Source organism: Argiope bruennichi, chromosome X1 (genome assembly GCF_947563725.1).
Source record: "Argiope bruennichi chromosome X1, qqArgBrue1.1, whole genome shotgun sequence".
In the NCBI taxonomy this organism is placed as follows: Eukaryota; Metazoa; Arthropoda; class Arachnida; order Araneae; family Araneidae; genus Argiope; species Argiope bruennichi.
In genome coordinates this window covers 32,328,275-32,819,347 of record NC_079162.1, presented here as the reverse complement: position 1 = coordinate 32,819,347, position 491,073 = coordinate 32,328,275, and the positions used below count along the sequence as shown (strand labels likewise).

The following is a 491,073-nucleotide window of genomic DNA, read 5'->3' as shown; positions in this document are numbered from 1 at the left end:
AACTTTTCTATTGTTAAAAATGAAATGTCAATAGTTTATTGTATTTAAACTGAAATTGACTGTTATCATAATATCCTGTTATAACACTGTGCACCTCAGTGATTTCTGTTTCAATAAATAAAGGTTTTTTTCATTGAAAATCAATTTCCATATCAGCATTTATTATATAACTTTTATTCCCAACTTCATTGCTACATGAATGTTTCACTTTTTTTTTTTCTATTTCTTTAACCTATCAATTTTGAATTATAAAATTCTGTGAAAGCATAAAAGTGTTTCTTTCAACTCCTCTTTATATCCTATTTAACTTCTCTCTCTCTCTCTGTATATATATATATATATTTATCATGACCTTATTCTTGTTTATTAAATTTACTGTATTGTATGTTTTTGTTTTATTTTATGATATTCATTCAATGTAATTTTTATCAATGAAACTTTAGCATTTAAAAAAATTTCATAAAAGTTCTGCTTTAAAAGTATATTGTTCAACATTATGTTTTTATTAGTGATAACAAAAACTGTTCTTTAGTATCTAGGATGTTTCTGTTGAATAAAATTGATTTCATCATTTGCACTGACATTCTTGTCATACTGTGTTTATATTATTTCTAAGTGTCTTGAAAAATAAATGTTGATAAATAGTAAATAGTTTTTTTAGTTTTTTTTTTTTTTTTTTTTTTTAGTTTTTTGAATTAGTGAGTACTTTGAAACATACATTTGATCATATTTTTTCAAATAGCTGCCTTTGGCGACCAGCCGGTTCGCCAGTATAAATAATCTCTAAAATTTTCAATTATATATTTTATATAACTTGATCTCTTAATAAATGTAGAAAAACTTTATTCAGAGATAAAGCTCGGAATAAAAGTTACTTGCAAAGTGCGGAAAAACCTGATTTGTTAGAACAGGAGTTTCGCCAAAAACAAGAGCAAATTATAAAATCTCTTCAGTTATCTGATGCTGAAGCCGCAGCCTTAGAAAGGGCAACGATTGAACAGAAAGGCAGTTCGTTGTGGAGAGAGGAGCGTCGGAAGCGACGAACGGCTTCTGATTTTAGAGTCGTTTGCTGCAGAAAAGAATCAACTAGTTACGAAAATATAATTAAAAATAAATTATACTCGAATTTTCTTTCTGCGGCTATGAAATACGGCCAAGAAAACGATAATCTATAATCTATACTCATAAAAGGAAATGTATGTGTATGTATGTATATTACATTTGTTCACTAAGCAATATCTTTATCAAAAAAATTAAAAAAATACCCGTGTAAAATCATTGGTTTTTTTATTTTTTGCTTTTTTTTCCTTTTTGCTTGTTAACGATTAATACAATTTAATAGCTTTATTTTAAGTAACGAGCAACTCCGTGCAAGTACTGCTAATTATATTAGTGGTTTGGGAGATATTTTAGAAATCTTAAATAAAGCTTTCAGAGAAATTTTCGCGCATCGTTATTATTTGATTAAAATTTCAACAGCAACATAACAACAAGTAATGTTTTTTTTTTTTTTTTAAATCTATATTATCATTTCTGTACCAATATATTTACTACGGATCTTTCCTCCTATTCATGTATCTACATTGCTTATCTTTGGATAATGAGAAAATAATTGTTTAATGGAATAAGGAAATGCCATTAATGTAATAAATTATTGGATGTATAAGAATCAATGCTAGTGAAATTAATTATATTAGATGAGAATATAATCTATAATGCGCATAAACAATGCTGAATGAGAAAGTTTTTGTATTAGTTGAACTTTAAATACTTTCGTTTTTCAAGTTCCTATTTTAGTTGAGATTACTGAAAATTAGAAAGATGCCTTGTACAAAATGTGGAACAGTATAAGTTTTTTAAACCAGTAGTAAATGTTGCATGTATATCGAATTTGAAGTTAAATATACATTTATGAGTAAGCGATCAAAAGCAAGCTAAGTTAATTTTAGTAATCATAAATCTGGATTATAAAAATTATCTAAAACTAAATTGATCACTGCTTTCATATATGACAAAGAAATAATGTTTTTTAATGTGTATTGGCATTTGTGTTACAATATATTTTACAACTATTTTTTCTTCCAATTCATGGTTATATATAAGTAATCATAATTTCTATTTTGAACGAAGCAACATTTCTACCAAGTTATTTAATTGAATCTCACTAAACATTTTTTAAAATTTTAGTTACTTACAAATAAAATTGTAACCCTTTTTTTATTTTCATATTATTTTTTATATGCAAGTAAAAATTATTACAAAGCCAAGATGAATTCTCAGGTGAAACATTCCAAAGTTCGGATGCGAAATCCTGGCTAAGCGGATGAATGGGGATATTGGCAAAATCCAATAAATAAATAAAACAAAAGAAAAGAAAAAATCATTCAATTATTGGTTTAAAAATTTCGAAAACCAAGAGACAATATAATATATGCATTTTACAATTTAATATATTATTTATTTCTTCCAATTTATGCACATTATCATATTAAATTGGTTATATTCCACGTTTAGAAAAGCTAATTAATAGAATTTATCCTAACATTATTTTCAAAATAACTATATTTATCTTTTCTTTTTAATATGGTACAACTGAGTCATTTAATTAAAATTTATGATATTCTCTGTTTTGCGAAAATCAGGCATAAATTAGGAACATCCCAGCTACACAGAAACACCAGGTCATATCAAATACGTCTCATGAGTTGAAAAATTCACCATAATTTTGTTCGTTTCCTTCCTCATTTAAGCTTATTTAATATTTTTTTAAATAAATAATTTACTTATAAAATTTTAAAGAAAATTTAAGGACATTTTATTAAAATTCGCTGTAAGTACTAAAACTATTGAGAGAAAGGATTGAACCCATTTTTTGGGGAGGAGTTCGAGGTCTTACATTTTCATAGGCTCATAGATCTTGCCCGATCCTCTTGGATTGAAAAATTAATTAACGCAATTATTGGTAGAAATGAAGTCGTGTCAAACGAAATACTATAAATATTAAATTACTCAATTATGCCTTCTAAATTTCAGGATTCTCTAATATTAATTAACAGAATTAAGAAGAGCAATTAAATGTCCCAAAATCGAAGTACAGTAGACTCCCGATTATCCGCGCCTGCCGCACTAAGTGTTTTTTTTTTTTTTTTTTTTGTTTCCAAGCAAAGAGAAAATGCTTCCAAAGCAAGAAGCAAATACAAATGACTGATTTCTTCAAAAAGGTGTAGTTTTACAGTTATGCTTTTGTAATTACATAATACATTATAGTATTAAATTAGTACATATGTATTAATTTTTCTGTGTATCCTTGACGCCTCTCGTAAGTACAAAGCACTTTTCTATTTTCATTAACAAAATGCATTTTAGGTTAGTTTTGAGTGATATACTAAAATATTAAGCGTTAGTTAAACATTTCCTGCTGTTTATTTTACGTTTTAATGTACATAAAACGATTTTTCAAAGTTGGAATGACTGTTTTCTCTTTTGCTATACCTGTTTTTAGCTTTTTTCGGATTATCCGCGATTTTTGTTATCCGCGGCGGCCGCGCCACCCAATTCCGCGGATAATCGAGAGTGTACTGTACTTTAATAATTAATCAGTGCTGACTTCTGTGTTCCAAGAGTCCTTCTAACATTCACGCTGCCCTCGGTACGGTTTTTGTGAAAGCAGAGAATATCTAAAATATCCAACTCAAAGAGTATCTTTTCCAAACAAGTTTGGGTGGCTCATTAATCCCACCAAACCCCTCTTGTGATGTACAAAGACAGTGTCGGTTTTTGAAAAAGAGTAAGGGAAAGTTTTATTGGGGCCAGTTCGGTGGGTCGGTTGACCTTCTGAATGTCACACTCTTCACACAGCAATATCTTCTGGGGACTAGGAATTTTTTTCTTGTTGGGTGTTATTCGGCTTGTCAATCAAACCAAGCCAGTTTGGTCACCGCCTTATCCCCCCCATCGATAGGTGGCGCTTTCGTCGACATCGGGTTTCTTTCTCTGTATATGGCACTCTTAAGGAGATGGGACCCTCAGGACACAAGACAAGAATGTTTTGTGTTTCTGGGGTTTCCTTTCCACCCCCTGAAGGGGCGGGGATCAATCGATACTCCTTTTCTTTCAGAGATGTCGTCTGCTTAAATTTTGATAGCATAATGTTAATACGGGGAGTTGTTCATTTGCGGTTTTAGATTGAAGGGAATCCGTGACTCTTTTTATTCCTTTTCCACTTACAACATATTTGCCTGTTGCCGACTTTAAGATTTTACATTAATATCGTACATAAAATTGAAATGGACTGACTCCTTCGATGTCTTTTTAATTCATTCATCTAAGAATGATCGATCGTGTATAAATTTTGAAGCATTACGAATAAAATATTTTTTCAATAAATTTTTCAGTATTTCAAGGCAAAAATATTAATACTGAGGAAACTTGAAATTCATTTTGCATGAATTTGTAATGCAACTTTTGATAATTCTATTTCATTTCTGCTGTTTTTGATAACGAAGCATTATCAGTGTTTATCATGAGGTTTCATGGTATATTAACCTAAGAAAGATTAATTTTATATTAACCCTTTCTAAGGCCGTGGGAAGTATGCTTCCCATCAAATTTATCAATCTTTTCATGAAATTATGTAGGTTGGCATAAGTTCTGACAAATTTTTTTAGAAAGACAGAAACTTAGATGCTTCAGTTCTTTATCTCATACAAAATGATGTATCTTGGTTTGTCACTTAATTATTAGTTAACCAAATTAATTAATTAATCAAATTAAATTTATCTAATAAGCTAAATGAATCCCTTTTCTTATTCTAATTTCAAGCCTAAAAATATTTTAACATAATATGATTAGAAAAAAATGGTCCTTTAAAGGGTTAATAAAGTAGAAAGAAATTTTTTTAAGTTGATTATTTTTCAAGCATTATACAACAAAGAGGTCTTATATTCTTTTTTGTTAAATATATTTTGAAAAATATGTTGCCGTGTAAATATTTTTCATACAAAATAATGCTTTTATGGATGTGATTTCATAGATCTTTGTAAATGAAACCTTTCATTTCCTCTATACAATTAGAAAGAATCATTAGATGAATGGATTATTCTAAGCATAACTAATTTTATATTCCTTTTTTTATTCTTTAAAAAGTATTTTGAAAAAAGAAAAAAAAAAAAAAAACCTTTTTTTTTTTTTTTCTTTTTTTCTAAAATGTCTGTTTTAAATCCAATTTTTAAGGATGGATGCCGTAATTTATTTAGGCATTGCTCTGAAATGAATTTTTTTTTTAATTGAATTTTTCCATTTCCTACATTGTTTAACATTTGTTGCATTGCTTACTACTTTGAAGTGTCACATATTGGGCAAGACATTGCTTTCCCCTTCTGCAGATTTTCTGCCCAGTAGGAATGCTAATTAATTCCCAGCCACCCGAAAGCAGTGTCAGTGTTGCTTATCTCAATTTTCTTGCTTGCTCGAATTTTCGCTTTCTGAGAAGAATAGATCCTTCTTTTTTTTCTATTTCTGGGCAAAATTAAAATTGCCTTGTAATTTCAAAACGCAGAAAATCTATGTGGGAAGTGGTATTCGTGTTTCATATAACACTGCATAAAACTTACGTAAAAAAATATTTATAATTTTTGCTTTGATAAGATTCTAGTTGTTAATAATTAAATGCATCCGATCTCATTAATTTTGTTAAAAAAATGCTTAAGCTTATTAAAACATTTTTATTACATTGAATTGTAAAATTATTTCTCGAAATTAGGGAGAAAAATTTAATTTCTGAAACAAAAAAAAAAAAAAAAAAAATGTATATATTTGTATAATTTTTATATGGGGTGAATTCATTTCTTGTTCAGCTATTAAAATATTTGTATCTGTTTTGTGTGTGCCTTTTTAAGAATAAGTTGAACTGATTTGATTTCATAGTACGGAAAAAAATAGTATTGTTAGAATATTTTATAACCATTAACGAATTAAAATCGTAATTATTTACTCTGCTTTTTTATTAATTTTTATTTTACCACATTTCTTCATAATATTTACTAAAATGTTGCGAATACTATGTTTGCTTCTAGTAAAATCCAGAAAAATATTTTTACTGTATTAAAATTTTTCAATTTTTTTCATTAACAGTCGTATTTTACTACTTCATTCTGAAAGTTTACCGTAGACACTTTTTTCACAATTTTTCTATAGGTGAAATTTTTTGCTGCATTGCCAATAATATGAACGTATATATCCTTTTGTGTTCATAAAAATAAAGGAGAGACTAGTTTGATTTTGCAATAAAATAATAACTAAATAAGAATCTTATATGATGTACAACTGCATTAAAATTCAAAATATGACAAATGGTATTACATAATAAGCGACAAATTTAATAATTATTATCACTACTTGGAGTGAAGTTTTCAAGCAAATAAAAAATCCCTAGTGTCCATCTAAATGTCATTTAAACACATTTTTCAGAATCACATTTTTTATTAACTTTCTTTTTTGAATAAAATTGCATAGTCTCCAGCGATCTTGCATTTTAGTTTTTTTTTACATTAAGTCAGTTAAATTATATTTTGAGGACATTTTGAATTCAAATCTTCAATAATCACAATCAAGATTAGTGAATCAAATATATTCGCCAGCGGATTTCAAAATAGATTCTTAAAAAATCATCAGTTTAAAATTTGGTGAACAATAAAATAAAATTATTCTGATTATAGTTTATTTTATTTAAAACTAAAGCTTTTAAAGATGCAAGAAGCCGAAAATAAAATAAAACTGCAAATATCGGAAAGGGTGGTATAGAAAAAACATATTCAAGTCTCCACATGTGTTTAGTAATTGCCTATTTAAATGAAAGATATTGATCCTCTTACTCAGATAGAGTTTTTTTTCCAGAATAAATATTTTTCTGTGGAGACTTGAGTGCAAAAAAAAAAAAAAAAAAAAAAAGGTTGTTTTCGTACAATGAAACAAGCCGCGTATAGCTTCCAGCGATAGTCGTTATCATGCGATGGCATAGGGACCGAAATAGGAAGCGCTCTGCTTGTGATGAATAGGTCCCGCTGCCCACCACAACTTTATATTCTGTTATTCTATCAGTTACTTTCTATCGTGATCCAAGATCTGTAATCGAAATATCAGTAAGATCGTATCAAGGATTTGAATCACTCCCCTCTTCGAAAAGTATTCATCACTGGTATTTGTGACTTTTTGATATTGGTTACCTAATAACCGTTCGTAAAATATTCGTCATCCCCAAGTTATTGTCTTTTTTTCCCCATAATCTTGTAGAAAGTCTTCGATGACTTTTCAGAAATGGCTTGATAAATTTTTGTGTGAAGAGGCCCGATAGAATATCAGAAAAAAAGGAAGGTTTCCTTATCTGGGGTAGTTATTTCGTTGATCGTTCGACAGAAGATCGTGCATCACAGTAAATACAGAGTTACAATGATGTATTCTTATGCCATAAGAAAATTTCTTTAGAATGGATATACCTGCGATAAGTGTAAAAGAATATGGTTTTGAAGCCTCTGTTGCGATAATAAAGTAAAATTTTAGCAAACTTCTAAAATAAAATTCGCATTTGTGAATACATCAGTAGCAACACAATATTTCATAATATTTGGGAAATATTAAACAATGTTGTGAATACCAAGGAATGCCGACTACCTTATAAAGAATATTGAACAATATGTAACAATATTCAAAAGAGTAACAATATTCAAAAGATAATAAAATTTTCAAAAGCACTGAAAACATACAGTAAAATTCTGGCGAATAATATTAGTTACTGTTTAGTAAGATTATGATAACATTACAGTAGCTTGTGTATTATCAATACGATGTAATAAGTGATATTTTAATTTTGAGCTTTTGCTTTAGATGATCCGACAACATGGATATAATTTTTTATATCGCGTTTTTTTATTATTTATTTATTTAAAGTAAAATACATTAATGTTAGGAAACGAAAGAAAGGGAATTAAAATAATTAAAGTCAAAATAATTAATTACGCATAAAAAAAATTGTTTTTAAAATTTTTTTCTTCCAACTTTTACTATAAATAGGCTACGCTAATATTATTATTTCAAAGAAATTATCAAAAATTTTGCAGTATAGCCCATGTTCTACGGAAAATTTTATTTTATATTTTTTTAATGCTAAAATTTTAATTTTCATAAAACAAAAAACGGTAAATAGTTTGGAAAAAATAATAATATTTTTCCCACATACAATCAAACCTTGTTTAATGAGCACTTCGCATTACAAGTATGAGTGATTTGCATCATGAGAAAAATAAAATGTGAAAAAGTGGACTCACTTAATCAGCTATGTACCGCAGAACGAGTGGCGAAGAGATATCGTGAGGTCACATGCTAGAATGACTTCATATGACAATAAATGCCTTCATATGACAGTCGCAATCAACGTTGAAAATTCATTTAACGATAATGCTGCGTCTCATTTTCGCCGAATTTTGAAGTGTGGTCAAAGACAAAGGTTGTTACCAATTTTCTTGTTTAAAAAATCGTGCATTATAAAGTCATTTGAGCATTTCTTTCTTTTTTTTATTTTATTTTTTTTTTGGAATGGAACGCATTGTTATATTTTACACACATTCCTATGGAAAAAGTTATTTCGCTTAAAGAGCATTTCACATTAGGAGTAAGATTCGGGAACGAATTATGCTTGTATTTAACAGCTGTTACATTTGAACCTAAATTCTAGAATTTATTCTAATAGTAAAGTTACAATATAGTTAGTTACAAGCGACTACAACTATACTAGTTAGTTACAAGCGATATTGCTTCATATTTTACTTCAAATCGCATTCTGAACAGGAAATTTTAAAATAGTTTCTAAATTAAAAGGACGATCCAAAATTAGTTGTAAAATTACCAGATTCCTTATCGGGACAAACATACATTTATCATATTCGACATTTCCGTGTGAAGGTGTCGTTTGCTCAGGAGATAAGACATCGCTCACTCACCAAACGGTTCTGAATTGAAACCTGGAGCGCAATATTGATGAATACAACAAAGTATTACATTTTACAGTTTCAATATTATATTTAGTAATAGTATCGCATTATCCAAGATATAAAAATGGTTTTAGTTTACCTCAAATAGAGTATATAATTTTTTTTCGAAAAATATTATGTCTTTGTGTAAGATTGTTAAAATTCCACTGTCAAAAGGTGAGGATAAATATTTTGATTCGAGCAACAGATTTTTAAATATTACTGAATTTCAAATTTTAATAAGTGAATCTTTTTATCTAACTAACCAAACTCGTCCTGACATATCTATTGCTGCTACTTATTTATCAAAATTTTGTCAAAGGTCAGAGCACAGACTTTAAATGTAGCTAAGAAAATGGTCATGTGCTTTAATGACACCATGGAGAAAATCAACTCATAGCAATAAATTTGCAAGCTTTAAACATCAGTTCAGATGCTAACTAGGGAGATGGTGAAAATGGGAAATCTTTTTTCTAGTTGTGTTTTAATGATAAGAAATTTATTAGTTACTTGGAAGTGCAATAAACAAAGATCTTTTTATCAACTTGTGCAACAGAGATTGCTCAGAACATGTTATAAGCAAGAAATATTTGGAATTATTGTTTTTTAGATGTGCTATTTATTCCGATAGCAGGTCAACTATCAGTTGAATTGCGCAAAAGCTTCATAAAAAATAGACACATGAATTTAAAATTTTATTCTGATAAAGATTTAATTTCAAGTGGTGAGATGCATACAGTTTTTATCAAATAATTTCCGATTTTTCTTTTCTTTTTAACAAAGTCTGGTACTCTCGAAAAATTCAAGATTTGTTCTTAAAAACTGAGACATTGTAATTTCTAAACTTGTATCGTCTGCGCGAGGGTTGATGGATGCAAGCACAGACACAATTTATGGAAATACAGTATAGCTGATTGGCTCTATTGTTTCGCTCGCTTGTATTTAACTCTTTTTCTCGGCGAAACAATAGGTCATCTGCAAGTTGAGTTTGTAATAGTATATGTGAACTGAAACTATGTTTGTGCGTTTGGCTAAGTGGCACACTATGTTTTTAATAAACGTTCCACAAAGAAAAATTGCCTTTTATTAGATGACAGATGGCACATTTACAGGATATTCAGTAATAATAAATTCAGACATGTAATAGGCTTGAAATGGAAAAAACTGAACTTCAGAAAATTTGGAATTTGTCAAGCATACATGTTGAAAGGTGAAATATGTATGTTATTTCCACAATGAAATGAATAAAAAAAAATACAAAAAAGTACTTTACATATATAAAAAAATTGAAGAATTGTCACATCAATCAAAATGAGATGGCAAGAACGGTTCATCTAGTGCAATTGCATTCTTCAGGCGTTTACCAAGAAGATCGTCAAAACAAAGAGGCTCATAGCCCTTTCTCGTAGAAATTTTAATAGCCATATGCTCCTCAGAAATACATGTTCCTCTAGCAATTGATCCTGTTGCAACAATAGTTTTCGTTTCCTGGAAAAGAAAATCAAAATACAAAATCAGCCTAAAAATAATAAAAGCATTTAATAAATTATTATGCACTAATGAAATTACATATCCACCATACTTTTGAATAGTTTCCTGTAATAATTACAACATTTTGATAAAAGTAATGGGGCATTGACAGATAATCAAATATCATTGTTAGAAAATATAGTAAATTCTCCTGCAAGAAATTGCACTTTGAATGAAATCGCACAACATGGCAAATTTATTAATAAAACAGATTCCTATGTAGATAAATTTCCTATTATGCGAATTTTCAATAAAACTAATTCATTGAACTGTGACTTTTAAACCATATTGTACAAAAGTCTATTAAAACTATATTAATCAGTAAAAATACTGCAACATTTTCATTTCAATGAAATATAAAAGTAGTAAATTTTAAGAGCATAGAAGGAAGATTAAATGAGAAGCTACAAGTAAAATGCTGCTTCTTAGTAGCCAATGTAATAAACTGCACACAATTTGACATTTGTTTTCTTCTGGGCATTCAATATACTTTTGGCCAATATTGATACCGTATTTTAGAGCATTGCCACTTCATAAGGCGAACTGGATATCTGGCATGTGCGATAATCTGTTGCGCATTCAGTTTAGCGAAACATGTTCATGCAAATAATTAATATTTAAAAAAATATATCATGTTTTTAAAACAGACAAAAAAGAATAAAATATTTTTTTCCTGGCTCTATACAGATAGTCCTGAAAATTTATGAATTTAAAAAAAAGTTAAATCACAAATTATCAGGACAATCTGGCCGGGACTAGAAGAAAATCTTTCAAACTTTTTAGCCCATTTTTAAAACGAATTATATTAATTTTTTTGTTTAAATAATTATTTTTTGCTTTTTAGTCTTTTGTGTGTAAAATCACAGTCGATTTTTAATTAATTTCCCTATGAATTATCAATCGATAAATACACAATCATATTAAAATACAAATGCACTCTCCTCAAACTGTTTGCCATCACGGAATTGTCCAAATAATATGTTTTCAACTTCACCAATTCCTTCTGGAGAAAAAGGGACCCAGACAGTGTGAAACAAGTCTTAGCTACTATCCTCCCACCACCGCAATTTACAGTATTTATTATCATTAACACACTTCTATTTATGTTTCAGTTTGATGGTGCTCCTGTTCATAAAAACACGAATTATGCAAAGCTGTTTGCTGACATGAATGCAGAGAACTGAATTAACCTGTTCAGAGCTCTTATTTCAATCCCATGGAAAGAAACAGAATGTCTAATTAACCCCCCCCTCCCCCACATCAGTGACACAGCTCACCTATTGTCTTCACAAGAATGGAATGCAATCTTAGCAGAGACATTCCATAAACTAGAAAATAACCTTCCTCATAGAGTAGCAATCTTCCATGCAGCAACAGATGATCCCATTTCATATTAACAGTGGATGCACTTGCAGGATAAACAAAACTTTTAATTATATAGTGTAAGTTGTGTTGCATAATGATATAATTCTAATGTTTATGTAAATAATGTGATTAACGTAAACATATTTTTTTAATTCTATAGTATAACTGACTGTAAGTCATACAGGGTACATAGTGAGACAATGCTGAAGAAATTAAGCATCTCTGCAAATGCATGCGCACACAAATCCACACATTTTCTAAACATAGGATATTTTGTTTTATAATAATGCTTAGTTTTTACTGAAAAAAATTAAATACATACAGGGTGCCTCAAAAATGGGACAAGCTAGTAAAGCCCCCCAACTACCGATTCCGAGTTGAGTTGTCTCCTCCTGCTGCTATCCCCCTTTCCTTACCGATTCCGAGTTGTTTCCTCCTGCTGCTTTCCCCCTTTTCCTTCCCCTCTGAGTTGAGTTGTTTATATCCTGCTGCTTTCCCCCTTTTCCTTTCCTCTCCCAAATATTTATTTGAAGTTCTTCATTACAGCATAATTATTTTAATTAAATTGATTAATCTAATGAACTTGTTTTAATTGAACTTAATTTGCACGATTCCGACGCGCAGACTTGACAAAATTTCAACTACCCGAAGTCAGATTCGCACCCCGGTCCCTTAACTCTGAGTCCAGCGCGCTAACCACTAGATCGGTTGGAGATTTGAGAAGAAAAGAAAATATAATCTATTTGAATATTACGTCACGTATTTCAAGTGCTCCAATCTATCGATTGAAACTGCAACAAATAATGTATATATACAATTGCATGTCGTTTATTTGTTTCAATATTGTACGATGATTTGACATCTTTTGATATATGGGGAAAAAATTAACACATATATTTTAACACTAAGAATTAATTAAGCTATTAAAAAAAATTCTGCGCTTCTCTAAAGGAGCAAAAAAATGTGGGCAAAAGCATTTTATCTTTTTTCCAACATTAGTTTCTTTTTTCATTTAAATGTTAAACATTTTTCATTATTTAAACATATTTATCAATTATTCGCTTTTTGCCAACTTTGAAGTTTAGTTGCTGCCTTTGAACATTCTCACTTTTGATATTATTGCACTGAATAGACAGACATTTATGTGTGTACAATAATTTACCTTTAAATACTCTTTTTTTAAATATTATTTAAATTTGTTTCATTGTTTTTATTAAATTTTTGCGTTGTATTTCAGAGCTTTTAAATTTATAACACACACAGTTCTATATTTGTGTTTTTAAAAAACTGATTTTTGGCTCAGGCTTGCTGCGGTATGTACAATATGGCGTCCATTTTACGTATTATTTTATGTTTCAATTTATTTTTGCTATTGATATGTTTAATTTCGGTGGCGATACGTTTATAAAAAAGCTTTGAAGGAAAATTTTGACTTTTTTTTATCTATATAATGACTATTTGTTTCACTTGGAAGTTGAAAACAAGATTTAATAAATAACATGTGAGTTCAAAATTTTAAATTATTTTACTTTAAAGCTAGGAGTTATAAGATATACAAATTTAAAATATATCTGTAGAACAGGTATAACATCTATAATATATATTTATAGAAAAAACTTCAATTATTTTTTCTCAAGAAAATTAAAAGCAAGACTTCAGTAAAAGTGTCAATAAGATAATTAAATAATATTTCATTGGAATTTATAATATTACTAGTGTTTATTCCCCAGTTATATATTTAATTGCATCTGCTGCAAAGCAATATTTTTAAACCATGTCAATGATCATTGCTTTTCTTAACTGCAAATATTTTACCCATTTTTAACTTTGTAATAGCTAATATTTAGATGTTTTCTTCTATTAAACCATAATTGTTATTTTTATCAAATTTAATTTTGTATGCTGAATACTTGCTTTGAAAAAATAAATGTATAAGGTCTTCTCATACATTTAAAAAAAGATAAAATGCTACACGTAATTCATGTAGAAACACTGCTAAATGATATGCAGTAAAACTTTCAATGTCTTCAGTTTCCGTTAAGCCCCTTTTTATACTGCGAGTTTTAAAGAAACCACAAAAAATCGTCATATGTATGTTGCAAGTGATGAGGTTAAAAATATCGTAAAACCAAGAACATTAGAGTAGTAATTAATTAGTATTAATTGTGAATTTCAATTCTAAAACAGTTTATGAAGTTGAGAGAAAGAACTCGAGAAATGTCCGAAGTATACATGTTTTTTTCTTTTATTCATACAGAGACGGAGAAAGCAGGCATCGGTCCTGATATAATGATAACTATATTATAAATGGAACTAAATAAACGAGAATAACAAAATTTTGTGTGAACAAAATTGGAATTCTGAATTAAATATATTATCATTTTTTTTTTTTTTTGGAAATGAAAAAAAATCAAAGAAATAAACCTATTCTTTCTACTTTGGATTCCAGGACATTCTGCAATTTCACGAAAATGAGAAGCCTAACTTGTATTGCAAAATCAGCCCATACGTCTATTGAATTATATAAGGCATAAGAAGAAACGTGTAGTTTGAATGCTATATATTTTAAAGGAGGCTTAGAAGAAACGTGTAGTTTGAATATTGTGTATTTTAAACGAGGCTAAGAAGAAACGTATAGTTTGAATATTGTGTATTTTAAACGAGGCTAAGAAGAAACGTATAGTTTGAATATTGTGTATTTTAAAACGAGGTTTGAAATAAAGGTGTTTTCTAAATAGTCAGGGAAAATACTTTGTAATTTTTAAATCTATTTACTCCGGTTTTTAATAAAACTTTTAATATCAGATGTTATTTGAAGATGAGGAAATGCCGATGAATTAATAAATGTGATGACCATGTATGTGAGGTACCTCAAGGACTTTTAGTGTCTATTATCTTGAGGTGCCATTTCAAGTTTCATAAAAATACACTTTCTGCAAAATTTTTAAGTATATTTGAGAGCCTCAATTATGAAATAAAACGCTCTCATTACGAATTGTCATAAGAATAAAAACAGTTTTTACTATAGCACTGACACGGCCCTGAGTCGTCGCCGGAGAAAGTGTTATTGAGGTAAGGCTGAGATTTGTCTGAGTCTGGCTACCAGGACAGATCTACTTTCAAATAAGTAACTTTGCCGAGTTCAGTTGAGTTGGCGTCTTCCCTCCGTCTATTGTGTATCTGATTAAAGTAACTAATTTGTTAGTTTTGCTTACGTGCTTTGCTGTGAGTAAAAAATGGCTCAGTCTAAATTAGTGAAGACAAGACAAATATCGGTTCTATGTTTGGGAAATTTTGTGATTTGCTTTGAAGTTGAACATACTACTGACAAATCTGGTGCTACTGTTATATTAGACATAACCTCAAAATTGCTTCAGAGAAGGATACTTCTGTAAGTGAAATATGTGACAACTGAGATTCCATAATTAACAACAAAAAATGGTCAAGAGCTTCTATTCCCACTGCTTCTAAAAAAAAAAAAAAAAAAAAAAAAAGGTTTTTATTTCTGATTTTTTTTCGCATTAATAAATGTATCATCTCATATAATTAATCTATTTATTTTTAATGAGAAGATATATTTAGTTACTAATATTTTAAAATGAATAATAATCCCAATATAGAAATACAAATTAAGGAAGAGTTTTCAAAACTATTGTGTTTTCCCGATGTTACAATTTCTAATTCAGTCTTATGATTAAGGATAAAGAAGTAAGAAACGCAAAATTGGACATAGAATTTTAAAATTTTTTTAATTACTATTATACTTTGTAATTAATAATTTTTTTCCAATTGTAATGCTTATATATGTACTTAAAATAATCTTTTGTAACATTATATGAATGAAAAATTCGTAAAAATATTTTATCAAAGTTAATAATTGTTTTTTTTGTGTGCAAACTTTAAGCTTTTAATTACACTATATAAAATTTATTGTATTCATATTTTTTAAAGATGCTTGAAAATGTTACTTTTGAAGTAAATTTTACCTCTCTTTTAATTCATCGTGAAATATCCAACGAATGAATTTTGGCCGTACAACAGATTCATTTTCCCCTTATTCTTCTTTTTTGTATACTAATTCATTTATTTTCGATATTACCAATAAAAAACAATTTTCTGTTAACTCATATTTGCAATTTTAATTTGAATGAATTATTTATTTATTTTATATAAAAATAATGTTATTTATTCTTGCGTAGCATTTATTTTTTCCTCACATATTATCGATTCATCATATTTAGTATTCAAATGTTTCCATTTAATTTTTTGTGTTTATTTTTCCTTAATGTGTGTGATACTTCATACAAAGTAATTTCTTCCATTACTGTACTTTATTTATTTAGGGCTTTCCTGTAAGGAGAAGAAAAGCAGTACCTTCACATTTTTAGAATTGCAGTCAACTTGTTTTTCAAAAAATAATAATAATAAAAAAAAAATCCTCATTATGAAGAATACTGTATTTTCCCGCGGCTTTGTTGTACAAGAACAACTTATGCGTCTAGATTTGTTCGAATCGAAAAACCTTGCACCAATTGCCTTTATAGTTGATTTAAAGAATTTTGTGAAAACAAAGAATAAGAGCAGATACCAAGTTGATTCTGTACCAGTTGTGTATTGGGAATATTATGACGAAGACCAGCAGATATTTGAGAAAGAAATATTTAAAAAATACGAAAGAAAGATATTTCTAGAGAGAATCGAATTAGTTAGAATTCAAAAATATTTAAAACTATGTCAGGTCATGTGCCGTTGTGCAGACATTGAAGAAGCAAAAAGAATTTTTAACAAGGTTTATACAGCACTTGAAAATTCCGCTGCTTTTCTCATCTTCGATTTGATAGACACAGTATTCTTGTCTGTTCAGATGATCCTCCTTAATGGACCGGTGTTCGAATCTAACTTCGGGTAGTTGTAATTTCGTCAAGTTTACGCGTAGGAATCGTGCAAATTAAGTTCAATTAAAACAAATTCATTAGATTAATCAAATTAATTAAAATAATTATGCTGTAATGAAGGACTTCAAATGAATATTTGGGAGAGGAAAGGAAAAGAGAGAAAGCAGCAGGATATAAACGACTCAACTCAGAGGGGGAAGGAAAAGGGGGAAAGCAGCAACAGGAGAAGACAACTCGGAATAGGTAGTAGTGTGGTCTTTAATACTCAAGCTTTTATTTCTGTAAATAATACGTCAGGACAATCCCTAATTCAAATTACAAAGCTTCATTAAATAAAGTGGGCAATTGTATGAAAACATTGATTTTTGTGGAGGTTGATAATAAAAGTTAAATTTTTATACGTCCTCCACAAGTAAAAGTGTTAATTGGTAAAACGGTTCTTAATCAGGTGTGTCACTCATATCCAGAAAAAAAAAATCCGTTTGTTTTCCCTGTATGTGCTAGTTAGAATAACAATATCGTCCTCCATAATTCTTATCAGAAAAAATAAAAAAAATTAGAGGAAAGTAGGCAACAATTTAGCATTAACTGAAATAACAGAATAATAAATGAATATTTATATTATATATAGAATTTTTTTTTTTTGTTTCTTAATGAATATTTTTTGAAAGACAAATTCACGTGTGAAGGAGAGGAAAAAAAAAAAATATTGAACATGCTGTCTAAATTAGGGTCTCGGGGGAAAAAAAAAATATTCTTGATATTCATGACACAAACCATTTAATGATTACTTAACAACAGCAAAAAATATTACATAGGATTTTTTTTTCTTTTCCTTCCAAATTGATATATTTGAACATCAGTCCGGTCGCCAACAATTTTTTCTTTTGCAACAATCTAAATTGCAAAGCTGTTATGCGTGTTGAGCGTTCTTGTTTTCTTTTGAATTTTTTCTGCTTTTCTAAAGCTTCATAATACCTAACATGAACTAATTTTGCATTCTGTAGCAAATTTCTTACGATCGGAACATTTAAGACACCTGTATAAAAGTTCATGGCATCATCGACAGACCTTAGTCCAATTAAAGAATCTTCTCTTAGAGTTTCAATAAGCATATCCTTGTTGAAACTAAATCCATTTTCTACAGCCGCAATGTCCTGTGACTACACAAGAATTATTTTTACGACTTCCCAAAAATCAGAAATTCTTCGGACTTTGAGACATCACATTAAAAATCATTTAAACGAGTTTCTTCATTAAATGAAGCAAGCTGTTCTTCACACTCCCTTTTCAGTTTTTTCAAGAAAATTTCCAATTGGATCTTTGCACTTTTCGAACGCGCAGTGGAAATTTGTGCTTTGGAATAAAGAAGTTGAAGCAAATCAACCATTCGCTCTTCACATAATACTGCAATGCTTTTCAATAAATGTGGATATAAACAAGATGCAGCTTTTAAAACAGCGCAATTTTTGGACATGCAGTCAAATATATTTTTTTCAGTGTTCTTCGCAATATAAAACACTCTCTAGAGTTTTTTTTTTTTTTTTTTTAAATTTCAGTTTTAGTACTCCAGCAGTATTTAAATAGTTGTAGTCACTATTCCAATATCGGTCCTTTTTTTCTTCCCCCTTAGTTTTAAAAAATGGGCTGATTTATGCAGATGAAAAGGAAAGGCGTGTAGAAAAGAGATCGGCTTCAGCGGTTTAATAGTCGCGAATGGTGGTACTCAGTTTTTAAGATCTGTGGAAACGATCTTTTATTCTTATATTTAAAGAGAGCAAGAATGTAGCATTTTTTAGATGAATAAAAACTAATAAACTTAAAAATTGTACATTCCCAATTTTTAAGGAAAATTTTTAAATTTCCTGAATTTTATGTTTTACAGATGGTTTATAAATTCCATGTGTTTTCACGATTTTCCCGAAGCCGAGATAACACTGTTTATTCTGACACAAATATTTACATTTCTATCTATAAAAATTACAGATATGCTTATTTTTAAATTTAGAGGGACTAATCACAAAGTTAGATGAATGCATTTATCTCAGAAATGCATATATATATATAAAGAAAAATTATCGTACGTAAATATTTGTCTAATAGTATATCTTTCAATCATCATAATTTCAAAGAAATTTGCCAATTTACTTGAATATGAAAAATCATCATCTCCTATGAGTCATATTCAAAGAAACTGAAGATTGCAGCATTACTGTTTGGCGTAGTGTGGCAGCCGTTCTGGTCAAATTAGAGCAAAATTTACTACTAATTAACCTGTTTGTCCAAAAATATTTATAAATGACTTTTTCGTCATTGTTTATAGTCGATAATGCATCTAAAAATAGTAAAAAAAATTATCAAAAATCTAATTTTTTAAATTTTTTATTTCCAACGTAGACGGTCACCTTAAGCTATCCCACAGAAGTACCAGAATGTCAAGCAAGAAAATAAAATTCTTTACCCACACTTGCAGGCTTTTTGAAAGAATGATATATTTCAGTAACAGGAACATTTGAATATGCTGATGATTTATTCTATATGTAATTTTAAAGGAAATGGGGAGGATGAAGCGTTATACATGTAATGCAGAAATTGATATTTTGGTTTATTTTTTAAGTTACCTTCATGCCAGCATATGAGAAGTCAGTCCAGAACTCAACATGCCAAAACTGACAGTATAAAGATTAGTTCAATGTAATAACTGGCATCCATACAGCATTTGTGGAGTTTGGAATAACCCTGCGATCTGGAAATTTACAATTGGGCCCTACCTTAGTAAAAGTCAAACTCGTCTTTTCTCAGAAATGCCATTTGCAAACTAGAATGTTGCGGTAATCAAGATGGAAATATTAATCTTCAAAATCATCACATTTGAAGTGTAAAAATCTGTTCGTACAAGAAGTTTATTACCAGATATAATTTTCTATAAATGTCTGGTATGGAATTTTTTGAAATTCTTTAGTTGGTTGCGTTTTGTGTTGTTCTCAAACAATATATTGCTTTAAAATGTAGACTTGAGTTTCCTTTATTTATTTTATTAGTTCCCGGGAACAATTTTCTTGAAATTTATGTTTCGAGTTTAAAATAGAAAAGCTATAAGTAACTAAATGGCTGTGTCCCAGTTATTTTCATTAACACTTTGTAAATGAAATGGATATTATAAGCAAACCTTTGTCGTCAAATTACAAAGAGTTGTTAGGAAGCATGAAAATGTTTTAGCAGTATTTAGAGTTTTTGAAAGATCAATGGCAGAGCGAAAACTGCAACGAAGAATATATCATAGGTATTCTGATTCTAAAACCATTGCGATAGTGAAAGATATTAGGAAGAAAACCGCAATCCTAAACTGAGAATGTATAAAAGAGCATAGACAAAATTAAAAAAAAAATACACATATTTCTTACAAAATTAAATGAATACCTAAAGGAAAAGTTAAACTGCACAGTAAAATTATAGGCAAGAAATTACTATTCGATTTTGATCCGCAAAATTATGCTGAAAGACTTGAAAGGATGCAATATATTGTAAATGTAGTCCCCCCCCCTTTGTTGTTGCTGCGATTAAACTCCATATACCAGAGCAAGACAACTGGTGTAAAAGCAGTATAACATAATAACATTTTTCAAAACAATTTGTAGGGCCTTTCTATTCAGCTATCAAACAAAAACCAATTTATTCACCATTTTGAAAAAAAAAAAAAAAATTGTTACGAATGTTTATACGGTTGTACAAAACAATAATGAAAATTTCAACAACTTTTAATAGATTTTTACCCAAAGAAGCTTTAGCTTAACAGAAAAAATTAATGAGTAAATATCCCAGCATTATTATTTATTTAATAAAGTAAGGATGTGTAATCTATTCTCAAGCACTCAAAAATACAGATTGATCCATTGATGTTTTAAAATTACATGGGAATTCTCAAAGAGCGGATTTAGATACACAGCCATCAATTATTGCCTATTACAATGTAATACAAAAATAATGTATAGATTAAAAGAAAAGAAAATCAGTTTAATTTTTTAAAAAACATAAATAATGTTTAAATAATGTTTCGTGATGTGTATACAATCACTGAAAATTACAAGTCTTACTCTTAACACCGGTCAGGGGTATGAAAAAATGGTTTAAGTAAATATATATTATCTTTTTGACATCCCAGCAAATTTTAGACAGATGCATGTAACTTTGTGTCCATATAGGTGAGCGTAAGAAAAATAACTTACTTAATAACACTTTTAGTTAAGAGGGGCCGTAAAAAAATTTAATTTTTCTAACTTTTCTTAGCCCTCTTCCCAAAAGACAAAGTAATTTTCATATATATGAGTACCTTATATTTCGTGAAATTTGCACCTGGAAGTATGTCTAATGCGCTTTGTTAAGAAAATAAATGCTCGCTCCCCTTCTGGGAATCAACATGTATATATATAAATTTTAAAATTGTGTTTTTATATCTTCTGTACTTCCACAACGTTCTTTTAGAGTGAAATAAAGGATATCTTCTTTATTTGTGAAAAAAACAAAAATGACACTGTAAATTTTCATTACCAAAAAAATTAAGAGAACTTTTAAAGACTAACGACAAAAATCTGTGAGACCATTTTTTGCCGCATTAGGTATATTTTCACTGTTTCCAAACTATGTAAAGCAACAGAAAAATAAAAGCTTTAATGGGAGTTTCATTATTAATTTCAGCACTAGAACTGCTATTCATCAGTTTCGATAAATCAACAATTACATTAACTTTAATTGCACAGATACAGTCCGTCGTGACATGCGACATCATCATTAAAGCCTATCCCAGAAGCGATTTCGTTTCATATGACTTCTTCTGCCGGGCCAAAGGAAAAGATGACTTCTACACCATTTTAAATTTGTATATTTAGAAATCCCACTTTCTGAAAGTATTTTTCAACAGTATTTATAGAAATTTTATCCCAAGATTTTCTTACAAAATTTAGAGAATTCAACACAGCTTTGTATTTTTTCTCTGTGTTTTCGTCCAACGATGCTATAATGTTTCTCATAAGCAACTTTGAACTTTCACAGAACGAATGATACCAAGGTCTAGTAACTGAAACACACTTGCGGTAATAGCAAGGAAAAATAAGATTTAATTTGCAAATTGAAGAATATGCGGGACGTTGCTCAGTAAAGAAAAGATTTTTTTCTCTGGTATCTTTCACATACTTATTTAAAGATATCAAAAAGTCTATAAATAGAGAAGAAATCATTCAGGTTCTATTTTTCTTTTTTAATTTTCTATTTAATTCGTCGGTAATGCCCTTACGTTTTTAAAATATAGCTCTTTATTACCTTTCCTATTACAAATAGCTTCAATTTGTCAGTTCCACCACCAACCATTAACCGCAAGCAAAACAGTAATCCTAATTACGCTCCCCCCTCCTAAGTATTTTTTATTTCTACAGAGAAGCATTTGGTCGGATATCATAAAACAATCGTGTTTCATCTGCGTTGTAAACGTTGGACGATGAATATCGTTCAATCAGGCTGAGCAGCTTTTCTTCCCACCCTTTTATTACATTCACTTAACCAAGTACTCCTTTTACTACATTTTCTTTCCAACCTTTTACAACATCTTTGGTGATTTCATTTTCTCTCCAAATTTTTCTTTTGGATTACGTAATATCTTTTCCTGAAACGGTTGATCCAATAATTGGAAGCAGAAAAGTCTTGCATTATATTTCTCGGCAAGTCTTTTCGTTGATCAGAGGCCGTCTAATGGCTGTTTTCTTGACAAGAATGATGTTGAACTTAATTATACAACAAAATCAGACTCAAGAACAGAAAAAGGAGTGTTTTTCAATTACTTTATTTTGAAGATTTTTTTGCTACATTTTGCAGAAGCATTTTCAATTTCTGCTTAATATTTTACAATTGTGGAGATTTCAAGACATTCTGCTAAAGCGTTTTGTGGTCCAATAATCTTGTCAAAATTCACGCACAATGTTAAACTTTTCTTTCAAAGAAAAACGTTTTCGTTTCCGACAATATGCCATGCTTTACAATGTTTCTAAAAATAAAATATTGAACAAAACCGAGTCTCCAGTGCTCCTCATTTCTTTGCATTGTGCAATGGAGAGAGAACAGGGGGAAAAAAAAAAAATCTTGCCCTACCTATATGAAACCCAAACGAAAAGTTACATTTATTACTCATCTGTAAAGATTCATCCGTTATTCATCTGTCCCGAACAACATTTAGTAATCAGTTGGAAAGTAATCCAGTACTTTTCTAACCGAAATTTAAATAATAATAATAATAAAAAAAATCTGCCGTTGAAATAACTAGTTAATTCGGGATTTATTAATTGTTAAATAGGAGTTTTTGTTTTCATTTTAATCAGAAAAAAGAAAAAAAATCGAGAAATTCGATAAACAGAGTTTAGTTAAATTGGGATGCTACTATATGTATATTATATTGAAAAATTACGTATTTCAATTTTATAGAACATACCAAACTAGTCTGAAAAATGCTTACAGATTATACAATAATCGAATTCTGTTTTGACATGGGAAAAATACACAAAAGCAATTTTATTACTTTAAGTTGCTGTGTCGGACATACAAAACAGGAAATTTAAAATTGCGCCTTTACGTATTTGAATAAAAGGCTATTAATCTTAAAAAAAAAGGTATGAAAAAGGTTTTAGGCATTTAAAAAAATGTATAAAATAAGTTTTCGAAAGTTAAGATAGCTGAATTAGGCAATGCCTTTAAATTTCTTTAAATATGAGTGAAATTTTCGAAATGCTGCTTAGCTAAACTAAAACACGTACTATACAATAATAATTTTTTTAAAAAATGAAGATTTTAGCTCGGCAAGGTTCAATGTTTTTTCAAAAAATTTAATCTTCTTAAATTGGGAAAATATGTGAAAAAACAGCAGTAAGTACTTTTCCATGTATCCGATTTTGCAGTTAATAGAGAGAGGCAGGAAGTTTCTGACAAGGCGGGAAAACATATCCGACGGGGGGCGAGTAAGCATTATCTTTTAAATTAGCTTCAGCATAAAAAACATTTATTTTTATATTTAAATAAAGTTATTTTATATTTTATTTTAGAATTACACTAATCATAACTAAATTAATTAAAAATAATTATTGGGTTAATTATTTTTATGATATCGGTCTAGTAAGTATTGGACGATCGAACGGCGAGCGATAATAGAAAATGGATATATATCAAATAAAATAATTTGATATAAAATGTATCACATGGATGCTGGAAATAAATTTCCATCGCATTATTAAATCTTATAAGAAAATAAAACAATAGCTAAAACAAATAATAATTTTTTAAAATTAAATTTGACTATTGAATGATATTTTATTTACAAACTTTGCAAAATTAAATTTGGATTGTTCATCAAAGGATAATACAATTAGAATTATAATTTTTAGTGACTTATATTTACTTTGGTGAATAGTTATTTAAAATAAAATCACTTCTTAATAAAAGTTTGAATATTAGTACTAAATAAGTTTTAAGAAAAAAAGTAATTTAAAAAAAATATATTCTAATTAATTCCTATTATTTTTTTTTTTGTTAACAGTTTGTATTTTTCAAACTAAAAAAAACACTGTAAAAATTATAGTAAACAATACGAAGAAGTATGGATATGCTGCAAAGTGCATGCAAGTTCCAGTTATTTAAAAATAATTTTTCTTTAAATTTGATGCGTGTTAAAAGATAACCCAAAACTGTTTATTTGCAAGCAAAAAATCATAGAGTTAAAATAGAAAAATAATTTCAGTTAGAGTTTTAAAACATAAAAGTTCAAGAAAATTAAAATAGCATTAAAACTAAAGCATCCTCGCCCCCAAGTATTCTGCAAGTTATAAAAAAAGTGCATGACATATAAAAAACGGCATCTTTTTCGAATTTAGATATAGTAATAAAATGGATTTCCTAAAAATTCAATTCATTCTTTTTTACATTTTCATAAAAGATATACAAGCAAAAATTGCAGTAATATTAAAAAAATTCGAACTACAGATTTTGATGAATCTTCACGCTTCAAACTTCCCCAAGTTAGACAATCATATGCGAAATAATGTCTGTATGTCTGTCAAGTCCATTTTCAACAAATTCCATCCAATCTGTTTCGATGTTTAAGAAACCTTCTTGACACACAACATTCTCATTAAAATGCGTCGCTATAACTGTGTTCGGAAAGATGCAGACACAGGACCTCAGAATTCTGGGGGTGTCTACATCTTCATTTCCTACTTGTATCCGACAACATCCTTCAGTTTGCATACATGTCTGCAGATTGTGGCTGTTCAAATTCACGTACGAATGTTGGCCACGGTCTTCTGCATTTATTTATCGACCAATGATGTCATTAGTTTACAAGATCACAAAGGTTTCGTGGATCAGACTTCTTCGCCTTTTATCTTACTAGGCGATTTCATAACCCATAGCACTTTTTGGGGTTAAGATAGTACAAACTCTGGTAGGCAGCAGATCGAGCAGTTTATTTCCAATAACTGTCTCTGCTCAAGAATGACAAACAAACGTGCTTCCACGAACCCACACGCGTTTTCTCCCTTTTCGACCTGGCCACACGTTTCCCTGAACTCCTGCCAATGTTGAATTTCGCTGTTAGTAAAGAACTTTTAGAAATCAGTTTTTATAATTGGATTTAGCACACTTTACATTTGTTTTCACCTTTCCGTTGTTTATGTAGTTTTTTCATACATGCATTGTTGCATCATCATACTTACCGCCTCTTGTATTGTACAATTAGTTCGGGCAGCACAACCAAGAATGGCTCTTGCGACAATAAACAACACAAAACAACCTAGTTTAAAAGGCTTGTGTTTGCAAAGCAAAACTAAAAGTTTTTTTTTTATAAATAAACGCGTGCAGTTATGGCAACATTCAAGATTATCTTATTACTAAATTGGCAGTTTTGTACAGGTTATGTATTCATTCTTCAGCAGCCCCAGATGAAAACCAGAAATCTTTCTGGTAAGTGCATTTAAGTACTGTTGATATTTGAAGTGCTGGATTGAAGTTGCCAAGAGAGACCTTTGCTTTTTACTTGCAGATAAAAGATGTTCAACTTTAGTTATACAATCATATTAGAAATATTGCCATCTATAATAATGTATATTAACATCTGAATGCTAGTAAAGACTTTAAAAGTAACATTCCCAAATAAAGATCATTATCTGAACATAAATAAATAATTTTTGACACCTTTGTTTCATATTCTTTTTAGAAACCATTTAAATTCGAATAACAGTTTTTTAACTTTTGAAATATAAATTTAATGAAACAATTGTAATTCCAATAACAAAAATAAATTAATTTCTTATTAAATGCATATATTGATATAAAGTATTTGAAAAAATGATATCTATTGAATTTCATGGATATTATAAGTATTAACTTCCAAACTATCAGCTGCATCGACTTAGAAATTATACTATCACAAGAAACAGATAAATTATTGACTAAAATCTCCCCCTTTAAATAAAGGACACATGCTTCCCTATTTAGATTTTTAGATGGCATAGTAATAAAAATACTTATTTCTTGTACGCATTTCGTATTGCTATATTTTAAATTAAAAAAAACTCTTTTAATAACCTTAAAGATGTTGACTGCTTTTTTTAAAATTCTTGATTAGTGTTAAAAATGTGTCTAAGCCAACTCCCCCAGATAGAAATACAGTGTTTGCTAATTGTAAGTTTAGTTTTTGTTTAAACTTATGAATTTTACTTTAAGATCTTCACTGTGTTGGTTTCAAAGCTATGCAGTGTTTTTAAATTCTTTATTAATTAACTATAAATTCTACAAACATATGCTTTCTCTAGCACTTCTACTTCAAAAAGCTGTTCATATTAGATTTTTTAAGATTGAAATAAGATATATTCTAGATATCTGAAATCACCAGAATGGACTATAATAGATTTATTTTAGTTTACTTCATATTGCAATTTCTTCTCCCTATAAAATATTGAAACCTTGAAGTTTTTAAAAATGCACCAAATGCTAAATTTTCTCTTGTTTCATTACAGGCTCGTTACCTTCATGCAACTTCAATGGGGAAAGCATTGACAGCTTTTTAACCATAAGCAATAAAGTGATGAATAAAAGTATAGAAATTCAATATAGTAACTTGGGAAGGATTGGGGGAGAGAAATGAAATCGCGGAAGAAATAAATAGTGCAATTATTGGTAGTTAAATTTCAATTAAAGTTAAAATTCAATTAAGATTCAACTAAATTTTAAATGTATATTTTTGAAATTTTAAGTTATTTCTGCAATAACATAATAATTTTAATACTTATTTCTGCAACACTGCAGGAGCATCTATTGTAATACATATTTGGTTTTGACCTTTGAAAATTAAATCACCTTTTGTAGGCTTCTTCATCATAAAAATCAGGCTTCTTTTTCAACATTTTTTCTTTTAAATTTAACAAATTACCAGTTAATTTGGAATGATACATCATTTCTGATTATACATTGGCATTGAGAAAAATGCCTTGCATGATGAAAAATCTTGTATTTGATTTTTATATATGCTGCAACAAATGAAATTAGACATGGCTGGGATTTAAATAAAAATTTCCTCTTGCTCTAACTCGCCATAGTTACAAGTTTAGAACATTTTACCTGCCGCCGTAAAAGCTAAAAACATACCAGGATGGCTACCATCATAAGATTAGCAAAACAAGCAGAAACTGCCAATAGAACATGGCAATGTACTAACTGAATTTTTCTTATCGAATATTTTGATAGAAAAGAATAACAGCGTTAAGAAATGGTCAGACTAAAAAAACGTGTTTCATCCCTTCTTATTTCTGATGAAGAGTTGAGGGCTTTTTTTAAACGTTTCACAATTCAAAAATTTAAGATAAACCTCCTTTTTAGCCTATATGCAAAAATAAATAAAATTTTATTATTTTAGCTTTAAAAAAGTGAGAAAAATGCAATTACATATTTTAGGAAGAAATGAAAATGATTTCAGAATTCCTATTTTTCATAAATAATAGAAACCAATTCACAAAGATTAAAAAAAAAAAAAAAGTAAAATGAAACAAGTAAAATGAAAATAAAAAACGACATTTAATGCATTTTTTAGGAGTAATTTTTGAAGCTACTGTGAGACTAAATACTCTACTGCCTTAAAATGTAACAATATTTATCAAGTGAAGAATCTTATTCAATAAATTGCTTTAAAGTTTTGAATTTAGCTTCAAAATTTTGAACTCGTTTGGAAAAGCAAAGGAAGCATTTTCTAAAATTCAAAACATTAACACATTTAATGTGACTCAACAATTCAATAAAGAAATGACATTATTTTGAATTTTATTTTAAAAAAATCCTTGTTACCAATTGAGCCCAGCATTCATTTTCAAAAATTATTAAAACTAAAAAAAAAAAAAAAAAAAAAGGAATGAACCAAAGAAAAAGAAGTGTGGGGGGGGGGGAGCATTCATTCAAGCGAAATTGGAATTCAAACAACCTTTTTGAACCATTAAAACGGCGTAAAAATACTTTTTATACAATAATATGCTTTGATGTTGGAAACATGTTTAAATCATGTTTTTATTTTTTAATTAAACTTTTAATTAAAATTCCCTAAAAATACGTTCTTAGTGAATTTCTAATATCCCAGAAGTAACTTCCTGCCACATTTCACACTCCTAACTCTAATCATTTCTACTGCGCTTTGCTTTGCCAATCAGGACAAACCTCTAACAGTAGTGAGATTTCAATGCGAAACAATATATATACATACCTGTATGAGTTACAAAAAGTGAAACAGCAAAAATCTTATAATAGAATCTGAACCCTAAAGAATACTAGTTTTGAAAATATTTCTTTAAAAATTCTTTCTTGAAATTTTAAGTACCAGATCTAGTAGATTTTTTTTAAATACAAAAAAACCTAAAATTTGTCCAATTTTCAAATAGACGAGGACATTAAAAAAAAAACACTATGAAAAAAGTCACGATAGTTGAAAATCTATCGCTTCTAGTTAAAAAATTTCATCATATTCGGATTTTACGCAATGAGTAAGAATTCAATATACATAGTATAGTAAATCCCTTTCATACGCTGTACAAGAGATTGCTCTAAAACGAAATATTAACGAAAGAATGATCAAATTTGTAACGAACTCAAGAGGCTTTACTGTAAGTGTTTATATCTCTTTTTGGGGCACCAAATTCATCTTTCTATATTCTTATTTTCCGTTCGTTGCACCAATCTGCGTATTTTTCTTTAATCTATACTTATATAAAGCTCAATGCGTGTGTGTTGGCGCTCTACAGGCCAGACTGTTCGACCTACAGCTACCAAATTTGGCACATACATACCTTGGAGTCGGGAATATGCACCTGGGATCCCTTTTTTAAATTTTTAATTAGAATTTTAATTATTAATTAAAAACTAACTTTCCCGCCAAAAAAAATCTTTTAATTTCCCCATCGCCAAATGAGTAAAGCTTCAGTGTTTTTTTTAAACGCTAAAGAGGATAGTCTTAAGAAATTTTCGGCAGATTATTTCATAGGATTCTGTTTATTTTCTTAATGTTTGATGCATTTAAAATTAAACATTGTTAATTAATCGATCTTTGAGATTCATTCTGAAGTACTTTTGAATTAAAATAAAACAGAACGAATGAAATTAAAAATTTCTAATCTGCAAAGCGTTACCCCAACTGGAGTAGAAAATTCACGCCTTTGCGTTACCACAATTGGCGTTGAAAAATCACGCATGCGCATTGTGTCCTGATTGTGGACAACGGATACGGACTTGGTTTTGAAGGTTTAATATGTTTTCGACAGATTATTTCAAACGATTCTGTTTATTTTTTTAGTGTTTGATGCATTTAAAACTAAACATTGTTAATTAATCGATCTGTTCATGATGAATCTGAGAAAATTTTGATGAAAACTTCTTGAGATATTAAATAAATTAAGAAAAACATTCTTTAGTGCCCATAAGGTTTAAATACTCAGCGACTCGGTTTTCAGTACTCATATTTTAAAAAAAATGCTTCGTTTCACTAAAAAAAAAAAAAAAAAAAAAATTACATTTATTGCAGTTTAATCATTTCCACTTTAATTTAAAGCATAAATTCTACGGGAGCTAAAAGAAAATTAGAGAGATACATATTACATTATGGCTGAAGGCCTTTATAATAGTATCAGTGAATTATATGACTATTAAAATTTGAAGTTTTAAAATATTTTAATGAAGAAGCAATTAAAATGGGTTCCATAAAATATTTAATTATTAAAATTTTAACGTGCATTAAGATTGGCGAACCGGCTGGTCGCCAAAGGCGGCTAGTAATGCATAAAAAGGTTAAACATACATTTATCAGACAAACTAAAACAAATTCTTCACTATCTTTGAATTCTACTAAAGATCGAACGTCTTTCGAAGTCCCAACAAGTATGATATTGTACGCATTTCCTAATGCCTCTTCGGATTAATCTTCCCACTATTTCAATAAACAATAAAGCACATTGTTGAAGAAAGAGGAGATGGGGATAAAAAGATCTTTAATTTTGTTTTAATTGTTAAAACTCCTCTTCTGTTTATTTATTTGTTTTCTTTGCACTTTTCGAGAAAATTAAGCACTTTTTAACTACCTTCATTAAGAATTAAGCACTTTTAAGGTGATTAAAAATGATTTTCAAATTTAAGCAGTTTTCATGGCGCTACGCACCCTGTAGGACTCCCCCTCAGGGGCTCACCTTCTTTAGGTGAGTACGGGTGTCCCAATCCCGAGGTACCCAGGGATCATTACTCCCTTTAGGTCTACTCTTCTCTGCGCCTTCTGCTTTCTGCTTTGTTTTTTCTTTCCCTCGACGGCAAGCGAGGGAGCTCTCCATGAGAAGCTGTCGCCGCTCTGTTTGCTTCTTGCTTCTCATGGACAGCCAAAAACCCCACGTGTATGCCGTGCGTGGCGACCCATTAGACGGGTGGTACATTTCGGTCCCCGGTGTATCAATCGGCTGGTATCCCAGCCATTTGGCTGGTCTGCTCAAGGGGATCAAGCGAAGGGGTCACCTTCTGGGGCTCTGCGTTAAGGGTGGTAGACGTTCCTGGAAGTGGCCCTTAGCGTATAAGTTCTGGCTAGCATCAGGGTAAGCGCCGAGGCTGGAGGCAACCAGAGCCGGTGGCTGCCTTCCCTTGTTGGGCTCCATGGTGGGTGGTGCCGTCGGGGCTTGAATTTTTTTCCCTTTTTGCATGGGTTTTTCAGACACTTCGCCACGTTTACCAATCACCGAAGATACTAGATTCTTAATCTTACACACACCAAAGACATTTAATAAAGTTTCACCTTTCATAGTTCAAAGATTGATTTCTTCATTTATTGGTGATGTCAAATCTACTAAAAAACTTCCGTCCGGGGATCTCCTTATTGAGACCTCATCAAAAACACAGATTGCTACGATGCAGAAATTAACACAACTTGGAGACTTCCCTGTAGAGGTAACTCCTCACAGGACACTGAATTTTTCTCGGGGAGTCATCTCCGATTTAGATCTTTTTGACTGTTCGGAGAATGAACTCATTCAGGAATTACATTCCCAAAAAGTTTGTGCAGCTCATCGCATAAAAATTAAACGCAATGGTTCATTCATTCCAACAAAACATGTCATTCTAACTTTCAGTAGCCCGGAACTTCCAAAATTTATACGTGCTGGCTATATACAATCCAAAGTTAAACCATATATACCAAATCCTCTGCGTTGTTTTAAATGTCAGAGATTCGGACATTCGCAGGGAACTTGTCGTGGCAACCGTCGATGTGCCAAATGTTCAGCTGATGATCATGAAACTTCAGTTTGTAGCTCACAGACCTTCAAATGTTTAAACTGCTCTGGGTCCCATCCTGCGTATTCCCGTGACTGTCCTAAATGGAAAATGGAAAAAGAAATTCAAAGTCTGAAAGTTAGAAGAAATATTTCATACGCAGAAGCGAAAAAATTCGTTTTAGACAGAACACCCAAACCTGGCCTTACTTATAGTGCCGCCATAAGTTCAACATTGAAATGCACTAGTTCTCAGACCGACTTTACAGATATTAATACATTGAAAACCTGCTCCTGTAAACATTCAGCTCTTGAATCAGTAAAGAGCAATAACGTACAAAAAACTGAAAATAATCGAAATTCAGCATCTACTTCCAAAAAATCTTCTCAACCCGTTTCTCAATCTAAAGATTCAGAATTTTCTTTAACTCGTTTCGCTAAGAAGAAACGAAAGAAAACAAAATCTCCTCCAAGTGCCAAAACATCTGACAATGAAGTCCCTCCTAAACCTCCAGATCCTTCTGATATACCGATTACTTCAGACTCTATCTTAGCAATTTGTCCATCTACATCTGATATATCTGATGTAGAAATGGATAATTTTCCTAATAAATCGCCTCCAGGCGGCCCTGCGTAACTTTTTCAAACATTTCTTTTTTTTTTTCATGTCTGGTTTCATTTCGTGGAATTGTCGTGGGTATCGTTCTAAAACCGTCGAAATCAAATCACTTTTAAATGAACACAGGCCTGTCTGTTTTGCTTTACAAGAGACCTATTTAAAACCCTCAATAATCTCTAAAATTAGAGGGTACAACTGCGTCCGCAAAGATTCAAATACAAATTTAAATGCTAGTGTTTCAGGAGGTGTTTGCATTTTCACTTCCAACTTCTACCCCAGCACACCAATTATCCTTCATACCAATTTGCAGGCTGTTGCTATTCAAGTCCACATAAAGACACTTATAACAGTTTGCTGTGTATACCTCCCTCCACGTGAGGTGATTTTACAAGAAGATTTAAACTCTTTAGTGGATCAACTTCCTATTCCCTTCATATTACTCGGTGATTTTAACGGACATAGCATCCTATGGGGAAATGAGGACACCAACTCTCGTGGCCAGCAAATTGAGCAGTTGATATCTGATCATAATCTCTGCCTGTTAAATAGTGATGAAAAGACATATTTTCACGAACCTACTCGTTCATTTCATTCATTAGACCTTGTTGTATGTTCGCCAATACTATTTCCACTTTTAAATTTTTCAGTTGGAAGAGATCTTCTGAATAGTGACCACTTTCCAATTTTGATTGCCCTTGCTGATAGTGTTAGGATGGCACAACGACCATCTGTCTACTTATTCCAACGGGCAGATTGGGAAAGCTTTCAGCAGTTGGCCACAATCACTGAAGCAATGGTTAATTGTTTGGATATCTCTGAGGCCGTTACACAAATAACTCAAATTATATTATATGCCGCTGATAATGCAATTCCAAAAAGTTCTACCAGACCTCGTAAGCTCTCCAAACCTTGGTGGAATAATGCCTGCCGTGAAGCGGAGAAGGCACAAAGTAAACGGTGGAATATTTTTAGAAGATATCCAACAACAGAAAATCTCGTTGCATTCAAGTGTGCAAAGGCATTTGCCCGAAAAGTTCGAAGACGCAGTCAGAGGGAATATTGGATTGGATACGTGTCTCGTATTACATCTAATATATCTAGTAAGCATTTATGGAAAAAAGTAAAGGCTGCTAACGGTATTTACCAAGAATTTACATTTCCGGTTTTAAAGAATAATTCCTGTACTTACTCATCACCCAGAGATATAGCCAATATTATTGCTGAAACATTTTCCAAAGTGGCTAGTTCAGACAGCTATAATCCTACATTTCTAAGTATAAAGAACTGTGCTGAGAGACAACCAATTAACTTTAAAGTACGACATGCCCTCCCATATAACTCTGAATTCGATATGTGTGAGCTGCAAAAGGCACTTTCCAAATCTCATAACACCAGTCCGGGACCCGATAGAATATCATACCATATGCTTAGCCATTTGAGTGTTCCATCACTTAATAATATTCTCCGCCTCTATAATAGAATTTGGAATGAAGGAATTTTTCCGTCGCAATGGCAGGAAGCTATTATAATTCCAATTTTGAAACCTGGGAAAGATCCAACAGACCCTTCAAACTATCGTCCTATAGCACTTACGAGCTGTTTAAGCAAAACATTTGAAAGAATGGTTAATTTCCGGCTTATCCATCAACTTGAATTGGAAAACCGTATACCTTTACATCAAAGTGGATTTCGCAAAGGTAGATCTACCCTTGATAACATCTTACAGTTGGAAACAGAAATCCGTAATGCATTTGTGCGGAGAAATCATTTGGTTTCCATATTCATAGATATTGAAAAGGCGTATGACCAGACTTGGCGTTATGGGATACTTCGAACCCTCTATGAGTTTGGGTTTCGTGGTCAATTACCACTTTTTATTAAAAATTTTTTATCTTGTCGTGTTTTTAAAGTCCGTGTTGGATCAGTATTATCTGACTCTTTTATTCAAATGGAAGGTGTTCCTCAGGGTAGCGTATTGAGCGTTACTCTTTTTATTATCCACATTTCCAAAATTCTTTTAATACTTCCTTCATCAGTTTTAGGCACATTATACGTTGATGATTTGCATATTTCTTGCCAGGGATCAAACATAAGACTGATTGAAAGGCAGTTGCAGACTGCTGTGAATAGTCTTGTGAAATGGTGTGATCAGAATGGATACACAGTTTCATCAAGTAAAAGTTGTTGCGTCCACTTTTGCAGAAAACGCAGTCTTCACCCTGAACCTGAAATTTGTATACGCAATAGAGTTCTTCCTGTTGTACCAGAAGTACGTTTTCTTGGGGTAATTTTCGACCGAAAACTTTCTTTCCATTCTCGCATCTCCTTTCTACGAAAGAAATGTGAAAAAATGCTAAATATTCTAAAGGTTCTCTCCAACACATCTTGGGGGGCTGATAGGACATCATTACTCCGAGTATATGAAGCTCTGATTCTATCTCGTATAGACTACGGTTGTTTAGCATATGGCTCTACCAGCAATACTGCTTTGAAGAAACTTGATACAATCCATCATTCTGCTCTGAGGATTTGCTCTGGAGCTTTCCGCACATCCCCAGTGCAAAGCTTATATGTAATGTGCCATCAACTTCCATTATCTCTGCGTCGCCAGAAATTGTCATTGCAATATTATTTTAAAATTTCTTCCACACCTAAACATCCTTTAATTTACACCACTCTCAGTCAATTTTTAGAGCGAATTTATAATGCTCGTCCAACGGCTATCCGTCCATTTTATGAACGCATGAAATCCTTCATTTCAGACACACAACTTTCTGAAGTGAGCATATTGTCTATTGACCGTTTCTGCTTTCCTCCCTGGAATACACCATGCATTTCTCATATAAACCCATTCATTGGTTTCAAAAAATCTCATATTGATGCACATTCGCTTCAGCGAATATTCCTTGAGCATCGTGCCCAGTATAATAACTATAAAGCAATCTTTACTGATGGTTCAAAAACGATGAATCATGTCGGTTTCGGTGTTATTTTAGATAACTCTACATATAACCATACTCTCCCCAAATATTGCTCAGTGTATACGGCAGAGGCAACTGCTATTTTATTTGCACTGCAAAATATTTCTTCATCTGACTGTCGTAAATTTTGCTTATACACCGACAACATGAGCGTTTTGCAACAATTACAAAATTTTGATTATTCTTGTCATCCAATTGTTGCACAAATCATGCAGCAACTATCAATACTGGCTAATAGAGACTTCGAAATAATTTTCTGCTGGGTACCGAGTCACGTTGGAATCCATGGCAATGAGCTTGCAGATCTAGCTGCAAAATCAGCTTCAGAACCGTTCAATTTCCGTGTTCCCTTTTGTGATGTATCAAGTTATATCAAACGATACATCGATAAAAAGTGGCAAGAAGTTTGGGGCACACATGTTGATAACAAACTACATGTTATTCAACCAAAAATAAATATGTGGTCAGTTTTACCAAACCGATGCGCAGATGTAAAATTAATTCGTCTGCGCATTGGGCACACAAGGTATACGCATAGACATTTGCTGTTTGGTGAACGAGCCCCTCATTGTACGAACTGTGGAGTGATCAATTCCATTGCACATATTCTTACTCAATGTCCTAATTTTACTTCAGATCGTTTAACTCACTTTCATTCGCCTATTTTAAATTTACAGGACCTGGTTGGTGAGAAACCTCACTCAAAACTTTTTGACTTTTTAAAAGCCATTGGTTTCTTTCATAGCATTTAAAATTTGAGTTTTATTTTTATTCTTGCGCCAAATCATTATAAATCATAGACCTTCTAAACTTTTGACGTTTTACAATGTACCCTTGTTTTATTGACACATTTTACACTTTTATGATGGAACTATTTAAATATCCTTGTGGGTGGCGCAGCTTGTCCTAAATTGGACCTTGTGCCAGAAAACCTTAACTATACCATACCATACCATACCCTGTAGGACTCAACCATAGTTCTTGCCAGTGTTGCTGTCGCCGCGGTCGTGTCATTCAGTTTTTTCCGCCAGCCTTCGGGCGGGTCGCGGTAGTCACTTTATGATAATTAAAGTGGAGATGCAATGACGCTTCATTAATTTTTATTAATAACATATTAAAAATGGATTGCATTGTGCTTGTTCAAAACAATGTAATTTAATGCCTTATTTCAAATAGTATATTCATAGTAAAAAAATAATGTAAAGGTAATATATATATTTGGGGTAGTTTTGTAATACACAAAACTCACTTTTCTTCTAATTTTTGTTCAAGCAAAAATAGAGACGAAAAATCAAGCAAGATAGGTGCATGAATAAGAAATAGAGCTTATATAATATATTCCAGTATTTTGGGAATAATGTTATATATATATATATATATATATATATATATATATATATATATATATATATATCTTAAAGGCATTATCTTGTGACTGGGATGGATGTACAGAAAATTGAAAGAACAAAGGAATTGTATGTCTATATATGTTTCTTTTAAACAGAACTTAAAATGTGAAGAAGTGTAAAAAAAATCATATTACTCAACAATTAAAAGGCAAAATTTAATTTTTCTTTAAAAGAGAATGAATTTGAGGTAATTTCTCTTTCTTTTCGGGGTAAATATATTTTTGAGAATGTTTATGGCTGCACTTTTTTCTCCTACATATTCTTTCCAGCGCTTTGGCAAGATTTTCAACAAAATTATTGATGTTTAAAGAAAATTAAAGGAATTTTGAATTCACATTAATGTTTGCTTGGTGGATTCCTTGCATTTAAAAGAAATTCGTCGCGTTTTTCGGCTAAAATTTATAATTTAAAATTAAAAATAATTATATTCTTGAAATAAAACTTTACAAACTAATTTAATGCAATTGAGCATCGCCAATTATCTTTCTCTAAACTAATTTTTAAGTTTCAGAATATAATTCTAATGCATAAAAGTATTAATCTACTTAAATGGATTAGAATGGAATTTTACATTCGCAAACTATAAGTTTAAAAAGTCATAAATATGTGTTATATTTACTCTTTGAATCCAATACATTGAGTTATATTACACAAATAGGCGAACAATTTTTGGTAAGCTTTAATTTCCAATAAACTTACGGTATTATATAATGAAATCTTAATTAAGATTTGCAGCCTTTGGTAACTGTTAAGAAAACTGTTTAAAAGTCTTATATTTAACTAAGGGAGCTCAAAACAAAATTTTTGTGCAATGATGCAATGAAATTTGGAAAAAACACCTTGTAAATCGGAATATATGGGAAGGCGCCTTGATTTTTTTGTATCTTTGCCATTGTATTCATCAATGGACTCGCAGAACAATTTGAGTTACACTGTTTATTTTGGACAAATTTCAATAATCTTATAGAAGAATAATTGGAAAGGTAAAGGAATTAGAGAAATGTAACTTCTTAAATAAAGGGGAAAAAAAACCGAATTTATTGCCTTGTTTCATACATTGAAGCAAGGATAATAAAAGCTAGAAAACATTAAAAATATATATACGAGTTATAAATATGAGAAACAATAATGTAGGGAAGCTATATTGTACTATCAAGAAAGTCATACACTTTTCACTATTTTAATATTGTCCAATGAAAAAGCGATATATAGTTTTTCCCATTTTACAATTTTATATGCACTACTTGGGTTACCATTATCAGGCACTGTAACCGCTTGAATTGGAAATCTGATGATATCAGTGGAATTCTCCGTATGATGGTCTGGAAGAATCCCAACTAGGGATTGCAATACCGGACCAAAATTTCAATACCGGTATTCGGTATTTTTTAAATCTTAATACCGGTATTAGAAATTTTAGAAAAAAGAAAGAAAACACAGATGTTTCTTTGTTTTATTTGCCAGTTTTGTTAGAGTGTAAATATCACAAAAATAATTTGTAACTTATAAATTATAACAGTATATAATCACAAAAAAACAAACATCTTATTTATTTAAATCACAAAAAATGTAAATATCACTATTCAGTTTGTGGTACTATTACAACTTTTTGAAATGTGATCTTAAAAAACATAATCATCAATTGTACTGTCATTAAGCCTGAAAAGAAATTTGGTGTAAAAATTACCAGTTGTCGAAAACGCTCTTTCGGCATCTACGCTAGTTGGTGGTACTGTTAGCAATGTGCGATATACTTTTTCCGAGTATTTACTTCTAAATCCCTCATCTTCAAACAAATCGATTTCTCGTCGGATGGTTTTGGATATAGCTGATTGTATTTTAGTTCATTGAAATTTTTTTATTTATCGCTAATTCTAATTTTTGTTCAAGGGACAATTCCTTTTCACAATCGACAGTAGTGACATCATAATCTTCGATAACTGAACCGAATTCTTCTGAATGTGGATAGGTTTGTGGGTAAAAAAACTGTAAGAAAATTTACTCTAAACTTAATCAGATTTGAGTTGGTTATTTTCTTTTCTTCTTTTTCATTTTTAAAATCATTATAATTATGTAAATACCATAAGACATTTTCTATTTCGGTATGCCTATCTTCTATGTGATTTTTCAATGTAATACGTATATAATTCTTCAGATAGTAATGTGTACTGTTCTTTCAGTGACTGCAACATGAAATTTATTGTTGCATTAGCTGTTAATAAATTAGAATCTCTCCGACATAACGTCTCAATAGTCAGTTTTATTGGAAATAGAGCTGATATAGTTCTGGATATTAAGTCGAATTCACTATCTGAAAAATTAATTTAGAGGTTTAAGTCGATTATTGCATTTTGGATTGGATTTCTCAGTTTCAAAAATCGTTCCATCATTAGGAGTAAACTGTTCCAACGTGTTTTAGAATCTAATATTAACATATATTCTGTTTTATTTTCAGTTAGTATATATTTTAGTAATGTATCCTTTTTATAGGGGAACGTTTAAATATCTTAACAATTTTTCGAACTTTATAAATTATAGGAAGCAATTCTTGATAGGTTAATATTTCATCCTCATTAGCAATATCTTCTTCAACAATTACATTGTCATTATCTTCATTGTCAATATCACTCTCACTCTTTTCAAAGTTGGAATCAAAAATTTCTATATACACAGTATTTGGATTCTTCTGTTCTTTAATTTTTTGGTATAATGCATTTATTACTCCTAATTGAATTCTGTGTGCATAGCACAACTGCTGATTTTCACCAATCAACTTTACAACTTTTTTCATAATTATTGCCCCATCAGTCGTTATGGATAAAATATTTTCTTTCAGGGATAATCCATGTTTCGCTAATTTAGATTTAAGCCATTAATTGACTAATTACTTTCGCCCGTTAGGAAGACATAAAAACAAAAACGTATACTATTTTGCTATGTTCGCGATATCGGAACATATAGTGGAGAACAATAATAAATACCGAAACACCGGTATTTAAACTTGTGAATACCGGTATTACAAAATTGTCCAAATGGCTCAAAATACCAGTATTCGGTATCCCGGTATAACGGTACTGCAATCCCTAATCCCAAAACACAAAATCCTCGTTTAAGGAGATATAAATGAGGATTCAACATGCAATATTATCCTTATATATAATCTGAAATGAATCTGAATAATAAATGTCAATCATTCCATCAACAAATACCTCCCACCCTCACCAAAACGATGTCTCGGATTTTAAGATATTGCCAGGACTGATCCTCGATGTTCATAGAATTTTTCTATTATGGAATAGTGTTCCAAAGTAAACCGAAGACAGACATTGAATTTATTTCACTCACTTCAAGGAGTTTCAATGTACCCGGTCTCGACCAGCTTTGAAAGAATGTGGAAATACTAAGATTTGCCAATAGCCAGAGCTGTAAGGAGGGTATTCTTAGAAGGGGCAAGTTTCTTTTACTCGAACTATTGCTGTGTCTTTAAAGTGGTAGAGACAGAGAGAGAGAGAAACTCCCATTCACAGAAAGTCCCTTTTGCACAAAGCTTATGTTTATGCATTACCGCCATATATGTAGGAATCGCAAGTTAGAACAACTCACAGATGTAAAGGAAATTTCATGACTGAGGATCAAAAGTTTGAGTTATAATGCTATTTTACCAATAAAAACATCGATAACAATTTCTTCTTTATCATTTTTCAGACATTATTTACCTGAAAAGGCCATTGAGCAAATTGCACAGCATATCCCAATATCAGCATATCTCATTTAAACAGTAAAATTCTGAAAAATATAAACGGAGTGCACTCATTGTTGAAGGAACAGATAACATCTTCTTCAGCAATCTCTAAGGTCAAGGGTCTTTAGGCAGATTACAAACTTCGATGCGGTTGCGGTTTCGTCTCGAAATATTAAGAGATCACATTCGGCTTCATACATAGTGCAATGAATGCACTTCCAATGTGCTACTGAAAATTTCAATTCTGCATTGCTGCCTTTACATACTGAATACAGAGTGTGGTAGGTATCAGTAATTTGATTTTGAGAAAATCTTTCTGGAGCGGCCATTCTTCAAACTAAGGTATATTTTGTTATTAACAGTCTATCATTTTTCAATGGCATCAAATATTTGTCTTTCTTATTAAAAGAACTTTCATTTTAATTTGAAATTTAACAAGAATACTTAATAAAAAAGTTTATCATAAATTTAGTTTCAGTGCTTAGCAAAATAAAATTAATATGCGTAAATTATTGAAACACATTACAAAATTAAGGCTAATGCAACAACCACAGAAATAATTACACAAAACAATACTTTATTTGGTAAAAAAAATAAGGCAACATTCAAATACTTACTGAAGCATATCTTCTATGAATCTAAAATTTAAATGAGTAGTTTTTTTAATGATAGTAACATCTTTCATTAATTTCCTAAATACTTATAACAGGTATTTAATATGAATTCCTGTCTAGGAAACTGTTGCCAAAGAGACAAATTATAAGTTCAATTACTTAAATAACTTTTAAGCTCAATTTATGATAGTATTCAAAATTATCCACGAGCTTTACTTTTATAGTTACTTTACAGAAATATTTTGTAAGTTTAAAGTCAGTAGAAAATAAAATATTTTGTTTGAATTTTAAATAGATCTGAAAGTAATAGAAACACAATTCTTTTATTATATTTAAATGGCAATCAGTTGCTTGAAAGCTTTACTTTAGGGATCAGAAAGCAATTTATTCTAAAATGACATGCTTAAAATATTTCAATAAATAAAAATATACGAGTTTGACAGAAAGATTACCAAAAAATGCGTAGCAACGTGAAAAATAATAAGATATCCACACTATTAGTAACAAGCTCTTATCATGCAAACATTCAGTGCCCCTGAATATTATCTGTGGCAAAAATGAACGACAACAATATAAGCATCCAAATTTTTACCTCATACACACTTATTCCCCTTTTCGACAAGTGGGATAAACGCAAATGCGCCAATGATATAAGTTAAATTTAATAAATTAATACTGAATACTGAGTTAATAAATATTTTTATACTGAAAATGGTGTGTACTGACTGATTTCATCACAATTCATTGTCATAGTAATGATATGAATGTTTAATATCGGGCCCCCTCGACATTTTCATTTTATTCCTTTTTGAAATTTTGTGAAAAAAGTTTCATCCGTTTTCTTTTACTTTAGAATTAAATTTCTTTTAATGAGTGAAGAATAGCATGAATTTTTATTTGATTCTTTTTTCTATTCATTCTTTGTAAAACCATTTAAAAAAAATCCTAACATATTTTGAAATATTAAAATATGATTTGCTTTAAACATGTCATTTCGGAATAAATCGTTTACTGGTGGAATACTTGCATTATATGAAACGTTTCTATTTTTGATTGAGAAATATATAACTTTAAAATGTAATCATAAACTAGCCACAAATGTAAATAAAATATACCTCATCATAGGAATCACATTCACAAACTTGAATTTCTTTTTTCTTATTTCCCATGGCTTCCTCGACTTTTTTAATTGATTGGACAAAATATCTAAGTTCAGATTCATCTAATGATGATGCATGATCACTGCCTTTAAGACAATGATCGAAGGTAATGCGTCCCTCGATAATCTGAAATGAGAATAATAATGACGATTAATTAACAATTAGATTTGCTTTCTTTCCAACATTAACTATACTGTTGAATTAATTAACATGCTGTTAAAGTAAGAATTCAGGTTAGTCATATTAATTTGAAGTTTCGAAGCAACAAATATTATTTTGGAACGCAAATATGAGTCGCATGTGGATGACAAAAACGACACCTGAATCGGTACAATCGTCTATTCCAAACTGTCATGCCATATCAGCATTTAACGAAAAGCAAAAATAATTCATAGAAATTCTGCTATTTGTTCAATATCTAGTTCATACGAGAGATATAAAAAAAAGATCCGACCTTGAATTTTCCCGTACCCAGTCGCGATGCTAGGGTGGCGACTATGTGCATAAAGGAAGGAGATGTGCATAAAGGAAGGAGAATTGAATGTACATGATTTTTTTTCCCTTACGCGCCCAACAGTGTCAGTCGTTACATGATGATCGGTGAATAAGATGATATTTTACGAATTCGTAATTTCTCTCTTAATAGTTGACAGAATTGAGCAAATATATTCGCATAAAATTCTCTCAAAGCGAAATAATTCGTAAAATTAAGCAGGTGGTTTGAGACGATGCTATGGGAGTAACACAAATTCAGATATGGCTCATCCGATTAAAATTGTCCGTGCATTAGTGGAGAATGACCAGCGTCCTGGGTGTACACAAACTGCCTGGAATGCAATTGTTGTTTTGACTGTAAAAAATCTGATAAAAACATGATGTGACAAAACAAATTCCAACCCTATGATGCAAATCGGTGCAAAAGGCCATTACATTAGACGGTGACAAACTGGAAGTAGCACATTCCTGAACATTCAAGGTATCCGATTCAAAATTTCTAGGCGACATGTATTTACTGCCGTTCGTCAACCTTCCCATATATGGCTCCTTAAGACTTCTGAATGTTTTCAAAGTTGAAGACAAATTGAAAGGATCCCATTTGCAAAGTACAAAACAGATAATACAGAATGCGACGGCCAAGATAAAAACCATTCCTAAAAAAATTTCTTTTTTTTTTTTTTTTTTTTTTTTTTTTTTGGCAGAGGAAGAAAGATGCCTTGAAATCCGTGAAGGATTTGGGTTACATGAAAAATATTTCTTTTGACCAAACTTCGAATACTTTTTACACAGCTCTTGTACAGTAACTTAACATGAAGACGCTCTTAAGGATAAATTTCAAGGAACAATGAATTTTTAAATGTCAGCTCAAAAATCAGAAAATAAAGTTTGACTAAAATACTAGCATTGTCTATTTCTATTTCAAAGTTAACTGTTTCTCTCAGAAGAAATTAATAAAATTCAATGAATATGCTATATAGTAGTACTTTATTATAAATCTCATTCGGAAACATATACTGAAAGTCACTCCCATATTTTATATAAAATTTCACGCTGTTTTGATGGAAATAAATGTTTTTAAATTATAATCAAAATCGCAACGAATTATGCAGGCAAAAATAATAAATCATTAAGTCATGTATTACAAATCAAGATAATAGTTCAAACAAAATTTCTCACTGGTAATAGCAGTTCGTTATCTGAAAAATTAGCAGTACCCCTGCTGCAAAAATTTGAAGTGATAATTTAGGAAATAAAAGCAGCAGATCTCCCTCCCCCTCTTTCCTCCACACACTTTCCTTTTTAACTAGTTACTTCATAATGCTCATCCAAAAATTAATATCAAATAATTCATACATAAGAGTACTTATTTTTAAGTTTAAATAGACTAAATATATTTTTCCATAAATATTCCCAAAATTTTAGAAGCCTTTCTGGATCTTTCTTTAGAATCTGGGCGATCAGCAGCTCTGATATTCTAAGTTCAAAGTGAGAAAAGTTGCTTTTGATCTTCAAATCTATCAATAAGTTGAGTATAAAAAGGTTTTTCATGGATTGCAGGTCGACTAGTCGACTAGTTTTTTTTGCTAACAACCTTACAGACATGAGTAAACAGGTTGACTAGTTTTTTTTTGCTAACAACTTTTCAGACATGAGTAAATAAAATAGCACACATAAAATTTATCATAATGAAAAGATAAAACAAATCCAATTTCGCATAATTAACAAAATAAAAATAACCAAGAGCTGTTTATAAATAAAATATTTACTTTTGCACCAATAGAAACAGCGGCCACGGATTCTACTACTTTGTTTCCACCATCAGAATATCCAATAACAGCTCTAGGGTAGAGATTCTTGTAAGCCTTTAAAAACAAAAGAGAAATTGGTTCATTTATTTTCTGCAATAGTAATTTCTAATATGCTAGCAAATTACTGTTCGATAATTTACAAATTTTTAAATACATCTGATTAAGTCGATTCAGGTTCATATGTAACTCAGAAATTTATAATCGTATCATCACAAAATTGGTGTTCATGGAAATTTCTCAAGTTCGGTTTATTTAGATCGAAAAAAATTTAACCGAATTAAATAATATAATTAATTGATAAGTATTTTGGAATTTTCCTATTACGGAAATCGAGATTTTCAATAAATAAATCCGGTATGTCTTTTTAAACAAGTATCGAATTTCATTCCAAAATTCGTAGTACTTCTTCCATTATAATTAATTTTGTTTGCTTAAAGGTTCGTATGAAAAGAGTCAACCCATTAAGGACCATATATTAAGGAAATCTCAATTTGATAAAAGCAAAATGTGCATTTCTTATATTTTATTTCATTGAGGTACTAAAAAATTAATCAACCGTGACAAAAATTGCTCTTCAGCACAACTATTCATTTTCAAATTCCAACTCATATATGATTTTTTATAGGAAATTTAAGAATTTCATTTCTTTTCAAAATATTTTCGAATCTGCCTTCAATGTTAATCCAGTCCTAAATATTTTAATACCACTCAGAAATTTTTACAGAGATTGAAATGCATTGGTTCCAATACTTTTAAGTGAACTTTTATTTCATTGGTAAAAAAATTAAATAGCATAATAGCATTTTAAGCAAATGAATTTATTAGCTTTTATATAAAAGAGAAAATTTTATTTTCATGTTCAAGCGATTGTTGAACATATAAGAAATTTATTAGATCAAAAAGTATTTGTTATAATAAAGATATTGCACTTTGGTTTCAAACAGATTTTCAAGTATATTTTAATCAGATCAATAGAATGAAAGTGAGTTTAGGATTTTAACTTACAGAGTCAAAGTGCGATTCACAGAAGAAAATTCATTTGATGTCATCTGAATAAAATAATCGTGTACGGATATTATTTAGATGATGAAATAATTCATCATTTGAGGATTAACATCGCCCTTTATTTCATAAGTGTTTTTTTTTTTTTTTTTTTTTTTTTCCCACATACTAAGTATACAAGACAAATCACTGCAATCGTCTAACCATTTGACATCGCGAATCTTTTAAAAATTCATGGTTCAGACTCTTTGAATCAAAACTAATTTGAAATTTTGTTTGCCTATTTGTGAAAGTGTAAACTCAAAAATGGAGCTAGTTAGACCAATGAAATACCAAATTTTATATTTTTCACCAAATTTTTACATTTGTAGTATTACATCAAATTTTGACTTAATCAAAATAAAGGAAACTATTATGTTACCACAAGCATGAGAATACGATAGTTAAAAAAGAAAAGATTGTTTTTTTCGTCTAACGTAAGATAAAACCTTATACTAGATGTAAAAAAAAAAAAAAAAAAAAAAAAAAAAAAAAAATCTAGCATAAGGTTTTAAAATCAGACTAAAATATCTGTATAAAAAATTAGATCATTTATCTGAAATAGTCGATTGCCTGTCAATCTGTAGATTCCGAGTTTGTACGAATGTTTAAACGAGATTGCAACAATCCATATATATAAATTCAGTATGTAGTTTTGCACTAAAAATGTAGTAATGTGTTGTATTTCCGATCCAATCAATTAATATCTGAAAGATGTATTTTTATTACTGTAAAGTACAAGGGTAAGTCAAAAAGTAAAGAGACTATTGCAATTTCTCTTTCCAGGTTTTGGTAACACCGCTAGTATCTAACGCTGAATTAGTGTAGGCATTGGCAATACTTCTATACAACATGTCACTCTTACTAACGCGTTAGTCCTTGGAGTGGAGCAAACTATTAAATATGGCAGCTCCACTGTCGATCTGCAACAAGGAGGAAATGAGGGAAGTGATACACCTTTTGTTTGCAGAAGGTATTAAATCTGCTGAAATTAGTCGTCAAATGTAAGCGCAATAGGCAACAGCTGTTTATCACTAAACATCAACCATCAGCTGGTAAGATTATGCTAACACTATTCTGGGAAGTGGAAAGTGTAATAGCTGTACATTTCAACCAAAGAGGCGAAACTGCGAACCGAGAGAACCATTGTGATGTGTTGCGAACTAAACTGAAGCCTGCAATCAGATCCAAACGTCGTGGAAAACTGCGAAAAGGTGTCATCATGCAACATTATAACGCTCGGCCACATTCTGCCTAACGGCCGGCGGAAACCATAAACAAGTTGGGATTCGAAGTGCTGGAACACCTGCCCTACGGTCCAAACATAGCTCCAGACGATTTTCATATGTTTGAATCATTGAAGAAAGCGCAAAGGAGGAAGAAGATTTGCAACCGATAAAGAAGTTATTGATATTGTACAAAATTGGTTACACATACAATCGAAAAACTTTTTTTCCGATGGAATAAAAAACTTGTGAGACTCTGGAAAAGTGCGTTAAAGTCCAGGGTAGTTATGTAGAAAAATTATGAATGTTTCAGTTTTCTATCATTAGAATAAGTGTACCTTTTCTGAAATGTCTCTTTGCCTTTTAAGTCTCCCTCATAATTAAAACGTAATTAACTATTTTCAATTTTTTAGAAACATTTTTCGTATGCAATACAGACATAATATGTATATAGTCATGACGGGAATCACGGAAATAACAATAAATAAAAGGATCAAGAGGCCATTAATTTGATCATGAATTTTGCGATATTGGTGCTTTACATTCAAATCCTGTTAAAAACATAAAAGAAACCTTTGTGAGAAGAGTGAAAATGTAATTAGTAGGATTATATCAAACACGAACTATGAATTAACATTTTTAAATATGCTTTTGTGTTAAGGTTAAATAACTTTCACCTTTTTAAATTTTATTTTAGTTATTTTCATGCTATAAGGTTATGTGATTAGAACAAGTGGTTTATTATTTAGTTTGAACGAGAATGACATTATTGTTCCGACTGCTAATCAAACATAATGAAATTTACAAGAGATAATATAGAACAGTTATTTAACAATATAAAATGAGAGACTGAATTGGAACAGATGGCTGAATCAGATTCAGTAAGAGTATAAAAGTGAATGCATTTGACTTTATCATAAAACCGATTATTTAATATCAGCTTTGATGGACACCATTTCTAGTATCTGTGTACCAAATTTCTAAAATAAGGCTATCTACAGATGTGATTCAGTCCAAAGCACAGGCTCTTATTACTGTGAAAAAAAAAAAAAAAAAAAAAAGATGAAATTTTATTTACTTCAATTTGTGCAGGAACTGGTTGACCACTAGATTCAATAATTTAATTTCTTTGTGCTACACCATTTTAAATGATACATTTGAGAAAAATATATAAAATCATGTTTAAAGCTGAGATAAGACTATAATTCCAACCAATAGAATATCTTATATATAAGATAGCATTCCTTTTAGTTTCATGATAAAAAATGCTTTTCAACATAAATAACTAATTTGTAACTGTAATTGATTGCTATTTATAAACAGGGCAGGTTTATATTGTTCCTATTTGAAGTTCTTATGCCCAACGAAAACGAAAGAATTTAAGGTATATTAGCTACACATTTAACCTTTGATCTCTAAAAATCACAATCCAGCATTTTTCTTTTCATAAATTTTCTTTCTTCTTAATATTCTTTTGTATTAACTGATTATATATATATATATATATATATTAAAAGATATGTAATTCCCCTTTATATAAAAATCATCTAATCTGCAAATTATAGAATGGCGATTTTATAACAGTAGTTAACTCACGCATCAAGACGATTAAATCGATAGAAGCAATTCAATATGATATACATTCCTTCAACAAGTAGGCGTGCCAAGGTGTTTCCAATCCGCAATGGGAATCTTGCAGTTCTTTCGAAACATTTCAACAACTATTATAGATATGCAAGTACTTTCTTAGAATTCCGATATTTAGTATCGCAGCTTTGCTGTCATATGAAAATTTTATTATATTACAAATCACATTTTTTTTTTATCACAGGCATGTAAAAAAAAATGTAAACAATTTATTTTATCTATTTGTATAGCAAAATTATGATCTTTAAATGAAGCAAAAAAATGTGAGAAATATATAATAGTTTACGAGATATCACCAAAAGTTTGATTCATTTAACAATGGGTGTGGCATTTTTAAAAACTTTACAACTCTTGAAATTTTTATCAGAAGCTTACAAAATTTTTTGGTGTCTATTATCACGATGAGTAATCGATTAAGTAAAAGAAATTGGTAGGTGTAATGGGAAAAATGTCGAGATACTAATTAACTATATTAATTAGCCGATCATTTAATATATCTATTTAAACAAATCTCTCCTCATGAGCCATTTCCATCGACACTAGGTTTGTGAAGATGCGCTAATAAATAGCAAAGTTACAGACGTATTCTATTATTTTTGTTGACAATTGTACAATTGCTATTTTACATCAAACAGAAGTAGAATAAATCGATATTTACATAATCATACAAAACAAGGACATTTTCAAATATGATTATGTTTAACATTTCAACATATTCTGCGATTACACATATATTCAAAAAAATCTTTTAATTAAGCTTATTATACACAATGAAAGTAAATATGGTGTGTTGAAAAAATATAATCGGAATTTTAAAACGAACAAAGAAAATTTGTTACGGTAACAGTGAATCATTAATTTTTTGAAAAAAATAAGAGGAATAAGTATGATTAAGAAATGTAAGAAACTGGTTAAAATATAATAATAAAGTTAAATGTAAATTACTTTCTCCATATCAAAAACTTCTTTTTCTCGATTTAGTTTAAATTTCTTTAAAGTACCACAAATGGAGCCAATATATTTTTTTAATCCAGACACACACACAGATAATTTAAATACTTTTTTTTAACATGCACGACAATTTTAATTAATTTCAAAAGAGAATATTTCAAAAAGACTTGTACCTGCATGACGTTTAAATTAACAGAACATGATGGAACAGGAACAGAACTGGTACACTGCAACATTGCTATGTTTGTTGCTGACTTTATTTCATGATAAGCTCTAGAGAGTTCTTCTTCATTAGTCATACCAGTGGAAATAACAAGTGGCTTGTTATATCTACTAACATACCACAAGAATGGTAAATTAGCAGCATCAGCAGAATCTATTTTGAAGAACGGTACTCCAATTTGTTGTAAGAAATCAATTGACATCTACAAATAAATATAATAGAATCATTCAATATCGAAGACAAAACAAATGCAAAAAAAAAAAAAAAAATGCTAAAGTAAGATATAAAGTACACTTCAGAAGATGAACGCACAGGATTACTCAGAAAGATTAACAAAACGGAAACTTCAAAAGGGTGATACTAAGAATTCACTACTGAATTTCTATTTTTTTAACTCTTTTTTTTTTTTTTTTTTTTCCGAATCATTTTATCTACAAATGGCATAGTTTTTTGAAATTATAATTCAGCCAATAATTCAGGAGCCCCAGAAACGGATATTCAAAGCAGTTATAATACGAATGTTTCAAAGAATAATCAAAAATAGGAACTTTATACTAAAATAATTTATAAAATGTGGTTGAAAATGCTCATGAATGAAAAAGGGTTACCCAAACTTTACTTTTTTATTTAATTATTTCCAAAACACTTTCTAATGAATTGCTGACTCATTGCCTCCCATGCCACAAATAAAGGATAAAAACATACGCATTCTTTTCAAAGATACCTAAGATTCCCTTTCCTAAGTTGACTAATGTCAGAGAAATCCCTGTCAGAATATCTTAGTAAAATCAATAAAGGAAAAATTTTCTGTCACTTTGCTCTTGTGTCACGATGTACACAGACATGTCTCTTTAGCATCGATTTTCCTTCTGTACAAATTACCTGCCTCACGTGATGAAATAAATTGAATTTTATTCCAATAGTATCATATCGGCCACGTATTTTCCAAAATTGTACTGTATAAACAGAATGTTGTAGATGAGTGACCAACATGAAGGTAAATTTAGAGTTAACTTCATCATTATCACTAATACGTGTCAATTTAGGAGAGAAGGATATCAGGGAATTTCATTTAGCAAGAATGCTGTGGGCGTTAGGGATTTTTATCCCTTCGCATGCAGCATGGGAATTACAGAATCATCAACTAGTTAGAGTCAGTGTGAGAAATATTTAAATAAAAAAAAATGGGATTTGGATCAGGAAATTAGAGAAAATTTTAAAATAAAGTAATTTGAGCTAATTTAAGATAAAAAATAGGAAATTAAGATTTAAATCAGATTGAGGGATGTCATTACACATATGCATATAAGGATGGCCAGCATTTCTGTTGTTTAGTTTTTCCAGATTTTTTTCTTTTCAGAATTTTTAAAAAGTTTCCCTGACTTTTTTTGGGAATATCTATAATCTACATTTTGATGGTATTGCTTCATTTTCTTCCTCTTATATACAACATAGAGCATTCTTAATTGTATGTGAAAAATAGTGTGTTTACTTTTTCTGATTAAAACCAATATAGAAAAAATATTTAAAGTTTAGAAAATGAAACAAAAATTATTTCACTAGTTAGGTTTCAGATAAATATTTTTGCAAACATTTCACCACTTTTCACAAACATACCAAATAACACATACAATAAACTAGAAGATGCATCTCGTTTAGATGGCATTTTCTTAGAACAGACTATCACAAATTACTCATAAAGAAATGTAATACAAAATCACATGCACATTGGTAGAGCGCATTCCATTAGAAGGAAATAAATCTATTTCCTTCTAATGGGATCTTTTCTATTTATACCGATTATCAATAGCCACATCAAGACTGAACAACAATGCCAGTAACAGAAAAAAAAGGCCATTTATGAGCACAAAATAAATAACAGCTTAAGGAAAATATCTTCACGAATTGAATGCACTTTTAATCTAAACGGTAGTGGTAATGTATTAAAGAAAGAAATTATTCAGTAACAGTAAAATTGCATGAACATTTAGCCCGATTAGCACAGTAAAAATTATTTACCAAATGGTAGAATGTTTAATCCAATTGTATCATAAAGGGAAATATCAAAAATTGAATTTCTTTTTTTAAAGCATACAAATTATAAAAAGATGGAATGAATGAATTTTGTAAATTTTTATCTTTTTATATACTCTCTATTTTCACTCAGCGCTATTAAGCATGTATCAGGGGACGTTGATTTTACCTAAATAGGAACGAAATGAAAGATGGAGGAGGATATATTTACATTTTATTTAAAAACACATTAAACTCCGGTTAAAGACCGAATTAGGTAGTGTAACAACTGAATAAAACCGTGAACTAGTCACACAAACAATGAATATACATACTTCGAATTCAAATAGTGTAGATCAAAATGACAAGAGGAAAAAACAACTGCAGAAAACACATCAGCTGGGACAAAAAACAAGGCCTATGTCCAGGCAGGCTTTGAAAAAGATGATTATTAAATTTGAAGAGACTGGAGAGTTGGGTGTGGTAAAAGGAACAGGACGGAAAGGAATTTCAAATGAAACTGCGGTAGAAGTCGCTCTTGCAGTGGTCGAAGGAGCGTCCGATTCGCAATATTCTTCGTTAAGTGCTCGAGTGGTGGCACGTGATTTGTCTCTCCCTTGGTCTACAGTAGGAAAGGTTCTTCGATCCATTGGAAAATGGTATCCATACAAGATTTATCATATGCAAGCGCTGATTCCTGCAGATCCGGAGAAACGAAATCAATTTGCTAGAATTATTTTAGCCAGAATAGCCGTTGACAATTCATGGCCTTGGAACATTTTGTGGTCGGACGAGGCTCATTTTACCCTAGACGGAGCAGTCATAACTATGACGGAGCAGTCATAACGGAATACTCATAACTATCGCATATGGGGTACTGCAAGTCCCAATGATGTGCATGAACAGTCTCTACATCCTGATTACGTTACTGTATGGTGTAGTTTTACTGCTGATTTCATTCTTGGTCCCTTTGTTTTGAGGAGAACACTCCTCATGGCCTTCAAAGGTGTTCCGTTACCGTGACCTTCTTCCTGCGTTACAAGAATGAGAATGTTTAGGGACTACTGTCTTCATGCAAGATGGTGCACCACCTCACATTGCTCGACCAGTGACGGTATTGCTTCGTGCCCACTTTCAAGATCAATGGGTAATTTCAAGAAGTTTTCCAAATGCATGGCCTCCGCGTTCTCTGGACTTGAATCCCTGTGATTTCTGGTTGTGGGGATTCCTGAAAGATCGTATCTATGGAGGAAGCATACGGACTCTGCATGAATTGAAAGCAAGCATCACACGTCATGTTGCTGCAATTGATCGAGAAACCCCTCGTGCCAATGTTGAACACGCCATAACACGCTTTGAACATGTACTTGACGTAAATGGAATGCACATTGAACATATATTGTAATTAAATAAAGTTTTTAAGTTCCAAATTGTGTTTTTTGTTTTTCATGCGCCGCGCCTTCTCACCTAGCGGTTGAAATTTGAACTTTTTTTTTTTTTTTTTTTTTTTTTTTTTTTTTTTTTTAACAGATTTCTGTTCCCCATGATCCATGCAACCTAAGTATCAAGTTTCTTCGACATCCTTCCACTAGAGCGGACACTATGTAGGTCAAAATATGGTAACTTTAATTATAACCACCCTGTATATATCGTTTATACTAATTTATTGCATATTATATATATATATATATATTAGCAATAAATAAATTATTTTGTCTTTTCTTCACTGCAATTCCGAATATTAATACAACCAGCTTTACTGTTCCAAATTTTTTTTACTAAGGACTTGACTTCTAAACTGACCTCATTCGCTATTCAGTCTAAAACTAGTGAATTAATAAACCATAATACCAATGGATTATCATAGTAATACCATAAATTATGCAAAAAAATCACTCTTAAAGAATAAAATTTTCAAACAATATATTTATAATCATGCATAATACAGGAGACAAGTAATGAATAAGTTAGTTGTTTCAAAAGAGTCAGTAGAAGCAGAACCCATCAAAATTTAGAGACGTTTTCTTCAGAAATGAAGGCACTTACGGCAGTGATGATCCTAGATAGCCGAAATTTCAGTTTATTTTAAATATAAATACTCGCTGCCTGCTGTGTGAGCAGAAACGCGAATGGTGTCCGTGTCAGTAAATGACAGATTTTCACTGGCAGCCAACATCGTTTCATTTTACTTGTGAAAAAAGACTCGTGAATTGTTAAATACAATAATAATCATCAATTTTTTTTTAATGTTAGTTTTAGAATAAACTTCACTGATTTTTTCTCCCGATTTCTCGGAACTCCCTGACAATTCCTGATTTTTCCTGTTTCCCGAACGGCTGGTCACCTATATGTATGTATGTATGTATGTATGTATATATATATATATATATATATATATATATATATATATATATATATATATATATATATATTATAGACACTCATTATATAAAATTAATAAATATTGAAAATGATACTTTACCTTATCCATACCAGTTGCAGTAAAAATCAAACCAAGTTCTTCAGCAAACCGTTTTAAATTAATGAGATTTTCATCTAATATTTCCAGAGCTCTCATATGATCTCCATAAGTAGCACCAAAGGATTGCTCATTTTCATAAATGCGATTTAAATCTTTCTGGGTAAATCTACTTTCTACGTCACTTCTATGAAACGCCACACAGTGTACTCCACATTCCTAATAAAGAAAATAAAATTTAAACACAATGTAACTTCAAAAATTACAAACCTTGCACTTTTAAAGCTAGTTGACTTTTGCAGCCATCTGGTTTGCTGCAGATATTAGTTATATTTAATTTGAATTAAATCTCTTAAACTTAACTTCACGTCCACGATTCCGGTAACAAATCACTTTTAAGTATCAATTGGTCATAGACATTAAAGTCGTTTCATTTTAAAGATCTCTTTTCACTGTGAACATGATACTTTCTAATGCAGACCAGTCCTAGCTATGATATAGCGTTATTAAAAACGTAAATGCGTGGTATGTATCTCAGGGGTGCGATTGAAAAAAAAAAAAATGGAAATCCAAAAATACGACAGGAAATAACACGCGAAAGAAAGACAAGCAAATGGCATGAATCATATAGTCAATGTAAAGTAAAAATTTTCAAAATTACAGCTCAATTAACCTTTATATTAATTTCAAAATGTTTATAAAAGTAAGAAATGAACAGCAATGATTTTCTCAAACACACTTTATACTGTCAGGATAAATTTAAATGTACAGGTAAACAAGAAATAAGCTTTCAAATTCAAAGGTTTCTAGATTGCATGGTATTTGTAGTGAATACTTATATCTACTTAACCACTTAGAATTTCCAGGATGCAGAAAGAAATAAGCCGTTCAAGTTGCTAAAAAAAAAAAAAAAAAAAAAAAAAAAAAAAAAACACTATTTATTAAAATTTCAACAAGGCATTAAAAACAAACATTCACCTGCTCACCCAATATTACTTACTAAAAAAAAAATAAAACAGACTTGTTTTTATCTTCTCCCTTTCGCTAAGCGCATGCGCGCCAACGAGAATGGCAGATCCATTTCCGATGGGAGGGAAGTCTAATTAGATGTAACATATCCTCCCACCTTTTGAGTGAACATGTCACACTCAAAACATCTTTAAATTTAAGAATATTCAAAGTACTAATAAACACAATGAATATATAACACTTAAAAATTGAAATATACATGAATACAAATTACAAAACAATAAGAAACTTGACACTTCACTTATAATAATTTCAATACAAAATTCAATTCGAACAAAACATTTTTAAAACGTTGCGGTGCCCTTACAATTCTACCACTATTGGTAGTCAGTGGAATAACCTAGTCCTCACATTTTCCCACAACTGGATTATCTATTTCTAGTCTTAACAACCGTTGCACAAGTACTTAAAAACTCTGAATGTTCTGTTTTGACAATAGCAAGTCTCACATGACAATCACTTTCAGGTATTAACTTCAACACACGAGCTAAATTCCCAAAGGCACGCTTTTTGTTATTGTCTTCCATAAGAACAATTTCACCCACCTCGAGAGGTTTGTCTTTATAGTTTCCAATAGACTGTTCACGTAATTGTCCGAGATAGTCAATGCGGAATCTTGATCTAAGTTGTTCTCTCATTTTCTGCAGATATTTGGCTCTTTTACCCAATTTTTCTTAATTGACAGTGTCAATATCGGGAACTCCAGATTTTGGTATCAAGAACATTTCGGGTCTTAAGGGAGAAATATATCAATTTCTTCGGATACATAAAGAGTGGTCGTGAGTTAATCACTCTCTCACAGTCACACAGCACAGTTACCAAATCTTCGTAATTAAGAGCGGCTCTACCAAGAACTTTCCTTAGAATTCCCTTCGTCATCTGGATGAGGCGCTCCCACCATCAAAAACTTTCACTGAATTTTTTCTACTGCAGCCCTTAAGAAGATATCATCCCAATTCAGCGTATGTAAAAGTCTCTCCGCTCCCTTGAAATTAGTGCCGTTATCAGAATACACTATGGTAGGTCTTTCACGTCAAGCAATGAAATGCCTTAATGACAGGAAAAAAACTTCAGTTCTTAAGGATGTGATCATTTCTATATGGACAGCCCTATACACTATTTCAGCCCTTTCCAGTTCCAAAAAAGACAAAATCTTTGAGGAATGATTAGATATTTTTCTTAACTTATTATAAAATCTAAATATCCAAGCCAAAACACGTATAATTTTCTTTACAGATGAAAAATATTTATAATGCCAATCAACATTTTCACCAATTTTAGTAAAAGTAGTTACAATAGTTTTTCTTCGCTCCGAGTTAACCAAATTCTCATTTGGTTCCTCCTCAGATTTGGGCCAATTAGTTTCGGTTTCCTGGAACCAAGAAGGTCCCTCCCACTATTTTTCATGTAATAATTGCTGTCCTGAACACCCTTGAGATACTAGATCTGCACCATTAAGTGCTTCTGGAATCTGGCGCCACACGACAGGAGATGTTAGTGAACATATTGCCCTTACTCGATTTTGTACAAATGTCCCCCAATTTTGCTCTCTCCTAACCCAGCACAATGCCGTCGTAGATTTTGACCAACAGTAGATATTGGCATTATAAAGTTTAAGATCCAGTGGACAGTAATCTAGCCCTTATTAAAGAAGCAAACAGTTCTAAACGAGGTAAAGTGACCGTTTAAACCGCTGCAACTCTACTTTGGGCGTTCACTAAACGAACTTCTATTTGGATGCCTTGGTAAATTCTCAAGAATACACATGTAGCTTAAGCTCTTCTGACTTGCATCACAAAACACATGTATACCCAATGATTTCACCTTCAGGCTAAAGCCCAACCATCTTGGAACCCTTATCTTGGCGATTAAATGAAACTGTTGACAACAGGATTTAAATGTCCTAGCTAGGCCATCTGGCAAAGTTTCATCACACTTAATTTTTAAGTTCCACGTCTCTTGCAAAATCAATTTGGGAATCAACATAACAGGGGTTGTAAAACCTATAGGATCGAAAATTTGATGAGCTATAACCAAAACTAGCCTTTTCGTAACGGGTCTTTCCAACGTAGCAGTTAGTTCCACTTTGCAAAACAATGAATCCAGGTCTGCATGCCACAAAAGACCTAAAACTGACACGGTTTCATCTGTAAATGCATCCCTGTCAGGTTCTACACTATGTAAATTGGGCCTCAAACTTCGCAAATTAAAATTACCAGAAGACATAATCACTTGAGATTCCAGTATGAACTTCCGCATTTCCAATTCAGAATCCAAGCTAGTTACACAATTATCGAAGTAAAATGAAGACCTAAGTATCTCAGATGTGCAACTCAAATGTTTTGGAACCTTATTTAAATGATTTTGTAGTGTGGCGGCCAATAGATAAGGTCTACATGTTAGACCAAATACTACTCTTCGATGCCTATACTCCTCCACTTGTTCCAAATCACTTGTCTTATACCATAAGAAATGTAGATAATGAAGATCTTTTTCCCTTATATATCTGTAGGAAAGCCTTTTCTATGTCTGACGAAACAGCAACGTAGTTCCTACGAAGCCGATTGAGAATAGATGGGATCATTTCTATTAAATTGAGTTCAGTGGACAAACAATCGCTAAACGGACAACCCAATGTGTGTAAACTAGCATTAAATACTGGTCTTATACTCGTAGTGCTACTTTCCTTTATAACTGGCCTGTGTGGTAAATAGTGCACTCGGTCAACTCCTTCCTGTTGAACTTTTTCAATAATACCCAGAGTCAACCAGTTATCAAAAACCTCTCCATAAACTTTTAATTTACCAGATGCTATTAACTTCTTTTTCGTACTCAAAAGACATTTTTCTGCTAAATGTCTGTTTTCGGGTAAAGCAAAATTATCCATTATCCATGGTAATGCGACTTCATATCTGCCTTCTGCATTTACGCGAAGAGTTTCATTAGAATATTTCATAATTTCCTCTTCTAGTTCTTTTGCAGTCTGGCGGTGCGCAGAACCCGTAATCCCTAGTGCATCCGAAGACCAAAGGTCATTGATGCATTGCTTTTGAGTTAATAGCGAAAAAATGATCAGAGCATGGTTACTTTCAACGCTGGTCTCTCTCTCTCCAAACGTTTCCCCAAAACCGTCCACCCTAAGTGAGTATACACTGCGGTTAGGTTAGACTTAAGGGGTATAACTTTACCAGTAAACAATTTACCAACAACATCAGCATCTATTAACAATTTAATTTCCTTATCAACTTTTATAGTGCTGTTTTCTGAATTTATAAATCTAATACCACGTATTTTAAACTCTTTTAACCAAGGACCAGTTGGGATTTGCTTAATCTCAGTACAAATGCGGTTTTGACCAAGTGCTTCAAGTTTACACTTATAAGTATTATCAAAATCACACAATTCAATAATATAATTCTTATGTGACACTTCGTCAGTTTCAATTCCCCCAAACAATGATTGAAATTTATTTCGCCCATATGTTTATACTTCATACTTTGAGCAATATCAGGACTTAAATAAGATTTCACACAGCCCGTATCATAAATTGCCCTTGCAAACATTTCTTTCTGATCATTACATAATTTTACAATCAAAGTTTGGAGATATACATCAGAGAGCCGCACATGATTATTTAACGTACTAATTTTGGCCTCGTCATTCTCGGCATTTGAGAGTTTATCTACTTTATTAGAAGGTAAATCCGGGCATAAAATAACGAAATAGCATTTCTTACAAATATGGTATTTATGCCCCGATTTACACTGGTTTGCTCTATGAAATCGTTTAAAGCACACAAAACTGACCTTTTTCTTCTTAAGAAAATCTTTTTTACTGTCTAAATTCATGTTAGACACTTCATTACAGCTCTCAGATGCATGAAACTTATCACAAAATATACAAGTATCTAATTTCGTAAACTTACGAGTATTTTCAAAAGACATTATCATTAGTAGTCAATAATTCACATGCAGTTGACACAACAGGTTTACAGTCAGAATACCGATTTACATAACTATTTTTATTAGATAGCTTTCCAGTATTGAAGGTTTCTCTAGCAATTTTAACTCTGAATTCACTATCAACTTCATTCTTAACAAACTCCATTAATAAATCTAAATTGCTCTTACCCTGCGTGTCCGTAACCAAATGCCGCTGTCTTTCCCACATCTAAACGACATCTACAGGTAACGCTGATTCAACTAGTGGAAATAAAATGTCCGCATATTTGTCTTTAGCGAGTCCCAGCGAATCCAACGACATAATTCTGGTTTGTAACTTATCATATAACGACGATATTTCACACTTATTTTTTTATATGACGAGCTGTAGCAGGTCTCTTATATAAAACTGAATCAACACGTTTTCTCTACCGAATCTCTCTTTGAGATACTCTACTGCTTTTCCATAATTTTCAGCTGTAGGAGGAAAACTTTCAACAATTTGTCTCGGAGCTGAACCAGGCACTGTACTTTGAATGAGGTACTGATACTTGTCACTGTCATCCATACTGGCCAATATGGGTGTATCCTCATGTATCTTCATAAATTGTGTCCAGAAATTCAACCAATCTCTCGGGTTGCCATCGAAATTAGGCAAACGAATCTCGGGCAATTTACACTTCGGTGTTGCATCTGTAAAAGAATGAAAATCGAATCCTTTTACTTTGTTTCTGTTTAACACATTTCTAACCTTTATTTTAAAGATAATGTACCGGTCTTCATATGTTTCGCACGTACTGAACTCTTTCTCGTATTTTTCTTGAGTACAGTTTTGTTTCTGAAGAAGCCCCAACAACTCAACATTGCACTCCTTCAACTGCTTAAATCTTTCGGTCAACTGTTCGTAGCTTACTTCAATGTTCGCCTTTTCTAATTGGGTAGCAGTAAGAAGCGATTCAAGCTTATTCACGCTTCTCGCAAAGGCACTTCTTAACGTGGAGCATTTCTGCCTTAGAGCATCCATTCCAATAAGTCTACTTATTTTGAACAGCCTTAGAAATCAACGATTCCTACCATTCTGGCGGGCTCGCCATTTAAATGTGATGAGTACTTATATCTACTTAACCACCTTAGAATTTCCAGGATGCAGAAAGAAATAAGCTGTTCAAGTGACACAAAAAAACTATTTATTAAAATTTCAACAAGGTATTAAAAACAAACACTCTTCACTTGCTCACCCAATATTACTAACTAAAAAAATACATCAGACTTGTTTTTATCTCCCCCCCCCCTTCGCTAAGCACATGCAGGCCAACGAGAATGGCAAATCCATTTCCGAAAGGAGGGAAAAACTCTAGTTAGATACAACAATATTTGTCCAAATCAGATGGCAAACAACTGGGCAACTTCACTTTTTTTTTTTCCAGTACAAGACGAAAGGAAATTCCGTCTTCTAGAGTCGAAAATGAAGCTATAGCAGTTGGTAGTGTCAATATACCAGTAATTTACCGTCTATTGGATATGCTGTACTATACAATACGAAAAATATTGCGACTGGTTTTGGACTTTTATTCCAACAAAATCAAGCTGTACACCTATTGAAGAGGGACTCAGAGGTTCATAAAACGTTTGTACATCAATTCCTTGCTGGAATGGTTGCTGATGTCCAGTGGATGTCAATTAAAGTGGAACGAAGCTTACTTTTACCTCAAAGGCCCCCCAATTATCGAATTTATCATTGGACTTTTTTTTTTTCTTCATTTTTTGAAGGGATAACTGCAAATGAAATCCAAACCTGTTCCGTAACAGGACAATGGTACCGTGATATGCTGAGAGATTTGTAATCCCGCAATTTTGGATCTCTTCAGTGCATCATTTTCATACAGCATTTGACAATGATCGTCGTATAAAGCAATTGTTAAAACAGCATTTCACAAATACACGGATCACCAGCCATCATTCTAAAATATCACAGCTACCTCATTCGTCGGATATCACCCCCTGCGACATTTGGGTTTAGAGTTTCCTGAAGGACAAACTTGACTCAGCTGCCTAAAGCCAGCATCTGTTCCATATCTGAAGAAAGATTCGGTGGCATGATTTTGATATTCCAGTAGACTTACTGCTGTCAGCCGTGGGAAATATGGTTCTGCCATTACAGCACACTGTTGAACATAATAGAGGAAATAAAGCAATTTTTGTGCTATTTTTGTATTATTTAACATCTATAAAGCATATTATATGTTTTATGTGTATTATCGGCGTATTTTTGCACTAAAATTGGTACTAATAAATATTAAGTGTTTCACCTAACTTATTTCAAATTTTCTCATTTGAACCAATATAGAATGCATTCTGAAATAGCTTTCCTCTGAAGTTTGAAACTTATTTTTTACTATACATATAAATAAGAAAAAAAAAAAAAAAAAAAAAAAAAATGTAAGGGAAAAAATAGCACTTTGTTGTAAATGTGTCTCATTAGCATATTCTGGTAAACATTCCTTCAATGTTCAATGGGCCCTTACAGCTATCTCGGGCACATTAATGTTTTTTTTAAATTATTTTTTTACAGGTGATTGTCATGACCAAATTTGTATTTCATAGTTTGTTACTGATCATCAGTCCTATTGGTAGAACGAGCAACTTCATTTTGTGAACAAAATTAAAATTCGGAAGGAAATTTTGAGTGTGGGACCTCATTTTATCTCCTAAATATTTCACTGTAATTTGGCAATTTTGCCAGATAGGACGTGAAGGGACGGGCAGCAAGCAAGGAAGAGCCTTTACTTCCTCCTACTGCAAGAAAACTGCATATATATATATATATTTGTTATTGTTCAAAACCGGACAAAAACGGGAACTCCAAAAGAAAGAGGAAGTGAAAAACCGCGGAAGAATCATAACCTTGCTATTTTCTAAATTTCCGGGTAATGTAACCAATTTTTCATTCGTCTTGTAAGCAACACTGATAGTAAACAGAGCCCCCCTCCCTCTTCTTTTTTTAGGCTTTTCAACAATAGCAGAAAATCCCGGGATTAAATATTCGATGAAACAATGAAAACGACCTGGTTCAGGGCAACAAGTTATCTGTCGTTGGAAATTAGACAAAATGTATTTTTTTTAAAAATTGTCAACATTTGAGAAAAAGTCGAGCGAAATTGGTGCAATTTTCAATTTTTTTAATGATATTAATACTAAAAATTGGTATCACTAAAAAGAATTTAAAAAAATTTATTTTTTGAAACAGTGTAAAATTTATTTTTGTGAACTTCTATTTTCGGAAGTTACTGCGGAGAAACGACGAAATTCAGCTTAATTTCTACTTTATTAAAATTCTTAATCAAATTTCAAAAAATTTCTCATCTGATTCACAGATGAGAAGGTTGCTTGATTGCTAAGGAAAGCTTTTTTTAAAAAAACTTTCCTTTGATTCACAAACTAAATATATAATTAAAAAAAAACTCTTTTCAGGGATAAATTTTATAGGTTAAGGACATTGTTTAAACCAATACAATGCCTTGTGCTGTTGTCAAATGTCCGACGCATTCGTGAAATTCGATAGTAAAAAACATTTCATTCATTTCTGAAAGATCCTGATACCAGGAAAATATGGATTTTCAAATGGCGAAGGAAAGTTATTTTTAACAATGCAAATGTTCGAATTGGTTTTTGCCATTTCAGCATTAGCGGTAATTCTCGTAATAGGAAAGCTAAATTGCTTGGTACTTTAACAGAGAAAAAAAAAATGATGTCGCAACATTAAATTTGGTGTCAAACACAAATGTATCATCATCTGAAAAAGATGATACTTCGTAAGATGCGAAAACGGGCCTTGGAAACTCTTAATAAATTAACATCACTAAAACAGAAATTTCAGGTGTGGCTTTTCAGGTCGAGTTACAATTTATTCTAAAAGAACAGGGGAAACAAATTATTTCAATAGAAAAAGAAACTGGGAGTTTAAAATGATCAAATACTTCAATGAAAAGATAGATAAAAACACATTAGAGCGATAAATTAAACAGAAACTTTCAAGAGGTGTCAATAGAATTTTAAGGGAATTATTTTCTCAGGGTCAAATAAAATTGCTTACTGACAGAAAAAAAATAAGGAAAATGGACAAAAACTGATATACAGAGAGCCATCACTCTAAGCACTGTTTCCAGAAGATGTTACAAATTCTTGAAAGATGTTCTCGGATTCCCTCTATTAAGTGTTTCAACTTTAAAAATATAGATTAAAAATTCATTTAAATGTCAACCTGGTATATTGTACGATGTGTTAGCATTAATGAAAACTCAGGCTTCTAAATTTTCTACATTGTAACGAATTTCTGACCTCTGTTTTGATGAAATGAATTGCGATAGCTGCTTTTCATATGATAAGGAGGAAGATCGCATTATGGGTCTTAATTCCAATGTTATAATGGCTAAAGGTTTGTTCTTCTCATGAAAACAAGTACTTAATTTTGATTTCGACAGTCAAATGACATCAGACCTGTTGAATGAATTAATAATTTCAGTAGAAAATTGTGGCAATAAAGTTATTGTTGATCTAGGAGGGAAGTTTTTCTCAGTTTGGAATGAACTGAAAGTATCTTATATTCATTCTTTCTTTTCCAATACTTCCGATTCTTTTTTAAAAAGTAAGGGTGTTTGCCAATATTTCACATCTTTACAAAGTCACTAGGAATCATTTTCGCGATAAAGATTTTATTTATACCGGAGCAAAATTTCTAAGAAGTAACAGAGATTACTTATGTTGGATTCAAATGAAATTAAACTCTCACCGAAAAACGTTTCATCATATCTCAATCAAAAACGGGAGTGCCAAAGAGTGAGTTTAGCGGTTCAATTTTTTCCCACCCTTCTAAATATACTGCAATGTAATAAAATATTTACTTCTAAATTCCCATGCCCATCGTCCATGTTTCACCGGAAGATTGTTTCTCAGCTTCTTTTGTTATTTCTTCCTTTTCTAATCAAATCTTCCACAACAGCTCTTTGATGTGACACGAAATGCAGCTCCATAAGCTCTTCGGTGGTTCTGGCTAAGTTCTTCCACCAGCTCATCGATGTCATTGCTATCCACCTCTAGCCACATAATCTTGGCCAGAGACAAAGTCTTGTCGATCAAAGCTCACAGTACCTGTTCAAACACCTTGGAATCGTGTTCGACAAAGTAATATGGCCGAGACTTTTTCCGTATAGATCATATAAAGGCTCTCTTCAAACAAACGCTTAACATACACACTAATACAAGCTAAACTAGCACGTGGCGTCATAATATATTTTCCTTACTTGTTCTGCGAAATATCACTCGTCAAGAGAGTCACCTTTTTACATTATGTTTTGCTCGTCATGGAGGGGTTAGTTCAGCGAGGTTTGACTGTTTAAAAAAATGGCATCAGTGCATTTAGTTTGGTGACACTGGGAATGGTCAGATGGTGACCTTTCACTTTCCATGATTTAATCACAATAAAATGGTGGCCTTAAAAAACAACTTGTTGCGCCTTTTTTAACAGTTTCTAAACATATATATTTCTGATGTATTCATCTACTTAACAGAATATTACTGAATTATGCCATTATTTATTTTTGTCGGCCTGCAGGTTACGTTTAAATTATCTCATTTTTGGGGAATAAAAAGTTGTATTTTTTTCCTTCCATTTTTAAACGATTTCAGAGAAGAAAAACACCTTTTATTTTGTGTTCGAAGTATATTGTAAACATTTTTACGTAAGTTTTATTTAATTTTTTAATATTGAATGGGGAGGGGTGAGAAAAAACAAGATGAAAACAGTCAGATTAAGTCAAGACAGAAGCAGAAAGCACCTGAACATGAAGAAAGAGATGACCAGGAACAGTTGGACTCAATGAAATGTTCATATGATCGTACATGTAAATAATAAAAGTTTTTGTACGTTTTTATTATCTATGTGCAATACTAATTAAAAATATGAAATGTTTTTAATGAGCACTGAACATAAATTACAATAATGGTAATAATCAAAGTCAATGTAAGAAATAGGATTTAAAAGAACTTTCACAAGATGAAAGTTTTCTGAATGCATAATCATAGGCAGAATTTAAGACGATAATTAAAAAGAATGCTGTTTATAGAACTGAAATAAATGTTAAAAAAATTATTATACCAAGTAGAATTCTCAAAAGCTAACTTATCAGTTAAAAATATAAAAACAGGTAAAATAACTTCAATATAATCGCAACTTGGAAAATACTTTTTTTATCAATAGAATGAATCACTTACTGCAGCTGTTTGTACAAGTCTTGTTGCTTCTAAATAACTGCCCTGGTGGTTTTGCCCTATTTCAGCAATAATGAAGACAGGATGATTACCACCAACAAATACTCCAGGAGCAATCTCAAATTCCGGTGGGTCCTAAAATATGATAAATAAAAAGGAAATATATTAAAATGCATTTAAAAAATAAAATTCCGATAAAAAAATTCTTTTATTTTAGAATATTAAAATTCATTTAAAAAATAAAATTCCGAGAAATTTTTTTTTTCTATTTTAGAAAAGTCCAGAAATCAGTTAGCAAGTTTTTGTTGAATAATTCTTTATCATATTATATTAATTACGAAAATTATTTTGCATTTCATATAGAACTTCAATGCTGAGCGACTCTGCATTAAATTTCCTTTTTCAAAAAGAGATGTGCTTGGTTTCAGTAAAAAATGTTTTTATATTAATTGCAGTTTAACATTTTCACTCTAATTTAACGTGCAAATTTTATGAGTTCCGACAAATATTAGTAAGAGATAAGTAATACAATGAACAGAACTGTTTAAGGCATAAATAATAGTATGACTGAATTATATAACTCTCAAAATCTGAAACTTTGATAGCTAAATATTTTGCAGAAAAAGCTATTAAGAAACCAAGTTACATAAAATATATAATTGAAAATTTTAGAGATCTTTTATATTGGCGAACTGCTGGTCACTAAAGGCGGCTAGTTTCTTATTAAAGATATTGCTTAGTGAACTATTGTAATATACATACACACACACACACATACATTTTTTCCCTTTTATGAGTAGAGATAATCGCGATTTTCAAGAAAATTCATTCAGAAATATGAGAATGTTCAAATATTAGCGGGGCCGCTGTGGCCTGGTGGTAAGGTCTCGGCTTCGGAACCGGAGGGTTTCAATTTCCAGATCTGATTACACCGAAGAACCGTCGTGTAAGGGGGTCAGTTGCACGTTAAATCCGTCATGACCAAACGTCTTCCTGCTGGTGTGGTGCGGTGTGGAGAGGGGGGTGCCAGCTCAGGTGTCGTCCTCGTCATCTGACCGCGGTTCAAAATTACGAGGTCCGTCCCAAAATAGCCCTAGTGTTGCTTCAAACGGGACGTTAATATAACTAAACTAAACAAACTAAAAACTCAAATATTAGTAAAAAAAAAAAAAAAAAACAGCTATAGATTCTCTTTATTTTTCTGATAAAAGCAATCTTACTTATCTATTAATAATAGAATTAATTATCATTTATTGCAAGATATATGAGTAAGATAAATGTATCTACAGGATCTCATAAATGCAAAATCAAATAAAAATTTACAAAAAAAAAAAAAAAAAAAAAAAAAACCGGACAAAATAGCATCGATTTCTGAATTATATATATATTAAAAAAATGCATTTATAAAAATATCCAGACGGGAAAAACCTACGAAAACATTCTTATTGTGTTTTCTAATTTTTTTTTTCTGGCCCTGCACTTGAAAATAATATTTGTGATTTTTATTTATTTTTGTATTTCCACCTTTCTTTAATTTCCAAAATGGAAATTTTTTAGCTTTGATTCCTTTGGAGCAATATTTTCACAGGATGCTGTGCATTTTACTTCTGCAATTCCATTATCACCAATTAGACCGACCGGAGATGCAGCTAAATACGCAAAATTGAGTTTACGAACTGAATAAACCGCAACATTGGACTTTCAAATGCTTTTACAAAAGTTTAATAATTTTGTTTCTAGGGATGCGATAGTATTCGCTGAAACAAATGTGGATTGTGAAGGCGCAGATAACCGACCACAGGTGTGTGGAACTTGCGTTTAGTCACCCCTCTAGATGCACGCCAAGTTTTTCTGCCAAAAGTCCAAATGCCAGTAAATCTACAATGCAAGCGCAAGACACCTTTTAATGCGGTAGGGGATAATTTATTGAGCGCAAGTTCCCCACTCCCATGAAAGAGACTGATGATGGAATGAGTAATGCACTGACGAGGCTTCACTGCAAGTGTTTTTACAGAGAGCTTCTACCATGTTCGATATATCTCTTTGGCGCACCAAATTCATCTTGCTGTATTTTTATTTTCTGTTTACCGGACCAATCTTTCTTTAAGAACACATAAAAGATACCTGGCATAACTTAAATAAATTTTTCAACATCTGAAACATTAAAAACTTACTCAGTGTTTGTGAAATTTAAAACAAAAATGTTTTAAATTTCACAAACACTTCATGTCGAATGTTTTTCGAGCTACAAAAAGTATGGCACTATACATATTTCGTACTGCCCCTTCTCGATAACTATTCCAGTATTTCAATAACGGCATTGCACATTGTTGAAAAAAAGTTTCGCGAGCATTATCTTAATATGTGTTGGAACCCCTGGACCTATTTCACCCTGGATTCCTTCTCCGAATTCTTCCCCTTTCTTGGTTTTGTTTTCTTGATGCATCTCTTAAAAAAGACTTTACGACTATGCTTTCAAATTATCGTATTCAACGTGTGAGGAAACAGAACGAATAAAATGCTGCTTTTGCACTTCTCCAGGAAACTAAGCACTTTTAAGGTGCTTAAACATGATTTTCACGTTTAAGCATCTTTTTAAGCACTTTTCATGACGCTACGTATCCTGTCTAAGAGCTTACAGATTATTTCAAAATAAATCACCCAATTCCTTCATAAGTTACTGAATGGTAAAGAAGAAAGAAAATTATATTTAGATTTAAGGAACTGCTAAAATTCCAACAAATTTTAAAATCTGGTAACATATGTTACTGCTTCATTGTCTTTTCAATCTATTATTTTGTGAGATATAAAGAGTAAAATTCTTTCTTTATTTAAGAACAATCAACTTGTTTTTAAAAAGCTCCTAAATCATTGGTCAACATTAAGATTTCTTTAGACTATAAACGTAGGAGAGTTCTGATTTGTATGAGTTTTTATTAGTCTTCTTAAAAATGAAAAGTATATTTCCAAAACAAAAGTTAATAGAACAGACTGATCTACCTTTAAAAAATTAAGGGGAAAAAAGAGAATCATAAAAACTTCATGTCAACTGAAATTTCTGATATTATGTTCAGAACTAAAATTTATACTATGCATGTGAAAAGGAAACATAAAGTGAACATGTAAAGAACTAGGATTCTATATAAATAAAAATATAGAAAGTTATTGCTATACAGTTCAATGATAAACATTTGGGGGCATACCCTTGGAAAAAATGAGGAATAAGTCAAGGACTATGTGCAAAAAAATGAGTTTTTTTTTTACTATCTAATGTAATAAAAAAAATTTATGTAAATTTTGTGGACATGAAAAACATTCTTTATTACTGAAAATAATTTTTGTAAATATATTATTAAAAAGAGTGAAATATTTTTAGTAAATTTTGATGGTTTTATCAAAGAAAAAAATATACAAGTAGAATTAGCAGTAAAATCAGGGGACAGAGACTAGGCAAATTGCCAGGAAGATTTAAAAAAATAAATACAAAATTTAAGAGAATGTTTTTACTGTAGTAAAATAAAATATTTCAAGAGTAGCAGTCAGTTTTCTAAAGAAATGAACGAAAATAGAAACAAGCCATTATTACAAAAAAAAAAAAAAAAAAGAATGATGGTTTAAGGAAATTTCATGGTAAATGGACTACTTCATTTCTTAACACATATGGAATGATAAATATATTTATAATTTTAAACTAAGCAATAAAATATAATTTGGAAAAATGTATTTACTACATTTAAAGTAATGTAGATTACATTTTAAGGTACTAGGAAGTTACATACATGGTGAAGTTAAATGGCATACTGCAGTGTTAAATAATATTTTATTTATGCCCTTACTTTGAAAAGGATTATTATTTTTAATCAAGAGTAGAACCATTGATATTAGATGATATTTATTAGCATTGATACTTATACTTTAATAAAGTAGATGATTTTTTTCCACTTTTAAATATATTGATGTTATATCATAAACAATAGGATCTTATTCTGCATGTAAAATGAAATTGTCATCAATTTTAAACACTGTCAGTTTAACATTCTGAATTATCACAAGAAATCATATCTTACAATCAAAAGGACAAAGCAACTTCTTTTTTCTCCACTGAAATCACCTGATTTTAATAGGATAACATGAAATTTAGTGCAGCCATAATTTAAAGCTTAAAATTCAAAATGAACTATTTAAGTGGTAGATAAAATCTCTTTTGTTTAAGTATACCAATTACTAATTCATATATAAATTTAAGCCAATTTCTTACATTGGAAGAGAAAGATAATTTTATTAAAGAAATTTCATATTTCAGTAAAAAAAGCAATTTCCAACTTAGCAATAGAAAAAGTATCATCACTTATTACTTATTTCCTATGATTTTTGATGATCTCAATGCAATATACATGCAGCCATTCAGAAATATTATTCAGATAATTTTTTCTTTCTTTCTGATTCTATATATCTTATAACTAAAGTTTTAGAAACCTTACTTTGGAGGAAATGGTTATATTTCAAGATGTAAATAATAAAATTATCACTGAAAAATTTATTATTTTTATACATTATATATTTCATAAAGCTAATGCAAAATGTTTTTTAATTTTTCACCACTAATCATAGTATTATTTATTACAAACAGAAAGTATATATCACTACTACACTAGCAATAGTTTGGCAATCAAATCAGAAAGTACTGATCAACATCATATAGTTTCTCAAGTAAGCAATAATTTTCAATGTGCTTTATTTTTTAATATTACATCACTATCCATAAGTGAAATTTTAAATGTATATATAATAATCAATTCATTCTAACAATTAATACAATTCAGAAAACTCAATGTTATGGAGAAAATTTATGTTTATATGGCATATATCAGAGGATTGTGGCAATTTAATTTTGTAACTCATTAAACATCTAACACAAATACAAAAGCATGTAATGTTACAATATAGCACAAGAAAATCAGCAGGTAGAAAATATGATTAGTTACCTTTTCATTTCACAGTGCAGTTCATATAAATTGATTCCAAAATAATAACAACAAGCAGCAATATGTAGTAAAATAGTGATAGGCAATAAATTCAGTGCAAGTAAACAAAATGCAGATAATAAAATGATGAAACTTAAATATTAAACTTGGATATATAAACAAGCAAAGAAAAGTTTCATGTAAAATTTTTAACAATATTTGCATTTGTAACTGAATGACAAATACAAGTCATTAACTTAAAATAATATATAGACATCACTAGTAGTTTTCAATCTGCTAAAAGAAAATTCAAAATGATATATATTTTTAATGTGTCTCCAGAGAAAAAAAAAATAATCTATGTAAATAATTAATTACTTAAAATTTTCATCAAGGACTCAAACGTTGTGGGTACCTTTTAATCCTCAGGAAGGCAAGGAGAATTGCTTACTAATGGAAGACTAAAATAGACTCACTCATCTTTTCCTATCAATGAGGATGGTAGAAAATTCACAGGTGTCATTATATGACTGATATAATTGCAGTTGAATATCAACAGGGGCTATTTTGCTTTAATCAGAGAAAGAAGATACAAAGGAAAAGAAAATAACAAGGATATTTTCAATTATCACATAATAGAAAGGGTTCATAATTTTCTTTTGCATGTAGCTTTGCCAAAATAAGTTCAAACCATCTATTTAATTATAAAATGTCCCAGACCACTGCAGTCAGGAAATTAACTTTTCCATAGATGCAATTTGTTTCATGTTTTCTACACACTGTAATTATATCTTTAGTTCAGTGCCTTAATTTTAAAACTGAAACAAATAAATTTTTATTACTTGCAAATTGAAAATATCCACACCCTTAATATTTATGAATATTAGACATTAATAAGGTATCTTTATTGAATTATAAACCCAAGAAAAATTATATATTTTTAAATGTTAAGGTAAAATAGTTTAAAACATTTTTTTTTTCAAGGTTTTCTGTTAGGCTAATAAAAATAAAAATGTTTATTGATTTTTTCCCTAATAACGATTTTCTTGACTATTTATTTAAACCATTCAAATTTTATTGAATGGTTCCAGAAATGTTACATTTTTGAAGTTTAGAAAACTTTCTAACATTAATTCTTAATTAATTAATTTCTAACGGCTATATTCAAAATTTCGAATCATAACCTTGTTTTTAGAAATGAAATTATATTTTATATGTGCTTTGTTAATATGACTTCTAATCACTTGAAATTAAAATTTATTATCTTCTATTTTACATATTTTTGTCTGAACTTTGTGGAGTAAAGTTAAGAGAAAAGAAATTTAATTAAAAAAATCTTACTGAATAGTCTTAACTTGAAATTTAGTAACACAGAACCTTGAAATAATTCTTGTTATAAAATTTGCAAGAATGAAATCTCTCTTATATAAAACTGAAATTTAATGCAATTAATTTATTAATTGATAATTAAGTTACAAAAATATTAAAACTGAACATTGTACTGTTGATAGAAAAGTGCATGAAATTTCACGACTCTACAATTCTACTAACACATTTAAAACAGATTATCAGTTCTTATTTTCAAAATTTGATTCCTTGCATAAAGTCCAATCCCCCATAAAAATTATAAATTCCTATGTAAATCATTTTTTTAAAATTTTCTGGAGTGAAAATTAAGCTAGTTTACAAGTTTGGCATGCATTACTGCTCCAATGACACATGTCTGGAATATAAAATTTTTGACAAAACTACAGTAGATGAAATTCTCAAAAATCCCATTTAATGTGCAATATTCTTACTCTTTAATATTTTTCCTACTCAAATCAATAGAGAACACGATTAATAGAAAATTGTTTTTTTAAATAATACTTTGTTTTATAGTACTATTTCTATTTCTTACTTTAAAAGTGAACTTTTATTCATATTTATAAACTTTCCATCATCATCACTATCAAAACTGAATATATGACAATTATATCCCAGAAGACCTCTATGATGATAACTTGCTTTCCAACATGAAATTCTTGTTTACAGTAGATACTGGCCTTCCAGTATAGAAGTTATCTGGTATTGGTAAGTCAGATTAGTGGTGAGAGGATTAAGACACTAAGCGTCATGTCAGTCATTGATAGTTGACGCTGAACTTTCCTTTGGACCATGTCAGTCACTAGAGACTGAAAATATAATTCTCCTTCAAGTTGATTAGACATTGATGACTGACAATATGCATTTCAAAAAATTATATTCTCTTAATGAATTTTAATCTAGCACCCAAAAATTAATAAACTTTATTGCAATGTTACATAGATCTTTGGTTGTCAGCATATTAAAGAAGTCAGATATGGCAATTTAGATAAAAAGTGAAGCCAAAATATGCAAATTTCAAAGGCTCTCTGTTTTCTCTCAGTAACTTCCACATTTGATATTTTTTATTAGTTGCAATTTAATATTTACATAGTTTATAAAGTAATAAATATTGGGAGAAATTAAAAACCAAAACATACAGTTCCCCCTAACCTTTTAATATACTGCGATCTTCAAATTTACCAAAAGATTTGGTTTCAGGGAAACACATATAAGAATTTAAATTTAAAAATAGTTTTAAATAAAAAAAAAACCCTTTTAAATATACATTTTATACACTCAAATGCAAATTTTCCCAAAGCTTAATGATTTGTGAATCAATATATACAAAAATATTAAATAAAAAATATTAATTAAAGTTTTTAATTTAGTTTTGTATTATAAGTAAATGTTTTTTTATTGCTTATAAGAGACTGTAATATTATTGAATACGAACAGAAAATATTTATTCTTTTGCAATACTTAACTGTCAGTTTGCTTATTTGAAATTTTGCATGGAGAATGATTTAATTGCTTCTTTCTGTTCTTTTGATTATGTATTGTTCCTAATATCCACACAGACCTTATGTTCAATGACCTAGTGAACTATTAGGATCCCACTCCCATTGTTACAAAGCCGTCGGATGTTTTTTTTTTTTAAGCTAAAACATTCTGCCTGTTGCCTTCTTCAGATACCGAAGGCATTGCATGCTCTAACTTTTACTCTCTACATAACAGACCAGAGCAGCCTGTTTGAAAAACTTCATTTGAGATTTGTTAAGACAAGCAACGATAGTAATCCCAAAGAATAAAAACCAATAGAAAATATCAGATAAAACAATACTTATCAGTAAAAATTATAATTTTAACACTGAAAGTGGTAACCAAACTGTTTTTCAGAAGTGTCTGTTTATTTTATCCACCAACTTTATTGCCGACTTGGAATCCTTGGCGCAGCAAGGGCACACTAAACTACTTTTACCAAATGACTGGCTGCGTTGAATTAACTCAAACTGATCAACTAAAAACTTACATTCATTCTCTTCAAATCAGCATGGATATTATTTCTAAAATTCTATGTAAAAATTAGCTTTTACCTCATGAATAATTTTGAATATATTCTTTCTTGAAATAAAAGGCACAACTAAATTACACTTAAACTACATCAGTTTCAAATTTAAAAAAAAACACTTTAAAATTAATGCAATTATTTATCTCATAATCTGAAATAATTCTTAACTGCCTTCCCTTTTAAACACAAAAATATGCATATCTACATTAATTTTGTTTCATAAAAATGGCAAATCGGTACTTACATATTAACGCCACCGCAGCTACAGATTTGGCGGTTTTTGCGCTAATGCGCCAATAAAGAGCTTAATCTGTAGCTGCGGTGGCGTTGAATTTTGAAAGTGATTGGCGGCATTTAAAAACCGCCAAATCTGTAGCTGCGTACGTACGTAATACGTAAGTACTGGCAAATCTATACACAATTTGGTTTCATACTACGAAAATAAATCTGTATTGACAAATGATACCAAGGTTCTAGTGTAGATTTGGGCGCCCCTTCGGTTGGCGGCAAATTTTAGCGATGAAGTACTACTCCTGGTTTCCAAAATATTTAGTTTTCATTGACATTACTGTTGGGTTACCGAAATAAACTCGCCTTAGCGCCGATCTTGGCGTCACAAAAATCGCCAAAATAAAATTTCCATTAATAATGCTAACAAAATATGCAAAGAATTATCCTGATACTACCTTAAATATTAAAATAATTTTCATGTTTTAAGTATCGATTTCTTAAGATTAATTCTTACAATTCAGTATATACAAGCATGAGAGCATGAGCCCATGCGCATATTTATTTTTAAGATAAAATATAAATCAATGTACTTACGTACCATTCTTAGAGTTTTGTCACACTTCTTTTCTTCGGATTATTCAAAAATTCTAATAAATTTTTGAAATTTTTACCCTACTCATTCAATTCCGAAAGCACAAAGTAGTTTGACAAGAGTTTTCGAGACGCTTGCATACAGCTGTTATTTTACCGGGGTTTCCAGATGATAGTTTGTGTGAGATACAAGTAGAAGAATGTAGAGCAACAATTACAAAATTCATTACCACCGGTCTGCATAATATTTCACAGTCAGTTATATCATGCATTAGTGCTTTAATCTTTAAATGAAGAAGTGAAAATGAAATGTATTTTAGTGAAATCCATTAAATATGATCTGAAGATTTCGAGATTTTATCCCCTGTTTCATTTCACATAATGTTAGAGTGTTCTGGAATTGAAGAACTAATTTTTGGTTCATTGTCTCCCCCCCCCCCATAATCTAGTAGAAAGTCTCGGATGACTTTTCAGAAATGGCTCGATAAGTTTTTAAGTGTCAAGACGCCCGATAAAATATCAGAAAAAAGGAGGGTTTTCTTATCTGGGGTAGTAATTTCGTTGATCGTTCGACAGAACATCGTGCACCACAGTAAATTTAGTTACAATGATGTATTCTTATGCCATAAGAAAATTTCTTTAGAATAGATATACTTGCAATAAGTGTGATAGAATGTGGTTTTGAAGCCTCTGTTGCAAAAATAAAATAAAATTTTAGCAAACTTATAAAATAAACATCAGCATTTTTTAATATCCCCGTAGCATCACAATACTGCATAATATTTGGGAAATATTAAACAATATTGTGAATACCAAGAAATGCTAAATACCTCATAAAGAATAATGAACAATGTGTAACTATATTTTTTGTGTGAATACGCGATCTTTGAAGAAGCAAATAATAACTCAAATCGGTATTGGAATTAAAAACTGAAAAACGTTGTGAACAGCAGCTGAAAAGATTCTGAACTATTTTCTTTCGGAAATACAGTAATTTAAATTTAATATGTATATAGAATTTAATATGTCTTGTCGTAGAAATAAATGTTATAGTTATTTCAAGGAGAGTAGCTTTCAATCGCAGTAAAAGAACCCGTGTACATAGGCGTGTACAAGACATGGCGTCCGTGACAGGACTATGATTTGAAATTTTGGTGCGTGACTAAAACACGCATTGCCAAATTTACTTTAAATTAAAGTATAAAAACATTATTAATTAATAAAAGACTGCCAGACATGTAAGATAACAATTAATAACATAAATTTTAATTACAAATTAAATAAACAAATATAGATCATGATACATTTCACGTATATCCATCGACCAGCACAAGGCAGAAGTTCGGAGCAAGCCGGCGAAGCTAGGTAGTGAGTCACTGGTTTTCGTTGGAGAGTAAAGTTCATCTCCATAGGTATGAGTGATGCTTATCGCTAGCTGGAGAAACAAACAGTCATTTATCGCCTGTTTGGCCGCTGCAAAATCAACGATTCAAAAGGCAAGTGAATTATTTTGACAATAAATTATTTGTTATTAGAAATTTTTCGATACTTTGAAGTAAGAATAACTGTTTCAGAAAGATTATGGAAGGTTTAAAGCTTAAACGGAAAGCAGTTAGATCTTGCATTTACTAGATTATTTAATCAATTAGATGAGTCAGCGAAAACGGAAGTAAACATTGCAGAAGATTTAGATTGTTTGGCGACCTACCAGCTGCTTGGCGAAAAAAAATAACGAACTTTTACAATTGAATGAAGGCATTTTGAATCTTTTGTTGGCGTTTGAAGACGTAAAGGAAGACGATATTGTAAAGGAATCTCGTTCAGCTAATGAGTATTCATTCAATTTTAAAAGGATGAGTTTGTTAATCGATCAAAAAACTAATTCTGCAATTAACGCTGATACATTAACTTCAGTTGGCGGTGAAAAGTGGAAATTCAAGCTGCCTCGTTTGGAACTGAAGAAATTTGGCGGTAAAATTAAAGATTTCCTGCCGTTTTGGGGACAATTCCAAAAAATTGACGAAGACAACGATATCGATGAAACCGACAAGTTTCAATACTTAGTCCAAGCAACTATCCCGAATTCCAGAGAGAGGGAATTAGTTGAAAGTTTTCCACCTACCTCCCGAAATTATTGCAAGGTTATTGACTGTCTGAAATCTAGATTCGGCAGAGATGATTTGTTGGTTGAATATTATGTTCGAGAACTGTTAAGATTGACACTCACATTTAATCTTAAACAGAAACATGTTAAATTATCAATTGTTTATGACCATCTTGAAACCCGGCTGAGATTATTAGAAACTCTTGGCGTTACTACAGCGAAGTACCGACCATGTTGTTTCCCCGATTGAATCTTGTCTAACTGAAGAAGCGTTAAGATCCTGTCAGAGAAATGATAGAGGGGTGGATGGAAAAGATGACGCGAAAGAATCTTGATTGGAAAGTTTGATGAAATTTTTGAAGAACGAAGTTGAAAATGAGGACAAGATAGCTCTTGCCATGCAAAGCTTCTCTTTGAAAGAAAATAACAAGAATATCAAGATTAAAAGAGACTTGGCGACAGCTGCGGGACTTTTTACAGGAAACCAAAAATCTGTTTTGAAGTGTGCTTTTTGTGACAAGAACAATCATGAATTCAAAGAATGTCAAGTTGCTCGAAATTTCGATTTCAATGAGAAAATGAAACGATTGAAGAAACGAGGTTGTTGTTTCAGATGTCTAAGTAACGGTCATGCGTCAAAGCTATGCAGGGTCCAAGTTGCGGGAGCTGTTTTCAAAGACATCATGCTGTGATGTGCCCTGATAGAAAGACCTTTGAGTCTTTTAACTCTCAAGAAGCAGTGGATAGTTCAATCAATTTTGGACGGTTCAATACATTGGCCAATCCTATCTGTTCTAGAAGTGTTTTTCTATAAACCCTGGTCGTGGTTTTTCGGAGAGAAAAGCAGTATTTTGCTGTGAGGGCCCTCATAGACACTGGAAGTAAGAAATCGTATATTACGAATGAAGCTGCTAAGAAAATGAAGTATCCTGCATTGAAAGAGACAACTCTTATTCGTACTTTGTTTGGAGGGGTGCAAAATTCCCAGAAACATTTAGAATATAAGATTTTTGTAAGTGATTTTGAAAAGAATTATCATTGCAATTTTAACGCATTTGATCAAGAGAAAATCTGTGCCGAAATTTTCCAGATACCAACTGGATTCTGGTCAAAGGAACTAGAGGATAATAGAATTCATCTAACGGATCAAGAATGTTTACCATCTTGAACTTCATCCACAATCCATTTGCTTATTGGTGCTGACATTGCAGGAAAATTGATGACTGGAAAAATCCTCAATTTAATTTGTGGATTAACCTTTAAGCTTCGGGAACCCAAACTCAGAAAAGTTATTTTGAATACGGGCATTCAGTGAGAAAAGCTAGAAGATGCTTTCCCCTTCTTTTACAGGCGATTGTTGGAAATAACCTTTCCGATTTCGACCGCCCGTAGGGGTAATTGGTCATCTGTCCTCTGCGTCGTAACCAGGTTGTTGTTTTTTTTGCGGTTTTACCACTAGGTAACTCTAGAAAAAGCTTTTTATCACAGTTTTTTTTTAAACATTAGTTTACTAATTCTGTAGGAAAAAGTATTGAATTAAATATTATGACAATAAATAAATTGTAAATAGGATAACTACTGTATTGTTATTTAGTACATTAAAAAATATTGTCAGTTTTTCAATCATATTTGTAATTAAATAAATTTCTCAAGCATTACCGAAGCTGTAAATTTAATTCTTATAAAGCTTGAACACATCATTGTGAATTTTATTTTGTTATTCTTCTAACTCATCAATTTTGATAAAATGCTACGATTTATATAATTGTCTCTATTTCCTTTTTAAAAATATTCCCATTTCGTCGAGCATAACACAGATATCATCTGCTGTTTTGTAGATTAAAATATTTTTGAATGCTTTAGTATTAATATACTGCGCTCACAGAAATCGAATGTGATTTTTATTCCTAACATAGTTCGATCGGTTTTTAATAAAATTACTAGTAACGTTTTCCTATTCTATTGTCAATTCTTACAATTTACAGTGATTTTTTTTTTTTTTTTTTTTTTTTTTTGCTGAGAATTTCAGTTACTTATTGCAGTGCAGTATTTTTGAAAACTATGCTCAATTTTGCAGACAATAAATACCTAAATTATGAAAAAAAATTATTTTTCTGCAGAAAAATTTACTAATACGTAGATAATCACCAGATTTAAGACAATTAATTTTTTAAAAGTAAGATTAGATATGGTTTACTTAGAATTCAATACATAAAAAAACATTGCGATAATATTATGCTCTGAGAAGTAGTCAGCAAAAAAGCTTAAAACAATATATCTGACATTCTAAATGATCAGTAATCGTTATTAAATACAAGTATTTTTACTAGTAGCTGATGTAGATTATCTTTCAGAAATGCTTAAAATTAAATCTAGAATTCCTGACTTTTTTAAGCAGCTACTTTATTTTATTCCAATACAAATATTTCTGGAATAATTTAAGTGCCTAGTAACTTCTCAGTGGATTGAAATGAATGTATAAAGATTTTAATATTTCTCTTCTGATATAGAACTACTTATTATTATTTTTGATAGATTTTAACAAGCTCCTTCAATATTTTAAAATTATAGTTATAACTTTTAATGAATGGTTAATTATAAATTATTAAATCAATCTATTTCATAAATTATAAAAAATAATGGTGAAATCGACAGTTTACTTAAAAATCAAAACCCAAAATGTATTTTTAGCAGGAATATATCCCGTTCAAGTATTAAAATTTAAAGCTGAAAAAATTGTAGGTAGTTTTAATACTGTGTTAGACTAATACATTAGCGATTGGGAAATATATATGCCCAAGGCTCCAATAAGAGGTGGGGTGGGGTCAACATGAAGACAAAACAAAGTGTTTTGTCACTTTTCAATGTAAGATATAATAGCAGAGTGAAAAAAACCCCGAGGTTCCATTTAATTTTTCTGCATCATTTGTGACGAATGGGAGCGAAGAAGCAACAATTTGTCTAGGGTGCCGATTACCTTCATAATACCATTCCGTCAGAAATTCTTCTTGTTCAAATGGTTAGTGAATTCTTTCAAGTAAATTCTTGATTGAAATATTTAAACAAATAGATGGGCCCAACTATAACCATATATTATTATAAAGTTACAAAAATATATTAAGTTAAAATATTAAGGAATTTATAAAGTTAAAAAATTAAGAAACAAGGGAAAAGACGAAAGTTTACAACGAGTATTTTCCACAAATGGAATTATGTAGAATCATTCTATACCTCTTAGGAATGTTACTTAAAAAAATGCTGCCAAAGCAGGGTTCACAAGACTCACTAGCGCCAACAATGATTATAACAACTGCTGGACGAAATCTCCTGTCCTTAAGGGGTGCGACACAAAAGGGAAGCGATTTTACGAGGCAATTAGGGATCAGCTGGAAAGTTCAAGTGGGGGGGGGACGAAATTCAAACTCGTTGCTGGTACAGTAGTTGTACCAAGCCGTAAAGAAAAGCAAAAAAAAAAATAATAATCTGACAACTGTTGTACCGTGCGTAAGCTGGAGGTTAATTGCCATTGAGACTTAGATTGGTTGGACACTTATGGGAAGAGCACAAAGCAGTTCAGACTCTATAAGCATGCCAGTGGCAATCTTACTTATAAAAGAATGTAATATAAGTGAATTATGGAAGTTAGAATCCATTGGAATTACTGATCCTGCTGAATCGAAAAAGAAGATTGAAATGCATCAAGATACTTAAGAATATTTTCGAAGCACTCTGACGATTAATGAGGAAGGGAGGTACGAGGTCACCTTACCTTGGGTGTTAGAATAATCCCGGCTCTCTGACAACAGACAAATGGCGGAGAAACGACTTTTTTTTGTTTATAAAAAACTTATAAAATCCGAGAAAATTGGAGTATGTGTGGTTTTCTCGGTATCAAATTAGACTGAAAGTATCAAAACACATCACTTTATTCTTCTCAAGACCGAACGAACCATTTACAGCTGTTGCCACCTGCGCAACAGAAATATTTGATATAATCACGTTTCCTACATCCTCCCCAACCTGCTCGACCTCGAGAGGGATGACCAGAGATACCGGACGGGTTACCTTTTGACCATTAACTCTCAATTCGCAGGATCTTATCTTTCCCTCACGTCCCTGGTGTAGGTCCATCACTCTGGCCTTCTTCCACATGTGCCGTGGTCGAACGTTTTCATGCAGGAACACAATATCGCAAATTCGGATGTTAACGAGATTGTCTGGTTACGAACTTGAAGAAAAGATCGCAGTTTAAGTAAATATTCCTTTGATCATTTTTTCCAAAAACAGTCATGTAAGTCCTGCTGCAGCTTGTAGATTTTCTTAAGCCTTGTGTCATTATCCGGGCTGGATGGAATAGCCGTTAGTTTTCGTCCTGTCAAGAAATGAGCTGGTGTTAAGGCCGCGGAGCCGTCGTCTTTTCCCTCTTCGTAAACTAATGGTCGGTTGTTGAGAGTGGCTTCTATTCCAACAAGGACAATTGTCAGACTTTCTTCGTCTAAAAGTGCTCGTCCGAGGACCTTTCGCAGGCATTGTTTGATAATTCCTATCAGGCGTTCCCATCAGCCTCCCCACCAACCCGCTTGTGGGGCGATAAATTTCCAAGTTATACCATTTTGGGCATAATATTGTTGAGTCTTAGCTGATGACAAAGCTTCCCATAACAGGATCAGTTCCTTATTTATTGTATGAAAAATAGTGGCATTGTCAGTATAGATTGCGTGGGGGCAATCCTCTGCGGCCAACAAATCGTTGAAGATCTAGGAGAAATTTGTCAGTGGTAAGATGTGACACGAGTTCAATGTGTAATGCATGTGTTGTTGCCCAAGTAAATAGTGCTATGTAAGCACTATTCACAAACAGCGGATATTCACAGGTCCAAAAAAATCAATTCCTGTGGTAGTAAATGGAGCAGACGCCACAACTCTTTCAGGAGGCAGAGGAGCTTCAATTTGTTCTCCACATTTCGCCTTGGACAGCTTGCAAGGTAGGCATTTGTGAAGAACCTGCTTTATAGCTTGACGTCTTTTTAGTATCCAAAAGGTAGCGCGTAACTCGGTGAGAACTATACGTACACATAAGTGATGGAGGCGCATGTGGGTGTGTTGGATCAAAAGATGGACAAAGGGGTGGTTTCTATAAAGTAATAAAGGGTGTTAAGTATCAGAAAATATGTCAGAATTTAAGTCTTCCTCCAAGGCGCAAGTAGCCATCTTTGAGAAAGGGATTGAAACAGGAAATTTTTGATTTTGTTGGCAAGGGGCGTCCATCTTTTAAGTCATCTATTTCAGCCGGGAAGCATTGACACTGTGCAGTTTGGATGCAATATTCCTTGGATTTTTCTATTTCGTTACAATTCAATTCATGAGTGATAAGTGGCCGAGACTTGCAGTTTCGTACAAAACGTAGAATCCAGGCAACCACACGAAGAAGTTTTGTGTAAGAACTATAATGAGATATATCTATAATGGGTTCTAAAGTTGCAACGAAGAAAGATTGAAACTCCGTTTTTCGAAATTCCACTTCGACTAACGGCTGTGTATGTGATGACAAATCGTTGGTAGGCCAAATTTCCCGCATTTTGTGTCAGCCATTTCGGGTCGTGCCACCAAGACTACAAAGCCGATAGTTGTGATGGGAAAGTACCAAGGGTTAGATGATCCGCAGGATTGTCTGTACCGGGGCAGTGGTGCTATTTTGCTGGAGTAGTGTATTGAAGAATTTCCGTTGTTCTGTTTCAAACGAATGTTTTCCAAAGATTGGGATCTCCCTTTATCCAGCTTAGAACTACTGTAGAATCACTCCATAATATGGCTGTGTAAGTATTCATGTTCGTTTCTCTGCAAAAGTATTGAAGTAAGCGAGCTCCTAGTAGTGCGGCTAACAATTCAAGTCGCGGAAGGGTGACCTTTTTGACTGGAGCCAATTTATTTCTACTACAAATGAGATTGATCTCCGTGGAGTTGTCAACTGTGTGACGAGCGTTCAAACAAGCACCATATGCACGGACAGAAGAGTCACAAAACACATGTATAATAATGGCATGTGAAGGACCAATCCATCTTGGGATGTGTATATCATTCAGACATTGTAACTCATTTAGCCACTTGTGCCACTGTTGTGCTACAACTGGCGGTAATAATTCATCCCACTGAATACCACTAAGTCACGTATCCTGGAACAATATCTTCACATTAACTGTAACTGGAGCGAATAGGCCTAAAAGGTCGTAAAACTTTGAAAATAACTTCAGTAGTAAACGCTTTGTTACTGGTTCTTTAGATGCTCCGACAATCTTTTCCTGCACTATCAATTCCAAAAGCATCTCTGTCAGTATCCAATTTAACCCCTAAGACCTGAGTAATAATTTTAAACAGAACGTTTTCTCGTTTCCACATATCTTGCAAAATCTTAGAATTTGTTGTCCATTTTGCTAATGGTATGCTAATTTGTGATGTAAATTACTACATTTCTTGATATAGAATTGTAGCTTCAGTATCTGTAGATGTTTCCATGACAAAATCATCCATATAGATGTTATTCTTAATGTGTTTAGTTGCAGTAGGTTACGTTTGCTTGTACATTGTAGCCAATTCACAAAGAGAAGCTGATAATAAAAATGGTCTTGAAGTGAGTCCGAAGGGAAGACGCGTGAATCGGTAAATTACAATTCCATCTTCTATGAAGAGTTTTCCATCAGGAGTATACGTTGTCTTGTACTAAAGAAATCGTGTTGCGTCTCTGTCTTCGTCTGATAGTATCAGCTGTAGAAATGCTTGGCTTCCGTCAGAAGTAATTGGTATTTTTGAAATGCGAAATCTCAATAACGTAGCCATAATATCGGGAAGTAGATTTGGCCCAATTTCAAGAGCGTCGTTTAAAGATGGATGACCTGGCGAATGGGAAGATGTCGAAAACTATACGACACTTGGTTTCTTCATTTGCAATTTTCTTTACTGCATGATGGGGTAAGTAAAATAAACGTTCTTTATTGTGTGCTTCGTATGATATGATTTCAACTTGTTTTTTTATCAATGTAATCTTGCATGTGTTCAGAATATTCTTGTTTAAAAACTGTGTCTGCGTGTAGTTTTCTTGTTAAAGAATTAAAACGTCGAATTGCGACTTCATAATTGTTTGATGGAAGTTGAACTTCTGGTTTCCAGGGTAATTTTACTACTCGTCTTCCATCGATGATTTTAAAAGATTGATGAAAGTTTGTCAAGACTTCAGAGTTACAGGTGCTTTTTTTCTCTTGAATTGGTTGTATGCCAATGCTTTCTAAGTTCCAGAATTCGCGTACTACATTCGCGTCCAATGCTTGAGTTGAACTATCTACATTAATAATATTAACTGTAGGAATGAAGGAAACTGTTGTGTGTGATCGAGGTCCACTAAGTATACACTTAAAAATTGAGGGGACCAAGGTCAGAGAATCCGACAGCTTGAATGGAGGTTCAGAATTCACGACATTCCAGTAGAAATTTGCACCGATTAAAATCGCAATTGGTAAATTCGACAGTGAATCATCTGGGTCCGCAAACTTCAGTTGTTTTTATCAAGAAGTGTGAAACGTCAGTTGGTGGAGGCGGATGTGATGCATACTTGTTGAGGTTTTCGAATGCAATAATGTTGACTTTAGATTTGTCTCATATGATTGATAACAGAAATTTAACTTGTCTTCGCGTTTGGCTAAAACTAGATGGAGATTCGAACGCTTGAAGTTCCAAAGGTCTGGTTGAAATAACTGGAAGTTTAAAATTGTTTACAAGATCAGAAGAGACGAAACTACATTGACTTCCACCATCCAAAAGGCAACGTGTAAGTTTTGTAATCCCAGTTGGACCCGTTATGAAAACTCGCGCAATTTGCAAATGAACAAAAGTGTGCTTAAGTATATCAAATTTTTTGTAGATGCAGTTGCAGACTGCTCCTCAGTTGGAATTTTACATATTGATACATGGTGTTTTTTCTTGCATTTGGGACAGCAATATTTGTCTTTACGATAGCAATTTTTTTGTGCGTGACCACAATTAGTGCACAAGAAACATCTATTGGTAACCTTCAATTTCTGTATGCGTGCGTCTATATCCATCAGAGTTGCAATGTTGAGGCCAATGTTCGGCAGTTTCGCAGAAAGGGCAAAAGGGTGAATTTTTTTAAACTTTAGTAACAGGTTTACAACGCACATTGAAATTTTCTAAAGAGAATTTTATAGAATATTCTGAAACTAGTAAGCCTTTAATATTATTTGCGGTAACTGCTCCCTCAACTTCATCGGCTAAAAATTTCATCAATTTTGTAATGTCGCCTTCAGCCAAGTTTTCAAGTTTGGTGTATACAACCCAATTGCGACATATATCATGTGGAAAAGCACGGAGTATTTTTGGAGCTAAAATTGTTTCGTATGATTGAGTGTTTCCGCCTAAGGCATCCAATGCTCGTAATCATCTATTACAATCGATATATAACTCATTTAATGCTAATGGTGATGGATTTTTAATAGATATTAGGTTTTCTAAATAATCGAGATGAGTTTGTATCATTTTATCCTTATTGCCATATTTCGATGTTAAAATATCCTTTGTTGTTGTATATGTATCGGCAGTTATACTTATTCCATGAACTAGTCGTTTTGCCTCTCCATCTAAATATCCTCGTAAAAAACATGTTTGTCAACGAGTGATAAACGCTCATTGTTGTCATTGCAATTTTCAAAACGCTCCCAAAAACTGTGAAATTCTTCAATGTCACCGCAAAACGTATTTATTTTTACTGTAGGTAGGTTTACTGTAATGTTTGAAGACGCTGATGCGTAATTTATACCGTCAGCTATTGGCGGTAGCGCGTTATTTATACTGCCAGATTTTATCGAGGAAAAATTTATGTTCATATTTGCTTTTTTTTTTATAATTAGACATCTCTAAATGAGCATTTTCTATGTATTTTTAGCATTCTGTTATGTCTTCATTATATTCTTCATCGTTTAGAAGTTCGTGGATTTTATCGTCTGCCAAGGTTAGTTAGTTTATTTTGTCTTGTAAACGTTCAACGCTATTTTTTAAATCAGTTTTTTAGCTTTTTGAATCATTCGTTGTCAGTTTCGTAATGGCGGCACGAATTGTCGATCGTTTACTTTTAAGTAAATCAAGTTTCTCTTTAACGATTGACGTTATAATTCGGTTTCGTATCGAAAGTTTAAACAAACAAGTTAAGTATGACTTACCCGAGTATGTTTCGGCCCAAAATGTGTGGTTTGTCGGTATCAAATTAGACTGAAAGTATCAAAACACATCACTTTATTCTTCTCAAAACCTAACGAGCTATTTATAGCTGTTGCCATCGGCGCAACAGAAATATTTGATATAATCTCGTTTCCTACAGCGCATATGCAGTTGTCTTAAAAAAAAATGGATTGCTGACGGCGTCGTTGAAGAAATAGAAGATAAAAAAAGAGTGAACTGTACATTATCTCCCGTACAGGCCTGTATTTAAAGAAAACAGCATTACTACAAAAGTGAGGCCAGTCTTCGATGCATCTGCACGTATAAAGGGTGCACCCTCACTAAATGCCTGCTTAGAAAGCGGTCCTAATTTAATTGAACTTGTTCCTTCCCTACTAAATCGTTTCCGGACATTTCCTGTTGGAATAACATCAGACATTGAGAAGGCATTACTTCAGATCGGAATCAGTGAGAGGGACAAGGATTATCTGCGATTTTTATCGAAAACCAAAGACAAGGGAATGAAAATCTAAAGACATCGTAGGGTTGTGTTTGGTGCCACCTGTAGTCCATTCCTTTTAGCGACAACTTTGAATTACCATTTGGAACAAGCCCCTGAAGAGCTCTTGAGTACTGCAGAAATTTTGAAGAATTCCTTTTATGTGGATAGTTGTGTCTGCAGTTTGAAGAATACAGATGAAGCGAATAAATTTATAGTTGAATCGCAAGCGTTTATGCCTTCAGGAAAATTCAATCTACGAGGCTGGCAATCAAATGCTTCACTTGAAATTATCGATCAATCAGACAACCACCAAACTGTACCCTTATTGGAACTAAACTGGGTCCTGAAACAAGATACTCTTGCATCATAAACTGTCCGAAAGATAAAAACCTGGCTCTTACTAAAAGAGGCCTGCTTTCTTTGGCTCAGAGTATATTTGACTCTTTGGGTACATCTACTCCCGTAACTATCATTCCAAAGTTTATGCTTCAAGAATCCTGGAATATTGGACTTGAAGGGAAGGATGCCCTTCCAGAAGGTCTATCAAAACAATTTTGGAGCTGGCTGAAGGGTACAAAGAATCTTTCAGAGATTAAATTACCTCGGTGGATGAAACTGAGTGAAGGTAAAGAAGAAACCGTCAGTCTTCATGTCTTTTGTGATGCAAGTGCTAAAGCCACTTGTATTTTCCTAAGAGTGGAGGTTCGTGAGTGTTTGTTAGCTTAGTTCAGTCTCGAGCTAGAGTCTCGTCTTTAAAGAATTTAACGATTCCACGTCTTGAACTGCTGACATGTTGTATTGGTTCTATGTTGAGTGCAAGAATTATCGAAGACCACAAAAATACCAAATCTGAAGATATTTTATAGGAGCGATTGATTGACAGCACTTACCTGGATAAAGAGAAATGCGCCCTGGGGAACATTTGTGTGGAACCGAGTCCGAGAGATACACACCATTACAAATGTTCAAAGTTAGAGACATATTCCCGGCACACAAAATCAGGCCAGTCTTCCCAGCTGAGGAAATTTAGCGGAACAATTTCTTCATTTGAAATGATGGAAGGGACCTATGTGGCTTTATGAAAATGAAGAAAATTGACCGAGTAGCACAGAAGAAGAATTGATAAATACCGAGAAAAGAAAAACTATATTATCAGTTCATAATCACATCGATTATTAATGATTGGTATTACAGATCATTCTCTTCTCATTTGAAAACTATTCTCCTGCTTGCATGGATTCGCAGATTCTGCAATAATGCCAGAAAAAGGATGCTTCGAATTCCCCAACTCTTACTTGTTTTGAGGTAAAAGAAGCCAAAAATCTATTCATGCTGTTGATCCAGGGAGAAGTGTCTTTGATGAATGTAATGAGGCATGGGGACTATTTTGATGAATGTAATGGGGCACTGCCAAAAATCAAATACAATTATTAGGAAATATAATAAATTCTTCTGCAAGAAGTTAAACAAATTACACTTTGAACGAAATCGCACACCATGGCAAATTTATATATAAAACAGATTCCTATGTAGATAAATTTCCCACTATGCGAGATTTTCTATGACTCATTCATTCAACTATGACTTTTAAACCATATTGTGCAAAAGTCTACTGAACTTATATTAATCAGTAAAAATATTGCAACATTATTTCATTGCAATGAAGTATAAAAGTAGTAGATTTCAAGAGAATAGAAGGAAGATTAAATGAGAAGCTACAAATAAAATGCTCCTTCTTAGTAACCAATATAATAAACTGCACATAATCTGACATTTGTTTTCTTCTGGGCATTCAATACACCTCTGGCCAATATTGGTATTGTATTTTAGAGGATTGCCATTTCATAAAGCGAACTAGATATCTGGCATGAGCGATAGTCTGTTGCGCATTTACCTTAGTGAAACATGTTCATGCAAATAACTAATATTTAAAAAAATATATCACGTTTTAAAACAGACTAAAAAGAATAAAATAATTTTTCCTGGCTCCATACAGATTGTCCTGAAAATTTATGAATTTAAAAAACTTTAAATCACAAATTATCAGGACAATCTGGTCGGCACTGGAAGAAATTCTTTTAAACTTTTTAGCCCATTTTTAAAACGAGGTATATTATTTTTGTTGTTTAAATAATTATTTTTTGCTTTTTAGTCTTCTGTGTATGAAATTACAGTCGATTTTTAATTAACTTCCCGATGACTTATCGATTTGGAATGGCGCCATTTGTCAATAATGAAAATTTCTAATCTATTACAAATTTTATACCTAACTGATAGGCAAGAAAGCGAATTAATATTGCATTATAAATCTAGTTCTGAAGTATGTTTAAAATTTCAAGTCTCTAGCTCATCAGGAAGTTAGTTTGAAATAGATTGCAAAATTTTCACAGAACAGAGAAACAGGCAGAGCAGAAAGCTAGGTAATAAAAACACGTTAATATTTTTATTTTTTTAAATATTTGTAGGCTCAGAGTTCCCAACATAAATGCTCGATACTTTTATAGCACACCAGCTTTCATCATTTATAAAAACAATTAAACAACATGTGTATGTTGAGTGCTTCAAAAGGGTTGGTACAAAATTTGACAGCTAATAAAATATAGTAAAATACTCTCAGTATATGATCAAAAATATCCAGAACTTCGGATGCGGTGGAATCAACAAGAACGACCAGAAATTGACCTTCATCAATTTCGTTCAAGTTTCAGTTAATTATTTGCATTTTTCAGAATGTTTTTTCTATTGTTGTGCATTTTACATGCATTTTCAAAGATATAAAGGAATTATTAACTAGATCGATCATTTTCTTAAAGGGACCTGAGTGTAAAAAATCTTTGAATGTAGTAAAATATTTTCGAAGATACAAATAAAAGGACTCAAACTTCACAAATTTAATGAAAACGCATTTATTTAAATATATTTATTTAATGTTGAATGACTTTCGTAAAACAGGATGTATAACTTTTGCGTGCTTGTGGTGCGGTCATATTGTGAATTTGTAGTACGTAGCATAATATTTGGAAAAGTCTAACAACTTATTCCATTTAAAACAGAACACAAGTCCCCAAAAGAGATACATCCTACCTTCAAACATGCCTCCATTTTTTTCCTCACAGTATGGTTTCAAAAAAGTTTTACACATCCACATAATGGAAATAATTCAGCATGATCATTCCCAAGTGTGTGAAGAAAGTTTCGTAGTAGGTTGCCAATTATCGCCGAAGAGAGTCATCAAGGACAGCAAGACTGGCCATTTCTGAATGTTGTCGAAGCGGGAGGGGCTTTAGATTATGCTTTTGTCACAACCTTCCACAATATTATATCTTGCATCGCTTTGCCGCATCACCAGAAAACTTAAGAGAGTCCTGACAAATCTACCCATGTTATATAATGTTCCGTTTGTTAAGATGTAAAAATAAAGTGAGCGTTTAGTTTTTGATGACCATGTGGAGGGGGGGGAGCTTATATCGGTGGGTCCATATGCATTGCATCTGACGTACACCTGAGGTTGACGCTAAGCATAAGTTTCGAACATTATAGTCTGTGTATTTTCTGTAGGCGCATAGGTCACATTTTCTACTTCGTTACTGGTTGTCTGCCTTGCAACGCTGAGGCAGATAACAGTGTCACTCTTCTTTTTTTTTACACAGTTATTAAGGTATTTTCCGAAGGTAAGGTATTCCCGAAAGTACTGGCGTGGAAAAAAAACAAGCTTTGTCGAAACCATGGCAACGGAGAAGGAGAAAGAGCGAAGAGTAAGGAAAACGAGTGTCCTTGAAACGCCTACAGAAATTACACAGACTATAGTCAGAACAAATTTTAACCTCTTTCATAAACAAAGAACGCATGCGCGGAAGAGACATTCAAAACTTGCAATTAGAAGGAAGGTCGAATCATAAGTGGCCAGTGACAATAAGGCCCCATGTCATATTTCTTTTCTTGTGTTAAATTTCCTGTAAAGGCTTTTTATTCCAGCACTTCAGTAACTTGCTTATTCCTTTGACTTCATACTATGCAACTTTTTTTTATCATTTCTCAAGTTCGGAAAAAGTGCAGTAAAAGAGACTTGTAATACGGGTGTTAATTTTTATATTTACAATGGCAAAAATTCAGCTGCTCAAGGTAATTGCTTCACAGGAAACATCATTTGAACAGGTTCTATTTGTATTCATTCTAATAAAAATAAGATATTTCTTAGTAAAATAAATTCCAGATCTATTTGCACGTAGCCTTATATAGTTCAACATCATGCAGTGGAAGTTGTAGAAATATCAGCTCTTTTAAGTTTTGTCAAATATTTTACGATTAAAAAGCACAATTAATATATCTTTATTAGAAAGGTTTTGACGAAAATTAATGAATCTCAGGTCGATGTAAGAGCTGTTGAGATGGTCTATTTTGAAACGAACCTTTATAATGAAATTTGCCATAACGTTTTTGTTTAGGTATTTGATGTTTCTATCCAGCATAAACCTTTGATGCACAATAATTTTAGTTCTTTATGTGAATAAATTCATCCATTATGCTTATAAGAAACTCAGGATCCACAGTGGAGATCTTTTATGGTAGCTTTTCTTGGGCATTGAATCTACGATAAAAGAACTTTCTGCACTAGAGGAACCAAGTGAAATGTTACAGCTCCCAAAAAGAACATCCTGAAATTTGACATGTTATACCTGTTGCAAATACAATCAGATATAATTATTACGTATGTTGAAATAAAAAAAAATGTGAATTAATGAGAAGATTCCAGTTTTTTTTTTTTTTTTCGAAATTTCGAAGAACCATAAAAAAAAAAAAGAGTAAAGAACAAAATAAATTTATTACCAAAAGTTACGCTCAAATATTCTTTCCGACATAATCTCCGTAATGATTCATGCATTTGTCGTATCCACGAACTAGGTTTCTACCCCCTTTTCAAAGAACGTTGTCGCCAATAATATGAGAGCTATATTAAAGCTCCTTTGAAGGTCATCAATAATCTGGAAGCTTTGACCTCCCTAACTAATTCTCCAATTCAGAGAAGAGATGAAAATCATTCGGCTCTAAGCCATTTTCTCAATGAAGGGGATAAGGATGCAGTCCGTCACAAAAGAATATTTTGTTCAATTATATGAACGGAAAGCAACGGAGGATGCTGGATAACTTGATAATGAGTGGGCAAATCTGCATGGCAAAATTAAGAGTTTGAAGGGTGAATGCTTAAACATTCCTGTTCCATATTCTTTCCTTGAAAGAAAACTAAAAAAATCCCTGATTAATAAGAAATTTCAAAGGGACCTTAACCCTTTTGGTGGGTATGCTATCCACCCAATTCGTCAATCTTCATATGAAGTTATGTATATTGTTATATTTATTAAGTTATAACTAACAAATTCTTTAATAAGGAAGAAACTTAAATGCTTCAGTTCCTTATCTCATACAAAACGACATGTCTTGATTTGCTACTTATTTATTAATTAGCCAAATTAATTTATTAATCAAATTAAATTTATCTAATATACTAATTAAATCACTTTTCTTAAGAAAATTTTAATCAAAAAATATTTTAATATACCATGATTAGAAAAAAAAAGAAGACATTTTAAAAGGTTAAAGCTCATCTCAGATCAGTGACGGCAACATAAGAATGTTGCCAAAGGAATCGGAAACCTGGATCACTGATATGGTATATATTTGAAACTTTATGGCTCTCATGTCGAAGTGTTACCATGTTTAAAATAAATTTTTATAATTTTGCTCTTTTTTTATATAAATATCGGGGCTTGAGAAAAAAAAACCTGTCTTCGTATATTGAGGTTTGAATATATAATAATAATAATATTATTATTTAGATTCTCACTTTTGACGATTTTACATTTTTTATTGATTTCCTTAGATTTAGTGTGTTCGCACCGTTTTAAAATCCTCTAGTTTAAGTCTATGAAATTCTATGCTTCCCGCCTTTCACATCACGTTAAATAGTTCGAGAGATCAAAAATCGAAGGAAAAAAAAAAAATAGCCTCACATCTAATTCGAAACGTTTCGAGAGAATCAGTAGTAGAGAAGAAGAATTTCGACAAGTCTTATGGATTTGAAAGATAAATAGCGAACATAAAAAAAGAAGTGCGAACAAAAATCCATTTAGTATTGCATATTTCAGTAGCAATAAAATTTGTTAATATTTTTAAAAAACGTTATTTATCAAAATGTAATTTTTTTTAATGTTGAAAAAATAACACTTATCGTACTTCGAGTAATTCTACACTCGTATTATGAAGGAAAAACGAGTTACTGGAATATGTTAAGAATATTTTAACTTCTTCTAGACAACGGATCAGAAATTATTTCGCTTCAAATATTTACTTGAGGTAAGTGATAGAAATAAAAAGGAAATATTAACAATGTTTAAAAAATTTGCTTATTCATTTTGTTGGATATTCTTATTTATACAAATAGTTTCTTGCCATTCAAACCATTATGCATTTGGTCCCCTCAAAAGAATAAAAGTTTGGTGATAATGTATCGTATTAGAAATGTATAGATAGTTTTTTTTTTAAAAAGAGAGAGACATTAAGGGAATCAATGGCATAATGAAATGGGGGAAAATAGATAGGATACGGTGGCTGAGATGAACGTATTTAAATATTTAAACCCATTTTTACAAAAAAAAAAAAAAAAAAAAAAAAATGGAGTGGTTTTTCCAAAACTTTCTTGTATAATCTCTATTAAAAGTTCTATGACCAGAGAACCCCTTCCATATCACTGGCGAACAATAGTTAGGAAATATTAACCATTAGCGTTAGTTTAACATGTTGGTGTATTGTGACTTATGGCACTTTACAACCACTGACAGTTATCTTTCAGAGGTTTAAGCCGAGCGAGCGCCTCTTGTTTTTTCAGTAGCGCCAACTAGGGCCGAGTACGACTTAGCTACTTCATGCGTCACATTCGCTTGCACAACCCCTTTTTAAAGGGGGCACACTCGCACACCTTATGGATAGAACACAGAGGAAGAACAACCATGCCTGAACTGGGACTCGAACCCCGAATGCCCAGATCACGGGGAAGACGAGCTACCTCTACGAAAGGACGCCGGTGCGTTCAATATTTTTATTGAATCTATCATGTTATCTATGGCGTGTTTTTTGGCGAGTTTAACTCTAGTATACGGTTAAAAAAGTCCTAAAATTGAATTTGTGTTTTAGACCTGATTTCTCAACCGATTGAAATATAAACTCGGCACAAAATTACACTTGTAGTCACAAAATCCTGTACTAAATTTGATATATTTAAGTCATTGCATTTTTGAGTTATTGCGTTTACATGTTTCTAAAAGTATAGAGCTACACACGGTCAACTCCTTATTGGCTTTGGCCCAAACTTTGACAGGTGTTTACATTATAGATGCCAAATCTACTTACTGAATCTTATCTATCCAGCTTTCTTCGTTTTGCAGCTACTGTCGTAACTTATATTCGAACAGCCGGACAGACGGACTACATCTGAACAGATTGTACACAAAATTTGACAGAAATCTAGAAATTTGGTATATAGACCATATACCAAATTTCATTTGTCTAGTTGAAAGCGTTTTTGAGTTATTTTTGTTACAAACAGAGGACATTTTACAAAGATGTGATTTCAGAACTCAGGGAGCTCTGAAACGAGGAGATTCGTCAAAATCTCGAATTCGAATTTTTTGACGATTACTATACTTTCTCTATATTACGTATACGAGAAAGTAGAAAAAAAATATGGAACTGAACAGAATTGAAATATCAAATGATTCCCTTACACTCAGAAAAACGAATTATCAAACCTATATGTTTGAAAGTATGTAAAAATAAACTTCATCTGAATTTAGCAATACTAAAAACAGGTCATAATTTCTAGCATTAAAGGTTTGTTTTGATATAATCACAATAATCCACACTCCCTTTAATTCTGCCTCCTTTTTTGCACTGCTTACTCCTAAATTCTGAACAAAAGAAACTGACTTATGAAACTTCGCCATTCCCTTATAAACGTCCACTTTTCCACTTTACTACTCCATCGTTCGAAATTAGAGGCAATCAACTAAACTTTAGAGCCCGAATTCCAGATTTAAGTCTTTTCTTTTTTCTCACGTTCCCAATGCTGGACCTAAGATATAGTAGAGTCTCTTTCTCTGCTCTTGTTAAACATCTTTTTTTTTTCCCAAGCCATCTTAATATCTCTACCTCCCATTTTTGACTGAAGGTGTGAATTTGATGTCGTTAAAGCATCTCAATGATGCAGAACGGATGTTTTTCCTTTCGTTACATTAGAAAATACATATTTTTTAGATAAAAGGGCGGAAAAACGTTGCCGCTTCATCAGCTGTTGCTAGAAACAGCAGAAAATCTCTGAATCTTTTGCCACTGGTAGATTCTTCTAACTGTTTCAGACGTAAGTAACTGTCTCATTGAACTGTGAACATCGAAATGCTTGGTTTATTTAAGATTTCTTTCTTTTTTTCTTTAAATATTAGAACTCACGATGAGGAAGAGTATTGTGGAGCATTCTTACCAGCGTCTAGGTAGGCAAATAATTGCGCTGTTAACAAATTCCCGCCTGAGGCGAAAGCATTCCTGCGACAGCAAGAACTAAAATAGTTCATTTTTTTTCAAATACGTTTCTGCTGTCATTTTGGGTTCCTCTTGGATTACTAATGATTTATCTGTTTTCTCTTGTATTCAATCACGAAATTGCCTGTAATAAGTTACTAAAGTCCAAATGGAGTCAAATGAGAACCTAGGTGCATTAGAAAACTATATTTACCAACGAATTATACATTAGTGGAATTAAAAAAGAAATGGAATGGTTTCGAAATCACCTATTTCCGTTCTGTATTAATTTTGATGGCTAAATAATTCATTACAGTATTTAATTGTTAAATAATTTTTATTCTCTTCTATACGAAGTATATAAAAAACGTGTACTGTCATCATGAAAATAATTGACTACGAGATTTTAATAAATCGCATCTTCTTGACATCGCTTTGATGTCTGGAAAAAAAGATATTTTTACAGTTGTGTTGAACCATAATCGAGTAATTCTTGTATGTACATATATAAATTTATTTATTTCGTGTATCTCGAAAACGATTGTAACGATTTGGATCAAATTTTATATTTAGATGATGTTTTGCCTTTTAATTTTATCTATATAGGTGTCTTTCTTAAAAAATGCGATTTTACTCTCACAATTTTTTTATATAACTAAATATTGATATATGGCTATACGTGAGGTGCTTGAGCATATCAGTGATTGAGCAGTGGTTAGGGCTTAGGACTCCCATTCATTTTTCTTATGTTCGATCCCGCTTTTTCAATTCAATTCGATCTCACTTAATTTATAACTTTAAATGAGCAATTCTTGTATATATATATAAATTTAAATCGTGCATCTCGAAAATGGCTCTAACGATTTGGATCAGCTTTTATATTTAGATGAGGTTTTGCTTTTTAAGTTTATCTATAAGGTGTTTTTCCAGAAAAAATGCGTTATTACACACAGACAAATAGTTTTGTAACTATTGGAACCTTTTTTTTATATGTTCTAATGCCGACAATGTTATGCAGTGCCATCCCGTAAATTTTTATGGTACTTGCATTATTATTGTCATAAGAAAATGATAATCTACTGGTACCTCACAATTTTGTGAGATGGCGCTGATGGATGTGAGATTAGGTAAGATAGAAAAATATATATATGCAATCAGTATGTGATTTGTATCTAAATAATTTCTCCGAAAAATTAAAAAAAAAACTGCCAAGTGAAGCTTAATTTCACAGATTTTCGTTATTTAACCATGGATTTGAATCGAATAATCTTCACCAAAAATCCAATAATGTTCTTTATTAAACAACACTAAACGACGCAGAATCTTAACATAAATGGCAATATCTTTATTGATTATTAGAGTGCATATTATATAAGGAAACGACAAAAATGTCCTCAATTCAAAACAAAGAATATGCAAAAAATACTCGAACATTTGTCTGTTTATAAATGAACAATTTTTGACAGATTTTAGGTTTATTTAAATCACAATATGATAATATTTGAATTTTGATTGCCATTAGTTTTTTTTTAATTACATAAAAGTTCTTGAATATTTAAAAAAAATTAAAATACGGAATATTTAATGGTATCAAATTATCTATATTAAAAATTAATTTATGGTAATAATCAATAAATACACATCTTCATGCAATGATTTGTAGAAAAAACGATGATAAATCGAATAAAATTTTGTTCTATGCACCATCGAGCAATTCATTGCAACAATTAACCAAAGAATTCTTTTTTTTCCACGAACAGTTTAATAAAAAAGTCTTAGCCTTGAATATACTGACGTTTCGATGAAACATCCGTTTTGAACCGAAGTTTTTCTGTAATAACATTAAAGAGTGATAAAGAGACTACATAATATGGATGAAGTCACATGGTTTTAATGATGCTTTGTTCGTATTTAAAGCTAAACTTAAAGAGTATTTCGAATTAGTTTTCTATAACATCAAACAGCCAAATCCAATACTATCAGATTAATTTCCTTTGAATAAATAATTTAGTTGATAATGAGATTTAATAGGAATTTCTAAAACAAAAAATAAAAAAATGAAAGCTAAACATGTCCAAAAATTGAAATCTACTATTTCAAATTTCAAGTTATCATGTGAGAACATTTTTTTCGATGAATTGCTTAGAGTTAGAAAGTGATATTTGAAACTCAGAATCGAAACGGAGACGTTTTGTGTTGAACGTTGACGGTTGTGATTGAGAATCCAAATGGACACGTTCTGTGTTTGAAGTTGAGTATTGCAATTGAGAATCTGAAACACACTGCATACGTTTACGCTTTCTTCGTTCCCGTTGTAAAGCTATTTTGCGTTCGTGTTTAATTCGATCAGCTTCTAATTTTAAATTTTCATCATTCGTTTTTGTTGATTGAAGGTTTTGTCTTTGACGGTTTGATTGAAGGTTTTGTTCCGACCTCTGTTTGCTCTTTCGTTCCCTTTCTTTTTTTTTTTCTTTGCAAGGCTTCATCGGGAGAAAGCTTAGGACTCCCCATTTATGATTTACTCATTGCCTACGCGATTTCGAGCTTCAAATCCCCCTAACCAAAACAACATGTTCTTTTTCTGTTATCGTTTCCGTTTCTCGGCTCCTAATAATCTAAGCGACGTAAATGTGGCATCATTCGATAGAGGACATCGAGTAGAGTGTATCGATGCCAGTCGTAAAGAGAGTTTTTGCAAAAACGAGGTTGAAAACCTCGTTCAAAAATTCAATTTTTTAAACTTTGAGAGCCCGTAACTCGTGAGTCACTCGCAGTAGAGACGTGAAATTCGTATCGTTACGTGCATTTCGGCGAGAACTAGCCAACGATACGAGCAAATGCAATGTAAAAATTTGAGATCCGATTTCGAACCCTAACGCGACCAGCGTTTCGGTAAAAATGTCATTCGACTCTATTCATCGAGACGAGTGTTCAGACGAGTCGCGCTCGTCTCTACGTTGCACAGAATCCGAGATATAACAACTTCCAGTCTGACCGGAAGTTGACGTCATCGACATCCCGAGACCCATAGGAACTCTATGGTATCGATCCGACATTGATTTGACCAATATTAAGCATAATCCGCACTGCACATGCGCAATGGATCCAAAATTTTTGGGGATTTAGAGGACACCCAGGGGTACTTCTGAGTGAAAACCCCATGTCTCTAACATATGTAATTTACGAGACATAACGAAAACCATCTGCGCACTCGCAGTAGAGGACTCCATGGGGGATCTTCTATAGCCCCGTAGGATTAATTTGGTAAAAACCCATTGTCTCCAACATATATAGTTTACGCGATATAACGAAAACCATCTGCGCATGCGCGGTAGATGAATCCATGGAGGGGGGATCTTCTATAGTCCAGTAGGATTACTATAGTGAAAACCCCATGTCTCTAGCAGCAGGTGAAACTTTTAAAAACGCATTTGCTTTCAAAGAAGTATACATAATAATAATGCAATACTGGTAAAAGCAGGTGAAGCAGATGAAGATGAATATTGTCATTTATGCTTTATTCATTGCCTACGCGATTTCGAGCTTCAATTATTCATTGCCTTTAATTATTCAAAACCCCGTAACGAAAACAACATCATGTTCTCACATGATAATAAATAAAATTATAAAAATATTGCAAAGAAAAAAAACCTTGTAGAACTATTTTCCAAGAACCGATGCCAATTTTCTTTATACAAAGAAGATATTTGATTTTGGAAGATATAAAAGACACAATTATTTTCAATTGAAATTCTTCAGCAAATTTTAAACCCACCCATATACATATTTAAAATCATTTTTTGAATTTATTCACCAAGATTTCCTCTTCGATAAGAGCTAAATAATAGTCTCAATGACGATGCGAGTTGCGTAAAGTTCGTGAACATTGCAAATAGTTCAAAAGATTTCACCTTCACTTTTATGCTCAAACACTGTTACTATTGATGCGTACAGCTGTTTTACACGACAAAAACTTTAATCTCAGTCTGACGTTCTTTGATAGTTTATCAATTGATTAAAAAGAATGAACCTGTTAAAAATAAATTTTGTGAACATACGTACATGTACAACAAAATTTTTATTATTCGTGATTGTTAATTATGTAGTAAATATTTTTAATAAAATTTATTTTGATATCTAATTAAGTAAAAGAATTAAAAAAATTCTGTAAGAATAAAAGCCAACCATTTTTCAATTTTCTTGATATGCAATTTCATTTTGGTGGAATATATTTTATACAACTTTTTATATATTTTTTTCTCTTTCTCTGTTTATATAATTAACAAAATCAACTTCATCCAAAATGATTATTGTTCTGAAAGGAAAATGTGAATCGTCTGCTTTAAAAATTTTCTTTTAGAGTTCTTCCAGAATTCTGTTAATGTATTTTGGAAAATTTTTATTGTCTGCATTCTTATTCGTGGTGTGTTGTAATATTATTGTTTACTTGTTGATTTTGAACAAAAGTAAATACTATATTTGTAAAAGGTAGAGAGCTTCATCACTGAACTGGGTGTTTACAAGATAAAAATTATAATTTTTAGCTGTCGAAAGTCATTTTTATTATTTAATCTTTGTCGAGTTGAGAAACTATAGCTTTTTAATCCTTAATTTGTGCTTTTCTTTGACAAATTTATTCTGAGATTTAAATCAATACCGTCATTTTTTAACCCTCTTTTGGTATTTTGTTTCAGAATCTTTCTAAAATAAAAGAAATAGTGACTTATAAATAGAATGGAAATCCACTGTGCACAATTGGAAACGGAAAAAAAAAAAAAAAAAAAAAAAACCCTCACTCTCTAATTTCTTAGGTGTCTAAAAATGCTTTTCACTTTAATATCTTAATGGTCAAGTTCTGATTGAGTCCTAAACTCCATTTTCTGGGAAATAATTCTGTTAGGTCACTCATTAATCTGGACCTCCGTTGTTTGAGTTTCGGATTTTTTTTCTAGCAGGATTGAGTTTAGAATTATTTCTCTTGTTATAAGTTAACACCTGAGACCATGCATTTAATCTTGTGAGAGTGAATTCGTAAATGGAAGAAAGTTTTGTCAGGTAACTTTTGATTCCATCAGCGTGTCTATATTTCGGGTTGACCAGTGAAATTCGTCATGATATTGACTTAATTGGCGAAATTCAAGTTTTTAAAACCCCTTGCGTTTCTAAGAAGTAGATTTTTTGAAGAAAAGATTTCCTGGCACATAATGCATTTCTGACATTGAAGATTTTCTTGACACACAAGATTTTGGAGTAAAATAGAATTAAATATGTTTTTTTTTTTTTTTTTTTTTTTTTTTTTTTAAATAAATGAGACTAAGAAAATGGTGAACTGAAATGCTACTTTCCATGTGTGGATCACAAAGTAGATTGTTATCGTAATAATGATAATTATCGCCACCGTGATGACTAGTACTCGATCTATGGTTGATGGCAAGGATTACTAGATTTGACTAAATTTTTTTCGATTCCATTCAAGTTTGCTAGACTTGCCCTCTGGCCTGACTGTATAGAAGTTACCTCAGAGTGTTGTAGCTTCTCGAGTAAGTTGTGGGTGGATGATGCCGTGGACCATCCTTTAAAATAAGAATTCCAGTACATTCCAGCTGTTGCTTGTGCATAATTGTTAGTTTCATCCAAAGGGAATATCCACTTGCTTCCTAGCCGCGATCACCGTTGGGATGCCGGATAAGTCTTGCCATTGCCCCATTCCCATACACGATGTCGATGGTGTTCATGTGACTGGTTTGCATCTCCATCCTCTGGTAGACCTCATCTGTAGGCCCACGAGTTCTAACTATCGTGGCATTCATTATATTTATGAGAATCGAAGAACAGCAATTTAAGCTAAACCAAGATAAGATTTATTTATTTATTCATTTTACTTACTTTTTGACATTTTTTTTGACAAAGTTCTGTTAAAACCGTAATATATCACAATATAATAAAATATAATTAGAACTCTGTTGGTATATTTTTTATATAATATATTTTATAAATATTTTTTTATATATTGTCTTAAAACTTTACCAACTATCCAAGGTAGTTATTAATACTTAAATTTAATCTAGAATTCTAGTTGTTCTCCAAGATTTGCATAGTTTTTAAGTTTATTTTTGTTTTCTTCATTATATTGTTTCGAGGTTTCTATATTCTGTTTTTCTTTCACTAATTTAAATCACTGAATGTTTGTTGAATCATGCAATAGTAGCAATATGCTGTATAATTTGAATGAAACATGCAAATCATCAGTTTTTTTAGATGCATTGTATGTTAATATTGTTTTATCGCATGTTTTCATTGCTTAAACAGTATCTGAGGAGTTGTTAATTAATTAGCCTCAATAATTCAAGCGTTCCATTATTTAGCAATAAATACTGTGTTGAATTTAAACTCTTACTATTACATTTACTGAATGAAATAAAGTTAATGCTTAATTCTATCAGGATTAAGTTTCATTGTTTGTTTGTGGTGGTGAGGGGAATAAATAGCTTTCATTTTTTTTTTTTTTTTTTGGATGCATCAATCATAAAGAACTTGTATATAACGTTATATATTTTTCCATCAAGAAAGAAAAAAGCATTAGAAAAGATTTGCAAAACTTTTGCTATTCTAATGAGTGAAAAGTGGAAACAACATTTGTAACGATAAATGTCTTTGACTGTTACTTCTGACTCAAACCAGCAGAAGTAGTCTCCACGAATCTTTCTCGCATATTCTGTAATAAATGTACTAGTGTATTATCGACCGTACGCCATTATCGAACAATAATTACGAAAGAGCTTATTTTAGTGTAATCTTTGATATATAATATAATATAATATGTAATGATATTTTAAAATCTAATTTAAATCATAATTAATTTCCAAAGTCTTATCTTAATTTAGAGCATAATAACTTCATTCTAACATGTTCTCTTATTTCCTGATCCAATTCCATCTTTTTTAAAAATTTAATTAAGGCAACAGAAGCTCTCTAAAAATGCTTAAATCAGAAGTTCTCACGCTCCGAGTGAAGGGATAAAAATCTGTCAGTCTAAACAAATTCTTTTAAAAGATACTTATAATTCCCTTGTCTAAATCGACACGTGTAAAGAAATCCTATGAATCTCATAGTATATAATGACCGGGGAAAACTATTTCATTCCTTTTTATGCTCTTTCTCCTTTCACTCTTGCGTTGTCCTGTGGATTGACGTACCTCGCCGCTTCTTGTGCATAAATTATGCCTCCCGAAATGGAACAAAGCGAAGTTCAAAATTCAAAGTGTCTACTCTCTCTTCGGCCACGAAACTGCTCAAAAATGTGTTATATATATATATAATATGTGTGTGTGTGTGCATGATTTTGAATTCTATTTTAGTGAATGATACTTGTGAATATTTTAATTCTAATTTCAATTTAATTAATTTCCAAGATTTTATCTTAATTTAGCCCATAGTAACTTCATTCTAAAACTATTCTCTTATTTCGTGAGTCAATTCTACTGTCGGTTTAATTAATTCCTCTGTAAAACTAATGCGCCATCAGTCCTACGTATCAAATGAAAGTAATACTTCCGTTGTCCTTGTCAAAGGTCAAAACATGTATTCCATCGGTTCGTGGCCGGAAATCCTATGTTATATAAGACTAGTGATCATTTGTTCGTCCCTTTTGCTCATCTTTAATTCTGCTTTTGTGCCGCACTGCGCCTTATTGAAAATAATTATGATTTCACGAAATGAATATTAAAATTAATTTAAAAATATAACATGTCTCTTCGAACCTGCATTCTACTTCAACCAAAATAATGTTACATATATATGTATAATACTATCAATTTCTAAGATGTGTTTAATACATTCCATAAATCGTAAGTGTATTTTGGATGTCCTAATTTCGATGGATTAAAATTGTTTAATTTATGTTCCAAATTTTGTATATTTAAATCTCCCCGCTTTGTAGTTGTTGAGCTCGCTTGAACTCTAACAAACTAATCTAAATGTATTTCATTCATAATTTCTACAAATTTGGTAAAAATCTACAAATTTGGTATGAAGATCATATATCAAATTTAATCCTTCTAGTTCAAAGCTTTTTGAGTTATCATGTGCCCACATTCATAATTCCAAAACGCGTTTTTAAAACTCAGTAAAGTCTGGAACGTGGAAATTTTCCAAAATCTCGAGTTCGAATATTTTTGTGATTACAGTACTTACCCTTTATATATTTTGTTAAAAGACAAAAAAAAAAAAAAAAAAAAAAAGTTAAATTTTTAAATATGCGTGGTCAATGAAAATTGAGGCTGACTATACAGGATAACGTCTATCATTTTAGCTGATATGGGACTATCATTTATGCTAATTCAAAAATTTTGTAGATCAATTTAATTTGGTTGAAAAATAATTCAGAAACAGATTATCCATACGTGGCCCAACAGTTAATTTCTTCTGCAGCAGAAATTGCAGCTGGAGCTTAAGTATTAAATGGAACTTGAATCCATGCAAAATTATTAATATTTATCATTTTGATATTTTTCCTCGACTCGTGTGATAAGCTGTGATAAGTATTCTGCAAAATATCAAGATCTATAAAATGAAATTAGAAGTATAATAAAATTATGAAAATTATACAATATATCTTAATTCTCTAAGGAAGCCCACATTTATCAATGTGCTCCAGAATAAAATGAAGAAACTCATAGAATAAAACAGCTTAACGCAATAGCGCAGCGAAAGTAAGTGCCACCTGGGACATTTTATGATTATTACTTCCCTGCCTTCATCATTGGTTTAAAAATGGTGTCCTGGGCATGGTAATATTTTTGTATTTGATTCCCTCATTGTATTTCACTTAAAACATGTGAAACACTATGGTGTTAAAACACTTGAAACACCATAAAGCAACAATGCTTTGTTTCCTTAGCGTTTCTAATGTTTGGCGTTCGGGATAGACCCTCATCCCTGGTAGCTATGCGACTCCTCGGCATCATAAATCGTATACTATTTTTCATAAAATTGCATTATTAAAGGGTTCTTTTAGAGTCACTCAATCACGTTTATTTTTCGTTTCGATTTGTATTTCTTAAAAAAAAAAAAAAAAAGAAAAGAAAATTACTGATTTTGGAACCGAATCTTATTGACAACTCAGTTGTCGTCTTCGTCTCCTACACGCAGTTCAAAATCACGAAGTTAATCCCAAAATAGCCTTAGAGATGCTTTAAAATAGCATATTAATATAATGAAATTATTGTATTATAAATTCTAAAAACCGATTTTTGATTATACATTATCAACAACATATTTACCTGAATTGAATTTTTTAAAATTAATTTTTGATACTAGTAAGCTTGGCAATTCCATTTCTCAAGTAAAATAATTTTTTTATATAAAATAATTTGAAATCTATTAAAAAAACTAATCAAAATATTCTTCAAGGAGAAAAACACTTTATGCTCCTATTTCATATTCCTGTTCCAATGGAATGAATTCAATATTTAAGCATTTTTTAATGAAATAAAAGACAGGTTTTTGATTACTGGACAGTGGATGAAAATATTTTAAAAGTGAAGGATCTGGAAATTTATATTATCTGCTATGTGAGGAAAGTCAAGAAAAATCTTAAAAGCGCAAAATAAAAAAAAATATTTATTCAGGACAATAGAAATGTTACATTTATCATTCTGATTAAAAATGAGTTGAAAAAAATAGCAAGCTTTTGTACTTCAAAAAAAGAAAAAAAAAAGATTCTCATTTCATTGAATTAAAATCCATGAAATTTCTGTTGCCCTACTTTCAGTATTAAGAATAAGAACTTAAACTGGATACATCATAAATTTTTGAAATTTTTTTTTTTCTGGTCGTTTTCTAAAAAAACATTAATTCTAAATTGGAAAGAATTTTCTGGCCATTGTTTAGAATTAAATGAAAATATAACAACTAGTTTGTTAAGGCCCTTTTTCATATTTTTGAGGTGTATGCAAATATAATTTTGTTTTCATGAAATGAATTCAAAATCGCAAGAATTTCTCTTAAAAAGAGTTCGTTTCCTAAATCAGCAAATATTTAAACATATTGTTTCTAACTTTATAACAATGAAGCCAATATTAAATTTATTTTTGTGTCAACTCTTTCGAATTTAAAGTGTTGTTTTAAAATAAAGAAAACGTACATTTTCTTAAGTGCAAAAATAAAACAGAAATGAATATTTTTAACAATATTGTGCTAAAGAAGTACAAAATCGGAATCTTTAAAATAATACTAATAATAATAATGCGATATGTAGTAAGATAACGTCAAATTATTCAAAATAATACTACAACTGAATATTATTAGTGAAATGAATGTCTATTAGTCACCCATTGCCTTAAAAATTAATTCTGAAATAATAAAAGGAAAGCGTAGAATTTTTTTTTATATTAATAGTATTTTATATTTAAAATCTCTTCTATTTTTATGAAGAAAGAAAAAGAAAACATGTGTGATACGTGTCTAATAATCACAATAGTATGAAGGTCGATTAAAAAAAAGAATCATAAACAGTTGAAACTGTTTAATTTTTCAAACATTATATTTAAGATTTTTGTCGAAGTCTCTGCAAATAATATAAGAGATTGTATGCGATAGTGTTCTGCAGGAGAGACTGTTAGAATGTTTGGTTAAAGCTACTTTTAAAGTTCATTCGTCACAAATAAACTTTAAAAGATGGGAATCTTGAGGCTATTTTTTTCAAGCTATGATTTAAATTTTGATTTAATTAAAAATTGAGTGCAAGTTTGATGTTTTTTTATTATAACTTCTGAAAATATTACAACATAAATATGGATGTTATACTATCTGTAAATTTAAAAAAGTTGTCTTTAAATTATCTTGACTTAAATTTCCATACAATATTTTGATTAATTTTAACTAATCTTTAAAATTATTTTAAAGCTTATTTTACACCAATATGTTTCATTGTTTAACGGAAATCGCTTTCATTGTTACTACAAATTTTTCATGCTGAATTTTTTTAAAATTTTGAGAATGAAAATACTATATATTTTTTCATATTAAATAATTTTCTTTGTAAAGTATTTTTTAAATATCTTTTGCACTTTTGCTGTTTCTTATAATTAAAGTTTGACTTCACAAGTAACTAATAATAAAAACTTTTTTAAATGGGCCCATTTTTAAATGCTATTGCTATATAAATTTTTTTTAAATTACAATCAGTCATCCCTTACCACAGAATTAAGCCGTATAAACAGGGATTATTGTGACTGGTTATTATGTTCCTAAACTATACAACTTTTTCATAAGAAAACAAAGACCAGCAAAAATTTAAAGAATCTTCAAACTGTTGGTAAAAGGCTAGAAATCTTTCCCATCATTTTTTAACGTTTTTAAATTTTCAAGGTATTGCAATACTGTGTTATCACTATCCATAATGAATCTTCCTCTAATTTCATTCAGTTTGGCGCATTTTGTTATACTACTGCTATATCCTATAATATAATTGAATGTAAAAATGTTATTGTTTTTATAATTAAAAAATAGCTATCTTATTACAGTACACTGAATTCTTTGAAGAATCGGAGAATTTTCTATATATTGATAATCTTGTACGTAATTTATGAAACATATTTTACAATACACACAAAACTTCAATGACACGCGCTTCTACTTTTTATCCTTATATTTTTGTATTACATGTTTAATTTTACACTCAATGTTATGATTAATTTTACACTCATACATATTTAGTTTTAGCAAGATTGTTATTTTATTTCCTGAAGTTTAATAACTCCGATTTCAAATTCTAAGTGAAATGACTGAAAATTAAGAAGATGCACAGAATGGTTCAGTAGTTTCGATTGGAATAGTCAGAAGCGCAGAAATAAGATTCAAAAACCTGTATTACTAAATAATAAAAACTTAATTAAAAATCGTACTTCTTAACAGCTACTAATTATGCTAAATGTTATTTTGAGAAATAAAAATAGTATTTACCTTCATTTCAAGTAACACTATCTAAGCGATCAAATTGGTTGCAAAATTCCTTAATTTTTTTTTTCGTTCACTCTAGAGTAAAAATAAGTTTTCTTTTATTATTTATGAATAAAATAATCAGGGATATGAAACCAAAATACCGTTCTAGCACTGCGTATTATTTTTTTTAATTAGAAATAAATAATAACTGTAAGGTACATCCTTAGAACAGAGCGATCTTCTTATGATCGATCGGTATTTCAAATTAGTAATCAATGCTGTCTGGTGATGGGACAAGGAATCAAAATCATTCAAGTTACAAACATTATGTTTTGATTGTGAAAATCAGTGATAATTTATCTATATTGTAGCCTAGCTCTGATGCATTAAATCACTATTCCGGTTGTGATTTAAGGATTGCATGTAAGCAGATGAATCTATTTTGACAACTTAGAAGATGAGCCTGAATTAGTTTGTTAGATCTGGCTGTACTTCTCTCCTTCGTTACCGTAATGAACTATTCCCTCCCCGCAGTAGCGTTCGGAATAGTCTGAGCAATTGAATTGCCAGCAAATTTATAACGAGCATCTTGTTGAATGCGTTATTCCTCCCACCAAGAGCAGGCTTCGAACAAGGCAGATTAGGCAGCTACCTAGAGCCTCTAGGCTGAGAGGGAGGCGCAAGTAAGTGGATAAAATCTTTATTTTCTTAGTAACTAAATAAATAAGTTTGTAAAAAATACAAATTCTATGAAGGATAAAATATTAAGGTAATTTTGGCATTGGTCAAGCTCCTATATGCTTCGTTGATTTAAATTTTTTAAAATTATTAGAATATCAATAAAAGAGCATATCTGCTTCAATATTGTTGAGTACAAAAATGGATTTTGGATAGTTTGGAGCCATACCAGAAAAATAAAAGCAAATACATTTCCACAAAGTAAACAAAAAATATTAATATAAAATAAATCATTAGTTTATTAGAATTGTTCGGAAATGCGTGACTGAATTGGCTGTCTTATTAAAAGAGGATCCTCATACTGTTCACCACCAAGGGCCACAAAATTCTAAAATCCGCCACTGCGCCCACCTCTCATACACAAATATGATCGGTCATTGGTTGAAGTTTAATAGTGCAAAAGCCAAATTTGGTCATACTGAGCCTAATACTTGGTTATCGGTCATCATGATGCAGATAACTCGCCGTACACCATTTTTGTGCCCACCAGGGAAGCGAGAGTAAACCACCATACCGGAAGCTTCTCATCCTCATACTTGAGGCGACCCCAGTGAGAAATAACTTCTTCATGAATAATAACACCAAATTCGCCCATAACACACTGTAAAGAAATGGGAGAGGGATGCACCGAGCTCAACTTACTCTAATTTATTACAATCCTAATATTTTCCCCAATATTTATTACAATCAATATTTATTAAAATCTGTTATATGTTCTAATATTTATTACAATCCTAATATATACCTTTCTCCCTTTCAATAAAGTATTCTGTCTTAGGTAGAAGGTCAACCATTAACAAGTCAAAATCAGCCTATAGTTAATTATGTCGTGATTTTATACTGAAACTGTTTAATTTTAGCATGGTTTGAAGTGAACAAAAATTTTGAAACTTTGGTATTCCAATACGTATTATGTTAATGTTAAAAAAATTAAAATATTAAATTATAATTGCAACATGTGCATAGTTTCATCAATAACGTATTATCAATGACTTATTTCACTATTTCAATATCTAAATAAATCAAAATACGTTTTAGATGTAAAAAAAATTATTATGAAGTGATTTTCTACTCATCCTCTTTATCAACCGCTCTATACCTCCGCACTGCTTATTAGTTTTGGGAATATCGGAAAGTTTTAGTTTTGATTGTCGTTATTTATTAACCGTTCGTTATTTATGTCGTTATTTATTTATTTAGTTAGTTTTGAAATAGAATTTTTGAATACTTTGGATTTTGCGCTGTTAAATCGTCAAATGTATAAGTTGATTTCAAACTCTTAAATTAAAACTATCAAATTTTATAAGCCTAATTCACATAATTGAATAGATAAGAGAATATTCTAAATAATTTTTATCCGTTTATTGTATATGCTCATTTTGAAAATAAAATTTCTAGTACTACCATTCGAAAGGTATACAAATTTATATACGCCTATTATATTACCTGAAAAGTCAAGCTGAAATAGTTGTTTTGAACAAAAATAAAACAGTATGATTCAAAAGTATCCGCATGCTTTTGGATGGAAAGGGATTGCAATATGAATAAATGCGTTATTAAAACTTTATTTGCACCCTTGAAGTCCAAGATTTTCCGCCCGAGAGCGCTGTGTCCTCTCTTGGTTTGTTTATATATTAAGTCAGTTTATATCTTGGTCTGTATGAATATAGTTGTGTTGCTTTCGTCTTTGTGCGCTTTGTTCCTGTAAAAATGTTAGCTGAATAAAATGTGGAAAATCCACTAGTTGCCTCCAATTCCTTTCTAACATGTAAGAGCTTTTTGAATGATCTATTTGCTAATTGAATTATGAAAGCGAATTTGAATTGAAGTTTAATCATTTTTGGTGCCGAAACTCGGGAACCAAGGTCCCCTAGATACGAAACTAAAACTAGATGCGAATTAGCTGAAATGGATCTGCATTTTAAAAAAAAGTTAGAACACCTGTCAGAAAGGCGGCAACTGAAAATTTTTAACAACTGGAGCAGGAGATAAACAAAACGGATCAAAGATCTTTAAACATAATCTAAGAACTGTTAGCGAAATTATTAGACAAAGATGATCAACTAAAGAAACTTGACAAGGAGATTTTAAATTGGTGCAAAGCACAAGATCTGGCTGACGAAGTGGAACGGCAACAAGAATACAAGGAACAAATGATAACTTGGAAAATGCAAGCTGAGAAAATTTTGTGAAAAAATGAAGGCGAAACTATCAATGATAGAAATATTAACAGAAACCCCCAACAATGTTCAGTCAAACTTCCACAATTACAAATACCTCAATATGATGGAGACATTCCGAAATTTAATGACTTTTATTTTCGATTTGATACAGCCATACGTAAAAATGAAAGTCTTTGCGATGTTGAAAAATTTAACTATTTGAAATCTTATTTAGTTAACCATGCTAAAATGGCTGTTAGTAGCTTAGTTTTAAAAGCAGAAAATTATGATGTTGCGATAAATATTCTAAAAGAAAGATACAGTACAACCGAAATGATTATTGATGCTCATGTGTCCCAACTACCAAATTTAAATCCTGTACGAAAAGTAAACGATGTCAAGTCGTTACGCAGATTATATTCTATATGTGAAACGCACATACGCGTTTTAGAAAACAATGGTGTTAATCCAAACAGTTAAGTTCTTTGCTACACCCTAAATTGTTAAAATCTATCCCTAGGGAATTATCCTTGGAATTTTCATATAAAATGTACTCGAAAAGAGAGAATACTATCTCGGATTTATTAGAATTTTTAAAAATCGAAATTCAATGACGCGAGTGAAATGAACATTTATTCAAAGAATTTTCATGCACGCACAGAATCTTGAGTTAACACTTATATAAAACCTAATCATAAATACACAAAATTCAATAAGAATAAATTTGTATTTAACAGAAATAACCAAACAAGTGCAAAATACTCCGCATGCACCTGCCTTTGTAATAGATGTGAAAAAATGTTTATTTTGTATAAAACTTAAACCCAATCATGATTCTGCATCTTGTGCCTTTGCCGGTTCAGGAAAGAAAGGCACATTTAAGAAGAAACGAGATATGTTTCTTGTGCCTCACGAAGGGGAATGGAGCATTTGAGATCGATAAATTATTCCCTACCCCTGTTGCTTTGTAGGTTTACCGGGATTTCGATCTTTGGCAAGAAAACTTGGCGCACATCTAGAGGGGTGACGGTTTATTCTCAAACCCAGTTCCAGTCGGGCTAATTGGTGATAATGAAATTGCAGAAGCAACCTAGTTGACTTCCTGTGAAAATATTACTCCAAAGGAATCAAAATTAAAAAATTTCCATTTTGGAAATTAAATGAAGGTGGAAATACAAAAATAAATAAAAACAACAAATATTATTTTCAAGTGCAGGGCCAGAAAAAAAAAATTAGAAAACACAATAAGAATGTTCTCGTAGCTTTTTCCCCTCTGGATCATTTGCGATCGATAAATTATTCCCTACCCCTGTTGCATTTTAGGTTTATTGGGATTTGGACCTTTGGCAAGAAAACTTGGCGCGCATCTAGAGGGGTGACGGTTTATTCGCAAACCCAGTTCCAGTCGGGCTAATTGGTGATAATGAAATTGCAGAAGCAACATAGTTGACTTCCTGTGAAAATATTACTCCAAAGGAATCAAAATTAAAAAATTTCTATTTTGGAAATTAAATAAAGGTGGAAATACAAAAATAAACAAAAATCACAAATATTATTTTCAAGTGCAGGGCCAGAAAAAAAAATTAGGAAACACAATAATAATGTTCTCATAGCTTTTTCCCCTCTGGATATTTTCATAACTGTATTTTTTAAATATATATATAATTCAGAAATCCATGATATTTTGTCTCTCTATTTTTTTTTTGTAAAAATTTTATTTGATCTTGCATTTATGAGATCTTGTACATACATACATATATCTTGCAATAAATGATAATTAATTCTATTATTAATAGAAAAGTAAGGCTTTTATCAGAAAAATAAATAGCGGAATTAAATGCATTTAAAAAGAACTAAGATATAAGAGAATTTATAGCTGTTTTATTTACTAATATTTAAACAATCTCCTATTTCTGAATGAATTTTCTTCAAAATCGCTATTATCTATTCTCATAAAAGGGGAAAAAATGTATGTGTATGTATATATATTACAATAGTTCACTTAGCAATATCTTTATTAAGAAACTAGCCACCTTTGGTGATTGCAAAATATTTAGCTATAAAAGATTCAGATTTTGATAGTTATATAATTCAGTCATACTATTATGTAGGCCTTAAACAGTTTTGTTCATTGTATTACTAATTTCTGTCAGAGTTCATAGAATGTGCACATTAGAGTGGAAATGTTAAACTGCAATTAATATAAAAACGTTTTTTACTGAAAACAGGCACATCTTTTTTTGAATATGAAAATTGAATGTGGAGTCGCTCAGCATTGAAATTGTATATGCAATGCAGAATAATTTGTGTAATTTATACAATATCTTAAAGAATTACTCAACAAAAATTTCTCTAATTCATCGTAAAATTCAGTTTTTATTTTTACTTTCAAAACATTTAAATGATGCAAATGAAAATATTTTATTTGACTTCAGTCAATAAATGTTCTTATGAATAAATTATGAAGTTTAAATTTTACACAGTCCTTTTGTCCTAAGGAGTCGTCTTCTGCTAAATATTCTTGACACTTCAACTCTTAACTCAAGTTCAATAAATAAACTTTCTTTCTTCTGCGATCAAATCTGTCAGTTTTTACATACCAATATTAGAACAATCAATATTTTCATAATCATAAGCCAATCACTGTTAGAAATCCTGGTAAAAGATTGGCGTATCTACTTTGAAACGGACTATGAAGTGTTCTAAAATCGCCCATTTTTATAGAAGAGTGATATTCAAATTTCATAAATTATTTAGTTTTAATGAATGATTTAGTTGATTGAAGTTCAAAGATTTTTATTTAACCCTTAGCGCTCCGAAAACTAATTAGACGCATAAATATTTGCCAAATAAGAGAACTTGTTCATTGCTCCAAAAAATTAATGTATATGAATTTTCCCAGAAAATTAATCTACATATTTTTACCACTCTTAAGTATTTTTACCTGTCAAAATTTAATAAAATAATTAAATAAAACGCCAAAATGATGCACTGCCTTGAATGGTTCCTGAGAGGAGAGATCGAAGTGCTAAGTGTTAAAATATTGATGTCTCAAAAAAATTTGTTAAATAAGATTCAAAGGTTAATGTAAAAGGATTACAAAGAGTAATGTAAAGGACCTATGTAAAAATTTAAAATTCTTAATTGATCGGAGCATTTATTGACTCAAGTAACATAAAATGCAATTTTTTAGTTCATTTAGACCATTTTGTTAGTAGATGCGTGCCCCTGATTAAAATTAACTGATGGGCGCTGATTAGTGATTATCCAATAGATATATTAAACCATGTTTGCCTTAAATTTAATTGTTTCATTTAATTAATACTATAGATATTGTAAAAGGTCATAGAAATCTTTTCCTCCATTTAATTTTTAGAAAATATATTTCAAATTTTTTCGCTTCACATAGACACTTGCTGAAATTTACACTTTTATATATTTAATTTACAATAATAGTTGATTTATTTTTTTAATTTGAGCTTCTGTCAATGTGATGGCAACAGGTTCATAAAAGCTAATTTTTTCCCATTGACGTGCTCTTGCAGATTAAATTTTATTTTTATTTTGTGCGAAATACATTGTTGAAAAATATAGTTAAAATATTTCTTTAAAAGCTTGTTAAACATCGAAACTTAATTTGTAGATTAAAGCATTGATGTCATTAGAAAGAAATTTTTTTGAGTTTTATCTTAATGCAAAAATCAATTTTGTGCTGTAATTTTTCTGAAGTTATAGCGTTGTAATTTTTAGAAAGTGTATCCATTTTTAAATCCTGTTACTCCTTAATGTAATAAATCCTTGTATGTATAAGGATCAATGTTAGTGAAATTAATTAATATTAGTTAAGAATGTTATCTGTAATGCGAATAAACAATGCTGAATGAGAAAGTTTTTGTATTAGTTGAAATTTAAACACTTTCGTTTTACAAGTTCCCATTTTTGTTGAGATTACTGAAAATTAAAAGAGATGCATTGCATGAAAAGCGGAGTAGTATAAGGTTTTTGGAATAGTAGTAAATGTTACATGTCCAATAGAATTTGAAGTTAAATATGCTCTTGTGAGTAAGCGATCAAGAACAAGCTAAGTAAATTTAACAACCATAAATAAATCTGAATTATAAATTAAATTGGTTACTACTTTTATAAAAACTTTTAAAAAATGCTTTTTAATGTGTATTAGCATTTGTGTAACAATATATTTTACAACCATTTTTCTTCAATTCATAGTTATATAGGAGTAATCATAATTTCTATTTTGAAAAAAGTAACATTCCTACCAAGTTATTTAATTGAATCTCTCAAAACTTTTTTTAAAATTTTAGTTACATACAAATAAACAAAAATTGCGTATAAGCTTTCAGAAATGCGGAACAGTCTTGACTATGTTGAATGTCAGAGACAGAAATCTTTGCAGTTAATTTATCCTTTTTTTTTTGTTTTGTTAAATGCAAGTGACCATATAATGCATATTATGAAATATTGAAAAGAATTATTTAGAAATTATATTCATTGTTTAAAAAATTTCTAACGCCTTTTTATTATTTTTTTATGTAGCAGTTTAGATGTTGCATTTAAATGTCGTTTCCAGTACATTGAATTATTTATAGTTAAATCTGACAGTATATAAGCTAGAAAATGAAGTACTATATTTAAGGAATTTCAGTGGTTATCAACATTTTCTTATTGAAAATATGCTTTTTTTTTCTCCTGAGAATTTACCAGTAGCTGTTCTTAAAATTAATATGATTCCTATCATTTATTTTAGCCAGCCTAAAACCTTATTATTTTGAAAAAAAAATATTTGAACAGCTTTAACGTAAAAAATACATTAGCTCATTTCAAGTATCAGCTTGTGGAATATATATACATAAAAGCATACATACATATAGAAAGAACTAAACATTATTGATATCCATTTAAATTTGAATTTAAACCCCTTTCTATGTATTTTTTTTTTCATTTTATTAAATAAAGTTAAACCGTAAGAGATATAAAGATTAAATCCTCATAAAACTAAAAATTATAATTCATTTTATCCGATTAAATTTGTATTATGCACATCAGAATTATAATTTTTATAAATGTCTTCCGTGTGGGAAAATTATAAACGTATTCCTTTTAATAAATACATTTTTAAAGCAAATTTCTCACACTTTATATTTATTATTTTCAATACTCGTCTGAAACGTAGTAAGGGTCATCAGCATTTTTCTCAAGGAAGTTTCGTTTCGTTTCGTTATCAGAGATAAGGAGTATCATTCTCACTCATAGTGAGTTGATTACCATTTGGCATACATTGTAAAATTGCCAAATCTTAAATGCAAAGATAATGTTTATAATGTGGTAGCCTTTCTTTAAACTTCAGAGGAAAGGGGGAAATTTATTGAGCGCAAATTCCATACAACCTCACGGAAGGAGGTCATGCTTACAAGAATTGCCCCTCAAAACGGACATGTGGTAAATGTCGACGTAAGCATTCTGAGCTAATCTGTGAAGCGTCAACACCCTCTGAACCCGCAAGGGGTGAAAGGTCAGAAGTAAAGGGGGACAGTAACTTGTTCGAACATAAATATTAATGATGGTGAAGTTCTTTTGGAATCTGTATCTGTTCTTGGCGGCTGTATTGAAGTTTAAAGAAAAAAAAGAAAAATGGTAAATATTCTGCTGTACATCACTTCTAAGCGATGCTTTTTGAAAAAGAAAATAACTGACGAGTTAAAATTGCTTATGAGGAGAGAAAAACTGTTAATTTATACATTTGTTTCCAGGGACACGATAGAAAAAACAAATGAAGTTGTAAAGTTTACACTTTGCTATTCTCGTGACCCTGAAAAAAATATAGAAATTGAAGCCTTACTTTGCGTTGTTATTTCTAAATCTCCTTTCAAAGTATCGTCTAATAAACTAAGGAAGATGCTTAGTAAGAAAAATATACAGCTTTCAAATGCTTGCGAGTCTTTCGGAAACGAATTTTCTCTCTTAATTAGAGCGCAATATTTTGGGAAATTCATTCAGGCAAAAGGGAAAATTTAACTAGTAATTGATACAATTTTCGGTAAAGTTGTGCAAGATTGAATCTAACTAATAGATTTAAATTGCAACAACAAGAACGTTTCTGTTTTAAAAATAGAATGCTGCTCAGCGTTAAATAAAAATTTAAAGATGTTTTGGGAATTAGATTCTATGGGAATAATTGATAGGGAAAATATCTCTGACTGCGACAAGGATTTAATTGCGCGCTTTGAAAACAACTTAAAATTCAAAAATCGGAGATATGAAACTAAGCTCTTTTGGGATGAAAAGTAAAACGAATTACATAATGACTGTGATAAAGCTAAGCGAAGATGTGAAAATTTATGTATGAGAAGGAAAGAAAATAATTGGCCTTTTGAATGAATATACGAATATTATTACAAATCAATTAAATCTGAATAGTGTTGAGGAATGCTGTTCGAAAAATAAAGATAGCGCATAATGTATGCCTCATTTTGCTGTTCTAAGAATCGATAATGATATGACGAAAGTTAGAATGGTTTTTGACGCTTCCTCGAAAGATAAAGGTTGCAAATCTTTAAAATGACTGTACTGCACTTGATCCGCCTTTGAATCCTTAATGTGCTATTGAGATTTCGCGAGTTTGAGTATGCGTTTTATAGTGATATACGAAGAACATTTTTAACAACTGGAATAGCTAAGGAGGATAGGGATTATTTGAGATTTTTCTAGTTCTCACATGACCAGGATTTTAAGTCTCATAAAATTCCGAGAATGACACGTGTACCATTCGGTGTAACATCTAGTCCATTTATGCTTGCTACAACCATTAAATAACATATTCGAAAATATAAACAAGAGCAAGGCAAAGCTTATGAAATGTATAATTCATCACTTTACGTAAATGATTTGTTTTATGGAGCTAATACGGTAAATGAAGCTTCAGAGCTTTTTCTACTACTGCCGTAGAAATTCTTAAAGATGCGAATATGAATTTGAGAAAATTTAAAACCAATTCCGAAGAATTGAAAAATTTGTGATACGAAAGACGTATGAATGATACTAAAGAGTTCAGCATGTGTCCTTTGAAAGTTTTAGGGATAATATGGAACATTAACGATGATAAATTTAAATTAGACGTGCACCCTATTCTCAACATGATCGAGAATTTGAAGAGCACTAAACGTAACATGCTTCAAATGGCTGCAAAAATCTATGAGCTAGTTGGATTTATTTCTCCCTTTATTGTAATAATTAAATTCCTACTACAAGAAATATGGGAATATGGCTGAAGATGGGATAAAGAACTACCAACTGAATTAAAGAAAAAAAAAATGGGAAAACTGGTGCTCCCAAATTTATTCTTTAAAGGACTTGACAATCTAAAGGAAATGCTTCTCCTTTCTTTTGAATCAAGCGAAACATTTAGAATTGCACTTCTTTTCGGATGCTATTCCTAGAGCATTTGGGAGCAGTGAGCTACTTTTGTTATGTAACAACCGATGGATGTATATTCACGAGTTTTATAGCAGCCAAATCGTGAGTAGCACCACTTAAGAAATTAACCCTCCCTAGATTAGAATTAATGGGAACTGTGATTGATTGCTGCTAGAATTTTGCGATATTTACACAATTTTGATTTTCCCATTTCCAAGGTAATTTTGTGGAGCGATTCTTTAATCTCTCTCCATTGGATCATAGGAGCAGCTTCTAAATGGAAACCTTTTGTTTCCAATTGTGGGATGGAAATCCAGTCCAACACCGATCCTGAGGATTGGCCTCACTGTAATGGAAAAGATAATCCTGCTGATTTTCTATCCCGAGGAACAAGTACGGAGAAACCTATGAATATTCTGATATGGACTCATGGTCCAGAGTGGCTCCATCAGAAGTTAATATTATCATCAAAAGTTAAGATTTCGTTTTGATGGTCCAGAGTGGCTCCATCAGGTGAAAGAAAATTGGCCGAAAGGCTCTGATTTCAACAATTTCTCTGGTGAATTATGCGAAAAAAAATATTAATCAAAACGAAATCTTAACTTTTGTGTGTAAAGCTCATACGAACTCTGCACCTTTACTTGATATCAACAAATACAGTTACTTGAATAAATTGTTTCGAGTTACAAGTTGAGTGCTTCGCTTCATAAACAATGTTAGAAATAGTATGAAACGATATGATGAAATAAATGCTGAAGAACTTGATGGCGCCGAAATAAATTCGACAAAATAAGTACAAGGAGATGTTTTTGTTGAAGAAATTACTTATTTTTAAAGCAAGGAAAACCAGTATTGAAAACTTCCAAGATTTTGGAATTAAATCCCTTTCTTGATTTTGATGGGATAATACACGCTAGTGGGAGATTGCAGAAATCGAAATTTACGTACTTACAAAAACATCCAATTCTTATGTCTGCAAAGCATCATTTCTTGATATTTGACTTTTGGAAAAGGTACGTACAGAAATTTATTTCGGATCCGAATTTTTATGGTGTCCTTGTGTTTTTCCAATTCCGCACCATGATCTCAAGCAAATAAACCGATTCGAACCCGACCTTTTTCTGCAAGTTTCATGATTTGTGGTTGGCAGCAACTGCATTGAAAATTTGGCTATAATTTAAATTCGCCTCTTGAAAGTATTTTTTTAGACGGAATATGAGAAGTGGTTTAAGATCTTCGGTCGAGGCGAAAGCGAAGTTAGCTGTGTGCAACTGGTTTGTTGCTTCACCATTTTAAGATGGTTTCTTTCAGTTTGTTTCAATGTTAGACAGAAAGGATGAATGGTTCGAATCTGTTGACCAAGATCTGGAAATGTTAATTTGAACTTTGATTTTAACGTTTATTGTATTTTGATTGCTCCACTAATGAGCACATTGACTTTATACTTAATAAGTTATTAAGTATAAACTGCTTTCAATTTAGTTTCCTCGACATAAAATTTCACTGTCAACTTTGCTAAAACTTGGGTAAATTTACTAAGAGGAATAACACTTCAGTTTGTTAATTTAAAACTCGCATAGAAAAATGTTCCACGATGGGATTTCTGCAACTGCGCGAGAAATACTGGATAATTAGATGAAGACAAACTATAATCTCTTAAAAGGACGGGTTTTGTGTAAACGATTCAACTTTTCACCAGCCATTCAAGTTACTGCAGCTTTGCTAGCTGCGCGAATGGAGCAGTTACTTCCATTTTCTACAGTGGGAATAGATTTCGGAGGACTCCTCCACACTAAGAACTATGCCAACAAAAATTACATTTTGTTTACGTGCGGCGTAACCCGAGTTGTCCACTTAGAACTAATCAACAATCTGACAACTGAAGCTTTTCTCCTAGCACTTAGCCGGTTTATCTCTCGTCGAGGACTGCATTCTGAGATTTGGTCAGATAATGCTTAAACTTTCAAAAGAACTAAATTAAAGCTAAAACATCTCTGGAGTGTCCTCAGTCATCCAATGGTGGCATAAAGACTTATGCCTCCCACAAAATCCATTCGCGCATTATCGTTGAGAAAGCAGCCTGCTAGGATGGTTTTTATGAAAGACTAATTGGATCTGTGAAATTTGCCCTTCGAAAAACTTTAGGCAAAATCACTTTGTCTCGAGAAGAATTAGACTTTAATTATTGAAATTGAAGGTGTGCTTAGTTCTCGTCCTTTGACTTATGTTTCTGATTTTCAGGAGCCTGTACTTCTTACTTCATCTCATTCGTTATTGGGAAGAAGAGTTAATAGTTCACCTTCTGCCAGGCTTTCTATTGAGACTAATTTAAGTAACAGGAAAATGGTAATTAAAAGATTTAGTTATCGAGAAAGGCTAACTAATCATTTTTGGAAAAAATGGCTAAAAGAATATCTTTTAATGTTAAGATCTACACATTATCCGAAACCAACAGGTAAAAGAGAATCTAAAGTTGATATTGTATTAATTAATGATGATAAACTTCCTAGGCATTTTTTAAATTAGGAGCATTAGTAGCTGTATTTCCTGGCAGAGATGGTAAAGTTAGATCTTGTCAAGTTAAAACTAATACATCTGTTATTAAAAGGTCTGTTCAATTGTTATACAACCTCGAAATTGATGAATGATTAATTTGAATAGTATTGATTTCAATATTTTTCAGAAACATTTATTAAGATTTGGAGTTTAGGATAAATACCTTCACTTTTGCATTTAAATTTGTATGCAACTTCCTTATTATGAAAAGTTTTAGTATGTAAACTATTGTAATGAAATATTGAATTTGTCATTGTTATTCTGTCCTATATAAATGTTGCAATGTAGAAGGTTTTAAATACTTCATATGAATGAATCCCTTGGTCATTCGGGAGAGAGTGTGTTAAAACTTTATTTGTACTCTTGAAGTCCAAGGTTTTGTCAAGGCCAATTTGAAGTCGGATCATGCGTAATATCATCAGAGGGATATAGAGGGTAAAATGGACGCGGCAATTCATTTTTTTTCGTTCTCCTCATATTTGCAAACTTTAAGATTTTGCTACAAACTGCTATTGTAGTTCATGTAACAAGTTCATCTGAATCATTTAAACTGAGATCATTAATTGAATCCTTTTGATATGACATTCATTTATATGCCGTGCTTTGAATCCTTACGTCGAAAAGTAAATTTTCCTGTACTCTAAAGTGAAGTTATACATTTTAAAAATCACCTCTTCCACACTTTTATAAAACATTACCATTTCCAATAATCGAAATAGATCAAATTAGTCATATACTTGATCTTGACACATCATTTTAACTGCGGTATAAAATGTTTGTTGTAGAAACAAAACTTAAATATCAGCAAGGAAAAAATAACATTTTTTAAATAATTGTATTTTTTATTGGCTCTTATTGCGCAGCTTACTTTTTAAATTTTCAAGATTTCAGATTGATCTTCGTTTCAAAGTTTGTAAGAAATTTTAAAACCTAGTAAATGCAAAGACCGGGGTCAGAATTTCTGAATGAATGAAAAACTTCTTTGTATAAAAAAGATAAACTGAAAGTTGACAATAATCAAGTAAAAAGTTCGTCGCTTTTTCTCTAACAGAAGAAAATTCTGAACAAAAAATGACACAAGTTATTTGAGGCCTTTCTTGGATCAGTCATATGGGGAGTAAGATGGAAGATCTTGACCAAATCGATTATGGTTCTACGGAATATTGTTTAAAAGATTTTGTCAGAATATCTTTTAGTCCTGTCTTTATTTCTAATAACAATGATCTTTTATTCATATAGATTATAAATTCTCAGAGGAAATTTTTTTGATTTGCTCTCCAAAATTAAGATTTTTGAAATACAAGAATCATATGCTGCAGAAGAACTTTATCGATGTATTCTTCCATAGATAATTTTATTACATTTTAACTGTTGGACAGTAATGCCGACTACTAAAACTCAACTAAAATGCAATCTAATTAACAATTGCCAATGAATATGAAAATTAAGTAATAGATGAAAAATACCCGTTTTGAATGAATACATAAAACGATATGCAATTCAGTTGCAGAACAGTTCAATTTAGACCCGATTAGACATTACTGGTTAGGTTATAAAATTCTTTTAATTTCTCGATGAGTAACTGTAGCTACTAAAAAAAAAATGCACTCATAAAACTATTCAAAATTACCCAATTTTTAAGCTTAATTTTTTTACAAGATATCCCAGGTTTTATATTTATATATAAATTGTGCTGTTAACCTCAAAGATCATGATTTCCTCTGAAGTGATTACGATTTCTTTAAAAGAATTACTTCAAAATATAGTGTCCGAGAAATTTTGGGACACATTATTTCTAATTTTTTTACATAATTTTGTAAAGGGTTTTTTGCGATGTTGGATATTCTTAACATGGACAATAATTGTTCATATCACAACATTTTTATTTCTCAAAATCGGATAGATGGCGCTATGTATAGTTTGATGATGATTTAATGAGAAAATTTCACTTAGTAGTCGTATCGTATAACCATCAAAATCAAGATTTTATTTTCTTACGTGAGGTTATAGAAAGATATCATGTCCGAGAACTTAAATGATTCGCAAATTTTAAAGCAGCGTTATAGCAGTTATTCAATCCTTAACTTTTCAAGCGCTTGAAAATGCATAGCGTGAAATTGAGTATCGCTTAGGGGTACTTTGAGCAAGCAAAGAATTGAAACTGTGGATGGCATGAGGAAGTGAATTTCACAAAAAAAAAAAAAAAAAAAAAAATAGAAACAAAGGCAACCGATAAGAGAGGTTTTAGTAATTTTGGTATGAAAACAGGTCACAATCATTGGTAGACTTGGGCATTTTGCGGCCCTAGGCAGTGAATATTATGAGACCTTTCTTTTAATAAGATGGTTTATTTAGTTTCATATTTCAGTTAATAATGATTTATTTTAGGCGAATATATTTTTTTAACGTTGTGAACATGTATTTGTTTTTATCTTTCACTTTTGTTCTTAACAGTATAGAAATAGATGTTCGGTTTTATGAATATTCAAATCCATATGTGAATGTGATCAAGCAGATAGGAACTTCACCAATTTTATTTGATAAAGTGTTAATATTATCCTAAAATTTTATCATTTATAAAATTTTTACTCTTTATAAACTTATTTATTTGGCAACTAGAGAAATTTTGTTATCGACCTGCTTTTAGCCTTTCTCCTAAAGGCCCTAAGCAGTTACCTAGTTGGAAATCCGGCACTGGTCATAATTAATACGAAGAAAAATGAATTAAATGAAAATATGAGTAAAAATGCAGGTACAAATTTAAATGCTATACAGTAAGAAATTCAGAGTAAATTTATTAATCACCAGTTGGGTCTCCTAGCCCAGAACGAGTTTTTTTTTAGTGCACTAGCTTTACATGTGTCCAAGACATTGCATTGTCAGTTTCGAGTATATTATATATAGATTTACAGAATTCATCTTCTCACGCTTGCCGCAGTTCTGACGAAATTTCATTTCATTATGTTCATTAATCTTAGCTGCATCCATACAGGAAAAGTTATTAACAGCTTGTAAACTCAATGTACACTTGCAAAATAATAATAATAATAATAAATAAACATCTAATTCCGATAAACTTTGAAGCTAGCAATAGGGTAATTATACTACCACTAAGAAGGGCAAGTATAGTATTTATTAAACTGAAGAAAAATCTCTTTATGTGTTAATAGAAAAATATTCATAATTATTTTTTGTACATACGAATCATATTGTCAATGCATTTTCGCTTGCTCGAAATTCTGCAATACTGTGTATATAAATAATTCAAATTCTTGAATTGTATAATTGACTTCAAATACTTCAAAACATACAGAAATTGTATACAATTTATTGATGCATAAAATTACTATTTACTTGTATTGATATCGAATGAATAAAAACTCGATTTTTACTGAACAAAATGAGCATGCAGTTGAGGAAAAAAAAAATTCTTTAAAAACTGCATTAACTGCTAATAAACTAATCATTCGAAACGTCAATTTTTATAAAAATATTTGAAATATTAAGCGCTTTTTCAGATGTTATATTACAAATTCATTTGTGTTAGATAATATATGAAAACATTCCTTTAAAACAATCTGTTCTAAAATGCATTAAAAATCCTGTTAGTCTGTATCAGTATTAAATTTTCCTTTCAATCGGAAACAATTTTTTTCAAAAAATTGCTAACATATTTGATAATTTTAAAAATTTTGCAAATTAAATAAGATATTAAATGCCTCTAGTTGATTAAAAACATCGTGCCATCTTTCGTTATTTATTAAAAATTAATCAATAAACTTAAAGTTTATGTCAATTAGGTTAATACAGATCAATTTTGAAATAAAAAAATGATAAACTTGGTTAAACGTTCAAATTTTTTAGGCATAATTAATTTTCAAGATTTCAAATTCATTAAATTAAATGGAATGATTCATCATTGCATTTAAGATTAAAATTTACAGTGATCTGGATATACATGGATTCTGTTATGGAAGCCTGTTTGACTTGAATTCTGTTTTGAACATCGAAACCAAAGAGATATGGATTTTTTCCCTTTCAATCGAAAGAAAATTCTGGTAACTGAAACGGCAGAATAGCCAGTTTGCTCAAGTATTCTATTCATCCCTTATTGTCATCACTTTTTATATTTCGCAAAATATTTCTGCTTTCTTTTATAGCTGTTAACTACTAATTTACTCATATACCGAGTCATTTTTCTATCTAAGCTTTTGCCTAAGATCAAAAGTAAGAGTATTTCATTCACTTTCTCGAGAGAGGCTTTGACTGAATTCGGTATACCCTAAATATCTTTGGGAATTAAAGAATGCTACTTGCGGAACTGCAAGAGCTAGAAAGAACAGAGTTTATCAACTCTTGTAAGTATAATTTCAAAGTTGATTGTTAACTGCAGAAGAACAAACTATGAGGGCTCTGTTTTGCTTGTCATGAGGGCATATTGAAATTTTATTTTTCATTTACATATACATCTTACCGAATTTTTCCTTATTTCACCCTAAATCGAAATAAATTTTGGCAATGCAAGTGGAGGAACGAGAAAATTCTCAAATATGTTTTCTTTGTGAGGATAATCTTGCTAATTAGCTGCAGAATGAGAAAGTGACCGGAAAATATAACCAGATAATTAAGAGATGAAGTGTAAGGCATCCGATACTTAGTATTTTTTTGAAATCTCTTCTGCCTTTAACCCTTTATAGGGCATAATTCTGGGGCATTAACAAATAAAATGTTTTAGGGTTGTATCATGATAAACTGATGATGAAAATACTATAATATCAAAAGTTGATTTGCCATTTAATTTATGAAACAAGGGGTATAAATATACTTACCAGAGATCGTTCAGGGAAAATTGAAAGTGTTAAGGATACGTACCATTCAGCGTTAAGGTTAAAAATATCACCGAATATTCATAAGTAAGTATACTTATCGCTCAATTTTAAGAAATTTAAAACAACTTTATATAGGTTTTTTTAATTAGAAATCATGGGATTCAAATTCAGTAATATCTTAAATTAAAGCTTGGAACTCATTTTGCATTTATTAAGCTGCATGGACGGATTGCAGCATTACTTAAGAAAATTGATGCAATTTTATTAATAACAACTTAGCCACGTTTTGCTTTTAAAAAAATAAACTAAAATGTCATAAACCACAGCATTCAAATAATCAATGTCAAAAAATACATAAAATCCTTAACAGGAAGATTCAGAATTTTAAGAAATTCCAACAGCATTAACAGTTTCTGTTCAGTTTTAAAAATTAATGTTGTTATTGAATTTAATTTAAATTCAAATAATGATAATTAAATATAAGAATATCTTAGAAATAAGGAATGCAACACAGTGGTGTTTCATGTCTGGAAACTTTTTCAGGACTACAAATTTAATGACAAACCCAAAAACTTAATGTCGCTATGAAAACCCTTAAATCGTGAACGGGCAGTGTTAAGCATATTTACCACTTTTGATGATAATGGTATTTAACTATAGACTTAATGTATTCCAGAGCTAATAAGGTAGCTCAATCGAATTTTATGCATCTAATTACCCTATTTGTCATTGTAAAACAATTTTTTGGGCCTTCAAAAAAAGTATCTAGTTGTGTATATATTTTTGTATATAGTTGTATATATAATTTATAGTTGTCTGGTAAGAATCTATACCTGACAACTATAAAAGGTTTAAAACGAAAAATGCAAGACAATCAAAGCCTTCGCCGTCCCCTGTGAGATAATTCTATACTTCCCCTTATTCGCTATGCCACTGTAAAGGGGTTAAAGTTTTTACGGTTATTTTTGCTCTTTCTAAATCATTAGGGATGTAACATATAAAGAATAACTTTTGATCGTTGGATGATTGGTTTTCCATACTAGAGCCAGAAAAGACATGTTCTGTCTATAAATATTTCTGAATTGAATCGTTTATAGAAACTATGTATGTACATACATATTTTTAATTTGAAGTGCGAATTGAAAAAAACTGAAACTCAATATTCGTGGAAAATCCACAAACCTAAATTCCTAGTTTTTCTAATAGTATAGTGAAATACTGGCCACTCATTTTCAGATCAATTAACTCAAAGGAAACATACTGAATTTGATCCAAAGACCTATGGCAGTTTTTTAAATGATCATTACAGAAAAAGAGACAATGATTAGGAGGAGAAAGGCTAAATTGGAAACCGCTTTGGATATCCCGATAATATATTTAAAAATTTTAATAAATAATATAGAATGAATAAATAATAAGTTATATTAACAATGAAAATGTTTGAAAGTTTTAAAATAATAATTTTAAACTTTATTAAGCACTTAAAGTCTTCAAAAGTAGACATATTGCAAAAATATTCTAAAATTTAAAAAGTACGAAATTCTTTATTGGATACATTACACAGAAGTTACCGAATAAATTGTCTTAAAAATATTTATTCATGATCACTAACACTTACAAGATTTTAACATGATCACTTACACATACCACAGAATATGGATATACTTCACTAACTAAAACAATCCATATAATACCCAAGTTTTAATCGAACTCCGAAAATAAGTGCGAATTGAAGCCGCTCGAATTAGTCAAGTATCATTCAATAATAAAGATTTCACTCGCCTCTTTTGAAGCAGGTTTGTGTAGAAGTGATGTTTTAACCTCGCGCAATTATTTGATTCAAAAAAGAAAATGTTGGCATTTTCCTAATGTCGTTGTCTTCAACTTCGGTAGCAGTTTAAGACATTTGTCTAATCGGAAATTTGGAGCTTCAGCGACGTAATTGCAACGGCATTATCCTAGCTATAATTAGAGCCAGCCTGCTGAAATCCCTTTTCACAAATGTTGCAATCCGACAGAATCATCAAACCACACGACTCCATGAGGTGAATGTCTTCAAAGAGATAAAAAAAAAAATTATGTAGTTGGTTCAGTTTTAATGTTTTTAAAATTATAGTTACCAAGACTTTGCAAGAGAAATGCTGAAATTTTAAAACGAAGATACCTGGCATTCGAAAAATATCTTCAAACAATAAATGCAAACAAAAATTGCAAATTTATAGGTAGAAAAAATATACGTTAATTCTTCAAAAATGCTTAACTTTTCTAGTTTAAAGATGCCTTTGTAATGAATATTTTTTTTAAATATTAAAACTAAGAAATGTGTATTTTTAGTAAAGAAAAATAAATAAATATCCCTACTCTCCCTCTCTCAGGGAGTAGATTGTTGTTCATGTTGAATTAGGCTTTACGATTTGAATAACATAGTTATCAACGTCTAACAACCATATTTTAAGAGGATGATGCATCAGAAAATTTATTAAAAAAAATTGTCAGTTAAGCATAATTGTATTCTTAATTAAAAACAAAACTATATTTTTACGTATCGATACTTCATTTGAGCATCAGATGTTCGCTGTCTTCAAAAATTAAGTAAATCTTGCCAATATTTTGCGTAAGTCAACATATGTAATGGTTAGTAAATTTACTGCAAGTCTCAATTTATAGAGAGGAAACGAAAATACCAATACTTAAGTTCCTTTTCATGTAAGGTTAGTAGGTAAATGTCAATGGCACAGCCTCACTCCACATTTAATAGTAGCAAATGTTATTAGTAACATGTTATTTCTTACCTTGCTGTAATAGTTTATTTATTTAATAGTGAAAATCTGGCAAAGATTTTTTTCTTCCAAGACAGTTTCTTCCAGTTGTATATATAAAAAGACAATGTTGGTCTACAAACATATTAAAAACATGAAAATAGAAATCTTAAGAATAATGTTCTGAAATTAAACCACTAGTTGATTTTAATTTGAATAAGTTTGGGGCTATTCTGGCACGGAGCTTTAGCTGCTTAGATCAATTTGTTCTCAATAAAGGCCAGTCCTAAAACGAGGAAGTAAGACCCATTCTTACAACGTATAGAGAGAGGGGAAAAAAACCCTGATAATTTAATATCTTCAGTGGCAAGTCAGTATTATTTCTTACATTCGCAGCTTTCATTTTTGCGGAAATTTTTCTTGAACCAGAGTTCCGTAATAATTTGATATTGCTGATGCTCTGTATCTGATTTCTCTTTCCAAATAATTTGGCACTCTTTTAATATGGGTGAGAGTCATATGTAATTAAATCGGTTATGATTTAACACAATATCAACTCAGAGCTGTAAATTTTTTAATGAACCGCTTTTCTCTTTATTTGAAGTGTGTTATGGTTATTTATACAGTTATATGTGTATTTATATGAAGTGTAATTTTTTGTTACGGGTAACTAGAAATTAACTCGTTCCTAGAAAGGGTTCTGGATACAGGAGATCATTTGATGCATAGATTAATTGGGTATTTATTTTCTTCAAAGAAACCGACATTGTCAATTATGAAGAAATTGATATATTATAAGAATTCGTGGCATAGAAACTGTTTATTATTACTTTTGAATGCCAGTTCCACAAACACAACGGAATTAAACTTGTGTAAGAATCGTTATCAATTTTTAAGTTTTCCACATAATGTTAAGATTTTTTTTTAATTTTATTTCTCTGCCAAAATATCTCAATTGTATAAATTTGTGTAATACTTCTTAAATTTTAGATTCATATTATGTTGAAATGTTTCTGCAATGTAAGTTAAATTCTAAAAGTATAAATGTATTCGAATTTCAACCATATTTGAAAAATGTTAGTACCCTAAAAACCAAAATAATCAGCTGTATTAGACAATCAAATGTTTTTTTCACATACGTGTTTAAATAGAATAAAAAAACAAAACAATAGCAATAAATTAAAAACATCCTTTATTGTACAAAGATTTGATATTGTATCTGAAATTACCTTAATTATGAATAAAATACTAAATAAATTAATGAAAATTCAACTGGTAAGAAGTATTTGTTCCATTACAACAAATAACAATTTACTGAGGAATAATTGTTCAGCACAATGAAGATTAAGGAGGACATCTTTCCACATAGAGACGAACAATATCATTCCAGGTCAAATTACACACAGAACCTATCATCTATATATTCAGGGCTATTTAACCATTCAGGACTATAATGCTGATAACTGTAGCTAAACAGATGTTTCCAAAAATGTTTTTCACAAATCACAGAAAACATCAAAAATGTTTCTACATGAAGACAGCTTATCAGATCATTATTTCATCGAACCTTAAAGTTACATATAGTGGTTGATATGGAAAATGATACATTTAATGCTTTTTCCCTGTTTCCTTTGCATGCAGAAAATCTATACTAACAACAAATTCTTCCAAATCGTAGGATTCAGCTAATCTGCTCATCACTGAGAGTGTTTTCTAGAATATTAAGAAAAGGAATTTTTTTTTAACTACAGTGGATAGCAAAAAATTCATGAATAATAAAATACAACAGAAAGTCTTGAAATTTTAACTATATAATAACTAGCTTAAAAAACATTACTAAGTGCACTCACAAAGAAGGTAAATTTTTAAAGAAATATATAGTTTTGTACTAATGTTTAGGACCTGATTTAATTTCACATTAGAAATGGTGTGAGAATTCAATATTAAAAATCAGGCAACATTACAAAATTAATATAAAACCAATGTTAGCTTATTAACCACAAAATGTCAATAATGAAGTAAAAAAAATTACCATATTTAAATAAAAAAAACATTAGAAATATTAAAATTTTCTTAAAAAGAAACTTTAACAATGCAATACTTCTAAAACTGATTTGAGCAAACTATGAAATAATATATATATGTCACAATAGCCTTATAATTTAGCTCTTCTAGAAACAGCCATTAATCACAATTAATTCTTATTTAAGACAGATTTAACCATTCAATAAATACATTAATTTTATATATTTATTGCGAAATATATTTAATTGAAGATTAAATTTAGGAAATTATGCATTCTAATTAAACTAAACAGTTGTACTAAGTTCTATTTACATTCCTATACTCGAGAAAAATAACTTAATCATTGTTATTTATAATTGCCTTTTTTTCCCATTTTCCTATTAGTTAATAACACCGGATTAAATAAATGATAAAAACATATAACAAGAAGACATCAGCTTTTTTTAAAGTTGATCTTAATGAAGTTTGTGAATGGGCAATATGCTTAATTATTCTAACTTACCTGAATTTACTGATAATAAAGATACATTGAGTGGCACTGAGCCCCTTCTTTGTTGGTATACAAATTGTGGGCCAAGAGCAGATATAGATGAAGTTGCGCCTATAGTGGAATTAATTTTACTTTCCTCCATTCTCCAAGAGGCCCAAGCTTCTAACAGCTGCCTACGTAAATTTAATTTACTTGCCATACCTACACTCATAGCTATATCATTAGTTCGTGGTCTCCACAGACCACTCAACATTTCTAAACCACCAGATCTCCTTCTTGAGCTTTTATGAGCTACAGCACATGGTTGCTCAGAGATTGTCTGACCGCTGACGATATCGTGCATTGTATTGAGCATGCCAGACGGTCCAATAAGTACACTTAAGAGATCAGTAGGTGAGCCATGCCTGCGAGCATGTTCCAACAGAAAACTGGATTGTTTACTACTTTTAGAAATTTCCTTTTTTACAGATTTCTTTTCTCCACTGTTGTAGAGATCAGTTGGTAATGAACCTCTTCTTTGTACTGTTTGTGGTGGTGATGCAAAAGGTAAAAAAGAGTAAGAGGATGCAACAGTCTTGTCTCTAAATTTGAATTTATCTTTTTGTTCATGACTGGAAAATATATGACAACTATGATGAATGGGCTTACGCACAGATGAACGATTCTGTTTTAAAGTATTTTCCTTTTCTAAAGCAGATACAGCAAGAAGGGGTTCTAACAAACCGAAGCTGTTTCTTCTTGTGCTAAACACGGTAGAACGGTTGTTTTCAGGAAGGTTTGATGGAGAAACTGGTACCCTCAAATCTATAAGAGAATTGTAAATAGTCACCAACATATGAATGAAATAAAAATGAATACAAAACTCTGAATAAAAATGCACTTTCCATACGTTAACTTCATTTCATCACATGTTACAAATGCAGTATTTTCAGAATAAAGTTTGAAATCGAGCAAAAAGCATCGAATTGGGCATTTAAATGAAATTTTATGAATTTTTCTTCTAAATATAAAAGGGATAGACGATTTTGAAGCAAACAGACAGGTTAATTTCAAATATTGAATGAGAGTATATAAAACCAATCCAAATAAAAAATATTGTTATATGTGAATTTTCTCTGTTTTTAGTTTACATGCATGTAAAGATGCGTTATAATATTACTTTAATTCATATAGATTGAAAAAGATTAGTTTTTTAAATGACTCTTCCAACCCTCCAGAACTTATACAATAACAAAAATTATCTTGTTGCCCAGTAGAATAAACATGGCGATAATACGTGGCTAAAATACACCAGAAGCAATATTTATACTAAAACTCACTTATTTAATTAGTTTCCTTTTTGAGAAGGGATGCTTTAGTTCACTTTGCATATTATTCTGCATCATCCTTTGCAAGTATACTTTTTTAATTTAATTACTAAATGCCCGAAAAATGAAACTCCTCAGGAAAATTTATAATTTTGGAGTTTCAATGTAATTCCAAAATTTTTTCTTTGGATTGAACGAAATGGGTCTTTTATTGCTAAAAAGATTATATTCAGTATAATAATTTATTTGAGATTCTAGGTTATAAGACACTCCAGGTATTTTTTTCACATGAATTCATAATAACAAATACAATGATCTACAAAATTGTTAAGCATGGAAAAAACTAAATACATATAAATTTTATCTTAACTAACATATTGCATCTTTTCTTGAAAAAAAAAAAATCTATTCAAAAAATTAAATAGAAATTTAATTACAGCATCAAAACGGATGGGTACATAATACCCCTTGATAAAAATTAAATATAAAAACAGAAAACATAACTAGTGAAAACAGAAAAATCAAGAAAAGAAGATAAAAATGTTTAACAATTGTTTGTGTCAATACAAAAGATTATAGAAGCAATGCTAATAAAAAAAGTTAGTCAAGAAACGGAAACTAATATCAAATTTAAATTTCTAGACCATTTTGTGAATATTGTACAAAAACTATTACAAATAAAATCAAATTATTACTAAATGAAAATTCTGCTAACTTTCTTGCTCTCATTTTTATTATCGTTACAAATTAAAAGCAACTATTACAATTAAATTGCATATATATTTTTTAAATCAACACTTTTTTCTTCATATAAAGTGTGGAAATTAAATGCTTATTAATAATTAAAAACATAAACCTCCAAGATGTTACAAAAGTTCCTTACTAATTCCCTCCCCTAAAATAGGACCCAAATACCAACTACTCACCCACAAGTTAGGCATACCATCTCTTCATAAGACCTTCAATTTCAGAAAGTATTTTTCTAAAATGTAACTAGTAAAGAGAAAAAGAGTTAAAAGAATGATATTCTTTAATTTCTCTTTGTAAAAGCCTATCACAGCATGCACGATTATTTAATTATTTTTTTGGCAAGAAAGAAAAAAAAATCAACACATTTTGCATAGCTTAAAAGAAAGAACAAAATGAATAAAAACTGAGGTGGAGAAACTGATAATGTTCCTAAACTAAACAGTGTATGAATAGCGGTTATTTTTAGATTTAGGTAAAAACAAATTGATATGTTTCATGAACGTATAAAATAAGTTTTGTAATGAAAATTTAAAGGAAACGTTTAGTCTTTTAACTTGCAGCAGTTTTTCATTATATGTGCGTACAAATCATAAATACCATTTGACCCATAAACTTCTAAAGAATTACACTGGTGAAACACTATACTAAACAGATCTTCAAGAATTAAGTATTCATGATATTACTGTTAATCCTTTTACAAAACTGATGAAAATATTAAGAAGTTATTAGAGCAAAGTAAAAATATTTTCATATTCAAATGAGATGCCTAATTAAAATCTTTGTTTAAATGTAAACAGATCTAGATGTTCAATATCATGACAGCTTTCATAAATGAAGTACAGCCATCACATTAAAAGATGCATTATAATACCACAAGGTCTTCCAGTATAAGAAAAAATTTTTAAAAATTAAATCATCAATATGCATTATATGTACATAAAATGTCTTTGAAAGCTGAAGAAAGATAGATGTAAAAGACATCATAAGAGTTAGAAATAACTGCATGCTTAAGAAACTGAGCTACAACGTCCATCGGAAAAAAGAATTTTTTTGTTGCATGTTGAGAAGAAAAAATTATTAGCGTTTGAAGCTGCACAATTAGAAAGTTCGCAATCCTGGCGAGCAAAAGCAGTGAGTAAAAGTCCTTCATATGAAAGAAATTATTTGTCAACCTAGAAATTTTGTACACGGCTCATTTTTAATGTTAAGGAGAGCTTCATTCAAAATTATCTACAAAAAAAAAAAAAAAAAATGCAAATGGAACATAGCTAATTCTTGCATGTCAAGTGAACACAAATGGAACAGCTAAGCAAATAAAAAGAAATATAAAGTAAAAATTTTTTTTCCATTCAACTGAAATTAATTTATACATCAAAATAAAAAAGCAAACATAAATACATACTGATGAAGCAAATAAAGTTATAAAGAAAATCCATAACTCTTAAGGGTAGCTATTTATGATAGATATACAGAGCGGAAGCGAAAAGGCCAAAGTTAAAAAAAAAAAATAACTTTTTAAATAATGGAAATTTTGTAATAGCAGATAAAATGAAAACAGTAATTGCAGTATCTATGAAAAATACATCTTCAATGAAAATGCAGCACAAATTGAGTAAAAAAATATTGTCATTTATAGTTATTTAAAAAATATGTTTTACTTTCCTTATTTTTATATCACAACAGATTCATGTTAAAGAACATATTCCTTATTTAGCATTCATTAAAAATTCATACACATACCTGGTATTTCCATAGGAATCGACCATCTTCGGCCAGCTGCATAGTTAATTTCAGATCCATCTACATGATCCCCTTTGGAATCAATATCACCAAAACTAGAAACATGGCTAACACCAACTTCAGAATTGAGAGAATATGTTACAGGAGCAGAACCTCTTCTGCGACTGTGCGCATTATAATTCAGACTAGAAGAACTGTGCCCTGGAGGTAAAGGAGAATCAAAATCATGTGTTGGTCTGACAGGCCTTTCTGCAGAGAAGCTGCGGCTGATATGCCAACACCAAGATGGAATTTTTTTATCTGAATCTGTTTTACAAATACATGTAGTTCTTGAACACTGTTTATTTGAACACAAATTAGACGAAGTAAACAAGCTTGTTCTTTCATTTTTTATGGAAACTGATTTAGTTGTGGTGTTACTATCATTTGATAAAGATGGCAAATGCGTCTCCAAACTTTGTTGCAATTCATGCAGTGATTCTTTATTTGAAATGGATGAAATAGAATTTGGTGCGGTGTACACATTATTATATAAGTAAAAATCAAAGTCTGAAGCTCTCCGATTCTGCAATACCAGGGAATAATGTTTCAACTCATCAGAATCATTAATTAGAGACTGCGACCTTTGTTTTGTTCTATGTATATGTAAGGTAGGAGATTTTTCAGGTGTAGTCGGAGTACCACAACCATTATTGGGGCATGAAACATCCACAGAACATTGAGCACTATCATTATTATCATTTTGATCATTCCCGTTGTTTGAGCAAACTTGTGCATCACAAGTTTCTGAAGAGGATGGGCAATTTGTCTCGCTAGTCGCCTCCTTTGTTGCCACATTTGTACATAAAGGCTGAAACACAGTAGGACATATAAGGTGACTCTCTACCTTAGTTGCTGCATATACTTGACGTAATTGAACAGTATTAGTTATACTAGAAAGTGATAATAACGTAGTACTAGGATGAAGCTCCTCAGTTGAATAGGTTTCCATGTGAATTTTAGGGGAAAGTAATCCTGGTGTGAGTCCACTGTCACTTTTTGATCTGTGTTGTTTAAGGATAATATCAGGATCAGCTGAAAGAAACTGAGTTCTTTTACCAACATCCTTTTCTGTATCCGGTTGTGTTTCGAAAGATACAGATGAAGAATCTACTTTAATTTGAGGTATACCAGTTTCAACTGTTTCACTTTCATTTGTTTGTTGAACTGTTATTTTCTGTTGCCATTGAGCGAAATTATGCTGAAGATTTTCTAAAAGTTCATTAGATAAAGGAGTCTTTAAGAAATGGTCCCATGTTTCAAAAAGTGGGGAGACGACAAACTGAAAAAAATCTGTCAAAGAATAATTAGTAAAGAATTTCACTATTCATTACAAGAAAACACACATTTTAAATGTATTAAAGAAATTGAAATTCTTTCGATAAAGAGCAATTTTTTTCCCACTAGGAAAAGAAAGCATTATGTAATTTTGAAAAATAAAAAAAGGAATTTGAAATATTAAACATTATGTCTGAACCGTCAAAAAGGTTAAAGATTTTCATTAATATATCTGACTGAATTTTATGTTAATTCTCTCTAAAGTTTAAATAACAGGACGGAGCGGAAAAAAAAATCAATTTTTTGAATAACGAATTCTATTAGAGTTCAAAAGCTGCGTCTCTGCATGCTAATTGAAGAAAAAATATATTTAAAAAATTATTGAATCTTTAGTTCCCGCAAAGGGCTTGAAGTGCGGAAAATATAAAATAACATCAAAATTTATTTTTATCTTAAAATTATGCACATTATGGTTTTTTTTGGTTATAACAGATTCTGAATAATTCATTTTATCTATTTCGTAACAGAAAAATCATTTATAAACCATATACTATATATAGAGTTTGCACAAACCCTCGAAAGCTTTAGAATATCGGTGAAAAATTGAGGTTTTTTTTAATAATTTTTCTAACAAATGTACTGTTATAAATTTATAAAAATCATCTCTGAATAATTCAACAATGTTAGTGATTTTATACATTATATTACTGATAAGAATACATCATTTTGCAATTTTTTAAAGTTTTCATATTTTTTTATGAAACAATCTAGAACTTACATCAAAAATCTGGTTGGAATTCGAATTCTATGAAAACCCTATTCAATGAATTTGGGTTAAATTATGTTTATCTAGTCGAAGATACTGTTTTAAATTAAATTTTTATTAAATCTTGGCGAAGTGGAACTTGTGAGAAAAGTTTTGTAGTTATTTCTGGACCCTTATCCTTACGCTTTTTTTGCAGATTTTGTCAATAGTTTGACCCATTTTTCAACAACCAGGATATGACATGAAATATTTTTTAAATAAAATTCAACAGAAGTTTATTCTTGGAGAATTGACGAAACAGTTTTTTTTTTGTTAAGTTTTTCATCATTAGTGAGGTCGACAGCTTGCATTTTATCCAACTACAAAATAAATGCAGTCAGTGGCATCAAAATTTGTTAAGGAAAACGTTTTTGCAGACTTCGGATACAGGGTTCTTGTCACGAACCCATTTCTGGTATCATCTCATGTCCGTCGTCAAAGACAACAAATGTCTTCTGTGTGACAGAAGAACGTGTTGCATTCAATCACAGAATTAATTCTTTTAATGTCGCCAGGTTAATATCTCATTGATAGAACGACCTTCAAAATATATTTAGGAACTTATTTTTTAGACTAACACATTTTAATGTCTAATCAAGCAGAAAAATAGATCAGCGCAAAATAGTTCCAAATCATGTTGAGTTCGTTTGCAGGACTTGTAACAGAAATGCACAACCGCCAAACATGATTTGTATAGGACTGTCATCGAGAGTGATTGAAAAATACAGGAACTTTTACAGACAGACCTGGAGTACATTGTCTTGTCTGAATTACTCTGCCACTATTCGGAAGTCAAGGGTCAAGGTGGGTTTTTACTAAAATCAGTTTTATATGTATTGATTGCTTTTAACTGAATTGCTTCGAAATTTATAACAGGTCTTTCCTTACAATTAAGAAGTTATTTGCCAGATTTCACAGAGAATGATCCCGGTACAGTATTCGCATAATTGCCCGAATGTTAAAGTATTAAATTGAAGCAAGTAAGCGAGTCATTGTAATGGGCGCTGAATATTAATCTCTACGCCAAGAATAACAATATTTTTCTACCTAGTGTTTGTTACTGTGACATTACGATTAATAGCGTCCAATTAATTAATATGTGAATATCATTATCTTAAGTTATTTCAGTTGCACTTTGCCGTTTTATACTTTTTTTCTGTAAGAATTATCTTTTCTATCATCAAAAATTATCCAATTTTTACATTTAAAATCTTGATGTAAATAAACTGTTTTTATCTGTATATCGTTAGTACTACGATTTTTCAGGAAAATTTTAGCACTAATGAGTGAACACAAATTAAAGTGCATAGTATTTAAATAATACTATTATGTCTTTCAATTAAAACGAAGTACTTAGATCTATCAGAAATCAAAAATTGCAGTTTGCATATTTTTAAGATTAGGGTAGATTTTGGTGGTTTTTTTTTTTTTTTTCATTTTAGGTCTTTTACACAAACTGAAAGTTCAAGGCATAATTTTTTTCAATATTTTTTTTGTTGATTAGCATGTAAAGACAACTTCTGACTCAATTAGATATCGAGATCTATCTTAATAAATCGATATTTATTTTCAATCTACCGTATTAAACAATCTTTAAATTCATATAAAAATTTTATTACAGGGGTTAGAGTTTGAAATTAAGTATATATTTCATATATTCAATTTTTAAATGTGCTAGGCAGGTGAAAAACATTGTCTTAAAATTTCAAAGTACAATCTTATATTCCTAAAAGAAATTTTTCGATTCCCCTGGCCTTTCAGTTAAAAGCTATGCATTTTCTTTATCGGAAAATAAAATCTTTATATATATTAAAAATATTTTAATCTACTGAAGTGTATTATTTATATTCAACATTTCTTAGATGCATGTTAATGCCTTGTGTGCTTAAACTTTTTTTATACATTTAAAAGACTTTTTTTCCTTTATTAGATCAAAGGCTTACAAAAAGCATTAGATTTTGATTACATAAAAGAATCCAAATAGTTTAGAACTAGCTAAATTCAGACTACTTAAATTCCATATATGGTATTACACAGTTTTTAGTTTCCTTCTTCAACATTTTCTCATTATTTACAACACTTGTTGATAAATATGTAAATGATAGTAATTAACGCAAGGGTTTTGAACGACTTACAATTTCCATTGGTTTACGCCCCTGCTTCTCCACTGATTTCCAGAAAATTAAAAAAGAGGAGTAATACTGTATTATCGTTTAATGCCAATTAGTTAAATAAGCAGCTGCTAACCAAATAAAATTTCAAACATGACTACATCAAGATATTAAATAACTTTTTTTAAGAAATAATAATTATACAATTTTATAACTAATTTGGGAGAAAGTATCATGGAAAAGTAATTTTTGATTTGCATTTTTCTTGAAGTTTACTTTGAATGCCTACTTGAGACTGAAAATTTAAAAATCGAATACTTTATCAATTTTTTTTTATTTAATGCACACATAAAATAAAAGAATGAACGCGTGGTTTCTCATATTAAATTTTTTTGAAAAAACATTTTGAAATAATCAGATATTTGTTTTGATGGTAACTTTTTAAAATTAGAATGAATGTTATGAATAAGAAATTTTATTTGGTTCAGAAAAAGAGGAAATTTTTTTTAAAATTCCACTTTTCCCTACTTTCAATTTCTTGAAATTCACACAGGTAGAACAGAATGTAACACAATATTGTACAATATATCATATGTGTGTTACTGGGGTATTAAGATTTTGAGTCTTTAGGACAGCAAAAATAATTTTTACAAAGTAGTCTAATAATTGAGAGTAAATAAATATGGTAAGCTGGGAATGCTCAAAATAAATATTGGAATAACTTATAAAAAAATCGAATATTAGAGAATCGTGCATTTAAATATCTACTTCTTATATATTTTTAAACGTTAACTAAATTACATTTATTCTTAAAATATAATTCAATATTATTTGTTGAAATAAACTATTGCAAATTTTAGCAAAATTAATTACATCTTGACATGTCTTTCAATAAAGAGATGATCATACATTTCAAGGATAAGTCTGGAAATATTGGAATTATCACAATTTTGAAAGATAAGATATATTTAGTAGATTTATAAATATTTCAAATACAAATAAAACCTTGAACTAAGATAATTCTTAAGTTTATTTTTTTTCTAAAATAAAATTTGAATACACCTTATACTGAGGCACTTAAATGATATCAAGTTCAATTCAGTATTTTCAAATATTATGATTAATTTTAAAACAAATTAAAGATCTTTCTTGTGAAAATAAGAGATGTCAGTTATCAATCGGCATTAATGTCAACTAAGTCCATAAAAAAGTTAATGCATATAATGTTCATCTCAAATAAATTGTGGCTTACAAGAGTGTTCACACTCATAAAGAAACTTCTAGCTTACCAGCTTGGATTTTTGCAACTTTGGTCCTACTGCAATCAAATGTTGGTGTGACTGGTAATTTAAGTTGCCTCTCATAAGCCCCTAAAAGAAATAAGAATTTTTGTTGAGCACAACACTGCATTGCATTTATATGTTTATAAGCTTAAATGTTTAATATTTAAAAATAAGAACAATTATCTAGATTGAACTTTTGTAATATATGTAACAAGTAATGCTAACAAAAGGGTAAAGAAAAGGAGGTTTTAGAAACTCCAAACTTAAATTAATTCGCTGATATTTAAGTAACATTTTCAAAACAGTTAAAGGCAATCAGGATTGGCCATAGAGTAAGCATTAACAGGCGTATAATACATTTCTAAGAAACTGTCAAATATAAATAAATAAAAATTACTTAAAGAAAAAGGAAACATTATGCTTAAATTTTTTAATACAATTAAAGAGATGTCAGTCTATATATATAAGCATTATTTTGTTTGAAGCAGAATGCAGTTTCGAAGACACAAGTTTATTTTCTCTCCCGGAAGACAGGCAGGCATGTTTATGCACAAGCGGCATGGACAAGCACGTTCGCTCACAGCAACAGATTAGTCAAGAAGTGGTGTAAAAAGAAGGAGAAACAAATTATCCCTGTTTTATGTAGTGCGATGTTTTAATAGGGATTTCCATGGCATATCAATCAAAAAGTAAGTAAAACACATGGATCTTTTAGAAGAATTTGTCAAGTCAGAGGTATTTTGTCCCTTTACGCAGAGCGTGTGAAAGTGTCGGCGTTTAGCCGATTCAGCAATTTTATAAAGTTTCTCTTGAATTAATTTAGAGAAAGGGGAATTGGATCAGGAACTAAGATAATGAAATTACTATGGGCTAAATTAAGATAAAGCTTTGGAAATTAATTTGGATTAAATTAAGAGTTCAAAATATATATATATATATATATATATATGAATAAACAGCAATTTTTAAGAGAACTTTTCCAAATTCTAACCATAAAATTAAAAAGAATTTATATACATAATTGTATTTTGTGCTATTAATAAGATGCAATTATAAAAAAAATAACTTCAACAATAACTTACAGAATTAATGAAAGAAAGTGTGGAGTCTAAGTATGCATTAAATACTGATATATTAATCTATATTACAATATTCCAGCTATGTAGAAAGCATCATCAACAAAATCAAATACTTACTGCATTAAAATTTATTTCAATTATTTATCCCTGGAAATATTTTATTATCTTTTTGAACTTTTGAATACTTAACTTATATGTATGAATTTATTGAATAATTATACATATTTTACCTTGGCGATAAAACTCTTGGCAAACTTGATAACTCCATCTCTGACTTATTGCCCATGGACGGCAAGGATTACACAAATCTGCACACTTCAGGGCAATCTAATAACAAAACATTTAAAATAAAAAATTCAGGAAAAATATAATATTGTGAAAAATATATGAAGTTGCTATTATATTTGGACAGAGGAAGTTTAAAAGAGAATTACACAAAAAAGGAACATACAGTTAATAGTCATTAGCCCAATTCTTTAAAAGATATTTTCGATCCAAAACATTTAAAAATTTAGAACGAGTTCCGGCTTTATTTTTACATTATTTTAACATTAAGATTGCAATCAAAATAAAGAAATCCTATTTTTCTTAAAATTCAAAGTAATGAAATCTAACTTTTTTGCTGTCATAACAAGGCAGGTGATGGCACATGTTAAATAATAATGACTGGAACTCGTATATATATTCCACATCAAGCTTACAATAATAAAAAAAAAACCCATATACCTACCAACCATGGTGCAATCAGAATCATACATAATCTTAAAACGTAATCTACAAAGCAAGAAGTGGTCTTTAAAGGCAAATTATGCAATTATATTTCATATTAAATAAACAATGAGAAAAAAGATTTTAAATTTTGATATTGGCCATTAAAAAGGAATTAACCTTTTAAAATAACAATTTCATATGAATATGAAAACGATATTTCACGAGCAATTTAGTTTGAATAAAGAGTAAAATAATTTTATAATGACAAAATAATAATGTAATATTTTTTGCAATATGACAAACTTTTTGCATGTGATATCCCCAGTTCTCAAGGAAATAGCAATTTTAGAACAAAGCGTAACATTGAATTTCAACCATTGCTACAATGCTAAAGATTACAACATACTTCTTTTTATGTGTAGAAATAGAATTAAAAAATTTAAATAACTTTGATTTTTTTTTACCTGCAGAGCAAAATGCCGATATTGTGAATCTTCCATATCCAAGGATTCGGAACTTAAGTAGCTCTAAAATACAGGTGTAACAAGAATGTGTTAGTAAAAGCATATGTTGAAAATGAAACTATATGTTTTGTAAGTTTACTTATACTTATTACTTAAATTATTTAAACAATATTCTAAAATTTATAATTTATGAAGAAAATAACAAACTTACTTTAAATCTAGCAAGGAACTCTTTTTGCCTTGTTATATCTGTTGCTAAAATTAGTGATCTTATTTGCATCTGAATGTCATGCCTGAAAAATAATTATGAAAGAATCTTACAAGAAACATTGACAAAATATTATTCACGTTTTTTATTATGTATTTTTTATATCATAAAAGTTGTATTATTTGTAGCACAAGCATTATCTATAGCATAACATTATGGTTATCAGAATTTCGATAATCAATTTCATAAAACAATAGAAGACTTCCATGCTTGCCTACATTAAGAAATAAAATCATAAAATTAGAATTTAGTTAGAAAAGAAATTACTGGGCGACTTTACTAAGAACAATTCTTTCAGATTTGCAGATGGCTATAAAAAAAATATAGTATTTGTAAAAGTTATCACTAAAAATCAAATAATTAAAATTGTTTAAAGAAATCAGCTACCAAATAATCAAATCACGTTAAATGATGTTTAAAACAGATTCATATTTTAAAACTGAAATATATTTCATGGAAAATTTCATGTCTTTCTGAACTTTTCTTTTCTTTTTTTTTTTTTTGGATGTTCCAAGAATAAAAAAATTAATGGTAAATTTTTTTAAATAACAAGTTCAAGTCGTATATTATCCTAATAAGAAATAAGGTTTGTAGTGATGGCGAGTACAAATATCTTGGCAGAGAAAACTTTGCTAAGGCAAAATATTAGTACATTCTACAATGTAAATCCAAATGTGACGAAGGCACAGAAAACGTCACGTCCGGGCACCATTTATGTAGACTTTGAAACTAAGAAATAGAACAACCTAGACATACTTTAAGCAAACATATTAAGGAAAAACATTAAGACAGCTTTAAAAGATTGAAATTGGAATAAAGTAAAAGAAAGTAAAAGACTTCATATTTGAACTAGGCAGCAATAATGTCATAAGTTAAGAAGTATTAAACCAAGAATCACAACAGCATACATAAAACAAACAAATCTCTTAGGTAAACACTGAAAATACGCGAATTAATTTGAGAGTTTGAACTATTTTGTAATTAGAGACACTCAAATTAGGAATGAAGCCGTGCTGTATTTATTTATTCGAAAGATCTCAGTTAATGATAACATTTTTTTTAAAGATCGTGAATATTTCCTTTATGATTTCAACTATCTTATCCCCACCTAATTTTAGGAGTAACTGAAACGTACTACGGTTAAATAATACCTACATAAAATATTATATTATCACTGGATAGTATGTTATAATAATTATATATAAAAATATAAATGATTCCCATACCAAATATCTCTATCTAAATGATTGAATATTCCGGATTCACTGAGACAAGATATAGCAGTACGCCAGTGATGGTTTTCAAGAACCGATGAATTCTGAAAAACAAATATAAAAGTAAATTTAAAAAAAATACTAACTATTTTAATAGCCATAAACATTCTGTTGCACATCAAATTTAATACATATTGAAATGAATATTTATAATAAAAAAACAAATTAAATAGCTAAGAAAAATACAATTCTTGGTTGATTTAATTTTAATTAAAGACCTCTGGTACAACCTACAATTTTTTAATTCAAATAACGGTTTTAAAGAAGGCAAGAAAATCATCTGCAGATTATTTCATAATACGTACTAGTAAATCTATAAGTACTTGTATAAATTATTTTCTGTTTCTTTATTTTTGTCATTATCTAAATCGTATTTGATATTCATGAAATTTTTAATATTATAAAAACTTATTCAAATTAGGATTCCGAAAGCATTCATGGATTTTTGATATTATAAAATGTTTGTTTTATGAATAGTCACAATAATTGAAAAGAGAATATCAGTATTTCTTAGTGTAAAAAGAAGGGCCTAGACAAACTTTTTATTAATATAAGTTTTAGTTTTTAGAATTTTTTATAATAAAAATTGCTTTAAAAAACTTCTTTATTTCTTATAAGTTGAATAAAAACTATTTTGATTGATTTATAAGTTAGTAGCAGAGACATGTAGCACTGTGTTAAATAATCACAATAAAGGTTGTTTGACAATAATAATAACTCAGCACTTGCATATTTTTTATGTGTATAAATAACAAATTTATAATGAAACATAAATATACAGTATTACAATAAATTAAGATTCAAAGCCAAAAATTACTTGATAGAGATTCACTAGATGATTCGATGTGGCAACAAGAAATGCTTGAGTAACTCCAGGGTGGTCAAGATCATGAGCAACTGCAGCTATAACAGATGACATAGCTTCTAATGGTGTTAAATTACTGGCGAACTGGAATGAAATAATAGGTAGCATGTTTATTTGAATCTCTAGAGAAGCGGATATACATAAGAAAATTGAAAAATGAAGCATTCAGCTTCTTACTTTATTTTCTTGAAGAAAACAATGCATTGCTTGAGTAACATCAGCAGCGTGAACCGAATTGTGATACGGATTATGCCTGTGATAAGCAGCTTCCATCAAGTCTAAAATATAATATTTAAGCAAAATTTTATAATTCTTCAAAAGAAATATGTACACTATTTTACCATGCTAAAGTATTTTTGAAAACAAATTTCTACTTTGAAAAAAAAAGTTAATAAATATCCACTTATTTAGGAGGAAGAAAAAAAATTAGTTAACAAATTTCATTATATGCTGGAACTTGCAAAGACTTAAAATAATTAACAAAAATTTCACAAAATATTAAAACAAATGTTTATTTTACTACACAGTTTTTATTTTTCAGTTTTGGCAAGTTCTTTTTAACGTTCAAGATAAACAGAAATTTCGGAAAAATAACACTTCCTCGACAATTAACTAAAAATGATGACAACACAAACTGACAATAGATAGAAATACAAAACAGCCTTATCATCGATGGATGACATCATAGCATATTTTAATGTATTTTAAAGTTATACAAACAGAACTCTGTGAAATCAAAGAATGAGTTGTCACGGGCTAAAACTATATGTTCTCGAATTCACTAAAAGTTATTTACGTATATTTTTAAGAGTTATAAATATGGTACACAATTAAAAACTCAATGATTCATATTTGAAAATGGAAAACTAAGTATAGCAGAATCGAAATAAATATTTCTTATTAGCAGAAAATGTCCAACAATATTGTTACGATATCTTTATTATATTATCTGGCATTCATAATATCGAAAAACATCATGGACATGTATAATCTCTTAGTACAAAATGCTGAACAGTGTACGATATCTTCACGCTATTGGCCACCATTCAGAATGTAGAAAAACATCGTGGAGATACTGGATTATATCTTGAGCTAATAGAGATATTTTGCGCTGATAGGAATTAAACTTTTATCAACAAATTAACGGATACAAAAATAGCTCCTGAATATTTATTTCAATTAACATATTCTAATGTACATATCGAACTTACTGAAACAATGCCAGACTTTAACAATATCCAGTTTGAAGTGTTCAACAAAGCCATACTCCTGGAAAAGATGAACCAGCAGATATGACAACGAACGTCCTCCAGTAGATACATCGAGATTGAAAGTATTAAAAGCCCAACTGTTGGACTTTGAAAGCAATGTCTGTAAAGGGGGAAAAAACATACATTTGTGGAAGAAAACAAATTGTAAAAACATTATTATTTATATGCTAAAAGGTTGGATCGATTAAATAGATCAAGAACAATGCATAATAGAAATCAAGTACTGTTTTTACCAATCAGTTATTTTCGTCGATTGGTGGGATTAGATTAGCTTTAATCATATTAAGTTATGCATATCAACCAAATTTGTTCATTTCTGTTTTAAAGCCGAGTTTATTGGGGACAGGAAGGAGCAAGTGAAGAACAAGTGACCATAAATCCCTTCATATAACAGCTTATTAGTGCAGTTGATAATTACGTGAAGAGGTCCATGTTCAACTTTGTAATTATCCCCAAGCAAATTCAGTTTCAACAAAAAACATTTAGGTTCGTATTCCAATTGTTTCCGCAGATTAACCTAGCTCGCTTAGCACGCGTCTTCTTCTACCGACTGGACCAATATTTCGTCGAGCTAAATGGACGGCAAGAGGTTTAAGTCAGGCATTTCTTACACAGCGGGTCACGGCCTGAAGATAGATTACATGGGGAATGTTAGGGTTAAAAAAACAATCAGAGCGAGATAATTATTTTGACTTAAACTCATCACAAATTTTCTGAATACAATTTTTGAATTTATAATCAATATTTAATTTTATTAATTTTCATATTTATGTCAGTGACAGCATTTTTTTTAAAGGGGTTGCGAGAAGAAGAAGAAAAAAAAGAAAAAACTTTGTACCGCTGTTTAAATTTTGGAGGAAAAACAAACCATTAAAAAGCTTTGCAATCATAAAAAAAAAAAAAAAAACCTAATAAAAATGAATTTCACATCGTATATTATCCGAGTTTTATTTATTTTTTAATTGCAGTGTAAAAGCATATTAGTTTCAAAATTGCGTTTAAAAATATTTTTAAAACAAAATTGCCCAATACTGAATGAATTGGCCCACTTGGGAACAATTGGTCCAATAGGCCAAATAATCTCTTGTCGTTCGAGAGTTCGAATCCGTCATGTCACTGACAGAGAGCAGACACAAAAGAACAAAGATAAAAAAATTAAAAAGGGAATAAAATATTTTGCACAGACGTTCATAATTATTTTATTCAAAAGTTATAAGATTTACAAATTTTCTGTAGTATTTCAAATTGAAATATATCTCTCTTAAACAATCTCAGCTGAACTCGGTTAATTGTTTTTTTATTAAATGCATAAAGCGGGAAATCTTGTAATGTTACTTTGTCGTCATATAAAAGAGCCATTTTCTCAATTAAAGCTTATTCGAAATATCATCAAAATATAAGATACATCCGGAGTAGATACTGAATGTAAGTGGTTCGCTTAATAAATGAAATGAAAGTGCAATGAAAAGGATTTCATTTATTGCAATAAATGTTGTGAATTATTTTATAAAACAGTAATCCTTTAAAACAGTGCTGCCATCTAGTTTATGAATTTGAGTTCTTTTGACTAAACAGTACTACATTTCACTATCTGCTGCCATCTGTCTTAGTTATCTAAAATTAACAAATCAACATAAATTTGTCTTATTACAGTTTAAAGTAGAGGAACGGGTGTAACATTCTATGCAGTTAATTTTTAAATGCAAATCTGGAACAAACGTATTTGTCACGCATTTATTCACAAAATGAAGATTGCATTAAAAATGCAACTATTCAACATATTTTAAATTTAAGTCTTAGAGAGAAAAAATTGCTTAATCATTTCAGAAATTTTATAAAATAATCAGCAATGGGATGCTTTCATCCAAAATATAAGTAAAAAAAAAAAAAAAAAAACGAGAATGAATGAAAAGTTTTATTCGAATTATATTTTCAGAGCTACAAAAAAATTTATTGCCAAAAGATAACGACTGATGATTCACTTTTATAAGATTTTTTGAAAATTAAAACTTAATATGAATTACAAATAATTCTTCGAAAAGTGATTTTTTTAAAAAAAGTTTTGCACTATTTTGAACATATTTACGAACAATTACTTAGAATTTTTTAATAAAAAAGAATTCAAGATGCAAAATAATAACAAATATATAAAAACAAACTAAATTATATAACAAAAAAAAAAAAAAATAAGCTAAGCATTTAATTTCATTTTATACCAAAAATGGTAATTCTAAATAAATACAGTACACTCCCGATTATCCGCGGAATTGGGTGGCGCGGCCGCCGCGGATAACAAAAATCGCGGATAATCCGAAAAAAGCTAAAAACGGGTATAGGAAAAGAGAAAACAGTCATTCTAACTTTGAAAAATCGTTTTATGTACAATAAAACGTAAAATAAACAGCAGGAAATGTTTACTATTTTAGTATATCACTCAAAACTAACCTAAAATGCATTTTGTTAATGAAAACAGAAAAGTGCTTTGTACTTACGAGAGGCGTCAAGGATAAAACAGAAAAATTAATACATATGTACTGTTTTAATACTGTAATGTATTATGTAATTACAAAAGCATAACTGTAAAACTACACCTTTTTGAAGAAATCAGTCATTTGTGTTTGCTTCTTGCTTTGGAAGCATATTCTCTTTGCTTAAAAGCAGAAAAAAAAAAAAAAAAAACCTTAGTGCGGCAGGCGCGGATAATCGGGAGTCTACTGTAATTATATTTGAAGACAGCGAATGAAATTTTAAAATCTCCTTGGATCTTTTACATTCTCAAAGCAATAACATTTTGAATAAATAGTTTCTCTTCAATTATCAGATTAAGTAGTACCAGTGGTAGGTGATTTATATGCTCAAAATTTTATTCTAATCAGTAGATCTCAAGTATTTATAGACTTTCCGGGGGGGGGGACCAGCATATTTTTAAAAATTCATTAAAGCAATCGTTATTTTTTTAAAGTAAGTAGTACTGATAACAAAGTTTTAGAGAACTTTTTACCTGTAATGTATTCTTGGATGTAGTTGAGTTAGAACTTAACCTATTGTTTTGCATCTAATAAATTAAAGAGTTTTAATTATTTCTACCTTCGTTACGGTTAACTGAAAGGTGAATGAAAGATAATCAATATATTACTATGAGGATTTATTTTATTTAAAAAATGATGCAGCGTTTTGTTCCGTGTATTAGTTGTCGGCAGTCCAAACAATTATACGAAAACATTTCAGAAAAATATTAATTTCGTTTCAAAAATTATTCTAATTTTTTTTTTCTTTGTTATCACCTTTCGCAAACTGCGAGCCGGAAAAAGTTTTTCGCTGTTCGAATAGCAGTACATTTCGATCCGCAAATGCCATAGCAATAACTGCAGCGCCATCTAACGATGGAAACGACAGCAATAAGATGCACCTCTTATATTATTTTTTATTTTTATTCAGTAATAATATTTGTAATAAATATTATAATGTTAAATGATTTCGTCGAACTTAAGAATCATGAATAATGCTAAAAGCAAAAGGAGGGAAAATATGAGTGACAATTTGTAAAGATACAATCAGTTTTCGAGTCAAAGTGAAATAATTACCTAATGAAATTAGGTAATTTCAATTAAAAGACGATGAGAAAAATTTTATTTTTCATTTCAATTATAGGATGAAAATCATGAACAAAATACTAATGCAAAGAAACATTTGAAAACTAGAGTAAACATTAGACAACAACTCTGAAAATGTTGGCGGACGAAGTAGTAATTAAAAACTAACGAAATAAACTAAAAAAAAAAAAACATTATCACACATTTTCTATAAATTAGTAATATTGTATAAATATTTAAAAAATATCGAACGTAACAAACAGAATACTTTTAAATAGGAATAATTGTAATATGCATAATTTGTTTTTATTTTTTAAAGTTATAAATTCATATCTATTTGCATTCTTGGAAGGTCTGATATTGCTTAAATTAATCGCAACATGCCCAATTATGTAAGAAGTGACAAAAACGAATTAATTAAATGTGATTAATTCTGAAATCTTCTATGGTGGCAATGATAAAAATAAAGTCTTTTGAACTGAATTTAAATAAAATTTCTTGAACTTTATATTTTTAATTTTCTTGAATTTCGTATTCCGATTATTTTGAAAAGTGTTATCCTTTTCTTTCGTAAATATAAAAGTATGCTTGTTTTCAACACCCACTGCCTTAAAAATATACAGAAATAATATTAAACAATACGTGTAAAACGAAACTAATGTTCTTTAAAATTTATCTGCTAGAAGTACACTGGTGGACAAAATTAAGAGATGGAAGACATTTTCCCAAATATCTCAAAAGATACTGAATTTAAATAAAGGAAATTTGGTATGGATATAGCTTATACCATGATAATAAAGTATGCAAAACAAAAATGAAAGTGCCATTCACTGGCAAGACCTATTGCCAATAAATCCAATGTTGTCTGAACTTAAGGATAAAAGATGACAATAAAAGTGAGGCTTGTACAGTGTGTGTTGCCTCTAGTATGGTGTATGGTCACCCCTGACAGACATACAGTATGCACAACGAGTATGCATTAATAAGGGAGTTAAGGAGGGGTTGTGAAAGACCCTCCCATTCTTCCACCAGAGCAATTTTTAACTCTAGAATGGTTCTGGGGGGAGGTTGGCGCATCGCAGTAACTCTCCCAAGAACATCCCAAGCATGTTCAATAGGATTCAGGTCAGGGGATTTGGCTGGCCAGTCCATTCGTTGAATGTCCTCGCTTTCCAGATACTCATCAACCATGAGAGCTCTATGTGGTCGCGCATTGTCGTCCATAAAAATGAACTCATTGCCAACAGCGCCCCTGAAAAGACGCACATAGGGCTCTAGAGCCTCCTGCCTGTACCTCTGGGCATTCACGGAACCATTGTCAAACACATGGAGCGGTGTGCGGGTATCTTGCATGATCTCTGCCCAAACCATGAGTCCTCCACCAGAATAATGGTCCCTTTCGATAGTGTTGCTGGGATGGTATCGGGTTCCAGGTTCCCTCCATATCAATAACTGTCCAGAATCAGGTTGTAGACTGAATCTGGACTCATCGGTGAAGAGAACATTAGCCCATTGAAGCTGTGTCCAATTCTGATGTTGTCTGCACCATTCTGCACGCGCTCTTTTGTGGGAATGAGTGAGTGGGATGCAAATAGCGGGCTTCCTGGCATACAACTCTCTTTCATGGAGTCTTCTGGAAACTGTCTTACTCGAAATTGATGTTCCTGTAGTAGCCGCGAGGTCCCTAGACAATTGAGGGGCTGTAGCCGTCCTCTGGCGCTTAGCTGAAACGAAGAAATACCGGTCGTCATTGGCGGTTGTAGCCCTCGGGCGACCTTGTCCTGGTCGTCTGCATACTGACCCACTAGTTTTAAATTGACTCCACAAATTGGAAATGACGCTTGGTGTTATATCCAATTCCTTAGCAACCTGAGCTTGGGACTGGCCTGCCTCAAGTATACCCACAATTCACCACCTCATACCGTCGTCTAAACGATGATGTTCACTCATTTCACCTAAAAACCAGCAAGAAACAACACGATTATTCAAAAAATGCACTAAAATCTGCAACTGTGTTGAAGAGTGGAATGAGATGAACAGCTCGATGCGGACTTTTATACCTCCTGCTGGCTTAGCTACGCCCACAAGAATACGTAAACTTATCTCAGGGCCAATAGCGCTACAGTGACCATATATGGCAATCAACTGTCCAGGTTTTTTGCGGTATTTTTAGAGAAATGTGCGAAAATGCTTTCCATCTCTTAATTTTGTCCACTAGTGTAGAAGAAAACTACATAATTAGAAGTTCATATTTATTCATTTGTTTAAAGGGGAATCGTACTTACACTACTTGAAAAAATTAAAGAAAAATCTAAAAGCCTATGTTTAACGATTCAAGTTTTCCACTCGAGTTCAAGAGTAACTATTCACGTTAATTATCCGCAACTCAACGTAAAATTAGCATATGAAAAATGCGAATTAGACGGCTGACAACAAATTGCTTAAAGGGTACACGCGTTGGGACTCAAGCGCATAATCTTATTTAATGTGGCTTCTCAGAGTTATAAGTTTTCATAAGTTATGAGTCAAAGACACCAATCTGTGGTGGGCAGAAGTGTCGCCTAATTGGTTGATTCTAGAGGAGCAATCATAAATGAAGGCTGCAAAAGTTTTGAATAGTTTACAAAATGCCACAAGATAATGTTACAAGCTTTTAAACAATGAATTGGTAGACAGCTTGGTCAACTGTAGACAAGAACAATAACCTTAGTTTAAGACCGATTTCTATCTTCGTCGATTCGAAAATATTGTGGAGCGACTATAAGAGAGTTGAAGTGGTATTTGGAGCTATCACAAGTATTCGAATATGCTGTTCGACTATTTTGTGAAAATTAACGAGGTTGGATTTTATTCGGGAATACAAATGGACAGTGCCCCATTCTCTTCCTCATCCAAAGTAGCTCATATAAACGGATGTCGTCGCTATCTTCGGTCTAGCCAAGCGATTAAGAATTCGTCAATTAAACAGTACACGATAAACATCCTGAACTGATTCTAGACTTTCTTTTAAATCTGAAAAGGGAGAAAATTATAATTTACACGACTGGTCTTTTCCTACTCGTAAGAGATCCCTTTTCCAGAGAAGCAGTTTCATGAATTGGAATAATCAGAAATGGCTAAATCGAGCTGCAGATCTCCGATGGAGATATGTAATAAGTTACAAATTCAAGTCTGTTTTAAATTTTATGTTCTCCCAGAATTTTTGCTAAAGGACGAAAATATATAACAGCATCAGAATGGATATTTTATGAGCAAGAGATGTTTTCAAGTAATTTAGTATCAGAACACTTGAGCAAAGAAGATATCACAGGCTACCTGGGAGCAGCCAGATCACTCACCAACACTCTCACTTACCAGCAGTCGCAGTATGCCTCAGATGTCAAACTGAACTTCGCCAAATACTTTCCCGGATCCTTCAAAAGATAAAAAGTGTACTTCCAGACCAGAAAATCCCCATTTGTCTTAACCTTTCTTGAGTCTACCAATTAACTGTCAGTTCCGTTCTTCATTTAGAAGTTCTCTTTGACTCGTAACATACGAAAGTCAACCATTCTTAGACATCACATTAAATTTAAACAATACACCACAACCAAATTTAAAAATGGGCGATTAAGAAAGTGTAGTTTCAATTGAAAGTGTAGTTTCAATTTCTAGTGTATACTAACACGCCGAAGCCCAATTTGGTTATTCATTAGCAACTAATTAATGTAGATAACGATACGACTGAATATTGTCAAAAATCAATTTTAAACAATTTTTCAGATTAATCATAAATATTCATAAGCAGTAAAATCTTCAGTAACTATATTTTTGCAAAAATAAGTTAAAAATGTTACCTAAGAAAGTTAAAAGTTTTTTAAAACATTCTTATTTCTAAAATATCTAATGAAGGAAGTTTTCATATACGCGATTTAAAACGAAATCAAATTGATATTTAAGTTTATAGTACATTCACTATATAGATTGTCAATATGTTATAAAATACCTTCGTAATTCCTGCATAGGTGTCATCCAAGAGACTCAAGTCCAAAGTTCGAGTAATGACAGGTTGGCGTGTTCTTTGTCCAACAGCTCTGACCTCTTGCTCCGCATAGGGCACAGGCAAGCGTTCAGTCTTTTTCACTGCTATAAAAAAGGAAGCAAAAACAAGGTCATATTAAAATAATAACGAATAATATAGAGTAAGAATACGAAAACGATGCTGGAAGATCTACTTATAACATTCACTCATTGTAAAAAAATGCCAACAGAACAGTCTCATTTAAAGTTAGTTACATGACACAAATAAGCATCCACCTACTCATATGATGATTGCAATGAAACGAAATGTGAAAGTTCGTATTTTTAAACGTATGCAAAAATTAAGTAAGCAGGATCATAACACGAAACAAAAATTACGTGAATATTCATCAATACCGCAAATGTCTTATGAACTTTTAGTTGAATGAATATGACCAATTGATCCCAAAAACTAAGATTCCATCAAATGAGTGAGTAATTTTTATTTGAAAGAGGTAAGGGCAAACTATCAAAATCAAATCAAGTTTTTAAAACTAATTAGGGCTGAAATTGCCAACTGTCATTTCTAGCAACAACCATAATGACGTTGGGGATATGAATGAATGATACTGTCTTTGATCATAATAAAGATTCTCTTTTAATAGAATGACATAACGCATTTTTGGAATTTCATGTAAAATGCAAATTAAAAATCTTAACGGTTGAAATAGAAATTTATGTAATGTCAAAGCCGTAAAATGGAAGTGCTTGCGCATGTCATCTGACATGCAGTTGTATATATGACACACTGCACATGCGCCTCATTAAAATATTGTGTTGTGCAGTGATGTTGTGTTTGCATTTAGGGCAATTTTTTTAAAGAAAATACAATTAATCGATTTTTTGTCTGTTATAAAACAAAATAAAGGAAGACGATTGTTACACGAAAATGCTTTCCAAGTTTTCACTTAAACAATCTGAGTTAGAAAAAATACGTGCAATGCAAATTTGAGGAGATGGTTTTTTTTATCCTATACCATCCTGTGCACCATGTTTCTCTGCAAGTGTAAATATTCTAATTAATAACTGGAGCGCCCACTTACAAATGACATAAAAAGTAATGTAATAGTGAAATAAATTAAAGAGCTCTCTTATACTAACTTACAAAATGTTATTATAGTTTAGATTAAACAAACTCATAATGGCAATGAATAAGAACGATTCGAATGTTAACAGCATATTATAATAAATAAGTCTTAAGAATTAAAAACAACAATAAAATACCCACTAAGTTTTAATGTATGAAAGAAATACAACTATATCAGCAAACAAAATGTACAGCAGAAGATAAATAATTTTAAATAATATAAGAAATGTAAGAAAATTGATGAAATTTAAAGTAAACGGTTTAATACTGACAAACTGGCCTTTACGCGTATTACTTGAAAATGAAATGGCCCCATTCTTTGTAGATCAAAAGATAGAAAAATGGAATTTCCAACAGAGGGAAAAAGGAAGAAAAAAAAATTACGATTTCATAGCAAATCTTATTACGAAGTTATCCTACTATTCAGAATCTACCATTCCGAAATCACTATATATTTAATCTACGCTTCCTCTAATAAGTGGGAAAATTACTAGGCAAAAAATTCGTGTGATTTGAAGGAATAACTTTGACGCATGTATGATCGAAAAAGCTATAATACTTTCTAAATGAATATATTAGAAAATGTTATCTCATATGAAGTTGAGATAAATATTTATATATTCACAGTCGATATATTAGCAACGCAAAACATTTTTGCATCTGTAATGCCAGAAAATAACAACAGCAATAGTGAACATCAATGGTAGAAATGCTTCTGCCCCTGAAGAGAAGAAATAATTCACTTAAATAATCCAAAAGAATCAAGTTTTTTTCCCCTTCAAATAATGAAGTTGTTTGCTCTAAAGATCAAGGTAAACTCCCAATAAATAGTTTTTTTTTAATAGAGGCTCTTTAGCAATCTTCTTTTGCGCATAATTCAAATCCACATTAAATTCGTGGAGTAATTCAAAAATTTCTCCAGTTGTTTGCGAAAAAATACAAACAAAGCGTTCGTTGAAAGGATTCAATGAGCTCATATATTAATGAATCAAGTTAGCTGAAGTAGATAAATATATGTAAAACAAATTATCATTTGACTTGTTAAAACTAATATCTCAGCATGAAGCTAAAGAGTTATTAATTAATAAGGTTCGCGTTCAAAGAAGTGGAAGATATTTGCACTAAAAATTTAACTTTTCATAATTTTCAAATCATCATCATCATGTGCACTTTTTTTCGAAATTTTTCCCTATAATGCGATTGTAGTACATAAAATTCTGTTGGTTATACTTTTGGAAGTTGATCTTGCACGAAAAGCAAAACTTACACAAAGAAATCAGATTTGTGTACATTTTTTGGAAACAATAGCTTTAAATTAAAAGTTGTTTGATCTCACTTTTACATTTTGGCAGCGAATCTATTAATCATATTCAATCCATGTTTTGGTTAATAGACTACGTAACTTTGTAAGGTAATCATAAGATATTCCTAGAATAGATGAATTTGCTCTCGAAAGGATAACCAATAATAACCTATAATCGGTCACAGCTGTCTGTAACGCTGGCGGAGTTCAAAACTATTCCCGCTCATTCATCTGCTTCATTATTGGATGCGAAAATATCAATTTCTGTTCTGGAGTTACGCAGCTCAGTATTTTTTTATATTGAAACAGACCGATTAAACGGTATGTGAATTTAATTAAGCATGAATAAAAATTAGGCACGGGATCGTAAACCACATTTTATTTACATTATTTTATGTTGTATTTTAATAAAAGTCAATGAGCTGAGATCGGCAATTTTTATTATCTTATATTTATGCTGATTCATTATATTCTCTCCTCGTGGACCATTTTGAGTTACTGCTAATATTTTCTTTCAGTACATTTTGTATTTGACATAGCACTTTTCTTTTTTTTGCGCTAGTGGATCACTGTTTGTTTCGATCTATCTTTAATGATTAGTTTTGATTTGAATATTCGTGAATATTTTTAGTTCATGGAATTCCACGCTTTTATTGTTTACTTTTAAAGTTAATATATAGTTACATTTAAAATTGTTACAAATTAGAATTAAAAAAATTTTTTTTAAGCACTCTGCCAACATGCACGAGATTTTCATCTACAACTTTCGTTAGTTGATTTGTGATAATCAGATATGATATACTTTTAACACAACAGTCTGTCTAGCGAGTGTATCATCTAGTTTATATAAAAAGGTTAATAGTTTCTTTCATTCCCTGTTAAAGTCGTATTATTATGTACATTTATCTTAAAATGCACTATAATATCTTAAATAGCTCAAACATGTTCATCTTAAAGAAATGTGACTGAAAATACTGCATAGCACCAATTTCATTTAAAATCTTAACATTTACAAATTCTAATATTATATATATATATATATATATATATATATATATATATATATATATATATATATATATATATATATATATATATATATATATATATAACTCTCTATTTAATCTGTAAATGTCCGAATATTTATTAACCAAACAGATGGACAGAATTGTTAAGACACTTCTTAAACCGGGCCACTGTCACTTAACTTTTCCTATCTTCATCAACAAACTACACATCCGATATACAGTGAGCCATGAAATTATTTCCCTCTCCAGACCAAAAGGGGAGGGTAGAAGCTGTGTGAGAAGTTTAAGAAGTTCCAAGTCAAACAATAAGATCTATAAATTAATATTTTTAAAGTATTATGATTTAGAATTTGCACAACACATATGCAATAACGCAAATATATCTTAATGCGCAAAGTCTTAATAAGTCTTAAGATATCTTAAATATATCTTAATGTTTTTTTTATAACTTCTTGACAAAATCATAGACTAATTTTAATCACGGATTGCATCCAGATTCTTTCGCAATAAAGCGAATTGCTGTTTATTGCTTGAAATAAATAAGACAAGATTTGAATGTTGCCTGAAACATGAGAGTTAATTTATTCGAAAAGACGAGGAAGGATTTCCATGTGGTGGTCTCGCAGGTGTTTTTTTATATTTACTAAACATATTACAAAGAAGCTGAAGTGTTATTACAGAAATAAAATACTTTCACGACCTTAATAAAATAAATCATGTACAGTACCGATGCATTCATTCAACTAATTCACTGTAAGCAATACATCTGAATACCGCGAGGCTTGTACACACTGAAAAGGCCAAATAAGCAGTTTTGAAACTCGATTTGATTGTAAATGGAATTCGTCACTGCAGCAGAAATATATTCGCAAAGGTTATACTTAATGATAGTTGAAATTGACAGAATTTAGAAAGCTACCAGTGCTCTAATCATTAATGAATGACACAATATATATTTTATACGTCGTATGATCAAAAAATGGAACTATTATATAAAATCCATGAAATTAATTAAAATGTAGAATTTTAATACACAGAATATCGATTTTTTAAATTTAAAATTTACGATTTAATTTATTACTTAAATCTATACTTAATTTTCGACTGATCAACTAATCTAATTTTAAATTTATTATTTTTTTGGAATTATTTAAACAGGCGTAACGATACATTGCGTATATTTCTTCATACTGTACTAGTTATGTTGTCACGGATAGAAGGTATTAGAAGGAATATGACGAATATAAGAGGGAGCTTCTTAACAGAGCCGATTTTCGTGACATTGAGATGCGATTTGAAATGAGTACTCAAGATAAATAGAATATGAATGAAGAAATTAGTGAGATCTCAAATATGAAAATACTTCATGCTTGCTAAATATTTATCATATACATATACAAAAGAATTGAATTTCATGAAACTGCTCAGCTTCGTTCAACTTCAGTTTTTTTTTTCTTCTACTGATCAATGGAAACTTGAACTTACCCTCCAGCATGCAGATTTCGGATGGCGAGAGGTTAGAAGAAATACTATTTTCATCCTCCCCTAAAATAAATACAAGGCAATTAAAAAATATTTCTCGGTTTTTAAATTAATATATTTAAAAAAAGAATAACAATTATTAAAATGATAAATAAATTATGAAAAATGTAAACATTTTGGTTCTTTCGAATTACCACAAAAGTTCTTAATTATTTTTTTTTCTTCTCTAGTACACATCCCAATGACAGTCCAATTCTCCCCAGAGACTTGATATCACGCGCAGAAGTTTTAAAGAAGAGTGGTTTCTCTTTTCCAGACACTTCGCTAATCCGGTCTCTTCATTAATAAGGTATTTTTAGAATAGCAGTGGGGAGAGTGAAAGGGGAGGTATGTCGATGCCAATGATTTTGACGCGACTTAAATATTAAGATGCTCCACAGACATTGTAGCATTTTTGTGCAATAAACAAAAGTTTTGTTATCAAAGTGATTGTTCTTAAATGAACTTCCATTCATTCTTTTCCGTTCATTTGGTAATTCTCTGGTCTGATATCTGCCGAGTTTCTAACTATCACCCCCCCCCCCCAAAAAAAAAATCGCAAATACCGTAAGATCTGGAAACTTGTGGTGCCACCAAGAAATAGTTCAATTGAAAGCATCACATCGACTAATGCAAAATATCTTTGATACAATAAATCTTTTTCATTTTACTGCTTCAAATTTTAATACAATTGAGTTCTATCTGATGGTCTATGTGAAAAAGTGAAAGCATAAAAATAAAAACTCAACATCTACGATTTCTTCTCATGATCATTATTGAATTGAATGCAATTAATATTTTTAAAGTTATAACAGTTGAAAAATCAATAGTTATTTTATAACTATCCATATAAATTATATATTTGTATTTGTAACTATCCAGTTTGTTTGTTACAAATACAAAACTACTAAAGAAACTATATTTAAACTACTAGAGAAACATATATAAAACTAAATATTTTTGTATTAATATTAAGGAGAATTTTAGAGTGAATTATAAGTCAGCAACAGAAAATAAATGTTATAGCAGTTTACCATTTATTGAGCAGTGCAAGTCTTTTATAACATATTCTCTATCAAACCTGTATTAAATATCGGTCGAGTTTGAAATAAATGCCGATATTCAGAAATAATGCTACTAAAATTAAATGAATTTTTTTTTTCATTGAATGGCGGAAACATTTCTTCCCTTATCATTTGGGCGTCAACGAATTGATTTTATCTATTATAATTTATGTAAACAACTTAACTTATAATTACAGACAAAATATAAACTTCCATCATTCCGCAATTTGTCTTTGTAGACGCCAAAATGTGAATGACATTGAATCCATAATTTTTGAAAAATGCATAACCAGAAGATTTACGTTCGCCAGTTCGATGCATCATATCTTTCTCTTCCAACTTTTTAAGACAATAATTCAAGAAAGTAAAGTTTTATTTTATATAAAATATAACTTTTTATATCCCATAAACAAATACAGAATTCAAATCTGTGAATCTAATTAAAAAAAAAAGTTTTGTATCTGCTACTTACCAATTGAGTAATCGGAAAATAAAACCCGAGTCTCACATCTTACAAGTTCAAGGTGAAAAAAAGCTTTTTACAAATAGGAAAAAAATCATTTGAAATCTTAGTTGAAGTTTTTGAATTTCTGCACACAATTTCTTTTTTGATATTACTATAATATCTGATTCTCCGTTTTTCTTTTTTAGTTAGGTTCCATTAGTCTATAGTTAGGACGACTCTAAATACTAGCAGGCTTAGAGTTTTTCATTTAGGAGGCAGTATCGAAAAACACTTACAGATCAAAAAGAAATGCATTATATTTTTATAAAGAAAATGAAGACAAAAATGATTCTGCAAAGAGAGAATGCCAAAACTTCGCCTGTCATTGCCAAACAGAGTGACTGTGTTTCTTTTATTCAAGTGCTTTCAGTGCCAGCTACATGATCAGAAAAACTGAGCAGGTTTAATCTATTGGGATTAATTGAATAGAAAGATGATCTTCCCGATTTGGAGCTACATGACGGGTATTTTGAGACTCGCGTCGTAATTTCAATCGTGATCTAATGACGAAGACGATATTCGAACCATTACCACACCCTCCAAGTTTCCACAACGCGAGGTCATTTGAGCCAAGCCGGAAGTATAAAGTACTCCAGGTCTGCGAAATGACGGATCTTGGGAAAATTCCAGTTAAAACACGTTACCATTCGGTCCGGAAAACGAAACTTTACCACAAGGCTAAAGTTTCGGCATTTCAATAGATTCGAATTAACGGCAAAATGGGATCCTATCGATGTACGTTTTTCTTTTCACTTTCATTGAAGCAGTGAGAAACCGAAATTTTTTTTTATCCTACATCCCGTATTTATTGTTAAGGAAAAGAAATTATTTCCTTTTAATAGAAGACATACAACACATTTCGAGCCATATCATTGGAAACTGAAAATTGCACATAGCATCGTGCTGTTCAGCATTTTGCGACCAAGATTCGTAGAGAAGTGGTTGACAGTTAAATAGACAGGGTGGAATTTACACTTGTGAAGAGCGCAATGATGATAGTTTTGAAAACCAGATTAAATTTTTTTAAAAGTAAATGAAGTGATGTCTTCAATACATTAAGCACATTTGTATCTAAATGAACACAACATATTCATTCTTGATAAGACACCTGAATTAGCTTGGATATTGTGGCAGATATTCCTACCAAATCCAAAAGCATCCGAAAAATCATTTTTATAGGGTGAGGATCAATGTTTTAATACATTTATATTTTACTTCATTGGAGTAATAATTGAACAATGGTACATTGGCTGCTTTGTTAACCAAAAATAACTTTATAGATCCACTTTTTCTAAACTGAAGCAATATCAAAATGCTCCTGTGTTTCAAAATTCATTGCATTTTCTTCAAAGAACCCTTCTCAGTTTCGTCCTAACTGTTAACGTGTAAAATCTAATGACAGCAGAGATTACAAATACAGTTATAGGGGATCTTAGAACGTAGCAATTTAATTATAATTATAAATCTCGAAAGAAGAAATTTACATGAAATAAATGGTGGTAAAAATCTTAATTTATATTCTCACACATTAATGGTAAACGTGATTGGAATTAATACTTTTCCTTTATAATGGAATAAATGCTCTGCGAATAACGAACTGATAATTTGTGGTGGAAATACCGTGAAAATGTCAGCATGAGAGTATATGTGATAAAAAAAGTAATTAAAATCAAAATAAATGAAGTAGCTTAATTCCAAAAGGCATGTTTTCCCTTTTAATACCCTAGAACTAATTTACGAAGTAAAACATTCGTCTTGTTTTTGCTAGTCAAACGACTATTTTTACTCGTGCATCTAAGAAAAAGAAAACAGGAATCTTAGGAGATTTTTTGAATATATTTTGTATTTTTCTTACAAAAGATGTGATATAATTGCATTTTTATAACTGATAATACTTAAATATCTCCTCATATCATCGAGAAACTAGCTAAAGATTTTACATATTTTTATCCACAAATTCTTTTCAAAACATAAAAATTTGAAATCTAAAAAGGAAGTTGATGTTAAAAGAAATTATACTTAGCATCCATTGACATAGCAAAAATATTTTTGGTTTCATTACTTCGTTGATATAATTCAAGATACTAATTACTCGGAGAGATAAGGAATGAATTGTGCAACTGTTTAAAGAAAGATAAGACAGCGGAGTGATCAACCTCATCGTAAGAATGTCACCGTCGTTGTATATGCCGGTTATTTTCGAAAGTCGCAAATCTAAGCGCTGCCGCTATGAGTATGGTAAGAGTTTTGAATAGTTTAAAACTTGTGTGCACACGAACAGTCCCAGTGCAGTAACCTATCCCTCCTCCTCCACTTGTCCCCCCCCCGTTTCTTGCTGATGATTTTTGCATCTACGTGTATCTTCCAAATCATTTGGGAGATGTTTCCGGTCGTACATACCTACGTGAATCCGACTTATGCTTTTCTACCTTCCTCAATAATGATGATGATGTTTTCTGGGTCTGTCGTCAATGATGGGTCATACCTCTGTATAAAGGGTTAGCTCAGGAGATGCTCATGCGGTGGGTTGTTATGTACTGTCCACAGACCTCGAAATATTACTATCTGGGACTCGATTATACAATCTACCTCAGATGTGGGCAATTCTTGGCGGTTACCTCCTTCAATAGTTTGTGCGCTAAATTTCGAAATCGTCATGCACAACCTGCACTTAAGTTATGTTAAATTTAGCACAATTACTCTCTTTACAAATGTGAAAATATATATTGGATATTGAAATTCGAAGGGAATATCAAACAGTTAATCCAACAATCAATTTTTTTGATATCATCAATAAAACTATACAAAAACGAACATTAAATCAAATTCGATTTCATAAACAAATTTAAGGGGAGGCAAAACTTAACTCGTTGGAATAATAAAGCAAGGTTTGTTGAATTTTATTTGTAAGAACAAAGTTTTTACAAATAAAGCAAGGTTTGTTGAATTTTATTTGTAAGAACAAAGTTTTTTTTTATAGTCTTTGTAACAAAAAATGCCTTGATGGCATATTAGGGTCATATTTAAATATCGGCGAAACATTATTTTATTATTCATTTGGCAGAATTTATATTGACAAAGGGAAAGAAACTACATTTCATTTATCTGTAACACTGATGAAATCCAATATTTAATAACCTTTATATCATATGGAGATGTTAATAAAATCAAATTATGAATTTCACTCACTGACCTACAAAAAGATAAGGACAAAGACGACATTAACAATCGCACAACTTTACAATTTATATCCAAGGTAAAATCCCATTTGCAATTAAAAAAATATGAAACAGATCGGTTATTGAATAATAGGTCTCGGTTTCAGTCGCAATTATGTCTTGCGTACAAATTGATTTAATGATGAATTTTATCATAAAAGCCAAGTCCGTAAGTGAAGTTCATATTCGTTTAACCGCCTACTGACCGATTTTTCCCACTGTCATGTTGAGCTTGATTTGTTGCATAATTTGCGTTATTAAAATAAGCTATTCTAAACAGAACGAATTAAATCTAAAATTTTGAGATTTTTTAATAATGATTTAAAACATGGCTTCTTAAACTATTTGTTACTACTCCAATTGGTTTTTTGTAAATGAATTTTGAAGATACGTTATTTTCTATTGACTTATTTCATATTCTTTCAGTTGGCCTACATTACCTTTTACTATTTTAACGATGCTATTTTATTTTCTAACTTTTGCTAACATTGGAGTTTGCACAATTTTTCTGCAATGAAACCGGATCTCTAATAGAAAAGTTTAATTCTTCCTCTACCTTAGAGTTCTTAAAATTATTTCCATACGATAGCTCTGCGATAAGAAAAAACTTTCGAGACCCCATTTCAACTATAAAAATTATGTTGTGACCCTAAAGCTAAAAAAATGATACATTAACTAGTGATAATTAAGAAAATTCAATTAAAACCAAGTAGATTTCAATGAATTCGTTTCAGACAAGAAAGACTTTTTACTAAGAAATTTTGAACAGACAGGTCCTTTAAGAAATTTTGTCGCTCTATTATCTTTCTAAGTGATTCCGCAGTCTAAGAAGTCCAGCTTTATATCGCTAAATCAATGCGAAAGAGCATATTGTTACGAATCTGTAATCTTGCTTCCCAGAGCAGCCAGTCTCATAGTAAGGAAGATAGATTTACAGATATTTGTAATGAGTGCTGAATGGATTCTAGGTCAATGATCTCAGGCCTTGGCTACCATATGGCGATAAAAATGAAAGCTCAGGAAAATACAAGAATTGTGCCGATATCTCAATTGGGAGTCAAGCTCTGAAAATCCTTTCAGATTATTCGATGATCTGTCGGAAAACTTATATAAAATATGCGAATTAATCGAATTAATTTTAATCGAATTAATCTTTTAATTAATTAATAGAATTCTCTTTGGTGTGTTGATCGCGGAACGAGATCTCTAGCCGTCGTCGGAATGCTATTATACTGTTGAGGTTGTTTAGTAAAAAATTGCAGTTTGCCTATACGTTATCGATTTCTGCAAGTGCTGTTCTGAGTACGATTGTTTGTGTTACCTGTTTAGCGTTTTCTCGTGAAACATAGCATCGTTAGTATTTATCCAGAGCATTGGACTTACCTTACACCCATTGGACTATTTCGATACCAATATCGAGTACAACTACCCATTTCAAAAATTCTCTATTTAAATTTGTCAATAACTCGAATTTTACACAGGTCCCTTGAGTTTTTTTATTAATTCAAACGTATACATATATCTGTGATAGATACAATTTTTCCACACTTTCAAATTTAATTTTTTCTCATAGATATTGATCCATCCGATATCGATCTATCAATGAGAATAACATCATGAATTCTTTTAGAAATGCAAATTCAGCAATTTACTTAATATCACACTTTAGATATGAAAGAAAATTCCCATTTCGAATGCATAAAAGTCAGACTCCTTTACAAACTGCATCTTTTTGTCTTTGGAGTCTTCATTAGGAGAAAGTCTCTTATGTTCCTGATAATGTTTGTACTATATAATTAGTGATAAGGTTCAACATTTCAGTATAAACGCTAAGAAGAAAATAAAAGCTATGATCAAACAGAAAATTCACCTCGCCATTTAGCATTATTATTACACTTATATTTTATATGTATATGTTCAATATATCTGTAATTCGATTTCATTTCGGTTAATTCAAAATTACTCTGGACAATTTAAAGTCAAAATTAAAAACTGTGCAATGTTTTCAGAAATGTTTTTGGTAACCTTTAAATACGATAACACTTTGAGTTCTCAATAAATGCAAATGAATAAGTTCTTTGCTCTTAATTCACTAAACGATGGATTAAAAATGTACAATGAATGTATTCAATAAAAAATAAGAATAAAAAATTCCGTTTTTTAAAAAAAATGCCTTGAATATGGTACAAGTGAATAATATTATCTGTACTATTATTCAATTAAAAGAGCTCTATACTGTTTATTAAAATCATTTATTTATTGAAATTAATTTTTAATTTATTAAAAATTTTTAATCATTTTCACTTTTTAAAAGTATCAAATACTAATAACAAATGCTTATTGTTACTTTTAGTTTTAATACCTATTGTACTCTCCAATCCATTTCTCCTGGGTCAGCCTTTAGATACCGTTTATATCAATTCGAGATAAATCTAAGTTTTATTGATATGAGTTTCGAATTAATCAAGTTTCACAGCAATTTCATAGACAAAAGGACTTTGCACCTTTATGAAGGAACCCACACACGCATTCACAGGAAAGGCGGCAAAGATGAATGAAAAGCTTAAAAATCTCTCGTCTCAGCTCAATTTGAATTCCAGATAAAATGAGTTTTTAAAAGGAGTGCAAATTCAAAATTATAATTTAATTAATAAGAAAATTTGAATAACATCCGCTTACTGTATTTCCTCTCTCCCATTTCTGGGCATTAAACTGCAGTTTCTGTCATAGAAAGAGCGATCTGACAGGTTTACGATTGTTGAATTACCATCGTACCAAAATCTAGAGAATTGCGCGAGAAAGGCTTTTCCTTTCCTATAATTTATTTTCTGGAAGTCATCAATCGATCTAAATGAGTTGTGAGGCTATTAAATGGCTTATATGAATAACAGTCATTTTTACAAACTGCGCTTTGAGACTGAAATAGGGTGATTCAGAAGTCTAAACTTGCCGAACAAGTTTCCGGTGTATTGATATTAATACTTCAAGATGGAAAATTATGTGAAATCTTTGGAAAGAATATCGCATTTGCATAATTCGCGAGTCGTTTTCACTTCCGAATGCGAGCAATTTATTGTCTCAACACAAGCAATATTTCTCTTTTGATGAAGATAAATATTATTTTATTATATTTATATTATATTCCTTTGTTGGGAGTTTCTGAAGTTATCACTTTTTTTTTTAATGATAGTGTTTGAATTAAATTCAAGGATAAAAACAGGCTAAAGGAAGAACATTTATTTTACAGATTTTAATTTAAATTTCAAGAATTTTCTTTTTTTTTCTTAAATATTAACTAAATAATTATATGAATATGACTGTAAAAAATTTTAAGCTGAAATATTCGTTTTTCATAAAACAGTGCATGATACATTTACTACCATACAAATATCAAAATTGCACAGATATTTCATGTACTCCCAGGCAGAAGAAACTAATAAAATAGGTAATACTTAAAAAAAACAACAACTTGTTTTTTTTTTCTGAAATTTATTTTATAAACAAAAATTCTCGTTTATCCGCCTAGATACAGCACCATGTGGTACGAAGTGAAAATGTCATTATTTACTAAGACAACAAATTTCTGATTCAAAAATATTCTAATTGATTGGAAATTAGCGAAAGTGTTGTTTCCCCGACTTGCTTCCATAATATGGCTTGAAGTGCGGCTTCATAGAAGAGAAGAAAACTGAGTATACTATTTAGAATAATATCCTTTTCTTTTCACCGAAATTTGATAACAGATTAACAATTCTGATGCGAAGAAATTCATTTTATCTAAATTTCGTGTCTTTGATTATCGCTTTTATTACACAAGAGATAAAAGGTCAGGTAGATAATTAATATATAGACGGATTTAGTCCCAAATTTAAAAATCATATAATAAATTATATAATAGTATATATATGGTAGACATATATTGTCTACCATATATAGTATATATATGGTAGACAATATGATGAATAAACACATAAATAAAATCCTACTTCAAATTATATCTAACTGTTTTTATTTTAGAGTTATCGTGTCCATATGCATAAGGGGCATTTCAACTGATGCATTTTAGCTAAAATTTGATACTAAGCAATGATTTGGATATAAAGAATACGTACCAAATTTCATTTTTCTATTTTTTTCCTCCTTTGAGTTGTCCTGTTCACAAACGGATAGACATAATTCGAATTTTCTTACGGAACCGGAGAGGTCTAAAACTAAAATTAATCAATATCTTAACGTCGAATTTTTTTTTGATAATTACGATACTTTCGTATAGGGAAAAATACTACGTTTGATTTATGAATCAGAGCTGTATACTGAAAGAACTCTCTACGTTTTGAAAGAAAGCATAGTGTCAAGTTAAACACATTTAGAATTATCAAATGGTACTTGGATACAATATGACTGAGAGATTTAAAAGAAATATAATACAACAAATCTGAAATATTGCTTTCCGCAATGTTGGCATTATTGCTGAAAAGAATTTTATACACATTCTAAATGGATGCTGAATGAAAGTTAAATCAATGACTCCCATTCTTGAAGAATTCGGCGACATAATTGAAGCTTCTGGAAAAAACAAGAATCATGGCAATATCTATATTAGAAGCTGAGATCCGATGATCTTTTCAGAAAATTCCACATCTTGTTGGGAGGCATTCAAGCGATTTCACTTTTTAAAATTGATCGCTGAACGAGTTCTTTAACTGCACATTATGAGTACTATTACAGTTTCTTGATTAGCGACTTTCTGTCTGCTTGAGTTGCGAGTTGAGTTCTTTAAGTACATCTCAGTTTTTGCTACATTTTTTTTGTAGAATTTAGTGTCTTTATCCATTAGCAAGCGTGTTGGAGTTTTTGCTCATACACTTATTGGACAATTTGTAAGTATAAGTAAAAGATTAAAAGACTCAAAATATGGGTACTTACATTTGGTTGAATCTAGTATACTTTTGAAATATAACAAGAAAATTTTTGCATAATTAATAAAAAGAAAACCAAGTTGATTACATTAATACGTTTAAAATGTTATGAATATTTTTACCGAAGAATGAGCACAGATTGAACACTTCCTTTGGTACTTCAACCGAAGTATCAATTTTTGTTTAACTACATATTTTTGCCATCGTTCACACAAAGATATGAATTCGGCTTGCAGGCATCTTTTTGCTATATCCACCTGCATGAAAATGTCCAACATTTGGGAAATATTAAAAATATTTCGAATCTTTTTAAAAACAATCACAATTTCTTAATGTTTTAACATCGTAAGTTTAAAAAAAAAAATCAGATCCTTAACACAATTCTTTTATCTAAACCAATGTGCAAATCAGCAAATCTTACCTTTTAGTATAAAAATCAAAAATAAGATTGCCAATTAAAAAAAAAAGAGCTTACTTTTTTTTCTGCAACTTTCACCATGTCTTATCCTCCATAGAAAGACAGATTCAACTACGAATGCAGAATTTAATAACTTACCTTTCATTATTGCCACTTTTCTTTGTTACAGAGTGAGAAAATGCTATTGTCAAATGTCGTAGCAAAACGGCTTAATCAAGGCATTGCGGAAGTTCTTAGGCAATACTTCAATTAAAGAATATTCTTGTTAAAGCGCATAAATATAAAATTCACAAGCTATTAAGGAAGTAAAATTAATTAAAGCATAGATTCTGAGAATTTTAAGAGACACAGTGAAATGAAGCCCATTTACTAATCGATAAATATCCGTGTTTTCGGTCTGCCATTAAGAAAAAAAGGAAACTAGTAATTAAAGATTCTGTCTGTTGGTCTTGAAGTAGTTAATAATGTAAAAGCATTAAGAAAATATTGTATCGCGCATGATTTATATGTAACATGCGTCAGATTGATTTGTTTCAATTGGTTTATTAAATTAATGCCTACTTCAAAAATACATTCGACTAGAAGGGAAAGGGTTCGCGTTTTTTCTAGACATGGCATACCTGCAAGGAATTCCCATTCCAAATTTTCACACCACATGAAAATGAAGATATTTGATTTCTGATGAGAGATTTTGCATGTATCAAGCTAACATATATGGAAGATATTGGGAGTGGAGGCTGTGTTCAATAATTGTAATTTGACATTTAACGATTTGCATAAATCTTTTTCTACAAAATGACACTTATGAAGATTATTTATCCTACTGGATTATTAAAGCAAAAGAAATGGATAATATATACTACTCAGTATTAAGGAATTATTTTTCTTGTAGATTTATACATTTTCTTATTGCTAAGATACTATATTTTACTTAGGAAGAATAGATTTCACTATCACTATCCAGTTTTGAAGGCTTATTACGTAAGGATTAATTTCGGAGTAATTATGAAAGCCTTCGATGCGCCCTAGTCTCCAAACTTCCACATCACACTAATGTGAAGATGATTCACCAAAGTTTGTATACTTGGCATATTTGCAGAAGTTATTCTGAAACAGAGACTCTACCACCAGGCCATCGGGACTGTAGTAAGGAAAACAGCACGAGCGATTATCAAACAAACGTTGTAAAAGATGTTGCTACCTATTTTTATAAGCACTGCAATGAGAATCAGCAAAACCTTTTGAAACCTACCAAGTTGTTTTAAAAGTAATCAATGATTAGCCATTTAATAGTTTAGTAAGATTAACGCCCCATTTGTTATTCCTTCGATGGGCTCCAAGCATGAAGATAAGAAATTGCCGTTGAAATAAGCAAGTTCTCGCTTCCCAAGACGGTAAATTCTCATAATTATGAATTGTTTCTTAAATTTGATTTAAAATACAGATTCTTGAGCATTCTATTTCCTATGATATGTAAAGAAAAAAGAATTCCCCAAGAAATTCGAACACATTTTATACTATATATCAAATAATATTTGCAACTAAGTATTTGCAACCCAGTAATATAAAGCGGCTTCTCAAGCGGCCATAAAACATCCTCTCTTCCCACTCATCAGAATTTCATATCTCACCAATGTGAAAGTGTTTGACCTTTGATGACAGAATTAACTTGCCGGCCTCTGATGCGCTATCTTCCAACTCGGAAACTAATATTGTTAAAATGTCACCGCAAACTCGTTAGAAAGACCACACTTGTGGAAAGTTCGGAAAGATTCATTACCGTAAAGGGCTATTTTTTCTACTTCAGTTCTTTTCATTATCTTGAATGGTTTTGGAAAGTAGTGTTTACCCTATCTCTCGTATGTAAAGAAACAAAACGTGTACATTTTCTAAACAATTCGCCAAGACGACTAATTGGCACTATTTTAATACCATATTTGAGCAGCTATCGGATCGTAGGCGAAACTTTATTTGAGAGAACTTTTAATATCCTAATTAATAATAAAAGAAACTACTAATACGTACACTTAGGCATTAAGCTTGGTAACAGGCGAAGCAAGAAACATTAAACGCGCATGCGAAGAACATTTCGGTGAGAATACGTCACTCAAAGACAACATACCGAATGGCTTGAGCGATGAGTTTCAATTCACTATGTATTTCTGGTTGAAACTTACAGAGAAGAGAGGGTTGTTCCTGAGAAGGAAAACAAAAGTATAAATTACAGTTCAAAAACATCAAAATATATGTGCCGAAACTGGGTTATAGGTGCAAATACTATTTATATCAAAGAACTGTTGGAAATAATTTGGTAAGCAGAAAGCAAATCCTGTGAAAACAGGATGACAACAAATGGAGACAATATAGTCTCAACAAGAAAGGAATTAACATTCTGCAGACATTATGTGACCCTTATGTGACTTTCAAATCTGTTCACATGACAACCATTAATTATTCTACAAGATGATTTTTCATTTGATATTATTTATGTTTATGAACTGTAAATTACAATGACAATTTTTTTTTCAAATGAACAATTAATTATTGTTTAACTTGTAATACTTGGTAAGAAACGCTACTAAACAATTGATTTTGAGAAAAGAATTGGATATATACACCTTTTTTGCTCATTTCCCCTCCATATCATCGTATCGTACTTTTACGACACTTGAGTAAATGGATTCATATTAATACAATTTCGAAAAAATATAATTTATTGAATGAATGTTTCGTATGCAAATATAATACATTAAACGTTTAAGTAAGTTTCTAGACAAATATTTGCAAGAATGATGTTTAAATGAAGGACTCTTTCTCGAAAAATAATTTCGTTAAGACTTCAGAAACTGTAGTCTTGCTTCTACCATGCAAAATTTCGTGTCGTCCGTTTAAAATTAAGTTTACAGTAGAGAAATGCCGTCGGAAATTTTACAAGAACAGGGAAGACTTAACGCTAAGTCCAAACATAAATTTTATTTCACTTTATCGAAGCTTCCTTGCTTTGCTACTGCTATTTTTTTTTTTTTTTTGAACTGGGCATAAACTTACATTATCTTAAAGCAAATAAAGAGATTGGATGTCCACTGTAATAAAAGCATAATAATTACGTAATTTGGAGATTTGTATGTTTTTTTTTTACTAGTTTCCACGTTTTCTTAATTGGCAAATTTACTTAAAAAATTTTTTTTTCCTTTCTTTCTTTCTTTTTTTTTTTGTTATGTCTGCAGATAGTAAAATGGCCTTTCAGTATCTTCGCTTTGTAACAAGGACAACTTCTTATCCTATTTCCAATTTTTTAAAAATAATTCTTCCCACCCGCCAAACAAAAGCGCATCTTAATTTTGAGGCATTCTAGCGTCAACTGATAACGGTTTAGTATAACTATTGTAATATAAATTAGATTTTCTGTACAGGAATAAAGATAAAATGAGGATATTTCGAATGTCTATTGAATGAGACCAAAGCATTTACATAATTATATGTGTTGTTGATGAAATGATCATTGTTCTATAGAGGTGTCTTTTGGGCTTCATATATGCAACAATACACCAACAGCTTAATTTACACTACAATGTATAAAGGGCCCCTCTACTATCATTATCTGTTATCAATATGCAAAAAAGATTTATGCAGTACGTAAAAATGATACATTATTGGTCTTCCTAGCAGAATCTACAAGGAAAAAGCGAACCAGACAGAAATAGCAAACAAAAAATTTATTTCTCGTGTAACAGGATTTATTTAATGTTCAATCACAGTAGGTGATTCACGTTTCAGAAATTGAGTAATATGGAATAATGCCAAGCTTCCCAAATCCAAATTATTGAAGAAATATTGTTATATCAGTCATGTACCATAAATTAGAGTGCCAATATATTATAGACTCGTGTATAAAACTGGAAATACGTTACATATTATTTGAATTTATGTTTTAAGAAATTGTGCCGCTTTTTTACTGCTGTATGCTGTGGATTTTCTCTCATAAAGCGTATTATATTAATTTTTTTCTTTGATGATTCGAAATGCCGATTCGATTTAATGAAGTTATTTAGAAATATCTTTCTTTCCCAGAATTCAGGCGATTTAATATTGCGATTTTTTCATTGACAGACATGCATTTTTTTTCTAACGTTCTTCTTTCTTTCCAATTTCGCTCATCGCGTCTTTAAAAAATCTTTTCAATAAATCTAATTTGCAAAATTAGTTCGTACGGTATACGTTGAAATATCATAAACTTCCCAGAATCACTAATACCAGACAAAAAGCAAACAACTACGATACAAAAGTCGGTAACGAGACAGAAAACAATGTAGAGCTCTACAATAAGAGACAATTCGCAAATGCAGATAATTTCTACTTTTTATTATTTGCCATGTTTTACTAAAAATCACTTTATGTGAAAGAGTTGGAATATCTTTGGTAAATTATAGGAATCTGCGTTGCAATTCCTGTAAAGCCAGTAAGTTTGTTGCATTTGAAAATATTTTAAATCCAGGTTTCGTAAGCTATTGTACATATTCATGGGTCGCCAAAAGTTTGAAAGGAATAGTTGTATCCAAATACTGGAGTGTTAGGAGGCATAATTAATATCATCACCATAATTTAAAATATTTAATTAAAAGTTAGCGAAAACTAAACGAATACAATATCAAATTTGCCGTTAATAGCTGCTAAATAGCTTATTCTGTTGAGAAGTGTGCTATGCATACTCAAGGTAATGAGAATTAAAGTGTTCCTTTACTCAAAGGGATACTTTACTTTCATTTCAAAGAAAATGTAATCAAAATCGTTCGTGAGAACATCTTTTATCAGTACCATGCAGTTCGTAACATGGGGAAACAAAAGACGCCAAAAACTTCATTAATGAGAACGTTTTGGTCTACCTTGCAAAATAAGTAGCTGTTCCGAGCAAAGCATTTGCTTCCCATTCATACGCTTAATTACTTACCTATCAGTAGAAAAAGGTGATACCAAGAACATATTTACGGTTATAGCGGAGGGCATATTCTTACCGCAACCCATTTATTTAATTTTTTTAATAAAAAGTTCGTTTGTCTTTTTTCTTTAAAATACACTATTCTGAATACTAATAAATAAATCATAAAACTTCAAAACAATAAAATTCAATAACTAATTTAAAGTACAGTTAAACCAAATTTTATGCTTTATTTATATTCTTTTGAAAGGACAGCATAAAAAAAAGAATTATACTTTAATTATTGATGGCCAATAAGTCTTACCATTTGCACTGGTATACAAATTAAGAGCTTCATTTGTCAAAGAAAGCAATTAGCTTTTAAAATGAAGAACAATGTTACCAAAAATTGCGAAGACTCTTAATTACACAAGTGTAAGAATTTTTTTTTCTCTTTTTAATACTTGTAGTTTTATTCTTTAAAATTTCGTTTCAATTTAATGACCTCCAAAATATAAATTACCTTAATTTAAAATTTCACAATTAATTACAAAAGCAATTAATAGTTTACTTACTTGGTGATAGATCATGTATTTTTTAAAAATCATTTCGAAGACAAATTTAAAATAACGAGACAGGACAAAATCGAAAAACCACAGAATGATTGATATAAAACAACAATCTTAATGTCAATAAAAAGAAATCATATAACAGCCACCTCAAAACCAGCGAGATTAAATGATGGGTAAAAAGCAAGAAACTGGCCATTTCGTTTCCTCAATAATTATCTGTAAAACGGAAAATTAATTCAGCGTATAATCATGAATATAAAGAATTCAAGTAGCGTCTTTTCAATGATTTCATGGTTTTTTTTTCCTGATGTTCTTAAGCTTATCACTCGTTCAGGCGGAATTATTAAATCTGCGATGCTTTATTAAACCATGTGACAAGCATTTTCTCTGTTGGATCGGTATATAAATAGATTTAGTTTCTTTTCTGTGACAAGATTCAAGGCTTAGATGAAAGCAGACGTCTTCGGTGTAATGTGTGTTGAGAAGTTGTTTTAATAAATGGATCTGTAGTTGGTAAGATGATACAAGAGTCCAAAAATAACTAAGATGAAATGGGGGAAAGGGGTGTTGTTGATATGATAAAACTTCGAGAATAATAAAGGCGACGTTTTTCATAATCAAATGCGAACATGCGGAAATAATTAGTGTCACGAAAATAGACAGTGATAAATCTTTATTTTGCATAGTTCCATCCAGCATGTTCTCTTTGTTTGATAACTTTTTTTATACTCAGAGAACAATTATTCGCCTTATTTATTACATTTGAACGTTCAGATTATAATGAATTATTTTATAGAAAAAATAAAATACATTAATTTTATGACGTTGAGGGTCAAATCAGTTAGACTGACAACACGATTTCCACACATAATACTGAAAAATTTAATAACTGACAAAGTCAAACTATTAAATCAATTTAAAAATTAATTATAAACTTAAACGAGTGGATATAACAAAAATAAAAATCTAAAACAAATAATTCGCGCCTAAACTTTTACATAGAAGTGCAATTTTATAATGTCAGCTCGGTTGCTATCGCATAACGGGGCGCAATTTTCGAATTTTAGACGAAGAGTAAAATAGACGTGTTTTAAAAAATATATTTTAAAAGTCATACTGTATCCTGCAAATCAGTAAGATTTGTCATTAGTTGAAGTAGCAGATTTTTAACTTGAAATTTAATTTCATACGAAAGAGAAAAGTAATATTTATACAAACTTTTTGTTTTTCATTACTATATTACGTAAGAGTAAAGATATCGGTTTTAATTAAATTCCTACCGTTTTGCGGTTGAAAACACCGAATTCAAGTGTGTGTGTGTGGGGGGGGGATCAGACTAGTGGTATTTGGGTTGGTTCATTCAAAATATACAGTTAATTAAATCGAATAAATTTATCATTTATCGTACCATCGCGAACAAATATCAATGCATTTTCGGTTCATTCGGGTCCTCGTGGATGAATCATTAAAGGCAAAAATAGCGATGAATGGTAAATACCCAAAAAACTGTTAGTGGCTCTCGTATTTCTGAGCTGCGCTATCTGGCGACCCGACAGCTATGTTAGCATGTCGTTCATTAGCTAACGATAGACAGGGCCACAAAGTAATGAAAGTAAAGAAGTAGTTAAGGAAGAGAAGTTAAAAATTACAGGTTTAAGGGAATTACTTCGTATTGCTTTCGGAATAATCATACTGACGTCCCTATTCGAAACGCATTTTTGAGAAATAGTAGAAAAATAATGAAACTGACAGAAAAACTCATTGTTCGTAATGATTTTAATTGTTGTATAAAAACTTGTTTTTAAAATAAATCTGCATCGTTAATTTTATTTTTAATTAATGAGTTAAATTACAAGCCTTAGTCGCTATCAGTTCACTAAATACCATTGTTTGGAAATGCGAGAGATAATGTCAATTATTTTGGGACTGCCACTTATTTTTTTAATGCGAAAGTCATATTTCAATTTTTGAAAGAAAACAAAAACGAAGAATCATTGAATCAGGTAAAGTTTAGTTTAACAATTAATCTCAAATATTGGCCATTTTTTGAGAAAAAAGGTGCAATCATATTGGAGATTGAAAAATAGAAATGAAACATGAAAATTAATAGTTGTCCCCGGTGTCCTATTTTCAGGAATGCTGCTCTTTTTAAAGTTTATTTCAGGATATTTTTTGAATCAGCTGGAATTGTTTCTCCAAAATTTTCTCACATACTCTCTAAGGAAAGTATTATCCTCTCCTCGCATTAAATAATGAACCTAGGGTAAAGCCGCAAATGCCTTGCATAACAATACAATACAATAGCTATAAAATACTGACCTTTACCGTGAATGTAACATTTTTAATTAATATGTCACGAAATCTTTGACGAATCCCTAATTAATCCCTAAGTAATTTGGAAAATACCTCAAAATCGATTTTGTACTCTAGGCGTCTTTTTCCCAATCGATTGAAACAAAAATTTGACATATAACTTCAACTGCAGTCACAAGACCATATCTCAAATTTCATTTGGGTCGTTGTGTTTTCGAGTTATTGCACTTACAAGTATACGAAATTAACGACCAACAGACTGACAAACTTTTAACTGATCCGATTCAAAATTTGACAAGAATTTACATTTTTGATGCTAAACCTGTATACCAAATTTTATTTCACTTGGCTCTATCATGTTCACATGTACTCAAATAGATTTAATCTGAATGGCTATTGTTCAAAACTAGATAAAAATGTTGAAAAGTCTATTTACCAAATTTCATCCATCAATCTTAAAGCGCTTTTGAGTAATCGTGTTAGCAAACAGATAGATAGACAGACAGACAGAATTCCAAAAATTCATTTTTCGTATTCAGGAAGATCTGATAAGTGGAGATTCGTCAAAAGTTCGAAATACCTTTTGTAAAATTTCTATACGAGAATGTAAAATACTAATTATGGATTAAAGTTCAGATTCATAATGATAATCAAAGGAATCCTGAGAATTTAAGATTTCTCAAGAGGCGATTCAAGCTATTGAAGCGTCAAAGGTAGTCAAAGCATGAACATACTTTAGAAATTTTAAAGTTAGAATATTTACGAACTCGTGCGGATAAGTCAATTATGTGCCAAAGTTAAACAGTGCAGTGACGCATACCCGATCCATTTAAATTTTAAATAGTGCGATTAAATGAACTGCAACGAATAATTTATTTCATTTTTTACTTCAAGTAATCAAGTATTTTTAATAAGGAAATTTTAACTGAGCACTTAATTTTTAAAAAAAAAATTAAATTAACAAGGTAATTAAGTCGGGAATTTTATCTTTAAAATGATATTTCACATATTTCTTATACTCATCTACGTCGATTTATGTAAGTATTAGAAAAATAAAATCTGAAACATAAGGTTAACTACAGAAAAATGTTTATTTTTTGAACATTGCTTCTAAAGCATTTTGAATTTGCGGCGTTCTTTAGTATGGAAATTGTATCTTCAATCCCATTTCCACTAGTAAAATTTTACTGTCTTATTGTTAAAATCTCAAAGTTACTAAAAAGAATAAAAGAAAATCCGAGTCTCCTTCAAATCAATAATATATATCGTCTAGTTAGAACGCAGCTTTTCTGTAATCGATTATCTAACAAATAATAAACGCAAAAATGTAAAACCAAATCTTAATTTTCAAAAAGGACTAACAATTTATATCCACCCAGCTGTGGAGGAAAACTGCTTTCGAACTGTTATTTATTTCACAAATAATATTAAACCTGCAATAAATAGAGATGCATATTTACATCCCTTATGTTAGTCTTTCTCTACAACATGTAGAATTTTTCTGTACAACAATAATCAAGCAATAGGATAATTTACTTGCAATATTTTTTTGTTTTCAACTAGGCAAGTTTTAATAAAAAGTTTAAAATTTATCGAGTTAATTGTAAATTTTTATGAAAAATATGGTTAGCGTTTCAATTTTATTTGTTCTTTACAATAATGTATCTCGATTCAGCGAATTGCGGGAAAGAAAATATCAAAGAATAGGATAAAATAGGTTATCCAATTTTTCCATTTCGAGTAAACTTTATTCATAAATATGAATTTAAAAACTGACAGTTTCAGAAGTATGGAATTCTGAAATAGTTTGAAGGATTTTAAAAGGAGATAGTAAACAAACGATGACTAATTATTCTTGATTATTGTTGAAGAAGAATGATGCGCAATGACAAGAATTTTTCAAGGAAAAAAAACCCACTTTTTTTTTATGTGAGTACCAAAAGTTATCGAGAGGTATCAATTCGCATTCTGAAATTGTTACTCACATGTAAACTAACTTTAGGAACAATAATCACAAATTAATATTGGACGGGCAACTATATCAAGCACAAGCATCCTTATGCCTTTCTACCGCCAAATTGCAATGAATTCAAGCTGACATGCCAACATTTTGCACAAATTTATGGTCATCCTTAAAGTCTTGAACAATTTAACCAGAACAAGGCAGCATGCTGCAAGACTTTATTGGGTGGGTAGGGTTTCACTTTTCTACAGGAAACTTTCAATAGCCGTACAATTGCATTGGACGACTATTATTCGCCCACCAAAAGCATGGATTGTCAACTATATCTATTGGATCTCAATCTGGTCTATTTCTTCTTGTGGGGTCAACTGAAGAACGTATCTACCAAAACGTCATGATGCTTGTAAACTGAAGCAAATTAGCTGAAATAAATGCACAGTAGTACTATTAGCGACGTGACAGTAAATTGCATATTGCGCCAACAACATACCTTTGCTCGGGACAGTCAGCACTATGAGAACAATCATGCGGCTTCTAGTAGTTCTCTACGACTGTCAGCTTCTGGATGCAGAGTGTCATATCTCCATGACATTTTGCTCTCACATATATAAATGTATTAACAGAAAGTTCCAGCCTCACGCGTTAATCTCTGGCAAGAATAATTTTAATAATCCCTTATGAAAACAGTAAGCCCATTTCCCTTCACCCTAAGAAAACATAGCAGTCAAACAGAAAACTGCAATCTTTTTTAAATACAAACAGAAGCAAGAAAATGGCACGAAAGGGAAATTTATATCCCTCCTTCAAATGTTCGAGACTCGGAGCCAAGAGTCATTATTTGCGATGATTTCCAAAGAGATTATGGCTCATTAACGTGAAATTAAGCCAGATGAATTGCTAGTCATGAAATTACTTATTTTTACTCTCTCTATAAAGTGCAAAAGTAATTAAGAATTGCACACACACCCTAGAGATATTTGCAATGACTATTTAAAGCTCTTATTTGAGACTACGATTTATGCTAAGATTTTTCAATGCTCTTGTTTTTACTTAAATCACCGTTGCTAAGCGTTGTCTGATGTAAATAATATGCAAACAATGACTTCCGCTGTTCTGTTTAAAAGACAGTAAATAAAGCGAAGGAAAACTTATTTTTGAACTACGTGCCTTGGGCAGGTAAAATATGTTTAATTAGAAAATTAAAAAGCTGAAAAAAGACACTTACTTTGCAAACTTTTTGGAAAAGTCTCGTCCTTCCCAATGGTTAAGCTGGTTCCCTCCTACGAAAGAAAACTCAGAATTAATATAAATTTCAATGGATAAAAAAATTGATTTTTACAAGAATTTTAATAATTAATTATATCAAATTTATGCTCAATACTTTTTTTTAAGAATAAATGAACAAAATCTGCATATGATTCATTTGAAAATTTTTGCGTTAGGAGAGATGGAAGGGAAGTGAATCATCTTATTAGTTAACACTATAATGTATTCATCGTAGCAAAGGCCTTTTTTTTGAAAAAAGACCATCAAAAATTAAAAGAGTAGAAAACAAAATGAATTTATTATCAAAAGTTATATACATAATTACTTTCGACAGGTTTCAGGTTTTCTATACCCTCTTTGGAAAAAGCTGCCACTGACGCGAGATAAGCTTTAAAGTTCCTTATTAGTCCGGAATTACTTTGAAATTTCTTTAAAGGAAAGAATATGGAGCAGGGATGTCTATGCATTCACTCTCCAAATTTGCAATTTTAGCATGCTAGTAGACCAACACGTTGCTTGAAATTCCAGCTTCCTTATTTTCTTTCGAATCATGTGATGAACTCATTGAATAAGATGTTCTGTTGCGAAAGCCTTGCACTATTTTCACCTTTGAAGGAGAATGTGGCTTAGAGCCGAGAAATTTTCATCTTTTCCGAGATTTGAAGAACTAGCTTGGATGCCAAAATAATAATTCAAGACTAATGAAGAACTTCAAAGGAACATGAAGGTCCATCTGACGTCAATGGCAACGTCTTTCGAAGAGGGTATAGGAAACCAGATCCAATAATATGATAAAAATTTGACTACTCACGGATATTATGTCGAAAAATAATCATGCTTGTACATAACTTTTGATAATAAGTTCATTTCGTTTTCTACAGTTCTACTCACGGATATTATGTCGAAAAATAATCATGCTTGTACATAACTTTTGATAATAAGTTCATTTCGTTTTCTACAGTTCTACTCACGGATATTATGTCGAAAAATAATCATGCTTGTACATAACTTTTGATAATAAGTTCATTTCGTTTTCTACAGTTCTCTCTCTCTGTTTTTAATAGTCATCGGAGTTTGAAAAGAAAATCCAAACTTGGTAATTAAAATTACCATTTTAGTATAAACATGAAAAAAAAATGGTTGAAATGATTTGATTTGTTATATCAATTATTCTATTAAAATAAAATGCATGCAATTATTGCAAAACAATTTCGTAGTATTGAATTGATTTTTTAGATTAATGTCGGCTGTTCACAAATTTTCATGATGATTATAGGGAACAAATTTTGTCAATTTGAAAACAGACAATTTGTTGAAAACGGCATACAAAACAAACATAATTTCTACACTTCCAATTCATTTTAAAATAAGAACGGTTATTTATAGCAGTAGTTTCTAAGTACACCAATTCGTACCTCTCTGGTAAAAATGAGACTATTATATGCTTCATTGAAAAATAAATTTTATTGCAATCGTTAATCAGTTTCAGATTCATTGTGATTTATTTTTATCTGCATGATTCAAATAAAATCCACCTAGAATCACAATCAAAATATTTGTATGAGATAAACACTTCAAAAGCCTCTCGATCATGAAATAGACGACAGTTAGGAATACTGCGATTCCTTCTTTACTACGAGACGCAATCAGATTATGCGTGACACAGCATTCTTCACATTTCTAGATCTTACTAGCATAATAATTAAGATCAGATTTGAATGTGAAAATCAAATTCGAGAATCTAAAAATGAATCAAGTTTTCCAAGAAAGTTATCCCAGTTACCGAGCACAAAACCGAATGAAACAAAATATCAATGAAGTAAATATTTTAAAGAATAAAGCGGACAATGTATTGAGGTAATTTGATAAAAGGTAATTTAGGATAAAATTTGAAGAAAAGAATCGCAGGAAATCATTTAGAGCAGAACGCAGATTAAAACAATCATGACCTGGAAATCGGACTGAATTGCAAGGTCATTTTAATAAGAGTTTGAAACAATGCGTGGGAAAACAATGCAGATATTCATTTCATATTTTTGAATATTTTATAATAAATTCCAATTAGCGTCCATTAGGTAGTCGGAAAATTCCAAAAATGCTGATCTACCGGGCAATTTTATTTTTTGTTTCCTAATGAAATTATGTTTCCATTTGGTGTAACGATGCGTTTATAACTTTTTTTTGCATTCAGTAGTACAGCAGAAGCATTTAAGCGTGAGAAATATTTCTCAGCTTTAAAAATAACATGTGTGTAAATATCGTAATAAATTAAATATCAAATTAAGCAATGATAAATAGTTCTATTATTCGTGTGTATTCTACTGTAACTGAATCCATTAGAATTATGCATATGGTATTCGAAAAAAAAAAAAGTGCGACAGGAAGTGTTGCAGAAATTAAGACACTCTTGCACAAATAAAAGACTACTTTATATTTAGACTAAGACAAAACAGTCTATCTTAGGTTAAAAAAAAACGACGATTCATCCGGAAGTAAAGAGAATTATATTTCTTGTTACATGCTAGATTATGGAAGGCTCTTTATGTTTAACCCTTTAGCCGTCCTCTCCTGTCCACTAAAATTTCTATTTTTTCTCCGCATTAGAACAAACAAAAATAAAAACTCAAACAAGTAAACATTTACAAAGCGTTTTAAAAGTTTTAAAATGTAGAAGAACGCTTGAAGCGCGTTACGGCCGCTTTGCAGGAGTTTCACTTGAACGCGCTAGACGCGTCAAGGTCGAAGAAGGGGTTCAAGACATAATATTCTTAGCAAATCAGATCCATCCAGCATTCAATGCTTATTTCAATATTAAGTATAATATGATAATTTTATAAATGATGTATAATGCATGTTTAATAAGTTTTAGTCATAAGAATTTATATGGTTAAAAATGTCCTAAACGCAATTATAACGTTTTATTCGCAGGTTCAGTACATGCAACCAAAGTTATTCACAAAACAGAATTTTCAATAATTACAAGCAATTTTAGAAAAAAGATTCTATGGTGCGTGTGTGTGTGTATGAGGGAGAGAGAGTATCCTTTTAATTAATAAGAAATAATATTAACAGCAAAATATTTTAATTATTAATTCATCATCTGAGATATAATTACATTGGTAATTGTAACACCTTTTACAATGTGCTTTAATCTCTTAAGTCTTATTTTAAACTCATTATAACAAAATAAAGAGCAATTAATTGAATCCTTTTAACTTAAAAAAAATACCACGTAACATATTACAAGCTTGAATGGTTTCTTATCAAAATTTTATTTAATTATCAAAACCATTTCGCAGCTTTCATAACATCTGAAACTTTTTTGCTTAAGCAACGAAATATTATAACTTAGATTAAATAACTAAGGTAATTATTAAAACGAAATTTTGTATCTGGTTAATGTTTCTAATTACTTCAGTTCGTCTCCCTCCAAATCAATAAAACGGTTTTCTTTATAAAATAGTAAATTTTTCCATCACAATGCTCTATTGCTATGCTAGTTGATAAGATTAAGCTTTTAATGATAAACCTAAATCAAAATTAAATTTTATTCGAAATCTAATAAAATCATGTTTATAGATAAATGCATAGGCATTTTTTAAAAATGAAAATAAAGGCCAAGCTATGTAAATCATGGCAAACAGTAAACAATTAAAATGTAAATAAATGAATATTTTTCATAGTATTACAGCATCCATTTAGTTATATACCGTTTTAGTTTAGTACGTTAAGAACTTTCATGTAGAGATTTCGCATGATAGAAACTGGTATATGAAATACAGTACAAATTGCTTAATGTGAAGATAAACACTTTGAAACGAAAACTTTCTATCCATTTTAAAACACAGAAAAGCATCAAAATGTAACAAAAGAAAGTTATATCGAAAAATGTTTAGAATTTCGATGGAATATAATGTAGCTCTTATATTTCCTTGGACATTACTTTCCTTAGATCTAAAAACGCTAATGCATCTCTTGTAAGAAATAATATCAAACCTTCCATGGGAAAAGGTCTTAAAAATTATCTTTTTTAGATAAACATTAGAAAGCATAGGATGAACCCAGGAAGACTGCAGACTCAAAAAGACTTAAAGGATCCAGAAACGAAAACTTGCAACTGAAAAACAGTTTGAAATAAATACATCCCCTCTTTCCTTTGGTTATTTTGATCGAAGAGTTTGTAGTTTCAATTACTGCTTTTATCTGACTGTTTATTTTGATCTCTTATTTTTCTTACGAGGAGCAGAAAGATTCTTGCAATCCTATATCCTTTTGTTTATCTTAGCGTAACTACACTGAAACATACAGCATTTGCTCTAGGTTTTGCTTTCAAAGGAGCCTTACAGCTTCCTGTATAAACAATGACGATACTGAAAGATAAAAGTTCCGAAATAGTTTGATTTATGGTAGAATAGAAAGGAACAGAGTTGAAATGTTTCAATGAAAATACTTTGTCTTCATGTGCAGTGAAACCTCGTTTATATTTTTTTCACTTTTACGTATCACTCAGTTATGCCAGTTTTTAAAAATAATGATTAAAAGTATGGTAACAGGTAAACAAGGTGATTACAAAGGGTTCCAACAAGCGTTAAGGGTAGGTAAGTTTTGATTTGATTTAATTTAACTTTTTCTAACGCAAGGTAAATTATACCAAAACGACTCAGTTTTACACAGGAATATATAAACAGAATTATTAAATATTATGTGTGAATGCTATAAAATCGTATTAACATTAAAAAGACTGTAAAATACCTGGTGATGAACTTTTTGCATGCATGCACTAAATTGCAAAACTACTGATGACCACAATGGATTTTGATTGTGAAAGTTTCAGCTTTAAGGATCTTTCGGTGCAAACGCGCAAACAATTAATAATATGTATCCTTATTTTTAGAAATCCTTTAGGATATAAATATGTCAATGGTCGCCTGTTTTCATTATTTGACCTATTTTATATCAACAATGCTGAAGAACTCCACCCTGTTTTTGCTACGTTTTTGATTGGAATAATAAGGCTGGAACTGCCTAGTAAACTTCAGACAAAACAAAAGTCATCCAGCACGCAAACATGAGTGTCCGCCAATGTGTTCCTAAGTAAAATTCATTTGTTTTGGTATGTCTGACCTACTCCTTTAAGTTTGTTTTACCCTTTTGAAACAGAATGATAACCCTGCATATTTTTTTATATATCCCAAATGAAAAGATACGCCAATCACCCGTCACCGAAAGTGAGCCTCAGAGTTTACTTTCTCTACATTTTTTATTTAAGTTCTTGACTACTCAAATTTTCTCTACTAGGTAATTAGCATAGGGCGATTGCGTAGTATTGTTTCAGTTAAGAGTCCATCAACCGCATGACATTTTTAAGAATTTAATGAAACTTTTATCGGACAATAAGGTTTATGAGTGACTAAATTTTAGAATAAGTTGCAGAATACCATAATTCGATAAACGAAGTGTATTTTGTCCTAACTTGTCAAGGGGATAAATAATAATTTCTCCTGAAATTTCTTTCCAACATATTCGTTTTACAGAGAATTCATTTTATTAATGCAGATGCTTGGCGTATTTTTTAAGCATCTGAGAAAGAGTATAGACCCGATAAATTCATAGTATATGACAGGATTTCAAATTTATATTAAAATGACTGAAAAATCAAACACATATGGAATTCTTTTATCGACATTTTCCATAAAATGATCTAGTGTATTACTTGTTAAAAATTATTTTGAGCTGGTAAGATGAGTAATGCTATTGTAACGTTAAGTTGGTTTGATAAATAACTAATTAACGTGATAACAACTAATTGCAGAATGTGAATAATAGACTTTAAAGATATCAAAGTTCAAAAATATGGAACTCCATAACATTACAGTTTCTGAAGTTGCCAAAGAAATAAAATAAAGAAAGCAAGAATGAAAATTATGCTCAACTATGTAATGTTTACTTGTAATAAATTCACCTTTTCAAAGAAAATAAAAGCAAATACATTATTGTTTTCATAAGAAAGAAATTTAATTACTTTCAATTCAGAAAAAAAGGGAAGAAATTTAGATATTAAATCTCATTACATTTTAAGTAGAGGAATTGCTAAACAAATTAAGCAGTGGAATAAGAAAAAATAACTATCGTATAATAGGCTGCGGGTAAATGTATGGCCATACTACATTAAGAATATGGGTGTATCAGGGATTTAATAAATTTTATGCCTTCTTTGTTACTTCCGGTGCTTAAAAATGATACTATTATTATTATAAAAAAAGAAATTTATATCTATAGAAACTTTACAATTCATGATCCGAAATTCGTCTAAAAAAATATGTTGAGATTCCAAAAAGCGAAATATCACCAATGGGTAAATTTATTTAATAATTTTTTGAAAAGAATTTAAAATTAAAATAATTATTTAAATTTAAATGAAATGTTTAAGTGAAGACTTTTATATTCTTTTTTGCAATAAATATAGAAAGATTACGAAGAAGAAAGTACTGGAGTCCATGAATCATTGTTTAAGATTACATTTATAAGATCACATTGCTTAAAAAAGTCACAGATTACAGTAGAGAAGTATGTATAATTCATTAAAAAAATTGTCAGCTAAAACATCTCATATATAATAATTTTATGCAATAATTTCAATTATGAAACACTAACCACTAATTTCACCTACCATCCTAGTTGCAAGTTATTGCTTCTGAAAACTCCGTGCATAATTACGATCAAAACCAGTTATATTTAATCGTGGTTACTTTACATCATTTATCAAATTTACATCGCTCAACAGTAATTATAATGTCAAACTATGCAAAAGATATAATTACCATCACTTCTATTACACGAACAAAATTATATTTACTGAATGTAATAAGGCTAAGGACTTATGTGAGAATCCGCGTCGGTTGCAGATGATAAAATATGGAAATAGAGTCTCAGAACAATCACTTCCCATCTTCTTAGACGTCGCGCACACAAATCCCATGCTATACTGCAAGGTTTCCCTATCCTGATTGATTTCTATTATAACGCTCCCCCGTTTCTTCAGATCTCTCGAGACTATATAAAGATATTTGGGGCACATAAAGAGAAACCGCGCATCCAAATATCTCTTCTCGCAAGACAGCAGAGAATACACCGTATCGTTAGTTTTCTTGAGGCAACTCGCCTCGAAACTGTTTGTGATGCAAACACAAGGTTTAATCTTTTGAGCAATATTGAGGAAATGATGCAGGGACAAAACAGACGGCCCCAAGCGAAAGATAAATGTGTTCCAAAACGCTCTGACTACAACCGGAGAGTTCTGTTTAATACTGCGATTAACACTGAATTTGTAGAAAAGTAATTGGATTGTGCAGATAGTTAAATATTGGAATAAGTATAAAATTTTGTTTTTTAAATTTAGAGATCAGTGTTGGGAAATTAATATATTCCGATTCTCGTAATAATGAAAAGGATCAATGCATTGTTAAAGATTCCTTTCTAACGGCTAATTAAATATCAATTATTGCGAAAACAAAAATGATGTTATTTATCTATAATTACATGAAGCGAATTAATAGAGTGAGAATATTAATAAAGAATACGAGGGGTTGCACTTTAAAGGTATGATTTTCTTCTCCATAAACATAACTAATTTTATAAAGGGAAATTAGGAACAATATGCTAAAACGTTGAGAGGAATGCTAAACAAAAGAGATTCAATGCAAAATTTCATTCATTGTAACTAATAATAGCAAATGGGAAACGTCACAAATCAAAGAACGACGGTATTATAATTGCAGGAAAAAAATCACCATCCGTTAGACATTATTATTTTCATAGTTATTGTTAACAGGCATTTAGCTTGATGGTAAAGATATTATGACAGCTTCGAGGGTTCATGGCTTTTCATATAATGCCAGTTTTGACGAAGTGAATTTAATAGCTCATATCTCAAGTTTCTCATACATTTCTTCGAATTCGATATATATCTACAAAAAGTAATCACTCATGAACTAAATCGGGAATACATTTCTGTCTAACAATTATTTTTTTAGCATTTAAAATTATTTTTTCCTTACGCCATCCTTCAGCAAATTAAATCAGCTGGAATGGTCACCCCAAAAGTTTCTCGCATACTCTCCAGTTAAAGTATTATCACTCCCCCCACAAAAAAACGTGTGGACTTTGGGTAAAGCAGAGAATTCCTTGCATGGCGTTAGTGTGCAATAGTTATGAAATGTTAACTTTTGGCATGAATTTACCGAATCTATCATGTCATCCACGGCGAGTTTTTTTGGCTTTTAATCCTTGGCATGCGATTAATAGTATGCGAAAATCGAATATGTGTTTTAGACGACTTTTGTTTCTTTGTGCTAGTAAATGATATCCTAGTCTGAATTTAGTGTAATTTATTATTTTTCGAAGGGAAGAGTACTTTTAGTAACTCTCCAAATTACACTATTGAGACTATAAGTAAATTAAGAATTACTTATTTCACAACAGAAAACCAATTCAATATATACAATAATTAATCAACATTTTTTTTCCTGAAATATTTCCAATGAAAATTATGAGTGCTGTGCTTTTGCTTTACTACCGTATTTATTGCTTTAAAATAAAATAAGACAAATTTTGAGCAACGGAAAAGTGTAGATTAAGTGAAGTGTAGTTTATATTAGCTCTCTAGTAAATTTTATGGCACAAATATATGAGATATTAATTCATATAAGAAAGTCTATAATATTTAGTTTCCAATCAACAATTTTTTTTAGTTATTCATTAAGTAATTTTGAAAATATGAGTGAGTAAGTAAGTAATCATTTATAATAGATAGACGAAAATGATAAAAACGGCCAGACAGTATTATGTAATTGATAATAGCAACACATTTTCATACTAATGTACTACATACTACACATTTTCATAATTTATTTGTAGTATTACTTAAAGAACCTGAATTATATTACAGAGGGGATATTAGTATTCTTTGCTGAATAAAATTGAAATTGAACAATTTTTTTTTATTTTGCTAAGTTTTTTTAACCGATAGAAAATTATATTGCAGCCTATAATATTATTTATTCAAGAAATTTTCTTGATAATGACTAATATCAGTACGAATTTATCTTTAAAATGCATGCAGTGTTTTCTTAGTGATCTTTTTTTCTGTGAAATAACTAATATAATACACACTAAGACTGATGAGACTGGTGACTAATATAATACACATTCAAAATTTTGGAATCATAACTTGCGAAATAAGATTTCTCAGGTAAAAATTTTTTACATCTTAATGGAACGTCCCAAGATGAATAATATTTATAAATATTGTAAAATACTCTTGTTTAACTAGGTTCCTTATATTTAAAAGATCAATAACGAAAATAATCAAATCGACAATCAAGAGGCAAAAATTCCAACATTCGTTCTCCCTCACTATTAAGGAATTGATTTTCCAATATATACAAAACTTGGTTAAATTTTAGCGATAATTGGAAAAACTTTTGAAACACAGCAAGAAGTAAAGTTACGGAAATACGTCCAAGAAAACATTTATTTTAAAAATGCAGTTAAAGAGATGCTATTCTTACCACCTCCAAAGAATTGACATCAATACGAAGTCTGAAATACGCAACGAAATTTCATTTCATTCTGATGCCTTATAAAGTTAGATTTCCTAAAGAAAATACGCGCTCCCTGCAGCTTGCTAGTGGAATTCCCGCAGAGGAGAGTCCTTCACGTTTTTTTCTAGAGAAATGCCAACGAAATGCAAATTGATGTCTAACAGAGAAATAAATAGATCTAAGCAAAACAAATAACAGTAGCTATTAGCACTTCCATGCAAAGTTTTTAAAGATCTGAGAAATAATTGCTAAATAAATAAGTGCCAAAAGCACTTGATGCAATAACAGAAAAATCTGCAATTAGAAGGTCTCCAAATGTCACTTCTAATTTGAAACAAAATCATGTCTCAAGCATATTTCTTTCGGCGAATTAAGAACTGCTTGTCGCAGAGAATCGAATAAGCTTGGTTTTAACAGACTATAGAAACATACACTTCAGCATGAGTTAAATTGGTACGAACAGTTAGTTAAAGGGACATTAGTTAAAGTAATTTAAAACAATCGTTTGCCGACGATTGTTTTAAATAGCTAATTTAGCTATCATATGCCAGATAAGCTTATTTCCTGTCAAAAGCGAAGTGTTAAAAGAAATCTTGGCATAACAAATGTATCTATGAATATTTTAAAAAAGAATGAACAGTGCAATTATATGATTGACAAGTAGCATGTGTTAAAAAAAGGAAAGAAAAACGCAGACTAGTCACCACTCTTTAAATATTTTATTTAAGACATGAGACTTCACTCAAGGATGGGAATACAATAAAAATGACGCACAGTGTATTAGACATATTGAAATTATTCTTAATAGAGAATGCGTTTATATTTAAAATAACAGGCTAGTTTTGCAAGATACAAAACTAAAAGATAAAAGATCGTGCAGATAAAAATTGAAAAGTATTTCAAAATTAGCTAAACCTTTTTAAAAAAAAGTATTATCAACCGTCAAAATGAGACTTAAATATATATATATTGAAAGGAAAAGGCTCAATTAATTTAGTTCACAGTTCTTGTTTTGACCGCGTTTATTAAAAGCAACAGGCAATTTTATTGACAGTTTTATTTTATTTTTAATTCACAGATTAAAAGAAAACATTTTTAAAGAGAAAAGAGAAAAACGTTTTCATTTTAAATAAGTGAACTCAATAAGAGACAACTATCATATTGACTACGAAAATGAAGACTTCTACCAATGTGATGACTTATTTCCGTTTTTGTCAAGTAATAACAACAATATTTAATTCTAATGGATACCAACGAAACGACTTACTAGGATGTCACTCGTCGACACGCATCTCTGAAGAAACTGTCAAAAAGCTAATAGTGTGCTTTTCATCAGGATCGTAATCTGATTGAAGATCACTATGACGCCTATATGAAAGAGGTACTTCTTTCTAACCTAAACAGAACTCCAAAGAGGTTCTCACGTACTAATGGCAATTATTGGCAGGCACTATTCCAGATAATTTGATTCAGAGTAAAGCGTAATGATGCAAACTTTACATTAGCGTTGAGGGATTGTGTACTTATTTAATTTTATGTTTGTTGTAAAGGTCCAATGTTATGCTTCCTATTTGATGATTAAGATTTTATAAAACGCTTTGTCAAGAGTTTGAGCTAGATTTGATATCAGCAACATTTTCTCAACTGGCCTTTGACCATAATCGAATGTTTTCTTTAAGACAGTGATAATCTTCGATGTGTACGGCTTACTATCAATTGAATTTCGCGTTGGACGTAAAGATGAAATTTTAGATATTCTCGACAACGCATGCCAGAAATCTAAATACATGACAATTTTGTAAAATGTTAACATATTCAAATATTTTAAGCAAAAAGTTTAGTTTATTTTTTGAAGGATTATGTGGAATCAATTCAGGAAATTTAATAATGTTAACATGTGGGGAATAACAATGGATTCCTTTTTCATTTAGTCAATGATATATAAAACTAAAGATATGAAGTAAATCTTTCAATAACAGAACATTAAAATTTACATTGTTAGAGAAATTATATCATTTCGACGATTTACTGTTACTTTTTTATATCCCCTTAGTGGAAGAAACCCCAAATTTATTCAGAATAATGAATTCATAAATACAGAATATACGTTCTTATAAAGCCATTGATATCCCGCAATATCCAATAAATTAGATTACAGCCGAATGTGTATTCGGCCTCATACAATGATATTGGAAAGTTTAATTCTTTTTAATATAAAAAACTTTTTATAGAAAGATATTTAATAATCAAGTTTTTATGAATAAAATATCTTATAGCTGAATCGCATTCGTTATTCAATAACAAATAAATTAGTTTTCCCAAACTTTATATCGAAGCACAGATTGCAAATATACATTAACAATGTAACCACAGTTCGTATTTTATTCCCCATATTATTTATCACAGCACGACAACACAACAATGGGTATGGATTTTCCTTTTTTCGCAGCATTCAATCAGAATTGATAACTGGTATAATAAACGCCTATCAATATTTTACGACCAAAATGAATACGATACCTGAATTTAAAGCGACTTCAACACGATTTATCTCTAGAGATCTGATTACAGAAGTTTTAATCTTCCGCAATGGAAAATTGGTTTTAGTCAGAAGGAGGGCAGTGATACAATAGAATTAGGGATCGATTTGCATTTTCTTGATATCAGTCGGGAATACGCATTAAGGAATTACATTCGTTCATCAGAACCAATTCTATTTTAATCTCCCATTTTTCTGACGAGTTTTACTCGTCATTACGAACTGGAAAATATGAGAATTTTCACCGTTTCATCGATGCTCGTTATTTGTTTCACGTCATATGAACATTAGAGTTAGATAATTTAATAACAAAACGGTTTTCAGCAAATAGCTTTCCTCAAAAGTCATCAGAGGATTTGAATTCCCAACAATGGGAAATGACGAGTAATTAATTTTACGATTAGCAGAAGAAGTTTTACGTTAATAAAGGCACCAAGGAACTTCCATCGGGAAACTAATGCTACGCAAGATTAATTGCAATACAGAAAAAAACTATCATTAGTCTTATGAATAAAATTTGTGATGAGCGATGTAAATAAATGTGTTAAAACAAATAATTTAATAAAAAATTTTTTTATAGTAAATGTTTATTCAAATGAAAGCAACTCATTTGATATAAAATCGGATGACAACCGTAAACTCGCATGCTATCTAATGTTTAAATGCATGATGTCTAGCACTTTTCTATGATATAGCCATCTTCCTATAATATTACGAATTGATTTCAAATCAAACTGGAGTTTTATATTTGAAGCATCGCATAAGGATTAATTGGTTCTATTAAAAAAGCGCTTTTAAATATCAGATCGCAATACTGTTATAGAAAATCAAATAACTTCAGCAAAAAGATAGATTCGAGTGCCAATAAAATTCCCTGACGGAACGCATTAAGTATTTTCAAATGCGATAGTTTATACGATTTGAAAATATTTCTACAATTTCAAAATTATATTATTTAAGTGCAAATATGGAAATTCGTTTCAAGTGTTCATAATTATAAAGTAAATGTTTTGAAACAATTTCTTCTCTATGGCGAGTTCATCATTTGAATCTACTCATAAATGTTTGGAACAAAAGGATCGGCAATTATGGAATACGACAGAAATTCAGTCAAGTTAAACAAAAAGAAAATATCGTAGTTACAATGCTGCACACCATTAAAAGGAAAATTAATTATTCAAAACTGAAAAATAAATAAGAGAAAGTATGAATACACTGATGAGTTTGAGAATTTCAAGACATGATTTTAGAATACTCTCAGACATTTTAACTCTCTTGCCTCAAGCAACGCGTCTCATTTATTATTCCGTATAATTTGGAAGGCGACGCAATAAATAGCAATTCAATGCTTTCGAAAAGTTTTGGATTTATTCATAAGCGTTGAATATATATATCTTATGTTATTAAAAACAGTCCATGATATAAGATTGAAATTGCTCTTAGTAGGTGGGTTTTTATTATATAAAATTGTATCTCTTTGTTGTTTTAACAAAGATAATACGAGAAATATAACAAATATGAAATGATTATTCGTAATTAATTGGAAAGCAAATACTCGTTATTGAAAGATTTCTGGAATTAAATCTTCATGTTGTTAGAAGTTCAGATCTTCAAAATCGCAAAAATAATTAAAATTATGCAAATTCTGATATATCCGTTTCCATGACAACAGGTTTTTAATACACGCGCTCCTAATATTCGCACTTTAAAAGGAAAGGAGCATCGCAGCTGCGCGATTTCTTGACTGCTGGTATCTTCATTCCAACTCTTTGCAGCTGACAAAAATATCGAATGGTTTCATCGTTCGCACAGAAAAAGGATTTATAGTCATAAAAAGTCCGATTGTTTATCTATTTATACAAAATTATTTTATTTTAAATAAGATAAAACTTAATAGTTGTTACTTATATATATGAAAATTTTCCCATATTTTGCGAACATCCACAAACTCGATTCATCAATGATAAAAGAATTCAGTCTTATACCAAATAATTTATCAATTACACCTTTGGAACCATTTATTATCAAGGGGATACCAATGAGGATATGAGTATTATTCAGGTGTAAGATCTTTTTGTATAATAAACAACCCCGAGGGATATATTAATATATTATATGATAGTTATCTTGGAGTATACACCATTTTAAAATATAAAACTTTTACTTGCATTATTATAGTCACGTTTTGCATGCAATTATTGGGATTTTTTTATATAATCGGACGTTTCTGCATTTGGATAATAAGGAAATCAAAAATGTCATTTCATTAACATGGAATTACAATTGCCAGATTATATATTTAAGTCATTACGTTTTTGAGTTATCGCATTTACATGCTTATGAAAGTAAAGACCGATAGACGAACAACTCTGACGGAATTTAGCTCCAGATTTGAAACCGAATCACTCTTCGGGTACTAAATCGGTGTACCAAATTTCATCTATTATTTTGTAACTGTCGCGTAAACTTATATTTGCATGAATGAATGAATTTCGTTCTACAAATTTGATGGAAAAGCCATATGCCACATTTCATCCTTATAGTTCAAAATTATCGTATTCAAAGACAAACATAATTCAAAAATGTGCCTTTCGGACGCAGGGAGCTGTTAAACGCGGAGATTCATCAAAAATCCGAATTCGAATTTTTTGATGATTACAATTCTTTCCCTTTGTATACTTCGTATATACGAATGTAAAAATGAAGAATGTTCCTACACAGTTAAAAAAATAAGATGAATCATAAATTTATATTCATTAGTCACTTAGTGGTAAGGTATCTTAAATATACCTTACCACTCGTAAAACTGTTGATGATTATGTCTAGGACATAATGCTTGATAGTTAATAAATGTCTCTTCTCTTTTCTCACTACTACTTTTAGCCAGCTGCAACGCTTCCAAACACCGGGAAATGCCAGACAATCAGATAAGAAAAGGTTTCTTTATTAGAATTCTTTTGAAAGTCTTGAAACATCCACTCCAGGTTTCTGAAATATACTCAAGTACGTTTTCGCATCTTGCCTATCACTTTTTCAAGAACACAACTTTTGCCGAAAAAAAATGCATCGTAGAAATGCAAGTCTCATTTACTAGCACAAGAATATCCCATACCAAATGCTAGTATATAAGGCATTAACGCTGATGGAATGCTGTAAATAGAACAGTGGTACGTTATGCGTACAATATATTCAAGATAGTTCAGCATCATTTGAGTAATAAAATTTGCCTTTGTTGATTATACTATATGTTTACGAATTGTATTTCTCGTTGTAAATATATGTTTACGAATTGTATATTTCTTTGTGAATATACTATGCGCTTACTAATGAACTTTATGATTTATTAACAAGAAATTTAAGGATGTTATAAGTAAATAAAAGAGGGCTTATGTATTGTCCATTCTAAGATACGGAAATCCTCCGCACTTTAGCGTATGCGCCAAGACGCATTTATTTCACCAAAATAAAGGTGAGATGAAAGGAAATGCATCTAACGGAACGGAAGTCAAAGAGAAGGCTTAAAAAAGTATCCCGGAAACACACTTTACGGCATATCATCTCTTTGAAGAATGAGATCTCTGAAAGTACTCACTTCACTATCCTGAAATGAACAGTATATTCATTTAAAAATGAACATTAGTTTTTTTGTTACAGATGCAAATGAAATTTACATGAAATTTTGAAGCCAGTTTGAAATTTAATAAGCAGATCATTACCGTTAAGCCCACCTTTTTCAGTTTAGGTCCCGCTATTTTGAAGGGAAAAAAATTAGTTTCGGTTTTGAAGATTTCATACAAGACTAGATGATGGAATATATGATTTTGGAGGAGATGGAATAAAATGCTTGTAATTCCTAGCAAGAGAATTTCCTTTTATATATTATGTATTGTTTGCCAACGGATTCTGAAACCCTCCACGCTTTTACGTATGCGTTAGGATTAGTTTAATTCGATAAAATAGGGATGAGAGGAAAGATAAAGGAAGGGATGTTTACATTTGACAATAAAGTAAATTCCGGAAATGCGTACATTCTTCGGCGTCTCACTTCTAGTGAGATAGATAAATAATCTAAAAGTGGTCGTCTCAGGATACTGAAAAGAACAGTAACTATCATATTATGAAATGCATTTCCCAGCAGATATTTTAATAAAACGATATTGGTCCAATTAAATGGAAATTTTCGAAATTCAGGAGTACCATTTTAAGGTATTTTAATTGGAACTATTTTATCATTTTGTTTAGGTAGCAATAATTTTATAATTGCCTATGATATTACGCCTTTTCCTGCAATATACCGAGGGAAAATATTCCAAATTAAAATATATATATATATCCTCTCATATTCCATTATTAAACGGTTTATTTTAGATCATAAGGAATCCTAATTCTCGTTTCTAAATAGAAATTTGGACATTTTGTACTTTAAGATAAAAAGATCATCATGACGTACTGCTTGAAATTCAAAGATGGCAATATGTCAAAGTCTGACTACATAATTGCATAACAATTTAAAAACAAAATGCAATGAACGTACATCAAGAAGAATAAGAATTTGAAAATTCATGCATTGAATTTAGACGTTTCGCTTGCTTTACCAGAACTATAATGTATGATGCCCATCTAATTGAATTGTAGATATATAAACAGAATAATAAACAGCATGTCATTTAATTTTGATAGAATAAAATCCTTAAACATACACATGTATAACAAAAAAGGTATCAGGGGATAATAATAAATAGAATAAAAGAAAAAAAATAGAAGGCTCACTAAATATTTACCATTTGGGGGAAACGCCTGCTTCTCCGAAGCTTAATCTTTGTAAAAAAAAACTCTACCACCACCTTTAGAAATTCGACTCGGATATGGCTTGGCAATAAAAGTTGCCAACTATTTTTCCACGATGTTAAGGTACCCAAGGCGGTCGGCCTTCTAGGATTTCAGAATTGTAGTGTTTTCTGAAAGTCGAGCCGTGTGCTATTTTATTGTAAAATTGCCATCTCCTGAAATAAATTTGTTGCGACTCTACGAGTACTTGGAACCCATAAAGTTGGCTCGCTTTCAACTGAAATGGATACATTAATCAAACGTCTACTCTGGACAAAATGAAGAGTGTTCACAAAATAAAAAAAAAACAAAGCCTTAGGAAGGGAATATTTTTCAAAGTCGTAAATTTCTTTGACTGTAAAGTGCCAGAGTGAGCAGTTTCGGTCAAATAAGCATATCTTTTTTTTCTGTTCTCTTTTTCTGTTTTTTTTTCTTCTTTTTTTTTTTTTCTGATGATGGAAAAGTCACTGAATATTCCGATACGTAAACTCTCTTTATTCGAGTTCGTTCATATTGACGTTTCTGAATGTCGAAGGACATAGGCGCTAAAAATGCGAAGAATAAGTTGTAAATCGATTTTGGCAGTTTTGGCGGAGAAATGGTGACAGCCAATAAATGCGACATTTGCCCATACGTAGCATTTCCAGAGCCATTTGTTTGAAAAAAAAAAAAAAAAAAAGAACGACTTTGAAGAATTGAAATAATATTGTTGCAAGAAACATTGACTATATAAAGGTGACTATACAAGAGATTATATATTGATGATAGTGCTATTTGAAAGTTGTAAAATGAAAAATTTTAAAAATGCCAGTTTAGTGTTTGATGTTTTTAGAGTGGCTTAAAAATGAAACTGCTTTATGGCCAACTCCCATTTTTATTCTCTGTTACATACAGAACTTTGTCTACAGTTTAAATGATTGACGTAATACTTAAAACCTTGCATATTATATATGCAGGGTGGCACAGATCCAATGGAACCCTAGACAAGTTTTCAGATTATTGTTATTTTTTTTACCCTTCATTCTACTCATGCACAACTGCAAAGATAAACTCTGGACTATTGCTTCTCCGTATGGAAATTCTATGAGTTTCTCAGTAGAAGGATTTTTAAAGGACATTGAGTTGAAATCAAAATGTAGAAGCATAAAAAAAAGTGTAGCAATATTAGAAGATCACCAAATTTGACTGAACATTCAGATTTGCACAAATCGAACGTTTTCTCCTAAAATCACGATTTTTTTCCACCATATACATTTATGGCCACTTCGTAGTTGTCAGAAGTTAGTTACAAATATATAGTTACAGACAGAGTGGTACACATTGCAAGTGCAAAAGAATTTCGACATAACTTTTCCTCAAAAATATCAACCGAATAATGCCTTGGAGTGAAGTGAACTTGAAAAGCATTTGGTGTCAAAGGTAATTTTTAAAAATATGTGTTCAGTCGTTATGTTCGTTATGTTATGTTCAGTCATATGTTACTTCGAACTGATCGAACACTTTTTTTTTTTTTTTTTTCTTTCAATTTTACAACATTTTTGCTTTGTCTTGTATTGCGGTTATTACGTGTAGTTATAAAATGCAAACTTCGTCATACTAAAACCGAAATAATCACAATAATTTCTTACAATTAGATTTTCCCAAACAGGAAGGTCTTTCAAAAAATAACAATATAAAAGAATCTACATGTCCAGACAAAGAAAAAATTTTGTAGTGAAATTCCATACAATAATTAACAATTTGAAATAAAGAAATTTCCATTTAATAATATAATTTCAAATTACTATCTAGCATGTTAAAATATACTTTATAAGGTATGCGTCCAGAATAATTCCAAAATTTTAATTTTCCTTTTTTTCACATTGCCAGTGGTGATTTCCAGCAGATAGCGAAGTAATTCCTATACATCACAACCCACTCCCCCTCTTTCCAAAAAACCTTACGATGCGTAACGACTTAGTAGAAAGAAAAGTTTCTAAGAAATAATCTTCTGAGTAAGACATTACCATGAAGAAATTTGAAATATTACAGGAAATTGAAAATATATCTTGATTAGCTACAACCGTTTTATCTCCTAATCCGCGAAGACATTCTGATAGAATCCGATACACCCATTGCTTTAAGGCCATTAACTACGAAGTCGAACATAAAAAGAAATGTACGTGACTTATGGGCATTAGTTAACCTCCTTCATACATATTTAAGATTCAATATCTATTCGAATCTGTTCAAGTAAAAGAGAAGACCATTACTGAATTCTGGAAGGTTTTCAACTACCCTATCAAGACAGTATTATGGTTTTGTTTTACTGTGCAGGGGATTCTTATTCACGTAGAATATTAGATATCAAGCACTGACAAAACAGATCGTATTTTTGATGATGTATTTTGTTTATTTATGTTAATAAACTATAATTACATTATTTTCGGTAAAAGAAGCCGTTTTGAAAGCTTTGATTTGTATGAATCTGCGAAAAAAACACGAGAAAAATATCGAAATGTTTAGCGACTATACACAGAAATCTTATTCAAGTAGATATTAGATATCAAAAATTTACTGAATAGATTGTATTTTTCATGTCGTGTCCTATATATTAGAATGAATAAACCAATTATTTTCAATGATGAGTTGTTACAAGTTGTTTTGAAACTTTTGATTTGTACGGATCTGCGAAGAAACTCAGAAAAAATTTAACCGAAATATTGAATTTAGGGGCTTAGAAATGGAATCCTGTGCAAAGTATTTTTTCGCTTCTGTCGTCATATTGGACTTTTAAAAGTGAAATAAAAGCACTAAAATATTTCTCCTCCTCTTCCAGCCTGGCGCCAAGGGCATCTGAATATCCCTCTCCGCCATTGCATTAGTTGTTCGCGAACAGGAGTTAAATATGTTACAAAAATAAAGTCGGCAAAAATGTCGGTCCTCCTAGTTTGAGAGGATAAAACTGGTAAAAAAAAATCCACTCTCAATCAATTTAACAGCTTTCAATAAATTTATATGATTTTAAAAGTATTTTAAAACCTGAAGGCTAAATCTGATTCTAGTGCGCGGAATTTCTTAAATATTTAGACAAGAACATCCGGATTTTAGTTCTGTAGACTGGTCGTTGTAGAGGATTCATTCTGAATATTATTTGAATATTTGACTCGACTTCTGGTAAGCATTTGTATTTTAACTTTCATAATATGCAGCTGTAGGAATTGTTTTACACTTTCATTTTCACTTCCGGACAATAGGACAACGATCCTGATTCGTAGAAGCCGTTACTAGATCGGGTACTTCCGGAAAAGATGCATTCGCTAGGAACTCAAGGAAATCCAATTTAATTTCAATAGAATACCAAGAAGATAATGTTCTTGAAATAAAGATAATAGTTCTTAAATACTAGTGCCAATAATATAAATAAATTTATAGTAGTTATGGAATTTTATATTGTAGTAAAAAATATTACAAGATGCTTAACGTTAATAGATGGCAGTTAGATCAATATATTAACACTAAAGGCAAATTAGCCCCTTAAATGGGATATTTTCTTGACTATCTAATTAGAATGACATCTTTGTTCTCGTAATGTGTTGTATTGATTTATGGTTTAAGTGACATTACTGCATTGAGATATAATGTCTATGAATGACTTAATTTTAGATTATAAGTTTAAAAATACCATAATTCACAACATGAAGCAATCGCGTAACCATAGTTAAGAAGTTACAATGACGCCTAAGAGGCTATGATTTTCATATTTAAAAAGTCAAAACAATTGTATCTTCAGAATTCTAAGAATGAATTCCTGATATATGTTTAAAAGCCAAGTCGAAATTTTTTACTATACTGTAAAGTGAAGTAGCTAAAAAAAAATAAAAAATGAAAGAATTTCTTTAACTAAATATGTACATAAAAACAGTATCATTGACTGCTAGTAGCAGGCATTAACAAATATACATAAAAACGAGTGCAATAGGATATTTAGAACTTTATATCTTTGACCTTGAAGTATTTTAAAATCCTTCAAAAGATGTAAATTTTAACGTCCTATTTTTATTTCTTAATTATAAATTAGGAAAATATATGTTACCGAAAAGAGCTGATTTCAAAGTCAAATATTTTATGACAAGATACTAGGATTTGCGGGAACAAAGAAATTCAGCATTTTGATTCAGATTCAAAGCGATAAAATCCTGTAAAATACACCAAATAACTAAAAGATACTAGATGTATTAACTTATTATCTCAAATGCACAATGAGATACTGAATTCATGGAAACTTTCAGCTTTCTTAAAAAGATTAAAAAAGAATTAGCATAAAATTTAAGATTCAAAGAAGGAGAATTTATAACTAAGTATACAAACTATACATAATTTTCAAATCATAAAAGAAAATTTACATAAATAAAGTATATAAGTGGGCAGCAAGATTCCATGTTGAGTAGAACAACACAATGCAATCAGAATTTTTTTTTCCCAAGAGAAACTTTTGATTACTAAAGTTGGTACTATCCAACCACATAATCCTATTCAAGTCTAGAGTAACAATAAGGCAATCTTTATAACATAGTGGACTCTCTTATAACGGACTTCAGAATTAGTTGAACACATGGAAAAAATTGTGACTAAGTCAAATACAGCGCGATAAATAATACAGCAGATAGTTAGTAATATTTCACTAGCAATATGCGAAGTTACAGACGAATACCGATGTGCGAGAGGGTGTGAAGGCGTGTGTGAAGGGTTTTTAACTTCCGAGCATTTATTAAAAAAATACATAACAATGCCATTATTTAATGAATGTTGAAGGTGCAAAAGATTAATGAGTGATTACATAACATGACCTATAATAGAATTTTTTACAACGCGAAATGTATTCCAGGCATTGTACGAGAATCCACAGTATTACAAAAATATAGCAACCAGAAAAATAACATTCAATCAAATGCTAATAAAAGCCTCTACATTAGTCAGTTTGGGGTGCATTGAAACGATCAAGTGGAAAGACTGGGCAACGCCAAGGTAAATGAGTTTGTAAAAAGATGTTTCAGATACAGAAAATGTAAACATTGACATTGAAAAAGCATAAGAATGCTGTATTGTACATGCAAAAAAATTTTCCCCACAAATTCTGTGGAAAAACTGAAATTGAAAGAAACACAGCTTTAACTCTTCCATATAATCATGAAACAAAATTCAGAAGTTCTTTTTCATTATGTATTACGTAATGATTTCTTAAAAAATTATTCTACTGTTGAAAGGAAGTTGATTGACATCAAAGCCAAATCTTTTTCTAAAATGTTTCAAATACAGACACTCCAAGCCATAAAATATTTTAATACAAAAAAAAGCATGAATTGAAAATATATTTTTTTTCTTTTATCTATATTTGACTAACGCCTAAAAATCAATATTAGCTTTATTTCTTTTTGATGATTTATGCTCAATAAATAAATTTACATACAGGAAACTTGATAGAATGAAAACCTATCGCAACATTCTGTGAGTAATAAGTTGGTTTAAAGGAATAAATCAGTCGTTTTAAGTGAGGAATAGTCAACAAATGTTGCATAAATAATAATATTTAAAGTAATTCTGACATTAAATATTAAAATGTAAAATTTAAGATTTTTTTTTTAATGCTGAAATAAAGAAATCTCTAGCAGAGCAGAAACATTATTTGAATTTGGAAATTACTTTAACGAAAAAGAAATATGCATTACATCTCAATTACTAGCGTGTGAATTTATTTTTTCAATTCAAGAACTGAGTATCTGAATTATAAATATCAAGCTCGGTAATATGCTTTTACAGTAACCGAAACCCATATTACATATTCACGCTCCTTTAAAAATACATTTCTCATTTTTAAAAATATTTAATCAAAATAAATGAGTATAAAACATTAGAATACAAGATACAAAAAAAAATCCAGTAGATCAATTAATTATTTAGGAGTTGTAAGTATACTTACTCTACATTTTAATACAATACGTCAAATGCAAATTTAAGCTAGGCCATACTAAAGGAAAAATAAAAATTTGCGCCAGTAATATATTTTCCGTAAATTCGAAGAAATATGAATTTCTAGTTTCTAATGTCATTTTCGTGCAAACTTTTATTTTAAAAGAGAAAAATGTATTTTTTAAAAATATATAAATGTTCAACTCGTCTCACACCTCGACTGTTCGACTTTCTAGTTTCTAATGCCATTTTCGTGCAAACTTTTATTTTAAAAGAGAAAAAAGCATTTTTTAAAAATATATAAATGTTCTACTGTACTATTATTCTACCTTATTAATATGATTTCCGCTTTAGCTGACTGGCAACATGCCACTCGTCTCACACCTGTGCTTTATGTTCCGATTAAACTACTGATTATTTTATTGAAGCATTGTCATATTGACCCAGGTTGCTTGAAGGAATCGAAACAGTATACATTATTTCTGAAAGATTTTCTCGCTCATAAGTAGGAGATCGGCACTACTTTTTACTTTCTCCTGTAAGAAGTATACTAGTATTATAATCGGCAGAATGTTCCACTTATAATTTAACTCACCAAGTACCCCCCCCCCCCCCCTTCCCCGAAGCAATCATGGAATTACATCTGCCTATACATTACTCTGAGTATGATTACTCAAAAAGAATGAGATGGGCAAATGATGTTTTGTATGGGGCCTTTATGCTAAAATTATAGATTAATATCGAATTTTAAAAGAAACGTGCCAATGAAAAGTCCGAGTGTATGTAAACATGAAAAAAAATATAAAGAATTAAACAGATGAATGGAAATTTTCATCTCATTTTATCATCAAAATCATAGATCTGTATCAAATTTCCAACCAAATCCGTCATTCCATCGACTATCTGTTGGTGTAGTGTGTACTTGAACATAATAACTGAAAAATGCAGGAAGTTATATGCCTGAGAATGACCATTGCACCAAAATAGTCGGTTGATGATATTTAGCACGTAACACCCCATTGCGAGAGTATGCAGGAAGTCAAATGCAGAATACTAATTGCTTCCATATGGAACAATTATTAGTTGTAGAAAACACAATGAAAAATTTTATTTACAGGGCGAACGCCTAGACAAGAGAGTTAATAAGGACTTATTGATCAATTTAATCCCAGTCCTTAAGGAAGTCATTGAATTTTTTAAATAACAGTACTCACCAATGAGAGGGTATTAAGTTTTCCCAGATACAATATATTTTGAATAAAAAGATTAAAGAAATACAGTGTACTTCGCCTTAATGAATAGAGATGGTTCCAAAAAATAATTTAATTTGGAAGAATCACTCCTATAGTCTCTGTATTTTCTATAGGCGGTTCAAGGTCACATTTTCTACTGCTTACTGGTACTAGATAACCAATGAAATGTGATCTTGAACCGCCTACAGAAAATACACAGACTATAATTTGATTTAGGAAGCTCCAAGATCACGTATATAACTAGCTGTTTTCGAGAAAATGATACACCAGGGACTTTGTGAAAGATTCTTGATTCCCGGTACAAATCTTGACATTCTTAACAGGCTGAATCACAAGAATAAAGTTGTATTTTCGGGTTAAAACAAGGGAAAAAAACTGTACAAGTCATCCAGCATTTCACTGAATGAAACATTCAACTGTTAAAAAGATTTCCAACATAATAAGCTTCTCAAGACACACACACACACACACACACACACACACACACACACACACACACACACACACTTCAAACTGAAAAAACTATTATAATATTCAAGAAATAGGCTAAAAGGCTTTTCCAAATATATAACGTTGCGAAGTGAGCGATGTTGAAAGCGTACACGTTGAAGGAAATGCAGGTGTAGAAAAAAGAAAAATTTAGCTTATTAACCGATCAAACACATCGCTTGAAATGCTGAATGATTAATTCTAGATTCTTAGTTAATTAAGCTGTTCTATCTATGACCGATTTTAATGAGACGCAGAGTGCATATCACCGTTCAAAGCAGAAACAAAAACGCGCGTCCAAAACTTTTTATCAACTTAGAGCGGGGGGGGGGGAGGTTCCCTCGCCTGAAAGAGAAACTAAAGGACTGCTTATTGGGTAAATATTGATCGAAAGCTAACTCGATAAGTTAAGGGGCGCAAATAAATAATTTTTTTTAAAAAGCACAGTCAATTTATAACACACGCAGTATTTACTATGTAATTTATCTGAAGGCAAATGGGAGTCATAATATTACTCGATTCTCAAATATTTCTGCCGAAGTACTTGGCTTGCTATTGTTAACGAATCGACAATGCAATACACAAAAAAGACAAAGTATCCGAGAAGGAACTAATTCAGTCTTACGGCCATTCCAAGGGGTATAGTATACGATTTATTTTCTTCAGAAATTGGAATTTCCTTTCTCATCTATTTGCTATACTCGAAAGAAATCCTCTAGTGTACTTAGCTTTTAGTTTACAGAGCTTATTGCAATCATCCAAATACGGAGTAAAACTGCATTTTATTGACGAAATACTGCTTTCAAACATTATTGCGAGAGGATATGATTGCAGAGTAGTAAATAGATATCGGAGGTGAAGAGAATGTTTAGGCAATTCAGGCAGAAAGCGAGTTGAAGAGTGAAATAAATACGGTTTATCTTTAACTTTTCCTTCAATACGAGTCAAGCATGTTTTTTTAAGGTTCTATACTGAGTCTGAGGATGTTGGTTAAATTGTAAAGAGGATATCAACATTTCCTCGTCCGCTAGTTTACAGTTATTATCAAATACAAGGTTAGGATACACACCCAGTTCCGGGATATTAACAGGTAGAGAAACAAAGAGTCGTGACAAATTTCATAACGAGGACTTAGCTTAAAATAATAACGAAATAACCGAGAAGAAATCAAATAAATATTGTATAAATACAGACATTAGATTCAAATGAAGTTTCATTTTGTAAGTATAAAACAAAGGTTTATTGCACTGGTGTCCAAAAGTTAAACGACAATATCATTTTGTAAGAAAAATTTGTAATTGTTTTATGCTAATAAAAGTATAAATATATCAAAGAAGCATAAAGGAAACATATAATATGAAAAATAAATCTATGGAAATATACAGGAAATACAGGTGAAACAACATATACCAATTTATGCCTTTACAGAGATATATTAAATGATCCCAGGATTTTGATATTAGTTCTTTGAAACATGAAGAATGTGTCTACTTTTCATTATACATGCAGGCAAAGAGACAATCGATTGCACATAATCTTGACCAGATAATTCGGGCGGATATGAGGTTAATTCTGCCGTTTTTTTTAATAGTCACAGCATGTATTTTGTATATATGGTCTTTTTTTCTAATGGTGATTGATTGCGCTCTGCCATTTATTTTTCCAAGAGCATGCGTGTTCAATAGAGTTAAGATCCGGCGAGCCCATTATCCATTCCATTCGATAAACAAATTCATTTCCCCAGAGATTGTCAACACACGCCGCAGGATGACAGAGGCCAATATCATCTATAAACATGAAATAATTTCCGCAATATCTGCTTTCATCCGTGAACTGTATACTTCCACGCTGTTGATCAGTCCAGTTTGCGTGTTAACGACACTACTCGTATCTATTCTTTTCATTGGAAATTCTGAATGAAATATATCTAATTTGTTTGCAGGTAAACCAACCAACAGGATGAGTCACTGCCTGGCGTGACATTCTCGAATCTATGTTTGTGTTTATCTCTTCTGCCAGCCTGCCAGTTGTAGTTATCTGACAAATTCTTTTGGCTATTATTGGCAAATAACTATCATCATTTGCATTAGTTTAGGGTGACTAACCTGTCCTATAATTTTAATAACTATCCCAGCTTTATACAATCTTTTTCACGGAGTAAAATTAGCTTTTGTCAATTCCGAATTTATTAGCAGCATTTCTGACTGAACAGCTCTAAGCTAATTTATTCACAATTTTTCCAGGGTGAAAATTGGGACATAAATTCTTTGGTTCGTATCATTTGCTACATCAAAGGAAAAAATGTCATAACGTATATGTAATATCTTTTTTTCAGATTGTCCATTTTTCTTTTATTCTCTTGTTTAATTTGCGTGTCATCACGTAGTTTTAAACATTTGAATATTCATTAACCAATTAATAACATCTTTCTCTCATAAATGGGAACTATATCAATTGCCTTCAGTCATTCCCAGTTTACTTCTGTGTCCGAAAATTAGCAAAATCGTGTTATGTATTGCTATTATTTGTGTTTGTTCCCAAGTTTATGGGCACCAGTGTATGTTATTTAAATTAACGTCTCGTTTCGTAACTATTCAACGGCCATTTTGGGATGGACCTTGTAATTTGGAGTAGAATTCAGATAGTAAAGATGACATCGAAGTCAATGATTTCCAAATTTCCATATGACGTAAGTGGCAAGAAGTTTAAAATCAACGGACTTATCAGCTATTGACTCCATCACGATGATGTTGAGCACCTGACCCACGCACGAAGTGAATCCTCTGTGGAATTCATTATGCTGAGAGGATCTGACTCGGGATAGTCATGGCGTTTATTTATCGGAACTAATTCATGTATGCTAAAATATACTACGACAAAATCTTATTTATTTGATGATCTATAAAATGTTTCTTACCTTCGGTTTTAAAAATAGTTACAACTGCTATTTATTAAAGGAATAATTATCATAAGGCACAGTAACTCCATTTTTTCGGTACTGAAATTTTCCTCCTTTCAATATCTTTAATTCAAAGTGTATGTTAAAATTCAACAGTTTCAAAGGCCCCTTACGATCAAATGAATTTAAATCGTATCGAACATTGTTTTTGTAAGGCAAATACAATGAAGACGTTTTCAAGTTTGATCGGTTCGCGCAATATTTCAATAAACATTCACTGTTTCGATTATTGTTGTTTCATTTCGTAAATTTCTAAACTTAATGAACATTTCATTCTTAGCCGCACAAATATGTCAGTGCAAAATGATTGAATGCAGTTGTTTGATTTTTATATTTTGGTACATTGATGAAAAAGATTTATATTAAAAAAATTTTAAACTACATACATGTGTACAAACAATATAAGGTACAATTATGTTTCTAATAGATAATAATTAGCATAAAGAGGAAAGGAAATCTATGAAATTAAGCAGATAGTCTTATTTGGATTCAATCAGCAGTTATTGAATTAATCAGCAGTCTATTTTGATATAAATAGTTGGTGTTTAGTATAAGATTTTATTTCATGTATTTTCATTGGTTCGGTTCATGAGGAGAGAAAAGAAAAGATATATACTTTTTTTTAAAGAAATACTTCGCTATATTTAAATCTCTGACGCATTTAAATTTTACGACAGAAAAGTTTGTCGAAATAGAGCGTAAAAACTAACCTTTCAGGACAACCTAGAACTTAATAGCTACCCGCATACAAAAGCTGCACTATCCCGCATACTACGCAAATATATACAAAAAAGACGAATATTTGTTTGAACACCACTCGAGGTCCTCTCTGTTTCTCCAAAGCTTTTGAAAGACATTTCCTTTGCAAAACTATGAAACAACAAAACTGGAATTTAAAGTGTTGTGATATTTCCTAAAATAACAATAAACTTAAACTTAAACTGTAACTTAAAAGAAGTCATAAAACCGAACTTGTTAAGTATTGCTCAGTGATGCAAGAGTCAAATGCAGTCAAACAACTTCAGCAATAAGAATGTTTGAATCAATAAGCGAAATAAGAAAATCCACCAAATGAAATTTTTGAGCCATTATGTTATGTTGGAGGTGACAATAGAAATTTGTTGCAAGTCAAAAGGAAGAAACTGTATATTAATTTACTTAATTCATCATAACCTTTAGACTGTTGCTGCGCGTATTGAATTCCAAGACAATTTTTGGACACATAGGATGTGCTTTTTGTGCTTATTTCTTTCCCATTAATTATTATTAGAATCCATAACGGGATAAAATAGGACAAAAGAGCATTAATATTTACAGGGCGATTAGATACCCAATAGAACCGAATAATCAGATACCCAAATGAACAATCTGACGAGGTAAAATAAATTTGAATGCATTTTGTTGTGCAGCACATGGTATAGCATTATAATGACGGTAAAGAGACAGCTAAAATAAGTGTAAGTTGACGCGTCGTGTCAAAAGAGCTATGATAATAAGCAAATTTTATCGTAAATAGGCCCTTAAAAATGAATAAAACTGTGGAGCCTTATTATTCGCAAAATCGTGAGAAAAAATTAATATTTAGACGCACTGCATCGAGAGATTAAAATCGCCATGACCGCATTTGCATCATAGCAATTTTATCAATATATCTTGCAATCCCAAACGTTATTTAAAAATGAAACGTAGTCAAAAAGGAAAACGAATTATACACGCAAACTAAAAGATAATCGTGAAAAATGATCACCCAGTTTAACAGTTTTGAAGGTTACAAGTTAGAAGTACCACTAAAAAATAAAGAAAATGGTAAAATATCTGTGAGTAGAATTTTTTTCATACATTAGTTATTTAAGTAATGCTCTCCAAAATAAAATAGTTCCTGCTGGGTAGGAGAAAGCATCTTTTTGAAGAAAAGTACTATTTATTGCAAAGTCTGATATGAATACAGTAAACAAGCTGCAAAATGTCAACTTGGGAAGTCATTAAAGCCGTTGATGAAAAAACAGGGATCACAAAACTGCCTAGCTTCGAACAATTACGTGTCACCGAGAGACTCCCGAGGTTTTTTATTTTCTAAAGTAAGATAAAACTGCCATAAAGTGCCTTCAGACAATATTAATCTTTAAACGTTTATTATCATATTCTAGACGTCCGTGTTTTTTCCTCTAATAATATGATATTCGGAAATTGTGACTTTCTCCTCTTTAAAACCTTGAACATTCTCTAAGCAATTTTTTTTAACCGAAATAACAGAAACGCTTTTAATGTTTTATATATTTCTTTTATATGTTTCAACAAGAAAAGACATTTTATTTCCTTGTCAGCAATGGATAAAATAACAGAGGTGAATATTGTTTCTGAGAGAGAAATTCACTTTTCGTGATTAATTATCTTCACTTTTACAAATGACACAGAAAGATGACAGATTTTTACATTTTACAGTAATGTTAATGGATTAAATTCATCTTGGAGATTGAAATTCGGCATAATATAATATGAATTGTTTGTATACATTTATAATGAAATTGTGCAGTAAGATTACATTAAACTGATATGTAACATACATTGATAATATTTGGAAATTCCCATCATTAAAACTAAATTCTTAAAAAGGATCATTCCGTATCAAGCGTCACAATCTTTGCATCATAATCATAGCATTTTACAAAAGTAAATTTTCACGCCAAAAAGTTCTTGTAGACTTTTTGAATGAAGAAATAAATATTAAATTGAGAAATCATATGAAACAAAACATCCATCTATATTAACCTGCACGAGATGCTCAAGCAAGCTATTTGTTTACATAGAATGTCCAAAAATGCAGACACAGCCTTAAGAAGAATATCTAAAAAATAGTTTCTTTAACAGTGCAGACAGACAAACGGTCTTTTTATCGATCAGAGAAATAAGAAAGCGGTCCGTCTTTGACTAGAAATTATTCTAATAATGCAATGTCTGAAGTAAAAGTCCTCTATTTTTATAAGCTGTCGCTTCACTGCAAATCTAAAAAGTTAATTTCGCAAGATCTTGAATTTTATAAGGCTAAAAGTAGAAAGTACGGACAAATTTTTAATAATATGTAAAGTAAGGAGACGCATTTATATTAAAAGATTCATACAGCTAACCTAAGACAGACATTACTTGTCAAATCAAAATGGTCATCGCTTCGATTTTTTATAGCACTCATTTAATAAATTCAACCGAGAATTTTAGTATAAAGTTTTGACAAAAGAAAAACGAAACGAAACTTGATTCGGGACAAAAAAATTATTTTTCAAGAGAAATTGTCATCTTGCCAAAAGGAATAGGTCAGAGGTTCCCAGTGCCAAATTCAAAAGCAACTGAAACTTGATTCTATTACTTCAAAAAGTAAATCAAATCATCTCTTCAAATGATATTTCAGTCCTCATATTTTCATGTTAAATAAGCCATAACGAATAGAAATTCTGACAGATGCTAATGATGGTTTTTAGATTTCCGAAATCCATATTTATTATCTCATGTACACCATATGAACGAAACTACAGCAATCATTAACAATCCGAACAAATGAGTATTGAGGAAAGCGTGTTTATTATCAGAAGCTCACAGAAAAGTAATATATACAATCCTAAATCTTATACTCACTAAATTTTGATAACTCATTAGATTAGGATTACGTTATGTAAACGTCTTTGTAATTACCCAACAGGTTATTAACAAAGGATCTTGTGTTAATGAACTGCGTCAATTAATAGATGAAACCTGAGACTGCATATCATATCTCGAAGATCTGCATCGTAACCATTCCGAGTGCAGTAAGGATATACTTAGGATTTAATGAGCACCAGAAACACAGCATATATTTTTTATTGAACTAAAACTCAAATTCACTATTCTATTGACACGAAAAGTAAAATTTGCTGAGCTTCATAAAAGTTGCACACACGGGAAATTAATCTTCGAAAATGTTTATAAGAGGATAAAATGAATGAACCCGATTCATTTCGGATAACATAGGGTTCACGTCTCAATTATTCTATCTCATTTAGCGGGTGATGTTATGATAACATCAAAACAGTTATTCGCTTGTTTGGAATAACATTCGCACTCATTTACAAGCCTTGATATTAAATAATACAAAGTTATATAAGAAAGAAATGCAGGGATTTAGAATAGTTCGAAGGATTAATGTTATTAAATTTGAAAAGAATTCTGTTTTTTATAGATTATGCTAACTGTTTAGTATATATTCTATGCATAGAGATACACCCTTTATTCAGATTTCAATTTCGATTAACATCTGTAAATGTTATAAAATAACGTGATAATTTTTTTTAAACAGATGTACATTAGAAAGCAATTCGTAATATTGCTAAACACAGCAAATGCAAAGAGAATTTCAATAAAATTTATAATTAAAATAATTCCTTTTTACTTAGTGGCATCGTACTTAGTGGCATTTTATGATATACAAGAATCAAAATGAAATAGTAGTAATGTTTTTATCGTATATTAAAATAATTTTAATTTAAAATTTTATAATGTTCTTGCTTTTAGCAGTTTATTGGATGACAATTATTATTTCTTTGTGCATCTAAACCGCCTTTAATCATGCCGAATAATAATTTTATTCATAATCAGCAGAATTAATCAAAAAAGACAAATGAGCTAATAAAAGTAATTATGTTGCTAAATTTCTTCATAATTCTCTTCTGAAAAACAGAAGACAAGTAGAACATAAATGATTCAATAATCTTCTTCGAGAGATTTTGAAAAAGAAAAAGGAAAGAGGGAGAATTTCATTAAAAAGTAAAAAGGAATAACTCTGAAATCTTTCGTTTTAATTATTCATCTACATCGTTCTTTGAAGAAACTTTTTGATCTTTTCAAGGAAAAAAAAATGTCTAAGAAAATGTTTACACGAATATTTAATGAAATAATAATATAAATAACATTTCAGACAAAAATGCATTGTAATATAATAACTTTATAAAACAGAAATACAAGGAATGAAAAGAATGAATTACAATTGAACATTTTTTTTCTTAAATATAGTTTCCAAGAAAAAGTATATAACAAATCTATACATCTTTTACAGAACAACAAAAAATAATAATATACGCGATGTCGTTCACTGCAGAGAAAATTTTAACTAGTTAACTGTTTCGACCTTTTCGGAAAAAATCTATCTAAATTGTCATAAACATTATGTTATATATATTAATTATAAATATAATAATTAAACAACTTTTATATAAATATAATAATTGTCATTGAATAAATTCGTCATAAAGCAAAATGTTGTACTTTTTCCATGACGAGTATACTCGTCAAAAACAGTGAACTGGTTAATATACAATTAGTGTATATATCTTGCTATGCGCTATTTTGAACATATAAACAGATCCACCAACAGCTCAAACCATTCACAAAATATAGAAATTTCAACTTTTAGGAAATAAACTCAAATACTCATAGCAAAAATACAATAGAATAAATTTCAAATTTCTTTGAATTAGGGTATTTAATATAATTAGGAGTTAATATTCAAAACATATGTTTCAATAAATAAACATTTCTCCATAAATTCTGAAAAAGATCACATACTGAGAGTTTGCAAATTTACAATGTTTACATTGTTTAAAATGGATAGTTTCAAACTTAATAAGAAACGATACATAGAGTTTATGTTGAACTTTAAAAAGTTCACAACTGATTTTCTTCGAGGTGATAGGCAAGTTCAAGTAACTTGTTTATTGGAGCTGGCTTATCTCACAACGCGGAAAAATTAGGTCTGGCGATACTCAGCTGTGTGCAACTTTTCTCTGGCAGTTGAAAACGAAACTTCGTCAGTGTTGAAATGCCTCACCAGAATTTCGTCAGACTGCAACTAATTCAACATTTGTTATCAACAAAAGTATGTCCGGGGTTTACAGGAAAACAAAGGGATTTCAAAAACAATGAGAAAAAGAACCGGTTGTTGTGTTGACAAATCCGATTAAATAATTCTTGCTATTCAAACGCCCAGCCACGCAGCCAAATATCATTTCAAAAAGAGTTTTTGATGCGATCAGTCACTAATACTTCCATGAAAATTCCTTGAACTGACAGGATGGTGAAAAATGAATAATGAAAACCAAAAATTACATGAATTCCAAAGCCAGTTGAATACATCGGAGATGTTTATCGACATGAGTATGCAAAATAACATTTGTGTAATAGTAGAATAGTTAGTTGCAGTAAAATTTCCGAAGCTTCTTAGATCACTATAAATATATAAGGCTAACAAAAATTCTGTCTTGGTTTTTCATAAATTCTTGATAGAATTCCTGCAATATCCAATAAGAGAAAACTTTATCTTTTAAAAAACATTTGCAAAGAACAGCAACTTTGGTATTGCATTAATTAAATAACAAAAATGAAACTTCTCGTTTCGTCGTTTATTTAAAATAGTGAAAGGAGGATTTCTCCATGCTTTGAAGGGAATTATCACAAGGAATTTAATTTTTTTGGCCATTTATAATCAGAGATGTCTTTCATTCAAAAATTTCATGAATACATCCGATAAGAAAAGATCCTGCATTCTTTGTCTTCGGTCATCCAATAAAGAATATTAACCATTCATTTATCTGCCGACTTTTTCTATTTTCTATCTGCTCAACTAACCATCTCTTTCTTGTCGTTCTTCCTCGTTTTTTTTTTTTTTTTTTTTTTTTTTTTTTTTCCCTTCTGCTTAATGACATCCTTTGCTTCCGCATGTAAGTAGTCATGGCCATTCGATCTCTCCATTTTCTTTTAAATAAAGAAAGCGTTTCATTCTTCGACGTAAAAAGCCACAAAATTTCGTTATCTTTTAGCTTTATATTAATCAATTATTGAAATTATTTGTGTCTGGGAAGGGGGACAAAATCAATGTATATGTACCTTGATAATTGAAGAGTTCAACTTATCTTTAGAAAGCAATTTTAGTTCTTGTTATGCGCAAGTAAAGATACACGAATTAGATTGCCTGATAAGAACAAATACCATTTTCATAAAGAAAATCTAAAAGCTCCTAACGCAAAAGGTTTAATTTTAAAAATACGTACATAGAATGCAGATATCTTAACGGAAATACACATTGGTGAAAATCGCGACTGGGAAAATAATATTCTTTTCACCGAGAGTGGAAAACAAAATTTTCAAATAGCTTCATGATAATAATTAGCATTCTTCGAACAATGAAAAGGGATTTGTAAGTAGATTCGGTTGGCAACAAGAAATATTCAATGATTTTTTTTTTTCATATACTTGTTATTCTTGAGAGAGCTCTTCAAAAAACAATCAAAAGAAGTTTCTCCCCTTTGTTATCAGTAAAAACATGAAATAATGTTTGCCATGAGTCATGGATGATTCATTAGATGTCGCCCGACTGGTTACACGTGAGTAAGCCATAGATGGAACAGCCCAGTGACAGCGTGACAAAGAACCGTTAAATAAACTCTAAATAAGCAGATACAAAGAGCGTGGAAAGATTTTCCAAATTATGTTTGAATAAAAGATCAGCTGCCTTTATACCGTGGAAATAGTTTTCATAAAAGCTAATAACTATTTTTAAAGCTTTATTATTAAAAGAAACTTATTAGGTTTGATAGGTATCAATAAAACAATGTAACTGTCGAAATTTCTTTCGAAGTGCTTTATGTCAAGTAGACAAGAACACTTTACATCATAGAGTAACATAATTTTACATTAAATCGACACATTTTAAACTAAGTTACGAATAATAATATTAAAACAAATCATTGAGCCTGTTCTATGAAAAATAAAATAGTCCAAAGTGAATTTTTATAAATCTACAACTTTGAAATGAAAAAATTTGAGTCGTTGCAGATTGTGGTACCATATCTTATCAGTAAAAAATGTATAAAAGGAATTTAAAGAATAAATGAAGGCATTCAAAGCTATATCAAATGCGCAACATAAACAAAAAATTGTCAGATGCAGATTAAAATGATTCTCTTTGATATAATATATTATAATCTTTTCATATTTCTTTCAAAATTAAACCTTTCATATTATCCCAAAGAAAGAAATCACACTGATTAAAGCGGGCACTTTAATAAACCAGATAAACAAGTTATGCATTAACAAGCGATAACTTACAATACAAACTTTTAACATACACATATTTTTTTATTATAACTATTAACATTTAACTTACTACTAATGGTTTTTTTTTCAATGTTAAAAACCGCTTCCGCAGAAATAATGCATTTTTATCAATATATACAAATGTTTAAAATTAAAATTTGATATTTTGTTGAATATTATTTTGAAAAAGATTGAAAATTATGTATAACAAGTTATTTCAATTCAAAGTTATATGTTACTCATTTATCAAAACTCGCCTGTTAAAGCTAACAATGTATAATACAATAAAATATAAATTATATTCAAACATATTTAAATTTCTAAATTTTGGAAAGAATTGGATAATTTAATAATAATTCTTATTCATATGTGTCAATGTTGCTTTTATAACAAAAATTAGTATGTGGATCTTTTGAAGATAATCACAGAGAAATATCATCACTTACAAAATAAATATCGTTAAACCGCATTTCACTAATTTCAGAAAACGATTTCCGGATTTTAATTGAAATGGACGAAGAATCTTTTATAAAGATAAATTCATATTCAAATAGCGAGTAATCCAGATTAGTCAAAAGCGGCTTAACTTGGTATCAATGACTCAAATCTGCGGAGGGCAACCTCACCCTCTATTCCTTTTCCTGTGGCCGGACGATCCACTTAAAGTAAATTATCTGCGACAGAGGACATTACAGAGGCTTCTGTGAGAACTTCTATTTGATTTGCCCGTTTCGAGAACAAAAAGTAAAAAAAGAGTAAGTAAAAGGTTTTGTTCGAAATTACTGAAGATCTGACTGTTTTTCGTTCTTTCTTTTTTTTTTATTAATGAAAGTATTCTAAAATTAGGTAAATTTTCTCAATGCCGCCGAAATATCGTACAACACAATTGAAAATAACTCATTAATATGTTCTCTATATGTTAAAATATTTAAATCCCCAAATGAATGAATATTTCGAATAAAATTAGTTTTGGAAGAAAAATTTTAAACTTCTGCAAGCCTTAAGATAGTTGGTTACTTTTTGACAGGTTTCATTTAATTGAAATATTATAATATTCAAAAGACAAAAATCATATAAAGAAAAAAAATTAATCAGATATATTCTTTATTTTAATGACCATGTATGCAATTTATTCAATTTAGCACAACATTCTGAATCTAAAATAGAAGCAACGTATTTAATTTTCTCACAAAATAGCGAAGTAAGGAAAAAAATATTTGTTGACTAACTGCAATTTGTGATTTTGAATACTATTCTTATTCAATATTATTTAAATATAAAATTCTGTTCATTTATTTTTATTTGCAAAACACTGATTTGTATTATCAATAAAATATAAGAAAAAAACTATCTAAATATCTATAAAATATAAGAGTGGCTTTATTTTAATAGACGAATGAAATCAAGGAAATTATTTTTTCATTTCTAAACTTCATTATTGATATTTAATTCATGTTGATCTCCGAAACATAAAAACAAGTGAACTTTCTTTTACATAAAAGTATTCCATAATTTATGCGGACAATTATTATTCTCACGAGCATTTAAAGATTTCTTCAAGCGTAAAATTCCTTCTTTACGTATTTCCCATCTTTTCTCAAGAAAACTTAAAGCCAGCGAAATTATTCTTAAATATGCATATCTGCAACCTCCACAATCTAAGCGAAATAGAAAACAATTCTTTCATCCGAACTTAGATCGAAGAATGCTTAGCGCTCAGCCATGGGTGGCGCATTTCAAACTCATATAACCGATTATGAAAACATTTATTAGTCCTTTCGCCTTGAACCCTTATTATTCATGTACAGGTACACTTACATTAGTTAATATTCGGGAAGCGGCTACTTACAGGCAAGTGCTCTAATACATCTATTTGCATTGTTTAAATGCTAGTGACGCAGGTTTCAGACAGCCTTTTTGAGAAATCATTAACACTTTTTTTAAATGAATTATTTCATTCATTAAGAGTTACAAAAAATTTAAAATTTGTTGTTTTGGGTTAATTTGCGTCTTCTCGGACAATTGGGGTTGTCCATTATTGCCATTTATAACATTTGCTGCAAGCAAGGGAAAAAGGGCAAATTAACTTTCGACTTGGGCATAATCCAATTTTCGGTGTATAAAGTTGCATGTGAATTACTGCTACTGCTGTTAACTATCGTTAATAATATTTAACATTTTTAACAATTAAAAAAGCAGCAGCATAATAGTGAAAGAATGTTAACAATATCTAATTCTCGAAAGTGGACTCGGATTCTTTGTAATATATATTCCTTAATATTAAACTGGAGCTAACGCTTCATGTGATTGCTTATAGATACAAATGTTTTTCTTGACATTCATTGCTACAAAAATCTAGATAGAAAATATAAAAAAATTATAAAAATATCTTTTTATTTCCCAATAAATATAATAATGTAATTAGTTCTGACAAAAGCACGTGAAAATGTGAAATTATTGTAACACATCGTAACGAAGTTTTTATGACAATTGATCAATGAAAATGAAACTTTGTTTAGATTATGTTTTTCAGTTTTCTGCATTTCACAACAAACTGACAACTGTAAGATAAAATAAGGCTTTAATTAGACTGGCGTTATTCATCTGTTATGTTAAAATTACGTTATTTGTGTTGAAATAACTACCTTCGTTAATGAATAGGATTAGTTGTAATGATATTCATTTGAATTGGAAAATTCAAATGAAATGAGCTACAAATTGTCATATTTCTCTTTTAAAATGTCATAAAATAAACTATTCAAATTCCAGCACCATTACATTATATATTTTATTCAACATATTTTTAAAACCTTTTTCATAGAAGAAACTTTGAATTTTTAACAAAAGAAGAAACTTTGAAATTTTAACTTCGATTATTTCACCATGGGAGCCATAATTTGAATAGGGAAAATGCAAAGCGATGATAAAATGGCATCTCTTATACCGCGATACAATAGCCAGAAACTCTTCCCTTCAGTGATTTTATTATGAGATTTTTACAGGGATTTCTTTACCATGTGTCGATATAGGAAAGGAAATCTTAGGTATCTTTGAAAAGTACGAGTGTTTGTTAAATATTTTTATTCTTTGGCTCAGAGTGGAGAAAATGTAAAAGTCATGAGTTTTCTAAAGCGCGTGTTAGAATTAAATAAAAAGTGGGAATAAGATCAGGAAATAAGAGAACATTTTAGCATGAAGTTAACATGGGCAATTTAAGATAAAAATTGGGAAATTAAGATTTAAATTAGATTAAAATTATCAATACATATATTTGTTATATTCTTTTATAAAGCTACACTTCTCCGCCAAAGCATGATATTTTTTGAGCAAGAACATGAAATGTTGTCTAAAAAGTTAAATGAAAATTGGTTTTTCTAAAACAGATGTCCAAAGTTCACTCAAATCTTTGAGTGATAAATGCTTAATCCAGCATATAAATTTGTCATCTAGTCAAAGTATACCTTGATAAATCTGTCGATAAATATATTAAGAATGACGAAATTTATTTAAAATATTAAGATACCATACATGTTTCGGTTACTTCATTTGATTTTACGAAACACTGTTTGAGAATCCCCGGTACAGTGGCATTAAATTCTCATTTTTCTAAACTAAAAATGCTATTGAAAGAAATTGCATTTTTAAAGAAAAATAATGTATAATTCATAAAGAAGAAAGAATGTTTCGGCTTTAATGCTTGTCGCGAAACTATTTTATCCGAATTTCAAAATGTCGTCAATTGAATTAATGGTTTTTTCACAATAAGGACTCACCTGATGTTTTTTAAAAGCACTTAAGAGAAAATTCAATTTAGTTAGCCATTCTCGAAAATAATTTTTGAAATATTTTAAGTTTTTTGACAAATGAAGGACACTAAAATACTCTCAAAAATTTACATTTCAGGATATTATAATTAAAGAACTTTTTATACAATTTTTGGATAGTGTAACATAATCGTAAGCTCAAAATTATTTTAATCAACACCATTTTACATACTATCTTAGTTTTATCATACGGTTTATATTAACCCTTATGTTCATTTTGTATAGTATACCATACATACAACTTCATAAAAATATACTACCACTATATATATATATATATATATATATATATATATATATATATATATATATATATATATATATATAGAATATAAAAAATATAAAAATGAAAAAAAATTATATAAAATATAAAATAAGCTACCTATATACATTTTTTTTTTTTTTTTTTTTTTTTGCTTTTCTTCAAAAAAGCAATCTTGCCACGATAAGGGTTAATGAATTATATAAATAACCATACGATAATTATGTAATTAGGAAAATTATTGCATGGTTATTTATATAATTAATACTTGTATGCAGTGTGATATTTTAATCAATTATCAACTATAAAATGCTGGATAATGAAACTGATGTTCTAGTTATAACGCATTTCAATAACGCATTTTTTTCAAATTGAACACACAAAAGTATTATCAGTAAAGCATTTTAGGTACATTCAAATGTATTGGAATTTCAATTCCCAAAATCTCTTTCAAATGTCAAGGAATTTCATATCATACAATTTTTTGTAGAATTAAATATTTCTTGCAATATTAATAAATTCTTCTGTTGAATTATACTTTATTAAATACTTTAACTTCGAATCTCTGTTTTAAATTTTTTCTCCGTTTTAGTTTAGAGATAAGTGTTGGGAAGATCACGGATAAAAGCAATGAAGACGAAGTAATAGCCTTTCTTCATTAAGAATAGAATTCTAAAATGAATACAATCACAGATTAAAAAAATAAGGAAACTAACAATAGTTGTTTCAAATATTTCATACCCTATGAGCAATCAGTGAAAAATTAATAAAAATAAATTTAGTTTTATCGTAGTTGTACTGTTTAAAATGCTACCGTAGTTCCATTTTTTAAGCAACTATAGCAAATAAATATTTCAGAACAGCACATTCATAATTTCATTTTAGCATTCTATTTATTAAAACTTGCTTTGTATTAATCTCAAAGGAAAACATTTTGATGCGCATTTTTAATTTAAATTATTATACATAATTTTCTGCTAAAATAAATAAATTACCAACTGGAATTGAAAATGCTGCAATTCCACTTTTTGAAATTACCGAAGTAGCTTTTATTTCTATATCTTTCGAAAGAAAATTTTACGAATATCGGCGTATTTATAATTTCCTTTTATTATTTTATTCATTAAAATCTGCTTTAAATGAATAAATAAGAAGCAACTTGATTTAATCCAAAACTGAAACAGCATTCTTACATGGATTTCTGATTTCACGCTATTCAAACTAGTTCGATTTGACACAGTTCATTAAATTTTCTAAAATTATTAAGATTTACCTACTGACTGAGTGAAAGAAACATGCCCAGCTTCAGGTTATAAGAAATTAACTAAAATTTTGCCTTTCTTCAACAGTAAAATTGCAGGAAATTATCCCAGAAAAAATATCTTTACACTAATTTAAAATTCACCCTTTCATTGATAGCAGTTTCATTTCTGCGCAATTTTTTCTTCAAATATAATGAAATTATCGATATTCTTCTGTAAGGTAACGCTCAGATTTTGAATTGCTCTACTACTATTTTTGAATCTCTTATTTAATCTTTTCTATTTTATTTAAAGTTTCTCTTTAGAAATTGTTTCTATTGGTTTTACAGTAACAGTATAACGTTGTCTAAAAAGAGCGCAAGTCATCACTCAAATTCAAATGAAGACTACGAAAATAAAGTTTTCACAAGCAAACAATTTTTTTACTTTTTTGTTGAAGAACCAGAATACAAGCGTATAGTTGTAGCCAGAACACTTTAACAAAATTCTAAAAGAAAACTATATAAGCAAATGATCAACAATTTCTGTCAGAACATTGATTTGGTTTATTTTCAGGTTTTTTATTAATAAAAATTAACTATTTTATTAAATATTTCAAAACGTTCTTTAAAAACTTTTTTTTTTATACTTCGGAAAATGTAAATAAAATTTGGAATACTAATGTAAAATATATTATATATATATGGGGAAAAAATAAGCATTTTTTTTTTTTTTTGCAAATCGTTTGGTTTAAATGATATTTTAATTTTAATTGAAAAAAAAACATTTCAGAAGATGGAAGGATTTTGTATAATATTATATTTAATATAAATTATTTTTTTACGTTCAAATATTGTGCATAAAAGTGTTTAATATCTGAGCAATGTTGAGACTATCAACCAGTTCATTACAACTTGCGAGAAGTTTTGGTAAAAATTTAAGGAAACTTTATATAGTCCAGGCCGAAAAGAAAACCCTAATACGCATTTCTGATTTGATGCGACGCCTAAAGTTGTTTTGGACGATGGCCAAGGCTCTTCAAAACTTAGCGGGATAATATTTAGACATTTATTAAGGGGGAAAACCCTGTGACAGAATCCAGTAGCTCTTTGAAGGAGCTGATCCATCAGTGCTCCAGTCACCTACTTTCCAACAACCACCATAACCCGTAGACAAATGTCGCCTTTCCAATCATATGCAGGAAGCCGCCCATTTCCGCATGACGTCACTTCAAGCTCTTTGGTCACAATGTCATTTTAACATTGAGTTACAACGCAAACATCAGAGAATCGATTTTTTGGAGAAGGCCTTTATGCTAATAAATTTCGCACGTAAAGGTGAACAGATTCTCATTCTAGTCAGGGTCATGGGAATGGAAATCAACTCACGTGGCCACGATGGATCTGGACTTAGTAATGAATCAAGGAATCCACTCCAAATGAAACGAGAAATAATCAGGTGAAGAAGTAAATGGGTTATTTTTTTTATTTATTTATCATACTTCTGAGCAATACTAAGTGAGTATGAGTTTCTGTCCAAGATAGTTATTTTAATTGTGAATGGGAAAAAAATCTACTTTAACTCGTTGCACTCCCAAAAGTAATAAGACGCATAATTATACTTATGTGAGTGCAAGGATTCCTTTTAGTGGTTAAAGAACTCAAAAATAATTATAGGTTTGCATAACCCTAAAAGTTAATGCGAGTTTTCGCCATTATACGGCTTTCATAATAGTCATTATCCAACAAGAAGGCGAAAACGATGAATCCTTCAGGTTGGCGATTCAGATTCAACTTAGCGCAAAGGATTAAAAAAATGTATTGGAAATGTATATTTTATCTATACAAACCTCAGTATTATTAATACATGAAATGATTTTCTTAAAAAAGAAGAACAAGCGCGGTTAACTGGAAATTACACTTTTCTTCTTTTTTCTCATTATTAATGGGAGGAATACAATTTTTAAGATGCGTTTGGAAGGGCTTTATTACAACCATGGTTTAATACTAGCATAACCTGAGAAGGAAAGCAGAGTTGGGAAAAGAGACCATATGAAAGTAATCGGAACTTAAATAACTTCAGAAGGAAATTTTCAGAGAAGGCATTTTTGGTTTCAGCTCATGGGAAGTCAGGGTGGGAAAATAAGGACCCGCGCAACTCGAGTAAATAGAAAATAATTATCTTCAGAACGCACATAAATTGAAACTATTACATAGTAAATGAATCGTTTCAAGTTTATTTTTCAGAAGGGAATTTTCCCTCATTTTAGGTGGCATGACATTTATTTTACCCACGTGTAAATTCTGGGCGCCCAGATTCCGCGCAATTCTAAAGATATAGAGAAGCTTTGATTTCAAATCATTTGAAAGCAATTTTAAGAATGTGGATAAACTAAAATTATTACCCCCCCCCATGTACATCATATATAACTTCATTCGAAGCTATAAATTCTTTGCGTTATAAAGAATGCTGATTTCAAAATTATAGTTATTCATAACAATTTTAGAGTTATTAAAATATACTTCTAGATAGCATTGCAAGGTTAATCTACGGGTTTATTCAAATCTCCTTATTAGATACATTCTATTTAGGATATTTATTATTTCAAATTATGTAAAAATATAAAGGATATTCGAAATATTATTGATTTTTGTCTTTGAAATTAATTACTATATTGACGAATTACAGATTTAAATATCAAAAATCCTATAGTTCAATGGATGAGTCAGGTTTGGTTAAGTTATATTAACGTCCCGTTTTAAAACAACACTAGGAATATTTTGGGATGAACCTCGTAATTTTGAATCGCGGTCATATGACGAGGACGACATCTGAGCTGGCACCGCCTATTCAAATCCCATACCATACCAGCGGGAGGGCGTTTAGTCCCGACGGATTTAACGTACCATACCCGCTTACACGACGGCTCTTCGGTGGATTCGGGCCTCGAACCTGAAACCCTCCGGTTCCGAAGCCTAGACCTTACCACCAGGCCAGATACGTCATTGTATGAAAAGGGTTGAATAAAAGGCCAAAAGAAAAATCCAACTGCTTAGCTGCTTTGATTTCTTAATAATCTCAACACATGTCACTTTGTTAGGGAATATTTTGTCACATTTATACAAAAATGAGTCCATAGAACACTTAGAAAGGTTTATAAATTCTACCTGAATTTTCTACCTGAAGTACAATTTCCTTACTATTACAATATTCAATTACATTAACAGTGTTATATTTTGAAAGCATTTGGACTTGCTTGCATCAAACGTCTATCCAGCTAGTCTGGGTCGGTGCGAGTTCATCAAAGCCTTTTTGCAAATGTTGCTTCAAAATAGCGATTTGAAAAGAATGCAATGGAAAAATTACAACTATATTTTTTTTCTACACTTAATGTTTCCTTTCCGAAAAATTAAAAATTTAGAAATTACTAAAATTTTTAAAGACAGTACAGCGAAATATCAGTTTAATATTGCGCATGCATTGTGTTTTCGTCTCGATGTCATTTTAAAATCGGACATTTCATACATTTTTTTTTTTTTTTTTGAGAAATCTCGCACGCAGAAATGAACAGATTCTTATTCGCCTCACGTGTCTAGGATGGATGGGGACGTAATAATGAAACCAGGAATCCATTCCAAATGAAACGAGAAATAATTAGGTGAAGGAGTAAATGGCTTACTCGGAGAAAGTGTCACTCATAAATAAAAGTAACACTTAGTGAGCATTGGAAAAGGCAACACTTATTCGAGCGAAGTAATTGAAAAATATAAAGTGGCACTCTTCTAACCGGAGAAAAAATGAAATATAAGCTGGAGGAATGTTGAAAGGAAATGAACTGAAAATGACCGCTTATCTATCCTTTTAACGAAATGGTACAATTTTTAACTTTAAGTATCTTTAAAAAACAATTTTTCTAATTACTTCATTTGAAACTGCTAATATCTTCGCATTAAAAGCGATTCCGTTTTTTAATCTCAGATAATTAGATGGTACACTTGAGGTACTTAACCTTACAACTGCGGTTCTCGCGATTTAAAAGGGTTAGAAGTTCATCCATTTTCAACTGCTGCACACTGCGATTAGAGCGTTTATTTCTTTTTATTATAACATTAAACGATGTTATATCATTATAAATTAACATATGCTTAACGATTTGCCATGCTTTGAAAGTAATTTGATTAAGTTGCAAAATTTGCATTTAAAAACAGTTTAAAAATTTCTGCTCTTGGTTGTGATCTTTTAGTTAAATAAAAATAGGAAGCGGCACGTGAAAATGATTTTTCTTCATAAAAACAGATTTTTCAGCTTTCTTCGTAGAAATTTTATGACTTTTAAAAATGCTGTTGTTAATCGTGGAATTTAATGTAAATATACATAGTATTGGGTAAGCATGTAACTAAAATCTAACTCATTTTTTTACTACCAAATGATTTTACTAATTTTAAAAGTACATCGTACATCTAAAACATTGCGTGTCTCTCACTATAGCAATATATTTTGGTAGATGCAAAAGTCATCCTGTAACTTTAAGATTTCCGAGTATCATAATATATTGTATTTATAGCATTTGTAATGCACCGTAAATTACTTTTAAAATTCCAATAGAGTTGTCATGTATTTAGGTCTGGGCAAGTTGTCAAATTGCCTTTTGATAGTTTGGAACGTATTTTTTAATGATTTAATAATAAATTCTTCACCAGTGCGTTAAGAATTGACATCGCTGAAGAACATGAGTTGGAAGAATAACGTTGTAAGTGCAATCCTCTAGTTGAGAACCTAATCATCCAAAACTGTAGACCGATGTGTGCCATATCAGTGAATTGCGCGTTATAGTAGGGCTGGAGTTTGAAGTTTCTCATAATCATTCTCTAAACAAAAGCATACATACGAGCCAGTTTCCTTTGAAAAATAACCCCCCCAAAAATATTTATCCCAATATATTGAACCCAAGTCAAGTTTTTACTTGATGCAAGAGTTTCAAAGTCATTTTGACCAACAAAAATTCCTACATTTCCGCTTCAATTTCACTTTCTCTAACGTATCTAGCCAAGTTATGACCCTAAACTCATAAAGGCTAGATGAAGTGGAATCTAAACCACTACCATAATACGCTAATTTCAATGCTATAAACATGATTTTGCCATCGATCTAATAACAAAGAATCTATATTTAGAGGACCCTCTATGCTAACAAATCCTTAAAGGAGGAATGAACAGATTTTCGTTCTAGTGAGATTTGTAGAAATTACTCGCATATCGAAGATAAATTTCATACGATTTCATTTCAGTTTCTATGAAATTCATAGAAAGTAAGAAATAATCTACAATGTATGTCTTTTTTTTTTTAACATGGTGAAGGTATCATATTTCAATAAAATTAATACTTAACAAGAGATATATTGAAGAAATATATATATTTTAAAAAGCGATTTAATTTCTGAAAATACAAAAATGCTTTCGATTTTTTTTTCTATAGTTATTAATTTATTTTTTAGCATATCTTGCCTTAGAAAATTATTTTTTTGAATTACTTCATTAAGGTCCTACTTAAGTCCTACTTAATTTGAAATTGTTTAGTTTTAAGAACTATAATTACGAGCAACATCAGAGTTATTGATATATAATTACACTTTTACTAAAATCTTTAAATGTGCATTTTAATAAAAGATGAATACATAAGCAATTAAAATGTAATGTGTAAGATGTAAGTGTTAAATAAAAACATTTCATGCAAATTTCACCTTTAATTTTTATTACCAAATGGAAAAGATTGTGATTGTCATTTGTTACACAAAATTGTCCAGAATATTGTTAAAATACGCTTTGATCTTTACAAATTTTATCAAATAAAAGGAAAACTAATTTCTTTTTAATAATCATTTACGTGAGAAAGCTAAGAAATTATCTTTTCGTTGTTCTAAAATTAATACATATCATGAAAATAATGTTTATAATGCGTACGACTGTATACAGTTAGTAAATACAAAATTCAGAATATTTCTAAATACATGAAACATAACAGAACAAAAACTATTAAATTGGTTAACGGAAAACACGCAATAATTTCGTCCATTTTCCGAAAATTTACATTTAAATGGAGCATTTATTTTATTAAAATGTTTCTTGATTTTATACATCTTTTAAATAAATAATTTTGCTTGGACACTAGTATAAGCCTACGAGAAATGAAATACGCAGAGCATTTATCCAATGATAAACCCAGAATGATTTGTTAGAAGCCGGCAAATATAACAAAGAAAATGACTCGCTAATGTCAACATCGATACTTCAAATGGCTTTAACTTCAGAAAGAAAATTTAAAAACACACAAAAACTGCACTGAAATGAAACAGTCCGCAGCCAAACACAGAGCAAGAAATTTAAACATTGATAATAATTTATACGTGAATGGGTTATTTCCCTCATACACATCACTGCCCGTTTCCATCATTATCATTACTTACTCTTTATATAGAAAAGTAATCGACTTTAATGCTTGTGAAAAGAAACTCTTGATGAACCAGATAACAAAATTATCTGCATCTATTATTGCATCCAGATCATAAACATTACTCTTGATGTGGAAAGATAATCTCCACTACCATACCAGAAGCCAAATGAAGGAACAGTGCAAATCGTTAAATTTATCATCCGAAGAAGCAAAACAACCAATCCATTTTTCTCCATCAATTTGCAACGAGTCTTTGATTATGGTACCATAACTGCACCATGTAACTGCTTCTTTGAGTCATTTTTCACGCAGTCGGAAAGAACACAATTCTGATTGATTCACGACACATGAAAACTGATAGGAGACGCAGTTTCGTGATGACTGTCCAACGGAGTAATTCCGACTCGGCCGCTATCAAATAATTAGAACATGAAGGTTCCGACGGAACAGTGGCTATTTGTCATCGTTACTGGAAGTTTTACTTGATGGAAAATCGATGCCAAAAAGTAAAGTATAAAATTTGGTTTAACAAGATTGTCAATTGGGTGAAGGTTTCATGGCAGAATTTAGCGGTACTAAACGATTTAGATTCCAGTGAAAGCACGGGGATTAAATTGTCTTTCGAATCGACAACAAGCTATTTCTACTCGCAGTTAAGTTATTTCTGCTCTATTTAAAAGCATTCAGAACATCATTTGTGAATGAAGTCGGAAACATTACGGAACATACTCGTCTTTTCATTGAAAGAATCAATGGTGGAAAATGTTTGTTCTTAAGTATCTCATTTATTTTTTAATTTGGTATTTTCCATATGCCTCACGTAACAGGAAAGACAATATGACAAATTCAATACTTATTTAACTTGATTCTAGAACAACCAATCGACATAAAAGCTATTATATACATATAAATTTTCTGAAGGCATTAAAAAATATAAGATGCTTTCTTTCTCAAAAATTTTCAATGCAATATTACATTTTATAATCTTCTTGATTGGAAAAAATTTCAGATTTCTTAACCATAGTATTAATTTTGCCAATAAAGTTAACAGAATAGAAATGACTAATAAAACAAAGCAGTAAATGTTTCACCGTGTTATTACTAGTTAAGCCGGTAAAGCAAAGCGCACACCGAGACATTTTCTTCGAGAAATTTTTTTATTTATTATGGCAAGAAATCTTATACATTAAGTGGCTCATTTTTACAAATCAAGAAAACTGATTATCTAAGTACAAAAAAAAAAAAAAAAAAAAAACTTTTTAAAAGGTCAGGGGAGTGCAGAAATTTTATTACATTTCGTGACATTCATTGGAAGCATGAAACTTTTCTGCATATTTCGCAAATTCAGCCTTAGTGAAGGTTTATACAAACTATCAAGGAAGTTGTCATTGCACTAACCGTTTGAATACTGATGCACAGAAACAGAGAAGAGTGATTGCTATCTTAAGAATTAAGACCGTTTAATTTAACGAAGGAAAAAAAATAACTAAGTTGTTAACGGATTCTTTTATCAAGACAGGATAACTAAATTAATGTTGTTTTTCGCAGTTTTATTGGAATTAAAACAAAGCAGATTGTTAGACTTAATATTTTAAAAAATCAAAATTATTCTATGAACTAACAGTGCTTAAATTTGTCTTGATTTGCTAGAATGTCCATTGCCGAAGTCCCGCCAAACGCGGATCATTCCGAGGACAGGCTTAGAAATCTGTAAATGTCGTTAAATGACTTGGACGACACTTTAGACGGTATACCACTATCCAACTTTCGACGCCTTTTTTAGCCTTATATTTGGCTTGATTTCTCAGAAGCATTATGTTTTCATTGGCTTTTATGGGAGATCTACCATTCCAAATGCTTTACATAGGTATTGCAATCGTATAAAGACTTCTGTGTAATAATTAAAATAAATTTTTAAGAACACCTCATATACATATCTTACTTATTTAGTGTGTGCGTCCAAAAAATATTTTACCACAACTTTCCACTATTTGCTAATAAAATTATTAATACAAAACGACTAATACTATTCTCACCAGCCCATCAGCATGGCGCATTTTCGACAGACTCTATTCTCGAACCACGGATCCGTCAAGCCGAAATTAACCACCAAGCTACTGAGGTTTCAAACAAATTTGAAAATAACGTATTTAAGGAATATTATTTTTATTAAAAGAAAGAGTGTAGTAAAAAATATACAGGCGAAATTTTCGGAAATGTCTCATAATATCCAGCAGGACTTTTTTTTAAAAAAGTATGTAAATTTGAAAAAAAAAAAAAAAAAATGTAACACATGGGTTGTTCGGTTATCCTTCAACACAACACTCTGAATAATTTCCTTGTACAAAATTATCTTTCGTTCAATACTTTATTCCACACACGCATATGCATTATCTTTGAAAGAATAAACCAAATGGCTTCAGATAGAACTTGGGATGTGACAATTTTACTGAAAGGTGACACAGTACGAGGTATATACACATACAGCTAGCTACATGTGTTTCAATGTATTGTTACACAATCTAAAAATTTACAACTACACTTTACTTATTTTTGAAAACCACAGGTAAACATACGATAGTGGCAATTTAAAAATATAAATTATACTAATAATCGCCGTTGTTTACTTTTTCAAGCACGCTTCCTCATATTAATATTTAAAATTTTCTTGAAGATAAGCTTCCTAAGAAAATAATGACCATTTGATACATTTCGGAAACGCAGGAAACCCTGAATTTAATAGAAAGATTGCTACAATAGAAATAACGGATTATTAAGAAATCCATTGAAGCGCACTTCTACATTTACGCTTAAAAATCGCGAAATCGTGACATGCATACCTTCCAAGTGATAAATTCACATCCAGTGAGTTTGTTTTGACGAAGAAATATAAAAACAAAATAAAATGTACACGATACGAAACCAGAAATTCCTTTTATCAGTAGAATAAGCAACACATTAAGATGATATGTTATCTTATTATCTAATTTCATTGAACTTGGAATGATAATTCCTCCAATGATTTTTTTCCTTGCATGGAATGCTTATACTTAGATAAGTGGAATTTCTTGTTTAAGCATAGATAAGGAATTCACTTGCCTTTTATCGATAGTACAAAATAATTGAAATATTTATTGGAATAATTTTTATGTCCCTAAAAACGTTGATGCTACTATAGACAGCTTTCAGAAATCATATTACTAGACTTAAAATTTGAGGTATTTATAAAAATATAAAATATTTCTGACGTTCCAATTATGGTAATTGCTTGCAAAATCGACACATATGAAGAACAGTTTTCGATTTTACAATGTCTAGATGATATTGAAATTGACTTTTTTTTTCCTTCGAAGCTCAGAAAATAGCAAATGTATAAGTAGAAGATTGAGAGTAACCAAACTGAAAGCAAAAAACATAGAAAACCACCAGTTAGCAAAGAGCAGTTTAAATTTTGCAACTTCAGCCATTTAAAAAGCTGATGAAGCAAAGCTTTCGGATTTACAAGTAATTCATTACAACTATTACTTGTTGCAACTCTCTTTATTCAAATCCGATTTCAATTCTTCACCTGCTAAACGAAGCAAAACGTTTAGGATTATTTGTATGCATTTGTAAAGCCAATCTGATTACGTAAAGACAATTTGGAAAATGCACGATGAGGATTAAAATCTTCATAGGTTTCTTTTATTCTCTTCCTTCAATTCGAACTTCATAAAAGAGGAACTAAGTAATGCTATGTAAATAATATTTTAATAAATAATATGAACTGTAATTTAAAATCACTCGACTTCCAAATTAATAAACTACAGTCAGTTAATTGTTTGAGCTCATTTTCTTTTACATTCGACTTAAATTTATCACTGAGTAAATAAAGTACTGTCTATCTACCAGAAACACTAACAATGATATACATTATATCTTCTTTTACTGTCATAGTAACAGACGTGGCTTAATCCCCCCCCTCAAGTGATATACAGAAGCAATTCATTCCATTCTAGGTTACGGAACAAATCAAATCAAAAACATTCCTGCAGTATCATTTCTACTAAAAGTAGTAAACTGTGGCAATTTATCATATTAAATTGCATTATTTCTTACAAAATGCAATATGTATGGTTGAAAACAAAAAACGAATCACATTTTCCAAAATAGTAAATATCAAGAATTTATTGGCGATGTCCCCACCATTCTTTCCCTTAATCTTTGGCTCAAAAATAGAAGAGAAGATATTATAATTGCACGACTTTTAACCCGGATGATTATAACTCCAGTTCTATTGAATAGATTTGGACTACATAATTCCCCTCTCTGCCAAATTTGAAATTTTGAAAATAACATTAAACATATCCTGTTTTGTTCCAAATACGCAAACCATAGGTCAAATCCTTTTTGCAAAACTTAAAATTGACATTCATTCTCATTTGTCTCTCAAAGTGTTTATTCGAACAGCTGTCTCTAAAGAGCAGTATCTCCGGATTCTTCTCCAATCTCTGAAGTTTTAACATTTATTGAATGAACTCTCTTTGAATTAGGGAATAACGGCCTCTGTTGCCAAAAATCCCATTCTCAACCCATTTCAATCAATTAATCATGTGTAGTTCAAATGAAATTTTTTGTTTAAATAAATTGAATAATTTGAAGAGCAGAATGAAAAATCTCAAGTATATAGTTTATTTTATTAATAATAAGGATTTATTTTGATTAACAGTATTTTATGTTATTGCAAATTAGAATAACATAAACATAAAGCTGCGATTTTGAAAAATAGTAACAATGAATCCATATCTTATGATTGGAGCTGATTCTTCTTTTTCAGACACAGGCAATTTTACTCTTATATCTTAAAAATGAAATATAAGCACGTGGATTTCATAAAATGGAATTAATCTTAACATTCTAAAAAACATAAAAAGTTCTTGTACCATGGATTTACTGCGAAATGCATAATAAACGAAAAAAAAAAAAGATATCATTTCAGCGTATTGCTTACACACAAACTACTTGATTTATTCGAAATATGCAGCCTCTCCTAAGATGGATAAATTATTTGCAAACTGCAGAAACATAAGTGAAATATTTCTAAAATGAAGTTTCGATCGAAAGCGAGTTAGTTACAAGATAACGTCAGTTTTTTGTTATTCTTGAAAAGAGCTGATTCACAAACAACCGAACTTTTGCAAAAGTCGGTTGGCACAATGAATTCAAATTTGAAACACGAAAGACCAAACGAACATCAATAAAAGTAAGGGAAAAAAAAAACATTTCCCTTGTAAAAAATTTACATCGTTAAGTTACATTGCCACGCGGTTGGCAAGACATATTTATTCTAAATTACTATGCAAATGTTGAGGCGGAGAATTATGGCCGGGAAAGGAGATCGCAATATAAATGTATGTAGGAAGCAACAGCATCAAATTGGAATTAATGACAGTTTCCGACAGGTCTCAAGCTTTTAATGAGTGAAGAACTCAACTTCCCAAACCCTCGCAGCAATTACGCGGTATCCTTTTTAAGAAACAGATTTGTTTTCCTGCGAATAATTGCGCCCGGTTGGAAGTTGGAGTGGAAAAGGTTGTCAACAAATATTTCGAGATGTGTCTTTGAAATGTGATGTCAAGGTAGGAGAAACCTTGGTTACTCTCGAGCGAAGTAAATGGATAAACTCGAAAGCAGCCAAAGGAAGTCTCAAGACGTTAGGAGAATAACCCACGAGTTGTTTCGGAGCGTGTAGAACTTCTCTCTTCCTCCTTCTACAAGCTTTTACAAACGAGCGCTATAAATAACAGATGCTTCCAAACTCGTGACTGAATTAGTGTATTACTAGCACGAAGTGATCTGAAGCAAGTTTTAAAGCGGGCAGTCTAGCGTAGATAAAATGCACTTAACGGTTTCTTTCTACTAGTTGTTGAGTAAAAACATTTTGTTTATTGACTCATGAACAAGGAAACTAACTTTAGTTTTAAATTATTTTATTAGTTATTTATACGTTTATAAAAAATATTTTCATACGCTATTGGAGATACGCTTAGTAAGAAATTTAGATTTGATTTACAAACAATTTGATTGGAATACCGGTCATTACGACCATTATAGTATATGCTAAATAAACAGGTGTTTAAAGGATGTTCCTGTTAGAGGGTTAATGTTCCATTTTGAAGCTATTTGAAGCTACACCTAATAAGGTCAGATCTTGAAAAACTGAACTTTATTCGGATTAAAAACAACCACAACGTAAATGTGTATATCATAACAATCCCAGCATATCTAAATCATAGCAGATTTAACTCTTTGCACTCGGATGGTTTCTCTCAGGCACCATTCAAGACGGTACATCATTAATTTTTTTTTAAATTTTGATTATTAAAATATTCTACTGAGGGTTAAGAAGGTTTAGAATAATTTTAGGAGAAGTACAACATAAAACAACTGTATATATATTTAGGAACAATAAACAAGTTCTTGTGTAAGGTCAATAATTCTGCATCGGATTATTTTTTCGAGTGCAAAAGCTTGACGTGCAGATTATGAAACTTCGAGAGAACTGTGAATAATATGCATGATAATGAGAATCTAACGCCAGGCCACATATTTAGAAAATTAATAAATCAGCAAGTAAATTTCAAAACATTAATTTCCACAGAACGGAAATAAAATGGAGATCTTGTAATATCAAAAGGTAATTATTTAATTTTCAATTGTTAATGTATAAAAATGACAGTGAAACATGAAAAAATACTCATTCAAATCGTGATCCATGAAGATCAAGGTTTGTTTGGATGCTTAGTATCATCCATAAAAGATAGTTAGAAAAAGTGTGTTGTATTATTTTGGCATTTCAAATGCACATTTATAATTATTACATTAACTACATTACTGCATTATTCGGCATTATGTAATTAGAATCACATAATCTAATTTTCACATAATCACACATTTCACTAATCATATAATCTAATTTTCACATAATCACGCATTTCACTAATCACATAATCTAATTTTCACATAATCACGCATTTCACTGATCACATAATCACACATTTCACTAATCACATAATCTAATTTTCACATAATCACACATTTCACTAATCACAATCTAATTTTCACATAATCACACATTTCACTAATCACAATCTAATTTTCACATAATCACACATTTCACTAATCACAATCTAATTTTCTCATAATCACACATTTCACTAATCACAATCTAATTTTCACATAATCACACATTTCACTAATCACATAATCTAATTTTCACATAATCACACATTTCACTAATCACATAATCTAATTTTCTCTCAAAAGCACATTTATATTATTCATGGAATTTTAACTCCTTTATATCATTTAATGCTTTTTTTTTTTTTACAAAAATACACATTTATTTTGATATTTTCATGCAAAATCATTTAAATTAAGTCTTTCTATATTTTAATAACAAAAACGGGCGCTAATATATCTATTTTAATTGTGATGCAGAAATATTTTAGGATTTCAGACAGTCATAAAAAGATGCATCTTTTAAAGGAACTGAGAATGCGTATTAGATAAGCGATCGTTTAGTAAAAAATCTACCTATGTAAAATCAGAATTTAATAATATAACATTTCTAAGTTGTGCTTAAATTTTCTCTGGATAAATCTCTATGCCGATAGAATTATTTCTCATTAAACTGCTTTTAATTCTTTCAATACCACAGAATGAAATTCATGAAAATCTATAAACGCACTATTATGGAATAGCTGAACATTTTTCTGCTTCTTTTTTTTTTTTTCAAACATAACAATTTTCCAAGGGAAAAAAATGACCAGAAAACACTTTTAGAAAAGTGTTCAACTGCCTCACGTAGTATAGCGCTCAAATTTTCTCATTATGATTAATACTTTTTTACTTTTGATAATTAAAATATAATTATCGCCCTTTTTGTAATATGGTTTGAGACAAGTGAGATTCGATTATTTCTTGAACCGACTTAATACTTCTTCAAAAGATATGAAAATAAGCATTTGCCTAGATCCATAACAGAAAATAACACGAAAATGTTTATACATCGAATAAACTGGAAATCATAAAACAAACTTTACTACAAAGGAATATTAAAAATCAGAGCAAACAGCTCCCAATAAATCATGCATAAATACAGCTCATTTGGGATAATACATTCTTAGAAAACCATCTGACAATTTTATATAGGAAATTCTTAATTGAAATACCTTTATCGATCCAAGTCGAGACTATTTCTCACTTTTCCTGTACAAAGCCCAGGGTTATTTATATGCAGATTTAGCGAATAAGTAAATATTTTTGCCATGAAGTAAACAGCAATTTATAGTAAATATTATATCACCCTCAAAAAAGCAGAGAACGATGGAGAAATATTTTTACGTTGTTTGATACAGGAGTATTAGTCTTTAATTTAATCGATTTATACTGAATAAGATTAAATAAGCTTTTAAGTGAAAACATTAATTTAAATAAATAAATTCATTATATAATCCTCTACAGTTGAGAAGACTATGCAAGTTTATAGTAGAAAGTTCTTATACAGTCATTTCACACAACAAAAATTAGATCACAACTGCACTAACACACTTTATCAACAATTCCTGTTATATAGATAAAACTTTATCTACTATTTAACATTGATTAAAATAAGTCTTAAGTTCATCTGGATAGTGACGAGTGGCTGGTGCCGTGCCAAACTAAACACGCCTATCTTATCACCTTTTTTTTTATTTCTTCCTTTAATTTACAAACTAGTTTTGCTTTTCGAGCATACGCATAAGTTGATAGATATCACTTGTTTTTTTTAGATACGAAGCAGTAAGTTGGTATCTCTCGAGTAGTAAATAAATAAACCGTAAATAAACCCAAAATGGACAAACCAGCAATTTATCGGTATTTATTAAATAGCAAAGTGTAAAACATTCCACAGAAATTGTACCATGGAAATAATTGCATTTTCCAACAAGAAAATCATTGGAGGTGTATCAATATCATACAGCGTATATTGCTATTAAACAAATTAGATAAATTTCCATTTTAAAAATATTTTTTATGTGAAATAATTAAAAAGATACATATAAATCAAATTCAAGAATCAGTTACATTTGAATATATACGATACCCAAAAGATTACATTCCAATATACGCGATAACCGAAAGATTCCATTCGAATATACGCGGTACCCGAAAGATTGGTATTCAAGTCCATTATATGGAGCATTGAAAACAACTGGATTATATACTACATCGAATCAAAGTAATTCGAATCAGACAAATACACCTGAATTAACACATGTGTAGGAAAATATTCAACATAATTAAATTATTTTAATTGTTCCAATTGCCAATCAAAATTAAATTGATAGTTAAGAAGGTCTCAGTACAACAGAGCATTAATTTCTTTTAATGTAACTAGTCATTTATTCTACAATTAAATCAGTCTAAAATGTATAAAAAGTTAAATAATACGTTATAATAAAAGAAAGGTTCAATTAAAAATAATAATTGCAAAGAGCTGCATAAAGACTGCCTTTTTACCGAAGTACTTCGATAATAGTTTGCATAGTAATAAAATAAGTTATTTTTCATTTACTCACCAAGTAGTTTTGCACAATCCAAACCATCTTGATGTCATAAAAGCTTTCACAACAGCTTCAAAGAATGAATTCTTGCCGACTATTTTACTGGATTAAGTCGTGCGTTGAAACAACAGAGGAAATGAACCTTCAGCAATTGTTGCCTTTGTTATATAGGTACAGTTCTTTGCACAACAGACTTTTAACAAGAACGTATAAATAAAACGTAAAAGTCGTCCTATTCCACTCTTTTGTCTATAAACAAGCACCCACACTAGATCGTGTCATTTGCCGACTAGGAACTTGTCAGCGATAAATAAAACGCTTCCTGAAACAAAACCGAGTGAGAGTAGTTTAACAAAAAAAGAAGAAAAAATGACTTTACCGTATGAAGTTCGATGACCTTTTGCACCTGTCTGCGTCGGTCGTACGGCGCTTATCTGAAGTAGAGAGTGTGTTTAAGTTCAGTTTTCAACTCTTAGAAAAGCTTTTTACTCGAATGAAAGATTTTGTTCCACTTTTTACTGAGCCACTGGAAACTTTACGAGCATTGACGTGCAAGTCGTCACCTATCTAATAACCTTTTCCCATATATTTCCGACGGGATATATAAACAAACGGAACACTCAGCTTGCGGATATTGTTAAATATTCACATCAATGGTTACGCAAGATATTTAATTGGAAAATAAAGCAAGCTTATAAAATATATTAATTCAATAAGAAATCACCGTTCAGACCAATAATTTAAGCCGCAAAAAGGAAATAAAAAAATTCTAGGAATTAAAATTAAATATTACAATTAAAGGCTTTCAAAGAAAAGGAATAAATAGTATTTCAGTGTCAGTTCTAAGGGTTATGTTTTAAGCTAAAGGGTTTTTTAAATTTTAAGGGGTTAAATTTCTTGGTGAATAGCAAAACTGTGGAAGTTAGATATTAAATAAAAATATGCATGAATTATTAACATGGCAGGTTTGATAAAATGGCATTTTCTTTTCTAATTCTATTTTGTTAGAGACATTTTGATTGGCAGTCATTACAATGGACGCGATAAGATGCGACAAGTTTGAAACACGGGTTTTATACAAGGTGTTCGAAATTTTTATTTAGAGTGAACGAAAGGCACTTAACTAAAAGATAATTTTATCAGATTGAAACAATACTCGAGAGTACACAATGCTTGGTTTCGAAACAATACCTGAAAAACTGATGAATGGAGTAATTGAAATGATCACAAAAACAATGCTATAGTATTTTGAAGACCCTTTATAATCCATTCACAAAAACACCGTTACACGAAAAAGTTTTTTATATATATATATATATATATATATATAGCCTCAACCGAATTTTTAACGGATAGAAATAAAAAGAAACCTTACATTTTTTTCAAACTAAAAAAATGCAGAGGAGAAACAATTACATTTAATAAAGAGTACTGAAACTGATAGATTTAAACAGTATTAATGATTTTGTTAAAGAAATTTCTTTAAAGTTAGTGCTCAGATAAAAAGGGTTCTAACGAAACCAAAGTATTCAATAAATTATTTTTAAGCTCCTATATCCCCAAGTATTTTTTACTTAAAGCCAGGTTAAATCTAGAAAATAAAATTTTCTTGGGTGATTTTGCATGGAATATATTTTCTCAAATTATAAACATTTTAAGAACTTAAAGTATTATAAAATAATAAGTTTTAGTGCAGAAAAATAAGTACCGCAGTAGCATACAGGTTTTATGCATATGACAATGCATTAAGTTAACAAAATAATCAATAAATAATTTTGGAACAAAATTTGTAGAAATGAGTGCACAACTCGAATAAAACCGCACAGAACCATAAGAAATGCCAAACGATGTTTTGAAATAAAATGTACACCGACAATCAAAAGGTTGAAAAAAATATTAGACAAAAAATAAATAAAAGCGCTGAGGAATTCCATCAAATGAAAAAGGAAAACCAAATGAAATATAAAAAAATTTAAATGAATCCTTAACTTTTCTCCGAAGACGCGGCACTTCAACCTTCGATTTCCTTAGCAAATGATTTTATAGAAGGCGAAGCGAGTTTGAACAGCAGCGACTCATAAACAATAAAATTCGTATCGATTTTCCAATACGTTGTAGAAAGCATCAATTTTCCATTTTTCTCGGACCTAAGAAATTTTTCTTCCTTTTTGCCATTTCCTTTACATACGTAAGTCACACATTCGATTTCTTTTCACTTTTCTCAGATTTTTTTTAACATCGCTACTTGAATTGTTTCCCCTGTAGTGTTAGCTAAAATTATTACAAAAAGATACTGCTGTCACGCAATGCGAGCACGCAGGTCGTTTTATTCAAGAAGATTGCGCTCTATTAGGTACTTGAAAAATAAATCGAGAAATATTGTATTTTCTGCTCAATTTTTCAAAGGAAGAATGGTATAAGCGAGCAGAAAGAAAAATATGCAGGAAGCTTAAGCGGAATATCAAATTCAATAAATCTACGTTCGTGCACGGTGAAGCAATATCGCATTCTTATTTATTTAACATAATTCTTAACACCATGACTCCTTAAATGACCCCTTCTTTACTATCTCGCATACACAGTAGAGAAATGTGAATCACATGTGAGTAAAATGGAGTTAAGTTAAAGTTCTTGAAAAGTGTTGAAGTCGGCTGATCAGGTAAAGGCGCTGAGATTTCATTTAATCCTCCAAATTAGAATAGTTCTTTACTTTCTGAACAAAATCGCGGCTAATTTTTTTTATTGTTATTTATAAGCTAATGGCTTCAGATAAATCCAAATACTTCCTACATAGATTATTCCGAAATCGCCTCATGTGCTTATATTATTTTAATTTCAAATGAATTTCTATTGTACAGTTCTAAAAAATTGTCCTCATTTTGTGCATCAAGATATATTAATATAAAGCGGAATTTTACGAAGGTTTGTTTCCCAACATATGATCATATGTTAAAGAGACAGCACAGCCTATAAAAATTAAAGCGCTCATTAAATTTATTTTGAGATTAATCCTCCAAATAACTCATTTTCTTAAAAAAATGAGTTATTTAATGAGTCGGAATTCTTTTCCAACGAAGCGAATTATTATTTATATGCAATGGTACAACCAATTTATATGCAATGGTACAATGGTACACCAATGGCAGAAATTATTGAGAATTGACCTTTATACTAACTCAATCAAAAGGGTGAAAATTTAACATTAAATAAACTCAAATTTCAGGATAAAAAAATCTGCCTATTTTTACATATTCCTAATAGAGGAATGATTAGTACTTGCTTTATATAAGTTACGGTCAATGTGAATAATCGGTTATTAATACTAAACCGGCCATTATTAATAATAACCAAACCAGTTAACCCATTATTCACATTGACGTTAACATATATACTAGGAAATACTGGCGCAAATTTACTGGCCGGAATAAGTTAGAAAAATCCTTGATTTAAAAAGTAAGTCTATGGTGTGTGTGTGTGTGTGTGTGTGTGTGTGTGTGTGTGTGTGTGTGTGTGTGTGTGTGTGAATGCGGAGGCGTGGTTCATGTGAAATCCGTAGCGCTCAAACTTCCTCCCTCTTGTGTGGTGTGGTTTGGAAGTTTAGATAGGTGGTTGAAGGTTAAAGTCACATTCTCGATATGCAAGTCCACGTTCTCGCTAATCCGACAGCAACAGAAAATTAAAAGGTCCGTCCATCAAAAGCCCTTTGCCTAATTTCAATATGGGATATTATTCTCATTAACTGTAGAAGCAAGGTCTGATGTTCTTTGGAATTGAAAAGTATTAATACTGAAGAAATGAATACAAAACGTTTCACTGAATTGGATTAATCGACCACACCTCAAATTGTATTAAAAAAGTACATAAAGGGAGATGTAAAATTTAAAAAAACATTTCCTTAAATGTGTGCATTTTTCGACATGGGTGAATAAATATTCTTTTAAAAACATAAAAATTAACGTTTTAAAAATAGAAATTAATTTGCAAGAAATTCTTATTGTATAAAATAATTAAAGTATTCTTTAGCTGCATTCAATTCGTGTAGATATAAAATACTCTGTGTGTAAGTTGAATATCTCAGAAATATTTTAAAAAGCGAGTGCTTCGAGATTTTATAATAGCAATACTTAAAATATTTCGGAAATACTAGATTTAAAATTATCTTAACATAATTAAGTAAAAGTATTTATTTAGAGCAAGTTTTTTTTATTTTTATTTTTGCATTTAAAAAGGCCGTTAAATGATTTCTTTTAAATATAAAATTTTGTTAATTTGAAAAAATTTATTTTTATATGCCGTTTTGAATAGTTTGTTTAGAGAATTCTTAAATACTTTTTCAATCTAAATCTGTAATTTTAAGAAAAAAACACATTACAGCAAAAAAGTTATCGAAATATAAAAATTATATGAATCGAGTTAGACGAGAGTAGTTTTTGTTCAAATAAAAGTCAAGTTAATATAGTTCTTTCTGAAAAACAAATATTAAATTCCTTTAGACAATATTTTTAGTTTAAAGATAAGTTTTCGAGTGGTCGAATTCTATCCCCCTAGGGTCAGTGTCATTACAGAAATAAAAAGTTGAGTTAGAGGCTATAATGTTGTTATTGAGTGTTTTTGCTTTTTCCTTCTGATAAACTCTAGTTTCATAACGGAAGTTAAGATTAAATTGTTATTTTAAAAAACGCAAACTTTAAATATATAACTTTTTCTGCGGTGGAATTCACGAAAAAATTAATTGATTCTTGGGATCACTAAATGGCATATTTATTTTTTTAAAAAGCGAGAACGGAATAACTAAAAAATAATGTTAAAGTCAGTTAAATTTAGTTTTTGATCTTATATATCTTGAATTAATTTACAAGCAACATTTTACTTATATTTGTATACCTTTAGGCAAATTTTAGGGTAAAATAACTCCACGAAAAAGGAAGAAACATTTAAATTTTAACAATTATTAATATAACTGAAAATAAAATATAAATAATATCTGCCTTCAGCTGCCATCTACTGTCAACTGTCGTAACTATGTCCAACGGTTCTTGCGAGTACCGTTAAAAAACGGACATATTATTCAGATATTACAGTTTAATAGAAGCAGCATTTTCACATACTAGCAAGATATAATGGCTAAAGAGGTCATTTAAAATCCAGTTAGCAAGGTTAAGGTCCCGTTTTGATGCCACATGAGATATGCCTAGAGACGGCGACAGCCAACAGTTCTCTAGCTCCGAAGAAGCATTTAAAATAAAAGATGCTAGAACAACTGTGAAAATATTCCGAAATAGAAAATTATTGAAATTAAATAAGGGATTATCATTTATGAAAGACCTAACTTACTTGATGATTACCATGTTGGCTTACACACAGGGTTTTTAAAGGTTCTGAATTCAAACTATAAACGGATATTAGTTGAAATATTAGTTTTTAAATTCTCTATTCGCCATTAAAATAACCATTTTATGTATATCGTATTAAGCACTTGATGACAACATTCCACTATTTCATTAAATGACATTTTGTTTTTCGGAGTATTTATGAATTTTGATTCAAACAAAAGTTTATAAAATGATTAGAGATGTTTATGAGTTCCGTATCGTTTTTGCATAGAATAATAGCATCTATGAATTATTTGACTTTAATTTAATAGCTTAAAATATAATAATTCAAGGCATAAGTCAGTTCTCGATCACTGTCGTGGTTTAAAAGGAAATTGCAATTTAAACTTCATTATCTATGAATCAGCCATCGAAACGAATTTCTACTGCAAAGACGAAGCATTTAAAAAAATCGAAACGATATTTTAATTTTACAGAAACCTTGGGCGTTTGTTACAGAAATCCGAGAGAAGATATTATCTTCTTCCTATTTGAATGATAACACGTTATTAAAGCATATTACTTCTATTTAACAAGAAAGCAATTTCCGATTATGTTCAAACATAAGAAATTACAAAAAAAAAAGCAATTTCCGATTATATTCAAACATAAGAAATTACAAAAAAAAAAAAAAAAAAAAGCAATTTCCGATTATATTCAAACATAAGAAATTACAAAAAAAAAAAAAAGCAATTTCCGATTATACTCAAACATAAGAAATTACAAAAAAGCAATTTCCGATTATGTTCAAACATAAGAAATAGCAAGGAAGCAAATTCCGATTATGATCAAACATAAGAAAATGGTTAAAATGATAATTCATTAGAAATCCGAGTGTTGTGTTTTTTTTAGCTTACCAATCTACAATGAAATGCTTTATCTCATGAATGCGATTTGAAAACACATATATAAAACAATTTTCAATGTTTATATGTTGTCCGTGTCATTTTTGCAAATAATTATTAGTAATTTAATTTTAATTCACTGACTAAAATATCCTCAAGTCTGAATCGTCAAATAATGCTATAATGTTAAATGAAAACATGCGAAATTACTCTTTTTTTTTTTTTTTTTTTTTTTTTTACAAAAAGCAATGACCTGACTGAATAATTATAGAACGATTTTTTTAATGCGGTTTTGCTAACATTTAACAGAAAAAGGAAAATCTCAAATCGGACTTTGCATGAGCAATTTGAATACGGAGAGTAAGCTTAGAGATTCTGGGGAAGAAGTAATCATTTAGTTCCTCTTTTAGCGATCTTTTATTTGAATTCATAGAATCTACTCCAGGCAGAAGAACAAATATTCAACCGTTCTAATTTGTTCTAGTTTTTTTAAAGAAGAGACAGAGTATTAAATCCTTCAGATACTTTGAAATGAAGATTTTGTCTGTTGTTGCAAACTTTAAACTTTCTTGATTAAGAGAAAATTTGGCCAGAAGTTTCCAAAAGAATTACTTCAATGAATACTATAATAAGTAATGAAACATAAGATAGGAAAAATTTGAAACAAAATGAGTAAAATTTAATAAAAGATAAAGATGTGAAAAAAGATGACTATTTAGAGTCACTAGAATTTTTTTTTTATTTTTTTTCTCGGAAAAGAACATACGACTTTTTTTTAATTATGAAAAATTAAACATGTGCTATTTTATTAATGTGAAGTAGTAAACATGCATTTCGTCTATACCAATACTAAAGAGGCTAGGAAAATACCATTTCGTGCCAGGTGTAGATTCTATCCCTTATCAAATAGCTTTATGGAGTTAAACACCGTGATTTAGGTGCTTTTTATAAGTGTATTAAAATTAAACATAAAGGCCTATTAATTTATCAACTATTATCTCCATTCAAAATCAGAAGCATCATAAAATCAATTTGGAAATCAAAAAAATGAAAGAATTCGACAAAAACAAGTCAAAATTAAACAATATACTACATGAGATTTTGTCATTAATAGATGGGAAGCGCGAAAAATGTTATCTTTCTATAATTTTTAAATTTTAGTTTGTATTTGAAAAAAAAAAAAAGATATAACTTTGAAATTCCAATAGTATCGCATTAACATTTTGAAACATTTGAAAAAACATGATATCGAATAAGTACAAGATTTAAACAATTCTGGTTAAATACATTTCATAAAAATTAACAGATTTCGCTCGTCTTTATACGAGTACAAAATGGTAATATTTTAATTAAATATCTGTTGAAAGAATCCTTTAAATTTATTTTTAAACGCAAATAAATTGAATAATTGATATTTTTAATACACGTGACAGAAAAATCAATCTTATCTTTCAAGTAATTAATTCGCCAATAAAACAAATGCACAATCTCATTTTTATAAAATTTCTTACATTTATTTTAATCTCAGAATGTTTAATCTATTCGACCGATAATTGACTGTTTCTGGCTAAAATTACTATTATTATTTTATAATAATTTTAAATGAATAATAATTTTAATTCTGCCCAAATCAACATTTTTCTATTTGCATGAGAGCGGGCGAAATTCTTGAACTCAAGGTTTTTAACTTCTAGGCATTAAAGTTCAATGGAAAAATGGTTGACAATAATATTATTTATCCCTAAATTAAAAACAGAAATGCATGTCTCTCTTATGAACCAAATGGCATTACAAGTGAGGAAAAGGTAAACATTTTTAATTTTCTATAGTATAATATGCAAAGAAAATGTTTCTGATAAACATTGGATTTTCGTTTTTTCAGGACACGAATATTTAATTTTTATTTACAAATGCGGCTAGTAAAGAAATGCGGGAGAGAATTTTTCCATTTCATTTATTTATTCTAAATAATTGAAATGTTCAAACTATATATTCTAATGCAAAAGTATTCCATATTGAGGGTACAAAACATACTTAAAAATAATCTTAAGAAGTTCTTTACAATATCCATTTAATAATAATCCTCAAACATACAGAAATCGACACAAAAATTATCCTTCTATTTTGGTTAAAAATTACAAAAAAAAAAAAAAAAAAAAAATGAAGCGCAAAAATAAATAAAATGACATTTTAAAACAGAAGAATGAAAGACGCATGCGCATAGATAGTCCTGGAATGCGAGAGCAACACTAACGTATCAATGAACGAAAAGAGGAAAAAAGTACGATTACTCCGAAGAAAAGTTGTGCGCCTTACTTCAAAAGAAGTTTCTGTTACTGTATATCAAGAGTAAAAAAAACTTTTTCTTAAAGTTCGTAAAATAGCTCGACCTACATTTTGAAAGAAGAGTCGTTTCCCTACTAGGAGAACATCCTCGCAACAATTAGGCTGTTAAAATCTCAGTCTCCATGACATAAAAATCTTTTTTTATTCTGACTTGTCACTGTTAAATACACAGATAAATTGAATGGCAGTTTTTTCAATACATGTCAATTTAAAAGGTTTCGGAGACTGTTGTTGAAGTTCAAAGCAAAGAATAACTATAAAATTCGTATTTTAAACTAAATGGGATCACAGCGGGATTTTCAAACTGCCAAGGGGCCCAGCAAATTTAAGAAGCCCAGGATTTTTTCTTTTTGGCGTTATTTTCTTGGTTATTTTATCATGAGCCTTCTTTCGATTTATTTATACGAGACGTAGATTTGAACTTATTCAATGAAACTATATTCGAAATGACATATAGTTTAAATTTCAGAACATTCTCAAGATTTTTTTTTCATGCTTTCGAATTCGTTTGCAGATCAATGTGCCCAATTTGTTTTGCAGTTGGCTGAATGAGTGACAAATCAACATCCTTAGAAACCTTTTAATGTAGACTGACTATTCCAATATAAAAACATTTTTAACATTTTTAATTACTTTTAAATTTAAAAACTTATGTTTTTTTATATGCAAGATACAGAAGCTGTATCTCTTGAAGGAGCTCCGTAATCGAATACTTTTTTTTAGTCTTTCATATTTGTTTTTAGTTTTCAAAAACTGCTAAAATAGCGATTAAATTAAACACAATTAAAAAAAAAATTGGTTTTGGAAGTTGGAGAGGATCTGGAAACTGCATTTCCTACAGAAATTTAATTCAGCCCCGAATTAAAAAAGCTTAGTTTTTTTTTTCTTTAAGTTGTTTTACGAAAACGGAAAAAGAATTTTTAAACATTCGATTTTTACATGGGGGAAAAACCGAAATCAATATTTGCAAGAATAATGAAAAGGGGTTTGACTTCTATTACAGCAATGAAAAGTGTTGCTATAATTCTGCATTAGAAATTTTTTCAAAGTTAGTAAAAATTAAAGGAAAAAATAACTCGACAGCTAAATTGAGATAATTTAAAAGATATTTTTAAAATTTTAAATGCAGCAGCGATAATTTTTGAGCGAAAAGAAAACGAAGTTGGAATATTGTTGGGGAGATACAAAAACTACATTTAATATTCAAATTCTAACTAAAATTGTAAAAAATATTAAAAAAAATCGAACCGAGGAGCAGATTTTTATTTACCACTTCATGTTTAAGCCAAATTTAGAGGATACACAAGAATTTGTATTATAAAACTATGCACATAATTTATTTACCTATTTTGATAGTTTATAAACTAAATGGATTTAGTTTACATTCATTGTGAGCGCCCTCAGTATACCAAACAATTGAAACGCCCAAAAATTCTAAAAGAAAGGAAACTGATGAAAAATGTTTTAAAAAGACACTGACTGTTTTGAAGTCGTAATAAAGATTCTCGTTCGCTTTGTATTCAAAAGTTGAAAAATATTCCTCGGCGATTGTTGAATATTTGCCAACACACAAGCCATACAGATTTATTTTCAAGTGTGTGTTGGTACCACAAAAAATACCCATTTCCAACTCCTGAATACTTGCCAACGAACAATACATTTCTATTTTGCGAAGTTTGCCATCCATTCTTATGCCAATCATGCGCCAAAAGCTATTGGAGGAAAAAAAAAAAACCAACAACCCAGAGTTGCTGCATATTCGGAGCGTTTCTTTAGAACCAATTTAAAGGACGATGTTCGAGTGCATATTGCTTTAATCTTTGGATACTTGGTTTTGGAAAGCGTTTCTCTTTAAAAGAAATCTAATAAAATTTAAAATGGCATTATATATCAGGAAGGGAAAAACGTATTTTCGTCGGAGGCAAGAAGGCATGATTGAAAGGAAGTGATGAGAATCCAGCATAAGAGGGTAAAAAAGCCTTGCATAGTAAAATATCGATTCTGATTCAGAAAACAAACCATATCGTTTTCTTGTTCATTCTTTCAGGGGAGGCAGATTCACAAGGAAAAGATTCGGCTCAAAAGGAATCTTATTTTAAATCAAGATTTTCAATGCAGTCGATAACACTAGGCAAGGATCGGAAATCAATTCAGGTCTGTAACACAACTGCAATTTAAACAATAAGATTGAAAAACATGGAATGCATAGAAAGAACGACTATAAAAAAAGAATGACTAAAAAATTCAATAAACAAATAATTCTTCCCTATGATTAAACTCACAACCTCAATTTCAGTTTAGCTTCTTTTAAAAAAAATTACGAATAAATAAAGAAAAAAGAATATCACAAAAAGACACTCAGTTTTCTACCCAGCTCCCCCCCCCACACACACACACACTTTGAAATGTACAAGTTCAAAGTAACAGTGTATCAAAAATTTAATAAAATTGAACTTGAACACTTATTGGACTAGTTAAAGAAACGATATAAAATGACTGAAGTTTTAATGAGCCTTGGAGCAAAATGGGTTCATTAAAATTGAAAATAATTCCGAGTTGTAACTGAAAGATACAAAGAATAAAGTATGGTGAAATGATTAGTCGAGAAAAGGTTAAAAGTATTTAACTGTAAGAGAATTATTAAAAAGTTTTTTTAGAGAGAAATTACACAGCAATTACTTTTGACTTTTCCTTGTTTTGTTAAAATAAAACCTAATTAACTGATTGATACTTACGTTAAAAGTTTTAGACACGCATTGATTATTAAAATCGGAAAATCGAAATACGAGTTTGAGTTAAATGAGATATTGAGTTTTACAAAAAAAAAAAAAAAAAAAAAAACAACAACAACGAAGGAATAATTGATGAATATCCTAAAAGCCAATAAATATGCTTTACGTAGACCTAATTGAAATCCACCAATTAAAATTTTTTCGATATTTTATTCTATTTTAAATGAAGATAATGAAATAGATTATAGATTAATAAATAATTGGTAATGAGAAAAAAATGGGAAGCTTAATACTTTCACTAAAGACAACCCTAATAACTAATACTATGCAGATTCTCCAATATTAAAATAATCGAATTGGCATTTTAGAAGATTTCTTGCCTAAATTTATATGAATTACTAAGGATCTTTAGTCGGGATTGATGTTAATTTTTCTATAATAAAAGCATGATTACACAAGCCAATTGATTAGCTACTCACTGCAGTAATTTTGAAGTTTTGAGCATGGGATAATTATTTGAACCAAAATAAGTATATGACGGATTCATGTAAGAATACATCAACATCCAATAGAAAAATATGTTTATATATTAAACTACGCTTTCAATACACGAACGACATGTCAAATTGCTTATTACAACAAAAACGGAACTAGCAGTATCTACGGTTGTAATTTATTTATGGTGCATACACTTATGAAGAGGAAACTTTTTCAGAAAATGTTGTAGCTAATTTATCTTTAAGAATGGGGTAAAGATTTAAAATATTAAAAAAAAGTATTCAACCATTTTGCAAAGTGCATATTAAATCAATTAAAAGTTATTTGTTATTTACATACATATAAAATAAATTAAAATGTATTTGTATTTTTTTTATTATTCGTCAAGTCGTCGGATTTTAGTCGACATCGGTTTGTATGCAGTGCTGGTTTTTCTAGTGTTAATTCGCAAGGTATTATAGGTTGAAGTATTAAATTGGGGCAATAAATAAACAATGCAAAATAGTGTAAATAAATGTTGACCGAAGAAAATACTTCCCGATTCGAAAGATTTAATACTTCAGAAACGGAAAGGATAACTGATGAGATAACAAGAATAGATAAATAATAGAAATTATTTATTTACCGAGTCTCCAAGATCAAATTTCCATACAAATCTATGGTAAACCGATGAATGGTTTAGGAACAATTCAGCTAGATAATAATGTCTTTGAAGGGAGTATATTCGCTAATGGATCACTCACTGTACTTATTTATTCAAAAATATATTCAGCTAAAATAATAGCAGAGGATATAAAGACAAATCTAGATAAGCGAAAGCAGTTTGTAGAATGACAACAGAAAAACACTTACCAAAAGGCAAACGTGTCTCATTTTCGACTGCAACTTCTTTTGTTTCAACCAACCGAGAAGGCGAGGTTAATTTATTCAAGAACACAGGTAATTTAACCAATGAATATGACTAACATTATCACCAAGAGAGATTCTTTAACGAAATACACGCAAGTTATTTAATCTTCAACAAATTTTACACGGCAACTTCTCACGCAGCGGTTGTAACTGTGCTTATTAATAGTATTGCAGAGAGATTAGAGAAGATCTACCTTTCAGTATAACCTACGCGGTCTTCCGAAACCGGAAAGGACGTCACAGCCTTCTTACATTTCTTACGCTAGATTAATATACATCTATAAACCAGTTTCACAGACGAGAGAGATTATTAAAAATAGAAGAACTCTTTCGTGGTCCCTGTTTGTTAAAAAAAAAAAATCATTTCGAAGTCATATTGTGGAGAAATGAGTTTAAAGGAAGTTGAATAATCTTTTTCCAAAAAGTTTGTAAATGGGAAGTAGAGTGGGAACTCGGTTCAAAGAACTTTAAGCTTTAAGATGATTATGCAGGCTTGGAAGCAGAGTGATATATCCCAGTTTAATTCCCTCGGACTGTCTGCAAAGCGTTTGTTCGATGTAGACCGTTTTTAGATGTTGATATCTTAATAATGCGGTAAGTAAAGGTGAATAGTTGGAACTTTTTGCATAGTAAGTTTTAATGAACATTAAAAAGCGTGTACTTCTAAATTCTATTTAATTTATTTAAATTTCATAAAATGAGATAAATCGCGTAATTAATAATTTTTTGAGTACCACCGTATTTCATTTTAATTTCAAAATTTAAGAATTATTGGTTGTAGAAACGTTCTGGAGATAGTCTTTATTTGGCATCCCTATAGGTAGCTGACTATAATTTCGGATTAACACCCTGTCTTACAAATGCATACTAACGAAAAATTTCCTTATATATTATATGTTTGGAAGATAGATGAGGTTCCAAAGGAATTAAGGGAATTTAAAATGTAACGAGGCAAAGAAAGTCATCTATTTTCATCCTGTAGTATTTCTTAATGCCATAAATTCATTGATAAAGAATCGATAAAATTGGCGTCCGTATTAAGTCATGTTAATTACTTGAAATGTATACTATGTGAATAGAATCCGATTTGTATGCCTTTGCCGGATACGTTGAAAAAGATATCAAGTCCACTATTTCTTTCCTATCTTTAATTTGAATTCAAAATTTTCTTTTAACATCTTTGATTGCCATAAATTTATTGAGAACAAAATTGTAGAAAATTAAAAATTGGCAATATAACTACCAGTTATTAATCCTTTCTATTAAAGTTTCAGCGAAATTTTTTTAAATTCGAATATTACATCCGATTCAGATCATATAATATAACAAACTCTTTTAAAAGAGAAAATAATAAAAAGGTTGAAATGAAATCTGCCAAAAATTTACTTTTCTGAATTTCTATACAGAAATGTTCACATAACAGGTTAAATTTAATTAGTATTTTAAAAATCAATAATATTTTAATAGGTTTTAATTAGAATCTGATTTTAAAGAAATCTGATTTTAAAAGCTTTAATTTCATAAAAAAATAAAATGTTTAATTTGCGCTTACATTAATGATTTGAATGTTTAATAATAATTTAAAAAACTATTTCCATGTTTACAATCAAGATACAAAGCAACATCACAAATAAAAAAATTCAGTAAAAACTGAAAAATATCGATATTTTAAAGGTAAGATTAAACGGTATTATAAATAAATGCGGATATAAAAAAAAAATTAACAAGACGGAGAAAAGCCATCTGAATTTCAGTTTATGATGTTTGGCATGAGACCACATTTAGGTCTCACTTGCAACTTGCTTTTCCCCCTTTTTTTTTTTTTTTTTTTTAGTAATATAAGGCAGTTCACCTACTCTACTTCTTTCACCTCAATTTTTATCGTTTTGAAATAATTTCGCACAAACGTGCAACCAAGATTCCTTGCTTGCATATCAAAAGTAAGTACTGCTGCATTTTAAACGCTGGGAAAAATAAATTAGACAAAATTTTCAGAATATTTATAAACGCAGAGAAAGTTTCGTTTCTATTGCATTAAAAATAAGGTGAAATAAACAGGAAAAAAGATCGCTTGCATCTGTCAGAATTGTTCAAATTTATCTGATGTCATCTATGAATGACAGATGTTTTCTTATTGCTTTGTACATTCCACCTACACCAACGGACGATTTTAGCTTCAAAGACTACAAAAACAAAACTTTTTTTTTGTATTTCATTTTTTTTTTCAAAGATTCTCACGTCAAAAGAAAAAAAATTTGAATTTAAATTAAAGATAAAAAGAAATTGTGGACTTGATATCTTTTTCACCGTATCGGCAAAGGCATACAAATCAGATTCTATTCACACAATATCCATTTCAAACAGCTAACTTGACTTAATACGGACGCCATTTTTATCAATTTTATATCCTCAAACATTTGTAAAAAATTTTTAAGGAAAAAGAAAAGCGTACAGATTTGACGGCCGACAACTGATGAGGAAAACTCATTCCACGTTGCTTTAGACATTGAAAACGTTTCGCAGATATAAAGTTGATTAGAAAAGCAGTTTTTTTGCTTTCCTTTTTCCTCTTACCAAAAATCGCAGACAAGGACTCAAAAACGAGAAAAGTAAATATCCTTTCTCTTTATGAAATTTGATAGTGCATATGTATTTAAAACTATCCTGAATTTAGAGTCCATCTATTAAACTGCAATTGGTCTTTGAATTATTTTAGAACATTTTCGCAGATAAAGAAAAATATCAAAAATACGAGACGTTGAAATTTGAGTCACAATGTCCGAAAAATCTAAGATATTTTTAGGAAATTGCTTTTGTGACGTGACTTCCATTCAAATGTTTTCATCAGCACATCATTTTTTCACAGAAGTTTAACTTAGGATCTACTTTGGTGTCAAATTCTTTGCTTTCAAATGCATTTGTCTAGAAAACTATGCAGAAAGTTTTGGTTTTTATTCTATTTTGTATTATTTTTATGAATTATTCTGACATACCAAATCTGTCAGTCAAATGTACAGGCTTTATTTCATAGAATAATTAGAATAATATTAGCTGCATAGGAATGTTTCAGCATAAATTTGGAATTTTCAATAAATTATATTCCTAGTTATTTCCGAAAAGGCGGAACAATAATGTTTATGTATTATCTTCAACAGAATCAAACAAAGTTAACTACGCATTTTATTCAAAATATAACTTTACATTACCTTGCACTATGCTGTAATGTGAGGTCAATTCTTTTTCTTTCAACAAGATGTGTAATAGATAGCAAAATAAAATTAGAGCAGTGCTTAAGTATTTCAAAATTTCATTTTGCTTGAATGCCGTGAATATGAATTCACTTGACTTCATTTCCGGTAGCGGATTTAGACTTGAAATTATAAGCTATCTGAGATATGAAGCTCTTTATAAATCTATATTATGTGTGTCTGAGACATATGCTTTTCGGATATCTAGAGGGTTAAACTGAAATATTAATTCTTTAATTGAAAATCACTTTTAACACACTTAATGCAGATTATGGCTAGAGCAATGAGAAAGTGGGGCGACAAGCCATAGTTTATGTATCTTATATGCAAATCCAGCACAGTTCATTACATTTGTGTAGTCCCGTTTCAAAGATGGGTTACTTAATCCCTACTAATCAGTCCACTCAATTTAAAGCACATCCGATTTCAAGAAAAGTTAATGATTCGGACACTCAAAATATGTAAATCGGGTTAACTTTCAAGTAGGCTAGAGGTCTGAATTTTTCTTCTGCGTATAGATGACTGAAAGTGAATATATTCATTTAATTTAATTAATGTATTAGAAATTTCTCAAATTAAGTCATTTGTACCCAAATGGTACATTATTTTTAGAGGTACAGTTTGTGTTTAAAATTATATATAAATATTAAAACATTCAAAAAACATGAAAGTTGGATAAAAGGTCATTTTTTATTCATTATAATAGCACAGTAAACGAAATATGTCAGTTCAAAGAACAGATCATCTTTCTGATATTTCACGAATTGGAAATCTCCTGAACGAGTTTAAATTATGAATTTTTAATTCGAGAATAACTTAATTTAAGAATAATTTATGTAATTTTTGTTTACAAAAGATATTAACCTAGATATTTTTCGACAAAACGATAAAATTTTTAACTCGATTCGCATTTATTTCTTACAGTAGATCTCCATTACAAATAAATAAATATTATTACAAATTAATTACAAATAAATAAATAATATAGTTAAGACTTGAGCTTGACTTATGTTCAAAATAAATGAAGATAAAGCTTGATATTTCGAAATTTGCAAACTATAACAAATCAAAATTATGCCTTTATGCATTTTTACCCACTATTTATTACAATATTTAATATATTTATATTTTACCATGATATAAAAGTATCAATTACAAATAGTAATAAATTTGAAATGAAATTATTTTATTTTTTGACACTCCCTTTCTGATGCATTGATTTTTAACCGGCTAATGTTTTTACGATATATATATTTATTTTTATTCTAGCATTACAAAATTTAAAAATTCAGAATCCTGCACTCATTTAATTTATAACATCTGACTGGATTTCAATAAACTACTTGAATTATGGTTAATGTGTTTAAAAATTCATGAGAAGGGCGAAAACCGTTTCTGTTTTACTCTATTTTCTGGGCTTTCAGAAAATTCCTGCTTTCCCTTCTAGTTTCATTACATTATATATTCCGGTTCGTTTAAGTAATAAAAAATGAAATAACTAAAAGTAAAAGTGAATTTAATCAGTTAATGCATCAAGACAAGTATTCACCGAACGCGCATAAAACACCATCCCTTCAAGTATAATTAATGATGACATTGCTAAACTGGTTTAGCCAAGTAATAACCATAGGGCAACCGTTTGATGTGAAATTCTTGCTTTCAAGCGATTAAAAAAAAATCTTTTTCAAGGCTTTTTTTAAGCATTTGGAATGATATATTGATACCGGAAAAAAAAGGAAATAAGGCATAGGAAAGCGAAAGATAAAAATGAATAAGCTCACATAAAAAAGAAAGAAAGAGCTTACTTTCCTTGAAATATTTTTAATACATATAAGAAAACTTCTTTCCCCACAATTCTTTCATTCAAACAGAAAAACTAAAGAAGAGTGGGGAGGGGGGGAGAGTCAAATTTTGCGGCTTTTTCAAATCTATCTATAAACAACTGCTAGCATTCATTTGTTCTGAAAGACGTTTTTAAGTTTGGGAGTCAAAGTAAAATAACTTTTTTTTTACATTCTTTTCTTTGGATTAAGCTTATGAAAGACTACATAAAATTTTAAGCTGAAAGAGTATTCGAGCTCAAAACTTCAAAACATACTCAACAGAAAATATTGATGCAGAAAGATTATTCTTGAAAGACAAATTTTAAGTAAAGAAGTGGAAATTCTTTATAAAAATGTTTTGCAAACAATTGCAAAAAGTTTTTTTTTTTTTTTGTATTTTGTTCTTTTCTTGAATAGCAATGCTAACATCATTTACAAAATAAGAAAGGGATCATTCAAAACAATTTGCATAGGTTGAACATTCATATAATTTGGACTTCAATAGTTTTAATTGGAATGTTTTGTACCATCGTGAAAATATTAAATTAAAATATTATGCAGTATTTAAAAATGAAAAAGAAAAGAAAAAAAAAAGCCTTGGAGGAAGACATTTCATGCAATTTTTTTTTCCTTCTTTCTCTCCAGATTCTAAGGATACAAAAGTCTAGAAAGTACAGGGTGATTCAGAAGTCTGGAGCAACATTAAAAATTCGCAACTTCATGAAAATGGAAAGATGCCATCTGCTTAGAAACGATGGAAATGATATAACTATTTTTTCCGAAACCCAAATTTATTGATGGTAAAATTTGCTATTTAAACACTAGATAGTTTTGTAAAAAATGGAACAAGGCGTAACATAGAATAAGCCAAGAAATGATTTATATATGTTTAATAAAGTATTTCCTATTCAAGAACAATTATCAGAAGACGAACCACGTTTTTCACAGCAATAAGTATCAGTTCTCATTTCTTATATAGAACAATAATAAAGGAAATATAGCTTGCTCCTATGAAAAAGCGTGGCTTTCCATTTAATATTTTTAGGTATTAAAATTTCTTTTTCGAAGTAAATGGACTCATTATTTTGATTTATTTGCAAATTAACGCATTGTTTTTAAAGATTCATTATAATGAAACAGCATTAACATATATATGCCAAAATAGATGAAAAACAATACAATTTTTTAAAATTTACAAAGGCCTGGGAATTATTTATTACATGCATTTTATACTGCATTCCATGAACGCCGTTAATTGTTACGTAAGATTTGATGCTGTATTTCATGTACAATATAATTTTTTTTTCAAACAAACCTTCGTCTTTCAAATATAGTAACTAATTTAAAAAATTGAATTATCTTTCTTTGTTTTTATAACATTAGCTCTAACTTCATTGGTAGAGATGGTGCACATGAGGAATTAAAATATTTTATTATATTTTAATAGGAAAGGAAAGAATTAAGCAATAATGGATCCATTACTTTCCTGAATGGTAAAATGGAAATTTTTTAAGCAAAAAAAAAAAAAAAAAAAAATCAAATGTTATGCCAATAACAAATAATTAAAAAACTTTCGAAGTAAGAAAAATACAATCCCAATTGTCATAACATTAGAATTAATGAATTTAAAAAGATAAATTTTTGAAAATCAAAACACTATGTGCAATATTTATTTGAAATTAAAAAATGTATTTACTTCTGAATAATGAAATTATATAAAAATACAATAACAGAAAAGTGACTTTTTGTACTGTTAGAACTCGTGTGAAATAATTCAGTATTTTCAAAATGGAGATATCAGTGGACTTCGGAAAGGAATTCTATATTGATTTAGAAATAGCTGAATCCAAACACACACAAAAAAGTACTTTTGCCAGTATTAATGTTAGGAAAATTCTTCACAGCGGCAAATTTGAGACGGTATCGATTATGTCATGCGGTAGATGTCATTTGCATATGATAAATAATTTAGTCCTTGCATAAACATAAAAAGTCTTAATCGGTTATTTAACTGGCATGAACATTGTTTAAATATATGACGTTGTGCATCGGATTTAAATATAAACTATACGTCCAGGTGAAACAACCCAAATAAATAAAAAATAAATTTGAAATGGAAAAGAATTGCACAGCTGCGCAATAATGTTTTACAGAGTTGTGTTAAAAATAGTGTTAATCAGTTATGAAGAGTAATAGAATATTTGAAAGTAATTTTTGTAATTTTTTTTTCGTTCAAAACTTAAACCAGATTCATTATACCATAAATATGACGATTTAATTTTTAAAATATAGGATGTAGTTTTTAATTTATCAAAAAATGAAACAGTTTTGTTGTTTCATTGTTTTGTCAATATGCAATTGTTGCGCAAGTTTTCCCAATAGATTACAAAAATAAAATAAAAATGGTAGAACTTTTTGTAGATTCTTAATAAGTTAATTTATAATTTACTCTTGAAAATTTATTTCTATTATTAATGCTTATGCTTCAAATAAAATTTATAAAAAGAATTCTAATATATAAAATGCACGAAATTCATATCGTTCTGTCTTAATGGTGCTGAATGTTTTACAAATTGTTAAAAAGTAATACATGAATGACACTGAAAAATAAAAACTGAAACAGTTGATTGTTTCTTAAACTAATAAAAACCCATAACAAGGGAAACTGCATGGAAAATTTACAAAATAATCTTAAAGAATTAGAAATCAATTGCATGTCGAAATAAAGTATTCCCTGCGAAATTATAGTATGAAAGCCTTGGTGAATACAAAAAGGAACCCATTATGTATGAAAGCTTAAGCTTTTAAAAAAACATTTATTAGTGCAGTCAAAAACATACAGAATTTTGTCGTTCACTAAATAACAAGAGCCCCTTCCCCCCCTTCGCTGTTCAATAACATTTATAAATGAAGATTTCAGTTCAAGTCTCGACGTCTCTAGAAGAACAACAATATACAGACCTTTTTCTTCTATAAATACAACAATTATCTTTCACTTACGCGACAGATAAAAGCGAGTCTACTTTTTCCTGTCAAACACAACCATTTAGAGCAAACAAAACTTTCATAGATCCGCTTTTTTTTTTTTTTTCTTTATCTAAAAATGTCGCTGCAACGTTTGATTTTCAAACAATAGAAAGCCAAAGGCAAACAAGATAAGCCTATAAACAAATTCAGGTTGTTTCAAAATAAGAAACCAAAACTTGGAAATGAACAATACTTTGATGTACGATTAAATTTTTTTTGACTGGATATTTTCTGCTTTTTTTTTTTTTTTATCTTTTTTCCCTATAATGCTTATGTAAAGAATATAAGGTTATATGAGTTAAATTCTGCAATTTCAACGTCTGCTATTTAGGGAAAAGTTTAATGCCATTTATTATGAAATTAAATATTTTATTTTGTTGTTGAAAAACGAAATAAGACAAGATTTTTTTAAACTTAACTTATTTCTAAAATTTAAATCATTACACTGATGCAATATTTTTAATAGCAACTAACAAAACGTCTGAGATTAAGTCAATGTACGTGATATCTTAAGACATGGTACTGGGCGTATGAAAGTTAACAATTAAATGCACACGGCCTTATGAAATGCTATTATGTCACGTCCTTTTTCCTCGAGCAAAATGCGCTATGGAACCGAAAATTAAGCTAGAATGGCACGTTTAGAATGTAATATGCAAGCATAAAAAGGCTGCACCGAACCTGTGGATGAAAACAGAGAAAATTAAACATCAAAATCTGTTAATGTCTCGCTTCGAAGCTACACGAGACTATTTAGGAACGAAATTCGACATATAGAGCATTTGAAAGATTATAATAAGACGAGCAATCCGTTTCCAAACTTCCATGCCACAGTAGAGACAAAATTTAAAACTGACGAAATTAGTAGACTTGCAAATACACTCCTGATATTCGGATGAATCCAAGAACTTCTTGTCCTTGAATTGAAATTTCCAACAGGCTAAAGAGAACGCATTGTTGTTGAAATAAAATGAATCAAAGAAACTACTTTTATTCGCTCAGCAATTTATTTAAGAGAAGGTCAATTCATACCTAAACAAAAATTTATTGATATAATAAAAATAGAATTATTTATTTGAATTTATAACTTTGTATTAATAATTCTTTATTATAAATATTATTGAATCTTGAAATCATTTTTTTCTTCTGAAATTCAGCTCCTAGAGGAGGCAGACGAATTAATTTAATTAACAAGTAATTAAATAAGTCGCTTAACAGATAATTAAGTTCAGCAAATATTAAATTGGTACCTTATACTCAAGAATACGCAAATGCACAAAATTCAGAATTCTAGAATATTAAGAAAGGAGATAAAAATATTGATATCAAAGTCTAAAGTTTCTTTAAATTAAATCAAGACAGTGTGTAAAAACTAATAAACTACAACTAACCTAAAACTTCCCATCAAAAAATATTTGGTTTTCTACAAAAAAAAAAAAAAAAAAGGTAAAGCTTTAACTTGAAAATTTATGGAAGAAGGTCAGAGCAATATAAAGGGCAAAAAGACATCTAAAACATCTGTCCAGAAAGAAATGCGATACATTCACCGTACAAAAACGTGAAAACAATAGCTTATTTTCATTGTTATTTACAAAAACTCTCGCAATTTTGTTCTACTAAAGGCCAAATCACCTATCCGATTTTCTTTTCTTCTGTCGAATTAGAATTTGAATTGAAGGCACAGAATGACTAAAAGCAATGCTGACTGCTAGAACTGAGAAAATGGTTTACAATAACTTAAAAGACGAGTATAATGCTTTCTTTGTCTAAAATACGAGTTGGAAATGTTTCTTGCATGCGTAAGACAGCTGGCGATTTCCCTTCAAGTTTTTGTTCACCATTAGAGATGTTCTTTACAGCAATTCATAGTTTTAAAAGATTTTATTGAAAGTTTATATAGATATTCTAGAAGCATGTAGCAAAAATAAAAACAGTGTTCATGGGCCCTACTAAAGCACTTCTGTCAAAGGCTAAAATAAATTATTTTTTGTTACGAATTTAAAGAGCGGTTTATTTGTACGCAAATGATTTTTCTTAAAAAAATATCTTGTAATTATTATTTTCTGTTGAACTAGTATGCTTCAAAGAGTTAGAATTTCCAGTAATTTGAATAATTGTTTAATGGAAATGTTCTAAGAAACATTTTTAATGGAAATGTTCTAAGAAACATTTTTAATGGAAATGTTCTAAGAAATATATTTTTGTAATACCTCAGTTTTATCGTTTCGATTCTTTCTTATATAATTTAATAGTAAGGGATTTTTTAAATACAAGATTCCTAAGTCATTTTCTTTAATCATCTAGTACTTAACAATTTTAAAGCTAGTATGTCAATTTTCAAAAAATGAATACATTTGTTTGTTATGTAAGTAAAGGAAAACAGAATTATTTGATGATTGTAATGCTTTGATAAAATGGAAGTAGAGTAGAAACCACTACCAAGAAATATTTTCTAAAATAAAAACCAGTTAAAAGCTTCGAGATAAACTTGAGGAAGGCTTGATAAGTAAGCTAACTTTACACTTAAAGCATAAAACCTTTTTACAAATAAAATTATATCCCCTCCTACAAAAGCGAATTAAACTAGCTATATTATATACAGCAACAACAACAACAACAAAAAAAGTGTAGAAAAATTTCTATACATGTAATGTAGCAGCGAGGGTCGATTTCGCAACGAAGCAAATTACAAGTTATATCAAGAGGAAAGAAATGAGAGAAGCTCCCGTCTAGAAGACAAAACATTACAATTTACTCTGGTAGCAGCGTTTAGTTAATGGGCAGCCGTAAATAATGCATTCGTTGCAACATCAATTTACACTAATGATACGCATACTGACGCGCAAGCGTGGACTTCTCCAACGTTTTAATCCCATACTTAAAATAATCCATTTTTTCCTAGTCAAATAGATAGCATAAACAACTTGAAAAAAATAGCTTTCGTCCAAAAAAATCTAATTTTAAGCGACTGTGCATTCTAGGTTGAAGCATGTATAAACACACACATATTTCAAAATATGCATATATTTACCCCAAATATGAAATATGATTTTATTTTAATTTCTTTCAAGTTACTGTTAATAAATTTAATTCTCAATCAATTCGCTCGTTTTTCTGCTTCATACTATAATTTTAAAAAAGTCGAAGCGACAGAAGAATCGGGGATCGATGAAATATCACTGGAATTATATGTAATTGAAAATTGTTACAAACAAACCTTTTTCCGTCTAAAAGCACAAAAACTGTCTTGCGAAACAATACTTACATAAGAATGACTGGTTTAATTTACAAAACCTCCAAACAGCAAAATAGAGTCTAGGTAATAGTATAAACTGAATGAAATTACCATTCGGGACAAATGTAAGTGAATTCCTTAATTGAAAATTAAATGAAATCCCAAAGAAGTAAAGATATTTTTAGCATTTATGCAACTTCGGCATGGATTTACAGGGAAAAAAAAATGCTCAACTAAGCTGTTGGCGAAAGGAGTCCCACACAAAGTAATTATGTCTATGAAGAAAGACAACTGCGTGCAGTTGCATCATGTTATGCAACATACTACAAAATGAATTAAGAATTGATTATTGGACTTATTTTTATCCCACCCCTCCAAAAAAAATTCCTTCTCGAACTATACAAGATTTTTAGCTTTGATTTTGAAATGAAAAGTTAATGAAATTCCTCTTCGGTCTTATTCGATTTTCGAGAAAATGGAATCCCACAAGAAACAAAGTGCTTTTTTTTTATTATTTATTTCTGAAAAAAAATTATTCGCTAGAAGAATATTTTTTTCGTCCTTTTCTTGCATAACATATTCTAATTATAGTAGTCAAAAGAATTTTAAGTTTCACTTTTCTTTAAAATAAGACGCGCAAGATGCCCTCGCATTCTTTCAAGATAAAATACACTAAACTTAGTTATTCTGAATCTAATATTAACATTTTGTTACTGAAAAGAAATTTATTGAAGATCATAAAAGTTCTCTCAACTTCTGATAAAAATATCAACTGAAATAAAAGTGGATCATATATTATCAAAATTTTCACTGGCTAAATTTTTTTTCCTATTCACAATTCATTTTTAGCAAAATATGGAAGTCTAAAACCATTTTATCCATTCAGGGATGAGAGGTTTTCTTTCAAAATCAATCTTTCAAAATTAGGAGGTTTTTTCCTTAGCCAGGCGAAAATCTTTTGATGATTTTTTTTCAAAAGGGCGTTATTAATATGTAATGAATCAAAAATAGGTAGCAACAATTTCTCCTTTTGAATATATACATCTATTAATTCATTTTCACGAAGAAAAATTGTTATCCCCCCCCCGCTGAAGGAAAATAAAATCTCAATGCGACCTTTCTTTTTAAGGACTCTATAGCTGAATAGAACCTAGACTAATTTATAGGAATTCTAATTTTTGCATTATATCAATAATAAGCAATCTTTGAAGATCTAATGATAAGCAATCATTAAAACTACCATAACACAAGCAAATGAACGTTCCAGGGGTTACAATTCATTCCAAGGGTTATAATCATGATTAGCAATGAATCCATCCTTTTTTTAAGTTAAAAAAAATTCTTGTTTGTTATAAAAATACATGTTTGTTATAAAAATTAAAGGTTGATTTATTAAAAATATTTCCTCTCAGAAACTACAACATTTGACCATCGTTTGGGCAACAAAGAAATTCCATGAAGAAAAAGAAAAAAAATTCTGAGGGTTTAGATATAATTCAGTTATCAAGGCAAGTTTTGATATCTTGATGGGAATTCAACCTCTCTCCAGAAAGGGCAACTTCAGGAAGCGAAACAAATAATCTTAAGGAAAAACAACTGGTAAATACGACGAGTGCGGCAATACATCGCAGCGAAATGATACTAAAGCATTTTTCCTTGCTCTTGCAACATTCGGGCGGGCATTGTTGTGTTGGAAAACAAGCTTGACATGCATTTTGCAATATTTTGAATATTTCTCCTCAAACGCTTCGTTTAAATTGATCTACTCGTGATTTTATCGTTCACCGTTGATGTTTTCATGAAGTAATGCTTCCAAATCTGCACCTTGGATTTTTTTTTCTGGTTCACCACACTTTTTTGTTATGTGTATTGAAACCATTAATCATTGTTTGCAAGTTATTTATCATGGGGCATATTCAACATAAATATTCAGCAGCAACAGATTCAGTTTTCTTAATAATGAAATTATGTAACATAACATTTCGCAAATGCTGTTTTAGATTAGAAATTCCATAATTTTTTAAGTTTATATATTATATATATATATATATATATAGTAACCAAAGTCCACACACTAATTTTTTAAGGTTGTTATCAAACTTTTCTAATACAACCTTCTCGATTTATTTACTAGGAGGCAGAACTACTAACGCCATCTATTAAAAAAGGGTGGAGTCGTATTTATGCACCCAATAGAAAAAAAAATTTTTTTTTTGTAATAATGTGGATTTAAATTCCATTATCCTAAACAAGATAAACAGTCAAATATTTTCGAACTAGAATAATTTCAGAGATATGGGAATTCTTTAAAATTCATAATCAACATACAATGCTTGCTATTATTTAACGATATTATACTATATTATACAATCATGAATTTAGATTAATGGCACACTACTATGCTATTTTCATGCATTGCAGAAGAATGAAATGGCTGCGAAACTAAAAAATTCTCACTTTCTTTCTAAAAATAAAAGCAGAGCAAAATGCATGCTAAGAAAACATTTCAAAGTAACGTGCATTTCAGCGAAGTAATATTCTGATACAGAGATAAGAAATACTTTTCAAAACATTTAAATTTCCAACATACAGGAAAAAACACCAATTAAATTATATACGCCGTCCTTAAGTATTATTAAGTACTTTGGTGTACTAATGCTATGCCGAGTATAGATGTTATGGAACATTCCAGAACTTTTTGCGAAATATTTAAGTTTTTTCTTGCCAACTTGTGAACAAAGCTTTCGATGAGATGCCAACAAGTGAAAATATTTAAATAAAAGAAAAGTAATTTTAGATTTCATCCAAAAGAGAAACAGCAACCAATCTTTCAAACTATATAATCCTCACGATTTCCGCTATTCAGTCATCAACGTATCAGTAAGCGAGAAGTTTTATTCTTGGAAAATTCTATCATTGTTCACTATATTCAGTGTAACTATAAAGGATTTTCACATTTCAGCCAATATCATTGCAATATGCGAGACATCTTAAATTCACTGGACAGACAGAGTCAGCGCGGGTAAGCGGATAAATATTAGCATGAGAAACATAAGTAGATGAAATCTATTCATTTGAAAATCCTTTTAATAAACCTATATGCATCACTAAATGATAGAATTTAAGTAAACGCAGCAATATTTATATTCCATGTTATAGTATTCGAACTAAGCAAACGTCATATTTGTTCTTAAAAAGAGAAACGGCCTTTTCTTCGGAAAAATCGGTCAAATTTCACGATATTTAACACGCAGACTCGGTTAGAAGTATTTTGGGCCTTCACACGCCTTTGCAGGGAGAAAGTTTAATGAATGCATAGAGCAGTCAAAGGGAACGATATTCAAACCCATGAGTGACTCATATTTTACAGATACAAAGGAGCAAGGAAGCCCCACCTAAAGCAGTGACTTGATTCCAGAGAGGATAATGGGGAAGAGAGTTAATGAAGGCTGCAGTAGTGTATTATACAGAGCACTACGCAATTACCTCAGACGACAAATAGCATGCGAAGAAAAAACTAAACTAAGAAAAAAATATAAAAGGGGGATAAAGAAGGAGGAGGAGAACAATGCAGGAGGGGCTTAGGGAAAACAAGAGTCCCCGCCATCATTAATGGAGAAGCGCGTTAAAACCGTCTGGCCTCACTTTAGGAGCACAGTTTTCGAATTAATTGCAGAAGTTAGGCAAAGAGGGTTTAATTCCACAGATCGCATGTCACGTCTTGAGGGCAAATTAAATATTATTAGTACCAGCGAAAGGTTTTGACGGGATTCGATACGACATTTTATGACTTGTTTTAAAGGATGATCTATTTAATGTACAGAAATCATTCCTTTCCCGCAGTGTCGTACTACTTCAATGGCGTAAGTCATCAGTATTTAATTTTGAATATTTTCATTGACGTTTCCAGTCCCGACTGAATGGATTAAATTTGTAGAATTAAAGGCATTTTATTCCAAAGTTTATTGTCCGGAGTTTGGAGTTTATCCAAGTTTAATTATATTGAAACAAAACGCCTGAAGAAAGAATGCAGGAAATGAGTTGTATATTTATCTAAATGGATTACACAATAGAAGTCCGAATTTTTATGTATTAGTTGAAAAGAGGATTTTATTTATTAAAAAGTACATAATGCATTAGATTATTTTGTTAAATACAGTACAGCACATTCATTTTAAAACTAGAACGATACATCTGAATATAATTTAATTACTGTGCACAACAAGAAGAATATATTTCTTAATATGAAATTAAAAAGGATAAAAGATTAGAATTAATTCTTTATAAAATAAAGAATAACCTTTTTGGTATTATTAATAACGATATAGTCATTTCGCCTATAATAATGAAAGTTGCATATAAAATAGCTTAAAAATATATATTTAGCATTAAAAAATATCTTGACATTTATTTTTATTATCTTAAAAGATGTGCGCAGTTCAATGAAAGGTTTAAAAGCACAATGAAATGTTGACATCTTTTATTATCTTTTTTTCTTAAAATTGATCCTATATTGTTATCATTGTCTTGGCAGGACTTAAAATGATTCTCATCGTGAACATACAGAATGTGAGATTGCCATTTCGTGGAATTCATGCAGTTGAAATAATCTACAAAATATTTAACTAAAACATGTTTTTACGCCCAATACTATAATTGCAATTAAGAAAGGAAAATATATTTAACGATTTAAAAATATTTTTCTCAGAGTACAACATTTTCAATGGTAATTTACCAGATAATAATCTTTAAAAACTATTCCTTTACAATAATCAAAATTTTTTGGATATACACGCCCCACATAGACATATTCGAAAAATTAAATTCACAAGACTTTGTATGTTGAATTGACAATGTGTGAAAATTGCAAAAGAAGGCGTAAGCTTTTAAAACCGTTCCCACTGTTTGATGTATTGATATCTCAAAAGATTTTTAAATCCTTGGGTTCTTTTGAAAAAACCCAAACAAAACGAATCGGTCGAAGTGTGTTTTTGCAAATCAAATATTTCAGAGACTTGCTGCATTCTGTACACGTTTATTACTAAAATCCACCAATCTTCAAATCCCTTTAGCAATTTAAAATTCTGCGGCTAGTCCCCAAATTTGAGCTTAAAAGGTTCTGATTTTAAACAAGCCAGGTACTGTTAGGTTGTCTGCCAATATTTTAAAAGATCCATTCTAAACAGTTTAGAAATGACGAAATGCATAAATTCCATCGCATTGCCGAAAACTACACAAGTCAAACAATATTCATGAAATTCGGCATTTGAAATCCTTTGAAAATCCATTCTTGCATTAGAAATAAGCATATGGATCAATGCTCGACAAAAATAACCGTTTTGAGCATTCCATATGTTTTCCTTAAAGGATTTGCAAAACACCGATTCGCTTCAGTTCAGTCTAAAACGTAGTTACTAATAATTTTCAAAAGAATAAATCTAAATATTTTGATTATATAAAATGAGAATAGAATTTAAGATTGTGATGATAATATTTAAATAAGCAACTAAAGTAAGTTCAAAAGAATGTACCGTTTCTGATAGTTAACATTTTCTGTATTTCAATAAAACCACTATAAAAAAAGAAAGAAGGAAAAACTACTTTTGTTTCTAGAGAATTGTTCAGAATTTCTAACAAGGTAAATTTTAGAAAGCTAAAAAGCTCGAAATTCAATATGTGATTTAATTTTTTTACTTTTCAAAATAATCTTACTAATTTTGTTTAAATTTAGTAAACATACTGTTTACCAAAAATAATTTTTAAAGAAATGTCACTACTATTTAACAAAAACCGTTAAAATGACCCATATGCTGTAAAATTTATCGGAGCCTTTTTATTCACTCAGACATACAACTTAGTTGCAGTATCCATTGCTTTGTTCCCATTAATGTGTTGCCTTTAAGAGATAAAAACAGACAAGCCCTTCCGTGGTGCATTTAACATTCTAAAAATAGAAAAGGAAATAATCAACTAGTCTCCTTTGCCAATATACATAGCTTCGACACATTGGGAAACAACAGCAGCGTTCCGTTACTTGTTCTCAACAGATCAAAGTGAACAAGCATTCAGTAATAGATGAATTGAGTTAGCAGAAAAGGGATACAAGCCTGGTTTATTTTTTGCAAAAGTTTCATTTGTGGAAAATTAATAGTGTTGTCGAAATTAGACTCGGATGACTTTCATACTTCTGTTTCTCTAAATTTGTTCTTCCGTTTAACGGTTCCACTAATATACCCAAGAATGGAGCTCTGTCGTTTTCTTTTTCTTTTTGTCTAACTATGTTCTAAATCAACGCAGCTACTTTTAGCTTTCAATGTCGCTGTTTTCACAGAATTCAAACAACTTACTTAGTCCTTTGTAATTTGTTAAAATATTCGATTCATCGTTTATAAGAATGACAGCATCTAAATTTAAAAATTTTGAAGTTTTACTATATTAAAAAAAAAAGGAATAGAAAATCGGAAAAATTTAATTATATTTAAATTTTCACGTTCAGGATTTTTTGGTGTGCATTTTATTTCCAGTTCGGATTAATATTTTTATAATAAATAACATGAACCTGTCTAAGGTACAATGACTGAAAACCCTTTACTCTTTGAGTTTTTGAAAATTAATGAAAATAATAATACTTAAAAATTAACTGAAATGCATAGTTACGATTAAAGTTCATCAAGAATAAGTTTTACCAAAAACGATTCAACAACTACGTTCATAATTAAAATCCAAAATATTACTTAATTGAGAATCAGCAAAAAATATACATAACTGTTACAGTTACCAATATAATTCATGAAAATGTTTAAACTTTGCAATAAATAATAGCGTTTGATATTATTCAATAAATATCAAAAAAATAAAAATGAAAATAATTACCATCACAGTTAAAATTACATTGCTTAAACCTTAAAAAGTAATTTCGCTTCTATTACTCGAAAATTATACAAATTGAAATTGCTATTAATCTAAAATTTTAATTTTAAAAATTACTAACTAACATTTGATCATGTGTTCATGTGTTCAATCATTTACTTTTGTATAGTTACAATGAAAAAGTAAAATAGCTTTAAGCTATCAAACGATTTAGATAATTATTCTTGTTTCCGACATAAAAACTAAACTGTATAGAAAGACAAAAGAAATTGTATAATTTAACAGATAAAACGGATGTCAAGCCTAGATTCTTAGGTGCAAGATTGTAAATTGAAATCGCTAATTTTAGAAATTAATCTAACAATCGATTGATTTTGATTCAAATATAAAAAGGTCCCATCCGCTATTGCGTCAGACCTTTCAAAATGATGAAGACGTAAAAGACAATACCGTCATACATGAAATCGTAAATATGTCAATGAAATATATTATATACGTCCAATACAATGACATATTTGAGTTCTTTCAATGAAATAAATCTCGTCAATCGAAAACAAAGCGATGAACACAATTGAAGATACCCAAGGAGAAATCTAAGCCCATTTTGGAGGAGAGATAAAATTTTACTTGCCTATTCTTTAAGATGGCAGAAGATCTTATTTTAGTATTTCTCACTCTTGCATTGCCAGAAGAGCATTTTTTTTTCAAAGATGATCAATTGAGCTGCGACCTCTTATGCGCGTAACTACGGTAAAAGTCACTAGGCTAGCTTATGATTCAGAAATGACGAATTGCTTCTAAGCAACGTAGACACTATCAAACAGTTTTTGTGAAATTCAGAGCTTTAACTACTTTGTAAATGCATACAGAAAAAAAAAAAACGATAACACAGCTCTGATAAGACATACTTAAGAGAAAGATACACTATAGAATATAGGTTCAAAATGGGATGTTTTTATTTTTGCCGTACAGTAAATTGATATAGGTCTACAGTTTGATGTATTTCGTAATAATTTTAGTATTTTACTATGTTAATAATTTTGGATAAGGTTTTGTTTCCTTGTAATGCGATCTTTTCTGTACATAATGTTCTCGAAAGTTCAAACCAAACTAATAAGTAAAATGAATTGAAACAAATAATGATACACTAACAAAAAAAAAAAAAAAAAATGCAATGACAAATAAAAATAATTAAATACTGATTTTTGAAGGAAGAATGTGAAGATTTGGGACAAACATTCACTAATTCTTAAGTATAATCGCACTAAATCAATCACTTTAAATGTAAAATAGAAACATTGCAGAGTTTTTGATACCAAAACAGAGTTTTGGATTTGTGCATTCGATAATAACACAGATAAAAGTGATGGGGATACTTTTAAACTCCACCCAGCGTTACAGACGGTGGTGGACGATTATGCATATTGATAATTTGAATAAAACTAACAATATATAATAATAATAGTATAAATTTATATAAACAAGATCTCATATAAATGATAAACATAATTAAGAAAAAGACATTGACATGTAAAACTTTATTAATTCATTTATAGAAATCAGCGTTTCAATTGCCTTTTATTTTCACCCAAAATTAGGGGCACGATAATCTTTTAGGGATCGTAGAAACTTCGCGAATGGAAAAGTAAGGCTTTTTAAGGTTTGAGATTAAGACTGAGTAACTCAATTCAATTGACAAAAAATGCTAAATAATTTTAAAAACTAAAAAAATTTACAATTTGAATATTTTAAACATAAGGGTCGATGAATGGAGCTCACATTATAACATTCAAGATTTTGAAGTACTTTGAATGAAAAATGTCGTTTCAGCTAGTCGGTAGTTTTAAAACTATAATAAAATTGTTACGAAATTGTTTGACATCTTTAAAATAAATAGCTTAAATTTTACTCTAAATTCTCAAAGCATTTCAATTTTATAAGTTAAAAGACTCAAGAAGATACAATCACAGATATCTATTGTTAAAAAAATGACAAGATGAAATGATTTTTAGTCCCGACAAAATAAATTCACAAATTTTTAATGAAATACAATTTTTTTTAAAAAAAATTCTTACTTTAAAGAAATATCTATCAAAACAGTAGCCCGTTATGCAGATGTTTTCCAGTAAAAGGCGCCAAAAATATAAACTTAATTATCCAGGACAAAGCTAATTAGTTGCGATTAGACTGGAGCAGGATTTAGCACGTAGTGTAATAAACTGTCCCACTTAAAATATATTAGAACACACATTTGGGATTTAAAATTACTATCACAACATCCAAAATGAATTAAGATTTTTTTCAGCAAGGAAATGCTTTCTCACTTTTGTTTTCTTGCATGGCTCCTTTTGAGAAAAATCGATCTAACTGTGGCCTTTTATGCAGAGATCCCCCAGCAAAGGTCGCCAGGATTCAAAACAAAGTTATCCAGAACGAAGATTAGTTGACGTTAAAATAGAGCTCTATTTAATAGAGAACGTAATAAATCAGCAGACTTAATAAAGCGTATTTTAACACACTTTTGGCATTTTTCCAGTTGATCCACCCTCTCTTTCGATAGGACCAGTGAGTTTTTCTTTTTCGCCCGCTTCAAAGTCGTAGTGAAGTAAAGTGTGGGCCACATAAAAAGCTATTCGGCCGAAGTGTCCAAAGGAATGCAAGTATCGATCAGTTAAAGGGTATTTTGGAACTATTGTAATTGAATGAATCATGAAATCGATTTCGACTTATAACTTCTCTATGAAGGGGATAGAAATTCATTTTATAAATAGAGACGGGAGGTGCGTATGCTATTAAAAGGGCGGATGCATCAAGGAGTGTTAGAAGTTAAAAATGGAAGTGCTCACTTTTTATTGAAATTATTATTTTAGGGCGAAATTTAGGAAATCTGAGGGGCATTTTTCTCTTTCATTTAATTAAAAGATCAATCAGGTTCGGATCGGGTTGTCGAAGAGTAAAAAAAAAAAAAAAAAAAAAAAAAAAATCAATTTTAAATATAGAGATAAAAAAGTAGGTCAAACACGTGCAGCTCGTATTCCAACACTGCTGACCTATATTTTGAACCCTTTCGAAGTTTTTTCTCACTGTTGTATCATTTCACAAACAGAAATTTCATTTCTGCAGTCTTTCGTATACGCTTGATTGGAAATCACTAATATGTGTCGATGAAATTAATGAATATTCATTAGTTAAAAAAAATATGAGTTTTTAACAGTTTTTTTAAAAATTTAATTATTGCGAATATTGTTGTATTATAATAATCAATTTAGAGAATTTTAAGAAGAAAAAAATTGATTTCAATCAGACTTTTTAGTTAAAATTCTAATGAAACATTTTTTTTTTGAATTTTAAATAATCTATACTAATTTTCCAAATAGTCATTTTTATGTAAAAAATGAGCATTTTATATTTTGGACGAAAGTCTGTTTTCAATTATATCCCAAAATTTTAATTGTCTAATGAATTTACCTCTTACTTTAACACACCTCTTACTTTAATACTGAATTATATTATATTATTATAGTTCTGTATATAAATAATTATTCGCTTCGTTTTAAAAAAATATCTTAATTATTTGATAACGCTGGATAATTCTGTAGTTGCAGGATCTTTGAATTTAATATTCTGATGCGAAAATAGAAATTCTGTTTGAAAAACAGAAAAATTAGTAGCATCCATTAAAAATGAAGTCGCAGATTAGATTGAAATTTTACTTTCGACCTTCAGTGTTTACATTTAAATCACGATGTTTTTCAGTGTTTAAAACCCCGAGCGTTTTGTTCAGAACCGGTTGTAAAGTAAGAGCTAGCTATAAGATCATTATAAATAATCGATGCATTTGAATGAAATGACTATCGGTTACAAATGCTATCTATGAAAAACAAGAAAAAAGAAACATTTTCTACAAAAACACTGCAGGCTTTTCAATTTTGAAAAAAACTAGTATTGTGATATTTTAATATGCATGGAAGTTAATAGATAATTATGTAATTTTATAGAAATCACACAATTAATAGTCGAAAGATTATATTTACTTTGAACACTTCACAATTACCTTTTATTTTGAGCCTTAAAAAAAAAAAGAAAGAATTGAAATCGCCTATATTCCAAAATATATCGAGTCTCTCTCTCTCTCTCTCTCTCTCTCTCTCTCTCTCTCTCTCTCTCTCTCTCTCTCTCTCTCTCTCTCTCTCTCCACACACACACACACACACACCAAAACTATTAATCTCTACTCGAAGAGTTTACTTAGATAAAAAGAAAGAAATTTGTTCGAATAGCCTTTTAGCCTAAAATTTTAACATAATACGTTTTAAAATAAGACACGGAAATTCTGCAGAAAATATCTCTGGTCTATTTCATCTAATGATACTCTATGAAGTTAAGAAATATCACGTTTAACAGTCACTGTACCTTAAAGCAATAAAACGACCAACTTATTTTAATAAAAAAAAAGAAAGTTAAATGCGTTACGTACGTCGGAAAAATTTGGCGTCAGTTTTCTCCAATATCAATAAACCAGATCATGTTTAAAAGCTTTTGCTTTCACAAAGATATATCCCTAAGGCATTCGGCGTTAAAACTATGTAAACAATTTAGGAAATAAATGAACTGCATGGTTAGTTCGCGGAATCTCTTTTAAATTTAGAGCAGAATGTATTTTCATCTGGGACATTTCAAGTTGCTTTTCATCCATACTATAATCACTATATTTGGAAACGGCACTTGAATGCATTTTGATTGCTTATTTGTTTCTTTTAGCTGTAATTTGTTTATTTCATAATCTATTTTACTGAAATATTTTCCCATAAATTTGCGAACAAAATTAATTGGTTTGAAACATGCCAGAGTAAGATTCTAACAACAGCCAGCAATATATAAAACAACAATTTATATGCCGGCGTCCTGGCATAGGGGTAGCGCGTCTTCCCCGTGATCTGGGCGTCCCGGGTTCGAGTCCCGGTTTGGGCATGGTTGTTCTTCTGTTGTTCTATCTGTGAGATGTGTGAATGTGCCCTCCTGTAAAAAGGGGTTGTGCAAGCGAATGAGGGATTCGTGAGTAGCAAAGTCGTACTCTTGGCCCTAGTTGGCGCTGCTATAAAAAATAAGAGACGTCCCCCTCAGGCTTAAATCGCTGTCTTCGTAACAGCGGGCTTGTCGGTGGCAAGTGCCATAAGAAACAAACAAACAAACAATTTATATGGCAATACATAATATTTGCGATAATTTTAAAAATTTTTACACTTTGATTGTATCTTAAATCTGTATATCGGCATATTTTACAGTGTCACCATTAACACGTTCCCATTTCAGGAATTAGCTACGAAATTAAAAATGACTTTGTAGCAAAGCGAAAATATTGTATAATTGTAGTTAGCAAAAATTAACACATTAACTACTGGTTGTCCGAATATATGAACCTAGTCAAAATTAAAGCAAATAACTCATACACATTTTTCACTCTTTAAGATTAGAATCTATAGAATACGAAACTTTTTATATGAAGAAAATGATATTAAACCCCCTTAAACTGTTTTTTAAAAAATGCAATTGTCATTTCGATTAAAGCATTCAGCGCAGAATCATCATCTGTACGTTACAAAAAAACCATGTGTGATACTATAATGGAGATTTACAACTAAAATATACTGGACATCTCTTTACATTATACCATTCAATTTTATTTTTCTCGGGATTTATTTTTCTACCCTAAAAGTTTTATCGATCGAGCAGTCAATAACAATTAACATAATCAACATCAAAGTGTATATATAGGAAAACGTGATGCCGTAATCACATGAGAAACTCCATGTCGTCTAAACTGCAAGTACTTCTACAATAGGTCTACGTCCTTTTTCTTGATAGATACATAAGGTATTCCAAAATATAAGTGATGAGGCGTATTTCTTCATTTTAAACAAAATTAACTAGACACGGACAATATGCATTCACTCTATAATGAGCTAACAAAACTTTTCTTAAAATGTTACAGTCCTTGGTGTTTGGTTATTAGTTATGAACTTTAAAAAAAATAATTTGATTTAATGTAATTGTTCTCTCATTAGAGAATGATAATTGTTATAATAATAATAATTCAAAATTTGAATCTAGAATAGTAAATAAGTATTATTATGGATGGGGAAAAAACCATGCAATTCAAAGCGCGTCTTCAACTTCAAATAAAAAAATTAAGCGTCCCTTAGGATATGATTTGGCAAGAGAATTATATAAGAATAATTTTTTATTCAGTCAGTACGTAATAACATAAGTGATAAAATAATTCCATCATTTCAGAAATTGTACAGAAAAAGGGAATAACTTATTCCTTAGAAGTTATTCCCAGCAGATATTAAAATATTAAATGAAGAGCAAATGTAAATAATAATGAGTGATATACGATATTAAATATGAGTTGTTCTACGAAATCTGTATTAAATAACAATGGTTCATTCGTTACAACATATAAAATATAATAACGCCAAATGTTTTCTGTAAAAAAATATCTTTATTGTCCACAAAGAATCCAATCTTAAACAAATACTATACCTTAGTAAATAAACAATCGTTATAAAAGCTACAGAACCTATCCAATGATTAACAAATGATTAATACTTCTAAGATCAAACTCGCATCAAATAGAAATGAAGCTAAGCAACCCCTTTCGACATAATAAGCTTAAGAATCCGGAAGTTATTTACTCAAGAATTACTTTATAGTTATATTTGTTAAAAATGTCTCCCGCAGGCATTAAAAGCATCGGTGAAAGACATTGTGACGTACATTATGCAGCAGTAACACAATTTGCACGTTTATCTTCCAGTTTAGTTTTGAAACTTTGACAATGGGTCGGTTATTGGCAGAACTTCTAAAGCAAAATTATTGACGGATGTTATTATGAAGAGTTTTTATTTACTGGCGTAGCGGTTATCAATTTATTTTTTCTGAAGTTTTTTTTGCACAAATAACATTGAAAATACAAAGAAAACGCTGTGATTTTACGGTACACGATTAGCAATGTTATGTAAGGGTCCAGAACCATGCGCGCTAAATATGAAGCGCATATTATTAAGTACTATATAGTCATTTAGTATATAAATAATTCCTTCAAAACCAACCTTAATAAAATGATCAGTTTGTGCGTTTCGATGAAATACAACGGCTGCAGTTAATTAAAATTATTAATTTTACTTAATTAAAATTATAAGCAGTTTAAATCGGGATATCATTTTGGATATTAGTATATCTGAATATTTAAATGATAATAACATATGACGTAATGGAACCCACAATATACAACAAAAATATTAAACAAACGTAGTAATTTAAAAAGTTACGATGTATATACTTTTAAATCTAGAAAAAATTTGATCACTAGAATAATATTTTCCGGGTGTCATTAAAAAATAAAAATAAAAAACAATTTTCCTTCGCAAGTCCCAAGTTTTAAATGGATTTTTCAGTTTCATTTACGGTCAAAAGATGAAGAAAATGTTTCAGTAAATAAAATTGTATCAAATTCTACAAATAATGAATAAAACGCGTTATACAAAGCTTCCGAAAACAATTAAGATATTGCATAAGACATTTCTACCTCGAAGCAATTCCTCGTTAGCTTCAATTTGTGGACAATATATATATATTGCCTTCGATAAACGATCCAATGTCAAGAAACATTTATATTCAGTAATAAATACCAAAGATGTTTTTTTTATTTATTTGTTTGCAAGCAAGGAGAAATGACAGATAAATTAGATTTTGAAAAGTAACTCGACTGACCTAGGTTTGCTTTTAATACTGAGGGTCAATTCATGTTTTTCCCAATGAATTTAAATGTTCACAGAAAACCAATTCAATTAATGCAATGGCGAGAAGGAATATTTTTGTTTGGTTTTCGCTTTTTTTTTGGGGGGGGGGATAATATATTAGAATCATGATACCAAATAGATTTAAATTAATTTAAGGTATCCTTCAAAAAAATTTTTTAACGATATTAGAGCAAATTTACAAAAGTATCGCATTACTTCACTTTATTCGATAAAATCGTTATATTTTTCATATTTTAAAATTTATATATATATTCCACATTATACAAATAAAAGGAAGTTTCAATTCCAATAATATTTTTATTTAACAAATTCTATTGTATCTGCTATGCAACAAACAAATGCGCAAGCGAAAAAATAAGGGTGAGGGACTGTTGTTGATAGTTATACCATCCGTATAAACGAAAATTGAATTCAAGCAGACGATTTTCCAATGGTCTTTACCGGATCTTAGCATATAGGCCCAGTACAGTGCTTCAAGGGCGCTTCATTATGGGAAACATGACTAATTTTTCTTTACTAATTATTTCAACATGCGAAAAAAAAAATACTGGCATGTAATTTTATTTGTGTTTCATTTTGCAAAATGTTTTGATGAATTAAAATTTAAAGAAAATTAATTGTTCTACGACTAAATGTGAAATGAACCTTTTAATATCAGTATTTTAGACCATTTCAGAGAAAGTTATGATTAAGCTTCGCCAATCAAAGTACATGGCTTCCTTGAAGCGGCCGTTGATTGGCTTAGAACAATGAAATGGAACGTTTTATAAGCCAGTCGATTTGATTGTAGAAGAATGGCATTTTTTGTTTTTTTTGTTTAAAAGGTTGGAGTGTAAAGACTGTTCTACGGAAAATGACTAATAAGATAAGGGAACTGCTAACAAGTTTAGACTTCTTAATTTATTCATCAATAAATTTACTGATTTAATAAACAAATTAGAATTAATTCAAAATATTTTTCTAATTGGAAATATACGAACTTCTAATCGCATCCTTTTTATTTTGAATCGTAAATTTTTTTAAAGATTTCCTCGATATTTTTCAAGAATTTATTAAGTTTTCAAATTTAATTCAAATGTTTATATATTTTATGTTTAGAATTAAATTATTTCATTTTCAAAGGGGAAAGGGGAATGCATTTCTTCAGACGATGAAGAAATGCATTCAGTCAAAATATTGCATGTATGAGAATTTATTAAACTGCTTTAAGATTAAAAACAAGAAATAACTTTCTAATACTTCTATAAGGAAATAAAAAACAATATTTATCTCCATAGATTTTGAAAAAAAAAAAAAAAAAAAGTTCAATTTTCAGAATTGTACAAAGAAATTTTGCCATTCATTTTACTTTTCTGAATTCCGAAAACGTTTTATAATATTGTTTGAAAAAAGAATTTTCCTTTAGAGGATAAAAGCAAATCAACTTAGCTACTCAAAACAACTTTTCCTATGAATATCTAATTATGCAATACTCAGCATTCAAAATTTAATTTCCTATAACAGAATTTTCTAAGCTTCCGAAATATGCAGGTGGTGGGCGGTAGAAAGAAATTGCATGAAATTTCGAGTGGCAATATGGAATAATTAAACAGTTTTATGCCCATAGGGAAGAAGTTATTTTAAGATGAAAGTTTATCTTACGGCGAAGGAATTAATGCAAGTCGCGGTTTGTTTAACTTATCTGATTAATTAAGATTGCTCCAATTTCCATCATTATTATGAAATAAGTTGCGAATAGTTAAAAAGAAAGAAGTCTTATACCGAATTTTTATTATTACAGTTATTGTAAAAAGAAAGCATTAAGAGTAAAATATTTAAATAGCTACATACATAATAGATTTGTTTCTATCACATTACCTAGAAACACAGCAGGAAAATAGATTTAATTTTTTTTAGTATAGCAATACAGTTTTTATTATTATTATTATTATTTTATTTAGTATAACTGAATGAATGCAAACGACAAATCCTCTCAATTAACGACACCGAAATAAATGACTTTGAATGTATTCAGGTACTGAAATTTTGATACAGCCTATAAAAATATACAAAATGCAAATAATATTGCTCTTGGAATCATTAAACGAATACATGTTATAAGTAAATTTTTTTTAAAAAAAAGTTATCAAATCAATAATTAAATTATCCAGATATTCGCTTATTAGGATCGAATTTCGTCCAAATAAATCTGGATTATATGGATAATACCGTAAACTGTTCATTATGACAAATTGAACGCTTCAACGTGTCACCTGTTATACGTCAGTATAAAATTCCGAGTACCCTTTATTTAGAAAATGGTAAACTCGTAAAGCTTGATACCATCTCGCAGAAATGCAGAGCCATATCATTAATCAAAAAACAATATCAAAATTCTTCAAAACGCAGTAACATCTTATAATCTAATTATTATCATGTAAAAAAAAAATCACGTATAATAGTATCTAAGAGTATATATATTTTGACGTGGTTGACCCCATTTTTTTTTAAACAACCTACTGAATTCCAATTTCACAATATTAGATTAAAGACTGGACAGACTTGAAACAAATTAGAAAAGCATAAATCCTTGAAATTATAATATAAAAATCATAATATTTCTTGAAACAATTAGTAAAAGCATAAATTTCTCTTTGCCATTTCGAAGCTCTTTGAAAAATGGAGGGCAGCAAATGTTACTAGATCAGCATACGCCATTTTCTCGCCGAGTGGAGTAAGAAGTACAATAAATGTACAATAATTTTGACGTGGTTGACCCCATTTTTTTTTAAACAACCTACTGAATTCCAATTTCACAATATTAGATTAAAGACTGGACAGACTTGAAACAAATTAGAAAAGCATAAATCCTTGAAATTATAATATAAAAATCATAATATTTCTTGAAACAATTAGTAAAAGCATAAATTTCTCTTTGCCATTTCGAAGCTCTTTGAAAAATGGAGGGCAGCAAATGTTACTAGATCAGCATACGCCATTTTCTCGCCGAGTGGAGTAAGAAGTACAATAATATACAATATATAAATGTAACAATTTCATACAATAAGCATTTCAATATAAAGATTTTAGAAATTTTGGCAAAGGTATTTATTTTTTCATTTTATCAAATAATAATTTCCTTTGTGATTGAAAAAGTAAATGCTCTGCTTCGTTTTCTGTCATTGCAAATTCTAAACATATCTATCTACACTATGAAATAAAGAAATTAATATAATTAGAATTAAAAATAATCTTATTTTAGAAGCTAAATGATGCATATTTTTAATGTTAAAAATTGCACAGATAATATAAGTATTTTTTTTCTTTTTATCACAGTTTCTCATTTAAGCTTAATAGTCGAATTCAACTGTAATTATTTTTTTTTTCACGTGTATTCGGCAACACATAGTAAACGGATACATCTTCTATATTCATATTAACTTTAAAAAGAATTTCCGTACTGAAATTCATTCAATGGAGCATTTAAACTATTTCAAGTGATATTTTCCAGACTGAAGCAAATAAGACACTATGTATTTTCCACATTAGACTATACAAACCAATACACGTGATGAGAAAAAACAACAGCAAACAAAACAAACAAAGCATTTAAAGATATTTGACCTACAACAGCTGTCTGCCGAATGTGCAAATTAAATACACAACTGCAAACCTCGGACCGACAAACCAGTTAAAAAGAGATTAACTATCAATGACAACGTCACTTAAAAATCGATATTCATCCGAAATATTTCTCTTTCTGACAACCTAATGAATGAACCGACTAATGAACCGGTTCAGGTTTCTTAGTTTTAACAGAACTGATTAACGCAGCGTTGAAACATGACAGGAAAATAAAGCAAACATAAACCGTTTAAGGACATTTGGACAAGCAGCAGCTGTGCGTCCGATGTGTGAACATCAAGTTAGCAAGTAACATTCTTGGGACGAGCGACTCAGTTATAAAGAGGATTCACTCTCTCTCTTTTAATGACTCCCTCACCAAAGAGCAGCGAGGGATAAAATTTCGGAGCGCGGAGCGAAAAGAACCAAGCATTAATCAAGTTTTTTAACACTGCCTGCTGACACGCTTTGTACGACATCCGCAGTCCTCGACCTTGCTAAAAAAGCCAGTACATACTACTGCGAGGACGAAGGCAGAACCGAGTTAAGTGCCGCGCGCAAGGCGCCAACTAAAACTACGGCGGTAATTCGCAACTGTCACGCTATTTTAAAGGATCACGAGGTATTAGGGTACGGAGGCTTATCTGATGCGGAGATTACACTTGAGTTTAGATAACACAATATTCAAGTCGCCAGTTTCTGAAATGTCAACGGCCTGCTCCCTCATCTCGGTACAAACAGCCATGCGTAGTATGTGTTGGGTGCTTATCAGTTACACATACGCACGAGATAAGACGACCTAAAAAATTCTACAAGTACTTCAAAAAAATGAGGATAAAAACCCTAAACTACATTCATAATAATTAAATTTGGAGTAACACGCTTGATTTTTTTTTAACTACACTATAGAGAGAAATAATGAACTAATAAAAAAGTATGCCAATTATATACTTCGATGAATATATTTGTGTTCATGTAATATGTTTGACTTTTTTAAAATACATATGAGGTTAAGAGCGCGATTTTTATTTCATACTGGAGCAATGAAAAAAAAAAAAAAAAGGTAAAAAGTGCTTCTGGAATTTAAACAATTTCAAATAAAAAAAGACTGGATAATAACAGAGTCATAAGTTGATACTCAAATTAAATACATAAAAAAAACATTATGGACAATATCGAAGATTAATTAAATAAAAAAAAAGCTTTATATTTCATGAAAATAGGTTTTATATACCGCTGCTATTTCTTAAGGCATATTAATTTGCCTTTAATATGAGTTCATCGTTGTTATTATCTATACTATGGTCATATGTCGGAGCTGAATAGTGACTGAAATTAATATTCGAGAAAAAACTAAGAATATTTCCTTCTGTGTTCTAGAACTTTTAACATGGATGGTTAGATTACTTTACTTTTCATTTTATGAACGATATGTGCTGTTAATAAAAGCAATAAGGGGAACATGATGAAATTAGATGATAATTTAATTGCATTTCGACTCATGAATTTTTCTCTAAAATGAGCAATTCTTAAACCCTTCGAATGAAAAACAATGTGCGAAGTTAAGGTTTTATCTGAAGTAATTGGATTTTAAAGATAAAATGCCATCTAAATAAGTGCACAAATGTCTTGGGCGAGGAAACTCAGCACAAAGGAGAAAATTTGTAAAAAAATTCAAAGACTTCAAAAAATTTAATTAAAGAAGTTAAATGGGGCACAGAAAAAAAGTTGCCTATACAAACAGCTAGGATCAATAAATACTTGGCAATATTAACGGAAATATTTAGAAGTTAATTTCGAAACTCGCCAAACTTGTTTATAAACTGGAGAATTTAAATTTCGCCTTCAGTTAGCTTGTAATCATCTATATCAACGGAAAGGAATTGAATCGGTAAATAGAAAATTACAGCATCTCGACTTTTAAAGATGTCAATCATTTAAATTTGATTTGTAGATTTCTATCAGTCGGTCTCGATCAAAATAAGAAAATTTCAAATGAAACCCACATGTAACTGCTTGATAATCACTTTTATTAAACTATATAAACTTTAGTATGAGAATTAAGTTTTGAACAGCATGTAGTACGATTCAGAGTACACGATTTATTTTAAACAATTTAAAATATTATATACCAACGCATATAAATTTATATAACTTTATACTATATATACGCCAACGATCGACACGCAGGCAATAAAATATACAGAAAAGGAAATTTCAGCTTGTTAATAATGGCAAACAAATAGCAAAAACAAAAAAAGTGTCATTTCTACAAGCAGTGGAGTGTAACATCTTAGCATCAAAAGGTCTAATTTTGTCGAAGACAATCGGTTACACTGAATAACAAATTGGAGCTTCCTGATATTTTCCTTGTTCTCAACACGACTAAAGTAAAATTATGTTTCTTGTAATAAAACTTTTTTTTAAAATTTTTATTTTAGGATAGAGTATTTGGCGTAGAATGTGAGGTGCTTTTTGTTATTTCATTGGTCCATCATTTCCTAAAAATATTCGTTTAATTTTTATCTTTAAAAGCAAATCGTTAGTAAATACTCTAGCTTCATATTTCTTTACTTTGTCACAGCGTATGTATCAGTGTTTTTTAACGAATTCCTTAAGAAAGCTCTACAAAATGTAGAAAAATATATAACTTAAATATAAAACCTTTAAAGTGTTTTTTTTTCTCATTATACGTAGGTGTGACTCAAAATTAATTAATCATTATATCAAATAGTTTACAATTTCCAACTTCTAGCATATTGCTAATTAAAATAGCTTTACTATGCAGATAAGTATTATAGCTATGAGAAACAAACAGAGCGTACAGGCATTAGAATAAATAAGATTTCATAGCCAAAAAGCAAAGAAACAAAAAACAATATGCTCAGAAAAAAAAATTATAAAATTTAATCTTTAAACCAGCAATTCTTGTATATATAAATTTATTTCGTGTATCTCAGAAAAGGCTCTAACGATCTGGATCGAATTTCATATTTAGATAAGGTTTTGCTTTTTAAGTTCATCTATAGAGGTGTCTTTCCTAAAAGAAACAAAATTTTACTCACAAAAAAATTATAACTATTAGAGCCTTTGTCAGTATGAGAGCAGATAGAAAATGTCATGCAGCGCCATTTCGGACCCGATTTCATCATGGAAAAATTGAGTGAAAGTTAAATAATGTAAGTAATGATAAACTGCAAAATAAATACCGTAATATAGCAGATTGCTTCGAATAGCATATTGAACTAAGTGCATTCCTGATTATTTTTATTTAAATGAACCGTTCATATGTAATCAGTATACAATCAGTCGTATCTAAATATTTTCTCCAAAAAAACACGCTTTCACAAAAAAAAAAAAAAAAAAAAAAAATGAGGAGCGAAGATTGGTTTCCCAGGTACTTTGACTTTAAAATGAATACCGTATTTAAAGGCAATGACAACAAAGACAATTAATACAAATCATATAACTTAAAACTAATGAAGAAAAAAAAATTATTACTAAACAGCAGAAGTTTCATTCATTTCGAAACTATAAGACATTTGACACATTTTTAAAAAAGGGGCATAGAATGACAGAACGAAGCAGACTATAGTTTTCAATATTATATGATCAATCTAATTCAATAAGCAGAAAAGATAAGACAATGAGAGAATGTAACATAAACTCAAGATTTCAAATACAAAAGAAACAATTTCGATATTCGAGTTAGTCCAAGAATGTCAGCTATAAACGGAGAATTCCCATTAAATGGATAAAAAAAATTATATACTAAAATTTTCCAATGAATTCGACATATCAAATGCAAAGATGCCGAAACTCAATATCAAGGATAATGTCCTTCCATAGACGATTGATTTAAAAACAGAGTTACCATTAAACGAACAAAAATGTTTCAATTTGCAGAACTTTCTAATAAATTCAAAAGATCTAATGTAAAGAAACAAAATTTTGATATTCGGTATGATTTTTAGATGAGCAATACAAATAGAGAGCACTCATCACCATCCGTACTAGAGTTCGGGAATTTCTCTCTCCTATTCGGAGGAAAACTTTAAAAAGTGACTACAAAGTTGGAGTAAGGTCACAGAGATGTCCTTCCAAGTAAAACAATCTAAGAATGTTCACCTTAGATAAAAAGTATTTAAATACAGTCATTGATCCATTTCTTTTCTTTCTTTCTTTTTTTAAGAACTTTTAGGAGATTTTCTCACTTTATTTCCAGGTGGCGCGTTTCTGCGAGACGATACTCAAGAACGAGCGGTTTTTTTTAATTCCACTTTGAGTAGTAGAATTTGACAGGATAGGGACAAGAGAGGCCCACCGTCGCATTTGGGGCATTCAACTCGAGGATCGATAGACGGGGAACGGCCCGCAACGGGAGCGTACTCCGCTCCTGCCCCAAACCTCGGCGGGATAACACCCCCATTCCTAAGTCGGACAGTTGGGGGAAAAAAAGTGGACTAAAACTTACCTGAGCCGTGAGGAGCTTCCACGGTCTTCGGCGCCTGCCCGCGCTCCGCTCCGCACCAAAACACATGCACGCGGCGTACGGAATCATGGTTCGATTCACAACATCTTGACCACGATTGATTCGGATCGCATAGAAAGCGCCGATCGGTCCATCTGTTGACGGAAGTCTGTGCAAGTCTTATCTATAGGGAGAGGCAGTGTTCAGATTCTATGTGGCCGCGAGAACAGAGACCGCAGTCGCCTGGCAAACCGCCAAGTCAGTTTTACTCGCCTGTTCTCAAGCATCGATCAGAACCTTCAACTCGCCAAAACGAACAGCCCGGCGTTATTTTCGGCCGCCAGGCGGCGGGACAGAGCAAAGCGATACTAGCGACCCCGTTTGGTGGGCGCCTCAGTAAACTCGACTTTGGGATAAGAAAGCGATAAATATATATATATAAAATACAAAAAATAAAAGAAAGAAAGAGAAGGGGGCTTTAAGACAGAGAAAAAGAAACAACGAAAAATGCAGAAGCAAAATCAAGAAAATTGTTTTCGCTTCATAAGGGAGAATAATAAGCACAATTTAAGAAGGGAAAAAGTCCGAAGGGGTGAAAAAATCTCAATCGAGGGTTTTTTATTTTTTATTTACGAATTATTTTGTTTATTTACTTTTTAAAAGTTTCTTAGGCTCTAAAGCGCATAAAACGAAGGGGAAAAAAATTATTCTTAAAAATTCGGAAAGGCTTTCTACAAAGTGAGATAATGAATTTTGGACGTGCGAACGGAATTGTTTATTTTTATATTGAATTTTATATTCTAGCAGGGAAAGAAAATAATAATAAAAAAAAGTTTTCAGCGTGCTGTATGAGGAGAATTGATAATGTCTTTTTATCTCTGACTAAGAAATGATTAAACGACCGTTTTCGGAAACACCTTTAACATCATTTACAGCTTTTGAATACATTTTCCTAATTTAAACAGAAAAGCTTACATATTTAACTGTGGTGGTTTTTTTTTTTATCCCTCGCTTTTAACCGTAATTTCTGCAGGTTATTTTGTTTTATTTAAAATTATTTAAACACCCGAAAGGAAAGATATCAGTAAAAAGATATTACTGTACATTTCATTTGAGACAGACCTTTGAAATAGTAGGTATTATAGTAAGAATGGTACAAAATGTAAAACATTTAGCAAACGGAGATATAAATAAAATGAAAAAAACTTTTTGAACTTTAATATGAGAATCTTTAGGTATCATCAAGGTGTGGAGGATCGTCAAGTGCAAAGAGGTGCAAACCAAGACAAGTTAATCCGGAGCGAACATTTATATAACTAAAATTAGTAAAAGTAAAATTATAATAAAATGAAATGCCATTATTCGCTATAAGAGCCAGAATATGACAAACTACACATTCTATCTCAAATAATCAAGGTTAACATAATAAAATTAATAACGGCAATGAAATGCTATTACTCGCAATAGAATGAAAATTAGGTCCAGCAGTAATTTTTGGCATAGTAAAACTTTTAAAAGCGAGTTCTGTAGAAACTCATTTTTATCTTGTATTACGAATTTCTTGTAATGAAAGTCTTTTTTTTTTGGTTAATATTGTTTATAATTGTATTACCTCTAACTGAAAAATCGAATCATTTAGAAAATTTCAGACTAACAGGCGGATTCTGCCACAAAAATTATTCCACTTAAAAACTTATTCTCCCCAGAGAATAAAAAGGCATTCTTCGTGCATTATAATTTCAGAGTGCGGTTTATTTCTTAGAAATAGTAAAGTGACTGTACGAACTGGATATACTTTTTCGGAAAATTTTGCCACTGATTCAAATGAAAGAAATTAAACGTGAAAACATTTTGCTGAAGGTTATTAAGCTAAATTCGTCACGGGACTCTCACGAAAATTGCGTTACAAAACGCATTATGAATAACAACTAAAGTGTTATTAGAGCCAATTCAAAAACAGTTTAAACAGATGTATTCTCGCTATGTCACGCAAGGTTTTAAAAACATCTGGACGATACGAGAGGAAAGTCCATTTAAAAGGCAACTTTTTTTTCCCAAATATTTTTAAACTAGCAGTGGTGTATACATCCATTACACAGGATTGTAGTCATAAAAAGAGCTCTACCTACAGCAAGGATTCCAAAAGCTGCATGACTGAAAAAATTAACTTGATAAATATATTCTTATAAACTGCACAAAATATCGCCCATAATCTACTCATCAGTTTCTCATGTTTATTTTAAACTAAATTAAAAAGACGCTTTAAAAAATACTTGCTTTGAAAAATAATCTATTTTTGCTTCAAAAAAACAAGCTAAATAGCATTTATAATTATTGATGGTTAAGATTCTGCTTTTTTTTACAAATGATGTTTGATAAATAAACATCAATTTATTAATTTGCATTTAGTCAATCATGACTGGTATTTATCAATAAATATTACAGCAAAGCCTCTTTAATATGGCACTCATTATATCGTCTTTTTGTATTGATTCTGATTTATTCCAATTCATTTGTTTTAAAAAAATCCATAATGATTCGCCATTTTGCTCTCAAATTATAGAAGAAAGGTTTTTCAAGGATATAAATTTAATTCACAACAAATGAGTTAAAATCGAAAATATGACGTCTCGACAGTCAAAACTAACAATTTTGTTCGAAAAAAAATTAAAATTTCGTCGCTACTTTCCACTTTTCTTATAAAGAAAGGAAAACCAACAAGTACTTTAACGATGAAGATAATCATTTTAATTTTTATGTGTTGTAATAAGATTATCTAAATATCGCAATATAATATTATATCACATTTACGTTTTCGTTTTAAACGTTTTCACAATGTTTACAAAACTGTTTAATGGATCATCTGAGATGTCAGAGCAATTTTACCTATCAAAGTGATCCATTTCTCTAGTCAACTGAAAAGTGAAAAAGTAAGACAAATGCTGTAGATTCAAAAATTCGAGGAAGAAATATTTTTATTTGGTGACTCAAAAGGTTCTTTAAAATAAGAGTGATGTAATTATTTTGACGCGCTCAATTATTAAAGAAAAAAGCGGGAATTTTAAAATTTTAAAAGAATTAAATTTTATTAATATTACCTGAAAAAATAAACATTATGAAATATCCTTGAAAAGTAGCACTTTTCTATTATATTTTACGTCTAAAATATCGATTGCTTATTAATACGTCATTTAAGAACGAACCCTTGTATGGCACGAGAGCATTTTAGTGTAGCGTAGTTTCTAAGATTAAGTTATCTGCTTTTTTCACGTTATTTAATTCTTTTTGTATTATTTAACAAAATATTCAACAGAAATACCAATTTGTGTACCTTTCAATCACATTTAAAGCAGATAAGTAGCATTCTTTCATTATTCATAAAAATAAGATTGTCAATGCGTAATAAGTCAATATTCTTCTCGTAGTCAAACATTCACTGCAGTTTAAATAACAGGACACATTTTTTTGGCATAATTAAACATTCTTCGCTGATATTCATTGTTTGTTGAAAGGATTTAGTAGTCTTAATCTTAATGAGGCATGCAGGTTCATTCTAGGGAAGAATTTTTATTTTTAAGCTTATGGTTGAAGAAGTCAAATACGCCCCAAGACAGAAATGAAGGATCTTTATTATTATTTTTTGTGAAAATACAATATAAAACCTCAGGAAATGAGCTCCCTTTCTTTTTTTACCCTAATTCATTTACATCCTAGCGCTGTTCAGTTTATCGTATATGTGTTCCAAAAACGGATTACTTTAACTCCAAAATAAGAATAATTTTGAGCTGTAATTAATTGACTGGGTTATTTTTATCAAAAGTTGAAACGCTTTGTTTTATTTTTGTTGTTATTATATAGGATGTACATATTAGAAGAATTTAATGATTGCCAAAAATTTCGTTAAAGCAACTGCACAGTACGAAATGAGTAAACTAGTAACTTATATTCTGTTTTAATCTTTTGTTTGAAAGCGGTTTAGATGTGCATTCACCTCGAATTGAAGCAAAATAAAGTCTATTTTGAACTTACTTGTTAACTTCGCACTAAGGTGAAATGAGGAGGATGGAGTGAATCAAAATCTCCTCTTAAAATTTCACTCATTACCAGCGGGGGGTCGTTTAAATAAAGACATTGATTTTGATGGGTAACAAATACTGCATTTTACCGATGCAACTTTGATGGGTAACAAATACTGCATTTTACCGATGCAACTTTGATGGGTAACAAATACTGCATTTTACCGATGCAACTTTGATGGGTAACAAATACTGCATTTTACCGATGCAACTTTGATGGGTAACAAATAATGCATTTTACTGATACAACTTCGATGTGTAAAACAGTCTTTGATGAAACAGGATTCCGAACAATCCTTGTAGTATGTCATCATTGTCAACCAAAACGAGAACAAAAAAGACAGAACTGAAGTCTATCGATTTGTTTAATCCAACATACAAATTTACGAGTTTACGAAGTGCGAAGAGATTCCCTTTTGCTTGCTCATATATTAAATATGCAAATATAATCGTCCACAAACTCGAGCTCAAAATTTTAATGAATCCTTATTTTATAGACATCCAAGAGTCCCGAAAAATTATTTTTGGAATTAGATCTGCATTTTCATGAACACAATAACTCAGAAACAGAACTTGCTAGAAGACTAATGTTTGATGCATAGTTTTTACTCCAAAATTGTAGATCTGTACCAAATTTTGGATGAAATTCGTCAACGGGAAGTCTTATTGCCCGTCCTTGTGCACGTGAAAACGTCAACGCGAAGAGCTAGATGGATTTATCGTTGGAATTATTGATTTGTATCAAATTTTTGATTATTTCATCAATGGAATTATTTCAAAATACAAAAAGTTGGATAGAGAAATATTAATGTTTCATTCTTTTACTAAAATTGCAGATCCCGATTTAATTTGAACGAAACCCTCCAGATAGAAGATTATTCATTTATTTTCGTATGTGGACATGGTAGTCCAAGAATTAGTGCTAAATAAAGAAATTATTCACTCATAAATTATAAATCTTAATTCAGTTTTGGACACAATCAAACCAAGTTTCAAATATGAATATTCAATATATTAGGAAACTAAACACGAGACGAGCATTTTTATTTAAGCATGCGAGAAAGTCTTATGCGAGGGAATTACCCACATTAGTTGAAGTTGTAAGTCGAACAACCAGATTGGTTCATATTTTAGAGCAAAAAACAACCGAGAAAAATACATTATTATATAACACCAAAAATGAACGGATCAGAAATAGGGATACAAATATTGCGTGGGATTTAAAAATTTCTTCACATAAGATATGCAACAATATCAAAAATTAAATTAGCACAAAGCATTTGCCATATATCACATATGTAAGAATGTGTGAAATATTATAACATATGTATGAATCAAACCCACACTTTTTTTACCATCGTGCTTTCAAATTAAGAATAACAGATTGTATGTTCTTTTAAGGACACTGTAAATAATATAGGGTATACGAGGGGAAAAATTAATGCTAGGTGAGCAACTTAGATTCCAAAAAGCTTTATTCGTATAAAAAAAATTTTTTAAGGGGGAGGGGCGTCATTTTTTTTTAAAAAAAAGTAACCCGATGTGCTAATATTATCCGTAAAAAAATATCTGAAATAAAACAAAAGTTGTTGTTTCCTTTACCATAGTGAAAAAAATTATTAATCAAGTTCTTTATTCCTGAATATAATCTACAATGATTATTATTCCATCAAATAAAATGAGAATCATTTAAATCTGGATTAGTGTTATTCTTCAAGCAAAATCACGGCTAACTGAAAAGTAAGAAAACATTTTACTATAGATATAGTTTGTTTGAATATTTCTTTAAACTTTATTTCTTTAGATAATAGGCTAAACGAAATCTCAAACATCTTCTTAAAGTAATGCCTTTGACAAAAGAAACAAAAGAGTGTTTTCACCATCTACTTACTCTGTTGAAAATAAGATTTTTCTAGCTTTTGAATGTGCTTGGCGTTAGTTATCTGTACTTATCAACTATCAGTAGCAATTTACTTAATCGTCACACACGCAGTGATTTGACGAAACAGGGGAAAAATATTTATTGGGTGATTAGAGACTCCACGAATAAGCTACGTGAGGGGAGTGGAACTAATATCTTACTAGTTCAACTAAATTCCTGGGTTTATAACTGGTGCGGCTTCGATAAGGCTTGCAAGAAAAATGTTGGTATAAATGAGAAAAGAATAAATTATACTCTTTGACCGCTTGGATAAGAAATGGGATTCTGAGATATCACGTTCACTGCACACGGACGGACGAACAATTTGCCTTTTGACAGATTTGTCCAAAATTTAATACGTATCTACAATTTTAGAGTGAATTCCACATCCCAGATTTTATCTGACTCGTTTCGTATTCGAGTTACGTATCTGTAAGAGACAGAATTGGATTCGGAGAAGTCTCAACGAGGAGATTCGACATCACCTCGAAGTCCGATTTTTTTATGAATCCGATACTAAGTCCAATCTTTTTGTATACTTCGTGTACTAGAAAGTGAAAATTAAAGGCAGAATCTAAACTAGAGTTTTTAAAGATGAAATGAAAATTTCAATATGACAAACAAAATGCAACAAGAGGTTAAATTCATCAATAGTTTTAAATTAAAAAAAAAAAAAAAGAGTCATCTTACAGACAAAATTTCTTTTAATTGACATATTTCAATTGCTTCAATTATTTTAATAATTATAACACATATTTTGATTTTTGCTACCCACATATCGACCGTTATCAAGGAAAAATTCTACGGCAACTGGCATAAATCATTTAGAGGTCAAAGTTACGAGAGCTTGATTTATGTTTCAAATTTGAAGTAAAATAAAAGTGCTCTTGTATAAACCAGTAGAAGACATTAATAAATGGGAATATTTTTTTTTAGAATAAACTAACCAGTATTTTAATATAAGCTGTCTAAAATATTCAAAATGGAAGCAAAGATTCGAGGTCAGCTTTATAAAACATGGCGAATAAGAAAATTTTCTCACGCTTTAAACTTTAATAAAAATCAAATGTGCAGATAAAATTCCCATATATTATGTAGCAATATTTGTCATAAAAGTTAAAATGATTTTTCATGTGAATGTTAAAAAAAGAAATCTGTTTTTTTTTTCTTAAAGTGATTTACTTTATTAGTTTTTATGTAAGTTTAAATAATATTTTGTTTTGAATCGAATGAGCAAAATTTGCATTCGCAGACTGAAAATCAGATTTTTTGGAAGATTTTCAATAGGATGCAATTGAAATCGCAAAAATGAAGGAAAAAAATCTTTGTTTAAACCAAAGATGCGAAGGAAAAAAAATATTTGTCAAAAGAACGCCAAATCTTGATGACAATGCATTTCGGAGCTCAAAATGCTACTTAATAGCGATATTATTTTTTTACCTCATTCGAGTTCATTTACCACGACTCAGAATCAGCCCTTAAGTTATTTTGCAATGATCGAGCATTCAAGTTGGATAAATATTAATTGAAAAAATTCCTCATTACTTAGTTTTTACTGAAATTTAGCTTGTTGCAATCCCCGTGTCTTTTGAACTGTAAAGATATTCAGCTGGATTTTTATGCAAATTGTTCTATATGTCTGACTTCGAAATTAGAAAAGAAAAATTGCGTTTCTTACATGCACAGTTAAAAGTTTAACTAAAAATCTTCACATTTATTCGAATATTAAAAGCATTTACTTCAAGTATAAATAATATTTCACTTGCAATTTATTGTGCATTCTGTGCGCTTCCTATAATTTGATAGAAAACTCTGCATACTGTAAGCAAAAAACATGCTAAAAATTTGGCATTTTTTGAAATTATATATTCTCAAATGTATACAGTTTTTTCAAAATTTCATGTATATATTGCCCTCAGCGAACAAAACTATTGATGAAAGTTGTGGATTATCTTTCTCTGAAACGGTGCGAGACAAAATCAATTCGTCCTCATCAATGCCTGGATGCTCCCCTAACTCCCTCCTTGATTGAATCTTCAGGATGTACCATGTATAATAGGTATGCATCGTTAGCTACTTCAATCAGAATCATGAAATAACTACAATAGAATTTTTTTCTTCACAAATAGATCATTATCATATTCATGATTCGCTACACAATCGTCTTACATCAAGTAAAGTAATCCATATATAAAAATCTGTATAAAAATTTAGATCTTTTGTGAGTACGACACAATAAAAGCTTACGCCCACTCTATTTGTCACGGAGTTTCAAACATTTAAAATCAAACAACTGAAATCATTGTTTCGGAATGCTTTTAGTATTGTTAAACTAATGACTTAAAGTAGGATGCAAGAACAGTTGCTTTAATGGAATGCTCATATAGTTAAAATATCCAAGTACACACACACACACACACACACAGAGTTCCCATCTCTGAGAAGGTTACATTCTTTTCGATTTCTTTTTTAAAACTTATCTCTACAGTTCTTGGCTTAAATATTTTTTATTTGCAGATATTTAAAATAATTTATATTTTGCAAAAGTTTATATTGTAGTTTCTGAATCCAAATGTATATATTAACTGTATTAAATATACTTCTGATAACAGCCCTCAAATCGTATTTATTTTTCCCAATTAAAACAGAGCCCATACAAACAAAGAGCGGTTTTTGAATTTATATCCTTTATTATTTTTCGGCGGTATTTGACGTCATTGAACAAAAATATGATTTGAATGAGTGCTACCTTCTTATAAAATATTTTATTAGTTGGATGCAAAGACAAGTAGCTTTGGATTTTAAAGAAGGTATCAGATTAAAATTATTTAATTATTTTGAGTTAAGCTTCTTTAATTTCTTAAATTTGATTGCAAAAGGTAGAAATAAAACCAATCAAATTTGTGAAAATAACTTAGAAGAATCTGTAATATCCCCATCATTAAACAAAGTTCTATGTACAGAATTTCAACTGTTACAAGGCGATTTAAGCGTACAAATTGCTAGAGGAGGTACAAAGCTCTAAATTGAGCCAGGATCAGATGGAATACGACTGAAAATTTCATTCAGATGTGCTAGCGAATATATGAAGAGGCAGAAATGATAAACTAATAAACTCTTTATTTGGAAATATTTTACAATTGATTCTAAACAACTGCTTCAATTGTTGCTTTGTCATTTATTTACTTTTCAAAGAGACGGCACAGAAACTTGTTAATCTTTTCGAAAATAGCAGGCATTTCACATTAAATAGTGCCACTGTCCATTTTTTGATGGCTAACTACTCCATTCACTAGGTTCAGTCATAAAAATAAAAGAGCCACTCAACTGCAACATCCACTGCCACCACTTTATTGCAACATCTTTCATTATTATCATAAAAGGGGCATCATTCAAAAGAAATCGACATAATCTTAAGGATTTTTGAATTAAAAATTTCATGAGGGTGTCGTCTATATATTGAAGCAAGAAAAAAAAAATTCCAATGGTAACACCCATTTTCCTCATCAAATTTCATCAGTTAAATCCTATTTGTTTCGAAATTGTGATTTAACAAAATTTTGATCTTCTAATGTTAAAACAAAATCTTGGACAGTATTATTGAGATCAATAATGTAGTTATTGACCTGCATTTTTTATTATATACATATAAGATATTCTATATATTTTTTGCATGCATATTTATCATTTAAAAGTACTTTTCAACATGCGACACAATTTTCTAAAAAAATAGTCGTTTAAAATTTTTTTTAATTGGAAACACATTTTTATATAAATCGACGAAAAGGCTAATTTATGTATGTATGTAAATTTCATCGCATTTCTAGGATTTATTTTTCCTTTGCATTCTTTCTGCATTGCCACTAAAATTATGCATTTAGAGACGCATTCATAAATTTCAAAACACGGACAGATTTTTGTTTGGCATTCAAAATTTACTGATCGTGCCTATTTTATATTAAATATTATTTTTCACATTATTGTAACAGAGTGTATATGAAAAAAATTCAGTGGTGGCAAAAAAATATCAAATTAAAGTTTTAAAAAATGTTTTCCAATGCCCTAATAGTTTCATATACTCGTCACTTTTAAATCTGACAGTGTTTCCGTCTTTGTGGTAAGCTAGAATTTTCACTCATTAGCTCAAAGAATGATATTTACAGAATATGAGATGTCAATGAAAAATGGGAATTTTATTTTCTAAAAATTACTTCATAGGATTGTAACTATTTAATTTTACAAACAGAATGACCAAATGATTTCCCTATGTTAATATATTAAGAACTTCATACTTTGTGAAAAATAAAGGCCCATTTGTATTTCTTTAAATTTTTTGTTATTTGCTTTATGTGCTCAACATTTCTAAAGTCTCAAATTTCATGAAATTAATCTGCTATAATATAACATAACTTATACATATTATCTTAGATGGAATGAAAAAAAAATCAGGCATCAAAATTTATTAGATAACGCATTTAGTATAAATTTTTTGCATGCAAAAATATCTTACGTTTATTACATACGCATGCGAAAACAATTTCAAATAACTTTAATGATTCATGAAATAGTGATGAATATTTTAGATTACTATTATTTATGTCAATATCAATTTATGCATTTAATAATTTATATTTAAATGAAGTATAGAAGCGAAGCAAATCAAATTTTGAATAATAAATTTCAATCGACTTGAATTTCGAAATGAATAAGCTTTTTGGAAAGTAAAGTTTTGTGAAAATTTCTTTTGATAAGTAGAAATATTTTTTTATAAAATACGTAAAATTTCGAAAAAAAAATTCCTTTTTAAATTATTAATTTTTAAAAAGATTTGATATTTACAGAGAGGGAAAGAGATTATGGTTGACTTTTAAAATATTTACTGTTAATATTTATTTGACCTTATTTATACGAGTAATCTTAATTCTTTAAATAATTATTTTAAAGAGAATTAAAGCTTTGTCCTTATATGCTTCTGAAAGGTATTTTAAACTTTTAGGAACGAGTGCAAAAATTAAACCGATATTTATATATATATATATATATATATTATATATATATATATATATATATATATATATATATATATATATATATATATATATATATATATATATATATATATATATATATATATAATTCATTCAAGCTTTTAAATATGATTATGTTATTTTTGATAAATTACATTTGGATATATTATTACGATTTTTAATTCTTTTTTTATTGACTTTATTATTTTATTGAATTTGGTTGATAAATGTTGTAATTTTTCTATTCCAAATTAATTTAGTTCATTTTGTCATTAATTAAAAAGGTTCTAATATAAATTTTCAATTATGAAGTTGATTAGTTCTGAAACATAACATATTGGATAATTATTTTCATAATCATATATACAGGGCCTATAAACAGCATCCTACAATGCAAACGGGTGAACGGATTGCAACGAAATTTGGTATATAGACTATATACGAGATGCGCTCAAGGAATTTCGAAAAAAATATTTTAGTTCCAAAATGTCCAAAGGGCGCTTTTTCCAGAAAAACATTAAATTTAACACAATAAACGACCAAAACGGATTACAGAAACAATATTAACATTTTTTGACTAGTTTCTGGTCATCTTCTCATCGAATCACATTAAGTAAAGGTAAGTAAAAAATAACCGTACGAGAAAAGAAAAAGTTCAGTTTGCAGAAACAAGAACAGTTTAGGACGAAATTGCGCAAGAGGAGCAGTTGTTCATCGCGTCCAGGACGATGAAGGGAAAGGTGCTCCGTGCGACCACCCTCATTCACCAACATTTCATGTCGATGGAAAGTGTGTTTAACAGCAGATCATAACTGATCAGTTGTGATACATCGCACATGAAACTTTATGAAGTTCTTTAAGTCATTCAAAGTCGCAACACCTTCACGATACACCAGATTTTTTAAGTGTCCCTGTAACCAGAAATTACACTGATGTAGATCCGGTGAACGTGGTGGCCATGGATTACGAAAGAAGCGACTTATAACACGTTCGTTAACGTTAATCATGGTCCAGGTACCTTTAGTATATTAGTATACTTTTAGTAGATAATAGAAGTGGTCTATGCCGTAGGTACGAAACACGATGGCGTACACAACGAAATTCATGAACTGTAGCAGATGCATTCGCCTTGTTTTCGTAAAACAGCTTCACCAATAACGTACGTTTAGCTAAAGATATCGTCATCATTACAGCCGGAAACATCAACATAAAACATGACAACGTCTGCGAACGCTTCATACCCTAACGTGTGTTGCATAAAGCTTCCTCTTCTTCGCAAGCTTGGATATCTCGACATTTTTTCCTAGAACTGACAGTTTCTCCCGCTTTACATTTTATTACTCATAATTCTTATTCTGGATTGTTAATATTGTTTCTGTATTCCGCTTTGGTTGTTTATTGTGTTAAATTTATTGTTTTTCTGGAAAAGACGTCTTCTAGTGGACATTTTGAAACTAAAAAGTTCTTTTCCGAAATTCCGTGAACGCATCTCGTGTGTAGTCTGTACACCAAATTTCGTTGCAATTTGCTCACCCGTTTGCATTGTAGGATGCTGTTTATAGGGGAAGTTTAATTATAACCACCCTGTATTATAATTATTCCTATTACCATAACAGCTTTCAAATTTCTATTCTTATCAGAAGGAGTAAAATATGTAATGAATAATAGCTGAAGAAACTGTTACAATAATGGAAATGAAAGTTCATAAAATAAATGAAATATCTATAAAATAAAAGAAATTAATATTTAGAATGATATTTTAAAATTTTTCGTTCCTTGCACGTTTGCACCACGCAAATATACTGCATATGTATTTTCATATTATGAACCCTTTTGCACTGAAAAGGCATTTGTTTAGAACATTAAATTTGTATGTAAGCATGGAAGAAAATTAATTCACATTTATCAGTGCACAAAATGTATCAATTTCTTATATGCTCCTAGAATACTTATGAGTAGTAAGCAATAATAATATGAATAATATATATTTATAAAGAAATGTAAGAATAAGGCACAAAAAATAATAAGTTTTTTTTCTTTCTCTTTATCAGCAAAATATTAAATTTTAACTCTAAAATCAATATTTCTTTCAAATAACAAAATATCAAATTTTATTTCTTTCGCTCATGCAATAAAATTTCCCATTTTGGGGCTTTTACTGTAATGGCTATTCAATCTCGAGTGCAGTTTAGACGAAACTTTTAGTGTCCTTGATCATTTTTTGCTCAAAAATATCAAACTTTCATCAGAAATTTTGATTGTAAATATTTTGCCATGCATCAAGTAGAAATCCATTGTAGTATGTAACTTTATGTATTTAAATAAGCTTGTTATAAATTTGTCATACAATTAAAATAGATTACCGACATTTAGGGAATATTTCAAACTCATGCATCTAAATACGAAAACGACCCTTCAAAAGAAAATGTCATATTTCCTTATGTAATCGTACTATTTTGTACTCCGGCAATTTTGTAATCATGACAGTTGTCAATCATGGAAATTTCAATGTTTGTATAATTTGAAATTATAGACAATCCCTTATAAAAACCATATGCACTGCAGTTTTTAATATACATTACCAACTACTTGTAGTTTTACTAGTTTAATATTACTTTTAGTTTTCATATAAGATTATTGGCAGCATAATAAAACTGAATGATTTCTTTTTTCTCCCATGACTGTACAATGTACAATCATGTACATACATGCACAGTGTACATGCCTACCATCTCAGCACTCGCAAGTTGTTGCATATTTTCCACAAACAGTCGAATTGAACACTTTCAAAGCTACCGACGAGATATCTCGTCTTTCAGATACTTCCAATTACAGGTTTCTGTGGGCTACAATTTGTCTCTTATGCCAGTTTAGAATGCATAGTATTAGTATAGTAGATTAGTAGTTTAGATTTAGTAGTAGATTTAGATAATTAGCATTGGATTAGTAGTAGTTTTAGCAGTTCAGATTGCGTATTAGTAGCGTTGTAAGTATTAAATGTCTAGTACCGAAAACCAACAACAGTGAAATTCTCTTCCCATCTGATTGCCGTTTTCGGTCATTCTTTCTTACGTTTCTATCTTTCCACTGGCCATCTTAGTTATATTGAATTTCTATTTCAAAATTACACGAGAAATATTTTGGAATGACCTAACAATTTGCAACCTTGGTCGGACAGACAGTGCGACATCCGCGATAGCATAATCCCTTCTCTAAACCTTCCCTTCAAAAACGATGGAAGACGATTGAAACTTCACGGATTTAATGCATTCTTGGCTTTTTTACGTGGCTGATCTTCTTTGGAATCGAGTCTCGAACCTACAACCACTCGATGATCAAGACTTCCGAGGGCTAACCCGATCCCTCTCCTTAGGTTTGAAACATATCGAATTAAAGTATTAATTTTTGTTGCCTTTATCATTAACATCGCTGGGCATGGAGATGTGCAACAGTACATCATCCTAAGTTTCACGATAAATCATGATTGAATACTCATCTGAAAACAAACTTAAGAAATAATTGGCTTATCCGCACTACTCAATACTCAAATTAGATAATCGATGCATAAAATAACTACTATCGGAGAATATTCATAGGGATATTGCAAAGGTACACTTCATCAAGTAATGTTAATTTAACGTTCTCTTTCCTATCACGTGCACTGCTTCCAGCCGCCGCCCACTGGAAGTGATGTGCATCGAGAGGTATTTAAAGAGTTCAACAGACAACGCTTTCACGGTTGTTCGAAAGTGCTTCCTCTATTTAATAATACAGTGACGAAGATTAAATAGGTAATAAGACCTTAATGGCAGAAAATTGAATACTATTAAGTAAGTGCATAGAAAAGTTAAATGTTTGATTAAGCAAAGAATGAAAACCCGCAAAAAACTAATAAAATGATTAGTTGCCTGAAAGAGATATCCTTGACACATTTATACTATACACTACCGAAATAAGTTCTTTATTTCCACAGTTTAAGGGTAATTTTTGTTTGATTTGTTATATTGAGATTTAATATCATTTCAAATTAGAAAATATATGCATTGAATTGACACTCGGAGAAGCAAAACTAGCGATCTCATAGCAAACTATGCAAATTTCGTTACAAACTTATAAGATTTCTATCGTATACTTCTTCCTACATATTAAGAGATAATTCCAGATATGTCGAGTCGAATTAATGAATGATACATTTTATAACAAATTCAACAATATCATTAGTTTCGAGGAATAAGAGCATTTATGGGAAAAATCGTTTCCCAACGGCAATCTCCCAGCGATCTTTGTTCAGGAATAATCCCCAATGCAGAGATAGACTAATAGTTTCAGAATAGATGATGCATGGACATTGGAGTTATGTGTATAAGATTTATGGCAATTGTTCACTCAACACTGTATCTCAATAAGTAAAATATTCTTACGCCAATTTTTTTCTATAGTAGTATGGCAATTCACTCAATATAAATAATCATTCACTGCCGTCTGTATCGCTGAGGGGAGTTAAAAGTTTTCCCATCCTTTTAGTTTGGGGCATTATTGGATGCGAAATTCCAATTTCTATCTTAGCGTTTAGCAACTGAGATAGGTTTTTTTTAATGTTTTAATTTACTGATTTATTGGTGCACGAATAAAGCTAAAAGTGAATAAAAATTATCAACGAGATCACAAATTTCGCCTCATATTTACATTCTTTATGTTGGATTGTAGCAAAGATCAATGAGCTGAGGTCTGCAATTTTAATATTTTTGCTAATTCATTATATTTTCATGGGAGTTATTTCCATAACTGCATTAAAAAATTATATTTGTCTATGCATCGTTTTCTTTTAGTAGATCACTATTTGCTTGAACTCTATTTCAAGGATTAATTTTTATTTGGGTGTTTATGAACATAGGAAGGTCTTACTGACAGGAAACAGAAGTTAAATAAAAAGATTTGCATGGTGGAGTGCGAGACAAAGACACGAGACATTAAAACAGCTTTATGTTGCTTTGTTAAAATGTTGGAATTCCAGCCATGTTAAAGTTCGAATGAAAAATCCCCACACCAATGACTATTGTTAAATCACAAAGAATATTCATTATATTAAAATTATTTAATTCATAGAATTTCGCCTTTTATTTTTAATATCACTATCTATTTACACCTATAAAGTAGCTCAAATAATGATTTTTTAAAACTTTTTAAAGCACTGTGCCAAAATCAAAATCTTAATGCCATATATTGTTAAGAGGATGAAAATTCGTCTATGGGCCCATATTGTAGTTTTTATTAATATATAATCCGACACTTAAAAAAAATATTAAATTCAATTCTCTTAATTGCAATGCCTATCATTTTAACTATTTTGAATCTAGTTGGATTCTAGAAAGATTAATTTGAAATATTAGACTTTTGTAAAACTGTATATTAAAATTCCATATTCACTTTATTAATAATTTCTATGAGATTTAAAAAATTTTGACCCTCTGATCAATAATCCTTTAAGGGCTCTTTTAAAACTCCGAATAAGTTATTTTAGAAAGATTTTTTTCTTCCTTCCCTTCCTAGATAGGAAATATAGAAACGAAAAAATTTAATTTTGTATATTTAAGTTGAGGAAAATAAATAGAATTTAATTTAATTGAAGATATCCAATTAAATTATGTGTGCATATTTGAGATTCAATAAAGTGTTACTAGTCTCCCTGAATTTGTTTCCCAATAAAAAATACTTGATGAAAATATAATAAATACTATCAAACAGTAACAACCGAATGAGTGGCGTCGCAACCATGGCAGATACAAATCAACCTTAAAATATTTTTCAGTAATTTTTATTTACATAGGAGCCCTACACATACAATTGAAATAGTAAATATTCGATTTATTTAATTGAAAGTAATTAAGTTCATTTTTTGGGAAAAAATGCTAAATTATTTCTATTTTTTTAAAAACATTTCTTCTTATTCGCTACTTAAATTTTTTTTAGAAATATTTTGTAATTAAAAGCTACGAATAATCGAGATTTCAATTGTATCAGTAATTAAAATGTTACAATTGAAAATTCAACAGAAATTACATTTCAACATAAAATATAACATGCATTGTAAAAAAAAAAAAGTGATAAATTGTAAAAAATAATCGAGCTCATTTATTTTTGTTTCACGAAAACAATTACTTCATTTTTTTTTTATATTTTGAAAGAAAAAAAAATTGTCGCGAATTTTTCAAAAATTTACTACAGATATTACTAATTAACTTGTAGTTGATAAAATTTTAAAATAAGCAATGTTTTTTTAATTAACTCTCCGACATCGCATAATATCCAATTTCATTAAGTATCCAAAAATTAAATCACTTTCTTTTCAAATGAAAATATTAGTAACAGAAGATACTGCCGTAATTATGCATTTCGCTCTTAATTACCTTAATTGCTTCCGGCGTTGCATAATTTACAAATTTTGAAAGATCTCCAACTCATCACGTGAGATTCATTATATTAATTAATAATCATCACGTAAGAGACATAAGGAATTCAATTCATCAAAGGGAATTCATTTTGCGCGACAGTTTAAATTATAATTTCCAGACCAATGAACTTGACCAGGGATTAGCAGATTATAATTTGAATTTTAACTTTTCTTTAATAGTCATAGTCACTGTATGCATATGTATTTAACAAAATTCTTTTAATGAAATTGCTTGGAGTTGGTTAATAGAAGAAACATTCGATCTATCCAAAAATTCGAATTTAGAAAAATTGTCTAAAATTAAGCAAAAAAGAGAAAACAATTTAAACTAAAAGATAGTAATAAAGTTTTTTTTTATATTATTAAACCAATTTAATAAACAATACATAGTAAAACTATAGTAAACAAATGCAATAAAGCAATAATTACTATTTTTGAAATTTTGAAGTTTTTTAATAAATAAAATTTAATAAATAACCAGTCGCTTTAGATATAACAAGAATACAGTTAATGCAAATCACATCTAACAGTTCAAAAAATTAATGAGAAATTTTTTTTATTGGATTTTTGATTGAATTCATTGTCATCTAAAATGAAGCAGAGACCATGGACCGTAGTACCGAGTGTTTAACTAAGAATTTTTTTTTTTTTTTAGTCGCTTGGTTTGACTCAAAACAAGATTGAATTATAGGCAATATTTCAATTTTATGATAACAGAAAATTCGAAATACCAGAAAAAATTTAATTATAACTTATTAAAAACTGTCGAATTAGCCAATTCCATTTACATTAGATGATATAATTTTGCGTGTCAAACGAAATCTGCAACAATTACAAATGAAACCCAAACAGCTAAACAATTTGAGATAGCATTATTGTCAAAATTTCTAACTAAACTTCAATTAAACTATAATTTTGAATGCTTAAAGCAACCTTGCTAGCAAACATTCAGGATGCGGAACTAAATTCTTTGAGAATTAGTCATTTTGTTGTGCGTGTTAATTCTCTAAAATGAAAATTTGCCGTTTTGAGTTTAAGGCAGTGATACTGCATCTATCAAAAACTGCTGAAGACAATACATTCTACAGTATTTGAGGCTAATCTTTTGAAGTTGTTCGGATGTATCAATAAGAATTTTTTTTTTCTTTCACAATATTGACAGATTTTTTCCTTGCCGAGAATGATGGATACAATGAAGCGATGTAAGCCAGAAATATCATTAATCACATTTTATAATCCAAGTTTCTAATCTTATAATCATGAATATCAAAACCTTTTTCCAGTTCACAATAAAAGCCGAAATTAATCCTCTGTTTGTCGCGATATCTAACTGAATCGCAATACGGTATGGAATAATTTTCCCAATTGGTAACTCAGAAAATGCGGCAATCAATAAAATTTTAGTTGAATCCTCTGCAAAGAAAATGGAATGTTTCTCATTTTTTTTTTTTTTTTTGGCGCTCTCTAAAATGGCCGCCTTTTGAAATTTGAAATTGCTAATTTTGAAATTAGCAATGTGGTATATGATCTAACTACTGATTATGACATACCATACTTCCAGTTGCATTTTGTTTAAATTCTATATAGTGATCAAATTTGCTTTTTCAATTGAATAGAATGACGAAAAGAGATGTTTTCAGTTCCATAGTCATCCTACAAATATTGCAGTTTATCCATAACATAATCCAAAATTAGGTTTAAATCTGTCTATTTATCCTTGTTCTTTCTCTTGGCACCTTTATATCGTCTTGAATTTTACAAAACGTTTTATTTAAAAAAAATTCTCACGTATAATTTACGTACTTTCTATGGCGTCATGTAAATTTAGTAAGTTTCTCTCGTCAAAATTCTTGTTCTTATAAAAACATCACGGGTAAAATTTTAATTGATAGATATGGAATTCAATTATTAACTGAAAACAAGATACAGAAATTATCAGCTTTTACAATATAGTAAGGTCAACATTCTCGAATATAATTATCTTTCAGCATAATTTGATTGAACAACCTTCAAAGATAGCTGCCATGAAAACATTTAACATCTTCCATTGAATATTTTTAATTTAGCATGCAGAAGAAATGTATTTAGCTTCTCGAAAAATATTTTTTTCCGCTCAGTCCGAAGTAAGTAAGTATTTTTTATTTTCCAGTCGATAGATTGACATTTAAAATGACAATATGTCAGACTTCATGCGTTTAAGAAATTAACTTTCTAATAACGACAAATATATGGAAGAATTCCGGTATTTTCAAATAGCACATTTAATTTTTTAAATCGATTCTCAAAAATAAATGAAATAAATTTAATAACTACTTTTGAAACCCCAATTTTACTAGAGTACTAAAAAGTAAAATATTTTTTAACTTACTTTATAATTTCTAATAATTTTAAATCAAAAAATACCATTGCAGCTTAAAAACAATTTTTCTAAAATTCTTCATTTGAAAGTGCTACTAAGGAATCGAGCCGATTGAAATAAATCCATAAACTCGTAATTAATGGATTCATTGATCATTGATTCTGAAAATATGGTAGTATATTTACACCACACGTGCCCAGGTTTTCAAAGGTTCTAGCATATTAATAATTAATTAAAAATTGGCGTTCCAAGAATTACAAATATGTCAAATTAAATAAAAATTTAAGAACCAAAAATTAAAACGTGGGGAGAGATGATGAATAAAAAGTGCTAAAATTACAACTGAAGAGTAAGAGAAGGTATTTATCTGATATGAATATTTGTTTCTGCTTAGTATGTAGCGAAATATTTCTATGGATACTTAGTCTGGGTCTCTATTTACTTCTAAATTTTCATTATTTTGTGGAAAATATTATATATTAAAAATGAATATTATAAAAGTTCGATTAAAAATTTGCCATCGGAAATTTCTAAGTTCATATGAAAAAAAATAATAGAATCGTCTTCCTCTTGTTTTCTAGTCATTTTAATATCACTTTTCAGTTGACTGTAGTATCTATTATTATCTACATCATTATTTAAACTTATCTCCACTTATCTATCGCATATTATCATAAATGAGGTGTAAACTATCATAAAGTTGTCTAGATGAAATATAGCGTGGCTATGAAAAGGTAGGAAAACTTACTCCTTAGTTTAGTACAAGAGTTGTACTCTGTTTCTCAAACGGGGAAAATTACTGAAACAGGATCTGTACCATTCATAAAGAAAACGTCGTATGCAAAACTTACATCTTTAATTGTAACGAACATGAGTTTATTCATTACAGAATTCAAGTTATTTACTTTATAAGTAATAAATTTATCAAGTTAAAAAACAAAAATTAAAAACTTTGGATCAAGTATTTTTAAAAAATTATTTTGAGACTTGTCAAAATAATCTTTCCAGAAATTTGTTTCGTAGAAGCGTATTCCTGGTTTTTATTTATTAAACAAACCCTCAGACTGGAAATGAACAACACGAGTTTCTAAGGGAAATAGTAAACAAAAAATATTCTCCAGCTACCAGCATGATAACGAGAACGTCAGAGTACTATTACAAAATGACGTCATTATACTGTCCCGAAATGACGTCATGACAGCCCCCGCATTCAATTAGTTGTCTCGATCTTTCATTGACAACCATGATATACAGGCCAAGTCATAAAATAAAATTCCTTCTAGTCCTGCTCTTCTTTTTAGAATTTGCAATATCCGTAGAATAAAAGAGTTAGATTTAAAGAATATGCACTTTCGAAATATCCATAGCTTTTAACGGTTATGTGAAGCAGGACAATTCTGGATGCTAGTTTTAAAATAATGTAGATTATATATATACCACGCACATATATCTGTTAAGTTCGTATTATATATAAAAAGCAAATATTCGCAAAAATGGGATCATTGTAATAAATGTATAACAGCATATTTGTAATTAAAATCGCAATTTGAAATGGCAGAAAAACGAAAATTATTGGACAAAATGTAAACTAGGCATTACCAGGTGTGATAACAAAAAAATATAAGATTTCATCTTCGGCAGAAAAAAATGTTTAAAAACTCACTACTCTTGTAACAACGGTGTATTACCATTTGGTGACTCAGTAGAATGCCAGGGAATGGGTAGATAACAAAGGATTTGTGTGGCCCAAATATTCCAGTTATGGATGTTAACATTCCTATTTAGGTGAAAATCGGCCTTATCCGTTTACAAGATATTCCATGGTCAAAGTTTGTGAATAATATTGCATACAGCAACATTTCTCGCAAGTGATTAAATTTTCAAATTTTTCTTGTTGGAAATAAAATCTTATATTTTCCTGCAAATTATTTCCAGGTTTGATAACATTTTGTCCAATATTCTTTCTTTTACGGCCATTTTAAGTGAAACTGTAATCATAAAGATTCTGCATAATTAAGATCATAGACACATTTTAATTTTGAACTTTTTGTCACTTCACTTCCTCCTATGCAAAGTATATAAAGATATCATTGTAATCGTCGAAAAATTCAACCTCTAGATTTTGATGTATCCTCGTGCTTCAGATGCCATCGAGTATGAAGAAATAATTTTTAGAATCTGTCTAAATGTCAAAAACACTAAGGAACGGAGGAAATTTAATATGCTGTTTTTAAACATTGTCTTAAAAATTGTTCCTTTCATCATATTTTGGATGAAATACGCCCCAAAGTAACTTAGCACCACAGGCAAAAAACAAGGATAATAAATAAACTTATTTAAAAAAAAAAAAACTGAGTGAATAAAGACAAAAGAGTCTTTACATTCTTAAAGAAGCTTTAAAAAATACATAAAAAGAAGTTAAAGAATGTAGAAGCCAACGCTTGATTAAAAAATAGAAGTTAATTTAGATTAAATGAAAAAAGAATGCCTTTTTTTACATTCTCGGAGAAAGTTATTGAATGGCACGAGTGTCAGTTATTTGAAAAGAATTATTCTACAGCTTTAAGATACACAAAAAATTTGAGGGTTAAAAAAACGGTTGTGCGATTATCAGTATACAAGTGCATAAAAATAGATAGTTAATTGTTAACAAGCAAGTTGCAAATGTTCTATTTTATTTGTTTCATGCTTATTAAATTGGAATTTTGCCACAAGTATTTCACTTCCTGAAGTTCTAAAATTTTGTGCCATAATTTCCGATGAAATACAATTACTCAATTATTTCAATAATTACTCTTATTAGATAACCATTCAATTTTAATCAAATTTCGAGTCTGAATGACAGTAGCCATCTAGGAATGAATTAAGAACAGTTCATTACAATATTCTTTAACAATTATGAGATATGATAAAAACTAAAGAAAAAAAATGTTAAAATGTTTCTAAAAACACTAAAACAAAATTGGAAAATACTGTTTTGAATACTGTTATAAAGAAAATAAACCACAATGAATACAAAAGGAAAATTCTTTAATAGTCATAAGAAACTATAATTTATAAATTATTTTTTTAACTCTTTGAAATTTTATTCTTATTTATTTAGAGTACTTGTAATAAAGTCGAACTTTTACGATTATAAATAGGACTCTGTAATTTTGATAATTATTTTTACCGTTTAATACATGCTTGTTTTTTAAATATTTAAACAAAACTTTGTATCATGAATTCACTTAAATTGCTTTCTCATGCCTCACGAAAACAGTAAAATAATTTATATTAAAATTAAATTTCGAGTGCAATCAAATTCTTCTCATTCATTTCGAGATAAAGCAAAGAAAGTTTTAACAATTCACTTACAAATGGAAAATCATCTGAATAGAATATTATTGAAAAGTATCTATTGTAACAAAGTTCGAATTTCTAGGAGCGACTGATTCCAATGACGTCAGTTTGCGCACTGCTATAACGCATTTACGTCAGTTTAATTACACACTAGTCTGGCCTCTTTGTATCAAGCATGAGGCGAGAAAGGGGTTCAAGAATTGAAATGAACATCGACACACCAAGTAATCATCGATACAACCGCAATTACCTCTCTCTCTCTGTATACTGTGGATGACTGACACACATAAAAGCCTTTGAGTGCAAGCTGGCGTATCTGCGTATTCTACTATGCATTTTCTGCATAGTCTATGAAGTGGTAAAGGTTAAAACAAAATAGAGTACGAGTGTGTATGGGCCGATGAAGATGAAAAGAAAAAAAATCCTACAAATGAAGTGGATATTATACATATAGCCGAAATCTGAAGAGAACAGTTACTGTGTTTCTTTAACATTTTCGACGTTACCGACGAGATATTTCGTCTTTCGGATACTTCCAATTACAGGTTTCTGTAGGCTAAAATTTGTCTCTTATGCCAATTTGGCAAAAGTAAAGATATTCTTCAGATGTGTATTAGAAAATTCAACCTATCTAAACTGGCATAAGAAACAAATTTTAGCCTACAGCAACCTGTAATTGGAAGTATCTGAAAGACGCGATATCTCGTCGGTAGCTTTGAAAGTATTAAATATAGTTATCCCCCCATATTTCTTTTACTAAAATATGGTACAACTAAGAAAGATGTCTCAGCGCAATAGAGGAAACAGTTAAAGATCTAAATATTAAAGAATTAAACTCTGTTTATTATTGCTTCAAACAATATTTAATATTGATTTGAGACTTAATACTCGAAAGACCTTGACCTGTTACGAGTACATGTGGTAAAAATGACTGATCTGATCGCTCGAATAGCAATATGAATGCTTAGAAGAAAGTAAAATAGAGTAAAATATAACTAGTATTTCATGCATGGAATTCTCACGAAGAAATGTATTTCATTATATGCAAAGGGGGTGTTGACCAGCAATAGCACCATTATTGTACTGCCAAAGGAACAGATAATTTGCTTCTCATACTCGTACTCCAGATGCTGCCCTGCAAGAGGACTTGAACTTGTTTAATTTATGAAAATCATTCCTGCATGCATGCATGTGTTTAATCCTCGTTTAAAGTATTACACTTATTTACAAAAACATGTGCGCCAACAGTTGTTTGCAATTGCTAAATCCACAGAAATTGTGAAAAGTTGCAATGGATCTAAAACTTTTCACCTCTTCAAAACTTTCTCGGTAGATTATAGTTGTAGATATATCCTAATAATAATTCCTTGAGAGTTTTATTTTCTCTTCTATTCAGATAGCACAGTCTGTTGCTCAATATTGTGTGATATTATAATATTCAATATTCAACAACATTATACAATATTGTGAATATTGTTTTATACTATACAATATTGTATAATATATGTATTAATTTAGTAGAAAATTATTAGAAACATTTTGGATTTGTGTTATTTTGATTAACTAATTTTAATGGGGCAATTACAAGCTTCACATATTTTTATATCACTTAAAAGAATTTATATTGGACATTTTTTGACACAAAAATTAATATAGTAAGGTTAATTTTAGATTACAAAGAAAAGCGATCTTTCAATGCTCGAATTTGACTCTTCACAACCTATCAAAAAATGATAAAGATGATGAATTACTAGCATTCTTCCGTACTCTAAAAATTCTCTTTTTAAAGGACCTAAAACCCATTTTTTAAACCTCAATATTTATTAATTTAGTTTTGAGCTTTTCGCACTTGCAATAACATTCCTGTCAACAATCACTGGAATTATTCATTTATCCAGGAAAGCTTATAAAACCTAAAAAGAGCGATTAACTCGTGTAGCACGAACAAATGACAGAAGAAATCAAAAATAAATATTGAAACAAAACAAAGGCGGGATAAATTCTAAAGAAGTAAAATAAATTAGCACCTCTATAATGAATGATAAAATAAATAATAGATAAAATCAATTTAAACAGTCTAGATTTCTACATTATAAACGTTTTATATCTTTTTCTTCAATCATGGATTTGAAGTAAAACCACTGAAGTAAAAGATTTACATATTTAATGTAAAAAATGTATATAAAATCCATTTTGATGGATATATGCTTTCGCTATATTTATGGAAAGTAAAATAAAAAAATAAAAATCATTTTGGTCTTATGTTCCAAAGCAAAAGAGAAAAACGTTTTCTGTCATTTCCCAAAGAAAATCCCAATTGATTGCATTATTATGCTTCATTTGATGAATCGTGGTTTTAGAATCTAGCTTAATTTTGTTATATAAATGGCCCGTTTTGAAGTTACATGAAGAACGGAATCCGTGACTTTGAATCGTGGTCAGAAGACGAGGATGTCGCTTGAGCCTATGTCTCCTCTCTAAAATTCTATTACATACACGAGAAAAAGCATTCGATTCAAGACGCGTTTAACGTGCACCAAATCATGAGGGTTCCCTTTGAAATTGGGTCTTTAACCTGTGACTCTCTGGGCTAAAAACCGAGACCATGAGGTCACCATTCAAGGATGCAGTGGAAAACAAAGTGAGATTGATGATATTAGGTTACTCACGCATTCTGAGGTTTGTAGTTTAGGGTTATTAAATTTAATTAGTTATCTAAGTCATTAGTTATTAGATGATTTCAGGTTTTGATTAACACTTATTTAAGGATCCCCATATCACGTTGAAGCAATTCGAGAGCAAGTTTAGGGCTGCCTCATAATACTGTATAGTGATCAGATGACGAGGAAAACTAACCGGCAAGCACATTCAATAACTTCATTGCTCTATTACTGAGAGAGCACATTTAACCTTAGACAGTAGATTTAGCTTACCATTAGGCCCACATAAATGGAAGGTCAACCGATTCAATTGGGTCTGAACTTCAGAACCAGAGGTTTCCAAATTCGAGACCTCATCCTTAAGACTCTAAACACAGCAAGAAGAAAAGAAAAAGAAGGAAAATGTAGTTTGATCTAAACAGTGAAGAACGCCTGCAGAAAGATAATACTTCATGCATAAGAGCACCACAAAATAAGTTCCTTATTAATGATTTAAAATTTCAAAATTCAGTGAAAAATAATGGAAGGGTGGGCATAAAATCTAATAAGGGAAATTAGGTCTCTTGTGCTAAAAATATTGAGAATCAACAGATTTTATTCTTGCAAGCGTTTTATTCACTTATTTGTTGAGCAGCGATTATAAATCGCAACAATTATAAATAGAAGTGGCAAATTTCTGACTACACGGTTGCCTAGGGACAAGAAAATTTATAAATATGATCGATTGAAAAATTTTATTAGTCTAGTTGTCAAATTTGTAAAAAATATAAATTCTGTTAACTCTAAATTATAAGGATAATTTTATTCAAGTATGATTGGACAGGTTCCCATTTATTTTATAACGTTCATTTAGTTATTATATTAATTACGAACTCTGGAGGAATCTTAGCAGTATGGAGAGATGTGCATGCGGCGCAATCTAATCGATTAAAAAAAAACAATTTCTCGAAATTATTTTCCAAGATATAATTTAATTATATTTCACGAAGTTAAAAAATATAAATAAATCTACAGCATATGATTAAATTAGAATGCACTGTCAAAGCCTGCAAAATGTCTAAAATCGCCGATGCTGAACAATTGAACACCATTCACAAAGCAATTCAGCACGCATATATGTATCCCAAAATGTAGCTATTATAAGTTAAAATTTTAATATCCAGCACTAGAGAGATCCAATTTTCCATACAAATAGACATGCAAAGATGGATTTCTAGTGCTAACAACAATTGCGAAGATGGAATTCTGGCGCTAATATTGTTCAGCACCGATATTCTAAGGAAATAATCCCACTTCCGGAAGATTTTATTCTCGCGAGCGTAGTATTCTCTCATTCGTCTCACGGAGAAGTGGCCCCGACTGTGTATATCTTTTATGATTTAAGAGTGATGATTGAGCAGCAGCAATAAATCGCAGACACAGAAACTGAAGAAAGAGGGGAATAAAGGATCTCTTTTCTTCTCTTTGTGGCGAGAAGAAAATACAACCTTTAACCTCCAAGAAGATATAACACCAGATAAAATGAAAGAAGGTTTGATCCAGGAAGAAGAGCAAGTTCATTTTTTTGAGATATTGGACTTTTTGAAATCCTGTCGTAATAGATCAAAGAATGAAAGAAAAGGTCACATGAAATGGGAAAGATTAGATTTCCCGCAGTGACGTGTGCGAGAAGAAACTGGAAAAATATACTCCTATATTATGCTTATCACAATATACATGGAAAAAGTGATTCGCAATCTTCAACATATTTACCAACAGACGCCAATGAAGATTTTTTTATCAACATTTTCCTTAGTTCTTACGTTTTGTGAAAGTAGATAACAAAGATAGCTAAAATGACAGAAGACTTCAGTGTTAATTGTCCCTACAGTGGCAATCTATAAAACATCATTCAAGGAACTACAAAGTTCAGTCAGATTTCTTGTAATAATAAATTTTCAGTAACTTGAGTCGTTTTGAGATTTAGCAAGATAAAAGAACTGAATCTTCAGATACCAATTTTAACATACATATTCCAATTTTTGCGTGTCATAATTGGAGTATAGGTTCATTACTTGATGAAAAACTAGTTATATATTTCAATAAAAATGTTTAATTCAAGATAAATATTGTGGTGCAGATTTAACTTTTTACAAGTGCTTTCACAAAACCAATTAACATTCTTGTCACATTGATTAAATAATTCTACTGTAAAACATAGTATAAATATGCATTATAGACATTTATAACGCGCATAAATATGCATTATAGACATTCATAGTATCCATAATTATGCAATATATTTTTAAAAAATTCAAATCATCGTAACAATTATATAAAATTTTATCGAATTACTTTGAGTGCTTTGAATATGTATTGAACTATGCAGTTTCATATCACTTATTATTGCTATTATTTCATATATCAGTGTACTTGTTTTTTTTAATAAATCTTAAAGAGTTGGTCTTACAGGAAGTCAATTTAATAAAAATTAAATGCACTCAAACAGATTAATATTTAAAATTCATTAGGCAATGTTATCTTTTTCTAGATATAATTGTTAAAAATATTCACTGCAAACAAATGCCATAATTATGTCACTCAATTCGGAACTCAACATGAAATAAACACAATCAACAATTAGACAGAAATTAATAAAATAGGCTGGATATAAAATTTGGTTTCATGAATAAATACTGTGTTTTGAAGTTAAATGAACTATTCACAATTGATATGCCATTTTGATTCAAGGTTGACACTCGGAATGGAATGCTAATTATTTGCCACGCTTATTACAACTACAGAAAAATGTCATAAATGACTGATTTATTGAGCATGACGCTTCATAAATAGATAATGTATCATAATAATCTTTAATAATGACCTATTTCGAAAATAACGTCAAAATTCTGCGTCATCTTAATGCTAAAATAATAACCCTCCAAATAAATTGGTACTACTCATTTCATTTCTTGCGATCAAATCCTATTTTAAAATTGTTCTGTCCTCAAACTGTTTGAACGATGGTCAGACGATAAAAGTGATATTTGATCTATCATGCAACTGTATAGCCTTTCAGTACAAATCATCATAAGATCATGCGCTTGGATGACTTAGAACATTTAAATAGCTTACAATAGGGAATGTCAAATCTGAATAATCAGTCAAAACCTACTAAATGTTCAAGATAAATCAATAAATGCTAGAGGATATCATTTAGTTCCACTGAGAGTTTGATGAAAGATAATTATCACGAGGTGTTGTCTGTAAATAATAACCATAGGCTATTACAAACATGATAGGAAAGTCTATGTTGGTGTTATAGAGGCAAGAATAATTAAGGTGGGTTTACGCAAAAACGAGTGATGGGGTATTAAGAAGCCATGTGACCGTATTTGAGTGATACAATTGTCAATGTCTTTTATAAGTCACTGTTACACACTAGTAAGTGAATACCCATACTTCAAAAGGAAATTCTATCTTCGTGGTGGACTAGAAATTCCAATCTATGATCATTCATTTTAGATGGCGATACTCTAACCAAGAAGCTTCTTTGGATATTATATTGACGATATCCTTCGGATATTCGTACAAATTATTTTAAATCTTTAATTTCTCAATTAGGCAATTTTGCATTTCATAGATTTTAAGGCTGCACTAGCAGACTTTTTCAGTCTAATTATAGACTGATAAGGTATATAGATAGCTCCGATATAGGTGATTATCATATTATTCAACCAACAGAGTTTCATATTCACAATAATTAATCTGAAATCAATTTCAAATTATTAGGGCTGGTCTTTTTCAAACTCTGGAAACCTTTTTTATGTTTCATTTTAAACAGTCTAAAAATCATTTACTGACTATATTTGCATTACCATTTTCCATGCAAACCTTATAGATACTGTATAGGCAGATTGTTTAGAGTTTGGTTGGGTTCAATAGATATACCTAAAGTGATTCATTTTTTTCCTCTCTTGTAGCTAATCTAGTTACTTCTGCATTTTTATCATTTGTCTTATTCTATCACCAATATGCATGCTAATAAATACATTGCTAAATGACGGGGAACAATTATAGTAACAACGGGAAACCGAAAGCCACCACCGATCCTTTTTTTCCCAATGAGCAAATTGAGATGTAACAACTATCCTGCTTTTTGAATTAAAATCCTCTTCTTAAAATGGATAGATTTATCAAGTCGTAAAGTACAAGTTCATAAGCAAAGATTCAAGCCTATCATTGAAGTTCCGTAATTTGTTTTTGGCATAGCTGTGTGATAGCTCTGTGTGATTTATAATGCCTTCTCATGCATTATAAATCACACAGAAACATAGGGATTCATTGAGAAGAATCTATTCAGTGAGTCGAAATTAAATGTGTGTGAAGGTGTCGAATGATAATTGTCTCTTTGTTTAATGAAGGGCAAAACGAGTAAATAAGCCCCTTGCCAGAATGTGGATACTATATCTTAAGCTTACATGTTATGAAGGTCTTTCTTTCTTAGGAAATGACAATTGAAGGAACAGATCCAAGTGTTCGCTGAAGCTCATCTTTGTCTAGATGACATTCTTGACACGGTGATCCTTTAACAAGATGGAGCACTAAGCCATTGTGCCGTAATTACTCTAAATTACCTCCACAATTGTCTCGTCCCTCGACTCAATAGATTGGTCAAAGGAGATTTTGACCTTAGATAATTCAGTAATCAGTTTTAACTATAGTTAATGTCTGGGATAAGAAGTGTCAAGATTAAACTTTAGAATTGCATTGGATATAATTCGTTGTGATTTCATTTGTGAGATAATACTTTGTTTTGAAGTTGCACTAGAGGTCATCACTTTAAAACAAACTTAATCCGGATGTAGAACTTCGAAATATTTTTTAATGTATGAATTTTGGATGGTTTGTAACAAGCTTCTCGCCAAGCTCTTCACCCTATCAAAAAGTGACATTTGAAAGTTGCAACATATCTATTAAAATTATATAATTAATTACAAAGAAGTACTATTTTGAACCAATAGAGGCATTATTCGGAATTTCTTAATTCTGAATTATGATTACATGACTTGGGTAAAATTTATTCTCTAAATTTTCATTCAACACCAAAGGGAAGACATCCGATTACAGATGCACCAGCGCCATATAAACAGCGAAACTCTGCTGCAATCAGATTTCAAACTCTTAACCCACTGGTTCCACAGTCGCGGCCTTACCAACATCTCATCACACCATAATAAGAGAGAGTTTCACCGATGATATGTAAAAAGATACTTCGTTTCATGAGACGTTAATTTTAACATTTCAAATATAACCTATTAAAGCTTGCCTTTCGATTTAAGTTCTAATATGTTCTAACTTTTCAGAAGTTATGAACTTTATAATGATTGCAATTACTTCAAACAGAAGGCAATAAAATAATACCAAATACATTTTATAAAAAAATAATTCTCATATGATGTATTTAACTGTAATATTTTGACAACAAAGCTTTTTGAAACATATGTAGCCCACGGATCTCCAATGATTATTAATCATTTTTTTTCCAAAAATGTGTAAGCCTGGAAAAAGCATTTTCTCTTCTAATGCAACAGATAGTATGGAAAAACAATCCTAATAAGATTTTTCTTGCCTTCAAAGTCTCTGCGAATAGACTACAGAGTGTAGCGATTCCAGACTCAATTCAGTAGAAGATAAGGACCGGCTGCACAGTATTACCACGAACGAACTCCATCAGTGTAGCAGACAAGTCTGGTGTGAGCATGTTGGCTCAGATGGCGTCCTAGACATCTGACCATTGCTCAAAATTTCGAGATTCATTAAAAATAATCCTAGTGTTTGCTTTAAAATGTGATATAAAATACAACCAACTGATCTTGTAATCGAAGAAAAAATTATACATAACCTTTGTGAAATTTTGAATCATCGAAAATCATAGTTTACGATGGAATCTAAAAAAATGATTGAGAAAATAATTTTAAAGACGTGCAAGGCATTTCAGAAATTTATTTTCTTTCCAAAGTTTCTCTCATGAATGTTATGTTGGAAGAAAATACTTCTATTTCGAGAAGCTTCAATTTTTCAGCTCGAAACAATATTGCACAAGGCAATTTATATTTATGAGACTCCAGTTTTAAAGATAAAAATCAATGAGTTTATCAGATGCGAAAAATAGCGTTGCATAGCACCGCTATATATAATTTTACAAATGAGAGAGAAGAATGAACTTCTGGTGCTAATTTTAATATACTTGACTGACGTCATCAGGTAAATCTAATTAGAAAAATTAAATTGCATAATGTGTTAAACTAAGCTACCAAACTGAAATCCAATCACTTGATTTTTTTGAAAACTCCTGTCGCAGAATTAGATTTATGGCAATTTTAAATATTAAGAAAGAATGTTCCAAAAACAAACTTCAGAGGGAGAATTCTTCCTTCAACTTTCTTGTATATTTTCATAACATGGCATGCTTCGGTGTAGATGCGCTGTATAATGAAGAGCACAGAATTTCCATTTTGAAATGTACTGCTTTCGGTCGGCAGATTGCATTCAAACTAGAGATTTGATTCGAATGCTGTACCAAAGACCACACGCTAAATTTCACTCATCTAGCTTGTTCTGTTTAAAAGTGATTGTGCTCTCACACACGCAGACGAATAGAAATACATATATAATTCTAAATCAACAGGAGTATCCTCCTTTTGATTTTCTCGTATACTTAAGTAATCTAGCACCTCCTTTTCAGTTGTGCTATCATTTTCTGCATTCCATTGAGAGTATAAACAATCGGATGGATTGGTTTAGAGAGGCACGTGTCAAATCCTTTAAGGTTACGTTATTCCGCATGTATACGTGTTCGATTTCCGTGAGTAGTGACATAGGACAACGCATTTTGTGTTTCGTAATACAATAAAGCAAAGTGAAGTGAATATGCTACGGAAGCCTCATTTTTCACAGATTGGATCCAAAATTTGACCAAATTTTGGCCATACGATCGCATAACAAATTTTATTTTCCTATATCGTGGAGTTTGAGTTTTCGCACTTGCATACTCGCGAATGAGTTGATCACCAAACGATCACCTCCTGGATAGATTTGCCCAAAAATTTAATACACATTTACAATTGTATTGATAAATAAATGCACTCAATTTCATTCATATAGCTCATTGCGTTTTTGAGTTACGACCCCATGCATACGAATAGAGAAACTTTCCTTCGAAGAATTTCATTTAAATTTTAACATCTAAAAGTTTGGTGTTATGACACTACATGACAAATTTCACCGCTCCAGCTCAATACGTGTGTGAGTTATATTTATAGATAGATCAACATAATTCCATTTTTCGAGCTAAGAGAGGTCTGAAACGTAGAGATTCGTCAATCTCGGCAAGATCTGAATCGGCAAGACTTTGCTTTCGGACTCGGCAAGGCAAATGTTGAAAATTCATCGTAATTTCCAGGTTATAGAATTCCTTTGAATATTACAATACTTTCATACTAACCATTCTTGAGGCCCGAACTCGAACCTGGACTATTGTGGTCAGCAAACGCTGCAGAAACCTCTATACGATCACGGAAACAAGGGAAAATTTGTTAAATTATATTTACTTTAGTTTGTTCGGTAAAAAGCAGTTTAATTATTTCAGTACATTTAACGCCTAATTAATTGGGTTTCTCTTTTTGCAAAGTCACAAAAATTATGCATTTGGAGTTTTGCAGTCGGAAAAGTTTGATTGTATAATGCCACTCATGAACGAAAACAATTGTTTTCAAGAAGTTTCCTGAAACACAAAAGGAATTATGTTGTAAAACATTACACTGAGAAAGTTACGAATTATATTAGCTTTTCCGTTACTTCAAGCGTTAATACAAATAAATTCAATTACAGTGAAACGTTTTCATGTGCATCTTTCTTTCACAAATAGGATAATTTACAAATTAGATTTGGAAACACACAGAAAAGCTACTCAGTCGCTTCTTTTGAATTTTTATATTCCAAAAATACAATTATGAATTCGTGAACGCTGTTTAGAGGATTAACACTTCAATTAAAGGAACCTTATAATAATGAGAGAATATGAATACTTCAGATAAAATTTTTGGTACATAGTCAGCTGATAAGGTAAAATTATGAATTAATATTTACGTTGATTAGCCAGTAACTTAATTTTAAGTTTTATTTTTATGGTTGGTATAGTTTGTGACGATATTTGCTGAAATGAAGCTTTTAGAAAATTCAATAGGTATAATAATTAATAAATGGGAATATTTGGACCAAATGCGATTTTATGGATTTCAGATTCACCCTTATAAAATATGGTTGCAATCTAATGAAATGTCCCATCTGAGGCCACCTCAGGTATGAGTATTAAAAATTACAGGTATTGCGGTCAGTTCTAGCTTACCAGGCGGATACTTTAAGGCTGTCGCGTAGAGTTACCCCCATTTCTATGACTAGATGTACTGTCTACGGGAAATGTTACACCGTGACAGTGAAGAATATTAGGTCAACTTTTCTCTATTCTTTACAAAGAATGTCATTTGTATACCAGCAGGCTGCGGCAAGTTAGGGGGGATTATGATTACCTAAGAGGGTGTAGTTTCTAAGCAATACTGAACGAGAACTAAACCCTTGTATAACAAAAGATAATTGATAATTATTAAGAGACAATAATTGATTTTTAAAAAATGCAGTAATTTCCCCCCCTTTATATTCTAATTAAACGTCTTTCTATAAATTTGCATTTAATGGAATTTGGTAGGGAATCGATTAACTAATGCGATTAACTTCGATTAACATCCAGTTCATTATTTAAATGAATTAAATATTGGAGCAGAGATTCTATTTCACAGATTAATAATTCAATGTTACAAACAGCCAGTTTATAACATTGAATTATTAACCTGTGTGTGGTTTTTTTATTGAACTGTTTATAATTTCATGCCATATGCATTTGCTATAATGTTTGAAAAAGCTGAATTTCGTCGGCTGTACAGTATATTTTGTACACATCAACACCGACTTTTTCTTTTAATATTTGTAAGCAAATCCCGATTCGCAAGAGAAAATTTATCGATGAACTGAAAAAAATTATAAATATGTAATAAAAATGGTTTTTAAATGCTCACTTTCATGAATTCCATTCAAATTATAGTTTATTCTAATTATATTTTACTTTTTACTCAATTATCTATTCTAAATATTACGGGATATTGAAACTTTTTTTTAAAAAATATCACTAATAAGTGGCGCCAGGCCGAGAAAATCAGGAATTAATTAATCGATTAAGTAGTAATTAATTTTTGAAAATATTGAAATATCGTATTGTTATTGAGCACATACATGTATACAAATTTTCAGAATTCTGAGAGAGGATTCAAAGGAGAAAATCCATATTTACAAACAAGAAAAAAGCCAAAATTAAAGTGTATAAAAGTCCATTTTGTTAGTGTATTGAAGAATAGGACTTAATTATTAGCAAAAATTTGGAGATGCAAGTCAAATATAATACAGAAATTATCAAAGAAATATTCTATATGAATTTTAAATTTTAACCAGAATTATATATATATTTTTTAATTCTAACGATTGTTGAGGAATATTTTTAGGGTAATCATTGCAGCTTTATTTTCTCATCATATTGATCAGCGGTTAGGAGTTTCACCTTCAGATTTTTGAAACATTATTTTCTAATTCTTAGTTCACTAAAAAGAACGCAGTCTCAATATTTTAAAATTTATTAATAATTATTTTCTACTTTTCATTCTCTAATATATTTCATATTTCATTATTATAACTATTATGGAATCTTGTCACTGATTTCTCACCATTTCACTCTCAGATGGGGCTGCCGATAAGAAATAAATGAAGTTCTGAAAATATTAAAATATTGTTTAGTTATCGAGAACCTACTTCTGTTCTACCGAATTATAAAGTAAGTAAAAGCAAAGTAAGTGGGTGAAAAACTGAATACATGATTGCAAAAATGAAAAGTAAAAAGTGGATAAAAACAATTCAAATTGGATAAACTGCCATTTCGATTCCCCGGATTACGATTATTTTCGAACCGATTCATTCATTCATTCATTGCAAAGCGAAATATGAAGCTGACATTTTCGCTTTGTCATCGTGTTTCATGCTGGATAATAGCAACAAAGCCGTTTTTAGGAATTCTTTCATATACATGTCAGAATCATAATCCAGATCTTACGGAAAAGTCATTTGTCAGAAAGAAAAACATCTTTCTTATATTCCATGTGACGGCGAGATAAAGTTTACGTCATTTCTTCTTTCGTTAGGATGGCGAAAAATGAAATATTTCTCCCAAAGCAGCGGGATATAATCACTGCAAGAAACACAGGATGAAGATAGAAGTTAACATTAACAGTTGGCAAACATTTTAACATTTAACAAAAACGAAGGTGAAATGTCGTCTCTTTTTTATTATTTCGTCGTATATGAGACACAAAGATAAAGTGTGTCTCATGTAACTCTCGAAGAAAAAAAAAAATTTGAGCAGGAAATATTCATGAATATTTGCGTTTCAGACTTTTCCGAGTCCTAAAAATATATTTTTGGAATTAAATCAATGCGTTAACTTAATTAATGAAATTTGGTACATGATCATTACACCACATTTGTAGATTATCTAATTTAAATGAAATCCATTGAGGGAGTCTGTCCAGCAGTCTGAATACAAGTGAAGGGGATAAAATAAAATTCGATACACAGGTTTAGCATCTAAAATACAGATCTATAGTAAATTTGAAATGAAATCCGTCGATGGGGTGACCATCTGTCGGTCTCTATTTTAGCATGCATCTAAACGCGATATTTAAAACTATTAATGATTTAGAGAAATGAAATTTGGTTTTCAGTTTTAGCAACTAAAGATCAGATTCTTATCAGATTTTTAATCAAATATGTCAAAGGAATGGTCTGTGTGCACTTTCGCATGCTTGTAAATACAATTACACAAAAGTTCAATGAATTAAATAAATGAAATTCGGTATGTAATCTTGTGACTATTATTGTAATTCTATGCCGAATTTTGTTTACAATCGGTTGGTAAAAGGTTGCCAAAAATACGTATGCGATTTTTTGGCACTTGTTTACTAACCGCATGTCATCGATTAATCGTTAATGAGTGCCTTCTAGATTTAATAAAAATGCTTTGTTCACACCAGGGATCGATATTTCTTAATTATCACTTATTCCATCAATTAATACACATGAACCGGTTTTTTTCGTTATATTACGAAGAAAACCGGTTCTATTCTATTTATATGTTCTATATTATTATATATTTCGTTGTATTATGAAACATATTTTTCATGCGTGAGCGTCTGAAAAGAATCATTTGAGAACTCGCGGCATTCACGTAAGTTTATCTGTGCCAATCATATCCGAAATATTGTTTTTCAAGATAAAAGTCCATCCAGATCGTACCTTCTAATTTTGCAAGAACCGTCATAATAAATCTAGCAAATCGGGCATCCGATTTTAGATTATATTATTTAAATATTTTTCGTTGAAAATTAAATATTTTTTTTTAATATTTATAAAAATTTTTTTTAGAAACTCATATTTTTTATCTTTTTTATTTTTAAGATTTCTAATCAAATGTTTTGAAAACTGACCCTAATTTTAATAAGTTGATACTTGTGAGTACTTTGAAAAAATGTCAGAGAAATTTATGTAAAATGGGATAAATTTTTATTGTTTAGCTCAAATATGATTTCCAATAAGGTACACTGAGAAAAAATGGGTTTAAATATTTCAAGACAAAAAAGGTATAACCAAACCGCTTTATATCAGACTAGATTTTTTTTAACATTTATAAGTCAGAAACTAATAATTTAATAAATATTGATCACTATTATAATCAGTTACAGCTCTAATTGAATTTAGAAATAAACAAATTTTACAAAAATCAAGAAAATTAAAAAAAATATTTATTAAAGTTTCACTAGTAAATATTCTTTCAGCAAATGCTCACGAATGCATAAACAAATTGTGAACTATTTGAATGAAATATAAACAAACATTTTGAAAACAGGTATAAAAGTAATAATAAAAATGGTATTGCTTAATAAGAACGAAATTACTATATGAAACAATAACAGTTTTAAAAACTTTTTTGTTGAAATTAAAATTTACTAGCCGTCATCCAGTGTCCTTAATTTCAGTTTCACCGACGAATTTGACAGTAAAATTCAAAACCACTTCTTCAATTTACGTACTATATATTCCTTGTTTTTAATAAAATCATGTACATACTTTTCTTAACTCGTAGAATTTTCAAATCTATGAAAATTACTATAAGCAATAAATAGTATTGTCGGATTTTTTTCTCAAAATGGGACAACGGACAGACAGAAATTGACAAAGAAAGGTTAGTGGAACTTGATTATAAACAAGTAATAGGTGAACAACATTTTCAAAAAAGAATTTTGCATTACTTCGTAACAAAATTAGGTACCTTACCAGTTAAAACATAAAATAAATTGTACAAGGAGAACTATCCCGAGGAAATGTGCGAGAAAATGACTTCATATCTCACTAACAATTTATCAAATCGTTTTGAAATTTTTTTAGAGAAGAACCGACATTTTTCATCGATTGATTTTAAGATGCCGACTCCCCTTGAAATGACGTAATGCTTGGGGGGAACCCTCCCTTAAGCATTTTTTTTCTTCATTATTTTTATAGAGTAAAAAGAAAAGACTGAAGTTTGATCCAATAAAAAAAACTCACTTCACAAAAAATTGGAATAATGCAGAATGCATGCCGTCTCTAAGTAATCGCTCGGTGAATAAATGCAGAGAATAATTCTCAGAGCCGATATGAATGACGTGCTGCATTGGAAGAAGTAGACATTCAGAAAATTTAATTTCCGAATACATGGTTTATGACTTAGAGAAGAAAAGGCGCTTCCCCACTTTACAGCCCGGGGGGAAGGAGTGAGATGAGGAGGAGGAACTTTCGGAAGTTTCTGAAAAAGCGACTCAGACGCATACTTGGGTACGTAAGTAATGACGTATGTGGTTTGAAAATATTAGAACTTTGAGAAATGCAGAAAACTTAACATGACTTTCACAGAAATGCATTTCAGATTCTTTCTCTAACTTTAAACCGATCTCATTATATTTTTTGAAAAAGAAAGCTCTTAAATTTTGAATCAGGAAAAATATTCAGGATAATAATACTTTAAATACAGATAAATATGCGAGAATGTCGTCTATCATCATTATAAGCTTATTTCACCCATTCATCATGCTAGAAAATAGAAACACATCAAAAGGGATGAAGATAAAAGAATATTCCATCCGTCCGAGATGATTGAAACAAGAGGATAAGACAAGGTTTGCTCCTAAATAATTTGAGCTGAAAGTAATTCTCGCTTATAACAATTAGTTGCTCATAAAATTGAATTAATAAAAAACGAACTTTATTACAATCTATTTAATATAACTGGAAGTTGAAATTTTATAAGAAGTTTAAATAATAACATAATAATCTGATTCTTCATTATTTAAAGGCAAAAATATTTAAGAAAATAGTCTTAGAAAAAAAATCAATTTCTAAAAATTATTATTTCTTTTTAGACATTGTTAATTCAATAATTTTCGTAAATAAATTTTCCACCCGATGGAAATAAGTAGCGATATTTTTTTTCTACCTGAAAAGAATAAAACAAACCCCTCCATTATTTTATATTAGATAAAGATACATTTAATAAACCATTATCTAATATAATGTTAATCCTCATAATACAGAATTTTTTTTCTTTTGTCAATATATAACACTAATGAGATAAAAAATAATTGGTGGTTAAACAATTTTCGAAAATACCTTCAGTGTTAAAACTAAACAGCATTCCTTTTCTCCCAATTACTCTTCGTTATTTCTACTAAGTAAATGAAGCGATTAAATTCGAAAATTCCCCTGGGCATTAATCCAAAATGCCAAAATATATTTAATTACTGGAAAGAAATAAAAAAAAATATCCATTCTTTTCAGAACTACAGAAATTCATTGACTTTTTTTATAAAATAATCGAAACAATGGTATTCTGGCAATCTATGCTTTGTCTTAACGAGATCGACAACGATAATAAGCATTAAACAGAATTTCAAGTATTTTTGCGATTTGGGCAAATTAATTTATTACTTTTTTTTTTTACTCAAGTGTCACATTTGGGGTAAATAAATAGAAATTTAATCAAAATGTATTGTTTAATTACATTCTGTGATTTAATTAAACAAGATGGAATTGTTTCAATTGCAACCGAGTTTGTGAGAATGATTTAATGGTTACAATCACCCACTCGTGTTTTTAAAATAAAAGACAGCTTAGTAGCCTAATTATCATTTTTTTTATTTAACAGAATTACATAAATGAATCTGGCAACCATAAGCATATCTCGCATTTATAAATACATCTTATATTAACTTTTTTAAAATTAGAGTTAAATTAAGAATTAATAAAAAAGAAATTTTAAATTCGTAATTTTATTATATTAAATGTCAGAAAAGTAGCATGAGGAGCTCCAAGGCTATTCTAAATAAATTGGAATTTTAATCATGTTTGATTTTAATAGATGTTGAGGAGTATTCTTTTATGATATTAATCATGGCTTAATTTCTTTGTAGCATTGTTTTTAGCATTTCATGCTACATTTTTACAATTATGTTTCGAAATTCAAATAATTGATATAAAAAAGATTTTAATTCATAGCGCAAACCTAAAAACTTTATTTCCTTATTTATGCTTTGCGCGTGTGCTTTAAATTTTAACTATATTATCGCCCCGTTTTAAAGCTATTTTTTGGGTTGTCCTCGTGATTTTGAACCGCGGTCAGGTGATGAGGATGATGTTTGAGCTGATACCTCCTCTCCAAATTTCCGCACCATACTAGTGGGAGGACACTTGGCCTGAAGTCCAAATCCAGACCTTACCACCAGTCCACCGTGTTTCTACTTTATTATCATACATATCATAGAACCCAGTAATAAATTGTTTTTCTTAGCTTTACTATCAGATAATGCCATTCGTATAGTATCAAAATGTAATTAAATCAATAATTTGACTAATAAGTTCTGGCAGTATTAAAATATGGCATTGTCCTCGGAAATATACACATACTCTAATATAATTCACCGAAATCTTCAGAAAGTTATGAAATCCTATACTGGACGTAGACAAAATCATAACAATTTTTTTCTTTTAATACTAGTAATATCTTTCTGCTTGATATTCAATTTAATTTATGATCACTGAAAAATGCTTATATCATTAACTAACACTACAACACTGCTTTTTGGAAACACGATCAGTTTATAAGCTTTATAAACAAGTATCTGGGAAAAAGGTTTTTTTTTTTTTTTTTTTTTTGCATGTAGTGCTTTAAAAATCTTTGTGCATCATAATTTGAATGCATGATTAGAATGTTCATAAACAGTCTTTTCTCTTGTTTTCTATCCTCATAAGTCATTTTATATTTCTGATTAGTCATTTTATATTTACTTAGCAATGAATTAAATTAGAATTGGGAAAACTCTGAATTTTATAAAAGAAACATTTTCTAAAAAGGTACTTTTAAAGGCATTATTGAAAGAAAAGAAAAAATGCTTAAATTATATGCATGCTGGAAATAATTAAATCTTTTCTGACGTTAAAATTTAAATAAAAGAATTTTGAACAACCAATTTAGAAATATGAAAATCAATTATAATAGCACTTGCGCATGTTTTTGGCAAAAGTAACGAAATTAGAAATAGTGCTTTAAAAGCATTTCCTCATGCAAATAATCACAGCAATGAAGAAAAATGGAAACGCAGAAAGAAACGAGTGGACAATGAAATTCAAAAGATGCCATTTTAATTCAATGAGCGTTTCGACCGGGGCTTTATGTTAGAACCATTTCCGAAAATCGTACAACTCTATTTGAATCGAGATCTTTCAAGGTAATTTTAATTTTCCGACGTATTTTAAAAGCATTAGGAAATTTGAGTTCGTTGCCCCGAGCAATATTTTCAAATCCAATTCCTTAGAAAATGAATGCTGTCATTTTAATCGAATCAAATTCGGGAGTTGTTTTTGAATAAAATTCAAGCTAGTGAATTTTCTTGCATATATGAAATCTCTTCTAACTTGAAATTTGAAGTGTATTATGCGATATATTTCCTAGAGCATAATAAGAATACAATTTATGCTGCTTTTGGAATAATTGTCATTTGAAAGTCTCCGAATACTGCAATCAGCCTGTCGGATCGCTTGAGTAACTCAAATCCTTTTTAATTTTTGATATTTAAATAATCTGTGAATCAGTGTAAAAATTAATTTAAACAACAATAAATATTTCAATAATTTTTCTACGTTTTAGCTTTTTATTTAGATTATTTTTATTACAAATATTGTGGACTTTTGAAATCTTCCAAATTTAATACCAGATGGCATCACTCGTATCAAATCAAAATTTAATTAAATTTACTAAACAATTAATATATGAAAATATTAAAGTTTGTCATTAAGAACATAAAAGTGTACGAAATTTCAAAACTGCGACAAAGGAAATAGGTACAAATTCGCATATAAAATTCCACCCTTACAAATAAAAAGAACAAATCAAGTTAAATAAAATTGTGTAAATACTACGTGATCACGTTTAAGTATCTTGGATATCTTATTAGGGCTGAAATAACTATAATGTCTCAAATATAATGTAACGTCTAATTGAGAGATTAAGCACTCAGGAGAAGGAATTAAAAACCAGTGTGGATTGAGTAATAGCAGTTTTAATTGGAGAAGAAAAAAGATGAAAGAATTAGAATAAAGAATAATTCTGATATTTCGTAGTGACCAAATGTATTTTAAAAGTAATGCAGGCGATAATTACAAATTGAAAAAAACCAGGGTGATGAAAAATAATAAATTAATAAGTATTTCCTAATTTTCGGTTATATTCTAGAAATTCTCTATTTCTTGGTAAAAACATATGAATATTTTTTGACAGTATACCTATGTAAAAAAATAATGTAAATTATTATGTTATGATGGTAATAAAATGAAAATGAATATATTTATTATATAAAGAATATTATATAGAGAATGCAATAAGAATACGCGTAATAAAAGTATGTAAATAAAGATATGTAATAAGGCAATGTTAAATAAAGATTAACACCATATCATGCGCCCATATGAATGCATGACATTAGAGATAAAGTGCTGTTTCATCCTCCCTTTATATTGGTCAAAATTCAATTAATTCAAGTAAATGTTTACTATTTGCTTGCAATTTAATTCAAGCAAATGTTTCACTATTTTGCTTTCGTATTATTCTGTGAAATTGTTTTTATTCTTATCCGTTACGACTTCACTGAGCTCTTTAATAGAAGCTTCAGTGAACACGGTAGTTAACAATGAGGTCAATTCAGCCAATTCTAAATTTGATTTGAACATCATTTCGACAATGGGATCTGATTCATCAAAAGAAAAAATATATATTTTTAATTTTTGCCCCCAATGCCAACACGGCAAAGTAGATGTAATTAACCTAGTTAATTAGTTGAAGGATATGCAATTTCCATTACGAATTTTCTTTTGCAATGTTGACGCCTGTGGTGCAACAAATTGTTCTTTCATGTCTTTTAAAAATGAATGCAACTCTTTGGATTGCTCGTTCTATTGTAAATGCAGGAATTGAATCGTTAGACTTACAGCTTTACGCGATCCTTAAAGATGACTAGGTTATTAGAGCACCCTTTATAAGTCACTTTTCCGATATCTCTAACCAAAAAAAAAAATCAAAGGATGGAAGGTCTGGGAAACGTGGAGGTTACTGCAAGGGAACGCACAATTATAAAATATTGTACACAAAATGTTGTTACAGAACTCAAAATTGTTAGTGTATACATTCTTTGAATGATAGTTACGATAAATGCAATTATCCAAGTAAATTTTCTGGATAAGAGTGAGCAGTGTAAACTCATTGAATAACATGTATCAGTTAAATGAATCGATCGTTTGCACAAGCATACAAAAAGAAAAATGAGAAGGAATATTCAGAAAATAAAAATGGAATCGATTTTCGTCTGCATTTAAAGTTATATGAGAGGATAAAACGCTTTTATTTGACAAGTGCCTGGCTTGGGTTCAAAATTCTCCATACCCTGTGGTTAAATAATGATACCAGCAGAATGATCAATAACTAAGGATGCACTAAAATTAAGAATTAATTGAAACACCCTTGAAAAGGTACTCCATGTTACATAACAGCAGCCACTCCATAAAAGTGATATTTAAATAGAACCAACAATATGTATGCAACTATTCGATCATCGAATTTGGAACATAAAGTGCAATTGTTTCCAGTTGGTTAACTCAAAGATTCACGGTTGATAATTGGCATATACTCAGACATTTCTGGAAATTAAATAAATGTGATTTCAAATTTAATGTTTAGTTTATCTACTTATTATTTAAATACCTCAGCCATTGACTCATTGAGGCTGAATTTTGGTGCCCTAGTGATATGCCCAACTTCTTTCTAGTATTAAAATACTTTCATATTTTTAATATAAAATCTACATTTGTGTAACATTATGCACCAATCGTCTGAAATGTTTTTTTAAAAAATTCAATTGAGAATATCAATAGAACAAACGATTTTTAAAAACTGCTCATAGCTGTTTTTCTCCTCATAAATTAACTAAATAAATAGTTTTTCCTACAATGAATTGTTAATCGTCTGCTTTTTTATCTACTATGTTCTTCCACGATTCTGCAAATGTATTCTGGAAAAAGTTCTGCAAATATGTATTCTCGTGATTTAGCAACAAAAATTATTACAAGAAATTTTCCTTTAAAATCATTTAAAAAAATTGGCAAAAGTATTTAAATAAAACAATGGAAATATAAAAATAAAAAAAGAAATAAAAGGTAGAGTAATTCGAAGTCTTATTGTTGCTAAATTTTTGCTAAATTCCAATTAAAATTTTTAAAAAAATTAATAAAAATTAGAAGGAAATTGCACGCAACTAAAATTGATATCATTTAAAGGTAAAATTCTGAATTTTAAAATAGTGTTAAAATATTTAGTATGGGATAACTTGTTCCAAAGTTACTCCTAAAAAACAGCAAAATGTTGATTCATTTCTCATTAATTAAATATTCAGTTCACTTTTGCATCATGTAAAGTTGATCGTATTCTTTCTTTTGTCTTAAATAACATCAACTCTGCAAAGTTCGGATGAATTCAGTTCATCAGCTAAGGAGATGGGGAGCATAATACAGCATTTTTTGTTGTTGTTCCGAGTCAATTTTACTAATAGAATAATATTTTATCGATAATATAAATTTTTAACTCAGAAAGGTGGTGTAAAAATTTTAAAGTATAAATTCAACCTAAATGTGAATAATAAAATCCCTCTGATGCACAGCGTATTCAATAGCATCTTGAAACGAGATGGCAGGATTTTGTAGCATCGATCTGATGGCGTGCGAGTTTGTAATATTCGCCTGTACATCACCAGAATACTAATTAACAACTAATCCTATCCCACTTTTGAGTGATGAGTCAGGGGAGAGTATTATCCCGTTAGAATGTGAAATCGGTATTTACGAAGATGGTGTTAATTGTATGTAAATGAGTAGCTAGAATGTTAATAAAGCTTGAACCCGCATGAGAAATATCTGTGACGACTGGGGAATCGGAGCCATTTAAATAAACGCCTCACAGATTGGTCTATCACCGTCAATGCCTTGTAGAACACTCATTTGACGAATCCATTGCAGAATGAATATTTCGCCACACAATAATTTCATCATGAACATGGCAAGGACGGTGCAACTAAAGCGCCGCAAACGACTTCAATTTCTTACAGTGTTGTGGCTTCCATGTTTCATGGAAACTTCCAAAATTAATTGCCTTACAGATATTAGATGAAATATCTTTGCGGATTTCGGGTGTTGCATTCAGTTTTCAACACGTTTCATTGAAGGTTTGATATAAATGTGTAAAAGTGCCGCGGATACACAAGGAATGCGATTCAAAGTCGTCCTGTTTACTAAATTGGTTTGCTTAACCCTTTTGCATTTGAGAGGTGACTTATGGTCAACAATTGAAACTCGACCGAAAAAGTTACTAGAACTAATGTATTATATAATTATATATATATATATATATATATATATATATATATATATATATATACATACATACAGCACTAAGGAAAATGTAAGGTGAGTTTCAAAAAATTAATTTACACTTTGTATTTTATACTTCTCAACAATGAAATGTGCTTTTATATTCTGTGAATAATCATGCATCTAATTATTTTTCCCGAGAGCAAAGGGTTAATATATTGGCAGGGTCTACTTAACAAACAATTGCAAAATGGGAAAAAGGCTAATATCATTTGTCCACATTCAATTTCTGAGTGAACTCAATATATCATTAATAATAAACTATCTATGCCAAAAACATGCATACGAGTTCGGTTTATCTTTCCTGATATTTCAAAATGCTGATCCCCATCAGCAGAGAGCATTTATATTAAAACCTGATAATGTAGGCACACTTTGTGCCAAGATCTTTATGTTCTTGACACTTGGCTGATTTTTATATTTGAGTATATTTCGGCTACATGAAAAGCTTCCACACACGATATTAAAATAAGAAAAATTTTAGGATCGATTATAATTTATTGATTAGTGTAAAAATAATTGGAATAAAATATTTACATTATCAAGGGTGGTCTTACTTGGGTTTTCAAGTACCTAAACCAAAAATTTTGAAAATCATAAAAACTTTTCGTTTATCTCGCTAGGACATCACACAAGCTAAGTCTCTTTATATGCCCTTTCGAACTATTTTGAGGACTACCAAGAACTTTTTAAATTTAAAACACAATAAAGAACATTATTCATTTTATATTTTAACAAAAAATGTGATTTCAATTTTTCTTTTTTGGTATTTAATGTCATTTACTACTTTTAATATTGTAATTATTGTAAGAATTTGAATTTAATTACTGCAAGAATTTATAGTTTGAAATTTATGGTATATACCACATCATTGAATACTTGTTCTTGCTTTAGTATGACGCAAAGACAAAAAAATCTAATTATACACACTTGTCTATTTTTACCGAAAAAAATATTCTGGAAAAGCTTATTTTTTAACTAAGGGATTAAATCAGAGTCATCTAAAAATATCTTGGTAACAACTGGCTTGTATCGGTTACTTTAAAAAGGAGTCATTCCCAATATTTTTCACAAATTCCGTTTGGGGTTGTTTCGCAGCCTTTTAGCATTTATTCATGTATTCGTATGAAAACTACATATTTTATTCATCAAAACATTTCTAGATGGGTCTTGTTCCGTTTTCAAAATAAAGATTAGGATATTTCCTAGAGCATGGCTCTCATTTCTTTTATCATTAATGCTCTGTCTAATTAAATTTGGAATAATTCTTTGCAAGTTCAAGCAAATTTAGTGTAAGAAATGTTACACATCGAAATATAGCCATTTCTAAAATTTAATTCTTCAAAAGAAAAAAAAATTCCATTTGAAGTTACGAAAGAGCAGTTTCTGAAGATCAGAAATTTTATTTTGCAGTGAATGGTTATTTTGATTTCCATCTCACCAGAGAAGAATGAGATTGCCAAACCCTATATCGACAACATCTTACAGGAAAATTTTCTGTTATTGAAGTAATAGGGATACGATAGCTTTCCCTTTTTCAGAAAACCAGAAAACAATTGCCAATCAAAGAAAAAGAACTTATCAATATTTTGAGAATGCAGGACATTCGGAAACTCTTCTAGTACATGTCAGCTAGTTGGAAATAATTTTATGTTGAAATAGTTATTGGGAGCTACACAATTATAAAGGACAAAGCGCTTGAACAATTGTAACACTTTAATTCCATTGATGTTGCATATTTTATTTATTGCTTTTGCCTATTCTTTTTTATAAAATCTCAGATATGGGAACTACAAGTTAACAAAAGTTTAAGCACATAATTGCCACTCTTGTAAATATAATAATGGTGTGGGTTTAACTTACCTCTACTTCAACGGTGGGTCATACTCGTAATTGGGTTTGGACGTATGAATTGTGCCGCAATGAGGATATTTTGCCTCCATCTCAGTTTCCGAATTAAATGTAGTTTTGCCATCTCAGTTTCCGAATTAAACGTTACGATTTTATCATTCATATACTGCTGATGCTACGGCAGAGAGAAGGTACCTCGCTTTCGAAGTTGTAATTATTTGCTTATTTATGTAGATAAAAAAAATCACTGCAAAAATTTTCTATATCTCGGATTTCATAAAATTCTATGTCTTTGCAGGATAAAGTGGACTTGTTCTTACTTAAAGATAGATTCATTTCGAAAATATTTCATCTCGGTGCAGAAATAATGTATTTCCTGGGTATCTTATGGAACCATAAACAATTATGTAGGTATTTGCACTTCATTAGTTGTTTCTTTTAATGACAGAAAATTACTGAATCAAGTTTTTTTTGGAAATATTATGGATTAAAAAAACTTTTATTATCCTTTTCTAAGATTAGTGAAAGTGAAGATAATCCGTTTTCAAAATGACCTATTCATTTTAATGGAGAAAACAATTTCGTATATAAGCGTCTGTAAGAGGACTAATGGCGGCTAAATGTGTTGTCCGTGAAAAGGGCGTATCTGCTAAGAGGTCCTTCTTGTCAGCTAATAGCTGTCGACTTAGTGTCACTAACCCTTTATTGCATTATAGAGCTGATGCTCTATTAATGACCCGCTTCGTATAGACCTGTTGTCGGAAAATTGTTGTTTTTTACTCAAGGCACAACATTGATTTATAAAATGTACGCTATTATTAAGAAATCATTGTTATAACAATACTAAAATTAACGATTAACATCTAATTGTCTATACAGAATTTCTTAATAATTAATGAAACACGAAGAAAAAGTAGTAATATAAGAAAGTTAAGCAAAATAATCCGTTTTAGATATCTTAAAATTTCCTTTTTGAAATTATATCATTAGAAAATCCCACATGGACGCAGTTTTTCCTTACGTAAAGATTCTAATGTTTATTTTGAGGTGAAATTATTTTTCGTAACATATAGAAATTATTTTACAGAAAACTATATTGGTGCGAGATTAATAATTGAATTATGTGTAATTTGTGCATTGAGTTCACAATGTCACAAAACCCCCACATTCTTAATTGAAGTTTAAGATAGCGAATTCAAACTAGCAAAATTAAAATGCGAATCTTCATAAAACCATAAAAAATATTCCTCTAAAGATATAAAATATTTAAAATATTACAACCGCATATGAAGATACCAGAGCGCAAAGTTAGATTATGAAGCTAATTTACTAACGATTATAAAGAACAACCTCATTTATTCATTTAAAGATCCACCCAAAGCATCTTTCCTCCCAACCCAATCTTCAAAAGAAACCGCCATGAAAGACAATAGAGAACTCCTATGCTCCCATGACTTATAGATATAAATGGCCCAATGAATTGTTTAGCTATATAGAAAATGGAATTTAGAAGATCCAGAGCACCGGGTTATTTATTGGCATGCCTCACGAAACCAACCGGCGAGTCCCAGCACGCAATAGGACGAACTCGTGACGGTGATTTGGCCAGATATGGATTTTAATGGTCAGGCTTCTGATTCGGGGAGAAATTCAGAAAATCGCAGGGGAATTCTCGAGAAGGTTTCATTCTTAATGTAATTGTATTCAGAACGCAATCTTTATAAACGTTTTTTCTTATTTTAGCATAATTAGCCTTCTATACATTGATAAATACATTAACCTTCAGACAACAGCTGAGAGAAACCGTGAAACATGCTTTTTAAACTGGGACTATGGTGGTGATATAGGAAATTGATCCTTCGCCTTTTTTTCCAGCCATTGGAGGTTAAAATCTGTGATTATTTTGACCTCCCATGAGGTTACTTGTTCTTGTTTACCTTCATTAGTAATAAATTTACCTGTCAAAAATGTTTAAATTCCACATCGACTGATTTGCCGTTTTAAAGCTACACTAGAGCATTTTTTGAGACAGACTTTGTGATTCTGGCTCATGTTCAGACAGTCGGAACATCACCTTCCTCTCCAACCTTCTGTACAATACAAGAAATTAGAAGGCATACAGCTCAGCGACCATCGATGGGCTATACTCATGGTATAACTCAGGAATATGAATCGTAGAAAAAAAAGTTAAGAAGTTCTGCTCTCGGCCTTTGTTCTTAACTAGTATTATTCCAAAAGTGGCTGATAATTGAACGATTTATCAAGAAACTGTTGTCTGTACTAGTACTGTCGGCCTGGCTACTAGAATGTTTCCTGTTTTTTCCAAGTAAAACACAAATGTAGGCCAGTTTCGCCTTTTGTTTTCCTTGGAGAAACATTTGATCCTTATACATTGAAGTTAAGTCAAAATTCTAGTTCAAATTCTGCCTAGATTTTCTGATGTTAGATGCCACACATCTTTATCACACATTTTTGACTCTTAAACTTGATATAATAAAGGAAGATGGATTATAACTACAACCACAGATTAGCTCCTACAGGGTGAAATCTTAAGGGCTTGGTGATACAATATCAGTACGCAGATAAGAATATTGGTATATTATCTATATCACCAATTCCAAAAAGTTTAAATGGAAATGCTGTTTGCATTCATTTTGTTACACAATATAACTTCTATGGACGCCAGGTGGTAAGATCTCGACCACGGAGTCGTAGAGTTCCAGATTCGAAATTTGGTTTCACCTAAGAAAAGCCATATAAATGAGTCTGGTGCTTGCCAAAATTGTCGGTTTAGTTCAGTTATATTAACGTCCCGTTTTAAAGCAACACTAGGGCTATTTTCGGACGGGCCTCGTAATTTTGAGCCGCGGTCAGATGACGAGAACGACACCTGAGCTGGCACCCCTTTCCACACCACACCGGTGGGAAGACGTCTGGTCTGGATGGATTTAACGTGCACCAGACCCGCTAACACGGCGGTTCTTTGGTGGAATCGGGTCTCGAAACCCTCTGCTTCCGAAGCCGAGATCTTACCACCAGGCCACCGCCAAAATTCTCGGAGTCCAAAGAATTGTACTATTGTGTGAAATTTTGGAAGATGGTTCCGGCTCTGGTTTCTTCATCGACATCTGACCAAGATGCAAAATTACGATATCCGTCCTAAAATAAACTTTGTGTCGCTTTTAAATGAGATATAAATTAAATTACAAAATGTATGCATATAATGTTAAAATGATCTTATTTTTTATCTGTTTAATTCATATTCTATTTCTTTTTAAACTGTATAAGGATTGCAGAGGACACATCTTAATTCAAAAAAACACGTGTGATAAGACAGCACATGACCAAGCATTTTGTCACCAAACTTCCCCATTAATGTGAGAAATTCGATATTATGAATCATAATTACTGTAATATTCCACCAACTTTATCTTTTTTTCTAGAACAAAACGGCAGGCGCGCAATATTATAAGCATGAATATCCCATTTTATTAATAAATTTAACAGTGTCACCAAAAGTTTGTCAATAGAATTGAATCATGAAAAGTTTTAAAAAGAAATCGGGCATTTAGAGATATATTTCTTCAGTGAATTTTCTTTTATAATAAATTTCAAGACACTTCAACCAGCGCTTTAACAATGTTTTTCTATTACAGCATTTTCACAATTCCAGTTTCTAAAAAAATTTATTACTTATTATTTTTAGATTTCCTAGAGAAGCAACTTTTGTAATAATGTATCTCTTATTATCAAGTACTGTATTTTCCCTCAAAAATTCTATGTTTGATAATGGATTATGAGATTGCACAATGTTTGATATTTTTCGAGTTAGTTAGCTTTAGAATAAAATACAGCTACAAGAAATGCTTTATCGTAAAACTAATAAAATTAACTTAATAAAATTGGGAACAGGAAGTTTAAATGACTTTCGGAAGACAGAAATAAATTTCTAGTGAAATAAAAATTTATCTCGATAGCTATTTCTGGAAATTATATTTTGTTCTGACTTCATACATTCAGTTGTTAATATCGATTGTCAGCAAAATAAATATTTTATGAAATATAAAAATGATTGTAAAAAGAGTATATTTTAAGTTTGCAACTATAAATTCATTATAAGTCTTCGTGTTATTTTATGCGTTTGAGTTTTTGTAGAAAAAATGAAAATTTGTAATATAAAAATTAGTTAAACTTTTAAGTGAAAGAATAAATTTGAAAAATTGTTTCGTTAATTTTCTTGTCTAAAATTTTCCTAATTGATAAAGCCAAATTATGGAAAATATAATAGATTTTACTACAATATAATAATAAGAAAATTACATTTTTAAATAAAATTCAATTTTCAACTATATAACCGAATTCAATTATCACTTCCAACTTTTTTTTTTATATAACAATAACATTTTGATCTAATTTCAACGAAATAATTTTTCATATGATATTTAACCCAATCTAGACTATTTTAAAGCTAGAGATTGCAAGAGAAATTAAAGTAAAAAATATTTTAAGTAAACCCAAAAAGCTCTAGAAATAATACCCTGTTAAATCAATTGGCAGATTAAAGTTATTATAAAACAATATTTAATTTTAGTTCGTTCACTGTAATTTTAAGCGATAAAATGGAATCTCTCAATATTAATGTCGGAATTACAAATAAAACAAATGTGGCTATCACGATCTTTTTACAAATGTTTGGAAATTTATTAGGGGAAATCTTAGTTTAGTTATATTAACTCAAGGATTATTTGTGAATGAACCGTCGTAATTTTGAACCGCGAGCTGATGACGAGAACGATACACGTGTCGGCAAGCCCTTTTCCAAACTATCACACAATACCAGCAGAGGATATTTGTCTCGGATTCAGATTTGTTTACTTTAAGGAATACTTATAAAGTCAGGTTCATTAGGTCGACATGCAAGACGGATCTTTTGTGGAATGGGGTTTCGCCTCTGAAATCTTCCGACCACGAGATGCAGACTTTACCAGTACGCCCCTGTGGCCTTTAGTAGGAGAAATTGTATAATTACCGTAGAAACAACATTTGTATTAGTTTATACGCTGTTGGCTATTCAATGTAGCCACCAGCGTCATGCAATTTTTGTTTACAAAAATTTGGAGCTTGTATAATATTTGAAGTAATACAATTCTATTGATTTGGGCAGAGCCATACACATCATTCTATTTTACAAAAGTAATTCCTTAAACATACGTAGCAGACTGTTACCGATTTGTTTGTTTGTTTAGCACCGCCGAGACTTGTTCTACCATACCCCCTTACTCAATGGATATACAACCACGTGATTATGATTTGACTATGAAGAAGAAACTTCATGATATTCGCTACTATGATGTTCCATTGAAATTTATAGTGACAGACCGATCCATCCGAATCATGAACAAAACTGATCTAGTTTTTAGTATTCTACGATTTCTATATACTAGGAAATTTGTATGCAATCCTGCTACTTAAATCGAAATACAAATTTTTTTCGAAAACATGTTCCTATGTTGTATCAGATGCAACTATATTGTTACCACTACTAAATTGAGAACCCTGGTATAAAAAAATTAAAACAAATGCAAGAAATTAGCTGCGACTTTTATGTCCCATTAATATTAAGAGATTATAAATATTCAGAGATAACCAAGATAAATCAAAAATCCAATCCGTAGTTTTGAGAGCGAATCTCCCAGCTTTTACCAGGCAATAACAGCGAAGGATTCAATCCTTTCATCTATTTTATTCATTACATTAACATCAAGACATTTCAATCTACAACATTCTTAATGCGTTTTGTATCATATTTAAGAAAAAATCTCCCATTGTATCGTGACTCGAATGTACGACCCTTTATTCTCGAAAATGAAGCAACAGAAATGCAACTATTTAAGAGATTCAAATATCGAAAGAAAATTTCTATTTGTAACTTATGAATAGGCATTCAAAAATATATTAGTTTAGATAGGTTAACTCTTTAGACGCTATGTGATCGCCAATTTGGAATAAACTTTCATTTTGAACTTTCTACGGCCCACCAGTATGATTTTTGTCTAATAACAAAGTTCACTTACACCAGGCCCTCTAGCAAGCAGATATTATGTGGAATTGAGTCTCGATCTTATGATAATCAGGTAGAAATTTAGCACCAGCATGCATTATATTTTTCAATAAGCACAATCAACTGTACCATTTATGTTTTATTCATAAAATTTAGCTGAAATTATAAAGAGCAGCATTAGCTGAGACCCATATGGCCGTCTAGCATTGAAAAGGTTAATAAATATTCACAAGTTCCAATAATCCGACTCTCACTCAAGTTCCCAGAACTTGTCAAATTATAAGATAAATCACAAATCCAGACTGTGGTAATGAGGACAACGAGAGAAAGCCTTCACCGGTCGATTCCGATTCAAAAAAGAAAGCAATCGAATTGGCGCTTTATTGAATTTCTTGCAGGAAATAGGGAATTGGATGTCCCTACGGTTGACATATCTTTCCTTTTAGATTCCATTCATCCAGACAACAGCACTCGGGAACATTTGGTTGAGAACTGATTTTCAAAGTTCTTTTTTATCATGAAAAGAAAGCATCAGAAAATATTAGCAATCGAGTTAAAAGCCGTTTTTACTAGAAATGCGATGGGCTCGAAGAAACGTGCTTTCGAAGGAAGATTAAAGATACACAAGCGTCCCGGCGTGTTCAAAGGCAGCTATTCCGCCTTGGAAGGGAGCTTCGTTTTTGTAGGTAGGAGCTAAATGAAACAGGGGAGCCATGAAAAATGGTGGGGACACTTGGGTTTTCTTTTGGATAAGAAAAGGATACAACTATTATGATGAATAAAATGGTGCAATTAATTTTCGATTAAGATTTCCTTTTAAAAGATTGGAAATAAAAATATTTATTTGTTAACAAAATAAGTAATAAAGAAGTTTTAAAAAACACATTAGCTTATTACAGAATAAAAAATAGGGATGCCAAAATTAAAACATAAAATCGTCTGGCACCAACAGAAACAATCAAAGTAAATTGGAATATAATAAAATTTATATCTTTATTGAAACTTTCACTGGGGGAGGGGGTACCTCAAAAAGGACGATGAGAAGCTTCTGGTATGGTGGTTGGTTCTCGTCTCCGTGGTGGAAGCAGTATAAGGAAGCGGTTGGCTACCTACCATCGATGACGTGACGTACTTCCCACGGGAAGGGTTGTACCATGGCCGCTGATGGCCCTTAAGACTCAACCCTACTTCCGCCAGTGTTGCTGTCGCATCAAGAATAGTAAATTTGTGATATCTTTATTGAATACTTAAGGATTAACTTTACGATGATATTCGTTGAGGTTTAATTTCTATGCAATACTGTTTTCAGTGACTCGGGCTTTTATGATTTTGTTTTGACCTTCATATTTTTAAAAATTTATTTTTTACTTTAAAGTACATTAAAAAAAGATGTGCTCGAAAACATCGATTATTTTCTACTTTCATTTGTAATATATTTAATAATTCATTATAAATACTATGGAATTTTCAAATCTCATTTTTTTTCTAAATAAATTTTAGTACCATACGCTGCCACCCATTTTGAAATCGAATTTGAATAAAAATTATTCGACTAAGCAAAAATTAAGTTGCGGAAAGATTACAATATTGTATTATTATCGGGAACACATAACTGCACTCTAGAACCTTAGGAAGCGAGTAAAAATTCGATTACAAAATACCATATGAACAAACATAAAATAAGTCTAATTATTTATTAATATTATTAAAATGATTTAATGCGATTCTTCAGATTGATTTGTTGCATCAAAATCCCAATAGAAATTTCAGTAGAGTTATTTAAGGATGGATCTCATAATCCGATTAATTAATGAAAAGGACAACTGACAGGCAACCCACACTCCAACTTCCGTACCACACCATCGGGAGGGCATGTGATCTGCGACGACACACTAAACACACATTGCGTCTACATAAACTCCTGCTCAACGGTAGAACATTCGATTCAGTAGCCGAAATTGCCAACTGGCCACAATAAATTAATTTCATTTATTGAGTACTTTCACAATTTTAACAAGTTCGCTACCGTCATTCATGTCTGTGCTTCGAACTCTCATTTGATGACCACTTCTTTAATATCTCTTAATTTTAGTAGATGAAGGGTTATTTAGATGTAGGTGCGAGTCGCAGGAAAGGCATGCGGCAGCTATTATATTAAAATTATGTGGCTTTTGTTGATTTCATAATTGCGTTCTTTTGAGCATGATATGAAAATAACTGATATAATACTCCATTCTCAAACTCTTACAACAACAAATGAGATAGTCTGAAACAGAGACAACTGTTTTAACTTGCATCAGACTGACGTAGAAAGATTTTCAGTGCAACTGAGACTCGAGTTTTCAGTCTTCTGTTCTTGTAACTGCGGACTGCTTGAAATAAAATCGATTCTTTTATATTTTGGGAAATTTATTTCTAAATCATATGCATTAAGACATCCTTTGCAGAAATGGTCAATTTCTTAAAAATTAGCATTTCTAATAAATTGACACTAAGGAGGATGCTGTGACTTTTTTTTATTGGCATGTTATTTGTTACACGTTGTTTTGACCATATAATGTTTATAAAGAAGCATGATCCGTTAACATTAGTTTTTAGCATACTTTCCTGAAACAATTAGTAACTAGACTTCCTAATATATTTACTCAATGAGTAAATATATTAGGAATATATAGGAATATATTAGGAATAGTCTTGTGTTTTGACTCATTTCATTATACTATGAAGATAAGATTCGTTTTACACTGATTAGTTTAAAACTAATATAAATTTGCAATGTGAGATAAATAAATCACATACCATACTCCATTTGTCTTGCTACTCATGTGAATAAATTATCGAGATCAAATAAATACAGACAATTTATCAGATGACGGATTTGCTCCAAAATTTCATACTGGGACTCGATTCTACTTATAAAACGATAGGTCAAATTTAAACTATCTGACTCTTTACATTTTGAGTAATATTAATTCGAACAAAAACGGATTTCCGGTAGAAGGATACTGTCCAAAATTTAAAAGAAATTTAAGATTTTGGTATAGCCAAATACAATATTTTAACCGTCTAGATGGCTACATTTCTCAGTCAGAAAAAATTCCAAAAAACATGGAGAATCATCAAAATCTCGAAGTTCAACTTTCATGTTGATTACAGTTCCTTATCTTTATCACTTCGTATATGATAACGTAAAAATGCAAGTCTAGAGATACATTCATCATAACACATTAAGGACTCTAAGTAAAATTAGAAATTAACTGAATCTGAAAAAAATTAAATAAAATATTACATTGGTAGAAAATTGTAATACAAGTTTTCATTAATCAAATGAAGAAAAATAAACAGTATATTTTCTGAAATTATATATTCATATTCATTATAACATTTATTTAAAGCGTTTAAATTTAAGATTAATTATTATAGAACAAGATTCTTATCTAAGGCAAATTTTGCTTCTATCAAATAATATAGATTTCACATAAAAATTTTAAACTGCTTGAAAATCTACATTTCAACATTATCAGGAGTGTATAACGAATTATGAAAGCAAATATTCAATTAATAATGTGAAGTTTAAAGATCACGAATAAATTCATAGTGAAATTTTTTTCTTTCACAGACAAGATACCCTCTTTGCGGATAATGAATAGTTATCATGAGTATGTAAGCATTTTCGTAAGTCCCAAGGGCACTCCAATAAGCTCACTGATATTCTGGAAGCTCTTGAAACTGTCCTTACCCAATTCATTTACATTGAATAAATGTCAGAACATGCCTCTCGTGATAACATTTGAACGAGATGGGCTAGCGTTTGAGTCATCGTATTTATGTTTACACTTATTAACAAGTTTGAGGTGAGCTTGAGGTTCAGTTTAGTTAGATTATAGCTTCGTTTTGTAAGTACACAAGGACTATTTTGTGCAGAAAATAGAAGTATTCAGCTTTGATGATATCCAAAGGGCGACCACGTAAGTGGGCACTCCAAAATGCCGGGTTGCACCGTAGTGAGGATATTATTTAATAGAAAACGGCATCACCGAATCCCTTTTTCTAATGAGAAGGCAGCTGAGAACTAAACCTTATAGGACATCAGACAAAACTATTTTGATGTTAAAAGAGACCAACACATTCATAATCATTTCATCGCTGTTAAATCTCCGTCTCGTACTTGTCGCCCCACTCTTCAAATGTACTCTTGTCTAATGTCGAAGATTAACTGCCAATTCGTGGCAGTCGATCAATATTCAATAGCATTTCAAAAATCCATTAACATAGCAGATCCTTCGAAGAATCGGTTCTCAAACAGGCTACACCGAGAAGGGTACTTAAAGAACAAGCGATCGGAGTTTTGTATAACATTCAAACTGATTGGTTGTATTCTTTCTTAGTTGTATTAAAGTACAATTATGCATGAACATGAAGGTCATTTTAGGACGGATCTTAATAATAACAAGATAGCAATTTGATTTAATTTTTTTTGGTGCAAGATTCTCGAATCGGATAAGCAAAACTAATACTGTATATTAGAGTTAGATGTGTTAATAATTAAAACTGGGTAAACATAGCAAGAAAAAATAAACCAACAACGGTGTTGCCAACAACAATTGAAAATAGTGCGAACAGCAACTTAAAAAAAATACAATGGTAGCAACAAAACTAAATATTACGAAAAACATCAATGCCCTTCAAGTACTTTAAGTTTTGAACAAAGACAAGAAGCATAAGCTTTGTTCCCATGGCCTGTGGTACGGCAGATAAAACTATAAATGCATCATATCCATTCACCCCTCCCCCTTTTTCCTGGGAACAGATATTGTTAAACTCAGAAATCTGGAGTGGAAAGGCGTTTCTTGTGAGAAGTCGGTAAATATTCAGACAAAGGCCAGCGAGTGGATATCTCATCATATATTCGCATACACTCTTTGGGGACAGTGCCATTAGTCGGATCCTAATGGGCCTAGGTCAAGTACAGCCTATGACAAGTTAAATTACAAGGAATGGGTGCAAGCTATAGCGTGAGGCGAGTCCACATTCATACATGCATAATTAATGGCATACGGCTTTGAACCAGGAACCTACAGATGCCGAAGCAAAGACTTTGCCATCCGATTATCACGGCCGTGGATAGTATTCAAAAGTACCTCCATAAAAATCAGAACTAAAAAGAAGAAAATATATTTTTTTAAATATTTGATTGGATTTAGCGCTCTTGAATTCATAAATGCTCGAAAAACAAAATTTTACTCTTTTTATCGAGAAGAATTGCAGTTTAGGTAGTATCCCTCCCCCCCCCCCCACACACACACCTAAGGTCAAAAAGAATTATTCTGGAAAAAAAAATTGAGTTTTTTTTCTTCTTTTGAATAATAATTTTTTTTGTCGTAAGATCACGAATACCCATTTCCGTGTGAGTTTCTATTCCTCAGAATTTTTTGTGCAATATAATTTTACCTTTTCTAGAAGTCACGAATGACTTGATTCGTGCTAATTTTCTACCCTTTAATACTCACGCTTTTTGCATTCATTTCGTTGAACGAGATCGTGAGATCATTTGGGTTCATGAACGGCTTCGCGCCTATTTTTTGGAAAAATGAATAAAAATGAACGATTTCAGTGAAAATAACAATTGTTTTCTTTTGATTCGATTTTAATACGCTCGCATATTTGAAAAATGTTTTATTTATAAATATATTTTGATCATCCTTAGAAAAACAAATCAAAGATATTTCTCAAGAATTGCTCAAATTTTTGCATATCAGCTTCAGCTCTACTATACATGCAAAGTCTTATTTTATTGAACTTAGTATAGCGAAACTATGATAAATGTATGAGAGGATATAAAAGAAAATATATTCCTAACAATTTTGAAATATATTTTCTGTCAGGACCAAAGAAACGCAGATTTCAGATTTAATAAATAAAAAAAAATACAGTTTAGACTAAGAAATATGCCATAAGAAATGACAGAAGTTCAATTCTTAGAATAAACTTTTCATTGAAAGAATTGAAAATAGGTTCAGCGTTTTTCCATTATTGATGTAAAAGAAGGTATAAAAACTGACGATGTTATTTTTAGGTACGATTCTAACCGGAAGTGTTTAGTTTACTTCAGTTTTAGTAGGTTTCATACTTTAATAGCTCATTTAGAAGCAACATAAGGGGTATAAGTTCGTAATTATAAATTGTGATTAGATAATAAGAACTACTACCTCTTTTTCAAACTTAAATGCGACACCAGCGGAATAACGAACATCTTTCTATACATTTAACGTGAAAGAGCTCACTTTACGGATGTAACTTATATGGAACCAAATTTCGAAACTGGAACCTTTCAGATTATGAAGCAAGGATTCTCACATGACCAATACTACTACCAGACATTGTTTTTGAAACATTACGAACGAAATATATTTTCGTTATACATGAACATTACGAACGAAATGAAACTTTTATATTAAAAATTAATCTTTAGATTGCCGATAAATGAAGTCTCGAATTACACATTTAAATTTTATCCTGGTAATGGAATGGAGAGTGCCGTCTCACTCTTAATCATAATAAGACAAGCCTAGAGAACTTAGTGGTTTAATATTACAATACTGACACCACCCTCTAAGGAAAGCATAGAACGATAAGAATAACATACTGAATAAACAACAAAAATGCTAATTCTCATTATTTCGCGATTGAAACAAATTTACACCGAATGTGTAATATTTGTCGTTATAGAACTAAATGTGACCTATCAAAAGAAAAAAGTAATATATCCTTGTTATTTTGAAATGTCGTCTTTACTACAAAACTTTAAAATATTTATTCAATGAATTTATGAATGAATGAATTTATTCAATAAATGATTTATTCAACATGTAATAGAAGAACAACTCATGTGTACTTTTTGACAGGAATTCTGCGTTTCAAGTGTCCTTCGATTCCTTTTCTACTCAGGCAAAATATAAAAGTCCGTACACACATTTGAATCCTATGGCTCGCGAGCAATAACACGGAGATGTTTTTGGATCATTGGAGATGATTTTCTTTTTTGGCTCACAATTAGTTCGGGAACCTCTTGCGGGGAACCAATCTGGTCGAATTTTTGTTGAACAAATAGGATGGATATGAGAATGGGTAATTGCGTGTACTTTGCCATCGCCCTTTGAATTCCAAAGAATTTGCCAGCTCAAATCTGCATACCAAGCATTTCCAAGCATTCCCTCCGCTCCTCTAATTTCATTGGTGACTGAAAGTTGTGCTCGATTCCTTCTCATGATTTTGGTTGAGGTCCAAGTGCAAATAATTCCTTGACCGTTTCGTAAACCGTTCGACACTTAGGTGTGATGGGTATTAACATCGCAAACATAAATTTTCTCGGATTTATTCCAGTGTCCTGTGAATATTTCAATAGTAAAATTTCTCTTTAATATTAGTATATTCAAGAATTTTTCAAGTTGCATGCCAAATACACTGTTAAATGATTAGATAAAATAATCCGTGTGATTTGTGACATTAATGATCGAAACGATTTTTCCTTAACATTTAATTTTTTTGTAATTCTGCAAATCAATGAAAGAATATAAATTTGATTCATGTATTTATTTAACAGTTTAATTGGATGACATCCTATTTGGGGCATTATCATTTCAACAAAGAACAAACGAAGTAATAAGGAACATCTACTTGAATTTTGTCTTTTAAACTAATTGTTACTTTTTACTTTATTACAGATTCGATTTAAATTTCGGAAATACTGTAATTTAATGCACGATTCACACATCATTGCATCGGAAGACGTTTGATTCGATTTTTTTTTGCTGCTGGTTGTTATATTGTAAAAATAAAAATCACAATTTATATATTATTTAATGATTTATGTGTAGAACTGAAAGTTTCCATACGATTTTTTAACTGGATATTTCTTTTTGTGAAAACAGATTAAAAACTTTCCTTTGGTTAATTTTTTTTAACTATACTAAGCATATGAACGCCCAAGCAATGCCGCCTATAATTATAAATTAAAATTCGTACATTTCGTCGGACGGGAGAAATTTGCATAAATATCAGTCTTTATTTTTTAAAAAGAAAATATTTGAATAACATTCTGTTAAAAAAATGTATAATTATTTCAAATAAAAGATATTGTTGACGATTAAATACATATTATGAAACATTTTCAAAACTTTGTCAGTTTGATAGTCAAACTCATATACAGAATAATCTCAATGTGAATGACAGTAATATAAACAAATTCCACTCACTCATGTTGAAACAAGGCTCAGTCTGTTCGAAAGCAAGTTCGTAATTTGAATTTTGATCAGGGAATGTTAATGTGGATGAACATCTTTAAGTGAACGAGAGCTGATTGTTCATTTTAAATTAGGTAAATAAATCCCTTCACGAATTCGGGAAAATAGTCAATCATGCCACAGTTCAGAGTGTTATTTAACAGATAAATATGGTCAAGGACTGCAGAATAACTCGGAAGAAAGCAAACGAAGAATCACCGATTGCTTATTCAAAAAGTTACCCTCTGTAAGTGCTCCTAAATTAACTCTTGAAACAAACGCATTTTTAAATAAAAGTGTTTCCCCAGGAACCATAAGAATCACTGCAAAACAATTTTCGCTGTAGGGTTCTGAGAAACAAGCCTTATATATGTAAATAAAATTGAATCAAGAGGTTAAGTTTTGCGAAAAAGTTCAAAAAAGGGATATTTATCTTTTGGGAGTACGTATCTCTTGCCAAAAGTCAAAATTCAATTTGCTCTCATTGAATGAGAAATGTAAAGTGTGACAAATCTCTAATAAAAAAACTAAATACAGATTGGTTTGGTTTGGTTTGGTTTTTTGGCACAATGGCCATAGATTTGGCCATGCTGCGCCAGACTACGTAAAATTATTTCAAGTTAAAATTTGAAATTCCTTGGTATAGGAGACAGCGTGAAATAAAAATTAATAGTAACAGAAAATAATTAATTATTTCAAAACAGAAAGGACAGTAGACTAAATATGTGAATAAAAACCAATTGATTTTAAAAAGAGTAAAAGGTTATCATGTGGATTTTTTCCAAGTAAAGTAGATAAAAATATGTTATTAGATTTTAAAAAGTGTAAACGCTGTGTGTAAAAATTTGGGCATTCAGAAAGTATATGTTGGACGGACATAATACAGTTACACCGAGAACACATTGGAGCTTGTTCTCCTAACAGCAGATGACGATGAGTATATCGAGTGTGACCCACTCGTAATCTAGTGAGAACCGTATCCGCTTTTCTGTTCATTTGAGAAGGCCAAAGTTCGATGGTAGGTTTAATTCCATGAAGCTTGTTCTCGTTTTCAACATCCCACTCTCTTTGCCATTTGTTTAAAAGAAATATTTTTATGTGCTTTTTCAAGTCTGTCAAAGGTATAGTAGTATTCTTTGTGGCAGTCGCCAATTTGGCAGCTCTGTCGGCTCTCTCGTTGCCCACGATCCCAACATGGGATTGTACCCAACATAATAAAACTTTAAAATCTCGACACGCTAGTTTATTTAAAATATCCAAAACATTTGAAACTAGGGGATGATTATGAAATTGAGGATGAAATGAGTCTAGAGACTTTAATACACTAAGAGAGTCTGTGTAAATGATGAAATGCTTTTGCAGACTATCAGAAATTTCCTCCAATGCATATAAAATGGCAGTTATTTCTGCTGTGAACACTGAACAGTAAGTATTAATTTTAAAAGAAAGCACATTATCTGGTAAAATGACTGAAAAAGATACACTATTAGATGATTTGGATCCATCTGTATAAATTGGAATAAAGTCAACATAATGCTGCCGGTGTTCAAGAAAGATTTGTTGATAGATGATATCCGATGTGTCAGATTTGGTTAAGCTTGTGAAAGGATTTAAATAATGAAAAACAGGAATTTTCCAAGGAGGGAACTTATTTTTCGGTTGAAGGGTTACGTTTAAATAGAGTTGATTTAAATCTGCAAGAATGTTATGTACTCTCATATGAAATACAGGAATGAAGGATTGTCTGGCTTCGGCTAATCGAATCAAGAATGGGCGCAGTTCAAAATCATGAAATGGATGATTTATATTCAATTTAATCCTAAAATAATAGTTCAGTGAAAGCCATTGCCTTCTAGATTCAAGGGCAGGTTCGAAACTATCAACATACAGGCTTTTAATGGGTGAAGTCCTGAAAGCTCCTGTACATAAACGAAGAGCTGCGTGGTGAATTGGGTCCAATTTTTGCAAAATACTTTTCCTGGCAGAACCATAAATGACAGAGCCATAATCGAGCTTAGAGAGTACAGTCGCCTTGTAAATCTTAAGCATGGAGGTTATGTCAGCCCCCCAAGCTGTAGTCGATACAGAAAATACGAGAAAAGTTTTAAAACATCGAGGAGGAAGCTTCATGGTATGAAGTTGTATGGCTGCAGCAAGTGTTGGCCGATTGGATGGATTGGTATGTTTAGTGCACAACAACTCTGAATACCAACTTTTCATTTCTATCAGAATAATGGCTTCAAACATTATCTACTCAGTACCCACTTATGACTATTGCAGAAATGCCATAAAGTCACTAAAACTCCTCCTCGATCATCAAACTTGAACGTCATAGAAAATTTAAGGATCAGTTAAAAATTACTGTAAGAAAACATTTCTAATAAAGCACTTAAACATAGCATGATCAGACGAATTGATCAAAATCTGTAAAGATTGTACAACTCTCGTTCGATCCAAGCTAATATATTTAGAACAAGTAATCGGAAATAAAGGTATTCAACAAAGTGCTAAAACGAAATGTATCATATTCTTATGTCTTATAAAACTGAGGATTCTGTACAGTATACGAGTTTTATTTTGACCTTTTTCAAAAATCATCAAGGAAATGGATGTATTGCTTGTATGTTGTGTAAATCTAAATATTAATTTTGTAAAATAAATATTAAGTGCTTTACTTGTGTAACAAGTAAAATTATTCAGATTATTCCTTCATCACATTTAATATCGCAAATTTAACGAGAAAAAAAAACAGTGTACGAGTTTTACTTTGATTCAATGTATTTCACAAAAGGAAGTTAATGCTGAAATTTTTTTCACCCAACAAATGCGGTGGATTGTTTTCAAATCTGATATCAACATAGAACCAATATATGTCAGATGCGAAAAATAATCCTAAATATTTGTTACAGGCTGCAAAAATTTCTTTTCTCCCCCACCCCTTTTCATCTCCTCTTAAAATTTGGAAAATTAAGGTAGATAGTGTTGATTGTTAAATGACACAGAAAACACTTTGAATCTCAATATAACACTCCAGCCGATATTTCATATTCGAGATGAGAGTAAACACCTAATTCGGTATAGCAGCTTTTGAATTCCGCATCAACTCCCCAAGCTATTTGCAATCCAAACATGCAATGAAATGCAAAGGTAGTTCCCCTCTTCGCCTATGAATATTCTATTTCATACTGTGTATCTTTCAGCTTAGTTTGCGGGTTATACAGTAATACGGTAAATGTTCTCCCCGAACATCATTCTATCTGAAGTTCATTTTCCAGTATTTCCACCTACACATCAAAGTTTGTCTTTCGAAGACAACTTTAATTTTGCTCACAGATGCAAATCCAGGCCAACATATATTCTCCAATATTCAGGAAAAAGTTGGAATTCAGATGAAATATCCAACAGCAGGTCGAGTTATATTATTGGAGTTATATCTGATCAAAATTTCAGCAAATGTGGATTTTGAGTTCAAAAATGATTCCGTTTATAATTTCACGGAATACCTTTCAAGAAAATTTAGAATTTATGTTTTTTAAAAACTTCTATATCAATTTTTACTTTTCTTTAGAATAATTAAAATATATGAAAAACTTAAAAAAAAAAGCTTTTAACAATGTATTCAAGATATTTTTTTATTTTAAACTTCAAAATAAAACCGGAAAAGCGAAGTATTCTGAAAACTGAAATTTTAGTCTCATTTATAATATGTTTTAATTTTCAATGGTTATCCAAGAACTTCTGATAATTATATAGCGTCTTAATTTCTTTATAATATTGCCTGTTTTTCAAAAAAGTATTTACTGCGTTTTACTACATTGATAAAATGGTTAAACCTTTTTCTTTATTATTTTCAACTTTATAGTCTTTAATGTATCTCGTAATTGATGATTGCAAATATAATAAACCAAAATTATTATTTCTCTAATTTCTAGATAACGCCACCCTTGTGAAATCATTTCTTAAGCTAAATTAACATATTAATTGAAAATTAAGAGCTCTAAAATTATTAAAATGTTTTATCATCATCGAGAATAATTAAGTAAAGGTATTAAAGGCAACTAAACTAATTTTTTTAGCGACCATTAAAGTGACTCTCTTGAGTCCAGTGATGCTAGGCAGCCGCTTACTCAGTAATCCGCCTTTGCTGGTGATAAAAAGATACGCCTAGAATTCCAAACGTTGGCTAACAGTTTGTCGAAAGGAGGTGCAAAAATAGCTAAAGTCATGCTTTCGTAAAGCCCATGATGAAAAGATAAATCGAAATTTCTTTCTAATGTTTTCTCACATACGCGTGCCAGCTGGATGATTAAATAAATATAGGAGGATCATATTCAATATTAAAAAGATTAAATTTGAATAGAAATAATTGATATATATATATGAACGGAAAATAAGAAATTAAGCCATATTTTAGAAAGGAAATTTTATTTTATAATAGTCCTTTCTAAAGCTTTAAGTGCTATAGAAATATCTATTACAACATTTATCTCATTTAGACATTATAGATTCTTTGGTTATATTTATTTCAAGATCTGAACGTCTAGGGTTGAGGTTCTGATTCCCAAAATCTGCCATTAGGGGAGGAGAGGGAAAGGAAGTCTGGCGTATAATTTCTGTAAAAAAAATAATGATTCTATCTATATGCAGGGATTGCGTATGAATCCAAATACATTTGCAATGAGCTGAAATACCCTTTTTTTATGTATAGCTATAACCACCTGCAAGCATTTTATTTTTTTTATTTGGATGATATATCAGCAAATAAATGTAAATACTTTTGAAATAAAGACAAATGTTATTTATATGCAAAGCTATAAACGTAAAAAATAAATACACTGACTTCTGAAAAAAAAATTACGATCCGAATGTATTACGGAATAAGCAGGCTCCAGAACAACAACGTAGTCTAATTCATCATATTAAATTTCCGACAGATATTTTCTACATTACCGAGAAGACATTGCTACTTTTGTTAAAGCAGTTTGGAAGGAATGGCATTTAACCCTAGAATGCATGTCTTTATACTTTTTTTTATTAAGAAATATGTTTGGAATAACTGCAAATAATTTAGGAAAATTGTTTTTAAAAATTAATTTTTTTTTGTGAAATTTAAAAAAAGAATGTGTGAAATACTACATTATGAATTAAAAAATATCCCAGTAACATAAATCATAAATTTTGAATATGTGCGGATTTCATATCAAGGAAAAAAGTTCCATTTAATAGCCCCCAAATTATTTTAGAACAAACGCCCACAAATAAAATCACTGGAGTGTCACGAATTCGAATATTTGTCTTCTTTGTGAGGTATTAATTGAATAAAGTAAAAAGTTCACCAAAAGATGAAATAACAGCTAGTTGCGCAACTTCTTTCGTTGATAAGAGAAGTTCATCCTGACATTGATCTTGTCAATGTTTGTATATATTCAACTGATAAATTTTGATCCGAAACAGTATGACTTGATAATGAGACTGATTCGCTCCATTATCACTAGCACGTGCTGAGTTTTGTTTGAGGAAAGAAAAATTGTCTCTGTTTTTGTTATCCAAACAAAACAGATATTCGAAAAGCGCTGAGCTTTCTCTAAGATTTGGTACTCATTATAGAGATATAATGTCTAATAGAGCACGTGGGAACAGAAAAAAATTCGAGAAAATTGTTTCCTATTTAGACAAGTTCATATAGTATCTATTTGGTACTCTCAAAGTTATCACAAACATTGTTTTTAAAGGCTCAAAACATTAAATTTTCAGCAACAAATTAATGTTTTGCCTATTTCAGAATTCTAAATTTTTAACGACCTTCATACTGAGATGAAAGGACATTAGCCGACAAAATATCTGCTGGCGAATATTTATATAAGTCTGAATAAATTTTAAAACTCAATAATTTGAAAAATAAATGGAGATATAAAAATATCGTTTGCATAAAAAAGATGGAAATAAAACCAAAATTGATAGGCATCGTAACTTATAGTTTAAATTACTATATGAATACGTGGTTCGCTATTTAATGCAAATCTCCGACATGACAATGATTGGAAAAACGGCAGATGTTCTTGTTCAAAACTTTTTTTTTCATTATAAAGCCACATTTTTATTTCTCGTGTTTTTTCATTAAAAGTGGTACTTAATGTTGTGAAAAAGGCGACTCCTCATCTAAATGTCGAGCTTTTAAATGAAGAACATTTTACTGAACATTTTAAGCCTTATGTTACCTTAGCGGATAGTTCTGAAACTGCAGAATATGAGAATTTAAACTTTTACTATGCTTTTTATATGAAATCCGAGTTTTGTAAAAGAAAAAAAAAGCCAATACCATATCCATTTATTCTGTACAAAATTTTTTTCATTACTTGTTTCCTAATTAGATATTTAAAGTTCCTCTGGACTTTCTAATCCCTTACTAGATACATAAATAGACTGTGCGAATATTTATAAAGTAACTTAATACAATCAGCTTCGTAATATTAAAATAAAAGCTATTTTAACTATTGTATTAGTTAATTAGTATCTATATTAGAAAATTCTTATTAATACCAGCTTCCCAATTTTTCACATATGCTCGGCACTTATTTGTAAAATACAAGCATCTTAATATTTCTGAATAAAGTTTCATTTATAAATCGCAATGGATTTCCGCCATTTGCATTTCATTTTAAAAATGGACGATTTGAGTTCCTTTTAGCAAACATTCTTACTATTATTCTTATAAGCATAATGATTATATTGAACCTTGTGCATTTTTGCATAAATAAATCTATATATAATAAACACCGAATTTTTTAATAGCATTTTCGGTCGGTACAATTCCACTAATTTTGAAGTATACGGCTACTAAACATATACAACAAAGAACCGAGAAGAATTCATTTTAGCAAGCCCTTTTTCTTTTGTTAGCAAGATATCCTGAATCTATATTTGACATTTCTGTCAGAAAAAGTAAAACAATTATTTATTAACATTACTAATGTCGTAGTAATGTTAACATTACCACTACATTAACTAATGTTGGGAATAAATTGAATGTCCAATACATATTACCTGCATTATATTCTTTTACATTCATTAGGATGCTAAAAAAGGCAACTGATGTTTCAAAGAATTTTTTTTTCATTAAACTGCGAGATAAAATATAGACATATATCCCGGCAATGCGTGAATAGCCAAAATTATATATAATACCTCAAGCAATTTAGAGAATATCATGCGTTTTTAGTTAAATTATGAAATGTGAGAATCTTTATACATTTTCTCTAGGCATTGTATAGATTAGTTAGGCATTCTATAGAATGACAAATGCTATTTAGGCAAAGTATGAAGGACATGACAACACTATTATTTAAACAGTTTATTAATTTTGAAATAAAGGAGGGCAAAATAATTTTACTAGCATGGCCACAGAAGAATTTGATTTTTTAAATGACTTTTTGCGCATATACATGCGTATCACTGGCCTCCTTTAAACTCACACAACATGCAACAGAAACAAATCTCTTTGCTACGCATCTCATTATCATGTTGATTTAAGTTCCCATCAAATATGATCTCATTCATGTTTATTTAAACAGTTGGAGAAGTATTTCATACTTTTCCGGTTTGGCATTTAGCATTCAATTGACTGCGTTGGAGATATTTAATATTTCAAACATTGATGGCTATTTTTCGGCATCAAATAAACTGCCTAGATAATTTATAGAATACTAGCTTTCATTCAGGAAAAGTAACGTATTCAAGAGACAAATGAAGGCGCATAAGATAAAAGTCGAAATTACACATTGACTTACAGGATGACTAGAAAAAACGATAACTTACTAGATGATACCAAATCATTTCATTACATTGTCACAAAAATCGAACTGTCCTGTTCAAACAATAACAGCTTGATTGTATTGTTATAGCACGCTTCTAGTTTTGTAACAGATATTCGGCACGGCATTTTTGTTGTGATGTCTAATATATATAGAGAAGAATCCATCTTCAAACGCATCCAATAATTTGCGGAGAAAAGAGACAACAATGCTTCTCGTGACTAGATCAATTTCGGAACTCAACAGGGACGTAAAGCGACACAGTTTTGATGACACTCCTATGGGAGTGACCAGTGCTAAATGAAGCGTGTGTGACCGTAAGCGGGTCGATTACGACTTCTTTTCGTTGTTTATGTTTTGTTATTCCAATATACTAGGGGATTTGAGAAATTTTAATTTGTTACTCCCTATGTGAATAAAGTTTTTTATTAAGTTGTCCTTTTAACCTTAACATCCACATTGGGAGATAAAACAGTAGTTAAAATGATGTCTTGCAATAAATACTGCAATTTGGATTATCAGATATAATGCGGATGAAGCAATAAAATATAATAAATGTAGTACTACCGAATAGTACCCATGTGATTTGGAATGAAACTCCAAAAGCAGCTACATGTCGAAGATAAATTCTATTTATTCAAAGATAACTTCTAAAATCAGAAATGTCAAGTACGAGGAACTTCATATGTTTTTTGTGTTTGTAATATATCGAATTAGAGGGACACATTGAGCAAAGGATGTGGGGGTGAAATATAAAGTATAAATAAAATATTTAAAAATCCTATAAATTCAATGCATCTACTTTTCAAAAAATATTTTCTAACCATTTAAATTTAAACTTAAAAAGCACTTTAATTTCTGAGTTGGGAGGGGTTTTGTCTTTTCCACGCTTCTCAGGGAACTTCTGTAACTGTTTAGCGTAGTATCATGCGAAAATCACACTCGAATAGCAAATACTTAAAAAAACTCACCAATATTTCTGCAAAATCCTTCTTTTGAATGCATGTAAGTTCAAAATACTTTTCGGCGATGTCATGATTTAATCAAAGAACATTTAAAAAGTAACTAAAACATGAAAATACTTCTAATTGATGAAGAAAAGAATAAAGCTAAGATTCAAGAAGACTTCTCTCCTGCTTTTTCATGCAAAAGATATTTTATTTATATATGGAATAAAAATAACTTCTATAATTCCATGAAATTCTTTAAAAAGATATTTGTATATGTTCCCGAGCTTCTATCTATATATTTTGAAAGATTTCTTTACATCTTATATAATGCAATGTTTTATATGCCCTTTGTCTTTTACACAAGGGGATCAGATACCCTAGCGGCAATGCCAGTTTTCTTGTTGAAGAGCATCAAGTGAAATAAAAATTGCAATATGAAAAGGTGTCCCAAACGGCGTTTAGTCCTTGAAAATTTTGAAAATGTCTTTCAACAGGTGTTCCGAAATTCAAAATTTAGTGGGAAAAAAATTCGAAAGTTTTCTATATATCAGTATTTGGTAATTTAACCCATAGATTACTAATGAGATACATACGTCCCACGAAATAGAATAAAAACACCATTTGAATTTTATCAATTCTAAACTCATTGAATAGTTTAGAATTCAATGGGTATAGAATTTAGAATTTATTCCACTGGTTCAGAGCTCAGTAGAAGTTATCAAAAAAAAAATCAAACTTCTGCCAAATTCCATTTTGCAAGCTGTGGTTTGCACTTTCTCACATATGATATTAATTTATGAGCATTCTATGTAAACAACCCTAAAAAATTAAATGTTTGTAAGACGTAGTTTCTTCTCTTACCAAAAATATCTATGGAATCTAATGATTCTATTCATTAGGATACATATGTTCCTCTCCTCTAAATTCCTCTATCGAGCATGACCAACTTCAACAGAGTATTTAACACGTTTTTGTTTTAAAAAATGGATTAAAAGAGGCTCGATTTAAAAAGGCTTTCAAAATTTAAAAAAAAAATGAGGGATAAAGAAGCATTAAAATAAATATCTAACGAAATAGGGCAACTGGTATTTTTATTGCAAATCAAGATAACATCACAATAAAATGGTATATTTTGATGGTACGACGATTTCGTTGACACTATAACTTTCATTCCAATTTTCTAGATTACAAATTAAATTTCTTTACCGGAATAAAATATAACATATGTTTGAATCATGTTTATGTTTGCTAGGAAAATAAAGAATAGCATCAAGCCAGTCATTTGCGAGCACTAAATGCCAGACTAAAACCGAAAGTAAATATGAAAACCGGTCAGGTTTAGCATGACGTAGTGCTAACGTTTGAATTTTGGAATGGATGCTGACAGATTGACGAGTATCGGGAGAATCGGTAAAGAGTGGCTCTATTAAAACGATGGATGAAAAATAGAATTTCTTGGTGTGGAAAGATCGTGTGTGACCAGTCTTTGCACTTTTCTTTCATCACTGAGAATTTCGCGATGAACTTAAAATCACAAAACTCATGACGATATCGTTAACGGAAACCAAACCAAAGAATAAATGCTCACCAATAAAATGTGTGTTCAATGCGAAGCGAATATTAATTACATCATTGTATAATCTTGTCATTTTTCCTCAGTGAAACCACAAGCTGGTTATGTGTCTATAATGCAACGAAAGTTGTCAAAAAATGCAAAAATCGATTGACTCATTATACCAAACTGGAAATTACCATTGAAAGCTGCAATTAAAAAATAAATGTATAGATTAAATCCAAACGTCATTAAGGGTTACTCATTTAAAGAAACCTTGAATTTCAAGACAGTTTTCAATATCGTTAATCATAACGGGTTTTTTTACTTGTTTTTACTTATAAGAATTTTATCTCAACGGCTCGATGGCGCCGGATTTGAATTCATTTCCTATTTAAAATTATGCATGAAAAATTGTTTTTTGTGCTTTAAGAAACATTATCGAAACAAACGTAGAAAAGATAATGCGCATAATGAGTGCTCTTCAATGTAAATGTATCGGATTAATAAACATTCTAGATATTAAAAAATAAGAATACGCCAAAGCTATGTTTAAATTTAGAGAATTTAGTATACAACATCAGCAAATTCGTATAATGGGATTTTTTTTATTGTTAGTTATACCCTATTTTTCACTATCAGAATTAAAATGAGATTTGATATTATTTGAGTTAAACAATATGCTTTCGAAGGCTCTATTTACAATGAAAGTTCAAGGATAGTTATGATTAAATATGCATCTCGAAATGTGGAGTTACTCTAAGATAAAATTATTGTACAAATACAATACAAGAATTCATATCCGAAAAAATATATTAAAACAGATTGAAAAACCGAACCCTAAAACCTAAGTCCTACTTCTGCAAGGAAACTGGCGAATTTTTTGATAATTTCTATATTTTCACTTTGTATATTTTACAAACGATAAAATAAAAAAAGTGGTGACATCCACAGATAGTGTAAGGCAATTTTCAGTTAAATATCAGTAATGTCGATTCAAACTTTGTTATGTGACAGATGTGAATCGACTTCACTGTCAGGATATTCCTGATTCAATGGGGTTAAAAAAATTTTCCAGGTGACTCATCTCAAATAATCACGAAAAATATTTTTTTCCAGAAATTCTTTACAAATCAAGATAGCTAAAGTAAACAAAAAATAAAACACACATATTGATCCATAGCGGATAAATTAGACAATCTAATTGGCCTATTTAAAAGGTATATTGTTTATAATTTTTTATTTGCCTTTGATGTTAAATTACATTCCAATCTAATTATTTAAGTACCTGAACTGAAAAATGCTAGGTGAACCTATCCTGCTCTGTATCATAGAATGTATAGCAAAATTTTCTCTCAAATTTTCACCTCTTGAAGCAGTCGTGTTTTTAAAAACGTAGATTCTTCTTCTGAGTCAATAAAGATAAATTGTTTTTCTCGCAACATGTGTAATCGTATTGGTCGTGACACAGTAGAACCAAGAGATGATTTAGTTAATAAAAACAATATTATTTGGAGAAGATAAGTTATTACCAAGGCAATTCCAATTTTACTTTCCTTTAACATGTTTTACAAACGTCCTTCCACTCTGATTTTGAATAGTCCCAGATTTATTAAAAAATACTAAGAAAATATGGAAAAAATAATTGAAAGAAAATAATTGCTACTATTTTCAATGTCAACTGTGTCGAATAATTTAAAGATCATACAAATAAGAATAATATTTGGACGCTACTGGAATCGCCTAACACATTATCCAATAAGGAAAATCAATTATGGATTCTGAGTATAACTAGCCTCTGTCCAAACATTCTGTAGTAGCCGGGAGCTGTAAGCTAAGAGCCACATCAGAGAATGCCAATCATCCTAAATGCTCCACCACCACCTCAGAAATCGATCACTAACGCTTGATCCCTAGTAAGTTAGCTACTTTCGTAGCTAGGCTGACTACTAGACAACTTCATATACCGAGGTCACAATGTAATGCTTATCTAAAAGACCTTTATTGAGAACATTAAAAAATCTACTTTTACTGTCGAAGATTGTGAGAAACGTGGCGATTTTACACAATGTTACATATGTAATTATTTGCAACACAATTCATTGGAATGCAAACGCATTCCAATGAATTCCTGAATCAAGCTCAGGCTTGATATTTGTTTTGCGGAAATGCTCCATCCAAGAAATAATATGAAACCAATAATATGAATCAGACAACTAAAATTTCAAATATGACATATCCTAAAAGAAGTGTGTGAAGTTCCACAGCTGTATATAATGATATTGAAATTTCTAAACCAACAGAATTCATTTAGCAACAAATGACAGTACTCTCAAAATAAATACCGCAAACACGAAGTCACAATTTTAATATTTTAAAATCTTCTTAAATCTAATCCTTCCTATTTCTAATCTTCATAAAAGCATCTTGGTATCTTCAAAGTAATTAAAGTATTTACGCTTATTTAAAGGAATTAGAATTTCCAAAACTCAATAGCTTGATTTCTCGCACTTATGAAAAAAGTACTCCCATTAGCTCCACATCCTTTATTTAGTTCAGTTATACTAACGTCCCGTTTTTAAAGCAACACGAGGTCTATTTTGGCACGGACCTCGTCATTTTGAACCGCGGTCAGATGACGACACATGAACTAGAAACCCTATCTCCAAACTTCCACACTCCACCAGCTGGGGGACGTTTGGCTACGATGGATTTAGAGTGGACCAGACCCGCTTACACAACAGTTCTTCGGTGGAATCGGGTCTCGAACCTGAAACCCTCTGGTTCCGAAGCCGAGACCTTACCGCCAGGACACCGCGGTCTACTCCACATCCTTCAGAAAACAAAACTATAAGCAAACTCTCTGGTTCTTTAATAGCATCTCACTATAACGATATTTTATCAGTTGAATTTGTGTTATTCTTTTTACTTTAGCTTTGTTGCCCTATAAAAGGAAGCCCACAGCAATCTAAAAATCTTTGGTGCATAGAGTTTAGGATTGTTTAAGTATTGCAATGCAAACATTTTATCTCAAATATTCAAAACATCTAATAATCAAATACATATTTTGAATCCTAGGAAATGAGATTCGAATCCCATGCATAATTGTACTCTTTCCGTTCAAGGTGGAATTTTAGTACAACGTTTCTTAGAAGTTAATTAAGAAATAAGGAGCTCAAATATAAATCTAAAAAACCCCAACGTTTCTTTTTTTCTCCTTTGGTTTTATTGAGAAATGTAAAATTTAATTTTGAAGTGAAAGCCTTTATCAAGAAGGATTGCAGAGAGATTCATTTTATTTTAATAGAAGCCTTTCGAATAAAAAAAAATATTGCTATGTTAAAAAGAATAAAGCACTCAACTACGAATGTGAATTTTTCCGACAAAAATGCAATTAGTTTTCTCTTATTATTAAGATATTTAGACTAAATAACATAAATCTTTCATGTATTTTTCCTCTTTATGCTCGTGCTCAAAAGAAAAACATCAATGGTGGAAAGATTCTTTTTTTTTTTTTTAAATCACTTTTTAACATTATACACATAGATGTATATCACTTCAATTAGAAAAAAAAAAGCTTTCATTAAGAATGCAGCAAATTCCGTTTTAGAATATTGGTTTCTTTTTTTATATCGATGATAAAATAGCAATATTTACTTAGAAAAAATTTTTACTCCAAAAATAACTAAACATGTAAAAAAGGCAATTTTTGTATAACGCAATAATTCTGTAAACTTCCTAATACTATTCTAGAATCGTGGAAAAAATTTATACTATACGGCTTCTATGTAGATAAGATTCAAAAATAAGAGAATTTTCTAATCAGTATATATATATAATCGTCCACCGTCGTCTGTAGCTCTGAGCGAAGTTTATAAAAACCCCACTCACGGTCTGCTTCATTATCGGATGCAAAACTAGAATTTCTACTTGTTTTGGCATCTAATAACTAAGACAGGTTTCTGTATGTTTAAATGGACTGATTTGTCGATGTGCAAATAAACCAAAGCATGCATTAATAGGTCATTTAGCTGACTGTAATATATCAACTGCTGTTTTTCTTGGTTTTATGCCGATTAATTATATTCGCACTTTAAGGATCTAATTGAAGGTTATTGCTAGTATTTTCTTTCAGAAACGTTTCTTATTTTGTATTCGGTGTGTGTGTGTGTGTGTGTGTGTGTGTGTGTGTGTGTGTGTGTGCGTGCGTGTGCGTCACTATTTTTTCAATCTTATTTTAGAATTAAATTTTGATTTGAATGTTCGTGGACATTATGGACGAGTAAGATTCAATTGCAAGGAAACAAAATTTCTAATATTATATATTGCATTTAACACGCACTCTGTAAGTATTCTGTCAATATGTACGAGAATTTCTTCTACAAATTTCGATAGTTAATATATTAGAATCAAATCCGAGATATTTTTAACAGGATAACAGCCTATCTAGAATCTCTCAGAAAGAAAGCGATAAGAGTTTCCAAAAGAAAATCAACGGGACTGTTCAGCTCAAGACTTTCTCATGAATTTTAATTATATGGTGTCTTATCTTTTATATTTTCGTTGTAATCGTGAAAAAAATTCGAACTCGAGATTTTGACGAACTCCACGTTTCAGCTCTCCAAAAAACATTTTCGGAATTCGTGTAAATACAATAACTCAAAAATGTTTTAAGCCAGAAAAATGAAATTTGGTATATGGATTTAAAACAAAATTTGTAGATGTTTCTATAAATTTTTAATAAAACCCACTCTGAAGTTTATATGTATAGCTATCCGAATAAACATTGTCATGATAGCAACAAAACGAGGAGAGTTAGATGGATAAAATTTAACATACAGATTTAAAATCTAAACTGATCTAAATATAATCACAAACTGACTACTCCGAACCGCCGGAAGGCATACGGAAAAACTTGAATGACCGTGAATGATTGCCGCAACAGCAACACTATGGGAACTGTGGTTGAGTCCTAAGGGCCATCACCGGCTACGGTACAACCTTTCCATAAGGAAGTACATACCATCATCGATGGAAGGAGCCATACCTTCCCCCCCCCCCTCTTTTCGTGTACCCACAGGGTTTGCGAGAACCACCCACCATACTGGAAGCTTTTCATCCTCAAAACGAGGTCCCCCCAAGTGGAACTGATCTAGATATAAATCAAATTTGAAACAAATCTGCCAAGTGGTTGACCATATGTCGATATATACTTTCACATATATATAAACCCGATAACTGAAAAGCTGAATAGTTTAAATATAGGAAATCTGGCATATGATTGTGACTACAATTGTAGTTCTGTGTCAAATTTTATTTTCAAACGATCCGAAAAAAAGCGTACAAAATACACACTCGGTTTTCTAATTCTTGTGTACTTACAGTATCCCAGCGATTAATTGCAGAAAAACAATCCCAATGATCGCACTTTAATTGACTCTTTCCTAACTGCGGTTCGCCAAAGGTATACTGTTTATAATACATAAGTCCATTTATTAAAGAATATAAGAGAAAGTGTCGGGTAACCATTACTGCTGATTTTCATCTTAGTGATGGGAATTGAGTAGACATTTTGATATTGCACCTTTTCCTGTTGATATATTTGATCCAAATTCCGCACATATCTGCATTTTTTTAAAAAAAATTCCTTATTAAAATTCATCCCTAGCTCGCAGCATTTCGGTTATTTCTCTTCACTTTCACCCGAATAAATGGGCATCCGGAGTTCCTATGTGCGAGTCTTTTCGAAATTTAACGTAAATCTAAAATCGGGTCTTAAAGTCTAGATATCTAATAACATTTGCGAATTCGTTTCGTTTTAGAGATACCGAGATTCCAGAAGTAATATCCGAAACGGTATTACTTGTACCCTTGCAGGTTAAAAAAAAAAAAAAAATCCGAGGACGAATATTTATGAGGTTACAATTTTCTTTGTATATTTCCTCTTCTAGAAAATAAGGAAATAAACGAATGCGGTTGAAATGATATTTAGAATATGCGATGTAATTCAGGTTATAGAAGTTCAGGTGAAAACAAATCTGACCAGGAATACATTTTTGTTTATAAACTCAAAGAAAGAGTTAAATTTAACTAAATAAAAGTTTTAATTCTACTTTTCAAATGAAGGTTCTTTCACAGAAAGAAGAGCCAGGTTAATAAGAGCTTCACAGGTGTTTAGCGATATTTTGATTAAATTTATGATATCTTAAAAACAAACTAAAACGATTAGTTTAAAAAAACGATGTAGCAGCCAAAATAGAAGCAATTATAAAATAAGAAATCGCAACTAAAAAAAATAACATTCCCCGAGCTATAGCTTGCTAAACAGTCCTTAAAAGAATTTTGATGTTGCTCTTTCGTTAAAATAATTATTCCACTATAAGTAATCTGTTTTAAAACATTTTATAGATGTTCGAATTTGGCCATCAAATTACATGCATAAGAGTTTAGATAACAGTTTTCGATAAAAAAAAAATTAAGAAGATAACCGAGACGTCGCTTTTCCAAAAATGTATTTATTGATTTATAAACAATTTATTGCCCAACAGTAATATTTTCTATAACGCACCTCAAATTATACGTAGTGAGTTAAAATTTTTGATAGAGAATTCAAAATCCATGAAATGGTAATCGAATCCTAATTGCAAAGTCAGTTAATGATAACAAGTCTTTATTTTCTCGTACACCAAGTACAGAGAATGTATTGTAATCGTTAAAACATTAGAACTCGAGATTTTAACGAATTTCTTCATTTCAGACCTCCCAGATTTTGGGAAACAAATTTTTGGCATTATGATTCTTCATCTGTGAATACGATAGCAGAAAACGCTTGATAAATTAAATGTTTTATATGGAATTTAGACAGAAGTTGCAGACTTAAATTTTGAATGAAATCCATTCAAAGGAAATCTATTTAGCTGTTCAAATATAAGTGAACTCGATCATTTCAAAACGTAAAGAGCTAGATAAATAAAATTGTGTATACAGGTTTAGCATCTGAAATATAGATTCGTATGAAATTTTCAACCACATACGACAAGAAACTGAGCATATGATTGGCTGTACTTCTGCGCGCATCTAAACCCAATAAATTATTGAAATTCGATATATGATCTTGCGATTACAGTTGTCATTCCATGACAACAGTAAGCTACAATCGGTAGGAAGAAAGACCCCAAACACATATTCACGCGATAGAGTCAATAAAATGTTAATCATGCCAAAAATCTATATTTCGTTAGTAATGTTAGCCAATACCATACAGGGCATTCATTGCCTTACCCAAGGTCCAGAATTCTATGCTGGGGAGAGGGAAAAGACCTTTATTAGAGAATATGCGAGAAAGTTTGGGGGACCCCCCCTCACTAGTTAGGAACCTGGAAACTGTATCAGAAGGGTTATCTAATTAAATAATGGATTTATATTTGTATACCAAATAAATTATGAAACAAAAAATGCAATTTTTTAAAATTTTATTTCAAAATTTTTATAAAAAAAAACGATTTAAAATATATTTTAAAATAAACGAGTATATAATTTTAGAATATTTTAATCGGGAATAAATCAGTAACATTAGTAAATATAATAGCAAATATAGCTATTCCCCGAACAAAAATTTTATATTCTTTGTTGTATATTGTATTTTTATATTTTCCGTTTGTTTTGTTTTTTCTTTCACCTGCTTTTCTAATTCCTGTTACCACCTCGCTTATGACATTTTTTTAGTTTGTACATTTTTTATGGAATTCCTTAATGGTTTATGCTCATTCTGTATCGGTGTTTCCATTCACGATAACAAAAGTTTCCGATTACAAACTTTTTTTACACGAAATTTATTTCGAATTAATGGATCTTTTATTTAAAAACGAACAGTAAGGAAATTCGCATGATAAAAAAAAAGAAGAAAAAAAAGGAAAATGTTAATATTAGGCACAAAAAAAATCGAACTGATTTTTTTTCCCTATATGAGACGATGAAAGTTTCATCTTCAATGGAATTGGAAGGAAAAAAAATACATTCTTTGAAATCGGACGCATTTTTTTTAAGAAGCAGACTTTAAAGTAGTTTTTAATTTAAAATTCAGCAATTCTCTTTCTTTAAAAAAAAACTGTACTTTCTGCAGTTTTTTTTTCTTACAAAATAAAATTCTTGCTTTCGATAATTGTTTTCTTCGAAATGGAACTTTGCATTAAAGCCTTAACTTAGCTCTAAACAGGTTTGTAATGGTTCATCGTGTATAAACCTTTCACTTTATGAACATGCTTATTTCAATTCGTAAAAAGGATTTCAATTCGTAAAAAGGATTTTATTTCTGGAATGCATTAAGAATTCATAAATTATGTTTCATTAGTTAAAAACTTTTAAGAAAATAGAATTCATGGAAAATTTTAACTGTTAATGCTAACTTCTTACAGTGAATATTTTATATCAACTCCCGAGAATGCTCTTTTAAACAGCCAAGAATTTTGTTTTCATAATTCATCTCAGAGAAGATAAAATTCTTAGAGAAATTCAGTTTATATGCTGTTTGTGTGTGTATGCATGCGGGCGTGTGCCGAAAAAGAGAAACCAAACCCTAACCAGTAATCATTAACAAACCTTCAAGTATAGAATTATAACTTTTAGAAAAATAATTCATTCAAAGACTTGGTTATGGATATAATAATTTAATGTAAAAATTTGCGACAATTGTTTCCAAACTTATTTTTCAAATGCAGCAAATTGATATTACTTCTTTCTTTTTGACTAGTTTAGCTGTAAGTATTAATATATTCTGAACATTCACTATATTTCAATAAATTAAGAAAACGTGCTTTAAAAGAAAAAAGTATTAAAATTTTTTTATTGGAAATACTTAAAAATATATCCTCGCATAAATTCGGTGAAAAAAAATAGGAATTTAAAAAATTTTAAAACCACGGATTAGGAATATTTCATTTGTTTTAATGAAATCGGACGGAAGATTCGCATGATACGGATAAAATCCAGTAGCTAAAATTGATTCTACACTTACCCCTAGAAATTCAGTAATTAGATCTTCATTAGCAAACGATAATTAAATCTGAGAAAATAGTTAAAAAGTTAAAGTATCAAAGAGTAACTTTGATTGCCTTATTCAATTTAGACTTTAAAGGCTGGCAATTCATTTATTTCCGATTAATCATTCCCAGATGTCTTGAAAACCGCTGATTAATTGAGTAACTTTGGTTTTATTTTTTTATAGTGTTTTAAAACGCTTTAAACTTTTAATTCGATTTGTTACTCAATATAGCTTTTAATGGTATATGTTAGGGACCTCCAAAAATAATCTATAGCAGAACTTATGATGCATATTTCTCTTCACAATGAAAACCAAGGAATATGCATGTAGTTCATACAAATATTTGGATCTTCAAAATTATTTTTGCCCATGTATCTCAAAATCTAATGATAGTTACTGTTAAATTCATCTTCCTTGCTACCCAATAAGCTGTTTATTTACCAATTGTTTAGTTTCACTTTCAAAATAAGGTTTCCCCCCCCCTGAATTGATGGAAGTTTTAGATTCATTGCCAACTGCCTCTTTCTGCTTTGGATATTTCACCTTTGAACTTCTTGTCCTGCTATTCCTGTAATATTCATAAATTGGTTGCATTTAAAGCTGGTCAAAAGCTTAAAATATCTTGCATCAATTAAAAAGAGTAAAACTTTAACAGAACAGATTTCTGGATTCAAATGCCAGTCACCACATGTTGCACCCAAAATATATTTCTTTTCGTTTCGTATTAAAGAAATATTAAATATGAAAGATTTTGGTTGTGAATCATTTTTGAAAGAAGGCTATTTGGAGGAAAATAGCTGTCTTATTGATCCATACCTCAAAATATTGTTCATGAAAAGTTATATATGAAACTGGTTTTTTTAATGAAAGTTTTGCTGTTTACCATTACTTCTATGAAATGAATAAACCAACGAGATTTTTGCACCTGAATGCACATTTATATGAATAGATTTCAAGGCCCATACTCCTTTAATTTAGCGAGGGAATTAAAAATTGCTGATAAAAGTAGCTAGTTACTTGATTCAAATTCAATTTTATTACACTTTTTCTTCGTTATAATTTATTTTTTCATCGCATAGCATATAAACCCCATCTTTCCCACATCAAATTCTCGCGTTACAGTGTTCATACACGAGTTTTGAACTAAACAAAATATTGTATTACAGAAACTTTTCATTAAAAAAATTGCAAATTACTAAAATGTTCAATATCTTCATGAATTACCCCGTTTCTCCATTTTGACGTAGAATATAGACAAAATTGCTTTTCTTATGTATCCCAGGGCCGGTGATATAATAACACCCGAGACAGTTAAGAATACAAATTAGACTGTCTACTTTAAACAAACCTCCTGCGATTTCGTTTATTGTACTTATATTGGAAAATGTATAATTATATTTAAATTTTTTGGAATTACCAACGCTATTTTCTGTACTTAGGCACAAACATTTCCGAGGAAATTAGTTAAATGCTAAGGCAAGTTAGTTTAATTGAGTTTAATGGCATAAGAGCCAGGTTAGCAAGTGTTGCACCAAACAAACTGTAGAAAAAAATTAGAAAGATTCCGAAAGTAGTATTAAAAACAATAGATCCTGTAATAAAATCCACATAAATAAAATAAGATTAGCACATTTTGCAATAATATCATGAAAGGTAATAACAGATTAAAAGAATTCTTTTTCCACAGTTTTAAAGTTAAAAAACGAATCATATTTTAAGAGCAACTATTAAAAAAACAAATATATTTAGTCTCAGATAATCGAAAAAATCATTGTCTTAACTTGGTTTCGTTAAGTAATTGTCATGAACAGGGGTACTAAAATTTGACTTTTAAAAAAGTTTTAAAATCAACTAATCAAAATGGGTTATTTTCAATTTTTTCTCAGAAATAGTTTTGTCAGTAGGGGTAGGATTTATATAGGATTATAGTTCAACAAAAGATGCTTCAATATTTTCTTTAAAATAATAGCCTATGGCAGCTACAGACGCAAATGATTTGATTTCATTGTCACTTTGATTATAGGAGATGCCACAGATCGACATAGACTCAGAGATAAAGGTACAGATTTGATCTTAATAGAAATTTTGGGATTATTTACTAAATTTATTATTATTTTATAATTATTTACTACACTTTACTACACTTCTTGCATATTTATTTACTATACTTAATTCTCAATGTTATTGCGAGATTGTCAGAATTTAGAGGCGTTTTTTAAAAAATTAGATTTTATTTTTCAGCTATAGGTTTAAATTGGTTTGGATTTTTTTTATTATTAATTTAAAACGGGATTAATCCTGTGAAGTGGAAGCTATATTACAAATAAGAGCGAACATATGCGGTTGAGTTTGAGTTGCAGATAAATTAGTTAAGTCTAGAGCAGAAAATTAGTGTATTGAACTGGGGCTTTTCTCTGCTTATTTTTTATTTGACCACGGAAGATTAAGAAACATCCCCGGGAGTTTACGACTTCACAATTTTCCGGACTTCGGAATTAGGTTTGCTTTTTAAAAAAAAAATTTGTACTGACTTCTTTGTTCAATTGTTACATTGAGAAGTACCTAGGATATAACCTGTCTGCGTCTTTACAATTCGTATATTTCTCTGCTAAATAGTGATGAACTATTTTAATCAACTCCTTAACACCAGGCGAGATCAGTGTTAGTACAGCAAAGTCTTCGAATGCCAAAAAGTTGATCAAGCAGGTTGAAGAATATAGCTTAACAAAGACGCATGTATCCCACTTTAATACATTCTGGAAATTTAGTAGAACTAAAGTTTAGAATTAGATACTCAGTATTTAAGAATTGGTCATCTCTCCATATCGTAAAACGCTGTTCATGGATATGTCTTAAGTTTTCTGTTCAATATGTTTATTCAGTAGTTCTCCGCAGTAGATAACTCCCCTGAATGAATTCAAAATGGCAAGTGGAATAACTGCAACTGATATTGACAAATAAAATCAATCAAATCGGTTCAAAAATGGGTAATTTTGAAAAATTATTTTTAAGTTCTTGTTTATTAACAGTACAAGGCCTTTCTTTTACTTTAAATAGACAACACCCTTCATAATATCCAACAAAGAAAAGGAGCCACCGCCTCAAGGCAGATCAAAACTCGGCAAACCAAATATATGGATCAAATATCCGGAACTATATGCTCAGTGGTAACCTCCAAGAAAGTGACCACACTTAATGCCAAGTCCAAGAAAGACTCCCTTCTCTTCATCCCTAGAAGAACCACCAAATGGCTAGCTACTAGCCGAATTGATATGCTGAAGGCCTTAATGCCCCACCCGTTTAATGGGTCGCCACGCACGATCGAAATCTAGAATTTCTATCTATCCATGAGCAGCAAGTAGGAAACAGAGCTAACATAGCTAGTTATGGAAAGCTCTATTTGCCGTCGAGGAATGGAAGACAACAGAAAGAAGTGATGTAGACAAATGTAACTAAAGCAGAGTTCACACGGGTCCAATTATTGCGCCCAATAGAAGGTAACGTGACAGCAATGAGACAATAGCAAATAGTTGTCCCGATGGGGGTCACGTGATACTCCTGAGGCAGGCGTGGTCTTCCATTGCGTGCAATAGTTGGCTTCGTGTGAATCCTGCTTTAGAGTAAATGCCTATTTACCTCGTTATAAGAACAAGCTGTGCAGAGAAGGAAAAGATTCATTTTTTTATAAATTTATAGTCCTTTAACGCTTAAGGACCGAATTATTTTTTTATATCGTATTCACATATACAAGCAGAGAAGGAATTATCCCGGGTTATATCTTTCAGTGGTTAAAAAGCTCGAGAATTCAAAGGCAGAAAGTTTATAATGCAAATTAAATTCTCGCAAATGCATATAGAATTTTTAAAAAATCACCCCCTCTAGGTTCAATATTTAAAGAACCATGTGAACAGATTTGATATGGAAACTCTTCAGGGCTCCTCTCAAGTGACAAAGGATTCAAAAAAGCTTATTTCAATCTAAAAAAAAACAACAAATAACTCGTAAAATGTCAAGCCAATCGATTTTTTTTTTTTTTTGTAAATTATCAACTTTATTTCAGATACGTCCTCACAATTATTAAATATTAAGAGATTTATTTCATAATAACCGATATACTCAGAAGATGTTTTTTTTTGGATAAAAAAAAATTCAAATGCAAATACTTATAATACTTTAAGCTTAAATAAACGGTTTTTCATCGCAGTAGTTTCCATTGGTATTCTCCCTTGACGTTTGATCCCTTGGTCAAAGGGTAATTTCACTTTTCTTGTTTGTTCTTTAAACCATCGATTTGTCTAGCAAAGCTTAAGATTCTATTTTCTTTTTTCCCCTCCCCATCCTTATTGCGGCAACAGTAGAAATTTCATCATGCGATGGGTTTTTTTTTGCTAGTGTACGAAGTAACATTTTTTTTATATATACTTTGGTATTTGTGTGAAATGCCATATTGTATTTTTTTTCTAAATCTGCCATTTCGGTCGGAATGAGTTTTAAGACCTAAATGATCTTTTACTAAGGTTAAGAACATTTAAAAATGAGTGAAAATTTAAAGAAACATCGCATTATGATTAAACTAATAATGTTGTAAAGATAATTATTTACTCTTTAAAGATGCATAGTTATCATTTTCAGGGGATAATTATTTCAGAGTTTATTGGTTAAAAACTGAGCAAGAGCGCCAAAGTTTGATTTAAATTTTTTATTCAATGAAATCTTAAAAAATAACTAATAGTTGGAAAAAAAACCCGCAGTTGACCCAGAAATTGACTTCAGAATGATTTATACAAATTTCACGCGGCTACTTTTCACCTTTTCCGATGAGTTCACAGAAAGGACATGCATTCATATATTTTCAGTTTCATAAATGGGGCGTCCACCCTCATCGGGGCTCAATACTTAATTTTTAAATGATGGAGATTGGAAACATATGTTAAATGGAAAAGGCTTTGAATAAAGTAGAGAATTATATTTTATTTGTCGATGAATATGGTAATGAAAAAATTAACATGCCTCAATTTTTAACGATTCTCTGGTCTTATTTAGGCATATTTAGTAAAATATTCTTGACACACTAAAACATTAAACAAAAAAATTCCACTTTCCTATGATTAAAATTAAGTTATAAATTTTGAAAACTATTAATATAGTGGATTTTAATAATTGAATTTCGAATAAATTAAATATCTCTAAGGAGGTCGTTAATTTATCATATTATTTTAGACCAATCAACATGAAAGGAATCAATAAAAAAAAATGTTAGCCATTTATTGGCAGATCTTCTTTAACAAGGGTTTTGCAAGACTAAAATTTGAATTCCATATAAAAAATGTTTCTTTCTATGATAATCCATGTAAAATTAGGATTTATTTACCCAATAGGGAATGAAGTACCACTTCTGGAACGTATATGTTCATTAGGACCGAAAGATTTCAGCTGTTGAAATAGTATAAAATAGTAATATTGAAGCCTTCATAATTCAATAATTTTTAATTGTAGAAGAGCGGAACTTTTTATAAAATGTCAAATCGCCAAAATTATTTTACTAAATATGACGTATACGGCCAAGAAACTGTTTGAAAATTTAGCCATTTTTATTTTTTCAGTAGTACATTTATCGACTGAAACAATATAAAAATATAATTCTTTACATCAGTTAAAGCATTTTTTCAATTGGTAGAATATGCTTATCTCTAACAGTTTAGAAATTAGGTTATGGAGCACGCTTATAATACTAAGATACTATATAAGTAGATACTAAGTACATAAATTAGGCATTTTATAGTTTAACACAATACAAATATTTATTCTTAATAGCTATCGTCTATCGAAAATATAAACCTTGAATTTCTAAGATACATTTCGAAGCTTAATTTATCTTTTTTGAAGAATTTCTAATAATTCTAGATATTCTTTAAGTATAATCCATATCCTTCAAGTATTTTGTAGCACTGTATCCCTTTCTGGCATGTGAGTTTTTATTTCTGCTTTAGTTTTAATTTAGAGTTCTGGATATTAATGCAAGGCAAGCTGATTGTTTCTAGATATTTTAGAACGTCTTCAGGTTTTAATTCTAAAATATTACAGGTGAAGGTCAACTTGCTACATGGAATCTTTATCCTAATTTCACTCAGTGTAAAAACATATTTGATATGCAAACTAGATAAAAATTAAATCTTTACTTTCAGTCCCCAAATCCATGTTTGTACTTTTTGACCTTGCAGAGCTATCTCCTCGAATTTCAAAGTTAAAAATGGGCGAAAAAATTTTTTCATCTTTTACCATGAACTTCCAAAACACAGCTCTGCGATCTGTTAATCGGAGTAAGATATATGACGTGTCCAATGCAATCAATTGAGACTGTCAAAAATATGATGCATGAAACCCAGTAACACTTTATACAGATTTCAATCCATCAATAACCCACTTTTTTTGTATTCCAAGGACTAAAAATACTCATTTATTACAATAGGAGGAATTAGAGGCATAATTTTTTTTGGATATATGGGGAACGAAGCAACGGAATGTAAAAAATAATTTTTCATTAAATATAATCGTGAATATCTCTGAATAATTTGATGGCAGGTAAGCATTTCTAAGAATATCGTTTTCAGCCTAACTTCATTCTCCCCAATGAATGAGATTAATGCCGTTCATGAACGTGTAAATGAATTATAAAAAAAATGAAGCAAAAAAATTTGGTCTCCAAAATGTAAATAGTTTGAATAAAAATATACAAATAAGATAAAAATACGATAAAAATAGATTTAAAAATCTTTCAAAATCTCATTTTATAAATGCAATAAAATGGAGGAAATATTTTTAGCAAATAAAATTACGTATTAAAACATTAAGCTTTATACTAATAATTTGAAAAATATTTTATCGGACTACAAGGTCATGTCACTGGTATAATTATTACAATTTAATTGGATTAATTGATAGTTAAATATAAAAGTATTACCACGAAAAGCCCAAATATCGATAGCTTTCAGATAAAGTAGTCGACTTCAGAATGAAAGTTCCTAGGTTCAACTCGGAAGAAGACAATATTGAAAATTTGTTTATTTCTGGTTTTTATTTGAAACTTCTAGACTATTCTTTACAATTCCGAGACGGTGTTTTGCAATATTCCATTATACTATTTCGAGTCATATACATTTAGTCTGAGTTCTAATGTAATTGATAATAGTGCGCTAATCAACTGCGTTTGTAAAAATTAGAGTGTGTCCCAATTCCATCTGCCAATTACATAAGCGCTACCATATTAAAATAGTACATTATCACCCAGAGCACAAAAGAAAAATTCAAAAAACTTATTCATCTGGATTTCTTTTACCTTTCTGAAAAAAAGATCTTGACTTGCGTTTAGTCGTTATTTATGTGCAACGTTGCGAATAAATTCAAATATTTTTAGAACGAAAACTATTACTTCTATTCATTGTTATAAAAATGCGATCCTAATTGCGTAGTTTTATCGAGATTTCATTTCTGTATTGTCTGAGGCAAGTTAATTGGCAAAAAATGGTTCTAGTTAGAGAATCTTTCATTTCAACCTTATTTACAGATAATTTTTAATTTATTTGTAATGAATGACTCTTTCGATACTTCTCGAAGAGAAGTGCATGGTTTATTTTCTCAAATGGTATGATTCAGATCCAGAATGTATCATCGGTACCACGTCGAACTGTTAATTTTTGTCAATAAATCCTGCGCTGTGGTTTGGCATTGGACTAGAAATATTCAGATGATAAAATGTTTTGTCTAGAAAAGAAAAAAAATGCATAATTTGTCCCTAAACAATGAGTACATAGTTTTTTTAAAATTTGGATTAATGCGATCCAGTCAATAGCAATTCTACGAATTTTTTCCAAGATAATAAAAATAAATTTAAGAAAGCAATTTAAAGAAAGTTTATAATATAAATTTACTTTTCAGATATAAACAGTGGCATAGTAATCGGGGGGCAAGAATGGCGGTTTATAAATATCTTTGGCGTCAGCTTTTCGGCGTGCAATGGGAACAAAACATTAGTGTGTTTGTGTCACTTTTAGAGAAGTATCATGAGACTATCCCCCGAGAGCCAATTATTTTCACTAGACACTGCATGTAAAGAAAAGTAATTGAGAACTTTCAGAAATGTTAATCTCGCACCAAGAGATGCAGACAAAAGTAGAGATGACTGACATCTTGCAAGCAGGCATAAGTATATAAAAAACAGATGCGACTGTCAGCAAACAATTGAAAATTGAGCGATTGTACGAAATTTTACTCAGGTAAAATTCTGTAGCTAATTTTAATATACATTTCAATTTATTCAATGAGCTTTGTCATGTTCTCAAAATTGTTTGAAAAATGTGGAAAATAGAGATGTTCCCTGTCTGAAAAGAATTAAAAGCAAATAACTTTACAAAAATGTTTTATCTCGTTAATTATCTTGAAGTCATATTCAACTGTACACAGTAAAACTTTTGAGTTGAGTAGCTAGGAATTTTTTTTAATAATTTAAGCCTAGAATGCAGAGATTTGTTTATCATTATAAGCTTTTTTAACTGATTAAACCATTTAGTATCGCTATTATATGTGAAAGGCAGATAATGGAAGGAATATTCTATTCGTATTTTCCATGATTTTTTTTCAAGTTAGAATATACACGAAGGTCTTAACGTAAAGAAAGATTAAATGTGCTTCAACAAAAACAAAGGATATTGTAGCAATATTTTATAAACAACCATATTAAAGCTAACTCTTCTTTTCCATGTAATCACCATTATTAACATGCTACTGATCATAGAAACGGGTTTTTCAATACATATTATACTCATCTGCTGACAGTGAGAAAAATTATTTAGTATTTAGTTCTTTAAGCTCTTTATCACTTTGGTAATATACTCATTCGCACACGAACGCACACGCATCTGAATTTTTGAGGAAAAATGAAAGTTACTAATACCCAAGCGGGGATAATTAGGTGGGATTGTCGAGCGGTGCAATTCTTGTTACATTGCTGCAGCTGCATGAAGAATAAAATTAACACAATTCCTAAAGATATCTTTTTTCCGTCCACCGAATAGTTCTCTCCCCCCCCCCTCAATTCCAAAATATGAGATGTGTAGGGAAAGCATTTATCCCATAGAGATGAAGGCCGGAAAGGAATCGCTCCCACCTCGCCAAGGCAACCGTGGAAATCTTAATGACCATCTCGTTATTATTCGGAAGTTATACGACTCATTGATTTACATTAAAACGATGCTACTTTAGACAAAGATTCAATCAACGTTATAACTCCAAGTACTTGGCAATTTATGTATTATTCCCGTTGGGTGAATTACTTGCAAGATTTTTGGGAATATTGCGATTGGTACCGTTTACCTTAAGTTACAAAAGAATGTATTATGACAATGCAGTCAAAATATGCTCGAAAATGAAGAACAGTACTTTCAAAAAGGCGATACATCTTCGTATTAATATCGAAATGACAACCCACTTATCTGAAACTCCGGCACACAGATGTTAAGGAGGAAGAGGCAACAATAAAATTTTCTCCAAACAAACACTATTTCATCCCATATATTTTATATTAATAATAAATCAGTTAGAATCATACAATTGAAAGAGAAAGTACCTAAATGTCAAATGACATTTAGCGCTGCTTGCAAATTTATAGGCTGGTTTTATCAACAGTCCTAGGTAACACAACATGTAGCACGATATTGTACAATATTATAGATTATACGGTAAACATGTAGCACGATATTGTACAATACTATAGATTATACGGTAATGTAAAATATTAAATAATATATCGAATGGTTTTCCCACACCATACAATATCTCGCTGCCAGTAGAAAATATTGGTTGGAAATACCCTGAAAAATAATGACGAGCAATACCAATACTTTTGATAGCTCAGGAAATTCCATAACTAATCAGAATAGTGAAATGTTTTAATGCAAATTTGAATGACTATTTTAGACGAATTTTTTTGTGAGAGATCTACACAAAAAAGAAAAATAGTCAAAGCTACGAATATGCACTACTTATCAGAAATCTATACTAAAAACGATCATAAATGCCTAAAACATTAGAAAAATTCTATTTCAAACTAAATTTTTTCTTAAAAAAAAAAAAAAAAAAAAAAAAAAAAAAAAAAAAAGAACTTTGCTCAACTAATGGCATGAAAAGAGAAATCTGCTTCGAAGAAAAAAAAAACTTTTCTCGTTTCTCACCGCCAAAAGATTATCACAGGGTGACGGTTTTTTTTTAAAGCTTAACCGATTAGTGGAAGAAAGTAATGAATTATTAAATTAAGCTTTTGGCGAGTGTCTTATTGAAAGATTTCTTTCGTGACTTCTTTCAAGCCTCCTTAAGATTTTATTCCGCTTGTGTAGGAAAAATTCTTTTTCTTGCTTTAAGGATGGCATCGGTCCAAGAATCTCAACCAATTCGTTGATAGCGTGTTTGAGTTCCAGACCCACTTGGCAAACTTGAAAATTGGAAGAGTCGGTGTGTAAACAAACTGCACACTTGTTTGAAAAAAAAAAGTAAAAAAATAATTCAGACAAGGCGCTTCCGTACAAGGGAGAAATAAACAGTTATCACTTCGTAAGTTCAATTTTAATTACGCATAGTGCCTTCCAAAACTGTTTGTACTGAAGTTAACCCTGTTTTACGACGTAAGTTTTTCTGATTTGCATAAAGGTTTTTTTACAATAATTAAATACACTTATGTCCTTTTTTAATCCTGAAATAACCATCGGAACATGATAAAAATGTTTTTGAAAAGGGAAAAAAAAGTGTCCGAACAGCAATTTACTATTTGTCTTTCGTGTTTTAGAGTCCCCTTTTATCAAAAGTTTGAAGGCAAGAGTTATTCTGAAAAATAACAGTTTTATTTTCTCATTATATATGGAGCCATTCTTTCCTAAGCTTCGTTTCTAAAAGCAATTGTTTTTTTAGGTTTATAAATCAAAAGATAGGGATTTATTTTTTTGAGGAAAGAACCATAGTTTTTTTTTCTGTCTAAAGAATTTTAAAATGATTTCAAAAATATGTAATAACTGTCATACAAGACCAACACAGGACACATAACTATTCGAATTTTTAAGTTGTGTTATCCTTTTTTACAATCAAAACTTAGATATTAAAACAGAACAAATGATAAACATTTACTAGCAGAATAAGTTAACGTCAAAATTACATGAAAGCTTTATAAGATGTGCTTCACTGTTTTGAGCAAGTGATGATGACGATACCTGAAGAGACTATTTCTTCCCATAGCTTTTGCACCACACCGGTAGTAGGATGCTTTTCTCCGATGGATTTATTGAAAAATATTCCATCGAACTGGGTGATCAATGTTCAAGTGATGTATGCCCAATAATTGTGGAAGCTATCTAGCAATTTAGATGAGATAAAAGGAATTCACAGCACATCTCGTAGATGCTAGAGAGGCGAGTCTTCATTCAAAGCAAGTGAAACAATGTTTCAATAAGCAGTTTACTAAAATGAAGTCGGCTTTTGTGTTCCAATTTATTTTCTTTCGAAAATTTCAGAGGAAACATGAATCCGCTTTGCTTGTCTGTGAGGATAAACTTCTCCTTGCTGCATGAATGAACAGCAGGAGATTGGGCTAAAGGAACGCTACATTCTTCATCTCTTCAATATATCGGGCTTCCCTGACATCTGAAAGAATGAGGGTCCAAAATAAGCATATGTTTCGTATTTCAAACCACCAACTTTCTGCCTTGTTACCTATTCTTGCCGAGAGTATATTCAATCTGACATTTCGATGCTGGTATGGAGTATGCAATTTTGTATGCAGAGAAGAGAGGAAAAACATTTAGTAATTTTTCTTTTGCGAACGAAAATGTGTAATATTGTTACATATTTCTATTTGAAAAGAGTGTATGGACAATATTTTGCTTGTTAGGCGACTTAAAATTCAACTATTTCAATGAATTTTAGAACCAACACCTGTCATTGGATACTAGATCACACATACGTAGTTATAATTATCAGATGGTTAATGTAATGCAAATTGACTTCATAAATTAAATTCAGTAAGCTAATATTCGAAGTGACGAGAGACTAGAATAATTTTCTAACAATATTTCATACTACAAATTTAGTCTGCTGCTTTAATAATGATATGGACATTTCCCTGGTTATCTTTCCGTAAGAAATTTAATTATGCCTTATCCTTTAAAATAATGGGAAAATAAAACAAAATATTGCACTTATTCGTTTAGAATTTCTCTTTAAATACTTTGTTAAATAATCTGGCAATATTCCCATTTGAAGATTTCGCTAATTATTTTCTAGAAAGAATCATTTGTATTTTTGCGTTTAATTAAATAATTTCCGAGGCACACCTCAGAAATTAAGTGATGTTAGCGGAAAATATTAAAATATCGATCCAGCAGAGTCCTGGCTGTATATAAACCACAAATCCACAATACCTCTGACCTTTCGCTGTCAACTTGCATTAATTCTCTTAGAGGCCCGAGACGAAAATCTCCGACTTATTGGACATTTAATTGCTGTTTGATTTACGATTATTCACACAGTGGGCAGTCAATACTTAAATTTATCCTCGGCAAGTTTTTAATTTAGGATCTGCCTCACTTACGTTTCAGAAATCATTGATTTGTGACAAAGAATCCAATTTAGGATTCTTAGATGACTTTTGGTTGGGCAAAATTTCATTAAAACTTCATAATTAGATTTTTGTAAAAGTTGTAATGAAACGCTTTGTTTAAATATTTCAACTTGGCAAGAAATCAAACATTAATTTCATTCTTATTATGAGAACTACTTTCAACATTCGTTCATTCTCACATTTTTTCGTGCGTGTGTGTTGTGTATGCGTGCGTTGGCTCTTTTCAAGATAGATAATCAGAATAAGAGCTAATAAATTCAATTGCATATATATTTAGAAAGGATGTGTATTTCAAAAACCACTTTTTATTTTTAGAATTTTTCTTAGTTCATATTTTAGTGAAAATGACCTTTTCTCACCATAACTGCAAAAAATATAATAGCGTAAATTTGATTTTTTATACTATTTTAAAATTTATAAAAATGTCTTAAATAATATCAATCCAGTTTTTTTTTAAATTGACAATTTTTTTAAAATATTTTCGCATGCTTTTTAAAATGGATGAAATAAAATACAATGCGAAACTTTGCAAACCGTTATCATTGTTTCATCAAATATTCCACCACGAGATTTTATTCCATTGTTGGAAACTTAAGAAGAAATTTTTTAATTATACGAGCAATTTTCACAGGAAATCAGAAAGTGAAGTGACATTACCGCAAAATATATTGCATAGTTCGAAATATATTACCCAGGCGCTTAAGTTTTTAATGGTACTACTAAAAACTCAAGGAGCCCGATTTCATTAGGCAAGTTCATGTACATAATAAGCAGAACTGAAGCAAGGCAACTAAAATAACACTGCTTTAATGTCTATTACAATTTATATTAAAAACTATTTTATCGAGAGAGTCGTAAACATCAAGCCATCCACAAGTGATTGAATTTTAATTAAATATAAACAATATTTAGGCAATTCAGTTGGTCACCAAAGGCTTCTAGTTTTGTAATAAAAGCTAAGAATGGTGCTATATTGTTTAAGTTTTTTTCTAAACAATAGCGAACACAACTTTTTTGTACATTATAAGTCAATATATTATAAATCAACCACTGTGGCAGAGATGCACCAGCATTTTATATTATTGAACAGAAAATATAAACATAAGAAAGAAAAATCTCGCAGGTCTGCATGAAGTAACTAAGAACCTAACATACCTGAACAAGGATATTCAAGGGAAAAATTCGCTTTTTTAGCCAGTGGGAATTTGTGCTCACATCAACTATCAAATGTATCACAGTATTTTTTTTTATCCTTTAGGCATTTTACAGGTGAATAAAAGGAGGGAAGTCCCAGCACTGCTAAACAGAGCGAGCAGTTTAATATTGGGTAATGTTTATTATGTGACCTTGATATAACTCGCATTCACTCAACAATTAAAGAAAGTAAACATTATATTGAAGAATTAGATTTTAATACATTAACTGCCAATTTTTTTAAAAAAAATATTTGGTCGTATAAGTTATATTTATACAAAAATGTTGTGTAACAATATAATTATATTCAAATTTTGTTTTGTTTTTAAAATATTTAACATCTTTGAAAAAAGGTGTCATTTAAAATCATATGAAACATTTCAATAAAAAAGCAAAAGACTGAATAAGTAACAGATCGTTAATACAACCTCTAAATTGCATATTTATGTACGGTATTTCATTATAATAAAAAAAACCAAATCAAACATAATGCCTGAATTATGACACTTTTGTTCCGTTCAACTTGCAGACTAATTTCAAATTTTTTTGCTTGTTGTAAAGAAATGCAGCACATAATACAAACTTTCTGCTGCACGCAATATTTACCGATATATCTAGAATGAAACTAAACTGACAGGCGAACCAAATATATTTTTGGTGCCGATTGGTGAACATTAAACTCCGAAATCTCCAAATAGTGATCGTCGCAGCTAACGGATTAAATGAGAATAATTATAAATCTTCCGCAGGATGAATTTGGGAGTTAATCCTCAATTTAAAATGACTTATTCCATAAATGCATGTTCAAAATACGACTTCAAAGCTCTGTTATTCCGATACTAATTTGGGACTAATCTGTAGAAGGAATGGGGGAGTTAATCCTCATTTCACGACAACGAATATCATGAATGCATGTTTGCAAAATTCTCATAAATTCTCAATTCAGATTCTTACAAATTTTTCCGCTAATTAACACAACAATCGGTCAGCTTAATTATTTACATCAGGTAACAGAAGACAAACCTATACTCGAAAAAAAAAAATCAACGTCTCTTTAGAAAGGCGTGGATAGCTAGTATTTAAGTTATAATTTGATTGTCAGGATCTAGCACGGGGGGGGGCGAACATTTATGGATCAATGCGCCATTTTTTCTAAAGAAATGTTTAATGTGGTATAGACGTACCGTCAAATAATTTTGATTTGCGATTATTGGGAAAATAATTAAACTAAAGACTAAGTTAAAACTCTTTATTTACTACGAAAAAATGCATTTTGCACTGTATAGTAGTAAATGTTTTAGTTATGCGTGGAATTCAAATTAAAGTGACATTAGTATGACTTCTATTGTTGAAGTTTAGTTGACAAATAACTTACATTAGGATTGTAAGATGTTACTTTCAGCAGAATGCATGCTGAATTGGAGTCATCTGCCAAATAGTTTCCAAGAGAGTCTTTAATGTTATTCATCTCTGAAAATAATGACTCGCAGGCACAGGTAAATGAAAATATGGTTAAAATAGCATGAGCCAGCTTCTCCAAACAGTTTAACGTGTCTGAAATCTAATTCCATGTTTCCAAAATTTCGTTATGGCATTTTTACTCATATTACTTGTTAATCCTTTTGTTTCAATCAATTCCACCATTTTCCTTGTGTCAATTACTTTTTGAATCCATATTGAACTAGACTGGAAATCAATCAGTTCCATTTCAAATTCAATTTCCAACTAATCGAATTGGGACAGTTTATCAAATGAAGTCGCATCAGAGTACATAACTTGAGCGTTTTCAATAATTCTTTGAACTGAGAAAATCTCGCTGAAAATTCTTTGATTAAAGAATCAATTATGGAAAGAAATTCAATAATTTTTCCTTCGTCTAGTTTCTTATGTACATCTAAATCTTTTTTTTTTTTAAATTTAGGAAGTAGTTGTAGTTTTTTGTAATAATATCGTTCCTGAAAACATGCAGTCCAGCGTCAAAAGGGCGAATGAGATCCATCATGACGATAATTGTTTTATGTGTGCCTTGAAGCTTTACGTTCAATTCTTTGAACTGTTGGCATATGTCTGTTAAAAAAATCAATTTTGAGAGCTACATAAACATTCAACAACTGCGGGTATTGTTCAATTTCCCCCTCATTTTGCAGAAACAGTCTGATTTCTTCCAAGCAATCAACTAATCTTTGAAGTTCCCTGGCTCAACCAGCGGACATTATATTAGTAAGCCATTATACACCGAGTTAACTTCATCCAACAAAGCCTCAAACTTTCACTTATTTAAAGCCTGCGACGATACGAGGTTGACTATTTTTGTGACTAACGCCTTTACAATATCAAGAGATGTTAAACCACTCTTAGAACACAAGGCTTGTTGGTGAATAATGCAGCGGAATTCGAGAATGAAATGTTCTACGTCTATTTGAAATAAACTAATGAAACCATTTCTTTTGCCCACCATATTTGGAGCACTATCAGTTACTGAACCAATTCTTTTCAAATCGATTTCTTTCTCAGCAAGCGAATTTTTAAAAGCAGTACAAATATGTGTCCCCTTTTTTAAATGGAATGAAAACATTCGCGTTTGTTCGTAATACTTCATAGTGAACTTTGTTATTTCGAACTAAAATGCAAACTGTTTTGATCGGCGAAGTGCCCAAAATATTGTGCCGCGTGCCATCAATGGCACGCGTGCCACTAGTTCGCTTCCCTGATCTAGTACATGACAATGGTGTGAGACATCGTAATGAAAGACTCATTTATCTCAATTAAATCAATGACGCGAAGCTTAGCAAACTGCAAGAATCTTCATTGCCCACTACCTAAGCTATACCGATCTTCTCTCAAAGAATCAGTCTGAAAAAGTAAATAACCGATTAACTGTAGTTTCTAGCACAAGGCTGAATTTAACTATTGCAACAGGACAAATCTTCTAAAGTTCAGCATTTAAGCAAACAGTCTTTCAATGAAGACCAACAGTAAATGTGTGAAAACAACGAACCGTTATTTTATGCTTGCTCAGCGAGTGAAGGTTACAAGTTAAATTTGTCTTCAAATATTTGCATATATTAACACAATGCAGTCGGTAGGAGGAAATTGTGCTTTAATTGAATGTAGGCCGGATAGCTAATATATTGTAATTGGAATCGGTGGTTGTGTCGGTATATACTATTGACAATTCTGGAAAAAAATTAATATTAAAAAAGGATTGTTTAAACTAAATTTTCGGATTATTTTGACCTAAAGATTAATAACTATATCCCAAATAAACTCGCATTAAAGCAAACATACTGCTTGTTTTGTTCTTTTAATTCAACTTTTATGTATTTTTTTTTTCATATATTGATATTGTATTTTTTGGCAAAAAAGACGCATAAACGTGATGCACACAATAACATCATCAGCTCGCAATAGTAGTCAATTTTTCAGACATTAGAATAAGAAAAAAAATGTGCATCTTCATTTTCTTGCATAAATGTCAATACTTTCATAGAATACTCGAATTATGAAATAACAATGAATTCGATACATGTTCCTATTGCTCAACTTAAGTAAAAAATGTCATGTTTTAGGGTACAATGCAAAGAACTATGAAAAGTCCTCATGAATCGATTTTTTTTAACAATATTCCGCTCTCAAAATAAGAATAAAAAGCCGTTGACATAGATAAGTACTTTTAATTTCTCTTGTACTAAGTACACATATAAAAGGTATTGTGATCGTCAAAAAATTCGACCTCGAGACTTTGACGATTCACCCCTTTCCAGAACTTCCTTGGAATTCCAGAGAAATAAATGAATTTTTCGTTTAAAGTTGAAATTTGAATCTAAATTTATTCAGAGATAATCTTCGTCCTTTTCAACCATTTGCAGATGAGACAAACCCGCAATCTCTTTTCGAGTTTAGTTATATTAACGTATAATTTTAAAGAAACACTAGGGCTAAATAATTTTAAGCAACACTTGGGACGGACCTCGTAATTTTGAAACGCGTTTAGATGACTAAACTAAATTCAACTTGGAATCCTAAAACACCTAAAATGTTTGCTTTTTTGCTATCCTTTCATAATCATAGCAAAAAACTGAGAAAATCATTGTTTGAAATACTTTATTATTTATTATTTTTATTTTAGTGAAATTCTCTTGAGTTTTGCTTATTATTAAATAAGGATTTGTTTTATTCATTGTCCGATTTTCTGTCCCCGAATTCAGTCCAACTTTCAGTCACAAAAGAAAAAGTTTAAGATAGTCTGAGCTATTTATAAAACAAAGTACAACTCTTAACTTAAACGTTCACAAAAATAATAAGATTGAAGATAAGAACCATTTCCATTCATATCGTGAAATGTGAATTGTGAAATTAAATTTGGTTGAGTTAGAGAATAGTTGGTTTTAACTTGAAAAATAAAATATTCGATAAAAACATGTTGGAATACATGCAAGTACAAAAATATTTCAATAAACGTTTTATTTCTCTAATGATAGCACGTGTTTATGAAAGGCTTTAAGTTAAATCGATTTCAAAAGTTTATCTTTTTTTTTTTCACCTTTTCGAAGAAAGAGTTGGCATTAAAATCTATTAGATGTTTTTTTATTACTTGATTTTGTTAACAAATTTTTCAAAGAGAACAATTAATTTCGCCATTGAAACTTAATTAAATTTAATCCTCTTAAACCAAACTAGATAATGCAGTTATAATGCTAAAAGAAAATATTTCAAGGAGCACGCGATTTCTTTTTTTTTTGAAAGACAAGCTTTCCGAATTGCGAATAAAACGTATTGCATGTAAATTATCGGGGGTATTTTATGTTGCATTCGCAATTAAATATCAATATTAAAATAATAAAAAATGAAATTCAAGTCTTTTGTTAGATATATAAGGTATTTATGAAGAAGCTTAATTTTAAATTTATAAACTGAAATTAAGTCATTCATGGTTTAGTTAAGTTAACGTTCCGTTTGAAAGCAACACGAAGGTTATATTGGAATGGATTCCGCAAATAACTAGCTTAGATTGTCAGATTTCTAGAAACATTCTGAGCTGCCTCTTTTCTCTTAGAACATTCACACCACAACAACAAGAGGGTGTTCAACTCCAAATTTCAGATTTAACATGAACAAAGCCTATGTACATGACAAAGTTTTAGGGGGAATCGTATTTCTAATTTGGGATGCTTCGTGCTCAAAGTTACGGTTATTCACAGTATTGTTTTTGCCACCTCCCGCTTTTACAAGCTTGTTTTAACACCCATATTTTTTCTAACTTTTAGAATACTAAATATAAACACGTATTTTAAGAAAACTTGTTCATGTTTGGAATTTTCTGCTTTATAGTCTTGAGTGTATTTCATAATTCATTATTATAAATTCCACAGAATTTTGCAGATAATTTTTTCTCCAAATTCACCACTCAAATTTTTTCTAGATTTTTTTTCAAACGCACTACCAGATAGTGGCATTCAAATGAAATTAAAATACATTTCAATTTAATCCATTTACTGATAATTAAATTCTGTAAATTTCAAAATATCGCACTGTTACTGCATACATGGACAAAATTTCACAACTCTAGTAGATGAAACAGCGAATGAAAATTTGATTATAAAATTCCTACAAGAGTAAAACCAATCATAATAAATTGCAACAGGCAATAATTTCAATAAGAAGCGTTTACAGATTTGTAAATGCATTAAAAAATGAAATTAATTCTTTTCGTCCTTTTAGTTTTTAACTTATAATTCATTATTAATGTTATGGAATCTTGAAATAATATTTTCTTAAATTTCCTGCAGGGTGGTTTCAGTCTTGCGGAATCAAAATTTAAGTAAATTAAAGTTTTATTAATACAAAAGTTCTGTAAATATTTAAATAGCAACAGTCACCAAATATACAAATGTACAAAGTTTCCGTCTTTACAAACTCTAAACAAATCAAGTTAAATATCAGCTTTTAAAAGTGAAATAAAATACTGCTCCACCTAATTACTAAGGAAACATTTTCTCCTTCGTTAGCTGGCTGTCTGACAGATACTGTCAAATATCTTAGAAAGTGTCTACAAACTAAAAGTGTCTTGGGTACTTGCAAAGAAATAATTGAGTACATGGTAACTTCCAAAACATGATCAAAGAGGTAAGATTTAATGTGCTTGACTTTGCCATGCAGTCTAAACACCTACGCACGCTTCTGTTTAACACCAAACTTTTCTTGTTTCCTGTTAAAAAGGACAAAATAAATTCAGGTATCCTTTCAGAGGAAAGAACTAAGATTGAAACGATTTGAAAGATTTTCGGAGAAGTTTTATTATGACTTGAAGCATTTTCTCTCAGATCTTTAATAATTCTGTTTCATCATGAGAAACTGAACATTTTCCTTTTGGAATATTTAGTCAGTTTAAAGTGTCGCAAGTGGAAAATAACTGTTGGTCAAAGAGTCTGGGAATTCAACACGTTTCATCAATTTTGAGTTTAGAGCATTTATTATTGAAAAGCACACACTTTTCAAGCTTAAACTGCGCTAAATCTTTGCAATTATTTTTATTTTATGGACTGGAACTAACGACTACGTGGGAGACAGTAAATCAAAGCTAACTGCTCTGTTCTTGGAAAAGAATTTCACTTGTTACTATATTATTTATGTTTAGTTTCAGAATTTCTGAGTGTTAGCAGAACACGAAAACAATATTTGAAATGTTAACACAGCGAGTTAAAAATGGAGATACGACAGTATAAATTTTACTCTTACGCGGCGAATTGATTTATATGCGTGTTGCTACTATTCTTCCCTTTTATCAATTCATTAGGAATAATTTAACATTAACTAAAAATTGGAAAAGGGAAAAAAATGTTATTAATATACATTTACACGATTGATTTTGACTTAATAATTTTTTAAGTTATCCAATTACATTGAAAATGCCAATTTCTGATCACTTTGACAAAAGAATTTGACTCTTTTGTAGATCACACTTATCTTTCCGAAACCGCTCACCATTTTTTTTTTTCTATTAGAAGAAAAGTTACAATGACTGTAACGTACTTTTGCATGAAGCAAAACCAAACAATAAGTAACTTTTCCAAATAGAAATTGGCCTTAAAATTGTAATATTTCGCTATTCTTCTGTGTTTTTTCATATACAGTATAGGACATCTATGGTATGAATTTCGGGAATAGAAAGGATTCGGCATATATAGCAAAGATTTGGAGCTTCTTCATAAATTGAAAACATGAACAAAAAGACTAAGTGGAAAATGAAAAATTTATTATCGCTACATCATATAAATTGCAAAACTACTACGGAATTATGGTTCATAGCCACAAAGGCAACTAACTTACAAAATATATTAAGTGCTATTGTTGCAGTATTTTGTCACTGTTTCATTGTCAATGTCCGAAAAGTGTTGTTAGTTCGTGCAAGTTTCAACAAGCAAAAGTCATTCGAGGATAAGACGGTAGGGCATACACAACAGACTTAAGCTTAATTTTAAGAAGTTGTGAGATCAATAATTACTATGAAAGTTTCTGAAAAGTTTGGGTGGTTAGAAGCAATTTGGGAGTTTATGTGCCCCGCTCAAAGACACTGGGCTTACAAAATATAACAAATTGCAAAAATTACAAAACCAACAAATTACTGAACTGATTTCGGAAATTTCTCTCTGGGATGACATAACATAAGACTGAATGTCACATAGTTTTACCATCAATTGATCAAATCAGCTGCATATAAAAATGTACCAAAAAGCTTTTCATTAGCCAAATCATTAAAAACCAGCAACGTTTATAAATAAACATGCAGACAAATGTTCAATCTAGGGTATCAAATCTTTTTGATTCTGTGTAGCAATGTACCTAAGATGGCGTGAGAAAATATGACAGTTACTTTATTTTTTTTAAAATATTCCTTGCAATTTTCGTGTTATTACCACTAATGCACTCTCCTCTTTGATTCCTTCAACGGCCTACACGAATTTTTCATATCGTTTCCTAAAAGCTATTTCATCACACCCATCGCTTTCGTTTGCACTAAAATTACAATCCAAATTCTAGTCTGAATTCAATTCTAATCCCATTTACAATCCCAATTCTAGTCTGAATTCAATTCTAATCCCATTTACAATCCCAATTCTAGTCTGAATTCAATTCTAATCCCATTTACAATCCCAATTCTAGTCTGAATTCAATTCTAATCCCATTTAGAATCCCAATTCTAGTCTGAATTCAATTCTAATCCCATTTAGAATCCCAATTCTAGTCTGAATTCAATTCTAATCCCATTTAGAATCCCAATTCTAGCCAAAGTCTAATTCCTTTTAGTTTGAATTAACCATAGGTAATAAAGAATCGTACGAGATGAGATCAGATGAATAGATGTTCTAGGAAGTTTTCATGCTTAACCGAAAATTTAATAGACACTGAATAGTAGTTGTGACTTTGTCCTGGAGAAGAAGCCGTAATTTATTTTTCCTAAGATTAGTTGGCTTTTTCCGTACCCATTCACAAAGAATAATAGTAAGGACACATGCCTAATATTGTTAGTTGATTGGTTGAGCTTCAGATTCTTGACTAATGTACCAAATTTCTGATGTCAAAAAAATGTATAATCTGGTCAACAAAAATTGGATCACCTCATCTCTCTATAAGCCTTTTACAGTTGTCAAAAATTTATGTTGAGCCGCGAACAAAAATAACGAGGAACCTTTATAACTTTGTTATTCATTATCGCATCTTCACAAAATTTTTTGTCTTTCGAATTGCTGGTGAGGGCAGATTTAAATAGATCGAAAAACTCATTAACAGAGTTAATTAACATAATTAGCATCTCGGAATTTCACCATTACGGAAACAGATTTTTTTAAATAATTCTGTGGAATATATCTTTTCTGTATGAATAAAAAATTTTATTCTGAAATTCGGAGCAGTTTTTGAGAGATAATTTTATTCACTTATAACTGCACCTGAAAAAAAAAAGCCAACTCGCTCGGGACAATATATTTCAAAAATCTCAGATTGCAAAAAGCAAAAAAATGCATTTCTCCTAAACATATGACTGGTTTTATTCGAAATTTAAGCATATCATTTCTTTTCAAAATATTTTCAGATCCGCTTATATGGTTGATACTGTCCTAGAACTTCAATAAAATCCAGAATTTTTTTTTTTTTTTTACTGTGAATGAAATGCAATGGTTCTAACGTTAAGAAAAATTGCACTTCATTGGTAAAAAAACTAATTCGCATTTTAACTAACAAATTTTTCAGTCTTTATTTAAAAGAGAAAATTTTATTTTCAGGTATAAATCATTGTCAATGAGAAAAAAAATTCATTAAACTGGGAATTACTTCTTGTTTATAAAAAAAGATTAAACTTTGATTTGAAATAGATTTCAACAACAATTTAATTAGATCAATAAAATAAGTAAGCTTATGATTTTAAATTACAGAGATAAAGAGCGTTTCACAGAGGAAAATTCAGCTGACTTCTGGTTAAAATAACTTAATACGAATGATATTTATGATGAAACAATTCATCACTGGAATCAAAATTTTCTTTATTTCACTAGAGTTAAATTCGTATTTCTTATTCACTAGAATCAAATTCTTATTTCTTATTCACTAGAATTAAATTCATATACTTTGTAATAGTCTAATAATTTGACCCCTGAATTAACTGAATCTTCATGTCTTAGTCAAAAACTTATTTCAAATAATGTCCGCCTGTCTGTGAAAATAAAAATTCAAAAATGGAGTTAGTGAGACGATTTAGAGAACGAATTAGAGCTGTTGAAATTTCGTTTTTGATCTTTACATCAAAAATGTATCTTATCAAGTTTTGACTAAATTTGAATAAAGGAAATTATTATGTTCTTCTATCTTACCAATGTATGCGAACGGGATAGCTTAAAAAAAGCTAAATGCATGAAATTCGGTATAAGGTTTTATGAAACTTAAAGATCTGTTAAATTTTGGGTCAGTTGGTTGGCCAGCGGTTGACTGTCTGTTAGTTGATTTCTGTGTATTTCAATGAGATTGCTCAGAGATGCGACAAGCTAGATATATGAAATTTATGTTATTTTGGCTGGAAAACTGTAGCCGTCTGCCGAATTTTCGATTCAAAAGACGTATTAATCAAACATTAAGAAGTCCAGAAGTTAATGTCCAAAAGACATGTTTTTATTACTCTAAAGTAACTAAAATATCAATTGCATTTTTGAATATTTTCAGTAAGAGTATTTAACTTCAATATATACACAGTATATAAATAGCCATCAGTGCAATCACAATAAGAAAGCAATAAAAAAAAGGACTTTGTGACCATTAATTTTCAAATGAACTTTACAAATTAAATACTGCAGCTTTCCATTCGAACTCAATAACAGGAACACCATGAACCGTAAAAGGAAGCGTGAGGAACGCAAATACCAAAATTATATCAAATGAACTATGAATATATCATCGGATATTTTTAAACATACTTTTGTGTTATGACTGTATAATTTTCTACCTTTTTAAATCTTATTTTGGTTACTACATTCATTCAGTTTATGTGATGTGAACAATGGATTTATTGTTTAGTTTGAATGATAATGACACTGGTGTTGCTATTGCTAATTGCAAATAACCAAATTAACATGAAAGAATAAAGAACACTTTTTAGCAATATTAAACTACAAATTCAATGAGAATAGAAGGCTAATATTTAAGTTACATTAACATCCCGTTGTAAATCAACACTAGGGCTATTTTTGGATGGACCTCATTGTTATCGTCGATTAAAAATGGATGTATTAGAAGAAAATACGGATGACGTTATGTAGTTATTCAGGATTTATTTTGTGCAACCGCTTTCAACGGGTTACAGCATTCGAATGAACAAGATCACATTTGTTGTAGGTGGCGCTCTTGCATGCTATGACGTAACATTCCGCCCGGCGTTGAAATATGCAAGATTTCAAAACACTTTTAATTATACAATTAGCTTACATTTTCTAAAACCAAATAAACTATTCAGATGAAATATTTACAAGTGAACATCAAAATTGCAAAATATATATTAAATTTATATTAATTAAACTTATATATTAAACATGATATAAATACAATTATTATGTACATACAATATATACAACTATCTTAATTTTCAAAGTTATCCCTTATTGGTAAGAGACAAATTTTTGAAATAGGGCGTGTAAAAATACCTGTGTTAGTTTTTAATTTAACAACTCTTACTCTGCCTTCATTTCCATAAATTATCTCTAAAATTCTACCCATTGCCCATTTGCAAGGAGGCAAATCATTTTCCTTTAACAATACTAAACATCCGACCTTAACATTATTTTTTTTTGAATTGCCACTTATTTCTTTGCTGTAAGTGGTTCAAATAGTCAGTTTTCCAGCGTTTCCAAATTGTTTGAACACATTTGGTAGTATATTGCCAGCGCGACAACCTATTGTCAGAAATGTCTACAATTTCCGGTTCAGGTATTGAAGTTATTGGGCGTCCAATGATAAAGTGTCCAGGAGTTAAAACTTCATATTCATTAATATTATCTGATAATGGAATTAAGGGACGTGAGTTAAGTATACCTTCAATCTGAATTACTATTGTTTCAAATTCTTCAATAGTTGTTTTACTGTTAGCTAAAGTTCTATAAAGATGGTGTTTAAATGATTTTACTCCTGCTTCCCATAAGCCTCCGAAATTGGGAGAAGGGGGAATAAATTTCCATTGGATTGATTCTGCGGATAGGTAATTGGCTAAAGTCTCATTAGTCTGACAAACTAGTTTTTTAAGCGATTTAATTCTGAAGCTGCACCCTTGAAATTAGATGCATTATCCGACATCAATGTTGCAATGCGGCCTCTACGGGCGCAGAGTCTCTTTAAAGATGCAATGAAAGCTTCAGTCGTCAAATCTGTTACCGTTTCTAGGTGAATAGCTTTAGTTGACAAACATACAAAAATCGCTACATAAACTTTTGAATATATTCCCTTTCTTTGGTTTTTAAACTTTATTTGAAAAGGACCACAAAAATCTACCCCAGAATTTAAAAATGGAGAACTAGGAGTTACTCTTTCTGAAGGCAAATTTCCCATTAACTGGTCTAACACCCTAGGCCTTTGCCTAAAACATCTAATACAATCATGGACAATTTTTCTTGCAATACCTTTACCATTTAAGGGCCAGTATTGTATTCTAATTTGATGTAACAAACCTTGTGCACCAATATGTAGACATTTTTTATGTACATGCTCAAAAAGTAACTTAGTGAATGTATGTTTACTGGGTAAAATTATCTGATGTTTAGATTCAAATGGCAAGTCAGAATTTTTAAGTCTACCGCCAACTCTAAGTAATGCCTTTTCATCTAGGAATGGATCTAAAGATCTTAACTTACTTGTTTTAGAAATATTTTTACCTTTATTTAGTGCATCTATTTCTGATTTAAATTCACTCAACTGAGCTACACTAGCTAAATATTCAGTACTTTTTTGCAGCTCCTCAGTAGTTAAATATTTACTTATCTTATTACGAGACTCCTTAGCTTTAGTGTTGTTAATAAACCTGAAAATAAAGCTAACTATTCTAATTAGTTTTATGAAATTATTTGTATGATTAAAGAGTTCATCATAAAAATTTGAATTGAGTCATTAATATTCAGAGTCACAACACATTTTAGTTCATCAACAAAAGCAAAATCCTGCATGGATTGATTGTCTACTGGTTCATCAGTAAGTTCATCTGGACCAGCAAACCACATTTTATTTCTTATGAGTTCATCTGCACTGCATCCTTTAGAAATAATGTCAGCAGGATTGTTTTTGCTACTTACATGCTTCCAATGACAATCTGATGTGAGGGTTTGGATCTCCGCAACCCTATTGCTGACGAATGTTTTTAGCTTATAGGGCTCAGTCTCGATCCACGCCAAAACAATAGTAGAGTCTGTCCACAATGAGATAACATCAATGGGCAATTGCAGAATTGGAACTATCTTTTTCACTAATCTAGATAACAGCAACGCAGCACACAGTTCAAGTCGGGGAATGGTAAGTGACTTTAATGGAGCCACTCTGGATTTGCTGCATATTAGACTAGTTTTAAACTGTCCAGATTGGGTGAAGCACTTTAAATAGACAACAGCAGCATAGGCACGTTCTGATGCATCAGAAAATCCATGAATCTCAATGCGAACTGCATCAGGAAGTAGAATAAACCTTTGAATTCTGAAGTTGTTTACTTCCGAGAGTTTTATGTAGAACCTTTTCCATTCTGTCATTGCATCAGATGGTAATTTTTCATTCCAGTCCAATTTTATCTTCCAAAGTCCTTGGATAAATATTTTTGCCTTTGTAATGAGAGGGCCTAAAAGTCCAAGTGGATCATAAAGACTCGCTATTTCTGACAGCACTTCCCTTTTTGAAAAAGAGTCCTTAGGCTTGATCTTTACCTTATATGTAAAGCAATCTTCTTTTGGATCCCAAAACATACCTAATGTTTTTACAGAACTAACACCTTGTTCTTTCGAAAATGAATAGGATGTGGTAGACAGGTTTTGTAATAAATTAGAGTTATTAGCGACCCATTTGTGAAGCTCAAATCCAGCTCTTCCGAGGAGTTCAGAAATCTGGGTTTGAAGATTTTTAGTACCTTCTAGCGTTGCATCACCTGACAGAATGTCATCCATGTAGAAATCAGAACAAATCACATCTGCAGCCTTAGGAAAGTCCTTTTTTTCCTCATCTGCTAAAGCTCTTAAAGTCCTGGTAGCCAAAAATGGCGCAGAAACTGTTCCATAGGTTACTGTAGACAGTTTGTAAATCTTCACTGGACCATCAGCACTTGATTTCCAGACAATACGCTGTAAGTCTCTTTGAGTGGGATCGATCAGTATTTGTCTGTACATTTTTTTAACATCTGCACTAAATGCATATCTGTGCTTTCTGAATCTACTTACTATGGAAAAAAGATCTTGCTGAATAATACCTCCATTTAGTAAAATGGAATTCAGAGAATATCCACTTGTTGTTTTTGCACTAGCATCAAAAACCACTCTTAAGGGAGTTGACGTTTTCTCAGGTTTATATATCGCATGGTGGGGAATGTAATAGTTCACATTGCTATCATCTTCAATTTTTATCTCCTCCATGTGTTCTAAACTCTCATATTCTTGCATAAATTCCTTATATAAGATTTCCATAGTATTATTTTTGTTTAATTTATTCCAGATACCATTTAGGCGCTTGATTGCATTTTCTTTGGAATTTCCTAGTAATGATTCGGCATTTTCCTTTATGGGTAATTGAACTATAAATCTTCCAGTTTTATCTCTTTTATAGGTTTTAACAAAATGCTCCTCACAATAAATTTCTTCTTCACTCTTTGTTATTTCTTTAACATTACCCGGCAATGATTCCAATTCAAAAAATTGTTTAACTGCCTCATCTAAATTTGGTTCACTTACGAGATAACAATTGGCTTTTTGAGGTAACTGGGGAAGAATGCCTGTAACTAAATAACCAAACTTAGTATTTTGTAATATTACATCTCCATTTTGCAGACGAAGTTGCTCAGGTTTTAAAATCTCAAAAAATAGCTCACTTCCTAATAGTATATCAATTTGACCTGGTGTGTGGAAATTGAAATCAGCTAGTTCAATTGAACAGGGAATATTTAATGCAGATTTATTTAATTTCGATACAGGAATCTCATCGGTTATTTTAGGAAGAATAGAACATTTCACCATGTGTGAAAATGAATAATCTCGATTTGATACTTCAATGTTAGCAGCGTGTTTAATAAACTGCGTAATTCCATTTATACCAGTTATACCTTGTTTTATTGATTTTAGTTTGATTCCCAATTTTCTAGCTACATCTTCTCGAAGAATACATAAAGTCGAAGCATTGTCTAAGAGCCCTCTTAATTGAACTCTCCGACCATCTGCAGTTTTCACATAAATAAGAAGAGTGTTTAATATAACTGATTTATTCCCTTCTATCGCCTGTTTAGTCTCTCTCGGATTCAACGTCAAAGCAGATACTTCGGTTAGTACGTTTAGTTTCGGTTTCGTTTCTGCATCTGTTTGGCTTTCGCTCGCCTGTGCCCTTGAATCTGAAGTGGTAGCGCGATTTTCAGCTGACTCATCATGTATGAGCGAGTTATGCCTTTTACCGCAACTTGGAATGTTGCAAGAATATTTTGATTTGCAGATCCCCGGGTGAGGTTTAAGACAGTTAATGCATAATTTGTTATTCCTAACAAAGTTCTTTCTAGCATCGATAGATATATTTTGAAAAGTAACGCATCTAAATAGTTCGTGATAGTTTTTGCATAAAATACAAGCTTTAGCATTGGAATTTTTATTATTAACTATAAGTGTTTTCGCTCTTTTAAATATGCTCGTATTTTGTGGACGTTCGTATTTACTAGGAATACGGTTAATACTTTCTAACAAAGAACTTCGCTTTTCTAGAAATTTCATCAAATTTTCAAATGTAGGAATTTCTGCCGTATTTAGAGAAAGCTCGAATTGCTTCCTTGTCTCTTTATCTACTTTCTGTAGAATGATGTTTACAAGCATTAAATCAGATAGCTTATTTTGTTCGAATGTAAGAACCTTTAACGCTCTGATGTTTTTATTAACGCAGTCTATTAAGGCACACAGTTCTTTAGCAGATTCGCTACGAATTTTCTCAAAATTTATTATTTCTAATATATGAGATTCTATCAATTGACGTTGATTTTCATAACGATCTGATAATGCTTTAAAGAGTGATTGAAAGTTATCACTAGACGATTCTAATAATTTAGCTTCTCCTCTTAAGCATGCACGGAGATAATACAGCTTTTGAGAATCATTTAATTGCTCATTGTTGCTAATTAAATTAACAAATAAATTTTTAAAATTTGCAAAATCAGCTATTTTTCCAGAAAATTCTGGTAATGGAATTTCCGGTAGTCGGATTTTAGTTACTGCATTATCCTTTGAAACAGGGTTAATTTTAAATTCATCTTTAATTGAATTTAATAGCAATTTCAGACCTACCTCTGTTTCTTCAATCCGTATATTTATTTGATCAATATCTTCTAGGATGGTTTCTATATCTTCCGACGTTTCAATACCGCAATATTGTTCGGATATCTTGTCCAACTGTGCTTGCAATTGTCCAAGTTTCCTTAATTTCACTTCTAATTCCATTGCGTTAATGTCCTTGGAAGCTGACTTTTCGGCATTAAAACTTTCGATTCTTTTCAAAGTAGTTTTTATCGAGCCTTTCAGTTTATTTAGTTTCTTTTCTGAAACCGCTTCTTGGTCATCGCTTTTTTCAACTTTTTTATCCATGGTATTTGCTCCGGCTCGCTTTTGACCAATGTTATCGTCGATTAAAAATGGATGTATTAGAAGAAAATACGGATGACGTTATGTAGTTATTCAGGATTTATTTTGTGCAACCGCTTTCAACGGGTTACAGCATTCGAATGAACAAGATCACATTTGTTGTAGGTGGCGCTCTTGCATGCTATGACGTAACACTCATTTTGAACCACGGTCAGATGACTAGGAAGACATCTGAGTTTGCAACCCCATCTCCAAACTTCCACACCACCAGGAAGGCGTTTAGCCTCGATGGATTTAACGTGCATCAGACCCGCTTACACGACAGTTCTTTGTTGGAATTGAGTCTCGAATCTAAAGCTTCCGGTTCCCAAGACGAGACCTTAACACTCGGCCACCGTGTTCCTCGAATAGAAGGTTAAATTTGCCTCTGGAGAAATACAAGGGGTTACATTTGAAAGAAAAAAAAAGTCCACATTCACGTCATAAGTGAGAAAAATTATAAAACCGGTTATCAATATCGGATTCGATGGACACAATTCCGGTACCTTTCTTCTAAATTTCTAAAATGAAGCTATTTACAAATGCGGTTCAATCCAAAACTCGGGCGCTTGCAGCGACGTAAAAAATAAATTTTTATTTACTTCAATCTTTTTGGTAATTAGTTGAATACTATTTCATTTAGATTCAATGATTTAATTTCTTTGATTACGCTATTTTGATATGCAAATTTCCAGGAAAAGTAACTATATTTGAAGCACAGATAGTAATTACAACCAATTGTATAATATTATAATTTTAAATATAAAATAACTTTTTATTCATCGATAAATAATTCTTCTTAATTTGAAAAGTTAAAATTCGTAACCATCTTTGATTATCATTTATAAATATGAATTTCAAATAAGGTAATAAGAGCTGCTTTATGTTAAACGAAATCGGAAGTATTTAAACCACTGGACTTATACTTCATTTTACTTAAGAATTCATAAATATGCATTACTTGCACCATTCATCATTGATCTTATAAAGAAAATATATTAATGATTCGTTAAAAACTGTAATCCAGCAACATTAATATTATTTCTTCCAATAAGAAATTCTTGTTCACATTCTACACTTTTTAAATCAACTGATTTTGACAAGATCAACAATATTTTTGATAAGAAAGGAAATTCCACTTTACATAAGACTCATTCGACTAGCAATTAGCAAATGACATTTCATAATAGTAATTAAAACTCATGTAACACAACAAGTAGATAATAGAAATATTATTAACGAGTTGGCATGTCAAGAAGTTACCATATTATATAATATTCACTCATAAAATTAGTTCTATGTCTACATCCCCTACTTAGATGCATAGATATTTTGATGAACGCTAGTATTTTATGCTTTATCCAGTATAAGTAAATGAGAAGGTCAGAATGATTCTACTTTAAATGCCTGCAGTACGAATATCAGAATGTTAATGAGTTTAATTTGCAAGATATAAGGAAAGGTCTAACAGCGATAAGTATTACGGCATTCATTGGAATCTTTCATACCTTTAACTGGAAATAATATTTGAATAAACTAATTCCCACCGATCCTCTTCTGTTCAGATGAGGAGGCGGAGACCTAAAGATGAGTTAGTTTGGTGAAGTAACACATATGCGATACTTGCTCTTTCAATCCTTATGGTATTGACTTTATTTCTAGCAAATGATTACGTGTCCTTCAAAACAAAGCGTGAACTAGATTTTCCGAGCCATAAACTCGCGTCTTCCACATACTAGGCGAGCAATCTACGTCTAAGCCACCAAAGCGACGTTTAAACGTACCAAAGATAATTTTCTTTCATTAAAAAAATGATAGCACATGAGTAGATCCGTCTCAGTACTTTTTAAAAAACTGGTTCTGAAATCTGGATGGATCTTTTGTTTAAGTGCTCCTATTACTTGTAAATTATGATTCCACATCAAAAACAAATAATTATGTTATGAAGTAATCGCAAGGGGTGTTTCATCTGTTCATTCCCAATGGACAAACGGCCACCGACTCTGTCTCATTACTTACAGCCTCGTGCCACGCTCTATCATGACTAAGAAAAAGGAGAAGGAATCGGGGAGATACAGTGTGGCGTTCTACAGGAGCAGCATCTCCGAGAAACTTATTTTTTCCCTCCTAAGCCGCATCTCTGGGTCATTAATAAAACCTTGCGCCAAGCTGCCAGAATGATAGACTCGGGAGACAGCTCTTGAAATTGATTTCCTTTCACGAAGTCTTTTATAGAAGCTATGGGGACCCAAACAGCCGTTCGTAGATTGCATTTTCCGAGCGGTTTCTTTTGAGGTCCCGTTGTGTGGACTACTTAAGTTGATTGTTAGAAGTTAACGTGCTTTTCTTGTCCTAGGTAGCAATTTTCATTAGATTCCCTAAAGTAAAATGTTACTGATATATAGTAATGAAAAAGGAAGATTATCCACTGAGCTATGAGATGGAGAGATTGATTGGTGCCCACCTGGATTTTGTTTTTTAAATATTTTAATTACTTTTTAGTTATTATATAGGTAAGACCCTTCAATTAAAAACAGTAGAATAAAATTCAGATGGATAATAGTATATAAAATTCAATAGTAGAATAGTTCGATTAAAAACAATAGAATTTCTTTTGGCAAAAAATGTCAATAGAAATTTATTGCAAGATATGAGAACTGCATTAAATAGGTCGAAATCTCAACGAATTATTATTGGAATAACTTTTTCCGGAAAAAGGATTTTCTTTCGTGTATTATTAATCACTGAATTTTGCTTCCGCATACTTAATTTATCTGAATTATGATAAGAACAAACTTATAAAATCTTAAGACTATTTTCTGTTAAAGCTATACAGAATGAAGAAATTAACTGACCGCACTCTACACTCTGCTTGCACTTTATTCCTCCCGTCTTTTGAAGAATATTGATGTTCTACACAAACAAAGTCAATTTAATGTATTCAAGGATTCTTGTATCATATCTGTTCATTGTTTCCAGAAAACATTTTGTTCAAATGCGAATCGGAAATATTATGCAAATAGTAGAAGACAAAACTAAGGTTTCAGAAGCAAGTTATATAATGAACATTTAACCAATATTATATAAAACAGTACCGAAAGCACCCAATTTGTCCAAAGGCAAAATAACATAATGTAAAGAAAGTAAACTTTAAACATTGGTAACCTCATTGCAATTAGAAAAGGTTTCTTTTTAATAATTCTATAGCCCTAAAATGTAGCAATGGCTAAATTCCTAATTAAACTTAAATTTCATGCAGCCAATGTATAAATTGTACATTGAATTAACTGGCGAGTAACGTAGGTGCAATTGTGTTGTTTTTACTTTCCAGTTAAAATATATTCTCTTATATTCAGAGATCAAATTCTTGGTTTTTACAAATGATACACACGTGAGTTTTCTAAAATACTCTACAGACACGTAGTTCAACGCCAGAAGCTATCATTTTAGTGCAAAATGAATACATGATCGAAATAAAATTAGAAATAATATTAAAGAACCTTGAAATCTGCCTGCATACCCCTTGAAAGCAGACATTAGCAAAATGCATCTATAAAAGGGCTGGCCTTAAAACTGGGATTTTAAAACAATTCTTATCTATAATATATACTCATAAATAAACAGCGCAACTCAAAAGTAATTTCTTATGAAACTGAAAGAGAAATACCTTAAGACAATTTATGCTCACAGAAATATTTGCTTGCAGATATTCAAGAATCAAAATGAAGACAGTATTCTTTAAAAATTTCGGATATACAAATCTTTTACTGCAGGGTTAAAATTGAAGAATGGTCCATTGTCGAAGCGCTAATAAACTTTGAAGACAGCACACGATGCTGAAAATATCCATTAATAATGCTTTTACAAACTCCACATTGTCGGAGTATGGTAAATTTCAATAAATAAGACTACCCTAATTGTGCTCGGTATTAACACGTTAAAAAAAATCAAAACTTGATAAGTTTGATAGTCATGGTTGTCAAAGTGCAGATCTACCACTACAATAACAGTAGTTTCACCAGCTTATCCTGATATAAACAGCCTCCTCTACTGTCAAAACGCTATATTTCTGGGCACACATTCCATCGCAAAGAAGGGAAAAAAAGACATTCAAGATTCACTAACCATCGAATATGTAATGCTTAAAAGTAATGTCTTTTAATGTTATTGAAAAATACACCAAAAGGCTCAAGTTAAAACTCAACCACTTTTGCACTCAGCAATAGCATGACATTATGGGAGCTGCATTCGGGAAACAGATCCAAGAAATCTCTATAAATGTTGCGTAACATAATAAATGTAGTATCTTAAGGTTATTATTATCTTTATTTCCTTAAAACAGGCACGACATTTTCTTTTCTGCTTTAATATGGTTTAGACTGCAACATGTTAACTTTTCAGACAATTATATATTTGGTTGTAGTAGAAGATACTCTGTCATCAAATATTGAAGAAATATTAACATAAATAGTAGATAATGCAACTTACCTGTTTCTTGGTTGAAGAATCGTGCCTTTTCATCATGAAAACTCTTTAACCATGGTTAACCAACAGTCAGAAAACAAAAGAGGTTTCAAATCCTTTACGCATTTTAGGATTTATTTTCAAAGTGGCAGTTTCTTCCCAATAATGCAGTTCAAATCTATTAAAGAAAACTTGCATAGTATCCAACTTTATGTCTATTGACGAGAGAAGTTAGTCATTTTTATTAATCGAAAACATTTCAGTATATTGATTTATTTCCTTTAACTATTTATAAGGTTGCTACAAAAACAGCCATATATGAAACATATTAAACGTAATTACTACTGTCAAACAGCTATGCAGCTTCATTCACTATTGAGGAACTATCCGAATTTTTTGCTTTCAATTTAGTTATGCGATGCTGTTGAACCCCTTTCACTGTAACCGGAAAGCTCATAGTCACAAACTGGCACAGTGAGTAGTGTAGTGTTGAATTGTTGTAAGAAATTTGGTTTCGCAATGAAAACTCTCTGCCTAAATCTATGTAAATTTTAGAAAAATTTTGGTCATATATTTCAGTTATTTTAAATCCTTGTAAAATAAGGTGATTTTTTTTTCTTCTTTTCAGGTCTTGGATCCTTTCATTAGAATTCAAGAATGTTAAGGATATGAACAAATCCATTTTAAATTCAATCAAATTAATATATATATGGAGAAATGAGAATCAAGCAATAATTTTTTATGGTCTCAGAATGAAATACTAATTATTTTCCGCTCTGGATAAGAGAATCGTGGGTTCGAGATTCGATTCCAACTATGGCCTGCCTTCATTGTGAGACAGGTGCATGTTGAATCTGCAATCCTAAGATAAATGTTTGATTGGGTGACGAAGTTTGGAGATTGGAATTCTAGCCCCAAGTCTTAGCCACGGTAACTAGCCTCAGATAAGCTGCGTCAAAAATATATATTTCGATAGCTTCAAACTTGAATGTTAACATAAATCAAATTCTTGTTATATTGGTAGCCAAGGAACAGTAACAAATCAATCAAGAAAGAAAAATGAATAGATATTATGAAGTGAAACTTTTGTTTGATTAAAACTATCCAAGGATATCTATTAGAATGCGTGCATTTTCTTCTTCGGTTATTATGAGGGAAAAGTTGCCCTGAATGAATTAAATAACTGGGAATTTAGATTCATTTGTTAAAAATGTAACAACAACAAGAGATGCTTCTTAAGTGCACACATCCCCAAATTTGAAAAAAAAAAACATTTTATCTAATTTTGCATGTTTATAATCATTTTGCCTGATTTTCGAATTATAAGAAAAATTCTTGGTGAACTTCAAATACTAATGAGTTTATATCATTTAGAAAAGGTGGAACTCTTAGAAAGTAAACTAAAAGAAATCATCGAGGTGATGCATTTTAATTGTTTTGAGAATGTATTTTAGATAAATTTCAAAAGTATTTGATTTGTTAGATTAACGATTTGTTAGTTTACGGCATTTTCTTCATGGCTTAGTGGATAAACAATTGTTCTGACCGTTGGTCAGAAGATGGAAATAAAATCTGATGTCCTACCTAATTCTCAAAACTTCATCTGAAGATGTATTGCTTTTTAGAAACTTAATGTATGCAATGTATTTTCTTCTTACAATCGAAAAGTTACACAATATTATGAACCCTTTTTGTGAGTCGTCTCAAAGAATTCTATGAGATGTCCTCGAAATCATACAAACAAAACGACAGGTTATAGAAAACATTTAATATAGATCATGAGAGTCATAATTCATTAAATAAGTCCAAATTAAAAATAGGATCAATATGATGAAAAATTATGGACATAGCATCGGCACGTAAATTGAGGGTAGGCGAACGAAAGTTCCTGCATTCTTTCATTTCCCCTACCTGCGAAGGAAGCTTCCACGGCGTATTACTGTGCTCATTAGAGCAATATACATACAAGGAACTGGTGGGGGAATATAAACCTGTGACTTGACTTCCAGGCTACTCAGGTTTGAATCATCAGATTTTACATAAAAAATCTCTCTGTTTTATTTCTCTATTGATGACAAAACAATATGGGGGAAAAAATTTTCTTCCTCCCAAATGAATGAATTACAATCGTAGATTCCAAGTCAGACGTAGTTTCACTGGTTTTTGCTATGAAATCCTCTTTTTTGATGCAATACAACCCCATACTCTTATAAAAAGGAATTCTAAGAGATGCGCTTGAAATCATATAAATAAAACGACAGGTTACAGGAGACATTTTCCATAGATCCCGTGGGTCATAATTCATTAAAAAAGTCCAAATTAAAAAGAAGATCAGATTGATGAAAAATCAATCGAAATGGAAGCTAAGAGTTATTGGATTCATTCATTCCCCCTACCAATGAATGAAGCTCCCATGACTTATTATTGTGCTCATTAGAGCAATCAATATACATACCAGGAACTGATGGACGAATCAAAACATGTGACTTTACTTCCACACTACTCAGGTTGTTTCTCTCTAACTTATTTCTCTATTGGTGGCTTAGGTTTAGGTTTAGTTCAGCTACATTAACGTTCCGTTTTAAATCAACACTAGATTTATTTTGGAACGGACCTAGTAATTTTCAACCACAGTCAGATGACGGGACGACACTTGAGCTAGCATTCTCCTCTCCAAACTTCCACACCACGCCACGCCAGGGGAAGGTCTTTAGACCCCGACGGATTTAACGCGCACCGGATACGCTTACACGACGGTTTTTCAGTGGAATAGGGGCTCGAACCTGAATCCGTCCGGTTCCGAAGCCGAGACCTTACCACCAGGCCACCACGGCTCTCTTTATTGGTGGCGAAACAAGGGAGAAAAATAATTTCTTCTGCCAAAATGAATGAATTCCAATCTTAGATTCTATACCAGACATAGTTTCATTAGCATTGCTTTGATATCCTCTTTTTTGGTGCTATGCAACGCAAACCTCTTGTATTCGATGTATAGTACCATAAGCTATATTATCTTTTTCTTCGGGTTCATTCGACTTACATGTTCCCTAGAAGAGAAATGTTTGAGTAAAATACTAAACTGTTGTTCAGAGTTCGTTATGAGAAGCGATCTAATTGCTCATCAGAATTTCTTCTGTTCAAAAGAATACACGATGCTTAAAAAAAAATTCTTGATAAAGTAAAAGCTTAGTTCAAGAAAATTTCCCATGTGACTTATGAAAAAGTTAACTGATTTAACAAATTTGAAATATAAAGATCGTCTTTAAAACTTTTAAAGTACTTTCTATATTTTCCTTCATCGTGTATTGGTAACTGTCTATTTAAGGCAAGTGATTGCATTTGGGATGAAATTTTTTTTAAATATCATAATATATTTTTGAGTTTTTGCATAAAATATATTGACAAAAAACACCTATGAAAGAAAATTGTATCATTAAAAGTCAAAAGCACTTTAAAAATTATGAGAAATGTAGGAGTTTTTTTTAGATAAAAAAAGAAATATAAATATAGTATAGTAAAATAGATGTATATATATTAAACTCCGTGTAGTTTCAAAGTTCATCGAATGATTTGCTCATACTCTCATGATCAATCTAAGTAATATATTTCTTGTTCTTGAACTAATAAATAAGTTGTATTTCTATCAGATTTTTAAATACTGCGGTTTGATTAATAAATAATGTGAATGTTTCGATATTTTACATTAAAACAACTCTGAAATTTTTTTAGAAGAATAGATTGGTTATCTTGTAATTCAGCAGCAATAGAACATAATAAAAAAGTATTATATTAAGTTTGAATAAAACATATGCCCCGGATTTTAATATAAAAATGTTTTCGTAAAAAGATCTGGCTGAATTTAGAATTTAAGAAAATAGATTTTAAAGATATAAAATAACACTAAAATGTTAATTATGCAAATATAAAATCAATATTACTTTTTAAAGAAGAAATTAAAAAAACCCAAATGTTTTTTTAAAAAATATGCCCAGCATTAATTAAATAATAGTACATTCGAATAATAAATTTAAATGCACTCAATATTTTTGACGAAAATCGATTTTTCATCGTAATCACATACTTTATGTACATTTTTCTTTTATATAATTGACGAAAAACATTTAACTGGGAAAAATGCAACAAATTATACTATATTATTTTATTTACATGTTTATTTATTCAGTTATAACTCTATTGTAAATAAAAGAACTGTATTTAAAATATCCAATTCTGTAAGGCAGAAAATGCAAATATTTTTTGTTGAGGTCAGTCTCTTCTGCTTTGAGAGTTGAAAATAAATGCTTCGAAAAGAAATATTTGCCCTATAAAAATATCAAAAGGGATGGTACTATCATATTTTAGTTCTATAGAGAGCCTGGTATACATACCACTGTTGGCAAGCAAATCTCTTCAGTCAGAAATTCTAGAAGCCAGGGATCTGATTCGCTGTGGAAAAGAAGACGCTTGAATTTCACAAAAGAATATCTTGAGGAAAAAAAGGAAAGAATGTCTTGCGAAACGGAGCTCTTCGGCATGATTATTGTTTCCTCCGTTGCATAGGCAAAATATCCAACAAAAATGTATTTCCGAACGTAAAACTTCATTTGATGGTACACGTGAAGCAGTGAAGTTGTAATCTGGGTGGTTCTCCACCCCCCAGGGGACACCTCGTAATTGAGGATGGGAAGCTTCCGGCATGGTGGCTGGTTCTCGCCACCCTGGAGAATATACGAAAAGGTGGAGGTCTGGCTCCTCCCATCGATGACGGTATGTACTTTCTTAGGGAAGGATTGTACCGTGACCGGTAATGGCCCTTAGGACTCAACCTCAGTTCCCGCCAGTGTTACTGTAGTGGTGGTCCGGTTATTCAGTTTTAATCCTTGTGACTTTGGGTGGGTCGGAGAGTTAGTGATAAGACTATACCTTCCAGAGCTAAACTCCTAGTAATTGCCTGTTTATATGGGCGTACATATAAATATTGTGATAAAGTAGATAGAAAGTTGTAATGAAAAAGGCGGTGCATAATTTTCATGGTAAAGTTGTATCTATACATGTCTTTTCACTGTGCACTTTCTATGAGATACAGAATAAAGATTGTGGGCCTTATTTTTTCATACCTTGTTTAAACATACGAAATTCTTTGATTTTATTTCAATGTATTTAAAAGAAAATATCCATTTTTAGCCTCTAGTTTTACATATGAGAGCTTAATTACGTTTCAGGCTTGGGTAGTCTAATACGGCTTATCTTCGCTGAGTCATTTCAACAGCCATTGCATCCTATGTACAACGATTTTAAGATCGCTTAGATTACAGAAATAATTCTGCTATGTCTCTTATATATCGCTGTTTGTACGACTATTTTTTTTCCTTGTTTTATTTAATGATTTTTAGATAACGGAATTTATTGGAAGAATGCTACCTGTGTAATGGCTACTGTTTAGTATAACCCTACTTTCTTTTCTTTCAAGTGACGATTTTCACATTACTCAGTTTACAGTCATAATAATTTTTTTTTTTAAATTCGCCCCGATGGCACTTAAATGTCAGTTTCAAATAAAATATGGCTAATGAAATTCATTTATGAATAGACAATAAAAAAAATGTTTTAAAACATAGAATCGAAGGAAAAAACGCTAATTTTTGGTTTTCATAGTATAGATTACACCTTAAGATTTTCATTCGATAATACGAAATGAAACTCAAATTCAAATTTTTCACATTACACTATATGAAAAAATAGCAGATCAATACATTATATGTAGAAATTATATACAGTGATGAATGTGTTACATCTTGAAGTATCTAAAAGAATCTTTGAACCTCGCAACGAAAAAAAAAAAAAAAAATGTGAAATGAAAGTGTAATTTTTTTTATATTTAATCATATTAGTTTATAACATATTAGGAGATAATATTTGTAAAAACTGAGAAAAGAGATTATTGGATTATACACGCAAATTATATAATGGTATCAACATAATACTTCCTTCAAGCTAAGAAAAAATGTATTTTTTAAATTTGTAAGTCGATAAAAGATGACATTTATTCGAGCATTAAGTATATGAAGCATATCCGCTTATCCACAAAGTGAAGTCAGGCTTTTAGTAGTAATGCGTACATTTATAATTTTTTTTTTTAAAAAATCATTTTATATTTATTTAAAATCATTTATAATTTCATTATTTTTGCTAAAGTAAAAAAAAAATGCCGTTATTGTATTTATAAAAAGAACTGATCATTCAAATAGGATAAATTTAACATTACGGTTAATTTTTCATTTTTATTAACAAATAAAATATGCGGAAATACAGCGGGGGAAAAAATATTTAACAGAAAAAATTCATCTGATTTGGCTGTTTGTGATTAGATCAAAACCCTTTTCTTTCCTGAATTTATTTTTCTTTTTTTCTTTTAGAACTGAAGAAAAAAGACAGGGTAGTTTGGAAGAAGATGTGTAGTTACAGACAGAATCAGCACAAATTTATTTTCCTGACATTTCTTCATGAAGTTATTCAACCCCCAAAAGAATTCAATAAATTGTTATTCTTGACGAATCAGTAAGTCTCCTAAAATATGAGAAAAACGGTAAAAATCACAGACAACGTATAAAAATAAAAGTTTTATGTATATAAAAAATGAAATTTATTTTTTCAAAATAAATGTAATAATATTGGTTGGCACAGGATACGATTGCCATGCCATTTTTATTGATTCTGCTATCAAAATGCTTATCAAATATTTATTATTTTAGATAGCTAAGAAACTTTTCAGTAATTTGTTTTACTTTCTTGTATATCCCCAAGGGGCACCTCGTAATTGAGGATGAGAAGCTTCCGACATGGTGGCTGGTTCTCGCCACCCTGGTGGGTAAAAGAAAATGTGGTGGTCTGGCTCCTTCCTTCGATGTCGGGACATACTTCCTTTGGGAAGGGTTGTATCGTGACCGGTGATGGCCCTTAGATCTCAACCACAGTCCTCACTAGTGTTGTTGTAGCGGCGTTTCGGTCATTCAGTTTTTATCCGTTCGCCTTCGGACGGGTCGGAGAGTCAGTGTTATGACTTACTTTCTTATACACAATGCATGCGAAGAGAAAAATATTACAATTGTCAAAAACTTTGGCCTCGAAATTTTTACAAGTCCGCATGATTCAAATCTATTTGCTTCCGAAAACACATTGTCGGAATTATATCTGCTTATCTGTCTGTGTATCCGTAGATACGATAACTCAAAGATGCTTTGAGCTAGATGGAGTAACTTTCGTAATCATCCATAGTTATCTTGTCCATCTAATAGCAAGAAAACACGAAAATTTTAAAACTGAAAGAGCTAGATGGATGAATTTTAGCAAACAGCTTTAGTATCTAATGTGTAGATTCGTATCGTATATTGAACCAAATTTGTCAAGGGAGTAAACATTTGCAAATACGCATACATGTAAATACGATAACTCGAAAACACAAAGATCTAAATAAATGAAATTTGGTTTATGAACTTGATACTAAAATTATAGTTCTGTATCAGATTTTAGCTTCAATTAATCGAAAATAAAAATATATGCTCGATTTTTTTCACAATACTATGAAATACAATACGGTCATGTGTACCACATAGAAAATAAAAATTTGCACCCCCGTGGCATTTATGAACTTGCCAAGCTCCACAATTTTAATGCGGAGAGGGGGGAGGATAACATCTTTATTAGGGTGTGTGCGAGAAAGTCATGGAGTGTCCTCTCCTTTAGGTTATAATTTGAGTATATAATTTATGTGAAGTCACCGATAATATTTTATCTGTAACGAGAAAAGGTGAAATTTATTGAAATAATAAATTTTAAGAATTAAAATTATTCATAACTAAAGAAAATAAGAGAAAATTTGATTTACAAGCTAAATTTATCAATGTCGAATTGTAAAAAACGTGTTGTAGAATGAATGAAATTATGAAGCATTAATTTTATTTTCAATTACTGAAATCAGATTTCCTTTTAATGCAATGTGGTACTAGTCAGATATCACTTAGAGGTTTCATTCTGAAATCCTTCGCACATTTTGTAGGACGTAAAATTGACTGACGTCACTATACAATATAAAACAATGCGAGTTTATATGTCGTATAATATACACAAATACTTTTGCCATATGACCATTACATTATGTTAATTGACTTCATTGTACCAGAATAATTTTGAGCTCACCTATAAAAGAAAACTTTAGTTTCCTTTGTTGCATATACATCAATGCATCATATGATGATTTCATTAGTATTCAACTAATTCTTTATTATCTTATTTTTGTTCATAAAATGTAAGTAATATCTTCGAAACAAAGAACAATTCCCGGTGTATTGTGACATTACTTGTTTGGAAAAAAAACTTTTTATATTCTTCAGCTTTTGTTTGTAGCAGACTGGATGTGTTTTATGTATGAGGATATGTAAGATTAGATATCCAAAAAAGAAGCTAAAGTTTTTTTTTTGTTGTTTGTTTATACGAGGCCAGCCATTTTTATGACATAATATAAAGTTTTTTTACGGTTTTCATATACACTTGAATACTGCTACTGTAAACTATTAGATAAAGCACATTCCAGAAATTTTTAAGTCTTCCAATACGAATGTAACTTTATTAATATTATTTATTCTAAATTCTCAAAGTGAAGTTCTATCGGCAAAATGTTTAAATATATTGAAAAAAAAAACATTTTCCTTATATTAATTTTATTTCTCTATTATCTATTCATTCGCTGTCTAAAACTTAAATTTTGCTTTTGATTATGCTGCTTATGAGAAAAACATGAAATTGCCATATGTTTTACAAATTTAAATTTGTTATTTCTTACCAAAGTTGTTTTCTTTCATGTTCCAATACATGTAAAAAATGTTTTAACATTATACTGGCAAAAATAAAAAAGATTTACCGTGGTAGATATATTTTGCAAATTTGAGAGAAAATTAAACCGATACCTGTGGGAACAAGGCGGGATAGACAAGTAAAATTCTTGATGTACAAAAGTATCTAAGAAGCAATGATAGAACTACAATTTCACATTTAATTAGAAATTCAGATTTTTTTTATTTAAAGCAGATATATTAGGCCAAAAAGCAACAAGCATCTTCCGATTTTTGTGAAATAAGAATGATTTGAAATGTAACAAAATGTAAAATGTTGTTACAATTAACATTTGTTAACATTACATTAACATTTGTTAACAAAATGTACTGTTTGGGATTTAAAAAATTTAAATATTTTGTCTGTGTGGATTCAAAATGATATTCTATCTATTATTCAGATGTATCTAAATTATTGATTTGCTGGTTCATTATCAGATGTTTTCATTTGTCTAATATCGACGATATCGGATAGATGAGAGTCTATTTCGATAATCAAGAAATATATCGTAATAAAATAACTGTATAATCTCAGTATAATCAAGAAAAAAATGAGAAATTAGAGAATTGTTCATATCTTTTGAGCAGCATTTCTTTCTACAGTTATCTCTTATAAATAACTATTTCTAATCAAAAATGAAAATTCGACACGACAAAATTGCAAAGCAATTATTTTGAGCTTTTATCTTTAAAACCTTCAGGAAAAATCACTACTATCTAGGAGAATTTCATATAGATCCAATTATAGATCTAAAGGAGAAACTTCGATAATTGCAATGGATAGCAAAATATTGATTTCAGATAAGAAACGCCGCATCTGTTGGGTAAGCGTTCTCAAGAATCGGAAAAATAATTACAATGTGATGTCTTTATTTCATTAAATTGTTAGAAGTATTTTCAGAGCATTGTGTGTTTTGAAATTCTTTTCATTAAACCAAAGAGAGTAGCAGTTTTTAAATTACAAAACTGTCACAATTACTAAAAAATAAAAATTTTATATTTAATTCGAGATCAAATGAAAAATTATTTTTATTTGGACCATAAGTAGCAAGCACTACATCTTCTACTATTTTGTACAATATTCTTCGACGTTAAATAATATTATACGAGATAGCTCAAAATTGTAAGTATTGTTTAATACTATGAAATATTGTAAAAACTCTTTGTGCTTCTGAGAATTAGATTAAAACGATAGATTGTATCAATCTGATTTTCCAAAGTGAGCCCAGAAAAGCCTTTATAGCTCTTTGTTTTCAGATAATGATTGCAGCTTCAAAATGATTTTATATGCTGAAGATGGATCGCTTAATTTTATTCGCAATCAATGCTTCAAGAATTAGGTCAAACTCATCTAGGTACTTTGCATTCCTAGAAGGAATTCGATACCTAAGTTTTTTAAATACACTTTATATGTCTTCTAAATAGTTCAACTTTTTTTTCTTGAAATATTTCTTACTTTTTATTATTTTAATCTATAATTCATTATAGAATCTTGAAATAATATTGAATAAATTCAATAAATAAATTCATTACCAGGTGTCATCATTCTAATGGAATGAAAATTTAATTAATTTAATCAATTAACCATTAATTAAATTCTAGAATTATCAGAATCGTGTAATTCTCTGTATTATCAATAAGAGCATATCAGTATTATGTTCTTATTGATCAGTATATGTTATTCGGAATTTCAGAACTCTGGTATGAGTGAAAAAATGATTACAAAATTCCAATTTTACTGTGATGAAAACGGTCCAATTTAATGAAAGTACATAAAAAAGGGCGCACTTAAAATGTTGCAGTGGGCACATTTGTTTTGTGTTTTCATAGCTTTACTACTATTATTAATCGATTTATATGATTTTGAAAACACACAATTATTCTGCTCATTACAGATATGAAAAGAGCTTTATAAATTCGTATAAATATTTAAATAAATTAAAGCTAATTTTAAAATCAATTAAGAGACTAATTTAAATAATAAACAGATATTTCTGATCAATTTTTAAAAAACAGCTAAAGACAAACTATGTCGTGTAAATGTAAATTGCGATATTACGGACACCTTTCTTTTTATAATGGCATTCTTAAAATTATTAAAAGATATCGATTTATCTTGATAAAAGATACATTTCAATATCGCATCAAAAATACTGAAATGAAATATATTTATCAATAACGATTCATAGTGTTTTTTTAACATTTAGAAAGTATGAAGAATAATATACAGCTAGAAGCAGTAATAGAAAATCTATCTTTACCATAAAAGAGCAGTTGCAATAATATTCTTATATTGCGGCTTTTTAACAATGCTATATGACCAATTGTTATCAGAAATCAACACGTGTAATAATGCCATTAATAAACTTATTTTTATTTTTTTAAATAAAGTATCCAAATCTAATATTTTAAATACAAAAATTAAGATATCTGGCATATGAATATTTTATAAAAACTTACTTTACTACTCTAGAGTATCATTAATTTCGCAAGAAACGGACATTTATTCGATTATTTTTGACATGTACTATAAAATACATGTGAATGTTCATCAGTCACATATGTCTTATTCCATTTAAATAAAATTCTCTTCCAATCATTTTCAACTTTTTCAACACACCCTGGACTCTTTTTTTCTTTTCTGTTCCTGTCGTCTTCTATCAATGCCGTTATTCAATCTATGGGTGGAGCCGAGATCTGAAATTTATATTGGACTTTTTGGCGTTACAAAGTGATTTCGCTCAAAATGTCTATCCTAATATCAAACAGAAGCGGGAAAAGTGGTGATCTATAAGCTTAACGTCAATTCTTTTACTCGAAAAATCACTTAACGCCAAAGATTGCTTAGCCTTGCGTGCGACACGACAAATGTTTCATCCTGCGAGATTTTATACATGTACAATCGACTTTTCATTCAACCTTTCAAGTGTCACATTTATTTATTTCATCCTTTTTGGAATCACTATTTTTTAGATTAGGTGTCACTATTTTTGACTGTCTTTTCGGAGTCAGAGTGAATTTTTAGTGTTTTTGTGAATTTTTAGTATTTAGATATTTTATCAGGAGTTTCTATTTTTTCCCATTAAAATTGTTTTTTACTTTCTCACGTACGAAGTATATAAAAAGAAAGTATTTTAATCGTCGAAAAATTAAAATCTGAATTTTTGATGAATCTCCACATCTCCTCGAGTCCGAAAAACACATTTTTTGAATTAAGTCTGTCTATGAACTCATGAACTCGAAAACGGCTTGAGCTAGAAGGATGAAATTTGGTATATAGATTTAACACTAAATTTGTACATTTATGTCAAATTTTGAGCGAAAACTATTTAGGGGAAGTTCGTCTGTCCAGTCGTTTGAGTACAACGGAAGTAAACACTTTATTTTTTAAATAATATTTGTTCAAGTATATTTTCTTACCTTTTTTTCCTTTTAATTTTTTTCAGACATTTTATATCCTAATTTAATAAATGTTTGGAGTCAGATGCCAAAGTAGCAAATCTTATCTACAGAAGCCAAAATCTATGTGGAAAAAAAATGGAATAAATAATTTCAACTTATCGTCAAAAATATATCAAACTGTCGTATGTCAAACGATCCAATACAGTCTATAAACATAAATCACATGAGTTAGCTAGTGGTTCTAATTGCTACCTCAAAATTTCGTTTGCTTTGAAATTTGTGGTTTCTGACTTAAAATATTTGATATAAAAACTAAAAAATTGATTTTGAACTATTAGGATGCATTTTTTTTTTCTGATATGATGCTGTTGTTTCCATGATTTAATGTCACTAAATCTTTTAATGAGTTGAATAATCTGCCGATAAACGTTCGGCAGATTTCATAGATTAGAAACAAGGAAAAAAAATTAAACAATTCTCAAAACTTTAAATTCGTTTTAAAAAAAAGTTGAAATATTGTGAATGAGAAACAATAATTTAGGTTGAAATGAATTTTTTTTTATCATTTATATCGAATGTAAGAAGCAATTAATATAATCTCTTCTGTCTTTGTCACTGAATAACATTGTAAGATTTACTAATATCATACTTTTTAATTCACAATATATTTTTAATTCCTGGCCAGCAGAGGTTCAGTCTCGACTAAGGAAAGACAAATCTCTAGTTTTAGATCAGTTCTTGCGAAGAGGTATCTTGTATGCAATCTTTTTTTTACACATTACGGAATTAAATCTGTCATGTATAACAAAATTTGCAGGTGAAAAGCGTACTTGACACTGATGCGGCGTGAACGTTTGGTACTGAGTTTGCATCTTCAACATGTAAACTTGATTTAAAATAAATTATGATAATGGTTCCCACAAGTATTTCATGTTAATTCAAAATAGATCGTATGCATTGACAAAATACTCACAAATTGTTTAGTAGAGAATTTTTTTAAAGATCAACTTCATGTTCAAAAAAAAAAAAAACATGTTGACGTACAATATCGGAACAAATAAAATACTTATGCTATTTATCTATCTCGTTGATCATGGTATAACTAATAGCATCAAATGGATATTTTATATATTGGTGAATAACACAAGTTAACCATCGACAACGAATACGTTCTAATGAAGAATGGAGAATTTTTAACCATGTACATGCCTATACCAAGCATGGCCAATTTCTAATATTAGCCAAAAAGAAAAAAAATCGTCATCATTTAATATGAACGCATTTAGAATTTATATCGGTATAATTTTTATAATTAAACTTATCTAACTTTCAATACAGTTTACCAGAATAATCTTTTTATATATTTGAATCACTGGTGTTAATTTCATAATAAATTGTATTACGCCCTATTTATTTTCAAATTAACTGTAGGAGTTCTTAAAAAGTTTTGGAATTTCTATAATACAGCTCCTAAAAAATATTTTGATTGATACACTGTCATTAAAAACATAAACTAATTGCCATAAATGTACAAATATAGAGAAAAATCAAGAGAGTAACTTCTCTGACAAATGGTCTGTAAAAAAATTTAATCAAATGTCTTTCAAACCTATTATTAATAATTGTCGATGTTGTTAATTACATGAAAATACCTCTTTACAATTTTATTTCATAAAACAGCATAAAGAAATTTTGTATTTATTTTTAAAATGCAATAACACTAATTAATATTCATTTTCAAAGTTTAGCATTATAACATTAAAACATTTCAATATTATCGAATTTGTGCAAATGCAAGTAGCAAGGGTTATACACCAGTCAATGAAATTCATTAATATTCATTTTTTATAAAATATACAAAATCGATTTAATTTCACGTTCCTTGAATCTCTCAGAGGAAATCAGGGGTAGTAGTTTTCCCAAATTTGTTTTCCCGTACTCCCTAATAAATTTGTTCTCCCCTTACCCCCGCGTAAACATTGTGGGTTGTGGGCAAGGATGGGAAAGCCACGAATACTCAGATTTTTATTTACATAACCTGCAAATGCACGTTTTGTGCTTAGTAGTATATTGACATAAACCGAATGTACTATCTATTTGGAGCATCTTTTTTTTTTCAATTGATTGCAATCAAGGTTTGACACAGAACTATGAGTTATAAAATCACAGAGAGAATTACATTTATTTAAGTTGAGTTATTATTTTTTGAGTTATGGTGCTTAACTACATGTATATGAATATACAGAAAGACAGTTAATCTGCTGATGATCTGGTTCAAAATTTCAAACAGATCTAAAATTTAGATGTTAAAACTGTGCACTAGATTTTATCTACCTCTCTCTTAACATTTTGTAGTTATCGTTTTCATTTGCATTCGGATAGACCTTTGAATGGCTTCTGTTCAAGACTTTTGTAAAATTCTACAAATTTAGCATAAAAACCAAATACGAAATTATATTAATCTAACTCAAAACTATTTTGAGTTATAATGTTCACATACAGAAAGATATAACTCAAAAAACTGTGTGTTTCTAGAAATGAGAGAGGCCTGAAACACGGAGATTCATCAAAATTTGGAGGTTAAATTTTTTGATGATTATTGTACTTTCGCTTTGTATACTTCGTATACGAGAAAATAAAACATCCCAGACTATGGCAAAGTGCTGTTAAATGACTGCCAAATAACGAAAGTGGCTACATTCATCACTTAATTGCGACATTAAGTGAGCAGGTGACCCCGTACCCATTGGATTTTCAAGCAAGCCTTCAAACAAATATCTTAAGTCAGCTATTAATTAATCTAATACATAAAAATGAATTTTTGCTTACTCGTATTTTATGCACTGTCGTACCATTCATCCGACTGCAATAAAACTTTGTCAACTTATTGCTTGCACATGCGTGAAGATTGTAGGCATAGTATAATTATTATATCTAATATATGGAAATGAATTTCTGTTTGTCCGTATTTTATACGCTGCTGTACTGTTCATACAATAGCGATAAGACTTTGCCAACTTATTGCTTTGAACTAGAAAATCCATATTTTTCACATGACCAGTTGTATATTGGATGCTCACGAGTTGGGCAGCCAAGAATTTGTTTTTTCTGATGATGAAAAGCAAAAAAATATTGTCTACCCTGAAGTATACTTGAATAATAAAGCTAAAAATATAGAATAAATTACTTTATATATAATTTAATTTCATTAAACGTATTCATTGTCGAAAAAAATAAATGTCATTCTTTCTATCATACCTAATGAAACAAGATAGCCATTTCAAATTTCAGACGGTATTTCCAAAATTATTTCTTCTGCGACAGCAACGTGCCGAGTACCAGCTAGTTTATTATAAATATCTTTAAAAAAACATTTTAATTTCTTTTTATCAATATCTTTCTTTCACAAAATAACATAAATATACTTGAAATGTCATAAAAAACTTTTAATTTTATTTAAGTATTCATTCAAAGTTATATCCAAACAAACAATCGGGTAAGGTGCCCAATGGAGCAGCAAGATTTCTGCTGATTTTATATGCTAGCATGTTATTTGCCTATAATAATTTATGCTAAAGCTTAAAAAAAGTACAAGACATTTCATAAAAAATGAAAATCATTTACATAGTCGATACTGCTATAAAAACAGCAGGTAACATCAATTCTCTGAAAAAATTGTTTCGAAAAATAAAAATAAAAAAGATTTATCAAAGTAATAATGCAATCGAAATTGGTTTTCCAGAGCAAAAATAAACTTCCTACGGATTCTTAATGAGAAGGGAGAAAGAGTTCCCGAGACTTTTTTTTGTGCTTCTAATCTACTTTTTTTCATTTATTTATTAATTTTTTCCCGTCATATTTTAAGACACGGTTAAGAAAGCTTAGCCCTCACTTTCCTCATAAATATTTATGGCACGAAACAGGAAAATTCTTTATTGATATTAACAATCACCTCATTTATCATTTTTATAGTGAGTTGATGCTTTTCCGAAATTGTTTAGAAAAATTGAGATTTTGAGGGCAAATGATAACATTTTAATATGAAAAAGATGATACCAGTCGTGTTGACTTGAGTTGAATCAAATTTGAAGTCATGAAAATATTGTCAGTAACAAATCGCTTTGAAGTGAATATCATTCTTGATATTTCAAAGCTGAGAAGAAAAATAAAGCCATATTTGAGGGTTCATGATCTGTGTAAACCATTGTTAAAAAGAACTTTCTGACATTTGATGACCAAAAGTGGTAAAAGATATAAGAGTTTAAAAAATAAAAAAACGCAGTTTTCCACATTCAAGGGTCAAATGAGCTTTAAAATGAGCAAAGCTTTATAATGTGGTAAATGTGAAAAGCGGTTAGTAGTCCTTTACATAATTAAAAAAAAAAGGCTTATAAACAAGTTTCTAGTGTGATGCCCTTATAGCTAATCGAACAGCTTTTTTATATATAATTAATATTTTTTTGATTTTCTTTGTTGTGGTGTAAAAATGAAATTCCAGCATGAGTGTTGCCATCCATATTGAATGAAGGGTTTTAGCCCTTCATTTATTATTATTCATTTATTATTATTTATTATTATTCATTTATTATTATTTATTATTATTCATTTATTATTATTTATTATTATTCATTTATTATTATTTATTATTATTCATTTATTATTATTTATTATTATTTCATTTATTATTCCCTGCGTTGTAATTGCATGTAATTATTATATTACATGCAATTAATTTGGTACTCATCCTAAGGTTGGAATTAAAGATGATTTTAAAAAACTGTTATAAGAAAAATAACTCAATTATAACCCGAATGAATAAATTTGTGCGTGTGTGCATCTTTTAGGGTGCCTTAAAAATTATTTCTTGAAGAGAAAATATTTCTAGAAAATGTCTAAAATGCAAAATAATTTTAATAAAATCAGCTTTTCAAAGTATTTTCATCAGAATACTATAGAAATCAGTCTTATTCTCTTCAGTTAAGTTTTTAATCTATAATTCTTTATTATAAATATGGAGTCATCAAATATTTTTTTCAATTCCATTACCAGGTGGCACCGTGTGTTTGGAATCAAAATTTATGTAAGTTAATGCATTTATTGATCATTATAGTTATAAGAGTACAGAGTTCCAAATCTCAAGTTCATCAAACAGTGAGTGAAAAAAATCCATTATAAAATTTCATCCTTACGAACATGAAGCGAACAAGTTAAATAAGAATATCTAGAAATTCACAAACCATTAGTCTCTCTCGAAGAAACGCCAAACGGAATTTTATTTGTTTTTACTGGTTACAGTGGTGACATTCTAAGAAATTTAGTTGAAAACATTATGTAAGTTAAACACAAACATGAAACCTTACTTAAATATGCTCAAAAGACCATGTATGATACATTGAAAAATTTATCTAATGTTTTCTCCTGAACTTAATTGCATGAAACGTCTTTAGAGATAATGTATTTTCTTGATTTTCATTTAAAAATGGTTATGCTTGACTTTGAAAAGTAACTTTGTTCTGCAGTACAAACTAAAGCTTTTTCTTTAGATGATTCAGGTAAAATGATTAAGTTGTTTTTGAAAGAGCTAATTTATTCCAAGCCGTTTTATAGAAACGCTATATTAAAAATTGTAATTTTTTCTAGTTCATGATTTGCTTCATCCTTGGGAAAAGTTATAATTGATCTATTTTTTGGATATAACTACTCGAATGCATCTAGAGTAAATGTAACTTTTAAATCACATTTCACTTAAAAGTTTTTATCTTGTATTAGGTTCAAAGAAGAAGAAGAAAATTGAGATTTTGTTAGTTCATCAAAGCATTCATGTATTATCTGCGCTGCACTTTAATCAATTATATATATATATATATATACAGAAAAAAATTATTTGAAGAAATTTGGTATTTGTAATATTTACAAAATGGAAAAATGAATTATGTAATAAAAAGCAAAGGCAATTTTTTGTTGCAGATCTCTGGATTTCAAGTGCGGCAAAATTTTAATTTTATATGGATAATATCGTAAAATGTAGCGCAAATTTTTTCTCTCGTCTCCCTGATATTGCGGTAGCTCTTACATGTCTCTTGTCCACTCACTCTGATTCAATTACGGCCCTAATTTCTTTTACAACTTCCTGATTCACAATCAGTTGTCTGATTTCAGGAAACACTCCGAGTTCTCCTGTGGTCTCAAATTATTAATCAGTTTCTTCAATCGATTCATATACATCTACACCTTTCTCAAAACTTCAAGACGAAAATATTCTTTAAAAAAGTGATTAGTTGTTATTTTTTAGATGAAACTATTTTACTAACAGAGCACATAACATCTTCGGCAAAGTCATAGCTACTTTTCAAAGATATTCATATTAGTTGAACAGGCAAAGTATTTTTTAAATTGAAGTGGTAGCCATTTTGACATAATTAAGAAAATAAAAGACTTTAATGAGCTACAAAAATACTGACGAAAAAAATGAATACAATTTTCTAATTGAATAATTCATTTCTCCTTGCAGTAATATTACTAATATCAAGTTTCTTTAACATACACTGAATATTTTTTCTACCAGCAGAATCCTCCAAACATTTGCACTTTAACTATAACCGCCTGTATATATAAAAATAGAATTTTTTAGAACACAAGTTACTGGAAAGTATCACCGTTTTGGGAAGTTTCATTTTGAAGAAACGGAACCTACTTATTCAATATATAATTCATATTAAATTTAAAATAACAGTGACTTTCAAGAAAATGTTTCAGAAACAATCTATAAAGAGGACAAAAAAATGAATATATTTAGTTTTTTTTTTTTTTTTAGAAATTTTATTTAAAAATTAATTAATGTGTTCTTTGAATGATTGAACTAGAAATTAATTCTGCTTTCGGTAGAATGTCTGAAAAACCAGCAAAAAAATTAGCACCACATATGAGTTCCAAATTTTAAAAAGATGAATGAAAAATATTTTATTCTGTTGAAACTGTAAGTCAACCGTGATTCTGAAGCACAAGCAAATTTTGAGATAAATTTCTGAAGAAAAAGTTAAACGGATTTATCAAGCGCATGTTTATGCTAGACTTTTTGCATATTTCCTGTCTCTCATTTTTAGACCACTCATATGCAAACCATTTGATTTGAAATTCGTATTTATCATATGTTTCCTTTTCATTGGATTCTTCACAGGTGCCCTCTGATATTTTATTTCCAGCTACCCGGATACTGATTTACTCAGGATTTTTTATGACTCAATTCAAGAATTTTGAATATTTTCGTTGAAGATACAAATTACAGCCTGTATTTTAAAAGTCAAATTCCAGGAATTCAGTTCAATTCTAAATTTCTAAAAGTTTGCACACAAGGAGCTTTTCCAACCTGTCTTTTACGAATGGAATGATCAGGCAGTATTAAAGAATATTATATTAAAATTATTAATACATATTATACATAAAAAGTAATTCATACTTTGATGATAAGGTGCCTAAATTCTTCGTGTCAAGCGAGATCTCGCAATGCCATTATTGATAAATATGGTATCGTCAATCAACCTCAACTTAATTTCCATTCTACGGGGTAGAGGTTTCAAAACTAAGGATTCAAGAAATCATCATGTAGGAAATTACAAATTTATTTCAAGTGAAGAAAGGGGAATCTATAATTTTTTTGATTCCATGGCTCTTAAAAGTTAGCAAGTGAGGATTTTTTTTTTTTTTTTTTTTTTTTTTTTTTGTCATCACATCAAAATTTTTAAATTCTGATTTCATTTTTTTAAACAGTTACCTGTAAAAATTGTTCTTTATAAACTAAGTGTCATAGCAAAGCTAAATAAAATACCACCTTCAGAAGCGCGTACAATTTTAACATCCATTTCCTGGGACAAAAACCCCAAATCTAAACATTAAGAACTTTAAAATAACTTAACTAATTATTTTAATTAGAAATTACTGTTTAGAAGGTGGAACTCAAAATCCTGGAAGCTTCTGATTTTATATTTTCTAACATATCGCATATCAATAACTTTTTTTCCCTTAACTTATATAAATGATGCTACACAATAGTACTGAATAAGATATGACCTATCAGATGTCCAGCAATATTATCTTACGTATTTTGGGTTCTCGTCGCTTGATATAAACAGTAAGTTTACTTTTACATGGTCTCGATTTGGGTTATTCTATCTCTAGAACTCTATATGCATGAATTCTTCATCGGAAGAAGCAAATGTCTGGAAAGTAACCCCTGGTGTCAATGGCAGGAAAAGCAAAGATAGGGAAGAACTCGGCACTTGTGGTTTACCCTGCCTGTTAACAGGGCGCTAGTATTGACACTAGGAAATGGAATGTCAACACAACCTGAAGGCATTATCCCATCACACTCCGCAGAGAGCGAGAAAACCATTAGATAAAGTGTTTCTCTATTACTCTCTTCTAGGAATGTGGATTTCATACCATTTCCGGGAAATCAAGCATTCCAGCATTCCCATACATTTGCACATAAATATGGTCCAAAGAAAAACATCTCATGCAGAGCGTAGGAAGAAGAGAAAATAAGTCGATTTTTCCTCATCTGCGAAGATTTATTCGATAAAAGCAACTGGAAGAAAATGTGGGCACATGAAGATAACATTCTATATGTACTATTCCTTTTCATAAATATAAAAAATGTATTCGATAATATATTTTGCATTTTGTATTTTCATTAGCCGCAATTAGTGACCAGAAGGGTTGTCAGGAATATTGGATGCATTTTAAATAAGCCTTTTATGTATAATATATAAGAATTCTTCAACAAATAGTTTTAAACTCAAATTGATATACTAATATTTTCTTTGGGCATAAGCTTCCGTTAAGGAGTAATAAAAATATGATCCATCAGATTCTTACTAAAAGCGTATCTATTCTTGTCATCTAACATCTAATAAAGCGTTATTTTGCATTGCGCTGCAATTTCTTTCTTTTTCTTTTTTTTTTTTCTCTCATGCAAATTGAGCACTTGATTACAAAATTAAACTTGGACGATGCAATTTAAGTGCATTATGCGAGCCTATCCAACAGCAATTTAACTGAATTGGAACATGATAACAAACTAGGGAGAATAGTCTCTCAGAAACTTTCTCGTATGCTGGCTAAAATAAATGTTATACCCCTTCCACCGCAAAAATTTGTCCATTTGAGTAAGGCCGTGGACACCACAAGTACTCATGTCCTTATTTTCACGCATGAGAGTTGTGTGTTTTGTAATATAGCAAAGAAATCTGGGACTTGTGTTTTAATTGCATTCCACTGGTGAACAATTGTTACGAAAGAGCGATATTTGGTGTGAATCTAACTTTTTTACTGAATCTAGAGTTCGATATATAACGACATATTTTTGACGATGAACCGTCAATATGCTGTTAATGCACAATTCCCAGAAAACCTAATATGCATTTTGTACTCTCTTTTCCGAATCGATTGAAACCAAAACTTGACATAGAATTACAACTGTAGGCACAAGATTTCATAGAAAATTTCATTTATTTAAATCACTGAGTTTTTGAATTGTCACTTTTACATGCATTAGAAAGTATAGGCTAACAGACAATCAATCTTTTGATTGTCTGTGATGATTCTGGTCCAAAATTTGAGAGGAACCTTTACTTTAGATATTAAAACTATAAAACAAATTTCATTTACCTAAATTGTTACGTTTTTCCATTATCACATTTACATATATGTGATAGTACAGATCGACAAGTGGTCAAGTCTTGACGGATTTGGTTCTAAATTTGATATGGATCTTCATTACAGATATTGCATTTGTGTACAAAATTTTATCAACCCAAATCTTTATATTTTATAATTATCGAGCCCATCTCGTTGACATCTTTTGTTTTCCAGCTCATGAAGAGGCTTATCCTAACCAGGTTGATCTTTTATTTGTCTTCAAATGGCCTGCTCCCAAAGGAGCAATATGGTTTTAGAAAGGGACATATTACAATTGAATCAGATATTATTCTTTTGCCAGAATGTCAGATATTCTCAAAACTTAAAACAAACCAACCACACTGCAGCTGTCCTTTTGGACATGAGTAGAGCTTTTGACAGGGTCTGGAGACAAAGGATCATTACGAAACGTTATGATGTTTTTCATATTAAGGGAAGAGCCCTGCCTTGGATTTCTGACTTTTTACAGCACAGATCGAGTAGAGTAAAATACAAAAACACTATGCCTGACTCTGTCGGACTGAGACATGGACTACCTCAGGGGTCAGTACTGAGCCTGTAATTGTTTTCACTATATATTGCTGGTGTCGAAAAGGTAACCAGTAACTACTGTAACGTGGGATTATTTGCCGATGACATCGTCTTGTGGCATTCTGCTTCTGACACAGGGAGAATTGAATCTAACCTCATTTCTGCTGTTACTGTGGTATGTGCTTTTGCTGAAATACATTAACTGACTTTCAATACCTCAAAGTCATTGGTTACCCTCTTTACTACCAACAGATGTGTTTATAACTACCAACACCAAGTGTCTTTATGAATGGCTGTCAATTAAATTATGCAAAAATACCAAATACTTAGGTTACATTCTCTATCAAGAAATATTGAGCAACAGACATATAGAGGTTCCTGTAAATAAATGTAGGAAAAGACTCAACATTCTTTAATATATTTTCGGACGAGAATGGGGTGCAAATGCTAATACACTGAGAACCACCTACATTTTCTCATCAGACCAATTTTAGAATATGATTTCCCCAATTTATTTTTGTGCCTCAAAAGCTAACTTAAAGAAACTTGAAAGAGTACAATTAAATGCTTCAAGAATAATTACCGACCTTCGTAATAGATGCCCTGATGATATTGAACTGTACGAGAGTGATTTACCACCTCTTTCTCTGAGAAGAAGTCACTGCCTTTCAAAATATTGCAACAAGCTCTATAGTTACAATGATCAGCACAGAACTTCTGCTTACCTTCATTCATGGTATAATAATAAGCATTTAAAGAAACGCAGTCCTTTTTACTTTACAAAAGAGATGAATCTACCTTCTAGAGATGTGGAACCACATTCCTTAAAGCTTCCTGGAATTTTAAATTTGACCCTGATCGAATTCATTTTCAGGCTGATCTCTTGGCCAAGGTAAGCAAAAAAAATCAGATTTATTGGAGTTTACTAGACAAATGGCTCTAGAAACTATTTATAGCATTCCATATCCGGCTCTGAAAATGTACACTGATGGCAGCAAGGGAGATGGTGGCGTTTCTGGTAGAGGCGTGCACATAGAGATTCCTGAAGGAACTACTGATATTTTGATTAGAAATCCTGTCAATTATTCTATTTTCAGGTCTAAACTTATTGCAATCTATAAGGGCCTTCAATATATCGACACGTCCACTGAACTTGTCTTCAGGGACATTTGGATTTTAACCGAAAGTCGTGCTTCTATACAGCACCTTTCTCATTGGATGAAAATGGGGAGGGGAGGGGGCAAGGCTAGCATGAATATCTTAGACCTTATTGCCAGGCTGTCGGCAGAACCCTCTGTACACTTTCAGTGGTCCCCCTCGCATGTTGGTTTAAATGGTAATGAGATAGTCGATAACTTAGCTAAGATAGCCTCAGCTTACATATTTCATGGTGACCCAACGCTAACCTATTTTGAAATCTCCTCTGTCAAAAAGATGGAGTTGGGTGCAATTTGGAGGGTCCCACCTGCTCACCCTTGGTACTTTGGTAAAAGTCCTGTATGGTGTCACCGTCTGGACATCTCTAGAAAACGGCAAGTGGCTCTGTCTTGCTTTTTGAGTGGACACAACAAATCCCTCATCTTCCAACATGGCCGGAGGATCTTTGCTGAATATTCTTGGTGCAAGGCAGATCAAGCCATCCCCGATCATATTCTTAAATGTTTAAATTTTACTATTTTTAAAGGATCCGCTTTTGTTTTTAGACTTTTTAGAGGTCTTTGGTTTCGTGGAGGTGTGCAGCTATACCAACTGGGGTCAGAAGCAATAACAACAACATAATTATTGAACTCACTTGTACTCGGACACAGATTTCCTCTGAATGGATATCGTTCAAAATCTGAAGGAAATCTACAGATTTAGTGTAAACATTATATATCGAATTTCTTCTGCCTATGTTTCAAATCATATATATCAAATTCCTTCTGCCTGTGTTTTTGAGTCATCATGTTCACAGAAAAACCGATAATAAAAATTACCAAAATGTACTTTTCTGAGTCATAAAGGTCTCAAAACGCGAAGATTTATCAAAATCTCTCGAGCTCGAATTTTTTGACGGTAATGACAATATTTTCTCTTCCTACACGAGAAAATGAATATAAAAAATAAAATCTTTTATTTCAATCTTTTGAAAAGATTATACTTCAGTTGTATCATTTAAACATAATGTAATTTCTCCCAAAAAGTATATTTTGTTATATCGAATGAATAAACCTTATTTCAGATGAAACAATAAAATGAAATGACAGCCTGTCCTAACGATTATTTTTTAATGCACTCTACAACATTTAAATGGAGATATCATGTTATTTTTTGAAAATCAAGTAACCTTCTGAGCCCTTAGGTATTCGTAATACGAGAGTACGAAATTATTTCCAGATGCGAATCATATAGAACACGAATAATTTAATGTTTTGATGGAATATGTAAGTAATGGTTTGGTTTAAAATACTTTTAAGTTACAGTTTGTTCAGTCGTCTCATCTGATATTAAAATATTTTCTTAAATTACAGAATGATGCTTATAAATAAACAATGCATAGAAGGCAGTGTTTTCTATTATTTAGAAGAGAAATAGTCCTGTTTTGTTATTTAATAACGGTATAAAATCTATGTAATCAGCATATATAATGATATAATAAGTGGATTCGTAATAATTTAAATATAAAATAAAATATTGGTGTCGTCTTTCTTTGAGATCCCAAGTCGAATGTTGAGATCGATGCAGAATACTGAGGGAGAAAATATGGGAAATAGGAATAAAGTATTTTTCTAAATATCTAAGCAATTTGGGCAAAAAGATATCTGCTTATTACTTTAAAAGAGAGAGAAAATTCGAAAAGTCGATTCATAAAAAGAAAACTTTTACTAAGCCATTTATGATTTCTAACAGTAATGGATAAGATGGAAAATTAAAAATAAAGTTTTAGAAGAATGCAAGAATAAATTCTTGAAGGTAGGTGGCAGTGCTGAAATGCCTATTTTTGGCAAAATGTAGAATGTTTTTAAATATTTTTAATCTCTAAGAAATTTTTTTATAAAAATATTTGAATTTTAATTAATTGTTTAGAAAGTTACATTAATTTTTATATTTGCATAATTTGCCTCTTAATACTAATTACATCTTTAAATGCAGTTTTTTTTCATTTTAAATTTAAATAAAATCCTCCTACAGAAAAACTCACAAGGGAACATTCATAAATAAGTTTGGTATAATAATTTCTCAAAATTTTTTGTAGTTCCTGAAGAAATACAGAATAAGTTACCTTTTCATTAAAAAATTATTATTGTTTAAATACTTAATGTGAAAAAATGATAATTTCATATTATTTCTTAACTAAATCTCATTGTTCAAGGATTGGAAAGAAATGCCACATGTTCAGAAACCAGGAAATATATATTTCTTAAGTTATCTAAAAGATTTTGAGCAAATTGTTTATTGAATTTCTAAGCTGTAAGGTTTTGCTTAATATCAATTTTTATACAACACCCTCCCCCCATTTCTTCAATTTTCCAATGTTTTTTGGATTTTAACTGCTATATCTTATTTTGATATGCACTTTATCAATCTATTTTATGCAAAAATTCAAAAACATATGTATTTTATAACATTTTTCAAGGAATTCATTCCGAACGAAGTCATACCTTAAATTATTGAAATAATATTTTGCTGCCAAAATTAAAATAAGAAATACTATCTACTGACCTACAAAAACATAGAGCAGTAATTGTAACAAACATTACCAAAATAGTGCCAAATTTCTAAAATATCATTATGTGTCGTTTTTTAACGAAATCTTGCGCATTCGGATAACTGAAAAGAACAATAAACAATCGCAGACCAAAAATCAATAATACACTCATGAGAAAATAGGGAAAAGAAACATATAAATGTTGGAAAAAGCGTCATGCCCACCGAAATTAAGAATTAGAATGATAAGTAAGAAATTATTTTCATTTCTAAAAGAATATTAAAAATACAAAAATTGTAAACAAAAACTTGAATTATACTATACCAAAAAAGTTCAAAAAATGGGCAAACTACTTTTATATTTAATAGCAGTTTTAACAGTAACTTTCATATAAAGAGGCGCATTGGAAAAATATTCTGATTTTTTATATAGTTTCCATTTCTAGGCTAAATTTTTCTCAAAAATTTCAAATGGATTGTATACTAAAATCTAAAAATTTGTTTTACTCAGCACGAGACTAAAATCTTTCTTTAATTTAATCGAAATAGTATTCTTTTTTTAAAAGACTTGGTTTGAAAATGAACTTCTTTCAGGCTAGAACCGCAAAAAATAAAATATAAAAGCTGCAACATTTGTGAAATGCAGTAAAAGTATTCCATATATATGCAAGAATTTTTAAAGAGATAAAAAGGTTAAATTATTCCTTTCGTTCCTTGGAAAATCATGAAGGCGACGAAAGAATATTCTTTTTGCACTTTTGATGACGGCAAAAAGAAAAAGAAAAAAAAACACGTTTCGGGGGGGGGGAAACATATTTTTTTCAGTGTAGTGCATTCATAAGACATTAGGATGAAAAGATACAAGAAAACGTAAAATAAAATTATTCTAAAATATTTAACTAAATTACTCCCGTTTTTAAAAATAAAAAAACATTCAGATTATAAAGAATATAATGTTCTTTTGGAGAACGAATTAAACTTTATTATAATTTCAACATTTCTATTTCAGTATGAAAATTCCTAAAGTTTGAACTGGAATGTAAAACATTTGATATAAATTTGAATATATAAATGTAAAACACATATGTTTGAAGAAGAGTTGTTGCCGAAGAGAGAGACAGTTTTGAAATTTTATAACTTCGCTTTATTCCATCCCGGGAGGCATAATTTATGTACAAGAAGCGCGGACATAATTAGCGTCCGTACACAAGCGATACAAAAGCAGAAGAGAGAGAAAAAAAGGGAAATATTTATCCCCTGTGTTTATATACAATGAGATTCTGATAGTGATTTCTTTACACGTGTCGATTTAGGTAAGGGAAAAATAGATATCTTTTAAAACAATTTGTTTAGGTTAACAGATTTTTATCCCTTCACTCGGAGTGTGGGAATTGCCGCTTTCAACAGTTTTACAGAGCTCGTGTTGAATTAATTAAATAAAAAAAGTGGAATAGAATCAAGAAATAAGAGAAAATTTTAGAATGAAGTTACTATAGGCTAAATTAAGATAGAAATTAATTAGGATTTGATTTAGATTTAGAGCTATCATTACATATATATATTAACAAACAGATTTTGTCTTGACATTACACTTTATAAGATTATTTAGTTTCTATTCCAAAAATTTTAAAATTATTATTAAATGCAAAAATAATGTATGTATATTTTTGTGTTGAATTAATTTATTTTTCAAAATGAAATTTTTATTTATGTGTGAAACAAAATTGTCAAACTGATACTATCAATTATACCAATATAGTACCCCTCTGTTAGTACTATCCTAACGAAGAATTCAGAATTTTTAATAGATTTTAATTGCCCTAATTTAAATTCTGAATGATACTGCAATGCACCCATTACATATTGACAGATTCTTTGAGACAATACTGTCGAAATTCATTGCCCTATGTCTTAAAATCTCGCTACATACTGTTTTAGTCATGTTTATTTATTGCATTTATATATATCTTTTTGTTTCATATATTTTCTGAATGACATGTTTTAATTTCACGATATTAGATTTCAAAAGTTTCTGAAAATTGTTTGTAAGCTTTCTTTGAAATTATCAGTAATTTATTTAATATGGAAAAAATTTCATGGACATTAAAACTATTTTGTAAATTATTTCTGTTAATATGGATCTGAAGCCTTAGATTAATTTTTAAAAAAAACCACTTTCTTCAGAAGAATATTATGTTTATGTGAGAACAAAATTGAATTATAAGCTTTTCTTCTATGAGGTCTTTCAATTTTGTGGTTAATGTGAGAACAAAATTGAATTATAAGCTTTTCTTCTATGAGGTCTTTCAATTTTGTGGTTAGAAACCTCTATGAGAGGCAGGGTTTCCCTAGTCTATTCGGTATCATATACTGGATCAAAAAGACTTGCCAACCATGGTAGATGGTGCTGCACATGCGCGGGATTCCTCAGAATTTGGCAAGATAAATTTCAGTACCCCATTGAAATGTTGAATGAACTTTACCAATGATGTCAAAGGCAGACATTGAACAGTGTGATTATTAACCAATGATGGTAGCAAATCCGAAATTTGGAATCAAAATATATAGTTCAGTTACAATTGTGAAAAACACGTTTACAACGAACTCAAAACGCTCCATATAAATTGGGACGATCATAAAAATCCCACATGGAGACATTCACTCCACAAATTTTCCCACAAAAAAAAAAAAAAAAAAAAAAAAAAGAACGAACAAGTAAATGCAAAAGAAGTAAAACTGTCTTTCTAATTAAAAACACGATAAAACTTTGATGATGTCATTGATCGAAACATCGATTTATAGAAGAGAGAATAGTTTTTTCCTTAAAGATGAGCTATACATATTGGGTCCAAATTTTGTGTCTACCGAGTTTAACTGCGACGTTAGTGGTTATATTCGGGGTCTGTTCACTTGGACAGCGGTGAAGTCATTGGTTATGATCATTGCTATAGAATTCTGAAACGAAAGGTCTCTTGGGGATTTCTTGGGAATCATGCGCACATGGAAAGTTATCGACAGTGTCTGGTAAGTATTTATGTCTAAATTATTATTTATGTCTTTATTTAAAACTATTTGACTCTGAGTGGTCTAGCTATATCCTAATTCTACTAGAAATTTGTAAACCTGATGCTGAAACATTTATAAACCCTGTTTGAAAGTACCTTTATTAGTTGTGGAATAAAAATTATAAAAAATTTAAAAGTTTCGAGTTCATTTTCATTTTATTAGCAATAAGAAATAATGAAATAAAATAAAACATTAGATTATATTTTTTTTGAAAAAAAAGTGATTAAAAGTATACTGTATCCGAAATGAAGGTTACAAATACATTTTTCACAATAATTCAAAAATGCTATCAATAAGATGATAACATTTTGGATGATAACATGGATAAGTAAGATGGAAAGAAATATGAATAAGATTTTGAAGAACGAGTAGCACAGTTATTAGCATCCTGTTTTGAATAAATGATAGTTAGAATATTTGTTGTAGTAGAATGCAACATTTTATCGTCTAAGCATCTAGCAGTACTGCGTGATTATGAATACTGCGTTAAAGCACAAAAGTTTGACTGACTACTATGCGAATGAGCCCCCATACTTCTTTTTCTGAACGATTGATGGATTCAACGAGATGTAAAAGAATGACTGGTTTTAACCAGGAGAGTCTCAAGCGGTAATATCTTAATAGTCACAAGTGGCATCCAGGTTGCAGAATCAATTCCAAATAAGTAATACTTTCAGACAATAGTTACTAAGTTTTCTAGTCATCTTGTTACTGAGTCTCGAAAAGAATTTACAGGTAAACAGTACATAGAAACTCAGCAGAGAGTGCCCTTTACGCCTGGCGTCCAATGCCTCCCTTTGAGCTCGTCAAATAAGAGAGCTCATTTGTCGTGGAGCTAAGTACACCGTTTTTGGACACACCAAGAATGGAAGAGTGATTCTCAACGATTCTTCATCTGAATAAAACCTGCAGCTCTCTATTAACCTTCCAACATAAGGGAAAGTGACCATTTTGGTAGCAAAAGAATCCTAGTTAAGGGCGGCTGCTGATCTTTCATATTTGTAATATCACGACACAGCGCTATAGGAAGAAGATCCTTGAAGCCCGGGTAAGGTTTTTCCGGGTTGCTATATACCCAGACTTTTTGAGAACGATAATGCAAGGCCGCACAAAACTTACAAAGTTGATAATTTTCATTAAAAAGAGGATGCACGCCATATGAACTGATTTCTGGATCTCAATCCTATAGAAGAAATATGGCACAACACTAATATCAATAGCAACGAAACGGATCATTCGAATTTATCACCCATGAAACTGATGTCATTATAAATAAACTGAAGTTTACAAAGTTTGCTCTATATGTACCTGACTCGATATCTAGCGACGATGTCAAGAAATTGAACCAAATGAACTCTGATTTTTTTCTAAAAAGTTTTTAATTCATGTCTTTGTTGCAAAACGTTTCCTCGCTCTTAGAGAAAAACTATTCCCTCTTTTCCCAAAAATAACGATGTACGTGTATCTCATTTAGAGAACCTAAGGTGTACCGTTTTACTATCAACCTTGGATAAATATGTTGAAAGACTCATCATTAGCACAGTGGCCTAGCATCTATACAAAGATAATTATTTCAATAAAAATCAATTGACTTTTATACCACAAAAATGTACTGAGGATGCCTTGATGCAGCTTAATGAAGTTATTTTAAAAGGAAAAAAGAGAAGCATACAATCCTGGCTTTTCTTGGATATTAAGGGTGATTTTGATAACGCTTGATGCTCTAGTATTCTAAGTCTTTTAAAAGGAACGAACATCAATAGTGACTTATTTGCCGTCATTTCTAGTTTCTTGAAGGACAGAACTGCCTCAGTATCTTTAGATCATTCCTCAAAGGAAAGGTTCTTGCACAAGGAATGTCTTCAAAGATCCATTCTTGCATCTTTTCTCTGAAACATTATTATAAATAATTTTGTTGGAAAAAATTCTAGCTGTATTTAATTATGAAGCAATTGTTTTTATCGATGAATTTCTTCTTTTTTTTTCTGGGAAAATCTTAGTTCATAGCTTCATGGAGTGAGCTTTAGCGGTCTTTCAGTATTGATAGAATTAAACCATGCAAAAACTTAATAATAGTTTTCATTTTGAAATATTAACATATTTTCACTCATTGCTCTATAATTATGAATAATTAGAACCATTGGAAAGGCTCAGGCACACTTAACCAATGTAATGAGTTATTGGTATATTATTAATAGATATTAACCTGAAAATCTTAAATATTTCTGTCTCAAAGTAATTAAATGTGCATTTCGAGCATTAAAATTTATATCCAATTAATGTTAGGTGCGACTCAAGTTAGAAGTATTCAGAAAGCCATTAGCTGTTTCATTACTGTCGAATGATTTGTTATTTTACTATTTTTAGAGATATAGAGATAAAGCGATAAAATTAAACCTATCCGCTTTAAACGCAAGAGTTTCATTCCTCTTAATATCGATCACTAGTGCTTTAACAAAATTACGCGAAATTATATCTGCAGTGATTCTGGGATTCAAATCACTACTTGTATCGATGGCGTACATATCTAGAGGTAATAGGTTTAATCGGTGGTTATTCAGAGCCCCTTAGTAAACAACCCATGACAGCAGAATAGAGACAGATTACCCGCATAAATCCCCTGGGGATAAAGCTTTTATTAACCCGGGGAAAGGAAATGTATTTGCTTTCAAAACCATTTTCGCTCCCTCTCGTCATCGTAATGAAAGCTTTATTAATTTACATTCGGATGTGAAAAGGCGAGAATGAACCAACAGAAGCGAAAAACTGATTTCAACTAATTGAGCGCGGGGAATCCTCTTAGTGAGGGAAAGCGAATATTCACGACAGAGAATTAAAGTAATATTCACTCGGAGCTTAAAGATTCATTTCATTCTGATTCTATGCCATTGTCAAGTTTATGTGGGTAAAGTGAAATAAAATTGCTTCCTTTGAATTTAATCTATAGCCAAAAATAAAGTTAAGATCAAGATTTGTATTGAAATATAGTATTTGCTTTAATTTACAATAAAGAAATGTGTTTTCTCATTAATTATCAAACTTCCATTCAAAATAGAACCAAAAGACATTATAAAATTTCTTAAACACATTCAAACAGATCAGGAAAATTTCACTGCAAATAATGACATGCATTCAAACTTACTCCATACAGTTAACTAGATATATCACTGACAGTAATTAATGTTTTTTTGTTTCTCTGTATTATTTCTCTGCAAGCAAAAATCGTGCGTTTTTATTGACTGTTTTTTCATTAAAATCGGATTTCTGTGTAGCATTTTGTCCAAGAGTTAATATCCTGTTGCCTGCGACAAACAAACTACTCAGATGTTTCTATTTTTGCTCCATTCTTCTATCTCAAATCAATAAGTGTTCTAAAGCTTCAGATTAGATTGCTGAATTAATCGGCTTTCAGTAATTGGGATCTGAAATTCGTTCTCATTGATTTGTTCTTAATTTCAGTTATTGGACAGACTGGATTGAATATCTATAAACTGTGTTTAAATATGATTTAATAGTTGACTATTAACTAAAGTAAAAAAATAAAGTAAAAAATCAACACATTGTAATTTAAATATTTTGCCAAAATTATAAATTTAAAAAACGACACATCATATAATGCACATATTTATCAAAAATACATATCATTTATATCAATAACATACAAATCATTGCTCGTTAGCTCAGAAATTACCAATGCAGCAAAAATATTTATCAAGAGATTAAAACATTTTTTTAAAGTCTTTTTCGTACATAAGTAGCCTAAAATTTTTAATATCAAAACTAGACATGAAGTGTATTGCATTTTAAACATAGTAAATATAATAAAGACCAACTTAATGATATAAATTTCTTATAGATTTGTCAGTAGAAAATTCCCGTGAAGAACGAAGTAATAATTCTGCATATAAAAGTATCAGTCACCATCCCATTCCATCTTCGCCTAATCAGCTCGAACAAAAATGAATATCAAATAACTTATACAATAAACCATCTCCAACACTCTTCGTTTTTTACATGTTGTCTCTCTTTATAAAAATTTTCATGTGAATAAAATTTTTGAAAATCATTTATGTACTTTTTTCAGATTGATTCCTAACAAAAGAAAATGATGATGAAATAAACTAGATGTGTTTCTGTTGAGCTAGCAAAACGAAACGAAATTCATAAACAGTCAACAAGAGAAACAAACAGAAAATATACCGAGGAAAAGAAAGTAAACTTTGAATGGAAGTGGGAAAAAAAGGGGGTCAGTTAGCCGCGTTTGAAGTTGAATATGCTCTGATTGCAGACCTAATACCTGCAAAGGGAGAAACTGTTGCTGCTGGTCTTAGAAAAGGTTTGCAAATCTCGCAGTCGTGGACAATTTAGGCGTCTTCAGGCACCTAAACAGCCCTGACCTTCATTCCTCTTGTTTGTTGATTCATTTCTAAGGGGTTTTAACCCTTTAAAAACCTTTATTTCAAGAGGGGTTTTTTTCTCCCATTTTCATTGATATTGAATTATCTGAGTACAAAAGTAAGCAAACAGTATTTAATTGTCAGAATGGAAAAGTAAGAATTTTGTATTTAAAAACGAAAATGCAGTTTTTGTGAATAATTTCTGAGGGTTCTCTAATTATGTAGACCTAATGGACGAGCCGTCACTCCTTCTCTGGTTTAAATTCAGAGGGAATACGAGAACACTGGTATAATTTTTTTTGAATAACTAAAAATAATTTTATTAAAACTCACTATTAAAATTAATACATGGTATTTCGACATTTGTTAAGCTACTGCATGATTTTAAACGAGTTTTAAACATAATGAACATAATAAAATACTTATCATAATATTTTTATTTAAATGTATTTGCATCTATCTACTCCGTATTAGGAGAAATTTAATAAACCCTTGGGACACATATATTTTTCACGTAATTATACAAAATAATGGGGGTAATAAGCGTAGAGCCCAAAAAAGAATTCATTTCCCACTCATTTTTAAGCCAAATCAATATCTGAAAGTAAAGCAAAGTGGTAATAATTTATTTTAATAAAAATCCAATATTTTTAACAAGACTAGAAAAAGAAAACCTTAAAGAAGAACTTGTAAATAATAATTAAAATTCTGTCTCGGTATGATATAAAATACAGTTCTAGAATTCCAAAATTTATATTTTCTTTTTCTCATTACAAATCTTTAGGAACATAATAATCTCACAGTAAAGCTAAAAACATCCATAGTAACACAAAAGAAATCGTCAAAGTAATTTCTAGAGATTGCTAGTGGAAAGATTAACTTTGAAATTGAAAAGAGGTGCCGTTCTTCTGGTTCCTTTGATGATTGTTGGCGCTGGCAACCTTAATAAAATGCTTGAAATATGAACCGATGCCACGTCGCTCACACCCCGTAACACAAGCGAGCCAAATGACATTTTTTCTTAACTACGAAAAAATAATAATCTTCGCCATTGTACTTCGAAATGAGTTTTCCAACAAAACGTTTAACGCTTACATTTTTATTGTCATCACCGTACGGATTAAATTCTGTGTCTGACGAGTCTTTTGTCTTGAATTCGCTAGTACAACTTTTCGAATCTGAGCCTATTTAAGAGGTTCTCCTTATTTTTTGAAGTTTATTTAGAAGGCTGTTCAAAATGTTCTATCTCTTTCGAGCTGCTTTTATGTTTTTAACTCGCTTCTTCTCTTCTTTCAAAGGTCTTTTCTGCTCTTTTGCTTTATCGAAATGTCGGTATAAGTCCTTGATATTCTCCGCTCCCTTATCTTTTTCTTCTTGTTCTCTGAAGTCAAAATTTGTGAAAAAGTTCTACAGACACAGACGTGATGTTATGTATTGTTGTTGAAGCTATATATTTCGAAGAGATAAAGGACAATTTTAACGGTTTTGTGTTGGTAGAAAAGATCTCGTTACCTCATGTAGAATGTGCTACATCTGTCTTGCTTGCTTCTAAAGTTTTTTCAACGGTTGGAGAGATGATTTATAAACATTTCAAGCCAAATAGAAAACCTTCAAAAGAAAATGATAAATGTTTTATATATAAATGTGTGTGTGTGTGCGCGCGCGTGCGTACGTGCGTGCTTGCATGTGTATATGTGTGTGTGCAAACATATTTTAGCAGTTGCGTGGCAAAATAGAAGAAACTTTTGAAATTTTATCTTTACTTTATTTCATACGGAAGGCATATAATGTATAAGAAACGATAACAAAACTGACTTCCTTTTACATCGCGATACAAGTCAAAAGAGACCAAAATTTTTCAATGGTTTTTGCTATGAAATTTTAATGGGGATATCTTTGACACATATAGTCTCATGAAAGGGAAATTTAGGTATCAATAAAAGAATGATGTAAGCATTAGGAATTTTTATCCCTTCTTTCGGAGCGTGAGAAATTTCTGAGACCATCAGTTTTCTAGAGCGCGTGTAGAATTAATTAAATAAAAAATGGGAATCGGATCAGGAATTAATAGACCATTTTAGAATTAAGTTTATATGAGCTGATTTCAAATAAAAATTAAGAAATTAATTAAGATTTTAATATATATATATATATATATATATATATATATATATATATATATATATATATATATATATATGAAACGATAATCTTATCATGGCAATGAAGCTACATTGATAATGAACTAGTCGAAATGAATTGAATTTCCTTTATTTACTCCTCAATATTTGATTGAAGGTTCATTTTTCAGGTTAAATCAGGCCATGTTATTTATTGTAAAAACTCACGCCGAAACGGGCATCTATTATCCCTTTTCTCTCTCAGCGAGATTCAAATTGTCGTCTCTCAAGGGAAAACCCCGAAAGCAGTTCAAACTGGATATCGGCGAGATGCAGTTATAGTTAATGATGCCTGCAAATGCAGTTATGTAAATGATATAATAGAAGATACGTATCATTGTGTCCCGTCCCGGAGTTAAATGTATTAATTGCCCTAAAACGTCATTTAACTTTAAAAAGGTGGCAATGCAAAACCAATACTAAGTCACTTCAAAATTTAAAATTGTTCAGAGAAATAAATATTGACTATGGAGTTGATTTCTAAGTCCAAACGCGCAACTAATTGGAAGAATCAATCATAGGCTAGAGGTGTGCCTCGTTTGTAAAATAGCTGTTGACTAAACAATTTCTTTAAAAATATGCCCTGGTGTAGTTGCAATGCCATTATGTAAGGAGATATGGACATCTTGAACCAATCAGCAAAGTTTAAGGACTTTCTCAATGTTTCCTCGTATCAATCTCCTCTATTTTTCAATATATTAATAATTAAAAACCATATCAATGTTTCCTTGTACCAGTACACCCTATTTTCCCCTATATCAGTAATTAAAAATCATAATGAGCTAAACTATGTAATGAATACATCACTTAGCCCTTAACTATTTAATTGTTCTAACTTCGTGGTATGTATTATACATCACCATTCTATTTTATCCGTTTGGCGGTTAGAATAATTTTTATAATGACCATTAGTTAGTTACTTGCACTTCTAAAGATCTACTTTTCAATCGAACAAATCTACTTGAAAGAGTCTTTTATTCTTTCTAAGGTCTTTTTTTTTTTAATCAAGTGTACTTGAAAGATTCTTGTATTTGTAACAAAAATAGACTTGCATGTATATCTGCGCCTTAGTAAACTATACTTGAAATTTCCTCTAAGTTTTTTTTTTTGAAATTAATAATATATTTAGTTAATTTTAATTAAATTACATATTTAATTACCTCTCATATTTTATAAATTAGCTTATATACATGTCAATTAGTTACGAAAAATTGTTTAACTTTAAAACAACTTAATACTCATTATGATCTTAACTTAAAACATTCCCTCCAAGTTTTCACTGAATTGTTTTTAAACTCTCAGGATTGTTTAGTAAAATTTTAAAAACATTGTCATATGACATTTGCTTTTCTAATTTGCATTAAAAGTACAAAAACCTAACTGATAACGACTTTAGCTTTTTCAAAAGGTGTGTTGGAAATAAAAAATATAGCAAGGTTTATAACAACCGAAAATGCGTTTGTTGTTTCATTAGAGCTCGTTTGAATTGTTTCTATTATAATTTAGATTATGTTTTTCAAGTTAAATTGAATAACTTGTTCGATGTGTCATTACTTTTTTTTAATACTTCATTGCAGGATTCTTTAAGATTTTGAAATTATTCAATTATTGCATTTTATGCAAAACTATACCAATCTTTGATTAACACACACACACAAAATAAAAACAAATAAAAAGTATAAATGTTGTAAAACGATCATTTCTACAAGAATTAACGAATTAATAAATCTACTCCGAGAATCAGAAGGAGACAATTATTTAAATGATATTTTCAAATAAAAAGTAACTCATTAAAATTAGTATTTTTTAAGCCGAATAATTGAAAAGCTGTATTCGGCATTTAATTAACAATCCATTTTTGAAACCATTAGTTTTTAAGAAATAAGAAAAAAATTAGAAAATTCTTTGGAAGTTTATATTATTCTCGTATTTTTTACTTGAAGTAATTAAAAATTTTGTTATTGCAAGACTTCAGAAGTTTTGCAATGGTTACTTAGTCCGAAAATCAATTGCTTTCAAAATTAAATTAAGTAATTATTAAGAAAATCGGGAAACTTTAAGCTTCAGTTTTCAGAATTACTCATAATTCTATTAAAGAAAAAACGTTTCTACAATGTCTTGTGAATCATATTTCTAAATGCATTAATGCTTTTGTATATGTCAAAATTAAGAGATATTTTAGTGCCGAATGGAATGTTTCCTGTTTGTTTCTACTATTAGTAAACTCCTACTTATTTTAATACTTTCTAAAACCACTATAAGTAGTCTGCCCGAAACTTTCTCGCATATTCTCCAATAAAGTTTTTATCCCCTTTTCGCTGCATGAAATTGTGGACTTTGAATGAAGCCGCAAATGCCTTACATGTTATTGATAAACAGTAGTATCGAAATATAGACCTTTAGCATAAATCTGGAATTTTTAAAAAAATCTATCGTGTGAATATGTATTTTAGATGATTTTTGGAAACCGATGGACACAAAATTTTGGCACGGAACTTTAGCTGTAGTCACAAGATAACATACCAAATTTCATTGATTTAAAACATTGTTTTTATGAAATATTTCGTTTATTTGCATGCGAAAGTACAGACCGAAAGACGATCAAAAGTTTGACATTTCTAATATTTTGATGAGAATAATTTGATAAGAATTTATATTTTAGATGCTAAACCTGTGTATCAAATTTTCTCCACCTCTCTCGTAGTTTTTGTAGTTAACGACTTCATTGAACTCGTTAATTACACTATAATTCGAATAACCAGACATATAGACTTCCTGTGAATAGAGTTCTTTCAGGATTTGATGGAAACCTAAAAATTTGGTCATAAGTCCATGCACCAAATTTCATCCGTCTAGCTCAAAGCGTTTTTGAATTATTGTATTCACAGATCGACCAACTGACTGATAGATAGATGTAATTCCAAAAATGTGTTTTCCGAACTCAAAGAAGTCTAAAATGGGGAAATTCCCACCATTACTATTTTTTTTCCTCAAAAGTGCTATGAAAATCTCTTGAGATAGACCATAAAAACGAAAGGTCAAACAGATATGACGTACAAAAATTTCCATCTTCTTCCAGTCTAAGAAAATAATCTTCGTTGAAGTAGACCTAGTCTAGCTAAATAAGAAATAGTGCATCTCTGACTTTATCAACGGAACAACACATCACGGCAGTCAAAGGTACAACACAGAACACCTTCACTTTTAAATCTATACAAATCATTGTTGGTTGGGGAAAGAAGAATCAGAGTTTTGACAAAGAAAAAAGAATAGACTATTTATAATATACATACACTAATATCATTTCTTCACTTTATCAAACATTTCTATGAAGAAAAATGTTGTGTTTATAATGCTTACTTTTCACTAGTGAAATCAGATCAATATTTTCATTAATAAAATTTATCCGTTGCTTTAAAATAGCAACGAGTTAATTTCAGTAATTAGTGGTTTATATTTGTAGTAACACGAAAACATTCAAATTTTATCTCCCGTTGCCATCACAAATGGAAATGATCAAAAGTACAAAATTCTCCCCTACATAAATTCACTCATTTAGTACCCCCATTTTCCAAACTACAATGTTTTTCTTTCAACAAGAGGAAACTCCCGAGTTCCTCTCTTCCCCAAATTAATTGATCCAAAATATCGAGAGAAGGGTCAACTCCCACGAAAGCAATCTCCACCCTTCGCTTGATTGACAGCCACGCAAACAAACGAGAAATTTATATAAGACCGGACTAAAGTATTAAAAAAGGCAACGCCTCCTTTACGGGAGTTGTAATAGATTTCTCCAACTTTTAAAATAAAAGTGGTCTCATCAATTTAATGAGAAAATATACTTTGTCAGCTGTATTTTTGAGTGAATTTTGAAAATTGATTACATTCTAAATGTACTTTGACATGCAAAAAGCAACATGCAACGAAGAGAAGTTGACAACAACTGTTTCTAATCGAACTCCGTTATAATGAATGAAGGAGTTAATCGAAATTGCTTGTAAAATTTGAAAAACTGTACATGGGCGGAAAATAAAATTTCAACTTTAGAATCGTTCGATTGAACTACAAAGGGACAGGCTGAGACTGTTTTTATATTTTCATCTAGACTGCTTGATATATTGATTATGTTTTCAGCATAGCAATCATTTACTTAAACGCAATGTACCGAAGTAAATGTTAAAAGCACAGTCATGTTTTCAAGCATGTAATTTTCCACATAAAGTAACTGTCCTCTAAAAATGAAAATATAAATATTGCATAAAGGTATATGTAATACTTTGAAGGAAACAGAGGCGTTGTTGTGAGCAATTGTATACGTTTAAAAGGAGTAGAATTGTAAGAAAGAATGAATCGAAAGAGGAAGAATTTTCTTTTCGCTAAATTGCGAATGGAATGAACTGAGACTGCAGAACTGAGTATTATTGTTGTGAATTACGATTTTAGGAAGGCAATAACGTAAATGTATCGGTGTCTAGTCAGCCAAGAACGATAAGGGGAAAGAAAGAATGACGGATCCGGTAGACTGTTGTGTCCTTTTGGAATAAAACGGAAACATGCATTCAAACTATGAAAACATATCACAAAAAGTTCCCTTCAACTTTTGCCTTCTCTCCAGGCGTCCAGATGGTCAGGTTCTGATAAAATGGGAACCTCATGAAAAGCTTTGACAGAATACTTTTTGTCGTAAACTAACAAACCAGATTAAGGTATTGGATTTTAGAATGATAAGTTGTCAGATATCTGAACCCTAGGAGTTTTTATTATGAGGATCTTAACTGCAGAGTGAACCATCAGAATTATGATTCAACTCATTGTGTTATTGTTCGTGAGCGGACTACCTTAAAAGTTGTCCTGAACTTGGACTTATACTCGTTACCATACCCTTCTTTAAACAGTTATTGCTGTTCTTACAGAACAAGCGCAGCAACCTATAATAGAAGTTGATTCTTTGACTTTCTAAATCTAATCTCGGTGAAATTAAGCTCACTTTTATATTCTCCGATAAATACTCATGCGTATGATTTTAAATTAGGTATTTGAGACATAGAAAACTGCTGTATAAGGAAGGGGGAAGGGAAAAATCATATTCTTGGGGGCTTTTCCAGGTTCTTACAACATAAAATTTATGTTAGTGAAATATTTGCTAGGACTATCTGCGTTATGTGCTCATAACCTGATCATATGTTCTATCTAATTTCTTTAAAGTATTCTTTGCAGACCGAATAATCCATTCTATTCTCATAAACACCTTTCAAAGTATCCGTACTTTTTGTAATATTTTTTATTCAGAGTAAACATTTCAATGACATTTTTAATGACATTTTCAAAACAAAATTTACAAATGTAACTTCAAAAAATTTTCCTAATAATTATACGGTTTATAACTCAAATTACCAGCAAAAGTTTTGGAATATTGACAAAAACATTTCAAAGTAGGAAATAACAATAACATAAAAAATGAATTGAATAATGCAGAGCCTGTCATCCAATTTCTGACCATTATTTCATTTACAAATGATAGTAAATGCAATAAAATCACATTTTATGCATTGCAGGGAATATGACAGGATATTCAGAATTTTTATATTCTATAGGATTACTGAGAATAATAATCTCACTAATAATTACCCTTAATGAGCTTTGATTTCATTATTGGTAAAAAGTCAAAGGTAATGACATTTTGTCTTTTTAAATATACCTTATGAATAATGGCAGTAAGAGGATGGACTATAGATGTCCCATGCTTTAGCCCTAGGAGATATGTTGCGTAAAGACGAAAAAAATGAGTTAATTTCATTTTTTATTCTTTACTCTCTCACATCGAGTCTGATTCCTCATTCTGTAGGATTCATTATTTTCACATTCTTATTCGATAATAATTATTATAAAATCCCTACAGCAGTATTAGATTAATTTTTAGGATTTATATATTTAATCCTTCTAGTCATTCAATTCAATCCTTAAACCCAAATGTGTATTACTATTCCTAATAACATTTTTGGGTGTAAAAGGTTAAAGGCAAATATGATGAAGTGGCGCAAAAAAAAAAAAAAAAAAAAAAAAATATTATGCCGCAAGTGCCATTTCTCCTTGTTACGCCATTGAACATGCTATATTTTAAACTTCCGTTGAAATATAGTTAAAAAATACTGCAAATAGTAAAAGTAAAGCTTATTTTAAATTCTAAAAAAGTATATCGGAAAAAGGTTTCAGGCGCTGTTTAACAAATAAGTTTAGAACTTCAGTGCCTCATTGCAGTTTTCCACAAACAGTTTGCGTCAACTAGATTATTTTTAAAAATATAAAATAAAATATGAGTTCCCCCGATGAGTAATTACATTTTAACTATCATAGCATGGAGAAGTGAAATTTATTCACAACAATCAATAATTGCGCAGCTCACAAAAGGAGCATATTCAGCGCTTTCTCTCAGACGCGTTTCCAATAATTGCCAAAGCTGCCAGTCATAAAAAATTCTCTAAAGAGAAACTGTGAAAGAAAGATACTTCGAAACTTCAATATCAGATATAGCAGCTCTTCGAACAGTTTCTCTAGAGAATTATAGCGAATACGAATGAAATCTGGAGTATTCCATCAATCAACTTCTTCCATAGATGACTGATCCCAGAAAGCACAAAAGGCTGTTTTATATTGCTCACATAACACATTTCCACAGAGTTATAAATTATCAGTGTCTACAAAAGCAAGGTCCAGGCTTATATATTAAGGTATGTAGTCTACCGCAATTATCAGTTTCATAACTTGAATAAAAAATGACTATTAAGGGTCCCCATGACTGCTGCACAGTCACCAACAACGCATGAAATGCAGTCAAAATTACTGAGATTATCCATAAGTGATTAGAAGTACGTGACTTAATTTGACAATTTGAAATTGTTGGTCCCTCAGGTTGATGGCTGTATGTGTTTAGATTACAGATGTAGCATCATTATTTTTCGAAACATGGCAACAGGTCGATGGCTTGATATTATGCTGTATAAGCCATCTGACTTGCGGTGCCATGATTGCTTACAAGAAGTTGAATCTGTGGTAACCAAGCTTTTCAGCCTAGAAATATTTCCTGAAGATTGTATTCTCTGTAAAGAATATATATAACCTTTTTGCTTCGTATAGCTTAAAAATAGCAATTCTTGAAGGCAACAGAATGCGCAATTTTTAGCTTTAAACTGGATAGTCATTGGATACTCATATCATTTAGCATTTACAGCATGGAAGAAAATTCGTAAAGCCTCGTTAGAAAAATTGAAGAAAAAAATGCATCTCCGAATCTTTGTATGTAGTATTTGGAAATTAGGGTCTTAGGATGTTGTGGCATACACATCTTTTTTTCTTCTTCAATGGATAAGAAATTTATAACAGCGCGATGCAATTGTCGTGTATCATATGAGCATAACTTGACTGAATTCCATGCATTTTTTTAATTAATTCATGTTTTTCCGTTCCATAAATACCACAATACCGCTTGTTTTAAATGCATTTCAAAATTTTCTAAAAATATCCCACCCCACCCGTTTCATGCAAATGTTTCTGCTATCAGACTATCTTTGTACAATAACATAACGTAACTTGAAGAAAAGTAAGGCAGCGGCAGCATGTTTGTAAAAGAAAATCAATATATTTATTCGTTAATCTCAAATGAAGAAAAATGTTTATGATAATTCATACATTTCTTGAAGTTTGTATTAATGAAAGATGAAAATTTATTTAGATTTAAAGAAAAAGCCTTAAAAGTATATTAATTTATTTGATATGTTCTACAATGAAATCTGCTATATAATAACGGTACGTTAATGTATATTTGAGTAAGTGAAATCTATTATAGTTACTAATACTGAAAAAACATTGTGATATTTCTACATATTCTTTGCATTGTTGATCTAAGAAATACCGTCAATTAATCAGCATTAAAAGAACATTAAATTATACATATGCATTTATTCACTAATGTTTCTGCAATTAAATTGCCTGTCAGTAAGATATAACTTATGTAAAATAGGATATATAAAAATAAATGATGGAGTTCACAAGAAATATAAAATCATCGGCTAAAAAATACGAATGTTTTGCATTTATTAACACTACTTAAAGCAATTGTTTATTTATAAACAAAAGATATAAAATAAAATTTTTTTAATGTGGCTTAATTTGTATTTAAATGTATTTAATTAAAAATATTAAGCCTTAATTATTTTTTAACTAATCCTTTACCATTTCAAGGCTAAAAATGCAAGAATTAATAATTTCCTTCGTTATTAAATTAAACAAAATTTACTGAAAAAGGTAAAACACATAGCAATGTTTTAAATGCATATTTTTAATAACGCCGCTATTAATTGTATTTAGCCTTAATAAATGCTGATTATTTAGGCACACCGTATAAAATAATTAAATAAACGACTTAACTTGTTTACAAATGTTACGAGAAATCCAAGTTCCAATGTAACAGCTGCATGTATTCGGATACCTCGCATTTCTTTAAAGCAAGCAAAGGATTGCATATGTAAGCAAAAGTAATTCTATCGATTTTGTTGCGCTTCTTTGTACGGAGACTAATCCTCTTAAGCACCTTTTCTTCCTTTTGCCAAGACATCTTTAATAATAATCCTTTTCTGTCATTTCATTCTGTTAGTCCCATCCAAATCAATTATTGCAGGAAATTGTCCCTTGAGTGCAAGAGGAAAAAAATAAGGCTTAAGGATCTCTTTATTATGATGATTTATTTGTTTAATTGGCTTGAAGGGAAAAAAGTTTAATTCAAACAAATAATTAGAATTTTTTTTCTGCAGTGCTTTTTTTTAAAAAAAAATATTTAGAGGATTTATTTTCTTTGTTAAAAGGTTCCTAATTTAAAGTAACAAAAAGAAACATTTCAAGAGAAAACAAAGAAATTTAAATTTATTTAAAATAATGAGGTCGGCTCTAATTTCATTTGGAACCCAGTTTAGTTGTTTTAATGTTCCATTTTGAAGAAAAATTAGGACTATTTTTGGACGGGCTTCATTATTTTAGACCTCGGTCAGATGACAAGGACAAAACGTGACAATCTCCTCCCTAAATTTGTCCACCACTTCAACGGAAAGACGTTTGGTCTGGTTAGATTTAACATATACTTGTCATTTGGTACCAAACCCTGATTTAAAGAATCATCATAAAAGTGTAGAGTGTTATCATGTGTTGTTCCGTAATTATCCTTACCACGCAAATAGAAATATTTTGGTTTCCATCTAATGGTGTAAGTTAATGGTTAAGTCTTAAATGTAAGGATTCTGAAGACGAAAATTTAAAGCTTGAACAAAGCAGTAAAAGGATTTTTAAAAATTGAATCTTATGCTTTAATATAATAAAGTGAATTCGGAATTATACCTAGAGCTTAAATTCAAAGAAAGTATTAATAATTCAAATTATAATTCAAAGATAAGAGATTCTAAGTGTAATATCTAATTTTCTTGAAGCATAAAGTTCATATCAATTTTTTAAATCTTTATTCTTCACAAACGTTAATTATAAACTATGAAATAAGGTTGTATTTATTAATTTCCCTATGGCTTGATTTATACATTTTCTTTTACTTTTATCAATGAACAATTTTTTTAAAAAAAACTGGTCTTCAAAAAATGCATCTTCATTCAAGCTTCACCGTCATTCAACTTTGCCTTCAAGATACAAAAAAATTATTCTTGCCTTAAATCTTATAGATTTCAACCGCATCGGAAGGGGAAAAAAATCTTTTTAAAAGTTTATTTTAAACTTAAAGCTCACAGCAAAATTCTGAAAAACCTTAAACATAAAATATGTTTTATACATAAGTATACTGGCTAAAAACATTGCACCAAAAATTTGTCGGAGTTACCATAGTAACACTTCGTCAAAACGCTGCAAAATTCCTGGAAAGTAAATATTAAAACAGTTTTTTAAAATCCCACTTCTACAGTTGTGTTAAAAAAATAGGTTTTTTTTGCTTTAAATAATTTCTATTTAGTGTTTAATTTATAACTCATCGTAATAAATATTAATGGAGTATGACTTTTTTATATATATTAAGAATATGACTTTTTTTTCTCAAATTCACTTCAAAATGGCGCTAAGTACATCGAAGCAAAATTTAATGAAATTATCCATTAACTGATATTTAAGTAATGAAAATATTGAAGTAGTGTATTGTCATGTACAGCATACAAGTAATCAAAATTTCATAATATTAGCTCATCAGAGTGTGAAAAATAGATTACTAAATTCCTTCTTAATATACTCGAAGCAGGCCAGATTAAATAAAAGTGTTTGACACAAAGAAAGATAAGCTTAATTTGATTCATACCTCTTCTATAAACTACAGACTTCATAGATAGGAACCATCATCAAATGATGAGGACGATACCAGAATGGGCAACCATTTGCCCTTTTAACTTCCACACGACATCCTCAGTAGGATATCTGATTGTCAGCGTCAGATTTATCGAGCACTAGTTCCTCGTAAACTGTTGATATTTGGAAAAGAAACGTATCATGCAAACAACGCTTCAATATAGTATAGATGGATCAACTAGCTAGAAATATTATAGAAACTACTATAGAAGTCTTTTCAGTTTCAATCACTTTCGAGTAGGTAGTTTTATCATATTTATTCTGTTTTCATAATTCGATGCAACAAAAAATGAAAAAAAAAATCGTTATATTGTTTTTCAAAAGAAAACATAATACAGAATACAAAAGAAAACAAACAGGAGGAAAAACCTTCTTTCAAAAAGATGGAGAAAACACTTTACTACCCTTCAGTATGTTTTCTGGAATATTAAATTTTATTTTCTTGCGGAATGATAACATTTTTCATGCTGAAATGCAAATAAATCTACTGAAATAATAATAAAAAAGACCGAACGGGAATATAGAAGAGTTTTAGCAACTATCTTTTCAATTTTCTTGAAAGCAGCATTTAATAAAATATTTTTGTTTGTTTTTAGTATTTTTTTAAAGACGATCGAAAGAACGCACAAACGATTGATATAAGAAATATGCAAAAGCAAATTGTTAAGAAAAAGAATGGAATATTTCATTACATTGAGTTAAATGAATATTAAAAATGCTTCTAGAAATGATTCCGTAATCATCTGCAATCATACAGATGAAAAATGCATCATTATATTTTTTATGAGACAACTTGGCAATTATTATGGATAGTGATTTTAGTCAAGGCTTAATGAAAATATCAGAAACTCTGCTAAGAAGGTAAATTAAACTAAAAGTGGTAAATGATATAAGTGCAAAAAAATTGGTTTCACTTTTAAGGCTTCAGATTATTTGCTTTGTTATGATAGGTTCTGAATTAAACTAAAAGTGAAAACTAAAGTGTAAAAAAAACCAAAAAAAAAATCCTATATAAGATTAAAGTGTCAAATAAACAATGTTTTGTAAAGTAGCAAACTTGAAATATTTCTGGCTGTCCTCTAAGTCCTAACAGTCTCTAAAAAAGAAGCTAGGGTGAACATTACCAAGACTATTGCGAGCAGCTTTCTTGCGATTTCCAACATTTTAACTTTTGGCATTTAAAACATTTACCACCTCAGTTATTTTCCCCCTTTGCACATGGACTTGTATGGTATTATACCAGTAGAATATTCAATTCTACATCCAAAATGGTGCACTTGGTATACCATCAAGGCCTTAAAAATCCCTTTCTTACCCCCGAAATTAATCTGCCTATTCTCTAATCAACTTATAGACAATTTTACACCTCTGCCTTATTGGATAACCCCATATATGAAGCTGCATTTTCTGCTGTTGAAAAAATAAAAGAATAACTAACCCAGTTGTCACTCGAAGCAGAATACAGAATACTAACTTACAGAATCTTAGAAAAAAATGAGAAAACAATTTCTTGTATATCCGCTAAAGCCATGATTCAAAGAATGTTTTAAGATTTCAAACCATCGTAATAAGAAGGCTGAAAAACCTAAAGGAGATCCTATTTTTAAAAAAATGATTTTTTTTTCTCACGTTATAGTTAATTCTTAACAGCATTAAGTTTCGGGTACAACAAACGAAACTTCTCCTTAAGTCTGATTTGGAATTTTATTTAGAAGGAATTGTATTTCCGCTGGAGGAAATTGTTAGGCTTTTTTTCATCAATCACGTTTCCTGTAAACGAGCCCTTAGATAGTCATTGTATGTTTTCCCTGATTTTTTTTTCTAGAACGTATTTTTTTAAGTTTTCCGTCTCAAAAGACTCTTTCCTTTGATAGAGAAAACGAGAGTTACTTTAGTTTCCGGTGCCAAACACGAAATAAAAAAAATAAAAAATAAAAAATCTTTAACAAATTTCTTTTGCCAGTCCAGCAGTTCAAAATGTAGGGAGGAATACGTTTGAATACGTTATTAGTTAGAAATTTGGTGATCTGCGAGAAATCTATGATATGACATAAACTAAATATTATTTCATATTAGAAAAATAACATAAGTTTGACATGGTACTCCTAAAATGACAACAGACTCTAATATCTCAGATTGAGGCTCAAATGTCATTTGGACACAAATTTATTTCAAATTTCAGCAAAATAAGCTCCATCTCTCATTCCTTTATAGATCATTGGATCTCAATGTTTTAAACGCTTTTATTTAACTTAACTTGTTTTATGTTGTAAAGACGGAATTTCGTAATCACTTTTTCTCTCACTTCTTTGTTGCTAGGGGACAGAAACTTTGTACATTTGTCTATTCTAGATTGCAAATATTAATTTAACAGCTTTCAGCGATTAATTATAAGTTAATCATTAATTAAACTGGATCTCGATTACACACCAGTGCCGCCGAATGGCAGTGAATTTCAGAAACGAAAGGTATCAAGATTGGATGTAGAAAATAGTTAAAATAAAAGAAAAATGTTACTGTTTAGTAAAACTATTAAAAGTGTGCTTTCAAAGATTTTTTTATTCAATTTATTATTTTTACCTATATATTTTGTTCTTACGTTTTAGTCACTATATAATACAACGCAATAAACAGAAAATTCTACTAGGAGGCTGTGTTGGATAATGTTCTTGACTACACCACAATACGATATGCATAGTGATTATATTTGAAATATCCCTGTTTCAAAGTACTATTGAGTAAAATCTAGTAATCATCAGAAAATACCAAATCTCACTGGTACATTTTAAGAACTTGGAGAAAAGAATGATACAATTAGCGCTTTAATTGTCACTCTCTTGTGTTATCCGAACATCAAATTATCGGTTCTAAAACTTCTATGGATTCAAAAATTCTTGACTTTTAATTGGATTAGTTGGAGAATACATTCTCAAAATGGAATTTGACATCTAATTAGATTTTTAAAAAGCAAAATAGTTAAAGAATTTTTTTAATTAAAACAAAATACCTTTGTATCGTCCTTTGAGCTCTCAATGAATAATAAACTAATTGCTACCAAACAAGATGTTAACAGTAACTAAGAATTTCGGTACCGTTAGTGTTAATAGTCACAGCGTGTAAAAGTGTAAAGCCAACTCACTCACACAGAATGAAAAAAGCTAATATTGCTGAAAAAAGATTTTAAAAAATCAATGAAAATACAAGAGACTAAAATCTATCAAATTGACGAGGCGTAAGGAATGATGATGAATTACCCAAACGCTGGTAGTGAGTCCAGTTTTTCCTGCTAATTTGGATGAATCAGTGTTTAGCTACGCTGGATTCCTGTGTCACGCAGATGTACAAAAGAAACGACAAGGAGAACTGTGATTTAGATTGATTGCAAGGGAAGGAAATTGATTAAAGAGGGGGTAAAGTAGATCACAGATTGCTGCTATTTCTTCCTGTTGGAAACACTGAATTACGTACAATGAATATACTAATTGGTCAGAACTTCTGTCTGGTTTTAAAATATTCTGTTTTAAGTTCATCTAAAGTGATAGACATTTGTATCGCACTTGCATACTTTGTTCTAATTTATGCAGAAAAGTTTTAAGATTAATTTATATTTTTTGATAATTATGTTTCTGGATTAAAATAGAACGGAATTTAAATAAGAAAATAGAAAAAAGTGGTTATAGCTTGCTTTATTAATTGACTTTAATTCAAGTATGTAGTTAAAAATCATTTTTTTTATTTTCTCCATATTTATTTTTATAGAATGATGCAACTGAAAAAGAACTTGAAGTTAAGAGTTGACAATCCAACCATTATTTAACCCTTTCTAAGGCCGTGGGAAGTATGCTTCCCACCAAATTTATCAATCTTTGTATGAAATTATGTAGGTTGGCATAAGTTCTGCAAATTTTTTAAAAAGACAGAAACTTAGATGCTTCATTTCTTTATCTCACACAAAATGATGTGTCGTGTCTTGGTTTGTCACATAATTATTAATTAACCAAATTAATTAACTAATCAAATTAAATTTATATAATAAGCTAAATGAATCCCTTTTCTTATTCTAATTTCAAACCTAAAAATATTTTAACCTAATATGACTGAAAAAAATGGCCCTTTAAAGGGTTAAATTCCGGATTGATTTCAGTTTTTTTTCTTCTTACTCTTTTCAACTAACTTAGAGCGACACGATATCCGTAGAACCATTTCCAGAATATGCTGATTAGACAATCTAATACATTCAACAGAGGCGTCCGAAGACTTTCCGTCATTCAGTTAGACAGAGATTTAATATCACTAGTGCCAGAATGTATTGATTAACTCTTACAATACCCAGCACGAAACGCCCTTTGGAGCAAGTATGGCGATCACTCGAAGTGTCCCTTCAAACAAAGTTCGGCGAATGCCCGAACATCGCAGAGAAATTTCCGCCTCTCTTCGTTAGGTTTGACTGAGTGAATATCCAAGGCGCGTTCTTTGTTCATTAGAGTGTCTGCAAAGTTTGAAATTCTACCAGTACAAATCCCCTACTAGCCATCGGCTAAATAGAGTCCTCTTTTGTATATTAACCTCCAAGTATGTTGATACGAGTTGTTACTGAAATTTTTTGGTGGGTTTTTCTTTTATCTCTAAAGGAGAAGTTGTGACTTTTCAATATTCTGTGCACTCAGAAGCCTAGTCTTGGTGGAATCAAAGGATTTAACATTTTAAGACATTCAACAAAGTTTTCCAAGAGTTTGGAGAGTTAGTAAATCAGTTTAGAGGGAAATGTGGAAATGGAGTAGCTGGAAGTTTGCTTATAAGGCGGAATTTTACCTATATAAGTGGTATCGACAACCCCACTGAGCAGAGAGTTAGACCTATGAAACAAGAGAGAGAATTATATTTCCAGATTCCCATAATTTAGATGCCACTATAGTGAATGAATGTCTATGAATATAAGAATTAATTTTTCCTCTGTATTTCTATGACAATGTCAAATTTTATTAAACTATCAGAAATTTAATCAAACCGAAAATAATTTCTATCTGCTTTATTTGTGAAATTCGTCAAGAGCAATAAATGTAAATATCATGTATAAGATATTAATATAATTTTTCTGTTTTCAGTTCTTTACCGGATTTTCATTTCTTAGAGAAACCCAGCTGCACAATAACTATAAGGAATTTTTTTCTAAAGTAACTTTGTTTCTGCGAGGATCTAAAAAATGGTTAGTATAATTTTAGATCTTTCGTTTATCACATTTGAATAATATTTAGCATAAGTTAAAGAGATGAAAAAAAAATCTTTGAAATACAGGGTGACTAAGAAGTACACAGTAAACATTAAAAGCATCAATTCATAAACGAACGAAGATAAAAAAATGCCTTTTGCAATATATATATATATATATATATAAAACACTATTCGTAAGTTTTTGAGATCTCTGTATGATATTTCTGGGTTCCACAAGAGTAGTGGAGCAGAGAAGATGCAAGAAAAGGTAAGAAGAAAGAAAAGTGTTTTTGTCCCGAAATCTAATATTGCGGGAAACCTCAAAAGCAAAACATTAATAATGCGTTTATATGATGAGGGGGCGAGAACGTAACACTTCGTCTGTTTACCGTGAATTCTGACAGGCCACTAAGCGTGGGCTGCTACTTTTCTTATTCACGAAGTTCGTCAATAAGAGAATTTTATCCATAAGTATTCCTCAGAAAAATTCTCTTTCTCACAACTTTCGTAGAATCAGAAATCCTAATTTTATTAGCAGCTAAAAGCCTATTACTTGATAAATTAGCTTCCACTAATTAGATTTTCTGAGACGAAAAGCAATAAGAACTTTTCGCCAGAAAGTATTTAGCGATGTTAGAAACATTTTAGTTTATCTACGCTTTATTTCTTAGCCGAAGATTTGTATTTATTCTTTCTAAGTAGGTAATATTCTAAGATATTCATCGTTTTTCTGTTGAAAATTTCATCGTAACCTAGTTTGACCTTCGAATTTCAAAGAAATGGATCGAAATCGTTTAAAAAACAGATAGCATTATGGATTCTGGCATTTCATACCTTTTATGTTGTCACTGTAGCTGGAATTCATTTTTACTTGTTTCATTTCTTTAAAAAGCAATGAAGTTCCTGGAAATGAGTTCCGATTGTTATTGATTGAAAAAATTCTAATTTGCAGTACATTAACTGTAAGATGACTAAAGAAGAGAAAGAAAAGTAGTTTCAGGAAAATCATTTAAAGTTCTGTTGTAGTTTTTTTAAATTATTTTCCAAGGTAATATCAAAAAAGCAATCAACAGTTTCAGAAATTTTGATTTTTTTTTCAAAAGTTTTTCCTGAAAGCGTGTTTGGTGACAAAAATGTTATTTATATTGAGTAAAACTTAAATATTCTTTGGTATAGGCAACTCAACTATTGTTTATTATTAGGAAAAAATTGTTAATTAAAATTACTAGAAAATCTTTATTTCAAAATCTTTTCTAATCATTATAATATGGGTAGGGGAAATCTCATAATATTCTTTGGAAATGGGGTTATTGATACAAAAACAGCATTTATTTCCTTGTTATTTAATTAACATAAGGAAAAATGCTTCGCCTTCATTGACCACATATATAGCAATCTACTTCTTATTTGAAGACACGTGATCACTCAATAAGACAGAGCTGTGAAAATATTAAATAGGTAATTAGAGCATGCTCCAAATAAGATTACCAACAGAAGTTAAAATACAATACTTTTGTCATACAATATCCATTTGCTTACAAAAAAAAAAAAAAAAAAAAAACGGTACTGTAATAAGTTGCGTCGGAAACATAATATGGTTTTTCGCCTAATTATCTTATTTAGTTTTTAAAAAAAGGACATAAATCCATTAATGATCTCTAAAAATTAGCTCCCGGACTATCTATATCCTTCTTGTCTCCCATTTCGGTCGCTCCAGACCATGACTGTCATGCGCTTCTCGAATGAGAGTATTAATGAATATTCAAAAAAATTGATTTATAAAGCATTTCAGAAAATATTATGAATTAATGCATACTTTTATTTTGTTCTTCTACTACAAATAATTTATCTTGTTAGACCTCAATGCAGTTATTGCAATTTTTACAGTAGTAATATGATACGAAAAATAATATAATGTTTTACTACAATATTATTTTTGCTCAAGTATAGGTAGTTTTAGCGAAAAGTAATGATTTGGCTGTGATAATCATCCTCTAATCCTCATTATATGTTTTTCTTTTCTCTTGTCAATATTTCTTAAAGCTAACAGTAAAGCCTTTTACTGATAAGCTGCTTTAAGATAATACTCGTTTCCTTCAACATGTTGTGTTTCTCAAGCGAATGTTGTTCTTCCTTGTGTGTCTAATACTAGCCATCTGTGGTTTTCAGAGAAAGATGTAGAAAAACAATTGTTTTAATGTGATCGCATCATCTGGTTGAATGCTTTTTTATCAGACTGTAGACACTCCCTATTCTTTTTTTTTTCATATGTTTTCATGTGTTACCTGAAATTTAAAGTCAACGAAAGTTTTAGCTTCAAAATTGTACATTGAGAGAATTGAGATTCCGTTGAGTATTCCTCGTAATTGCGAATCTGGTGTAATGAATTAACTCATTCAAACGTTTGGTCGAGAGTCGATTGCAAGATCTGACCACTGTTAAAATATTTGGGTAGTTGTCTTGTATTATATTCAGTTTTATAGCCATTTTATAACCAACCAATCCGCCGTGCAAGGAGTTGTCGAATATTCACGAAAGGCAGCAAATGTGAAATACATTTGCAAATTATTCATGAAGTTTTTACCCACAGAAATGCCTATTCCAAAGGACAAAAAAAAATCGTAAACGAAAAATCCGCTTTAGGAGTTCTTATGCATTTAAAATTCTGAATAAGAGAAATGCCTATTCCAGAGAACAAAAAAAAAGTACTAAATGAAAATTTCCCTTTTTGAGTTCTTATGCATTCAGAGTTCTGTATAACCAAATAAACTTTGAAAAGTTTAGAAACTCTTAATTGTTTTCTCATAGATGATTGCAAACACTTTTGTGGATGAAAAAAAATTCAAAGTAAGGTAATTCACAATTTTTGAGAAATTCTACAGCTGTGAAGCTTGCATATATTCTTGAACTTTCGCGTTTAATTTGGAAAAGGACATGTTAATTTTGAAAATACATAATGGAAAAAGAAACAATTGCAAAATTTTGCCATAAATGCGATTCTGATAAGAACTGCTTAACTGTTTTTGTCGTAGCAAATTGCCAACACTTTTGTGGTGGATGAAAGAAACTTTAATGTGAGGTAATTTGCAATTTTTCAGAAATTATACTTCTATGAAGTTTGCATATATTCGTGAACTTGCGCGTTTAATTTGGGAAAGGAAATGTTGATTTTGAAAATGGATGATGGAAAAAAACTATTGCAAAATTCTTCTATAAATGTAACTCTAATAAAAGATTCAATTTCACAATGTATTTTAAAAAATAAATATTGCGTTCTGATATAATAATTATTCGCATATAATTACTCATATTCCATTGATTTCTATTATGATGAATGCGCAAAACGATAGATCACAATGCTGTCTCATATAATTATGCACAAATCACCGTCGTGAAATGTTCAGCAGTATTATTTCATCATTAATTTCAGATGCGGAATCTTACTGAAACATTAATCGCATCTACTAAGGTCTAAATAATGATGACAAATCACTGTAAACTGAGAAAACCCTTTAGAGATTCAATACCTGTTATCAATTTATTTGATTTACTCTTTCATTCTTAAAATACTTAAGTTTTTCATTGTATTGTCTTACATGTGAGCAATTATCATTATCTGGTTCCAATATTTTATTTATGAAGTGGACTTTAGGAATTAGTGGATTTTAGGAATAAAATAATTGGAATTTTAAGCAGAAATTAGTTACAAAGTAAAATGTTTATATTATTGAATTCTCATGTGTAGTTTATATAACTGTAAAACATGTCACAGACATCTGAAAAGGATCACAAATAACCATCAAGACATCGTCAGAAACTAAAAATATTCTACCCATTTAATTTCTATCCAGAAATCAATAATGTGTCCATACGTCGCAGGTCTAGTAATTATTTACTATACTTCCGGCAAGGAAACTATAATCTAGAGTATAAAAAGGAAAATACGTGTCTTTTTTGTCTGACTGTCAAAAGAATATCAAAGCAGTGAGCAGTTTCGACGTGAAATTTTCTGTTATCATTCTCAGATTTATTTTCAGATCGATCTGGTTATTTTCAACATGGGAAAGTCATATAATATTCTTAGTTATATAAAATTAAAAAAAGAATTATAATAAACTCGTAACCAGAGAAAGCGATCTGCACGAAAATTTCACGTATGTTCTCTAATAAATGTATTATTTTTCTCTCTAACCCCACTAAAATCATGGATCTCGGGCAAGGTCTTAATGCGGTGAGTGCTCATATATTTATTATCGGATAACTGTATATGAGAATTTTATACTTCGTAGTATAGAAAAGGAAACCGTAGCTTTTTTTTATTACCCGCATGCCATCGGCAAACAATAATTACGAAATAGCTCGTTAGGTGATTAATCGCTGGAGTGTGGTTGATACACAAGCACCATAAAACCGAATGTTTGTTTTAGACACCTTTTCCGACCGATTGGAACCAGAATTCGACAAATTTCCACAATTGTAGAGGAAAAAAACGTATCAAACTTAATTTATTCAAGTCATTGCATTTTTGAGTTATCGCGTTAATTTGCATCGAAACTACAAACTGACAAACGCTCAACCCCTAAACGGTTTTGGTTCGAAATTTGATATACACTAATTATTATCATAAACATAATATATTTTAACTTTCTATGAAACAAGTGTTTAGGCATTTTCTTTCTTATGATTCTATCACCTTATTATAAAATTTCAGTGCCTCGCACTCTTACTACTTTTGTATTAATCTCCATATTTTTGGTAAAAAGATGTTGTCCTACTTTTACTTTTTCATATACTAAGTATATTAAGAGAAAGTACGTAATCGTCAAAGAATTCTAACTAGACAGGTTTTGACAAATCTCCATGTTTCAAATCTTCCTGAATCAGAAAAATACATTTTTGAAAATATCTGTCTGACTATGAATATGATAACTCAAAAGCACTTTGAGCTAGACGAATAAACTTTTATATATGGCCTCTAAAATAAATTTGTAAATTACTAACAAATTTTGAAAGAAATCTATTAAGAGGAAGTTTGTCTATCCAGCTGCCCGAATATAAATTAACACGATAACTACAAAACGAAGAGACCTTGATAGATAAGATATACATATATATGGCCTCTAAAATAAATTTGTAAATTACTAACAAATTTTGAAAGAAATCTATTAAGAGGAAGTTTGTCTATCCAGCTGCCCGAATATAAATTAACACGATAACTACAAAACGAAGAGACCTTGATAGATAAGATATACATATATATGGCCTCTAAAATAAATTTGTAAATTACTAACAAATTTTGAAAGAAATCTATTAAGAGGAAGTTTGTCTATCCAGCTGCCCGAATATAAATTAACACGATAACTACAAAACGAAGAGACCTTGATAGATAAGATATACATATATATGGCCTCTAAAATAAATTTGTAAATTACTAACAAATTTTGAAAGAAATCTATTAAGAGGAAGTTTGTCTATCCAGCTGCCCGAATATAAATTAACACGATAACTACAAAACGAAGAGACCTTGATAGATAAGATATACATATATATGGCCTCTAAAATAAATTTGTAAATTACTAACAAATTTTGAAAGAAATCTATTAAGAGGAAGTTTGTCTATCCAGCTGCCCGAATATAAATTAACACGATAACTACAAAACGAAGAGACCTTGATAGATAAGATATACATATATATGGCCTCTAAAATAAATTTGTAAATTACTAACAAATTTTGAAAGAAATCTATTAAGAGGAAGTTTGTCTATCCAGCTGCCCGAATATAAATTAACACGATAACTACAAAACGAAGAGACCTTGATAGATAAGATATACATATATATGGCCTCTAAAATAAATTTGTAAATTACTAACAAATTTTGAAAGAAATCTATTAAGAGGAAGTTTGTCTATCCAGCTGCCCGAATATAAATTAACACGATAACTACAAAACGAAGAGACCTTGATAGATAAGATATACATATATATGGCCTCTAAAATAAATTTGTAAATTACTAACAAATTTTGAAAGAAATCTATTAAGAGGAAGTTTGTCTATCCAGCTGCCCGAATATAAATTAACACGATAACTACAAAACGAAGAGACCTTGATAGATAATATATATATATATGGCCTCTAAAATAAATTTGTAAATTACTAACAAATTTTGAAAGAAATCTATTCAGAGGAAGTTTGTCTATCCAGCTTCCCGAATATAAGTTAACACGATAGCTACAAAATGAAAAGACCTTGATAGATAAAATTTGAGAAACAGATTTAATATCTAAACTGTGGATATGTGTCAAATTCGAAATCAAATCCGTAGAGCGGTTGGCCGTCTGTCGGTTTACACATTTACAAGCATGTGATTGCGAGAAATTAAATATATGAAATTTGGTATGTGATTTTATAGCTACAATTGTGGTTCTAATTTCAATCGGTCTGTAACAAGGCGTCGAAAATATATATTTGGTATTTGTGTGTTAAGTATTTTCTGCAATCCCTTACAAGCACCCGTTCGGGCCGTGGTGGCCTGTTAGTAAGATCTCAGCTTCGGAACCGGAGGACTTTAGGTTCAAGAACCGATTCCACCGAAGAACCGTCGTGGGAGTGGGTTTGGTGCCCGTTAAATCCGTCGGGACCAACCGTTCTCCCGCTAGTGTGGAGTGGAAGTTTGGAGAGGGGGATATCCGCTCAGGTGTCATCCTCGTCATCTGACCGCGGCTCAAAATTACAAGGTCCATCCCAAAATAGCCCTAGTGTTTCTTTAAAAAACGAGACGTTAATATGACTGAACTAAACTAAACAAGCAACAGAAAGGTACTTGTGATACATAACTGATGTTTGTGTATTAACCGTTTCCAACGATCAATCGATAAATATTGTACTCTAATAGGCTCTTCGGTAACTGCTATTCGTTAGTGGCATGAGGTTAATTATACAAAATTATATTAATTAGACAATATGTGAGGAAACTTCGGGAAGACCACTCCAGTAGGCTTAATATATTGCTCAAAGTGTGTTTTTTTATATCTATTATTCATGACCCACAGTAACTCAATAAATTCCCAACGAAACGATAGCTAAATTCTTTCCATTTAAATTTGATCCGAAACTAATTCCTATTTCTCCTACGTCAGTCATCGGAGAGTCAGGCTTTACAAAACGATTCATCCAATCCACGAAGGATGTAGATACTCATTTCATTTGATCACGGGATGTAATTTACTTTTCTTTATCTGAACTCAGTGAAGAATTGCTCCAGATCAGACTCTGAGTCGGGAACGAAGCGGAGAGGCGCTGATCAAGAGCTCGTAATGAGAAAATACATTTCGTATTCCTTCAGAGAATATCCTATCAAGATGAGATGCAGATTGTTTTGGCATTAGTTGTGAAATTGAAAATGGGATCGACAAATTTTTCCTCCGCGTGTTTTAGCGCAGCTACAAATCCAAGTAGGAAGTCGCATTAAAACGGATAGAATGAAATTGATTCATTTCCAGCGGTTTAATTTTAAGCTTGTTTATGTCGGCGTTCTAAATAAATTTGTATTTTGGTTAAACAGATGGGGTTACTTGTTATTTAAATGAATTTGAGATGGTGGAAATTTCTCTTTAACTAGATTTTCTCACCATGACAATATTATTAGGTTTGGCATAATTTATGTTATTTCGGCAATATAAAATTCGTCACGCTCGAATTGAAACATTACAGAGTGTAAGTCGCTAGAGTAACCAAATTTGGCTGGTAGTAAGGCACTAAACTACGAAAGAGTTTTTCAAAATTCTAATTACATTTTTTTAATTAATTGAAAATTAATCTCATTTTTCCGCTTTTCCTTTATAATTCTGGATCATATTAACATATGAATATATTTCTATACCATCTTAAAATTTAAAAATCAGCTTTCAAGTGATATAAATTTTATCGCCGTAAAATTTTTTATTCTCCATTTTTAATCATTTTTCTTTAAACATTTGGTTCAACACCACGAATGGATATAATTGTGATTCAAAAAATATGAAAGGTTAAAGGAAAATAATAAATCTATGAATGGAACAAATGGAACTATTAGATTTTAATGTACTGTCGTCCTTAAAAATCAAGTCATTTTTGTGATTTGTGATTCTTCCAACTAAAGAAACAATCAAATGTAAATGCCACATCAAAGGTTATTTGTAAACAGTATTAGTTTCACTATTAAAGAAATTTTTCTTAACTTGCTTGTTATCATTTTTTATTTATTCTAAAAGCAATTCTGGTGAAATATATTTGCATCGTGTCAGCTATATGTTTTTTTATGATATTCGGTGATTTTTTTTATCTAAACAATGTCTAAAGAACAATATTGTGAGCTACTGAATCATAAGTCATTGTGAATATATCCAAAAAATAAATTTGTGAGTGTGAGTGTGAATAAGAAAATGAAAATATAGAAATTTTATTGATATCAATTAATTTTTCTTGTAAGCGTGCATTCGTGTGCGTGTGCAAGCTTGCGAGTGTGTGTGTATGTATGTGTGTGCGTATGCTTGTGCGTGTGCGTGTGAGTCTCCTTAATTTTCTTCCCATGCATGAAAATCGAGAGATGTAATATTGGGTTTATATTTCGATAAATGTTTTAGACTATTCTTTAGGTACAAATCTTTTTAACAGGAAATAAGTATATAGTTATATTATTGAAACAACTATAAAATATAAAAAGGAGAGAAAATGGTTATCAAAATTAAGAATGAAAATTAAGACCGCCTCAGTGTGCACAAATACAGAAGAATGCATTTGTGTACATTGAGACAATCCCTAGATATTTTTTCTTTTATATCTCCAGTTATTATGCATCAAATGTACATAATATTTCACGTCACAAATACTTTAAATGTAAAAGAAATTATTTAGAAGAAAAAAATGGAGGACCGTCATTATAAAATTTGTTTATATAAAAAATAACTTTAAAGACGGTCCCTTATATTAGTAGGATTTACATGCATTTAAAAAAACTACAATATTAAATCCAGTGATACATTTTGTTTTATTTTAACTTTTGTAGAGTACAAAAAATAAATATTATTCAAATACTTTTCTGAGGTACTATACAATTGTTTTATCCCCAATCAACAGCTTCAATCATCTCGCATATCTAATTTCATGATTATCTAAGGAGTTCATAGCACCTCTAATTATTCTATAGATTTAATCTAGAATGAGATAAAATCCCCCTAAAATGTAAGAAAAAGAAAATTCTCTTATAATTTGTAAAATTCCTTGCTGACATTTATAATGTTCCCTCCAACTGTATTACCCCAAGAAAATTGATAGATTTGCTACTTAATTAAGACTGAAGTACATGATCACAAGGCTAATTAAGAGAGAGAGAAAATCTTATATTCAAGGGACTTGACAAAATGGGTTTTATGTTTTTTCCCTCAAATTCATGCTTGAGAGGATATATCAGATTTCGTTTATTTTGTTATTCGGGGGTTACCTTAATTATTTCGGTCTTTCAAATTTTAAAAGGTTCCAGTGGTCTGGGAAAAAAATCTCTGCTTTAGTATGCGAAAGGTGCAACTTAACAACCGATTCTAATAAAGGTCTGCCTTAAATGCTGTTCTGAAGTTTATTTTGTCGGAGGTCAAATATCCTCCAGCTGGTGTGGTATCCTCAGTTTAGGTATCATTCTCATTGGTTAACTACGCTTTAAAATTAAGTTCATCTCCAAATAGTCTACTTAAAGATTCAAAACAGGACGTACATCTCTCTAAATTAAATCTACATATTCTTATTTTGCTTTTTACTTCAATGTAGAAAAAGAATCTTAAAAATGACGTATGAACATTCGAATCTGCTTCTTTAACTATAGCAATTTCCAATTAGAAGTATTACAGTAGCAGAGCAAACACGAAAAATTCGAACCTAGGAATAACCAAAATCATATGTTTCTTTCTTCTGATATCTGCATTTCCTTTTTTAATTATTTAAGCAGAGACCGGATATTGCGGTCAGTTTCTTCTTCGAATAATATGCTACTTCCATTCCCCAGTTGAAGGTGACTGTGTCTGCAATGAATCATTGTTCTCCCTCAGAAACGCATCCATAGGCCTGACATGTGGTGTTTCGATCTCAACAGCCGTAATCAAAATTAATGAAATACATCGGCAATTGCTGGTATCTCCTTAGAGAGTAGATATCTGTCTTCATTTTGTGTCGGCAATCCGAGCAGTAACGATTTTTCATGGGCTTCTCTTATTTCAGCTGGGCAAGAAGAGATAGAGACTTCTCACAAAAGAGCTGAGAAATAATTAAGAAGCAAATTATTATGAATTAATAGTTCTGTTGGAAATGGGTGTGCAGAAAATAAGGCATTAAGTAAAATTTATGAAGTCAGTAATTGTTTGCTTATTAGGTTTTAGACGGTGAAATTTTGAAAAATGCTCCTTATTTTGCATGGGGGATAATTTTTTAATCTTTTCCTCACGATCGGTAAAGATATTGCAGCAGGTCATGGTGATCTGGTAGAAGTATCTTCATTTTGGAGTTGAAGATTCGATTCAACAAAAAATTTGTCTGTGTGCGCGCCATACTGACTAAGTTTATTTAAGGATAGCCCCCGTGCCTTAAAATGGGATACTAATTTAATTTAGACTAAAAACGTTACTCTGTGACATCTCATTGGAAGCAATGAATCTGTTTGATTCATGTTCTAAGATTAGTCCATTCCGTAGGTGCTACTAAAATTTATGAATTTTGAAATAAAAATGAACAATTTCCATTCATTTAAATAAAATCAATCATCACATAAATTACATTTTTCCATACAAATTAGAATCTTCATCGTAGTGCGTCAATTATTTGAAATACTCATAAACCTGTCTCATACGCCGATTGTAAATCATAACATTACTGTTTGATATATTATTATTTTTATTATTTTAACCAATAAAGTAATAAAAATGAACTTACGCCAATTGGGATAATATATATGGCAATTCCTAATATCCTATGATTCAGTTTGGCTCATAGGGTTTAATATTTTTTGCCTAATGATTTGAAAGCGGAAGGTTCAACATAAAGAAGGAAGAAAGAAGATACAGAACCCTGTATGATCCCCATTGGGCGTCCCCCTCCCCTGCAGCAGATCTTGGCATCAGGAATAGAGTTATCACAACTCCACGTTTGCATTTCATTCTTGAAAAATCAGCTATTTCTGCCGAACAGGCAATTTCTTTCCATGGGCACATTGGCTGATCCAGCTGTCTTTAGCTAATCTAATCACCTTGTCGATTATTTTATTCCTTTCTTCTATTACATTTGTGACACTTGTGAGGTATGCATGTATTGCTAATGAGAAAATAGAAGAACAGTTAAATCCACTGCTGGCGAAAATAAATTCAAATTTTCTCTTCTAATAATTTCAAATGGAGGTAGCATGTACCTATTTCAGTCAATTGTTTATATATTGATATTTAAAAAATATATAGAAATCATCTAGAGGTTGCTCGTTAAAGCAATAAAACAGTTTTCACTGTTTCACTTTTGTCAAAAATGGGATATATTCTTGAATACACTTAAAATACTTCTTAAGAAACAAAAATCAACTTTACTCCCTTTATAATTTAAAATTATGATACAGTATTTCTATGAAATGGATTTTATACACAGTTTTATTTGCTAATTATTTTGTTTGTTGTTTTGTTTCTACAAAACGATTCTGATTAAATTAACAATTGTAAATTGTTAAATAGCTATCTTTTTTGCATTTTAAGAATGCAAAAGGGGACATTTAAAACAGAGAAAATCATTCCTGTTTTATTTAAATATATAAATTTTATTTTTTGTAATGAAATTACTTGTTGGAGATGTTAGCAATATTTTTAGCGTTATGTACATTAAATAAAACTTATTCTCGATTACAAAATTAATTATATATTAAATTAATTAATTAATTAATTTTATATATGATTTATATTAAACTAATTAATTAATTACATTAATATAAATACTGGCATGCCAAAAATATTTTTTACAACAGCAGTTATTTTCGATTATGTCTTTGTACATAGCAAGGGATTGTCTATGAAGATAGATAAAACCACCCAAAAAAAAAACATATTTTAAACATGAAAACGATCAACTAACGAACATTCTACATCCCCTCAACACCCTTTGTTGTTGTTGTTGTTGTTGCTGAAAAACAAACGCAGTTCACCAGGAAAGAAATGAAGTCAGACGATGACATCGAGTTTCACTCAAATGAGGCTTCGCATTTAGATTACATAATAGCTATTACAAGCAGATGGCTATTAACGACATGGAATCCTAAATCACTATTCATCTATTGCGTTATATGTGATACGCAAGTTCAGAAAGAAAACCAAAAACTCCAGACACGTCTGGATATCAGGATTCAAAATGCGAAAATGAACTCATTCAATTATCAGAGTTAGACTTGGTTATGCAATTGAAAATCAACTACAAAATGTGTATTTTGAGAAATATCCGCTTTAACAAGTTATATAAAAAATTTTGATATTGCATGTTTCTTATAATAATCATTGTATAATATAAACAGCATTTTGTAAATTTCATTGAAATATGTTCATTTTTGCTATGCATTCTACATTCATGGATAAAGCTTTTAATGAAAAAAAATAACAAAATGTAATAGATTCCCAGCTCTATAATTACATTTAATAATTTCTCTCAAGCTGATCAATGACATCAACGTAATCTTAAAATCAGCCGAAGTCGTAAAATTTAATGTACGAAATGTTCAAAAGAGTAAACAATTTTGAAATGCATAGACATGGATTTAAATTGCGGATTTAATGTTCTAACGATTTTGACATCTGTTTGTAATTAAATGGAATGTATTTAGAATTCCAGATATCACAGTTCTCGTTATACTAACGGAATGGGAGGAACAGTTTATCGATCATCGGAGAGTTAAGTAAATAATCTATTGATTTGCACATGTGTGGCACGTGATATCCCTTTCTCAAACTATGAAATATTTTGTATGCTAGTGAACTGTCTCGAAATGAACTCGACAGAATTGCATTCTTTCTTTCCTTTTATATAGTTTAATTTCTCTACTTTTTGCAGATTTTTATTTTTCAAATTTGTTTAAGAATAATTCTTGAACATATTTACTGATAGAAAATGAATCGTAAAAAGGTTCAGAAAAGAATGGTGAATGTGTTAAAGATTCTTAGAAAATGCTTTAAGCCTGTGTGGATCTTCTAATTTAAATTTGTGGAATATATAGGGCAGAAACTAAAGAAGCAGATACCCCCCCCCCCTTTAAGGTTGATTTCGTCAATGGTGGTACCAAATACTCGTTACCATTTCATACGACGTAACCTATTAAAAAATCGAATCACTCAGTTATTCGTTTCCAATCCCTATTCAGCAATACCCTATATATGGTATCCCTTGCTTTTTTTTATTAACTACAAACGGAAAAAAGTCTTGTCAACCTAATTCCGATTTAAGAAAGCCCTTTTATATTTTATCGGCCTGTATCTAAATACCCCATACAGACAGGGGGTAGCAAGGATAAACGGCGACAGTGAAATAATACGATTATTTCTCCTAAACAACCCTAGCAAATGTAAATAATATGATAACGAAAAAATAATACCATGACGTCCGCTCATGGTTTAATTTCTTCCGTCTTTATATCTCTTACGGATTCAAAAAGCTTCATAATCACACTAAAGCGTCACCTAAAACTGACGCCGAAAAGATTTCCACGTTCTTTCTTTCCCCTTCTATTCTCAACGTTGCTAAATATAGAAAAGATATCTGAGGGAACAAACTAAATTAAATACATTTATCATACTCAGAAAAAAGTCATATAAGAGCCATCACTTTTGTTTAAGAAATTGTCATTATAATGGAATATAATTATTTATTAAACTGATAAGTCTATTGAATAATCAATTAATCAAATAATCATTATAATGGAATATAAATATTTGATAAACTCATATGGCAATCGAATAATAAATTTTCTTTATATAGAGCAAACTTAAATATGAAAAAATAATTAAAAAAATATTGTAAATTAATACTGGGTTAAGTAATAGTTCATATGCGTTTTTTAAATTTATTTCATAAAAATTAATCTGGTCACTTTTGATGAAGAAATTGTTCAATCGCTGTACAGTTTTAAAGCTAGAAAATGAATGACAAACAATAAATATACTGAAGCAGACCGCTTTCACTTATGTACAGCACACAGCATTACACGGATCAGAAATCTTAATAACTCGATTAAATATAAAAAGTAAATAGGGTCGAAAATACAACGATTTGTGCACAAAAATCAAAATACACTTTCATATATAAAGAGAATAAGATTTCCTTTCCAATAATACAAAACATTTTTATCAATGCATTTTATTTTTGAATGCGTTTTTAAATGTTTTTGAATAATTCTCAATCCAATACATAAAAAATAAAGAAAGTGAAAATTGAATACTGTGTACTTTTATTACGGTCGAATTCAACACTCCGATTTTATGGATACAATTCATGCTGTCATAATAGTCAAGTTCAGAACAATACATTACTTTTAGTTTTAAATTATATTGTCTTATGTATATATAATCACAAAATGTACAATATATATAATACAACATTGCATTAAATCCATTGAAATATATAAATAAAGATATTTTAAAATTAAATACAAAATGTTAAATAAAATTTCAATATAAAAGTAAAATTTTAAAAAAAACAGTGGTCTCGAATTTTGTTGTTAAATCTTATATTTAGAATAAAATTTTAATAAGAAATATACTCTCCGAATTATTTTAAGTTATTAAAATAACAATTCCGAATTTATATTTTCTCTTTTCATACAATGCATTATCTGCATCATATTTGAAAGCACAGCTGTTTTTAAATGTGATTCAGCACGCACGGGAACTCCAAGGTGATTAGACTACCTATTTAGAGTCGCGCGTTTTCAGACTAATCAAAATAAAAATGAAAGGAAATACTACAGTTTACAGCTGTCAGCAAAATCCGGCAGATTCGTCAATAGTTGATTCCGAGAATAAAACTCTGTCAACACAGTCAGCAACAGAGTTCTCTGAAAGGCTTTAATTTCACTACAAATACCGTGTCCATTTCATTTTTCAATGAAACAATTTGCGTACAGCTTCTCTGGCGTCTAAACTACAAATAAATGTCGAAGCCTCCAGTCATAATATTTTATGCAGTAGTTTTCAAGGCTGCGGCTTGATTTAAAAATCTATTCTCTTTTAATAAACATATCATTTTCGCTTCATTGTGTTTACGATAGGAGATTATTTTTCACGAATGACACCGCATGTGTTGTATGAATGAGATTGATATGAAGTTAAATTTTGAAACAAATTTTTCCAAACATTTCGGAAATTTTCGAACCAGGCTAATCAGTTCTAGGAATAGAATGTAGAACTGGACGATATTCAATACTATACTCAAATGTTAAAAAATTTGGTTGGTTGGTTAGATTTTATTGGCGCAAGATGTGGATAAACTGGACCAAAGTGACATATATGAAAAAAACATATAGTGATTGATAAAAGGAGTTAAAATTCTAAAAACGTTTTTAACTATCCATAATGAAATTTAAAATTGATAAAATATATTTTTGTCAAAACTGAAGGAAGAAGCTTTGTTTGTTAGTTAGTTGACTGAATTTATTGCGCATGAGCCATGTTTGGTCATCCTACGTCAAACATGAGGTAGATAAAAAATACCAGGATGATATATGAAAATGTGCATAAATTTATAAAATATATGTTTATTTTTAAAGGAGATAAAAAAAATTTTTAGAAGTTGTTCAAATCAAGCAGTAAAAGTCTAGAAACAAGTAAATTATTTTAAAATATTTCCAAACTACTAAAAAGACATAATAAAACATAAATAATATGTTTATTACTTTATTTATATATCATTAATTTAATTATATCTTTTACTGTTTACTTAGATAAAAACGAGGCAATCTAAGTCGCTTTCAATTCGAGATTTTCTTTTATCAAAGTAGGTCTCATTTGCTTAATTAAAAAAAACTATGAACTTTAATAATGCTAATAAAAATATCTTCATTCATTTCTCTACTTTAATTCCGAAAATTCATTTCCCTACTACCGTTCATTTCTATGCATATCGCGTTCTACAAGGTTTTAATTCATGAAAATAAAATAATATGGTTTGCATTGCTTAAAACTGGGTGTTATTCGAAAAAGATCAAAGATCCTCAAATAATGGCTAATACTAAGGTAATTCTTAAATATGTATTGGGAATATAAATGATTAAATTAAAGTATCTGCAAATATAACAAAAGTAAATGATTATTTCGATTAATATATTAGCAAAAAAAATTTTAAAGGGGGCATTTTGTTGAGATTCTCATAGAAATATATCGTTTCATTTTAAGGTTAATTTTTGTGCACTAGTTACATGCATGGAATGTCCAGAACAGGTTGGCGCACTGTATGCACTACTCCGTCTTTTTTCAATTCTATGCTTTTTTAATCTAATTCAGTATTTTGTGGATACAAAATAATTTAAATGTTAAAGAGATAAATGATGCACATATAAAAAAACATACTTTTATTGTTAAAATTTCAGAAAAGACTTAATACCCAGAAAATAAGGCGTTATATTTTTACAGGCATTTTTGAAGCTCACACTTTGAGTGCAATAGCTATAACTTTAAAAAAAAAATTCCTCTATGCTCCGAAGCAAAATTTCCTTTAAATACAGCAGATTTTAGGCACTTATGACTCCAATATCCATTGACAGCTTAAGATACCACCATTTATACTACAAGAAGATCTCGTGAAACCTGCATCGAGTTAGTTAGCTACATCATTTTCTATTTTATTTCTATTATAGTCCATATTATTGTCAAGTTTTTGAGTCTGTGCATCGATTTTGCTGTCGTTTTGACTTAGCTTGATACCTTTGTTTTGTTGCGTCGTGTAAAAAAAATAATGACTTATACGCTTTTAATAAATCACTTTTCTGAAATTAATCTTAATCCCAAAAATATTTTTATATACCCTTACTAAAAAAAAGGCCCTTTAATGGGTTAATTCTTACAAAACAGTGGCATATTGCTCTAGAGGAATTTTTATACTTTTCTGACGCCTCGCTATAGTTAGGTTGGCGTATGGAATGTGCCATAGAGCGTTTCATGTACGACCAGGTCGAACTGTTTTAAAGTCAATAGGGATTATTGAAGCAAATAGGTGAAATGCTAATTAGAGGGTGGAGAATTGATAGGCTTTCCGTCTTCAATGATGTTTATTTGGTTTAACAATGCGTACCCACTGGCACACCCTATACACCAACTAGTGCGCAAAAGGTTAATAAAACTTTGCCATCAAAAGCCTAAGATATATCTCAGAAGATGCATCTCACATGCTAACCAAATCTGAATCTACGTTCGGATTTTCAGCATATTATTATGCTTTCTTCAGTTCTCAGATGACTTTACAAATCAATAGAGCTTAGATCTCATAGATTTATCCTCATTTTGTGATTCAGAGCTCATTTTGAGCGAATCTCGAAATTTTAAACGGTGGTCAGATGATGAAAATGACAGAGTTTTGCTTTAAAAAAAACAGTAGTAACAAAATGACAAGTAATTTTATAGAAATAAATCAAAGCAAAATAAATATTTCATCTAAACAGCTAATTTAATTGCTGTTAATTTCAACTAATATCAAAAATAGTAATTTTGACAACCTAATTCCAAAATGGAAAGAAGCAGATATATGTTTAAGGAATCACATTTCAGCATGTATATACACCAAGCTCAGACATTTTTTTAAATTCTATTTTAATTCCGAAAGCGCAATCGGTGATCTATACAGTATAAATAAAGTTTCATAAAAGTGGGAAAAAAGCCATATGCAAAAATAATAAACAAACAAAACAAATTTCTGTCAAATATTTAGAAGACATGACATATAGTTTACCTTTCAAATATAGATAGTTCCTTTTCATGTCATTTTGCTTCATAAAAGTGAAAGCGATTAAAGTACAAAAATGGACACGCTTCTTTGCTTACATTTGAAAATTGAAAGCTATAGTTAAATTTTGCTTTTGGCTGACTTGATAATGCTTCTTATTTCACTTAATATGGTATATCTAGCTAAACTCACAAGCCAAGGACTCATAATAAAAGCAAATATTTCCCATACGAGTGGAATATTAGTATGGGGTATCCTACATATTGGAAGAAGCTGCTTATCTGAAGGATTTTCAAAAAGAAAAAAAAACCCAGCCCATATTTCTGGTTATGCTTGGAAGAAAAACCAAGGAAAACTCAAACAGCCAGTCTGAACGCGGTTAGTAAAAAATTGTTAAAGTGCATATTGATTTAACAATATTTTAATAATGCTAGTTAAGAGTGCATCTCAAAAATAGAACCCGTAACTTCTTCCTCTCATTCTGTTCCTCAACCGTTGCATGACATGACATGTCTTAACTCACTAGACCACTAATGAACATTTTTAGTAATAAAAGATCTTAGTTGTTAAAATTATAAGCAGAAACAGTTTTCTTCAAACAAAAAATTAATTACTTAATTGATTCGTTCGCACGCCATGCGTGCATCGATTTATAACATTTTCATACTTTTAAACAACCATTACGCCATGTATAAGTATTATAATTAAATATTAAAATTACCTGGTATAGATAAACATCTCAAATATTCAACTATATCTTACATTATTCAAAACGAAAGAAAATTCCCAAGTTAGAAGGAGTCATCTAATTAAATAGTAGAGAAAATAAATAAGATAAATAATTAAAATCTTGTAGAAATGATACCAGCTTTAATCACTGTAATTAATTTTAATATATTTAATACAGAAACTTATGAATTTTAGATATATCACAAGTTTAGGTAAAAAGTTCTCTTTAAATTAGATCAGTTAGCCAGATGAAATAGGATTTAAAATTTTCTATACATTGCGAATTAAAATTCGAATGTCACACTAAAATGTGAGTCATCCACGTGTCTAGCATAGTATACAAAGAGAAATTTTCTCAGTTATTGGTATCAAAAACATGTGAATTTAAACTGGAACAACTTATGAAACTAGATAAATTTAATTCTAGACATATTTTATTATAAAAATAGAGAAGTTGAGAGAAAAATAGTGTTGTAGTATTTCAATAAAAATGTTTGATCCATTAACATCATCTATTATAATGTTTAGATTCATTTATTCTAATCTTATTATAGTAACAATCCAATTCTAAGTCACACTAAGATTATTTTCAGGGCGGATCTTTTAATTTTGAATCCCTCTCGAGACCCTTCCCCCTCTCTAGAATCCCTTTTTAAACATCATCACCAAAGGGAGAATGTTTGATCCACGATTTAATATGCACTAGGTCTACAAATGCGGCAGATTTTATATGGAATTAGCTTTCAAACTCTCCTGGAACCTACCAATCCAAAGGTCGAGATCTGACCACAAAGATACCACTGAAATCTTATGAAGTATCAGTTATTTCATCACTGAAATATTTAGCTATTCTTTTAAGATTTTATTAAAGGTAAAATCAGTAGGAATGGTCTCCCTGAAACTTTCTTGCATACTCTTTAATAAATATATTTGTGCATTATTAACCGCATTTCATTGGCGAACTATAGTTACGGAAGAACCTAATAGATACTGAAACCTTTGGTAATTAATCACTGAGAAGCGGTTAATATAAAAGCACAGAAAACCAAATGTGTTTTTTGGACGACTTTTCTAAATCAAACTAAAAATTTTAAAACTAATCAAAGTCAAAATTTGACACTGATATACAATTTTAGACACATAATTACGTACCAAATGTCATATATTTAAGTATCTGCGTTTTTGTGTTATAATATTTCCATGCTTCTGAAAGAACAGGCATACAAATATTCAACCCATAGACGATTTTGGTTCCAAATTTGATATATATTTAGAACTTAGATATAAAATCTGTGTTCCAATTTTTATTCTCCTAACTCTCTACGTTTTGTAATTGTGTTAATAATCGAACAGACAGACATTCTCTGAATAGATTTAATCCAAAATTTGACAGAAATCTATAAATTTGGAGTAGACACCATATACCAAATTTCATCTGTTTTACTTAAAGCGTTTATGAGTTATCGTATTACTGACAGACATAAATAACACCAAAAATGTGTTTTTTGACTACAGAGAGGGCTGAAACTCTCAGATTCATCTAATTCTCGGGATCGAATTTTTTGACGATGGCAATATTTTCTCTTGGAATACGAGAAAGTAAAAAAGAAGAATTTAATAACCAAAGTCTTTTTTTTTTTTTTTTTTACAGTTCACGCTTGGGAACCAGATGGAACAAGTTTCCTCTGAAAGAATAAATAAATTCACAGATAAGTATTAAGTTACAGAAAAATTATTCTATCTGCGTAAGGCGGAAAAAGCGGAGGATTATCAAGAAGGAACGCCACCCCTACAAAAATCACGAATTTTGATCACTAAATCCTCAACTGCGAAATGAGAAGCCGCCTGTTAATTTGATACTTCTCAAAGATTTATATTTTGGAGGGGGGTGATGATTGTCAGGAAAAAGGGGGAAGTAAGAAGAAAATTAATTAACCTTCACTGGATCTCTAAGGGTATATGAATGCCAGATGAGATCAGAGATCGATGGATGCTTTGAGAGGAAATGGAGACTCTGAAAGCAATTCTTCCATTAAATATTCACAAGTTCTATGAAAATACTTGAATTTCTTCCTTGCAGTAACAGGTCTACGACTTAAAAAACTACGAAAAAATGAATAACTTTCACATGAAAAAAATTAATAATAATATGGCATATTACAATCTTTGAATGTTAAGTGATTTTTAGATGTCTCAAAAAGACAAATTATTTCCAACAATGCACTTAAAATTTGAATTTTTTTGAATAAAATAAATAAAAATGAAACATTTTCCAAGTAATTAAAACAGGTTATATAGTGATAATGCACTTTTCCGAGGAGGTATTTTTCTTTTACTTGCAGATTGATAAGTATGTAATTTCATATCAACATATTAGGATATCTGTTTTAATTTATTCATTCGTTCTAAACGCGCATTTTGATTTTTTTCCATTCCACCATAGAGATATAAAGTCTATAGTAAATTATTTTCTTATTCTCTAATGATTCTAAAAACCTCTGATGTAAATTGACTGAGAACTGGTTCTGATCGAAACTGTTACCAGTTAGATCCCTGCCCATTCTACATGCAAAGGAAAAGTCTTATATTTGCTGTTACTGCATATGTACCGCTTGTAAAAGGATAGGATCTTCCACTATCCGAAAAGTTCTAATTTTTGTCTTTTCTCATTAACTACCGAGGGAATAAAAAGACGAGGGAGTAAAACTATCTACAGTATGATTAGAAATACTACACATAAGCTGCTGAGGGTAATTGAATTCTAATATTGAACGACATAGGAGTCATCATGTTTGTAAAGAGAAACTTTATGCCAACATCTATACTACCTGCAAAGAAAAGAGTGAAGAGTAGGCTCAACTTGATCGCTTAACTTTTTATTTTCTTTCTTATCTAATTAGATTATACCTTTCATTTCAAGAATGTGTTGTCCTGTATTGTTGTGTTGAATCTGCTTATCCAAAGAATACTTGAGGTATTAACGGATTAATTACTGTTTTTGAATGATTTAATTTTATTTTATAGGTTTAAAGAGATCGATTCACGTACGCATGGATATGACGGATAAGGATTCGAGCATGGACACGAGTTAATTTTCCACTACCGTGGCTGGCAGTCTGGTATGGCTTCGAAATTGTTCCAGACTGTTTCAGTACCGATAGCTAAGGTTGTTATGAGTATATATATATATATATATATATATATATATATATATATATATATATATATATATATATATATATATATATATATATATATATATATATATATTATCAAACCAGGTGATTAAATAAAAATAGCTATTTTTAAAGCAATAAACATTTATTTTCCACTTCAAAAAATATACAGGCATTCTTTTACATAGACAAATTGAGAACTCTATAATTTCTTAAATAAGTATCATGAAATAAATATAACCTATAATCGATAGAAATCTGAAATAAATATGACTTATAATCGATATTAAATATTTAAATGTTTATTTTATTTAGAAATATGTCAATATATGTATGCACTAAATTTTATTTCTTAGCAAATACTTTGTTTATCTTAGCCATAATAAAGTACTTTTCATACATGTGTATATAAGTAAAACAGACACACTGCATTAAAAAAGGAACAAACCTTTTCTTACAGTGTAACATCCCTGTAAAAGCATCTCGACTTTTTTTGTTGTTGTTGTTCTGGCTTCATTCTTTTCAAGCGGAGCTTAGTAGGCGTGGGCGGCATTGCCTTAAATAGAAAACAAATTAAGTTAGCAGATATTTACTACAAGGCTGTTGAGGTAAAAGTGCAAATCAATCTTAACTACTTATCTTTCAATAGAATTTTTCGTCGGTCTTTTCAACTGAGCAATGTTAAAAGTCAGTTAACTAAGTGCTTCTTCCTCTGCTTGCTTCCCTCTTATTTGCGTGTACCTGTTGTCTGAGGAACAATAATAATTCAATTGGTTTGAAATCTAATGTATAAAAGAAACTCCTGTTGGTTATTAAAAGAAACTTATATCTGAAACTTGCATTATATAAGAGGATGTGCGCAAACACTAATAAAATTGAAAACAAACATTGTTAGGTTCGCTAAAAGGAAGTTAATATAAAATGAATTTTCATTTTCTCTAATTTCTGATATACGAAAAGTAGAAACATGAAGTATTGTGAATATCAAGTAATTCGATCTCGAGATTTAATCAGCCTTCTTTTGACATTTAAACCTTCCTAATTAAAAAAAAAAAAAAAAACGTTTGGAGTGCACTTTAAATAAATCCTCCCGGAGGATGGGGGCATCTCGAAATGAGGATGAGATGCTTCCGGTATGGTGGCTGGATCTCGACACTTTGAAGGGTAGACGAAAAAGTGGGGGTCTGGCTCCTTTAATCGATGACGGGACGTACTTCCTTAGGGAAGGATTGTATCATGGCCGGTGATGCCCTTAGGACTCAACCACAGTTCCCGCCAGTGTTGCTGGTGTGGCTATGCAGTCACTCAGCATTTATTATCTGTGTGCCATTGGGCGGGTTGGAGAGCCAGTGATATGACTTACACCTCAAATAACTAAAAAAATGCAATATTTTTGACGGACGAAATTTAATATGTTATCTTTTCAGAAAAATTGTAAATAAGTATCAAGTTTTGTACAAACTATCTTCTTTAAGTCTCTCTTTCTGCCAATGTGTTTGTGTACACTATAATTCATAAATGGATCGAGCTTGATGGATGAAATTCGTATATGATTTACTCATTAAACTTGCAAATCTTCTTGTCAAAATTTCTAGAAAATCAGTCAAGCTGTCTATTCGTATCTATATGAACACATTAACTCCAAAATGCGTAAGCTATATAAATATTGTTTGTTTTGTGACATTGACTCTCAAATTCTAGATCAATATCAAATTTTGGACTTAACTGAGGAAAAGGTAAAGGCGCAAAATGAATATTACATTTCCCATTTTCATGGACTTTCACAAAAAATGAGACATTTTGTCTTAATGCAAGAAGTTCGAGGGAAATCCATTAGTATCAAAAACGAAGGAGAAAATGCGATGGGAAATAATTTAACAAAATTTTATTTTATTCTGCTGAAAATTATAAATACCACCGTGTCTGAAAATCTCAGTCAAAGCTACCTAACTTGTCTTGTGCAGGCACTTGCTAGATTGTTTGTCAGTTACCCACTGGATTAGTCGGGTTTCTTCTTCATAAATGTTGGAGGATCGTGGCTTTGAGACCTAACACCAGCAAATATCCGCTTTGTTTATAGATTATGTTCACTTTTAATCTGATGCCCTCGTGGTATCTTGGGATTTAGAGTTAGGTCTCTCCTCAAATGCTCTTCTTCTCATCTAAGCACCAATCAAAATTACGACGACCCATTGAAAATAGGTCTCGAGTATCTTCGAAATTTCTAAGTAAATAATTCGACGGTTTCTGTTTAACTGGTTCATTCAATTTTTCGAATAAAATGTCTTTAAAATATGCAAATGATAAGTTTACTAAGCAAAACTGAGATGAAATTTTCACAATTCTCGTTATTTTCTGTGAATTGAAACGCGTCACAGTATTTGCTACATGAAGATTAAAAATACAATAAAAAAAGGGGGCTGTTTAAAGATAAAACTTTTTTTAACTTGCATTTTAATTGTATTCTCTTGTGAAATACTTTTTACAACACTGTTTGTGTCTAAACTGAGAAGCTGCCACTAATTAAAACGCCGTAATGCATTAACTGGGATGGGAATTGAAAGTGAGCAAAGCGAAAATGCTGGAAAATCGCAAAAGTGTTTTCAGCTAACCGTAGGAACTCATGATCTCTTTAATAGCTGCTTTGAATCCTTTAATGGACTACCAGGCATTTTTCACCTTTACCATATTATAAAAACAGGCATTTTTTACCTTTACCATTTTTTAATCTTTATTGTATTACTCATTTGATAATTTAACATGAAAAACAATGTTTTATTATTATTATTATTATTGCACTCACACCATTTACAACTTTAGTCCAGAATTATAAAGAAAAATACTTAATTATAATAAAATTTCTCTTTATATTATGAAGTCAGAATCTTACATGATAATTTTCATAAAAATAATAAAATATTTTTGAGCATATACTTAAATGATAATACTAGGAAAAATATAAATTGTTGTTTATAATAACACTTGCCGTGGACAAGCTCGCTGACGAAGACAGCAATTTTAACCGAAGGGAGCGTCTCTTGTTTTAGTAGCGCCAACCAGGGCCAATAGTACGTCTCAGCTATTCACGCATCAAATTCGCTTGCATAGCCCCTTTTTACAGGAGGGGGGGGGGGCACATTCCCACATCTCACAGATAAAACAGAGGAAGAACAACCATGCCCGAACCGTTACGCGAACTCAGGACACGGGAAAGACGCGCTAACCCTATGCCAGGACGCCGACATAGAAACTGTAATATATTATAAATAAGTAAAAAAAAAAAAAACGCTTATACTAACTGGATTAACTGAAAGAATTTTACTTAAGAAATTATATTCTCCAAATTAATATTTGAAAATTGTTTCATTTTTGTTAAAATTTGCATTGATATTTTTTAATTATTATTTTCATACATCACAAATGTTCTTGTTTTAAGATTTTTCTAGAAATTACAAGTTGTCTTTTAATAAAAATATTTCATCAAGATAAACATTTTTTAAGAAAAACATATTGTTAGGATCAGTTAAAAATATAGAAAAAAAACATTTTTGATGTGTAAAAATTACAAAAACTTAGAAATAGCTTCAGTGATTTAAAATTTCAGTAAAGTAATTGAGTGATCAATCATTCAAGGTGCCAAAGGCATTTTATCCGAGCAAAGTTTTTTCACAATATGGAGAAAAAAAATAATTAAAAAATGCGATGTTCCGAAAAATAAAGGAGTATTAAACACTTGCTATGCATGCAAGAAGTTTGAACAAACTAAAGTTTAGTAATAGGTGTAGCTTTTCCCCTCAAGATCTTTAAAACACAGGTTGTTTTTAAAAAAAATCTAAACTGTTTTTCGGTTGATTGATTTTTGTCAAATGCTTGAGAATATTAGTTTTTTTTCTAACTAACTAAATTGCAGTTATGTTATTTACGACATGAATAAAAATAAAATTCTGAAATACTCGTGAAAAAAAGTTTCGTTTTTTTATGATATAGCGAATCCTAAATATAAAAAGAAATCACTAGAAATCTTTTGCTCCGTTCGCGTCTCAATTACCCCGGATTTCGCTGGCGAAGCTTTTAAAACGTTGGATGTAAAGCTATTCATTTTTTTGTTGTAAATATATTTGGATTGATTCGCAAGCGTTGCATGTAAATACCAATTAGTTAGGACTTTATAAAGAAAAGAAAAAGATTCTCCTGAAATAAGAAGATTAAAAATGGAAAAAAGAGTAATTTAAAGAAATAGGGCATAAAATGTTAAAAAGTGAAAAAAAAAAAAAAAAGAATGGGAATCTAAAGAAAAAAAATTGAACGGTAATGAAAATTTTGAAATTTATTTCATAAACAAGATTATGATTTGTGTTGGTCTTTCAAAAACATAGAATTGCAGCTCAAAAATAAAAGTACTTCTAAATGAATCGATAGAAGACTGTCCTAAAGACAAAGAAAAGATCCATTATGTGTTCAGTTCCGCAATTTTGACTATACATTCCCACAAGCGTTGTTAACTCAAACAAAAACTTCAAACATTAACCGTAATATGACCTCTTCAACTTGGTTTGGTTTTTACATTTGTCTGAATGAAATCATAATGTTTCGTTTTAATGCCTATTTCTTTGCAACCGTTGCGAATAAGAAAAACTTTTTGAATGAAGTGAAAGATTATTGAAACTACCAGGATTATTTCATCATCCGTCAAACTGTATTTAATCACTGGAATACAAATTCCACGTTGTTTAATACCAAGATAAATATTAAAGTACTAAAAAATAAATGGATAACTTGATTGTCACTGCAATCGGATTTTTGATTACTCTTATTAGCGATTACTTTTCTTTGCAAAGATTTCGATGTTAATAGAATTTTCAAAGCAAAACTATTTTCGTATCGAAATTCGTTTTGCATTAATAAATTTTATCAAGCTTAATAAATTTTGAAATAAATTATTAATTTTAATTTGATGACATTCATTTTTGTGTTAGAATTATCAGATGATCAGTATATACCATATCTTTTAACCTGTAATAGAATCGTTGTTGTCCGAAGAATTTCTTCACGGTATTTTTAACTTGCCGCGCTTGAGTCATTTTTTGACTTTTTCTGCATAAAATTGTTGGTTATTTTTGGTCGGCATTTAAATTTAACATTTAAGAATAAGACAAATACTTTTTCAGAAAAAAGTATTGTTATTTATATGCAATTCTATGACAGATTTGCTCACAAAATTTTATTACTTTAGACAATATTTTTACGCTGCCCAGAAAAATGCATTAAGCAACTGAGACGCGATTTTCTGCACTAATCAAGGCTTTTTTTTTTTTTTTTTTTTTTTTTTTATAAAAGAAGAAACACACGAAAACATAAAACCATACAGAACTTTACCTTTTTTACTTTGGCATTAAGGAGGTTAAGAAACTTTTTATTGCATATTTATCTGCCACTCCACACCATTTGCCTGCTCTCATTCTTCCTATATAAAAATTTCCCTTTTCCTTAATTATAGCAATATTTCTTTTACTTTCAGATTATAGAGAAATACTTGTCAGAAGATTCTCAGAATACTCAGAAGATTATAGAGAAATACTTGCACTTGCGAGCTTTACCAGAATCGGATTCTAGTCTTGTTAATTGTCTAGTCGACAATCAGTTCATACTATCTATCCGAATTGTTTCCTTCTCATTTAAATGGTATTACTGAGCCCCCAGGAGCTGTTACTAAAGCATATATACGAATAGAGTTGGTGGATGTGATAATCAGGCCTTGGAGAAGAGATTTCGCACACTAATGATCCTATTTCATCCGGTTGTCAATATAACATTGTAGATTGCAGGAACTTCCGTAGAACCACTTCATATTAAAATAGACTATATATAACATTTTACAGTATAAAATACATTGACCAATAAGATGCCGAATTACCCGCATATCCGCTTTGAATTGATCGGGTTTCTTTATCTTGGATAAGATGTTGAGCGATACATGTTATGTTTACCTGAATTATGTAGGCTATGTTATATTCACATAAGTTGCGAATTTTCTGTTATGTTATGTTCACATGGGTTATACATGTTAAGTTCTTGTTCTGCAGCAACACAAACGTTTCACTGGAACAAGTCTAGCAATTTTGAGCTCAGATGATGAGGATGATACCGAAGCTCAATTCTGTTTTACAAAGTTCCAAGCCACTCCAAAATCCTATAATTATTTAACGTCCATGAGTTCCACATACAAGATGAATCATAGATTTAAGTGACCATCCGACTAGAATCTGCCAATCGGAAAAACCGAGACCAAGAGCACCGTGGCTTTTCAGTGTTGTTTGAAAGAAGCATTTAAATATGACAAATTAAAATAATTGCTACGCTTAAATAATGTAAATAGAAACAATTTTTGTAAACACAGTTTTATTAATGCATTAACAAACAGAAATTATTTTTATATTATTTTATCTATATTTAGGTCTTAAACTTATTACTCATTATTATAAATATTATGGGACGTAGAGATAATTTTTTATCAAATTTGTACTTCATGAAGTAACTATATGAAATCAAATTAACAGATAAATTTTGATTCAGTTCTGAATATATTAAAACAGTGGATTGTTATCTCTAACGACAAACGACTTTAAAGGATCTAATTAAAATTTCTCTTTTCCAATACAACAGCAAAACTTTTCATAATTTCCACAAATGAATCGCAACGTTTTCATAATGTTACCACCGTTTTATAAATATATTAATAATAATAAATTGCTAGTTCTTTTCAGCAAGATAATATTGCACCATTTAAAAAGTAACCCAAAATTACTAAAACCTAAAATTTGTGAATACGTTTTGTTTCTATGAGCACTTGACGCTATATACTCTTATTTTTACATAACAAGAATTAATAAAGAAAGGAAATGAGAGCACATTTGAAATGGTTTCAATCCCCATGGCTTCATAAGGGTGTATGTAACATATTTAAAAATCTTTCGACATGAGAACAACAATGTAATTTGAGATAATGTATAAAATGGCTGTGAAAATTGTATGCTATAATAATAAACAAGCATTTGATTGCAAAGTTAATTTTTTATTGTTCAAAAAAAATATGAGCATAGATCATACATGATGTCCCAGCTACGGTTTATAAATTTCTTGGAGTGATCGGAAACACATAGATGAGTCGGAATCGTAAAATAATGCGGGTCAGAAATGTTTTCTTGATGCAATAAATAGCCTTACACGGGCGCGGGAGTCGCAAACATGCTTGGGCAGATTCTTCATTTCTTGCACTGACGCAACGAGTGTAAGATGGCAGATTATACCAGTCTCGTTTTGTGGTATGTGTTTCAGCTGGGATTGTGGGAATGTACATATCTAAGACATACTTGGGCAGACAAAATCTATGACATGATGGGCAGCAGAAAGATTTGTTGTCGTATTCTTTTAAGTAAATTATATAAAAGAATTCTATTTCATTTGACGTTAAATAACCTGAGTTCACTTGTTTTTCATCCATGTATTACCAAATCAATGGAGTTAAGACCACTTTTTCCAGGAGTACATTGTCTTCGGCTTGGTTCTCGTGATTTATCAATTATACCTAAATTAAATTTTGGTGCCTTTGAAAACAACGTGAAAATTTATCGCCACTACATTTTTTGCAGAAAAAAAAAATTCATTCCAGACAATTGTTTTCGGTAAACCGGTTATTCATTATCCGAAGAGGCCTTGGATAATGGAAACAGCTGTTTGACAGCATAGAACCATATGAAGCAATGAAAAATTAGGTTTATTTGAGTGTTTATTAAATATTTGGGCTACAATATTGTTGTAGATGCCGGTCTTAACATGACGTTTTTAAATTGTTTTTTCTTAGAAGATCCTTTGACATTCATCGATAGATAGATCAATCGACAAATATTCTTCATACCCTCAATTTTTAAAGTTCCATCAAATCAATGTTGGTGGATCCCTGAGATTCCAAGTCACTTGATTATGTAGCATGAGAAAATTCCTTCGATTACATATTCGGTTTTCCAAAGTTCTGATTTGCGTGAACAAGCTGTGTTTGAAAATGAAGTGGTAACAATCCGCAATAAGGATATCAACTTATGAATTGTTGACAATTTGGGGAAATCATTACCATTGGCAAATAGCCTCAAGTCTGAAAACTATCCCCGTTAGAAAATAAAAGTATAATCAGTGGTATTCCTTTTGACTTGAGAGTAGTTCATATCTTAAAAGAGTTATTTAAGGTAAGATAAAATATTTAATAATATAAAATGCAATAATAAATAACAATATAACCGAGATTCCTTAGTAATAAATCTATATTTTCCACTTTTTAATGATTAGGAAATAATGGATAGTAAATTATATTTTTATTCTACACTCCTCTATTCGAAAAACAGCATTGCGCAAGAAAAGATTCCTGGCCGAAATAGAGAGATAAGAAATATTTTATTCTATTATGCGAGATCCTCTTCTTTGGATTTCTCCTTCAGCATGCGAGTTTTATTCTGAAAAGATGGATTCTCAAAAATTTCTCACAAAGGTATAAATTACTTTTTCTGAAGGTATCAAAGCTATATTTCTTTCTTTGTATAATAACTATTGTTCTGTCACCTAAGATTTTTTTATATAGTGGTGTAAATAGGGCTAGGTAGGAAGGACAGGTGCGCTAGACGATATTATCAAGGGCCACAAAATTCAAGTATCTATTCATTGCATTAAGGAAAAAAATAATTTTTAAAAAAATTCTAATTTTCTGGATACATAAAAATTCTAATGTCTAAATTCTAATACATAAAAATTCTAATGTTGATATACGTATAATAAAGCACCTGGACCTGGTCGGCTGGACTATAGAAAGAAAAAGATTAACTTTAACCATGGCACAAAATTTCTTTTAAATCCTTTTCATTTATGTTTCAATTTTAATTATTTTACAATATGTTGGAAGAATGGTGGCGCTTTTTCTTCGAATGTTTGGGGGATCATTTGCTTTCTGTTCAAATGAAACAAAAATGAATTTCCGGTCGACATTATAAAGGACTTTTAAATTGCTTCTATGCCATGTTGCTAAACACTTGGCAATTTAACAATATTTTATGGAAATGCGCTTTTATTATTTGTTGTAGTGAGTTAAAGGAATCCTTAAAATATTTTACAAGAAAATACAAAACTTTCCTATTTTCACATATCATAGTCTTACTTCAAAATTTTAAGGAATGATAACAGTTTCGTTTCAAAGATAATCAAGCATAATATTTTAGGAAACTCAACATGTATTCAAATTACGATGCACTTTATTTAGAAAGAGATACATAGTTCTATTTTTTTCGTACAAAGCATTGTTGCTGAAGAGACTCATTGCATTCATTCACTACTGCACACATTCACCAATAATGAAAAAATGTTTTCATTTCGATGGAAGAAAAGAGTACACGAGTTAATTTTACTCACGAGAAATGATGATATTTAATATTTAATGAGTAAACTCTACAATCCATTATTGTCTTACTAATAAAATTGCTAAATACATTCTGATTGATCTTAAAAATTCTATGTAATTGCAAATTGTGATTGACACTCTCGATGAATATGTGAATTCACAGCGAATCATTGATTAAATCTATAAACCACGAACATTGGTGAATAATTATTGTGGGTGTCCGGGAGTAGTTGTAACAGTCACGTTTACAGAGTAGTTTTTTTTTTCAATTTTTAATGGCTAAAATTTTAAAATTCACTAAACTTAATTCTTATAACGAATCCTTTTTTGCCAATAAATTCAGTACCCCACCACAGCGGGTTGTGAGAAATAATGAACACATACTCTGTTTTAGCTACAAAATGAGGGGGTGTTGTAAAGTTTGACTTATGGTATGTTAATTGTTATTTTCAAAAATGTTTTTACTTATTTACTTTGTCTATTTATTAAATTTTAAAAAGCCGTTTTAACTTTTTTTTACCAGTCGCATTATTTTTTATGAATCCATAAAAATGTCCAAAAACTATGCGATGGAGCAAGCTCTAACATATTGCAATTTGAGAGATTTATCTTGATTTGTATTTGATCTATGTAGTTCATTTTCTGTTTTAAATATCGACATACACATTCAAAGATCAAATCCTTTCCAAAGGATTCGCTTCTCAAACAGTCTAATAGAGGATAAATTAATGAAGACAAATTATTTCAAAATTATTATTAGAATTATTACAAATTATTAGAAAAAATAAATAAATAAAAGTTCTAATTTCACCATTTGATAAAAGAAGCAATGGAAAAAATAAGGACGATATAATTAATAAGAAATGAAAACAAGAAGAGGGGCTAGGGGCTAAGAAAAGAAAGAAAAGGGCTATGGTTTAAGGGGAAAAAATCCAAAAGAGCAATAAAAGGAAAAAGGGCAAAGAAGAGGCTTTGGAACTAACATATAGATTCTGAAAAAAGCAAAAAACCTTATTCTTAGTTTTCGGAGACAGTTACTTACAGTTTCGGAGACAGTTATTATACAGTTTCTCCCATATCGGGGTAAGTTGTAATTAACAATCGACAAGTTTTTAAAAAATATTTCTGATCCTAAAATAACAAAATTGTTGAATGTTTTTAATGTATATTATAAATGTATAGTCAAGCCATAAAAGAAGTAGTTATTATGAAGGAATTGCAAATACATTTAAAAATATAAACAATTTTCCAAAAATTGTTACACGTAGCCCCAGTCTTCCCTACTTATTTATTAAATTATTCAGATTGACATCTTATTTTAAAGCAAGGCGACGGACAAAATCACGATGGAGTAACTGTAACTGACACCCATAACCAAAGGAAAATTTATGAATATTTTACCAACATCTTTTTACATGTTCACACGCATAGTCAAACATAAGAAAATCAAATAAATTTTAAATTGAATTTAAGCTTAGTGCTAAATAACTTCAAATATTTAAAACTAACCTAATAGTTAAATTGCGCAAAAATATAAAACAATTTTCTATTATATTTATTAACCTGAATTTTAACCATCAATAATTCATAAATATAACTAATAATACATAAACAATTACAAATAAATACATGCTGCAATTTAATGTATAAGGAACGGAATAATTTATATTCTAAGGAAGGAAGTCTAATGAACAAATTATGAAAGTTTTATTTTATGATTTTTTTTTTTTTTTGATATATAACATTCCAAGACGATCGCCAAAAGTCACCAAATGTATAAACCGGTCCTGGACAGACTCATGTAGAATAGTGGTTAGATGACAAAGAGACCCCCTAGGAAGTTAACCACACTAACTAACCACTCCACATACTCAAATCATGATTTATTCACTACTGACTCTACGCTTATCAAGCCCACATGCAAGGTATATATTTTCTAAATAGGGCTTATAAGAAGGGACCTTTCTTCCTAAAACCGATTTCTTACCACCATCATTATTATCTGTAGAAACCTCAAACTTTATCATATTCTTAATCTTAACTAAATTCTAATGATCCCCCTCAATTTAATCTGCATCAAGTCTGTTTACACGGTGTTAGAATGAAGCCACCTAATGCAATATAGTTATATACAAAGTCATTGCATTATATTTATAATAAGAATTTACCCCCTTCTTGACAGTAATTCTGAAACTTACTGACTGTCCATTTCAAAATTATAGCATAAAACTTATAAAGAAGTCATCTTCACCTGATTACTACATTGAGAACATCAAAATTTATAAATAAATATCCACAATCATCGTTCCCTCTTTCGTAACAAAACTTTTAATATAATTCATAGATTTGATTCATACATAATGTCATGGAAATTTAATGCTATTATCTTAAGGCAGTAATTCCAAATCCAATTAACATTGCTTGATTGATCTTGAACTTGCATTGATCTTGAACTGGCAACTTCCCGGCCCTGAACCCATAGTTTGATCCCAGGTTCTATAAATAGTTAATGTCCGAGTATCGCTCTAAAGAGACGAATGAAATAATGTAAAACTTAATTTTTATACTTATGGTCAATTTCTGATTCCCTCTGACAAGTATGACGAAGTCTCCATAATACTAATTTTATATAATATTTCACTACGGTCGATTATGTACTTGACGTATTGATGCGGATATTTGTTTATCCCCATAAAAAGGTTAATCGAATATACATGTTTAGACCGTAAATGATCTGATATGTGAAAGGCAATCGCCATCAAAACTCTACCCAAAACACTTTGCCACCACATTAATTGCTCCATTCAAGACCCAGATTTAGAAGCAGGAGTTTGTACCTGTCTAGCATTTAGATGGTATTCAAAGAAGATATGTTTTTGAGCATTATCATTGTTCTTATGATTCTCAATACAATTATTGACTTATAAAGGGGATACCTACATCTGATGATGCTCAACTGACGGCAATCATATCTCAGATATTTTAAGGATGAGTGAAAAAAACGCATGACTGTAAAAAATGACAATTCTAGAAAAAACGATTAAAATTTTTTATCTAACTAAATATCATCAGTTCCTTTTTTCCATTTCATATTGTTATGAATCTGTAATGCCGTTTTCATATCATATTAGTCTTGTGATAAGAAAAAGAGATTTACAGAGATTTTCGGTGGATGCCGAACAGACGATTCAATGACCCCCGACCTTGGTGACAAACTTGGCAACCATTTGGCCACAAAAACAATAAAAATGAAGGTCACAGAAAATGCAAGAGTTATGGTCCTATCTGTTACCGAAATCCAAGATTCTTTTTGATTCCATGTGACATAGCGACCTAAGGGGATTTTATATAGGAATACGCACTAACATGAGGAATGATTCTTTCTCTGGTGTTTTCCGAACAGAGAATAACAATATAAAGAAAAGAAACATATATATATATTTAGTAATACCAATAAATATATCATGAATAATTTAGATAGTTGAAATAATTTAAACTTTAACAAAAGAATACTCTAGTAAAAAATGCATAACGTGGATTTAAAGTAACACAAATTTACAACAGCACAGCAAAAAACCACCTGAAGGAAGGACAACATTAAGAGTCATAAGCAGTATGATTCATTCATGAAAAGCAAGTAAGACAAAATGTCAACAACAAATCTTCATGATATTTAAAACAAGTGTTCAAAAGACTCGGTTTGTGGAGTGATACACATTTTGCATGTTGTTATTCATGACATTTGGTTGTTGTAATATTGTAAATTTGTATTACAGTTTTTGTGTTGTATTTTTCACCTGGTGTATCCATCTCTTTCGTGCCGGCGTCCTGACATAGGGGCAGCGCGTCTTCCCCGTGATCTGGGCGTCCTGGGTTCTAGTCCCAATTTAGGCATGGTTGTTCTTCCATTGTTCTATCTGTGAGATGTGTGAATGTGCCCTCCTGTAAAAAGGGATTGTGCAAGCGAATGAGTGATGCGTGAGTAGCTAAGTCGTACTCTTGGCCCTAGTTGGCGCTACTATAAATACAAGAGACGCTCCCCCACCAGCTTAAATCGCTGTCTTCGTAAAACCGGGCTTGTCCATGGCAAGTGCGATAAGAAACAACAACAATCACTTTTGCTTGAGGTCCCCCCTTTGTATTTCCGATCCCATGTTTTATAGAAAAATAGAACATAAGGTCGAAAGTAGAGGTAGTAATATAGTACTTTCTAAACGTCCTTTCGGGACATTTTTGAAGATTTGACTTATCCTTATCGTGTTTTAGTGGTCTTTTAGCAAACCCTGTGCTCCACTGAGATTTGGTTTTCTTCTGGCAATTTTTTTATCTAATAATTGTTTCACCTCTATGATGCACCAGTCTATCCATAAGCTACATTATGCGATTCACTTAGTTTTTAAAAAAATTCAACATTACCATGTAGTGTTATACTGTAATATCATGGCGAAGACCGACCAAATAAGAAATTAGCGACAAAAAATAATTCTTTTATTTACAGCCTTATATATTTACAAAAAAACAACTTGTTCTCATTTAGATTAATATTATTTAACAAAAATCAAATGACAGTTCAATCACGAAATAGTTTCTCGATCAAATCGGAGAATGTCACAAAAAAAAAAAAAAAAAAAAAAAAACCGCTAACAGGCTATTAAGCTCTAAGCTGTCCGAAGCCTTTCTCTCCTCTTCTCTGGGAAAAAATACCGCATTTTTTCCATCAGATATCCGCCTCTGGTTTCATATTAGTGAACTTGATTTCCCTATCACTCAATAGCTATTCAGCAAACGCTTCCTCAATAGTCTCAACTTGATCGTGGGAGTGTCTGTTAAGGATCCATCTTTGTGGCCGCCCCCTCTTGAGCGCATGTTAATTATAATCAATTCGAAGCTAACATTGGCTGAAGTGCACCTGGGTTTGGCATTTAATGACAACGGTTGCTGTTGATTGATCATTTCCTGATGATATGAGGAGTCTCTTCATAAGGGGAAAAAGTTTAGCATTTGGATGTTTTGACATTCTTCTCCTTTGAAGACATGATGGATCTATTTGAAACAACGGAACACACGTCTGTGTTTCCACATCTGGATAGTAACAAATGACCAGACACAATAACTCTCCTAGAGAAAAGTATCCACATCTGGCGGTCCGTATGCACTTAATTGTGTGTGGGGAAACGAGTGACGTTATATCTATTCGGAATGCCAATTACCATATGAGCAAAAGGGGAAACGTTGCAATACTAAGATATTTATAAGGTTTACGCAAACAGCGTATTAAAGAATTAAAAGTGTTGTTTCGCTTCATTTTAAATTCTTAAAGCATCATCCCTATATTTAAAATAAAAATATGATATTAGTTTATGAAAAGAAAAAAACAGAATAAGGTTTCACATTCATTTTGGATCAATATACCGAATAGAATTATTTTTGAATGAAAAAGAAAGGCAATCCAGACAGTTTTAATTTCGTACACTGAAGATCTGAAAGGAAACGTAATGCTTAATGGCTCTACTTTTTCGATCGTTATCAATTAAGCTTCGATTAAGCTCTGCGTTCCTTTCAAAGAAATTTCGTTCTTTTTTAGCAAAATATACGGTAATTTTTTTACTTAGCAGCCACAAAATTAGTAATTAGTTGCTATATATTCAATTGCAAAGAATTATTTGAGTCTATTTAAAACTTCCAATTAAATTAACACATCTGTAAAATATCAGTAGACTCTGAACTCAGCAGCTGTCTTCTCATTTTAATTAGATAACAGCTCATTGGTAGGGATTCAGTTTTCTTGTTTGGTTTCTTGTAAATGTCGCGGTTTGCGAAAGGAAACTTTGGAAAAAAGTCTTTTTAATGTAGAAGGGGAATGGCATTTGCGAACTACGAAATTAATCTTATTCGTTGAATATGCGTTTTTAGTCTAGAGAAGTAAATTTTAGTCGATTAATTTTCTGTATTTAATATTTCTTAAACTAACTAATGAATTAAAATCAATTTTTGATTTGTTATAATACAATTTAGAATTTGAGATTTTCTAAAATATGCTGTCAGAAACATTTATAAAGAATACTAATGATGTCAAAGTGTAAAAAATAATTTTATTAACTTATGAAAATGAATATTTTAATGCCAAATATGGGCGTCAAAACAAAAATATAAAAACATGATTCCCTGATGAAAATACTCTATATAAATGGAATTTTTGATCAGAATGATTAAAATAATTTAATTTTTGATGAGTATTCAGGAATTTTGTGTTTCGTGTCACTTCTTGTGACATAATTTCTTTTTAATGCCTCCCGCCATTACTATTTCATTTTCAAATCCATATTTTGTTTTTATTTTGACATCCATAAACGTATAAGGATTTCTACATTTTTGTATATTAATAATAAAGCATTCTACAAACTGTTTCGAATTTATTCTTTTCTCCCCTTTAATATATTTATATATTTCATTACTAATTGTTGGAAATATTATACCACCTACGAATCCATTTTCTCTCAGATTCACTACCAGATGGCGCTCTCGTGTGGAAACCAAATTTAATTAAAATTAAGCGATTTTCTGATAGTTAAGTTATGAAAATATTGAAAAATTGCGCACAAAATTTCTGAATACCAGAATATTAAAAAGGGAGTGAAAAATCGATTACAAAATTTCACCTTTACAAATGTGAAAGAAATGAAGTTAAATCAGGCTTGCTACCTTTTTAAAAATTATTTTACTACCCCCCTTATAAGATTAATTTTTAGCATACATTTATTTAATTCTCATTGAATAAAAATACTTTAATGAATTTTACCATTCGTACATCTTTCAGGTTTTTTAAGAATATTTCAGAATGATAATTATTAGTTAAATATTTGGTGATTTATTTTCTTTCCCTTTCCATGCAGACTTTCATTCACTGAAACCTTTTTACCACGAATAGCGGAGATAATTATATTTTGTAGTCGAATTTATTATTAGTTATATTGTCGTCGAGACCACAAGACATTTACGAACCCTAGTTGATACTACTTCTGGGATTTTCTTTAACATGTATATTCTTTTATTAGTTAAAATAAGCTAAATAATTTAAGTTATTAGCTAAATAATTTAAGTTGTAAACAAACTAAAATTGCATTCGTTATCATCAAAGTTTCAAAAAAAAAAAAGAACTAATTCAATTGGCGAAAACCTAAATAATTGATATGCATAAGCAAAAAAATTAAATCATGTCTGGAATGTACTGCTAAGTTTTTTTTCCCTCTCACACGAATTTCAAAAAATATTACCCTAGAACAAGGAGTTTTCAGCCCTTTTAAATTTTGTACCACAAAAATATATGTACTATCATAAACTAAATTAGAAAAAAAAATATTAAGTTTAAAGCAAAAAGAATCAAAAAGAAAGAAATGATGAATTCGACCTGAAAACTTTCTCAAGGGTCACCCTTAGGCAGGGATTCAAACTAGTGATTTTTTCTGTGGGGGGTCTGACTTTCTTCCAAAAAATATTGACCCCTCGTAACCCGAAAATCCCCAGAAAAAATTTATTTTTAATTGAATTTCATAATGATTGCATTTTTAATTAATTTCTTTTACCATCATAAAAGTATTTTCCAATTAAAAATAAACTGGTCTAAGATGAAGTGTTTATGATCAAATAATAAAACGTCACAAATTTATGTTATTCAATTATAGTTGTAAAAACTTTTACAAGATTACAAAATTTAAATAGACTATATATTGTAATAAAAATTTGGTAAAAAATTTTACACTGTTTTGTAACAAAAATTTAAATATATCTATCATTGATGAGATTTAATGCGAGAGCTAAGCCTGTTTCATATTTTCGATGCGACAACGGCAACGTCGTGATATTTCGGTATGACAAAGTGGTCATGAGCACCTCCACATCATAATTTGGAATAGCAATTATAATTTGTAAGTTCAATATACCGGACATTGAATGCATACTTCTTGCTTTATTCTTCCGAGGAATTCAGGTTTAGGTTGCTGTCATGCTTCTTGCATATTTTTGATCAATATTATAGCTGAAAATACATTTTTTTTTTTTTAAAGTTGCGATTAGTTGAACCAGATTAGAAATTTTATCGCTTTGTCTTAAATATGTTTCTATTTCATATCTTTTTCACGCCAAAATTTCACATCATCTTTTTCAAAATGCACATCATCAATTTGTAAGTATTCATGAGATTTCTGTCACACGAAATATCTAAAAACTGCAATCTACCTTGAACTGAGTCATTTTCTAGCATACTGCTAGTGTGACCGCAGCAGTAATCGCCGAAAAAAATGTAAAAATATAAATATTTATAATAATAATAAATATTAAAACAAAAAGTACACCATTTTACGTTCACTTTGCACATTCACAAATTTTTTGTATAAAAATCGTACCACCAAAAATTATGTTATTTATACCTAGTGTCTATCAACCATTGGTTGAGTACTCTTGGTCTAATACATGTCATTTATGACACAAATTCAACACCCATCTCTTAAGAACTACGTTTCTTTTCAAAACAGAAAACTGACAGATGTTCTAAAATTGTTTTCCAGAAAGAGAAAGAGAAATAAAAAGAACGGTTTATGAGGTTTTTTTCCTTAATTCATTGTTTTTATTTCGCTAAGTAATTTTCGAAGAAGCACCCTGCTGCTGCGCCAAGAAATTTATGGTGCGTCTCCTCGATGGACGAGCGCACTGGTCAATTGACCATTCCGCTTCTCCGCCGTCAGCACAAAGTCTTTGGGCAGAATGATTAACCCTAGATTTTCTTTCCTCCCCGGAGAAAACAGGGGAGATCGAAATGTCAGCTGTGATTGTTATGACTCTAGGCCTCTGCTGCCTCACCAATCAAAAGCAACTGCCGGTCAGGGGATTATCCAATCGATCGTCAACGAAAAAGAAGATAAGATACGTATTTTTGTGACAGTTCATATAAACTGGCCGTGATCTGTGTTCGTAGAATCAGGTTTAAAGGATAGATTTTTCATACAACCAATAGACTTACCTCTACAACAATAAATGGGAAGATAAACTAATCCTGCACTTTTATGTTTACAAACTAGATAGATTTTATGAAGTAATTTGTTGTTTTTCATTTGAATGCTCAGTAATAAATTTAATCCTTTTTTGATAGACATTTTTTATAAAAACCTTAACAATCTTCTTATCTTAGCATTAGAATTTGATAATATTTTTTATATTTCTACCTTTTTCATATTTGTGTCCAAAAAAAATCAAATAAATACGCTACTATATTGTCTTGGCTACCATCCTCTGAAGGTTGCAAGAATAACAGACAGATACAGCTTTGTTGTTATGCCACTTTTTAAAATATACACGGATTGCT

The 491,073-nt window shown here is 30.5% G+C and overlaps 2 protein-coding genes across 9 annotated transcripts; both read right to left on the bottom strand.

Annotated features, from left to right (window-relative positions):
* Positions 1–10,091: 10,091 nt before the first annotated feature.
* LOC129958115 (sialic acid synthase-like) lies at positions 10,092–74,638 on the bottom strand. The gene is made up of 7 exons (XM_056070311.1): positions 74,483–74,638; positions 65,278–65,409; positions 54,041–54,256; positions 49,496–49,747; positions 44,416–44,511; positions 42,107–42,277; positions 10,092–10,511 (listed from the first exon to the last, which is right to left on the bottom strand). Exons 1-7 carry the CDS (start codon positions 74,483–74,485, stop codon positions 10,326–10,328), a joined length of 1,056 nt encoding a protein of 351 aa, XP_055926286.1. The 5' UTR covers positions 74,486–74,638; the 3' UTR covers positions 10,092–10,325.
* A 53,824-nt stretch (positions 74,639–128,462) lies between these two features.
* Positions 128,463–399,344, bottom strand: LOC129958146 (uncharacterized). Of its 8 annotated transcripts, XM_056070367.1 has the most exons (16): positions 282,698–282,773; positions 178,752–178,806; positions 169,789–169,959; positions 157,604–157,663; positions 152,627–152,766; positions 144,989–145,148; positions 143,955–144,055; positions 143,730–143,861; positions 142,865–142,956; positions 141,582–141,663; positions 141,371–141,433; positions 140,426–140,522; positions 139,123–139,203; positions 133,601–134,932; positions 129,816–130,607; positions 128,463–129,001 (listed from the first exon to the last, which is right to left on the bottom strand). In XM_056070367.1, the coding sequence occupies exons 3-16, from the start codon at positions 169,796–169,798 to the stop codon at positions 128,970–128,972; spliced, it is 3,174 nt and encodes a 1,057-aa protein (XP_055926342.1). In that variant the 5' UTR covers positions 169,799–169,959; positions 178,752–178,806; positions 282,698–282,773; the 3' UTR covers positions 128,463–128,969. The 8 variants fall into 8 exon arrangements, with proteins under 8 accessions (XP_055926342.1, XP_055926339.1, XP_055926338.1 ...); XM_056070364.1 differs by lacking the exons at positions 169,789–169,959; positions 282,698–282,773 and adding an exon at positions 398,984–399,344; XM_056070363.1 differs by lacking the exon at positions 169,789–169,959 and having other exon boundaries at positions 282,698–283,006.
* Between the last annotated feature and the right edge of the window lie 91,729 nt (positions 399,345–491,073).

Excerpts from the sequence above, each read along its gene's own strand:
- LOC129958115 (XM_056070311.1), bottom strand. Across the intron at positions 44,512-49,495 it reads TTAATTTAAACGTCATGCAG|GCTTACAAGAATCTCTACCC; the intron begins GTACAAGTCTTT and ends TTGTTTTTAAAG. Across the intron at positions 10,512-42,106 it reads AATGTGATTCCTATGATGAG|GAAACGAAAACTATTGTTGC; the intron begins GTATATTTTATT and ends TTTCTTTTCCAG.
- LOC129958146 (XM_056070363.1), bottom strand. The coding sequence starts at position 282,784 with ATGATTCCGTACGCCGCGTGCATGTGTTTTGGTGCGGAGCGGAGCGCG. Across the intron at positions 157,664-178,751 it reads TTTTCCAAAAAGTTTGCAAA|GGGAGGATGAAAATAGTATT; the intron begins GTAAGTGTCTTT and ends TATTTATTTTAG. Across the intron at positions 141,434-141,581 it reads AGTTCCTTGCTAGATTTAAA|AGCTACTTAAGTTCCGAATC; the intron begins GTAAGTTTGTTA and ends CCTGTATTTTAG.